Source organism: Echiichthys vipera, assembly GCF_963691815.1.
Source record: "Echiichthys vipera genome assembly, chromosome: 12".
Lineage (NCBI taxonomy): Eukaryota > Metazoa > Chordata > Actinopteri > Perciformes > Trachinidae > Echiichthys > Echiichthys vipera.
The window spans coordinates 16,399,461-16,832,014 of NC_139837.1; the positions used below are offsets into that span (position 1 = coordinate 16,399,461).

Genomic DNA, 432,554 nt, shown 5'->3' on the forward strand with positions numbered 1-432,554 from the left:
CAAAACTCACCGCAGAACTATGGAAAGTCAACAAAACAGCACACGCAAAACTGGTATTACAGAAATGTAGGGTGCATGCAAACAAGGCTCAAAGCACAACAAAAACAAAAATGCCAATCCGTCTGTGAGTTGTCCTTCTTTCTAATTTAAAAGAGCCATTCCAGTTTAGCCATAAAATTACAATAGCATACAGGAGAGAAATTTGCTCTTATAGGCCACAGTGACACTGGCCATTATCATAATTTATTTGATGGTGACATTCAGAAAACCATAAGAAAACCACATGAAATTATATTTGATGGGGATAATCAGTTGATTTCAATTGCCAAGTGTATGGATATGTTTTGTGGATCACTTTGCATTGGCAGAGACAAGAAAGTGGGACAATGATTTTCCTAAGCGATTAATCCGCCACTTATTTTGTTGGTTAATTGACAAATTGTTCAGTCTATAAAATGTCAGAAAATAGTCAAACATATCAGCAAAATTTCCAAAGGGACGTCTTAAAATTTTTACCCGACAAACAATCCAAAACCATAGACATATCCAATTTAGAAAGAAAGGCAGCACATTTTCACATTTGGGAGGCTGAAACTAGTTAATCATTAAAATCTTTGGATTATTAATCAATCAATTATCAAAACACGTCATGATTTTCAGTTAATCAACTAATCGATTGATCTACTATCGACTATTGTTTCAGCTCAATTTTGAACTACATTAAGCAAAAACCTTCAATGTAGAAACTGAAATAAAGATTCTACCACTCTATAAAATCACTCTCCTATTTATTAGCAATGATAGTTCCTGGCAATGGCTCAATGACATTACACATTACAGCCATCCATCTCATGGCACCTACTTTTAAGAGAGGATTGTTTATGTTAGGCAATAAAAAAAAAAAATCACATGTGAATTCATAAATTTCGAGATATTCTCCTTCACAGTCCGGATAATCTTTCTGTGGGCTGTTGAGGTCCGCTCACTGGTAGTTAATACACCTAACAGAGGGAACTGAACGGGGCCGCTGTTGTCATTCCTTAGTGCTGAAGCACTGTGCCATTACATTTATAGATTTTCTCTTTGATGGGATAATTTGGTCTTTATATCTCTCACAAATGAAGTGATCCTCTGTGCTCCTTGCACAGCTCAATGTGCAGGTCCCATTTTCAAATACAGTTAATTGCATTCGAAAAGAATCAATGATACTTTAACGGTGACAATATCATTCTTTTAATGTCACTTAATTTCCTCAGTGAAATGATTACATCAATAGCCTGGAACCCATTTCTAACTTTCAGCATGAATTAATCTATTAAGGACAATAATTACACATTTGTAATGGATGGGTTTTTGTGCTCAGAACTAAATGCGGTCGAGTCTCCATTGTGCGCCTGGGTGTTGGCACTGTCCTGACTGTCATTCATTCAGTTTATGAATTACACTATCACCCTGGGAAAATAAATAAATAAATACATAGAGGTACCTCTGCTGCAACTCTTGGTGGCCTTGTTGTGAGATAGCCCACCCTCTAGTGGAGATTATAGAGTTGGTTACTGCTGTCAACTGCTTCATGCTCCGGTCCACAGCTGAGGCAGTCAGTCACTGATGGAGAATTTAAAATGTGTAGAGGAAAACCTTTCATGGGACAGGATAAAAACAGAAAGTATATACACTATTTCAAACGTTTTTTTTTATCACATTTTTAACTACATCAAAATTGCAGTTGTAGGGTTAGGTGTACTACTGGGAAAAAGCATTTTTAAAATTGTTTTTACATGTTGATTTTTCTGGCACATGTGGTGTTTTGCCATAACACTGACAGTGAATCTCAACTAGGGCCTGGGGACCACCAGGGTTCATGCAAAGGGGGGCTATGGGGGCTTGTAGTAGGTTAAATTTCACTATTATGCATTGATCATCGTTTGCTTTCACATGGTGGCCTTTACATTTTCTCAGCTACACTAATATACATATATGCCATATATTGAAATATATAGGCCTGCATATTTGGATGATTAAATCAGATGGAGTTTGTGAAGTTGATGAATACCTGGGTTATGTGATACAGCGACTATGATCCCTGTAACAGACGCGATGCTGCTATTATCCTGTTATTTATTCATCAATTGTGGAAACCAACCGACTGGCGTGGTGTTCAACCTTTTCACGTCTGCTGTCACCTGGCGTTTTCTCAGGTGGAAATGTATCCACCACACCTCAGGGGTGACGAGCAGAGACGAGATAAATAAACCATATTAGAGCCTCTAACACACTAAAAAACAGCTGTACAGGCGAATGGAAGCTCTACTACGCTCCCTAAAACGATACTGAGTGAGTTTCCTTACCGGTTGGGGTGCCTAGGAATTCACGAATTGGTTAAATTGAAAAAAATAATAATAATAAAAAAAAAATATATATATAACGCTCGAAGGATAAATATATTCAGATTTGTACGGTTTATATGAACATAATCCCTAAAACAAAAATGTAGGCGTTAATGTCACGGGGCAAACAGGTGAAACGGTAGCATTTCCTTGTTCCTTGAATCACATTTGACCCCGGTCACCCGGGTCCTGCTACCGGTGGAGGTGTTTGGGTTTAGCCACGGGGCGCGCGCCGGAGGAGGAGTTGATAGTGTGGCTGCAGTGTGAGTGCGCGCTCAGACACGCAGAGCCACACCACCACCACCACCACTACAACCTGGAGACACCACAACCGCCACCGTCACCACAGTGCGCTGTGCTCAGCCGGGGATGTGACATGACTTGTCCGAGTAAGGTAGACATTCATCAGCCTAAGTTTACCTCACACAGTCGAGGCACATTGTTTTGTTTTCCCCAGTTTTGTGTATTGTTTTGTTTTTTTTATTTAGAAGAGTTTTTAGACATTTTATGCTGTTTGATATGTATCTTCGACGCACCTGTAGCTACTGTAAATTTCATCAATGTGCACGCGGTTTAGCTAATTGGCATGTCCGGTGCGCGCGGAGCTGCTACACTGTACCGTGTCCTCTGGGAATACTGACAGAATTACTATCGATTTGACCATTACGGTATGCAGAGAAAGGTTAAATATGGCACTTTACCAGGGCCCAGATGTCTGATATTTTACAATAGAAATTTTGAAGTAAATTTGTTAAATGTAAATTTAATTGCTCATTCTTTGCAGAAGTGTAGTTTTAACGATGAGCTCCCAGGCCAAACTAGTTTATATCACCAGACTTAAATAACATTTTGTATAAAATTGTTTATTAAAGCAACGGTATCTGACTATGATGACGTTATCTGACTGTCATGACCTTCAAGCCTGTGCACGTTTGACTTCAGCACTTTGTAAACTGGTGTTATGTTAAAGTTCTGCTGTATGAAAAAAAAGAATTAAGGCATAATGATCTCATGATACTAGTGATCAACCAGACCGCTCAAAGTTTCTTTAGTTTGCTGCTGTGACCTACTGTTAGGTAACTGGTCTTCTTTGACAAGTTCATTTACTGTTTTCTTATTGCACCAACCAAACACACAGCACATGTAAACTAACATACAGTACATACGCATACACATGTGAGCTGTACAGAGTGAATAAATGCAGATATGTGAGATACCATAAAAAAATAATCTAAATCATTAAAACAAAAAACCCAAACATGTTAGATAATCAACTCAGCCCTGCTCCTGATTGTCACACTCCACTAACTTTGTCATGCCATGTGTGATGAAGTGTTTATCTTGTGCAGCTCTATTCTTTATTTGTATCAGATCCCTCCCTGTCAAATCAACTGTCACATGCCGTGATTTTTTTTTCATAACAGAGCTGATAAGAAGCAACGATAGCAGCAGCAGCAACAGCAGCAGGGCTTTCATAGCTCACACTGCATGACAAAAGTCTGTGTGGTGTCAGTCGAAAGCCTTAGGCCAAAGGAAAATATGCAGAAATGTGATTTATCAACTGGAGGCGTTTATCAACATGAGAGACAGTACACACAGGCTAGATACCAGGATAATATTGCAGTCTGTCATGAGTAAGGACCACCTCTTGCGATTCTCTGTTGAGTAGTAACAAAGTCTCTTGACTTAAATCATGCTGGATCAGCTATTTACTAGAATTATGGTGTGATTTGACTCAAAACAAAGGATGTTCTTAAAATACCTAAACACATTTTTACATCCCGAATGAGAAGTTGAATAAATGGCTGAAGAAGAATTCTTGTGAATAAGGAACTACAGTAAGCTTCGTGTCCTGATTTTATTTTTGTCCTGAATGTTGTGCAGTGTCTTGTTAAAGATTGAGAACTTTGATAGTGATTGTATTCCTCTTTAAGGAATTAAAATGACAGGTGTTTGATTTGGCACCAATCTTAATTGGATTTTCATTTATTTTGTCATTTGTTTTTGTCACAAAAAGAGAGCAGATGCTGTGTGATCTGTGCCACTGTGGAGGCACTTGCTGCACATCAATAGGCCTGTGATGATCAATAGGGATTGCGTGATGTTTTTGCATTGATTATAGAAACGTGAGCCGATGAATGGAACTGGATTCCTCTCTAAGGGTTATACATACTGTTCCTGTTCAGCAGAGAAAACGGGAGAGCAGCAGAGCGTCCTAATACACCTTTTTTTTTTTTTTTGCGTGAATTCGCTGGTAGATCCTGACTCCTCCTCACTCACTCTTATTTTCACTGAAGTAGCTGAAGACTGTTGTCAGACACCTTGTGAGTTTTTGAGAAGTGGGCAAGCTGCTGCTGTTTCTTTCTGCCTGACTGAGCCAAGTGTCAGCCATTGTTGGACCGCTCATTTCTCCAATAAGATGCCATGGTAAGCTCTGTTCTTATAATGTGGGGATACAGTAACATGGACACCCTCACTGACTGTGAAATGGTATCTGCATTCTCGGCATTCTTGCTGAGCATGATCAACAGTGAAACACAGGCAGTTCTAAAGCTGGGGTTAGAGAAGACAGAGCTGGATTTTCCGCTGCTTTAGAAGCTGATGGGCTTCCAGAATATGAGTTATAGCTTGAGATCATCTCTCACAGGCGGTGAAAGGTTCACAATGGTACCTCACATGTAACACCCGCAAATGGAGCTAGCGACACAGCTCAATAAATACATTTACTGTCCTTAGTGGTTTGAAAGCTATTGCTTTTTGAAAGTGAAGTGCTGCAGATGCACTTGACTGTTTGCTGGAGCTTCTATAGTGTGGCGTAGGCTGGTGTCAGATTTGACATTATTATGTGTTATATAATAACAATAAAGGCTACATTTTGATATCTTAAAAATGCATAGAGTAGATTGCAGTAAGTTTTTATATATTTTCATAGTCAAGTTGTGAATGTCAGCTGCTTGGTAAAGTTCTCTGTTGTCGTGTGAGGAAAGAATTTTGATTTAACTTTGTTTGATATCATTGCAATGTGTATTAATGTAAGCATACAAAAAAGATGTAGAAACAGACATACTCAGTGAATATAAAGGACAATGTTTTTAAAAAAACTGTAAACTTTAAAATGAAATATAAAAAAAGTTGCATTTCCTACAAGTCACTACAGTAAAAAAACAAGCATTCTTCTTTCTGTTTTTTGTAAGACTAACTATTCCACAAGTGCTAAATGAAACAAGCAATCTCCCACCTCTATTTTTTATTAACGTTTATGTCCCAGTGTGAGTTTTGAGCATCCAGAATGTCACAGTCCTTTTTTATTTCATTGAGATGGAAACTTTGCGTGTTGACTGTTTTCCTAGTTGCGTCTCTGTTGTTCATGTGATAGGTTGTTTTGTCTGTCTGTGCGAGCCGTGTGTGTGTGTGTGTGTGTGTGTGTGTGTGTTGTATCTTTGCATAGCGGAGTGTGCGAGTGAACGTTTGGATCCCTCCTCCCTGGTGCTCCGCCGGCCCCTCTGTCGCTTTAAGTCCTGCCCCTCGGAGCCAGCCAACAGCAGCTGTTCCATATTCATCAAGCCCTTGAGTCTTAAAGAGCCCTATCCCGACCATGGAAAGAGTCATTCCCCTCACTCGCGCTCTCATGCTCTCTCCATCTTAGCGCTCATCCCACTGCTGCCTGCGCGTCTCTCTCTGTCTCACCCCCCTTTACCTCTCCGTCTATCTGGCCCTCCCCCCTTCACTATCTCTCTCCCTCCCTCTCTCTCTCTCTCTCTCTCTCTGACATACACACACTTTCACTTACATGCACTCAGACACACTCTCTCTTCCACACATATATACATAAACACGCACACACGCAACACACATGCTCACGCACACACGCGAGGCCAACATACCTGTGCAGGCTGGGGGGAGCGGTGCTGGAGGGGGCTTGTGGCAGCGTTGTCTCTGAGGGTGCTGTGCCATCATTTGGGGAAGAAGCGGGTCTCAATTGTTTCTCTTTCCTCTTCCTCTCATTCTTGGAATGCTAAAACTGGACTGATGGACATTTCAGAACTTTGTCTTCCAGACCCTCTCAGCTATCATAACCAGTAGGTGCACCTTGTTTCTTCCTTTCTTTCTCTCCGTCTTTCACTTTACCTTATAACCCCTCTGTTGTTGTGCAGTTTTATTTCTTCACTGTCTATTTCTCATTCTTTAAAAAAAATGTTGTATCCTTCTTTAACAGTGCCTGCTCTAGCTTTGTTTCCTGAACCTCACCTCGTCTAGACACAGAACTTTTTCTTGTTTTCGTATTGATATACTTTTCCAGGCTCCTCTCTTCATATACCCTCTCACACCGACTCACACTCTTAAAAATGCACTTTCTCTTGTCCATTGTTTTAAGGGCTCTTAAATCATGTAGGACTTGACAGTACAGAGCAACAGGGCAGGTGCAACTGTGTATATGTGTGCATGAGTGCGTAGAGTTATTGTCAGAGCACATCATGTGTGCCAGTCTTTTCTAAATTTTATTCAGAGCTGGGCTGATTGATTTAGCTTGCCCTCTGCAAAGTGTGTATTTTTTTTTTCTAAAAGAATTTGGGGTACCTGTCCAGCTGGATTAGGAGGTGGTTTTCTGATGGCTTTGTTCCTTGATCGGGCCGCACAGGGAGAATAATATTTTAAGAAGATGAGATTAACATGGTTCCATGGAATTGGAGAGGATAAATTACATGGTGTAATATTTGTAGCAGGAGAAAGACGAATGAAAGGAGCCTATAACCTCAGTGAGCCGGCAGGTCTGTCCAAGCCAGCGGCACACGAGGCAAGCTGCTGTCTCAACAGCTCCTCGCTGCTGGGACAGTCTGAGTTTACAGCACCTACCACACTTTAACTTTGTGAATTAATCGATAAATGACATTTGTTACACATCTTCAATTCAAAAGTACGGATATTTATTTGTTGTGTTTTTTAAAAATGAGAGACAGCTTTATAGTACAATGTCAATGTATTTACTGTTAATGTATGAAAAACACAAACTCAATCGTTGGGTTTGTGTAAAGATTTGTTTCAATTTGTAGATAAATGTATCAATCTGTGTAATATTATATAAAATGTTCAATAGCTTTATTGATAAAGTAGTATATGTTTAAAAGTGGTGCTCTTTTGTGACCAATCACATGTTTAAATACTTTTCAATTACCCGTCACAGTTCCCAGTTACTTCAGTGCATTTAGACCGTTTTATTTTTATTCTGTTTCTTGTAAAACGTCCAGAACATTCCAATTTAAATTGTTCATTGTAATCTTCTTGTACACGATCTCTCCATGTTCTAATTTAATGATAACATTATTGAGGAGTGTTTGTTTTTTATTGATTAGATTTTAAAGCAGTACATGCCATGAAAATACTTAGCAGACCATAATTCAGTGTAAGGTTAGACATCTAAATGTTGTCAGTGTGTACTGCTTTGTTCGATCCATTTGTTCCCAGATAGTTTTTACTTTTGCTTTCTGCAAATTCCAAAATTTATTCCAATAACAACGTTAATATCTTAGACTTACCTGCTATATTCCTTTTTGCTTTTAAAAAAATATTATTAAAGTTCACTTCTCTCTTTGATACACCTTCATATAAAATTACACAAACAGCAGTAACAGTAATCCTGTAAGATTATATGTTAAATTGTATTTCTATTTATCTTTGTAGTTTCCCTGAAAGTAATCCTTAAATTGGAAGACAAAACTACTATAATACGTGTTTTTAAGCAGATCTTTAAACTAATCAACTATGTATGTAAATTCATGGTTTTAATATAAGATAATTCTATGTCTGAAGGGACATGGAGATTTTTTCATTTTCAATTATTTTCCACAGAAATGCACTTTCCAATACATTTTGAATCATATCCATTGCAACAATGAGAAGCATTATTAAATTAACATTTTCAATTATGTTGGAAACCATTTGTTTAAAATGTTTTCTATTTCACTCAAATGTATTTGACTTTGTCTCCTTTCAGGTAATCTAACAAAATTCAGAAATGTATTTTGGATTTGTATTTTACTCTATAATTTATTAAATATCAAGTTCCTAAATGTATACATGCAAAATGGGTAAGTAGTATAGTAGTATTAGGTATTAAGTAATATATTGTAATGAATGGTTATATTTGTTAATTAGTTAGTTTTCCCCAAAAACATTAATTAATTAATATAAATGACATTCCACACAAGAAGGCAGTTACATTCCTGTTTCCCATGTTCATAATATTTGATTAATATGGTTATTTAAAATAACAGTGAAAAGAGCATTTGCTCTGTCAAACTGAGTTGTGAACAGGTGTTTGATGTGTAAATAACTTTGGGAACTTACTGTAGATTGGTTTAGAAATTGTTTGTGGTCAAATGTGGACGTAATATTATTGTTTTAAATGGTGAGCTAAAAATCTGTCACACAAACTTTTGTAGAAATGATGATAGAAAAAGCTGATTACATGTCCATCTACCAACAGTTAGTTATTTGTGGGATCTTTCCAGCATTGGCCTGAGTGTGCTGGTGATTTTGGTTCAGCAGTGGCTCTCTTCTGCTAATTGTACAGCGTTAGTTGGCTGGATGAGGCCGTGATGCTTGGTTGAGAAGATTAGTGGGACGTATGTGCTCCATGTAATTAGCACAGCACTGTTGTGGAATCACTGTAGTATACTCTCTATAGATTGACCTGAGGGCATCGCCACTGCCTGGGATAAGAGAGACACGCTCCTCTTGTCTCTCCACACTCTGGCGATATTTAGAAATGCGAGCGCATGCGAGTTTTCACCATTCTGATAACACAGGTTTTACTGGAAGTTAAATTCTCTATGGTATGTATTTTCTCAAAATTGGTTTCTTACATTGCTTCTGTTATGTAGACCGCAACACTCCGCCTGGTATTTACTTTTGCTTGACTTGTTCGAGTCTAAATATCTCTCGGCTCATGCAGTGAGACGAGCCATTTACTGTATGAGTCTGACAGGCTTATTGTTGATCTCGTATTGCAGTGGCAGTTCACGCCACTCAGAAGTCAGCCAATGCCGAGCATTGTCAGTTTGAGTTCCTCTGTGCTCGCTAGAAAACACACACAATCAGCGCGGCAGTGAATTGAGATGTGACTTTCTTTCTGCTTCTAAATGTTCCATCAACACCCTTGCTTTCCTTAAGCCCTGGCATCGCCACTGTTATAAACTAACTAGACTATCCAATTTCCCTTCATGAAATAAGAGCTTTTTAATGTATTTTTTAGAGAAGCAGAAAGAAGTTAGCACACAGTGATGAATTAGATTTCAATTTATTTGACTTCATTCCCAGCTTGCTGCATTAGAGCCTACAAACACCCATCTCTAGCAGTCCGTCTGCTTGATTCTTATTAGGTTTCGGAAAACAAGGCGAGGGAATTGCATTAGTGTATCTTAAGTTAAAAGCTCTTTGCTCTTTGACCAAGTGTTTCATTGTTATTGGGTTAATCAGATTTTTGCTGTCTTCATGGAGATGCTATCGCAGGCTAGAGGCAGTGGTGGGTAACCAAAGCAGCCGTGCACAGACACTATCCAGATGGGATCAGCTTACGGTAATTTGGTTTCAGAATACATTACCAGAAGAGGCTCCTGGTCGAGAATGGCCACCCCGCTATGAGCCAGGAGCTGGTGGCCTCTGTAGCTGCAGCGTCCAGCCCAGCTGACCAGCCAACCCACCTGTCCCACTCCTGCCCTCCTCATCTCCCAGAGCTTTTCGGGGGTGTATGGATATGTGCCGTTAGAAATAATAATAATCATGTTATAAAATTCAGTTTGTCACCCAATTCTAAATACTTCTTCCTTATACCAACAGGGCTTTGTTGTCCAATTCATTAGAGAGATTCCTGAGTCCACTGGCCACGCTGGAGCCCTCTCATTTCTGGTATCTAGTATCATTACTTTCACTGTAAATATGTCACTCAGCTCAGGCTGAGCGGGGGGAGGGTGGAGCATGTTGTCCCTCTCCAGGCCAAATGGGGATGCAGAGTATATTGACACTCTCTGGATGTTCACTGTTATGTAGCTTCAGATGTGTTCGGGTTCATACTTGTTAGTGCTGGCTTTTAACTCACTCATTTATTGGTAGTTGTTCCATAGGTTAATAATTAGTAAAATAAGTAAGAAAAGCATGCAGTATCTAGACTTGTTCTGTGCTGATATATGACCTCTTCTTTTGATATTGGTATTGTACTGGTCATATTGCATATTCACATACATTAACTTTTTTTTTTTAACTACAACCACCATACATAAGAGAAAGTGTGCAGAAAGAATACTTTTTTATGTTATTAGTCAATTTTGGAAGTTATCATTAACATGTTGTCTCTTGAGACCCCGTGTGTTTGGCCTTTACACCTCTCAGTGATTAGCTACCATGCCTCTTTGGCTATTTCACAACATCTTCCCGCACAGAAACCAGCCGTCACCGCACGCGTCCCTCCTGATTTCTCATCCATGGTAACCTTGGACACCTCCACCGCAGTGTGAGAATCTGTTTAAAAATAACTAGGTCCATTAGTCTAGAAGGATAATGCTAGCCTACGTGGGCTCTCATGCCCTTGTGGCAGCAGAGTGCTATCACTGACACGGTGCGTCAGCACTTCTTCCTGTTGCTCCAACATTGAAGGGCTCCTCTTCATTTACTTACGAACACACACATACACACACACACACACACACACACACACACACACACACACACACACACACACACACACACACACATACACACACACACTGTAAACTATCTAGAGCACAGAAGTTGAGAAAAATAACTATCATTATAATAATGCACTTGAAAAAATTGTGAAAACACACTAACACTAACTAAATTAAGTTTCCTGTCTTTGTTAGTCTGCCATATGTCTTGCGGTTCTGTCCATAGTGTGATAGATATGAATGCTCGCCACAATGCTTTTCAACCACTCCATCCTAAATGTAGTGGAGGGAAAATCCTAGGTCCACTAATTCACACTTGGTAAGAAAATGTGATGTAAGGTGGGTAACTATATGGGTGTTTATCAGTGAAGGCTATTGGTATTGAACGGCCAGTTGTTTGAAGGTTATGTTTCGGAGCAGTAATTGAAATGCAAAATAACATTAGGATCGATGGTTAGCTTTGTTTATTTATGGAATCAATATTGAAACCGTCCGTCACAGTAGCAGCTCTGATTCCCACTGACAGCTTCACCAAGTCTTCTCTACGAGGCCCGGGTGAGCCTTGCACCCATAACAGCTTTTAGACCAAGCACTTTTATATGCATCACTCTGTGATTAAATATTTCAGGATCTTATTAAAGTCCGCAGTTTGAAGGAAAGCCCTCTAGCATGGCATCATCAACTGTTGAAAACTGTTCAAAAAGACTGGTGCAGTGGTAGCTATGTCATGGGTGTGCCTTTGAGAGAGAGGGAGAGAGAGAGAGAGAGAGAGAGAGAGAGTGAGTACTACTATCACTCATCGCTGATTTGCCCAAGGGAAGTAGATGTGACCAATAACGAGCCATTAACATGGCAGTGTGCAAAAAGCCAGCCACTATAGACCTAGTTTCTCTTTACTGAACAGGAATTTATATTGACGTTTTTGATTCTCTTGACCCGTGTTAAATATGCATTTGCTCGTATTACAGAAATAACAAAACCCTGTTGAATTTCCAAGTGACTCAAACTAATGACTAAATGATGTTAGAAAACATTGCTGTAAAATCCTGTTGATATGACATTAAGCCACATGTATTCTCATATTGTACCCTCTTTTCTTTTTTCTGGACTGCTATTTTAAAGACTTGTTTGAACTGATCTCAGTTTAAATCAGATTATCTGACTCTCTGTTACACAAAATATTATTCATCATAGGTTAACTTTGTTTGTCTCACGTCTCATAAAACCTCTTGTTTACAACTTTATTCTCGTAATATAATTTATATAATATTCATCTGATAACTGACAGATTTGTTAGTGTAAAATTGTGTGTGTCTGTGTGTGTGTGTGTGTGTGTGTGTGTGTGTTCCTGCTTGCTTGCCTGCCTTCAAGTTCTACAGCTCTGTGCTTATGTGTGTATTTTCCTGTTGGTCACAAAACACATTCACATTAAAATGCCTCCCTATGAGATCACCCCTACAGTGCTAAGTGTAATCGAATGGTCACATTGAGTGGATGGTTGTTGAGCCTGGCACTTGGAGAGTCCCTCCCTCCCAGTACATCCAGTGACACCAGACGTGGCGAACGCAGAATTGTATGTTTAGATTGCCCCCTGACGGAGACACATTAATTCAGGAATCATCCCCAAAGTTTAATTATTCCTGAATGGTGTGGTGGTGGACACTACCGTATAAATCAGTTAGGCCCACCCGTCTTTTTATTACCAGCACTATTTATGGGGAATGTGTGGCAGCTGGTAGAGATGAGCATGTAAAAAGCTAGAGGCTATTGCTATAACTATGACTGCTGCTGTTGCGGACAGTCATAGCAATAGTGTTTTGAGCCGCATCAGTTCGTTTAGTAACTATTTGAAATGGGTGCTACAAACAACAATTAAAATGTGAAAAATTCAGTTAAATTAGCTGGTCATCTTCTATTACCTATGTATCGTGATGACACACTGACCTCTACAAACATTTACACATCTGATAATGTTTCAATTAGCCCGGACACTTGATAAACCTGCTAATTTTGGCCTGTTAATTTTGCCTTATACATTTGTATGTTTGTGTGTTTGCCTGTTTGTATGTGTCTCTTCTTCTCATAAAGAGGACAATTTATGATTGAGGCAGGATGGGCTTTGTTTTAAGCAGGTAGAGTTCCCCCCTAAACAAGGACGGCCTATCAGAAGAAGATTAATGAAGTAATTTCATGCATGGCTCTATGCCTCCGTCCTCCTGTACGCACAGTCACTGTGTCTAAACCTGTGATTTACACTGGACTGTGTTAAATAGCCTTAACCCTTTATAATAATATTTCTTTCTGTTTGTGACACACACACACGCGCGCACACACACACACACACACACACACACACACACACACACACACACACACACACACACACACGCACACTGCAGTATCCTCCCAGTCTCTTGGATTGGATCTTTTACTCAAGTTTCCATCATTCATGTTGTATAATCCCCCCTCTTTTTTACATAAGCAACCCTACTGAGAGTACGTGAGAGGTGTGCTGTGGTTGATATCTGCTGGCTTTCCACATAATTTATGGCAGTTAAATATAACCTAGCCTTAAACAGGTTATCTCTCTATTCTGTAGCACGAAACATAATTTATATGACTTATTCCTATAATATTAGTCTGGACAGGTCAGTTAGTCAGTTAAGAGCATATTACCAAATTCTATTTTGTCTTAATACTTTTAACAAGGGTGTTGACCTTTTGGTCTTATTGCGTCGTTTATTCTTCTCCTCTGACTTTATTGATTCATTATGTAATCCTATTACGCAGGCAAATTCAAGGAAAAAATATGAATTCTAACCATGATATACTGTCATGATAGGTTGATGATGGCATCATGATGCAGGAGATTCTGTCATAAAACAATATCTTGCCTAAAATTCAAGATAAATCACAGCGTCTGTATAACTGAAGAGAGGGCATACAGTTTCGCTAATATGTGAAGATAATTTTTCAGAAAGCAGAAATTAAGTATATTGTGTATTTGTTTTGATATATTACATGAAATAATGTCTAAAAATGTAATTTTAATAACATGTCCTCATAAAGTGACAAAGAGCTGAACGGCCATGCAGCAGAATAGTTTGGAGTAAAGAAAAAAACACTGTAGAGGAAGGATCCATGCGTGTCTCAGTATCGCAAGAGAGTGTCCGCTGATATTGGCGTCAGTAACGTATCACACAACACCAGGTTGTGTCTGATGTCATTACCCATACCAGCTTTGGAGGAGTCTTTTAATAGACAAAACGTTGATAATTAGAAACTGTTTTTAAGAATAATTTTTGCCAGTAGTGGACTATAATTACTTTTCTAGTTATCAAGAGCCATTGTAAATTTTATGTTGTTAAATTATACCATGGCCATGCCACATAATGGCTGTAATGGAAACTAATCTTTTCTAATGAAAAGGGAGAATTAGAAATTTGATCCCAAATGTACTGCGCAGCACTCCAGACTTATCTGAACTGAACTTCTTTTTTACATACAGTATGATGAGCTGTCCAATTCTGTAGGGAGCTTCCCCACTGGGTCTGCATGGAAGACTATTAACTCTTTGCTCTCTGCATTGGGAAGTTTAGACAATCGGCAACGCTCACACATCCCCACTGACGGTCATTCTGTCATTAGCCATTTGCTTCCCTCAACATCCTGAACTCAGCCCCTTATAAGAACTAGATCTGCCCAGTGCGGCCCAGACAGTTTACGTCAGACAAACAGCAGCGCCTGTATCACAAGAGGCCCTCTCTTTCCTGCCAGCAGCATCTCTAGAACAGGAAGGAGCAAGAGGAGGGGATCAATAGATGTGATCTGCTTCTTGGCCAGCGCTATCTTGTGGTGCCGCTGGAGCGTGGGGCTCATGTTGTCGTAGTGGAGTGAGCTCATAGCTTTATAAAGACTACAGTGACATCGCTGTGGAGCAGCTAAATATAATCCTCTGCTGGAGACTGAAAAACTTAATTGCCCAGGCTACAGAGCAGCATGGTCCCCCCAGTGGTAACCCTGCACGAGCCCCCAGCCTACGGACTATTGATCTGGGGGCTCGCTCTCCATTGGTTCTATAAACACCGCTCTCTCTCTCTTTCTCTCTCTCTCTCTCTCTCTCTCTCCTCTCTCTCTCTTCCCCTTATGTATCGCTTACTTTCTCTTTCCCTCTTTTTCTGTTTTTCTGTCTCCTCGACTTCCCTTTTGTTTGCCTCCATAGATCTGCACATCATAAATCTCTGTCAGCTTCTCCTGAATGTCTGGCATATCCCTTAATAAAGAGGCCCCTCCCATGCCTTCAGGTCCAACCCCTCCTCTCCCTCCTCTCTCTGCTGGAGCAGGACTAATGAATGAGAAACTCCAAAATTAGGGGCCTCTCCCTCATAGATTAGAATGGGTCCCCATGGAGTGCCCGGCTTGCCTCCAACCAAACCACAGCCGTCAACCTCCCCACCCCCTCGACTGCAATATTTCCAGCTTTCATATTCTGTCTGCAACACAAACACACACTCAGACCTATGAGCACATAAGTAATGTCAGTGCAGATGCACATGCACAATGCCCCAAGAGTCTTTTTGCCCCTTATTCCCCTGACGGTCATTAACCTGGAACCAGTTAGACAGAGAGGCATCCTTCATATTTCAACTGTGTGTTGTGGAATCTTCATTCCCTTCCTTTCTCCCAAGGGCCATTCTAACCCCTTCCGAGCCCCAGACCTTTTTTTCATCTCCATTTTACCCTGTGAAAATACACACCGGGCATCCTTGGCGGCATCACTGAATGTATTTCTGTGACTTTAGTCGGGCTGTGCAGAATTTCAGCGCGGTGTCAGCTCTCCCAAAAACGAATCCCCGGCTGTTGGAGCGGTAAAAGGTGGCAGTGGCCCCTGGAGGAGAGGTCAGCGTGGCAGCTGCCAGTGGGTTCTTGCTGTGGCGGGGAGGCTGAGCCGGGCTGAGAGGAGGTCTGTCAGGAGCTAATTGAGTTTGTCCTACCAGCGCTGACTCTGGGGCCAGTGGCTTATCAGGCCACATCGCCTGGGGCCCTCCAGACAGATCTGCCCCTACCAGGGCATCTGATATCACCATCACCCTGCCTGCAGATGTCAACCCCCACCATAACCACCCACCCCTTCCCCTCCACTTACCCAGTCTGATCAGGTAGCAGGGAAGTGACACTCTGGGATGAGGTTAGCAAATGTTATAAAATGGTGTTTTTGGCATCTGGTGACCTTGAGAGTGAAAAGGACATCAGGAATATAGTCACTGTTTGAGCTGAGCCTATAGCACGGGTTTATACTGTGTGCTTGTGATTTGAACATGAAATGGGGAGAGATCTGTAGTTACCCAGAGAACAGTGGAGGATGACAGTATCCTCCTGAAGTGAGCAGGAAGCTCTCAGCAGGAATACTTACAAATTGGCTCAATTAGATCCTGAATGTTCTGCGTTCTTACGACAGTGTCAGCCGACATTCAGAGTTTCGCTTGCAGGCGAGGGAAGTGTTGAGACGTGAGAGAACGAATGCGCCTCGGTTCTCCTCTCGGAAGTCGAGGAACAGAGAGTGTGAGACGAGCTGCCAGATCATTAGGCCAGCTAATCCTGGTCACAGCAGCACCAGTGGAATGATATTAGGGATCTGAAATGCTGTTAGGAGGGCCAGGTGGAATCAGATTAAAACCAAACTGCGCACTGTGCGTTTGCAGGCCCATAACCCACTACTCAGCATGAATTTTGATCAGTACAAAGGGAACAAAAGGAGGAGGAACAGAGAGAGAAAAAAGAGAGAGGGAGAGATACTGTATCTTAGGCAAGCGCTGCTCCTTTGGGCAGCCAGGCAGCAGAATTTGAAATGCTCTTACCTTCAGGAAGGAAGTAAAACAGAACTATAGATTTTACAGCATCAAGTCTCAGTTAGTTCAGCAGACCCTTTCCTGTCCGCTCCGTCTGTGTAGCACAAGACAAGCTAATTAGCACCTGCCCCACATATTGAATTATTTATTACAACTATTGCTGCTGTCAAACTATTTAATGCTCATAATTCATTTCCCATACAATGGTATTTATAGATTTAAATTGGACCCGTCCCATTAGAGATTACGAATATTTATAGAAATATTTTAGACTATTTGATTAATACGCCAGGTTCAAGTGGTTGGTATTCCCTCAGTATCATTAATCAATATATGCAGGCTTGTTAAAAACATAAGCATAGCAGTGGTATAATGTGTCATAGCAGAATGAGTTAAGGCGATTCAAGCCAGCACATTTATTATAAATGACCACATTGAGCTGGAGGGGAAACAGTTAAGACACTTATGCAATTATGCTAAGTGTCACCCTGAAGATGGCCTTTGAACCAAGGTTAAGCTTACTCTGAATTTGTGAAATAAAAGCTAAATGGAGCCATCTTGGGCTCCTGCGTTTTAATATATAGCCTTTAATAAGCCAAGTGCAGGTGCCCTATCGCACAGGTGCACATATCCATCTGAAACAGAGAACATAAAGCAGATGAACACAGAGCCGTGCATTAATTTATGGGGATGCAATCTGCATTCATTATCAAGAGCGGCAAGTTCTATTTTAGAAAGACATGAAATGGATTCTCTTTTTCAATATCTGCCTGCAAGGACATTTAAGAGTACAAGTGGATCATTTTTAAAACAGCAAATCTGAATAAATGCCCACAATGCCACCGGTTGTATTAAATGTGTTTTATGCATTGTTTAAATTAAGGAAATAAAACACAGTAAATGCAACAGCATGTTCTCTAGCACAAAGGTAGTTGTGTATCTCTTTTATAAAGTGAAGGCTTTATATTGCATGAAGAATTCTAGGAGTGCTCAGGCAAAGGGCTTATTCCACAAGGTCAACAGTTTTAACAGGGGGCGTTTTTTATTATTTATTTTAGCAGTTAACCTTTTTGTGAATTTCCAGAAGTGGTAGGCACCTGGAGCGCCGATGAATATACATGACAGCAGGGAGGGAAACCTGGGAATGAGATTTAATTTGACACGCTGACCCCCATCTCCACGGGCCCAGGAAGCCAGGGTGAGAAAATAAGGTTGACCCACTGACCCCTGAGTCTGAACCCCTCCGTCACCCACCCTCACAATTAAATCAGCCTCAGAGAGCAAGAGGTAGTCCGGCTGACCGATAGGGAAAACAACGGAGGCCTCTCATTTCCTGTTTCCTCTGAAGCAGTCTGAGATGGGCAGCTATCGTCCACTCAGCCAGATAGAGCCCAGCAGGGAACATCCCCCTCTCCCGTGCTGATGGTAAACTGACATGTCAAATATGTAAACATTACCATTAGTTGGCAATATGCTAATGGTACTAATGTGCTAAGGCACAACTTCTGGCTGTCTAGCTGCCACTCACTAGGAGCACCTGTGTCTGAATTTGCATAAGCCATGCAAGGCTCAATTTTGTTAATGCAGGCAAGTGCAGGTGACCTTTCACCCCTTCCCTGGTACCTAATGCAAAGGGGTGTGTGTGTATGTAAGTGTGTGACCTCGCCTTGACCCTAGGAGGTCACTTTGTCTACGCGGCATCCCCGATACATTGAGTTATCCATCTCCTCTACCAGTCCACCCCTTCAGTTCACTCCATTTGCGGACAGAAAAACGAGTTGAACATGTCCAGGCTAAGTTTTTTCCCCCCATTGTTCTCCCAGTGCAATTTCAAGTTAAAGGTTATAGAGCGAGACTGAAATAGATTTATATGGGCAAGGAAGGCTTCAGAGTGCATTTTGTGGCGGCGGCCAAAAGGCTGCACTTTAGTCTACACACGTTACAGCATCATATTGCATGTACTCCAAAATACAGTTATTAGGCAGACAGTGAAAAAGTCAATATCTTGCCATCATGTTTCCTTTTGGTTGACTGCTGACTCAAGGAGACAAGCCAAGGTCCACTCTGCTCTCTAAACTATGGAGATGCCCCAGACTTGGTGTGTGTGTGTGTGTGTGTCTGCGTGTGTGCACATTTGTGTAAAGTTATTTGAGTGCTCTTTCTCTCTCCCTCTTTCTATCCCTCCCGTCTCTCTTTGTTTCTTTTTTGTTGCTATTTGGGCATGTGTGCAACTTTGTGTGGGCGTGCGTGTTGTAGTTGTGTATAGTTGTACGCTGAAGCACTTTTTCAGCTGCCGTAGTGTGTGGCTAATGAAGCACTTACTGCGGGATCCTCCCTCTGGTTCACTGGATTATAGGGAAGGTTTAGACACACAGTGGTATAGAAAATACAACATTGAAGAGACTTTAAAAAATAGACCAAAGTAGATACATTTAAATATCATTTGGCTCATTGATTGCAACAGTTTGACCATGAAAACCTACTGAATGTAATATCTATATATATAGAAACTTTTTGTTTATATTTATTAACACATCTTTTCACTGTAAATCATTGGAAAAACAATTAAGCACGAACACCACTGTTTGGAGTAGGGCTGATACATTACAGTAACGTAAAGATCTAACAGATGCGTGACACCTGTGTATGCTTATAGCAGCGTCATTTAACTTCCTATCCCTCACCTATCCCTTCCCGTACACAAAAGTTACTACGTGTATGCTATCACTACACATAGCACTTTTGTGAGAGGTCGTACACCGTTTATCTCATATGTTCTCTCCTGTTATTTTGATTTGAAGACGTGTCGCCATGGCACTTTCAGATGCTCCGTTTGCCACTTCGTGCAGGTGCGGTGAGAAAAAAGGCACTGACCGTGGGGAATCGGCACGTAGCTCTGAATCAACTGTGCGAGAGCCTGACATGTCAGGCATTCATCCAAGTGTCTGACTTTTTGGTCTGGAGCAGTTGATTGTGCCACGATCTGCCCTCGCTCCCCACTGTACACTGCACAGCAAACGCTTTATCAACCGTTTGGCCCGTTTGTACTCACACTAGCTGGGCCTCCCGCAATGCTTCTTGCCTGCCTATACGTCATCACGCCGTAACACGTCACACGCATTGATTGACGTCGTCGCGATGCGTCGCTTCGTTTACAAATCTTTCCATAGACCTCAGAGTTTTTGTGCGTCTTGTCCGACTGTTTTTGAATATTTTCATCTGACCAAATCTGCAGTAAACACTCCACCTCCACATCACACCATTGTTTTAAATGTCCGCACATGATCCGTCCTTCTTTTTTCTATATCCGAACAGGCGCACATAAAATGACGTCAGAACCGCCGTATTCCTCGTACTCGTGCTCGTACATGTGCAAACGTGCTTTACAAAAGCCCACCTCTCCCAAACGCCCTTAGTCGACTTAGAATTTATGAAGTGGTGGAACTACAAAGTCAAATATAAGCAGCAGGATTTATTAACTCTAACGTCAACATAATCTCTAATGAAAGGAAAAGAGCAATTATACTGTATGTTGTACGTAATGTCAAGTATTAATACTTCCTGAAGACCTCTGCTAATCATCTTCCTCTTCTACTCCCTTTCTCATCAACCCTCCCCCTCCATCTCTCACCCAATTCTTCAGGCTGCTGAATAGAATGGCCGCTGATGACCGGCATCTACCCTCCAGTTGTGGGTCCTACATAAAGACGGAGCCCTCCAGTCCCTCCTCAGTCATCGACACGGTCAGCCACCACAGCCCCAGTGGCAACTCAGACGCTAGTGGTGGTTATGTCAGCGCCATGAACAGCCACTCCAACGGTCTGGACTCTCCACCTATGTTCACCCCCAGCGGGCTCGGAGCCGGCACCTGCCGCAAGCGCTATGACGACTGCTCCAGTACCATCATGGAGGACTCATCCATAAAGTGCGAATACATGTTGAACTCCCTTCCCAAGAGGCTGTGCCTGGTCTGTGGAGATATAGCCTCGGGGTATCACTATGGGGTGGCCTCTTGTGAGGCCTGCAAAGCCTTTTTTAAAAGGACAATACAAGGTATTCCCCCCCCCCACAAACATTCAATACAAGTCATTTCATCCAATGTTGCTGCATCACCAGACATAAAATCACTCCCCATACAAGACACCTTTGGCCTCACAACAACACTGAAAAATACTTAGTCCAAGAGATTCACTATGTAAAGAAATCACTAGAGTGTGAAAGATGTTTTCTCTACCTCCTGAGACCAACAACCTTTAAATAAAAAAAAATCTTTGTTTTTGATTTCATTAAATCAGGTTTCCCCAAACTTTTTTAGTTTGAGACGCACTGGTAGAATTAGGAAAATCAATTCACATATCAAAGTAGTGTTATGCATTTTACTCTGCTGATTGGCAACTAGATAAAATGGGTCCACAGTTCATTTTGGGCCCTGACCCTCACTTGGGGAAATATAGCATTAGACTGTACAATATCTAACAACTACAGGATAACATTACAACATCCAAACTTATTCACTGACTTTTCAAAAAACGGAAACGTGTTGAAATGGAACAGATCACAAGTGTAGGTATGAATGCATCATCTGTCATGGGTGGTGGTGTATGGTGCACATGACATCATCACTCAGTGGTCAGATTTGGTGGGGGTGGCTGTTTTCCCAGATGCCTAGGAGGGCTCAAAAAAATGCTTTATTATTCCTGTGTGTGTGTGTGTGTGTGTGTGTGTGTGCGCGGACTAGGGTGCGATTGGCTATCTGCAAGGCATGATGTATCACAGCTTCTCATTAGAGAGGCAATGAAAGGCCCCCCACTGTGAAACTGTGCGCTCTGCTCCAGATTAATCAGGAAGACGGAGATATTGTTGAGCCTGGAAAAAAAACGCACAACAGCCACAGCTGCCCAGTTCTAAGCTCTGCCTGCTTAGGAGAGCAAAACATACAGTGAAAAAAAATAGATAAAATAGGTAAAAATAATCCAAAGGGAACAAGTATGGTGAAATGAGATAATTAAGAGTGGAAGAATTACAGTAAATATTTAGATTAAATGAGTCTGACATGTTTTCTCCAATGCTTTGAGTAAATGTTCATCAACAAATGATTGCAGGCATTATATGGTCAGTGTGTCTGTCTGTCTCTTGTTAGGTGTTGATTTTGGACCTTACAGCCCTATCAGCTTTAGACAGTCTATGTACCTTTTACAGGCAAACAAAAGCATTAGGCCAAATCCTCCTGTTTACCAGTGCTGCCATCAGCAATCCTGCCTATTGACAAAAGATGAACATTTTTTCTCAAGTAACATAACTGGGCTTTTGTCCCCTCGCTAAAAGTACACTGACGGCAACACAATGGAACAGAAAAAAGGCATCGGGGAAGAAAGAGACGTCTTAAGTGGAGCAATGGCCCAAACAATTAAGAGGAAGGTACATGGAGAAAACTGAAAGCCCCCCCCCCCCCCCCCCTACACACTTTGCATTGTCGATTTGAAAACCCTCTCTTTCTCTTCTTGGAGGGCTGCCTGTAATGGAGCTAATCTGCCGTCGTTTGTCCGAGCCACAGGAGTTTTGTCAATAACAATCAGCGTTTGGAAAGTGTAATTAAGGCCGAGGCTTTTCATTAGGAAGAAGGGAGGGGTCCGTCTCCAGGGACGGGCATGCCAATTAGAAACTCAGGCACGCGTCGCCGGGTAATTTCAGGGAAAGGAGGGGAAAAAAACCCAGGACTTCTTTAGATTGGAGAGGGACCCTGCTGCTCTTTCAGAGGAGAGGAGGAGAAGCTTAATGGCATAATAATCAGACATGGGTCCCAGGCAGAGAAGGCAGGAGGACGCAGGGACTTTTTGGGGGAGGTGAAAGCCATCTGAAATGATAAAAGAAACACATGCAGGATTTCAGGAGGAAAATGGAGGCAGTTAATAGCAGAATGTAGAGCCCTTGAAAGACTGAGAGGGTGCCGTTGATGAGAACTGATTAATTAAAGGAATAACGAGGCAGTCAAGGGTGGAGTGTGAGACGGCCCTCTCTAATGAGAGGAAAACAAAGGAGCTGTCTTTTCCAGCCCTTTATCGCATTGTTCTATAGCACTTAGGGCAAACCACATGCTAAGTTAATGTTAACCATGTACATGACGGTTTCTTTATCACCTTGTGCTCACCTTTTGTGACTGTATTTTCTAGTGAAACAGTAGCTAAATCTTAATAGGAAAATTGTATTTGTTTTTTAAGATTTTAATATACAATCTTTCAAATTAGTTGTAATAAAAATATTTAAACTTTTATATAATTATCTAAGCACTTATTTACACTTCCCACTGCGGCCTCCACTCCTTCAGCTGATGCCCTTACCTTTTCAACAAAAGCGGATGAAAAAATCCATCTTCTGTCACCTATTCATCTAGCGAAAAGCCCCTTGAACTCTTACGTATAGATAGTTACATTAGTCAAGGCCAGGCCCAAATTAATGTCAACCTGGATCTCCATCCATCCCAGAAATACCCCTGTTCTCATTGCTCCCTAATCATCCTGCCATTCCTGCACCTCACGTGCCCCACCAATCAAAAACATAAATCTCTTATTGAACCGTGTTTTCTTCCCATTTTGAACCCAAGTGTAAAATTGCTTGAAAACCAACTGAACTCAGTGGCCCCCTTTTATATGAAGTAATAGACCTTGACAGTAAGCCTGTAAAAGTCAGTTTAGATTTTGATGAGAAATACCTGCCATTTTACTGTAATTTACTTACAAGACCTGACTTTCCCCTCTGTGCCCTGGCATGGGTCCTGAAAAGCCATAAAATAGATTGAGACAGATACTTATCAAGAGAAGAAGGAGGGAAATCTTTTTCTTCTCCCTTCACTCTGTAATGTTATTGGTAACCATACCATAACCTCTCAAAAGACAGATAAGCCTGAGCATGGCCTTCGGGTTAAAGGGGTTCCTGCCAGTATGCTTCATTTCTGAAAGTGAAACTGGCCATACCAATTCTCCACAAGGTACGATTTCCAGACATAATTTCCGAATGACAAGGTTATTGTAAAACATTTAGTTGGTGCGCCCCCTTTAAGTCAGCGTTTTAGTCTGGTGTAACTTTAAATGCCCTATTAAAAAGGTACATATGTGACACTTTGTTGAACCACTGTTCAGGACACTAATGCTTTCTTAGAGGGAAAAGTCACAAACTCAGTTACATCTATTCACCTGTTTTCCTTTACCCACTAATCTTGTTCAGAGCCACAAAATTAATTTCAGTTTATTTTACATCCATCTGTTTAGTCCAATTCAGGTAGAAATAGTTTATTCACAGGCTTCTACAAACCAATTTTATTCCGACACAGACAAGAAAGACGCATGAATAATTGCTACATCTTACATTAATAATGCATGTTCTGTAAAGTAAAAAGTTACATTTATGAACAGCAATATCTTTAATTGTTTTTTAAACTTAACAATTAGAATTACATTCAAGACCTTACCCAATGAACCATATTAATTACAGGTATATTTTGCACATAGTGTAATTGAAGTTTTTGACATAATGATGAGTGAACAAAATTGTTACCACAATGCGTTTGTGCAATGTGTTTTATGAATATATATAAAAAGAAATATTTAACAGCATCAGAAATTAGAGTTACTTAAATATAACATAATTGTAATAAGCTCCAGTCTATGGATTTAATATGAGCATTTCTTGGATATTTTTCTTTTATGATCTTGAATGTATTTAATAAAAACAATAAGCCAAGAGAGGCTTATTGTCATATAGCTCAGCTAAAAGATGTTAGGCATGTTTTGAAATGGGACTTACTGATACTGAAGCCTCTCCTAAATATAAACCAAACGTAGAGATGAAAAATTAGTTAATCCACCACTCTCTCTGCATTGAGCTATGAGAAGCCCCCTCTGACAGAACATCAGACACACAGAGGACTTGACAGGACAGGTGGACACAGGAGCGCAGCAGTGTGTGAGCGTATGTTTGTTTTTGTTTCTGGAGCGTATGCTATCAAAGGGTTAACTCTCTTAGTTAGCCACCAGGTGTGGTTTTTGCACGTGTCCATGGCACCCCCAGAACTGGAAGGGAGGGGAGGAGGAGAGAAAAATAAAAACAAAGTGTCCTCAGGGGACTCGCAGGGTCAACCGTACTCGGTTGGGCCGCACAAGCAAATCTGCAACATAGCATGCATACAATAAAAGTGATGGGTAAATATTTGTCAGATTTGCAATCAGAATGTTTCTTTTATGTATTTGATACTTTATATCCCAGCAAATTGCTGATTGATTAGTGTATAATGGGAATGCAAAACTAAAAAACCCTCCAAGAATTGATTCCAGCGCAGAATGGCACTGATTGCCTCCTCACAGCATATGGGAAATGGATAGGATTATTATGGTCTGTTTCTGCTTTGACAACAGACAAAACAGACAGAGGAAATACAATCAGAGCTCATCAGCCGCTTCCCTCACACCTTTATTTACCCCAATCCCAAAGAGATGAGGAGAATTAGCATAATGATTTCTAACCCAGATATAAGAAGGAATTTCTAATTATTTATAACATCTTGGGACCCTCCACTTGATCTGTCCAATAATGTTAACATAATTGCATAAGTTGTCAAAGGATGTTGGAAGGCTAGTGGAGGAACGCCAGTGGAATATTACACAGCTTTCAGTTTCTCTGTACAGAAAATATGGAGTGAGGGTCAGAGTTGTGGAGCAGCTACAGGATGTAGGGACGCAGCCCTGATTAATGCGTGTGGATTTCTGTCTGTCTGTTAACGCACTGCAAAATGTAAAATGCTTCATGTTAAATGGGGTAACTGTACAGTATGTGTGTATATAGTAGTTTCAACAGAAAGCATATTTTCCGACATTGTTTACTTACATGAATTTTAGCGGATGAGGATATTAAAGTAATCATAATGATTAAATTCGATTTTTACAATACTCAACTATTTATTTCACTATTCTGACAAAGACATAAAACCATAGGTTACAAGAAAAGTTTAGAAAAATCCCAATGTCAAAAGCTTTAAAGCTGAAAGCCCATTCAAAATGAGGATAATTCAAATTCCTAGGCTGAAGCAACCATTATATTGAAACCCTTTATTGGAAACCCCTGAATACAGTAAAATGTAGGGAATCAGAGAGAAGCGGAGGCATTGCCTCACATATCCTGCCCTTTCTATTGCTAATGCTAGAGTAGAGCAGAACCGGCTCTTTTATTGTGTAGCAATGAAACTCTTTTTCATTGCTCCGTCCTGGAATCAGATGCTGCAGTTGAATAATGCATAAGGCCTCTTGCCTGTACACTATGTAAATAGTCAACAATGGCAACAGTGGTAACAACAGGTTTGGGTCTGCAGGAGTATTATGTAAAGTGGTCAGGGGCAGTGTGTCTGGCTCTCTAGCCTGCTATTGAGGCAGTGGCAAGCCCCTCTGAACGCTGGGGGACATTGCCTGCGCCCGGGGCCCGGAGGGGACACGCACAGAATTAATGAGGCCAATTTAGTGTTGGACCTGGGTGGCGTCTACTGATGGGTCCTGAAGGACTATTGTACCTACACCCTTCACCCCCACCCTTTACCTCTTATTCTAGCTTCTCCTCTTGCCGTGGCCCCCAGTGCTGGAAAGTTCTGTACTCGCTGGAGAACACCTGACTCACAGGCACACTACAGAAATGCTGCCCAATGCTAGTTGGCAAAAGATGATTAATTAGAGAGCATAGAAAGTACACTGCTTTTCATTACATCAGTAGCAGCATCCAATTTACCATTAGGTTTAATTTAGTAACTGGTGAAATGCTTCCACCTCATATTCTACCCAATATGTACATATTTCCACAATCATTTTGTTTCAAATTATAATGTATTGGGCCTTAGACAACTCTGGTTTTGTTGGGGATAACCCGGTCTTCTTCTTCTTCTCCTCAGGTAACATAGAATACAGCTGTCCTGCCACAAATGAGTGTGAGATCACAAAACGGAGACGCAAATCATGTCAGGCTTGTCGCTTCATGAAATGCCTCAAAGTGGGGATGCTCAAAGAAGGTAAGAAGAGTAAGAGCATTTTTATTATTCTTACACCCACAGATACATATACTGTACGTATTTTGGTTTCTAACATTCATATAACATTCATGCAAATAAAGAAATCACCATTGTTCTGATGAGGGAACTGCTAGTGGAACATTACAGCCTCACACACAAGTTCTCATGATAGTTGTTGCGTTATGTCCCAGACTGCTTGAGCAATGAGTCCCACAGTATTTTTCATACCAGCCCAGAGTGAGAGATGCATACAACTGGCTGGCCTGGACAACAGCTCCCAGCCCTCCTGTCCTCCCCCTACCTACACAGCAGTAAATAATGTGCAGTTGAGCTGGGGACAGAAATATGCTGAATAGGTTGATCCTGCCGTCTGAGTAATAGAAATGTAACAGTATTCCGCCTGGAAAGGCTCAGGCCGGGTCCCTGAGCACACACTGGGCACAGTCTCAGCTCTCCCCGGCATATTGATCCACTAAATGTTTTCCGAACATCTCAGCTCTCTTCCTGTGGATGGTTTTTTAAAGTCACGCCAGCAGGGAATTCAGTGACAATTAAACATGCTTCCGATGGATTTGTCTGGCTGGGTTTTCCCCCACCACCACCCCATCACCCTGACCAAGCTCCTTGAGACCCTGAGGCTTGGCTGTTCTTCCGGGGGAGGCACCTATTCATGCTCCCCTTACGCCATTGCATTAGTGAATGCATTCTCAACTGCCTCTCTTTCCCTCTATGTCTCTTTCTCACTTGTTGGTTGCTCCAAAGGGCCAGACAAATGAATAATGAAAGATATGTGGCTTGGGGGTGAAGTGGCGGTGTTATATTTATTCAAGCCTCCTCTGGGAGTAGCTCAGGGACTCTGTGAAGAAATGTGTTTTCCTCGAGTGCTGATGAGTGTGGGTCAGGTAGCACTTGTTTTGTGCAAAGTGTGATTGTCCCTCATGTTTATACAGTAATATAAAAACTGCCAGATAGAAGCTCTGATAAATTAAATTCCGTGCAAACTTCCACTCTTAAGTTCTCTGTCAAAACTCTGTGCAGTATATATATATCCCACCATTATCCTCCCATTATTCATTGGAGAGCAGGATTTATAGATGCATATATATCCGGTCGCCAAAGTCACAGCCCGTATGGATCTCCACACAGTAACAGAATCCCCTGGACTGCATGCAGCCAGATAAAGCTTCAGTGCCAGAAAGACAGAGTAATCGCATTACTATCTGATGAAAAATTTATGCCAATATATCATCTTGGAGAATAAGAGACTACAAAAATATGTAGCCGTGGCTATAAATGAATGACCAGTGTCAGGTCAGAGTAAAAAGGGTGTGAAACTCAAATATGCATACTTCGGCTAAGCCCAGGGTTCTAATGCTGCACACTTTTGTGTGTTCAGCATATTCCCAGAATAAGAATGACCCTCCTACACAGCGGTTGTCATCACCATAAAGCAACTATTATCACAGACTGATTGAAGCCTTGCGTATGTGTTGTCATAGATCTCTCTAAATTAACCAAATTCTGTCAGAATCTAAATTATCATTAACAAAACAAGACATTTGTCATAGTTTACAGAGAGATGTATGAGGTACATTTTTTGCGTAAGCTCTGCCTTGAGGCCCGGAACTTTAAATTGTCAGCAAGACGAAATGGAAAGAGAGACACATAGTCTCTGTCCACTGTAAGCTCTATGAAGCCGTCGGCTCAACGCCATGCTCAGGCACAGGAGTGTGGAGATGGCCACCGCTCATGTGACTGAGGTTGCCACTTACTTTCATTACTGCAGAAAGGTCACATTGTATCTCAATGGAAAATCACCTAATTATAACTTTACAGCTCCAACAAAGTACAGTGCCCCCCCCCCCCCCCCCCCCCCCCCCCCCCATGAAACAGGAGTTTAAATCCATCACTGTCTCGGAAAGAATAACAATATTAGACGTCGAAATTCCATTTTATTTTTATTTTGGTTTATATTCTCAGACGATATCAGTATCCATTGAGCAAGCAAAAGAACACCCTTATCTCAGAGTGTGCTAAGAGGTGTAAGAAAAATGGTCTTCGAAGATCAGCAGTCTGATTACAGGAGACCTGCCTAAACCCTGCGTTGAGTTGCTGTACTTTCCCTTGACTGTATAAAGGAGGAAGTGATCAATAGAAGAATCAAATGTCAGGGGCAACAGGTTTTTCCTCTGATCAATGAAAACGGATCAGAGCTTAGAGCAAGAGAGAAGACAAGATACTATTGAGAGATTACATTGACATCATTCAGTGGCAGTTGCTCTCTGCACTGACTTCCTTTCTCCATCACTCACTAACACACAGATCCCTCCACACACATGGCTGCACACACACACAATGCAGAAAAACATTTAATTTTTGTGACGTTGCATATATGTTTTTTTATCAACTCATTAGCAGCATTGGGCAAAAACAATAGCTTTTCATTCCATTGTCGTCACTGTGAAACAGCGCTGCGTGTAAATGTAGAAAGTATCCTGTACTCTCGTATTGTGAGAGAATGGTGTGACAGTCATGAAAATTAGCTGATCAAAGGAGCAAAGTGTGTTTGTGCTGATATATAATACAGCTCTTTTTGTTCAGCAGGCTGGCATGCAAAGTTCAACCACATCCCACAATAGCCCCGTCATAGCCACATACACAACAGATATACACAAACCACACACATCTCACATGTACGTATAGTGCCTGGAATACTACATACAGTACGTAAATATCTGTGTGTTTGTGCACAGGCTGTCTATCCCAGTAAGACAAATACAGTCTGTGTCCAAGATTCAGAAATGTCAATAGTAAAGCAAGTAACATAGAAGCTTGTGCTGAGGGAAAGCTAACTTAATATGTTTTTTACAGAACTGTAATTTAGAGCAATCTAGAGTTTATATTAAGTACCACTAATATATTATATTAGTCTTTTCAAAATGCTGTTTGAGCAGGGATGTCAGCTCACTGGGGATATTGTAGCTAACCTGTAAATGGACTATGCGACGAGGGTGTCAGTATGGCAGCCCCTGGGGTCAGCAGAAGGGGAGGAGGGCAATGCGTGACAATTTTTTCCGCTACCCTTGCTCATCACCACTCATGATTAAAAATGCTGCAACACACTTACAAGCATGCAAAGCTGGCGACAGGGGCCCTTTGAAATAGTGCTGACGGCAGTTTAGCGGAGCGGCTTCCTTGAAAGGCAAGGTTCACCATGCCTTGCCATGTGGCCTTCTGATTTTCCCAGCTAAAATAGGGTCCGCCTAAGCCCCCCTTGGCATTGCCAACCATCCCAGACATCCTGACACTTTCCCCAGGGAGAGACACCCAGAACAGGTGAGAGACTCAAAATAAGGGCCCCTACCACGGCCGGCCACACAAAGTGAGTGAAGACAGGCCCTTTTGTAGGAGTCTACTCGGAAGGGGATTATTATTGTTTTTGGAGAGAAAGAAGAGCCCTAGGTCAGCTGGCCCAAGCCCCCACCCCGAGGCCTGCGCTAATCCGTGCACAAATGCCAGCCGCCTTGGCCAAAAGCCCTCTCCCCCTGCACCCTGCTTTGAAGAGATGATACCCGAGCTCACCCGCTGCTACCCTCACTGCACTGTGTAGTGGGCCATAAAACAGTGAGATGACTTAGGAGGAGGTAGTACTCAGCTCTCTTCACACATTTATAACACTCCTACTGTTTACTTTGGAGGGAGCACAACAGACCAGTCAGAGTCAGAAGCTTTGGGTGCCACCTAAGGGACATATAAACCTCACAAAGGCCCCTATAAAGTCCCAACCATAGCGCCCAACAGCACGAGCGAATGAATCTGTCTAGCTGCTCTTAATCACTCTCTCTTCCTCTCTGTCTGTATCTGGCCCTATTGGACAGTCAAATGAGACAGGTTAGAGCCAAGCTTTAATTCTTGTCAGCATCTGTTAATTATGGCCAAGACTGTTCTAATTAAAAGAGGCACCAATCCACCTTCATCACCGGCTTTACAGTGGCTGACACAGCCACAAGACTCAACCGGAAGAGGGGATCATAGAGAGCAGAAACTCGGCCTCTGCCAGTTGGCTCTCACCGGGAGAGCCAGAAGGAAACCATAGAAAAAAGTGTTTTTTGTCCCTGCAGCAGTAACGGGACCATCTCAACTGAATCTGAAACTTCTTAAGCACGTAGCAGCAAGTGGAGTGTGTTTGAAGACTATTTTCAACACACCGTCTCAGAAATTAATCTTTCCTAATGTGTTACAAATAAAAATGAAATTGTCATGGAGGATGATTGCATCTATGTGTGTGTGTGTGTGTGTGTGTGTGTGTGTGTGTGTGTGTGTGTGTGTGTGTGTGTGTGTGTGTGTGTGTGTGTGTGTGTGTGTGTGTGTGTGTGTGTGTGTGTGTGTGTGTGTGTGTGTGTGTGTGTGTGTGTGTGTGTGTGTGTGTGTGTGTGTGTGTGTGTGTGTGTGTGTGTGTGTGTGTGTGTGTGTGTGTGTGTGTGTGTGTGTGTGTGTAAAAGCACAGGTAGTTGACATCAGATGATTCCCTTGTGCTTGCTGGGAAGGATGAAGGTCTGTTGGGAATTGGGGGTAATTAGGTTAGTGGGTTGTCAGTGTCAGGAAATTGAAAGACAATCCTAATCAGATTTATGTTTCTAGGGAATCAAATAATTTATATAAGTAGAAGAAATCTATTCTACAGTTACACGATAATACTGTTTGGTGGACACCCCCCAACATTCAGTGTGAGGGGGAGGGGGTTAAGATAAGTGGAAGATATTTTGCATAAATCCACCATTGAATTCCTCTTTGTTAAATGAAGGCCACCTTCTATCTTACATCATCTGATTTTCCCCTGACTCCCCATTCACCGAGCGACCTCCAATCAACGTGCATGGGACACATCCAAACTCATCCCTTCCAAGAGCACTTGCTGATGGGCAAATTGTATTAGGCTCATTTGCAGTGGCCACACAATGCCCAGGTTTGACACCGTCCTCCCTGTTATAAAGTGATGAAATCATCAAGGAAGTGCTCTGGCTGCGGGTGTTGTTCGCTCAGAGGACGCAGGCGGCTGACAAATTAACTCCACCTCCACCGCAAGCATTTCATTGAGCCTTTCCTCATCCTCCCTTTAGTATTAAATTTGTTTGGTGGGGGTTACATTATGCATACAACGTAAATTGAAGGGATTCTCCCTCTTGACAGGATTAAGATATCAAGGATATTTAGGCTGCGCGGTAGCAGTGACATGCTGGTCCAAATTTGTGGATGCAGGATATAAATGTTTGCATACACTTGCATTAAATAACCAAATACCTGCCCCGGTGGTATCAAATAAATAGAACACCATAGATGAAATATTTTAACTATGTTGAAAATTAATAGAATAGAAAAGACATCCAAATGGAAACATTCTTATCAAATAATGAGATAATAAATAACTTATGTTATGATGAGAACGGCTTGACATTTACAGTATCAGTGTGGAACATGGCCCCCTAGGTGTGGCTGGGGGTGATAAGGCCTCAGTGCTACTCCAGTGAAAGAGGGGTGAAATAAGGGTCTTTTATGGGAAAGCAATACCTAGTTATCTATCTGCAGTATGACAGCGGATGCTTTGTACAGTGTGTGTGTGGGACTATGTCTTTGCTTGTAGGCTGGTTAAGTTTCTTTTTCTGGATACCGCAAAAGGGCACACTTGAGCTCACACTCCCACACAAGCAAAGAGGCATGTAGCTGGTAGCTAATTAGTATGCAGTCTGCCTCAACCCAAAAGCTAAATAATTAGAGGGCCAGTCTGTGAGATCATTGACCCTGCGTTAAATATTCATATGTTTAGACCTGCTCTGGGCTCAGCTGTGTCACAGTAGACCAACCAGGCATGGACCACATATGGGAAGGCAGCCGTGCCTCTGACACATTAATACACACACACACACACACACACACACACACACACACACACACACACACACACACACACACACACACACTGACACAAACACCCACACACACACACACACACACACACACACACACACACACACACACACACACACACACACACACACACGCACACACACACACACACACACACACACACACACACACACAGACATACACTGAAAGGCAAGCTCACCCGCAAAAAACAAACAAACATACACTTGCGCCACTATGCAGTACTTTTATACATGACATAATACAGAACATCTTAGGGTGTCATCTCCGATCATCATCCTACATGTTTGTTCTAGTGTAATAGAGGGAGTATTTATTTTCATATGTAATACTGTATAACCATTTATCCCAAATTTTTATTAGCCTTTCTTAACTATTTAATTTTCATGTATTTGATATCCCTTAAAATCTGTTGGGGGAAAAAAAGATCTCTAAATCTCACGTCTCTTGTTGTTTCTAACCCAGGGGTTCGTTTGGACCGTGTGCGAGGAGGCAGACAGAAGTACAAGCGGAGGTTGGACACGGAAAACAACCCCTACCTGGGCTTGACGCTCCCCCCTCCTACCAAAAAGCCTCGTGAGTACTGCTTCGTCACTTGCCCATTGTTTCTCTCTCCTCCGCTACCCCTCCTCTGCCAGGTAAAGCTCAGGCAAAATTCTAGGCCAGCCTCATATTTCTTCTGTCTCTGCCATGTTTGGGCGGTTGAGAGATCATTGGTCAGAAAAATAGGCCAGGTATTGTTTCAGTCAGATCTGAATTATCATAAGTCTATGGGCTGATGACCGATTTTAAACAACGACAGAGAGTTTTAGGACACTCGTGTCACATTTTTTTCCACTTGCATGCATTCTATAGGGATACTTCACTTCAAACAAATTCAAGCTCCATCCATTAGTTTGCATAATGAGACAGAGAGAGAAACTTTGGAAAGTGAGACCACCATTCTACCGTGTGTAACAATGCCCCAATGTTTATCAGGGCGGTGCATCTTTGTGCCTCGCTGAGCTTTGCAGTGATATGACCTTTGACCTCTGCTTTGCTTTGACATCCTTCCTCCTCTATCCTCAGTCACAAAGATAGTGTCTCACCTGTTGGTGGCGGAGCCAGAGAAGATCTATGCCATGCCTGACCCCACCATGCCGGAGAGCGACATCAAGGCTCTGACCACGCTGTGCGACCTGGCTGACCGTGAGCTGGTGGTCATCATCGGCTGGGCCAAGCACATCCCAGGTATAAAACAAATGAGTTTTTCTTTGTTTCTCTTCTCTCTCTCTCTCTCTCTCTATCTCTCTCTCTCTCTCTCTCTCTCTCTCTCTCTCTCTCTCTCACTGTGCAAGAAATAGCAATCAATAGAGTACGTCTAAAACCACTGCATTGAACGGAAAGTGTTTGTGTGTGTGTGTGTGTGTGTGTGTGGGGGGGGGGGCAGTGCCAATGCATGTTGTAATCACCAGGGAGATAAAGTTGGGGACCTGCCCAACCAAACAAGACATCATATCACACACACACACACACATGCATGGACGCACACAAGCACGCATACATTGAATTATTGATGGGCATAATCATGTTTCTTCCTTGCCCTGTAGACATTCTGATAGACGAGGTGTTAGGTTATAAGAGGCTGTTGAATTAAGGATACAGCACCTCAAGTCAGCAGAGATTTTGCTTCCTTCAAGAGTTTTCCTCTGATTTTGACAGAGAACACATTGTTTAGCCGCTCTTATTTTTGCAACCGAGGCAGATTCTCCTTGATCTTTAGCTTGACCCCCATAACTCTATAACATTACGGGGCTGTAGGGATGGAGGGGTAACAAACTAAATGAATGTGTCCCTCAGCGGCACCTCCATAACCTCTTCTTCTCATCAGCATAACTTGGACAGGCACAGAGCTGTCAGCACGCTGGAAATGTGCGACATCATCACAGCACTGACGCACACAAACCTCTCTCTCTCATATACACACACACAGGCATACAAGAATGTGCATGCTTTTGAACCATATCAGTTAAATTCACAAGATAAATGTCAATCCCAATTCATAGATTAAGAAGGTTAATTTATTTTCAGTTCAGTGACGTGGACTCTAGCTGACCTCGGGCAGGTGCATTTTGTACTGAAAAGGTATTAGAGTTCTTCTCAGAAGAAGGGGTATTAATCAGGTACAGATCTGATAGTAAGGAGATTAGAGATGGATATGCTACCAGCTCATGGCTTCAGCCCTGGCCCCTTGCGCGTCTATAGAGTTTGGATCAGTCCCCACGGGCCCTGCATGGTCAGCACACTGAGAGTTTAACAAGGAGCTTAGTCAGGACCGGATCACAACTGACCCGATAACACACACTCATTGTTGTGACCCAAAAATTACACCAGTGTCACACGCAAAAGCGATATCATTCTGCTGAGTGCAACCTGTGCAAACATGGTGGTATCTCTCACCAACACACACACATATGAAGAGACAGAGAAGTGTATGTCATCCCTTTATATTTTACTGTTTAAAAAATGTGGATTTTTTCACAGGTCATCTGAGGCCAATGAGTGCTTTGAAGCTGGTGTAATGAATACAGCCACCACATTAATATACAGTCAGAGCTAAAGGCTTGACATATATCCTGAAGTGCATCATGTTGATGTGTGTACACTCTAGCTCGGATTTTGTGTGTCATAATGTTGAAGCTCTGTTAATCAGATTACACCAACACGTTTTGTACAGTGGATAGATTCGTACCGTTAATGGGATTTGCCACACAGATTGTTGCAGAGGACTTGTCATTCCAACTGCGTTGATAATGATCATTTAACCCAAAACCTGACACAGTAAGCCCTAAGACTGTTCCAACTGCGAACGAGTACCTGGAACTGGACAGATGCGCTAAACAATGTGCAGCACCTGAGAAATGGAAGTCTTAAAGAAGATTATTCTGATCTGCTTCTTTATAAATAAACACTATTCACACTTCTGCGTTTTAATAATCATATTTGGTCTTTTTTATTTAACTGATATTGTAAAATCACACATATTCATTTAAGAATAAATAGACTGACTAAAGAGTGCTCAGTCTGTGTCTGTCCCTTTGGTGGTGTCTGTATTAGGACAGTGGGTGTCCTCTGGCCATGAAATGGCTGCATAATTGAGTTGTACATGGCTGAACCTGATCAGAGACGGTTCACTGGTTGAGCAAGACTCCATGCACTAACAGTCCAACAACGGTACCCCAGGGTAGCCTACCATGCTCGTTCCTACTATATTTCTCTCTCCATCCGCTCCGGGACAAGAAAGGAACAGGGGGAAAAAACTGCTGATTGCATTCTGATAGATTTTTGCAGCCTTAGGCAATGGAATTAAAAAGATTAACAGTTCATTATGAAGTAGACCACATTGATTAGCCATTGACAGATGGGCCAATGACTAAAGTCCAAATGTAACTATTTAAATATCACGAAAATTGGTACTTACCTTCTCCCAATTGATTTTTAATTTCCCCTATTCTCAGCTAACATTTGAAAACCCGTATCAAAAGTGGCATAATGTGGAGTGGAGTGGCTCTATTGCGTTTTAATTGGAGGACCATTGGAAGATATCAAAGCTCTATCATTAGTGTAGATGGTATCTTTGCCTTACAGGGTCCAATGTCAACTTTGTCATCCCAACTGTATTGAGCTCACCATGAAAGGTCAGTTTGCATATGTGAAGTGCTTTTCAGCTTTAACAGGTTTTTGTTCTATGATTTCAGATGGAATAAGAACACAGTTAATCAATCACATCAGGCGCACTTGTTAGCATCATAGTTTAATGAGGCAGATATTGAAGGCTGGTGTCACATATCAAGACCCTATTCACAGGTTTGCCATTGCCAGATTGCAGCCTAGCCCTCATTCTGAATCTGCCATTGATTAATTGATAATCACCGCAGAGCTTTTGGAAACTAGTGTCATTGCTCCAAATAGCACCATGAAGCAGAGGCCAACGCGGCTGTTGCCTGAGGGTGGTAGGGTCATTAGGAACAGTGTTAGGGGGATGCTGACAGATGGCTTGTTGCTCCTAAGGTGCTAAGAACCTTTGACACACAAACTGTCCACTGTCCACCCCCCTGGCCCCCTTCCATCCATAGAGCAGCATTTCACTCTGTCCCTGAGGTTTAAGAATGTATATACTGACAGCTTCAGTAGACTTGAACCTGTTTACCACCTTGACATTGCTGCTTTCTTCAGGAGTGGCGGGACACCAGGCTGACCCCTGTGGCCTCATGCCACCCTACATTGCTTCCCATCCGCGGTGGGAATGTGTTCATATGTAAAAAACTGGCATGCATGCTGCTTATACAAGGGGTACTTGTTGTTTGGTGTTTGCGCTTTCCCATCTTCCCAGACCTGAGTGTTTTCAGCTGGGAATTCTCTCAAGGCTAAAGGGCCATGCAAACATTGACTGTTGCTGCTGCTGCTGCTGCTGCTGCTGCTGCTGCTGCTTCTACTTTGCTCCTACACAATAAAATATATTTTTGCTCTGGCATGTCACCCCTACAATGCAAAATATATCAAATAAATCAAACAGCAGCGTTTATGTAGTTCATTTATGTAGATCTTTTTTAAATGCTACTTTAAAAAAACAAAACATCCTCCTTGTGTTATTGCTTTTTTCGGTATTATATTCAGAGCAAATTAAACTAATGAAATAGTCTTGTTGGCATTGTTCTATTCATTACTGGTGTTTTGGGAATATTCATCATCCGTGCTCTATTGGATTCCAGCTCATCAGCTCCGCATGTGACAGACAACCGCCTGGCGGGTTAGTTGTTAGCATGGAGGCAGCGATGTTAAAAGGAGATCATGCCTTTTGTATGTTGTCTTGTTTGTGTCAGCGCAACCCTCCACCATAATCACCCACCCATCCACCCATCAGCCCACCCTCCTCCAGCCCCCTCTGGGCTCCTGTTTTCTCTTTGCCATTAAATTGTGAAATCTACTTACTGTGTTGCCAGCCTGATCCCACTCAAGCTGCGTAATCTCCTTGTAATAGAGTGTGAATACTGCCCGGCAATAAATCAGCACCTCATCAGTGCACTTTATTAAATATAGACACCAACAGACAGCTCTTAGTATATTCAATTTACCCTCTGACGTAGGCTTCAACACAGGAGATAAAGATAGATTGAGCAATCAGGTGGATGCTGAGGCCTGAAACCAGGCAGTAGAGCGGGAGGAAGGCGGAAAAGCTGCAGGGAGATTGAGATGGGGGCGTATTGGAGGCAGACAGGCAGTCAGGAGTATGCAGGTCCAGAAAAGGGACATCTGCCAAGCAGGGTGGGGGAGGGCTTTGTTTAGTTACTGTGTCACAAGAGCAGGTACATCCAGCATCACAAATATGTGTGTGCACTATTCATATTGTCACCAGGTTAAATCTGTATAAAATCTTAAACTGTAACATTTTGTGTCGAATTTTGTGTCATACTTTATGTAAAAGTGCTTTGTAGGATATGTTTTATGCTGATTTGCCTTTAAGTGATCATCAGCAGAGCGCCATCCCTCATTAAGCAATGTTGCTTGATGACAGCGGAGATAAATTATGTGTAATTATGGCAATGATTAAAGCCTGATTCGTCCTCCTGGTCTTTGGGGTTTAACAGAGATATGTAACGTCAGTATTGGGCAGTGGGACCCTAGGGAGGGCTAAAGACTTCTCTGTTAGGGTCAGGAGGTCATAGGGTGCAGATTAAAACAAGGGGATTACTGTATTTAACGTTCTTCAACCTCATAACGTTCACAGGCTACTGGTCAAATCACCCATTCCCCAGCTACTTACAATGGGATAATGGACTGACTGGTTATCACGTTGGAAGAAGGCAGATAGCGGACTCTCCTGAAAGTCAGCACTGGAGCTGAAAGAAGAAAAAATCAACCCTTTTTTCACCGAGTCAGTTCAGTTTGTGTTGACATGATTGTGTCCAATATAAAAACAGCCTTTGTGTCATCATATCAGCGTCCGGGGAAAGCTTGCAGCAAACTGAGCTGTTTGTGTTGTACATGTGGCTTGACTACAGGTCACATTATTTATGTCAAGCACAGCAATTTATTACCAAGCTGCTATTGATTGGGTCCTCCCGACGCTGTCATGTAAATTCAAGAAGAATCATGCTCGACAGCTGCACACACACACAGTCCCACACAAACAAGCCTGCGCGCACAGACACACACATATTATGAAGCTGCTCAAAATTGCCCTTCATTCCTGTATCGGTTATACACCTCACACCGTAGTGCGCCACTCTGTGAGATCAGAGGAATTTATACAAATCAGAGGTGCATACATTTTCCCCTTGTCTTTTTTTTTTTTTTTAAACCACCATCTAAAATAAAAAGCTTTGATATAGAAAAAGCTTATGGCAGCATGATCTTTCAGCTTAGATTGAGGTTAGAAAAAAAAAGACGTGCTGAACCTCTGGGGTCCTGTTAGGGGCAGTTATACTCTAACTGGAGCCCAGAGAGCACTTGACTTGGCTGGGGTGAGATTGCCGCTGGGCAGAAGTCTTCCGGGCCTGCTTGTCCTTCTGATAGCTAGCCATGATAGATCAGCTACTGTCCAGCCAGAATTACTCTCTTTCCTCTTTCTATCTCCCTCTTCCTTTTCCCCTCATGCTCTGGTCCCCTTTTTTCGTGCCTGCTCTTGCTGCTCTCTCTCCTTATCTCCCTCCTCTCTGGCCCATATCTTCTCCTCTCTTTTATCCTCCCCCCCTCTCTCTATTGCCATTTTTTTCTTTTTCTCTCTCTCCCTCTGTCTGCTCTGTTGTCTGATTGAGAGTGAGTTACGAGGGGGCTGCAGCTGGAGGGGGCCACTGTGCCTCGTAATTACATCTCTTTTTATTACCTGCGCTAATGGCCCTCGGGGAGAGGGAAACAATAATAAATTAATAGAATATGAACTCCAGCTCAACAGAAATCTACAGCATTTCATTTTGGACCGTCCTGTGCTCTGGCAGATGAAACGGTGCTCTGATTAATCTCTGTGAGGGGGTTTGAAGCAGCCGTGTGTGGGTTTGGGCTGCCCCCTCCTGCCCATAGCCGAGTGCTTTTGGGGAGATAAAAGGAGAGGTGATGGTTTCGGCTTTTGTTGTTGGTCTTTAGTGGTCTTGTTTTCACCCTTTGAGCTATGAATGATTGAGTACTGATGCAGTTAGTGGTCAGTTGTGTAGTGTTGTTCCTCTCTCACCTATATTTATTTTTGTTCTTTCTGGTTAATTGAACTGAATTTCATGAAGGATAAAATACGTCACATCTGATCATTTTGAAAGTGAAAATCCCTTTGAGGCATATGATTGCTGTATGAGCAGGGTGCTTAAATCAAAGTGAACGAAGAAATGCTCTGCATGGTTATTATCTCTGTATACCTGCCACAAAGAGTTCCAGAAAGATTCCTGCCGGTGCACTCAGCAGTGGAGTGGAAAAGGCCCTTCAAGCGCGCAGACAGGCTTCTCTGATTTGGTCAATATTGTGTCATGTTTGGTCAAACCCCGCTAAGGCAGTGGGCTGGAAATGAAGATGTAAATATTGATATTTCATTAGAGCAAATCACCCACTCCGACGGCACTTAACCGGGCCACCTTCAGAGTGTGGCGGCCGGAGCGCCATGTGACCTGCGGAGTCGGGAAGTCACTTCATTACTCGGTTAAATTGAGTGGAAAAAAGCGAGGCAACGACACAAGATCCCATTTGGAGCGATAATTTAGGCCCTGAAGAGAGGGGATGGAGCAGGGGAAAAACACCACCTCTCCATCTCACAACACTGGATTAAATTCAAGGACTTTTAGCGTCAAAGGTAATTGTAGGCTGCTGGGCTGCATGTGTGCATATGGTTGAGAGGTGTCTGCTGTATCAGAACAACTCTAAAGCCTCTCCAACAAACCCTGAACAAGGCCTTCACACAGGCTGTCACATTGGGAGCAGCGCTTTAGTTCCGCTTCAGTCCTCCATGGCATTAAAAGGCTAGACAAAGCCTTGCCTGTGATTGTGATGCCAACCTGATGCGGCAATCAAGACCACGTCCACGCTTGCATGACAATTTCCCTCCGGCCAGTCCACACTCTGTACAACTTAATGGCCACGTATGCAGACAAGGAAATAACACAACAAAAGATTTTTAGATTCAGTCTGGATGTGTGTAATGGCACAGGCCTTTACAAAATATGGCTTATTGCCTCCACTGATAATAGCCAAGTGTTTTGAGTGCTTTCGGCAGTTTGCTTTGTTGGGTCTAATTTGGGCTCTGCAGACCTCTGACCAGTCCAGTCGGGCACACGCACCTTTCTGTTAGCACTCTATTCTACTGACTATTGATTCCCCTTCAAAATGTGAAGGCCCTCACATTCTGATCACAATCTGTTAATTAATGTATCCTCCAGCTCTTCCCGTGCAGTGGTCATCACCACGATAAGGGAAATTGAACACTCAGGTACTACTCTCCCTGGCTCTTCTTTTCTTTCTGCTGGTCTCTCTCTCCGTCCTGTCTCTGTTTCACTTTCTCTCACGCTCCCTCGTCATGTCTCTTGTTCTTGTGTGCGTATGTGTGTGTGTGTGTGTGTGTGTGTCTGTGTGTGTCTGTGTGTGTGTGTACGTGGTGTCCTGGCAGGAGGAGATAAATATCAGGCTGGTGGCTGCACCCCAGTGAGATCTTTTATGTTTAAGAGAAAATGTGGGGAATAGGTGTGAGTGCCCTGGTCAATACTGTAATCTATCGCTTCTTAATCACACAGTGGCAGGGAGTGTGGCAACAGCAAACTTGTAAAAGTAATCATATTAATCAGGGGCGGAGCTGAAGAGGCTAATATGCTGTCAGAATGGGCTGCCTGCAGGCATGCTGTGCAGGAGGAGGGGGAGGTGGGTGAGGGAGGATAAAGAGTGGTGGTGGTGGTGGGGGGGGGGGGGGGGTCATGCAGTTTATTGACAGCTGAAGGGTAGTATGAAGGGAAAAAGGATGAGATGGCTATCTTCTCCTCACTCTCTCTTCCTCTCTCTTTTTGCCTTTACCCTTTTTTTAATTTGTTTGAGTTTCTCCCAGCTCATCTTTTGGGGATCTAGCAGTTTGTTTAATGTTCTATTCTGAGCATATGTAGAGGTGTTGAAAGGGAAATGACAGCGGTTTGATGTGCCCGAGCCAATTTCAGCTCATCCAGCTGCTCTTGGAGAATGAGGCCCTGGGTTTACGCAGGTCTTCAGGCTGGGCTTGAACCACGTGACCTCTTATGCTCTGATGTGTGTGTGTGTGTGTGTGTGTGTGTGTGTGTGTGTGTGTGTGTGTGTGTGTGTGTGTGTGTGTGTGTGTGTGTGTGTGTGTGTGTGTGTGTGTGTGTGTGTGTGTGTGTGTGTGTGTGTGTGTGTGTGTGTGTGTGTGTGTGTGTGTGTGTGTGTGTGTGTGTGTCTGTGTGTGTGTGTGTGTGTGTGTGTGTGTGTGTGTGTGTGTGTATTTATGTGCATACATATAGGTGTCACGATCCACGTGTGTGGGTTTGTTTTCCTGGTTGACACGATGATGTTTGTGTATCCGTGGGCATGTGTACATATGTCCCCTCATCACCTCCTCCCGCGACACAGTGGATGTCATGTCCTCAACCCCTACAATGAGAATGTGTCTCGGTGCTAATCCCCCACACCAATAGAGGTGTGACAGGATACAAGGGGTAACCACATGGCTTTGTGTATCCCGGACCTTTGCACCGATTTACTGTCCTCACTTACAGTAAAGCCCACTCAAGTGCTCTGACACCAGCTTCAAAGAGGACCTTCCACTGTGCATTTAAAATTAAACACCACTCGCTAACATGTGCCTCGGCATGTATTCCAGGCTACCGGGGCTTGACAAGTCGAGTTTGGTTTACTGATCAAGTCAAAGTGCCGTCTGTTCTTTTACTTTGAAATACTTTCTTGCAGTTCTCCTGTCCCCCTGTCCTCATACAGTTTCTCCCTCTGTCCCTCCAGGCTTTTCCTCTCTGTCTCTGGGAGACCAGATGAGTTTACTGCAGAGCGCCTGGATGGAGATCCTCATCCTCAGCATCGTGTTCCGCTCGCTGCCATACGAGGACGAGCTGGTGTACGCGGAGGACTACATCATGGATGAGGAGCACTCGCGGCTGACGGGTCTGCTCGACCTCTATGTCTCCATTCTGCAGCTGGTCCGCAAATACAAGAAGCTCAAAGTGGAGAAGGAGGAGTTTGTCACCCTCAAGGCCATCGCTCTCGCCAACTCAGGTGGGGGGTCTGCAGCACACTGACGCATCATAAATAACATTCAGGTGTCGTGACTTTTCAGTGAAGCAATTTTTATTTCAATGAAAACGATAGGAAAAAATTACAATAACTTTAATTGTCATTACAAAAAATAAAACATCACAGTAATTCATAATAATGATATAACAATCTTGTTAATAATATGAAAACAGAAGATCACTATTATTGTAATTTGTAAAAAGTCCTCTTGTTAACCTTGTACATAAATAATTTATTTTAACAATATTCAGAATAATATTTTTATATATTTATAATTTAGAGGCACTTTCAAAGGAACGAACCTGCCCTATAGCAGTTATTGGTTTACACAATACAAATTATTTTTGTTTTAAAAACAACTCTATATTCACTCACAGAAAAGACACATAGTCGATTTTTTTTCACAATAAATACAAGCCAAAAATAAAATTCATTTTTTTATAATGATAAGTGAAGAATTAAGCCTTCTTACCTTATGAAATAACAAATTAATATATAGACTATTTATGAAAAATACACCTTTTAACATCAAAACTTTATTACTCACTGAGATTATTTCACTTTTCCCTGACTGGACCAATGAGTAATGCACAGCAGACAGTAAGGTATTGTTTGACACAGTTTCAGAAATGACATTTCTTAGTTTTTCCAGAGTTTTCCACTGTAACCTTTAGTTTGGAGCGTGAGATGGAGAGATGGAGAGAAGATAAGGGCAGTGTATGGGAAAGAGGGATGGAGGAGTGAGCTTTTTAATTGAACACCTTCCATGTTGTGGTATTTCTCCAGCACTCCCTCTCTTTCTCCATCTCCATAACAGTAGCTGCAGGGCACAGCAGCCACGGGAGATAAATTTAGCATTTCATTAGGAGCACGGGGGCTGTCAATAAAATGTGTTAAGTCGAATGGAATGAGTATCAGGGAGTGATGGCCCTCGTTTGTTCCAATGCGAAGACGGCACGCTGCTATTGACAGGCTCCTTTTGAGAAGGCAGGACCTGTCCCACACTGATCAATGCACGCCTGGGTCACTGGGCTGCTTTCCCTTGTTTTGTCCGGGGCTGAAAAATGAAAATGCTGATGGAGGGCCTTTTCTTTCAGACAGAGCTTTGGTAGGGAGGTGGGGTGTGGGAGAGAGGAGAGATGGGGGTCGAGGAGAGAAGGAAAGAGGAGGAGGAGGGTGTCCAGAATGTTAGAACAAGGTCTCTGGGAGATCGCTCTCTTGGGAGCCCCTCTGTCTGACAGCTGTGAAAATTCATAGCAATTGATTTTGTAATTAGCAGTTTATCAATCGGATCGACGTAGGCTCACTGATGGATTGCGAGGAAATTGTTTCTTCAAAGTTGTTTTTTTACGTCTACCCCTCCTCCAAAGACTACAAGCTGCGTGCTCACTGTCTCTTGCCCTCTTTTCCTGCCGTCATCTGTTGAGATGTCTCTATCGCTCTTTTTATTTCCTCCTCTGTTTCCCCTCACTGCAAAACATTCAATTGTAATAGGTTCAAATCAGGTTTATTGCTAAAACGTGTTTGCGAGCATGAAAAATAGAAGAAAATATGAGTTTGATTTGTAAAAATGTGGCTTGTTAGGTTGTGAATCCAGCCTCTGTGAAAGGAACAAGAGATAATTATGTCACACCACATCCTCATCTGAGATTTCTTTTTTGTGCCTTTTGTTCTTCCATCCTCCCCCCTCTCACCTCCCTCCCTCCCACAATCACTTTACAAAACGACCTACTTCATTTTACCACTGTGGATTTGAAAACCGTCAGGGTGAGAAATGTCTCAAGGTCTTGGGAATACAGTTGTTCCAGTCAATGAATTTGGGGCGAAGTCTGAAATCTGTTTTGCCTTTTATTGTCCCGTGTGGTAAAATATGCACCGCCAAGGTGAGACGAGTCAAGCAGCCAATGACATGCCGCCACCGGAGTGTCAGACACGGGTTAACCAGTGGGAGAAACCGCAACCCCGGACTGTCCCTGAGAGAGGCTTGGAGATAGAAAGAGAGGCAGAAAAAGGCGAGAATGAGAGGGGAGTGCTGTAACATGATGTACAGTAGGATCAGTAAAAACCGGTGGCAGTGTAGCGAAACATTATAGGAGCGTAGAACACCGGAGAGAAGCCAGACTGAAACTGTAGACTGCTCTAAAACTGTCCAGGAGGCAGGAGAGAGATCTGGGCTGACTGAAGCTGAGAGAGGCACAGCTTTTGTTCAGTACAATATAGAAAGAAAGTAACACACAACATTCATAGGGAAAGTAATATTGGCCTGTCTGTAACTGCTATATTTAGATGACTGTTGTTTTATCAAGCTGTAAAATAAACCCATTAGTATTTGTTTTCCCTCCACTCTGATGGTCCAAAACTCCTTTGAGGGAGAGAGAGGGAAATTAATTGAAAGGAAGTGTTGTATTCATCTCAGGCTTGTTTATGGAGTCCAATTCTCTAATGGAGCCCCTTTCTTCTCCTTGTTTTTTTGTTCGTAAACAATCTGTCCTTTGGAACAGTGAGGTGTTTAATGTGTACTCGCTCAGAACAGATTGGGTGCTATTCATGCCATTGTTACTGGAGGATAACATTGATTTTCAGTCTCACTGGTCAAGGGCCGTACGAATATCCCGCCCAGTCCACCAAAGACTAAATATATAAATAAATGAAATAAAGCAGATGTTGTTTTTGTCTTTTTTATGATCTATTCTTTATCTTGTCAGGGTGTGAGTTATACTGATAATGTGTTCCCTACCTTACTGCTACTGACAGAGCAGTAAAGATCAATCATGAGATTTAATTTAGTTTTAGAAAAATCCATTTCCCATCACTCCTGTTATATTACCAGTGTCTCAAAGTGCAAACTACATTCCATACAAGTTACTCTTTTCCTCTTGTCAAATTTGAAAATCCATCAATCTTCACGCTCCTTTTCTCTGCTCTCATCCCTTCAGACTCCATGCACATAGAGGACATGGAGGCGGTGCAGAAGCTTCAGGACGCTCTCCACGAGGCCCTGCAGGACTACGAGAGCAGCCAGCACCAGGAGGACCCGAGGCGGGCAGGCAAGCTGCTCATGACCCTGCCTCTGCTGCGGCAGACGGCCACCAAGGCTGTGCAGCACTTTTACAGCATCAAGGTGCAGGGAAAGGTGCCCATGCACAAACTCTTCCTGGAGATGCTGGAGGCCAAGGTCTGATCGGAGGGTGGCTGATTGGCCACTGCAACGGCGGAGGGCTGCAGTAGCGATACAGAAAGTGACTTGAACTGGGAATGAGGGTACTCAGTGAAGGAGACCCCCGCTGACTGTGCTAGGCAGCAGAGAGACGGACCTCTCTCGCTCCTCCACCTGGAACCCTGGGACAGTAAATAAAATAAAAAAAACAACAAATGCAAAACTTGGTTATTAGTATGAATATAAAAATGATGCAGATTAATTTAAAATATATAAGAAATACTATGTACAGTAATAATTTTTTTGGTTTTTGTTAATTGTCAGTGGTCATGCTGTATATGAAGAAGGACCCCTCTGCCCCTCAGCATCTTCAGAATAAGTAGTTGCCAGTACTTGATAACAAGAGGTGTCTTTTCTTCAGAGAACTAAAAGTTCCATAAATTTGTTCTGAAGACAGCAGAGGTGTCAACAACCATAAACAGACTCACTTGTCTCACAGTTGTGTTTTTTTCCTGGACTTGACCAGGACATGTATATATTTATTGATGGAGGACTGAGCGTACAGTTCAAAGTCTGGTGAACTTGGTTGCCATTTTCTCTTGTTCTCCTGGGAAAAAAAGGAACTAAAAATGTTACCTAAATGTGAACTCTTATCAGTTTAAATGTCCTTGGATATACCTCTCCAGAACAGTAAGCCGTGTGATCTTTGTGGATCTGTCTCAGACTGGAAGACTTGCTGGTCCCATGTTTAACCAAACTAGCATAGGCAGGTACAATTAGTCAGTCGTCTTATTCTGTAGTAACTCAGCAATAAAGGGAGCTGTGGGGAACCTAACCTCCTATCTTTCATGTGCTTTTCAATGCTGCTGTTGCTAGAATACCATGCCTGTGAATCTCCACTGCACACTAGTGTTCCTCCTCTCCTCCTCTTGTAGTGGTGTGTGTCGGTGCTGTTCATGTTACCCATTGAACCCCAAATTTGGTCATTGTTTAAGCCCATGGAAATTGCCACTTGGCATGCAAATAGATGACCTGATTCGGGCTAGGTGAAAGATGATCAGCGTGTTTGGTGTGGCAGTATCAAAGGATTTATGCCGAGTGGCAAAAGTCCAGGAGATTCCTTGTTCAAACAATCAGAGGCCCATATGTCAGCCACTCTATTTTGGGCCCCTTTAAGCCTGTGGCAGAGTCATCCCACACACAGGGAGCAAGGTGCCCAGCATCTGCTCTCACCATTTTAGACACCTCTCGTCTTTTAATAGCTGTGCCTGCATTTATAGAGCTTCAACCAAACAGAGGTAAATGGCAGGTGCAGAGTAGGAGAGGTGGCACTTCACACTGGGTTTATTTTTAACTCAGCAGGAGGTTGTTGTCTGCGCAGCGGCCTCCCTCCAGTAGTAAAGTAGACACTGGGAACACTTCTTCTTGACCTCATGTTGACACAGTGGCCAGTGCAGAGTAACACCCTTCTCACCGGCCAGAGAGCAGGCAGGCATCTGTGAGGGGATCTCCGAAAGCCCAAACATGCACATGTGAATAGCTATGCAAGGAACAAAGTGTCAGCACGTTCTTAAGGGTAACACCAACCCAACAGTGTGTCAGTACAAGGTGTGATCCGTGGTGGGTAGCAAGATCTCGTGCTCCCTTCTCCCTGTGTTTAGCTACATGTCCATTACGCTGGGTGTGAGTAATACTGTAGTCCCGTCCTGCAGAGCTGTGCCACTCGTCTCCATGTGAGAGAGAATGTGTTGGAGGTGAGTGCTTATACTACTGAAGGATTTTATGTGATGTGATGTGATAAATTGTGGCCCTGTCACAATAATATGATACTGTGATCAAAGGAATCCCTGACATTGCAGAAGGGTAGAGTTGCCGCCATGCTTGCGATATCAGTGGCTAGCACTGATCCAGAGACCGGCATGCCTTTTATACAGCAGCCTGATTGGCCATGCAATAGAGGACAACTGCCCACTCCAGCACCCAATCACCCCCAACTAGAGCAAGCCGCTGTCTAATTAACAAGCTCCACAGTAGAGGGTGACAATATAACTTGAGTTATTTTACTGTTGTGCAATGCAATGGGGACCAATTCTGACTGGAACCATGCTAAGAGCATGCTTTTACTTAGATTTGGGAGAATTTGTATGCTTTAAGTGACATATTCTAAATCCCTCTAATCAGAAACATGTGTCTTGTATAGCAGAAGAACTATATTTGATTTGCTCCACTGGTAAAAAAAATAAAATAATAATACTTTTGTGCTTGTTTCAATAAAAGTGCAGTATAAATGAAAACTTTTGCAGAAAATCTTTACAACTAGAATTTTGTAGTGTCCCAAGATGATCAGCCATAAGAATCATACTTCTTTTTACCTTGCAATATGGCACCGTGTGAAGTAAAAGAGAACATGTCTTACATTACAAGCTGTGTCTAAGTGTGTAAATATATCAGCATCAGTACAGTAGGTTGCCGAAATACCATTGAAAATAAAGTATGCAGCGCCCTGCTGACTACTACCTCATTATCATATTGTCAATATTTCTCTGATTCAACATGTTATGCTCTTTATCATACTCACATGTCTGTGACATACCTGAGCCATCCATGTTTTTATTGAAAACTGTTTCCCTCCCTCAGTGCTCCTGCCAAAATAATTGTAATTGTAGTTAACTGACCTTCTCTTCTCTCTCATTCTTCATAGATCTGTTTGTAAAGGTAAAGCATGCTTCATGTTGACCACACGACTTGGCCATCAGTGGGTGTGACCCCCATTTTGGTTACTAAGCGGGTATGTGTTTTTATGAACATCAATGTGTCAGAATTGGTCCCTTGATGATAAATTGCAGACAGGAGCAGGTAACTGATTTCCTGCTTCCGTGCTATGAGTATTTATGGTGTGAAATATATCATTTGGCAATGGTGTACATTGATATCTCTGATCGTTGAATCACCAATATCTGTGTAACTTTTACGTTTTGATTTTCAAAAAGGTAAAGGATCAATGAATTAAATACTACCTGAACTCTGTGATTCTTTTGTGTTCAAACTAAAAACTACAAAGATGAAAAATGTATGCATCTAATTCAATCAAAAATGTTTAAGGTTTAAAACAAGACACAAGTGGCTCTGTGAGGCTGCTATTGGCAGCATGCTGACACAATGACAATGCTAAAATGCTGAAGTTTTAAAAGATTTACCGTGATCACCATCTTAGTTCAACATGTTAGCCTGCTAACATTTGCTCAATACAGCTGAGGCTGATGGGGATGATATTAGTATTGCTGGAATTTGGTCATAAATCAAAGTACTAGACAAACTGAAATGTTAACATGATGAAGGCGCTAGAAGAAAAGTTTAAGTTACAAACTCTAATCTCATTCTTAGTGACGGTACATATGGGGTTCATCAGGGTGTCATCCCTATGTTCCCCGGTTGATTAAGCCTATGTCTCCACTGAATTAATTTAGCATTTTATTAGGGTTAGGGGGTAGGGTTAGGGTCTGAATAGGCCTATTTGCAGTGGAATTCTGCACTGATTTTGGAAGAAATAACACCCTTAGGGTCCGATGTTCCCGGGGAGGAGAACATAGTACCTTTTTTGGATCTCACTTCCCAGAGATCCAAACAGTGTACTGCAGTTGCGAGGGATTTAGTAGACCAAAGGCTCAATAACCATTGCCTTTTCTCATTCCGTAAAGTAAGTTTGGAAAAGTGAAAAAAAAAAAAAACCTGCTTGGGCTACTAACAGAAAAGTCAGCAATGGCCAAAGTCATTTGGATATATCATCTGGGCACCATGAATCACTGCAAAAAACTGCATGCCAATCCATCCAATGGTTTTTGAGATTTCTCAGTGTGGACCAAAGTGACCATCAGAGCGACATTGTCATCGCTCGAGCCATGCTGTTACCATAGCTAAAACAATAAATATTGTAGTGGTAGTAAAAAGTAAGAGAAAGAAAGAAAAAACTATTGTTCTACACACATTTGCTCTTTACTGTGTTTACCGTCAGTATAGAGTTTCTACTTAGTCATTCACCCAGTAGAGCAACCCTTACCTTAACCCTGCCCTCTGCTCAGTGTTTACCCATTCTACTATGTCACACACACACACACACACACACACACACACACACACACACACACACACACACACACACACACACACACACACACACACACACACACACACACACACAGACTGTCACTGACTGGGAGTTCAGCTATGGGACAGAACAAAGCAGATCTGAGGTCCCAGCAGACCACAGATGGGTGGCAGCAAGCGAGGCGAGCCAGTCAGAGATTCACGCAGTCAGGCCACCCAACCATCCAGCCATCAACCGCAGCAACTGCTGGGCCAGGAGCTGTTGAAAATGGATCCGTCACAGGAAAGAGGCAGACAGACACGCTAACACTGTAGGAGGTGGGGGAAGTGAAGGGCTGTAGCTCCATTATTTCAGGAAGCTGATATTCCGGGGAGTTAAAGTATTCCCTTCTCTATATAATTATAAGAGCCAATTTCCCTTTTTGAAATAATGTCTTGGTAACCAATTAATTGTAATAATCCTCTTCGTGGAAACAATGGCATCACAAGACAAGATGACTTGAGGATGAAAAGCAAGAAAAAAGTGGGGATCTGGAGGCCCACACAAATAAAGTGTAGAGCACAGTTGCCAAGCGCTTTTTTTTTTTTTTTTTAAAGCAATGTGCTTCTTGTTTCTCATGCAAATCATCCGCTTGGACCAGATATTGCCATCAATAAGTTTCCCACAGATACAGTAGCAAGGCAATCATTTACCTCCATTGACAGGTCAAAACACCTTTCATTAGAGTTACGAGGCATCTCATCAAGATGCGGCCACGCTCGCAGCTGTATGACTGCTGTGCATTGCTTAAGTGTGTTTCATTATTCCCAAAGCAACGTTGATGATGGTGAGGGAAAGGATTACACGTCAGGGTGAGTGATTGGGTTTGAACAGAGCTGCTGCATACACTTTGTATCAACCCAGGGCTCAAATTACACTTAGGTTGAAAACGGAGCACGCAAATGCCCAAGAGAGCTTGTGGCACAGAAATGAAGAGTGGGCCACCATCTCTCTCTCTCTCTCTCTCTCTCTCTCTCTCTCTCTCTCTCTCTCTCTCTCTCTCTCTCTCTCTCTGATTCCCTCACACACATACACGTACTTTTCATCTCTTTCCTTTGTCAAATTTTCTTTTGACCCCTCCTCCCTCTCCCTTCCACTCCCCACGCTCTCCTCCTTGTTTTTGAGGCACAACCATCCTTTATGGGCATTCTTATTGTTCCACTGATTCTGTTATGTGTATTTATTGCTCCATTTGTGAAATTGGAGGCACCGGCCGACAAGCCTATTACTATTCAATAACAGGAGCTGGGCATTTTCACAACCGTGGGCTATCAATGTCCCAGACAGAAACGTTGCGTCACATCAATTTTAAGCAACAGACAGATTGCTATACTGTTGTTGTGTATTATATTGGAGGAGAAATTTCACCCGTCTCCACAGAGGAAACGCCGAGTGCCAGCAGTCAACAACACGTCCGATCTTCAACAAAAGAACAATGTAACTAGCTCAAGAGTAGATCTATTTACAAATAAATCCTGGTTACTGCTGTCCCGAACCTGTCCCACTATAGCGGTATCTGAACCATGCATCCTCGCACCTCTGACCCTGCCCAAGATTCTCTTTGGCTGATCAATAGGCTGTCAAAGTGCCTAGCAGGCACATAGGCTGGGGCCATCTGAGATTTCGCCCTCTCATTGTCCATCTTTACTGTTTTAAGTGCATTTATCAGGTTACCCGCCTGCTCCTCTCACCACTTAATGCATGGCTGACTTGCTGTCCTAAAAAACCTTGTGGCCATTAGTGGACATTTGTCCCAGTTCGTCAAATTACTCTGGTTACATTTTTCATAAAACCATTATGCAATCGCAGAGTGAAAGGTGCAGAGTGAAAGGTGCAGTTTGATACAAATGCAAGTGATATTTCCATGCATTAAAGCATGTAACAATGCTCTAATAGACACATTAAATACACCCTGAGAATAATATGGGATATTTAAACACCCATTTTCTGATTAAAAAAAGGAAATTAAATTATCAGGTCTTGTATACTGTAACTTTCTGGGCCAATCTGTGGTTCTGGTCCTTCAGAAAGAGCCGCATGAAAAAGCTTGTTCAGCTGTTAAGAAATTAAGCGAACTGACAAAATCCCTTGAGAACAAGTCCCACCTGACACAGGATGCCTGTTAGGATGAGACCACACTCACCCGCCAACGCTGCTGAGAATATACTGCTTTTAGCCAGTTGTTCCCTAACACTTGAACATTGTAGGAACACAAGCACTGTGAGAGAACAGGCAGGTAATAAACGGTATGCACACACACACACACACACACACACATACAAGATAACTGCATGTGAAGGGTTTTCTTCCTTCATTTGAGATTTATTTGCCCAACTGTATCTTTATCTGTGCTGCTCACTGATATGAAGCTGCGGGGGGAGCAGAAATATTTCCAACTATCTGCTGAATGTATCTCCCTCCACCCAAGGAAAACACTGTTGTGGGATGTGGGGGGGCTCTTCTTCCCTACTGTTTTATTGCCTCTGCCATGTATTCACGCGTTCTTATGGGCTTTTCCAATTTAACCACTGGTTTGGAAATAATGAAGGGAGATAAGGAACAGTGATAAGCATGGATACGTCCATCAAATGGAGAAAAACTCATACGGGGGGCTGTGTGTGTTCACTTCACAGGCGTTTAACACAATTACCCTGTTATTACTGTAGGGTCGGGCCTGCGTTTTGAGGTATATTAAGATGTTTCCTTCATCTGAGTTTACAAGTGGGATTTTCTGGGCATGTTTGGATTTTTTTTTTTTTTTAAACTGACATGAGAATTGCTTGTAATTATCGATTCGTCATTTTATACTATTTATGTTCCTTTTTTCCTCTACCAAATACGCATATTCATTTTAGTATCCTAATTAATCTTAAATTTATTAATTTGCAAAATATCCTGACCAAGTAATTCCAAATAAGTGAGCTGTGATTTAAGCGGGAAGACACGTTTTGTCTCACTCGCTGACTGTCTGCACACTGAAGCTCGTTGGTACCGTGGATCCCAGGATTTCCCGAGGTCCAAAGGAGCACTGAGGAAATGGTCAGGCTCAACTCCAGAGGGAAGCCACAGATGGGCCTGACCTTTTCGGCATGTCAAGCAAAGGTTAGAAATCTCCACTGGCCTTAAAGCAAATGCACTTGTTTGCCATAATGGAGGAGGCCCCGGCCTTTTTTCAGCTAGAGACTAGGTCTGGTCCCGAGAGAGTTCCCTCTGATGGAATTCTCTCTGCACGCACGCACACGCACACGCACACGCACACATGCACACACACGCATACACACACACACGCACACACACACACACACACAGTCTCTATTGCTGGCCGCTTTACCGTATAATTAAGTTCAAGTAAGTGTCATGCTTTCTTGTATCAGACAAACCAAACTCCAACATGTTTCATAACTATAAATTTTGTGTTTTTCAGCTCATAAAATGGTCATCTTCTTTATTGTGATCATCCTTGTTTCCACTTTCATGCCATTTGCATTTAAAAAAAAAAGGCGAACAGTGGGTCAAACAGTCAACAGCATGATGAGACTGCATGCCATGTGAGAAATAGTTCCGTGATCAACCACCTAAGACTCCAACGAGGAAATCACCCATCCCTTATCCTCTTACGAGATATACTGTAGAAATCTCATAAATATTGGCAAGACACTCTGTCTGGGGGCCTATAGACATATTGTACACCGTATAACACATATGACTGCTCGTAATTCACACATTTATATTCATAAACGTGATTTTGTATTTAAAATATGACTCATAAAGCATGATATATGGAAATTGACAGATCATATGTGATTCCTGAATTAAATATCATATAGATCACATGTTTTATGTCCTTTCCTATCCTTGCCTGAGAAAGGAGCCTTGACCATGCAGGTAATTTACAGTGTTATGGGATGAGTGCAAAACATGCTGTAAATAAATAAGAGTCAACCCATTTCATTTTAGGACCCCCCTCCCCCCCTACACACACACACACACACACACACACACACACACACACACACACACACACACACACACACACACACACCACGCTGCCCCTTTGAAACAGTGATGTCCCATCACTGGGTGCATCTGTATATCACCCGGAGAAGAGAGGACCGCAAATGGGGCAGCAAGCGACACTATGCAGTCCATTTGCTAATTTCAATATGGTGTCCGTCTGTGTGGGTATGGCCTTGGGCACAGTAACCCCCCCACCCCCCACCCCCCCCCCAGCCCCCCACACCCCCACCCTTCTCTCGCCCCTGTGTCCTTTTGACCTTGCACTCAATCACAAACACACATATTGACTCCATAAGAAACTATGCACAAATCACATCTGCCTTTCAGCCCTTTATATGCCTCATGTTTTTACACTACACACACACGGATACATTTTTATCATACAGTCATACAAATGTATTCACTTCAGTGTCCAGTCATCTGCCTTTGTAGTGTCACTTGTGTGAAAATGCGGCCACCCAAAGTACCTCTCACATTGTCAGTCCACAGCAGACACAAAGGTTGCCTCTGTCGATGCCTAACAAGCATCAATACCTTCAGTGTACAGCTGCAGGACTCTTCCTATTGTCTTTGTGCAGTAAAAGCTCACATATCGGCAGGCATTTTAGGACACTTTTCAGTGGAATTAACACTGTCAATGAGCACAGTCGGAGGATGGATTGTTTTAGAAATCCCAATAACGACACCCAATGTGTGTTTGCGTGTGTGTGTGTGTGTGTGTGTGTGTGTGTATGTGTGTGTGTGAGTGTGTGTGTGTGTGTGTGTGTGTGTGTGTGTGTGTGTGTGTGTGTGTGTGTGTGTGTGTGTGTGTGTGTGTGTGTGTGTGTGTGTGTTCCATAGCTCCCAGCAGCACTGAGATACACTGCATACGTTTGAATTGCTGTGATTTGCTCAATAACTCTCTACAGTGATATGGCTATGATCATTGCCCAGCTGTACAGTGTAATATCAAATGAGCAAATTAAGTGTGCTTTTGTGCTAATATTGTTCTCCCGTGTCACACGCCCACCTTCAGCTAAACTGTTTATGCAGACCCTTTACACAAACTGTGAGGAACTATAATAACTTTTTTTTAAAAACACCAAAGATGGAGCAACTTTATTCTGTCCCCGTGCTGCGCTCTTTGATCATACAACACTGTCATTGTTTTGTCCTCACTGCCCAGCAGGTCTGACTGACTGCTGTTTAAAGGTTTACTGGCCCATGAATTGTGATTAAAACATCTCCCATGAAAATGTTTTACGTTGCAGTTTGTTACTATCCCCAACCGTCTGACACATCCTCGTTTGTACAGTGTGTATCCTCTCATCCTCCCTACTAATTTCATGTGCGTGTGTTACAGTGAGTGCATGTGTGTGTGTGTGTGTGTGTGTGTGTGTGTGTGTGTGCGTGCGTGTGTGTGTGCGTGTGTGTGTGTGTGTGTGTGTGTGTGTGTGTGTGTGTGTGTGTGTGTGTGTGTGTGTGTGTGTGTGTGTGTGTGTGTGTGTGTGTGTGTGTGTGTGTGTGTGTGCGCGCGAGTGTGTGTGTGATAGGTGTTGGAGCCGAAGCAGAGGGAATATTACACAATCCTCCGTGCATTATTTTAATTAGATTTCCCAGGATAGCTCAATTAAGTCATACTGCTCCGGGGACCCGGTGGTTTGTGGTTTGACACTCACTCACAAGGGGTCCAGTGTGTTAAGTAAGGCAGAGAAACACAACTACTGTAATGGTCACTTTATCCATTTAAGACAAAGTTAGACGTATCACAGCATTTCTCTCCCAACAAGGCAGCTTGTTTGTTTCTCAGCAGCCTTTTTCCCCCGCTTGCACAGAGGGCAGGTAAAGGTAGAGCCCACACTGCAGCTCAGCTCTGTTGCTGCTGAAGAATGAAGGGCAGTGCACAGTTACCCGAGGACAGCCTTGTAATGTAATGTAATGTAATGTATATTCTAATGAGAAGAGCTCCATCTATGGACCACCTGTTGAACTGCATTCATGATCAAAAAAAGGCTTTAAAGAGAAAAAAAAAAAGCTTTGAGAAGAAGCTTGTTACTCCAGTATATTATATTAAAGGAAATGCTTGTGGGTGGTAAATAATATCTATTTTTAGTATCCACAGGATAAATCTGATGGACACTCAGTATTACTGTAGAGGTCGGCTTTAAAGGGCTGTCCCGGCTCCTTGTGATTATTTATTTGTATGAATGGCCACAAAATGTGAATATGTTTGGAGGAATTGCATGTCATGTGTGGTGACAAAGGGAGATTCAGCACTTTTGATGATATGTGGTCACATTACTGGTCTCAAGGCTGGCGCCGAGTTTGAATGCTCCAGTAACATTTCCTTTTATTTATATCCGCAGACCTTGGCTGAAATAAATGAGTTGAGACAAGTGTGAGGGGGCCCGATGTTACGAACAATTTCTTCCTGACATCGGGAAACGAGTATGCGCAAGACATTCAACTCTTTCACTGCCAGTGGCTGACAGGCCGCCTAGGCACGGCAGCAGGAGGCCTCTTAAAAAGATTCAATGTCGGCATCAACGTGAAAGTCGTTGTGTCATTATCTTAAATCTTAACCATCCAGCAGGATGAAAGTGTGAGAGAGACAACCATATCTGTCAGGGGTCGGCAGGAGATGTTTTATTCTCTGTGTACAGTGAGTGCCCCTCTCATACGCTGAGATTAGAAGTCCCAACCGAGGAAGTCACTCTACAAGGGTCATTCTGCAGCCTGCCTTCAATTTACTGCCACTTTTAATATTCTGTCATAGTTATATTTTTATTGCCCTCTTTTATGACCATATCCTTATGTCCCGTGCTTATGAACTTTTCTATGCAAATCACTCACTTGGTTCAAAAATGGAATCCTGTGCTCTTTGTTTTCAGGCAGCTGAGGTGTCAAGAAAATCAGCTGTTGTCATCAAACTCTTCCCTCTTCTGCTGCGTTTTTGCTACTGCAAACCTAACATCCCTTGTTTTCTCAGTGTGTGTGTGTGTGTGTGTGTGTGTGTGTGTGTGTGTGTGTGTGTGTGTGTGTGTGTGTGTGTGTGTGTGTGTGTGTGTGTGTGTGTGTGTGGTCCAGAGGATGGAAGGGCACAGCTGTCCAGACAAAACAAGTCTCAGATATTTGGAATTCAAATGACGTCAACTTACCACTGTGAGAATTCACCAAAGATATTCAGAACAGAGGACCTTTCTCCACGTATGTTAGAAAGAGGATGAATCTGCTGTGAGAACAGACAGTAAATCCTGAGCTGAATATAATGATTCTGTCTTGTTTTTTTTTTTGGCGCTGCACATGGACTCACATGGGACTAGTTTCTCTGAGCTCAACATTTGTACTTGCTTCACCTTGCTTGTATTTTCACACTCTTCATCCTCCCTGACGACTGCCCCCGTTCTTGTTCTTCTCTTCCTCTGAGGCTTGACAGGCCAGCGGGCTTTGGTGGAGAGAAAAAGAGAAAAGAGGAGGATGAGCCAGAGATTTACGACTGTATGGACCTGCCACTTTGAAGATGAAGTATATGAATACATTTAGATTTTGTCCTCTGATGCTGCCGTCCTGTGCCGCTATAGGTTACAGAGTTCTACGCAAAGACACAGAGAACCATGCCTTTTAATCTGCTGCAGTATGGATCATGCAGCCAGCCAAGTGGGGGAGGAGAGGCTGCTGGGACACTGACCATTGGCCGGCAGGACTGGACTATTGTCCTGGTGCCATGGTGACTGGGACCAATCAATATTGTATTAGTATGACCGCACTATGTGGATACATCTAGCTTGGTATCTGTATTTCTGCCTCGCACACAGACACATGGGCTTTTAATGATAGTTATTTGATTGGGAAAGGTGCATCGAGGAGAGGGCAGACCTGACCGGGGTGATGTGTGGATGTGCAGGGGGCCTCTAAGTGCTCATGAATGGCCCTAATGAGGACAGAAAATGGAGACATAAAGAGGGAATGGGTACACTTTTCACTTTAGTCTGACATACCGTTGCTGCCCCCCGAAGCCCTTGAGGGGGCATTTGGAGTGGGTGCGACCATGCTTCAAATCCTCCTCCTCCTCTTTGGACTAATTGTTCAGGATATTGACCTTGGGAAGGAGGAGAGAACAAGGGAGGGAGGGCAAATTAGGTGAGGGGTTGAGGTGGCTCACAGTTCATGCTGCTTGTCTGACCTACGGAGACTTCATTCCTTCCTCAAAGTGCCCCCCACCCACACACACACACACACACACACACACAGTTTACAGTCATATAGACTGTATGTGGCCATTTTGGAAGTGAGAAGAATGGAAAGAAGAGTCAAATCAAAAGGCATCAATGAACGTGGCATCATAACTGCCTGAATCAATCATTCCAATTTCAGGCCTTATTTTCACCCCATGTCATTGATTTGGAGCACACACAGCAATATTGGATCCATGCGGGAGAAAGAGAGGGTCCCTCTCTCGCTCTCTCTCTCTCACACACACAAACACACACATACATATACAAACAAAAATCCCCACCCCCTTTTCCCTTGCCCTGACCCTGATCTGTGTTAGACAAGTTCACCATCCTGTTCTTCCTCAAGCCCCAGTCAATGGGTGTCAATATGCTGGACGACAGGGGCTAGAAGGGGAGTCGATGAGGGGCTGATAAGCAGCGAGAGGCTGCTTTGTTTTAGTAATGACGGCTTAAACGAACACCCACCGGCCCTTCCGTTAACCCAACGTCACCTCAAACAACAAGCTTTCATCAATAAAGGGACAGGGACAAACTATATGGACCACCACTTAGCAGCATCTAGCACACATCTAACCACTGTTTTTTCTAGTTTTTTTTTCAGGAAAATTACTTCTTGAAAATGTTTATCACGCTTGGCTTTGAATACTTCGTCACCTTTGAGTATTGGTTATGGCGTCAACAACTACACAGGATCTGCAGGGTTTTATTTCCAAACGCTCAGCACTGTGGAGAAATTAGAAATCTGTAGGTTTTTGGAGCAGTAAAACTTCCTTTTTATTTTTCAAGCTGATTAATTGCCAGCTTAATGACATTTTATAATGTTACATTAACACAATTTAACGATTTAATACTCTTGGTTCTGCAATGTAATATCCAAAGTTCATTAGAAGTAAATCAAATCTTATTATTGATGGTCGCTGTGGTTATTGAAATTGTAATTCTGATTTATATCTCAACAAGATATAAAGATTCATGGAAAATCAAGGATGCACATAATGTTTTGGTCTCCAAAGTCATTGATTCAGACTCAATGTTTGTTTTGTTGCTGCTATCTCATCCCCCTCGTAGGGTCGCACGTTAAAACAGTAAAAAAAAAAAAAAAACTAAAATAGTCCTGTTCTCACTGCTTTGCATGCTTTCCTGTTTTAAACCGTTAGTTTACAGCTTAATCTGTGTGACAGCTCTGCTTTATATGCCAAGTTTGAACTTACACAACTCCCTGCACTGTAGTTTCCCCCCAAATTACATTACTGCCACTCCATTGTCATATCACAGGACCTGAATTGCCATTTTACTTATTTAATTGACTCATATACTCCTGCCCACAGTGTTAATTTTACAATATGTAGACAGGGTTTACAGACATAACAAAACACTGAGATAATGTAAATCACCACAGTATAAAAGAGAATTGCTGTGATATATTTATTCCATTAATATGTGAGGTAGAAAATAAAAGAGGCATGTTTTCAATGGATCATTGCCCCTGTTAACATTTAGCATAAAGGCTGTTCCACTATTGCTTTGACCACTTGCTGTATTGTATGACTGCAAACAATAGCCTTTTTACTAGAAAGCCCTCCTCATCTCCTACTACAGGCTTTTATGGCGTGACAGTTGCACTATACCTCCACAATTACTTTTCAATTAGCGCGATGAACATTTCCAACACTGCGGCGCAATTATTTTATAGCCCAGTGTCTTAGCCCATTAATGGGGCTACCAACAGCACGGGAAGTGATAAACCATCTGGCCAAGCTCCCAAAGAGATAGAGCACACTTAATGGAGTGAAAAAGTAAAAGCAATTAATGTCACATTAATATAATGATAATAATGCCTTCCCTTACAGCTCTGGCAGGCAGAGCAGGGGACTGGGACAGGGCTTTCATAAGCACCGCTAAGCTGAGGAGAGGAACTCTGCTGGTACTCTGCACTTCCCCCCCAAACAGCCTGCCGGACAGGAGAAAACAAGCTCATACACCTCTAGTGTGAATGGAAATATTACTCCAGAAAGAGAGGAAAAGTGTGAATGGAGAATGAATCTGATATGGGCGCAGGTAGTTGATTCAGAACGGCTTTTAACACAACAAAGGGATTACACAGTACCTCTCTTTGAATATTTCTGCTAGCAATCTGAATCTCTTTAAGATAGCATTGCCTTGTAGGGCAATCCTGACATAGATTGACTTATGATGTGTGTGTGCCTGCAAATGCATATGCGTATCGGTGCTATAAGTGCATAAAAAAGAAAGTGTGGATGGGTATGAGTGTGGATGAGTATGAGTATGTCTGCGTGTGCACATGCTCAGGAACGTTGTTGTGTGTTTAATTTTATTTGAGCCTGTATATGTGTGTGTGTGTGTGTGTGTGTGTGTGTGTGTGTGTGTGTGTGTGGGGCAACGCCTGTCTCAGGAGTAGCTCCCCTGTCCTATCTCCTGACCCCTCTGTGTTCCCGCCGCCCTGCTCTGTTTGTGTTAATTCCTCTACATCTCCAGGGTGGCTTACATTAGAATATCTTAACCACTGGGCTGCATTAGCATAGCGTGATGGATGCCGCTGAATCTCCATGCCAGATAATGTCCACATTTTGCATTTTAAACTAAGCTACGCTATGGACGTGCTATCCATTTTCACAGGGGGAAATTAGGTCCTGGTGGGAGAGTGCCTGGCACTCTGTCATCCCAAGCAAAGCTCCCTGCCCAGGTTTTATGACACCTCTGGGGCACCATACAGAGACAGGTTGAGGGTCATTGCCTAGCACTGGTCAGCTGTGATGCCACATAAACACTTAGTAAACTTGGGTGTCAGTTTACTTGTTTTTTAAAAGCTCGCCAAAGTTGGAGATGGAGCACATGTGCGGTCTCCTCCTGCAATATTCATGCGTTTCTGTGTGTCTGCCAGTCTTTTCGTAGTGAACATTGTCTCGTGGAGTTACTTTCAAGCGAAGCGTGATAAATCATGCATAATTTCTGTTTTAATCCGTATAGTCCGGCAGATGACTTGTGTGCATATGTCTCAGTGCAGCCAGACTGCCTTGGCTGTGAGGGAGTGTTGATTTCCGTTACAAGGCTGTCGTGGCCCCCGGCAGTTGATCAATAGGAATAAATCAGTGGGCTCCTTTATGTGACATAAGATAGTTGTACATTTATAAGCCTCTTTATGAGATAAGATCTCAACACTTGAGCTTGCATCATACACACTGACACACACTTGCATGCAGAGAGCCAGGTCCTGGATGCTTATTAAGCAACAGAATAACCGCACGTATGTTGCCTAAGGTGGGATGTTCCTCAATAAATATCCACACACAGGTTATTATTTTTCATCCTTATTGGCAGTGATAACAGTACTCAGATGAGGTATTACCGAGTGCAAACCTTTAAATGTTATTGTGTACTAAGGAAACAAATAAAAATGACGATGCTATTGTATAAGCGCTGTATTGTGTTACACACTACACAGTGGTTTGCAGTATATAAACACTATCCATATCCATCAAATGTTAGGCTCATTGATTTGTCTTCTCCTTGCTTTCTCTTCACACAAGCATGAAAGGCATTGCTGTGCAGCCTAGTAATTCTGTAATGTTCTGCTAATTACGTTTGACTAATTATGATTCTTTTATGTGGCAATATAAGCTGGGAGTTTCCCCCCTTATTACGATATAGGTCTTAGCTCTGCTTCATTGATTATGATTTGATACCGAGGCCTCCGTTTTCTGTTTATTTTCTAATTAAATATTAGCTTTAACCACTTCGGGGGGGGGGGGGGGGGGGTAATTAAACTATTACACTCCCCCACACCCATTGACCGCTCCAGAATGTGATCAAGTGAGACTCATGCTTTAATTAGATGCTTGGACATCAGTGGGCTTTTTTTTTTTCAGGTTAGGAGAACCAGGCAGGATGCTTTCAACACCAAGCACATTGACTGAGCTCAAATTACATCCGCCTTTAAGTAGCGGATTGATTGGGGAAAGGGGAGGCTGTCTTTACGAGCTAAGTGTTTCTGAATAGAGCTGCAGCACATACCTCCTCTTCTGTCCTTTCACATGCCCCACAAAGAGAACTCCCCTGGAATGGAGTGTTGAGTATGTGAAAAACAGGAGGGATAATTTAACAACACACGTGTAGATGAAAAGGAGGGGGCCGGGTGCACTGTGGCAAAGACAGGATGTCTCAACAGAGAGAAAAAGAGGAGTGTGCAGGAATATGTGTGTGTGTGTGTGTGTGTGTGTGTGTGTGTGTGTGTGTGTGTGTGTGTGTGTGTGTGTGTGTGTGTGTGTGTGTGTGTGTGTGTGTGCGCGCGCGCACGTGGGGGTGGGGGGTGGAGGTGGAAAGCAAAGTGCCACTGCGCTCTCTTTCTCTTTCTCCACAAATGATGGATAGCAACAGTGGGGAGAACAAAACCAAGCATTCCTCATGCTGTCACCACAATGAAACAGGGACATAACAGGATTTGGTCACAATGCGAGCGGAGCACTTCAGAGAGATGCCAGGCCATCATGCCACTTCTACTGGAAGTCAAAGACTCCATCCATCACGTATAACGTCCCCTTAGCATTTGACTGGGGCTGGCGCTGCTGTCTTCCCTGGGACTTCCCGGCCTAACGCACAAGTCCATGTGATGAATTTATTGCACTGGCCATTGTTTTGCTGTTGTTGTTATTACATTGTGGAAAGGGCTCCGAGTGGGGGTGTAGAGCATTTAATCGAATGTATGTATTCAGGAATAAAGCATATTTGCTTTATTCCTTAAGGTGGTATGAAGAATTTGGAAAATACACTTTCTGGCTAAAAGTAAGATGAGAACATCGATACCACTCTAATTTCTGATCAATATTTCTGTTCAATATTAAGCTACAGCCAGTAGTTTAGCTTAGCTTAGCATAAAGATTCAAAACCTGGAAACAGGGGGGAACACCTAGCCTGGCTCCATTGGTGGGAAAACCAAACCAACCAGTTAAAGCTCACTAATTACCATGGAATCTGTATCTCGTTTGTTTAAAGTGTACAAAAAACAAAATGTAGAAACGTCAATTTGCAGTTGTACAGGGGACTAATGGGTAGATGCTAGAATGGTACAACGGTTTCTTGTGAACTTCACCAAAACATCCTCCGTTAAACTATGACATTATGTCATTTTGGTTTTAATCTCCCACCTGTGTGTGTGTGTGTATGTATGTGTGCACGTTCAGTGTGATGTGATGACGTGACGCATGCGTGAGCTCTTTGCTCTTTTCACCAGGTGAGCCAGGACAAGACACGTAGCTTCTGGCTCTGTTGTTTTTTTGTCGCCACAGGTATGGGGATGTTCATTGTGTGATATTCAATATAGTTTGTGTAAATATTCTGAGTCTATTTTCTTCATGCAGTAGATTATTTGGTTGTTGATGTGATTTTAGCACATGTAGAATGTACTGTAATGTGAAATTTGAAATACTGAGTTTCCATTTCATATAAAATAATGAAATATGGGGGTTTTGGTTGCTAAATCAAATTTATTTTCTATAATCTACTTTATAATTCTTATAATTAGTTCTTTTGGGCTAACAATATATTTTAGAGTACTTGAGCTGTAAAATGAGAAAGTTAATCTGGCCAGTGGTGGGTGGGGCTTAGATTTGGCTTGACATTTTTGGAATTTACAACTAAACAGTACTTTAAATATGTTCAAAACAGTCATTGTTACTCAGTTATTCTGATCCTTTCCCATCTTTGTATGTTACTCTGATCCTTTCCCATCTTTGTATTGAAACCATTGCACAATACTTTCCCTCGGGATAAATAAAGCTTCTTGAATCTTGAATCTTGAATCATTGCTGCATCAGAGACTCCTCAGCACTGAGGGGTTCTGGAAGCAGACAGGAACAGAAGGTGGAGGTAGAGATGCATTACTTTTTCACAGATCGTCTGTCTCATTGTGCTGTCAGGAGATACTGACATTTTCAGCAAATATGAAAAAACCCCAACATTTTTCATTGAAAGTTACCAACTTTAGCTTTAAGGTCAGGCTAGCTGTTCCCCCCGTTTCCTAAGCTAACTGGCTGCTCAGGATAGCACAGTGGTATTTATCTTATTATCTAAATCTCCACCAGAAAGCGGATGAATGCATTTGCCAAAATGTCCAACTTTTCATAAAAATGTTGAAATTAATTCCAATTTTATAAAGTATCTACAATTAATGAATAAGTCCCTCTTTTATGTTTTATTTTTTTTGCATCAAAACTGTTGTTAAAAAGACAACCTATCACCCCCCCCCCCCCCCCCCCAGTATATCTAATATCATTTGTTGTAGGAGTCCTTTCTGTTGATGGTTCTAGTCTTCATCCAGATGCTAGCAGGTGTTTCCTCTGTGTCCAGAACTAAAAGATCAGCTCTATCTAGAGTGGTGGGCTGTGTTACGTGAAGCCCCCCAGTCGCAGTAAACAAAACGAGAACTAGGGGGGAGGACAGCATTTACAATGAGGTTCTTGAATGGCTGGCACCAGGTGATAAACATGATTGTGTAATGCTCCTGTATGTGATAATGTGAATATTGTGCTGTATGAGCAGCACCGGGGCGGCCGGCTAGGGGAAGGGGGGTGGAGGGTGACTAGAAAATGAGGGATTGGAGGAGGGGAACGTTGAAGGGGGAGTTGCATTCTTAAAATTAAAAGTTGTAGCCTATTAGTCTGTGTTTGGTAGCTGAGCACGCGCCCATGCCTAACACGGCTGCTAATAGGAAAAGATGTGTGGAAGTGTATGATTTATGGTTGCACGCAGGCAGGGGTGGAATAATTTGGTGCAGAACGGGTACTTACTGAACGGCAACAACTCGGCTACTTATCCGTACTTTCTGGTGATAAATTAGCTCTTGTTTAAAGTAGCCGGAGACCCATTTTTCATTTTGATTACTACACTTGATATCTCTTTCTTTCTTACTCTCTCTTTGTCAGCAGTGGTTCTTAGCATTTTTTGTGTATGGCTGGTATATGTGTTTGTGTGTAATTCAGCCCAGCCGCTGGTCCAGCCTTAACCCCTCAGTGACTAGGCACTGCAACACCCTCCCATGTAAAAACAAGGTAACGTTGTTAATTGTGAGGAGACCCAATATGGCCAGAGTGACATGGCTTTTCTCATTGACCGTGAGCTGTCCTGCTGCCAGCTGGATGCAGGGCTCCTGTCAATCAGTGGCTGACCCCTGCAGGGACCTTCCCCTGCTCAGACAAGGTTCCCATTGATCCCTCCGTCGCCCCTCTGACAGGAAGCAACCTCAGTGGGGGAAATAAGCAGGTGAAATATTAAGTTATAAGTCAGCTTCCAATCAATAAACAGAGCCAGAAGCGGGAAGGGGCAAGGCCAAGTCCCCACAGGGGGAGCCCCACTAGCCGGGGGGTAATGCGATTGAGGTCTGTGGATCACCCCAAAGACCTACAGGCAGAGCTGAAACCATCCCTCCGATCCCTGACTGGGACCATGACACCGAGTCCAATGCCAAGTCCTGAAGCTTTAGCTGGCACCCACTCTTATTGTCCTCTGTTTGGCACTGCCACCAATGCCAGTGCCCAGGCAGAGCTGGACACTCTACAGACAGCATAAATAAAACATATGAGAGCTGTAATGAGAAAAGAGCTGCAGGGCCAACAGAGCCAGAGAGCAGCGTTCATCGATATACACAGATAGACAGCTAAAACAGAGTCCAGTACAATTACAGTTGTACCAGAAGGCTGTAGAGCCAACAGCTCCACCCTTAGTTCTCACTAAGAGCTGCAGTGTGACATCGATCACACGTCTGCATGTGTCTCAAGTCCATTGTCCTGGGCAGTTTGTTTGAATCGGTGATTCTCTGGCCTTGGGGTTGGATAGCTTGGCAGGTGTCAGCGGTTATCTTGGCCTGTCTTCCGTGGACAGGACAACTGAGGAGGTTGTGTCGAGCCCCTGTCAGCCCCCTCCCTGTTAGGCCTGGAGGGGGCAGGGGCGTGGGGGCAGCAGGGCAACTCAGAGAAGGCCCTTTTTCCTGCAGCACTGCATCTCCGGGGCCTGCTCCTCCAGCCCCCTCTCCACTCCTCTCCATGCTCGTGCTGTTGACTGACAGCTATCTTCCAGCTGCGGGACATGCACCCCACCAACCCACCGCTGATAAAATGTTAATGTAATTAACAGATAATGGCTGTTGTTTTTAGCTGTCAATACTCGGACTGGGAAGGGATAAAGGATTGGAGCTACACAAAGTCACATTCAGATATCTGCCAGCCATTGTAGAATTCAATTATTTTCGGCAACACTACCCCCACCTGTCTTCAGCTCCTAACCTCCACACCACCGTCACATGCCCCCTCCACCTACCTTTATTGCATAGAAGCACACATCTGATTGTCTTCATGGGATATTGACAGCATTTCCAGGCCTGCTGTTCAATCCAGCTGTGGAGAGAAGGCTTGCTCTCTGGCCACAGCCATGGTGAACTTTTTCATATTCAGCCATGTCTTCCTGCTTTCTGCTTAGGCTCATAAATCATGTGACTGAGGCAGGCAGCCACGGGGCTCCTCTCACCTCGGACATCGCGTCGGACACAGACGTACCCAGCCAGCCAGCCTGCCACAAGACAAATGTATTTATATTTGTAACCAAAAACACAACGCCTATCAGGACATGGCCAGCGCTACTTTGGACATCGGCTGCCTGACTATTCTGGTATTTTAATAAGTATCAAGCCCAAACAAGATTAGGCGCTTCCAGTTTACGAAATGTCAGTGAAGGCAGCACTATCACTCATAATAAATGGGCTTATGCAAACACTAGGGTTTTTGCCATGCATAAGAGCTTGTTTGGTGTGCGCCACGGTGATGCTGTATGCTGATATGCAATTATTCTAAAGAGTATCAAAGTTCAGGTGTGATTCTACCATCTTGTTGTAGCAGTGGGGGGATGCTGTGAGCAGCTACAGATTACCACAGGAATATTCCATGAATAAAGAGGAAAGAACTTGGGATGATAAGGGGGAGCTTGAGAGTATGATAAAATACATTCCATAATGGATGGTTCTCTGTTTTTTCACATTTTGTTTTTGGTCTGGCTCTATAGCTGATGTGAGTGATTATTCTGCAGCCCTACCGTCAGCTGAATTTTGTCTTAACAATGTCCGACTGGAACTTTGATCAGTCCATCTCAAGTGTTTGTGCTCCTGCTCCCTAATTAACCCAGTTTGTATGTGCTAATGACACCTAATTATCATTTGTGTAACAAGATTGCTCTCATTGCCATAATGAGAAAACTCCTTCAAATGTTGCACCGCTTACAAGCAGGTTTCTGCTGTTATTAGCAGAGTGTTTATGCAATCACATCTAATTGAAGCGTTAATTAAATCAGGAATACCATTTTGCTAAACAAAGACGCTAAGTAGTGGGAGTTGTGCTTAAACCTAAACACCCCCTTCCCCACCAAACACTACTGTAGGTACCCTTCAACCCCCCGCCACCAGCAGCACCTACACCAGGGGAAGAAGAGCCAATCAGAGTTGATTGGCACTCTGACTGGCTAGTGAAATAAGGCCCCTCCCTTTCACCGCTTCAATGTTAATTGCAATGCACAAGAAGGTGGAAGGGCTGCTGGCTCTTGACCTTGTCCACTCGTCAATATTCACATATCTCTGAACGAGGGCGATCTCAGGTGACCAGAAACACACACACACACACACACACACACACACACACACACACACACACACACACACACACACACACACACACACACACACACACACACACACACACACAGGGCAAAGGAATTATCAGTAGTCAGCAGGAAGAGAGCCAGAGCACATTATGAGACACTGAGTTTGTGTATAGTGGGTTGACAGGTTCTGATTTTTTTTTCTTATTAATTGCATCCTGATATATATTATGACTTCCTTGTTTTGAAAGAGGCTTAACACACTTGTTTTTGTTGGCTGAGTGGGGACTTGACACTTTATTTTCAATGTGGGATCCTCACATGAGGACACCGCTCCTTTTAAATAATTGCTGGAGTCAGAGTAAGGCAGATTATAGGTTATGAATTTATATAATCCATTATCATATTATAAATATTATGAGTCATCCTAAAAGCCTTTTCTTAGATAAAATAATCAGTTTTTAAAAATACTGACTGGTGGAATTGCAACCTTCGCCCAAAGGAAGAATTTATTTATGTGTAGTTTAAGAGAGATATAGCTACTATGAGCAGACACACTGCACCATTGCAAAAACTCTATTATCAACTGAAAAAACAAACAAAATCTGTGTCTTTGCAGATACAGATTTTGTTTAATTGTTTAAAGAGTTGAAAATACAAATTCAATTTATTTGAATTGTATATCTGTAAAAAAAAAGAAAGAATTGCAGGTCACTAAAGAAAATGGAAACAGATTAAAAACGAATGTATGTTAATTTAAATTTTGTTTTCAAAATATTAACCCAAACTGAGCACAGTCATGTCAACTGATACTCATAATGTAAATTGGGAGTTGGACTGGTGTGCTCAGTGGGTGAGTACACTGTACACCCAAACAGATTCTGTGGAAACATATAAAAAAGAGCCAATTTCAGGCACTCATACATAGAATTCCATAATATATAGACATTTACCGTAGCCTATATTTCACATATGGTTATGTTTTTGTGTCTTCTTAAAGGAAGCCTATGTTGTTCTGAATGTCTCCTACTCTCAAACATTTCGCAATTCAGTCAAACAGTTTTCCATCTGATGCCCATTAAACATCCGACATCTATACAACAAATTGATTCGTGTTGTATCTGCCTGATGAATTTTTGGTTACTGCAAAATAATTTAATGAATACGTAATCACCAGATAGCCATTATTTTAAAGAACAGAGTCATTGAGTATGGTGTTGGAGATACATCTGTCGCCCAGTTTGCATTCCTAGCTCTGCTCTCACCTTTCTCTGCCTCAGGATGATCCATTTCTCTCCTCTGTCTTTACGTACCTTTCCTCCTCCTCTCTATCTCATTTCATACCCCAATCATTATGTCTCTCCCCCTTCTCCCATCCTGCTCCTGAAGAGGACCCATTGGCCCTGATTAATCTGCTGCATTTGACTTAATGAGAGGTCATTCACATATCTGATCACAATGGCTACAGGAATCAATGATAGATGGCCACTTGGCAGAAATACTGAGGTGCTGAAAAAAACCAACTGAATCTGTTAGGATTTTATTAGATATTCCTCCTCTGCACTGTGTACCGGAGTGTGTGGTATTATCATGTGTAAAATATCTCTCTCCAACCTTTAAAACGCTCTGAGATTGCTTCTTTTCATTTCTATGCTATTATAGTCTGTGCTTGTAACTCAACTTCGCTATTTAAATTCTCAGTTCACAACACTCTGGAGTTGGATAAGGTGAGTGTTGGGACTGACATGTGTGTTTGTGTGTTAGATACACAATAGGTCATTCAATAATATAGCATTGTGATACACACATCTAGAAAAAGAGAGATATAGCAGGTACGCATGGCACGCACACAGAAAATCCTTCAGTTAGGAGATTATGAATTGATTTCTTCCGCCCTATAAAGCCCATGTTTTCCTCACTGAATGCAGTAATGTGTCCACTTGACCTTTCTTGGTGGGCTCCTTTCTGGTGAATTGACTTTTAAGTGTTTGGCCCTGGCCTTTTCAGCACCATGGGTGTCCGTCTGCAGTGTGGCCCGGCCGGCAGACATCAGCAGCCTGTCAGCACATCATGCTCGTCGTACAAATGCGCTCTCTCTCGCACACAAACACAAGTGAGCTGAAGTGCTGAGACATGACAGAGAAGGCCTTGATTCAGAACAGTGTGTCCATCTAAGGCAATCGCAATAACTGCAGCTGCATTTTGTTCAGACTTGCAGTGTAGGCACATGGAAAACAAGATGTTGCATGCGAGCATCTCTTGACATTTTACTTAGTTGACATACAGCGTGTATGTAGCCCATTAAACTGCACTGTAGATATAGTCCTACACAGCAGACTAGACTGTCAGTGATTCATTCCACTACATTATGCAGAGTGAGACACGTGTATGGGCGGATTTGCTGCCATTGTATTTGCTGGTCTTTGTCCAAGTGCCATCTCAGGTCCATGGAGTGTGGTGGCATTGAGACTGGTCAGTGACACCGAGGTCCCAGACGTCTGAACTAGCATCTGTTGCAGACGGGAGCAGCACAGCGGCCGCCCTGTCCTCACTGTTGGCCCGACACCATCCAGCAGTACCCATTGTCTGTCACACCTAGCGCCCTGCAAAGTTAATTGTGAACTGGAGTGGCGCGTTGGGGCCCTCTCGCTAAGCAGCCCCTAATGACAGGCAGAGAGACAGCTACACATGTTCGCTGGCTCTCCCTCTGGAGCAGCCTACAGATAGTGCTCCGGCACAGACACTGACCTGTCACAAAGCTGTCAGCAGCCAGCCTGTCAGCCATGCAGCCCAGCACGCAGCCCAGCTATCCCAGGTGCTCGGCTGACAATCTCCACACCCTGTTCTGTCGACTGCTCTGCCAAGCCTGCTGCCGCTAAGATTCATTAAGGCTTTATTCAAAGCAGCCCTGGCCACTTCATTATGAACACACCTAAGAGTGTGTGGGACACAAATAAACAGCACTTTTCATGCTTTGAATTGCTGTCCTGAGTCTTCCAGAGTCGATGTTTTTCAATCATGTTGTACTTCTTGTTCCAGAAAACTCTCACTACCCTGTTCCACTTGGTCTCCTTTGTTAAGATGACTCCTGAGGTGTGCGTTTTGTGTTTATGAAGGATTCTCCTGGTAGTGTAATGGAGCTCAGCACAGACGTATGGAACACATGTGCTAATATCTCCTCATAGGAGCCCAAATGAGCCATTACAGGAGCTAATCTGACAGGCATACTGCATTCAGTTCCCCATCTGCCAGCCACGGTGCTAAGAGCCACAGTGTGTTCCTCCTGAGTGTTCAGCCGGGATGGATGGGCCAGATGGAAAACACCCTACTTTAGAAACAAGCCATTGACCATGGATGCAGAGAGATGCAGCGAGAAAGAGGATGACTGAGAGCATGGTCACATCACGGACGAGTCACCTGATAAAAGTGTGAAGTTTGGGAGAATCAACATCCCATTCAGCACTTTAGTTATGTGACAACCTTTTTCAGAAAGCTGTGGTACAGTATCTACTTGGGTATGCCTGCCCTCCGCCTCTTCCCCTTCCATGCAGTTTCTGGGTTTCTTCCACACTTTTAACCCATGGAGAGCAAGAGGAGAAAACGTGGAGGGAACAAAGGGCCAAAATAGGCTGCCGCCTACCTCTTGGGGAAGAAGACATATAACATTAATGGTATCCGTTAACATCTCCTTAACCCCAATCCCCCTTGCTTGCTGAGCACCTCCCATCCCCTTCTTTTCCCCCTGCAGCCAACCGCAACCCACTCACAACCCCACCACGATCCCCTCTACCTCCACCCCCCTCAGGCTCTGTTCCCTGGGGGCCTGTTTGTTTCCCTGCCAGGGGCACAGGCGGCGGAACACTGATGAGGTGCTCAGGCCACCGTGAAATGCGCCATAACCTGCCAGTGCAGGGGCCTGGTGAGATTGCCGTATTTACTTTTTAATCTGGCCGCCTTAATACATGCGATAAAAACTTTGTCACATTAGATGGTGACAGATGGGCCCGGAGATGTTATTACTCGTTGGGGGAGGCAGAGGGGAGAGGGTGTTGGGAGGAGCGGGTGCGGGATGGGGAGCACAGGGCAGCGAGGTGGATGAGAGGGAGAGAGGCAATGCCCCCAATCACGATAATTTTTCATCACCCCAATTACATTGTTGAGTGCATCTCGGCGGTGGCATGTGCACACCCAGTCCTGCTGCTGGGTAAAGAGCGAGGCAGAGAGACATAAATAAAGATAAAATGAGGTGCCCTAGGTCTTCTATCCCGCTGACTACTCCTCTGCCATCTCTCCAAACTGATGGAGGCCCTGTTTAAATGAAGGGTAAATCTTATTTAGATAAGAGAACTGAACTGCTGCCCAGGAACGAGAGCATCATTGTTTGTTACTGATGGCTGGAGAGGTGGAGAGGAGGAGGGGGAACTCGGGGAGAGTGGCTGGTCTTTGCATGTTCTTAGGCTATAAGAGAGATTGAATGCTGTTTGTGCGTGTGCAGGAGCGCAGGCGTACATACCACATGGCAGAGAGTATCTGTCACTAAACAGATAGACAGGTATGGTTTGTGTTTTCTAAGTGTGCGTTTGTGAACTGAGTCCCCTGGTAATAAAATCTCATCTTAGTATATCCATCCCCATGTCGTTTCCTATCTCTGAGCTCTTTACTTGTGTTTGTGCATGGAATACAATATCCAAATATAGCTGTCATTTATAGCTTCTCTTTATAGCTGAGCATCGGAATGTTTGTGTGTGTCTATTTGCTGCACAAACATTTAGTTTGAGCCATTGAGCGCACAGCACTCAGCTGCCTCAAGCAGCACAAGTTTAGCAATTGTTTTTCTTTTTAATTGTTGTGGAAATTAAATAAGAGTGTTTGTGACATGAGTGTTGTAGGTAATGAGAGCCTGAGAACAGCTGGGAGGCTACGGGCCTGCGTGCGCATCATTAGGAGCTCAGAGCCTCCCAGGCTCCACGCTAGCGTAAGCCGCTAATGAAAAGAATGTAGTCACAGATCTCATTTTTCAGGCAATTCTTGTGTAAACTGGAGATTTTCCAGTGTATGCACAGTGGAACAGGGGCCCCACATAAATCATACAGGCTAGCTGCCCCCAGTGAAAGAAAGAGGGGGTTTTGAGCACATGCTAACCACACAGACATATGCTGCAGGAAACTGGAAATCTGCAGTGGCACAGCTAGAGAGAGAGCAACTCACAGCACCTACACCTGTCTACACCCCCACCCACTTCTCCTCGTCTCCTCTAGCTCTCTATCCATCTCCATGGTGCTGTCCAACAGCCCAACCCCCATCCTCCCCCCTCTCGAACATCCCCTCCTACCCGCAGGCAAACCAACCAGCAACGCCTGCATGCAAGCCATCGAAATGGGTCATTTTTTAATTAAATACAATATTAATTACTGCGAGCATCATTACCGATATGTGAGATTTGACTAATTAGTGTAATAGTTTTGGAGTCACGCTCATTAAATATGAAAATTACAGCAGTAGAAAAGATTGGTTCCGTGATCAATCTTGTATGGACAGAGAGGAAATGATTTAGAGAATAGCTTTTATTGTACAATTAACTCCATTACAACCTGCCAGACAAGAATAAAGAGAGCAGGGAATTTGGTCGGTGTTAAGAGTTTCACACAAGTGCCGCCTTCGGCTGCTGGCTCTCCCTCACTTCAAATGCAATCTTTTGCCTGTAACTAGATGAGACACTTGCCAAAGCATACAATACCCTCCAGAGGAGTCGTAGCCTCATCACCCACTCAATTAGGACAGCTGCTAAATGGAAGACTTGTTGATCTCTCCTATTTGACACCCTCAGAGTTCATTGTACTTTAGTTTGGCAGCTTTGCACTTGGATAGAAAAGCAGGTCATCGTCGGTTGACAGGGCAAAATTGTTTTAAAGAGCTGGGAACCAATTTGAGCTTCACCTAAGCTCAAAAGCTATCTCTGGAAATGGCAAGTTGACCCTCTAGCACTGGTCTTTTACCAAATCAATCAGTACAAGAAGATAACACAGACATAAGAAAGAGGATTTAGTTATCACATTGAGTTTGGAAAAGGCAAAGGTAAAAATTTAAATTTTCAAACAGTACAAACTGAAAGGCCTTCATGCTAGAAATAGAGTATGGATGGTCTCCAAGGTGGCCAGTGGGCACTGAGCTTCACTGCTATTTGTGTATATCAGGGTCTCTCTCCACTGCTCTGGTAAACACATTGCATAGGACCAGAGCCAGTGCATGAGAGCTGAACAGAGCTCCTCTATGTCCTCACCATGTGTATGACTAAACACTGAGCAACAGAAATTGGCCCCTTTGCTGGAGTGGGTTTTGTGTGTTTAGCATATCAAAGCTGTGAAAATAACCATGTTTACATTGCCTCTTCTCTTTCCAGGTGGTCTATCATATCTGGGCCCTCAGACCGGATGGCACGCACTGTGTGTGTTGATCACAATGGCATCTGGGTAAGGGGAACACCTCTGGCTGGCACCGCAAGTGTGTTAGTTTCAATAGAAGTGATGGCAGCCGTGGCAAAGCAAACAAGACATGAACCTCGTTCAAATTAGGCTTCTTTTTACACAAATGTGAACATGGTGATAGACAAAATGCCATCAGGTACAGTGCTGAGCATGCCCTTGTAATTATTAGTTCATAAATTATTAATACACCGGATTAATTACACTTTCTATTAATTATCAAAATAATTGATGTAATGCATTGATCTCCCCTTATTGATGCTACTTAACGTGTAGATTGTTTGTCATTTATAATCACTCTTTTGAATGGATTTAAATATTATTATTGCACATTTTTTAACAATATATTTGCATGACTTCATATCCACCCTGTACAGAAACTCACCATTGCTTATGACCTTGTGTCTTGAATGTCTTTGTGAACCTCTGCTTGTATACGTATGTACCATAAACATTTTCCCTTCTTTGAATATATGCAATAATCCTATCTCCAGCCACATGAATACTGGCCCTCCATATTATTGTAATGCTAACCTCCAGACTGCATGCCTGATAGCCAATACTTTATCACAGCTTTGCCTTTTTTATGGGTCTGGTGTCTCTTTAAAATGATTGCCCCTGTTTTGATCTGATTAATTTTGTGTGAGCACAAACAATTACTTTTCATCTTTATCTGCTCAAGGAATCACCCCTTTTTATGGGTATCATTTATTACAGGTGGACAGCTACTTGTTTATTAGAATTTCAAGCAGCCTATCGCAGCCGAGATCTCCCGCGGTCTATATTTACATTTCAACTTCAGCTAAACAGGCATGACAAACACACACAGCAAAGAACCAGCCGTGGCCACACTTCATTTTCATATTGCCTCCACGCAGGCCAGACGGACTGGACTTAATGCAAAAGTTCTTGACATGGTGGCAGAAGGTGCTGAGCAGGAGGGAGAAGAGAAAAAGATAGATGCAGAGAAACAGAGTGAGGGAGGAAGTGAGAGAGAGAGAGAGAGAATGAGAGAGAGAGCGAGAGAGAAGGGGAAGGTGGAGGGATGGTGAGAGCTGGTTGACTAAGTATGTGTTTGAGCTTTCAGGTGAGTGTCCATCATTCAGGGAAAGAGGATGGGTTCATGGCCTCTGAAATCCATCCATGGCACGGGGGTCTTCACAGTGAATATAAATATATGTGTGTGTGCCACGGCCAGGGCCACTCTTGACAAGCCAACAGCTGTTAATTATGAATTGGCCTGCAGAGAGGGAGACAGGCTGGTGAATATGCAGAGCTGAAGGAGCGCGCAGAGCCCATGCAACACAAGTGTCAGACCCCCACTGCACCTGGAGTGGCAGGGGTTGACCTGGGTGTCAATCACTAGCACCGGCCAAGCAACAGGACAGGGATTGCTTGGAATGGACCCAAAAAACTGCAGTTTGACTCACATGGAAATTTACTTTTTTATTTGATGGTAGCATAATCTCTTGCTGACAAATATTGGTCTATTGCAAATAAAGTCACAAGTTTACCAGGAACCATTATACAATCTCCCTACCCTTAAAAAAACAAGTTCAAGGGAATTTGTTGTTTTTTTCAATTCTCATGGTTAACCTGCCAATCACAATTTCACTACCTGCATACGAGGGGAACTTCAAAATGTCACCACCTGCAGGCAGGTTGATCATGGTCCAAGCACCTTACACAACTTGGAACCACAGTTCATCAAACTGAGTAAAGTTAATTTAAATTGCACCTGTAATTAGGTGCTAATGTAGCAGGCTGATTGGTTACCTTGGGCGCTTGGTGAGACACACTCTGCCCCCCTGCCTGCTGCCAATCATGATCAGACCACATGCTTTAAGGGCAGGGGGGTTGTCCTCTCGACACCCTCTCACTTTTGGATATCAAAGAAACACGTTTAAAAACCTGATTATAATTGGGTTAAGGGCATACCCAGGTTTCTCAAACACCATGTTAACACCATACCCCGGGTAAAATCGGAGTTCTCATACCCCGGTTAATAGACCTAGATAACTCCTTTAGTAACCGGAGTTCCCTGGCATGTAAAGGCTTCACCTGGATTATTATCGGGTTTCTCGTCTGTGCATGTGCTTGGGTTAGAACTCCCCCCGCCGCGGTGGTGGCTTTTGACCTGGAAACAGAATAAACCAGGAAGCAATGGCGCCGAAAACATTGTTGAAAAAACCAACAACAATAGCCTTTAATATACCTTTAAACCGAGGCAGGACTTTGCAACGGAAAGTAACATCACTACCAAGAAGACCCATTTCGGACATATTTCTGTCCAAAAGTTGGCTGTTTATGATTTTGACAAATGGGGACCGAAAAAAAGTTGTATTTAGTCCAGCTGTATGTTGGCGAAGCGGCACCTACTGTAGTTATTCCCGTCATTTTCCCATTCAACCCCCTTTTATGTATACGAGGGGAACTTCAATAATCTGATTATTCCCTGAGGGTATTTTCGGGTTACTGATGTGCATGTAAACACAATGACTGTTAGCAAAGGTTCCATTTTTTGTTTGTTTGTTTTACCATAATGTGTGTGATAAATGGAAGTTTGTTTTGTTTTGAATAGACTGCTTTACTGGTGCTGCGGTGGCTAGGCTGGCTCCTGGATAGGGACGCTGCTCTTTTGCTCTACCACCTTTGCTTCTACCTGCTTGCTTTTCCGTGTTTTTCTCGCGTATGCTCTGTCTGACTGTGCTTGGCCTGCATGTGTTTTGCAAGCACCCATTGGTGGTGGGTTACTAATTTTCTTTGTGTTGATGTGATCGTCAATTCTGTTTTTTTGCCTGCCATTTGGTCATAATTGTAGCCTATGTGGTATGATTTATGTGTCCGCAGCAACGGTATGACGTCATTTCGTCGCTGACTCATAATATCGCAATAATCATTTTGGCCCCAGGATCAAATATTATCCCGGAATTGTGGTGAACGATACTATATGGCACACCCCTAATTCAAACCACAAACCCACACTTCCCTCAGTTTTACTTCCACACCTGCTTTCTGGTGTTCTGCAGTGCATTGCAAGGTTTTCAATCTGCTCCAGGTTGAACTTCTTTGCTCATTCATTCTCAAAACAGAATACAGCCAGTCCCAGTCTTTCTGTTCTCCTCTCCTGGGCTGAAAGAGAATCCACATTGAGCATTTTAGAATTTACCATGTTAGCAGTACCAAGCACAGACCTGTTTTTGTATTTTTTTACCTATGCCAAGGTGCAATAGGCCTAGTGCTAACATTAACCCATAATGATTGCTGATTTTAATTAATTTCATTTTCACACTTTTTTTTTTTTTTTTACAGATTTTTGACACCAGTTGCATCAAAGACACTGGTATTTTTTCCAACTTTTCTCATCATGGCAAAACGTGCTCCTAGAGACACCTACTGTGGGTGAGTATTTTGCTTGGTGTTTCTGAGAACATATTAGTGACCAAGATACAGTCACAACCGTGGAAGATACAGTTACAAAACTTTACAGGTGTGTAGTTGAACTCAAAATGAAGGTTCAAAGATGGGTGTGGTCTGAGCATGGGCGGCAGAAGTAGGTGGATAGAAGTAGGGAAGGGGCCATTGTCCCACTACCTTACCCTCGGCCAGTGTTGGCGTCACGGCTGGTGTAATCCCATAGCAAGATGGTCTCTAGTTTTTACTCTAATGTATGTGACTTCAACAGGTAGAGAAGTATAATACTAAGACAGAATATACTCAAGTAAAAGTTATAAGCCTGTGAATGTTCTCATTTGTCCAGGTCATCGTTCTTCCCAAAGCAATTTCAGTCAAAAGCAACTGGACTTGGTTATTTGTCTAGGAAGACGTTTGACCTCTCATCCAAGAGGCTTCCTCAGTTCATGTATGCAACTGACGATATATATATATATATATATATATATATAATTTATTATCCCAAATACATTTTTACAATCTTTAAACACAGTTAAGAGAGGATTCCCTTAAAAAAAATATGCATCTCTCTCCAGTCACTGTGGAGAGCCCCTGTGTGTAGACGCTAGCCACTCGCAGTAGGACCAGGGTTAACAGGGCCTGTGATTTTAATGACAGGAATATCTCCAGGAATTTTAATTAATTTTCCACTCTTAGCAGCTGAATCTGCGTTAATTTTCCCCTCAAGGACTTTTATAAATTTCATCATTAATAAAATCAGACATTCAATTAGTCCTAAAATCCAGATTGCCAACTGTTTCATAACAGTCCTGGTCTAATTTTCCTTTTTTTATTAGGTTGAGTGAAAAAAGTTAAAACTAATTTCATTAATCTAATTGTCATAACTTCAAACCATCTCTTAATTAGTTCAAATTAATATGATTAATCACAATAATGACAAAAACTCATTCAATTACAGGTTTTCAATGGCAAGTGGATGTGTTGGGGGTGATAGGGGCATAAAGGATGAGGGCGGGAAGCAGAACTGGCTGCGAGAGGCGGGATTGGTCGTGATTATTCCGATGACTGACAGGTTATCAATCATGCTGCACGTTTAATAAAGGCTGCTGGAACTTCAGTTGAAGGCCTGGCTCAGTTGTCTTCTTTCTTGTTTTATTTCTTCAAAACCCTTTGGAACTCTTCTTATTCCTCCATGAAATATGATCCTTCTTTGAATGACTTCAGCCGCACATTTTAATGAAGAGAGTAGTGTGCATAAAAACAAAAATGGACTCATCCATATGTAAATAAAATGATGGCAGTGCACATGCTCATCTTTGCTATCCCATTATTGCAGAAAATTGCATACGTTTATGCACTGGAATGATATCACTTTATTTTCATTTGTCTGAGCGTTCGCTAAAGCTGCAGATGAGTCTGCTCCGTCTCTCGTTCCTTTCCCTCCATCTCTCTGCAGACATATGGATCTGAGAGATGCCTGCTGCGTTGCTTTCAATCAGGGCCACCGATCTAACAAAGCAGGGGAGCAGAAGCATGTCACCATTTGTCACATGCCACTGGGGCACAAGCTGAGCAGCAGGCACACCCTCGGGTGTGTGGGGCTAGGAGGGAGTGCTGCAGCTGCCATCTCGGGCAGGTTCCCTCTTGTCCCATGCTGTCCCCCTGGGACCGGCCACCCAAATGTTCCCAGTCAGTTGTCTGGGACAATTTGACCTGGGATCCACCCATCTGGATGGAAGGCTGCATGCACTGAGAGGGCTGCTTAGCTTCCATCACCCTGAGGAAGGAGTCTGATGATCAGGAGGCCCATCTGGGGATAGAGAACCCCCCTGGAGAGTCTAAACCTTGGAGTCCCAAAGAAGCCTCTTCACTGTACCTCTCTTGGCTTTTCATGCTCGCTCCTTCTTTGCACTACTTTTGATCCTCTGACTCCTGAGCTATGGCACTGAGCAGGGGAATTCACCTGCCACCCCGGGTAAAATCAACCAAAGCCTGTTGGAGCGTTAAGCAAAGCATAGCATAGATACATATGTTATGTCTCTGTGACAGTGCTTATCATGCTGCTCAAGGGCTGCCATCCTTTACCCAATGGTTATATCTCTCACAGCATTGGATCCATGTCTGATGCATATCTTGGCTGACAGCATAGTTGAAAGCCTAGAGCATGACAGACATGTAAAAGTATACATTGCATACCCAAGTGTGCTGAGCATTGTACGCTGCAGCCTTTAAAAGTTCCTATGCTCTGCTGTGGCATGTGTTTACCACTGCATTGTTTGTAGAGCCCAGTGATTAGAGGCTATTGGAAGTGATGCAGAACCAGACAGTGAGCGGTGCCATACTTTCAGGATGCTGTGACCACATGGGGCAACATATGGAGCGATTTCCTCTTTTCTCTCCAGGACTTTTTAGACATGTCAGTTGGGCCTTAATCATGCATTTTTCTGCATGAGAGGAGAACTGGAGTATCTGTGCCGAGCTGGCTTCTGTGCCCTGCGGTTCTCCATCAACACAGTCAATCAATAGTGCCCAGTACCACTGTGTACACAACACACATGCGTACAAACAGGCACACAAAGGTAGATACTCACAAAAAGTTTACCTCAGTCCCATTTAGAAGCCTGTGCTTATTCTGTCCATTATTCAGGTCAACATGCTTTAGAACGTTTTCTTATTGTCATCATGCTTTTTAATTAGAGGAGAGTGGGAACTGGTGGATGGGGGACCATACCTCAATAGTTCAGCCTTTCAGAGACTCAGGGACAAAAGGGGCATTTTTCAAGGTCTAAACCCACCCTCCCCTCATATGCACAGCCTTCTCGAAGTCCCCAGCCACCCTTGAGAGGAAAGCACAGCCTTCCATGTGCATAAAGTTGAAATAAACTGCAGTCTGTATTTTCATTGGGGAAAGTGAACCCAATTTACACGCTGCTCCATTGGAGATGAGCACTCTAGCGTACCCTAGCTGGTAATCTTGCCCAGATTCCCCCTTTGTGTCCTGCATTATTGTTGAAATAAATAACCTTTCACTGCAATCAGTGTGGGAATCTTCACTTAAATTATCGCCCCACAGATAGCTCACTCATGATCTGCTTCTATATCCATTAACTATCCGGGAAAGAGATTTATTGGTGAAGGGTAAGAAAAAAGGAATGAGGAGCAAGGCGAAGAAGTCAGTTTGGTTAGACAATAGTGCCCTCTTCTGTTTGCAAAGTGGATCACTTTTGACAGACTGGAAACTGGCACCGATAACATCTTTAACACTCATGCCCTGATGAAGTTTTCTCTGCTCACCTAAAGCCAGTTTGTTTAGGCCTTTAAATACAGCCAGCTTTAATTATAATGACAAAACTGAAGGGGTGACTTTTCAGACACCTGCACTTCAAAATAATTAAAGGAACAATTAAAGCAATAAAAACAGATCCAGAGTAAAGCATTAGAAAAAACAAGACAACCAGTTATGTACTGGAAAAACTCAGAGCTTGGGTAGAGTTCAGTTGGAAGTATGGGCATGAGCATCTTTCCCTCTCTCAGTAACAATTCAAGCCAGGGCTCCACCTACCCCCCCTTCATCACTCCATCCCCTCCTCCGCAGTCCCTCCTTCCCCACACTCCTGTGATGTGTCGTTACACGCTCGGCTGGCTCCTCTTCCATGACAGACTGTTACTTCCTGGAGCGGAAACGCATTTGATTGTTAACATCTGGGCCATTACAATTGCAAACTAGGGCTCTGTACATCAATCAGGAAGTGATTTCAAAACAAAGAGACCGTCCTCCAATCAATCTATTGGGAAGCGGGGGCATTACATGCTCCTGTAATCCCGGCTAATTAGTGGGATAATGGGAATGAGATTTATGAATCTGCTGAGGAGAGTGGAGGTGCGAGGGCACACTCAAATTAGCAGGGATGCACGGCAGCCAGGGCTGCAATAAGGAGGATGTGCTGTTGGTTTTTATCAACTTCTTGCTGCCAGGCCACCTTTGGCTCGGTGTCACAGTGAAGGGACTATCACAGGCTAATATGCAGGCACTGTTACAGTACATCAAAATTCTGTTGAAAAAAGAGTTGAACTTTATGTAAACATTCAACAGAGGAGCATTTTCAATTTCTCAAAACTTCTGTTATTGGTATTTTACAAAAAAGGGGAATATACTGTACAAATCACAATATAAAAGTAGATCATTAGAATGACCACAGTTTTGTTAGATGCATTTTCTATCTGTGGATGCTCAGTTTGTTTCTTTAACAAGTGACTCCAGATCTCTTTTGAGAATTTCTGTGTATGGCATGTCCTCTTTCCCACCCAATCCACCCAACACATGCACCCTTTGCTAATAAAATGACACTGGGGATATCTGTTGTAAGCATTTTATTATTTTTTTTTTTATCAAAGTAATAAATAACAGAGAATATGCACCAAAAAATCAGGAGTCAACAGTTTGACACTGATGTTAATTTTAAAATAAACAGTAGATAAGAAGAGACTGGAACTGACAGATATGATGAGGGGAACAGCCAGGATTGTGAACTTGAATATGGATATGTGCCCCACAAGTGGGCAAAAATTGAATAGAATAGATAGAAAGAATGTGAAAAAAAAACAAAAATCTTGGTCCATCTTTACGGGATCCCACTTCAATAACGAGATTCAAGGTGGCTTGGTTGTTCGCATTGCAATTTATGTGAATGAATGAGTTTCGAGTTATATCATTTGCATCTGTTTCGCCTTAACTTTCCTACCTTTACTCCAAAATAGACAAAGCAGAAGAGCAAAAAACAGAGGATCCACACTGAGTGAATGATGGAGTGTATGTACAACACCGACTGTGGCGTGCGCGTGCGTGCTAGTGCATCCCTGGAGGTGACTGCCTCGGTGCCACCCTGAAGCTTCTTCCTCCCCAGCGGCCCCAGGCCTGACCTTGCCCGCTGGTGGGGGACATCTCCCATTAAAGCAGTGCATTGTGATAAGGCCATTTCTTTTCCTTCAGCATCCCTTTAATGTCATCCCTGAAATATGAAGTCATTAAGCGATATTAAAACAGTGCTGACAAACTAATTAACAGAAGACATTATACGGGATGGGCTCGATTAATCCGCTTTAATTGCTCTTTTAAATGGGGGCTCCAATTAAAATTAATAAAGATTTACTGGTGATCACACCAAACTACACCAAGAAGTGGTTGTCTGAAGGGCAGCCTAAAGTCAGCGGCCTCCATTCTCAAGTTGCACTCCCTATTGCTCCCTGCGCCCTCACAGAGGGAGCCTGCCAAAAAAGCCTGTATCTATGAGCAGAAGATTAAACACAGGGTCTGTCCCAGTGCCCCAGGTCCCCTAGCTGCTTTTGTCTCCAGCTCAGGGGTGTTTGATCCCGCCTTTGTCTTTCCAGGACCCTGCTAAGGAGACACTGGCTCATTTTCCCATTAATATAACACCACACACACACACACACACTCACACACACATTGACTGCGCATAATCAGCCACGCTTTCTTTTAACCCACAGATGTGTAAAATACAATGTTGACAATTATAAAATATTTCACAGCGTCCGCTTCCCTGAAGTCCTTGCTGTGAGGAAAACACTATTGAAGAATCCCTTAACAGAGGTTCAGTTTCTACACAATGACAAGTGCACCCCTGTGTGGAGACTTTTGTACACAACAGAATCTGATGCTGCATATTAATGGCTTAAAACGGTAATCTAGATTTCATTTTAAAATAATGCTAGTTATTGGCTAAAATGTAAATAAGAAAAAAAAGTATATACACACACCAAAGAATAAACTTGCCCTTTGAGAGATGAATGATTTGAGTTAGAAGCAAGATGAGCTGTGTGTAGTACGGCACACTTTCACTAGATGATGCTGTTACTTTTTTCTCTTCATCTGCAAGAACTAAATGATGTAAATTAACTTCATATTGTCTCTATAAGTGTGAGAATGAGAAACCGACAGCTTCTTCAAAATCAATATTTTTTATTTCTATAAACGTGCCTTTCTAAAGGTTAAAAAGCATAACACAAAGCATTTGTCCAACACTTTTTGTTTGAATGTTATGACATACTGTTGCCTTTTTACTTTTCATTTCATCTTCATTACAAAGCATACTGTGTTTTATCGGAGACTCTCTAACACAGAACATAATTTCCTATCGAGCTGTTTAAGTTGAAGCCTTGTTCGCCACAGGCAGTCGCACAAACTGAAGGTATTTTCTTTGTTTTCTTTCATTATATCAGAGGTGACCAAGTCTTGTTCAGAAAATCGTTACACAACAAATTAATTTGAGCAAAGCACTTTGGTTCAACCAGAGGCATTTTAATTGAGTTGAGAATGTAAATCAATTTACTGAAGAAGAAGACAGATCTAATTGAAAAGAAATATCTATTAAAAGATTAGTGAGGTTTATTGTCTCCCGTCTTTGTCATCAACCAATTCAACTAATGTTTTAATTTCCTTAATGTTATCATTTCTGATGTAATTGGTGCTTGGGTGCCTAATTGGTTTTCCTGTTAAATGTTTGGTTTTGTGCGCTGACATTGTAATCTCACACAGTGATAAGAAACAGTTTATAAAAGTGGTTCACGCTATTGTGCAGTCCTGTCTTTATTCTTTTAATTTAAAGGAACCATATTGCCTCTTTGTAAAAGTTTAAAGGATAAAAAAACTGTCCCCTGTAAACATACATTTTTATTATTGATATGCTTCAATGCTGTTGACAATGAAAATGCACAGTTAACTATACAATAGGCAGTGAATTTATTTCCACCTACTGTGATTTTTTTGGTTTATTAAGCCCAATAAGGTATCCAAAATGCATCATCTGTGATTTTTGTGACATCACCATACTTGCGTGTGTGTGTCTGTGTTTGTGAACGGCGTGCTTTGAGTGGTGCCTGGAAGAAAGAGTCAACGGGTTTGTGGAATTTTGCTTTGGTGGCACAAATGTGATATGAGGTCATCTCGGCGTTAGTCATTAGGAGGGAATGCATTGTGGCTGTTTTTAAGACATGGCAGTTGTCCGCATCCGCACAGGCCACACAATGAATGCAGGCCTTAGAAAGTTGACTTGAATTGGCTTCGGTGAACAATGTGCACAGCATAGTTTGGGGGACATTTAACAGCTGGCTGTTGGACGTGGATTAGAGGCACCTTAGGGGCTCGGCAGTGGCTCGCAGTATTTTCATAGGGAGAGTTAAACATTTGCAACTAAAAACAAAGCGTTTACCTGGTGTGTGTCTTTATTTTAAATATGTTAATGTATTTCCAAAGAAGAGCACAACACATGTTTTATATTATAATTTAGTGCATCTTTAATTTCAATAATCATCCAGTACAATGTCTGTGAATGAAACATCTGAAAATGATTGTACTTTACATGACCTTTATACATGATAATAAAACCCATAACAGTCACTTGCATTATTTCCACATGCACATTCTGTCAAGCTAAAAGTTTACAACAAAATTATAGAACATTATGCAACATACAACAGCAGCGCATGTACATGTACACAACACACACAGCTATGAAATGAAATCAAAAGCAAACTAATACTGACGGTAAATGCCAAAAATCTTCTCCAGTTCAGCTCAATCAGGCTACACTATAGTTTCACAATATCGAAAAGAATGATTACGCTTTGTAATCATTTTTACACACCTACAAACTCAGTAACTCTCTAAATGTGTTGAGGCAGATCATACAAGTAAACACTAAACAATAAAAATGAACCACAAGAGCATTAATATTGATGCATAACTGCTTGTAAAAGTAGAACATACAGCATTGTAGACTATAGATAGCTCATCAATATTTAAAAGGGTGTGAATGTGTGTGTTTTTTTTTTTACAGATCTACAAAATCATTAATTATCCAACATCTACTATTCACCTCACTAAAATGCACTACAAGAAAGGATGAAATAATACTGTCAAGTGACTAACTCTGATTCATTCACGGTTATAATTTCCCCCTCAGCCTATAAATAGGAAGATGTCTTGAAGTCGTCGGGGACGTCGCTGTCCAGTTTACAGATCACCTTGTATATGGCCTTTTTCCAAGAGGCGTCTGAATCTTTGGCTGCAGAAATGGCACTGTAAAACTCGTGCAATGTGATCTCAGAAACCTCCAGGAATCTGTCTGGAACCTGTAAAACAAAAGGGGAGAAAATGTAGAATCACTGTAATTAAAATCATATTCAAGTACTTCATGTAATGCGGTGTTACAAGCATACTGAACAATCTGTCTTCAGTTTTTCTCAAAGTCAAAAATATGAAATGAAGACCTGTAGCGCAATTCTTCAAACACTCAAACTGATGAAAGGGAGCTCATTTCTTTGTTCTCTGCACACATACAATACATGCAATGCTGCAATCATTAGCTTTCATTTAAAGACCTCTTTGATTAGCTAGTCTTGTTTTCTTGGACCCAAACTACTGGTGCGCTTTCTTCCCAGGGATTCTACCAAGTGCAGTCAACAAAGCATAATTATTAATCCCACTAAGAATACGGAGAAGCAGGATTAAAATGATTTGGTATAGGTTAGGTTTAGGTAAGGATTTGATGTGGTTGAAGTATCATATCTATAGCACAATAAAAACATCAACAAATATAGTCTTGATGCAAGGGATGCTGGGAGAAAACCCGCCCTGCAGCCCTTTTTTCCCATCCACTGACCAGTTAACACAACAGATGTTGGCATAAGTTATTTTTCTTTCCCCTCATCTCCTGACACAAAAGCATCCCTGGGAAAGGAATGTCTTGGTCCCAAGGTAAAGAAAACGGTCCTGTCCCTTTCCCACCAAACGGCCTTCTCCCTCGGAATCCACAGCGTCTTTCTCAGCATTCCGCATCAGTAGCAATCTCAGTCTCGCTCAGGCGTACTGGTCCTCTAATCCTGAGTTGTTTTAGTGGGATTTTGCGGCTTCCTCTTCCCACAGTTTGATAAAGCATCACTCTGGAGTTTAGATAATGGCTATAAAGGCTGGCCAGCCACAGGTGCAGTGTGACACACAGGTCAGAGCACTGACATATGTGACCACATGCTACATGCTGACAGGAGGACATACTTCAGCAGGTTAATAACTGCTGCGATGAACGTGTCAACTCCTGAGCTTTAAATGAATAGTGGGACATTTTAGGAAATACACTTATTCACCATCTGGCGCAGTTCGATGAAAAGAGTGATACCACTCTCATGTTTGTCCGTTAAATATCAAGCAAAAGCTACCAGCCGGTTAGCTTAGCTCAGCATAAAGACTGGAAACAAGGAAACAGCCTGCCTGTTTCTGTTCGAATGGAAAAAAATCTGCTTCCCAGCACCTCCAGAGCCCACTAATTCATTGTTTTGTCCATGCAAAAAGTGTAAAAACAAGATTTCAACAGGTCATGTTTGCAGGGAAACTGGTCAGAGTAAAAAAACAACAAGATATTACATGTTAATCAGTGAGCTCTAGAAGTGTGAATATGTAGATATGAAGAATGTGTTCTTCCAATTTAAGAAAACCTTAAAACCACATTAAGACAGGTGAGATTCAGCCCTTCAAAATAAAACGCAACACTAAAGTACACATCAAACAAAAGGATCCTTTATAGGGTGAGGGGGCAACAGACAAATACTGTATATACTGTAATTTATTTAAAGATAATGCTGCTGTAAATAGGTCCCACTTTAGTCTTATTTGTACATTATGTATGCTTTAATTAGTATTTACAGACAAATACTGTATATATTGTAATTTATTTAAAGATAATGCTGCTTCAGTGTACCCAACTCGGGCCCCTAAAAGTCAAGGGCCGGCCCTGTGTCGCACAGAATAAAAGCAGTGTGTCTTTTTACAAAACCTCATCAGCAAAAAATCAGCTAGAAATATCTGGACGCAAAAAAAATAGAAACTGAAGAATGACTAATGAGTGACACTTACGTGGAAGTCATTGGCTTTATTGTAGTGCATGTTCAGTGCCCGGAACAGCTCTGAGTCCCTGCTGACCGTCATATCTTTGACATCACTGATGCCGTCAACAATGGCCTGGCGGGCAAACTTCTCCATCTGGATGTAGTAGAACTCCCTGAAGTTGCTGAACCACTTGATCAGCTGAGATGTGATGCAGCGGTTGAACTGAAAATCAAGAGAAAAATAGAACTGTCACTTTATTCTATTCATATGTTTACAGCAGAGGATTAATAATTAAGAAATGATAAATATCTCCCCATCTGAAATGTCCTTGGGCAAAACAATTACGTTTTTTTGTTCTCTATTGAAGAAGGCAAACGGAAGCAGAGATCATCATTTACGGGTGAAATTAAAAATGTAATTTCAGAATTTAATTCTGACTTCAATGAGAGCATATAGAAATGTAAAAATATTAAACACCAGGCTTTTCAATTAAAAATCAAATGGCCATCTGATGCTTTGACATCAGCCACTCTTTCCATAATTGACTGAAAACCTGCATTTGGTACCTGCAGGGCAAAATGCCACCAAATGGTCTGTCACTCTACGCGACATTAATTGCTCTGAGCTTTTCCCACCGATGTCCGGGGTGAAAAAACATCTGTCAGGGCGCTGTATTTATAAACTCAGTCTTGACATTAGTCGTGTTATTCTATCTCCTCATCCAGAAAGACAGAAAAAATGCCTAAGGGCTGGGCAGGCATCAAAGACGCTTCTTCTCTCTGGTGTGGTGGGTGAGAAAGCGGCAGCGTAAGGACAGAAGGAAGCTTCCCTCTCATTGACTCGGGCTGATAGGATGGAATCAGACACTGGGATTAGGTGCTCTTTTGTTCAGTGCCACTTCCCACCACAGGATTGTAAGCAAGGAGGAGACGTTCGCAGGGCTGCAGCAACAGCATCCTCCCCCCTGACCCCGGGGGTCAGAGCAGATTGCGAGGCAGGGGCCCGCACTGGCTCAGAGATCTAGGGCCACTGTAGAAGGTGAGGTGATGGGAGGGGAGATGGAAGAGAAACTCAGGAGAAAATTGTGAGAGAGGTAGAAGAGGAGGTATGAGTGGGAGCTTGTAATAAAAGCAGGACGAATGCACCGTTCCTATTGGAAAAGACTGAAAAGAAGTAAGCAGCGATAAATAGGATGAATGAGAAGAACTAACAGGAGAGTGATAAGGAGAGACAAGAGAGAAGACAAAAAGGAGATAGAAGAGGAGGCATGACATGAGCCCAAGGCCAAAATACACAGGATGTTGTGTTTAGGGCCAGCTCATCGCCGCCTGCTGCTGCCGCACAAGTCTCTAATACCAACTCTCTGTTGACACTCAATAGCAATGCCTTGCCTACAGAGTCCTTTGTCACTCCATTTGCTGACTGGAGTGGCTTTTTTTAAAGAGAGAATGCCCCTGTATCTCCCTCTGCCCCCAGGACATACTAGCAGCTCAGTGGCTTTGTTATTTAAACCCTCTGCGTTTTTGTTTCTCTCCTCCGACACACTGCTGATTTTTCTGTCCCAAACACACACTGATGCAAGTAGACACCAGGGAGTCAAACTCAGGACAAACAATCCGGCAGGTTGTTTGAAAAAGTTAAATAAAAAGTGAGATTTTTTTTTTTTAATGTAAAAAAACAAAACAACTAAATTACCTTGACATCAGGGAAAAATGTTTTCAGCACATTGGAGCTGGGGTAGCGGGTGTAGAAGAACATTAGCTTTGCCTTCTTCAGATGGCTCGGGGTGAGACCCTCCTGGATGTTCACATTTACGTTAAGGCAGAAAGAACTGACACTTAAATACAACACACAGCATACAGTCATGTGCAAAGTGATAGCAGACCAGAGTATTGTGTTACCACAATTTTCAGCTAAATTGAATTTCCCTAAAGAACAGCTCGGCATTAACCAGGGAGTCAATAATGACCCTAACATGTGCTTATTGGCAAAACAGAATTACGAATTAGATTAGGGATTTTTAATTAGAGAGCAAAGCACTTCATGCCTGGCAGTTAAGACAGCTTGTTTCAAAATGTTTTGAAGAAGGGAGCTGAATTTCTGATATAATTAAGTTGATTTAAAGAAGACATATGTTGTTGGATTTGGAAATTTTGTATTACAAAAAAAGTTACCGATAATATATTTTCTAAATAGTTTCTTTCTTCTGTTATGTATTTAAAATAATAAAAATTTGCTCCACATCCTATTGCAACATGTATTTCCTTTATTGCCACTATGAATAAATTCAAAACCTCTTCAAGCTTTCCCCCCTATGGCAATGAAGACGCTCAGGAGCATTTCCTCTGTAGTCCACCACCGCGCCTTAGGTCATAATATTTCCTTAGTGGGTCACCACGCCATATATTTATTAGGGAACCCTACCTTTGAAATACGGAAGTTGGGATGAAAGATTTATGTGGTATTGTTCAAAGAGAAGCAGCGCTCTTTGCTCTGTGAAGATAAAGCGAATCCTGAAAGGCACCACATAATATTCCTCCCTAATGCCTTGTGACAAGAGTATCAACAAAACTGAACACTTCTGGGACTATTTTAGTTTAATTTACTTTATAAAGCGCAATAGTCAGGAAATTGTTCTTTTCAATTAGCTTTGGCAAAGAATGGGGTGAAATCATTCATTCATTAACCGTAGTGATTGTGGATGTAAGCAAACATAATTTTGAAAGAACACATTTTTCCCTGATTCCCTGGAGTTCCTATAAGGCTAAAAAACTGTTATCTTGCACTCTATTTCAATCATGTACATTCTGACAAAGGTATCCAACAACAAATGCTCAAGACAAGAGCTCAAGTGTTATGGTTGGGAGGCACTTTCCGTTTCCACCAGCACTCAGACGTGACCTTTTAGATGCACCCCTATCACTCTGATGATGGAGAAATAGATCCTGCACCTTTTCAAGTCTGAAAAAATGACGCTTCCTGAAACAGAAACCGATGCTTTCTCTGCCTTTGAAAAATTGGCTTTTGTTCCTGGCAATTCTTATCAAAGCCTTGTATTCCTTTTTATTTGTCTTTTTCTAAACTTAAAGTCATTACTCTGCTCAGATTAAAGAAGACGCTATAATTTTCTATGGGGTTAGCAAGATCAAAGAAAAAATTCTCCTTGAAGTTTGTTACTGGAACTGTCCATGCTGCAATGAGCCTCAACCATTGTTCAAATGGAAAAGCTGAAATATAGGAGGTTTGTATAAAATAAAAGGGTAAATACAGTATATATAAGATATTAATGTAACAGGAATAAGTACAGAATAATATAATGTAACATCAAGGTTTTCACTGCAAGTTTTGTCCATTTGTGCAAGTATGTGTTTGTATGACTTAATTACATTAATTAATTAAGTACATAAATATATGTCATTCTATAATCAGAGCTATAATAGCTGTTGTGAATTTACACAGTAAAGTCAGATAACTGCCCTTTCAACCTGAATACATCAAAAACAAACATCCCACTATTGTCTCTATCTTTTTTTTATCATCATTATTATTACAATACAGTTCTGAATCCTGCATTAAGAAAAGGCCAAAAAGCAAAGCCACTCTGGCTCGGAATATTTATTATAATATAATATTATAATGAAAGGATATGTTGAGTGACATGTAGGGGTTTCGTTCGGCCATGCTCTGCAGTTCGCCGCACTCAATCTTGACATGAGGGAGACACAGATTGTCGACCGTCACTGCCCCCAGTGCTGAGGGACGAGGGTGGTGACTGAGGTGGCTGGATGTCACCTTGGACCTCATGGCGATGGTGTCCCAGGGCAGGTCAACCGAGTCTGGGGAGGTCCTGTCCATTAATGGGGGCATGCAAGAGAGACCCCCGAAGTTGGAATGGGGCCCGTACTTAAGAAGATGCTCTAGGATCTGACTGTCATGCAGAGGGGTACTGTAATTGAACTGAAATGGTGTCTGGTGCACAGGATAGGGCCTCTTCACTGTCGGGGTGACTGAGCTCAGAGGGGTCACTGTCGGCTTGCGGACCACCAGTGACAGTGCCTCTGTCTGGTCCTGTGGGCTTTGAGCCTCGGAGCTTTCATAATAGTCCAGAGAGCGGGGTCTCACTGCAGCCTCCTCGGCCTGGGGCTGTTCCTGGGTGGAGCTGGCCTGCTGGCTCTTCCTGTCTGCACCAGCACTGATCTGCATGTCTGGAGATGAGCACATGCGCTGCTGAGAGGACAGATCTAGCCCTGTGGAGGACACCTTCTTGAACACCCTGTCCACACAGTCATTTACAGCCCTGGAGAGCTCCTGCTTCAAGGTTTCCTGCAAGTTCTGACTCTCTTTTTGTTGTACTTTCATTCGCTCCTTACTCTCTGCAGTCACTCTGCTATTCTTCCCTTCTATATCATCTTCAGTGTTTACGTAGCATGACTCTGTGCTTTCTCCCAGGGTGCCATGCTCAACTTGTGTCTCATCTCTGTTAATGTGTTCAGGGTCTTCCTGGTTGTAAACCTGAAGGAACTTTTCCTGGAGCTGGCGCAGCAGCCTTTGCATGCTGTGGAGCTGCTCTTTCAGCTTGTGACACTCCTCATCCTTGGAGTTGCAGTTCTCACTACTGCTGCTTCCAGGTCTTCTGTTTGCCGGTCCTTCAACAGTGTGTTCCTGATGCTGAGGCAACCGCTGCTTACGCTTGTTCTCCCTGTATGCTTCTCTGGCCTCTCTGGTGTCTCTGGCATCTGTGTCAGACCTCTCACTGTCTCCATGCTGCCTGCTGTTTGGAGAGCCTGCCATGACCCTGATAATGTTCTCCACTCTAGCCCTTTTGGCCTGTAGATGGTCAGTCATGGGATGCTCCCCCTCCAGACTGGCTCCTGTAGAAATGTGAGCAATGGGAGAGGCAGCTTCCACCGTGCTGTCCTTTGAGGAGACGCTGCACTGGTCATCCTGGCCGGAGTCAGCAGCCGTGGAGCTGGAAAGGTAAAAATGGCTTTCATCTAGAGCCCTCTTGTTGTGGATTGTCTTACGGAGGAGTTGAGATATGATGGATCCACTGGAATACGTGGCCAGAGGCTCGTCATACATGTTTCTGCGGAAGCAAGGCAACATGACGTCAGGTTTGTCTTCCTCTTGGCAGCCTTCACTGGAGTTGTGCATGTTCTGGTCGGGAAGACTGAGATTCATGCTTACTGAGGAGGCTACACACGTTGCACAATCGGTTATGTGAAAGGCAAGAATCTGAAAAGACAGAAAATAATAATGGGAAAAAACACATTTAAAAACAAGAGAAAGACATTTTATAGCCCTTTTTTGTTCTTAATTACTGTATTTCTTACATTGTTTATTGCATTTAACATTTTAAATTAAAAAAATGTATCTTATTGTTTTTTGTGCCTGTTGTTGAACAGTGACATTCAAATCAAACAGTTATGACAATAGCATGTAATGTCTCTTTATGCTTTGGTTAGGTAGCAAAGATAAAGTACATTCATTTGTAAAATTTGGGTACATTTATCTAATAATTGCAATTCTGTCATTTTGTTTAGAAAAACTGAAATTACACTTGTGATTTTAAAATGACTACATAAACAAGCAAATGAATTACTATCACACAGAATGGAAAATCAAGGAACCCTGCATTATTTGCAAGATCCTCAGTTCTGTAAGAAAAAAAAGAAGAAGAAATCCTTGATCTTAAGCAATAAGAGAGTGCGTTCTTTTGTATCATTTCATCTTGGGGTTGTAATAATGGATAACACAAAAGGATGAAAAGAACAACTGTAACATACCCATGAAAGGTACATTTCAGCTTCTGAAAGCCACGCACAAGAAACAGATGTGTATTATTTACGAGAAGAATTATCAAGAAAACCTCTTTATTTTTTCAATTTCCTGATTCTGTCGTCCCTGGCTTCATTCCCTTAAGTGTTTATTTGATAATATTTTTCATGCTGTAACACATTACCTCATACAAAGTGCATTGTTAAACTAATTAAAAATACTTCTGTATATAAAAATGGAACAGATGGACTAGAAAAGAACAGATTATACTTTTTCATTTCTACATTAGACAATGGATTCTATATCAGTCCCACTTATGTTCCTACTTCTTAGTGTAATATATATAAATATTCTAACAGAAAAAGAACAACATCCTTTAGGAAAATAAAATCAATCCACAAGATTATTTCATTCTCCTATAATTTGTGGATAGTCAGTGTAATGTTAATATTTGATATACTCTTCACAGTTAGCAAATGCCCTGCACTATGACAGGTTGTAGACCTACTGTTTGTGGATAAATGGTGAATTACCTGAAGCTCACTGCTCGGAGAAGATCATAAAATGTGCAATCAATTAAAAAAAAAAAAAAGACTATATGAAACTAGGATACATAAACTCAACACAATCTCAATAAGAAAAGCCATTTTTCTTTTGTTATTTAAAAAAAAAACTCACTTAACAGACATAAAAACATTTACCTCACCTATCATAGTTGTCAGCTTTACTTTAAAAGCATGCGTGAGAGTGTCAAAAATAAAATCACCTCTCATGAAAGAAACACTAAATTCAAATGATGGGTTTTTAAGCGGGGTTAGCTGCAGGCATGCACACTCCTACGGGGCTGCAGTTTGACCACTGTTCACAGAGACAGAGACAGAGGGAGCGGCTGTGGTGGGACCTTACCTGTTGCGCTGCTGCCTGGGACCGTGCTGCCGAGCTGATGGCCTGCGCGGACTGTGAGTTACCGGACAGGAGCGGTGCAGGAGAGTCGAGGCATCAGACAGAGCTGGGGCGTGGCCATGTGAGAGCAACGAGGTGGTCGAACATCACCCACATAATGTCAAGAGGAGGAAAGTGTTGGAGAGTGACAGCTGTAGGTTGGAAGGTGGGTTCCGAAACCTGATGGACTGATGCCTGCTGAATCACCAACAATGACAATGGCTGACTGAGGATGACTTATGTATTGATATCAATAGGGCAATGGTTCTGATATTCATGCACAACTGGAAAATTGACATGCATACATGATAAAGGCCTACATAAATCAATAGGCTAATCTAATGCTATTCTAATTTATTGTCTCCAATGGGCAATTGGTGGCCAGGCAGTGACAGGATAAAACACAAGGCACACAAAACACAAAGAGGACAGGCGTGCAAGCTAAAGTAGCGACAAGTTAAATAATATTTAGGATAAAAACATTTTCTGCAGTATCTCTGAAGCTATTGGCCTACTTAAAGAGCTTTGTCAGTTGGATCACAATAATGCTAATAATAATAATAATAATAACTATAGTAATAACTTTATTTATATTGGCACATTTTACAAAGTGCTTTGACAGCAAGGGCAAAGTCAAAAGCATATACATCTTAACTCATATATCCATCAACAAGGCGAGATAAACGATAGGACACTTTTAACGAACAGTAAAAAACAAATAATTATTCAAAATAAAATGAACAAATGCTAAGGTAAAAAGACAGTAAAGAGAAAATAAAAATAAAATAATATAGATAAACTAAATAAAAATACGACATCACATGAAACCAAGCCCATAAAAGTGTGTTTTTAGAAGTGATTTAAGATAAGCCTCTGATTCAGCAAGACTTAGATGGTATCTGTTCGCTCTTCTGTTATATTCTCTGTTTTTATACTTTTACCTGTTGTGCAATGCCTTACCTTATGGCTTATTTCACTGGTTCTCAAACGGTGGCACTTGAAGGAATCTCCACACTAAACAAGGAAACATTAATTACTAAATCAATATGATACTGTCATTTAAAGTAGGTTTAGCATTTCCTGTCATATGTTTTTTTCTGTTACGTTGTCACGTCCGTTAGTTACAAACTAAACTGCGATGGCAAGATAGTGAGCGGAGGTAAAACACACTGACACTCAGTTCTGGTGCTACCCTTTTTTCATGCAGAGTGGCTGAAGACAGTCAAGAATAAATATTCTTCTACGGAAAGAATATAAACCTTTCTGTCCGTAGCTGATTAGTGTATTTTAACATGTGTCTTATTGGTGGTACTTGAGAGAGCCTGATATTTTTTGAAGTGCTACGTCATGTACAAAGTTTGAGAACCATCCTGCTGTTCTCTGTTCTCGCGTTGTTACCTGCAGGCTGTAAAGGTAGCTGAAGGTATTTACACTTTATTTATAGATTATTTCTCAGTAGTTAAAGGTGGTCAGACGGGGGTGGGGGCCATACTGAGGACTCCCCTCCTCCAGTCGGAGCACTTGGCTTATCCCGCACTACTTCCTCCCCTGAAGTTCCCTTCCTGCTGACAGGCTGCTGTCACACAGCCACCATGTTATCCCATTCCCGGTGTCTCACTAGGAATTTCGGCCGTTCCCTCTGTGCCATCCGCCAGGTAGGCAACAAGCAAGTTAACGGTTATCGTTGCCCCTCGCAACCGGACCCTTCGCTGTCTTTTGGCCGAGCGAACGCGCAGCTCCTGTCCTGTTCGGCGTTAGCATTAGCATTAGCTGTGTGGGCCACGGCCAAGGACAGTGTGACACTTCCATTCACAAGTCTTTGCTGTGTAAAAGTTAAAAAACAGTACTCTCTGTGGTGGGTTGTTCGTCTTGGTGTGAATGCAAAAGCTGCTGACAGAAAGTATGCTGTCCATGTTAACGCAAACGAATCCAATATTTTGGTAGCTGTAGCAAGAACACGCTAGCCAGGCTAACTAACAGTAAATGAAGGGGTTGGTAAGCTAGGTGCTCTTTAGCTGTCAAGCTGAGGTCATATTGTGGTTTATGAGAGAAAGCAACGCCCCAGTAGAGCTAACTCTACTGAAGTGTGTTTTATTCGTTTAATGTTAGCAGTGGTGGAATGTAACTAAGTACACAAGTACAGTACTTGGGTATAATTTTGAAGTACTTGTATTGTACTTGAGTAAATATCTTATGCTACTTTATATGTCCTATTCCACTACATTTGAGAGGAAACTGTACTTTTTACTGCACTACATTAATTTGTTAATTTTAGTTACTTTACAGATTCTGATTATTAAAACAAAATATCATCAACAAATTAAATAACATATTCTAGATTAAGCTACACAGCATTATATGAAGTAAATAAATGTATCCCCACCTTTATCAGCTGAAATATAAAAGTTATATTTATATTAATCCATCAATAATTACAATCTAATAATATAATATTCTAACATTCTGCATAATGAGTACTTTTCAATTTTGCACTTAAATCATATTTGGTGCTTATATTTTTCTACTTCTACTTGAGAAACATTTTCAATGCAGGACTTTTTACTTGTAACAGTATTTACTACTTTTACTTAAGTAAAAGCTCTTCTTCCACCACTGAACGTTAGAGTGACATTCTGTTGCTGCATTATTAAGCTAAGAATCAAAGTCGGTTGTCAGTGAAGTCCTGGTCAACATTAGTGCAGTTGTTAATTTTGTCAACAAGATGTGTTGCTGCTGTTCAAGTAGCTGCACAAATAGTAATACATTTAATGCATTTGCTAGTGTAGCCACCTGTTTGCCAGATAAATGCTTATTGATTATTACCAGTCAGTCAAAGGTCACTTCTACGCTATATAGACAATGACCTTTGACCGACTGACAGCACTGACTTATCTCCCTGTTGTTCACTCCATTGCCATTTTCACAATCCCATCTTTTATTTACTGTTAAGCATAGTTGTGGACCTTGATGTCAATGTTTTCAAGTTTATTAGACATTGTTGAGTTGCCTTTCTGCACAATACTTATACATTCAAAAAGTTGCAGACCTTTTCTCATGCTTAACTGTACCTTGTCACAGGGGAATAACGCATTAGCTCGGCGGGCCACGGCAGGTATGTGTGGTCACACAACAAGCATTAAGTCTTAAATCCCAATCTTCGCTTTGGGATATGATATCCCTGCTGCAAGAAGTTATTAACACATCGCCCTTGTCTGTTTTATTACAGCTCTGTCAGCTAGCCATTCTGTCACTTTGAAAAACAGCATGTAAGTACATTAACTCATATTAACACTGAACTATTTGAAGAACTAAGCAATTTTACTATCAGAATTAAGGACACCATTCACACTGTAGATATGTGAGATTTGACATTGAAAGTCTTCTGTCCTTCACTCATCAATAATATCTCAAAAACTTGGCCACCTTTGACGTGTCATGAACCTATACACCAATTATCATTCAGTATATAGCATGTACTGTTCCATACACACAAGCCAAATATGAATTTATTTATTTTTTGCCTTCTTGGATGACAAATGAAAGCAGTTTGTTTAATTTTTTGTTTGTTTTTTGTTTTTCAGAAAATCTGATCCCCGGTCCAGCATTTTCCAAATCCAGTACTTCAGGACGTCTGTAGCCTACAGTATGTTTGAGCCTGCATTCCTTTATTTTTTACACTTATCTGAATGTGAAGCATGACCACTGATGTGTGGAGGGAAGAAATGTATCTCCTTTGACTCATTTTTGTTGTCCAGGAGATGAAGTTGTCACAGTCAAGACCCCTGCGTTTGCAGAATCTGTCACAGAGGGGGACGTGAGGTGGGAGAAAGGTAACTCCTTTTTTTTATTAATTGATATGCATTAGTTGCTTCTAAATAAGGAAAAGCATGGATGGTTTCTTTCGATACAAATACCAGCCGAATTATAACCAAACTAAGCAAAAGGTTGTCCATTTGCACTCAGATGCTAAAATATAGCTTTCTCCTTACAGCTGTTGGAGACACCGTCTCTGAGGATGAAGTGGTGTGTGAAATTGAGACTGATAAGGTAAAACTAAGTAAATATCATACATGTTCACCATGTTTTTGAGTACTGGTGGTTGTTTGACTTTGCTTACAGAGTTTTCAGATAATGTGGGATAAAAAAACATTTTTACATATTTAAACATCGAGAGAATTAAGTGCAATAACGCTGAAATAAATTATTTTGTAATCTTCAATCTCACTGTGTTAACTCCTTATCAAACCACTGTATTTAATCCACATTTTACAACTCTTTACAGTTAATGTTCCACCAGTATTAAATGTTTTGGGGTTTCATTCTTAGACATTTCTTGTTTTAATATTACATTTTTACATTCAGGCATCTCCATGAGAGCATGAGAAAAAGGGCAAATCATTACTGACTGAATATTTTTCAGTATTTTCTTATAAGCCATTGAACTTGTGTTAACACTTAAAAGACATGCTTGCTGTCATTACTAATACAAATCACAACATGTCTGCTATTTAGAAAATATCCTAGAACTATTTGCATTATTATTTAGACTTTGATTTTTTTTTTCTGCCATTAGACATCAGTGCAGGTTCCCGCTCCTGCTGCCGGGGTGATCGAAGAGCTTTTAGTCCCTGATGGAGGGAAGGTCGAGGGAGGAACTGCGCTCTTTAAGCTTCGAAAAGGAGGTCTCAAATATTGTATTTCGTTGAAGATTTTAAAATATTGATGGAAAATATTCTTATTAAGACAATACTTCAAAGTACGTCTGGACCTAAATGTTCACCTCTGTGTCTTTAGCTGGTGCTCCCAAAGCTGCAGAGGCTCCTAAAGCCGAGGCCCCGGCCGCTGCAGCCCCTCCAACACCTTCTGCTACTTCTACTCCCCCTCCACCTCCTCCTCCTTCAGCTGTGGGCCCCATTCCCACCACTATGCCCCCTGTGCCACCTGTGCCAGCACATGCTATGGACACCAAACCAGGTTAGTTGTCATGAGACAGACGGCCTGTGTCATGTGAGAACTGTTTTGTATGACATCTGTGCTCTTGACCTCTAGCTTACATGATTAATCATTGTAGGCAGTGGCTTTCACCATTTCCACTAAACTAATGTCAAGAGATACTAACTGCTTCTTTACGTCTCTCTCATAGTTTCAGCCATCAAGCCCACTGCTGCTCCAGCTGCACCAGTGGCTCAAGCTGAGGGAGGGACAAAAGGAGCCAGGACAGAGAGCAGGGTAAAGTGCAAAAATCACCACTCACCTAAATATTTAGGAGTATATGATGACTTTTGGAGTTTGTCTTATGCTCTATTAGAGTAAGAGTTGGGAACCATTTACTGAATCTGATAATTCATGTTTTTTGTTTTAGGTTAAGATGAACCGCATGAGACTGAGAATTGCCCAGAGACTGAAAGAAGCCCAAAACACCTGCGCTATGTTGACTACGTTTAATGAGGTCGACATGAGGTAGGAAATTCAAACTGGTTGACCTACTTGATTTAACCATCTATGCTATTTTAGATAATGAATGTGAAATGTGCTCTGCTGCATTAAAATATACTGGACAATTTAGAGGCATTGGTGGGAAAAAAAAGATCTTGTGTAAGATTCCAAATCTGTTTAAATATCTATAAAAGTGTTTGTAAGTGTGCCTTTTGTGTGCAGTGTGTACACAGTATACATAATTGTATGTATATCCGTGTTAAAAGCCAAAACACTACTTGCACAAATGGTTATAGATTGGAATCTGCCCAATAGGAAAAGCTTTTCGAAACCTGATATCCTCTCTTAAACACTGGAATGTAAATATTTGGTCGTAATGCCATCTAAAACGAAGATAAGAATTGTTAAAACAGGTTTTATTAATTTACAAGGAAATGTTATTGTCTGCACTTGCCCCCTGTGCTGAAGAGGACACTTTGAGGATTTCTTTTCCCCGCAAATGTGCGGTGTCAGCTTTCAGCTATTCAGGGTTTTCTATGTATCCTAATTAGATTGACATTGACGGTCTGGAGGAAGACTTCCCATGCTAGGGCTCATCTGGAGCCGAAGGAGCTAGTCAGAGCAGGAGGCTGGAGCATCTGTAGGGGCCCACAGAGACCTGCGCTCTGAGTGGAAGAGCTGCCTCAACCGATATGGGCTTTTATGACAGCCCAATAAGATTTACAGGCTCTAGAAAGTGAAGATTTTTATCGCTTCTTCTCTCCTTTCTCGGAGAGTCTGTGTCTTGGGAGGGGCTAATTATGTTAGCGGAGAAACCCTAGAGCTTCAACAGGGTTAGAGACAGGAAAACAAACAATTAAAAAGAGAGATACATGAGAAAAATGAGCAATGATGAAACGATTAGCGGGCCAATTTCAATAGCTTTAATTCACCACAATCTGTAACAGAATTCTTTTAGAGCCATGAAAACACATTTTTCCCCCCTTTTTTTTAAAAGAGATTTTATATTGTGACCTGTATATTTCATAATGTGGTTACAATATTTGAAAAACTATTTTCAGTTTCTAGTATCTTTATTTCTAGTACAGCTTATAATTTGATATACTTTTTAAAGGTTTCAATATACAGTTAATGTTTAGTAACCTGTTTCAAGCTAAAGCAGTGGCTTGTCTTATTTTAGCTACTTTAGTAAACCTCATTTAAATATAACTGCTCTGTCTGCCGTACACTCAAAGCAGTAACCAACTTAAAAACCCATCAAGTACATTCAAGTATTATAGTTTTTTGTGTTAAAATGCATTTTAAGTCATTCTTACACCTCTGTATATTCCATGTTTTGTTTGGCTGTACTCAAATTCGCAGGTCTTGCTAGTCTTTTAGTCCCACTTTCATAACTACAATCAAATCCAGTATCTTATATGCTTCAACCCTGCTTGTTGCTTTAATGCCAAATTTGAATTTGATCAATGCTTTTTTTTCCTCCTGCAGTAACATCACAGAGATGAGGAAGACTTACAAAGATGCCTTCCTGAAAAAACATAACATGAAGTTGGGTTTCATGTCTGCATTTGTGAAAGCTGCTGCCTACGCTCTGGCTGACCAACCTGCTGTCAATGCCGGTATAGATTTAACCTTAAAGACTGAGAAACCTCACTTTGTGGTATCAGCTTGACAAGTCTTTGCATGCATGGGTACAAGTCACTGCAAGAGTGTGTGGTGAAGAAAACGATTTATGTTTCAGTATATTTCACTGCCAAACCTCAAGACCTACACTCACTTATTTACTGCCTTTTGACCACCCTGACCTATTTAGATAGACCACAGTGACACGTGGGGTGGGGGGTGGAGCTGGCTTTTAAGCCTAAAATAGCACCTTCCAAAAGTTTTCACTTGCATGTAACACAAATGGCACGTAAAAAAAGTAGTGGTTGTTTTCAGATATAACCTTTTGTACATACAGTGCCTTGAAGAAAAGTATTCATACGTTTTCACATTTTGTCATTTTACAACCACAAACCTAAATGTGTTTTACTGAGATTTTATGTGATAGACCAACACAAAGTGACACATAATTGTGAAGTGGAACGAAAATGATAAATGGTTTACAAAAATTTAAGCAAATACAAATCAACAAGTGTGGTGTGCATTTGTATTCAGCCCCTTGTGTCAATACTTTGTAGAGCCACCTTTCGCTGCAATTACAGCTGCAAGTCTTTTGGGGTATGTCTCTACCAGCTTTGCACATCTGAAATGTTTGCCCATTCTTCTATGCAAAATAGCTCAAGCTCAGCCAAATTGGATGGAGAGCGTCTGTGAACAGAAACCTTCAAGTCTTGCCACAGATGCTTAATGGGATTTAGGTCTGGACTTTGACTGGGCCATTCTAACACATGAATATTCTTTGATCTAAACCATTCCATTGTAGCTCTGGCTCTATGTTTAGGGCCATTGTCTTACTGGAAGGTGAATCTCCTTGCCAGTCTCAAGTCTTCTGCAGCCTCCAACAGGTTTTCTTGCAGGATTGCCCTGTATTTAGCTCCATCCATCCTCCCATCAACTCTGACCAGCTTCCCTGTCCCTGCTGAAGAAAAGCATCCCCACAGCATGAGGCTGCCACCCCCATGCTTCACAGTGGGAATGGTGTGTTCAGGGTGATGAGCAGTGTTACTTTTATGCATACACATAGCACTTTGCATTCAGGCCAAAAAGTTCAACTTTGGTCTCATCTGACCAGAGCACCTTTTCCACATGTTTGCTGTGTCCCCAACATGGCTTGTGGCAAATTGCAAACAGGATGTCTTATGTCTGTTTTTCAACAGTGAATTTCTTCTTGCTACTCTTCCATAAAGGCCAGATTTGTGGAGTACACAACTTATAGTTGTCTTGTGGACAGATTCTCCCACCTGAGCTGTGGATTTCTGCAACTCCTCCAGAGTGACCATGGGCCTCTTGGCAGCTTCTGTCATCAGTGCTCTCCTCGCTCGCTCTGTCAGTTTAGGTGGACGGCCATGTCTAGGGTAGGTTAGCAGTTGTGGCATACTTCTTCCATTTTTGGATGATGGATTGAACAGTGCTTCTTGAGCTGTTCAAAGCTTAACCTTGCTTTAAACTTCTCCACAACTTTTCCCCAGACCTGTCTGGTGAGTTCCTTGGTCTTCATGATGCTACTTGTTGATTAGTGTTCTCTAACAAAGCACTGAGGCCTTTGCAGAACAGTTGTATTTATACTGATACTAAATTACACACAGGTGGACTCTATTAACTAATTAGGTGGCATTTTATTTAGGGGTATCAGAGTAGAGGGGGCTGAATACAAATGCTCACCACACTTTTTAGATTTTTATATGCTTAAATCTTTGTAAACCATGTATCATTTTCGTCCCACTTCACAGTTATGTGTTACTTTGTGTCGGTCTTCTCAATAAAATACATTTAAGTTTGTGGTTGTAGAGTGAAAAAATGTGAAAACATTCAAGGGGTATGAATACTTTTTCAAGGCACTGTATGTCCTCTGTATACAATGTTCACACTTCTCTCCTTGTTTTCAGTAATTGATGACACAACCAAAGAAATTGTGTACAGGGACTACGTCGACATCAGTGTTGCTGTGGCCACACCGAAGGTGAGACAAGTGCATTATATTGTAATGCTAAGTGCTTGATAGCTCACTTGTCTCTAATGTGAAGGGCAGAAAATTCAGTCTTATAACATCTCTCTTAGGGTCTGGTGGTTCCTGTAATCCGAAGCGTGGAGGGAATGAATTTTGCTGATATTGAGAAGGCCATCAGTTTGTTGGGTGAAAAGGTATTATTTTTATAGTGCATATTATGCAACATTCGTTTGAGTCATGTTTGTCAAAGCTTCTTTGTTTTTCTTAAAAAACTCATTGTGAAAGGTTCTCATTTCTAGATTATCTCATTATGTGGTTTATCTTAACTGTGGATTTGTTTGTAGGCCCGTAAGAATGAGCTGGCTGTTGAGGACATGGATGGAGGAACCTTCACCATCAGCAACGGTGGTGTGTTTGGGTCCATGTTCGGCACACCGATAATCAATCCACCACAGTCTGCTATTTTAGGCATGCATGGCATCTTTGACAGGCCTGTAGCAATCGGTGGCAAGGTTTGTTTCTTTAATTTTAAATATGCAAATACACAAAATACACCAAATAAAAGAACATATTTAGCACATATGTAAAATGAATATTTTTATTTAATTGAATAAGATTAAATATTACAAAATGGTCTTGGTTTGTCAAATCTCTTCACACTACAGCTCTGTTTGCCAATTATTAGGTGTTCACTAAACTTTCTTTCTACATCTCTCTAATCTTGCATGCATTGACTCCTTTTTTGTTGTTTAGGTGGAGATCCGTCCCATGATGTATGTTGCCCTGACGTACGACCATCGTCTGATTGATGGAAGAGAGGCGGTCACTTTCCTGCGCAAGATCAAGTCAGTAGTGGAGGACCCTAGGGTGCTGCTCCTTGACATGTAAACCCTTGTGCACTCCAGGCCCAACCAAACAAATCACCCTACACAAACAGTGGCTGTACTCACCTGATGAACATAACTTAACTGCAGTTGTTGTATTGGTTAACTAGAAAAGAGAATTTTTGGAGGACAGTTTGAGTTGTGCGATGGACATTTGTAAGGTCGGCAGTGATGAAAGGTTTGGTGCTGTTGTGGAAAGGATGTCGGGGTCTGGGGTTTCTGTGGTGCTGGTCTCTAGATCAAAAAAACAATATTCTTTTTCTCATGCACCATTTTCTACATACAACTGAAAAAAAATCTCTCAAATTTATTGAGATAAATGATAAAGATAGATAAACTGCATAGTATCATTTCATTTATTTGGTTGAGGGAATAACAATGAACACCTATTGGGCCAGAAACCAAGAAACACTATGTACTAAAATGTCCAAATTGAAGAAATCCTCTGAGAATTATGCCATTCGTTTCACAAAAATGAGGAAGATTCTCTTTATGATGTGTAAGAAAGACTATTTAAGAAAAATGTATGTTTTAAACAATAAAAGCTGCATTACTCGACTGTGGTTTATGTGTTGTTTTTTTAGTGCTTTCATATTTGACAGGGTAGCTAAATTAACAAGAATAGACCTGGGGCATAGATGGCTTGAAAGGCAATTCATCCACATCCTACCCTGTAAAGTTTTGTGACTTTATCTTGCACGGTTGCACACTATCACGGTGACAAAATCTGTCCATAGACAGACATATAAGCAACTAGCAAAGTTCTCAAAACCATCTCTGTTATTTACAGTCCGCTTCACTAGATGTCTCCAGGGGCCTGTTTCACAAAGCAGGTTTAGTGAAAACTCTGAGTATGTTAACCCTGAAATGAGGGAAACTCTGAGTTTTCCGTTTCACAAAGGGAGGTAACTCAAACCAGAGAGAGAGGGGTAACTCTAGCCTGTTTCACAAAGGGAGGTAACTTAAACTCTAGGTCAGTTACCATGGTAACATGCTCTCTGAAACTAACCTGATCGGGACCAGGGGCCTGTTTCACAAAGCAGGTTTAGTGAAAACTCTGAGTATGTTAACCCTGAAATGAGGGAAACTCTGAGTTTTCCGTTTCACAAAGGGAGGTAACTCAAACCAGAGACAGAGGGGTAACTCTAGCCTGTTTCACAAAGGGAGGTAACTTAAACTCTCGGTCAGTTACCATGGTAACATGCTCTCTGAAACTAACCTGGTCGGGACCAGGTTTTTCTCAGAAAACCTTGAGTTTCTCTCTGTCTCCGCCCTCTTTCAGCCACACACGGTGTTTCATTTCCTCATTCATTCAGTCAGCACGCGAGTTTTGGCGAAGTATAGTTCTGCTATAGTTCCGTCTGTTTTTTCAGAAAATCACTGCAAATATCAGTCATTAGAAGTTATATTAGGTGGCGACTATTTCACTACTATGGCGTGTCCTTCTGATAACAATCCCGTGGATGAAGCTGCAGCATTACTGCGCAGATAATTATATATTCGTCGGGAGATGATTATCAGACTATTGATTATAGATGTTCTTGCATTTCCAGACAATTCTCTTTTTGAGCGGTACCGTTTCATATCACAGCAGATATTCTGTGTTGCGCTGCGGTTTTTTGCAAACGGGAGTTTTTGTATACAACGTATAAAAGTCATTCAGTAGGCCTACATTAGAAGTTATATTAAGTGTTGAATAGTTACACTACCATGGCGTGTCATTTTGATAACGATCCCGTGAATGAAGGTGACGCATTTCGCAAAGAGAATTAAATATTCGTCGGGAGATGATTATCAGACCGCGCATAGACGTCCTTAATATGCTGCAGCCATAATTACAAAATGAATGAAATGGATCTTTTGAGCAAGTTGAATGTATTTGACTCAGCGTTTCTAAATATAATTCCAGCTTTTCTTGCAATTCATAGGTTCAAAAGTGTGTGCTTTTAGTTGGGTTACCGTTATATTAACTACTCCTATAAAGCCTTCTGATCCAGAATATCACCTATAATGCGAGGGGGCTGAATACGGCACAACACCGTTTCATGTCACAGTCCATCTCACCCCTCCTTACATTTCCAACATTAACAACCAGTAATGCTCTCATATCACAGCAGATATTGTGTGTTGCGCTGCGTTTTTTTTGCAAATGGGAGTTTTTTTATACAACATTGATATGTTGTATAAAAAACAGCCACTTACGGTAATATTTACTTTACGATGTAAAACCTGCTCAAAATGAGGCGTCGCCATGAGACTGTGCTGAGGTTTTACCTGTTTGAACAATGTTTTTATGTTTCATCTGAAGCTGCGCTTCTCCCCCGCGGGGTTGCACTTAAATGAAATAAATTAATAGGCTCCCACTCATGCAGTTCCCCCTGTGATATTACTGTGATTGCAACAGGACTACATTTAAACTTATGCACTGACCCGAGCCGCAATGTCCTCCAGCACCGTCTCCCTCTCTTTTGCTGCTGCAGCGGTGTAAACCTGCTTAAACTCTCCGTATGAGCGCATTAATATTTCCAATTCCAGTTGTAGCGTAGCCCTTCGCTTCCCCGTTGCCATGGTGACTCGTCGAATCAGGGCTCCATTGATGCTGTCTTTTTTTACTTGTGGTGCATGCGCTTAACTCCAGGTCAAACTACTCTGAGTTGATCAACCTAACGCAAATCTGCTGTTCTGGAACCGAAAACTCAGAGTTTCCTATCTCAGAGTAGATCAACTCAGAGTTCCGGGTTAGACTCAGAGTTTTTTGAACCTGCTTTGTGAAACAGGCCCCAGGACCACGTTTTGTCATGATCACACACTCAGACTCACAAGGTAAAAACAATACCAGCATTTCTGTCATGAAAAATGTTAAGCCCTACCCTATAGTAAAAACCTTAAAATGGTCTTTGAGTCTCAGTCCTCTATGGGGCAATGCATGGCCTATTATAACTAAACTGTAAAAAAAATGCCAGGGATAGAGAAGAGGTAACAATTTATTGCCCAATATCCTTGTTTTTCTACAATATTTAATGGCAGACAGTCCAAACATTTGTAATCGTAATTGTAAATTTAGTCTAATGTGTCAGTTTTCATGCGTGGTGATGGATACTGTAAAATTCAAATACGGAAAAATTGCATCAAAGATACTTTAAATTGTCATATGAGTCTTATGTGTTTCAGGGTTGGGAAGGGACATGGTTCACCAGTTTTGTTCATGTTTCAGTTTTTATTGTATCTTTTTTGGGGGGAAGCGCAAAGGAAACCATGGATCTGGTGCTGCATCCATTTTGGCCACATGAGGATGCTTCTATTCAGTGATCAACAGGATTCACAGGTGAAGCAGCTGAACCTGCTAGCAGCTCAGAGCTTTCCAGGAGACACTGCTGAAGAAGGGATGACACTTGATGTCACTCACGCCTCCACCTCCAGAACCCAAGCGATAGCCAGCATCAAACTGAAGCAACTGTGAAGCAGCATAATAGAAAATGGAGATACTGTAAGATTAAGTCACATCATGTGTGTGTATTTGTTGCAATTTAATGACACTGTTACAAGGCTTAAATCCAACCTCAGTCAGCAGAGACGCAGCTGCAGCACTCAGGTGGTTGGGGATGAGCAGCTGGGTGTGGGAGTGGATTCCTGCTGGATGGAGCTGCCACAGTGGCTGGAGGCACAGTGAGAAGAATGTGAAAACAATGACCTAAAAGCCACGGATTGCAGGAATTGAGCATAACTGTATGACTGAACATGCTTGTATGGCCTTAACTTACCATTCCTGTTAAGAGTTCAAACAACAAAGCCCCAAGGCTCCACCAATCACAAGCCTCTGTAGCCCTGGACACACCACCAATTTCTGTCAACATACAACGAGCTGAGTTTAGCTGTATTCATGCACAACATTTTTTGAAACGTCGTTTTAGTGTCTTCATTTTCCCATACAGACCTCTTATTTAGAGTGTACCGACTTAATCTTGCCACTAGGTGGCAGATTATACAAAGGAAAAACTACGGGTTACAGGAATGCATATCTTACCTGGAGCACAGTACATCTGTTCCATGGCTTTGGAGCTGATCTCTGACTGAACCTCACTCCACTGTCCAAAAAATGTCAAACACGCCTTTCCTGTGAAAACGTGCTTGATTAAAATCAAATGTACCACAGTTTTCCCGCATACAGTCTTTCATAGGTATTTGATGAACTCACCGTTGCTGGTGAGCAGAACGTTTCTGGGGTTGAGGTCCCGACACAGGATGCCTTGCTGATGTAGACTCTCTAGGGCCAGAAGAATCTGAGCCCCCCAGACACGAACATCTGCCTCTGGAAGCCCCCAACAGGTCTGCATGCTCTTATCTGCAGGCCTGGAGGATGACACAGGCAACCGAGGCAGGTGGCACCAGCCATCCACCTCTATGATCTGGTCTTCCCCTTGCCCCTCCAATCCTTCTGATTTAAAGAAATCATCTACATCCTCTCCCATCCTGTCGGGCGGGGCTTCAGCAGGACCAGAGGAGAACCAGCTCACAAATGATCCCTCTTTTCCAGATGCCACCTTCTCTCCAGGACTTAGCAATTCACAGGCCTCCTCTACACCTTCTCCTGCCTTACTGAAATGTGTTTCCTCCTTGTTCGTCAACCCCTTCCCCTGTTTTCCTGCAATTCTGTGGCAGAGGGAAGCAGAGGAAGGCCAGGAGCTTTCTGAGGTGATCCTTGTGTCTGTGTGGTCAGAAAATACTGCTCTGTCAGTGCTCCTGATGACTACCATGCCATTTGTCTCCTCTGTGGTGGGACTGCTGCTGTCCTGCTTTGAGTCTGTAACTATATCTGAAGAGTTACCACTCAAAACAGATCCTTGGTGAGAGCTGTTGGTATCCCATGATGCCCTGCCACGGATCTGGGTTTGGCAATGGAGAGGAACTTGCAAAATGGCAGGGGAGGAACTCAAACCATTATTTTCACTGTTAGGTGATCCCGCTTTTCCAAATGAGGTCTGATTTGTATGAGGTGGTGTTTGTCCTAGCGTGCTATTTAATTGACTGTCAGTCACTGCATAGGGGTTTATTTGCTCACAGTTATGTGCTGGATCCGCAGCTTTCCAAGCCACTTCAAACTCAGAGCTACACTCTGTCAGCCCCATTCCAGCTTTCTTTTTATGGAGTTCTGACATGACATCGAGAGCTTGACTGACACGAGCGCAAGAGAGAGGAAGAGCATGCTGTTCCTGAGTTTCACTGGAGTGCAAACACAAACTAGGAGCTGGTGGATGGATGCGAGTGTTGACCTCTGTCCTTGCCGGGCCCGAATTCAGAGTTAGCCGATCAAGCCTGGTATAAAATGATGCTGCGGAGCGTGTGTTCTGCAGACAACCCGTCTCCTCGATGTAGGAGTGAGTCCCGCAGCTCTCCAGTTGCTGCTGAGTCTCATCCCATGAGGTGGGGAAGTCAGTGTCCGGACTCTCGTCGCTTAATTTATCTGGAATCACTCCTGTGCTCCCTCTGCTGTGCTGGTAGTCTGTGCTGATTGTGGGTGAGGTGTAGCTGGACTTCAGCTTGATGCTGTGCTGGCCAGAAGTGAAGCAGTCTGGGTGTTCCTTAGCCTTCTCGTTCCTCAGCTTGTGCAGCTTGGAGAAGAGCCTCCCACCTTGGACAATAGAGCATGGAACACTAAATCAGAGATGGGAGCATGCAAGCTTCAAAATCCACTCAACATAGTCCCAGCAGCGTCAGAGCAGTGGTCAACAGCTCACCTTTGACATGCTCAAGATGCAGGTACACAGCATCCTCGCTGACGTAATATCTTAGCAGCTTAACCATGTATGGAACCCCCTGAGGAATGATGGTTGACTGGTCCCTGCTCTCCCAGCTCGACTTCACAAGACTCTGCAAGAAAACATACACACAATGACTGATCTTTCTAGAAAATCTGTCCTTTTTTTTTAATATGGGAAAAATGGTTTTAAATCAGACATGGTTAAAATAAAAAAAAAGACTGCTTGGATTGCCGCTTTTGCGATTAGTGCATGTCAGTTACCATGTCTCTCTGGTCACTGAAATTTGAGGTGCACTTGCACTGGCTAAAAGGGTGGGAGCTTTCAGGAAGATCAATGCTGGATGATACTGGAGACGGGATGGAGAGAGCTCCCATCAACTGGCCTGCCACACTATATACGGACTGACTGAAGACAACCCCCAAAACATCTCCGCTATCAGTGGATAGACGTAGACATATGGACCTGTCTTTAAATATAATATATTATAGAGGAATAATATTGTACCCTTGACTACACCTCTGAATTCCTCCAGTGTAGGTTACTAATGCATGTGTAGTAAATCTGAATCCTCACCTTTACAACAAATGTCTCCTTGTTGACCATACTTTGGACAATCAGGACCTTTGGAATGAAAAAAACATCATGAGGAGTGTCAATACACAGAGTAAACACTGATATGGAAACACAAAGGTTTTAAGTGTTAAAGTCTTACCTTATCAGTCACTCCCACCACCTTGCACATCTCCAGATCCTCCACAGGCGAACTCAAGTGTCTGATTGGACGGAATCTCAGACTACTGTAACCCTGGTGATGAAAAACCATACAGGACGTTAACCTCAGTATTTAAGATGAAGGCTTAGCGTGAGAATGTTATGTAATATAAGAAGCAATACAGGATGTGTTCTTTTAATGGCTTCTTCAACTCTCCAAGATGACAGGCTAAGAATGTGAATTATGTGACTTATGTGAACACTTAAAATGCCTCAACCCTACATTCAGATTACATTCACCGTACATATAGAGATAGTGAGCGACAATAAGTAGCTGTTAATGATAGTAAAGGATGATTGTCTTACCCCTAAATGAGAGCTTCCCTTTCCTAAGTTGTCCTGCAGATGTGTTATGAAGATTTCTTCAGCTCTCTTCAGATACTGGGTTGTCTTCCTCTTCACAGCCTCCCTACGATCCTTGTTTGGGTCCACTGTAAAACAGTAAAGCTCTATCACACACCAATAAGAAAAAGAAAAATACTGTAGTTTGAGTATAATAAATCCTAATGAGAGCCTGTCCTGACTAAACCTTAGCCTTTAGTTTGGATAAGGATTGGTTCCACATAGTTAACAATTCACTCTGTGGGGGAAATTGTCTGTCCAGCAAGGAAATCTGGGTTTAACCTTTGGTTTGTGACTTCCTGTTTTTATTCTGGTCAACATGTTCCCATCACATGTCTTGTGCAAACACGCCCGTTTGAATTACTCATAGCTTTAAAGGGGACATGTAATCCTCATTTTCAGGTTCATACTATTTTTGGTTTCTACTAAAACATGTTTACATGGTTTAATGTTCCTTTGTCTGAAACGCTCTGTTTTAGCGCTTGCCTCTTTAATAATTGGTCAGTGTTTCTCATTTGCATTTTCTGCATCTTCTACATCTTCTTCCTCTTCTGCATCTGCGCATTTGTGTCTCTGCACCGTCATTGCAGCTGGGGAATGACTCTAACGACACTGTGGCAGCACTTTCTACCTATATATTCAGTAGTATATTTGTGACATCACAACGGTACAAAAGTCCCGATGTCTCGTTTAAAGGCACAGATTCTGAACACAGGCTGTGAGTGTTTTGACACTGTCAAAGTATTTATATAGCACCTTGACTTGATTTATAATAAAAAAAGAACATGGACATCTTATTTACAATATGGGACCTTAAAATACTTGTGTGAAAGACCAAGTGTTGTCCACTTACACTGAACCCCGTTAAGCAGCAAGTCCACCCCATTCTTATAGTAACTGAAAGCTGCCTCATAGTCCTCATTGACCTCGCTGTCCAGTGCCATGCGGATCTGCTTGGCCGCCTCCACCAGGTAATCTCTCTTTGCCATTTCTGCCTTGTTTTGGACCCGTCAAGGACCAGGTGGGCCTGAGCATGGCATAAAAAGTTAGAAATGACTGTTGATTCAGCTAGACTCGATACAGACATGGTAGAAAGTTGAGGTATGAACAAGCTGTCTCGCTTACATTAGAAACTGAAAGTGAAAGACTGTTGTAAATGAATCACTGGGGCTCTGAGAGAGTCTTCTTGGATCTCACCTTTGCTCTCTTGTCTTATCAACAACAAGACACATCTCTCTCTGTTGGCAGTGGGCTCGGTGTGTGTCTGCCCCTAGTCACTCCGAGAATCAGGTCTTTGCAGCAGAGCATGGTTGTCTGAGCCAGTGGAAACAAAGAGTTAACCTCCACACCAGCACAGGAAGTGAGTACAAGCTTGTGCCTACTATTTGTGATGAATGGAAAGACAAGAGTTGACGTCCAAGAGATGACTCAGAGCACGGAAGCACATTGTTGTGTGTCTCAGGTAAAATATATAGTTGTGTATCCTCATATATTATTAATAATGTATTATCAAAATAACATAGCCTATGCTACACTGATGTGGCCTAAGACATCAAACCACACACCTACACAAATCACACAAAGTGGATTATCTCCAAGGGGGAAATACTTTCTTTTCTGACGCAAATTTCCTAAATAAAATCATCAAATGTTCTGCAATTAATCTTTGTTAAATGTATTAGCAGTCAGACAGGGAATGCAAATGCTGAGTAGAAAACAATCTTTCTTTTCACTGAATTCGGCTACAGACTGAAACACAAACATCAGACGCATACACGCCCCATCCTGGTTACAGTCATGGAGGCGACATCATCTAAGGAGTGTTATGAAACACATGAGCCATCTTCACTCTCCTCCATCATCATCATCTTCCCAACATGCACTTCCATAGCCAACGAGTTAGCAACCCACCATAGTAAATAGAAGAACAAAATGTACAGAAAACAGGCGTACGTGCACAGAAAAACACACACACTGTACCTGATGTGAGGCGAGCATGCCCTGGACCCTCCAACCCAGCAGCAGCAGCATCAGCACCGGCAGCAGCAGCAGCGGCGGCAGCAGCGGCAGCAGGAGCGGCAGCAGCCCGTGTCTTCAGCAGCCTGAACACACTCCTCTCAGGAGCAGGGGAGGAGGAGAGAGCTCAGGCCAGGCTGCTTATTGGCTGAGCATGATGTCACTTTAGGGTACCACAGCGCTATTTCCCACAAGGCGCTCACTCCCCCTCCTTCTCATCCTGACAGATGCTGGCCGATTTAAAGAGACAGTACTGTTTTTCTGTGAGCTGACTGATGGCCATTTTTAACCCTGACTTTTATGAATTACTTGAATTGATTGTGTTTAGCTTTAAGTGTTGACTACAATTGACCGATCACATATGGAAATTGTGCGATGTATAAAATTATTCTGAATTACATTATTCTTTTTGTGTCTCCCGTCCTCTATGAATGAAGGGACCACCCTGCCCAAAATCCATAATCTGCTGGGTCTTGGTGCTGAGTACCAGATGGAGCCAAGCTCCAGACACAGCACAAAGGAGAGTCATTACCCCCCAGCCCAACCCCCCCCTCCCCAGGGGCGGACCGGTTTACAGAGAGGGGTGGAAGCTCCAGCATGGAGCAGGATTGTAGAAGAGGAGGTGGGGCCTGAGATGTATCAGATGCTGCAACCTTATACAAAAAGCACTGATTTAGTATATGATTACTTTACACCCTTTCTCAAATGTTCAGTCATATTTTTATTTTTTTCACAAAGTTAACTTAAAACAAAACAGGATACTCATTTGAATGCTACATTTTATTCCAGAAACTAAAGTGCAGTTTTTATGTGTCAGACAGATAAAGTCTGTAAAGATCATTTGTATCAATCACAATACAGCAGATCAAGAACAAGAGGCAGCATTGTTTGTTAAACCTCACATTGTAGGACGCATAATAGCCACTGTTGTACATCTCTGATCAGTGGGAATGTAGTGCAGGCTGACCATTTTCTCCTGGAATTTCTGAAGGGGAATACTCTGTACCTCTCCTCTCCAGTCTCATCTAACTTTGCAATAACAGTTTTACCCTTGGCCTCCTCTGTGGCATACATTACCCACAATTTTCACTTGCTTTTGTGATTTGTCTGTGGGTCAGGTTAATTTGGACATTCTGACTGAATTGGCAGCTTGGTAGTATATAGCGTTAACATGGACAACATAATCATTGCCGGTGCCTTCGTACCCTTGTGGCAGACAGTGGTGTGTGTAAAGGAGGATCTCTGAATGAGTTTGTTGTAATTAGAGTACAGGTAGAATTCCCTACCAGTACACTGACTCATAGCTCCGCACTGGTTTGGAGTCTTTACCGGAGCCCCCATACAAAAATTCAAAGGTTCAAATGAGCATTCAGTTGTATGACCGTAGGCCTGCTGACGTTCATGATTCCTGTATGATTACAGTTGCCTGGAAAGAAAACGGTTAGGGTCAGAAAAAATTGCTGTCACATGTAACTTGCAAAAAAAGAACAGGCTGATCAGCCTTACCAATATCTGGCTTGATGAGCTCCTGCTCCTTCTGGCACTCATCCAGCTTCTTCTGCAGCATAGCGAACTTGTTCTTGTCGAACGTCTCGTTCCGATTGGTTCAAGTGGAGGGTATATAGACAATACAATGATAGAAGGAGTGAAGCTAAATCTTGAGCTTGTCTTCTTACCTTAGTGTACAGACTGTCGAGCACAGGCGAGGAGGAGTTGAGGTAATCTTTGAGCTGAGACACCAGAACCTCAGACTCTCTGAGCTCAGTCCTGAGCAGCTCAATGTCCAGTTTGATGTAGTTGTCAGGACTGCTCTCCAGCACAGACGTGCTCAGAGTCAGCTCCATCAGTTCTCCCAAGAAGATATCCAGCTGGCCCCTATAGTAGACAAGCTAAAAGACAGATTCATCACAGCAATAACCGTTGCATTTGGCAATTGATCTTATCTTTAACAACATAACCACAAAACAAGATGAATGCAAAATGGTATTCTGTCTTATTTGGTTCCTGGCAACATTTTGAATGGTTATGGTCTATTCTACAGGAACAAATTTTGTTTGCTAAGTAAGTAGTGAGGGATTAGAGTCAATGCCTCTCAATGTGTTTAAAGATAGCGCTAACAACCAATGTACAGGAAGATACTTAATTTATGTGGATCCCCACTTCCAGCCTCAGATCGGTGGTAACTTGCTGCATGTGTTGCTCTCAGTGAACAGGGAAAATGCCATCGAGCAGGAACACTGCAAACGTTCTCCAGTCCTCCCCCAGATCTGGTCACATGGCTTGACTCCCAGTCTTCCAAGTAAAATAATCTATTTTATGACACAGAATTGTATTTAATAAGGGATAACAGTCATATTTTACAATTAAAAGCCAAGCCAGTGCAGGGCTCAGTATGGAAGAGTGTAGCAGCAGAGTCAGAGGCATTGTGTATCTACAGGCACAATGTCTGTTTGCTGCGCTGACCTATGGATTACACCTTTCATCAACTACAATAAAGCATGTGACATCAATCCACAGTCATGATCATATTATTTGCATCCTTGAGATCAGTGCAGGTGTGTATATCGAGCACACTGTCTTGGTATTATGATGTATTTGTGTGTTTTTCCTTCGGACAAGTTTAGGTTTGTTTAGTCATTGACAAAACTTCAGCATGTACATGTAACTTCTCTCTGTGCATTCATTTTCATGAAAAATCAGATTATTTTTATAAAGTAAGACAATATTCTGCTAGTAAGAACATGCATGTAAGGCGCATTTAATACAGTGTTTTTATATGAAGTGAGGAGAATTTTCTTCCTCATTATACTTTAACTCATGTTACATTATGCACTTTCTTACACCAAACTAGGGAAATCTCACTCACTTTTATGATGCTGGGGGCCAACATGTGGCCTGAAATGACACAAGCTCGCAAGCTTAATATACAACGGAGCTGTTTTGCATTTAGAGTTGCCTAAATTAATAATATACTGCTGCTCGGGAGCAAAATAGAAAAGTCCCGCTAACTTTCACCTGACATATGATATTTGATTGTCAATTTCTCCTTTCAGTCAGTTTGTATTTTGATTAGCTGAGGCTGTAGGGCAATTGGTTCAGTATTAATCTTGAGCTTTAGTTACACCTGCCAGCAAAACATTTAACAAAGCAATTTATTCTTGATTCATCCTGTCTCTCTAGATTGGAAAAGCAGACATTACCATGAGCATCATTTCATTTCTGTTCAAGAAGCAGAGAGCAACTGTTGACCAATGGTTGTATGATAATTAAAAGGTACAGTAATTGGTTAGACCAGCACCTTCTGTTCTTTTTATTTCTTTAACATGCTATGTATCTTGGTTCTTTTCATTCTTTTTCATATTATAGTGTCTGTCTGTGTGGAACATAGACATCAAAGCAGCTCACACCCTTGATTTTTAATCCTGTTAAACCTACGGTACTATCCAATGACAAATTTACAGCTATATTAGACTGATTACTATACGTATATATATTTCTATACGTATGTTAAGCCTTATTGGATTGAACACACTGGCTCTTACTTTTATGAGTTAATTGTTTTATTTTATTGTTTCATATGATTATCTGGCATTTATCTGGTAATATATTGTAAAAAATGATATTTCCATGTCTTTTTTTATTATAAAGACCAAGTTCAAAACCTTGGCGTGCTGATAGAATCAGATCTGACCTTCAACAGCCATATCAAGTCAGTCACCAAATCAGCCTTTTATCAACTTATGAACATATCTAGAATTAAGGGTTTTATGTCCCAAACTGATCAGGAGAAGCTGTATCATGCTTTCATCTCCAATAGACTCGACCACTGTAACGGTCTTCTGACAGGACTCCCCTAAAACAGTATCAAACAGCTGCAGCTCGAGCTTGAACCAGAACAAAGAGATCAGATCACATCACCCCAGTTCTAAAGACCTTACATTGGCTCCCAGTCAGCTACAGAATAGATTTTAAAGTTCTGCTGCTGGTTTACAAATCACTGAATGGTTTTGGTCCAGAATACATGGATGACATGTTAGTAGAGTATAAACCCAGTAGAGCTCTGAGATCTACCGACTCAGGTCAGATAATGAAGCAGAAAGTTCAAACTATACGTGGTGAAACAACATTTAGCTGTGATGCTGCACACAACTGCAACAAACTACCAGCAGATCTGAAATCAGCGCCAACTGTGAGCATGTTTAAATCCAGGTTAAAAACATTTCTCTTTTCATGTGCTTATAGCTGAGCTCTTTTTATTCACTCTAAAGTATCTGTTTTCTTTTCTTTTACTTTTTCTACTCTTCTTTGCTCCTGCTTTTAACTGTGTTTTTTGTTTGTATGCTGTTTTTTAAAAAATGTTTTGTCTTTATGTAAAGCACATTGAGTTGCCTTGGTATGAAATGCACTGTATAAATAAAGATGCCTTGCCTTGCCTCATAAAGCAGGTTGAGGTGCTTTATATATATTGTGAAAATATCAAAAGAGAGAAATTACAGAGAGAAATGCACAGAAACTGTGCCTTTAAACAAGCCGTTGGGACTTACAGTCATTCCCCGACTGCAATAACAATGCTGAGACTTAAGACCTGAAAACACGGACCAATCAGAGAAGACTGGGTTATTTTTCAGGAGGGGGGCTTAAAGAGACCGGCGCTAAAATTGGGCGTTTCAGACAGAGGGTGAATACCTCTTTTATACAGTCTATGGTGAATACAGGTATATTCAGACAGACAGTATGAGAAAAATAAAGTGTTTTTTGACTATTATAGCATTAAATCATTCTGGTAGCTTCCCAAAATACATGTGTGAACTTGTTAATGAATAATATGTCCCATTTAATCATGCAGTCATTTTAGAATAGTTTTATACATATACATAAAAAATGAAGGCAGTTCAAACAATTTAAATGCTTCAGTTTGATTTTATTCAGGAAAAGAAAGTCTATGTGTTACAGTACATGTAGCTTTATAGAGCTTCAGTGACTAATTCAGTGAATACAGATCAATCGTATCAATCACAATACGGAGATCACAACAATGAGGGATCATTCTTTGTTAAACCTCACATTGTAGGACACGTAGTAGCCATTGTTGTACATGTAGAGCTTCTGATCGGTGGGATTGTAGTCCAGGTTGGTGTATTTCTCCTGGAACTTTAAGAAACGGATGTTGAGATGTTTTTCCTCGTTGGTGTTAGTGTCGAATGCATAGAAGATCTCCTCTGTGTTCAGATCCACTGACCTTGTGGCGTACATGACTCCACAGGCCATGAAAGCGTTTCCAGCCAACTGCTTGTACACGCCTGTTTTCCACTCATCCTGAATGCCAAAAGATCTCTCATCTATTTTAGCGAGGACAATCTTACCTTTGCTCTCCTCCGAGGCATACATTACCCACAACCCATTTTCATCAGCTGCAAAGTCCATGTTCTGATTGCCTGAGTAACTGTACGAGAACCTTTGACTAGCAGCTGGGATCACTCGGTACTCATATCTGGAACTGGTCAGATTCAGTTTGCTCATACTGAAAGGTGTATTGATCTGGTAATATATGGTGTTCCTGTGAACGATGTAGTTGTTACCGGTACCCTCCCACCCGCGTGGTATGTCATGTTGTTTGAATGTGGACCTTAGAATCAGCTTTTCATAGTTGGAGTACAAATAGAAGTCATGCACAGAGGGAGTGCTGTATGCACCGTAGAAGTACATTGATTCATAGCCTCGAAGAGGTTTGGAGTCTTTTCCCCAGCCCCCATACTGAAAACCTGCATTCAAATGAGCATTCAGTTGGACCACCGTTGGCTTGCCGATGCCCATGATTCCTGTGTGATTACAGTTGCCTGGAAACAAAAGAAAAATGTTAACATTGGCTGGACATTTTTTTTAATGATCATCCACAGTACTTTGACTAGTTTCCTTACCAATATCTGGCTTGATGAAGTCTTGCTCCTTCTGGCACTCCTCCAGCCTCTTCTGCAGCTTAGCAAACTCAATGCGGATCACCTCCAGGTTGCTCTTGTCATAGGTCTCCAGTTGGTTCACGATGTGGGTCATGTTGCGGATCTGGGAATAAACACAAAAATGAAATTGTAATGTACTATTATAATTATGAAGAAAGCCACGTTATCTGGTTCTGTTACCTCAGTGTACAGACTGTCAAACACGGGCGAGGAGGAGTTGAGGGAGTTTTTGAGCTGAGACACCAGAACCTCAAACTCTCTGAGCTCAATCCTGAGCAGCTCAAAGTCCAGTTTGATGTAGTTGTCAGGACTGCTCTCGAGCATGGCTACTCTCACAGTCAGGTCCATCAGTTCCTTCAAGTAGCCCTCCAACTTACCCTCATAGCTCACCATCTGAAATATAGAAGAAAAATTAAATCAGCATGATGATGATGTCTAACCAAAATGTAATAATGTACATAAATGCTGTGAAACCTGCTTAAACCTCAGTCTAAATGGATTTTACTGCACCTTTGTCATTTGAATTTCCACCTCCAGAATCAGACCCTTGCTGACTTGCTGCATATGCTGAACCCGGTCTGCGGGGAAGGTGGTTTCAGGCAGATACACATGACAAACGCACTGACCTGACGCACCCACTGATGCAGTCACATTGCCAGACTCCCAATCATGCACTGGCTGAATAAAGGAAATAAAAACACCATTTAAGTTGATAATAATAAATGTCCAATCCACCTGCATGTTTTAAAAGAAAAGAAGGGTCACTCACAATCCAGGCCGAAGCAGGACTCAGCAGCATCAGCAGCAGCAGAATTGGCATCATGTCTCAGTTAACCTCTCAAATGTCTAGTTGGTTGCCTGATCGTAGGGTTTTTAAAGGCAGCTCTTATCACATCATCACAAACACCTTCTCTCATCCCAGAGTTGTTATTTGAGCTGTTCATTCCAAAGATTGACTTTATGGCACTATCCTTGTTTCTTCACAAGAAGTTTCCACGTCAGGTTTGATCTGAACATGGGGTGTGGATGAGAAAAGTGCCATATGGAGTGAGTATCAGAAGCACCTTGTAATGTTTATGACCTGTTGGATGTGTTATATTACATTTATTTAGCTGATTTACAATAAGTACATCATTACATGGTAGATAGAGGGCATCATATCCACAGGCAGACAATGTTTCAGGCTGTAAATGTAATCTCATCCCAATAGACCAGTTTTATTCATGACTCCTCCTCCTTATCAGAGTCAAGATTCAAGAAGTCAACTCTTTTGTGAATGAAATAATTCAATTGCTTCTTTGTATACTTCCCTCATCCACATGATTAATTGCACAATCTTATGCATGTGACTTTGGTGGCGTCTTTGAACAGCACAGTTCACAAGGGGGGTTCTGTGCCACAAGGGAACAACTTTTGAGTGAAACGCTGGCTTAAACACTAGTAAGTCACACAAGCAATTTCTATTAACTTCAGAAGTAAAAGAAATGAAAGTTGTGGAGAGAAATGTTTGCAGACATGACAGTTATGTACATGAAATTGTAAAATGTAATATCTGATATGCAAAGCAAACAATAAAACATGTATCTGGAATCAAGGTTTGAATTGGCAAATGAATGCAATTGTAAAATAAAAAAGCAGAAATTATTATGAGTGATCCTCTAAATATCCTTCTTCATACAGACAGGTGACGAATAAACAAGGGAAAAATCACAATGTAAATGAGTGGAGACACATGATGGAATCAGATGCTTCTACACAGAGCATGAGAGCTCACTGAATGGTTTGATGAATTAAGGCTTTTTCACGGCAGACATTTTGACATGTCATAGCAGGACATGCACAGGTGTAATTAATGAATGTAGGTGTGCTTGTCTGTGGTATTGAACATGCTGGCTCACTGGAATAGCCTACAGGGACTACAATGAAAATAGGACTTCCATTTTATTGTGTAAACATTTAGAGACCAAAGTAAATTAATACAAACCGAATCACCTCAATTCACAAAATCTGTTATGTATATTATTGCTGCAGTCATTCAATGCAGTTTTTTCCCTCTCCTATTGAAGGGTAATTTTGAGAATGAATAGTGAGGTGCAAAAGATGCATAAGCATTAGGTGAGTATTTCATTTTCTTTTCTATAACCTTGGTGAAATATTGATCTTTTATCTGTGAAGAACAGGCTTTTTTCACCGCTAACATTTTGACTTGTGATGGTGGAAAAGGCACAGCTGTCACTATTAACACTAACAAGGGCTCTGTTCTGTTCAAGTGTCCCAGTAAGTCATGACAGTGTGCTCAAAACTATGCCAAAACTCAAGCAGCTAAAATAATTCAGCCATCTATAATTTTACTATTTACATCTGTGCTTTTACTATTGTGACATGTGAAGATGTCTTCTGTGAAAAAAGGTTTATTGCTCTTTAAAATATGCTGTATGTATTATGTTGCAACACCTATCCACCTTTGGGAGTCAACACTGCAGCTGCAGACTGAGAATTTGTAATGTGTACCGCATCAGAAAAACTAAGAAAGCAAAAAAATCCATAAAGTAATTTGATTAATTGATTCTGCAACCCATCATTAGGAGTGTCAAGTGTCATATACAGTATATGCCTAAAAATGCTCATCTTATAATAGAAATAAACCATTTAAAATGGAATTTTATGGAAATTGCTTGTAATGTTTTGATCAAGAAAATGGTAAAACAGGGCTTTAAAGTTGACTTTTCCATTAGAAATCATAATGCAGCTCTGCATATCTACTTTGTTTCAGTGTCAGAAACTATTACAAATGCAAATAAATCCTAAGTAGAGGGATGATTCTGCCAATATAGACTATACTGCACTTTGCATCGAGGGTGTGAGGCACTAGAATGAGTGGATGAAGCGAGTGAGATGAAATAAGTCATTAAAAAGCACACTTTTATAATGCTTAAGATCATTTATTAGCAATCAACAAGAATTAAAGATGCACAACATGAATTACAAGAAAAGAAAAACAGGACATATAATCATTTCTTCATTCATAAGATCAAGTCACAGATAATGATTTAGGACAGGAGACGTGGTGGTTCCACAGTGGCTTTAGCAGTGTGGTTAAACCACAGATGGTAGTTTACATAGTAGCCGTCATTATACATGTAAAGCTTCTGGTCAGTGGGATTGTAGTCCAGGTTGGAAAACTTATCCTGGAACCTCTCAAAGGGAACACTGATGTAACTCTCTTGTTTGGTTCTGGTGTCAAACTTGTAAAATATCTCTTCAGTTTGAATGTCAACTGTTCTGACAGCATACAGAACGCCACACACCATGAATGCATTGCTCACTCCTGGTTTATAGACACTAGTCTGCCATTCCTCCTCAACCCCAAAAGAAGGCTCGTTTATTTTAGCAATGACCATCCGACCGCTGGACTCCTCTGTCGCATAGGTCACCCACAGGCCGCTTTCATCTGCAGCAAAGTCAAAGTTCTGATTGGGGGAGTTGGTGTAGGAGAATTTGTTGCTTGCCCTAGGAATCACCCTGGACTCATACTTCATGGTGGTGAAATTGAGTTTGGCCAAGCCATACGGGCTGTTGATCTGATAATACAGAGTGTAGTCACGAATCACGAAATTGTTCCCTGTGCCAATCCAGCTGCTGTGTAAGTTGTGATGCTGGAAATTGTTCCTCAAAATGAGGTTCTTGTAGTTAGTGTAGAACCTGATGTCAACAATGGAGCCACTGGTGTACCCAGAGTAGAAGTACATCGATTCTCTGTCGGGAACAGGCTTTGAATCTTTTCCCCATCCTCCGTATTTGTAACCTGAATTAAGATGGGCGTTCAGTTGACTTACAATGGGCTTGCCGACCTTGATGATACCTGTGTGTGCACAAGAACCTGCAGAGATAGATAGAGGAACAATTAGAGTCCAAAGAGCTTTTAGATTTAACCGTGGATATCAGTGTGATTGAACTTACCAATGTTGGGATTGAAAAGCTCCTGGTGGCGTCTCTCACACTCCTCTAGTTGCAGCTGCACCTTGACGTATTCCCGGCGTGTCACCAGAACCACATTCTTGTCGTACGTCTTCTCCAGCCGGTTCAGGGTCTCCGCCATGGCTGTGATCTTAGAGAAACACATAGTTTGTCACGCAGATTGACATTGTTTCTGTTGACGCGGTGATCACAAGGACTTACCTGTACGCGCAGAGACTCGAAGACAGTGGTGGAGCCTCTGAAGGAGAGCTGCAGCTCTTTGATCAGAGCCTCCACTTGTTTGATCTTCACTTTCATCTCATTCATGTCAGCATCATTGTAGGCATCAGGGTTCTTCTCCATTTTTTCTATTTCAGCTGTCAGCTTTATTATCTTTTCTGCATATGATGTAAGCTTGGTCTCATAGTCTTCCAGCTGAAATAGTGTTAAAAAAACATTTTACGCATTTTTTGTCCGTCTCAAATGAGTTATCTTAATAAGCACATGCTTCTAATAAGCCTGACCTTGCCCATCTCAAGCTCCAGTTTGTGTGAGATCTCCCCAGCTGTCTGTTCTACCACCACCAGGTCTTTAATAGGAAAGGTAGAACTGGGTAAGAAGGCATCACAGGTGCACCTGTCCCCACTTCCACCTCCTGTCTCATTCCTCGCACTCCGCTCACTCCACAGGCCTACACGCTGAAAAAAAAGGTTGCATGAGTATACATCAGCTTACCTCCAATGCAAGAGCCTCAAAGAATAAGATGAATCAGTTGATCTAAGCCATACATACCCCCCAGGCCATCGTGGAGCTCAGCAGTGCTAAGAAGTACAGAGTGCCGATCATTCTTCTAGTCAGAGTTGTTATGATTGCAAGAGCTGGATCTTCGAGGCTTATATATCCTGTTTGAACATCGTGCTGGTTGCAGCACCTGTCCTGGTTCACAGCACTGTTAGCCAAGCCACATAATAAGATTTACTACTTAGTGTTATCTTCATCAAACAGATATTAAATACTCAGATATGTATTAGAATTGACCTATTCATTATTTGGCTGTGCATCACAATTAAAAAGAAATCCCTGATGGGTGGGTCTACCATCTGACAGAGTTCTCAAGTGTTATGAAATGTTTTGTTTCTCCCGACAGTCTGAATGCTGAATATACTTTGCACATTTGTCATTTTTTAAAAACAAGATGACTAATTCAAATCTATCTTTATTCAATGATAATTTTGTTTCAAGAAAATTGCAAAAGATAGTCAAGCAAAAAGAATGATAACATTATAAACCATTGTACAGAGTCTTACAATCACTTAACAGTTTGATTCTTTGAGTCTTTATCCGAACGTTTCATGATTTTCTTTTTCTTTACTTTCTTGATTTTGGCTTTAACCACTGGCTGCTTGGCATCAATAGCAGGCCTGGACCTGGTCAGGTGGTTAGCAGTGGGGCTTAGCTTGCTGTGGCCCATCTCTGGATCGGAGCGTATACCCTGGGCAGAGGTGGACTTGCCTGGAGAAGAGCGAGGGGAGTCATCCAACAGGTTTGGCTGGGAGTACGAGCGCATACCTGGGGAACTGGTGGGACGGTAAGGAGTTGTGCTTCCTAACATAGGCAGGTGGACATGCTCATTGCTCAGATTTGTAACAGAGTAGCGACTGCTGTTGGACATGACAATGTGGTGCCAAGAACTTAGAGGGGTTGCAGAAAAGTGCTGAGGGCCACTTGAATCATCTCTGGCACCTCCTGGAGATATGACCATAGAGCTGCGTGGTGTTACAGCCTCCACTGCGCTCTGGAAGGTCTTGAGAATGCGGTCGCTCTTCTGCTTCTCTTTCTTCTGACGGGACTCGACCTTCCTCAGTTGGCGACGGTGATCCCTCATCATCTGTTTCCTTGTATCTGCCAGTCCCCTGCACAGACACGTCAGATAATACACACTCTTTTACAAGGTCATTCAAATCAAAAACCTGGATGAGTTCCCACCTCATGACTAAAACCCCTTCGGCTCAACTACCATTGTTCAAACAATAATAAAACACAGTGACGTCATCACTCAATGTTTTGCAACAATAAACTTTATCATATCACAAGCTTTCTCTGTGAAAAAAATTCAAAGTCCACCTGTGAGTCTGATCAAACAGTTGCAGACGCGCTCACCTGTAGTCTACCAACCCTGTCCTGTCACGATCAAGTCTGTGAATCAGCTCCTCAATCTGGTATCGATCCAACGGAATACTTGATTGCTATCATGGTTTTAGACAGATGGGGAAAAAACAGTTACATAGTTTCTTCTAGTGTACTTTTATTGATTTGCTTTGTGTTGTGTGTTGGTCAATGATCAGCATCAGTAAAGATTTGTGAGAAGGACTACCTCATCACGCACGATTTCAAAGGACAATTTCATGGTATTCTGCCCTGAAAATGTGACTGACTCTGCACAGTATACAAGTGTATAAATGTATCTGAAGACCTGAACCGCCTTCCTGAAGTCAGCAACAGGGACTCGCATGGTTCCATCTTTGTCTATGTTCCGAAAGAAATCCCACAGGCGTAGCTTGCGTTGATCCAAATAATCCTTCAAAAACATTGTGAGAAGAAGAAGATTCGCTGTCATTTGACAGATTTACTAAATTAATATGTGAGTAAAATACATCTGTAGATGAATATGAGATTACATTGTCATATAAAGTGATGGGATGTAATCAGATTTTCACAAAAATATTTTATACAGGTCTTTAGTGTTAGGACAGTTTTACGGTTATTTTGCAGCTAGGTTAGCCTTGACATCTTAGAAAATGTTAAACCTAAAAAGTGAGTCCCCTGATTCATGTGTTACTGATGTTACTGATTCATTTAGACGTCTATCTGAGGTGTAGGTAGCAGTTAGATCTAAGCCAAAGTCAAAATCTATCTTTGTGAAACCAACCCCAGGTTTACTATTATTATTCTCATTAGGTGACCAAGACAGACCTGGATGACTTTCATAGGATCCACGCGTTTTGGTGGCTTCTTAGCAATGAAGCCTCCTACCCCTCCGTACTGTACATCCAGACCAGGATGCTCCTGACATGTCACCTCCAACAGATGGACAAATGTCTCATTTACCAGCACATTCTGGTAAACAAGTGAAAAAAAAGAATAATGGTGGCACTGACAAGAAAGCATACACAGTACACAGGGTATTCACTGTGCTTAATTTCATAATAAAAGGTTTGATTTGTTTCAACTGTAATAAAATGATATGAACAATCGGATCAGGATGTGAGACAGTCAGAGACATAGACAGTGGTGCCACGTTAACTCACACATATGTTGATCTCCTCCAAGGCAGTTCTAGGTGTATTCTTCACCACATTAACCAGGGTCAGTGCTCCCTCTACAGTTAAAGAGTTGTAAGCCAGCTACAGGAGCGTAAGAGAGAATGAAACATCACCTTAAAATGTTACCTGCCTTACTGATTATACATGTTAGCTCCACCCACCAGAAGGACTCGGAGCGAGTCATTGAACTCAAGGCCCCTGCACAACATGCCCACGCCCTCATTGGTGAGGCGATTGTTGTTGAGATTGAGGTGCACCAGAGTGTTGTTGAATTTAAGGGCCTCTCCCATGGCCAGGGCACCCTCATTCCCAAAACCGTTTGACGATAAGTCAAGGTGTTTTAACATCATATTCACCTAAACATGCAGAAAATGATCAGATGTTGTGTACCCAGTCAGTTGTCAAATATATTTCTTATACATCCATACCTTGAGTCCAGCACAAAAAGCCACAGCCCCTTTCATTCTAAGATGGTTCCAGCTAAGATCCAACACCTCAAGTCCTTCATTGTTTGCTGTAGAAGTGGAAGGTAAAATCAGAGACTTCGATGGCCACTTCTATTGTTTGGCATACATTCATAAAATTACTCACATAAACAAAGACATTACAGTTAGTGAATGTTACTGTACCCAACAGTTGTCCCAAATGTTCCCCTCCTTTTCCACAAAACTCATTATGGCTCAGGTCTAGTTCCTTTATTCTTGAATTGATCTACATGTAAAAAACAATTATCAACAAAATAATTGCAATATTAACCACAACTAAAATGTAATTTGTCAGGGTGGGAGGCTCAAAGGTCAGCGTTTGGATAGCTGATTATAATAACTTACCGACAAGGCATCTGCAAAATATTTAGCATCATCATCAGTAAATCCGTTTTCTGTTGGGTCCAAATATAAAAAATAAGCATACAAATAAATACAAAAATAGCATTGTCATGACTCATGACTAAATGTTTTAATCCTGTGAGAAATGGTCTCTTTCTTTTTACTTTTCCATCTTTCCATCATTGTGTCTAGTCTGCTCTCAGTACACCACCGTACTGTCAGTACAGTGAATGTTGTAAACAATGTTACTTAAAATTACCTGAAAGTTTCATAGATTTTAATGAAATGTTGTCTAGCATCACTTTAGCCACATGCTCAGCTCCTGCAGACTTCAGATAGTTGTTGGATAAATCCTGAAAGCAAAACAGACGCTAGTACAGTATACGCTGCATAGTCAAGTGGGAAAGTCAAGAAGTGAAAATTCCACCTGAAAAGCACTTGTGCCCTCTAGTGGTGTGTTTACAGTCCGACATACCAGGTGCTGCATGGTGAAATTAGCACTCAGCATCTCAACAAGGTATTTGGCTCCCTCAGCTTGAATGTGATTGTCTGCCAGTTCCAGAGTGTTGATATGCATATCAGCCTAAATGCAAAGAGCTTGTCAGAAACACTCAATGAGCCTGTGAATGTTGTCATTTGTCCAGGTCATCGTTATCCCTGAAGCAATTTCATTCAAAAGCAACTGGACTTGGTTATTTGTCTAGGAAGACGTGTCACCTCTCATCCAAGAGGCTTCATCAGTTCATGTACGCAAACAGTCCAGCTTTGGGGACACTCAATGAGATGCATTTTAAACGTACCACTAAAGCAACAGCAAGAGCCTTGCACCCCATAGGTCCTAGCCCACGGTGGCTGAGGGTCATGGTCGTAGAGTCAAGATTTCGTATAAAGTAGGAAACCGGCACCACACCCACCAGCTTGCAGGCCTGGAGGTACACTTCAGATATAGACATCTCCTTGTTGCTCTCCTCTTTCTCTGGAAATGAGTGAGCCCATGCTATGACTATCACTACATGGGCCCTCAGTAAAAAATAGTAATGAATGGGTTTCACGGCAACACTTAAATATTTGTATTGGTTTTTTTTGCAGGTTCATGAATTAACAGTACACATTTACAGCTTTACAGTCAGAGCAGCAGATTTATACTGTAGTCAAGAACTCCAATAATTCATTTAATGTATAGGCTACTTACCATCCGACTCCAAGTCTGTGTCAAACTCATCCTCCGGGCCCTGGGGTTGAACTGGGGACAGACAATCATCATCATCATCATCATCATCTTTTAAGCAGAGGGACTCAAAAGACAACGTCGACATTTGCTGCATGCTGTCAGAGCCTATGTCCTGTTTGAAACAAAGGGAATGCAGTCTTCAGGTTATTTGTTCATTTTTTCCTGTGTACGTGTTCTGTATGGGCTCCAGCACTGTGAAATGAAATAGGCCTGTGCGGTCCAGCAGGTAATTCTACCCCTCAGGTAACGTTTCATGTGTGGAGACTGGCATCAACAATGTATGCCTCAGTGTGGTTACAATGCTGTGGCTTTTTTTTTTTTTTTTTAAGTTAGTTAGTCCAAGCTAAAGTGTAAGGCTACATTAAGACACAGTAAAATTGTGCGACTCTATGTAAAATTGCATTTTATAGGATGCTGTACATCATCTTATTTTATTGAATGTTAGATTAGATAGATATATTGATACTTTATTGTCACTGCACCCAAGAACAGCAAAACTTATTTAGGAGCAAACCTGAGATGCCACAATGAAACACAGAGAAAATCACACAATACAGAAACACTATGAGTACACAAATATCTACACTAAAAATATAAAAAAAAGTATAGAAATATAAAAAGTGCATAAGATAGAGCATGTGTTCAAGGGAAATACTGCACTGAGGTATTAATGCACCCATCACTATAGGCAGAGGCGGATTATTGCACAGGCTGGCCCAGGCTGCAGCCTAGGTGGGCAGGGGCCCTGGATTGGCCATATTTACTACAGTGGGGGAAAAAAATGCCTCCTATCGGGGCCCTTAGAAACATTTCAAAAAATTAAGTCGCTGATTAATAGATATGGGACACATTTACCCAATCAGCTACCATCATGTGCCCGGGTTCATAAGGTCAGTTTGTTGTCAAATAAAAGAACAACGGAAATTCCTAAACTGACAGAATTTTTCAAGGTTGCAGACTCGTCTTCTGTTCTAGAGGGTTTTTTTTCTGATAAAGCATGATTAATAATGTGGGGGGCCCAAACAAACAGTAGCCTAGGGGCTCCTGACCACCTTAATCCGCCACTGACAGTAGGTATACAGAAACTGAGAGCACGATGTGTGGTAATACTGCAGTCAAGAATGCAACAGTTATATCAGAATCAGAAAACCTTTAATGTCCCGCAGACGAGGAAATTCTTTTGTTACAGCAGCAACAGAGTATGACAAAATAAGATAGAAAAATAGCAAAAATAAACAATAAAGTTAAATTTAAAAAAGGAAGAAATGGAAAATAGACATATATACATATTGACATGATATAGTGCAGTTGTTCTTGTTTTGTTTGTTTTGTAATAATGTGATATGGAGTGAATAAATATGATTAAATAAGTCCAAATGCAAAAAGCAGAAGTGACCTTGGTACAGACATATTGCACAGTGCAGGGTACAGGGTACAGGATGAGGTCAATAGTCTATTGGGAGCAGTGCTGATTGTACAGTATACATAGTGTATATACAGTACTGTATAAACACAATATATATAAAAAAAACAAATAAATAGCAGTAATTGAATAAAGTCTCATTGTGGAAATTCTTATTGCACAGAAAAGATTGCACGTGCCCCAATAAAAACAAGTCCAACACATAAACGTGAAAATAGGCAGTCACAATATTGTCGAGGAAGCTCTCTATGTTTTATTTTTTACTAGATTCAGAGCAGTTACATAAAAACAAACACCAATAACAAACACATCCATGAGGAAACCCCACGAGTGACACTTGACTCGCGCTCGCGCCCCCTGACCTTAATTTCGCACCACCTGCACAACTTCAGAACGCGCGTGCGCTGACGTCAGGGCCACGAAACCATAGCATGAAACATGATTGTCTCTGTGTTATACTATGTCTTCTACCCACTGTCACGGTACTTGACCAGCCGACACGCAGGTAAATTTACACAGCATGTTTTCGTGCAAGTGTCCGTGTTTAAAAACGTCAGTGTCAACATGTGCATTTGAGTTGCGCAGCTAGCTGTCTGGAGCTAACGGCTGCTAACGCGGAGTTTGGTGCGCCACTGCTGCTGACTCCGCACTTTGTCTCCACATAGTTGGCACGAGCGTTAGGATTTAAAAACACGGTGTCACACTTTCCGTGTAGGTTCCCCAGTGCGAGCAAATACGTATTTAATAATCTTGTAGTTTTTGATAATTTAATACTTTTGAGTTTTAAATGTCCCATATGTGCACTTTGATGTGCACGCGGGGAAGTCAGTACCCTGGGCTTTCTGCTAGAAATGTTTTGGTTTTTTAACCAAACCACCAACCACTTTTTTTACTCTTTAGATACAAAACATTTCGTATGTCACTTTACATACTGTAGTATATCAAAACATGCTATGATGTCCTACTACATCTGCCTGGATTTTGAAGTATGCAAGCAAGCATGCTTTTTTTCTGGCTATTCAGACCCATAATCCTTTGCACAGCATGAGCAAGAGAGTCAAAGTTCAATGATATGTTATGAAGTACCAGTAGTATATGTCTCAGTTGTAAGTATACTGCATGCAACAGTATAGTATGCGGCTGTAGTACACCGAAAGTAAAAAGAAAACGTATGTGATTGGGAAGACATGCACCTTGCCTTAAGTAAGAAATTTAGTTGTGGCATTTTACACTGGTTATCAGTATTTCTGCAAAATACACGACTCAAGCTTAATAGCTCCGCATGTTTTAGCTTTGTATGAATGCCTCAATGTTTTCTCACACTAATCTTGTCTTATAGAGGCCCCAAAGAAGGGTTTCCCTCCTACAGCGGTTAATGTCAAGGCAGTGTGTAATGGTGGTGCTGTCACAACAAGAGGGTTCATCATGTCTCAGAAAACCCTGCTGGACCAGTGGCTCAGCCCGAGCTGTGGGACGAACAGAGAAACGAAAGAAGGGATGAAAAAATCAAGCCCAGAAGAGGAAAACGATAACGGGCCCGACACATTCGGAGATCAGCTGATGGCTGTCCTGCATGAAGTAACAAAGAATGAGGCTGCTACAAAGATGAGTGAGGTGAAATCTGCAGTGAAGGAGAATGAAGCAGAGATGAGAGATGGACAGCAACAAGACCAAGTTGAAGCTCCCCAGCAAGAGGACGTGGAAATAACTATTCACCCTGAGGTGGTCCATACGAAGCAAAACACAGAAGATGGAAGTGATTTTCCAACTGAGGGCATTAGTCCAGTGCAAATGCTTGGGACACAATTAGGGTGGACTCAAAAAGAGGACAGCACTCAAGAAACAACCAGTCCAGTGCAAGAACAATCAAAGATATCAAGCTTGAAAGAGTCTGTTACTCCTGCTGAGATAAGCATACAAGAAAAACCCCATCCAGTACAAGAACAAATACAGATGCAAAGTTTGGAAGAGTCAATGACTCCAGCTGAAACTCCAGCTGAAGTAACCGAGTGCTGGGATGAATATGCGGCTCACAGTTCTGAGCTGGTATTTTCCACTCAAACCCACCAACTTAGTGGGCAGCATACTACACAAACTTCCTGGCATTTCCCTGCAGGACCTGGCCTGGCAGAAGAAGTGCAGTGCCCACTGTGGCAGTTTCCTTCTGTGAGCTATTACCTTCCAACAGAGCCAACAGCGCCATTTGAAGGTACGGATCCGATATCTCTCCCTTTTTACTGCTTTCTCTGTTGTAATATTTCCACTGAAGTGAGAGCTGTCTAAACTCAACGGTAATATAATATCCAACTATTAATTTGAACACTCACATGTATGTTTGCTTTCTACCCAGTAATGTGGAGAGTATGGGAGGAGATAGACAAGAGTGCCACTGCGGCAGAGCCCTTCCCATTCACTAACGCCTCGATGGACTTCACTGTAATGTCCTACAACATCCTTGCTCAGGACCTGTTAGAGGCCAACCAGGAGCTGTACACACACTGCCCCCTGGAGGTGCTCGACTGGAGCTACCGTTATAGTCTACTCCTAGATGAAATCCAAAAATGGAAACCAGATGTGGGTCATGTGCTATCAGGTTTTAATTTATTTAGTTTCCTTCATAAATGCAAACTAGAAACGTTTTAACAGTAATGTTTCTAGTTTTGTTTAGGTGTCTACTAATGAGTTTTGTGTGTTCTCTCGTGCATAGATTCTGTGTCTTCAAGAAGTTCAGGAGAATCACTACCATGAACAGCTTTATCCCGTCCTGTCTCAGATGGGTAATTTATCTCAAAAAATACAGCGGATGGATGCTATGACAAAGACATTACATATATTGTCTCTTTTTGTTGTCACTCCAGGTTACACCTGTGTGTACAAGCGACGTACAGGGACCAAGACAGACGGCTGTGCTACGTGCTATCATTGCAGTTGCTTCTCTGCGGTATCAGTCAACACACTGGAGTTCTTCAGGCCTGAGATGAAGCTGCTTGACCGGCACAACGTGGGCATTGTTTTGTTGCTTCAGCCATTGGTCACCCAGGGGTCAGAGGTCAAGGCGAAGGGCCCACCTCTCTGCGTGGCCAACACCCACCTGCTCTTCAACCCCAGGAGGGGTGATGTGAAGCTGGCTCAGCTAGCCATAATGCTGGCAGAAATTGACAGTGTGGTCAAGTCCTGTAAGGACAAAGGCGAACACTGTAATCTAATATTGTGCGGGGACTTTAACTCTGTCCCTCAAATGCCTCTGCACCAGCTGATCACTACTGGCGAGCTCTACTTCCAGGGTCTGCCAGCATCGATGGTGAGACTGCAACACTGCAAAGAACAATGGGGAATAATCAATGCCTGGAAAATATCTAGCTTCTCCCACATGACTACCTGTGGACTTTTGGATACTTATGTTAGGCTTTTTGTTTCTGGTATTCTGCCATGATGCTTGCAAGAATTACCTCTGTAACCATGCATTCACCATGTCTAACAGATATCAGGCCAAGAGGATCTGTCACACAGAGCCTCTTATCACAGACTGTTTGCCCCCCTGTGGCCCAGCTCTCTGGGAATCACTGACAGCTGCCAGTACACTACTGTCAAGGAGGCATTGAAGAGCCAGAATCAGAAATCAGGTCAGTGTTTGAAGTCCTTCTATTACTTCAAAGTTTGAATACTGTTATTTTTGTAATCTTGATCCATCCATCAGTCTTTTGTGTTTCATTTCCTCTCTCACCTCCCCTTTTATCCTATATTTATTCTTGTTGTTTAGTGAAAGGTCAGTACAGCCATGAGTTAATGTTGCAGCTGCGCTTCTGTCCAGCTGCATGTGTCCGTCCTCTAGACCTAGAGTTGATCCCAGGCGTGACTGACAAATCACCAGGTACAGGATTATGGTACAAAAAACACAACATAGCTTCTTACCGTAATGGTGTGAATATCTGGGTCATCTTTCCTTTTAATGAACAGATGCTTCAGAGGGAGATCAGCCTTATGATACAAGGTCAGTTCACCTGCAGGTTTTTGACATATTGCTTTCATACATGTATATAGGTAGTACCAGATGGCAATTCAGTGTCACAGCTGCAAATTGAGACAATACAATAAATGTAAAGCTGCGCTAATCAATAAACAGTAATTTTTTATTTATCCCAGTTCAATCATTTTTGTTACCTATCTCAGATTAATAGTAGTAGTAGCAGTAAGGTGGAAACAATCCACCGCGTCACTGTCACAGTTGGTTACAAGTTGGAAGTCTGGTGTTAACTTAGTCATAGGTTTTGTGTCACAGTTTCAGACATTATATCAGTCATCGGTTAGACCTGGAGTCGGTCTACAAACACATCCTCCCTGGCTTTGGAAACCCAGAAGTCACAACCCTAAACTCTGAAGGGGGCGCTACAGTCGACTACATCTTCTACACCCCAAGACGCATCATCCCCCGTGATCTAAACGGTATGAGGACATGACACAAGGGACAGTGTTGCAGCTTTGAATACATTTGCTGCGATAGATAGCTTATTCGTTCTTGTTTTTCTTTTTCCTCAGCTGGTGACTTTGTGAGAGAGGGTCTGAAGCTGGTTGGTTCTCTCTCCCTCCTATCAGAGGATGTCTTATGGTCAATGGGGGGCCTGCCAAATCACATATTCCCCTCTGACCATCTCACTCTTATGGCCAAATTCCAGCTGGACCTGAGTGCTGCATGATGGAAAAGACTGGGTGAACTCAAAGTATCGTCAGAGGATGGGCATATTTCTGTTAAGTTGGTTCAGGTCATGCTCTCTACACATTTGATTAATGTTTTTGTTCCTATGAATATCATTACTTGTGGTTAATTTGTTGTATCAAGCTTATATTTTTGTTTAAAAAAAAAGAGATGCAGTAATTTTACACTGACCTGTCCAGCTGCTCTGTCAGGTTTTAATTTATTTTAAGGCTAATTTTCCGAAATATATCAGGTTTCTTTGATTATGAGTCAGTTCCATTTTTTTTCAGATGGTAAAAATATTGAATAAATATTTTTCATTAATTTGTGGCTCCTTTTTTAGGATTATTGCTCATATTACAGAAAACAAACTCTCGGCTTGAGAGTCTGTAGCTCTTTTATGGATTTATAATGTGGTACAGTTAAATTAATCTACCAGCATTACATCCTCCAGTTGGGTGTCTAACTCCATGTGTATCCTGCCTGGTATAGTGCTGAGTGTGACCTGAATGTTGGCTCTGCCCCTCCCGTCCCTTTACACTGAGGCACTCAGTTTGTCAGGGAGAAGACGTCTGTGTGCATGTGTGTTGGTCTGGTTGATGCACGAATGAATAATTCATGTAGATAGTTGAGTGTTCATGCATGATGGAGCTCAGTAAGAGAGCTTTGTGTTATGTGTGAGCTATGAAAATGTCTGCAGAGGGGGGAAAGCATCAGGACGTCTTTCACTCACTCACTGTGCTATAATACAGTAATCCATTAGTAAAAAACTTTAATGTAGAAAGAAATCTGATAGGGTGTCTTCCTCTCCCCTTTGGCATCCAATGCATGCAAGTAAATGAAGTAGGTTAGTAGGTTTCTTTTTCCTCAAAATAGGTCATTATGCCATATGCTGTTTTTGTATCTTACAAACACTGATGGACAAGGAGTTTGACATTTGGAGTCTTTTGAAAGGGAGGAGAGGGACTTAAGTCTTTATTTTGATTTCTATTTACTGACAATTCACTAAAGCAACTACCACAACATGGACAAATGCTTGTTTTTAAGGAGATCACTTGCACAAATCTCACCACTCACTCGTGGTTTCACAGGAGCACGTCTTAACATGACCATTTTACCTTACACGCAGCCCTTTCTGAGTTACATGAAAGTGGTTCTTTGCTGACATGGTTTTCACTGAATGCAGCTGCCATTCAGACTTATTAGCTGATTACTGTGAGAGAGCACTGCAAACATGCTGCCAGCATACTACAGCTAATATTTATGACTGCAACACTGGAAGCACTTAAACAATATGACACATGGAATGATAATTGCAAAAAATTTAAGTCTTATTTTTTTTGTCTACATTTTTTTTTCTCTTTCAGATGCTTTAAAGTTTAATAAATATTTTGAGATCCAAAATGTGAACAAACTCTCCCAATTCTGATGCAAGTGTTTTAATTCAGTGTTTTGCTGCACACAGTTGATGGCGTTAAGTTTCCTTTGTGTAAACCTAACTCAACTCAGGACACCCTGTGCTTAGTTTGAACTATTGATTGGCAGAAAACTGGCGCCATTGCCTGCCTGAAAACTAATTACAGTGTATTCACTGTTTAATCATCACTGAATTTTTGGACCAAGAGTGTGTAAATAAGGGCATGGTAATTAAATAAAAAAACATGAATTTATTTAAAAAAATGAATCAGAAAACCAACGTGTGGCCACTTCGACCCTTTATTGTGATCCTGTAAATCAACAGTTTTTGGGTAAAAAAACAATTGTGTTATAGCACTGAAATGAAAATGGACAACACCTACTTTACACATAAAATGTCTGTGGCAACATTCAAAACAGTGTGCGGTAAATATTGTTATACTGGTGATCACCAACACTGAATGAAGTATAAAATGACAGAATTTCCAATAAAAAAAATACAAAATTCAGATAAAAGTGCTGTAAACAAAGTTCTTTACACCATAGCTTCAGTGGAAGTCGTACCACTTGAGGCAAGTGGAATATCAGATAAAGTTGCTACGAATAAAAGTTAGAAACAATGTTTATATAAAGCAGTTACACAATACAATACTGACTTTACATCTACTTTAAGTGCAGATGAGGCCAGTCAGCCGTGAGTCACCTTAATAATTGTCTTTGTTCACATGAAAGCTTTTTATATTCATCAGCCAGAATAAATCCTGTGTTCCATATTATCGCTCTTCAGATGACTACTCGTAAATCTACTTTTGTATGTTACGTATTCAATCCCATATTCAGTCTCATAAGGTAAATAGCATGCTAAACGTGCTAGCATCTGGATAATAGATGTCAAGAAACGCAACACACAATACTCTTCATTCACTTTCAGTATTTGGAAGAGCAGAGATTGCACTGCTTTGTGTGGAGTTCGACAATGAGAATAAAGGGGTGGATATAAAAAAGTAACTCTCTTCTCTTTGAGTTTTCATACAAGGCACAAGGGTAGTGGTTTGCAAACTAGTCACTACTGCAGAGCCTAAGTGGATTTCAGATTACATTACATGTATTTGCACACTTACAGTACGACGATACAGATTGCAGACGAGCCTTAAGAGCTTTTGTTGAACATAACACCACAGAAACCTATGATATGTCTAGTAGCACGTTAACACTGAGTGGTATAGTCTCGCCCAGCGTCAGGGTAATATTTCTCATTGTGTAGAGTTAGCAAAACTCTGCTTTTGTTCTCTTTTTATTATTTGGGAAAGTTGCCAGCACCAATTACTATGCACAGTAACTGCTCTAGAAAAAAGCCCCGAACAAGATAGACATAGGGAAGCTGAATGAGGCATTTGTTTTGAGAGGAAAAGTTGCTGGTGACCTATTCGACAAAGAGTCTCGTGATTAGGCCAATGTATTCAAATAATTAAGCCTTAGAGTAAATCGGTGGCCCAGTGAAACAAGTGTGTGGTACCTTAAAACTTTACAAGCAAGCTAAAATTCTTCAGACACGAATCTGGTACCCGTTCATGTCTGCAGCTGATTTTTGTTCCAAAACCTTCTTATCTCCGGAGGGGCTGCAACAAAACAGACAGAAATAGATGAGTTTTACTCATATGAAAAGGAAACTGTGACCAATTCTGCTACTAATTCTACTCCTCTCCTAGATCACAAGACATCTGTTAGACAAGATATTTTCCAGTGACTAAACCTTTTCACATTAATGGCTGTATTTTCAGTGAAGAAGCAAGGACAAATGATTATTCCTACCGTCTCTCAACACGGCTGATCCTGCGTATGGGGTTGCTCGGTCCTCTGAGGGGTGACCCCATGCTGTTTCTCCTGTCTTTGGTGGGAGAGGGTGGAGCAGGCTTTCCTATCTGCAAAAACAATTCAAACATGAGAACCGAGTAATCAGATTCACGTTTGCATGTTTAAATGTGAATTTTTTCGCTCTGTTGTAATGCCTTTCCCTTTAAGACCCCCTCCCAAAAAAACCCCAGTCTGCTCTGATTGGTCAGCCCATCCGGGTCTTCCACATATGCACTCTTGGCAACTCTGCACCCGTCACTGCAGCCGGGTAATGACTCTTACGATACTCTCTGCGTATAGTTGTGCCATCACAACCGCACAGAAGTCCTAATGGTTCGTTAAAAGGTAGTTTCTGAACACGGCTGTGTGTATTATTCTGTGAATTGTTCATTTGGCAGTTTTATATAGCACCACGACCTTCCTTCTAATCAAAGAAGATTTTGAAATCTCACTTTTTATTATGTTTGACCTTTAAAACACCTCATGCGAGTGAGTCAACTATGATTATGTCCTTGCTGTACAGACTGAGGCCCAGTATCATTGACTCAAATCTGTCTGTATTTTTAATGTGATTGTACTGAGCACTCACTGTAAAAGATGAGCTATTGATGGATTGAGCCGACCATGCATGAAGCACAGCAGGGCAGAGTCAAGCCATCACATTAGTTTTATTATACACAGAGCTCAGCATCAAGGCTGCCTTCATTATGTTAGCATGAGAGGTGATGAGAGAGCGCCATTTGAGAGAAATCGCTCCTCAAATAGCCGGGTCAACTCGGTGCCACTGTGCAGTGAAGACGCAGCACATCAAAAGAATCGAATAAGCAGTTAAGAAGGGCAGGCCTTCTGCTGGGGACAAATTATATTTATCGTCATTGTCTTGAGTCCTGAGCTCCATCAGCTTGTACTTGTGTCAGCAACATAACAGAACTTCTGCACTGCCATTCACAATGCTTTGTTTGCCCCAGACAACACTGTGGCCTACCTTCAGCCTCATGTCTCGGGTGTGTCTCTCCAGCTCCCTCCGTAGCTCCTCCTTGGTCAGCTTGTCTACATCTAGTATTGAATGTTTCCATTCTATCTGCTCCACGCTGTGAGGGTCGTGGGACACGTACTGGCCGATCCTGACCTTGCGCAAGGTGTGCCAGTAGCCTTTGTAGGCGCCTTCGAATTCTTGCACCAATTCCATCAGTGTCCGGAACTCCATGGGCTTGAACATGAGGTCCTCCCTCCTGCTGATGCCCAGCGCGCCGAAGCGTCCGCCGCTGTGAACTCCCAGCACGATGTGGTGGAAGTTGTTCCCTGAGAACTGAGACTGAAAGCTGAGGGGGAAGCGCTCCACACCAGGCATGTTGTTGGTGAGGTAACTGCACAAAGGTGGGTCAAGGAAGTGGAACATTTGAAAAGACAGTCCAACCATATAAAGAAAAGCTGCAAGCTTTCAATAAAGAAATACAGTTGGAAGATATCATCGCTGCTGTAAAGATACATCCCCAGGATCACCGCCTCCAGGCATTTGATTGGCAGAGCCTCCCGTGTCATCTCTTTCGCAATGTCCATCAACCTGTGCAGAGCAATGGAACAACACAGCAACACTTTTACTGGTCCACTGTTATATAAGATATGCACACACTGTTATTGAACAAAACATTTTCCATAAGCCAGGGAAATTAAATTTGCACCACTTAATCCAATAAAACAGGGTCAGGAAAAACTGAGTTCCAAGCCTCCTGCTGCTTGACGTTGGTTTCTACTCACAAAGTCCTGGGGAGATTCAGCTGATCCACATGTCAAGCACTAGCAACACAGGCTAAACCATAAGAAATCAACATCTTTACAGACATCCTGTGACTACTGCAATAAACCTTGTCTATCAAGGGTAATCAGTCTTAGTCTCAGGGGAAAAAAGACAAAAATGTGCTTACGCAGTAAGAGGCCGGCTCTTCTTAATTTCAAAAAACTGAGTTCCTGTGTGATTGTACCTGTAGGACACAGTTAAGGTCACACCATAACAGAGCAAACTGCTTTGGGAGAATACACTGCTACATGCAGTGGGGAGTAAGAGCCACTTATAGTGCTTCCTGATATTCATAGGCTGTTGGTTAATTATGGATGAATTTTCTCTTTGACTGAAGATTAAGCTTAATATAGAATAGAGTACTACAATGTCCTCCTTAATAATGCTTGGTCGATATTTATCAAAGTGTGCCAAGACAGTGGGTCAGTTTGTACAGTGTGTACATCCATTTGAGTAAGATCAAAAATATCCTTCTAACTATAGATGACAGGTTATTAAAAACATTTAAATACACTCACTAATAATTAATGTGGTACTAACCAGCCAGGTATACCAACTTAGTCAAAGGATACTGCAATTCCCTGATGTATTTCTGTATGGCTTCCAGGCGCTGTGGGATAGCGGTGGTAGGTTGGTATGTAGGCACACTCGGTATTGGAATCTGTGGGACAGAGCAACCGAACAAATGCATCACCATTATACAATCCCAATAATTATTGCAGCTGGTGAATGTGTAGTCTTGTGTGACCTCGATGCTCTTCTATATTCAGCTAACTAATGGCAGGAGCATCTTAAACTGCTCGTTAACCAATTCTCATGAGAAATGAATGAAGAGTACCATTATTCTGTCTTAAACATGTGTAATGTGCAGGGCAGACTGGTTGATTTTATAGCACGTCTATCAGTCATGTGGGACTATATAGTAACACTGTAACTCGACATTTCCCATCAACACATGGGTGTTAATTGTCTTCCACTATGTGCGAGTTTTACCTGCATAGTGTGAAGTGCAACTGTTACTCGGGTCATGTATAACCAGCTACAGCTTTACATATCAAACACTTTACCTTGGGCAGGTCAGTGGCAACCCGGATCTCCTTCCCCAGAGCTTCGCCGTTGGGGTGTATTCGAGCCACATGTCGCCACATCCTCTCCCAAGTCTCCTCATCCACCGGGAGGCCTCCTCTGTTCACATAGAAAGGCACCCCTCCATCCCTCAACTCTTCTTCGCCTTCATCCTCCTGCTCCTCATCTCTCTGCTCCACTGAGCCCACGGTGGTCCTCAGCATCCCTCCTCCTCCACCACAGGGAAGCCAACTGAGTCCAGGCACAGAAACGTCCAGACTGAGGATGCCTTGGACCTTTCACTGGTTAGTCCGCTTGCAGGTTTAAGTGGCTTTCCACAACAGATGGCCTACTCATGTCATCAAGCTTGTACCACAAATATATATATTTTTAAATGCAGTGGAGTGTTATATCTAAAGGTGATCTTCTATAATGAAAACACCCCTGTAGTTGAACCAATTATTGGATTTGCCAGTCAAGTACAGAACAGTCCTTTTGGCAGTTTGCTGTAACTGTTACTCTTTGGTTAAATCTAGTAGACTGCAGGCCATCCAAGAATCACACATTCCTGTAAATAAATAAATGAAGACACCAAGGCAATTTAACCTTTAGACGTGTAGCCTATTTTAATGACGATACGGTGAAAGTTCACCAACAAGCAAACGCAAGCCCGTCCACTGTAACGCTATATCACAGCCTTTAAGAGGATTGACTCTGCAGACAACAAAGTATTAGAATTGACTAATTCCCTGCACGGTTAGAGGTCATTCACACCACAGATTCCCAGCAAAAACCGCTGAACGATCCTCCCATCACCTCGATACTCCTCAAACGTCCACTGCATCTCCGTTTCACCAAATCATTTCCTTCCGCCGGTTCATTGTTCGCGCAGATGCTCCAGTGGGTTCAGTGACTGCGGGTTGGATTCACGTCCAAGGATCCGCTCAGACACTCCCAGATCTCCCTCTACTGCGCATGCGCCATGTTCACGGATGATCTCAGCCGTGACAAATGCTGCATTCAGGTGCTCCCCGAAAGGTGTCAATCTGGGATCCGGTTGCCATATATTCACACATTATTGATTATTACCCAAGTGCTTTGGGTTATTAAACCGTGGAAGCCCAACACTGCCTATGTGACGAATAAAGAGGATCATGTATATACTAAATCACTATCCGGAGATAATGTATCACACTGTCTTTATTTTGAGATGCTATGTAATTATATTGGAAAAAAATTATCATTTTGAGATACTATGTCATTATATTGGAAGAAGTTAATAATTTGAGATGCTATGTAATTATATTGGAAAAAAATTATCATTTTGAGATACTATGTCATTATATTGGAAGAAGTTAATAATTTGAGATGCTATGTAATTATATTGGAAAAAAAATATCATTTTGAGATACTATGTCATTAAATTGGAAAACGTTAATAATTGAGATACTAAGTAATTATATTGAAAAGGTTCCTCTTTATTTTGAAATACTAAGATATCATTTTGAGATACCAAGTCATTGTTTTGAGATACTATGTTATTATATTGAAAAGTTCATTGTTTAACGATATGTATTTATATAGAGACTATGTAATTACTTTGAAAAAGTTCCTTATTACTTATTCCTCGTTTTTTTTTAAATTTTCTTATACTTTTTTCACCACATCTAAGTTTCCATCTTATGGTTTCATCTTTTACTGGCAGAAAAGGGCTTGCATAATTAAGTCAAGTCAACCAACCATTTTGGGTTTATGTTTAAATGTACCCTCTAGCTCATAGTATAGTGTTTGGTGCTGAGGTGGAGGGATGAAGAAAGGGTTCATTTATTTCAGACATTTCTTGGAGAACATGAAAACTAGAGTACATTTCCCATAGTAAATTAAAATCTTTTCTCATATATCAAACATGCCTTTAGACATTTGGGGTGTTGGAAACACTGGAGACGGAAGACATGAGCATAGCAACAATTCATTTATTCTTGTGACAAAATGTTTTATGAGAACAAAGTAATTTGCAGTTAGATCAAACACAGCCTATCCTCCCCAAATCAAACAACAGAAGCTCAAAATATTTTTGATATACATAAAATGGAAATATTAAACAGGAAACTTATTTACAAGTCTAACCCAGTTGCAGAAATATTAAAATCTTGGAGCACCGTAATCATCAGGCATCCGTTCAATATTGTACCTGTATGAAAAAAGCAAAAATAAAAATCAGTATAGCTGTGTTATGAAGCTGGTCCTGAGCTGCCATATATTTAAAGCAAAAGTTGCAATAGTGTCACCTGTGGTTTGAGATGTACATGATGGGTACCCCAGGGATCTTCCTGATTCTTCTCTTCAGATCTCTGTCCACAGTTGCCAGGATGTAACACTTGTGCTGTGGAAATATATTAATGTTATTGGTATCTACCCTGAAGTGCCAAAATGACACATCAATTACACCTGTGCGTTTCCTGCTGCGAAAAAACAACAACCATGTTACTCAACATATTGTGGCGTTCACCATTAAATGAACTTTCTGTCACATGTATTAAAGCGTATTACCTGTGTCACCCTTTGGACTAAACAGTCATCTGCATACGTTCCCTTGTGTGTGCACGGCAGGCGCTCAAACCTCGGATCTTTGGCTATTCTGCAAAAACAAAACAAGCTAAAGTGTAATTACCTAAGTGACTCATGAATAAACAGAATGAGTTGTTCGATGTTTTATGTTCAGCAGCGTGTACCTGAGTGCGACTCTGTACTTCATTCCGAGTTTTTCGATCTCAGCCATCACACAGTCTGTGATACACGGGATACCTGAATGGGATAAAATTGCAGAAGAAAAATGATTTATCATGAATCATTCTATAAAATAATTAGACAGAGCAAATGTTGATCTCATTACTGTTTAGTCGTCAATATTTACCACTTGGCAATCACACTTACACTTTGCATACAGGCAATCCATCATAGACTGAACAATGTCCAGTTTGGCCTTAATGGAGAAGTTGATGAAATTGGTGTCGACTATAACGTGGTATGGTGGGCCAAGCTGAGTATTGTACTGAAAGAACAGACATGATGGGTACTTTGTCCTGCACAAAAACAGTTGTAAGAAATCAAGTTAAGGAGCCATCCACCACAAGCTCGTCATTGTCTTATTCAAGATTTTGTGTGGCCAACTTACACTTCTCTTTCCTTGAGTTCTGAGGGATCTTTCTTTTTTTTCTCTTTTGCTTTAGCCCGGTCTTTTTCTTTTCTACAAAACAAGCAAGGAGAAATTTGAGATCCACATGTAACTAATAAATATATTGTTGAATTTGTGTACGAGGCTTAGCTAGATTGATAAGATGCACAGAGCTAAGAGGATAAGATCATTAAACTGAGGAGGACTTTGGCTAGAAAACAAAGAATTCATAAACTCACATTCTGTGATCTTTCAGATTGATCATTCTCTTCATTGCGGCAAACTTCCTCGTTTTCTGCTTTCCCTAGATTGAACGAGTTAAAAACACAGAAATTGGTTACAACCACCAAGATATCACACTAAACAGTGTGTTGTTGACAGAACCGATGGTGTTGAAATTGTGTTTGTGGAGATTTTTAGTCCACCTCACAACAGCTCTCGATTCATTAAAAGCGTTTTAAAATGAATCACGTATCTTCTCTCACAACTCAACGCCACCATAAAAACGTTACTAAGCTTTGATGTCATTTGGATTACAGTGTCTGCCTAATCTGATTATTTTCTACCTGTATTTATTTTGAATTGAGAGGCTTTTATGTTGAAATGTTTACTTTATGTACTGCGCCCTATTTGTATATACATTGTATTTATTTATTTTTCTTAATGAATTGTTAATTTTTATATTTGTACCGTTCATGTACATATTATTTTGTGTCAGTACTATGAAAGTGTTCATTTAAAATGTGTCTAAATAATCCTGTAATGGATGGGCTGTTTACGCATCCAGACACGAAAATAAACATATAATTCAGTCATTTATTAATGAAGCTATTCTTTCGATGAGATGTTGAATTCTATAACCAAGTTAACATTACAGAGGTTACAAAACAACCATGGTCTGAGCTATTTAGGAGCACCATTGCCCAACTAATGTTGTGACCGACATTTTTAAATCGGTAAGTGTAAATTATAAAGATTTATACGCATACTTTCTTTTAGCAGCTGACGTTGTACGTGTAAGGTTAGTCTATGATTATAACGTTTGTTTACCTTTACCAAGGCCCTAGGCTGTAGGGAAATGTATCACCAGTATTATCCATTATCCCTATCCGGACGGATCTGGTCTGCCGCAGTTTCCGGACCTCTCATGTAGCTTTAACTGTGTGAGGCCACCGAAGTGAAGTATGATCATTTTACCACTACGAATCTACAAGTGAAGTTTAATATTTGTACATGGGCATTAACATGCATTTACATAACTTAAAACATAAAGTGGCGTTGATGAGAGAAAGCAGTAAGAACGTTTGGTTTACAATAAACATGGAAGACGTTGTGGTTTATTTTGGAGCTGTTAAGTCATGTAATTTTATTGTTAAGGACTGAAGTACGGTTCCGGATGTTTTGACAGCACTGAAGGTAATGTGGACGACCAGCAGCTCCCAGTGTTTACAGCGAGGATATTGGGGTGTCCGACTAGGACCGAGAGGAGCACACGGTGTTAGCGTCCTTTTGACGACTCTTGTTAATATAAAGATAAATTAGGCCGTTAAAATGATATTTGGTTACAAAGATACGTTAGACGTTGGTTTAACACCCTTAAATTAACTCAAACATTACACCATCATTTTATCAGAAGGTTAAACAGAAAGTATGATAGAATTTAGCCAAAACTGTCCGACTGGTGACACAGCTCCGCTAGCTCTTTTAGCTCTGTGGCTTTCCTACTAAAACGATTGAACGAATCGATAATACACAAAAGATCGAACTTTGACGGATTGTAATCACCAACAGTCGTGCTGTAACGTTAATTGTAACACAGTTGAAATATATCACATACCATGGTTTAAATGTGAGACAGTGGAAGTTGCTCCAGTCTTCTTCCTTACCCCTCGTGTGTGGATGCGACTTCTGGTGACGTCATCAAAAAGCGACACCCTTTTCTGCGCATTCTCCGGTTGCTAAGCTAATGCCTAACAGATGAAGAAGGTACATGCAGCGTTTTATTATGATACGTATATTTGTTACATTGTTTACAGTTGCAGTTGGTGCCTTGTGTAGCTGCGGTGTCTCGTGAACGTGCTGTGCTGTTACACATTGATAACCTTCACGGGTCGGCGACGAGCTCTCTGATATTAACGCTGACATTGTTGGTTAACTTGGCTAGCTTGTTAGCATTGTGCTGCCGTTCGCTGCCCAGCTACTGTAGCAGTTTACATCGACATGCTAACAGTTGTTAACATTAGCCTCCAGCTTTATCAGGTGACAATAGACCAGAGAAAATCGCTGATATTACAGTAAGCCTGTGTTTTCTGGTTTTCCCAAAACGTCATTCAGACAGCTGTCCGGTGTGAACAGTACTGAAGCTGAATGTTTGCATGGGTTGTTTATTTAGTTGACGTTATGTAGGTGTTATGTGACATTTGGAAACGATTTGACACCTAAGCTAGCACATCTACACAGCTCATCATGTTTTGAGAATAATAATATCAATATCAATATAATGTTCAGTATTGTCTTTTAATCATCATTTTTCAATTTCAATGCCATGAGGGTATATTATGTTCACTATAATGTGCAATACAGTATATCTCTAACACATCATGTTATGGACTTTGCACTTTACTTCTGAGACACTCTTTTCTTATCTTACATTGTTATTGTTATCTTATATAGTGACTGTTGGATTGTTACTCCAATTTTGGAGTAGTCTGGAACAAGAATTAGAACAAGGTTAATGAAGTTTTATTTTATCTTGTGTTATTTTTAGTGCAATCACCATCTGTTGTTGTTGTTGTTGGATGGGATTTAGAATAGTTAGACCTAAACTGACCAGGTTTAAGTTTTAAGGTTTTAAGGTTCTCCCAGTCTGGCTGGTGAGAGTTTTATGACCACTCTTTAGCCAAGTTGTTCATGCATATTTCAGTGCTTTGGGATTGCATGTAATTTATTCTCCCATCAGCCAACACTTCTCCAAGGTGACACTTAAATATTCATGCTTTTCTTGGCAGAGCAGTTTATTATGAAGCTCCTAGGCGTAACATTGCCCCGACTGTTTTACCAACGTTTCTCCATTAGAACCCATTTGTTGAGTTTTTTCTTGTTCTATATTTATTACAGCTGATTCGAGTCTAAGCAGTTTCTCTCCAATTGTAGGAAACTTGAATAGCCCCTCCTGGTGTGTGGCAGTTTTCCTGTGAGCACGGAGGGGTCTGAGTGAAGGCTGAAAGATGGTCTGATGGACCGCCGCTTCTTTCTAACCTTCCTCTTCTGCTCAGTGTTGTGGATCTTCTTCTGGGAAGTGCGCTGGAAGAAAGGAAAAGAAAGTCAGATTGAGGAATGGCTCCAAGGACATAGCCTCTCTCAATACAGGCACTTATTTGAAGGTCAGTGGTATCTTCATTTGAGATTTACATGACCATTGCAGATTGTCTAAGCCAGGGTGAAGTAAACAGGTGTAGCTTTAGTGACCTGCACAATGACACATCTGCAAACCAGGTCATTATTAATTGAAAGGTTCTGGTTAGGATGGTTTTTCTAACCATAAGCGTATCCAGAAGCTTTCAGAGCTTTTGCAGAAATACCACGGATAAGTGTCATGTTTAACTGGGCTTGAACTATTTCATGCAAGGAGATAGTGTTTCTTATTGATTTGACCCTGGTCATTTTTTGGTTTTGAACACTGAATATTCAGGCTTATGAGATGCATGTGGCATGCATGGATAATCAGCACAGACTTAAATGCTTACTATGATAGACTTTAATGAGTATTTAAGCCTGTGCTGGGGCATTACTGATGCTGATTTGTTGGCCGGTATGTGATTAGGGATTTTTATGTGCTGTTCATGTGCCATCCAGATGTACAGACACTGGAAGAACTGAGTCTGAGTGTACTGAGTCGTCTTGAAGAGGTGGTGAAGGAACAGCAGCGCTGGAGGGTAATTGCAGAGGCTCACATACAGCTGCTTCGAGATTTTGCCTTCCAGGAGTGGCTTTGCTCCCAGAACCTGGAGCACTATTACCATACGTAAGCAATGAAAGGTCTTAACTTCAACATTCACATCAATCTGGCAAACAATCATAAGCAGCTAAACTTTTTCAGAAGTAATACTTTTTGGCATGTCATAAATTTTGTATTTTTGTTTTCTGGTATAAGCTTTTCAATTGGTTCAACAATTGGTTCTATAGTCATAATCGTGTTTAATGCTGGTTAACACAGGCTATATTCATTCATGTCCACTTGAGGGCGGCCTCTCCATTCATGGCTGCCTGAGTTTGCTGACACGGAGCTGTGGAGGCTGCAGTGTTTGCAGAGGGTCACTGCAGTAAAAAATATTCTTTAGAGATTGTTTGTGTGTGTGAGACGCTGCAGCAATGCAGGTGTTTGTCTATGTGTGTTGGATGCTTTCTAGTGATCCAGTCAGAACCAGTTATGATAAATAGTCATTGTTATTGTGTTATCAAAATATTTCTTTAGTTCATGGGAAGTCATTTACAATGTTTATAAAGGTCACTGGTCTCATGTCATGTCATTGTCATGATTTTTAAGGAAAAGTGTATGATATTTCTAAAGAGACACAGCATCTCATTGCTGAAGGTCATGACTGCCCCGCCATTGCTACCTCCATTGTTATTTTGAATGACTGGACTTTAAACCTTTATTGATAACATAATTCTGCAATTTCCCAGCCTGGCTGCAATTTCCCAGCTTGGGAACAATAAAGTATTTCTATTCAATTGTATTCTATTGATTATGGCCATGCCTTCATTTAGTGACTAACTCTGATACCAGAAGATGATCGTTGTACTCATGTTGGCAAAAAACATTTAACTGTAAATGGCAGACTCACAGCAAAATCATTTGTCTCAGATAAATAATGTAATTAAGAGTGGGGTTGTAAAAACTCCATTCAGTTATATAAGTTTTACGTTTTATTTCCCATTATTGCAGTAATCAATCACAAACACAAGGTGGATCAATAACCACACCACACTCAACTAGATGCAGCAGCATGTTAGTAAATCAGCATTTTGTAGCTTGGTTTGAAAATTCTAGTTGCCAGAGAAAATTGGAAAAAGTCACATGTTAACATTTCTGTACAAAAACAATCAAAATGGCGGAAAAATAAGTTTGTGTTAATACCGCTAGAAGATTTTCATCTTATGTAATTAATTATTGAGATACTATTATGTGCCACTATACTTTTGGCCATGATAACCGCATTATATGAAAGGTGAATCACAGCACAAACATGTTTCTGGTGTTAACAGGCAAATACAAAATGTTGTAGTGGTAGTAGCTTTGCAATGGGTGATTATGTTTCCATTTGAATGGTTACAGCCACTTTTCTGCTCAGCAATTTCCTCTGTTGTGCTTATCTAGCCCTTTCCGTGTAATACAACTTTACAACTTTTGGAGCCTTTTAAGGCCACATGCAACACCGCCTCACTGCTCCCTGTTGACATAACCAATGAGTTTAGCAGATAAGATCAAGGTTATTCTTGTGCAGAGTTTCACCCAAAAGATGTGTTTGTTTTGTGTGTGGGACAACCTGTTGTGTGCAGTCAGCAGTCTCGGTCAATAGACGGGGAGTTAGCGTCATGGTAGGGTTATATTTAAACCTGTAAAGGCATATGTGCCATTCCTGTCCATTGTCTACTTCATGTACTTTCACTTTTGATTTCCACTGCAGACTGAAGACCTTGCGTTGTATGAATCTGGATGATCTGTCTCAGTTTGACAGTCAGCTGCAGCTGTCTCTAGCTGCTTGGGGATACTACTACGAAGACTACATAAAGTTGTCTACAGGCATCAGGATCCTCAAAAACTCCAGGGGGAGTCGTGACCAAGACTACGAAATCCGGCTAGTGCACAGCCTTGCTGTGAGGCGTCTGAATGAGAAGTGGACAATTGGTGAGATCCTATTAATTTTCTGCCTTCGACTGGTTTTAGTTTGGGTTACTTTACAGCAGAGTATTACGGTAATTTGATATGAGATGTAAGCATAAGTTGGAAAGCATTGCAAAGTGTTGCTAAGTGTTTTCAAGAGTCACATATTAGCTATAGCTCAAGTGTTGTAATGTTCAGTGTTGCTTCATCTCTGTGTTCAGCCCAACATCTGTTTGTTTTTCAGTCCTTCTCTCTCATAAAAACCCAGTACTCACTCCTATTGAGGATTAAATTAGGATAATATAAAACAAATACATGTTGTAACTTTACTGCATTCCTAATCTACAACTATAGCACTTGTTATATTAATATTCTTGTCTAAAGTATGGATTTAAACACCCTAACATTCATTTTGTCTAAATTTAACCTGCAATCTCCGAGCAGGAAGTATGCCTTGTCTTTTAATTATTCACTGGTACTATGTCCAATCGTCTTTTCAGCGGGAGCTCTCATATTTGGCTGTACTGTGGCACTGTGCTTCTTGATAAGGGACCTCATGTTTTACGTGATTGGTGAGTCCTGTGTTATCTGTTTGGATTGGGGTTGGTTTAGGCTGATATAAGCTGCTACATGACTCATTCTTTCACTTTCTGCAAGCACTGTAAAGTGGTACTACTGGTTTTGAAAATTGCGTTACAGTATTTGTGTAGCCTACGTTTCAGTCCCATAAACCTTTTGTCAAATGTTAGTCTTCTCTCTTGCTTTAGTGGTGAACCAACTTATTTCAAAACCAAAAATACATTGCATCCATAACCACATGTTCCAGCAACTTGTGTCTGTGTTACTTCCTTTTTTTGTGGCAGGTGGAATTACTGTTTCCATCATAGCGTTCGTCTTCACCATCAAGTTCCTGTGCGAGCTTGCAGCACGGGTGGTCAGCTTCCTGCAAAATGAGGATCCAGGGCGACGCGGTGACCGCAGCATCTACGATTATGTCCGGGGGAACTATCTGGACCCACGTTCCTGCAAGGTGTCTTGGGATTGGAAGGAACCGCAGGAAGTGGGGCAGACTATGAGTTTCAGAGTCCAGGTGATGATTGATTCCTAATGTGCTGGAAGATGTACTTAACATCTTGTTTCTAGTCTACTTGTTTTTCTGGCAAATGGCTTATGCGTGCAGCACAGACAAAAACATTTGATAGGCATAATTATGTTCAGAAACGGAATATCTGCTTTTGTGGTTTCTGTATTCAATTAAACACCATTTTTACGTCTGTGTTCTCAGCTGTTCTATAAGAATGGCCAGCCTTTTCCAGCCCACCGGCCTGTGGGGCTGAGGGTCAACATCACCCACATTGAACTGGCTCTCGACATACCTGTTACACAGGAGGTGCTTCAGGAACCAGAGTCCAATGTAGTGAAAGTTGCCTTCACAGTGCGAAAGGCTGGACGCTATGAGGTTGCTGTGAAGCTAGGTGGCCTCAATGTGGCCTACAGCCCTTATTACAAGATATTTCAGCCAGGTATTAATTCTATGTGTGTTTTTAGATCCAACCCATATTGCACTGTGTAGTTATGACTTTGACAAGTTTTTACTGAGTATTCTTTCTGTTCTTTTGTTCACATCAGGTACAGTTGTCCCTTCCAAAACCAAGATAGCCTACCACTTTTCCACCCTGGTGCTAACAAATGGCCAGCAGCACACTTTGCAGATTGAGCCCAGGGACGAGTATGGGAACCCCACCAGTAACTCCACATCTCTCACAGATGAAGCCAACTACAGCGTCCATGTGCACTCTGTAAGGGAACAAATGCCTTTTCTATTATCTGTTATACATTGATTTGAAGATTTACTTCTTGATTATGACTGTAAAAATGAAAGCCAGCATTTCTTTTCACCTTTCTGTTCCCGATCCCGCAGTCAACTATGCCTTACAGCGTAGCAGAACAGGTTCTGAGCTGTGATTCATTTTTAGTTTTCCTGTTTCTGCAGCTGGGCACGATGGATGATGACAGTCTGGAGGAAAACTACAGTAAGTCAGTGTCGCTCAACAAGCAGCAGTGCCAGGTTCTGCTGAGACTGACTCTGAGGAAGACAGGCTGTTTCAGGGCCCGCATCTCCTACAAGGACCAGCCACTCAGCAACGGGGAATTTGACATTATTGTTCTCAGTGGTGAGCACTCTTTACATGCAAAAGAAAAATACATTGCTGTAGAAGAAAGTGGGCCCAGAAATGCAGTGTACATTTCTATCCTTTTAGCCTTTGTTTTTTTAAACCTAATACTCATATTGTCATTGCATATTCCAGAGAATGAGAAGGCCTGTGTGGAGAAGAATGTGTCCACCCCAGGCATAAGTATCTACTTTGAGGCATACCTTTACAGCAATGGGAACTACAGTTCCTCATGGCAGTTACCAGCATCCTCCTTGCTGGCTCCCCAGAGGAGGCCCTCCATGGGGGAAGAGGAGGATGAGCACGACTCTCCTGTGGAGGGACAACCTGAGAAGGTTAAGAAACCAAAAAAGGTCTACTGTTACATATCGCCAAAGGTGAGTGGCCAGCGTATAATTGTTAAGTAGGAGTATTTATCTTCAACTCTTGGGATTGTGAATATATGGAAGTAAGAGATGTTGTATTTGAGAGGGTAGAACTGAAAATGTGTTAATGTAAGATGATGCTGATTTGGACTTTTATGTCAAACAGCAATTATCCGTGAAGGAGTTCTACCTGAAAATTATTCCGTGGCGCCTTTTCACCTTTCGAGTATGTCCAGGAACGAAGGTAAGCAGAAGTGATGTCATAGAACCTTGGAGAACAGGCCACTTTAATTTGTTTTGACTGACAATCTCACAGTAATCTTGTGCTCTCTTCTCAGTTTACGTATTTCGGTCCTGACCCTGTTCACAAGTACCTAACTCTAGTTGTGGATGATGGGATACAGCCTCCTGTGGAGCTCAGCTGCAAAGATAGAAACATCATGGCTGCCACCTTCATTCGCTTCCTGCACAAGAACATTGGTTTGTTTCATTCTAATGTGATTATGTTTGCCTTGAGCTGCACTTAGTCAACACTGTCTTTTTTTAGAGACTGTAGCTGTAATTTGATGCTATTGTCCTTAGGTGGCTCTGAAACGTTCCAAGATAAGGTGAACTTCTTTCAGCGTGAACTCAGGCACATCCACTCCAAGAGACCTCGCACCAAGACCTGCCTAAAAATCACTCGACACTCCATTCTGGACTCAGTCAGTGCTGCTTTACTGTATTATAAAAGGGTTCTGAAAATAGGCATGTAGTCATAAAATAATAATATAATGAAATTTTGATTCCTTCCTTTGTCTGTCCCTCTTGCTGTTGCTCAGTCCCTGAAGGCTACCAGGAACTTCTCTGTGTCAGACTGGAGTAAGAACTTTGAGGTTGTGTTTCAGGATGAGGAAGGTAAGCAAAACAATATAGCAGAGTGTGATCAAGGTGTCTTTAGAGTATACAGTATAAAGTTTCTGAGTTTTTTTTTTAATTCAGTATTGAACATTTTGGCTGTTGCACCCAAACATCCTAATGACGGATACAAACAGTAATTCATGAAGGTGCCCAAAATGCTAAAACCTTTAACCTTTCTCTGCAGCTCTGGACTGGGGAGGACCTCGCAGGGAGTGGTTTGAACTGGTGTGTAAGACTCTCTTTGACACCTCCAATCAGCTGTTCACTCGCTTCAGCGACAACAACCAGGGCCTAGTAAGTCCTTACCCCCCTTTTCACATTCAAAACCATTTACGGATGCAAAGTGTCTTCTTAAACCACATTCCGTTCAAACGATAAGAGACCAATCATCATAATTTTTCAGGTGCACCCAGACGCTGACCGGCCACCCCATCTGCGTCTAAAGATGTACGAGTTTGCAGGTCGCGTCGTAGGGAAGTGCCTGTATGAGTCTGCTCTGGGTGGGGCCTACAAACAGCTGGTCCGAGCTCGCTTTACACGGTCCTTTTTGGCCCAGATCATTGGCCTCAGGATGAACTACAAGGTATGGAAAACAGTACCTAAGAAAAAGACTTTTCCTTGGAAGACTTCTTTCGAAGGTCATGCTTTCATTGTTTACCCTCCTGTGTCAGCTGGTCTGTCTCTTCACGTGTCTTCTTCACGAAGCCGGAAACCGGATTTGTTTCTTGGCGTGATTTATGTCATTAAAAACAAGCCAGTGTGTTTTGCTGTTTATCCAACTTTCTAAGATTTCAAAGCTGAGAACTAAAGCCGACTCAATCAATTTTTCATCCTTCCACAGGGGAAGATGAAATGCCATGTTTATTTAAAAAACGTAATTTTCCTGCGTTTTTGTTTTGTTTTCCACACTCAGTACTTTGAGACGGATGACCAGGAGTTCTATAAAACTAAAGTCTGCTTCATCCTAAACAATGACGTGAGCGAAATGGACTTGGTGTTTGCTGAGGAGAAGTACAGCAAGTCAGGACAGCTGGAGAAGGTGAGGCAACACTTTGGAAAGGAACCTCCTCATTTCTGATGCAATTTCACTGGAGATAGGAGCAATAAACCAAACAAAAGAAACCATATTGCTCATTTGGCAAGTGTTTTTCTTTAAAAAAAAAAAATAGAGAAGGGGGGGCTTACATAAAGGTGGATGAGTGAGGCATGGCACCTGTGGCTCTTTTTAAACTTTGTCGCTCAGTTATGAAATACCACACAATAATTAGCTGTATAATTGGCTGTTCTTTTTGTTCAGGTTTTTTTTTTTTTTATCTTTTAGATTAATTGCCCATTTATACGAATGCTAACAAGTGTGTGACAGCCAAACACACAAACAGATTTTACCACTTACATGTCAAAGTTTCTGACCTATACATATTCTAAACCTGTCTTTGCCTTTACTGGCCATTTCTTTGAGACCCACACAATAATGTAATTTTAAACAGTTTTTTTTTATGTTTGTTAGCTGACATTGATATCCTGCCAAATGTTCTCTTGCAGGTGGTGGAGCTGATATCAGGGGGATCTCAGATTGCTGTTACCAATGAAAACAAGATGCATTATCTAAACCTGCTGGCCCAGTACAGACTGGCCAGTCAGGTGAGGGATGAGGTGGAACACTTCCTGAAAGGTGAGGAAACTAGCACAGCTGCAGTCTGCCATATTTATTTATTTTTGCCAATCCCTCTCTTTTCATCTCCGGTAATATGCACGTAATTAGTGTAATTTCCTGATCAATTGCAGGTTTGAACGAACTGGTTCCAGAAAACCTGCTAGCCATATTTGATGAGAATGAGTTAGAGGTATGTGTGATGTTTATATTTGAATCCCGTTGATCTTTGAAACACTGCTGGTTAATTATTATAATTAGTTTTCCTTTAATCTTTTCAGCTGTTGATGTGTGGCACCGGTGATATAAACGTGCAGGACTTCAAGGCCCATGCTGTGATTGTCGGGGGATCGTGGCACTTCAGAGAGAAAGTATGTCATGGAAATTCTCTGTCTCTGTTTTCTTTCAACAGCAGGTCACCGATCAAAATGTCTGAGCATGTTAGTTTTCTGTTGCCACAGGTGATGAAGTGGTTCTGGGCTGTGGTATCCAGCTTCACCCAGGAGGAGTTGGCTCGTCTGCTGCAGTTCACCACCGGCTCCTCTCAGCTCCCCCCTGGGGGATTCAACACCCTTTGCCCCTCCTTCCAGATCATTGCTGCCCCCACACACAGCACTTTGCCCACTGCACACACGTGGTGAGTAAGAAATCCCTTATTTACTTAAAGGATGAGAGTGAAACTTGTGGCTGTAGAGGCGGCAATGTTGGCCTGTTCGTCTGTTAATCGATTGCCCTCTCCACTACTTTGGTCCAGACTGAAATATCTGAGCAACTTATTGATGGATTGCCATGAAAGTTTGTACAAACATTCATGGTTTCCAGAGGACGAATCATACTGATTCTGGTAATTACTGACTTATCCAGTTCAGCCATAGACCTTTTATTGTGTGTCTCTTGATCAATTAATTCATCTCGCCACTATGCTGTCAGGTAGAAGCATAAAATACCTTAAAAGGTTTTTTAATAAGCCGCCATTGTTGTTCTGAACAAATGGTCACGGTCGTCACACACCCTTAACCGCACCCACAGCTGCCAGTAGCTCCTCACAGGACACTGATTGGTATGAGCCACAGTGGTTTGGACACAAAAGCATTACTTGAAGCCTGACCAGGTGGATTTTCTTTGATCTTGCAGAATCCGGCTGCTGTGCAAGGTAACTATTTGGCAAATGTTAGTCGTTAATCCACTTAATTAAGATGGTGAACAGGCAATTATACCTGATACATATAAGCCTTATAAACCGGTTAGCATGGCGGTAGACTCTTCTCTCTTGTTAAAAAAAGGGCTCATTAATTTCCTAAACAGCTGGGCGCTGTGGTTTTTAACTACCGCAAATAGCAGTAAATAGTGCATTAGTCCTTGGGGACTATTTTCAGCAGCAGACTAATACACGTACTGCTCTAGTGAGTATTTATGGCAGCATATCTGTGGGATTAACGCAACATAAATACATTTGCTGCATTTATGTCACTGATGTGTTTTTAATGGTTTTTGGATAACAATGGATGTCTATGTCACAGCAGTACACTATCAAGTTAGGAAGTAAGAATAAGTCATTGTTTGTTTTGGCCTTTTCATTGGATTTGTTAAAATAAAGAAAAATAGAGAAAATATCACAATGATTTTTGGATTTGTTAAAAATGAGAAAAATATAGAAAATATCACAATGTTTTTATAGTTAGATTCACAAATGTTTCAATTGCAAGCAACCCTGTGCGTGGATCTACTTTATCAAACTCTTGACATTAGTTTGGGAATCTGTGATCCTCTTTTCTGTCTAGTTTTAACCAGCTGTGCCTCCCTACGTACGACTCTTATGAGGAGCTGCACAAGATGTTGAAGCTGGCCATCAGTGAGGGCAGCGAGGGCTTCGGCATGCTCTGACTCTCCCATCCCTGGCACTGTGGTTCCACTTATACAAGAGGAGACCAGCACTGCCCACTCCAATGCACCGGTTTCCTGCATTCATCTGCATTTACCAGTAGGCTTCTTTGCAGAAAATCACCCAGACTCCCTATAAATACTCTCTCAGGATGAGAGGGCATTACAGTCCCAGAAGGCTGTCCGGAAACTGAATCTCAATCATGTGAACTCTAGTGCTACAGTATGTATATAAAATATCTCAGTTTTGTAAAAGAGGAAACCAGGAACTGCTGAAAAAGGTGAGGTTGGGGTCAGTTGTACTTCTTAATGCTAAAGTTGCTTAGTTTTATATGTTTGAAAGACAAATAATGCTAGAGCAAAGGCCTTGAGTATTAATTAATAATTTGCTTCTTTGCATTTTGCATACTGAGGAACACTTAAGTGCAACAGCGGCCTACATGTGATGTGGGTGATGCGTGCATCTACAGCACTTCGGCCTTAATCGATCAGGGACTAATGTGTGTTTGTAAATATATAATAGCACTCTTTTATTCCAATACTTGTACATACTAGTGTGTATACATAGGTTTTCATCTTGTTAACTGTTTTTGGTTTGACGTTTAAGGAGAAGGGATTTCTTTATTGTTCATGTTTGATGGGTTGAGACTTTATTTAATGTCTATAAGCTTTTGTTTTCGCTCAGAAATGAATGGGTTTTAAAAGAAGCCAAGTCATTTCTATTGTTTATATCGGTTTTTAACTTATTGTTTTGATCCATACTGTTGAAAATATGTTTGTAAATGTTTTTGTTATGCTTTATAACTTGCCTTATTCATGCCCCTTCTGACTGTATCCAGAGAGGTGCGTAGCTGAGAGAAGTATAGTCGACGATAGTAATAGGTATATTACGACATTTCTACTAGTATGTGCAGGGGTCACTGTGGATGTTGGGGAGAGCTCATATACAAGCTGTGTCCTTTTTACTTTTTCATTTACAGCCTTTTATGGGTTTACCTCAGAATCTCCTATGCCACCTATTCATCCTCTGACACAGGTTCATAGCTGCCTCCTTCCAGTCCTGTAACCTTTAGCTGTATTGTCCCACATCCTCAGTAAAGTGAAGCACTATAGCAGTGGAGATTATGTCCCCGTTTGTTTTCTTTATGTCACAACTATTTATCTTTAATGCTGTTAGTTTTGTAAAGATTCCTGAGCCAACAATTGTTTTCTCTTTTATTTTTCGCTGTTCCAGAGTTTACATGTTAATTAGCCATTTTGTACTAGTGTGTGCTGCCAGTCGGTGTTTGTCGAACATTTAGGAAAATTCATGTTTAGACTCTGAAGTAAAAAGAAAAGGTTAATGGATGATTCTCCTCATAGTATCTGGATTTGAATACGTTCACGTTGCCCACATAGCACTCTGGGTCCAGTTTCACTCCTCACATTATTTTCTCAGTCGGCAGTAAAAGTTCGACTCGGCCATGAAGAGATTTAATTTAATTGTTGAATGGCAAAGATGTCACATAGTTGGCTCACCAGAGCCGACACATTGTCTGTTTGGGATTTGATGAGCATTTGCTTGTGCTTTACTGGTCTTTTACAGTGTTAGGAGGTTTATAAGAGGGTTTGGTTCGGGTTGTGCAATGTTGACCTGATGTCCTCAGAACAGTGAAAAATGTTTTGTTAAGGGTGTGTTTTCAGCACCGTTACCAATGGCTGATATCATATTTACCAGACGTAAAAGTAGTCTAAACATCACATGTGTTTGTTGTTCCATTAAGTATGGCCATTATTAGAGACAAATATGAAGGAGGTCTGTCCTGTTGTTTTATGTTCTTGTTCAATGTTTTGCTTTTCATGAGCATCTACTACTCTGTTTTATGTTTGGATTGTTTCTGGGTGAGATGGAGTGTGATTTCTTTTTTCTTTTTTTTAATGCAATGTAGATATTGTGAAATATTTGCCTATGACTTTGAAGCTGGGATACTTTTTTCTTTTCTTTTTTTTAATGGCGAGCCTCTGTTGACGAATGTTTAAGGTTCTCTGCACCGCAGGTCCTTTGTTTATGGGAATAAAAAATGATGGACTAAACTCTTATCACATTATCTCACGTTTTGTGCATCATATTAAGATTGTGTTCAGCAGAATGAATACACACCATTTTTTACACTTTCAAACCGAGAATTACACTTGGAGATGTACTGAATGAATGAATGTGCCGAATGAAAACCAGTGGTTCCTAAACTGGGGTCCGAAAATTGCCAAGAGTACTTTAAAAAGGTCACCAAAGGTGTTCTCAATATACTGGAGATAAGGTTAACAATGTTTTTGCCTTTACTTGAGATTAAGAACGGAAGGTGTATGACTTGTAACCACTCATCACTGGTATCACTATTTTCTTAATACATGGGATTACATTTTTTTTAAAGAGGGCTTGTATATTTTTTTATAGGCTCATTTTTGTAAGTTCCTCTTCCTTTCTTGGCTAGCAGACTGCATGTTTCAGACACAAGGGGGCAGTGGTTCTACATGGGAGGTGAACAGAGCACACAAGCTTATCCTGCTGTCATCCCTCGGGACAGTTTAGCAGCAGTAAATGATGAGGAGCTTCCCTGTCTTCTGCTGACCCTTCACACTTTCAGTCTTCAACACAGAGAGTATCCCTTCCATTCCATACAGTTCTCATTTCCCCACACACATGAAAATAAACAAAGTTCATTGAAACCTTCTGATTTCACGTCAACCGGAAGCTTAATGGAATCATTCTTTTGAGAGCGCTGCTTTGAGTGAAATGTGATAACACCTAACCGAAAAGCAAGTGCTCTCTTTCCTTTCACCGTATGGAGATGGTGGCATAATTGACAGCCATTATCAGCACATGATGTGATATGTACAGTGTATGCTCATGCATTGACTAAATACTTCCTGAGTCATAGTGTCTGATAATGGACTTTCTTAATTGCTTTGCTTAAAGGCTGTGGACATGCAGGCCCCAAGGCTCTCCACGCTACACCCACGTGCTCCTGGCGTGTCTCCTCACACTGTGGTCTGAACACTATCAGGAGCAGGCTGAAAGGCATCTTGAAGTACTTGGAGGCAGGAGTCCAGTTATTTGGTTTTGGCATGCACCTGTGGATTTGCATAATGGTCTCTCTCAAATTTCCCCCAGGAATGCTTGCTAAAGAGGGACCACAAATCAGAAAGTCATCCTCTGGCGCTCACTAAGAGTAATATACCATGTTGGAACGCTTGTCCTTCCCCCAGAGAACCTGTGGGAGATCGCTCAACAACAATACTGTGCATTTTTGTAAATTCATCTGATGATACTAATTCCCAGGGAAAACATGTTTCTCTGACAAATTTTCCATGTACTATTCCATAAACATCTCCAGACCTGACTGCAGCTCGGTTTTGAGGTTCGGATTGCCAAGTTCCTGGGAGAGCCAATTTATGGGTGGTTCTCCTTAACCAAAGAATTTATACATCGATCGAAAATACAGTGCCTCATTTCCCATCCCTGAGTCAGACACCCTGCCTCTGAGGGGATGTCCATCAGTTTCTCTGATCAAAGATAATTGTCCGCAGACAGCGATCTTCACAGGGCAGAGAACATAAATGTGGCACGCCTATAAGTGTCTTTAGATCTTGACCGGACCGCTCTCCCTCTTTCCAGCCATGGGGTTGTCTGCTTCCCATTCCAACATGCAGGTCCTCATTACCTGATTGGACGCCACTGATTAACTGCCAACCGGGTTGGCTGCAGGTATTCATCATCTGTGATGATTGGGCCGATTTTAGAGGCCAATCTTAATCAGGGTTGTTGAGGAACGGGAGAGTATCGCTCCAGCAGCAGGCCTGGACTGGAGTTCTCCCCAGGAAGTTTACCCTTCACTGTATAATGTTCGGACTTCATGTTACTTGTGAAAGGTCTGTCAGGCCTCAGTCCAAACACTGGCAAACATCAGGTCTCTGTGTGTGAGCTCGGAGTACAAAAGAAAACTTCTCTTGCTACTTTCACTAATTTGTCTGTTTGGCATTTTGTGGGGGATTTCTGCCTCAGCCGCGTCTTTTGAAGTTGCCCTATCAGAGTCTTAACTGGTTCCCTTCATGACTGGTGACTTTGTGGTTCTGCAGTCGACATTGTTGAGGATTATGAGGAAGACTGCTGCGAGAAATGCTCATCACAGTGATGACAATGGTCTGGCAACTACTGTAAGTGCAGCAAAGGAATGTATGGATGGGAACCTGCAGCTGATTAAAGAGAACCCCCCACACCCCCTCCCATTTCTTGATATTTCACAGATTCTCTGTTGCTCCTATCAATCCTCTGTGATTTAAGTGCTGAGACCTTGCTCTCATCACCCAACACCAGGACGCGGCGAGTCCACATTGAACAACGTGTAGAAGCAGCAACACATAGATGATGAAAAAGCCTCATTAAAATACATTCCTCTATCAGGAAACAGGACGGCCAACACATGTTTTGTTTTGAAATTGATATAACAACGTCCATGAGTACAGCTGAGGTCAGACACAAGCAGAAGCTTACAGCCGCAAGCGGTCTTGAAAAATGCAAGCGTGGAGATTAAGTGTCCCCTAGCTGATGGCTGTCCGTATTTTATATGATGTTGGAGAGAGGCTATTGATTCATGGGCTCAGTTGTCCTGCTGGGCTGTGCAGCTGTTTTACATTCAATGTGTAGGGAAACACTTCAGTCCTTATAGTTTCTCTGTAAGGACAGGGCCTCTAATGTTGTGTCCCGCTGTTTGATTAACACCTGCGTGCCACTCTGCCCTTGTTGTCAGTATGGTTGCCATAGCAGGTATGAACAGGCTGTGAAGTGAGATTCATCCTGTTGGTTGTAAGTGCGCAGTGTAAGTGCAGCAAACAGTCAGAAATCTGAGGTCAGGTTTTTGGCTCCAGGGATGGCAATGTCAAGTCTCTTGGTTGGTCGACCAGTTGTGATCCAGACTGAAATATCATAGATATTTCATAGATTGTTATGGAATTTTGCATATAATTCATGGTCCCCAGACAATAAATCCCACTGATTTGATGATCATTTGATTTTTCACGAGAAAAACATTGTTGACTTTTTTTTTTTTTAGTGAAATGTCTTGACAGATGTTGGAAAGATTCCCTTGAAATGTTGTACGGACATTCATTGTCCCCAAATCCTAATAACTTTAGTGATCCCCTGACCTTTCCTGTAGTACTACTAGCAGGTCAAGGTTTTCATTTACCCTCTTAAATATCTCAACATCAATCAGATGGACTGACACCACATGTTGTAAAGACATTCATTGTTCCGAGAGGACTCTGGTGATTCCTTATAAAACTAATGACAATCCCATCGGTCTCAGATGTATACATTATACCTGTTAAATCTGAACATTTTAGCATGCTGAACATTTCGCTCTTAGCACTTCTGTGCCTAAGTATAGTCTCACAGAGCCGCTACCTTGGCTGTGGACTCTTAAGTCTTGTCTGCCTGTCTCCTCATAAACTTTAGTATGTCAAATTGTCCCTTTAACTGTACATGCATGTAAAATGCGTCATACATTTCCTGAACCATGGAGAGGAACAGCGTGGTTTACAACTTCTGATGTGATGAAATGCTGCCTAGCTATGGCTTAGGCTCACAAGGTCAGCTCCAAAGTCACTGTCATTAATCCTGACTCCCACAGTTATTAGAATAGAAAAATAAGCAAGACTTGATGGGCTGCTTTCCACCCTGAGGGTCTTGAAATGTGCCAAAGCCCGGTTGGCACTAGCCAGTAATGAGCCTGGCATTGGCCTTCTTTCCAACCACAGCCACTGCAAGCCAGTAAAGAGCTCCAGGCCACTGGGTTGATCCTGAGCACTGTAAGTCCTCACCAGACCAGGCTCTGTCTCCTGCTCAACAGAGTGGTCACATTTGGCCATATATATGTGGACTGAGCCAGGATGCTGCGTTTATGGCACTGTCCAGCCTCAGGTAAACATATGGAGATTCAAAGAGTGGATCTTAAATACCTGATTTGATTTCAATTTAGGAGTTACTTATCAAGTCTGATGTTTCTGTTACCTCCCTGCTGTGCATGAACCTAACAAAGTAGCTGGACCTGGACTATACCACAGCACCATAATAATCATAATACCTAAGGCTCAGTTTTTGTGAATGAGCCACCGTGTTGGTCTGTGGTTCGGGCTACATCACAACAATGTGGAAGTTCTACAGCTTTTAGCCATCTTTTCGAGATAAAAGTCACCACAGATGTTGTCAACTCAGAGAGGAATTAATTCACTCGACTTTCTCTAGTTTGAGGATGAGGTTTTAAATGAGTTCCACTGACCACAGCTATGCAACCACAACAATAGTAGCCACATCTGGCCAGCACATTTGCCATCTCCTTTTGTGTAAAGATTAGCAATGACCGGCTCACAGTGTGTTTACAATGAAGAGCCACATATCACCCCCACCAGTCTGTTGGGAGAAAACAGTTTGACAGCAGCATCGAAGACAGAATGTTAATAGGATTTTGTATTTGCGAACGTTTATCTTGGCTCAGAGATGCTGGTGTGATGTGTGAGAGTCCAGGCTGGCATCACACGTCACACTACATACTGTTAAGTAGTCAAGGGGAAATGCCAGGAACCAGTTTGAGGTGTGGATGAAAGAATAGAGGTACAACACAGTTGCTGGAAACTGCTGATTGAGGCGAAGTGTCTTCCTGTCTATCGTCGTGATCTCTGCCAAGTCATTCCGTACAGAGATGGTAGGCACTGTAGGGACCACCCCGGTTAAAAAGGGGAACAGGGCGAGGCTCTGTTAGGACTGAAAGAAAGATTGACTGCTTCCTATCAGCTGCTGCTTACAGAACGTGCCCGGCTCTCAGTTTAGATAATGACAGGCTGCGGCCTAACCCCTTTGATAAAGAGACTATGTGTTTTCAGCCTGATTTTATTTCAGCTATATTCTCATGAACAGCAGATTCACATGACTCTTCTGCAACAGTCGGATTCAATGCATGTAGTCATGAGGAATAAGCTGTACTAACTGTTTCTCACACAGGTCCCCCTTCTCATAAAGTTATCAGGTTCTAGGTGCAAGGCAGCCTGAAGAGGACATGATGTAACTCATCCAGGCGCCCCTCTGCATTCTGTGTTACCAGTGTGGGTCATGGCAGGAGTCCCTTCCTGTTTAAGCGTGTCAGGCACACAACGGGATGATGAGGATACCATCCAGGACACTCTGGGGAGGACGTGAAAGGCCAAAAAATGAGGACATGAGAGAGGCCACGGACATGGCAGAGAGTGTTTTCTTTACTCCGGGTGTGAGCTATGGGACGATCTGTCTGTATATTTTTCTTTTTATGGTGATTGGTTCAAACGAGGCTCCGTAGAGGAACCCCCATCAAGGGTCATTGCACCGTTACACCAAGAATATCAGGGGGAAACATGTATTTTTAACTATACTTTAAGGCATGTGACTTTAAAGACCTTTTGCTTCTTCTCCTTTTCTGAACACGTGCCTTCACACATTTGTTTACATGATCAGAAACATGACTCATTCTCTTTGAGTAACTTCAAAGAAAAGAGTGTTGTGTCTTTTGCTATAAGCATGTGAAGTTACTCGGGGTCTTTGCGAGCAATTACGCAAAGATGAGAGTCATGTGGCGCTAGCAAAACAAAGAATGCATTTATGCTTTACAGTTTTCAACAGACCCATCAAAGACAAGTAGAACGGAATGCAACAGAATCCGATTGAGATCCAAAAAGGGCTTCAAAGTCCTGCTTGAGGTCAGTCAAAGAAAATACATATTCCTGCTCTGAGCTGGAAGACCGAGGAGAGACATGACATGGCATCCTCTAATTTATTTGCTTAATTTGGACAAACCTGAAGAACGGAGAAGAAGGCCCATCGGTGACACTATCCAGGCTGTGAACACACACACACACACACACACACACACACACACACACACACACACACACACACACACACACACACACACACACACACACACACACACACACACACACACACACACACACACACACACACACACACACACACACACACACACACACACACACACACACACACACACACACAGAGTAATTCTTCATATCCATCGTGTCTTTTGCCATGTAACTGTCATCATAATCAATAAGATTGGCTGCCGATGTTGCATCCCCTCCCTGCCCCCCTCTTTGTTTCTTCCCCAGCATCACTCCTGCCAATTAGCCAACATATTTCACAGTTCTGATGGAATCCCCCGACTTTTCGAAGCCGTCCGGTCCAAACCGCCGTCATCATTTCAAAGGCTGTAGCACTTTGCGTAACAGGCCAACGGCTCCTCAAGGACGTACACATTTCGTCAGATACCAAGCATTGTCCATGGACTGCGGTTGATTGAGTGGATAGTTTCCATCCACTGAATTAATCTGAGATCTTGTTGCAGTCATTAGAGAATGCAACAGCAAGATTTTTGTGGCTAAGTAAACATTACATCAGCAAATAATTTGCCCAGAAAGACCTCTCTGAGGAGTTTTTGAGAGGAAATAAACTTCCAAGTAAATACAGTATGTAACACTTGAGTTTCCAGTCAAAATTCACAGACATGCTGTATTTATTATCACATAAATAAGAAAACCTTCCAATTTCTGTCTTTTGCTCAGTCTGAAAATGACATAACGGCTGTTATGCAACTCAAAGGAGTTCCTGGGTGTTTGCGACAAAGAGATTGAGCTATTTTTTGTTTAGGTTTGTGATTAACAGCCCCCAGGTTGCCTCCAGATGTGGCTTGGCCTCAGACAAACAGACTAATTTTTTTTTATCAATTCCGCAATAAAAGAGTGACCCTACCCGACACTATCCATCATCATAAGGGATGACGCAGTGATCTAATAAGTAGATCCGACTCCTCGCTGCAAACATTGAATCATTCTTTATGCTAAATGGTGGACAGATGGTTGGGCCCTCTGAAAGCAATCACAGCCAATACCAAACTTCTCATCACACACTATCAAGTGGTGAGATGAAAATATTAAGGTGGTGGGAAACAGTAGTGGGACCAACAGGAATTTGACCATCACAACCTTTAATATTAGCCAGGCCTTTTTTGTGGATAATATCACCGACTGCATCTGTCTTTGTTGTTCTGTTAGAACGCCACCGAATCTTTATTTTCAGAGGGAGGCCTCAAATATTCTGGATCAATCTACAAACAACAAACACGAGACTGGTTTGTTTATGGGTATCGGTTTCACTCTTTCATTCCATTCCCCATTTGACCGTGAAGAAATTCCCTTTCAAAACACAAATCCTGGTACAGAACAAAATGTGCAAGATTTTGAGCCAAATTTGGCTCTGAAATCTATCTAAACATCCCACACAGAATGGACTTATATTAAGGTCTGTCATGCAAGTCTTAAGAAACAAGCCCTGTGTGATTCATCCCTCTGGGTTATCTTATCTCAGGGTCAAAGCAGTAAAGTAGAAACAGTTGAAGGACAATTTTACGATGTTATCGTTTTGTTAACAGCTCTTGCTAATTGTCACGTCTGTCATCGTGTATTTTTCTACTCAGCTGTCATGCTGTTTTTATTAATTTAGTCATTTACCTCTTCCTTAGATAAACACAGGTCTGGACTGTGCCAAAACCGTCCATGAAGAAGGGAGGTTGTTGGGTACTCATTCTGCATTGAAGAGCGCTTTGATATTGGATATATTGTTATCAGACTCACTCCATAATGACAGAGTGATAAAGTAAAACCTTGATATGCTCTTGTGTTGTCATGTTTCATTACATTATATATTTATGGTGTCTTGCATCTTAACATTTGTCAAACTAAAGCTGTGGAAACCCTGTTCTTATCTTTGGATTGTAGGGTATCATTTAAATTAAAAAGTGGTTCTTGTAGTTGGTTGATAGATTATAGGTTATATGATACAGTTGCATTTCTGTTTGATTATATGAGAAATAGTAGTGATATTTAGTCATTTACCTCACTTTTATGTTACGTAAATCCTACTTTGCTTCATTTATGAGGGACATACACATATGCAGATTATAGGGCTAGTTTACATTTTGGGAAATGCTTTGTCTTATTGGATGAAAAGATTGATGTCACTCTCATTTTTGTCCGTTAAAATGAAGCTGTAGTCAGTTAGCTGAGATAGCACATGAGTAACACTTTTCTTGTACAGATTAAATAAACAAAATAAAATGTGTAAGTCAGCATTAGAGGTATTAGCTGCTGGCTGATTTTGTTACATTTGGGCAAAGTGAAGCTAAGTTGTAGTTGTTAACCCATGCTTCTAGTCTTTGTACGAAGCTAAGCTAAGCAACTATCAGCTGTAACCTTATATTTACCAGACAGACTGGTAGTCTGATAGTTATCAAAGTCTTAACAAGAACGCAAACGAAAAAAATGCTGTGTTGTTATTGATTAAAGAACGCAAAGTAGGTTTGTTAAAATTAGCTTAGCTCCCCTCAATATAGCCACAACATTAAAATGCTGCTTACATGTCAAGGCTTCACTAGGTTAATAGAAATCAAATGATATAATGTTGCTCACCTGGACTATTCTGTTGCATAATTTCTGTTTTTACTTTTAATACTTCCAGTTAGTTTTGCTGTTATACTTTTACTAGAAAAAAATGAAAAGAATTTGAATGCCAGACTTTTACTCCTAATGGAGTCGGCCTTCTTAAATAATTATACTGCTACTGGTAAGTAGCACATTTGAATACTGCTTCCACTGTTGATGGTAGAGATAATCATGTAGTTGTGGTTTACATCCCATAACCTGTTGTGTTTGTGAAGGGCATACTGGGCATGTAGATAAATAAAGGTTGAAATATAACATAGCTTGACCCATCAGTCTCAATCCAATCTATCCAACACCAATTCCACATATTCGGTATGTAATGCATTTCACACACTTCACTCTCCGACCTGATGATAAATGATGTGCAGTGGGTGACCGTTGGGTCATGTACATAGATGCGTTGCTCATGATTTCATGTGAAATCACGAGGATCAGCAGGATAAGTAAACTCACCTCTTCTGGCACTTGAGGCTGTTTAGCAGCATGTCTGTCTGCGGGCTTATTAAAACTTGGCTCCCTAATGAACATTCGCCCTTGAAGCCTGCTGAGTGCTTAGTGCTGCTCAGGAGACGGGGCTCTGGACACACGGGGCCTCTCTTCCTGCTCCCTACGGAGCGCTTGAGTATAAAACTCAGCTGTACCGGCAGGCTGGGGTAGAGTCATATAAACACTTTTACATTACAGTGAACTGGAATGTTAACATAGGACAGTCCACAGTATAAATTGTTCTTCCTTCGTGTTGTTTTTTGTTTGCGGAAATTAATTTTGCGAGCTGTTGGGGAGGGCAGTTTAATTGGCATGGCAACTGTTTTTTGTTTATACTTTAGTCGTTGTCATATTGTCATCTTTGCCTTAGGTGAGTCAAACCCCAGTGCTGCGGCCTGGGAGAGTGGGAGGAAAAGGCAGTTCCACATGGGCTGGTTGAGACCCCACAACCATGCCATGACTTCACACTTCATTGTGGACATGCCAATTTATGTGTGTGTGTGTGTGAGAGACAAAACTGAGTGTGGTGTAGGCTTGTAGACAGTGTTGCACAATAACACATCCAGGCCAACAGCTCCCTCAGGGGTGTGATTTATGAGCTGGGCAGTGACGGTAGACATTTAGGAACTAAGGCCTACTTAACACATGAAAATCCCATTTGGAATAATCTGTCCAGCCATCTATCTATCCATCTATGACTCTAAAATCTTTTTCATTTAACTTCTCTGGTGCTGCCTAAGACGAGTTGGACACAAATGCAGTTCAAAGAGATTCCACAAAAGTGCCATGATGAATGGGGCACTTTTCCCTAAACATCTGTTGGAGGCCTTGGTGTCTGTCCGCCCTGGGGGCTCTTGTAGACAGGTCAGCGCAGTCAGAGGGGCTTCCTCCCTGAGCCTCACACGACTATTCTACCCCTCAGTCCTGTCCCATGGATCCCATGGTCATAACAAGGTTTCATTGATGGCCATCGTCCCGGCTTCACTGAAGTTTAGTCTTTGTTATATGCTGCTGTTGGTGTTACCCTATTGACCCTTGCGCTGGAGGGATCCCCACCCAACACTAGTGACTGATAATTAGCGAAAGCCTGTGGCAGAAAACACTTTGAAGTCATCTCAGTTAATTGTTGTGTCATCCCCTTTTTCCTTGAAGCTTGCTTGCTGTCAAGAGAACGTAAGTTACGGCAGGCCAGTGGTGTGTTCTGACTAAATGGACTATGGGGAAAAGGTTTAATGGATTGAAAAATAACAAATTTAGCATGCTTAACAGGAAGCTATTCAGGTCAAATTGACCTCATGCAGGGGGTTAAATCGCATCATAACTTTCTGGCGCTCGACCTTCACTGTTAATTGGGGGCAATGAAGAAGATTTTTCATTCACCTAACTGTTGCTAAGGAGAGCACATGATTCTCTGCTCACAGCTAACCAAGCATGAGCGGGAACAGCAGCCATCAAACATGAATATTGCATGAAGCTGAATACTACATATAGGTAGAGGAACACTGCTTGAAAACACAGCTAGCAATTAGTTTGGCCTAAACTACGACACCATACCAATTTGATGTGTGTTGTTGTGTCGGAGGCTGGAAGGCACGTGTCATCAGTGAGTCAACCAGCAAATGGGGGTTATGCATCATCCATTCCCAGCAGAAGCAAAGGTAAACAGTCCTATTACTCAACAGTCTGCAGTCTAATATCAAAACAACTGACGATTTTCCTTTATCCTGCGTGCGGTCGGACTGTTGAGTGGGCGGCTTGTGGTAAAATGAAAAAATACCTTTTCAGTTTCTGTGCCACAACTGTTTGCTCTAGAAGCACTCATATTATTCTGTGGGTCTAGCAAACAAGCATAGGATTCAAAACCTTCAGGAGTGAATTATAGCAGGATTGGAAAAACACTTATACTTCAAAGCAAATGTTTTGTTCATTTTAAATATGTGTTTGACTTTCAACATGATCAACACTATAGGCTGTTTGTTAGGAGTGACCCTCTGAAGGCAGTAAAGCAGTCCAGTAAGTACAATTTAGCGCTTTCTGTGTAAGTTGTGAACAGTATTTTTACAGGTCCTGGTTCAAAAATGAAACCACTTTTATAAGATCTGCATGACACGCATTAAATTCAGTTATAAAAAGAGGAAATAGAGCAAATGTACCCTCTTATTAACTTGGTTAAAAAAATAGAAATTTGTTTTACAATATGTCCAGAGAGGATTCAGTAAATCCTTTTGCTCTTTACTGTACCAGTTGCCTGTCTGGAAATTGCACACTGGATTTAGACGGTTAACTTCTGGAAAGTCACTGGCAGTTTGGTGCCAGACAGTTGGCAAACCCTCAGAGGTGCCTGTCTCACCTTTGCCCCAATTTCTAAACTAGCCCATCTAATTTTGCCTCTGCATCATTTGTGTTATCTGTTATGAAAGTGTGTTGAACAGAGCCATCAGTTAGTACTTTTGGAAGATAAGTGTGTGGAGCCGTTTTTTCTCTTGTGGTGGGTGGAGGGTTGTCGGGTAATTGAAGCAGATATCCATTTCTATCCTCTTGGTAAAGCTGCTAATGTGGAAAATGCTTGACCTCGTTTTTCCATGGTCGGTTGGTGGAGACACCGTTAACGGGGACTGAAGCTGCGAGGTGTGCGGCCATCTATCACCCCTTCAGGGTAAGTAGCAGCTGAGCCTGTCCAGCGGGCCTTGTGGCCAGGTCACAGCAGGAGGACCAGAAGGAGGGGAACCCACGGGGCCTGCCCGGGACAACGGCTATAGAGAGCCAGGCTTAATCGAGGGTGAGGGGCCAGGAAAATTGAAAGGGTTGGGAGAAAGAAATAGGGAGAAGGAGTAAGACAACTCTGGCTGAAAAGCCAGGATGATCTTTCACACACATTAACCCCTCCCTCTGCTTTTTCTTTTGTCATTCCTTCTAAGAGTCAAAGAAAAGAAAATACATACTCAGAATTTATAAGAATGCATGTCACAGAGGGCACAATCTCCATCCCACACTTATTTAGACATTACTGCCAGTACTGATTTATGTTGTGATTGATTTCGTGGGGCTTTTAATGTTTAAAGCTTCATCTGACTAATGACTACAGGGGCACTTCATCTTTGGAAAATGTTTTCTGGAAAGTTATGGCAAGTTCTTGTTTGACCTAATTGGCTGCCAGCATGATCCACCCTTTGAATCATTCCAGATTTATCATGCTGTAGTGTGACATCATTCTGTGTATTGTTCATTGGAGACACTTTTAAATAAAACTTCAAGAGACAGAAGGACTACACCACAAAATTCAAGGCTAGAGTGAGGGATTTAGAAACGTTTACGGAATTGAGCAATATATTTTCTAACGGAGCAGATGAAAACATCAGTCAGTGGATATTTCAACAGCCCACCAAGGCTTCCATCGATAAAATGATTTGAATGTAATACACTAGAACCATAAATTGTGATAAATCCACGGGAAACTTCCTGTATTTCTGTCTGAATAAACACACTTGCTGAAACAAATTTTACTTTCAGTTAAACTGGGGTAGAGAAATGGACAGTCGTGTTCAGATTTCTTGGTTATAATGCAATGCAGCTCCCTGGATCACATTTCAATAACAGAGATGGTTTACTTTTTGCATATCTAGCCCCTAGATGGAAGCAGGAGGGCAGCATCTGCCTTTCTGTCTACCTTTCTTAGATTCCTATCTCAGGAACCAGTGTCCACTCAAATATTCAGGAAGCAGAGCTATTCAGGGCGCCAACTCCATGGGGGTTCATGTGCCATTGGATAACTAAAGTTGCCTTTCCCTTTTTCTGTCCTCCAAGCCCCTGCTGATAATCCTAAACATCAGGAACGAGACAAGACAATTTAGCCCCTATTAAGTCAGACAGAAAACTGTCCTTCTACCTCATCTTAAAACTCACAGTCGCATTCAGTAAATCAACAAAACTTAAAATATTGGAAGATGAATTTAGTCTTTTTTGTTTCTCCAGGATGTCTACTGAGATGAGGCTAGACTTCATTGGATTTAATTGGCACCAGGTGGATTATTCTACTTCTAGGAGTTCATCTATATCACAGTCCGTGCTATAATATATAATGCTTTCTGTACAAAAGCCAATACCACTTGTCCTCTGGTTAAGCTTTTCAGAGGGGGCAAAAGAGGTAATTTTTTAAATGGAAGTACTTAATCTAATCTTTGTTACAGTTTTCTTGCTGATTTCTTTAGCACTGACATCCCAGACAAGCTTTAAGCCTTTGTTAACGTAACAACTCACACCCGAGTAATACAGGGTGGATGTATTGCCACTGCTATGACATGCATCAGAAACATAGGGTTCTAAAGTCTGTCTCACTTTAACATGTTTCTGGAAGACTATTTGAAAGTGTAGATGGACTCAATATATTTTTTGTTATGGTAATCTATCAATATGCTGTACAAGGCTTGCATGTACATTATGTATTTGAAGCACATACAGTTCTCAGTTTTTTCAAAGCCAGCCCTCATAAAAGGAAAAAGAAGTGTGAATATCACAGAAGGCGAAGTGGAACTGCCTTTCTTAAAAAACGCCCATGTGACCTACTTCTATTACCCAGCTGACAGCATTTCATTCATACAAGCTGGGAAAGACCCTGTAGTTCTTGGCCTTAAGACATTACATTTATCCTGCTCTATCTTCAACTGTTTCCTTTTGTTGTGTGAATTCCTGTTTTATGTACACTGCTCAATCTGCTATAAAGTGCGGTGCAGGTCTTCTGTAATATACCTTCCAAAGAAAAGCTGTCATGTTCAATAAAAAAACACAACATTAATAAAGCACATAATTTAAGCTTTTACGAAGTGGTTCTCTGCCAAATGAACCTCCCTTTTCCACGTTTTCCCTCAGGTCCTCACTGCCGCCCAGTCTGAACAATGTCAGTATTATGTTAGCTGCTGGGCAAAGAGGAAGAAAAGAGCTGAGTGCTTTGATACAAATGGCAAAAGGTAGCTGACGAGGAGATTGACGTTCCTTGTTGGTGCTCTCCATTGAAAGTCATCACAGAGACCGATTCACATAGATCACTTAAAATTCTGGAGGCGAGGCTAAGAATACTCTGTTGACTTGCTTATAATGAGAGTCCTACATTCTGGGTGTAATGATACTGTTTGGCTTTCTAATGGGTACACTTGAACTCTAACCCTCCACTCGCTCAGCGGTGACGAGGCAGTCACTTTCAACTAAATGGATGCAAATGTGTCTCTCTTTGGATGTTCATGCTGACAGGAAAACATGTCGAGTGTGTGTCCGGTGATAAAATTCATTAGAAGCCTTGAAATGTGAGTTCAGTAGCTTCAAAACATTTGCCTCACAGTTATACTTGTAGCCTACAAGGAAAACCATCTAGGAAACGAAGCAATTAAAAGCACTAAGTATCTGGAGCAAAATCCACTTTGAGCTTTTCTCCTCAAACATGAACACGCATGCAAGTTGTTTTGCATCAGTGTAATTATAAGACTTGGTACATTGTCATTGTTACTATGACCCTGTGCTTAGTATGAAACTGTGTAGTGTAATGCAGTTATATTTCTGCTCTGCATTTGAAAGATGATAGGAGTGGCTTGGTTGTCATACCAGAGTTTTCAAAGGACTCTTTGTGTAGAAGCGTTGGTCATAGCCAGAGACATCCTCCTGGTATTTATTCTAGAGTTCCTCCAGATGCTGCAAATTGTATCAAATTAGGCCACATTAAGGCCCACTTTCATAACACGGATAGCTGCTCCAGAGATCTTCTGTGTTTTCCAACCAGGGGCATTTATGCCCCAGTGGGTATTTCTGCAGTTGCCAGGGGGTAGCTCAACTCATAAAATAAATAAAATAGAAATATGAGTATAAAATAAAATGAGTGTGTAAAACCTATTTTGCAGGTGAGCAGAGATGTCTAAACAGTTAGTAAAGGTAAACAGTTAAGCTAGTTAGCATTAGTACGTATTAAACAGTAGAAGCAGTTAGCCAGCAGTTAAAATAGCTAAACATAGCCTATTTGGATTTTAGCCAGAACTCGTGTTTGAAATGTTTTAAGTATATAATAGTCTAGTTAGCGTTTGATGACTAGATAAGTAGTATGTAAAGTATATTCCCCCCTAGCGGCAGCCTGCAGGTGGATTCTGATGTGGTAGTGGGCCTGAAAGAGCCGGCCACCGATGCAGGGCAGCAGAGATGGAACGCTTGCAGTGTTTTCTTTATACAGAATATCCATGAAATAGACCATCAGGTGAGTGTGTTTGGTAGATGATATAAAGTGAGGCATGTCCCATGTAACGATGTAGCAGTGCAGTTAGAGTTGACTGTTGAAGTAGCTTAACATTACAGACATATAGATAGGTTAGCTAGCAGCCTAATGGATAGACACCTGAAATAGTCAGCTAGCTAAAGTTATGGAAAAACCATAAAAAATGGACGTAGCCTCTCCTTCTACCAAAAAGGACATTGGTGTGACGTTGGGGGAGGGAGATAAGTCCACATCGCTGACATTTACAGAATTAGCCACATTAGCTCCACTGCCCGGGACCTAGGCTAACAGAGCACACTGCCAGATAAATGGGAGTGGGAGTCAATGTTGAGAATTTTTTCTGGGACTGGGAGGATATGGGAATCATTTTTTTAGAGGGTAAAGACTGACACGGCATTTCTCGTTTCCAGTGGAGATTATACTGGCTCATCGAGTCAAGTGCAGGCACCCAGCATTTATGATCTATGATTTAAACTGAAATTCAATCAGTACCATGCCCATACACTGTAAAGAACCGACCCTCACCACCCGAATCCTCCCGCTGCTCCAGATTAGCATCTAGTGGAACAACTGCAGGCTATTTTATTAGCGTAACAGAGCTAACGTTAACACGTGTTCCTAAACCATCTGTTAGTACAGTTGATCGAAGAGAATACCATCTTGTCACTTATGAGATAACACACCACACGAATGACAGCAGTTCAGGTCGAGATGATGGAGTTAGCATGCTAATCCTAACAACCTCCGAGCCTCCGAGGAGAAGTGGCTAGCTGTCACTCCAGAGAGCGCGCCCCTAATTATTCATAAACTTTAACCTCCAATAAAATAAAAAACTAGCCTGGTACAAAATAGCCATTTAACATGGGGTCAATAAGAAACTGCTCTATTGTGCAAACTACTCCTAGTGGCCACTCAGAGAACTGCAGTTTTTAGAGCTTCCGTATTGGATCAACCAGGAAGTCGCTGTGGTGAGGGCTTGGTCCGGGCTGCAAATTAATCACACGTGCGTATAGCCTCCACTGATCCTGTCCTGGTTTACAGAGCAGGATGTAAATAACATACTGTAAATTACATTTTTTTGATTAAATTTAACAATACAGGACAGGTGTTTTTTTACTCACTCTTTGTCTCTCCCACAACATTACAATTGCATGAAATTGGCCAATTATGCAAATTAGGCAATGATGTCATTTAGCGACTTCTAGCGACTTTTAAGCTAGCCAATAGCTACTTTCCTTACTGAGGAGTTGACAACCCTGTAGCTAACTAGCTAAAGGTTATGTTAATGGATAAACCATGACTGTATACACAGTCTATGGGATAAACAGCTAAAATACTCAACCCCATTAAAGACAATTAAGCAGTGAAGTAACTTTAGTTGGCTTAACATAATAGAAAAATTATTGGAATACCTAGTTTAAATTAATAGTCTAACAAATGATAACTTCTACCTTCATGAAGGTTATAATGTTCAGTTTTTGTTTACGGTTTTAGAGAGGTGTTTTGTCAGTGTCAAAGTATGATCATTTTGGAGGTTGCAGTGTGTGGTGCTGTTACGTTACAGTTAGATGTGTTCCTGTGTTTTATACTACCGTTACCTCATTAGAATAAATGGGATGGACAAAATAATAGAAACACCAGTCCCACATGACTTGTGGTGCTTTACCATATAGACAAAATTATGTGGAATATTCATTGCGACATTATCCACTGTTAATGTAATTAATAGTGTAAAAAATATTGATGTTAATCTGTTTAAATGAACACATTTGGAACAAGACAGTGGTGTCGGTGAAGGGATACTTGAGTTTATCTGACAGGGTTGTAGGGGTACATCTGCCAAAAAAGGCTGACAGCCACACAGTTACGACATTTCTAACATGATACAGAAACACATTAAGATGCTGACATAGGCTAGAGCCAGCTGTTCACTCACACGTCACTGAGCAGAAAGAACTGCACACATTTTTCTTTGCATGCTCTGGTCATGTTCTAGGATGCTGGGGTCAACTGAACACACAGTAATCTTTTCAGTGGGGCCATGTACACCAGCACGGCAACATGCCGTCATAAGACAAATGCAGCCTCCTTCTCTAATTAGATTTCTCATGGGTTGCAAGATGAGCTGTAATCAGCTGTGGCGCTCAGCCCAACTCTCCACACAGACATGATGTTTCCTTGGAGATCAGACAGGGAAGACAACACCTCTGTCTCTTCAAAGTGTTCATTCGGTAACTTGTTTTTGAAGTTTCACTGGTAAAAATTCCTTTCGGGGAGGTTTGTATATCCTCACTATGGTGGAAAGGAGAATGAATGGGCAGACTACTAGTCTTCCTCTCCGCTGCTGTGTGTTTTGGATGGCAGTCCTGTGAGTGGTAATGGTGCTCAGGGACCACTCATGAGAGAGACGGGGTGTGCATCTTTGTGGGTTGAATGAGAGGAGGTAGCCAGCTCTCTTTGGGTTGTTTAAGATCCTATGGGAGAAGAGAAATGTGTTGTTTCCAGACAGAGGGAAAGTGATGATACAGCATGGGTGAGAGGGGGAGATGAATGGGATATGTTACATAACCTGTTTTCCAAGATTTCAGATTGAGTTTGAACTGTGAGTTTCCCATACCTTTTTACTGCTAGATCAAAGCATGTCTGTAAGCCTGCAAATTGCCAGGATGCACATTTTACATGCTGTACCTAATCTATAAAAGTTGAACTGCAGCATTGTACCCAAAGTGCTTCACACTGTGCAACGTGCTGTGCCACTGTAAAATGAAATAATTAGTCTCCACTCAATCCATCATTATAAAAGAGACTGCATTAATGCAAATAATCCAGCAAAAGTGCTGTTGATTCTTAAAGTAAAAACGTCTGGTTTATGAAGTTTTATGATATTGTAGTAGCCTGCCAATTCCAATTTAAATGGAAGGTAACGATTAACGCAGCTGCATTCATGATAATTAAAATAGTCTCGTTCAAAGGAATCAGAGAAAAAGACGCACAGTAACATGATGTAACTTGGCAGAGAAAGTGCGTGTGGGCACATGGACCGAGCGGTGCCGTGAGTGAAGCAACAATACAGCCGACAAGGGGGAGTTCCTTCTTCCAAAGCGCATGCAATCCCTACAAAAATTCCCGGTGACTTCAGATCCAAGGAGGTGGTGATATTCATGGGAGCACGATTCAAACTCTCTCACTTGGAGTAGGAGTACAGCTTCAGCAGCCTTGGAGCCATTGCGCTACTCTATTTGCGCCTCTTTTTCTTAAACATAAACTAATACAGATGGAATAATGTCTGCTTAAAATAACAGTTTTTCAGCGCTGGAATGAGAAAAGTTTAGAGTTTCTCACTGTGGACTGTAGTTAGGTGCTGATTTGACAACCTGAAGACATTCTGTGTACAGTCTTACCTGGGCATTATGAAGAGGTATCCAGGTTTTTTTCATTCTTGGGAGAGGGTGCCGTCTTGCTGAACTCGTGTAGCTTAATTGCGGACTTTTTTGTCATTTGCTCATATCCTAGTGGCTCCATAAAACTGTAACGCGAGGCGTCTTTTACGCGGTACTTTTAAAACGTTTGCATTCCCAAAATGGACCGTGCAGGATTTGCTGTTTTGGTGGTTTTGGCTGTCGCGCTGGTGCGAATTGGTGACAGTCACAAGGACACAACAGGTGGAAGGAAAGAAGGTGCAGGGCGGGCAGCCTGGGACCAGCAGCAGTCCCGGGTGAGGAGTCAAGGTCACTTGCCAAGGGGACCAGAGGACGGTGCATCCCCCAGACCATCCGGTGAAACTTCTCCTGGGACCAGCCACTCTAGGACTTTGGTCCGCTTGCCCAGGGGCACATCATCTCAAGGGGATGGAAGGCACACATCTAAAGTAGGACCGGTTCATGCTGCAGGCGGCTCCCGGGAAGACTTCGTCTCTGCGCCACGGGATGGTGCGCTGCGCACAGCCAGACACCCAGGCAGCCAACAACACAAATCCAGAGAGAACCGCAGGCAGAGCAGCAAGCCCAGCTCTGCCAGCACAAGGAGACTTGTTGGGTAAGAGAGGCAGCCAAGTGATCTTCAGTGTACTATAAACATGTTCTACTTTGCTTTATAAAGCTGTTCAAGCCATTCAACTTCACTGTATGGGTAGTACAGTTCAAGGAATTTGTGTGACCTATTTTACTGATGGCCATGAGTCCATGTACTTAACTGTGGTGGCCCACTTAAGCAGAATCTATCTTCCTTTAAGGCAAACCAAGTAATTATGTAACATAATGACCACGAGAAAATGGTGTTTATCCATATCAGTACAAAGCTGCATGGATATAGTGCATGAAATTGTCATTCAGAAGGTGAAAGAGCTTTTTATGAATTACTGTAATATATGTATTTTGTCATCAGGGTCATGGCAGGACATTGAACAATAGCTGAGGTTAAACACTGTGCTGATTACTGGGCTGATAATGGAGGTTTGTAATGAACAGCAAATGTATATGAATGGGTGAACTGTCTTTGAACTGTTTTCAGACTAATGCAACACTGCATTATCACCATTTCCTCCCATTACTACACATTACAGTATATTTAAATTGGAGTAGGAGAGTGGCTGCAGACTACTTCAATGTGTGCGCCCCAGTTTTGTGCTCTTGCCTGTGGCCATGTATTGTAGTGGTTCGACCAGAGCCTTGGCTGGTGAGCATTTGCAAATTTGCTTAGTGATCAGAAACACCTGTTTCTCCAGTGGCCCGCTCTCAATTCCTATTTTTTTGGGTCTCTGTTAAACTCCAAACAGGACGATGAGTTGTTTCCATATTAAGGCCCTTTTCTTTTTGTTAAATGAACCTTCGTGCATCCAGTCCTGTTTGTTCCATAGGGACAAAGCATGATACACGCTGGAGGGGAGAATGTTTATATAATAATCAGAGTGGGATTTGAATGGCTCACCTTGGGTCGCAGACACTGAAATATAAACTAAATATCTCTTTTGTGTGTCATAAAAGGAGCTCTTGCCTTAAGGAAATGGATTATTTATATGCCCAATTTATGGGGAACACTTTACAAGCAATAGGAGGATTCAGCCAACCGGTTTGCCATCTGTAGGCATATATATATATATATATATATATATAGTGTACAATCACCTACCTTAAGCCTAAATCATGATAACACCCAAGAGACATGATGAACAGGGATGTTGTCCATTACATGTATCTGCATTTTACTGACTGTCCACAGTAAAAATGTGTTATATCGTGCACCATAAATATACCCTGATCCATCACAGCCTAAAAACAACATTTCTCATCATATCTGTTAGCCAGACAGTTGCACTCATGCATGGTTGAATTGAGATGCAGTCTATTTAAAGGAGTACATAAAGAAAATAGCTGCCTGTAGTGTTCGATCCAACATGCTTTATTGCCTTGCTTGACATCGCCAAAAAATGTATCCCAGTGTTGAATGAATGGGGTTCTTTGAGTTTTTAAAGCAGCATAAAGGCAACGTTACATAACATCTGCGGGAACATTACCTTATAGTAGTCTGCACGGTGATTTTAACACTTTGATTCATTAGTTCAGATGAATCATCCACCGCTTGTTTGAGAAAGTGTTTTCATGACACATTTCCTCTTGGAATTCACACTCCGCTTGCTCATTTACTGTACCCGGAGGCACTGGCAGCACTGGGTCCACTTAACTCTCCTTCACTTTCATGTTGACTCAGTATGACTCCCCTTCTGTTTTCAGTGCACCTGTCAGATGTTTGACTGGTCCAGATAGCTCAGTGGTGAAATAATACTCCACAGCCTCATGTTTGGGTTTTCAATAGAAATATAACTAGGTGTGAACATGGCATTATCTATATTTTAACCCGGGGCATGATCCTAATTATGTTGTATAAAGTTCTCCATTACATATATATCCCTTGATGGAATTTGAATGTGGTGACTGATGTCTTTGGCACGGGACTGACCTGATGTGTTTGATTTATGACAAAGCTAAGCCTGCCAGAGGGCCCAAACAACTGCATGTTATCCCTGTGACACCTCAGTAAAGCCTGCAGTATTTAATGAGTGCAATCCCACTGAGGTCAATGAGTCAATTCCTGTTATCTTCTCAAATCATTATGAGTCAGACTTCCACTTACTATAATACCTTGTGAAAAGATGATGGAGCACAGATCCATGCCAGTGCACTGGCTGTCTCCCTGAAGTTGCTCTTGCGGTCTGGTGCCTTTTCATCTATCTCACTGCAAAACATTGGCCTGTGCTGCAAATGCGGATTAAAGAGTGCAAAGAATCCAGTTATAACTGTTTAAAACTTGTCATCTCTCATTTGCTCAGTGATTTATAGAAGATGCAGGGTGCTTTTCATGTCCCGTGTGTCTCACATAATCCCTTCAAGGCTCGGATAACTCTATACTTGTTTTCACTCTGGACTCTCACATAACAGAAATATGGACTTGTGGGTCCACATTCAGATAGGGTTTTGTGACTTGCCATGAAATTTTTATCAAATAAAATGCAATTATAGCCTAATCTCTAAAGTGTTCATACCAATAGGCCAGCCACATCAGAATGATCTGAAACTATAACAGCTTTCACAATCAGATCAAATTGTCATGCAAAGACTTGAGGCCTTTCACACTCACTGTTATTGCTCTATGGATTATGAAGAGGCCCTAGATATTAATGAATTCTTGAAACAGTACCGTCAGTGTCTTATTTCTATTTTTTCCCTTCCTTTGTTCAGACCTAATGTCTGTGGAGGTCAGCAGTGCTGCTCAGGCTGGGCTTTGGCACCAGGAACCAACCGCTGCATAAAACGTAAGTAAACAAACTTTAATATATGTCATTTGCCTGAATGCGCTTTCATTCAGCTACTAGACAACAATTTTACTATTTGCAAATCAAGGTCATACATGTTTGTGAAGTCTTGAGTGGCACACAAACACACTGATTTGCATTGTTAGAGGTTTTTGAACTTCTCGGACAGAGAGGCTTTAAAATAACAGTGTATAAATTCCATGCTTATTCTTTGAAGATAATCGATGTCACAGCACACCACTTACCCTGCCTCAGAGACTTTGTGCGTATGCACGCAATATATTCAGATAGAGACCTTACAGTGAGAAAAGTTAACCCCCCTCTCTCGGCTGGTCTGTTTTTCAATCTTTGTGACAATGTAACTATAATTCATAACTGATGTCATATCTTTTTGCCGCCATATTACTAATTAACTGTTGTTTATATACAGTTAATGACTAATGATAACTGTCCTATCAAGTGGAATTGTCCAGTAAAAGTTTTACTAGGGTGTTATTGCCCCCATGCCTTTTCTTTTCATGTAAGATCACTAAGCACTTGGCTCTATTTGACACAAGCCCTTAATTTTGGGTGGTACTGCCTCTTCCTTTATTTGACCACATCAGTATTGGATTTCCAAACTACCAAATAATTTTAAATGTAATAGAAGACACTGGCTGTGAATGAATCATTAGTCATGTCTTTAAATGCAAAATTGTTACAACATTGATACTGTCTTTAACTTGTATTCAGACTGTTGAGAGAAACTGTATGTCAGAGTCCTATCATTGACCTATTCATAATTAGGGGCCTGATTCAATACAGAAATGGCTACATCTTAAACCAGATTTACTCTTTGCATGTCATGTTTCAATTTCAGGTTTACGGCTACCATTGTTTGGTGCACACTAAAATAACAGGTTTGCAATTGGATCCTTTTTTAGAGAAAGTTATCTTTAAATTTTACGAGTGAAATAAAACCCAAACGGCAGCTGGCATCTAGCTATCTATCTACCAGTGAGCCAGCCATACTTCTTTTTGGGTTTACTGTTTACTCTTTCCCTCTCTGCTAATTATCTCCCTCTCACACATACACACAGACATGCACACACAGTTAACACACATTTCAGCCAGTCACTTACACAACAAGTTGATTGGCCCCAGCAGCCTCCTAATTAGATCTCCTTCCCTCCTGCCCAGTGCAAAGTCTCCTTCCATTTTTTCTCAAGACCCAGCTAAAGGCACACTTACCAAGGTGTAAATTACACTTAACATGTAGCTGCAGTTACTCAAATTAAAAGGGTAAATCTGCCAGATAGTAACAGGTCCAGTCTAACGCGCCAGTGTTAAACAAGGCAGTGCATCTAAGCAGGCTAGGGGTCTGTCCAACCATCTGGACCCTCTTAGAGCTTGGCCGTCACCCAGGTCTGACTGGAGGCTATGCTATCATCAGCTGAGTGAAGCCCCACGGCCGGCAAGATGCCAACACAAAGGCCCCAGACTGGAGCTGGGACTGGAAGCCCCCACGTAGAAGACCTCCGTGGAGGAAAACAGGCTCAGGCTATCTTTATTCTGTCCCCGCCTGAGAGGCAGGCTGCTTTATTAGGAGATGGCAGCATGAGAAAACATGTTCACAGTGGGAGAAAGAAAAGGAACAAACCTGTCGGCTGCGAGTATAAAACATATCGTGGCTGAGCTGTGTCTAGGAAATTTTCGCTGAAGGGATTGAAGTAATGTCTGATATTAAAAGTGTCAGCTGCAGGCTTTACCCGCGAGGCTGGATTAAGTGTCTACAGTTATGGCTTCCTAACAATACATCCTTGTTCAGTGGGTTGAGCTCAGAGCAAATATATGACAGGAATTGGATCACTAGTTGTCCAGGGAGTGTGCCTACATGTCTTTAGACATGTGTTTATAAAACGGTCTATGTCTGGGACTCCATGGGTCTGGTTGGAGATGGTTGTATGGCTCGCTGAAGCTTCCATACTGGTGTCCTGGCGAGTTTGAAGCTTACTGCCTCTGTTTTTGTCTTCAGGATGGATGGTTAGCAGACTTGTTTGTGTATAAAAGTAAATTCCATGTGCTGAAAATAGCTTTGATCCATGAGGAAGAACAGAACATTCAATTTCCACTACTGATGTTTATTTCTCCTCTAGTTAACTTATTTAAGTATAGATTCATAGGTTTTATCCAGTCAATATTGGTTTGATTAATGGTGGCAGAGAACAAAAGATGTGTGTGTGTGTTGTGTTTGGCTAGTAAAATGAGGCCAGGTGTAAGCTTGGCTCCACTTCTATCTGTTTACTTGCAAGAAGCATCAAAGCTTCCGTCAAGATAAATGGAGCATCTTGTTTTTCGGTCAGCACTTATACTTATTCTCGACTGTGTTCACATCTGTTAATCCATAAGTATTTTTACTGAGATGAAGAGCAGAGGAAAGCCAAATTACTCACAGTTAACCAGTATGCACTGATTTATCAGCCTAACATAAGTATTGGATGATATTTGCCTTGTTGATCACCGTTGACCTATTGGAAAATTAGATGACATTATCAGATGGCAGTGGCCGATGTATATCTGCTGTGCTGCATCAATTATGCATATGCAATTATTGTGTTAAAAGGTTAAAAATACATTTGAAGCATTTCTTTTAAAAAAAAGGTTATATTAAAGTTTATTTCTTAAATTTGTATGATTGAATTTGAGGTTAATCAAAGACAGCAATAAAAACAATTGGTATCAGCATCGCTATTGGCCAAATTGTTATTTTAAACATCAGTGTTGACATTGGTGCACCCCTACCCACCAGTACTCTTGTTTTGAGTTATAATACATGACTGTCTGTCAGGTGCATTACTGTACCACTCACCTGAAGTATTGAGAAGATCTGTAAAAATGTCATGGATGAAACGTCGTCGTTTCACATCATTCGGCGGACTTCGCAATCCCAACCCACTTTTTTTTCAGCATTTCGAGTACCTTTTATCAAAATCTCTATAGAAAATCTTCTACTGTTTTCATGGAATCTAATAGCACTTTGAAATTTTTCACCAATACATGAACAACATTACAAAATATACCAGAAATACAGCTGTTAAGTTGAGAAGTAACAGCCTTTTAAAATACAATTTCCAGTTCCAAACTGGTCCAGGCCTCATATTTCTACAATGCTGTAGTGCTGTGTTCCCAGTTGTTTGAACAGATCTGAGTATTTAAAAAACAACTTTGTTGTCATTTTATCGTTATCCTGTCGTTAAAAAGGTGTCTCACTGAAGAAAGAAGTGATCCTAAATGTTCACAGGTTTGTCTGTTTTGTTCCTGTTTGGACAGGAAAATCGTATTTTGAAAAGGTGTTAAGTCAGACACGTAGTTAGCCGTGGGAATCTTGAACATCTGAATGTAATTGCCAAAAAGAGAAAACAACAAGTACTTCCAGTAAATTGTATACTGTACCATTAGTTTGTATTGGGAAATCCTGACAGAAATCTGTTTACAAAATAGTAAGCTACTTAGCTGTGGAATTAGGATGAAAGTTGAATTGCTGGCAAGTTTTAGGGTAAATACAGTAACCCCATAATAGATGTCTGGTACATAAGTGTTGAATTGCTGTTTTGAAGTTTTGGTTTACAAAATTTCTTGGGAAAAAACAATTAAAGTTAGACTTTTTAAAGCCAGTGTTTATCAGAGAATAGATTAGAGTTGTATTTGTTCTCCGTTGTGTCTGCTTTCAGAGGCTTCACTCCTATCTTTGCACCTTTAAATTTGGCTTTCACTCATACCTAGTTGTAAATGTTCTTTGGAAAGGCTACCAGGAGGCCCACAGACCGTCAGCCTGATCTAAAGGAGCTGGTCCAACGAATGAGAACCTGACATTGTCCAAAGTTTCCCTTTCACACATAAAGCAAACAACAGATTGCCTGTGTCAGATGCATCCTCACATCGTGGAAATACTCTTTTTGGTTTAGGTGAGGGGAGGCGCCTGGGGTTCGCAGAGTTCGCAGGAGGCAGGAAATGACATGGATTACACTGGTCACATATAATTATTTATAACATGTACATATCATTTGGTCATAAACAACTGAGTCAATTGCCATTCCTTGAATTTGTCTGACGTTCGGCATTGGCCCTTACTGACAGAAGTTCTTTTTGTCGCGTTCTTCATGTAAATCACTCTTTTTTTTCCTGCAAGCCGCATGTTAGAAATGTCATAAACACACCCACTCACTCACTGTGAATTCTAAGCACAATGAGCTGCTCTGTTCTCACATGGGCTCAATCAGAGATTACTCAGACTTTGTTCTATAGGGAGCTGGCAGGGAAGTTGTTTGACAGCCGATCTAGCCGATTTAGACATGTGTGTTTTCATGCAATATCTTGCATATCTCAAGAACCGTTCATCCAATCCGTAAAACTTGCTAGGGACCCAATGGCATGCCATTTCAAAATTGGTGCAGTTTGGCCAGATGGCGGCGCTATGACAATAAACTTTACGTTTTGGCCTGTAACTTTTGAACCATAAGTTTCAACTTCCCATTTGCGTCTCAATTTTCGATTATTTTTATTTGTGTTCATAGCTTTTTTTTTCGCTACTCCTCCTCTCAAGCAAATATTACCAAATTTGGTACAGAACAACTTTGGACCAAGCCAGAAAATCTACTGTTCAGATTTTTGCTGTTCCGTACAGTTTTGCTTTACTGTCGCTGGCCCATAAAGTTTGCTCAAATGCTATCGTGTGTGCTTTTACAAAAAATATCATGTCGCCTAAATGCTTTGTGCTACTGAAACCACCTATGGTGGACTTGTAGATATGATGCCTTACTGGTCATGGCAAATTTGGTTCCATTTAGCCAATAGGTGGAGCTATAGCAGCATCATCTAACTTTAATGGAAGAAATCTCTGTCTGTCTGTGCATGTATGAATGTCCTTCACATAACTCAAGAATCATTCATCCAATCGACCTCACATTTGGCAGGTGTATTGCTGAGGACCGAAGGGAGTGCAGTGACGGATGTTAGGGTTGGGCGATGCCTACCCAATTATGACAATGTCCACTGGGAGTGTGTGTGTATGTGTGTGTGTGCGTGCGCGTGTGTCTGTGTGCACGCGCGTGTGTTAAAATTAAAATCTGATAACAATTAGGCCTAGTAATTAGGCTTGCATCTCAGCCACACGGCAGACTAGGGCTGCACAAGTCATTCAAGCTGAAAGTGAAACTTAGATCTTATGGGCACTAAATTGCTACAGGAGCTATATCCATCATTACAGATTAAATAATGTCTGTCATCTCATCATTCATGAAATTCATTTGGCCAGAAATTAGTTTGTTCCATAGACTTTAATAAGTATGTTTTGCTCTCACTTTTGTAAGAAACAGCAGAGTGGAACTAACCGCAGAATTGATGCGCGAGTCAACTCACAGGAGGGTCAAATAGTGACAAAGCAGCGTTAAGAGTAGCCAAAGTTATTATTAACTTAAAAAATGTTGCGTGCAAATGTCCATGTTTTCTTCACCTCTCTCTTTCTCTTGTTCTTGGAATTGTTCTTGAGCTGGTAAATCACGATGTTGGGCTCCATGGTTGATGACAGTCAGCCATCGGCTATGGACAATGACATCATCCATCTGACTAACTATCGAGTGTGAAGTCAATCAAATGAGAAGAGTTCTTGAGAACGCTGTGAGCAGAACTTTTCTATTGCTCCAAACTGGCACGCATTCTGAGTGAGCACATACTCGAAACGGCCTCTGACAACGCTGCAAGCAGCAAAACACCAGGAACCAAGCAATCACTCTGTTCCGAATGACCCCGGATGGGCAATGAACTAGTGTCTAGATAATTTAAGGTCTGCAGTGCATGTGTGAAATGCGCTTGAAAGGATTCAATTACTTTAGACACCAGCTCTGCTTTGAACTAAATGTCCATGTCAGCATTATAACCATCTCACAATGATAACATGCTGATGTTTTTAATGTTTTATAATGTTTACCATGTTCACCATCTTAGTTTTGCGTGTAAGCATGCTTACATTTACTAATTAGCACTAAACACAAAGCACAGCTGAGACTACATTTTGAGAGTCCCATTTGTTTTTCAGAAATAAACAAAGTATTGGACAAATTGAGTTTCATCCTGAGGGGGTCATGGAGGTCTGTGTCAAATTTCATGGAAATCAATCCAATTGGTATGTCACTGAAAACCACATGCTGCTAGCATAGCTTAAAGGAATGCTAGGTGTTGGTGTAGCTCATACTGGGGTCACTAGACATCAGATTTATGTTGTGTTGCTCTGGCTTCTCCAGTTGACATGGCTGTTTTAGTAATTGGATTAATGGCATGGTCTACCACACACAGAGTGAATGGGTGAGACAATACAGAAAACTTCCGACCTGGGACTTTATACTCCCTGCAGCACAGACAGGAACTGATTTTACATGTAACTGTTGTGCAGGTTTTTAGGTCTTGCAGCAGACTTCATTTCACCACACTATACATCACAATATTTTGGCGAAAGCACAAAATGCATATGGCAACTTGCTGCCAACAATGAGCACACAATGCTCTTGAAAAAGCTCACACATGGCCTTTGATTTAAACCCCTTTCTGTCTTAGAGAGTGCAGATGAAAGGTGTGTCATTCACCTGAAGGAATAAAGTTGTTTTCAGTCTCTTAAGCATTTGGTGATTGACAGAGTGAAACGCGGTAGAGAAGAGTTTCTTTTTGATTGCTTTCCAGCTTTCTTTGGCCTGCTGTGCCGCGCAGGGCCCCATCCCAACCCCTAAAATAACTCCTCATGCAGAAAGTCTCTCTCTCTGTCTCTCTCTCCCTTTCTTTTCTCTTCCATCACAAGGTAGCATTACCTCTCTTTCCAAATGAAAAATATAACATGTTTCTCTAGTTCCACCATGTCTGCAACATAGTTTGAGTAAGGCTCTCCAGTGTTGACAGATCATGTAAGTCATGTTAAGGGCTCGACTCAGCTGTTCACCGTAAGATTTTCACGGATATCAAAGCCATCACGATATGGATTTCATGTGAATTAATGAATAAAATATAATAGTACATTCATAGCAAAAGTATACAATCCACCCTTTTTACTGCATTTGTTGAATCATTTATCATAGTTGTTCTTTTGATTTAAACCTAAACCTGAACTGTGAAACACATTTCAAGCTTCTTCTTCTTTTGCTACAACATGTGCGAAGCAGCTGGTATCAAGGACATACACGTGTGAACGTTTTCTAACCTCCAAAACAGTACCCAAAAATGTAGGTTCACCATCTTCACCTAATAGATACAAGACGTCTCAGCTTGCTTTTTGTTGACCTCCCTGACGCACAACAGACTATCCGCATATATTGGACCCGATCGAGTCAGATTTGTCCTCTGCATTCAGACAAAAACGTATTTCTCATAAACTTCAAGATGTTGTCGCAAAGGCAGTAGCACATAGCACCCTGGTACTTGCTCTCATCTACTCGTCACAGGTTTGTGTTTTTAATGATAAACTAAATATTTATTGTGTACAAATGAATGAATAAACTGTACTGTTTATGTTTTATGGCATGCACTTGTCACACCAGGACACCCATAGCACTGCTAAATGCATTTGTTTTCAGCAAAGTTACTGTAGATATGAGGAGTCAGTATCCTGTGGAAATTTTGCAGTTTTTAATCTACAACATCCCATAGGCAGCTGCAGACTTGAAATTTTACTTCTCTGTTTATATGATGATGACATATTTTATGATGAAGAGTAATGTCGCATTAATTCAATCATATGTTTGCCATTATTCTGCAGCATTAAGGCATTCAAATGATGAGGAAATAAAAAAAGAAACATTTTGCCAAAGTTTGAAAAAAAAAAAAAAGAGAGTCCTTACACTGATGGGAACCAAGTCTCCTGAGCAATGTCCTCTGTTTTACAAGAACAGGAGGAGGTTTTTAAAACGCTGGGGTTTCTGGTAACTTCATTGAGCTGGGGGTTGAAATTACTGCTGCACAGACAGCCGCAGAGCCCTCCTCAGCTTTATATGTCGTGTGTGGATTTGTAGGGGTTGCACAGTTCACAGTTCAGGGGCATAACGCTCCCATGGCAGCTCTGCAGAGAGTTATGGCCCATTAGACAGATCCTGTAATCAATACACACCCCGTCGGACCAAAACCCATCATTAACATAGATGCTGGACAGCTCGCTCTTAGTTTGTCAAACCAGGAGTGCTGTTTTCTCCTCTCCAGCTGTTGTGTCTGTTTGTAGGTTGCAATTGGGGTCCCGTTTTGGCCTCCTACGCCACATGTTTTTCTAATTGCTACCATAAACAAAATTGTGGTTAAAATGATGTACAATTCAGAGTCTGTACAATTTCTTTTTTGTTAAGTTTTACGTCTTTGTTTATGACCTGTTATAATACCGAAATAAGGAAGAGAGAAGAACAAACTTGTCCATGTAAAGCTGAAAAGTGTTCTTCAATAACTCATGCTTGCTTCTCTCTTTTTTTTTTTTTTACGGTGCCATGATGCAAAAAAGAAGACGTACTGTACTGTACTTGAGCAGATCACTGAGAAGTAAGCCTAAAAAACAAGACTTGGATTGATTGACACTTACAAAGGGACATTAACAACCAGAACCCCTTTCCTTCAGTCACACACACGCTCGTTGAGGCCACAGTGTTGTTAGGGCAGCCCATAGCCAACCATATATCATGGCCCCCTCCTGCTTAAAGACCATATGGAAGTTGTTGGGATGTGATTCCTCAGGAGGATGGGGTTTGTGGCTTTTTGGTGAACACCACGTCTCACAGAGTCAGCTTTACAAGTTGCGGGCGCACGCCCCCAGATCCAGATATCCTCCACAGAGACCCAGCATGTGGCTCATTAGAAGCTGAATGTCTCTGACATTCCCATTCCCTCATTCACATTTAGGGGTGCGGTGGAGGCACAATATAGCGTGGCTAAAAGTAATGTATACAGTGTCATGGGTCAGCTGTAGGTTAACAAAATCCCCCCACAGAGCTTAGGTGGGTTAGGAGAATAAAAGCTCCAACTACTGTATTTGACCGAAAAGCCCGCGCTGATTGGAAACCGTGCATGGCAGAGGCACCTTAATCTGGTAAAAAAATACCCTTGTAAGATTCACCACAAAGAGAAAATAAAGGATCAGTCAAACAGTGTCAGGCTCCCTCCCCTCTGGTTCTGATTAGAACAATAGAGAGGTTTGATTTGGAACTTAGAGTTATATGAACAGCAGTTAGACAGCAACGTTTGTGTTTGGCAAGCCTGAAATGATAACACTTGCACTGGCAACCATGTGGAAATCACATGTTGTAAAAGAGATTAACACTCACTTGAAATGATTAGCATTGAGAGGCAATTGTATTAACTGCTCAATAGACCAATTCTTACTTCTTCAATGGATAGCGAGTCTGGATAAGAGGCAAATTTTTAAGCCTGTGTCTCCCTGCTGCCTCCCACAATCTTAAACACTTGACCTGTTTCATGAGATCTGTCAGGTTCTTTGATGACTTCTAAAAAGAGGCTCCAGCTGTCATCGCAAGACGTTTACCAGACTACATATTCAGTCACAAGAGTTTTACAGTTGTCCACAGTATGTAGAGTTTTGTGAAAAGCTGCAGTAACATTGCATCTACATGTAAAGTATACACACATTCTAATCAGTGCTGGCAATGCTTGTGCACATACATCTGGGTATCTGCACTTGTGGCTACCAACCCGCAAACTGTGAAATAAGACAATCCATTTCGTTTTTGAAGCTGCCTAGATCACAATGCCTGAGAATGACCTTTGTCAAGGTACCCTGTACTCTGCTCCTAAGCCAATCAGAGCATCCTGTGCTTTTCGGGAGGGGGGGCTTAAAGAGTTAGGTGTTAATACAGGGTGAGGGCGAATACAGGTGTATTAAGACAGACAATATGAGAAAAAAAAATGAAAGTATGAACCTGAAAATGAGCATGATATGTCTCCTTTAACAATATGGTTATGACTAGTAGAAAACACTCAGAAATGGCCACACCGCAAGAGCCAATTATAGGTATGTTGCTGCAACCATAATTTCAAACGTTATTTTATTTATCATTATTTCCAAACTTCCTATCTCATAGTTACAGTGTTGAAAGGGCCTTTAGTCAAGTCTTTCGTCATTTTCTACTAAATTCTGATCTCAGAAGCAGCTCCCAGCCTCTAAATCTCATAATAGCGCAGCCTGTAGAGAGTCCCTGCGATTATGCTTTCATTATCAATATTACTTTCAAAAATGTCAAGTTACCTCAGTAGCACTGTTGACCTGCGTAAAGTGAGGAGATTTCTCTACATGTTTGAGTTATGTCAGATATTGGTTTCAAATTGCCCCTCGCTGAATGAAAGGACTGTAAAGATTTGATGGGTTGTGTTACTGTGAGTCAGAGAGAGGGGAAAGTGAATCTCTGGTGGATTGTAATGGACTGGAACCAAGCCCTAAGTTGGAAATGAGAGTCCAGTGAAGGGGGGGGACGAGAATGGCAATTTTCCCAAGATATACACACACATGCAAACCTGAGCTTATAACAGCTAACTAACCCACTAGAGAAATTATGGACGATACTTACCTCAATAAAGAAAGACCTAAGGTTACTTTAATATACATACAGAATTACTGTGAAATTGCCTCTTCACGAACATTGACAGTAGAAATAACTTAGTTTTATAGTTTATATTATTAGAAAAGTGATCCTTTAACACCCAAGTGAATACTATTTGTAGAAGATGGATATTTGGATGAACCGTAGCCGTCAGGCATTTCTTTAGACCTGCTTATACTGTCCCTGTAGTATGTAGCTTACGTTTGACAGGACTGGAAGGAGAAAAGACACTTAGACATCAGACTCAGTGTAGTTTAAAGTTGAACTTAGTTCCGCCCAAAGAAAGTGCTATTTTCATATAAATAATGTTTTAGTTACTGATTGGTCTGGATCAGCATGTTTGTTTGGAAAGTTTAAAGCTGCCAATTACAGTCTAATAGTCTCCTCTTTTCAGATGACTGGATTTGGACACAATCTCCCAAATCTTGGCCAGTCCATCTTAGTCATAATTAATGCTGAAGTGGCAATGCCAGGAATGTTTGCCATTTCTCCTCTTTTATTTCCGATGGATTCCCATTTTATTATTACTCTCGCAAAGTAATAATTGCTGCACATATTTGTGAAATGGATGGAATGTGAGCCAATTAGTTTTAATGATGTGCAAGACAAATCTGCATGACAGTAATTACTGGACAATGTGTTCAACAGCCCAGAGGCAGGGCCCACAGACAACACAGACAGGCGGTGGCAGTTTATGCTGCGGCCACGCAACAGACTTCATGTAAGGCACATGTTAGGCCCAGAGTCACTGACCTGTCCACTTTATCGTCAGCACAGGCGACATGTTTGTCTGGTGTCAGTTCTACGCCTCACAGCTAAAAATGGGTTGACATGTCACGCGATTGAACACATATCATATTGTAAACAAGCTGCGAACCTCCATTTATTGGTTTATTTTTCTGGCCAGCACTGTTTCTCATTTCAATTCAGATGGTTTATTTGAAGAATGCCGTTTCACACATTACAGAGTTCTCCCGTGTAGCATAATGTTGCTGGAATCTGTGCCCTATTTGATCCACCGCTTCATCCCCAAATTTGAGGTTAAACAGACTCCGGACAAGGCGGTGGCACCCAGCCAGCCCATACTTCAGTTAGATGATGGATTTAACTCCTTGCCAAACAGAGCTCAGGCAATTCCTATTTTATCCCATGATGGAAAATTCGGATCACATACCAAGTTATACAAATCCACAACCACATTTCTCTAAATGTGTATGCTTCATCAAAAAAAGGGGGTTACATTTTCCCCAGAGTAGTTAAAATGAAATGCTTGAGTGAATTGGTTGGTCTAAATAAAATTTGCTTCACCATAAAGCAGAAGAGAGTGGTGATTGTTTGATATCTAATCCTCAATTTGTTAGTTTTTCTCGCCATACCACAGGCTAACAATGTGTAATGCAGTGGGCTTTCAATTAGCATGCATCATGATCTGAGAAACCTCACAGACAGAGCTTGATTTGGCTTTCTTTATGGGAATGTGTCTGTGGAAATGTAAGTCGGATGCTACAGTTGTTACGCAGCGCTGTCATGTTTCCTTCTGTCACTTCGGTTTTGAGCTTAAGTCATATTAGGAACAACATTTTTCGGGGTCCAGTATGGCTTCACTCAAAAGAAACAAAGTGGCCCCAGAGTCAGAGCAATAACAGAAAGCGTGCAGCAGGTAGAGCACTGTTCACACCCAGTGGGGCCCTTTTGGATTGCCAGCACTCCTCACTGCCAAGAGCTGTGGCAGAGTTCCTGCCTGCGATTTATCAGTGTCCACAGCATCTGTGTCAATAGCATTCCATAGCTCTGTTGACAGAGCGCCGCTGTTTGCTTTAGCCACCACCGACCAGTGGCCTGATTTACTGTTTGTCATAAATCCTCAAGTGCCGTCTACAACACACATTTGTGTCACAAGATCGAGGGATTGTTTACTTTAAATTGTGTGCCGCCGATCTTCCAGTATGTGGAGTGTTATGCGAGGACATGGGGTGGGCTGGTAGAGTGACACCGATTATTTTCCATGACCATGAAATGACCTCAACGCTGTGTATTTGCAGACTATTGATAAATATTATGTACACATTCATATTTTAAGTACTGTAAGCCCCTCCAGATTTAGTTTGTTTTTCAAAAAAAGATGCAGACTTCTTTGATGAAGTGTCAGCTATTTACAGTTGGCCTTCAGTTTTGCCCATTCGCTCATTTTTTTATGACCTATTACTTTTATTACCTTTTTAAACTTCCTGTGTTACAGTGAAAACATGCTGGATTCTAGATTAGTGGTGAAATATATTTTTAGGAAATCTTTCTATATAGAAACGCCGGCAGCGCTAAACCAAGCCCTGAACCTTGAGTATAGGATTTACCCCAGCAAGAAATTGGATAAGGATTTAATGTAAGTGATCATATACATTTAGACTAAACAGGGCAGTTAAAGACTCAAGAGAAAGTGAACATGACAACCCCTCCAGGCTCTCTGCTGAATGAAAAGAACATAGAGGGATGAGAAGTGAAACTAATGGCCCCTTGATTGAATCAATTTAAAGTGAGCCCCAGTGTTGAGATCATTTCTGCTACTGCTCTTTCATACAAGTGGGGCACATGCTCTTACATGACCTGCTGAAAACTTGATCTCCATCTGTGCTCTCTCTTCAGCTGACTGCCAGCCCCCCTGCCAGAACCGTGGCTCCTGCAGCCGGCCACAGACCTGTGTGTGTCGCTCAGGCTTCCAGGGGCCCCGCTGTGAGGAGGTGGCTCCAGAGCAGGTGTACATCCATGATAGAGGCGCCCTAAGGCGCATTCAACCCGGGACCAACCCTTTCCAGAAAGACCAACCACGGAGAAGGCCCTCGGAAAGACAGGCCGTTGATACCACCAAGGTCCAGACCCCACGACCTATGACCACCAGACAGCCTGTGTAAGTGATTCAGATTTGCTTCTCTACCTCTGCTTATTATAGCCAGGAAGTGCCTCATAGCTTTGCCTAATAAGGATGGGTCAAAAAATAACATTTCAAATGAAGTCTTCCACCAACAATTATGGTGACATGTACAATAAAGTGGTGACATAGGTGGTGACATAGGTACAACTTGAAGGGCTAGTTGGTGAACTGCTGTAGCTGACAAGCTGACAACTATCACACTAGCATGTCAGGAACAGTCATCCCTATGTTCCCCGAGTCCTATGTTCCCCGGTCGCATAAGCCTCTGCCTTTGTCGTTTTAATTCAGCATTTTGTAAGGGTTATGGCTTATGGTTAGATTTTGACGTGAAGCGTGGTGCCCAAGATGGGCAAAGGGTTAGGGTCGTGGTTAGGGTTAGTGGGGGTAGGATTGAGGTCTACATCGGCCTTTTTGCCATGGAATTTGGCACTGATTGCGAAACATAGGACCCAGGGAACATGCTAATGCTGGTCAGGTACAATAGCTTTTTCTATTTTCTCAATACTGTGCCATGTACTTCCCTTTGAGTTCTTGTAATTGTACATAAATTCATTTAAAGCATATTGAAGAGGGCAAAAAAACTAGCTTGTCATTTCAATATGGCCTTTTGAACATTTTATTCTTCACAGGCTATGGCAGCCAGTGAAGCCACATAGGCCTACATTTCAGGCCTATCAGAAAAAAGTGTTGAAAGTGTTCAAACATGCATTTTAGATGAATGAGATGAGATCAGTAGATCAAGTTGTTGCTGGCCTCTGTTTGCTCTTCTAACCAGAAGTTATAATTATTGTGATCACACATTGTAATTCGATCTGTTGGTCAACAGCACTAATTTGTGTGTCAAGGGTACTAGAGTAGCATGTTCCTGCAATATAGGAAGCCACAGTATCAGGACTGCATTTTAGGACCCTTGATTTTTGGGTAGGTACTAGACTGTAGTTACCATAACCCTAACACTAACGCAAAAACTGTCTTTAACCTAACCCTAACCTTAAACCTTCATAGCTAGCTTGCTTGAAGTTTTGGGTTATAGAAATGCAGCCCTATGATTGTGGTCTTACAACTGCAGCTTCCTCTATTGCAGGAACATAGTATGGCCACAGACAGAGATTTTGGTGTGATGCCACGGCACAATTATCTACCACTGCTCCTTCATTTTAGCATATATAAGGTAGCCTTGAGTTTTTTTATTGGTGGTATAGTATTTTGTGGCTTTTCACTGAGATATATTTGTTTTAGCTACCATTACTGTCACACAGGAAGGCTCACAGAAAACAAATTGTTACACTGTGCTATTAGAAATTATTTAAACGCTCTTGAACAAACAGAAGTTCATTACACTCCTGTTCAACGCTGGTTGTGTTTATCATTGCTATAAATCAAACCAGATGAATGGGTTTATATGTTAAATCTTTAATACACTGTAAGTAAAACAAATACTAAGTAAAGCAAGTGAGCATTTTCTGCTATTTGCTGCCATGCTTGAAAAGGTATTAAGGTAAATCTGTGAAATGTAGGAAAATATAACATGATTAACCAGACAGGAGTATTAACCCGTACTATTTACTATGAAAATAGAGCTGGGAGATTATATTTTCTTTAGGCTTTCACTTTGTTCCTTGATTTATTGGAATAACTGTGACTATAATGTATCCAACTAATAATTATTCAGACGAAGGCCTCTTTCAGCGAACTCTCCAAAGACTGCTAATCAGACAGGCCTAATAGTTTCTTGGCTTGAACGTCTGATTGTTTAAGTTCCGATCTCGTTGGAAATACATTTTTTGGTTTGATGAATTGCTTTAGCATGGCAAGAACTATATTCTTCAAGGATCAAGGACATTGAAAAGGAATAATTGTTTCTGGGAAGAATATTGATGGATCCTTATTGCTTACAGGTTCAGACTTATCTTGTCAAACTGTGCTCAGTTTTGGATTCAGGCCCAGTGCTTTTCTAATTCTAATTTGTTTGGGCACTGATGTCATCATTCACCAGTTTTTCTTATGAGTAATTTCTCTCCACCAAACCACTTAAACATTCTCAATTGCATTTGACATTTATGGTATTCTTTGTGCTAATTGTCATCTTGTGCTTTTGCTGGTGTCATGAAGTTACACTGGCTGAGCAATCCACATGTTTCTGGTAGCTCAATGAAACTCTACTAAATGTTTTAGCAGATGGTTCATCAAAGAGTTTTTGTACACCCCCCTTCCTAAAACGATTATCTTGGACTCCTAGTAAATCTTCTAATCGATACAAGACCTTTGAGGACTGCACAGTTGCTATGCATATGTTGTCTTTGTTCCTGACTCACAGGAAATGTTTGTGTCCTGAGTCACAGATCTGGGACAAATCGAAAGAGAGGCAAAGCTGCAGGTTCAACCTTGTGAGGCAGACAGTGTTTCTGAGTCACAAATGCCCCTACTATGACTGTGTGTATCTTTTCATGACTAAGAGGTGCTGTTAAGTTCAAGATGAGCCATTCACCTTTGGTGGAGTGCAAAACTTCCAAGCATGCAGTTCAGACTAATCGAATTATTTGTTCTTTTGACCAACAGATTTTTTCGGAAATTTTCAGGACAAAATAAAAGCTCCTGCCAAAATAATTCCTTTAAATATTAGTCAAATAATTATTTCAATACTTGACTCACATTCATTGGCACTTCCAGGAGGCTATTTGAGTGCTTTAAAACTCAGCCCTCGTGACTACCATAACATTTTCTGCATTGTCTCGGCCCAGAATGATCTTTTTAGGGGTGGAACAGCGTTCCCCCTGGAGAAGTGGATGCAAGTCCTGGTTTCAAATATCAGTCTGAGGTTCCACTATTTCCAAAGCCAGGAAAGCACGAACAATGTGAGGTCACAGAGAGTGAAGTTCAGATAGAGAGACAACACCAGTGCCAAAACTCAATTAAGGAGTAAGAAGAGGAGCGGGGAGGACAGACAGATAGATCATGTTGGTCTTGTCCCCACTAATATACTGAGGGAGCAAAGGCCACAATGTACATGCAGCACCCAGCCAGTGTCCTTTCATTTTTCTTTACTTGAGAAGGTGTGAGGTACTATATATGTCTTTCTTGGAGCGTACTTGGCTTGTTATGTCAGCAGCACCCTGTTACTGACCCAGTCTGTCAAGTGGCGCCAAGAACAAGAAATAGTGTGGAGAAGGAATGAGACAGACAAGGAGGGAGAGAACAAAAATAATGATAATAAGACAAAACATCAATTAGAGAGACAAATGCATCTGTTCAACTGAGCAAGGTAAAGTTGCCAGTATATAGTTGAAAATCAGTTGAATCTCTGCTGTTCAGTCCTGCTGCTTGGCCTTACTTCCCACTGTTCACAGCTATGAAACCCCACTGTCTGCACATGTCAGCAGGCGGCAGACAAGGAAAGTGTAGTGTCTGCGGTCGATTTTAAGAGGTTTGTCAACATCTCAGTGTAGATGATGCTTAACTCAATTTTCAGCAGGCCAGCACCTCAATCTTATGTGGCTAGAAACCAGACTTTTAAGATAAGGCATTGAGCAACCAAAAGCGATTTTGTGGTGTGGTTACTCTGTCAGAGGGAAAGTGATTTTACTGAAGTATGCACTTAATAACCAAATAAGGGGGATTTCAACATTTTCAATTTGTGTCCATGGCTACCAGTAAAAGACTTGTTGTGTTAACATTTGATTGAAGTAGCTGACTTCCATTTGGCATGCTTTTTTCAATAGGGTTTTAAACATCTTCCAATGCAGCATATCGTTATAAACTTCAGGTCTTATAGTAACTATATTTTTTAACACTCACCCAATGTCGCACCAAAATAAGTCTTATTTAAATGTTCGCTTTGTAACGTTCAGAAAACCCTTTTTTATTAGTGACATCTTTCAAATAGGAGTCAGTCCACAGGCTGTTATAGGCAACTGAGAACGTCAGTGAAGGTCTCAATTTTTAAGTTGCCTAACGACCTGTTCACCCATTGGCAATAAAAACGATTAACACATTTAAAACCCTATAATAGACTTTAAAAGTGCCTTACCAAAAATGTGGAAACAGTTCTTCTAAAATGGACAAGGCCATTGGAGTCAAACATTAAGACGTCGTGAAGGTATCCTGCCCAAGCTAAAAGCTAAGCTAGCAGCCTCCTTTAGTGTCAATGTTCAAACAGAATGCAAAACCATTTTCATGGGAACAAATCTGTCCACCACACATGGAATTCCTCTCTGTCGCAATCTAATGATGACTGCCATGTTGTCAGTCCTCTGTGGGCACAGCTGCCTCCTGAAATGTTATTTTAGGGAATAATGTTTGCTGAATCGTCCCACTGAATTAATCTAGCACATTTATGACCGACAGACTAGAAAGTCTTGTTTGGATGGACAAAACATATGAGGAGCCTTCTGTTCAGTGGGATTCTGGGACATGGGAATGCAACTTCATACCCTACTCCTTGTTCTTGTATTCCTGTCTGGAGTCATCCACCTCTCCTCTGACCATTTCAACTGTGTCCCAAATGTCCCAGCTGCCTGTTCTGTGGGATTAAAGCTGTAAAATTTAAAATGGGTACATCCTATATGCAGCTGGCAAACAAATATCTGTTTCCTTCTCTGACCAAATGTGTTTCACTATAAACCAGCGTTTCCTGTGAGCACTGTGCTCAGCAGTAGTGAAAGGCTTGTCCCTGTCAGCACGAGATCCTGTAGATCACAGCTAGTCTGTCAGCCCCCAGTATGAAGGTCAGGGCCAGTGGTGAAAACTCCTGGCTAAGCTGGAACTGTGATAACACACAGAGGACGTATTCAGCACCTCCTATGAGTCCTTCATATCAACTCAATACCCCCACCCTTCTCTGACATCAGTCCTCTGCAGGAAACAGAGCAGGGTAGAGCAGGATGTGTGTTCAGTAAGCAGGTTGTCCCTCCAAAGGTCATCTCTCTCAGGTCTCTGTTACTTAATCACACTTAGGTCAGCTGGCAGTAGCTACCTGGATGACAGAGCTGTATGGTGATACTGCATACAGTTAAGTCTTTTGTACTAGAGCCTAAACATACATGGTAGATGTTGATAACTGCAGGATATACTGAATTATTCTTCACCACCATGAGGAATGTATTATGGAGATAATTATCTAGTTTTGAGTAGAATTTGCAGTTATAGTTATTATTTAAGTTTTGTTAAGACACAAAGGTGGTAACCTGATCCGTCAGCTGGTTTCTTAGACAACACAATCTGAGAAGGCGTTATCGGAAACATGACAATACCTGGCAGATGATTGGATGAACCATCCATCTATCAAACTCTTGTTGAAGTCAGTCAGGAGAACAGCAAAAACATCTTTCCGGTCAAGAACAGCCTTCAGTGTTGTTCCTTGCTCTTCTTTTAATGAAGAAATACTCTCCAGTTCTGATATAAATTATGCTATTGTGGTATATACGCAAACCTCTTTGTTGTTTTGAATGAACACACACACCTTAACCACTGCCAAAGCTGCCAGTAGCTCTTCACAGGACGCTGATTGGTCTGATTGGACTGCTGAAGGTTCCGATATGTGTGAACTTGTGATCCCACGATTCTTAGTGAACTTGTGATGTTGCAACAACCCATCTGCCGTGAAAGGTAACAAAGGTTGTATTCCTCACAAGTATTTGATGTAATGGAATGGCATCATTAACAGAAGCCAATGTAAACCGTCCCTCAGTTGGATGTTACAACTGGAAAACAGTAATAATATTGAGTTAATATGAATCCAATGAATTCCACACAGCGATGTATACAAAATTTGAATTTGGCGAAAAGGGAGCACTGGTATCAGGCAGAGAGTCGATTTAAATGCAACTTCAATGCAACCAGTGACAGGTTTTCTTTTTTTACTGTGAAGCACTTTGCGTTGCCTTTGCTGTGCATGAAAAGTGCTATAGAAATACATTTTTGATTGATTGATTGAATGTCTCGGCCCATTAAAGTAATTACTCTGTACACATTAAAAAAAAAAGCAAAGTGCTATTTGCTTCAGGGATGATGACAAATTTGTCACACCCATATTGAGATGTTGAAGAAAAACAAAAATACCCAGTGACTTGGAGCAGAATGATCCTTAAGTGGGTGATGCATACGGCTTTCTCTGCATTAACTGTTATGCTTATATCAGCTCCACAGTCTGCCTGTTGACTAAGAAGGCCCGCGGTTATGTGGCATGTTGACTCAGGGCTTTGCACAGAGCCACACAGCCGTTTCTCAGAGGAAACTGTGGTCATAGTGGGAGTTCTCCATGTTAATCATGGATCACTGGTTGCTTTCACTCCTTCTCCAGACAAACCACACCACCAGCGCTGACGGGAGCCACTGTCAAAATCTTTGAGGTGACCTCAGCACCTGTAGAGAAATATTGTTTTAGTATCGTCAACTGATGTTTTTGGTAGTAATGATCACTGAAGAATCTGAGGTATCAAATGTTACAGAGCTTAAATAAAATACGATAGGCAACGTTGAAAGGCAGGAGTGGAAATTCACTCAACAAGATTCTTATAGCTCATTTGAGAGGATAATAAATTTAAAGAGTAGCACAAATCCCACAGTAGCCTTCCATATCATAGTACTTTAGATGCTTTTGACTTTGATCAGATATGTGTGTTCTTAAGACTAAAATATATATCTAAACATTCAGCCTGGGAAAGTTTTCCTGTTGTACCACCTGGCAGTCTGCTTTGCTACTCAAAGAGGATGTGTCCAGAATCATCCTCTTGTTTCTCTTTTCGGATGCTGCCAAAACAGAAGAGGCCTGCAGATGGGGAGTTGGGCTGAAGTATAGAAGAGGGTTAAAGTGCGGGCTAATTCCCACAGGTTGTATGTGCTGCTGTCTCCTGAATAGGGCTCTATCTCGCTTCTAAACCAGGCATATGAGAGTCTCGAGCTGTGATCTGTGTTCCTGCTTGGGTAGGCGGGGAATGAACTTGAACAGGGTCAGGTTAACTGGCTTTCTGCTTGTGGATTGCAGGCCTGTATGTGTGGTGTGTTGGTGCTTTACCTTTGCCCTGACCCTGATCCCTGGTGCAATTTAACTTATGATATGAATGGGATAGGGCTTTCCGGAACAAGGCTTGACATCCTCTGTCACAGGGTTGCATTGTTTACCTCTGTGCTACCGTGGGTCAACAAAATGCAGACTGAGCTGTGAAGGCAACCCTGTCCTCAGGTGAACTCTCCACATGCTACAAAAGGCAGGGGGAATCTTTTGATGATAATTTTGCATATATGATGCTATTCAATGAACCAAGATTGATTCAGCATATGTTTTGTAATATTGGTGTCTAAATGTACTGGAGATTTTTTTAATGTGATCAAGCTTAACACACAGCAATATTGACCGAGCAAGGCCAGGAAAAGTTGGTGTGTTTCTTTTTACAAACACAGAGCCAAACGAGTCCCATGAGTCTTTGGCTTCCTGCTAGGCCAGAGGGAACAAAGGACCATAGAGAACTCAGCTCTCAGCGTGGGACAGATATGTCTTTCTCTCTCCTCATCCTAACTCCCCAATGCCCCATCCTAAACACACTCTCTGGGCTGCAGTGCCAGCGGGCTCGGCGTCTCCAGCCAAATCCTCCTCATCAGGCAGGCCTGTGCAGATGCAGCTGTCGGAGGGACACATAGTAACGCATAGGGGCGCCTATCCCAGAATGCACTCCAGCCTCCTCCTCCGGAGCTGAGGCAGATGGAGAGAGCATCAATCAGGTTCATCTCCCAGATATGGGGCATGGTGTTGAAAGCATGAATATGCAGCATGACTGTGCATGAAATCAATTAATCCAGTCAGTTGTCAGGATGTAGGTTCCCTATGGGGCTGAGCAGAGAAGACCTCAAAAAGGGACAAACACATGACTCACACACATGAATTTGGTCTTTCATATCCAGACACAAAAACTCAAATTTGTGTTGGCCTTCCTCATGTCTGCAGTTTCCCCCCATGTTCTCTGTGAACCTCTTTTTATTGCTTTTTGAACCTGTGTTACAGGTCTGTTCAAAGATTCACTCAATCACGTCTCTTGTTGGAAGCCCTCTTTGGCTTATTGTCAGAACAGTCTGACAAGTAACACTCACCAGCGTAGGCATAGTCTAAGTCAGTCTAAGTGAATGATCAGAGCAACTACAATAAACTGGAGAGTATTGAATAACCTCTCAGCTCACCATGTCTCAAGGTATTTTGATTCTGGCTCCTGAACCGCATCAACCACACTACTTTGCTTCCATCCAGAATTAGGCCTTTCTGGATTTCTTAGAGCTTGAAAACCCCACATGATAAATGCTGAGGTGAAAACAGACAGGTTGGCACTGCTGCTGGCCCCCTGGGTATGTAAGGGAAACTGTTTATTTCACAGCTTTTGGCCTGTGATTGAGTACACGGCAGCAGTCATATGTTTTGATCACGTCGTGTCTGAAAACCTCAATGAGGTCAAATTTATAGAAAATCTATTTTCATGCAGGCGGTAGGGGAAGTTATTATACTTATACTACTAAATTAAATGGAACTTCACCTCCTCATCTGTCTGTGTAGCACTTTTGCCGATCCAAATAATAGTCTATGCTAAATAAATTTACTCAAGAACCTTTGCTGCTTTCAATTCTGTGCTCAGCCCAGTTGTTGTTCTAATATAAGCCTCATCCCCTGGGAGGAGAGAAAAAAAATCTTGCTGAATCAATCCAACCCTAGGGCTCTGGCTGCTACTAGCGGGATTCCTGGAAGGCCGTCCAGACAGAGAGAACATGATTTAATCCAGCCTCAGTGGCTGGTGAGATAAGCCCTCAGACACTCCCAGATTTTCACAAGGGGAAATATTCTGCCAGGACCCACAATTATCCAAGTCTTAATGACTAGAGATGTTATCAATGAGAGGCTGGGCTTTAATTGCTCACTGATGTTTGGCCTTATGCAGCCACATATATGAGAAGAACATGTCCTTGTTTCAGGAGAAAGGAGCTTATCGTTAAAGCGCTGCACATGTTTCTGTGACTAGGTGTTTTCCTGTTATTCCCAGTGTAGTATGGGACACATTGGACTACTGGCACTACAGGCAGTGTTAAATTACATTTCTATTGAGCTTTCCATCAAAATGTCATCATTTTGTATTTTTTTTGTGTATTCTGACTATTCACTAAGTATTGGAAATGACATTATTCATTCATTATTCATGTATCCAAGAATACAATCTGTTTTGTTTTTTGCGCAGACATATTTATTATATTACTTCACTCATTCATTGCTGCTCTTGTGATTCCTTGCAGTATTTTTTTAAGCATATGATTCCTATGTTTAATCATAGTTAGGTTTGAGCACATATTTGGGTCCCAGTAGAGATTGTACTGTAAGGCACATATATTGTACGTATATAGTATATTATAATGCAAGCTCTTTAAAGAAAAAGTTCAACTTTTTGGGAAATAAGCTAATTTGCTTGATATCAATGTTCCCCTCTAAGTGTATTTCCTGATATGTCAGACTATTATTTTAAAACAGTGAGTTGACGTGCAAGCTTCTCGATTATCTTGGACATAAAAAAAAAAAAGTGAGAGTAGCCAGTGGAGATTAAAACATTTACTACCCGAGATTAAACATTCACAAAAAGCTGTAATTTAGGGTGACTTTAATGTGACAGAGGCTGCTGTTGAGTTATTTTTGAGCTCCCAACAAACACAAACTTCACCACCATGCCATTGCATGACCTTGTTGCTATGAGGAACGCACAACAACAGCATAATGAAAATGCCCTTGGGGTTGGATATTATATTTATTGGTGCAAGCTAAGGTTCAAAACCTCAGGATTTTATTGAAAGAAACATACAGGGACCTCAGTGGCGAATGATGAATGCATAAGGCCGCTCTGCATAAAGCCTGAGGAATGAGATGTATGACCACAGTGGGTTTTGACCACTGATGGTGCATATGGCTTGATGCACTGACTGGGTGGGTAAGAAAGGATTAATTATTTCTAAACCCGCAAAGACTTCTTTCACCTCCTAAAATACACCAAGGCTGTTAAGACTGACCAAATTCTGAATTAAACTTTCCCCCTCTTTGCCTGTGGGCCCTGAGAGCTAGATCAAACATGGGAAAACAACTCTGCACTCTCCAAGTAAGAACACAATAGACTTAAAATATCCATTTACTAACCAGTTTCTCATCAAATGTCAGATATAAAAGCTGATTTTTTTCCAAATCAAATTCTGAAGCAAACAAGTCATACTTGGAACAGGAATCCCAGTCAACCTATGATCCTATCTTTGCTGCTAATCTGGAATGTTTTCTCGCTACATCATAGTTAACGTCTTGGACGTCACAGAGATTCATAACACTTTTGGGCTTTGAATAGCAAAACATGAGCAAGAGTCAAGTGTGTATGTCTTTGCTAATATTCTTGAATAACGTCTCCTGGGACTAGTTTCAACAGTCTGCACTCTCCTTCCTTGTCTGCAAGCTTTAGTCTGTGAAATGTGGAGCACCATCTGTTGTTGAACTTTTTGCAGAAAAAACATCTCTCTCTCTCTCTTGAAAGTCTCAAGAGCAGCAAAAAATAATCTCTGTCTATTTCTCAGTTTAACAGTGCCTCTTCTCAAAAATATAGTATTTTTGGAAAGTCTTTGTTGCCTGACAGAATTGTCGTAACACTGTTTCTATCTTCAGTCTGACATTGCCTCCGCTCTAACAGATGTCCGTAAGGGAGGGGGATTCGAATTTCCCTGACTAGAGATCAATGCCTCTGCCTGAATCTAACATAATTTTAAGTCTGTTTAACAACGCAAAGGAAATAGAAACTATGATGTCAGGCAATATTGAGATATCTTGACAACACCTTGAGGACTACCTGAGGTGCCGATTAGCTAAATTGATAGTCCCCCTGCGGCGCTCATTGGATCGATTACTTTTCAATCGAGAAACCACTATTTCATCTCATGATAGCAGAAGAATGAGTCACCTGAAGTGGGCAGATTCCAAGGTCTGGACCCAGGCAAAAGTCTTGCGTGACTGCGTGGTTAATTCTTAATCTCTTGACTGTTGCTTTGCCACTTGGTAGGGGACACTTTAAAGCTTTGGAATAGGGCAAATATGCTTTGTTGCATCCAAAAAACAGTTTGGACTTCTTACACAGTGCTCTCTACAGCTCACAGGCCTCTCTCTTTGACTGCAAAAGTGCATGTTGCAAATACACTCATACAGTAGATCTCCTCTTCCTTTATTGCCAACGGTGTTTGCCTTGGTTGAGCAGTACAACGCTTCCATTGTTTCAGCTCCTGTTGTATTTTTTTTTTCAATTCCTGCCGTTCCCTCCAGTTAAACTGACTGCACGTCCAAGCACAAGCTTTAAAATGAACAATGGTCTTTAATGCTTTCTCTGAATGAGATGAATGTGTGTAAACTGTGATTTACACTTGGTCTTTGATGACCGTCATTTACTTTCCAATTTACCAAGTAGCCTTTAAATTGCCCTAATTATGTGTAGTTCTTATGTAATATGGGGTTTTGGCTGACGCTCTGCATTGGAAGAGGTAAATGGAACCATTAAACATTTTGTTTAAATAAAAAGAATAATGACTCGATTTTCCTCGGCAGGATAGAGCGACTCTTGTACTGATTGGTCGTAAACCTACTGATGGTTCCAGAGGTTTGCCACTCGTCACGCTGAAGGTCTTGTCCAGTCCAACACAAAGAGAACTAAGATAGGACAAAGTGACAAGACTGGGAGCTTTCGGGATGTGTGGTGTGACCCAGACTCATGCCAGACACCTCTGCCTGCTGTCAGACGGTCTTGTTTAGACAAATGGCTCCATCCAACAACCAGATGAGCTCTTCATATCAATCTATTTTCTGCATTAGCTGCCGTAAGCCAACAATCCGAGCCATTAGATGTGGGTTCAGACTTTGGTATTCTCAAACAAATCAAAATGAAAAATGAGCTTTGCCAAGGTAGACTTGTGTTGAGCTTCAAGTCCTTAGAGTGCTGGTGAAAAACCATTTAATATCACAATCCTTTCCAACCTACTTGGCATCCTAAAAACTCAGCTCTCTGTCTGAAATACATTAGTTCTAACTGACAAATATGCTTAATTTGATTTGAAAACATGGAGATTCATAAGGAGGGAAGAAAATCAGAATCAGAATCAGAATCAAAAATACTTTAATAATCCCAGGGGGAATTTTTTTTTAATGGATGAACCTCAGAGACTGAACTGTTAGTGAATGAATCAGCTGTGGCCCATACGTTACTGTGCAGCGCTTCACATAAACATTGTCCTGGCCTCGTAACGCAGAGTGGGCTGCGGCGATGGTTTACGATGTAAACAGTTCCTGAGGATCTGGGTCACTACGTGTGTGAGAGTGAATGTTTTGGGTGAACAGGATCATCAGATAAATCCAAAATGTCCCTGTCTATCTAAGAGGCTCCCATTTCCCAGTGGGCATCTCCCAGAAACAACACAGTCACCACGGGATGATGGGAAGAGGTGTTTTCCAAGCCCCTGCACCGGCGCTTTTCTGGCACTTAAACAAAGCCACCTAACTCAAACGAATTTCTCCACGTAACTCTCCTCTTCCGCCCAACACACTCTCATCAAAACTTCAAAGTACACCTAGCATGTTGCTTGGCAGTGTAAGTTATCGCGTTTTTATGCAGAGCATCAGCGAAGCTCAGAGATCAGAGGGTTTGCAGCCTTTTTGACTGTCCTCCAGTTCTTGGTCCTGGCTAGACTGTGAGAAGTTTGTACTCCAAAACTGCCTTTTCTCCAACTCATCTGGGTCAAGAGGTGCGGCTGGAGCTGTCCTTCATGCTGCCTGTCATGCCTTCATGAGAGCTAATACTCACATGTCGTAATGCCCCGATGAGTTCAAAGATAAGTAGCAACTGAGTGCCAAGTAATACTTTTGAAACGCATTGGAAGCCGTACAGTTGTTTCATGCAAAATGTAGAGTCTTGGCCATCACTGTGATTTGTAATTTCCTCAAATGTGATGAGGTTTGGCTCTAACTGCTTTCTGTACATGTAAAATGAGTGATAATGAGTGGAGGTGGACAGCGCCAATGGCTTTATGTCTTAATTTGAGGCCTCCTTTGCTATCACATATAAACTGGTGCTTTGATCAAGCGTTTGGACTGAGACTTATAAATGTATAAAAATGGATTGTTTCTCTTTGAATGTAATTATTGAGCACATGTTCTGATCACGAAAGTAATACATGTCATGTACTAGACCCAGTTAAGCCTCACACTGTATGCAAGTAAATCTCCAAAATGTAATCAAAATGGCCAAATGATTTGGCCTCATGATTTCAATATGTGACTATTATGCTTTTTCTTAGGCTGTTGCTAATGTGTTTAATCAAAAGAACCGTTCAAAATTTTTGGAAATGGCTTTCCGAGAGTTACATTTGAAGATTGAATGAAGGAATTTCTTTTTAAATTCAATATATTTTTCAAAGCTATTTTTATTTGCCTCAATTCGGTCTTTGTACCATATTCTCATTCAGCAGCTCTCTTATCAGCGCCATCATTGATTTAATTAAAACTGGATACCTAAACATTTTTGGTCCATCTGTCTGTTCAAATCTTGTTCCATTTAATCTTGGCAGAGGTTTTCAAAATTGCTTTCAAGTCACCCAAAACTAGGCGGGTGAATGGTTCCTCCTTGGATCTCCGTAGCCTTGAAGTTCCTAATGATGACATCAAAACATGCAAACGAGTGAGTCGTGCTTGCCCTTTTGCTGCCTCCTGATCTGCAGGAAGAGAGGGCAGTGGTGAGCTCATGATGGGAGGAAGTCACTTTGCCGTTGAAAGTCAGAGAGACAGAAAGAGCAACATCTGGTTAAGCCTAGGAAGTGAGGCAGGATGCTCGCAGGCCAGGTGTCACTTTTAGCGATGGAAAAACCCAATCATTATCTGGAGTGGACGGTGTAGCTGGGTTAGCCACCTCCTGTAAGTCCTTACCACTTTGACACTAGCACCTCTTGTTTCCCCCCTCGTCACATCCCATCCGGGACACGCCCTTGCAGATTCATGATCTGGGTCAGCAGCTGTCAGCTATAGGTGCTGTCTTTTTCGAAAAGATGACGTGAGAGACCATTATCAAATGTTTGCCTCCTTTTCATTTAGTGTCCTGATCCCTTGGCAGCAGGAATGTGGTTTGTGAATAAAGAGACATGCTTAGGCTTGCGCTACATCTGGCACAGCTGTGACAAGGAGTACGTATGTGTGTGTGTGTGTGTGTGTGTGTGTGTGTGTGTGTGTGTGTATGTGTGTGTGGGTGTATGCAAGTGTGTGGGTGTACACGTATGTGTTTTTGTGCAGCATGCACATGTGTGTTTATTTGCCTTATTATCATTGTGCGTCTGTGGGTCTACATAGCTGATTCAGTGTCTAAATACGTGGTGTGTGGCTAAAAACCACATGTAATAAATGTTAATGCATGGTTTATATCCTCATTTGAGGTTTGATTACAGCCTCAATTACCTTACAGGGCCACAGGTGTGCTTTGTAGAACTGTTCTTCTGATCTACCCGACGTGGTTCATCTTTGTCTTGCTCTGCTGACTCTTTGTCTGGGCAGTTCAGTGGGATCCAGATGTTTTTTGTAGGGCTGAATCCCAGCACTCCCCAAGCTTTCTATCACCCCTAGGCCCATCTGCCTGTCTGTCTGAGAGGCACGCGCCTCCCCCCAGGTTGCTCACATGAGCTCAGCTTCCAGGTCGTGCAACACAGGCTCAGTAATTGACCCAAATCAAATGCTCACCGGTAAAAAACGTGCCCCTCGCAGCCCTGGACAAGCTTTGTTCTTCGACCCTAGTTTTAATACTTCCTCCAGCCCAGTGCAACACGCAGGATGTTGCTCCCTTGATGCCACAGTCAGACAAAACAGAGAGTTCATAATCTAGTAAGGCAGACACAATGGGTGATGGAAAGGTTTTGTAGTCCTGATGGAAAGATCCAATGTGTTTAGTCAAACACTTTCTCCGAGGCAAAAGACCAGCCACAAAGTCACACACACAAACTGGGACCTGTGAGACTTTTTCCCTTTGGTGGCTCGATCCTTTATTTTTTGTTAATCAGCGATGAAAAATCTTCTCTTGCGAAATGTCTTTAATGTCAAACAGAATCTTTTCCTTAATTAGTGAGGCTCACTGCTCTGTGACTTACAGCAGATGTCAGTTGAGACATCTTATGTGCTTAAAGAATGATATGGTATTATTAATTTGATTAAAACAAAATTATTTCCAAATTGTTGTGTCTCATCTTTAAAATCAATTAAGCAAAGCTATGACCTAAGGCGGCATGTTTGTCTCTCAGGAATATTATTTTCTGTCACACACACTGACCAAGTTTAAATGGATTTCACGGTGATGCACATACTGTACATTTTCTGATGGGTGTTTCTTTGTGAGTGTATATATGTGTGGGACATTAACGTTTGTCTGAGGTCATATGTTTATGGTCTTGTGATGATATGAATGGCAGGACCCAAGTGAGACGGGGACCCCCTGACTCCTCCCCTCAGCAGACTGGGACCTCCCGCACTGTGAAACGTTATCCATCATCCTCTGGGCCTATAACCTCCAACGCTCTACCCAGTGGCTATGCTAACAGTCACGGCAGTGAGCACAGGAACTGGCAGGGACAGAGAAATGGGCATAGCAACAGGCACTTTAACACTCACAGGCCTAACAGTGACAGCCAGCTGCACGGGCAGTTCAACAATGCATTGTTACCAGCAGGTAAGAACAAAACACATATCTAATACACACTGTGAAATGAATGTCATGAAACATGGATCTGTTATCACTTTGCATGCATACTTAACATTTCCACTCTCCTGAGCCACGTCAAAACAAACATGCCCCATTCTGGCTCAGTTCACAGAGGCCTGCATACATACATACACATTTATGGTGTCATCGTTGAATGGAACATTAGCCACAAGAAAAAGAACTGTCAGCTTCGCTGACGGCACTTCCCTTCTCCCACTGTCCACCCACCCCATCCCCCTTCTGTGTTCTGTATCACATCAGACAGAAGTTTGATATAAAAGCTGCTTACAGTGTGTGAGCATGTGTGTGCTATGCTATTCCACAATCTGCTGGAGAGGAGTGCGAAGAGTGTGTGTGTGTGTGTGTGTGTGTGTGTGTGTGTGTTCTGATGCTTTGATATCTTTGGGAATCTGCCCTGTCACCTCTTTGACGTGACAGGCACTGAGCCCTGGCGCCTCTACCCACAACAAAAAGAAATGTGATCTTGTCTTTCCTAATTTTTTACTCTCCCTTCACTACTTCATATTCCTCTGATCCACCATCCAGCATACACAGCTGTGCGCTGTTCAAGCTTCTCTTGTTTTTTAGCTCAGTACCACAGCAACGGCTGTTGAACAGCTTCCCACCATTACACAATGTTAACTTGCACTCAAGCTCTCTTTGTCTCCATCACACATACACACATCCAAAACACCTTCTGCTGAAGATAAAGCGGTTGGAGGCTGGCCCGATACCTAATAGTATTCTTCCCCCATTTGCTGGCCTGTGGTACATCGCTCATTCAGCGGCAGTGTGCCACTGCCCAGCCGTCAGCACACACCCTCGCACGCTTATAAACCTCCCTTTGCCCGGGTGGGGAGTGTGTCACAGTGAGGCTGAAGGAGGAAGGATGCAGCTCGTCTCCAGCCTGTCTCTGCTTCTGCTCCTCCTCACCCAGGTGTGTGTATGTTTTCCAGGGGCTAACCTCACCTCAAGCTTGGACCGCATTAAGATTGTCTTCACACCCATGATGTGTCGCAGGGTGTGCAGCGGCGGACGCTGCTACAACAGCTGTGAGAAGGGAGACATGACCACGGTCTACAGCGAGACCTCACTCCAGCAGCAGCAGCAACAGCCAAAGAACCAGGGCTTTCGACTCTGTGAGTGTCAACTCTGGGGCCTCATTAACTCTTGTCTTTCTTGTCTTTCTTGTCATCCTTCTTTATCTCTTCCCCTCTCTGTCACTGCCTCTCTTGCTTACTTTCTGATTCTCACATACTTGCCCTGTGTCTCCATCCTACTTTCTCATTCTTTTTTAATGGGGTGAGCTTGACAAAATAAGTTCCCAGTGGCATGCTGTCTGTTCTGAATACCGACCTCAAAGAGTAGGCAAAGTGGTAGAGATTAAAGCTGAGAACTACGCTAAAAACTCTCACTGTCAAAGAGAAAAGGGGACAGAGAAAACAGGAGAGATGGGGGTAGACCAGATTAAAAGCGGGCTCTGTAATAGGGGGCTAATCTCCCCCTCACTCACTCACACACACACACACGTGGAGTTGGTGGTCCCACGCTCCCAACACTTAGCCCCATCTCTTTGCGGTTTACACCTCGCGGTTGGCCCCGCCGTTAACCATTTTACGTGCTCCCTGGGAGAGCACGAACGAATGAAAGAGGCAGAAAGAGAGAAAGAGTAGCAGCATGAACAGGATTTTATAGGGATTACATTAAACCTTCCATTTATCCTGTGGGCTTTGCTCTAAATTCACACAGGAGTGTCCATGGGAAGGGAAGGGGCGGTCAATTCAAAGGGTAGGGTCCTACCTCGGCATGTTTCTTAGTTTTCCCAAGTTTTAAGGGTCCAGCTACGGCTCACACTAATTACTGCTTTTGGATTAGAGGCTGTACATACCACACACATACACATACAAGTCCTCTCCAGTCACAACTCACATAAATACAAACTCAAAACACATACACAAACATGCAACCAACCTTCATTGAAATGCATTGGGCCCTTTGGAGAGGACCTAGCTGACTTATGAATATATAAACAGGTTGATGTTGCAGATTTATGTGCCCATTAATGGGGCTTTGGAACATGGTGTAGATATTCCAAACACTTCAGCGTCCTGGCAGAGGCCTTCCCCAACATTACATTCCTGGCACCTCCACGTCTTCCTGAGCTGAGGGGTTTTGTTTTTATGCCCCATTTTCATTCTCTAGAAATCTCCCTTCATTATGCAAAAGCATGTGTTAAAGAGTGTGTTAAAAAGAGATTGCTTTCCATTTAGGCGTGCATCCTGTTATTGCTTGGGTGTGCGTGTTTGTCGAAGAATGTCAAGTGGACAGCAAACAGTTATCTCATGCTGTTGTTATGTTCCCTACACGGTGCAGTAAACTCTGTCTGGATAATTATAACAGGCTCCCTTGATACGCACCCTGTGTACAACACTTACTTTAAAGCCTTATATTAGATTGAGTAGAACTGTTTATTGAGTGAGAAGTGTGTGTGTGTGTGTGTGTGTGTGTGTGTGTGTGTGTGTGTGTGTGTGTGTGTGTGTGTGTGTGTGTGTGTGTGTGTGTGTGTGTGTGTGTGTGTGTGTGTGTGTGTTGCTTGTTAGAGGTTGTTAAATGGACAGACAGATAGGCAGACGGGAAGCGTGGCCGACAGTAGGTTGTTGTCTAAGAATAGTTCCTGCCTCATGCCACGGTGGGACTGGCCTGACACAGACCAGTACAGACCTGCATCCCACATTGAGATTATTCAATAGCCTTCAGCTGATAATTTAGCCAGCATGTCTAATCACAGGAGTCCTTCCTGTGTGTGTGGACAACGCGGGACCTCTCTCTGTCTCCGTTGCTGCCTATTTTCTGTTTTCAATCTATTCTATTTTCTTTCTCCTCTTTTCATCCCTTTCATTCTGTGTCTCCCAGTCTCACTGTTGTTAATGTTATGTGACAGGGAGCTCATTCCCTACATGCCACAGCGACTGTCCAGCGTCTCCCTGTACCCTGTTTGCACCCTGTTAGTGTGTTACTGTCTGTCTCGATGAGACAGAGAGGATGCGGCTCGCAGCATGTTTCCATCACTATCATCCGTCTTTCATTTCATATTATGTGGCCCATCTGTATCTCCAGCTGTCTTGTAAAGCAGTCCTCATATTTGTGGTGTTTGGTGCTGCTGAGCCGGAAAGGTGCAGTGCTTCACTTTTACATACTTTGTGCATCAGAATGGTTCTTTTCTTATCCGTCACGGTTGGATCGATTTTTTTCATTTGATAGTCTTTGATGTTTTGAGTTAGGGGAGGTCATTTCAGAGTGAATCTGTAGATGGGAGCAGGCTCAGGTATGTAGGGTGCTGGGCTGGCACCCATCCCGTATGCCAAAAGATAAGGCCAGTGAAAGGGCTGTGAAAGCAGTACTGTCAAACACCATCTGGCCAGTGCCGGCCTTTACTCTCTTTCTCTCCACATGGTAAATTGCTAACTATAAATCAAACTATAGACTGAGCATTTTTTGTGATTCAATTTATGCATATGGTTAGGAGCCAGTTGCAAAAATGTTGTCCAAGATTTGATAGGTTGGGAAATTCTCATTGTTTTCCTGCTGGAAGTGTTCCATACAGATATCCACACTCTTGTTATTTTCTCAGAATTATTTCAGGATGAATCATCATTCATAACCACGCACAGGAATAGATGATAATTAATTTTGTGAGGCAAGTTGAAACTGGCGTTTGGTGGGGCCAAAGTAGAGAACACCATGACTATTGGGAACTGTTTGCAAACAAAACCTGTCCACAGCACAGGCCCTTTCCATTAGGACGATCCCTTCTGTTTCTTATTACCGGATCCTTGTGCATGAAGTTGCATAAATCTGTCCAATTAAATGCGAATTGTTATGTACGCTAACAAACCTTTCACTTCTAATAGTCTCTTCATCTTTTTCTTTATCTCTGATGCACCCATGTTTCTCTCATCCTCCTCTTTGCAGTCTTCTGTCAAATACCCTGTCTTAATGGAGGCCGATGCATCGGCAGGGACCTGTGCTGGTGTCCGGCAAACTCAACAGGAAAGTTTTGCCACCTGCCAGCCCCACCTCCTGCCAGACCCACACCTCACAGCCACAAGGATGCCAGCCACCAGGGACCGAAATCTCCCTCCCACACCATGTACACTCTACCACTGTCCAATCAGCAAGGTAATACCCTAGCAATGTGGTCAATGGGAGGGCCGCCATTGTCATCCCACCCTACTTGATGAGATAGTTGGTGATCTGCAATAGCTGGCAAGCTAGCCTTTAACGTGCTAATGCTTGTCAGTCTCAATATTGTTTTTCTCCGTATGGTGCTGTTTACACCCGTCTGGCATTTTGTTCTGTGGTTGTACATACTGAAGAGGGAAAAGGAAGTTTTAAGACTGTCAGTTAGCTAACAAGCTTGTTTCATGTCGACTCCAGCTTGACTCCCTTTCCGAAGTATCTGCAAACCATTCCTCTTTCGTTGAGTACTTTATATTCTAACAGAGGAGGGATAAAACAGTAATGGTGCATCACAGCTCGCTTGTTCCATTGTGGATTCTCTGGCTCAGTCAGCACGGTCAAGGCGGTTGCTGTTGGCCAGTTGAATTCATCACAAAAGATTTACTTATCAGAGTTAATCTTTTTTTTAAATGTGAGACTACTCCTTGGTTTTCACAATTGTTTACTCTGTGCTAACCAGCAGTGGAGGTCAGACTCTAGTTTGAGCAGAATAAGTGGGGAAGTCCTCGGATTGTTTGCACAATGCTGCTTTTATCAGACACAAGTGGTTATTAGAAACAGAGCAAGGCCATGAAATTATAAGACTGAATATAAGAGATTTACTCACTTTCCATTGTTTCTGATATCCTTTTGTAATTTCCTCTTTGTGTCTCGCTCAGCATCTCCCTCTGACGAACAGTAACTAGAAGCAGAAGCTTTACCTAAGATCATTTAAATCCAATTAGAAATATGCCATCCTCCATTTTTAATGAATTCATAAATAATCATAATTAAATAACACGAATGTTGATCAATGTATTTATTGTCATGTCACAACAAAGAAATGATCCCTTTTGTCCGTATGCTTTATACATACACTCAGTTTCATGTCCAGGACTCTTGATAAGGTCTACTTCTTCTCCTTGGACTCTCCCCGCCGTCTGTCTGTGTGACTATGATTCATGAGAGTAGGTCAGGATTCTGGGAAAAAACCCTGGCACTCCCCGAAGATAGATGCTTCCCCTTTGGACAAAAGAGCTCATTCCCCACATTGCAACATCTTCTCAGCTCCTCAGCAATCTGTTTTTGGTCTTTAGAATGATTTGATTCAAACCAGAGAATCCAAAACTCTGTTGTTGTTTTGTTGTATCTTAATAGTGTCTTCATTTCTGGGAATTACCCATGAAGAGCTCATAACTTAGTGATGAAGCAAGCTGAGTGCGTGTTGAACAAGTTTCTGCAGGGTGTTAGGTGATAGCTCGCAAACTGTAGTATGCACTGTATATACAGCTTTTATCCCTTGGCTGAGGATGCTTCCACTTACATTATCCCAAATTTGAAACTAGAAACTATCCACTATATTGTTTAAACTGCGGGTCTGTCCTTTTTTCAGTGTCTCTCCACCCATCGTTGGTGAACGTGCACATTCAACACCCTCCAGATGCAGAAGTCCAGATCCACCAAGTAGCTCGGGTCCAGCCAGGGCAGAGGCCGGCCACCACAGATGGGGCTCACTCTGTCCAGCAGCGCTCCCAGCCTGGGAATGGACATGAAATCACCAAGGAGCATATCAGCAGGCACCCACACACCAGTGGGAATGGGAATGGCCACGCCATACCGCACAACCGCCAGAATGGCCATGTCGGCAGATGCTTTCAGGAAACAGTTGACGGACAGGTATTTTGTTAATTCATTAAAACAGACTATGTACACTGTCATCACTAGCTAATATAAGCCACCTGGCGTATCCTAGCCCATCATAGGTGTTGACATCAGTCAGTTTTACCAGGTACCATAACATTCCCATCCCAGCACCTTCTCTGATTGCTGCTGACCCAAACAGGAAGTGGGCCTGTGGCTCTTATGTATGTCATGCCCAGGATTTATGAGCTCTGACCACACTGGTCATCTCATGTTCCACCATTTCTCCAACATAGGTATACTATGAGTTCAGATGCATTCAGAGAACAAAGGTAAGGCTTAGAAATCTTGCCCCCCATGTGGTCCTCTTCCTAGCTCAAATGGGAAGACTTTCATGGTGTGTATGGTACCAAGCATATAGTATTGCACGCAGCTAGATTTACTTTAGGTTGATGTACGTATGTCAAAACAGACATGCATCAAAGGGTAAAAGGAGTTAGGAAAGGGAAGTACTTAAGTGGCAGTGCATGAGTTTGGCTAATCTGAGGCGTAATTCTGCATATGTTTGCTTGGCTGTGATAAGGCGTTGCATTTATCTTTAGGTTTGCACTTGCAACAACGCAATAATCTGGTTCTATCTATTCCTTTAACAAGTTTGTTGTTGCTGATCTGCATCTCCCATTTTTTAAAAACTCTGGTTTCATAGTGCTTGAAATTAAACCCTCTGGTCACAGCGATTTTTCAGAGCCCCAATAGAACTGCCCCAGAGAAGGATTTTACAGAAGTTTTAGTCGTATGTTTTCCTCTTCCCCAGCCAATATGCCAGTTTAGTGCTCTCCAGAAAAATGTCCTTTCTGTCCAATAAGTAAGGTCTGATAGGAATCTCTCTTCACAATTAGCCAAGTGCCTTAATAAGGCATGCCAGGAGGTTCGTAGTTGTTCATGAGAATCAGTGCTTATGTCCTCCTCCAAGTAACTAGTCTCAGATGTGTCTGGTTCACCCTGTCCTTGCAGATAGGTATACACGCACACTCTGACACAAACACACTTACATATTATGCCCTTGCCAACGGGCACACACACACACACACACACACACACACACACACACACACACACACACACACACACACACACACACACACACACACACACACACATTTAAACACAAACAAGCATGCATGCACAAATATGTAACACTGCTCAGAACTTGTTTCTTAGATGTAACGCAGATGTGTGTTGTTGTAGTGTGGCAAGCCTCTGCCAGGCCTAACCAAACAGGATGATTGCTGTGGAAGCGTTGGCGCCTCCTGGGGTCTAAACAAGTGCCAAAAGTGTCCAACCAAACCAGGTAAGTCCTCCTGACTAATGCCAACAGATCAGAGCAGTTTTTTGTTCCGCTCTGTTTCATTACATACTTAAATCTAATCTATTTCTAATCTCGTCTAATTCTGTTGGTATTATTTTCTGTTGTGCCTTTGGTATGTTGATCTCTTGGTTTTCTTGCGCTGTTATTCACATTGGTTCAAAACAACAAGACGCAGCTGGACTCTTCTTTCACAGTGCTGTATCTTATCCTACTCCTGGGATATTCCTTAGCAAAAGTTTAGCTCATTGCAGCCTTCATTAGTATCCTAAACTCCTCTGAGGTGGCTGTGTGACTCTGCCATACGTCTAGTGGTAAAATTCAAGCTTATTTCACTTCCATAAAACCAAAACCGGGAAGCAAATGAAAACACATTTAGCATGAGGATGAGAGCCTCGTTGGAGTGCCACCCACCCTGCGGGCAGATCGAGTCAACGCGGCCTTGAAAGAGGAAATGAACAGCCGCAGTTCAGCTGCTTCCCGACCAGAGCTGCGGTAGGTTTGAGAAACAGCAGCAGGGTGGTTGGACGCCTGCAGGCAGGGTGGGTGGTGGCACCCTTCACTGTAGATGGAGACTTTCACTCCGCCTGACAGCTCTGAGTGTTATGTGGAGGGTGTGATATGCTGGTGCAGGACTTGCTATTAGGGGCCCTGCGGGACGCAGCTCAGGTGGCACATGAGGACATTTCCGGGCTCTCTCACATGCAATCATATTACAGACGTGCCCGCAGATGTCAGTTGGCTGTTAAAGTCCTCGCACCCTGTTTAATGTCTGACTGGACCTTAATCAGAACCAGACATCATCCGTCTCTGTCTCCTCCATCTATCATAGAGGCAGATCCATTCTTTTCTCTCCCACTCTCTATCTCCCTCGGCATGCCAGATTCCTAAGTCCCCAGCACGATCTCTTTTGGCTCCCAGATGTTTTCCTCTGCTCCCTCCTTTGAAGTTTGGGGGAGAAACGGAGTGTATACCCCATTCGCTCATTTTTTTGTGGTTGTTTTTGGGGGCAGCATACTGTAAGCCCAGGTCCCGGGTCACACGCAGGCACGAAAGAAAGGATAGAGATAATGCAAGACAGGAAAAATAAAGTCAAAATGAAGTCATGTAGTATGTCCCAGAAGTCCTGGAAGGAGCTTTAATAAGAGAAATGCTTTAAATTCCTCCCGAGTGTTATTGTTCTCAGTTTAGACACTTGGCTAGATGTTTCAGCTGCATTCCTCCCTTACTAGCCGAGATGTATGCTTTCTTACGTGTACGTCAGGAGTGATATATAACCTCGAGACAACAACCCCTGAAAAACGATGCTGTCTTTTTTTATTTCATAGTGAATGGGTCGGTTGTCGGCTTGCAGTGTGGGGAAAAGTCATATAGCTTTATAGGAGTCTCTTGTGTCTCTCGTTAAGTATGCGATAATGATGTCATGAAAGCCCAGTGTGTATGTAAGGTGTAACGCTACCATTGGTCAGTTTATAGCAGGTTAAAAATGCACTGAGGAAGCATTGCTACTTAATTTTCTTTATTAGATGTTTAGATTACGGTATGTTAACATGACCAGACTCTGATATCAACAGTTCTATTTTAGTAACTCTTTACTTCAAAGATAAACTTCAGATAATTCTATTAGCCCAATCTAGGCCTATTTTGCCTCAGCATCTCTGTCACTATATTTGCACCAGACTCGCTCGATATAGGGAAGGGTACATTATAGACTGATAAACAGCACAGATGCTGTTGAAGTCTGGTTTTGTCTCTTCGTGAAGTCTGTGAATGTATTCGCATTTTAGCACAACTGACAAGGTTTTATAATTTGCTATTATTTATTACTACACCAAGGACTTAATGATACTGCTGTGGCAAGGGATGAGATTATGTGTCTGTAATGTGTGTGTCTGTGTGTGTATGTAAAGGAGGCCTGACGTTATGGAGGCACGAATGCCAGTATGTCCCATCTCAGTGGGAGGCGAAGCCTTCAGGAGCCAGAGCCTTTAAAAGTCACATGCTGAGGATTCCTGGGTCATAATGAGATCCAGATCAACCAGAGGAGGCTGTAGTCAACTCTTTCCCTCTGGTTCTGATGATGAGGTGTTGTGAAAAAAACAGCTCTGCACTTTTATCTGAATTTCAAACTAATTTAATGTTAATTTATCGTAATTTCTGATAAAGAATCTGATGGTGTTATTTCTGCAACTCTGGGGATGACGGATATACTTAATAATCTGAGGTTGCTCTAGCTAACTGAAGGCCATTTTACAGTGGCCGGAGTCTGACCCATACTGTAGCCTTGGCATGACTCTATAATTGTGCTGGCAGCCCCTCTCTCACTCCCTCCCTGTGAGTTTCACAGCTAATAGAATACCACAAGCCGTTTGTCTCCCCATCTGTCATTGCTGGGCAGCGTCCCTCTTTGTCACTCTTCCCGTCTGGTTGGGAGGTTTCCCATGGAGCCAGATCAGACGTCCCCAGGGCCTAAAGTAACCACCACACCCACATGAGCCTTGGCTTCCTCTGACTCTACCTCCCTGGGTCATCAAGGTCATCATGATATCAGTGCCCTAAAGCTGGCATTGCTACTCCTTCTGTTCCACCTCTATCTTTGGGATTTGCCCCTCGCTACTTTCTGTGTCTCTCTGCAGTGAGGACACTATTCCTTATGAGGTTTAGATCAATACAATCAGATGAGGCAAAGAAGGAGGGGGCCCACAGAGCTTCCCACATGAACTCATCTCCCCCAAATCTCCCATATATTCCCCAGACATTAAATCTGACATCCATCGAGGGACAAAAGCTTGGGCTTATTACTTTTTATTTGCGCTGATCAAACGTGAATACTTGTTAATGACCAACAAAATCAGGGATGCAAGGACTTTTAATCAGAAATAGGCAGTGAGAGAACAGATGCATTGGAACAGCTCCACGGCTGCCTCTCATTGTAATTAGATAGAGATGTCACATATCTTTGACTCATTTGATTCATTGATGTTGACTTAGTGTTATCCCTTGACAACTAGAATGATGGAATCTATTAGCGGGGCAGCAGTGTGGCTAATCAGTGCTGAATAGACCTAACCACTATGAGACATAAATCCCAGTTGGAGGCAGATGGATTTAAAATTTGTGTTGCATTTCTTAATTGGATACAAGCGAAGTTAAGCACGTTTTTATTGGGAATGTATCGTTGCATGCCTTCTTTTGGAGCTAGCCCAGATGGTTAATATTACACAGTAAATTTGAGATTATAGAGGAATTTGGGCCTGTTTTAAATGTGTGTTTGATGCAGGTTCCATTGCCTTCAGCATCTTGGAGGAGGGCGTTAGGCATAATTGTCAAACTACAAACAGAGATGTAAAATACATACTTTCGTGAATAGGAATAATGAAAAGTATGTTTTGAGTAAAGATTTAATGTCGCAGAAAAATGAAATAATCCCCTAATCAAAATCTTTTTGTTGCTTCACATGTGCCCTAGGATGGTAATAGAAATATGGTGCACATACAAATCTATGACTGGTTGAGCAAATATCTCCTAGCTTGTACAGTGGTTTTGTGTCTATTTCTGTATCAGCAGGAGGATGTTGATACTAGTCCCATGTGTCCTAACTGATTAGCCTTTGCTTCACTGGCAGGGAGAGGACGTTATTTACAGGGCATGTGATATGGACCGTACCAGAATGGCTAATGTGGCTCGTGCCAAGGAGACATTCTGTTTTGAAAGCAAATGACTTCCCTTTAAGCTGTTTGCTCCAATCAAGCATTGGCCCAAAGGACAAGAAGAGATGGCTTTGCCATGTTAGAGACTCAAAAGACCCCAAACCCTCTGTGGTGATTAAAGAGCTTCTGGTTTTCTCTCAGCGGCACCAGTTTGTCCCGTGGCGGCATGTCAGAAAATAAATTGCTGGAAAGCATCCTGAGGAGGACTTGGCTTTGGTATTGGTTGTTTTCCTATAGAGTGGCCCCCAATGGAGTAGAAAGGAAGACTGTCTCCTGTTGCCGTCCTGCTGATGGCATCGGTCCCTCCTCCATCCACAGTCTCCCACGCGTTCTCATGTTTTCCAGTTAGTTAAGGGGAGAAGCCTAACGCCGAGGTTGCCTCCCAGACTGGTTCTGGGGGAAGCTGGTGAAGGGCTTTGAGCCCTTTGATTGATAGACCAGACCTCTCAATCGTCTTAGAAGAACAGCCCCTGGGCCGGGTGGTCTACAGAGTGACTGTACCAAATTAGCAGTAAAAGATTTCTGTAGAGCTGAGGAACCCATCTAACGATAAACTCTCTCCATTCTCAGCCTCCTGCCTCCTTCTCTCTTTACCTTCGTTCTCATTTTGCACAAGCTGTCCTTTCATTTAAATAAGCTCAGCAGGGCCCTGTGTGGAGCAAATACAACCTTCATGTTTAAAAGAGGGATTTATTCTGATCGCATTTGGGACAGCGCCATTTATCAAGAAGCTCCAAGGAATTTGAATTAGACTTTCAGGTCAGAGAATTTGAGCAAATATTATTGAACAGTTGCCAGTGGAATGCCCAACACCATTGAATGGAGACGGACAATAAATTAGTAAAGCGTGAAAAAGTCTTTTGTTGAACAGGGCTAAATGAATACACAACCAATTCTGTACTCTCAGTGGATACAGACCAGTCTGGGTCTATAGTCTTTGTAACCAAGGGTAACACTAATGATGCGCAGCTTGAACTCACTCTTGCAAGCCACTGCCTGTGTAACTCCAACAAATGACTGTAGAAACAGGCATGAGAATGGACACATAATTAAATCCTAGGATACCGTAAATCTTATCTTTTTTTGTACAATTATAAAAAAAAAGACATGGCCAAGTTGTCACAGAATTTTTGTCTTGGCGCTTGACATTTTTCATGAGGTGAAAGTTCAGAAGACATGTTTCTGATTTTCTGGCTCCAGACACAACTTCAGTGATTTATCAAACCAGGCTCTAACATAACAAAATTAATTGATTAAGCAAACAGCTTAGACTCTTTGTGTCTTATAGTAAATGCATCCTACAAATGGCAACATGTATATTCTGCTACTGAAGGCTGCTCTGTATCCCTCTGTCTCGGCAGCTGGTTTTTAAACCTTACTGCAAACAAACTGCCCCGAGGGAACAATAAAGATCTACTGAACTGAACTCTGATAGCAAGCATTTTTAGATCCAGGACACAAGTGAGGGAATTTTGAGCAACCAACCAAATTAGATCCTATGTGCAGATAAAGTTTTACATGCGTATACTGTAAATGTGTTTGGTGTATATGTGGAAACATGTCAGTGCAGTACTTACATAATGAGGTCTTAATGCAGCTAAAGATTTTTACATCTCAGTCTTTTCTCTCAAACCATTTTAGGCCAAGCTGAGTTTTGAAATGAGCTGTCTCTCAGATTCATGTTGAAGTTGTTACTGACTGCAGAGGTCCTCACCTCCTTGCTAATAAGCTTTATTGAGACACCCGGACCTCCCCCACTGGGCTTCCCTTGGCATGTGCGCCCTGCTGTCACTCAGGCCAAACTTTCCCTGATCCCATCGCTGCAGGAGGGCGTGCCCACCGCCCTACCACAACAGCTCATTACTCAGAAACTTTGAAAGGGGGATTAGGAGGGTGCGGAGGAAGATGAGGAGGTGGGTAGACAGGAACAGGGGTGTCTCTTTGACACAGTTCCCCCCTTTTTTCCCATTGCCCTCTTCATGCTGACCCATTTCTTCTTTGTCAACCCTCAGGTACATTGACCCTGCCTGGTCCACTGGGTCACAGCAGGACCGAAACATAACTTAGCTTCCAGGACTGTGTTCCCAAAGCTTCCTTGTGGCACACATTCCAGTCACTTCTGGGAAAATGACACAAAATCCTCATGACTGATTTCTGCGTTATGTTTTGACGGTAGATGTTTACAGGACTGTTGTGTTGGTATCCTGTCTGTATTGAAAGTTAGGGGGTGGGGGTTGGCCAATGGGTTTGGAACCCTCCACCCATACAATACCTAATTATTTTCTGTTACCAACTCTGAAAAAGAATGACTGATCTTCTGAAACAAATAGCAGAGTAACAAAGATTCATTGTATACTTCTTATGTCTGGTGGCGTAGGTTGCTGATCTGATCTTGTTTGGTCCTGATTGCCTGCAGTCAGTCATCCAGATATCCAGATATCCATTTTTCATCAGACTGGAGCTCCCTTTCAGTTGCACATGTCAACACTCTTTGGTCACAAACACAGAGCAACATTTCTCCCTTTCCCAGCCCAATCGGCTCGGGAAAGAGATGTGTTTTCTTAGCTGGCAGCGCTGTGACTGTAGTTTATTGCATGCGTCACCTCTGTTTTCAACCCTGCATCGCTGTGGCAGCACGTTCAAAGAAGAGCTGTAAAATCTTATTTTTTCTGGCCATGGTGTAAAACCCAAAGGTTGTCATCACTGTCATTTATTCCTGTTTTCTGTGAGTGGGAATGTTGGACACCATGATTTCTCTCTACGTGTACGCTCAGTGGATGATGATGCAAGTAGAAATTAAAGGAAAATTGTATTCCACCAGTATATGCCTTTTTGTGTTCATGAATTTGAAAGGCTGAGCTGAGATGTGATAAACATACATATGCCACCAAAAATTATTTTGGAAATCTTTGCAGAAACAACATTTTTCCGGTGCGTTTATGTGCTAAACTAATGGCTCATGATTAGGAAGTAATATAAAGCAAAGTTCTACCACCATTGCTTTAAACATTCTGATTTGTGACTGTATCTGAACAGGCTGTAAAAGTGAGAAACAGTTCCAACAGGCTAATAAGCATGTTGCTATTCTTAGAGCTTTCCTCACCCAAACACACATTTTCCCCTCCAAAATCAGAGGTTGTATCATCTCCTTTCGGAATAATATGAAGCAAAATTCTTCATCTCAGTTCCTGTCATGGAAAGCTCTGTAACCAATAATCCTTTCTGTTTAGAAACCTTTCACACAGATATACACACACTCAAACACTCAAACACAAACAGAGACTTTGTCTTTGTCATGTGATAGTCACATTGACCTCTACATTTAATAGACCATACCGGGGCTTGACTGTGTGCTGAATGAGTAATGACGTAATATTTTCAGGCCTCTGTCACTATGGTCACACAGGGTTATTTACTGCAGCAGCCCATGTGAACCTCTTATGTACACACCTGAAGCACACACCATGGGATTTTTAAGGCTTTGGCAAAACAAACAAAAAGAAGTTTTGAGCCAATCACCTTCCTGTGAGCTGTACATTAATCGTCATTCTTAGTGTGCACTGTTAAAGAATTAGTCTCTTGTCTAAGTAGATCCGCAGTGAGGTTGATGATAAAGGTCAGGGTCGTCACGTAGGCTTCCTCTACATATTTATGATGTAAGCGCTTCCTTCATCTGTCCCTTGGGGTTGAGGGAAGTTATAGGTAATATGATTATAAATGACGTTGAGTGTTATCCTTACATTCTACGGGATGGCAGTGCTGTCTTATAAATGTGGTTGATGGGGATCTATTTCCATACACTCACTCTGGAGTCCCACGAGGCCCAGCTGTGGGTCCCCTCTTTTTTCCTCTTGCCAAGATGCTCACATCTGTAAGTTATATGGTCCCCTCTTTAAGCCAAGCTCCTCTTCTCCCTCTGCGATGAATGCAATTTTTTGTGACAGAAAGGCTCTGCGCTGTAAGATCATTTTTGCTGTACTAAAACTGTGCTTTCTCTTTCTGTTTGCAGCATATGCAGTGATTGCAAATGGACAAGTGGAATGTTCCAAAGGTTTTAAACGGATGAATCTCACACACTGTCAAGGTAAGCTAAAATATATGTTGAGAATGTAGTTCAATATGTTTTGAATGTTTACATATGACTTAACCCACTGCATATTTTAATAGGCAGCTTATAACAAAATCATAGCTTATATTAAATATAATAGCATGGATGTGATAAAAAAAACTTGCTTTTCCATATGCTTCAATGCTTACATGTACCCCTGGGGACCTCTATAAAAAGTGTTCCTTGCTGTACGTCTGGCCTCTATGGGAACAAGGTCAAGGGTACGATTAGCCATGGTCTAAGGTCAGAGTTCAGCAGCCAATAAGCACCTGGGGCTGCTGTTTTAATTGGTCTTTGGGGTTCTGAGTGGAGAGTGGTACGACGGGCTGCAATTATGGTAAATGTGGCTCTCTGAGTATTTGGAAGGGAGCTTTAGTTGCAGACCTGTTTGTTACTCAGCCTCCAAGCTGTGTCACTGCCAGATCACCCAGACATCTGTATGTGAAAACAAACTCTTCCTGAGCATACACTGTATTTTCCTCTACGGCGGCATCCTGGAGGTGTCTAGTTCATGAAGCAGTGAAACCACCCACAGTGTAATCTTTGTAGACAGTTTTCTTCTAGAGGATTCCGACTTCTCATATGTGTTGCTGGTGTTAGTAAACACCTCCAGAATTAGCTGACATGAACAAATAAACCTCGGCTGAAAGACATAGGAAAAAATGCATTGCTTAATCTGCAAACATTGCGACTGACGTTGACACCTTCAACAACAAAATTCAGCTTTTCTGACAGTCTACTTTAACTGTGTCAATGGCTGGATTAATGGTGTGGTAATCCAAAGAGCAGTGCTTAATGAAGCCTGCAGAGTGCAACGGCATAACGGTCCGATGGATAGTTGTGACTACATCTATAACAGGCCTCATCCATTGGTTCAGCAAGTTCAACATGTTTTCTGATCTGCACAGTACTATACTATTGGCCCATTGATGTTTTCAGGTAATGATTGAGTTGGGAAAAATATGTTAATAAAAACAAAGACCTGTGGACGAGGACACACTTATTTTCCAATTGTGTGTCAACTAGCCAACACATGTGGAAATGTATCTTTCTATTATTCATGCTTTTTTTGTGCGATTGTTTCAAGATGTTCCTGCCTTTCAGTTACTCATGTCTTGCGTTCCAAAAAAGCAAAACTGACAGTTATTCACAATATTTACTGGAGCGCTTTAAAGTCTCTGTCCCGTTCAGCTGCTGCTTCATTCCCAAATTATTTCTAATTTCAGGTCTCGCAGAAACTGCCAACTAGTCAAAAACCTGCCCTTTTCTGGGATTTAATCATTATTATCAGCTTGTCAAACTTGGGCTTATAGTCTGAGCTGTTTGCAGTGTATTTTATTTGAACAGAGAAGAGCTGGTCTCATATTGGCTCACAGGCATGACTGACTGCTTGCAGTCTTTTGACCCATCAGTGACTTTCATGCTGTGATATGATCAGATGCCTCATCAGAGACACATGCTACTCTATGACTTCAGAGACAATTCCTTATCTTGAGAAGCTGTTTGTCAGAAACTAGGTCCGCTGAAATGGCCATTCATAACTGTGCTTGTAAGATGAAAGGCCCACATAGAATCATGTGCAGTTTCTGTTGTAGGTGGTTAACCAGTTTTGGGAGCAGGTCATATTATTCGTACACCACTTCAAAGAAGAGTTGATGGAAGTTTAGCATAGTCATTTTGACATTTTAGATCGACTTCATAAAAGCCGACAATTGTAAAAACACTGACATTTGACATGTATCATATTGTATAGTGCCTCGGTCGACAGGTTGAGACCTCAATATATTTGGTCATAAGCAGGAATTTGCCAGTGAAAACATACTTTTCTCAGTAAAGGCTACTTTGGCTGTATTTTGAGAATATGCATTCCCTCTATTCACAGTTTCTGAATGGATGCATCTCTGGCCCCATAAGTTATGTCTGATGTGAGACTTCCAAAGTAGTCATAAGGTACTCCCTTTAGCCACAACAGCCAATACATATTAAAAAAGCAATGCTGCCAATTTCCTTTATGGGGTCCATAAATATTTCTGCCTGTGTTCATGTGAGTATTGTTTTTTCCACAAGTGAAGAGTGTCCAAGGTCATGTCAGGTCGCATCAGACCGGCTGACACTTTATGCAAAGCTTCTTAGATGTATTCCAGTCATCAATATGTATCATTAGACGATAAAAACAACCGTGATAAAATCTGCTGATGGACACACACAAGAACTATTTGTCAATGAGACCAACCAAGCATAGATTCAAAATAGATGTTGAGATTAGTGCTGGTCATGACAGGTTGCCATGGAAGTCAGCTTCAATCCCAATCAACCCACCAGTAGACTGTAACAATAGCACTAATCTGGGACTCAACCGAACCATGTATTAAAGACCCCATGTGATGAAGGCTGAGCCCAACGCTGACCTGAACTCTGACCAGATAGCATGCTGCTTAAACTAAACCGGGCTCCCACAGTACCTGTATAAGGATATTGTTGTTTCTAGCTCTCTAGAGCATGTGTATTAGCATGGGCAGGCATGACATCTGTGCTCTGCTTCGTTGTCTTCACAGTATGTGCCTCCTCCGAACAGGTCACAAACAGAGACGCGGGCTTGTTTACATTGTCGTAACATAGAGGACGAAGGCTTTGGCATTATAAGGCCGGCTTTAGCTTAAACACCAATTCCTCCTAAAAGAGATAGAAAAGTAAGTAAGAAATGGAAAAAACAAAGGTCAACAGAGATTTTTTTTAAAAAAAAGAAGAAATAACAAAAAGAACATTAAGGGGCGTTTGTCGGCTTTGCCTCAGTCTATGGAGTGTATCATCCTCAGTCCCTTATAAACTCACTTTTTCCAGCAGGAAGCAAAACAACAAAACAAGAGCAGATTAATTAGAATTGGGAAAATCTGTGGTGGCAGGCTGTCAGGTTCCAGTCATCAAAGTAATGGGAAAAGACCTAATGATGTACTCTTTGTTTAACACGGTAGAACAACAAACTTTGCCTGGTCCCTGTGTGATCGCATGACTAAGCACCTGAAATATGTCTCCCTATGCTCCTGGCTGGCACACTAACTGGCCTACTTGCCTCCATTTGGCTTAGTGACTCAGAAGCTGTTGGAGCAATAAGCAAACTTCACTGGCCACTGTATCGCTCCAGCACACGGTTCAGGCCAGACAGAGGGAAAAACCTCTTATACTTTCACTCACTGACGTAAGATGAGCATGTTATGACCTTATTGGACACTGTAAAGAAAATATGCTGAGGAAGATTATAATCTAAAGCTATTTCCTCTGTTAGACTGACAGATTACAGAGTCAAGGTTACCACAGCCCTGAGTTTATAGTATCTTGAACTCAGAAGGATACATAATGAAGTGCATTCTGCTTTACAGTGGTCAAATGTATTATGTTTCCCTCATGTTATCACTTCTCCTCACTTTCACACAATTGTGAAACCTGAAAGTTTCCATATTTCATCACCTCCCGGCAGCTGGCTTTGACTACATGATCTATAGCAGTAGTTTGTCACCTTTCAAGGTTTAAATGATTTCTAAAGCCTTACATCATCTCTGCTGGTCTGCAAGCATGAAGGCTCTCTATACTTAATGTGAAATACACAAGTTTGGTTGAGGGGTTTATTTTGAGTTTAAAAACAAACAAACATGACGTTGTGTTATTTCCATAATGAGAATGCACTAGATATTCCTCGACTTATGTACTGCATATTTCACAGACATCAACGAGTGCCTGTTGCCTGGTCTCTGTAAGAACGCCGAATGTCTCAACACCAAGGGAAGCTACAGGTGCACTTGTAAACCAGGCTTCATGTTAGACGCTGACAGGAGCCACTGTGTTTGTAAGTATCGCAACACACAATTTACAGATCCCATATTGTAGAAAGTGAGATTTTCATGTTTTTTTTTATTATTATTATAAAGCAAGTCAAGGTGGTACATAAATACTGTGAAAATATCAAAACGATCAATTCACAGAGAAAGGCATACAGCTAATATTCAGAAACTGCGTCTTTAACGGAGCCATACAGTTGTGATGTCACAACTAAACTATATAGTATTAACTGTATATACAGTATGTATATGTAAAGGTAGAAGGTTGTTCCTGGGCTGCAATGACGACACAGAGATGCCAAGAACACAGATGAAGAAGACCTGGAAAGGCTAATCAATCAGAGCAGAGCAGGCTTTTTCAGAATTGGGGGCTTAAAGAGACAGGCGCTTTAACACAGCATTTTAGACAAAGGGTGACTATAGGTATGTTTAAACCGACACTGAGAACATATGAGTTTCTTTTTTTAAAGCATGTAAACATATTCTTGTATAAATCCAAAATATCAAAAGTATGAATCTGAAAAAGAGCATAATATGTTCCCTTCAAGGCTGTAGCCACTGGCCATTCTGTCATGTGTTGCATTGAAATAAGTTGGTCGCATAAACTTCTCTCCTCAGCGGACAAGGCTGTGTCTGACCAGAGGGCATTCTGCTACAGATCGATGTCAGCAGGCGCATGCTCTCTGCCACTTGCTCAACACATCACCAAGCAGATCTGCTGCTGCAGTCGAGTGGGCAAAGCCTGGGGCCCTGGTTGTGATCGCTGTCCTCTTCCGGGATCAGGTACAACCACCAAAAGTTCCCGAATTCTCTCTCCACACAATACATTGCTAAAATCCAAGACTTATCGCCTCGTACATCTGCAAGCTTAACCTCCCATTTCTGGTTTTACTGTACTTGCAGAAAAACTATTTGCTGGGTTAAACACTTTTGCAGAAATGAAATGCCACATGTAATTTTATGTAAGGCATAGCAATGGTAGTGAAAGCCCATGCAAATGATACTACCAATCAGTCACCATTCTGCATTCTGCCAGGCTTGTAGAGCAGTTCAAAATAACCAAATGTGTTTGGAGTGGCAAAAGACCAAAAACTTAACAGTTTTCATATTTTGGAGACTGCATAATAGTGGGAGTCAGTCTTGTGTTATCACTCCAACCCTCAGAGAGAAACCCCACTAATAGACCGGCACAGCTTCACAGCAGAAATAAACAACTTGGCCAAGTGAAACATGGGAAGTAGTTGTCATCTTTTTTTCCATACAGATCTAATCTTCAAAGTCTCTGAGAGAAACAGCCTGGTTTTATGGAGTGTCTGTACTGGCCAGTGATTCATGGGGATTGTCATAGATCAGATATCACAGACATAGACCTCCATGGTGCTGTTCAGCCAGGACTGACACAGTACACAGAAACACAGCCTCTGATTATTTCGGACAGAGGCTTTTGTGTGGCCTGACAAGCTGTTAGAGCCATGTTCTGAAACAAGCAGCCAGGCCCATTACTTGTGACTTGGTAACAGGAGCTTGTTGACTATCATTCCATATTTACTGCAGTTCTTCAGATGTGGCTCCTCATCATATATAGCCCCATTTCCCTCCACTTTAAATCCATCATTCAGTAGCCTATCATATCCATGTTTCCTGCATTTACAGCGACCACGTATCTGTCATTACTCATATCTCTATTCCAGACTATTTTGGCCTAGAGCTGCTGCTTTCAGTTCAGGTAGGGGACACAGTGCTTCTCACTTGTAATGGATTCACCATCGCTGAGGTTTGTTGGGCTCCGACACAAAGAGGTGTAGTCTCCCTCCTTTTATCTAGCCAGCCAATCCTCCATTAGCCTCTCACTCACAAGCCTCTACACTATAGAGTTCAAAGGTCATTCAGTATTACATGATCCTCTAATTCCCCCACTGGCATGGCTGTGTCTTTTTGAGTTTGCAGATTTCTCCCAATCTTTCCATATCCCCTCGCTGTTAGCCCTCTGTGACAGCTGTCACTGGCCTGCCAGCTATCTGGTTCTGCAGTAATAGCCGAAACTCGACCCCCTCGTTCACAGCAAACGGCATCCTCAACATAACAATATTACACGGATGGCTTATGGTATTGCTATGAATATGAGAAGGAAATAGGAGTCACAATTACACTCTGGCTTATTGTTTGCTGCGATGTGTTTCAGACCATTTCAAGGAGATCTGCCCAGCTGGTCACGGATACACCTACTCGCGTTCTGACGTGCAGTTTTCTCTGAGACAGCTGGAGGCAGATGATCTGCAGAGCACAGGAGTGTCATGGGAGGAACAAAGCCCCACTTTCCCTCAGCTTCCATCCTCTCAGCCCTGGCTACTGCTGCCTAGCAGGCCACAATACCCCAGCTACCCACAGACTCCACAAGTACCCCAATACCCCGAGTACCCTGAAACACCACAAGCACCCCGGTACCCTCTGACTCCACAGCAGCCTCTCCATCCCTCTTACCCAGAGACACCTAAACATTCGGAAGGTGAGAATAAAATGTTTGGTGTATTAAATCTCTGCCAAGTATAGTAAAGTAAATGTTTACTCTGCATGGTAAAGAGATGGATAGTTGCTACTGCTGATTGTTCTATAGATATTATGCACTTTAAGCCTTGGAGATATTCAAACATGGATCAGTTTTAACCACAACCCATGGCATAAATTATGCAGGCCAGCTGAGTGATATTCAATAGGTTTTTCTATCCAGGATGCAAATACATTCTATTTTTTTGTGAGAAATCAAACATTAACAGGATGTTTTGTTCTCCATAAATAAATAAATGCTTAATCCAACATCCAACATATTCAGAGTAGTACTCATGTCCCCCATTCATCAAAGTGAAAGCCCTCTGAGCATTACAGCAATGTACCAAAGTAATCCACATTGACCATATATCTAAATCCTCAGGATTTTCTGTAAATGTATCTTCCAGATTTAATACTCGTGAGATACTTCATTGGCAAAGCTATGACATTTTGATTTATAGGAGGAGACAATTCTGTAAATATTTAGATTTTTGTCTTCATTATCAGAGATATCAATTTCCTTGTCTCTCTGCAGTTTTCATTTGCCAGTAGTCTGCACTACTTTTCTGATACAACTTTCTCTGTCTGGCTAGAGGATAAATGTGTCATAAGCCTTGTTTTATTAGAAATAAAGACCTCCAAAGCTGCAAGTCCGGTGCCTAAAGACAACACGGTCTGTTGTGTATGTTGTCTATAGTCAGTAATGGTCCTCACGAACAGCTTGTCAAGTTTTTGCTACTGATAAACTTTTCCTCTTCTTTCTGTCTTGTGGCAGATGTGGAAATTCTGAGCCCGGTAAGTTCTCCCTCCCTGTCAACCTCTTGGCACATACTTTTGAAATGTTTATCTTAGTACGATGTGCTTTAGCTATCTCAGCTGGGGGGTTTGTTATGATTATATAACTTATTCAGACCACATTTTGGAGATACACGCACCTAATTAGCGCAGAATATGACAAAAGCAGACATGCTGTATGAACATGCGTATGGCGATGAAATGTAACCAACATCTTACATGTAATATTTGATTGTTTTCTAGCCAGCTGTTGTGACTGACTCACCACTGAAATATGCAGGTATTTATCTCTTGGCTAACTTTATAAAACAGATCATACAACACTACTTGTTCACTCACGACAAATGCCTCAGCGCCATTGTTTAAAGCCTGTTGTGGCTTGATTTAGCATCTCGAGGGCCAATAGTACTTTCAGTCAGACATGATGTGTTTTCTATAAATTGCTCACTCAAGTTGGCAGTCTCAATCCTGCTCTGCCCTCATGCCAGCACAAACATTGACATTAAAGTCTGAAGTTTGACTACTTTTAATTACTCTACCTGATTTATTCTGGTCCTTTTACTGTTATTAGCCTGGAGCAAAGAGTAGATCATTTTTTATATATAGCTGCCCAGTGAGTGATAGCTGAGGCAGTAGTGGTTGGGAAAACAAGCAGTGTCTCGTTTAGCTCGTAGTGAATGAGAATTTACTGTGTGTCACACTGTTAGCGGTTCACTGTGGTCACGCTCACCCAGTCTTGCTCCCTCCTCACAGAGACCTCTCTAGACTCTTCCATCATCGACTGGAAGCCAGATTCAGAGGACGCAACCCAAACAGACTCAGCCACAGGTAAAACATAGACTCTGTCCAGCCCTGTTTCTTAAATCTGTCCTGAGTAATCAAATCACATGAGGACAGCTCTAGTACTAAGTACAGGTGGGAATGCACTCAGGACACTTTGAGGAAATATTGAGATCGCATCACACAGACCATGTTTGGAGTTGGTCTTGAGTAGATTTGGGCCCATTCATTTAGCAGTGTGAACGAGGTCCGCCTACAGGCTGCGTTGAAGGACTGCCTTCTCAGCTGTAAGCGGAACTACGTACTCATTCACTTGCTTTGTCCATGACGTCTGAGCCACAATGCACACTTGGTGTATTTTGGCCATTTTAGTACTTTTAAACATTATTACTTTGAAAGTAATAAGTCTTAGAAACCACTGAGAGTGAATCTTGTTTTGGATGTTATTATCATGACGATGTGACAGTGTGCACTTATCCAGTTCTCTGGAGCTTTTCCGCAGTTGTAACCGCCGGTGGATAATAACACTTAAACTGATACTGACTTTTATAGGCAGGCCTTTTTTTTGGCTGGCTCAACATACAGTATATACATTTTGCCACTGTCCCAATCCACAGCAGTACATTGATTAGCTTCCGTGCCTTTCCTACTGCCTGCTTCTCCAAATTGGGGGCATGCGGACACCCCAACACCTAATACGACCCCACTTTGAAAAATCTGAATTGTCCCTTTAACTCTAAATTTTTTATGCCGTCAGTCAAATGCTGGCAGACAGCTACACATCTCGTAAGACATTTTTTCAGGCTTACTCAGAGTTAAGCTGAGGAGAGCTTGTATTATGCTTTTATTTGACCTTTTTTTCTCAGAGCCAATTTGGCTTGAAGATGCCGGGCTGCATAGAGGGCGAGGAACCAAGACTTAGTTTGCCTCTTGGAAGGGGAAGCTATGCTGAGCTGACAGGCCAGATTTATGAAAAATGAAGAAAGAGTGGATGACAGGGTTAAAGTGTGTTTGGGTGACAGAGTGAGAAGAAGTGTGATAGGCAGGGAGAATTTACAGTATTGCTATAGAGAAAGACATATTGTAGTGTTTCCCCCTATTAACCAGACACAGGGGCCCAGTTCACTGTCTGTTTCACCACGGTCCATTTGGACAGGAAAAGACAAGAACAACACTGATGTCAGGCTCTACTGTGCACAACCTGATTTTCACTGTCCTCTTTGTAAGAGCTCCATACCACCTGTTAGAACACTACAGTGCTGTAAAACCTGTCCGCTCATCCAAGACCTCACCTATAAAACAGCGAGATGGGTCCCATGGAAAACAACATGTGTTAGCGGAATGCAGTCTTTTCTTTACTGTGTCTATAATGTTACGTAACTCTTGGTCAAAAATCATTTTGTCTTTTTTCTAAATAATGACTGTACACATCTCTGTTGGTTTTTTTGAAGGCATTGACAAGTGTGCCACCACCCCTGCCATATGTGGCCGTGGGAAATGTATTCCTGTGCAGACTGGCTACACCTGCCACTGCGAGCCAGGATTCAAGCTCAGTGCACTGCAGACAAACTGCATTGGTAAGCAATGATGGAAGAGAATGAGAGAGAGAGAGAGAGAGAGAGAGAGAGAGAGAGAGAGAGAGAGAGAGAGAGAGAAAGAGGGAGATAGGCAGATGTAACAGTGGGACAATCAAAGAGAAGGGGCACACAAACACACATGCTGACACAAGAGGCCCCAGCGCCTCTGTCTATCATCGTCTCTGTGCAAGCAGGTCCTCAACACCAAACATTACACGGCACAGAAGCCTTGAGAAATTAAGCAAGCCAAAAATGAAAGCAATCCGTTTGTTTATGTTGACCTGTTCCGTGATGCCTGACAACAGCGCACAGGCCATCCAAAGAGCTGCCACGGTGCTGTGATCTCTTGCCTCGCGGTGAAGGCCTTGGCCGCAGCCTCTGCTCTACTCGACTGGGCTCGGGCCCATCACTGAGGAATGCTTGCACAGAGGAGTCAGGGCTTGGAAAGTGTACAGTCGCTGCTGGTGAAATGGAACTGGAATGTCCCTTTTGATCACTTGTATTCACCTTCTTTGTCTTCTGACTTTACTTTCTTTCTCTGTCTCACATTGAAGATGTGAATGAGTGTGACGAGGACCCATGTGAAGGAAAAGGACGCTGTATAAACAACTATGGCTCCTATACCTGTCAATGCCACAGCGGCTACAGCCAGGTGATCACCCAGAACAGGAAGTTCTGTCAAGGTGAGACACAGGCAACTGTTAGCTTTCTGATTCTCTGTTAGAGTACTACAAACTCTTGTATTTCAGCACTTTTCATTTAAAATGTATCCTGCCCGAATTAATGCAGTGGAACACAATAGTCACTTTCTTTTCCGTTCTACTTGGTTTTTATTCAAACTGGCAGACATTAATGAGTGCAGCATGGCCAACAAGTGCCAAAACGGCAAATGCGTCAACACAGAAGGATCTTACACCTGTGAATGCAACAGTGGCTACGCCAAGTCTTGGAGAGGCCAATGTGAAGGTGACATGCATGCAAACACAAGCACCTACGCACACATAAAGTTCACGTAGCAGCACAATCCTATCCAGGCCTATTTGTTTGCTGCCATGAGTTAATGTGTAGCCAACTAACAAAACACACGTATTTTCCTCTAGTCAAAGCCAAGAAGAAAACTATGCACAGTTTGTGACAGAGGGATTGTGTGTTTGTATATATTAGCATTTGTGGCCTTACACACTCTGTCTACTCAGTAACAAGTAATTCAAATGATTATTTTCATGTCCCACCTTTTCCCTGAGCAGATGTAGATGAGTGCAGAGATCCCAGCTCCTGTCCCAACGGGGTCTGCATCAACACTCTCGGCTCCTTCCAGTGCCAGGCCTGCGGTCCTGGGTTCAGACCTGTCGATGAAAGATGTGTGGGTAAGGACACACCACACCCCATCATAGCAGCAGCAGCAGCAGCAGCACCACCACCACTACCCAAACTCCTACGGGTGTTTCCGACCACTGCATGGAAAGAAGCCGGGTTTCCCTGTTACACTGTAAAAGCTTCCTGTATTAGGTAACATTTACGTAGACAAACCAGCCTCACGGTTAATGATTTGCTGACAACTAATGATGGAGTACAGTTCGCCAAATAGCACACGCTGAGTTAGTTTCTACTGAATTGTGGCTTTTCGCTAAAGGGGACACGCTCACGGCCGATGTATATGAAAATTATATAAAATACAGTAAGTTGTTTTTAAAAGCTTCAAAAGACTTATTGGATTTAAGTGTATAGAAGGATATGTTGGATTTTTTAATGTCAAGTGTGGACCACTGCTGGGCCGACACAACAGCCCAAAACCACAGTGACGATGGCTATATTGTGTGGGCCCAACACAACCCTCCACCCTCTCTCTCTCCATTCAGTGTTTCCATGTATGAATCTGAGGGAAAGAATCAACTCCTCCACCCAGCAGCCTCTGCATATCCCCAATATTGTTTAAACACATTCACCGTGTTATTGCTGATCTTTTGATATCACTGGCCCCCATGAAAAAGATTGTTTATAATACTTCAATTTGGGAGAGTCCAAATATTTTCTCTTGGCCATAGCCTTGAACAAACAGAGATTATTGTTGCAGAGCTCTGGCCACTGTACGTTGGACCCAACGGAGGCTTTATTAACACTGCAGGGCTAGGTTAGAGGACTGAGCAGTCACAAGAGATGTATGGGAAGGTCAAAGGGCCATTTCCCCACTGCAAAGAGGTCCTGACATGCAAACAAATTCTCTCACTCACCCACAGTCTGTGGTCCACTGTAAAACTCATACTCCGGATTATTACATTTTGAGTATACAAATGGCCCACAAACTACATTTGGTGTGTGTTTTGTTAAAGCTAGCACTCTAGCAATTCCCAATCTGAAAGTCGTCCTCTTACATAAGAGCCTGACTGGTGTTACTTACCACATCCCCTCTCTATGACCTTGTACCCCTCTAATTTGTTTGGAAACCTAAGCTCCTGGAGAGAGTATTCAAGAAATGTGAAAAGTTGAAAGACAGAATGAGAATGGAAAATATGGAAATTAACTTTAGTAGTAACTTGGAGCTCTTTTGAATCGATTTCTCAGTGAGATGCCTGATGCCCTTATTTAAAGTCTCATGATTTCCTCGCCTCCAAAGAAAAAGAAAAAAACCCCACCATTTCAGCTCCATTCTGTGAGTCCACTAATGTTATTTCTTTATTGTAAATATGTGGTGCATAAATAGCAACTAAAAGGAACCCTGTCAATGAGGGATAACACTGGAGGTAAATATTTTTACTCTGAACATCCACCCAGGCAGTGCTAACGGGCCCGCGGTATACGTCTGGCGCTGTGAGAGTCACAAAACATGAGCGCCGAGTTTCCAGTATTTGCTTCAGTCAATTGACAGTAGCACAGTGGTTTGGGCCCAATTGGCCGAGCCGCGGATAAGCCTAATTGCTGGTGTGATAGGGAAAACACTTCCATTCCCCTGTCAGTGCTTATCGCGGAGGCCTGAGAGATGTCGGATGATTGCAGAAACAAAGAATTGGGCCATACTGACAGACGTCTGGCAGTGCCCACTGCTAGGCAAACAAAACCCAGTCTGTGACTCTCTTGCGGTGTTTTCACTCTGTGGGCTCTCTGTTTCAGTATCTCTATCACGTCCTCTCTCCACTGCCTTTGCAGACAATTACCCCCCCCCCCCCTTTTTCTCTTCCTCTTTTAATGTCTCTTTTTCTTGCGCTTACACTCACATAATCAGACTCTCTTCTCCCCCACCTTCACCTACGCTGAAAAACTGCCATTGTTAACACTTGATAAATTCCACTATAAAACATTGTTTCTCCATGAGGTTTTCCACAATTATTATTGGGTCAACTGTTCTAACTTACGAAGTGGAAAAGACAGCTACTGCAGCAAATAGTAAAAGGCCTTCGTGAGTGAGGTTTGGGAACTCATGTAATTCAATGACTGCTGTTTGCAGCTGTTGGAATCCAGATCTCACCTGGATATACCAATCATCTTGCGGTCATTTCACCTCGAGGGACACTACTTGATAATATCAGCAAAGAAAAAGAAGCAAGTGGTTTTCTGCTGAGGAAACGGATCTGCTCGTGCTCGTGCTTAGACAGAGGAAACACAGCAAAATACAGTGGAGCAGCGGCAGACAGCAGCTCTGTTTGCTTTCTATAGTATGTCCCACTTCAGTTAATTCATATTTGCCATGGTCTGAATCTAGCAATGACAGTTGCACTCCACCCTGCACCTTTTTGCGCTTGGGGGTTGAGTCCAAATGTCCCACTCTGTGGACTACAGAAGAGCTGCCATTTTTAGGGTCTGAAGATGCAGAAGATGGCTGTTGGGTTCATTTCCAATAAGTTCAGTTCAGGTTCCAAAAACGAACAAGTTCATACTAGGATGTGTTCCCAACATTTGTATACAATTGTTTGTTTTTATTTCTTATCGTTGTTTCCTGCTACAATGGCCCAATTTTCCCTCATATTTTATTTGGTGTCAATCACGCAAAGTACAAGAAGAAGAAATGTGTAAGAACACATTTTCTTATTTACCTCTAGTGATATCTAGTCATGCAGATCGAACATTTTCCTTCACCCCTATATGGTGAGAAGTAGAATTTTGTTTGTGGCTTTTACATCATTAAGAAATAACACTTTAATAATAACAGCTTTTTCTGTAAAGACTTAATTGGAACTACTTTCATGGTAACTGGGCCATTCTGGGAAATATATGTTGCTGCTGAACACACTAAATGTAATTTTTCAGTGCTGATACGACAAAAATCTGCATGTCTAGATACCACTAGACATAGAATAAGGGATGCTTTAATCTGGGGGAACAGACCCTTTAATTACTCTTTGTGCTTGTCTCATATATGTTGTGTCTGTTCCGGCCTACTCTGTCCTCAGATGTAAACGAGTGCTTGAACCAAACAGTGTGCGCTCGTGGCAGGTGTATCAACACCGAGGGCTCCTATGGGTGCAACTGTTTCAATGGATACGAACTCTCACCAGACAATGTTTGCCAAGGTAACTGTCAGTCAGAAAGTCAGTCAGACACTACTAATGACCCATGTCAAAGTAATAGCTCTGTGAATAGTTCTCAGCAGTGCTACTACAGAAGCCTTACGGCACCATTGAAAGTTTAAAAAAAGAAAATCTACAAAGAGTTTGCGGTTGTCTTTATTTTCTGAGCCCCCCCCCCTACCTTTTTTCCCCCTCCAGATGTGGATGAGTGTGTGCTCCCTGGAGTCTGTCTCCACGGCCGCTGTGTAAATCTGGACGGCACCCACAAATGTACCTGTAGCCATGGTTACCAAGTCACCTCAGACAGCAAAGCTTGTGAAGGTCTGCAAAGGATTATCTAGAGCTGTTGGGCGTAACTTATCACTGCATACAACTCAGCTTGTGGAGCTCTCTCGACAGCAGTGTAATATCTGCAAATTGTTTCTTTTTGTTAGATGTCAACGAGTGCTCAACTGGTAATGTGTGCCCTGCGGGAATTTGCATCAACAACGCAGGCTCCTACACTTGCCAGAACTGCAGACCTGGGTTTGGACCATCTGCTGATGGACTGAGATGTGAAGGTATGGAATCTGCTGCTTAATGATTTACACTAAATTGCAGGTTTTTTTTTGACAAAGTGTGGTTAGATGATGATGATTTTTCTGCCCAGTGGTGGTCAATTTTGTGTTTTTGTTTCCAGATGTGAATGAGTGTGCCCAGGGTGACTTCTGTCTCGGTGGGGTATGTGCCAACACGGAGGGATCCTACACCTGTACCAGATGTAAGGCTGGCTACAGAGTGTCTCAGGACCGGCAGAGGTGTGAAGGTAAACTCTCCAGCTGTGCTCCTCATTCAGTAAAAGCCGTTAGTGCTGTTATGGCTGTAGAAGACTACTTACTCAACACCTCTGGGTAGTTTGTCACCTCCCCATAAAAACTCTTGTGCAACTGAATTCCCCCTAACATAGTCTTTATAGTGATCAGTGCCCATTCATGTCTTTGCTGGTGTGCATGTGCCTCCCTCAGATGTTGACGAGTGCCAGTCCCTGTCTACCTGTGCCAACGGGATCTGTTTAAACTCGGAAGGATCTTACACCTGTGAGAACTGCCCTACGGGGTACAGAATATCATATGACGGCGAGCTCTGTGAAGGTTGGTTTATTCAACACCAGTTTTAAATTAATCCCTGCATAATACCATATGTATATTATTCAGCCTGAAAAAACTAACACTGGTGGTGGTTCTTGCCTTTCATCAGGAATTTGGGTCTTTTTTCTTGGCTGACTACAGCGAAATCTAACAGTCTTTGTTATTTTCACGCCAGATATTGATGAGTGTGCGCGGCCCACTACATGCCCCCAGGGAACATGTACAAACACAGAGGGTTCCTTCACGTGTATCATCTGTCAGCCCGGTTTCCGAGTGTCTGAGGATGGACATCAGTGTGATGGTGAGGCTTTTGGTTGTGTTTTTGCAAGAATGTTTGTATACTTGAGCACAGCAAAGGTATGGGTGTAACTGCCTCTTCTATTTAAACATGCCAGACCTTGCCTTAATACCCAGCGAAGTCACAGTTGAGGATGATTGTGCCAGCGTTGTCAAACATGTTTTCCAGCTGCTTCATGCTGTATATAAAGAGCATAAATTTGTTACAGCTTGGACCCCAAAGACCCATCATCTGATCCCAAAATACTCATTCTAGACATCACATCATAGCTGGATTCTAATCCCCTTCACCTCTGGCACAGCTCATTTGATCCTTGTTCAACACGATGAGACACCAACCCTCAAATAGAATAAGATGATGTCAGGCGAATGTTCTGCAGATAACGCAGCTTAAAAGATAGAGGTGTCGACATTTGTAATTCCTAGTTCCAGTGATTACCGATCTAACTGATTACAACTGGCTGGCTTTATTTATTTGAAGCCAGAGATGGTAATCTGTGCCATGATGTGTCTGTGTATTTGTCTCCAGATGTGGATGAGTGCTTGGTGGCGAACGTGTGCCCGGGCCAGCTGTGTTTGAATACGCCAGGATCCTACAACTGCAGGAGCTGTGGAGCCGGCCTCCAACTGTCTGAGGATGGTTACGGCTGTGAGGGTAAAACTACCTCCTTGTTTAACTACCTACTGAGAACCCTTTGAGCTGTCACCGTGGTAATTATTGTACCCAAGTTAGGGTAGAACACAGTAAAGAAAAGGAATTCATTAGACCCAGAACATGATTACAGAAAATCTTTACAGCGCTCAGTAATTTATCATGACATGATTTATGAGATCAATGCAGTGGCAACGGCTGCTTTACGAATCCAGGGAGGTTCAATCTGTCATGACTTCATGGGAAGCAGAACAGGAATGACTGTTTAAATGGATTCAAACGTGGCCTCAGTTAGTCATATATACTGTGGTGTGTTTATGAATGGAAGCATGGATGTAGCCCAAGAGGAAGATCCCCTACTGATCTGTGTCTTTGCGCTGGGAAAACGTTTTACAAAACAAGCCCTAGTCCAAGTGGAACTCTGATAGGATTTTAATGGATGTCTCCGATGCCATGGAAAATATTAAGGGCTTAATTTGAAATGAAGTCAACCCCTCCAATGCCTTTCACGTACTGCAGCAAGTTTGCCCCGTTGAACTGTTCACCCAAAAGCAAAACGCAGTCGTCTCAATCACTTAACAATGGCCCACACTATTTTCTCTGTAAGAAACACAATCTGTACTGGCTCAAGGAATTTCCAATGATCCCATAACAGAGGGCCAATGACTGTTTGTAGATACAGTAATTATGCGGCACCTGTAATAGCTTGCTGTTTTGGATTCGATGACCGTCCTGCATACTTATCTTTCCACCCTTTTTAATAAAACACTGTCAGTGCAATCTAATCAAGAGGGCTTTGCTTACTGTATGTTGGGCTAAGTCACACACACACACACACACACGCACGCACGCACGCACGCACGCACGCACGCACGCACGCACGCACGCACACACACACACACACACACACACACAGACACACACACAGACACACACACACACACACACACACACACACACACACACATCATTTTTAACCGATAAGAAAGTGAACGATCAAAAAGTGGACTCTTTAAAAGTCCCTTCGCTTAAGATGATAAACTATATCTAACCTTTTTCTTTTTCTCTTGTCTTTTAGATATTGACGAGTGCCAGAGCCCGGGTGTGTGCCCCATGGGTGTTTGCACCAACACAGAGGGCTCCTTCTCCTGCATGGCTTGTGATCCAGGCTTCACAATGACACCCAACGGGCTCTCATGTGAAGGTACGGCACAATGGGTGGTTCACTCTGACCACTAAATTTTATGATTTCTTTGCAATCATTTTCACAGTCATCCGTTCCAGCCTAGTATGACCTACCATAGTAAGATTTAGTCATTACTTGCTGATGTAGGTGATGTATGACTTTTCTGACATGCTCACTGTGGTCTGGAAGCTCATTCAAATAACAAAAACTTGGGAAAATCGAAGTGAGACCCAGTGATTTACAGCTGGTTTGAATGTGTCATACTGATGACGTCTTTGTTTGTGTGTGTGTGTGTGTGTGTGTGTGTGTGTGTGTGTGTGTGTGTGTGTGTGTGTGTGTGTGTGTGTGTCAATGTAGATGTGAACGAATGTGAGGACATCAGCCTCTGTGTGGGAGGCCAGTGCACCAACACCATTGGTTCCTATAGCTGTTCCTGCCCCGCTGGCCTGGAGGTGGTGGATGGGACGTCCTGCAGAGGTATAACACACACACATGCACACACTCTCTGACACATAATATATACTATTAGTGGTTTACTGCTTCTCGTGGCTTACCTCATGTTGGCATCTTGACACAGGAGTTTTTTTGTGTGTGACGGATATCGATGAGTGTTTAACCATCATGGGGCTCTGTGGAGAAGGAGACTGTCTGAGCATTAAGGGCTCCTATACATTTATCTGTCCCGATGGCAGAGGTTGAAATGAACTTTTTCCAAGTTTCTTTTTTTGTCTACCACTCAGAAATTGTATCTTCCACTATCAAGTGTATTTACTATATGAAGGAATAACATTTAGATCGTTCAGAAAAAATTATGTCATTCAATGTACAATATATTTACACAAATACATGGTAAATCTACAGTAATGGGTACGTTACAATGAATTAAAATGATTCAAGTGAAGTTGGAGCTCACAGCTTTACCGTTCGTTGTTTACATAGCTCACAGGGAAGGCAAAATGTTGACTTCAAGGAAGCAGGAGGATTTAACAGATCTTCTACCACAGCAGTGACCATGGGGTGTAGAAAAGTGCAGGTGCAGGCTACCTGTAAGCTAATCCGGGATGTGTGTGGATACGCATACAAGTAGGCGTCCAACTTTCTGTTGTGCGGTCTCTCTGTCTGCCGATGATGTGACAATTTTACACGTCATTGCCAACCATTTACCTGCATTTGGTGGGTGATGGGTGCTAATTTCAGACCCTGCCTGATGGATATACCAGCACCGATGGCAGGATCGGCTGCCAAGGTACCTTAATACACTGCCCAAAGAGCAGTTCAGTGATAACATTGAGAAATGATTGTTCAGATGATTTTATGGGCTTTGTGTAATTGGGTGAGGCAGAGTAAAAATTGGAGAAAGTTGGTTATAATGTAATAATGATTTAAGCCCATTATGCTCAATTCAGTTTACAGTAACCTTGTTGGCTTGCACAAGTTTCTTCATTCAGTACATGCGGGGTGACAGACAGTGTCCTTGGTGCTCAGGCAAGGCCTGGGACCCCTGGCATGGGTGCTCATGCCGGCCTTTCTGTGTAATGGGCCATGACCTCATCAACTGTCTCAGCTCACTCTCTGGATATTAGTTTGATGTTATTCCAGCCGCACCCAGTGACCCACCGGTCACAGCAACGGGTGAAAAAAAGAGTAGCCTGATCATCAGCTAAGGGAGGCTTTTCTTTTCAACAAACTGAAGCCTTTGCTGTCCAAATACATGAAATAACTTTGGCTAGGATGTCAGAATTGGATCAGTGTTATTTCTGGTGTGTCTTGCGAGTACAATAAGAGGTAGTTAAGTAAACTGCCGAATGTCTGGCAGTGAAATATCCTGTCATGATATGAAGCAGGTAGGTTTGGTCCAGGCCCCAGTAAAATGCTGGCATGGTCCTCTAATGGGCGAGTTTGACTTGACAGGAGAGGACTTGGTTCAGTCCTTGAACAGGGACATTTTTCCACTGACGCTTTGGCCTTAGAGTGCCTAAGATAACGTACACAGACTCCAAGCAAACTGCCCAGCCTGCATCAGGTACTTTGGCTGCCCGCCACAACAAATACTGAGCACTAATTATCCTATAAATCAGCAGTTGTTGTATATTTTCATGCAGCCTGCCATTGTGTGTACAGTGCTGACACAATGAAAGCCAGACCCCTCTGACATGAGCCTGTAGGAGGAGTTGAAGGGAGGATGAGGGTATGTGAGTTTATGGAAATGAAAGATGGGTTTAGTCAGGTGAGGCCAAAATGATGCTTGGCCTTGACCAATTCACCACTCAAAACAGAACAGAGTAATAAAGGACTGACAGCAGACTGAAACACATCTAAATGTAATCTAAATCAACAGGTTGTGCCATGGCTGTGCTGTGCCTTTCAATGAAGTCCTTGAATTAACTCCAAAGATATCCAGTCATAGCATATTTATGTGTTTACTTATAGTCTGGGCTATTGTTGTTTTTTTCTCCCTTTATTCGCAAATGGATGTTTGCCTTGTCGTCTTGAAAGATTCATCTGATTATCAAGATTGGAAAAAAAAGGCTTTCTGCAAGCAGTGCCTTTTACCGCAGGTCCAAGTGCCTAACAAGCTGTGTTGTAATGGCGCAATTATCCACCAATCTACAGCTAATCAAGCATGTCGCATTCATTATTAATTTTTACGAGTCAGACGGAAATGTTCTCAGGCGGAAAAGCTGAGGTAGATGTTTTTTTCTCCTTTGTTTCCTGTTTGCCAGTACACTGTTAAGTGCTCCAAATGGCCAATGCATCTTGTGCTTAGACAAACGCTTGATTACACATTCTTTTTGCGATACTTATGAAAAGAAGTGTTGTTCCCCGTGGATTTAACAAAGACAGAGAAAATATGAAATGTTTAGTGATAATCAATATGTAACTAATCTTGACCCTCCCTTTCTCCAATGATCTCTCTTAATCTGTCTGCCTTTATTTTCCTCTTCTCTCTGCCTTAGATGTGGATGAATGCAGCAAAGACACTGTGTGTATTCGAGGCGAGTGTGTCAATACTGATGGCTCTTACTTGTGCTTGTGTGAGGCTGGCTTCAAGTATAATGCTGACACGGCTGACTGTGAAGGTAAGACACAATTAAACTCCCTGTGTGATGTTCTCGTGTGTATGCCATAGTGATTGCTGACCCCTAACTCTGAGATTTTTACTCTCTGAGTAAACCAACATGTCAACATTAGCCGTTTGATCGTCACGCTACATTTAAGCTTAAGTTTACCGGCTAAAGCACAGTTGGCTATGATTGATCATCTATAGGCAGTCAGAACTGGGCTTCAGTGAAAGTGTCCAAGCCTGGCTTAGAGGCTCTCCTCCATGGTCTCAGGAGTGAGGGGTGCCCGGATTACATGGCTGGAGCCCTGAACTCCCTCTCCCCTGAGAGAAGTATGAATGACCCCATTGTGCGCGGGAGGTGTTTCTCCCTCTGGAACGTATCCCTTTAGCTCCTTCACAAGTTCTTTGGTTGCTGTGATAATATTGTTCTTGGCCATTTCTTTTGCCTGCTGCGTTTACTGAGGACAGCTACACCACAGGCCTCCTGGCCGACTCCTGTTGTACAGCCATTACACTGGAAGCAGCAGAGCAGTGGAGGGAATATGTGTGTGTGCGGGGGTGCAAGCCGTCCATGTTACTGTCTGATTACACATGTGGTTGCGTTCGTGCCTCTGTTTGTCAGTTCCTGACCAACATCTGTCTCTCTCTTTTTTACTGCGCAGACCAGAATGAGTGCAAGGAGTTTGGGAGCTCAGTGTGTGGTACCTGGCGCTGCGAGAACACCATCGGCTCCTACCGGTGCTTCATGGGCTGCCAGCCTGGCCTCGAGGGAGAAAATGCCAGAGACTGTGGTGAGTGGTCAAACCAACTATAGTTAAAAGACTAGCACACACAACTATGTTAAGAAAAAACAGGCAGATTTTGAGGTCTGTCTCTAGACTGATGCAAAAGATGTAGCCATTGTATGGACCTTCCAATTTTTTTTGTACCATTCCTCATTTGGGCTGCAATTAAGGAAAGAGGAGAGCATAGTCTCAAATCAACTTAGCACTCTACATACTCCTCAGGACTCTCCCTCTGCACATAGATAATAATATCTGTTTGGCATGCACACACAAAGAGGCTGATGTGAATCAAAAAGCTATCAGTCACTCAAGGTCTTCCTGCACAAGAGGCAATGAGGGAGATGAGATGAGGAGAAGTGGCCTCTGAAATTGGGGCACTTAAGAAAGTGGAGTGCATTGTCATTGGAGGCGGTGTGTGAGTCCAGGAGCAGATAGCAGTCTCATCCTATGGACAACAGAGCTAATGGAGTCTCTCTGGCAGATACACACAGTGGAACCTGATCACTGATGTTCTCCTTTTAAGAGGGGATAAGATTGTCCGGGCCTTACCTATCTTTCCTTCCCTATTTGAGGCACCCAGTCCCCTGGGTTGACTGGCTAGGTTTGTGCTTACACTACATCTGGGCCCACATCTGGCCAGCAACAACAGATCCATCCATATCCATGTCCACCAGAATACATTGCACTTTCTGAGTTTACTGGCAGGATTATACACCTTGGGCTTGAGATATTAATATGGTGTGTTGCACAATGAATTGAGTTTATCGCTATTTATTTTGAAGCGCAGCATTGCTTGTCTTTGTTGCTCTCATAGCACCATAAAACAACAAGTCTGGTTTATGAGGAATACAAAAGACAGAAACAAAAGGCCAAATATTTTCCTCATATTAAGACAGAATCCAAACAGTCACCGGAGAGTGACAGGCAGGGAGTGGAAAGTAGTCTGAGAACATCCGAATGGAATGATGTGTTGGACTGCAGATGGAGGCTGTGGGTGTTTGCGGGTAATTGTGTGCGTATGTGAGTGCAAGTGTGTTGTGTGTGTGTGTGTGTGTGTGTGTGTGTGTGTGTGTGTGTGTGTGTGTGTGTGTGTGTGTGTGTGTGTGTGTGTGTGTGTGTGTGTGTGTGTGGTTGACTGTGGGTTTTTGCATCCCCATGTGAGAACCAGGGCCTGTAACTGTCGTGGAGATGCACTAAGGGATGACCCGGAGTTTTTATTGGACCATCAACAGATGGAGCTCAGGGGAGAATATGCTATTCGGTGACAGATCAGACCTCCGCCCCCTCCATCAACCTAATCCCGGCTACTTGTGGCTGCCTCCTCTCTGCACTCTATGGTGTTGCCTGTCTGGCACAAGCTGAAGAGTGCTGGGGCATGTAGTCTGATAAGGGCAGATTGAAACCAGCTGCTGACCTCCGCTCCTTTAGTGTAAGAGTCGAAATGCTTAGCAACTCCTAGAGGTTCAACTCACTGCCATGTTATGTGCCATGAGTTACACATTTTCTCATCTGACAAGGGTGCTCAATTGCTATGTTGCGACTTGAGCTTTGGTGTTTAAACTACACCCCACAGAAAACACTCGTACGGAGAACCAAGCCCTCTCACCCTCAGAAGCACGGCACTGCACACAATAGTGACTTGTTTCACCTCACGATTGCGAGTTGTGGGAGATGCTGCTGTCACCCCAGTAAAAGTCCAGGGAGAGAGCTCAATTACTCCAGGGCATTTTTGTCTGCTTGTAAAAATCATCAAATATTTAAGAAGAGGCCAGACACTGTAATTTGCCATTTCTGTGAGGGGCGTTGTTTTATTTTTACTCACCGGCCTTCGAAGGGGCAGCGGTTGTCTTTGGCTCTGCTCGCAGCACTCATTTGGATTTAGAGGCCATAATACAAAAGGGGAAAACAGGATTTTTTTTCCACTGCGGGCTCAACTGTGCCTTGAGGACTGCAGTTCTGCTATGATGCTGTACACAGGACTCCTACCTTCCTCTTCCCATGTGAAATGGGCAATGTGTGTAGTCACAGATCATTGTTTTTCACTTTTAATTTAACATCATGCTCATAAATTCCACCAAGCTATGCCTTGTCTTTAATAAGGCTTGGGCGGAAATTGACTGTGGTCACACTCTTGCCAACCTCCCACCCCTTTAAACGTATAGAAATATAAAGACTTTACCATGTGTGTGTTTGATCGTGCTGTTGTTCAGATGTATGGTGATGTTTTTTCTTAGAGGTACACACCTTATATGACAGTTTGATATCCAGTCTAGTTAACAGGTTGTAGATGTTATGTCAGATAGTGTGCTCAAACATGCTTCCTTGTTCAACAAATACCTCATCCAGTCGCGTGCAAAATAACCTCTGCATATGGGTCCAATCAGACAAGGGGTTGCCCAGAGAATATGGGAGAAGTGTGTGTCAGGAGGGTGAGCCAACAGTCACGGATTCCTATATTATTTTTGCCTGCCCCCATGTGCTCCAGATTAACACATGCCACATAGACCCACACTGTTAACCCTCCCAACCGCAGCATCACCAGATCCAGGAAGCAGGTCCTCCTGGGTCAGACCATTAGGATTGGTGCCTATTGGGCCAGGGTCGGTTCGCTTCTTAACGTCAGATCCACCCACCTTAACTGAACTCCTCACCCTCTTCCCCGTCTCAGTTCTTCCCTCCAGGCAATTTCCAGCTCTGCATGTGTCCTGATGTAACTGATTATTACAAGGAAAGACTAAGAAAGGCAACCCCACGTCCCTCTGGTGTGAGGCTAGCTTTTGTGGAGGCTAATTTTGTATTTTTCGTTTTTTTTCCCCCTACAAACCATTAGTGCTGTGTTCAGCAAGCTGACTCTATTCTTGGAAGACAAATCAAAATGGCTGGTCAGATTGTCAAATACACAGAAAAAAAGGACATTGGAATTGTTTTTGGTCTCGATGCTCTCATTCCTCACAGGGATGATACTTTGATTGCATCCCATCGCAACATGTGGTTTGCAACAGATATTGTTCCATGTTACACATGAATGACACTGCAGACACTAATTATTTTATTATTAGCGGAGAACATTCATCGCCTGTCTCTCAGACCTCCCAGCTGGCAGCTGCTGGCATTCCAATAATCCAAACTTCACTTAAGCTCTTCACACTTGAGGAAAAAACCTGATATATGATACTTTTCACCTTACTCTGAGAATACTCTTGGTTGAGCTGTGGGAACATTCTTCCTGAAAATGTATTACTCAACTTGTAATATCTCATAGTATCCAAAAAACTTTACTCCTGCTACATGGGTTTGGCATCTCTATCCTCAGCTGCAAAATGCAAATCCAATGGGTTGGCGGTTTTCAGTATGTGTCCATCCATTCTCCCTCGCTCCTCTTCCAGCCATTTGAGCCCACAAGTCGGTTCTAGCAATCCTTTTCAGCCTTTCCTGTGAAAGGTTTTACAAATAACAAAGGCAATTTTGTCTGCAGTTTTATTAGCTTGTGGGAGCCCCCATCTCTGACCCTGGAGGCATGTTAGGGAAGTGGCCAAGTCGGGACAGGAAAACTGACAGCGGACTTGTCCCCCGGCAAGCCTGACAAAGTAGTCGTCTGTGTTGGAGGGGAAGACAGAGCCCTAGCCAGGCACAATGCTCAAATCTAATGGTTTGTGGTTTTCTGGCCTACTTTGTTCCTTTCTTCAGTTGATACAGCCTTTATGAGTGCTCAGAGGCTGAATAAAACTGATTTAGACAATATGTGAATCACTGCGCTTTGCACTTCATAAACCAGTTTTTTTAAAACTGTGCCACTGGACTTGGCTTTTTGACCTAACTGATGTTATGGGCAGACTTATCCAAAATGAGCTTTATAAGTATGAGACTGTATAGTTGAACTGATCAAAATGTAAGGACCCATAGTCTGCATTTTCAGCTTCGTACATGTATTTTGGGTTTCTACTAGAGCATGTCTTCATGCTTTAATGTTCAAAAAACACAATATTTTTCTCATACTGTCTGTCTGAATATACCTGTTTTCACCATCAGTCTTAAACGCTTCATTTTATGCCTGTCTCTTTAACCCCCCTCCCAAAAAAGCCCAGTCTTTTCTGATTGGTCAGCATTTCCCAGTTTCCTGCATCTGCGCTCTTGGTGCCTCTGCAACGTCATTGCACACAGAGAGTGATTGTGACGGCACTGTAGCTGTTTTTTCTACCTATATATAGTAGAGTTGTGACATCACAACAGTACAGAAGTCCTGGCAGCTCAATTAAAGGCACAGTCTGAATACAGGCTCTATGCATTTATCTGTTGATTGAGTGTTCTGATGCTTACACAGTATTTATATAGCACCTGGAACAGCTTTATATCAAAAAAGACACTGAAATCTTATTTTTTACAAATTGGATCTTTAACTATTGAAGTTGTTGTGGCCTTATTGCCTTCATTTCCCCACGGTTTCTCTTAAACTTGTGGTAACTCCAGTGGAGTTACTAGTCATGGAAACATTGGATGGAATGTCAATGGGGGGCTGTTGTGAAACTAAAAAGTCAACAAAAAAAATGAAATCATCGTATCAGCTGTCAACTGTCTGTAATAATGTTCCCAATTTAACGACTTGCAGAAAAAATATACGAGCTTTGACTTTATTTCATCTCAGACTGGATAGTGTGTTCTTTGTTTTTTTATTTCTCCGCTGAAAAGAACAAGATGTGGTTTCTAATGAAAGTTGTGAAACAAATTTCTCGTAAATTTAAGGCCAAAACATTTTGGTACAGACCAAATAATGAAACAGATGAATAGACAATTTTGTATCGACATTTATGAACCGGTAAAAACAGTTCGGTACAACTGAAAAACTCATAAATGGTTATGTGAACCAGAAACAAAGGTAAGAGGTTAACACTGACCAGCGACAAATCAAACTGACCACAGAACAAATTCACTTGGCTAAAATGTGATCATTAAAGTGTTTTTTAAACAATTATAATCAGACTTGCCCTCCAGCAGTATCAGTCTTTGGCCTCTCTGCTAAGCGGGAGACGCCAAGTATTAAGAAATTGCTAACAAATGTTGCCTTTTAAACAGCGAGTGGTAGGGAATCAGCCTCAACTTCCACATCTCTCTCTCTCTCTCTCACACTGACATATAGCGTGTCGTCTCTAATTCCCTAAGTCCTACGCTCAGAATCCTTTCATTGTAGCATTTTCCAGATTTCAGCTGATACATTTAAATGGGTTTAAACATGTTCATTGAGTAGGATGGGAATCAACAGAAGACTCTCCAAAAATATTTCCTGCCAAACCTGAACTGTGAGCCATCTTTCTCCAACCTCTTGTGAAGTGTCAGTGTAGATGCTGGATACGAGCTGCTTGCTGCAAACCCTTACGTCGCTTCAATTTGCCAAAATCCCAGTGACCTAAGTGTCAGTTCTCACTCCACTGACACAACCAAAGAATATTCACTTGCAGTTTTACAGCTCCACGCCCCACTCAATTTCACTGTGTTGATGCATGGAGAAAATCTCCCTGAATTGATTTACGCACATCAAAGTTTGAAAACCCTTTTAATGAATTGTCTAATATGTACACAGTTTCTGGCATGTTATGATGGCAGTGAGTTCTTTTGTTATTGTAAGGTCACAATAGTAGTGATGTTTATTATGGAAAAACAGCACCATGTTTACTGGGGCAGTTTGTCTTTTGCGCAGAGTGGCGTTGTAAATATTCATTTTGTACTCACATCTCTGTGCGCTCTCGCCTTACAGATATTGATGAGTGTGTCAATGAAACCATCTGTGGGAACCACGGCTTCTGCGAGAACACAGATGGCTCCTTCCGCTGCCAGTGTGACCAAGGCTACACCAACCCGCCAGGAGACATGAGCAAATGTGTCGGTCTGTAACTGCAACTTCGATTCATATTCATTATATAGTACTGCTTAAAATATACTCTTCTTCTAAAAATCCTAAACCAGACTAACAATAATTAATCATACTAACAAGTATTGTCAGTGTAGCGTCAGTGTAGCCAAAGCCTGATGTAACTTATTCCTCTGTGTCCTAGAAATAAATCGTTGTAATCACTTAAGCTCCGAATGTGTGTAAATCGAAAGCTACAAGCTAAAAACCTACAGTGACCAGATTTTTGAAGAAATGATTTGGTAAAGTATGTATTTGTGACCCACTTTTAAAGAGTTACATCTTCATTGGGAGCCAATAGGCTTGGCGTGGAAGGTTGGAAAGTATTGAGAGATGGACTAGGACATTGTTGATTTTGGTCTTTTCGTGGGATTTATTGAAAATGCAAAAAATAAAGAATATCACCCTACTTATTTTTTTATTATTGTGTGACTGCAAATACTGTTTGATTGCTTTTATTAACCAAATGTAAACAACTTTCACCATTTAGCGTATAGAAAGATGAACTGATTTGAACAACCATTCTCTCCGAGTATACAGTAGAAAGAAATGTAGAACCAATAGGGAACTATTCACTGTGTATCTATAAATGCACATTTTCTGTCAATTGGATATGAATTACTCTTCCAATAACCAGATGACAATATTTTGTATGACCTTGCCGTGACCTTCTAGAGCGCATGCCTCTGCGTACGTGCCTGATCCTTTACTGACCTCACGGCCTCCTTTTCTGTCTTTCTCAGACGTGAACGAGTGCGAGATGAGCTTGGCACTGTGCGGGGAGGCCCTGTGTGAGAACTTCGATGGCAGCTTCCTGTGCATCTGCCCCAACGACAATGAGGAATTTGATCCCATCACCAACCAGTGCCGCTCCCTGGGTAATGGAGCAGGACTAGCACTCACAGTGACCCACAGGACTTAATTCTCCATCCCATCATTGGGAGACGTTTTCCCTGATTTAATGAGCCGTCTCTCATTATCCAAACAAGGGTGACGAGGTGGACGGACTTACTCCACGTCTCTTGACCTGGCTGTTTCCATTTGCTTTATAGACTGGGGTTATGGTTGGGTGGGTTGGCTACAAAAACGTCTATTAGCCTAATCCCTCGAACGAATGATGAAGTAACTCCTCCAGAAGAGCCAAGTAAATACCCTGAGGGACTAGTTACTGTAAACCCATTCCCTCACCAAGACAAACAAGGATAAGGTGTAGCTATTGGCAATTAGTGCTAAAGTCACATTACTCTCTTCCGTCAGTCTGAAGTGCAGACGTTACAGATATGCAACATATTGCAATTTCATAATGACAGAAAAAGGCTTTTGAGTCATGGAAACACCAACACATCGCCAGTTTGATAGGCGTATGTGTACACAAATTGGCCGTATTTACATTATTACGCGGCGCACCCACAGCAGGGTTGTTTTTTCTTCTGCCTAGGCACTAAACCCCAACTATGCCTTTGTGTACCTTTTTGCCACATTCCGCTGTTTGCTTTTGACGTGTGTTAATCAATCATGTGAGAGTGAATGGTGTGTTGACTCACATGCCAGTGTTTCCATTTGGCTAAGCCGGCAGCTTAAGGGTGAAATGCCTGAGCCCATGCCTTTGGACAAATGAGCAGGCTCAGCAGTGGCAGGCCAGGGTAATGCACTACCTGCTGGAGGCATATGGGCGATGCTGTTACTGTGTCACGATGTACCGCTGAAGTGTATGGTGTCTACCTTTACTTTACGTACCGGGAGATCCTGCCTGGATGAGGAGATTTGAGTTTCAGCTGTGCTATTAGTTTGCCCTCCTGAATTGCCATATCCCAAATTTGCCCTCCCTGTCCTAAAGAAATGTTTCCTTTGTTCATCTACAGGTGATATTGATGCAACAGCGGCTGCTCGTGGTGCTATGTCCTCACACTCGGCCGAGGAGAGAAAAGAGTGTTATTATAACTTGAATGACGCCAACTTCTGCGACAACGTCTTGTCTCGCAACACCACCAAGCGGGAGTGCTGCTGCACCGTGGGGGCCGGCTGGGGGGACAACTGCGAGATCCACGCCTGTCCCCTCCCAGGAAGAGGTAGAACAAGAGGCTTTGACTGCAATTATTCAGTGAATTTTATGAAAATTCAAAGTAAAATAATTGTAGGATTGCTATTTTTTCATCTTCTCTTTCACTGATGAATCAAATTTGTCTTTTCCAGATGATTATAACCAGTTGTGCCCTCATGGAAGTGGATTATTACCCCTGCCTGTTTCCTCTACACAAATCCTGGGAGAACAGCACCCATATATAGGTACTCTCTGCATACATGCTTACTTATTTTATTGATATCCCCGAGCTTTTATAGCTTCACTTCACACAAAACTTTACATTGGCACAGAAAGGTGCAATGTCAGCACTTCTACCAAGCATTTAAAGCCAGATAGACAGACATTATCCTTCAACACATTTATGAGGCCGTCTCTACAGCTAGCCAAGACCTAATGGGATACCTGCTTTCATACCTGACTAATTACTGGAACCACACTGTGTCTTGACAGCCTCTAACAAGAGGAGCGAATGACGTTTTAAGCAGGGTGCCAACTTTCCATGTCACTTATGTAATACCAAGGTTTGAATCTCTCTTTCTCTCCTCCTCAGATGCAAATGAATGTGACATGTTTGGATCAGACATTTGCAAGAATGGACAGTGTTCGAATCTCTTTTCTACCTATACCTGCTACTGTCGCTCTGGCTTTTACTATGACAACATCCGGCTCGAGTGTGTGGGTAAGAAATTACATCTATTGTCAGTTTTCATCCTTTGAAAACATCCATATAACAGTAACAGATAAACTGGGATGTAATTGTATAAGCATTTCATCAAATGAAACCGTATGCAATATTGGTCACCTGATTTCAGCCTACATTCTGGCTTTGCACTCTATCCATCCAGCATCCTCCACCCGTATGCAACTCCAGCAGACCATACAGAAAATCTGATTTAGTGGCAGAATATCAGAAACATAAAAATATTCAGAAGCTGCAGATTTTTTTATTGTCTAGTTTGAATAATAATGCGTTAAAATGTAAATTTTATGACTAAAATGCTGTACCCTAATGATTTTAACCACTTTTTAATGATAATTTCTTCAAACGCTCATGTCTGTCTCTTTGCAAATTTGTTACTAGATTACGATGAGTGTGGATTTGGAAAAGCCTGTGAAGATGGAGAGTGTGTGAACACGGACGGATCTTTCAATTGTTTCTGCAGTCCTCCATTAGTCCTGGACAGCTCACGACGGCGCTGCATTGGCCTCAACACCACAGAAGGTGTGGCATAACATCTTAAATTGAAAGTTTCACAGTGGTAAAATGTTTACTTGCTTTTATTAATCAGGTAGGGCTTAACAAAGAGTAGGCCTAAAAAGAAAAAGCCCATATAGGGCTGGAGGGATGAATCAATTAGCTGTTCAAAGTAAAGCTGAGTTATTTGAATATATCAGCCTGTTCAGGTGGTTGCCTTTGATGGAGGTGGGTTTATGTCCAGTCCTTCGAGTTTCACATTTGAAAAAGACAATTTGGATACATACCTTTTTCTTTTCACTAGCAAAGAATGAGATATAAACAGCTGTATCTTTAGTATTACATTTTTTCTCCTCTTCCAGAAACTCTAGAGCCTGATCACGATGTACACATGGATATTTGCTGGCAGCGTCTGGAGGGGGACAACATTTGTTCAGAACCCCTCCAGGGACGCAGAACTACTTACACCGAATGCTGCTGCCTGTATGGCATCGCCTGGAGTGGACAGTGTGCCTTCTGTCCCAGGAGAGAATCGGGTGAGGAGCAGCCTGCAAATAAGACAGTGATTTCGCTGTTTTGTGCCTGCCTTAGTATTAACACATCTTTGTGTGCTGCTGTATTCAGATGACTATGCAGTGATGTGCAACCTGCCTCGGAGAGGGGGCACAGACAGTCTGAGGGAGAGGCCAGGATATGAATACGGTCTTGAGGGGCCAGAGGATCCTGTCGAGCCTTTTGTTCCTCCGTACTGGGACAATTATGGCAGCCCCGCAGGACCCTATGACATTCCTGAGGGAGTTCCTCTCTTCAATGACCATGACTACAGCATTCAACAGCCTCCTTCCCGTGTCCCCATTCCACGACCACGGGAGCAGCAGCCACGACTAGTGGATTCCTATGCTGGTGGGTATATGCATCCTGTGTTTTTCATCCCCCTTGTGTTCAAAGATTGGAGCAATAGTGTATGAAATGGAACAATAACAATATCACAAGATATTTTTTCTCTTCCGTATTTCTAATCAGAGCGCTACGATGGCTTTGAGGGTCTGCGGGCGGAGGAATGTGGAATCCTGAACGGATGTGAAAACGGCCGCTGTGTTCGCGTGCGAGAAGGTTACACCTGCGACTGCTTTGACGGATACGAACTTGACCTTAACAAGATGGCCTGTATAGGTGAGTTCTTTCCACAGCGTCTTTGATTCACAACAGACCACACACACGTAGACTTTGCCGTCCAGTGAAAATCAACAGGGAATCAATCACCTCATTTAACCTTGTTTCATCTCGAAATTAAACTGCAGTGAACTCTTCCTTCAGTTAAGCCTTTCGGAGCCACGTCTTGGATTCATTTCAGTGAGGTAACCCTTCATGCAGTATATCATTGAGCTCAAGGAGAAGCTTTGAATTTAACAACCTTGCTTTAAGTTATGTTTTATGGGAAACTAATGAAAGCAGTGTACTTCTCAAAGCCATCGTGTGTTACCCTTTGGTCTGAAATTCCCTCGTCACACTCTGCCAAGAGTAAGGAGGCCTTGAATCTTAGCCACTCAGTGTTTTACATGAGATACTATATCTTCTAAGTGTACTTTGTTTGTTTTGTAAGAAAGTGAGACTGTCTTCATGTAATGAAATGCTGTGATTACAATATTCTGTCTGTGTATGAGCTTATCAGCTCCAAGGCCAGACTTTTTCCCAAGTGATTAAATTCCAACCCTGTGGAAACATATGGGAGCTGTGCACCTCGTACCATTTACCTTTTTTATACATATCACTACATAGCATTTCCCCAGCAGAACATGACAGAAACAGAAGAAGGGGCATTGGACATGAACCTCTGTCAAATGACAATCAGACCTCCCATGCTGAAAAAAGGGAAAGAAAAATCACTTGAAGGCCAAAGGGAAACATAATCGGATGCATTGTTAATTTTACCATAATTCTGAACAGTTCAGTGCACAAAATGGAATTCAGATCCCATCCAGATGACATGCAACACGAGGACATGTTTGATTAGAGATATACAAGACGAGATATTACGCAACACTTCGTTGAAGTTGAGTAGTTTTTTGGAACTAATTAAGAACAAGATTTCATAACATTTTGAACAGTCCTCAAGTCACCTCCAGGTCCATTTAGTAGCTGTTATGGAGCTTTTCATCATATCACATGACCTTTCTCAGCATGTGGAGTTTTCCATTAATCATTTGGTCAAATCATCGTCTTCTTTTGTCCGACCAACAGTCCAAAACATCCAATTTACTATAATATAAGAAGCGGTTTGAGAAGCTGGAACCAGAAAATTTGAAATGTTGGGTTAATGAATTATCAAGATAGTAGCAGATTCATCAGATGAATCAACCAATCATTTCAACTCAAGATTACAGATGCCCAATTTTCCATCTTTTCTTCCATGCTAGTTTAACAGTTCAGTTTCAAAGTCATTTTCATTTACTTTCGACTCATCTGCTGATGAAGGTCATGGGATAAGACTGATAAAAGACAAAGAAGACAAAGACAAGACAAAAGGTGAAAGAAAGGAAACAAAGGAGGTCATTTGAAAGTACAAAAGAAAGAAAAAGAAAAAAGAAAGAACCGTTATGTTGAAGTTTAAAATATTACTTGTTTCCAGTCCACCCCTCATATACCCAGAAGGCCACTCATCAGCAGATGTGGCGCAGGCAGCTGTTTCAGCTGTGAATTCCCCCTTCTGACATACTTGTCATGTCTCCTCTTCCTACAGACATAAACGAGTGTGAGGACATCAGCGACAAGGTGCCCTTGTGTCAGAACGGGCAGTGCACCAACACTGAGGGGTCGTACAAGTGCACCTGTTTGACGGGCTTCGTGGCCTCTGCAGAGCCACACAAATGCATCCCTGAGATCCCAGAGTCTGGGCTTGCAGACACAGGAAACTGAGACAGACTGCTGGCCTCTCCTGCTCCCTCAAAGATCACCTTAAACCCCTCTGCCCTTTTCCCCAAGGGCCTCGCACTAAACCTCCAACAGTAACGCTGAGACGTCCAAACTCTTTTCCCTGCACATACATACATACATACATACATACAAAAGCACACACTTGCATTCAGTAAAGAACCCATCATATCCCCCTCATACACATTCAAGAGGACCAGGAATTGCGCAGTGAATGTATTACATGGGATTTAGTATTTACCAGATATCCATTTGCCTTAAAGGGATTTTGTGGAGTGATCTTTTTCATTCAGTAACCCCAGGCAATAAGATATGCAGATATATTTTCCACATTATTTTCTCTGTCACTTTTCTTTTTGTTGTGTTATTTATTTCTTTTACATGACGGGCCTCTGCAAACTAAGAAAGCGACCTTTTCCAGAGGGCACACTTGATTCCTCTTGTTTTATTTGTCTCACCAATTGACCTCAGAGCCAGCGTGGGGAGATATTAAATGTCTTTTGTAAAAGAAGGGGTGTCATAAGAAATCAGCTACTCATTTATCAGCTCACACCTCTCTCACACAAACCTCTCTCAACAGTTTTCTCACTCAGTCATTGTAATTAGCATTGGCCTTGGACTAAATGGATGCCAGGGTTGATAAACATCAGAAATTCAAAAGAAAGAACTTTTCCCACAACTGCCTTTCTATACTTCAAGATTAACCACAAACCGAAGTCGGAAGAATCTCTGGACCAAGAACCGAGAGGTCTACACAGCCAAACTTACACACGAAAAACGTCAGCCTTTACATGGACCTGGAAAGACTGTAGATGTATATGATGATCTCTGTTATGTTTTTTTAAAAGGTGCAATGGGTATAACTGCCCTCCTCTGTTTGGCACCATTTTGACGATCTAAATACCAGCAATACAGTAGGAAAACATGGATTCTCTTACTGATCCCGATTTCTTTCTTTTTAACAGTATTAACTTGTTTTATGCGTCTGTAAAAACAAAACAACCACGTACCACGATGACTTGAGTTTGATTCTGACACCACAGGAAGCTAATTCAGTTGAAATATCTCATTTTAAAATTAAAGATTAGTTCTACGTACCAGTGTCAGGCAGGAAAAAAAGATCCCAGATCTCACATCAGACCATTCCCATGTGTGCGTCTCTGAATGCACGTAAAGACACACGCTTCGTTGGAGAGGTTTGGTATATTTTGTACAGATCTAGTACTATGTATTATTTTTGTTACATATTCTCTTAATGCATTATAGCACAACCAATACTTTGTTTGACATTAAAACATAAAATGTAAGAAAATCTGGCATTATAGCTGTGTAGATTTATACATGTCTGTAAAAATGTTTTTTAAAAGCATATCTTTTTATGTATGAGGAGAGTGGCTGACACTGTACCAGAGGAACTGTGTGTATACCCTGCCCTGTGGAGCAGACAATGAAATATATTTTTTGGAAGTGGCAGCACTGTTCTAATCACAGACATTTTGTCTCTTCGAGTTCATTACAAAGACAATGCTTTGAAATGCAAGCACCAACTTCTGTGCGTCACAACTTAACGGCTAAATATTAGTAATTGTGAACATTACTTCTTTTAGTCTGATGAATCTTTATGTCATGAATGTATCATAGACAGTATCAGCCTACTCATTTGGTTTCTCAACTCCCACTTATACTTTTTTGTCTTTTATATTCAGGTTTAGGAAGTAATGGCATTATTTATCTTATGGACATGGAACTTCTCTCAGCAGCGTAGAAACATCAAAGTGTAATTCCACCTTTTGGAGGATGACTGAATTTGATGACTTATACCTTTAACATGCATTCATAACCTATAAACCTACAGTTGTGCAAATGTTTCCACTTGATGTCCACTGTACTTTATTGTGCTGTTCAAATCATCGGCTGAACCGGACCAGAAGTCTAAAATTTGGACAAAGTTGGAATATTTAAAGCCTTTTCGAAACCGCAAATAACTTGAGATAAATGTCTTGTTGTAAAGCCGTGGTCATTGGAAATATCATGCTCGTTCATTTTGTTTACCTCTTGACTGTAATCGTTACCAGTCGTCAAAATAAAAACATGAAACATATCAATCTCTTTGAAAATTTACTTTAAAAAGTGACGCCCAATAAAACCTTGCATTCACCGTGTGTATGGACATGTATTTATGAAATTGCTGCCATGGAAGTTTATTAGTAAGTTGGTTAGTTGTAGTATGCAGTATACTACGACTTGTAATGATAATAAAGGTACTAGACATTATTCTTACACCAGGCTGTGAAGTTCTTGAACAGTTTCGTATGGGTATGTACATGGATCACTGGCACAGCATTGTGGGTAAGTGGGTGTAAGTGGTCAGACACCGATGGTAGATTCATTTATATCCTAACTTAAGTAAAGAGTAGTAATACTACAATGTAAAAATACCCCATTACAAGTAAAAATGCAGAACCGACCAAGCTAAACCATCAGTATATTCTACTGTGATTGTATTATTGAAGTCTTATTTTTCACATAATTAACATGTAAGCAAGCAGGTAGAGCTTATTTTAACTCATTCATATACTGCTGGGTATTTTAATCCATCACATTGCAACAGTTTATGTAAACTATTTGTTTTGACTCTTAATCTGAAAAGTAAGTATAGCTGTTTCAAACAGTGCAGTCGAGAGTAGAAATGCAGTGAAAGCATTAAGTAGCACAAAATGGAAATACATAAAGGGTTCTTCAAATTGTACTAGGCCTGGACTTGCAAAGGCAATCTTTCCACTTATGTTGGGTATTTAACTACAGATATGAACCATAGACTTTACATCATACAGAGTTTACACAAATAAAATACAACTGTGGACCGGAAATGCCCGTTGTGTTAATAAAAAAAAATGTAAAAAAAATCTTAAAATGGTTTTACATCCATGGATTTATTGTACTATATCGCCCTCTAGTGGCCCACATTGTACTGCACGTCACTGCTTTCCCCCTTTTCCCATTGGTTGACCGGGGGACGAGGAGATTTCCCAGACGCATTCTGGGAAATTGTGTTTACCCTTCAACATCATCCCCTCACAGATGACACAGTGAAATACACCTCCCAGAAACCGCCTCGCTTCATACGTGTGTCGACAAGTGGTGCTGCAGCTTCTCGTGGTTCTTGCTGTGTTGCTAATGTGAATCTTTTGAAGAATAAATCGGTAATTTGCAGCGACAGAGGCCGTTAGGAAATTTATCATCTATTGTGCGGAATGCCGCTAACTCTGTTAGCAAGCTAGGATAAGTATGTTATCTTTGAACATGCCTTTATAGCTTGGCTACAATGTAACTAATGCGTGGTAAGTTGTTGACTAGGAAAGGTGAGACGTTCTCTGTCTATATCGCCTGTTTTGAGAACTGAGAATATTAAGAATATTAGACTTACCTGGTTTGGGAGGGGGTCTGGTTTAATTTATTACAGGTTTAATTTCCCTAATGGCAAAGGAAGAATACATTACACAATGGAACAAAACAGGGGACACTTCAACACTGAGAAACAGGAAAATCATTTCAACAACAACAGAAAAGACCCCCCAAACATCACCCACTCCCTTGGTAAAGGACAAAAACAGTCCAACTGCTGGAAACTTGTCAGAAGATGACACCCATTCTTCAAATGGGACATCTGCTCAGTTTTCGCCTAGAGAAAATCTCAGTAAGGATCCCCCAAGCAGAGTGCTGCTGCTGATGTTGGTGGTGGGGCTGTCTTTCTCCACACGCCTCTACAAGATAACAGAGCCGCCTCATGTGTGGTGAGTTAAGGTCATGCATGAATTTTGAGTTTGTGCAACTCAGTGTGTTCTGTACATGATGAATTGTGGTGTTTCAGCTGGGATGAGACGCACTTTGGAAAGATGGGAAGCTACTACATCAACAGGACTTTCTTCTTTGATGTCCATCCTCCTCTTGGAAAAGTGAGACCACAGATCATCCCGTTTGTGTTGTGTCTTCAGGGATTACCTCTCTAGTATGAGTAGTGATCTCCATTTATATGTTGCAGATGCTGATAGGTCTCGCCGGTTACATGACTGGTTATGATGGCACCTTTCCTTTCATTAAGCCAGGAGATAAATATGAACACCACAACTACTGGGGGATGAGAGGGGTATGCCGCTTTCCACACAAGAAAACCTGCCCCTTTCTGATTGATTAAAATGCAATTTGAATGTTTAACTTTAAAAAGGACATGACATCTGGTGTGCCTGTTCTGCCTCTTTCCCTACAGTTTTGTGCCGTGTTGGGCTCCTGCCTCCCTATCTTTGCCTACCTCATAATGCTGGAGTTGTCTCGGTCTCACACTGCTGCTCTCATCACTGCGACCCTGCTCATATTTGGTGAGTAATCATCTTTTTAAAAAACAGTTGCACATCTCAAACACACATTGACGTTGCAATACACTAATTACGCAACCTTCCAGTATCCTTGGTTTTCCTGAACCTTAAGAACATATATTTACATTTCAAATCCCCCTGTTGTTAATGAGGAGAATGAGTTTGTGCTCAATTTCCTCCTCCTGACAGACACTGGCTTTATTACCATTTCCCAGTACATCCTATTAGACCCAATACTCATGTTCTTCATCATGGCAGCAGTGCTGAGCATGGTCAAGTTCAACCAGCAGAGATACAGGTAGGATTTGGATTTTTATCTAGTTTTTTCTATCTTCTTCTGTGCAATGTGGTGGTGAAACGTGTAGTTGATAACCCAATGAGATGGCCAACAGTAAGTTATAACAGATATTGATAAAAATATGATAATTTCAATCAGTTAATCACCAAATATTCCACTATTTTCTTCAAGTAAAAATGCCGTATATGTGATGACTTGCTTTTTTTCTATTTCACATGATTTTATATTGAAAACTGCTGAGTTTTTTCTTTTCTTTTTTGGAAAAATACTTTAATTAATAATCTTATTTGGACTTGTGATGGACGTTTGGCTTTATTTAGGCAATTTTGTTAATTAAATGATTAAGTGATTGCTGGAAGAAAAATGATGGATTAATCAGTATGATCAAATAATTGTAGGCACAGTCCTATGCCAATCTTCCAGTAAGAACAGATTTTGCATTCTCATAATGTTCATTGTGTGGTATTTAGGCATACTATGCTATGTGGTCCTTTTTCTAACTCTTTAATTAGTAAATACACAATTGATTGCCCGTTTACTGTTTACTTTCAGGTCTTTTAGTGTCTCCTGGTGGCTGTGGCTTGTACTGACTGGTGTAAACCTTGCTGGGGCATTGGGGGTAAAGTTTGTGGGTCTGTTTGTCATCCTGCTGGTGGGTCTGAACACAGTCTGGGACCTCTGGAGACTTTTGGGAGACCTGAGCCTCTCACTGGTAACCAGCAGTATATTTAGAATTGGTACAGGTAACTAACTGTGTTGATGAGTAATGTTAGAGGTTTGACTGTTTGGCTCCTCCGACCTTCTTTTTTGGCTCCAGGTGGAAATTGCAAAGCACTTCCTGGCTCGGGTTGTTGGACTCATCCTGCTTCCACTCTTTCTCTATGTTACAATATTTGCAATCCACTTTGTTGTGTTGAACAAAAGGTGATTGTGACATTATGAATCCAGCATGATTACTGCTTGTCACAGAATACTACGTGATGACATCTGCACTTTGGTAATCATGATGGTTTTCTCTCACCAGTGGGCCGGGAGACGGTTTCTTCAGTTCAGCCTTTCAGTCCCGTCTAATTGGGAACAATCTTCACAACGCATCCATGCCTGAGTGTGAGTCTCAAACACGTGTGTGAATAACACCTCAAGACACGGCAGCTGTGTTTACTAAAGCAATCATTTATTATGTATATTATTTATTTGAAAAGGGAGACTGTAGGCACTCTCTTGGTATTGATGGCAGCCAGATGGGCTAAAATATTTGCTGTCTTCAAATAGTAACATATCATGGTTTTATTATAAAGGTTTATTGCTCTTCAAAAGTCATTTGTCTTAATTCATTTGTTTATTGTGTTTTGTAATGATGTGAGGCGATATCTTGTTCTTATGTAGATCTGGCATATGGCTCCACCATCACAATAAAAAACCTCCGTATTGCTGGAGGCTATTTGCACTCTCATTGGCACTTATACCCAGAGGAAGTGGGAGCAAGGCAGCAGCAGGTAAGGCTACAGGTTCAAACATAATTGATTATGCTATTATCTGTGATCATTTATGAGAAATAAACCGTCTTCTCTGCTATTTCCTTACAGGTGACAGCCTATCTCCATAAGGACTACAACAACTTCTGGCTGGTCCACAGACAGGGTGATAATGAATGTGAGCAGATGGGGTCGATTCACTCTTTAGAGATACCAATAGCATTCATTTAAGTCATAAGGAACTAATGTATGAGACTCTACTGTTTATCTCTATAAAGCTCGATCTGGGACGCCTGATCTGGTTCATCATGGAGACATCATTCGCCTGGAGCACAAAGAGTAAGTATCGTGAGTTCACAGAGCAGTGAAATTAAACACATATGTCCACTGATCTGAATGCAGTGATCATTGTGTGCATGTTTTTGCGATAATGTACCGTCATATTTCCTGGTCCTTTCAGAACAACCCGTAACCTTCACGCTCACCTCCATCAGGCCCCTCTGACCAAGAAACACTTCCAGGTTACAGGCTATGGCATTGTGAGTAGACCCATGACATAAAGCTGCACTAAAAGAAATTACTTTTTCCCACTTTACAGCCCTCTATTACTGTATTCTTCGGATTATAAGTCGCAGTTTTTTTCATAGTTTGGCCGGGGGTGCGACTTATACTCTGGAGCAACTTATGTGTGAAATTATTAACACATTACTGTAAAATATCAAATAATAGCCCGGGCTATTATTTATCTCAGTCACGTAAGAGACTAGGCGTATATCAGCAATCGTCACACACACACGTCAACCAGTCAAAATTCGGCGGGGGCGGGTCATGGCAGAAGTGCATTGTGGAAAAAAAGATGCTACCTGCTAATGCTTGAGCTAAGCGGCGCATTGTCTACCTTTGGAGTTGGCGGAGTTGTTCAGAAGTGACACAGAGGAAGAAGAGTTCATTGGATTTAGTGATTAGGAGTGACAGATTGTTTGGTATACGTATAGTATGTTCTATATGTTATAGTTATTTGAGTGACTCTTACCGTAATATGTTACGATAACATACCAGGCACGTTCTCAGCTCGTTGTTTATGCGTCATATAACGTACACTTATTCAGCCTGTTGTTCTCTATTCTATTAATATTTAAAATTGCCTTTCAAGATGAAATGTCTATTCTTGGTGTTGGATTTTATCAAATAAATTTCCCCAAAAGATGCGACTTATACTCTAGTGCGACTTATATATGTTTTTTTCCTTCTTTATTTTGCATTTTCGGCTGGTGAGACTTTACTCCGGAGCGACTTTTAATCCGAAGAATACGGCAGATATTATGAATATTTATATGTCCCCAAGCTTAAAACACATCTTCTACTTTGGCCTGTTCTTAGAATGGCACAGGTGACACCAATGACCTGTGGCAGGTGGAGGTGTGTGGAGGCCGGAAGGGCGACCCGGTGAAGGTGCTGCGTAGCAAAGTCCGCTTTCTGCACCGAGCTACTGGTTGTGTGCTTTACTCTTCTGGCAAGACTCTCCCTAAGTGGTAAAACAAGTCTTCTCTTCACCACCTTATTCTCTTTAAGATAGTTCATGTTTATTGACAGTCAAAGCACACGTTTTGTTTCTGTTTAGGGGCTGGGAACAGGTGGAGGTGACCTGTAGTCCCTACTTGAAGGAGAGTCCAAGCTCTCAGTGGAACATTGAAGATCATATCAATCCCAAATGTAAGATAAAACAGTCCTTGTGCTCCTAGCTTTTTGTCTGCACTTCATGGTGTCAAACACTAACCAACATGTTCCTCTTCCTCTTGTATGTGCTGACAGTGCCCAACATTAGTCTGTCCGTCCTGAAGCCCCATTTTCTGGAGATCTTACTGGAGTCCCACATTGTTATGATACGAGTAAGAATCAACAAGTTAAGATCGTTATCCATCTGTGCTTAAAGTATGTGTTTTATTAGAAACCATCTATTGACATAAAATATGTCTTCTTAGGGTAACAGTGGCTTGAAACCTAAAGACAATGAGATGAACTCAAAACCCTGGCATTGGCCCATCAACTATCAGGTGCATTGAATGATCTACTAAAATCTTTTTTTTAAATAACAAAATAAAGATCAAATTAAATACATAACCACTTTTAAGTACAAATGTTCTTGGTTTATTTCTGTGAAGGGATTGAGGTTTTCTGGAGTGAATGATACAGAGTATCGCGTTTACCTGCTTGGGAATCCTGTAAGTCTGTCTAAAGTTTGCTTCCTTTTCCTGTTCACTCTTGTCCGACCCACAAACATTAATGCTACATATACTGTCTGTCAGGTGGTCTGGTGGATGAACCTGGCCAGTTTGGGAATGTATCCTATCATGGTGGCCGTGGCATCTATAGCCCTCCAAAGAGGTTTCTTGTTGAGCCCAAAAAGAATAGGTATGATTATTGGCAGAGATACAGACTGATTGTGGTTGTTGCAGCAGCAGTAAAAAGACAATTTAAACCTCAAATGAATGTTCTGTACTCCACTCTGTCTTTCAGAGTATTCCCTTGTGCTCATGAGAGAAGGAGGACTGCTGCTCCTCGGTTGGCTGCTGCACTATGCACCTTTCTATACAATGGGACGTGTCCTCTACTACCATCACTACTTCCCTGCAATGCTCTTCAGCAGCATGCTAACAGGTACCACATCTCCCTGCATTTTGGCTACTTCCGCATAGACCGGAGGTTTTCAGGGAGGAAGGAGGAAGAGAAGAAACGATACTACATGAAGTAAAGCCAATTGAAGTACTGTACTTAGTCAGTTACCACAATTTGCATCAAAATGAATCCACCTTCTCTGAGTCTATGACTTTCACCTTCTGCATATATCATTGTCCATCATGTTTCAACATCCGCACTGTACATCTGCTTAGAAATCATGCAAACAGGACACAGATTGTGTCAATTTGGGTCACACGATGTCCCCTTTTCAGTGTTGGGCTTGTTAGTCTATTTTTTTTTTATTTATTACTCTTTTCAAATATTTTTACTTTATTTATTACACCCTGCCAACAGTAATTCGTTACACTACTCATTATATTACTTTTCCGTTACACCCTACAAAATTGGTAATAGCGTCCTTTCTCATCAAAATTCAGACTTTACACTGAATGTCAGGGTAATCGGTGGTAAGTGCAACTGAGGCTCCAAATTTTATTTTTCATTTTATTTCTGCAGCCCATGAATCCATACAAGCCCAAACTAAATGAATCCAGGGTATGAATGGATTTCATATCAGTAGGGAGATGCCAGTAAGAGTAGGGTTACTTCTTTTTTTTGGGGGGGGGGGTTAGTAATATTATTATGAAATGTTATTAGTAATGCATTACACTACTTTACAACAATCTCTTTGTTTTTCACAGGAATTACATTTGATGTTCTGTTGAAAAGCGCTGACCTCCTACTCCGCCCACCTTATTCTGATTGGCTGCAGAGACTTGGGCACATGGTATTGCTGTGTAGTGTTCTTTACAGGTGAGGTGACCAGCAACTACTGTGAAGGAAAACATTATTGTAGTTCATTCTTACACTGTTATAAACGGTTTATCATCAATTTGTGATGCATTTAATGAGGTTCCTTGGCATTATACATCCATTCTTTTAATAACCACTTTTCCTCGATACTCCCAAAATGCCTTTGAAACGCTCCAAAAAAAATCTGCACTGGCATGTAGATGAAGAGAGCTAGATGAGACAATCAATACTACTCTCATATTTGTTAAAGTTAAAGCTACAGCCAGCCGGCATTTAGCTCACTGTAGCTAAGCTTAGCACAAAGACTAGAAGCAGGACCTGACACATTTTCAAGTTTAAAGGTGATTATTATAAATCACTGTACTCCATTCTCAGTTTCTACCTGTTCCATCCACTCTCCTACGGGATGACGGGTCCTCTTGCACACGAGCCGGGCAGCGCCATGGCTGGTCTGAAGTGGATGGACTCCTGGGAGTTTTAGTCAACTTTGCATGAAGAAGACACAATATTGTGATGTATAACTGTTCTGAATACGAAGGACTTTAATCAATCATGTGTCGCACAGTGTTATTGTCCTAGAGTGTTTACGCAAAATGATCATTTCCATAAGGTACTGACTGAATTACACAACCATAGGATCTTTACCTGTCCACATATTTATTTGTCTCACATAACATTTCAAGACAGACCTGAGTCAGTGCAATATGAAAGCTTGAGGGTTGTGGAGTTTTTGAGAATAAAGATCTGGACACTAATCCTCACCAAACTGCCTTAACTTACAACACATCTTACATCCTAGACTTGTATATGAAAATGTGTATACTTTACGTAACAGTAATAAGCTAAAGTGCCTGAAAGCAGCTGCTGAAAGTAAAGTTCAAATGCTGTGTCTTCCTGTTCAAAGAAAACACCTATTGTTACATAGTTAGAGGCTAACAGAGACTGTATTTTAGTTTGTTATTGTCTTGATCTTAGTGCCCGGTATTTTTGTATTAGTGCTGTTCAGTACTGGCTTTTTTAATATTATAAGACTACTACTGACTCTCAGTGTCATATGCATATTTCAGTATGATAAATAAACTGTGATATTCTTGTAGTCTGTGCTTATATGTGCAAATCATCAATATTATCACCTTGGACCATAATATCTTTTCATTATGCATATTTTTTACTATTCTACTTAACCTGGGAGAGCCTCTTTGATATTAAACATTTTTCATGAGAAGATGGGCAGAAGTAAGGATTTACAGATACTAACATAAGATATGCCACAAAATCAGGGATAAATGATGATAAATTGACTTTTCTTTTAAGTTAATTAATTCAAAAGGTTTCAAAAAGGACCAATTCTGATGATTAACCATTTCTGATCCTTAATGTATTTGGGACTCTTGGGTCAGTTTGGATGGTGTAATGTAGAGGATGAGGACAACCACAGCTAGAAGAGGCAAAAAATGAACACACTTTTTTAGGTCACTTTGAATGAAACTTCTAAGAAGTGTAAATCTGATTATTTTTCAAACTCTACTACATTATTTATAAAATGGGGTTGTATTCCCCATAGAAAATATGAACACAACTTAATATGAATAGCTACAAACCATAGACTGTATTAAAAAAAGCTACAAAGAGGAAAAGAGAATATGAGATTATGATAGATTGTTTGACATGCAGCTGTGTTGACTTATTAATGTAGTCACAGGAGGTGGTTATGCTGTGAACACCCCCAAAAAGGTCTAATCTAAATATTGTATTTTTATACATCTGCCTCACTTTTTTCATTTATTTATTTGTAGTAATAAAATCCATATACAAACAATATTGCTCACAATTCTTCACAGTATAATAAAGGATCAGGTGCTTACAAAGGTGCAAAATTGTAATAAAACAAGAGTTTAAAAAATAAACTTTGACATACAAAGTAAATTCATGGTGAACTAAATTTAAAGATAGTGTCACTTCATCTTTGGTATTGGCCATAACAAGTCCAGAAACAATTTATTTTGTAGGAGACATGTTCAAGTTGAGAATCCATGGGTCGTGTAGATACAGCCAAAAGGCTTCATAATAAATGCAGTGGGAAAATAAAAGTTCAGTAGTTTCCATATCATCACAGAAAACACATGTGTAGCCTCACTTCGATGCTGCATTGTAATACTGGGCCTATAATACAGTAGACCATTAAAATCAACCAGCGGGCCGCCTTGTTGCGTGTTTGTGAAGTACACCGCTACACGTCAGCTCCGAGGACGGCTGCTGTGATTGGCTGTCGTTCGTCACGTGTTTATTCTGAAGATGGCGTCTCCGAATGGAGGTAAATTCTAATTCCTTACCCTGCGCCGCTGAGCATAAACTGCAAATCTGACACGTTTAAGGACAATAACTCGTTAGCGACTCCTATGCCGTCTTATACGAACATGCCGAGACGAAAGAATACACATGTTAGCGCTGTATTTTTACTGTTTGGAGATGTTTTTCTTAACCGTTGGCTAAAGCCTTCACTAGCCCCAGTGTTGTTTCTGACCAGGGTAGAGGGAAGCACAGCAGACCGCAGCCTGACCCACAGAGCTGCAACTGTTAAAAACACACAGCTGTGAACATAGGTAGTCTCTGAGGCTTGCTGTTGTACTAAATGTAGATTAAACCACTTGTATTTATACTGTGGATAACAGTGTTCTGGTTTTACAACATTGTGATCCGTTATAGAGTTTACTGACGGTGTCCCCAAAGCAATTTCAGTCAAAAGTAACTGGGCTTGGTTATTTGAAGATGTTTCACCTCTCATCCAAGAGGCTTCATCGGTTCATGTATCCAGGCTTCATCTGACCAGGCTGGGACTGGTCCAGGACCAGGACTAGGCTGGGACTGGTCCAACTAACTGGTGTGGAGATCCAGGTATTTAACCTCTCACAAGGCCGATGGTGTCACTGGAACCCTTTGCGCTCGAAGTGCCAACGACCGTCTAGAGTGAGAGTCCTTGGTGGGAAGTTGGTTTGGACTTTGTTAGTGCTCTTTACATAGATGGCTTCTTTTACTCCTCTTTCAAACCATCTGTCCTCTCTGTCCAAGATTTGGACATTGTTGTCATCAAAGGAGTGGGCTTTCTCCTTGAGATGTAAGTGGACAGCAGAGTCCAGGCCTGAGGAGTTGGAGATCTTTGCATTCCTTGTTGCATTGGACAGCATAAACCAGATTGTTTTTGTGGGTGTGTGGTGTTCTGTCCTTGGGATGTCTCTGTCTGATTGTGTTACTGGGTTTGAAATACACAGGGATGCTATTTTCGTTGAAGATCCTCCTGAGTTTCTCAGATACCCCAGCCACATACAGGATGACTATGTTATTTCTCTTGTTTTCTTTTTCAACCTCTTTTTTTTCCTTTCTGGAAGCAGCTGCCTTTTTCACAAAGGTCCAGCTAAGGTAACCACAAGTTGTGAGGGCGCCTCTCAGGTGCTTGCGTTCTTCCCCTTGGGCCTGTGAGCTGGTGGGTACGTTATCAGCTCTGTGTCGCAGGGTTCTGATAAGTCCACGCTTGTGTTTCAGGGGGTGGTGGGAGTCAAACAGTAGATACACAAAGGGTTTCAGTGACATCATCGGCCTTGTGAGAGGTTAAATGCCTGGATCTTCACACCAGATAGTTGGACGAGTCCCAGCCTAGTCAGATGCGTACATGAACTGATGAAGCCTCTTGGATGAGAGGTGAAACGTTTTCTTAGACAAATAACCAAGTCCAGTTGCTTTTGTCTGAAAGTGCTTTGGGGAGAACGATGACCTGGACAAATGGGAACATTCACAGGTTTACTGACGGTGGTCTTTCGGTTGTTCACGCATTTTTCACGTTGTTATTATGACTGCAGACTGTATATGAGTGCTTGATTATGAATGAATGCTTAATCTCGAACATATAAATAAAAAATAAATTCAATTAAAACTAAAGGAACAAAAAAACTATTAAGAAGAAGCAAAAGCCTATTTAATCCTACCCCTTTTCCATAACTATATAATAATAACCAGAATGAATGGCTTCAGATTTATATCATATCTTATCTTTAACACAGTCATTACAATTTGCTACTTATATGCACACACCACAGTAAAGAACAATACATACATAGTTACAAAATGTATTCACCATAGAAAATAAATAATTTAAATGAACAAATAAATATCGTCTGGTCAAAATACTCGTTCTTCCTCCCCATACATTGTGAAAAACATATTTCTGTACTACTTTTTAAACTGGGTCATAACAGCACTGTTATAGTGTAAAACTTACTGTATATATGCCATCATACCGAGTCATGCCTTTGTTACGCTGCAATTGTCTAACCATGTGGTGACTAACAGAATTATATATTATGAATACATTTAGCTGAATTTACCATTAAAAATGAACTATCTATCGTGAAGAAATAACTCACCTATATTTATTTATTTTGTCTTACATGATGGCCACTTTCATGCATATTTTATATTGTATATACGTGTATATGCATGTTTATTTCTGGTTTTCTATATAACAGAGTGCATGACATAATTTACAGCAATAGAAAACATGTGTATAACACTCACAAACATACATAACATTATGTTGTGCTGATATGTTGTTTAGCTTGTACATTTTACAAAAAAATGTATTCATAAAATACACTACAGGGTTCATTGTTTTAAAATGTAGCCTAGTTTGTGTCAGAGGTTAAAGACAGTGCTGGGTCTGTTTGCAATATTTAGTAAAAGGTCAGCAATGTTAGTTTAAAACTAGTAGTGACATTTTGATCTAAATTCCTCCACTGTTGTTGATCAGAGAGATACATGCAATAAAAAAGGAGTACACACAGTACTTAAAGTCACTTGGGTAAAAGCACCACAAGTATTTACTCTATCTAAAACTGCGCCATTAGATTATTTACAAATATGCGATGTAAGCATTTTCTATAGAAAAAATATTAACAGAACATTTTGTGCCATTATAGGTGACGATTTTGAGAGCTCTTTGCTGAGCTTTGAGAAGCTGGACAGAGCGTCACCGGACCTGTGGCCAGAGCAGTGTAAGTTTACATTCTCCTTGCTCTTGTGTAGTCACTATAGAGTTTGTTTGTATGTTGCTGTGATCTTAATTATCCAGTAATCTCTCCCATACAGTGCCTGGAGTTGCAGAATTTGCTGCATCTTGTAAAAATGTGAGTTAGATTCACTGTGGCTCACTTTGATTTACAAACTAGATAATTAAATAGGCTTGGCATACTGTGATATATTGTGCCTGATCTATAAATCTAGTCGTCTACTGAGACCTTTTGTTGTGTTTTGCATCATAGCCCATCACAAATTCACCTCCCAAATGGATGGCTGAACTAGAGAGTGAGGACATTGAAATGTTGAAAGGTAATGTGCAGAAAACACTAAACCTGTTGTTATTTTTGTAATGTTTTCAGTTGATGTTGAACACGCCTAATCCTGTCAAATAGGATGACATTTTGCTGAAACTAGTTACACACAGCTAAGAGCTTTCATTATGGGTCCTGTTCTTCTCCATCTGCAGAGCTGGGTAGTCTGACCACAGCCAACCTGATGGAAAAGGTCAAAGGACTTCAGAACCTTGCTTACCAGCTGGGTCTAGAGGAGTGTAAGTACTTGAACAACACTTTTAAAAATCTAAAAGTGAGAAGTATGCAAATGCACAGATAACAGCTGCAAGTTAGTCATGTTACCACTAGATGGTGCTCATAGCATTTCTTTATCTAGCTGGTGGATTTTACAGCATCCTTGTGTGCTTTCACTTTCAAAACCTGAATAACTAGACTGCACATAGCCTTGTATGTTTTATCCAAAGACAGAATGACAGAAATGTTCACAAATTTAGAATCAACTCTCCCACTTTCCCGTCAAACAGAAGAAATAAGTTGACTTTGACATTATTTTAAAAAATAATGGATTTGGTTCAATCTTAAAAAATGGAAAAGGTAAGAAACAATGCTATGCCCACAAGAGCCAATAGAAGAAGTGCTCAAGCATTGGATTGATGCAAAAATCTAGTTTTTAATCCATTCTCTGCTGCCTCCATTGTCATAATCCATGTGGATTAGCATTGATGCAACTAAGTGCTCTGAGAGAAAAATGGGTGTTTATTTTTCCAACTAAAAATAGCACACAATAACAAATTCTGGTATAGCCCCCCTTAATGGGATGGAAGATATAAATTAATATCCATAGATTTCTTTTTCCAAGTCAGTTAAGTTGAATGTGTGTCTGTGATGTGGTGTAGACCGTGAGACAGTTGAAATGTTGCACCGCTTGTGCTTACGAATCAAACATCTTTGATGAAATTTGAATGATGCATAAGGTAATTATCTAAATAGATAACCTTTAGGCTAAGAAGTTGACTCCAAAGTGATGGGAATGTTTTGCCGCACTGGTGTAATGCAGAAATATCCACATGGACATACTACAGGAATCATGACAGAAAGAGTGACTATTTATTAACAGGTTATAGATTGTGTAGCATGTGCTGTATCTGCATAGACCACAAGTTGCAGATCAATTTAGCTGTAAAAGCAGGGTTTCTACAGGTTCTGGAAATCTTTGAAAACACTTGTCAAAAAAGTGCTTGAAACTGCTTAACATGTAGGTTATATAGAATGCCAAGTCTACTTACAAACAGGTGACACATTTTTAAAACATGAAACTGGGATTTCTTTTTTAATTTATCACTTTTCTGTAGAATGTTGTTACGAAACATAATTTGAGTTGTTTATAGTTCAATAATAATCTAATGTGATCAAGAAGTGCAATGATCAGTATACTGTATGTACTGCATATAAATATGTAATTTATCATAGCGGCAAGGTGCTGGAAATGCTTGAAAAGTGCTTTAATTTGACATGAAAGGTGTAGGGAACCGGTGAAAATGTCTAATCTCCCTGACTACCCTAAACCTGCAGAAGCATGTCATCTGGCTGGTGTAAAGATGTTAGCTGTCACAGGTGCAGACCTCCAGGCTTTGCAATCATGTCATGTACCTTGGGATGAAGGGACACAATGATGGTTATTATTGGTGTCGGAGCAGCCCTGTAATGGGTGCCTGTTTAATGCTCTCTGGTTTAATTTTCTCCTTTTCCTGCCTGTCAGGGGAGGCCTTGTAAATCTCAGCTACTTTTTCATCATGTTTGTGCACTCTTCAGTACCCGTAAACGAGACACCGCAGAGACACCGCAGAGGCACGGCAGAGAGCGAGGGCAGGCAGACAGGATTTACTGCCCCTCCCCCTTCAACATGTGGACCATTAAAGAGGAAGCTGGTTAATGGGTAGAGCACAATCAAACAGTGAAAACTCCCCTACTGCAGTGGGAGAGAGGACCTGGACCAAACATTATTACAACAACACCATTCCCCTATGCCTAGAGTACACGAGCAGTACTTGGTTGTTTTCTGCTTTTTCTTGCAAATTTTGCACTTTGCACATATTGCTGTATTCTCATGTTTGTACATATGTATGAACATGAATGTGAAGGGGGGGTGTAACACACCCTTAATCCCCTCCCACGCTCCCTCCTCCACCAGCACCTCCAATAATGGCTGTGTGACGCTGGCCAGGTCTAGTCCCAGAGGGGTTTGACGCGTGCCTCTTCCTCAGACCACAGCTGTTACTCCACCCCATGATGAATGCCCCTGTCGTGGGCCGCTGAGCGGGGGCATCAAGCCCCGAGTCTCTGGGGAAAGCTGAGGACTCTGATAAGTGCTGTTATTGGAGGTAATTGAAAGCTGAGTGTTCCTTTGGGATGCACTGGAGGGCCTCGGCTACTGAGAACCAAAATGCTGGAGTTGGTGATGGTGCTCTATCACACTTGTGGGCTCAAGGCTACTGAATACCATTTAATGTTCGCACCATTTATCCATCTAGGATAGGACTGTGCTCATGAACAAATTGAAACCAATCACAGAAAAAGTGAGCAAATTACAGTGCTTGTAGGGAACATATTTGAGTGAATACCTTTATTCTAATAATATGATTATAGTTCCAGGGTGGTACTTTTAGGAGATAGTCACACATAGTACACGGCTCCCAAAATGCCACTTGGCAGAAGTTGTAGAAAAACCTGTCATTAAAGGAATACTTCACTCTCAATCGTTTGTAAATTTTTCTTCAAGAATTCCAGGTTACATGAGGTGACTAATGATATACAAATAATCATTTTGAGGATGAAGTATGCCTTTAAGATTTAAGAGAGTTCAAGTGAACTGTGTCTTGATAGACTCGCAACGGGGGCTGGATAAAGCTGAGGGTGTACCCTTAAAAATGAAATCAAATACCTCATAGTAAAAGATTACTTAAAACTGAAATCAAATTTGGGCTATGGACCTGACTGGAATCTTCTTAGCTATTTTACTATGAGAAAATCAAGCACATGAGAAAAACCTGTTAAGCTCAGGAAAAAACATTCTGGTGACGTCACCATATTAAAGTGATCAAAAACTTTGATAACTAGGTAAAAACATTGTCACTAACTGTATTCTGGGTGTAAGACCACCTGTTGTAGGAGTAAAGAGGAGTACTCCACCCGGCATAGACCCAAGCTGACCCCTCTGCCTCTGCCTGTGTGAAGGTGAGACTGAAGGTCGCCCTGCCCTGATAGCTCTTAATGGGCCCGCATTCACCACCACCGCCTCCTCCTCACCCTCAGGATCAATCTCCGGCCTATTAGAAGCGAGCCGCTGCTGAATATGATTGCATTCACTGGGCCCCACTGGTGCTAATGTGCCTCCATCAATCCATCAGGCGGGTTGACCGCGGGGCGGGCGGTTATGAAGTACCTGAGCTGACAACCGCTGAATGAGGAACAGGGGATGCCTCTTCCAGCCACTACCCTTCCGCCTCCTCCTCACCTCTACTACTACACCATGCTCTTCTTTTCACCTCTCTCTTGTGTCTCTGCGGGCTCATAGTTGCGATGAATGGCATAATTGTGGTGCGTCTCTTTCATGGTGACACACCATCTGTGAAAGAAAAGGGAAAGAAGCCTCAAGGATGGTTCCGTATTTGAGCCTCAGTTTTTTATCATCTTAATGTTCAGTAACCTTGAGCCTTGTGTGGTTAGTTCTCTTAAATTGGCTCCCGTAGAAAAACATCTTTTATGAATTATTGGGTGTGCTGTTCTATAACAGTGCTGCTGCTTTGGTCCTGGTAAATGGTTGGAAAATCTTTAGCAGTTTCACAGAAATTTTTGCAACAGGATGACATGAGCCGAGCAGGCTGCAGCTGAATCTGATAGAGCCTGTCTATATCTCAAGCAGGATCAGTGTTGGTGCTGTGTGAAAGCAGAGGCAGGCTGAGCTTAACACACACACACACACACACACACACACACACTCACACACCGCTCCCCAGTTCTGCCTGCCTGCCGCCTCCCTGAGCAGATCGGAAATGACACCTCATTTCCATAAAGGCATTAGGAATTCATTGGATTTTCTTTCCCAGCTAATCATAGTGCGGGTGTAAAACCTTTTAGGCTTTTTAATGAATGATTTTTGACTGATTGCCTATTAATAAGGACACCTCTTGAACAGGCATAGGCTGGGGCAGGGGTTGGGAGGTGCATTTGTGTTTGTTTTGGTGTGCGAATGTGTGTGTGTGTGTGTGTGTGTGTGTGTCAGCCAGGCGAAAATGCATTGCAGAAGGAGGAGGAGGAGGAGGAGGAGGGGTGGGCCCTCTCAGTTGGGACATAAAGAGGAACCAGTGGCTCCCCTGGGAAATCACAGCTCGTGTCTGCATCTTAAATATCCCTGTGAAGTATCAATAAGTGGGTAATTGAATTTTGAACACAAACATGAGCGTCAGGTGTATGTGTTGCAAGAACGGGGGTGCTGTGGGGGCGTCGGCTGAATGTGTGTGCCGCCAAGTGTTTCTTTGCTTGTGTGTTTCTGTGTGTCATCTCCTCTGTGTCTCCCTTGTCCCCCCGAGGGAGGAGGGCGGTGAAAGAGAATGTTAAATCCATTAAATAAAGCTTACAGCCCGTAATAGCTGAGCAGCACTCGGAGATGGGCAATGAGGGTCAGATAAGTCCTCTTAACTCTTAATGAAAGTGAGTTGGGGCAGTCAGGGCTGGGGTCCAGGACTCCAGTTAACCCAGGTGGTCATCTGTCTTTGGAGCTAACAGGGGTCCAGCGGCTCACCGGGAGCGTGCCATCAAGAGAGGCAGCCGGGGGGTGAAGTGATGATTACTCTCATTTTATACACAGGGGAGCGGTGGTGGGGGCTGTGAGTAGGCTGTGACAATGACACCCAGATCACTCACCATAAACGAGGGGAAAGTAAGATGTTACACCCCCGCTTCGCCTCTTGCATTTACATTTGAGCCACCTGGGATTCGCCCAATGAAAATTATTTACCAGTGCAAAACAGAAAACAGCATAAACATTTGGCTTTCACCGCAAAATTACCTGCAGGGTAGTTTTTAGTCTTTGCTTTTTAATTTTAAGAAAAGGGCAACATTTTGAATTGTCTCAGAGCATATTCAGCTGTTAATCAGGGCTAAATCTATTACCGGGCTGATGTGTTAGTTGTCGGGTATTGGAGCCTTCAGCGGGCTCTTCTGTTATATGTTCCATACTGGCCTCTCTGCCAACATTTCCTCGGCCCTCATTCTGATGATAACCTGGCTAAGCTCTGTTTGTTTACCTATTGTGTCTGTTTATTGATAAAAATGGATTGCAATGTAGAGTATCTAATATGAGTCAAAGTATTCTATTCAGTATGGTACGGCTGTGTTTGCTAAAGTACCACGGTAGACTGTGAAAGAACCTCAGACCAGATAGGGCTGAATGATAATCAGATAGCAACAGATCAACAGGGCGAGGAGATGGTCCACAGAATCCATAAGGTGTCCTTCAGTATGGATGGCAGTGGTAACAAGATGCTGATTAACTTAGTGCAAAATTAGTAATTGACCTTTCTAATCAACTAAACAAATCTCTAAGTCCCACTAATCAGTATTGATCCCCCCTGCTGTATGACAAAGAGTGTGTGTGTGTGTGTGTGTGTGTGTGTGTGTGTGTGTGTGTGTGTGTGTGTGTGTGTGTGTGTGTGTGTGTGTGTGTGTGTGTGTGTGTGTGTGTGTGTGTGTGTGTGTGTGTGTGTGTGTGTGTGTGTGTGTGTGTGTGTGTGTGTGTGTGTGTGTGTGTGTGTGTGTGTGTGTGTGTGTGTGTGTGTGTGTGTGTGTGTGTGTGTGTGTGTGTGTGTGTGTGTGTGTGTGTGTGTGTGTGTGGGTGGGTGGGTGGGTGGGTGGGTGGGGGCGCGCGCGCGCGCGTGGCAAAGTTTAACATTTTTATTTAACTCCACCATTTATCGTCACATTTTGTTTTTTTTACCTAGACAAAACCGTTTGACAGAAGACATTTTGACATGTCCCACGTGTACATGATGACTGAATTACATTAAGCTGCTTCAATTTCAGGGTCCTGGTATTACAAACTGGCTCTCTGTCACATTAGCCACGTTTCCATCCAAATGTAGTACAAATAATAAATACATTATCGGTAACAATATGATGACGATCATCAAATGAAGGTGGATAAATGCACTACTCCAAATCCACTACTGATGAGCAAATATTAGAAGTTTCTTTCATCAAGGTGGCAGTTTTTCTAAATTCATGGTGCCATAAGGGCGCAATGACATGATAAAAAGTGTCAGTCAAACCACAAACAAACCACTATGTGGAAAACGTAATGAAAATGTATTCATTTGTGATCGCTCCACACACAATTTTCAGTTTCTATAGGGGCTTTGAAGTTTCAGTCCCATGCTTCATGTACATTTTGATTTTTCCATTGCACTTTGTGGCAGCTTTTATTGCCCCACAAACTTTCCACCTCAATCAAATGTAGAAAGTATTTTGTGATATTTTGAGTTTGATATTTAGGGTATATAAGTGGATGGAAACACACTGATGGCTTACTGGGTAACTTAAATAGAACAGAGCCATCGTTCGTATTCTTAGTAACATCTGGGCTTTTCTCAGTCACGCGAAAAAGCCCCATTGTAGCTCTTTCAGTGGTCCCACTATACGTATGTTTTTACTTAGAGTTCATCTTGTGTTGCATTCTTCCCCACCTTTCATATCCTGTTATAACTTGCTGAACACTTCACCCCATATTTGCTTTTTATAAGAAGAGAACCGCACATCATAAATTGAGCACTGATTTATGTTTAATGGGGTCTTTAATGTGATGATATCAATGATATTTCTATCTGAGTAGAGGAGGGCTGAACTGAACCATAATTAATAAGACGCTCAGTGGGGCGAGGGGTCTCAGGAGGAGTGGCACAGCCATCCTTGATCTGATTTACAGTTTGGGCTCATCAAGAGATGGAGAAAGTGACAACGATAGAGAGAGAGAGAAGCACGGCACCTTAAAAATCCACAATACCCTTTACCGTCCTGTGTGTAACTGCTCCTAATAACACAGTTACATCAGCGCACTTGCAGCTTTAGGGTCATACCGATGTAATTGCTTTCTCTCGCCTTATTTTGATGGCTTCATTTCAATCTAAAGCACCCTATGCATGTCCAGTGGTCCCCCGATGACTTTGTTTAGTGTGATTTGAAGAGACAGCAGAGTGCAAAATGAATTCATCCCATTCCAATTAGCATCATCTTTAACCTAATGAGGGACACCTCAAGGTGACGTGGCCCCCACGCCCAGTTGCACGATTATCATTCCACACTGGGCAACTCATCTAAATTACTAACTGGCCCGGCTTTTTCATTAGCCGCCGTGAGCGAGAAAGGCGGGGGCCCTTCACTCCAGCACACAGGCAGACAGCAGCCAGCTGAGATCTTGATCATATTCTTCTTGCAGGCGTCATAAAGGTGGATGACTTTCTGCTAAAGGCCCATTTGAAATCAGTCCTCTCTCTGCAGCTCCGTAGTCTTATATTTGTGTGATGTAAAGGGTTAGTTAGAAACTGAATACAGTGTCTGAGGTGATCTCTGCAGCTCATAAAAACCGTAGTGAAGCCGAGTGCCTGATCCTCTTCTTATCTTTAACAAAGAGTAATTACTATACCTGGATGGTGCATCTCCAGGGTTTATATGATGATGCTGCAGTGAAGTCCCTACAGTCACTATGGTGACGCAAGGGTTTGTCTTTGACAGAAAAGCCTCAGCAATCATTGCTCTCCCAGTGAACATGGTTTCACAAAGAGCCTTCCACAGGGACTATTCTCTTGTAGGTCTGTCTGTGGCACAGAGTTGGTGCAAAATCCTGGTATGTAGTAGAGCTGGGAAATATTTTCACTCAGTATCATCATGTCAATTATGTAACTGTAATTTTGGTACAATTATTAATACGTTAATTTATAGGGGTTATGCTGAATTCATATGGATTCTGGCAGATGGTAGATGGCAAACCAGATAACATTTAGGTGGACGAGCCCGACAGAAATGATTAGCAACAGTAAAGGTAGACGGCATTTCTGTCCAAAGTTAAAACATTTGAACCTTTCGCCGTCCTCAACAATAGAATTTACAACCAAATGTTAAGAAGCTGCCTTACACAGGAGAAAACGTGGCCAATATGTGATATGAGGAATATTACAAGAAACTCTATGCATTACTAAAATAATTACAGTACATACAACTATAGACATAAATATACTTTATTCTATTCTCTCTTCTTTTTTGTTTGTTAAACCCATTCTTACCTGGTAATGCAAAATCCAAGAAGATTTTGCATCTCATCTCATGTGAACTATATTTCCAAACTTGAGCATCAAAACACTATAAAAAAGGTAGTAAGGGAACATGCCTCCGCGCCGGTGACAGCTGTGGCCGGAGGCTCTAACCTTTCACTTGTTTATCTCTCTGTTCTTGTGAACGTGATATATCAGGAACCTCGGGAGGGATTTTCTTCTAATTTGGCACAAACATCCACTTGGACTCAAGGTCACTGCGAACCCACATAACACTTTTTTGCCCCAACTCGAGAATTCCTACAGTTGTTATGACAACATTTGACATTTGTGTGAAATGTTGGTCTCATACATGTAATACAATGCAGTGTGTATTAACCTGTGAGTGTTTTTCCCTTTTTAGATTGTTTAGTTTCAACTTTTTTTCAAGTACTGTTTGAAGTAATCAGATTATCCAGAATTTCAAAAGAAGAGCAACGATTATTTTCATTTTATGTACTGTAGCAGAATATCTTATGACCCCTCATATTTATCTTTCAACCCCTTTGGCTTGGAAACCACCAGCCTAAAGGGTTAATTATAATAACCACATGTATTGCTCTTTGTTACTGCTTAGTTTAATATTGCTCTCTTGCCTTTAAAGTGATTAATTTCTTCTTATTTTACTTGTCATTTGCCACTTATTTCATACATATATGCCATATTCTGTACTCGCAACTTGAGGTTAATAGAGACATTTTGCTTCTATTCTCACTCATCTTGCATCCACACGAACACACACTTTCATGCATGCGTAAGTCTGAGGTCTTGTGCCTCACTACATTGAGACAGCAATCAAGCAAATCACAAGAGTCTTTGGGAGCTACGCTTCCATTTTATGTTGTTTTCCATGTCCCGAATGAACAGATGTTTGTATAAATTACCTCCCGGTGTGACACTGTAGATATTAAATACATGCTTTGCATTACTAAACAACAGTTCTGAAGTGGTTGTAGAGCTGCAGGCAAATATTGTGGAAGACTGATTTTACCAACTTATGGGGGATTTTTTAAATGATCTAAAGCAAGCTAGAGTCTTGCTGTCTTACAAGAATAATATTGAGAAACAAAATGCCCTAAACCTGAACAGTGGTGTTAATATCTTGTGTTGTGTCTTCTTGTTTTCCAGCCAGGGAAATGACCAGGGGGAAGTTTCTGAACATCTTAAAGAGGCCCAAGAAATGACACAGGGGGTTTTTTGTTTTGTTTTTTGCTCTTTTGTGTGTTTGAAAGCAACAGGGAATGGGTGACATGTTCAGACCTTCACGACAAAGTTCACAGACTTTGCACTCAAACCATAAATTGGAGCAACAACAAAAAAATGTTAGTGCGCCAGTTGTCCTCCTAGATCGATGCCTTCACATTCACAAAAACTTTAAAATGATTACTTCTCGCTGACTTTCTCTGTGCTCGTAGACCCGCCTTGATGAAATGTTCCCTATTTATTCCTATTTCTATTGAAACCTGATTTACATTTTTCTTTTTGCAATTTGTGAAGTTGGATAATAAAGTTTTAAAATGAAAGGATGGTCGTATTTATTGAAAAGCCCCCTGGAATGATTAAGTTCTCAGGTATCTAAACTTCTTGAGTTCTTTTAGAGCCTGTTCATAGGTGACTGGGCTGGGAACCGGAGGGTTGCTGGTTCGAGTCCCTGTGTGGACAATGAATGGAGTGTGGACTGGTGGCTGGAGAGGTGCCAGTTCATCTCCTGGGCACTGCCGAGGTGCTGTTGAGCAAGGCACCGAACCCCCAACTGCTCGGGGCACCGGTCACTGGCAGCCCCCTCGCTCTAACATCTCTCCATTGGTTGCATGTACATAGGTCCTGTTTGTGCATGTGTGTGTATTTCGGGCCTGTGTGTGTAACATGAAAAATAATAGAGTGAAATTGAATTTCCCCATTCACGGGACAAATAAAGGAGTTCTTCTTCTTCTTCTTCTTTAACTTTTAATTAGACCACTAACTTGATGCCACCTCACCGGTTGCTGACATATAAAGAGCTCGGACGTGAGAGTCCTTCCCCGCCTTCCAGGGCATGTTTTCCATTTAATGAGCATTGGAAGCAGGGTCCCCCTACACAAAACATTGCGTAAAAATAATATTGCTCATTGTCAGCGCCTTTAATGAGAGCTGACATAATTACTAGGACCATTTCTTTTCTAATTAGCACACTTCGCCGTTGTCGGAGCTAGCGGCCAGGCAAAAAGGGAATCAGACAGGCATGCCGAATGGGAAACAAAAAGAAGTCCATCCGCCATAATTAGGTAAGACAATGCCTCGGACTGTTCTCTGTTGGAGATGTCGCTGGGGCTCTGGTCGCTCACTCCCAACAAGTTACACTTCTCCCCGGGTCGCTAATAAGCCCCTAATCGTCTTTCCGATTCACACGGACAGAGGCTGCCATTGCCTCGGTGGCTTCACCCCCTGCCTCCCGCGGACCCTGGCTCACCCCTCCTGAAAGAAACGGATTATTTACAGTGTGCGGCTTTCGGAGAGAGTGGCTTCCTCGGTGTGTGCTGCTCGGGTGTCGTGGGACAGGGAGAGAGGACTTTGTGGAGCCTTGAACGCTTTCACGTAGGCCCCAGGATCACTTCACTGTAGAAGCTAATGCGGATCCAAATAAAGAATGAGGCATGGCCAGATGGGGAGTAGAAAGCATATTTAATTTTAGCTGTGTTCAAGTGCTGTCATTTGTATTTTCTCTTTGTTTGGCTTTGTTTTTTTTTACATTAAAGCACCACGGGTGATCCAAATAACCTAATAATGTACATAACTGCAAAATTGTCCCTGAAAATATGAGCAATAAAAAAAAGTGTTTTCTGCTGCTGTTAGAGGTTTAGCCCAATGTTAAAGAATTAAGTATGGATACATTGTCGTATTAATGAACTTAGGCCTACTAAAATGTACATATGGGTAAGAACCACTTTCTAATAAGGCACCATATAATATATATATGGTTATATTGTAAAAAGTGGCTTTATTAATGATCAGTAAATCCTTCACTGATGCTTTTTAGATCATTAATAAATGTTTATCCTCCTCCAGCTCAGAAAAAAATATTGCAGAGCATGTGGACAAAAGCCATTTGTTGCTTATAAATGACTTATTAACATATATAGCTCCTCGACAACGTCAAACCTAGCATCCCACATATGGTCTGGGTTGTAAAACCATTACTGTACTTTCAACGTACCAGTGTCGGGGAAATATTCAATATTCAAATATTCCTTCTGTAAGAAAAATGACTCAATTAGACTACAAGCAAAGGTCCTGCATTGTAAATAGTATGCAAATCGATTTTAAGCTAAATTTATGTCAATCAAAATAAGCGTTCTACTGTTGTAATTGCAAGAGCTGATTTGAACTGTTTCATAGGCTATTGTTGGTATAACAATGTATCATGCCTTTATTTAAATTCTTACTTTATAGCTTTAAAATAGCTTAAATGTAGCCTATTGAATAAAAATTACATGTTTACCTCTAAATTGCATTGGAGTATAACCTAAGTAGCCTATAGGGTTTTAAGGATGACTTAGAAATACTCAAGTAAAAGTACCTCAAAATTGTGCTTCAGTACAATACTTGAGTAAATTCATTGCAACTTATAAACCTTTTATGAGAAAGTGATTGTGAAATGTTTTTGTGAGCAGGCCTGGAGGTCACCCAGTCATTAGTCATTGGGACTGTTGCATGTGGACACTTGTTGACGCTGACTTGATGAACATTCAGTCTGTAGGGCGTTGACATGGTAAACGACCTGACATCCTCAATATGGTGCACGCACTGGTGGCTGCATGTCACCCGCAGCCTCCCTCCAGCCAGACAGCCTTTTCAAGAAACGGGTCAGTCGGAGGAGAAAAAAAAATCAGAGCTCCTTCATCCATCCATCTGCAGTGCATTGCCTTGACCTCACATAGCCCCCGTGCCCCGACAAATGTCAATCCAATGTGCCCTGAGTCCTTAAATTAGCTGTCAATTAGTGCAAATTAATCAACTCCTCGCCTAATTAAGCAATGTCGACGGGCAGCTACCAAACATGCCATTGTGGACGAGCCATGAGAAAACTGCGGGGCTTGCAAACTCTTTCTGTACCGGGGAGAAGGAGGTGGGGGCAACGCATCACATCACGCCCTGCAAGTGCTTTGGGAAAGCAGGGTCTCTGGCTGTGCTTTAGTTTTTCCCCTGACTCTGCTCTACATGTGTGCTGTCATCAGGTTGTCCTGCAACCTGTTTTCACACCGAGGATCCAGCTTGAATCAGCACTGCAGACTGAAGTTTCTATCCTTATTTCTTAGGGGAAATATTTGCGTAGAATCTGTTAGTCTGTAGGCAGATGAAGAATTTTACACCATTTTCCCAATAAAAAAGAGACAGTGAATGCACCAGTGCTTCATAAAGAGAAGTTAATCTATGGGATATGACTTGTTGAGAAATGATTCTCCGTATATATGTGCAAAAATGCACCTTCTATGGATCAGTTAATGTATTCAGTTGTATTTTGAGCGCTGCTGTGACCTTGCTGCAAAGAAAAAGTTGTCTGCTTAGTCATTATCACAAATGCATTTCAGGCTTTAGCAGTCACATCAGCAGGATATGATATTCATTACAGTGGGCGTTTTTGCTTGCAGCTGCTTATCCGTTTTTGACCTGCTTCAGAGGTACACCTGTTTGAAGGTTACAGGCTGGATGCATTTACTGCTTATTATGTCTGGGCCATTAACATCCTGTCAAAAGGCTTGAGAACACTGTTCCTAATTTTGAATTCTAAGCCTAAAAATGCCAGGAAAACTTGGGGAGTGAAAGAAGGAGAGAAAGGATGTGTGGTTGAGGGGGTGGGAGCAAATAAACAAAAATTGTCAACAGCTGTTTGCTTTTTAATCTGCAGCCGTCAGATCCTGCAGGTCTTTGATGGGGAACACGTATGACTGAACTAAATCTTCCCTTAATCTAGAGCCTTATTAGGCAGCCTCTCTTCTGCATGTAAATCAGCATGCAGCCATAGGAGATGGATTATGAAAAGCCATACAGAGAGGAGAAGTGTTGCACTATCAACAAACAATCAAAAAAAAAAAAATAGATTGCAGCAGAAGTGATGATGGAGTGAGAGAGGGCAGTCACTTGCCTGTAATTGACGGGTCATCCTGACTCACACCCTTCCATGTTAATAAATGACTTGATCCCAACAGGCTGATGCGTCATTAGCATATCTTAATAACATTGATTTCTTCATTAATAGAATTTCCACTAAATAGGTCCTAATTAGTTTCAACTGGCCAGCCACTAATTGCAGCAGCAATATTTTTCTCCTTCTTAATCAGCAGCTCATTTCACCCTGTTTGATATATAAATAAGACTTTTCTGGGCCGATATGTTGAGGATCAGACTGCCTTAAGTCACAATTCATGTGCTTTTAGGTTATGTAGTCGTGTTGTCCATTTTGTGTGACCCAAATGCATGGGTCTGCACAATTAGTTTTTATTATTTTACTTGATATATTATTCCATTATTATTGCATTATCATTGTGACGATGCCCATGCAAGATGTGTGTGCAAAGCAAACCATAAACTCGCAACACACACAAAATGGGCCAGTTCTTATTTTTTGTTCTAACTGATTTACAAAAGAACTCCTGCAAATGTAAAATAATAACACGAGCCAATAGGGAAACAACATATATTCATGTTATTTCTGGAGTTTAAATTTTGGCACAAATCGACAATTAGCTTAATGATAGTGAGAGTATTCTCTCTTTTACTCTTCAACGCTCTCATTATATGACTTGACACTGAAATACCAAGAATAAATGATGGTCTGCATCTTTAATAGTATTAGAATAAACAGGGTTGGGAGGGATAGTGGGATTAATGTTGGGGTGTTTTGTCTTTCTTTTCCACTTTAAAGCAGACGCTCTAACGCAGTATGCAATTGTTGTTGTCTTACTTTGCCTGTTTGCAAAAATTCAATAAAGAAATTTGGAGGGAAAAAAAAGAATAAACAGGGTTGTTGAAATAAACACGACTCATAACACACATAAGCATGGGTTCCTCTTTTTTCTGCAATAAAATCACAAAACAACCAAATTCTGGTGTTAACTAAAAATAAACTAATTGTCTCAATGATAGCAATAAAACAGCACATTTCATCTACCAGATGTTTGCCATCATTTCACACAGATAATAGGCCTACATGACTTTCCAGCCATAGAAATGATTCAGTGTAATGTTCAGATGTTTTTATGATGATAATAATAATAATTATTATTATTATTATAAGATAATAAATTATAACAGATCAGATAATAATTTATTAGTCTTACACTTGTGCCCCATATTCTGTATAATTTCCCTTCTCTGGGGAAATGTTCCTGTGATTTAATCCACTCTGTAGTCTGTGTTTCTGCTGTGGGATTAGCGCGGTGCAGGGCAGTGCAGCGCAGAGTGGGTCCAGCTGTCGTTTTTGGGAGGACCTTTGATTTGCGTGTGATGAGTTTCCCATAGCATCTGGAGATCAATTATCTATTCGTGTGAGCCAGTGGTTGAGCAGAGAGATCATAGTTGGATCTCTCTCTCTCCCCCCCTCTTTCTCTCTCTCTCTCTCCCCCCTCTCTCTCTCTCCCTCCCTCTCTCTCTCTCTCTCTCTCTCTCTCTCTAAACCATTCAACGAAAGGCAGTACTGATTTATTCTAGGAGATTGAGGTATTTTTGCAGCATTTCAAAGGCGAGTAAGAGGTGTGAAATAGACGATTTAATTAGGCCTGACTTCCTAACGAAAAATGATATAAGCAATGATTTTGCCGTGAGTTTATAATGTCTGTAGTGTAATGATGTAATCTTGTAGTTTTAAGGTTTCTTATTTTTGCCATATGTAAAGTCCCTACAATGTGTAGGATTTCAGGTCTCTTTTTCTACAGTAATGTCGTTTTTATTCTCAGCATTTTGCCCCTCTTCGTCATTTCGTTCCCTCCTTTCTTTCTTTCTGTAGCCTAAATCCCTTCCTCGTTGATAGTCCTGAGGAAAATGCAGATATGTATCCGAGAGGGCGTATAATGCATCCATGATCCACAGGAATCCTGAATCCTTGCAGCTGATTGGCTGCTCGGTCTTGCCTCTTGTTGGGGTGGACCTGTTGGATAAAAGGACCATTTTCTAAAGGACTCTTGTGTGTTATACAGAGGACCATGCGCTGGGGACCGTCCTATAAGACGGTATAATAAGAAATAGGCCTTTCAAGTATAGCACCCGAATACACCATGGCGGGGAAACAAGGCGCTGTGCTGGCGGGAAGTTTACATTTATCGGAGAAAACCTCTCTGGGTGCAAATGGAGGGAGTAACAACAGCCACCAGCCGAAGAGCAGCGCGATCCATCCGCCGCCCAGGTGCACCGGCTTTGCCATCCATGAGATACTGGGGCTGAATAAGGAGCCGTCTGTGGCCCCGAGGAATCCGCTGAGCTCGCTGCCGGCTGGGGCGCACCTGATCGCCGCCAGGTCCTTGCTGGGCCATGCCGGCGTAGGTGTGGGTGTCGGGATGGGATTAATCGGCCCTGGTGGAATTCCGTCGTTTTACAGACAACCAGCGTTTTTGGAGACCGTGCTGTCGGACGCACAGGATGTTCACCTGCAGCCCCACAGCAGGTCCGGAGGGCCGCTCGACACCAGCCAGTCTGCCAGCTCAGGTGATCTGAAACGCCTTTACAATTACTGACCTCGCTGCTACAGCGTTTGTGTATATTTCCAACCTGGGCTACTGTGTATGTATTAACCATTACATTGTATTATTATTATTTGTATTATTATAATAATAATAATAATAATAATAATTATTATTATTATTATTATTATTGTTATTAGTGCTGTAGACTATTATACTTATTATAGCCTATCTATAATATGATTCTAAACAAAATAATGCAAATATAATGTCTTAATAAAAATGTCATTCTTTCCCAAATAGGCCTATGTCGAATAGATGTTATTAACTTTAATGTTTTCTTCTTTTTTAAATCCAGACTCAGACGATTTATCTTCAAATGAACGAAGACTCTCAAAGTCTTCACTAAATCAGAGCAAGAAACGCAAGAAGAGACGCCACCGGTTAGTGCTGAATACTGGTTATTAATAATGGCTAATATTATTCATTTTTAGAAATGATAAATTGGCAGAAATTCGCATGACTTATTTTTGGCTACTACAAATTGCCCAAATGTTACAGCTTGTCTTGTTTTGTTTGCTTCCTTTTTTCCACCCATGCACGTGGATAACAAAATGCTTCGTTTATTGAAATGGGCTCTCATTTATAGAAATGTGTTTAATGTTGTTTTACCCTTTGTGTTTGTTTTTCTGTCTCTATTAAAATCAGATATACCCCTCTACGGAACACAGTATATATTGCCCAATATGTGCTACTGTTTAAAATAATAACCCCGTTTCCACAGGACCATATTCACCTCATATCAGCTGGAGGAGCTGGAAAAGGCCTTTAATGAAGCGCACTACCCGGATGTTTATGCCCGAGAGATGTTGGCCATGAAAACAGAGCTACCTGAAGACAGGATACAGGTAATACTCCAGTTTCTATGGTAATAATAATAATGCAACATTAACAATTAAAATAAATGACTTGTACCCTTCTCGTGTTTGAACTTGGACCATCAATCTTATTTCTTTTCATTTTACGTCACAGTTTAATTTTGTTTCACTTGTTTGAGTTCATTTTCACACATCCTTTGTGGTTCCCTTTAACGTATGGGTTAGGCTATACGTTAAAACTGTCAATCCGTAGATACACCAAGGTTATAAAGAACTTGTTTCCAATTAAAATGCTACTTTTGAAGAAATAAGACACTGTGGCCGTTTAAATTGTAATTCTGGCTCCAAGTACGAATAGCAGTATACTCAAACAGGTTCATAATGATTTTCCTTAAGAGAAAAAAAACACAATTTGATCTATATTCAATTATAGATGCTACCTGCAAAATATATAAACAAAGTATACCTGACTAATCAAAGCCAAATAAAGGTTCTTAGCCTACATTATAAAGTTAAAGCATCTCTTATTGCTAATTTCATTGTATTTAAATGATTCAATATGATATTTCTTCAGACTGACACTGCACATTGTAAATCACATCATTCTATTCTTTAATAAGTAATTGTGTCTTTAAAACATATGGCTAAATTCATTATTTTCTAATTATTATTATTAATTAATATTATTGCGCGCCTTATGGATATCCACCTGTAATCTGGGTCCCATCAGTGCTGATAGGCTCCTGTAATATTTGGCTGCCAGCTGCCTCTCACACTGCTCTAATGTTTAAGGGGAGATGGGCTGAATGAGCCCCCGTAAATCGATCAGCGGTGCCCCCTCCTATCTGAACAAAGCCCGCTCCCCTCCAGCATTCCTCGCCAGGACAGATCATCTCTCATCGGGCGCAGTTGGATGTGAAACAATTTGTTCTCGGAGAAGGAGCCACTAACGACCTAATCAAGCTATCAAGGCGGAAGAAGATTGCGGTGTGACCTGGACCATCCATCTGCCGGGGCGCCTTTTAATCTCATTCTCATTACGGGCTGCAAACGCGAATAAATAATAGAAAGGAAATAAATAAATAAGGGCCAGGCCTGCTCCTATATCCTAAATAAAATTAACACCCAATTTTCTCATTGAGTGTAATTAGTTAAATCAGACGAGCTCAGGAGGCTGGCTGGCTGCTGCTGGCGAGACGCAGGGAGTTCAAATGAAATAACTACATTGAATTTATTAGCATGGGTCAATAGCGCTGCTCCCTCTAGTCCCGGTAGTTTAATTTCCCGTGATATTTGCCCGCCTGCCCGCCATCGATTGGGCCTGAAATTAACTTATTTTTCAATCAGCCTCAGCGCGCCCCTGGGTCACTCCTCCTCACAGCTTCCACACTGGCTTCTATTGAGGGGCACACAAGCAATTTCTCACAAAAAAAAAAAAATCGTGTATGAAATAAGGGTTATCATCAGAATTACCAGGAAGGGGGAAAAAAAGCATGAAAACGGTTTGATCGTTTTCAATTTAATATCTGTCCCCTCGCTTGAATCTCCCCTCTGCCCACCCCCCACCCCCTCCCTCGCAGAGCCATCAGAGGGGCCTTAGCAGGGTGTTTAACATCCTGTGTTGTGCCATACTATCAATTTGGCCTCTTCCTGGGCTGACAGATAACCTGCAGAGCCTTAAGCAGTTGTTGGCTGTGGCCAAGTGAAGTGCCATGATGTGTCAAACCATCTATAATGTGGCCACAGGTAGCTGTGGATCAGCTCTGACAGCAGGCACAGATCCTTCACACCTGTTGCCAGCACGTTATGGGAAATCAATGGACTCAATCCAAACGGTGCACTTGTTATCTTGAGCTTCTTTGAGAGATTCCCAAATAGGTCATTGGTCAAATAACTATACTGAAATGCTGAAATTTGAGTTTTCATGCACAAACTATAAATAGTTGGGTGCCATTTGTAATGGCTTTAGTAATGGTTAATACATTATTTACTAACAATTTTCAGGTCAGTTACACACAGCTTTTTGGGTTGTCAGGGGTTGTGAAAAATCCTATTTGATGGTGTTTATCCTTTCTAATAATGCAGCTGTAAACATTTGTAATGCATTAATAAATACTGACTTTCTAATATGCCATCATGTCGACAGTTATATACATATATAAGATGAGATAACATTTTATTGTCCGTTTGCACAGAATTTTTTTCTTGCATCACAAGCTTCAACAATTATACATGAAGACATGAGACAACATAAATTAAAACATAAACAACAACTATGAATAATAAATATTATGGGTATCCAGCCCTGCAAGAGTGGTCCTAAATACTCTGGGGGTAACCGTCACTTCTTTGGCTTCCTGTTCTGATTCAGCAGTGATACACACAAAAGGCATTAAGTCATCAACAAAGAAAATGGCTTTAGAGGATATGGACCAAAAATCAAATACAAAGCATAAACAGCCACATGTTTCTTTCGCAACCTAACCAAAGTGTAGTCGTATTGATAGCATACATCAAGTTATTATGTATTGATTATTAATAAAGCTAAAAAACTCTTTAGGGTGCCTTATTAGAGAGTTGTCTCAATAGTTGCATCTTGCACATGCAAATTGCATGCTGCAGTTGGATTGTTGCAACTCTTTAAAGGAACCACTGATCTCAGCCAGTTCCAAACTATACATTGTAATCATTACAGATTTTTAAAAGATTTCAAGATCAAATTTTATTTTAAGAAGGTTTTGTCAAGTAGTGATCCAATACATATTCTCTTCACTGGGAAAACTGAACTTATTCATCTTATTTGGAAGTGTAGGTGACTAATAGCTGGATGTTTGGTTCTTGTGTCACAGGTATGGTTTCAGAATCGCAGAGCCAAGTGGAGGAAGAGGGAGAAATGCTGGGGCCGCAGCACTGTGATGGCCGAGTATGGACTGTATGGAGCCATGGTGAGGCATTCCATCCCCCTGCCAGAGTCCATCCTCAAGTCTGCCAAGGATGGCATCATGGAGTCCTGCGCCCCCTGGCTGCTGGGTGAGGCCGATGTCTTACTGCTTCCCCATACATTCAGCATCATTGTCTCATTGTGTTAACAGTTCATGGTCGTTTTAATAGGTGTGGAGAATATATTGACCACATGTACCATAGTACAGTAATAATTACAATATCGCAGTGAGGGACTACAGGGTGCAGGCACTGATGGTAGATGCTCTATGTAGTTAAGCCTGAGCGTTTAAAGCAAATAAACTTCCTAAACAGAACAGACTTCACACCATTTAAAACATTCTCATCCTCTAAGCTGGTCACGCATTGACATCGTCCATTTAAACATTATATTCTAAACCGGAACTATTTTTGCTTGCTATTTTCAGTCCAAGATGGCTTACCAATCAACAGACGCTATTCTAAATCTGAATACCCGCAACTCTTTGCAGGGATGCACAAAAAGTCCACGGAGACGGCGCCCCCCCCAGCAACAGGACAGTGTGATGTGCCCCAGCAGCCAAGCTCTCAGATGGCGGAAGAAGCCGAAGCGGAGGAGGAGAGGTCAGAGGTCAAGTCCACCATTTCTAAAGAGGAACTGAGAGAGAACAGCATTGCTGCACTCAGGGCCAAGGCACAGGAGCACAGTGCCAAAGTGCTGGGGACGGTTTCTCATGACAGACTGCTGGAGGGTAAACAGGAGAGACAGGCGGCCGAGGAGAAAGCCGGTGATCCCCTGAGTCCAACAGAGCAGGAGAAAAGTCCCTAGACTATCACATTCCTGTAGACTGTTATTCTCTTGAGTGAATGCAGTGGGTTGGCTGCATTTACCCAACATAACTCACTGTCCTGCAGGTTTTCATCCCACATAGACTTCTCTAAAATTGACCTGCATCTGGACTTCTTTAAGAAGAAAAACTCATCTGGCCGTCATCGGTTCCCTGCTACACAGAAGATGCAAAATGCACTTTTTCTGATTTACATCCAAACCTACAGAAAAAATTTGACTGAGTGGGAGTTATGTGTTAATATTGGTGTATATAAAGCCCACAGTTATATATAGAGCCAGATGAGTCAAAGGTATCCAGTATAACAGTTCAATTAATTAGGACTACCAATGGCCAATGAGCAGTCAAATACATTTCATTCTTGGCATTCATTTTAATGTTGCTTGTACAGTTAGTAAATGGTGACATTTGAAACAAGAACCATCCCACCGACAGAAAGTAATTGTTGTCGCGCTGTATATACTTGATATATTAATCTCTCTCACTAAGGCAAAATTTGACATATGTTTTCTTGTAGTCTTAAAAAATGTTTGTGTTTTCATTTGTAAAATATGTATAACTCAAAATACAAAGCATAAAATAGAAATCACCTTTTATTAAATGTGGCTTTTTTGGTGTCTATTTATTCTGCTTTCCTTTCAAACAAATGGTCAGCTGTCAAAGCCATTACTGAAACTCTTGACTGGCATGGAAGGGAGTGGCCTCAGTTGTTGGAGTAGCTACTTGTTGTCCCTTGATGCTCTGCTGGCCGGGCTCATTAGGACACGGTCCACGGCTACATGCTTGGGTTAGCCCCTATAATCCGTCGCAGTTGAGAGCCTTCAATTTTAGATTAAACTAGGGGACCAGTGGTTTTGTGACAGGAGAGAGTGAAAGCACCCGTCACCCCCAACTCAAGTAGGACGACCTCAGCCTGATTTCAAATCACTTTTAAAACATCCTGTTACAAGCCGATTCTCAAGCTGTTTCATCCTCTTATACTTATCCAAGTTTCAAGCTTTATTTGTTGGCAATCTTCATTTTCCCCGTAAAACTTTGTATCACTTGAACTGGGTTTAACGACACGTCTGTGTCCGCATTAGTCGTAATCCATATCACATTTTACACTTCATCTCCAGTTAGCTAATGGGGCTTCCTAACGAGTTGAACAACTGAGTTCTACTCCAATTAAACAGAGAGCAATTTCAAAGGGCAAGGGACGGCTATTATCAGTATGCTGCTGCATGTCTCAGCACTGAATAGCCCTCAGATTGGAACCATAATGTCATCGGATGGGGAAAAGGTTGCTAATTACTTTGTTGATGGAGATAAGTATACACACAATAATTAATGATGGCTAGGAAATGGACTGGAATGTGTCAGGGTAATAACAAATATTGATAGAATCAACCCAGGAATAATATTGATTGATGTATCTTGACAACATAAATTAGAAGTAAAGAGAGGTATACTTGAGATTTGAAGGGTGGATGTCTGGAGAGCTCCTGCTGCAACATTAAAGATGTTTTGTTTTATATTAAAGTCTAAAAAGACAGATACACAGAAACACTTCAGACCGTACATAAAATGGTTAACATTGATATGACTAGCAATAGACAATGTGAAAATATCAACAATAATATCCAATACATAAAGGCATAAAATAACAATAGCATGGGCAGCTGTAATACTTTTACAGATATGATTACTCAGATACTTCAGCTACAGGGCTTAGATAACATATTTTGCAGCTTATACTGAACAATGACTGTTCTCCCCAGTCCAACATAGAAAAAGCAGTTTCTGAGGATCAGGGAGATGAAGCAACTTGGGATATATTATTTCTTATTTTCAAAGAAAACCTCCCTCAAATATTTGTATTTTTCACAGTGTGGTAAGAAATTAGATTCTGTCTCACCCTCCTTCACTGTCTGTCATTCAGCAACTTTGGGATGGATTGCCATTGTGAGCAGACATTTGTGTAGCCTACTCCTCTGGACTTTGGTGACCCCTTTTACATGGTGCTATCATCAGGTCAAAGTATCGTTTGTCCAATACTTTGGTTTAAAACCAAAAAGTAATGACATTCCCATCATCCTCAGCTGTAGCCTACTTTGTGTAGGCCTTTGTGTTAGCATGCTAATAGGCTACACTAAGATGGTGAACATCCATCCATCGGGATCACGTCGCGGGAGTCCCAGCTGACATTGGACAAGACGCCAGTCTATCACAGGGCACATAGAGACAGACACAGACAGACAACCATTCACACTCACATTTACAATACTTTACAATTTAGAGTTTGTTTGTTTGTTTATTTATTTGGAGCATCAATTAACCTAACACATGCATGTCTTTGGACTGTGAGGTGCTAACCACCACACCACTGTGCCGCTCCATGGTTAACATGGCAAGTAGAATTTAAGGATAATGCTTATCATCATTAAAAATGATGTTTAGCAGCTAAACATCTATAAAACATCAGCATTGTCATTTTAAGCATGCTACCATGCTAACATTATCATTAAGCTCAAAGCACAGCCTCATAGTGTATGACTGTAGACTCAACAGAGACAATAATGTCCCCAAGGTCCCATGTTTGAATGGTAAAAAATCCATTCAGCCAGTGTGGAGATATCAATGTATAAAGTCAAGAAAACTGTCTGTTCACAAGTTTGAGGATGTGTGTTTCAAGGAACATCAGTAGGCTACAAGCTGTAGGTGGGTGATTTCAACATATTGACCCAGGGAAACATACATACAACATAGATAAGCTCCTGTACCTGAATTTTATGGCCCTACTACTGGCAGCAGTATTTCTAAAAGTAACTTTAAACTCACACAAGGAGTTGGATTATTTTGGTTTAGTCTTGAATTTCAGGATAATTAAACTCACATTTACAATATAAGAAATATGATTGTGTCCTCTTTTAATGTGGAATTCACATGGAACCCAATAACTATTTGAGGCTGAGTGACTGAAATAATTTGCAATAGACTGAGCCCTCACCTCCACAGACCCTCAACCCAATTCAGTTATTGAGGCCAAGACATATACAGAGTGAGGATTATTCCTCTAAAGTGCAAAGCTATTTAATCCCCTGAGAGTGGAGAGGAAGGTTATAGATCAGATTTCCTGAAGATCAAGCTGTTTACATTGGTTATGAGGAGGTAATTCACAGTATCCCTTATGATGGGCAGCCTGCTTGTTGGAAACCATCAAAAGATCATCTCAATCCATGCAAAGTGAGATCAGAGGGAGGTTTACGGAAAGATTTCAACTAATGCAACATTAACATTCAATTTCTTTTTTTTTGATGGGGTTGTGAGCAATATGATTTCATTGGTGAGATTAAGTGCGTGTGGATCATTTTGGAAAGACTTTTGGCTCCAGTTGAGCTGAGTCTAGATCACAAGATGTAGTTAAACTGAAGAGTACTGAAATGTGGTGCTGTTCTGCCCTCTGCTGCACAGTTTCAGAATCATTTAGAGCTGACTGTTGTTAGAGCTCAATCTTTCAAAAAGTATTAAAAAAAGAAATTAAATTACAGTAGCCAGATTTTTTTAGACATTCATTTTTTATAATAACTTATTTCTATTGATCCTAGGTAGGTTGGCCACATGGCTGAGCTAAGCAAGGAAATGAAATGATCACTGAAGCAACTTTATAGTTGATCAAACAACCGGGTCCATTAATAGCTATTCTGAGCTTTTGATCAGTTAGCTCCAGTTGTAATGGAAGTGTACATGTTTTTCATTTTTTGTGCACTTGGCTTCCATCCCTATACTTTAATTCTTATAAAAGATTATGAGTTTTAAAGTTTGGGTTTTAAAGTTTAAAAATTAATTTATTCAACTGAGATGTCTGGTAGTGGTAAAAAACAACAACAACAACAACAACAACAACAACAACAACAACAACAACAACAACAACACACTTTGCTTAAAATGTTTTAATATTATTGAAGAGGTTTCACATTTGGTAAATGGACTGTTATATTATCAATTATTGACCTTGGACACATCAGATGACAATGTTGAGAGTTCAGTGTGATATGAAATATACCTTGTGCTGAGATTGTCTTGTCAAAGTTATTCTTTTGTTTTCTAAAATGTGCCCCAATACATATTCAAACACAAATTTTCATACGCATGTATTTCACAGGATGTGTGCTTGAGAGTATTTATGTATGAGTATGAGAAGTTACAGTTTGTGGATTAATGTGTGAATTCGCCTATATGTGTGTGTGTGTATCTCAGCTCTTACACACAGGCATACAAACAGTACATACACACAAACACACACACACACACACACACACACACACACATATATATATATATATATATAAATACAGGTGTATATATATATATATATATATATACCTGTATGTATATATATATATAAATATATACCTGTATGTATGTGCATTTGCATTGCCTTATTCATTATGTTATATCAGCCAGCCCATTTGAGTATGTATTTTAATGCAAGTAATCTAGGACTTAATTTGCCAAGTATGAGAGCATTATATTGAAAACTGGCACTGAGTGCTTTTCTGCAACTTACCAGCTTGGAAACAATAAAGTATTTCTATTCTTTTAATTTAACTGTCTGTGTTTAGTGCAACAATTTATCCACATGGGGGCAGGCTTGAGCTGGATACAAAATCAACCCAACTGATGCACAGGTAAATTCAATAACAAGTGCACAACCACATCTTTTCTATATAATACAGTCAATATATGAAAAGCATGGTGTTGAAACATCATGTACATCTTGACATTGATTCATATCTGTCAGGGTTATATTCCAAGGGTTTCTGCAGACATGATTTGATATCTTGATCAATATTCCCATCTCTTGTCACTCCTCTGCTGCTCTCAGTGATGAGGCTGTCTGCTGTCAGTTAATGGAGACAGGATTGATACTGTGGCTAAATGATCTCTCCTGGCTGGGGGCTGATTTCATCTCCAAGGTTCGTTTTCCCCCCCAAAGCCATCCAACGGGTTTGGTCACACAGAGCGAACCAGCTCTCTTTTATCTTTCACCTGGTAAAAATCCTCCTCTCAGTTCCTCAAACTCAAATTCAGAGTTTGTGCAGGATATTGGCACAATAATAATGCTAATTTAGCCCCATAAACTTCATGATTAAGTAGCTGATTGAAGTCTGCTGTTGATGTCTGTGACCTATCGAGTACTACAGCAGGAGAAGAAACAAGAATATTACATAATGGAAAGTAAACAGCATTTGTATTTCACCTTCTGACCTGTTGGTATTTCCTGTCATCATTACAGCTGTAAAATCAGACAGTAAAATTTTAAAAATCGCTAGTCTTGCTATTGGACATCCAAAAGTATTCAATCCAATCTTTAAAAACCACATACATTTTGTTTTATTTCCACCCGAACTGAAGGAACCTGAAAGCTGTTTATGCATCAGGCTTACAGGGTTAAAGCGATTATTGTAGGGTGGTGGGAGTTCTGTGTCCCCGGGTAACCTTCACTGTCTCAGCTGAGCTTTAATACACAAGACTCCTGTGTGTTGCTGCTGCCTAGTCTAGAAATGGATATTGGTTATTTCTTGAAGCTGGACTTGACTGTCCCAGAAAGATTTATGATGTGTGGCACAACACCAGCGGCCGTCCACTGCAGCTGCCCTCCTTCTCAGTAGTTTGAGCAACAAGCCATCTGTGGGCAGTTTCAGATGCCAACTCTAGTCATCTGGTTGAATGTAAACTGTGATAGCCTCTGTTTACTTTAATATTATCTTACCTAGCCTTTATTTCTTCCTGATTTATATCTAATTCCTCAGAAACTGACCACCTCTCCCTGTGAAGTGTCAGGTGCTCAGGTTGCAATTAAAAATCAATACATCTCAATGAGTCTTATCTGAGAGCTGCATTTGATGTTTCTGCTGGCACAAGACATCAGTTCTGAGGAATGCGCAGAGCAAAGAAAGAAGTCCAGTTTGTATTTATCAAGAGAAGAGAAACATGAACAGCTAGACAGTGCTCCCTTGTTGCTTAAGGGTAGATAAGGGAAGCCCGAATATGAGGCTGTGAGCTCCTTATCAGTCCAGAGTCCTGGCAAATGCCGGCGCCACAGAGAGAGGCATGTTGCTGGGGGACAAAGGTGTGGGGACAGATACGCATGTATGTGTGAAATGCTTCAAAGATGAGCTTAACTCTGAAAATAAAGTGGGGTTTAAAAGAGAGAGAGAGAGAGTGAGAGAGAGAAATGGATGCTGACATCAAAGTTGCCGTAGGGATGCCTTCATTTCCTCATACACACTGAAAAGTGCTATGGAAAAACATGCATGGCAATGCAGATTACTTCTTTTAACAACTTAAAAGTTACCAAATTGTATCTCAAATATACAGTGAATGGGACCTGGTAGAAGAGTGATGGGGACCTAAAAAAACAAACACTAAAAAAATGATTGCATTTGCTTGATGCAAGTATTTTCCAGTTTTAGAATGAACCATGAAAGGCATAGATTTTTGCATCCAGTGTTAGAAAAAAAAAAAAAAACACATTGTTTAGCTGTTACAAGATATTTGCATAGTTGGTTGAGGGTTATTTAGATCACCCGTTGCACAGGGTGTGGGGACTGGCTCCTAAATTAGAATCAGGAGCCTCTTGGCCAATCAGGGTGTGACTCGTCTTTTCGTAAATGCTTAAGAGGGATGGTCAATTGCTCACCCAGGGCTTTCCTATCCTTCCTTGACTTAATGCAGACCTCCTGTTAGCAGACATGGTTTGCCAGAAACTCCCTTTTAGAGACTCCTAAGCTTTATTTTGAGATTGAGGGGGATTTAGAGCATTCTGATCTTAGTGCTATTCGTGCAAGTTTTTGCTTGCTAACAATAACCTGCCTGCAGGCTTTATTTTGTTTTTGAAAGAGAATAAGACGAGCATCTGTTTTATTGAAGAGGTGAAGAGGTAGTGAGATGATGATGATGTTTATTTTGTTGTATAGTGGTTGGAAATGGGTTCTCAGGTTTCTTCATGATGAGCTTGAATTAGTAGGCCTCCCACCACATAATACCACAAAGGACATGTCAAACAAAGCATGATCTCTGAAATTAGGAAATGTAGTGCTGTGTCCTATCTTTTGGTGTTGTGGTTCCATAAATGTTTGCTCACATATGCCTACAGTTGTGCAGGAGGTAGATGTAGTGGCTTATAAACTGAATGATGATAAAAGATGGGTAGATGTTCCAGTACAGCCATATGTTTTGTCCCTGTTGATACTCACCCTGTATTGACTTTAGAAGACTTATCACATACACACCATCATCTCCAGATTTTTGGCTTCTCCCACCCAGAACCGTCTGATTCTGTTTTAGCCTAACTGATCTGATCTAATTTTTGCTATTTGCAAAGGACATCCATCGATAATCTCACCTATTGATAAGGCTCTAAAAGTATGTGTATCTGTATACCACTCAAATAGTAAATGTGGTGGAGTAAACTAGTAGCTGTTTGCTCGGAGAGAGCACTTTATTCAGTGAAATACACTGCAAACACAGTTCCAAGAGTCCCTTCCATTACGTCCGCTGTCACTAAAAACAAGGATGTACAATTCCTTGTCATTGAGGCATCATAAGCGAGAGTCCTTAAAGAAGCAGTATCACCTGTTACAGTTTCATCTCAAGCACACGAATTGTCAGTCCTAGGAGATCTTTCAGATTGATCAGCTGCGGCTGCACTTATGGGTGCGATATTTCCAGATGATGTCCATAGCGTGACTGATTGCAAGTTTCCAATTAAGATGTTTTTCTCTTGCTTCGGTGGGCCTCTGGATTATTAAGATATTATGGTGTATTTGCAAAGATGCTGTGAGTGTCTCTGAAACCGACATAGCTTGTGTCCCTGAAGGGGTTGACTTACTCAGTCTGCTCCATACTGCTGTTGCGGACAATCCATTGATAGGATGGGAAGGCTGAGAAATTGTTAAAACTCTTGCTTAACAAACCCTAGGCCTGCACCACCACTTTAGGCTGTACCTTTGCCGAAACTAAAATCAAATTAAACAGCAGTGTGGTGGCTACCCAGGGTCCCCTACGAAAGCCGAAGAATTGCAGATCCAAGGGATGTTTCAACAGAGTATCATTGTGTCTTCTTGTTCACCATGGGCATCCCATTGTATTGGTGCCTGGGAAAGACAGTGGGTCACCCCGGTCTTGTCAAAGACTATCTGACCTCTCCTCCAGTCTATTGTCACCCTGATATGTGCAACACATTTTTTGTTTACACCGATGCAAGTTCCACAAGTCTGGGATCTGTATGAGCAATACCATTCCTCTAAAGCAAAGGTCATTGCTTTTAGCAGCTGCTCTCTAACAAGGGCACCTCCACCACGGAAGTAAGTAAATAAGTGTCGGGCTGTGGTGTGGAGTCTGGAGAAATGGAGACACAATCTGGAAGGGAAATCTTTCGTGGTTGTCAGTGACCACTTTTTGTTGCCGTGGGTCTTTAACGCCACTAAAGCCAGCTCCAGGCTTATACATTGGGTGCTACGTATTCAGGAATTTTCTTTGTCCATTGCTGTTTTTTATGCTTTTCGTGACTAGAACAATAGTTCAGCTTTACTTTCTTTTCAGGGAGAGGCACAGCCTAGGCAACCAGTGAAGTGAGCATATATGGTCACTCTGCTTTGTGTAGTTACCTGGAAAATACCTAATTACTTGCAGTAATTGTCAGCAAAAGGACGTCCCTACACGTTTGGGTATACCAAAGCATGCTTTGTCAGACCGGGGACCTCAGTTCACATCCAGGGATTTTAAAGAGCTCTATAGCTGGAGAGTTGTCTATAAACTCACAGCTTCCTATCATACACAGACTAACATATTAACCACTGTCTAAAATAACACAATAGCTTCTTAACTCTGCCGTCAATGAAGCTGCAGTCAATTAAGTCACTGGCTTTACCAAAGCAGTGTAGCAGTCCCTCATTGTTTGGTTCTTGCTGTCATTTCCCCTTTTCATTCATTGTCACCTGTGGTATGAGGAATTACACACCCGGGACATTCAGATCCTTTCACATCTAATAATGACAACCTCATTTTAGGAGATATTGTCAGTCAGAAACTCTTGTCTTTAGGCCCTTATGAGATTTCTTTGCTACCTTATGATTCAGGGAGATTTTGAGCACTCTGAAACCTAACTTGAGTGATGGCAGATCTTAGTGTCATTCATGTAAGAGTGTTTGCATGCCTAACAATAATTTAACTCCTGCAGGCTTATTTTGTTTATTATCAAAGAAGCATTTGTTTATTATTGAAGAGGCATTTGTTTATAATTAAATAGAAGGCATTTTTCATAGTGGAGGTACTTGTGAGATTTGATTTGTATTATGCGGTTGGGAACTGGTTCTCAGGCTTCTTCCCAATCAACTGGAATCAATACCACCACAAGCCATTTTATTAACAACTCGTGAAATCCATCCTGTTTCTGTATATGCCTACTGGGAGAGAGGAGGGTCATTAAATCAGTATGCATGAAAAATAAAAGCATCATTGACTGCCGTAAAAAGCCTCTGTATTTGGCTCTGGATATGTTAAAATACTGTTGTCTGAAACTCCTGTTGTGTTGAAATGCTGAGTTAGCACTATTATATGCTCATTGCATATCTGCATATTAACGGTTGAAATCTCTGAAGGCGCAAGATGTGAGTGTTAGTTCCATGATCCATTGCCAGAGACGTCATTGGTGCTGCTGTTGACCTAGAAAGTGTCCCTGGAATAATCAAATATACATTAAATGTATTTGCCTGGTTGCATGGAAAAGGATCTCGGGATAAACTTCAAACAGCATGCAAGTGTCTGTAATCTACCAAATGAACTATATGATTCTGATTTAAGATCACACAATACAGAGCCAAGAGGTTTACCACTTTGACAAGATAACCACCGTTTCCCCAATAACTTTAAAAATTCAGGACACAGTTTCCATACTCCTCAATCACATCCTCCCATTGTGGATTTGATGGTGAGTAGATTTTTTCTCTCTGCTAAACGTCTAAGGATATGTCTACATTCTCAGCTTTTTTTTTTACAGTAGCAAGCTACGCAAATAAATCCTCTTTTGCAGAGGCATAGCACAAACTGAAGATATTGTTTGCACGTCTATTATCCACGAGCAGAGAGTGGTGACAGGTATTTCATCAAAGCAACGATAAGAATCTGAAAATGGCTTTCAGTCGCATGAACAGTCAAGAGCATCATGCTCCTTATTAATGTAGCACTCAGCTCTAATGTCTTTTTGTCTTTCCACTCCCTTTCACTTTCTTTCCTTTTTGTTTCAGCCCATTCATCATTGTTTTTCCTCTAGAAATATGTTTTTCACTTTAGTTCTGTGTGCAAGGCCCATTCATTTTCTTTTTTTAGTCATTTGCTAGATGTGACAAGTTGGGTTATGACTTTGTCAAACTTGGCAAAAACAGACTTTTGGTTAATTTAAGAAACAAGGAGGGATTATATTTAGAAACACAGGGCAGACTAATAATCATTTTAAAAACAAAGGCGTGTGCAATACAGTATTACCCACACTAAAAGTATACTAACATGAGGAAATATTTGCAGTTTGGATTCAACCTGCTGTTGGCTCTTGGAAAGTTTTGTTTTTATTCACATTGGGGGTGGATGACTAATAAAATCAGTTTGCTTCTGGTGGTCTGAGCTTGTTATGGATGCTGTGAGTGAGCAGGCGTGGGTGAAGCTGCCTATCTTTTGAGGGGGAGAAAACACATGCAGCGCTGCACTCGCTCACAGAGTGAGCCCACTTCAGCACCCCATACAGCTCCCATTGATGAGAGCGCCACTTTCGCCCCCGTCTCCCCCATCGAACCACATTTCATGCATTAGAGACTTGCTCGAAGAGAAGCTGCAATAAAGGAAGCAGACAAATATAAGAGGCCAAGCTGTACAAGCCTTCCTGTAAAACTTGCTTACCTTGCCATCTGCTCCATTTATCCTGGTGCAGTGAATAATAAGTTATATAAGTTTTGTAAATTGTCTCCTCTGGTTCTAGAGTTTAGTTTCTGCCCAATGTCTGCAGGTTTAACCAGAAGGGCACCAACTGGTTTAGGAACTTTAGCTCTGGAGGCCATTTTCTGATTGGATGGCAGGTGGGGCAAGAGAATGGGACGTGCATTACTGTGCTTCCAAGTCCTGGAGGGGAATAAAGTGCTGCTCTCATTTTGTACTGACATCCTGACTTTAGAGAGCGGGCATTGTTTCTGACACTCACAGGCACTCTGGCAGGTAAAGTCACCTCAAAGCTAGACAGTGAGTGATGCCAAAAGACAGTCAAGAGACATGCCAGTTATAGCAGAGGCTTGTGGCGGTAAGAACAAATTGTCAATATAACCCTCTGTGGTTGACATCATACTCTGACAGGCTACTCTAACCATACCATACATGTCTTGTTCACTGGTTCACAACCTTTGTTTTCTGAAGTACTCTGACAGTCTTTAAGTTGAGCTCAGTTACCCTCTCATCAACCCTAACCGAACATTAACCATCTTGCAAGACTTTCGCAAATCTTTGGTCACCATCTGGACACAACACTTTACCATTGCTATGGCTTCCTCCGGTGAAGGATAATGCCCCCAGACGGCACTGCCCTAATATGTCACGGTGCTTACTTTGCAACAACTCCCAATGTATGTTTTTCGTCGCCTTTACCGCCTTATACTCATGTTACTTTCAGTAACAGTTCTACTTTGTAGTCAGACCAAGCTAAGAAATCTCTTTTCACCATTGCGGTTCTTCTGATGTCGAATGTAGTAGTATGGATGTAGCCTTGGACACACAATGAAAAAGAGGATGAGAGACATGGCAGAGGATGTTTCAATATTCATGCCAAATGTATTTTATTGACTAAATTTACAGTACACAATAAACACAAAATAACTCCTTGACCACTGCTCAGCAACTTCTTTGTACATCTTTGTTCTCTTTCTATTAGAGGTCCACTTCTCTCTGTGCCATCTGAATCAATTTCACGTATATTCCTTGAATAAACAATCACACAAAAGCCCATTGACTGTTTTTCCCAAGAAATTAATTTACAACGTGGTCAATACACAATCTGCAATAGTATTAGCAGAGAATACACCTACTATAAAGGTAAAATAAAACTGCTGTAAACATCTAATGTGGTAAAAGGTAGGTAGTTCTTTACATACTACATACTAATATATTAGTATAGCACAGTCTTTGTCCTTGTCAACGCTGTCTTTTCTTCTTCTTCTTGTGGTGGTGAATACCTTGGTGGGAGTGTTGTATCCCAGAAATAAAGATTCAGTCCAGATCAATATGCAGTCCAAGTAATTCTCCATCCGTACATCTTGTTTTTTTCTTCCTTTCTCTGTCTTTCTGGTTTAGTCTTCTCTTATCTCGTAGCTCCTTCTTTTCACAGACAGCCAGGCAGCAGCACTGGCACATGAATTCAGGCAAGGTGCCCGACCTTGTCTTTTTCCGTTCCTCTGATCTTGCTTCGTCTTTTTCTCCATCTCCCCCCAAGCAAACTGGTCCCAGTGCTATACGTGTCCAGGCTTGGACAGGTAGGCTATGAGGGCCACAACCACCCCCACATACATCCCTGTACCAATGGTGATAGAAAGAGCAGCCAGGAATAGAGCTCTTCTGGAGCTCATTCCTGCTCTGGAGAAGTCTCCCTTAGCGATGGCCTTGCCTGTCTGACAAAACAAAGCAGAGAGTGAAATGAGCCGGTGTGTTACTCATCAGCACCGAGTGTATGAGTAGGTGTTAAGCCACAGTTAAAAGAGAGAAAACAAGAAATGCTCTTGGGTAGCCATTAGTTGCCATGGCAATTAGGTCATTATCCCTCTGACAGTGACAAATGTGTTTGGGTGTTTTGGTTTCCTATCAAAAAATGAGCCTGGCCTTTGTTTATTCTTCTGACACATTATTTTCTGCTCCGGTATAATTGTCTCTGCAATCATTAAGGAAGATGTTGCTAAACCATTAAAATATGGGTTGCTTTGCTAAAGGTTGCAGGACGTGAGCCTAATCTTTTTGGACCAGAAAAATACAGACATTGGACTCAGATCTCTTCACTGGATGCAACAACATAAAATAATTTTAACTGCATTGCACTGCTCACACAGAACAAACTGCAGACCAAAACCTCAATGTTAATGGTTTCCTTAAGTGGATACAGACGATTGACAAGTGGTCTGAACCCGCTGAATTTACATAGCCAGTCATCTGAAACAACTGCAAGGAGGGTCACAGGGTGGAAAATGGGCTGTGGTAGCACTCCTCTGAGTGCTTATGTTCGCTGACCTTAAATAGGATGCAGTGTAATCACAGTTAATGACAGGCTTGACATCTCTAGGCCTTTACCTTGTGAGAATAGTAAAAGGCAACGATGCCCAAGGGCCAGAAGCAGCAGAGCATGGAGAAGATGGCTAGGCCCAGGTAATCCCGAGGGGGCAGCACGATGAAGTTGTCCTCGCTCTCACTGTCACTGGAGCTGTCACTCTGGAAGACAGTGAGTTGATCAGGAATAAATAAATGTCATAAAATGAGAGAATTTCTTTTTTAACATGATCCTATTAAGCACAACTTGTGAGACAAACTACAAAATGACAAAATGAGACAACGGTGAGTGCAGTGATCTAGTGATAATAAAGGGGTGAGGTTGACATGTGTAGATAGTCAGGTGTACAGGACGTCTTCACAGTGGTGTAGTTTGACAACTCGTGCCCCCCACAGACCAGTCTATCTTGCCCTTCCACCACCACCCAAGACAGGATGTGCTCATCCAGCCAGAAAGGATTTGGTTCCTCTGTCAACACCCATGAGCGGCCTGACAGATAACACAGGATAAAAGGATTGTTCCATCATTGTGAGGTGACAGGGGAAACAGCAAGAAGACAGTGTCATTTATGTACTAAATTGCTACCTCCACCATCTCTTCTCAATACACCTGGCGTCTTACAAGCCAGTGAGGATTCATCAGACTCTCAATACTGTGCCTCAATACTCAAACTCAGGGCACACAAGGTCTGACTGGGTTAATGAATGATAGATCGAATGCCACTCAGACTACATTGGCGCATCGTGCCTGCAGCGAGGATGGCAATGTGACTGCATGGGTGACCTTTAAGAGGACGTAGCCTTACTTCTCTCAGCTGTCCCAGAGACGGAGTGGATGTTTTTTCAAATAAGTAGCCCCCCATAAAAAGCAGGTTTCATTTGTTAGTCTTGCTGCCTACAGGGATCAATCAAAGCGGGGAAAAGGAAGGCACAAAATAAAAGATCAATATTTAAGGCAGAAACTGAACCAGCCATTTAGAGGTAATTAATGAACAGTCAGGGATGCTGGCAAAGAAGAAAAGAACCCTACGTCTGTGCTGACGACCATGTTTTTAGTGCACAATTTTCTTAACGTCTAATCTTATCTACATTTACTAAGCTACAGGATGTAATGTAATTGTTTTGTGCTATTTTGAGGGCATTTCTGCGTAGAAGCCTTGTTTAGATGTTAGAGGGTAGTGGAGGATAGCAGTGTTGTACTATCAGCTACCTTTGCCAAGAGAAGATTACAAAGCTTACTGTTATCTGCTTTATGAACACTGTCCACCTGGACAGCCGGGTGTGATCCATCAAAACAGCAGCTGGTCATAACCACATAATCTGACATCACATGAATATACTGGTGAGAACAAACAGCAGTAATCTCCTTTTATCTTTGTAGCAAGAACTGATAACAGTTCTGAGTGACTGGTGCTTTCAGACCTACTGACAGCATGCCTGACACCAAGTCCGACCGGCTGGAGACACACTCCCAGTTTGGTCTAATGCCAGTATAACCGATGGGGCTCCGCAGAGCAGAGTGCCTTTAACAACCCTGTCAAAGCACTCTCTGAGGACTCGTTAGAGTCTGGAGGGGACAGTTGACTTCTCAACAAAAACTACAGAAATCTGCAAACAAAAACTAGCAATAGAACTGTAAAGGTTGCACCACCTTGATTTTTCTGTTGCTTGATCTGAACAATGGATTAGGCACCATAGAAATAAACAGGGATGAGACGTGTCGCAGTAACGAGTATAGAAAAACATGTGCACAGACTATATCCTCAGATTTTAGCATGTGTATAAAGCCTTCACTGCTCTCTCCCTCTTATTTTTAGTCTGCGCAGCTGTTAAAGTCCTCTAAATGTTTGATTTTACTTCTATGCATCAAGATGCATCTGGCACTGTTTGTGTGTGTTTTTCATGAATCACAAAACACATGGATCTAAACACAAATACACACAAACGCACACACATAGAGACACACAGGAAGGGAAAGTAAAGAAAGGCAGGTGCTAAGCAAAATGTCTAATATTACAGATGGAAACCCAACTTATATCCGAGCACTGTTCATCAGATCCATTTGCTCTTTTGAATTGTCATGGAATAACTTTAGCTACGGGCTCACCTGCTCCGAGAACCATGCATCAGCGGAGTCCAGCTTAATACCATCACAGCGTGACATTACTTATGGCATTAATGGCAGTTGCTGCCATGTCTCTATCTATCTGCAAGGCCTTCGAGTGACAAGAGCTGGTGTGATCATCAACTCAGTTAGGGTGCTATACTTCTTCCTCTGCCAGCCCAGAGCCCTGGGTACTTTACATCACAAGCGCCCCTGGATGAAATTAGAATTTTTTTACCACTTCTGAAAGTACTTTTCTCTTTTTCTGTCAGGCTGTTCTGCGGAGAGTGTAGTTATAGTCCTCAAAGAACAATAGATTTGATAGATAAACTCATGTGTAATTTTCTCAGAGAGTAATTATAAAAAAAACATACAATTACACTGCACTAGATTTGAAAGACTCCAGTAAATTGACCATTTAGAGAACAGAAATGAGCATGAATGAGCGCCATGACTCATTTTGTTCTAAAAGATGACACTGACAGTGATGAGTAAGTGTTGTAAACCCTTTCATTTCATATAGCAGCTCAATATTCTAATATCTATTTCAAACACTGCCAAATGGCTCTTACTTGCATCAATTTGCTCTTTAAGCAGTGTAATTATCATAACTATTATTAGTATAATCATGTATCAGGTTATAATTGTAATATAAACTGCTAGTAGAGACTCGGTATAGCAGGCACCTTCACCTACAAATAAAATACCACTTAAGCAGTGCAAACATAACACATATGCAGAAAACATATTCATATGTTTATTTAGTGTGATCTCTGACCTCATACTCAGGGCCCTGATCCTCCTCCACATCGTATGACACCGTCTGGATCTTGGCATCCTTTTCACCTTGTATGTTGTCCTCAGGGTTTTCTGTGGAAACTCCATCCAACACAGTGTCCTTACTCTCTGTGAAAGTGGTCTCAAAGCTCTCACTTTTGGAGTCCTTGCTGTGAAGGCTCACATCGTCCTTGTACAGGATAAAGTTAGGCCTGTAGAAGGCTTCCACAGCTAGATGTAGGGATGTGGCGTCCAGGAACTGTTGAGTCTTATTCTTATCATTAGTCCCAGTGTAGTAGTAGCCAATGAGGCTGTCCTGGTAAGGCTGGCCCGGGTAGTCACACTGGAAACCCTGGTAATCGTTGTGCACCACTTGTCTGCTGGTTTTGTCAAGCAGGGGGTTCTGGAGCTCACTGAGGCTCTCCATGATGGCAGGTTCAAACGTCTAGTGGACCAGAGGGTGAAGTCCAAAAAAGATTTGCCAATCTGGTAGCTGGAAATAAGCAGTTACAATTAAATGTGATTAATAAAAACTTTAGAAGCAATAAATGAAAAGCAATTGAATTAAATCATGGCACATTCTTCTTGGGAATATAAAATACTGCTAGTATCTCAGACCCAACATTGTGTTATTAGTAATGTGATATTCTAGATCATGAATTTAGTGCAGAATATATTTTTTCTTCGCGGCAATCAGCATTCCTCTCACAAGCTCTCACCAGTATGGGCCATAAAATCACCATCTGCTGTATGTTCAACTGTTGCATCCCACACCCCCTCATACAAACATGCGAGGGAAAAAAATATCTTCCACATGTCACGGCTGCCTATTTTGCACTGCAGACTGATTACTTTGACTGTACGTGAACTGGCCTCTCTGAGTCCTCCTGAATGTTTTCAGATCAGTTAAAATTAGTGGTTAATGTGTAAAAAAACAAAACAACAACAACACAGTCACACTGTCAGGAGAGGCTGTCACTAAGGCAACACATCCGCCAATGAGAGGCTGTTTGATCTGAGCATGTCCAGATTTGAGTAAGATACACCACTTGGTTTTGCAAATCCAGCACCAACGGTCAGTCTCCAAGTGACCATAAAAGACCTCATGCATCAAATTAATCTTTCATCTTATGGGCAGGCAGCTGCATCCTATTTTGGAATTTGTAGAAAATAGCAAATCAAGTCGAGTTATTTTTGTTTGTTTGTGTGAGACATGAGCCACAGGGGGGGGACGGACACAAGAAAATGTAGAGATTTTCCGCACATTAGAAAAAAAAAGTATGGCAAGGTTTGATTTATGAGGTCTGGGAGGCGATTCAGTTGCAGAGATGGACACGAACAACCTGTGCGGGGCTAAATAACACAGAAATGAAAGGCCAGCTCATGCAACACCATTACAAACTACAGCCTCAAGGCAAATATTGATGCCTCTGACACAATCAACAAAAACTCTTACATAGGAACCTTCACAGGGCTGATATTTATTACAGTGTGTTGTCATTTTTCTGCATATATATTCTACATATGCAGTGGCTTCCTGTCCTGCAGAGAAGGCATGTAAATCTGCAGCAGGCCTTTGGCCTCATGACCCTGAGAGAACAAAAGCTTGTGTAGTTACAGTGGGTTTCTGAGCTGCTCCGCGTGGAGAAGCGTGAATAATGTGGGCCAGCGACTGAATCTGAGCCCACACACACCAAAGAGATATCTTCAACACTGTGTCCTGCGGTCTCCATTTGCACATGCTTCTGTGGCTGAGCCGCTCTCCAGATAACAGGGAATTCCATTACACACTACATTAGACAACTAAAACCACATCCCACATCCACAAATAATTCATCTCACACCATGAAGATGTGCATTTGCACATGTGAAGGTGTGCTTAGACTCCACAATTATTAATGACCATGATACTCTCTATTTGGCTGTCTGTTGTCTTTTTATAGTTTATTTATACATAACTCACTCACTCACTCACTCACTCACTCACTCTCTCGCTCTCTCTCTCTCTCTCTCTCTCTCTCTCTCTCTCTCTCTCTCTCTCTCTTTCTCTCTCTCTCTGTCACACACACACACACACACACACACACACACACACACACACACACACACACACACACCGCACTACTTAATTTACTTCATTCATGAGAGATATCTTCATATTTCTTCACTGTTTTGGTCTTTTGTATTACAGGTAGATCTCTCAGCCTATCTACCCTGGAATATTATAGTAGCTCTAAACACCTCCGAAAATCATCTTACCTTTGGTGGAAAATCCTTCCGCAGATGCAGCTTTGCTCAGCATCGTTCCTCGGCGCATCTGAGTCGATGGATACGGACGGACCCACCTTTCTTCTTCACATCATCACTTTTGGGAAACTGACATCGTAGCGCATCATATGACACCCGTTTAAAAGGAAGTTATTCCGTGTGTGTAAGAATGGACTTGGCTCGCTGTGAGCTGCCTTCCATGGCACCGCCGCTGCGTCTGACAGGTAGAATTTTACGCACGGTATCACGCTGGGCTCAGGCTCCAAAACAACTTCGGCAGAGGCTGCGCTGACTGATTGGCTGTGTGAGGCGCGCTGCAAACTCTAATACCGACCACAGATTTGACATTTCCATATTCTACTTGCCTTGCATGGGCGTCTTCCTCACTGACCCCCCCCCCCCTCCCCCTCCACCCAGAGGTGCTGTTTTGCCTCCTTGCAGAGTCCTTTGGAAACAGGTAGCCACTGAAATATATTTTAGATCACATGAGCCAGCATTTACAGACTCATAAGATTAGGCTAGTTGCACAACTTGTTATTCTTCCCCACTGAGAACGCCCACCACATATGGAAAACACACAACACTAAATCTTCACCGACCATCTTTATCAAGCTCTCCTTCTGCTACATGGATTCAGGATTTCCCTCCTTCACACAATTTCAGCTTTTATTCTTTGTTTAAAAAATGTGACAATTCACCTTAACTTCCTTGTCCATGGTCCCAATGTGCATAGCTCTGAATGGTTCCAAGTATAGCTCAAGAGAAAGCCACTTTTGAATGTTTTGCACATTTATATTTGATTAATATTTTAGACACATCTCATGCATTTATCATGAGCCTGCCAATTTGGTTCTGCCTTTAACCCCACTCTGCTAAGCTGCTTATGATTCAATGCCACCATTTATCATTGTAAACACTGTTTACATAACATTAATATGGATGTATTTCCCATGCAAGCAAATAGGCGACATAATAGATTGCACACAATTTATTTGGACCCCACTGGAGAATAATAATGACATAACATTACATTTATAGGGGCAGCATCTGTGGTTTAGACTCGTGTAAAAACACACTTAAAACAGTGCTTATCAGAGGCTGTAGTGCTATACCAAATACTAAAATACTGATATATAGCCAGTGAATGCTGGACACATATCTTATTCAGAAGGAGCACTCTGTTCCACAGGCTCATAAAAATGTCTGGAGTTAATAATGTGCAAGCCCAGGCTCCGTCACTTTCACTGGGAGATGCATTAAGGTGCTGATGGACACTTTATGGGGGAAACATGGAGCTGCATTTATAAGGCTGGGCACACATGAGCCACGTCTCTCACAGAGTCACCTTGTGTTCACATGCACAAGAAAATGTGGCATAGCAGCCCGGCCGTCTGCGTGATGGATACCTCTCCCTCAGGAGACGAGTATATTAGAGGGAGTGAGGAGGGGGCCAGAATCTCTAGCCGTTTATCCATTATTCTTCTGTCTTTCTCTCTCTACAACAGCCTTCACAACAGGATTCAGAGTAATATTTTCTAATCAAGATCTGCCAATATGGCACAGGAACATCTGCAACACATCTAAATCTACAATGAGGCACTATAGAAGGGCAAAATCAGTCTAGCTCAGTGGTGCCACATAAGCCGTAATTAGTGAAAAGAGAAGATTTCTCCTTGGACCTGGCTGCCAGCCTTCTGTAGGTGGACTGTGAATATTTATGGCCCTCACTGTGCCCCTTTCTTCTGCTCCATTTCCAGTCTATATTTAGGCACTGTGTCACAACATAACAGATGCACAATTTGTCAAGCATTTTCTCTTCAGAATCTTTTTATTTCAAGAAACAAAAAGTTAATTAGAGCTGAATAGGCAGGTATTCAAGTACTGTTAACTGACAAACAGCAACACTAAGGCAGAACATGTTATCACTTATTGACTTTCCTCCACCCCTGTTTGATATCACAGCCAACTCCTGACACCATGAACTTTCCTCAGGCCCATTAACCAGCTTTAATCATTTAAACACACTTGGGAATTAATCACCCTAATCCGATTGGCAGAGAAAGTATCAAACCACTTAATTTGATCTGGCCTATCCGGCTTTGCTAAGAAAGTGGAGATTTAAGCAGCTTTTCCCAAATGGCCGTTCTGTGCATTACTTCCTGTTTCATCAAACACTGCCAATACCGCACCTCTGTCCACTGAACAGCCCATGGGAACGATTGAAAATACACAATTAAATCTGTCTGGATGCTAAACTTGCAGCATTGTTTAGACACATTTGTGTATTTACAGCACCATTTCACAAAAAACGTTGTTACTGTTTCTGTTTTTCATATAAAAATAACTTGACAAAATCTCTCTGTTTCTCTATTTTTCTGCTGCTAGTGTTCATTGCAGACATCAGGTGCTGTGTGACGTCCCTTTGGCCGGAGAGGACAGTTAGGAGAAAATAGTTGGACTTCATTCCCTGCTGCACCAGTTTCAAGTGCAAGAGCAGGAGGAGGTCCGGCATATTGGAAGATTTTGGCAGGAACAGAGGTTGGAGCTCCGTCCAGACTTGGAGACATGCTGCAAGCCTCAAACTGAAAACTCACAGTTGGGCAGAAAGCCACAGTTAAATACTGCCTCATATTAACCACCTGACTCTGGGTAGAATGAGCTGACCAGGAAGCGAATGACAACATCAAGTGCTTTTTCGGGCAGAGAGAGACAGTATGTAAATTAGAGTAGGTGATTAATAAAATTGTCGGAAGGTGCAGGAATATATAACAGATTCAGCTGAACGCCTTTATGCAGTGGAAATTTCTTCCAAAGGAGCAAATTGAGCTTGAGAGCCACCAGGCGCAACAGAAGCTCTTTTATAAAGCTCAGTTTGTTTACCATAAACGCTGCTATCAGGGGCCTGCAGAATAAAATTCAGAGAGCCGTATTACAGAACTTGACTTTAGTTATTTGTTAAGGTCTGATAGTAAAGCCAGGCACTCCGTATTGCATTAAAGGAAATGGATTTATTGCCCTCTTACATCCAAAGAAAATTAAATGAGTTTGACTCCTACAGTAGGTTGTCATAATGAAAAACATAAAAGGCAGTGAATGCCAACATTATGAGAAGCAATTTCATTAAAGTGTTAGAAAGTTGCACTGTATGTGACTTTTCAAGGTTCTTGTACAAATGTCCAATCAGAATATTAACTGTATGTGTCTGGAAGTAGGCCCACGTCTGTGTGCCAGCGCAGAGGGGAATGGATGTGGGGGAGTCCCGAGGGACCGGCAAAGGCTTTTTGGCTTTGCAATTATCTAACACACAAATGCAATATGTGTCGAATTAGCTGGAAGCGCTCCATCAGGAGGGGAGAGGTCGGAGTTTGTCATCCTCAGTTTCAGAGCAGAAGTACCACTTTGTACCTCTACCCTTCACCTATAAACACATATCCCTTCAGCAGTGCACAGAAAATGCAAAGTGTGCAACTTGGGAGACAATCCAGTCTGGAGCCGCTGTAGTTAATGTCAATCATAACTGGGCTTCCTCCCACAGAAGGAAAGCGAACGAGGACAGTGGGGGGCTTCTCATCTTCACAGACCGTTCCACTCCAGAGAAATGCTGTGTGCAGATTAATGGCATCCTCCGTGGCGAGATTTGAAAACTTCCATTAATGGAATACCAATGATAATTTATTTGGACAGCTGAGCTGCTTCTCTGTGAATAATGAAGTGGCCTTGGGATCACTAATATGATGGATTTCCTCTAATGCAGAGATGCTGTGCCAGACGTTCTAGCTGTAAAAAAGAAACAAATATATATACTAGCTGTGTACATTGTTTGTATGATTTGACATTGTGTCCCTATTTTAATACCCCAGAGGATTGCCATTTGAAACATTATTAGTGCTAATGAACACACGTTAATCCTGTGGAGAATGCATGCAGTTATACCAGGTGATGAGTCAGCCAGGCATGACAGTCTGCTGTAGGACTTGCAGGGATATGGTTTTAATCCCATCAGTCCAAAAAAAGAAAATTAACAATTAAATGTGCCCAATCCTGCCAGAGCTGCCATCCCTGATGTGTCATGGGACCAGCCTGCATAAGTTAAACCTCTCTGCTTGAAGATTTTCTATTAAACCTGTTAAAGCATCTATTAAACAGCAGAGGATTTAGCGTTATGCATTCAAATATGCTTCTGAGCAAAACAGAGCATTTCCATTCCTGTCTGTGGTTGTAAGACTGCTGAGGATGGGTTATAAATAGGTAATCGTATAGGAGCCACTGCAGGTTAAGCAAGGGGCGCTCACTGAGGGTCGGGGTGACTCATCGCTCTGTCTCTTTGGATCAACATCAGTTTCCTGGAGTCTGCACCTGTCACTGGTACCCCCTACCACCACCTCAAAACCACTGACTTGCACGCATAAACTAAAGCCTGTTGGAGTGTGCACTCCACAATTATTTCCCAAAATGTATTAAAGTGCCTACAACATTTTATAAGTAGAATTAATTAAATTCCCACTTGCAATGTGAAAGGTTTCCCTCAGTGCTATAGCATCTTTCAGCTAATAATGGTTTTGGTTCATTCATTGACAGAAATTTCAGCAGAAAAGCTATAAAACCCACCTTTAGGTAGCACAGTTGATGAAGACCAAAAACAGAGCTTAGAGGAAATATTGGACTTACATTCATTAAGTGGAAACGGACCTCACTCCAAATTAATGCTAATGTTGCTCCACATCTGCTTTATGATTTAAATAGGCAGATGTCAACTAACATATAAGCAAACTAGCGTTGTGGTCACTTCTTGCTGCCTGCAAGTAGCCAAAAAAAACAGTTATTGCAGGTTTAGTAAAACCCGGGGTATGCAGTTTATTTTCGGCGATGTTCGGCCAAAAGTCCATAATAATCCTGCATCTTATTGTAATTCAAGGGTTCTGGGAGAAAACTGGATTTCTGCACCTCCACTTGGCTTTTTTCAGGCTTTAGAAAATAGCCTGTGATGGAAGAATTGGCCAATCACAGGTCATTTTCCATTGGCTCAGGACAGAGAGGCGAGAGGGAGAGCTGCAGGAAGCGCTCTCACTCTACTTCAAATTCAGTTGTTTTTTTTTTCTTTTTACCTTCCGCGCCTTTAAGGGGATATGACCATACCAGTTTAAATGTGTGTTTAAAGGTCAAACACAGATTTCTTTGACTAAACTGTAACTTTCACTCTCTTAGCTCCACAGCACTGCTGGCTCATTTACAAAAGTCTAATACCTTTGTGCATTGAACTGCTGTGAAAATAAGGCTGGTCCAGAAAATTCTTCATCAGTGTTTGTCGTGCACAACATCACTTGGTGTTTGTGAACAATAAAACTAAAATGCTGATGAAAAGATAGTAGTAGACTGGACAATCCAAGCAGGGTAATGTGTTTGACTGTAGAAGAAGAAACTGTAGAACTAATTATTTTATTTCATAAAGCTTGCATTATGTATGCGCTGTAAAACTCCTCTCCTGCTCTGATTTGAATCAATAGCTACATGTTCCCTAATGTTCCTCTCTAAGCTGTAATTTTAGGTGGGTTTATTATCTGAGCCTTGGCAGGCTGCCGTTTGTGTCCTTATTTAAAAAGCCATTTTCTGTGCACAGTGCCACAGTGGCTGCTGTTGTGCCTTATAAACAATACAACAGATTGGGATTCCTGTGGGTGTCAAAAGGTCAGGATGGACTACTTGTTTGTGTGTGCAACCTGCCTCTAATTTTCAAAAGCCTCTAATGAACCCACGGGAGATGCAAGTCTTCCATAGCGAAGGACCACACCGGACATAATTACGAAATGGGAGAAATCTATGATGATCGTTTAATGTGTCCTTCTCCACAGGACACGTGTTGACTTGGACAGCCTTTTGAGAGAATCAATGCTCACATGTGTAACCCCCTGGGAGAAGAGTAATCATCAGGATCTGAGACACCGATCATCCGGTCGAACACTCTGGTCCAATGATCCGTCTGCTCTGCCATACTAGTTTGGTCCTCTATTCCCGGACAGCTGTCTGCTGCTATAGAGTGATCCTCCTGAGAAGCAGTAGCTCACATTTTTCATCCCAGCGTGGTCATGATATTCTCTTATTTCATGACAGCAATGTCCATATGCTCTCTAACATAGGAGGATAAGGATTCAGTCCAAGCCATGACACAAGCAGTAAGATCAACTTGAGATTGACACCACGTGAGAAAATGTGTCCATAGGGAGAATGAAAGCTTCTCCGTGAGCTGAGCTGATTCTGTATGATACTGAACAACATTGACATTGCTTTCCCTTGTTAATCTGAATAATAGATGTCTTCCTATATATAATTCATTTGAAATGCAGAATTTGTGGATTTTTTAAAAAATGTTTTAATTTTTACGAGTTCAAGGCTTATGTTGTCACAGCCATTGTCATTGTGTCAGTTTTTATTCTCAACATCAAAAGAGAAACAGAGGCTATCTGCAGGATGTAGTGAGAACATCACAACCCCAATTGGAGCACGCTAAACCACAGGAAGTGTTGCTTTTGTTTTCCCCCCCAATTTATCTGAAATATAAACTTAACATTCATGTATGCAAAAGAATACGGGAACACAAATTGACCTATTCACTGGCTCAACAGATTTATAAGGTTCCTGACACTCTAACTGTGACTCCAGAGATGCTGGACACTGATGTTGAGTCAGTTTAACACTGGGGAGTGCTGGAAGTATGCATATTTTATTGGCATATCCATATTTTATTGAAGTGCTCATTATGTTGAGTGATGGCTCAGATGGAGGTTTAATCAGCTCCTTTTTAATCTCTCATTCATTTCATAATGACCTATTTCTCACTTGACATTGAGTCAGAGGTGGACGAGCTATTTTACTGTGTCATTGAAAACTGTCAGTAAGAAAGTTTTCTGGTAGATCTTCATTTTGCAAGCTAGAAATTAAAAACATATATTAGATTCAGATGTTTTATTTGTTGGTCGCTGGATATCCCAAGGGCTTCGTCCTTCATGGACTGGGACTGAATAGAGACAAGGCTTCCCAGTTCAGAATATCAAGTTGTCTTAATTGTAGGTTTTTTTGTATCTAATCAAAATTTGTTAGGTAAACTGTTTTATGCCTGTTTGATTTAACCCTGTTTTAATATGCAGTATCTTACATCATCTGTTATATTGCATATAATACATTATTCAAGATTAACTGTAAACAAGGATCCACAGCCATTCTAGCAGCTCTGTGAGGCTCATTTTAAGTTTCTTGTGTTTTGGGTTGCTACTAGAACGTACTGTATTAACATGCTTTACTGTTCAAAAAGCACATTATTTTCCTCAAGCTGTCTGTCGGAATCTATCTGTATTCACTCTGTTTGAATGGCCCATTTTAGCATCTGTCTCTTTAAGCCCCCTCCTTAAAAAGCCCTATCTGCGCTGATTGGTCAGTGCTTCTGGGTCTTTCACATCTGCACTCTCGGGATCTCTGCACTGTCATTGTAGCCGGGAAATGACAGTAGCATCACTTTCTACATATATATAAATAGTAGCCTATAGTTGTGAAATCCCAACTGTACAGAAGTCCTGACGTCTCGTTTAAAGACACAGTTTCTGTGTACGTGCTGTGCTTATTTCTCTGTGGATTGAGCGTTTTGATACTTTCACAGTATTTATATGGCACCTCGACCTGCTTTAATATAATTTTTTAAAAAGAAGTCTCACTTTCACCAATATGGGCTTTTTAAGTTGTACTTGTTTAAGCTAAATACTAACATTGTTTAGCAAGTATAACGTTCACCATGTTTACTGTCTCAGTTGAGCATGTTCCTAAGTAGCACGTAACATGTCATTATTTTTGCACACACTGAATTTAGTTTTAACTCAAGTATTACAAACTCAAATCTTGAACTGATGGTGGTGCTAAATCAAAAGTTAAGGGATCACCAAAGATATCACAATTCATCTAGAGATGGACATAAATGTGCGTAAAAAACTTCATGGCAATCTATCTAAAAGTTTTCAGGACATTTCTGTAATCAAAGTCAAATGATCGCCAAAGACATTAGCGTTTGTCCTCTGTTCACCATGGAGATCTGTAACAAATGCCATGACAGTCCATTCAGTAATGGTTTAGAAATTTCACTCCGCACCAATGGTGGACCGACCGACAGACAGACAAACACATCCATGTTAGAACCCAACTGCTAACATGCTTACAAATGTATAAACAGGTGGGTAAAATTGAATGTAAACCTCCACTTTGTTTCTGTTCCAAATGTCTTTGTTAATGAGGGAATTGTACATCCAACAAAACAGGGTGCTGTATTTACACTGCATGTGCTGTTAAGAGTTTAACAAGACATTATGTAACGGAAATATCAGCATGACAAATAGAGGAGCTTCCTGCGTGGTGCTCTACATAAGGGAGGACAGTTTCTTAAAATAGGTTGATAATGTGACACCTAGGGCAACCATGGTTACCAAGTAGGGGGAGCTTGAACCCGTAGAGTGAACATATGTTATCTGGGTTAGTACAGCTAATTACTAGAGATTATGCCGGGCATATTTATATATTTTCTATTGACACATGGTTTATATGTGCAGACATGCAGATCTGAAGCAGTAAACCTGTTCATATTGTCACATCAGAGTGCTAACTTTAAAATGAAAGCTTCTGAATGGCTTTGTTCCATCTAAAGGTTCCTGTAACTGCAGGCTTGCTCGCCAAGTTACGTTGGCAAGCAAATAAGTGAAAAGAGGAAATCACAGAGACAGTCGCGTAGGGAAGAGACACATTTTCATCGTAAGTGTTTGATTTCATTTTTCATTCTCTATTTCATTTGCTTATTAAAATACAATTTTAAAAAAGATTATGTTTTTGCAAAAATATCAGCTGAATTTTCAAGAATGTGAATTCAAGAGAGAGCTATCTAATGTTACTTCATGTAGTTTAAAAGTGACTAACCATGGCTCCAGAATTCTTCAAAGGATTCTCTGAACTGTGGCGGCTGCATTGTGACCTTCTTTTTGCTCATTATTTCTGTTGTTTCTTCTCTCCCTGTCCACTTCCCACTCCACTGTTAAGTGTAAGGAACTCTTGCAAGTAATTGCAACACTGCTCACATTGTTTACGTCCAAAGTAACACATCTTAGATATAGTTTTGTGCAGCATCCACATGAAATGTACAAGTCGGGAGAAGTATGTTCTTTTCTGTGCTCATTACCCTCAACTTCAGGAAGTCAGCTTTAGGTCTGTCCCTCAATTTGCGCTGCATATTGCAGTACTCCTTGACTCCACTGGGATGTCAGAGTTTGGGGCTTTCTGACATGCCAGGAGAGAGGTTCCCAGGCAATGTGATGTATAAATGAGGAGCTGTGGCTGCACAGGTCTGAGCTGTCTACTCACATTATCTGTGGGCTTCCTCCTCTCATGCAGTTGGCAAGGTACGGGGAAGGTGAGGAGTCAGCTGCATTTCTGGACCTTGTGGGTTGATTGAACGGTAGACCTCTCTGACTCGTGTAGTCATTACCTCACTGCAGCGATTTCCCATAAATGTCTAATGAGAAGTACCGGTATGTCTCTGTTTTGTCTGTTGATAAAATATATTCCAATTTTAAACATCGAAAAACAAACCATAATCATCTTTCACTTCTCATTATCCTGTTGTGAAGGAAGTGGCTGCAGTGCTAATGGTCACTCTCCAGGGACGCCTGCAGGGAGAAAAGCATCAGATCACATTAATCTGAACAGTTGGCCGCTCCCTGTGGGTCGGCTGCTCACAGATGGTGGATAGTTGTGTGTGATGTGTTTAACTTCTCTCAAGTTGACCCAAATTAACTTGTGCCAATCAACAACTGCAACATGATCCTTGATGATTGGCCGACAATGAAAAATAATGGCTGGAGGCAGGACTCAAGTCCACTTTTTTGATGTCTTGCACTTGTCTAGGTCTCGGCTATGGTCAAGTCGTTCCTTGCTGCTGAATTGGGATCAGTTGTACAGAACATTGCCTAATTTGATGTTAGAAGATAGATGAATCCATCTGAACTCATTAATCACTAAATTAGCATCGAAAATACACTATTGCCTGGTCATGCTCATGGAAAGGCCTCAATTTGTTCTGGACCTGGTCTTGACTTGGACTCAATTAAGTTGCTTGGTGGTAATGTCCAGTGTCTATGTGACTTTTTTTTTCTTTTAACTGTAAAATATCCAAATGATTCATCTATCCTAAATAGATAGTTTGACATTTTGTCCAATATATGTTCTTTTTTTCCAAGAGTTAGATGACAAGACTGATACTGATAATTCTTTCACAAACTACAGACAGACACCTAGTTCTAGCTAAGCTTAACTTAGCATAGCATAAAGAATGAAAACATGAAAACAAAAGGCAAGAGTTAATGTCATTCTTGCTTACCAGACTGTAAAAATGACGAGTTGTGGTTTTACATGGGAACAAAACCACCTGCGGCTACCACAACTTCACTTTTATACCTTTGTACAGATTAAACAGGATGTCAAATAGGGATTCATAGAGGCGCTGGCAGGTACATTTCTTTTTATTACTTAAGGACAGATCCAGGCAGCTGTCTCCCCCTCTTCCCAACCTTTATGCTAGGCTGTAGCATTTACTGTACAAATGAGAGTCAATCTTATCCTCTAACTCTTTGCAAGAATGTGGAACAATTCCAGGTTCAGACAAGATTCAAGTGATCCTCTGAACAAAAAGTAGTTGCATAGTAATTTGTAGATAGTAGAGGCATCTTTTGCTCACGTAGGCTACCTCAATGGGAGGATAAAATACAGTACGCTGTCAGTACAAATCAGCAATAAAGTCAAAGTACCTGTTTTTTAAAAGTAATGTGGCCGGATTAAAAATTCACTTTTTTTTCGTCATTCATACAGTGTTGGGAGCCTACAGCTTCTCTTTGTCAGTTTTTCACAGGACAGATCTGACCTTCAAAGCGAATAGAGTCTAGGAGTGATAGAACCGTCTCTACTTCTGACCTTTTATGTGATGTATTGCCACTGAGCAGTAAGTGATATCAATGGTCCCGTATCATTATGATGTCCCAGGTACATATGTCAGTGAACCCTCCAGGCATTTTAGGTAGACTGCACTGGACACGTAGTCATGTCCTTATGTCCAGGGTCAATGGAGAAAGCAACAGACGGTGGTGGACCAACAGCAACTAGCAGACTCTTAAATAGCCTGCTGGCCTTCATTTAAGCCCAGTGGCTATTTCATCCAGCCGTGATGGGGAGCCGTGTGTGTGACTAATGGTGTGAGTAAATGGACACTCTCACACTCTCTGTGTGTCATTGCTGCAAAAAAAAAGAAATGTCATTACACATGGATGCACTGCTGAGGTAAACTGAAGCTCCATTTAACAAATTACAACAACTCTCAACACAGCAATTGTTTCAAAAACCCTGAAATTTGAGCATTATTTGATTTGATTGTGGCATTAACACACCATGTGCTGGAGCGAATATCACAAGCTCAGTGAGATTCCCTGATCGAAATGTTGAATCAAAAGCCTAGAAATATTGACCCACTCCAAACTAGGTTTAATTAAAGAATGAATCCATCAGGGATACAATACACAGCTCGCTGCCAGTGTATATCCTTTCTCTAATAATAGTATAGTGTTACATTTATTGCAGATGATCAATCGCATGCGCTTTCATCACACTGTGCACAATGTATTACAGTAAAAAAGAACAATACCATCGTTCTGGTTAATACATTTGTCAATTGCAGTTTTTATTTTCTACCGTACTTCTATGACCTCCACAATGAATCTGCTCCTGCTGGAGCGTATTGGAGCAAACTATGACTGTTTGGAGATAGACTGTGTAAATATGGGCTGCTGCCTACAGGCTGGTGTATGTAAACGAGGTGCAGCAGCTGCATAGGCCATGTCTCAAGGAAAAAAACAATAACGTCCGGTCATAACAGGACGAATATGAGAAGACAAATTAATATAAAGACGCTGTTCTCTGTTTTATTGTACCTTGTATGACTTGGCAGTAAGTGAAATAGAAAATGTATTATATGTATAAAGCTTGTACATAATTATATTGTAAAGCAAAGTCACAAGCTCATTCAGCTTATTGTTCAGCTGTCCGGCCCATAACTTTGTGAAAAAGCTCATAAAGCCCACTGAACACCACACGGCAGACAGACAGTTGGACATAGAGAGAGACAGATATTTCTCTCAGGAGTTGCTAGAGACCAAAACAGCACTAAAAGGAGAGAGAACATTGTATAGTAGGTTTAATCATAGTCCATCCCGTAGCAATTGATTTTCTTATTACATTCTCTATTCTATATTCTATTATCAGCTCTCAAATTGTTTTGTAGCGCCTCAATATGTCTTGTCCTGTCACAAGTGTTTAAAATAAAAATCAAGCTGTCCACCATAACACCAAGGTAAATCCTGTTTTCTCTGGTCTGTACTGCACATTCTATTTTTGTGTTGGTGTGAGCAGCAGACTGTGGTTCCTATTAGGCAGGTGGAGGAGTCCAACTGTGTCCCACACTGCTGGGTGGAAAGAAGGGGAGGTTTTTAGAGGGTTCAGATACAGACCGGCTCAGACAAGTGCTTGATTTGCTCAGTGTTATCCACCTTCATCAGGAATTCTCGCTGGGAGTTAACTCACTCTCCTCCTACTACTTCCTCCCCTCCTTGCTTTATATCTGTTCCTTTGCTGCAATGCTTTGCTTCACTTTCCCTGATCTTGGCAAAGTGTTGTTTCAGAGGGTTCTGCTGATTGTTGAAGGTGCTGCAGCTCCAGCACTGCAGCATCTGCTCACACCTTTTCTCGCAATACTTTTCTTTTGTTCTCACCAGCCCCGTTCCGTTTTGTTTTTATCAATAAATCCTCCTCTTCTGCACTATGTCTTTGCTTTGTCTTTGTTCTGATACATATGTAAGTACTTTACATCAAACGCCGTAGATGTAATTTGGCAGCTTCACAATGTACAGTTTCTTGTCTTAAAACCACATCAAACATGAAAAAGATATTCTGACAATCTCTTCTTCAAACCTCCAACTCTAACTCACAAAGTAACATTTAGAGCTGCACCTTAAGGAGCAATAACAGGGAGTGGAATGATGAATGATTCTGACAGCTGTACTTGTGAATTGTATATTAACATAAATTTCACATTACCTAAACAACATGTAAATCCAAGCTGTATCCTGTTTCCCATCCCTTCGGTCTAACCCTGACAGCGTACACAAAACAACCTAAATAAGGGATGTATTTTCCTGAGAGTGCTTCTTTATATCCAGCCTGAATCTATGCCTGTGCCAAAGCTGATGAGGAGCCATTACTACAAGAACAGAAGTTGCATTTCTGAAGAAATACTTTGAAACCACTTTATTTCATATTTATTTGCTTTATGGGTTTACACAGCCTTATTCTTCAGAGCCAAGAATGTAAACTGATGTTCCTTTAGGTACTTTCACAGTCAACAATGTTGCCCACACAGTCATTACCCTTCAGGCGTTGCCTCTTCTCTCTCTATTCTGCATTTACCAGGAACTGATAAATGGATTTAGTTTGAAAAAAAAAAAAAACTGTTAAAGGCGAAAAAGGGCTGCGCAATAATGTTTCTCTTAACAAACTCTGGTACAGCCCTTCTCTTGTTACACTCCTCCGCTATCATCAAGGTTAATTAACAATTTCACCATGGCTTCACAGAGTTTTTAAGCCACCTCCAGAAAATTTCCACAGAATGTGTGCTTTCTCTCTGTCTCCTCCACCTCCACCACTGTTAGTCTCTCCGCTCTCCCACAAGGGTCCTTTGGCCATCATTAGAACTTAATGAACTCGGTTTAATAATTAAGAAAATTACTGGAGTTCGGCAGTTGCATTGCTATATCCTACAGGCACTGTGGTGCTGCTGGCTCTTCCTTGTGTTCTAAAAATGAGCGTGTGTGAAATGTGTTGTGTTCTCATTGTGTTCCCTGTGTCCCAAACGCTTCTATCAGGGTGACATAATGGGATGTTCCACATCTTTCACTTAATAGTTTCGAAGTGTGTTCATTAGACTTAGTGGATTTAGTTAACTTATGGGTATCTCACAATGGCCAAGATCCCCCAATTATACTGATGTTTGGGTGATAAATCATCTCCCTCTGTACTCTGTAATGAGGCAGACTTTTGAAGTGTCATATTTTGTTCTTAATGTATGGAGAGCTGAGTTATGCACTGTATCTGTTAGCCCACATATGTCTTGTAATCTCCTTCAGGCTTAAATGCACTACAAATAATTATGTTTACATTCTTTGTTGGGTTTGTAAATGGATTTTAGACTGATACATTTATCTTTATGATGACTGCTCTAACACGTCAGGGTACATAAGCTTGTTTACAGCCTTGATGGGGGGAAAAACTGCCTTTGCTTGGGGCATCGTCCCTAGAGCTTAACACATGGTGTCTCTTTCACTTTCTCTCACCCAGCCATGATATTGGAAATTATTCAGCATTAGCGTACACAGAGCCTGGTAGATTTGGGGTGTTACTCCCTTGCAGCAGGGTGTCAAATTCGAATAGAAGTAAATTAGCTGTCACCAAGGCTAGGTTTGGGAGCTGCTGCTATGCCTCAGAGACTATTCACTGGCTCTCTCCTCCCTGCCAAGTTGATGCAAGGCAACAAGTCATTATAGCTGCAAGTAATAAAGAAGCACGGTATAATTTTACTCAAATGGCTTTCTTTATGCAAGGATGAATTGCCACTATTGAAATGCACATAGCCTACTAGAATCACATCACCAGTGTAAAATGACCCGCTCTGTGCAGTATTGGTTATAGAAAGCTGAATGATTAGGTACTTGGTTTGAATGTATGCTTCTCCAACAGCAGACACCTGCCCTCTCATTATCTACAGGCCAACGTTATGTGTGCGAGGCTGCACTCATTACCAGGCGCAAAGCCCAAGGGGCAGGGAAGATTGGCACAGTCACCAGACAAAAGGGTGACAACCTGTTTTAAAGGCATACGCCAACTATTTTATTTACAGACATATACAGATCAATTTACTGATGATGCTTCAATGTGTTTATTAACTTATTTCTTCTGAAACTCTGCTTTCATCTTATGTTAACTCACAAGACTTTTTTTAAGTTGCAAAAGTGGAGAAAATGATCCGACTGTGATGTTTTGCTCTTTAATTTGACAGAAAGTGTCTGAGGTAAACACACAGAAAGCTAATTATAGTGCAACATACAGATCCCAGAGTCTGGAAACTCAATGATCATTAGCGAGAAGCTGAAGAAATATTATGAGTCTTTAGTGCCCCCCAGTGGTCAAGCTGAGTAACACAAGCAATGCTTTTATAAAGAATACAGTATTTATTCTAACAATAAGAAAACAATACTGAGATACTAAGATGGCACTGTGTATATGTTATATTTACAATACATTACGCACATTACAAATACATTTTACAGTACAACACTGCTACACACACACAGACACACAAACGCACACAAAGTAACATGACATGGCTGCACAATGAAAATAAAAGATATCAACACGATGCCAACACACACACAAGCACACACAATAATTCACTGAAAGTACCAGTATGCTGTACAAAATGTTAATTTCAGTCACTCTCTATATGACCTTTGTAGTGTTTGAGACAATAAATATTAACAGAAGCACTGACAAGGATGCAGAGCAACAACTGTTCTGTACAAGAGGTCTCCAACCTTGATTCTGCTGATTTAATCAGGGGGCCCTCATCTTTATTATTATATAAGTAATAAAAATGATAATAATAATAATAATAATAATAATAAAAATAATAATAAAAATGATAATAATGATGATGATGATTCACTTTAACATACAGAACTCAATTACAACTTCAACCACTCTTAATGGTTAACTAAAAAAGTGAGTAATGCTCATTGCAGTGATTTCCATTCTTCTGTGAACTGTACGAAACAGTAAAGGGGCTCCTTCTGCTCACCTTTAACTTTTTTTGGAATAGGCTGTACTATGTGCTGTAGTCGGTTTCAAAATCCATACACAACTACAAATGTCCTTTACTTCATATTTGGAGACATACTGATTGGCTTTTTTGTTTTTCTTTAATTAATTGTGTACCCTTAGCATTAAAATACCTTGACTGAATATGTGCATAACAATCCACTTTATACCACATGATGCGAAATTATCCAGGTTTTTGTTATACTGGTAAAATACTTGCACTGTTCATAAACAACAGTGGATTCAGATTTATATATGCTGCCATAGGGGGGCAGCACCAGTCTCCCTAGAGGAGGTTCAGTGTATGTATGTGTCTAGGAGGAGGAGTCCTCTTCCACAGGATGGAGAGCGTGCCTCTTGAGCAGTGTCTTTAGTATCTCCACCTCCCGCTCTGCCTCTTTCAGCTTCCTACGTAGTGTCTCATTGTCTTTCTGGAGTCTCTGGTTGTCCTGGGAAAGACAGAAGATTTATACGATGTACAATAATGTGAATTTTTTAGAAGGGAAAATTAAACTTGGTCCTGAAACTTACTGATTCCAGAGATTCATAGGTGGGTTTGTTCTCATCTTCTGGCTCTTTAGACTTTTGCGCAATAGATGCTCTGTTTTCCCACTTAGCACAATGTCGCTGTTTTCTTTGGGGCACAGGACTGGGGCACGGTGTGAGGGTGGGTGCTGCTGGGACCAGCAGAGAAGGCTGAAGGCGACTGGAGTCAGGGGCTGCAGAGGAAAGATGGGGTCCCTCTGTCTGGGTGCCACTATGGACCCTCCATGGCCTCGAATAGGACGTGACTGGGGAGTCTGGGCTCCAGTCTTTGCTGTCATCTGGCGGGTAGGGGAAAGGACATTCTTCTGAACCTGGGGAATTGGGTATTATCAGTGAATATTTCCAAATAAAACAGATGTAAAGGGCAGATTACTAATCATGACGTACTTTTCAGTCTTTAATCACAATCATGTCTTAAAAGGGAATATGCTCGCTAGAAGTGAGCAATCAACAACCACCAAACAAAATGATTCAATTCAGTATGCAATGGAACACAAACCATATAAACCATATGACAAAATAGCACGTCAATAGCACTCATTTGAAGAGGGGCTGTGTTATTATCGCCCCTGTGTTTTTGAGATGTGTTCATAATAAGTAAAAACGAAAGTTCTTCTGTTCTGAATATAGTAGTGTTCTCATTGCCAGTGGGTAGCTTCAGTATTTACTGTAAGTGAAACAGTTCCTGCAGACAGCTGGAGGGAAATCACCCTGACAATAGACCCTGTGCTTGAGACTTGTCGCAAGCTGTAGCAAACTTAAGTGAAATCGTGTCAAATCTGACTTTTATTGTTTTCCGTACAGTGTTGCAGGCAGTGATTACAGGAAACAATGCTGCTTAGTTGTTGAAGATGTGCCTTAAAAAGTCTCTGCCACCAGATGGCACCTGTCATAGGGACCTACTTATACATGCATGTTATTGTCCTCATACTGTAGGTGAGAGTGTGCATTTGTGGGAATTTGAAACTGTGTGATGAATGGTAGTGTGTCTACAAGTGTGTGTGTGTGTGTGTGTGTTTGTGTGTGTGTGTGCATCAGTGTTTATGCTGGTAGTGAACCGTATCACCCACCCTCTAAGGTACCCATGGTGACAGGTGTTGAGCTTGGTGTTGGACTGTCAATGGCGTTGGTCACTTTGGCATTCTTCTTGCACTCAAACGCCACCTGGTCCCTGCACAGCTTGTGGCAGTTCATCCCACAGTCTAAACAAGCCAAAAGAATGCACAACATGTCAGAACAGGAACTAACATCTACAAACTGACTTTTACTGACTGTTCTTTGAACACAATCTCTTCTTCTGCAAATGCAACTCTCAGACCTTTGTATGCTTTATGTCAGGCAACAAAAATGACTCTCAGATCTTTTGAGGGATGGGGGAGGGGGAAAACTGTGGTTCGAGCTGCAAACGCTTTCTTTTTTCATGTGCTGCAAGGTACAGCTAGCTGTGTGCAACACAGAAAACCACACTACTCCTGCTCCCCACAAAACACCGTATGTACCTCTCCTCATTTTTAAGCATGATACTGACTGACATTTGGCCAAAGATAGATCTGCTTTAAGTTGCACAAGACAGAGTGCGATCATCACCTTTGCATCTGTAGCCTTGCTTGATGACACCCCATAACTGTGAAGAAGAATATGGAGAAAAACACGACTGCTTTCATGTCGCTGAAGCAAAAGCAAGATTATATATTGTTGGAGAATGTTTAGACTGTGACATAGCAGTCAAGCTGTTCCTTTATCTTATCATTCATTGAGCTTGTGTGGTGACTTACAAATCCTGAGCAATTGTCACAGAAGGTTGGTTTCATGTAAGTTGTCTCCTGGAAGTTGTGAACAAAGCCAAGACCCAATTTGGAGCATATGACACTGGCCCGCATGAAATAGGCCGTGATCTCCTTTCTGCTGATGAGGCCTTCCCTGGACAAACGCAACACATACACAGTATAACTCAGAGGAAATAGAGCAGTAAATGATAGAGAATATATTGGAAATAAACATTTTCAGATCTTGATATTTAAATGTTCGGTAATGTCTGATTTCTTTGTCTGCACCCTCACATGTCACATGGGTTAAACACTGTACCACTTTGTCTTTGTGTAATGTTAAAACAGTACTATCAGCTATAGTGGTTATCATGTTTAGATCTAAATAAGGAATCACATGCTCTTCTGTGGGTGGTCATGTACCACTGGGTGTGATGAAAAATAAAACATTGAATATTTAGTGGCAGTGGTTTTATGGTTAGTTCTGCAGCTATTGCTTCCTGTTGCCACGCTCATCACTACAAATACCACTTTTATTTCCTCTCCTCAGAAGTCACAAATGAGCTCAGAGCGTGTGCCTGACCTGTCAAACAAACTCACTTCTCTTTGTCCATGACACAGAAGGAAAACGGAAAGCTAGCAGCAATTTTCTCAAATTCTTCTTGAGAAATGAAGCCGTTCTCGTCGTGATCGTAGTTCTTAAACACGGACTGTGAAAGACAAAGAGGCAAAAACACCATTGTTGCTTGACTATTAGTGCACAATAGCTGCAAGAACAGGCTGTCAAAGAAAGAATGTCAGTATCCAGAAGAAATGTTACAATAAAGTAGTATGGTTATATAACAGCATCACTGGGTCGCTATGTGGAGGCTACACTTGAAAAAGAAAGCACTTACATCCACCATTCTCTGCACATGTTTGCTGATGGTTCGGGGGTCAGGTTTGGGAGCCACTCCTGGTGCCCAGTCCACAACCACTGGAGGTCTAGAGGGGGTGGCTGGCTGATAGAAAATGAAATAGTCATTAAAAAACAAGTCTAAGCCGGCAGATAAACATGTCAAATATTATCTGAGCAGTTCTGTTGCTCTAAATCTATGAGCGGCCTTCTATACAGGCAAATTATTCTTTTTAAAAAAGCTGAGTAATGCGCAGAAGGACATATTTGTATTTCAACATTTAAGGGAAACACGCACATTGGTTTTCTTGCAGGGTATTACATGAGAAGATTGATACAACTCCAGCAGCCAGTTACTTAGCATAAAGAATGGAAAATGGGGAAACAGCCCCCTGCTCTGTCCAAAGGTAAATCTTGGACGTGTGAAGTTTTCATAGATTTAACATAGGATATATTTCAATTAAGGAGCTTTAGATGTGCTGATAGATAGATTTGTTACCTGCGGACAGAGCCAGACTAACTGTTTAGCTAATATGAAGCTACAGGCTCTTGGCTCTAGCTTCTTATTTGGCATACAGACATCAGAGTGGCATTAATCTTCTTAATTCTGCGGTGAGGACTCAACCTCAGTAAAGGGGGCGCCCCGCTCTACAAGGTGAAGTACTGGGCACCCCACTCAGCTTTCGTTTGAATAATTGTATCTGACTGCTAACTAGTTGACAGGCTAGCTGCTTCCCCAGTCTCTCGACTGGTAAACCGTTAAAAGTGTCTCTGTTTCTATCACTCACAGGTGCTTTACAGTTCTTGGGTTCCCTGGTGTAAGACAGTTCATATATCTCATCCTCAGTGTAGTAAAGGTCCAAGGACAGCTGTTGGGAAGGACAACACATGTCAGCACATACAATGTAAACCGATAGAGCGAGAGCCCTAGATTTTTCCCCCTGAAACATGTTTTGAAGAGGGCAAAGGTCACAGGGTAACCATTGTCTCTTCATGGGCATTCTGTAGTTCAAGTACAATTAAAGCGCCACACACAGATAACACAACAATATACCAATCTGAACCCACTCTCATTCACACTCAGTTTGTCACCCACACACACTCATAGATCATAGACTCTCATCACACCCACACAAGCGCAGACAATCCACATGCTGTAACACGCTCATTTGCATATGTGCTTGCGTTCAATACAATCTAGTGAATCACATGAAGCTACTTAACAATTTGACAAGAATCTAAATGCAAAATTGCACTGTAGGGTTCACTACCGTCAACAGATGGACCAGGTCCTTGTTAGCGTCCAGCCTGGGAGGGATTTGCTGGAGCTGGATCAGCTCATTAATGTGGCTGTAGAGTGCCTGGAGCTTCTGGACATTCACCTTGTTGTCCTCCACATAGTCTGACATGGCCTCGTTGACTGATATCAGATCTTTGAGATGTACGCCCAGGATAGGGATTTTAAAACCTGAACACCTGTTGTAAGCTTGTCTATAGTTGTCATAGTTTCTGCAAGAGGACAGCAGGTCTCTCATCTCATTCAGTACCTGTGGAGTGAATACAATTTTTTTGTGAGGATGTCTGGGCTCTATCCTCAGCTGGATGTTTTAGTGGTAGGTGTCATTTACCTTGTTGACCTCACTGGGTACATGTGAGGTGGTGTCCTTCAGTCTTGAGATTGAGCTGTGACAAAGCCCTCCCACCACTGCCATTAGTGTGTTGTAATTGTGCATAAGGTGTAGATTCTGGTGGACGCACACAAAAAAACACACACGTCAGTCCATTGGCACACACACACAAATAAATACGCACAATTAAACTTGTTCCAGGTAGCCCTGGTTATATAATCCACAACACTGCAGTTACATAAGCCACTTATATCGTCTGCTTTTTCTTACTGAGCTCTGATATCTCACTCTTTTTTGGAAGTGCTTTTCCCTCTCTTTTCACTTCTCTAATTCATGCTGTCACTGGAGCATTATGGTGTGAAATTTGTTTCCACACCCGTGGGTTTCGAAGTTGACAGCAGTGAGCAGCAGCAGACTAGTGCATTAGTGTAACAGTGCAAGAGGTCCTCCAGAGTACAAGCCTGTCTAACTGCTCCCTGAAGCTAGCGCATCGCTTCTCAGCATGCAGTTTCACATTGGAGTGGTTTCAACAAGCAAGGTCTGATCAGCAACTAACCTCACAAGTCATTTCTCTCTTTTCTACTTCCCCAGGCTCTTCGGTGTCTAAGGGTGTTCCACTTGATGACTCCATTAGCTTGCATTCAGTTAATACTTTTCTATTGGTAAAATCTTTGGATTCGCTAAAAGCCTGCAGCAGAGCTCTTGAGAGTCATTACCAGCTCTCTGTGAATACACATTATGCAACTGCAACTTATGTAGCATCTATAGTGCTGCTCAGTGTGACAATAGACTGTCATTAGTCGGATAAGGTGCGTGAATAATACCACGTAGATGCAAGCAAAGAGGAAATGTGTCAAATTGAGTTCCATTTTTCTGCTAAATCAGGAACAGAAAGTGTAAGAGTAGTAGTAAAGGGTTGATTTAACCACTACCTGCGCCACATGGATAAACTTGGTGAAAACCTCAGCTCTCAGCTGAGCCGTTGGCCTGCTCAACACCATCAGCTGAACCCACTGGGAGATACCATTACACAGGGCGATGGAACGCTCCATCACAGGGATGTCCTTCATGCAGCAGCTTCGAATGTAATTCTGATAGTCTACAAACTGGCACAGAACGCAGAGTTAGGAGCATAAACTGCTGCACAGAAACGGCGGGGCATTTCCTGTAGAGAGGAAATACCTAATACCTTCTTTAGTTCACAGGGATAAATGTCAAATAAACAATTTGTAAATGTGTAAAAAATAACCTGCATGTATATATACACTTGAGTAGTCTTCTTTTAGTGTGAATACTCACTGATATCCTGCAGAAGGACTTGAATTCCAGGAAGGTGAGGTGCTCAGCCAGCTCAATGGGCTCCAGGTGATCAAAAAGAAGAGAGACCTTCCTCTTTTTACTGCTGTTAGCTTTGATCTTCTGGCTGGCCTTCCACGACCAGTCCCTTTCATTTCTAAAACAAAACATCGAACAGAACACAATCACATTTACAATCATCAAAGGTTAATGAATAGCATATCTTCATAAATTGTAAAATTACAGCTTTAGACATTGTTGTGCCGATCAGTACAGGCGCAATGTTAATGTGACCAGGCATTTTATATTATTTAAGTTCTAGTCAAGGTGCAAACACTTCCAAAGGTACCAGTATGCTGAATTCAATGTACATTTTGTCACTGATACAAGCTGTTCCATTTGATATAATAGTGCAGCCATGAATAGGACAGAAATGCTTAGTTGATTGAAAGAAAATTAATTTGCAATTTTGATAAGTGTTTCAATGTTTTAAGTTGTAAAGCAATGTTCTAAGTTGCATTTTAAATAGTTTTTATTTAGTGGTTCCAACCTTTGCTGGGTTTTATAGTCTTCTATGACAACAACTGAATATCTTTGGGTTTTAGGCTCTGGAAATTATTACTTTTTATTGTCCGACCAGTGATCAATTAACTGAGAAAATAATGGGCTGATTAAGTGATAATTAAAATAATTATTAGCTGCAGCCCAAGCATCCAAGTAGTCAAGTGTTGCATATGGAAGACAATGTGTACTGTTTTGTCAAACTTTGAAGCTACATACATATCATCCTCAAAGTTATATCGTTCACAGTTCAAAGACTGTATTTTGGATTGTGATTGAGTTCAGTATTTCTGAGACTGAGCAAACAACTGAGTTTCGTGTAGGCCTACTGTGATGTCTCAGTTGCCAGCTGGTCAGAGATTAACACTTACATCCATTTGGTCTCTAGGAGAGAGCAAAGATGCTCCTGTCCCTCCTCTCTGATCAGCTCCCGGAACTGGTCCAGGCTGTCTGACAAGCTGTGGTGCAACCGGAACATCATCCAGAATTCCTGGATCCAATGCCTGTAAGATCCGAGATGATGCAGTGTGACCAATACAGAACACACAATTAAAGTTAGACTCTTACAAGCTGTTACAGTGTGACACACTGACCTGATGAGGTAGCATATCCTCTGGCACTCTGTTGGCTGCTCATTGTCCAGCGCTATTTTAAATGTAAGGGCTTTGGTTAAGGAGCTAATGTCGATTGATTGTGATTATTAACACATTCAAGTAAAGTGTGGTCTTATTGTCTGAAAGTTAAAGCTGGGAGTCAGCAGGTCACACTTTTGTTTAGGACAAAATAGCTTGTCGGTAAATCTGCTGATCGTCGACATTGTTCAGGACAGGTTTGTTTTGAGTAAATAATGAACATATGTGTAACTGGGCAGCTGGGTTTCTTTTGCACAAACAACTCATTAATAAAAAAAACTACAGCAACTAAACCAAAAGGTGAACAGAAGTGCCATTTGGTATTGTGGGAGGAGGTGACTGCATTAAGCAAAACTCTGATCAGTGAATGAATCATTCTGGCATACAGAAGTAAGTGAATAACAAAATGTACAAAGATAACACACAATCAATGCCTCATATACTGTGGAATAACTGTTTACGAATGTGCATTGTTTAGCCATAGGACTCTAAAGATGTTTTAATCAATGTTGTCAGCCCATAACAATACTGCGCAGCTCTCATAAACAGACTGACACTTTAGCTCTCAATTGGCAGAAATCAGCTTGAAGTGATGCACAAAAAAAGGCTAATTGCGTCATGGGAGCAGAAGAACTGCCCACGCAATCCCAAGGCCAGACTGTGATGAAGGCTGTTAATGGCCCCTGTTTCTCTTCCCTGATCCTAACAACACACTGAATGTATTTGATGTATCCTTTTGGGTCTTCGGCTCAGAATGAGAGGGTTAAAAATAGCAGAGGGGCATTCTGCGTTGCATGCTCTGACGTGGGTTCGTGTGAGCAGGGGCCTCTTTAAGCAGTGGAGGGTCTGTGCTTATATATAGCTGAAGAGGACCTGTATGTGAAGGTAGAGGTAATTAACACCTGAAACCAGGGACAGTAGGTCCCTCTGAGAGGCATTGTGACGCCACTACTGTTTCCTGAACGGAAGCCTAGATTACAAGCCCTTCACTCAAGTCACAAGACACAACAAAAAATGCTTTTTTTCTCGGTGTGAAGTCGGAAAATGAAAAAAGATAGAATCAAACATTTTGAAAGAGACCAAACACACGGTAATAGACCCCCTGTTGTATGGGTCCAGAGTGGAGGGAATTTACACAGACAGAGATGTAAAGGGTCTTCAGCAACTGACAGCAGGAGTAAACATGAGCTGCCACTTGCTTGTCATATTTTACACTGACAGCCACTGGCTCGCATTGTAAGCCAAGTAAAAGCTTGATTACCCGTTGCTGTTGACAACCAAAGGAAAAGTGGCACACCACAGAGCCATTGATCCGATCCCCTGTTGTATTTGGTGCTCAAAATTGGCCAGTGCATTGTTTTGAATCCTCTGTCTGCGTTGAGATAGCAACTATAGCCTTATGTCAGACTGTTGAAGGATATAGAGCGGTGAGTTTCTCCAGCAGATCACTGGAGGAGATGTGGATACGGTGCATGGTTAGGGTGATGTTCAACAGGTGGCTGCTCCCACACACACCACCATCCGAGTCTGCAAGACAACATGCACACATTTGAAAAAAAAAACAACATGTCATCCCCTTAAAATAAAATATTTACAAGATTTATCAAGCAGGAATCAGTGACGTCTGACACATCACACGTGTGTTTAACTTCACTTTGTAGCCCTTTATTTCACTGCTTTCACAAAGAGAAGTGGTTTAAATGGAATTCAAATGCACTGCTTATGGTCTAAAATAAGTCTTCATGTTACAGTAAAATTCATGTGGACCAATCATGTGGTAGGCTTTTCAAAGGCCCGTGAAATTCTATATCTTTCTCATTGTCGAAAAATACAATAAAAAAACACAAAGAACAATAACGTGTCATGTGTCTCTCAATACTTTCAGACTTCTGTTCCCTATTTTCTTTTTCTTTTCTTTTTTTAAATCGGTCCCAAATGTATACATTCATTTTCAAAAAAAGGCTCAATAATTTCCTAAAACAGCCAACCACTGTAGTTCTTTTTAGCAGATGTTATTCAAACAGGAGTACATAGTGCTTTTGTTTGGAACTATTTTCATTCGAGGATTAATCCACATTTGCTGCTATAGTGAGTATTATTAGTAGCAGTGGACTTTTCACCACTGTTTGGTCTATTCAAATCACAGCCTTACCCTTTAATATCTATTTTTGGGATTAATTGTTATGATGGACGGACACAAAATGAATCAAAGTCCATGGATGCATCTATATTACTCCTCTGATTACAAAATAGAATATCATTTATCAAATTCTGAACTGGGTTGAGAACAAGTGAAAGATACATATATAACTGCTCTCCTGACTGGCTCCTTAACACTGAATAACCCTCAGGTGTTGCCTGTGACAACCATGACATCAATATTTCCAGAGGGTTAGGTTAACCAGCGAAAACACCAACTGATGCATACACTGTAACACATTCCGTCATACTATCCACAGACCCCATTTCTGAAGATTTGCCTTTTCCTCTGATTGTGTGAACCTCTGCGGCTCGCTTGCCTCACTACCTTTTTCGCTTCCTTTTTCCTTGCATACATCTCACTTCCTCCCTTTGTGACCAGACCACCTTTTCTTATCTTGGTTGTCTGATGCTACAATTGACATCTTGAGGCCCATAGAGCAAGAAACCTTCTTGTCAACCGCTTTTTAAAAAAAAATGAGCCTAAAAGTGTACAAAATAATACATAACATCACAACTGCATGGTCTGACCTATAATTGCAGAAAATGCATTTTCCTGCCCACTTAAGCAAAGCAACATACCACTTATCTTTTGCGAAACTTAAAACCACTGCTATATGCAGTGAATTAGTGGCTGGCATAAAGAGGAATAGCACTTAATTGCATCTTTGAAAATATTATTTATATGTCATGGGGACATTTTAGGCTGTTTACATCTTTCTCTGACAATCTGCAGAGAATGAAGACACTGTGCAGAAAATCTTCAAGAATAAGAAACCGTTGTGAGTTCTCAGGCTGAGAGTGTTATCCCTTTAAGCTTTACCAGTATCTTGACACCATCAAGGACATCAGGCATCTGTGGACCCACTTTTAAACCATATCACCTTGGAAATACCTCGGACGCCATGGCAACATGTTTTCTAATCTTTGTTATCTGTAAGCAACTCACCACTCCAGTCGCAGCTGACTAATCCAGCACTCATATCCTGCACGGGGTGTGTTTCTGTTTGTAAGACGCAGACACTACCAGCTAAACCCAGTGAATATCAATTACCTTAACAGTTAAGTCAATAAGAGAAGAAAAGTGAAACAATGTCTATACTTTAAAATAACATGGCTGGTAGTAGTAATGCTTTGATGCAGTTAAAACATACTGTATGTATATGAAGAACAACCACTTCTTCCTCTTCTAGTCATTCGTGGTAACTCACCTGTAAGCCCTGTTTTATTAAGAATGATCACATTTTAGTTCACACTAATAACAATTAGATGTGAATCATGCAAAGACATATGACAAATACTCAACAGGAAGTCGTGACTCTCCATCAGGTAAACAATTGCTCCATCCTTTTTTCACAACTTTCCAACCACTAACCCTCCCTATGCAGGGTTAATTGCAGGAGGAAATCCCCTCTGGACTGTCTGTTCCTGACTGGAAAAATTAGGAAAGCTGCCACCCGCTACAATGGAACTGTATGATACTGTATGTTGATAAACACAGTCGAGGCCACACCAGCGCCTGGCCAACTTTTTAAGGTTATCTTAGACATTCATCAGCCGCTCCAAATCCGTGTGTCACTTTTCCTTGTTTTGACAGAGCCTATCAAACTGGATGGTCTCTTTGTTTTAGAGGAATCCAAGTCAAATGCAGGATCATGGTTATCTCTCTGTACTCTGAGCAAACATCTCCATAGAATTACTCACTGTAACTTTATGGGCTGTAACTTGAAAGACTGTGGAGTAGTTTGACAAAAATCTAAAATAGAGTTTCATGATTTGATGTAGAAATACTGTATGTACACATACTGAATCAGCTATAACACCTGGACACCACATGACAAAGAGTGTGAGAAAACGAGTCAGCAAAATAACAAAGTTAGCTAAAAGCAGTGGATAAAAGCTAACAAATAGATAACTAAAGGTAATGGATAAACAGAGGAAATAATTAGCCTAAAGTAATAGAGAATAGGGTTTCAATAGCTAAAAGTAATAATTAAATGGTTGAAGTGTCCAGCTTCTGCCACTCTAAATGGTAGTAGTACGAATTCAAACATTGACAGTTCAATATCATAAGAAAGTTATTTAAACATCCACTTTCATGTCATTAAATATTCAATATTATCCAATGTAAAATCCCTTCAAATGAACACATTTGGAACATGACGAATTGTGTCTCGCATTGCCAGACTTATCTCCACATCGCTATGTCAGCACTGGAGAAAAGCTTATCATTCTGGAATGGGGGGGAAATTATTCTGGCATGTTTGTATTTCTTTAAACCAATCACAATCGACTCGGGCGGGGCATAGATTCAAATTCCGCCACAGTGCCCTTGCAAAACAGATAGAGGAGAGGAGAACTCTGTCTGAAATAAGCGGCCGAAAGCAGCCTTTATTCAAACAGTCTACATCTGGTGAGTCAGGCTACGGTACATCTGACAAAGGAGGTTGGGACCAACTGTTTAAGAGGTTTAGGGCTATCAGGTCAACCGAAAAGCTCTCAGTGTAAGAATCATATTGTTTGATGCCTTACATATTTTAGAAACTAACTAATAAAAATGAAATCACGTATATAATTTAAAAAGAGATGTAATGAATGAATTAGGTCGACACTGGTTATAAGAGAGCGGCCTGGTGCAGTGTGGTCTAGTGAGAGTGATGATGTCAACAGCTATTGATCCACACCTCATAGCGCTCTGTATTTCAAAGGCTGGTCAGCATCTGAGGACCACTGTTAGGGGAGCTGACCTTTCGGCTCGGCCAGGCTTGAAGCTGCCATCAGGTAATCCTTCAAATAGCTCTTACGTGCGCCCTAACATTTGAAAAAGTGGCAGGACTCGTGGTCCTCAGGGGTTCGCCTGTGATGTGGGGCTAGGAGGAGCAGGACTATGTTCCATTTCATCAGGAAAAGGTGTTCAAGGAAAAGCCCAGTCATGACACACTGTACTCCGTGAGATACCATCTTGAGCATGTGTGTGTGGATCTCACATGGTGACACTGAAATTACTGCTTTTAAGTGTTCAGAACATGCTATGATTCTGTACTACAGGGTTCCTTAATTCCTCTAACTTCTGATTAATTTAGTTTCCTTCTTCTGAAATGAGCAGCAGGCTGTCATTACTATAGAGTTTTACGTCCTCACTGACAAATGTAGTTATGGGATGTCATTTTATGTGCAGACCATTGTAACGCCTCTCCATTGCGCTTGCTCCATTTGTGTAACCAGGCAACAGCAATTTGAAAGCTTGTCTCTTCAGAGACGCAATCACCATAACTCTGAGAGCACTCCAGACAACTTGATGAAGCCAATGATCATTGCTTGATTGATCCAGCTACAGCCTACTCAATAACTGCTGTTCTCTTTCTCATTTAAATGAAACCTCTATATATCTTGCATGCAGTAAAATATTGATACATAATGCAGTGCAGCAAACAACTGCAGAAACATAAGAGATACTGTATTACTTAATATTTTAAAAGTAAAAAATAATAATAATCATAATACATCTGACGTGCAAGCATTAATATAACTGATTTCATCTTCAAAAAGTCAAAATCCTACCTTAAACATAAATAAATCCAGCTGTGTTGAGGAAATCCATTTCACTTTCAAATGCAAAACTTTCCATTAGTTTTGACTTCTTTACAGGCCTGCCCAAACTAGTTCAAGGTTTGCAGCAAAATACAATACCATAGTGGTGGGAAAACAGAGATCTCTACAAAAATACAATAGCATGTGATCTCACATGAACTAACATGCCTTATCTTATTGTTTCTCAATAACAAAGACGAGGACTGCAGAAAAAACATGACTCAAACCTAAAAACTCCAAAGAAATGTGAGTGTTACACAAACATTGACCACAAACACCTGTGCTCCTACTGTACACCTCAGTGCATCAGTATTCCACCAAGTCAAACTCAACACTATAGTGCCATGGGTCAGAGTGGACTTACCGAAGGACTGCAGACAGGCCTGGATGAGCTCCTCCCAGCTCCCCCCTTTGGTGAGGGGACCCAGGGACATCATGGATTTACCCGGGGCTGTTTGAGCCGAGCTGGGTTTGTGGAACCTGTGAGGACGGACTGGAGGAGAAACTCTAGACCTGGAGCTGCATCCTGGAGTCACTCTCCTTGAGAAACACCAACACAAGAAAAGTGAGGGGGGAGGAGGTGACTGGGCAGGAGGGCTCGTTGTAATCAAAGTGTGACCTTTCTCTATTTGTCTATGCGGATGTACATGGCATGTACATGTGTTTCAAACCATAATCTTATGAGACCACATATTATCGCACATGAAATGATCTCTGTAACTGTCACACGGAACTGGAGTCATTGTTTGGATTTAAGAACCAACACCCCCTCCTGGACTTTGGCTATTCATTGTTCTCATTTCCTTCCTTTTAACTTGGGGGGGAAATACCAGTTGATTGCGGACATCCAGTTTAACCTGTTGAGTGACCAGTAAACAAGGAGGAATTTGATCAACACATTTGCAGTTTTAAGTGCAACAGGTCAGAGAGTAGGTAACAAATCCGATTAAAGAACATGTGCGTAAAATAATTGGGGAGCCTGAATTCCGTTTTACGCACTATTTAGGCACAAATTAAGACGCGCCTGTTTAACGAACAGTCAAAAACACCACCCTGATAACTGAAAGGATCCAGGTGAACAGATACGCATTTGCGTCAAAACCGCACCAGAAACTCTCCGGTAAAAAAAACACGAAAAATATCTGACTTACGCATCGTCCTTTCCCTTTTCGTCCGACGTTACACTTTCGCTGTGGTTATTTTCTTTTGACTGGCATCCCATGGCGAGGTACTGGGCAACGAGCGGCTGAACTAGGCTGTCCATCTGTGTCCGCCTCGATGGGAGCGTATCATCACTCTGCTCGGCTCAGTGCGCCTCCGCGGTCTCAGCAGAATTGTGCTGACTCGTCAATGAACGTTACACAATTAAGAGTCACCCAGCTTGTCTGTGAGTGGGCGGCCGTGGTGCCGGGCTTGTCACTCACGCGGAGTGGGCTTTATCCAGGTTGTTTACCTTACAACTTTAATTAAAGCACTCATTTGATCGGTTAAGTCTCTTTGGGGGGAAATCTGAAACTGTAACAGATTACTAATTGGACCATATTTCAGTCTCCACATCTTCCTGCTTCACATCAAATCATATTCAGCAACAAATCTCATTACGGTTCACACAAAACCCGTCTCTGTGGGGTCCTTGACATACATTTAGGAAAATCTGTGGGATTTGATTTCTCTTGTATAGTTTACTAAAACCTTTTTGTTTTTTCAGACTGCAGAACAGGAAAAGGATGGGCCTTCCTCTAAAGATAACAGTGGTTGTTCCTTAAAGGCTTATACAGGGGATAGAGATATAGCCCACAGTACTGTAGGTGGTCCAGAGATGTTGTATCCTCTAACTGCTTTAAAAAGAGCCTCATCACACTTATCACACAGGCTCATAAAGAGCTCTGTGAGAAGGGATTCATGTAGACATCATGTCAATGAAAACAGCACAATAAGTTTGTTAATAATTGATAGCTAAAGTGACACCCATGGGCTGTTCAAATATTGATTTAACGCGTTATTATGGAATATTTAAAAGATGACTACATCTGGTGTGTTTTAGACATTTTTCCTCAAAGAAAGAATGACATGTAAACACACCAGAGTCAGCTGTAATAGATAATGTGAAAACCCTAACACAGTATAGAATTGGAAACGCAATTAATCACAGCTTTCCTTACACTTACAAAAATACACACACACACACACACACACACACACACACACACACACACACACACACACACACACACACACACACACACACACACACACACACACACACACACACACACACACACACACACACACACACACACACACACACACACACACACACACACACACACACACACACACACACACACACACACACACACACACACACACACACACACACACACACACACACACACACACACACACACACACACACACACACACACACACACACGTGATTAAATCTGAGACATCTCTGTATCTCTGTGCCTCCTGCACCACACGGCGTCCTCCCTTTGATGAGGTGCCTTCCCATGAGCTGTCCACCGACAAGCAGCAGTTTGAGTTCATGTGTTTTTACAGGCAGAGCGAAGTCACGAGAACCTGTGTATTAGCAGCTGGCTACTTCTGATAAGATAGCTTGTCTGCACCCTTTTCTGTGTCAATGTTGTTATCAGACCAGTCAGTTAATGCCTTAAGGCTGCCCCCATGTGGCTCAAGGCACAGCTAAATCGGATTTTGTTTTTTGTTTGTCATGACATTGAGTCCATGCAGTTCTGCTGATAAAAATAACATCAAAATAAATAACAATTGCTACATTTTGTAAGATTTTTCAGAAGAATGAGTGAGGAAGCATACATTACCATTTGTGGATGGTGTTACGTTACATCTTGTGAGTGTCCACCCGACCCTAGAATAACAGCAAACACAGTGATATGGAAAACTGAAAAGTAGACTTTGACATGTACCTCTTCAATAGGAGTGGCATGATTCAACATATTACAATCCTGTTTAACTCGTCTTACTGCAAAACTGCTTCTGCCATTATATAATACATTTGGGTGGACCACATTTCTACATCTGCTTAAGATTATGCATTCTGAATGACCTCATGTCAAGTTAGAAATGTAAATGTTTCATAGGAAGTCATCATTTCTTAAAAAGGGACCAATGGAGCACATGTCATGTTTGAAAAACAGAATAATAGTAGTTTGGGGTTGTTTTAGCTGTCATGTATATTACTATTGGTCTTATTCTCATCACTTTTACATGCATTTCAAAAATAATCTTTATGCTTTAATGTATTTTATTTATTTGCAAGATTATGTTATCAGGTATCAGTTCAGCCCTGTGGTCAGATGTTGCTGGGGCAAATCAGTGGTGAGCCAGTCACTGTGATTTATGGTTTAAGTAAAAAAGGTCAGGGAAGGATTTCTTGGTAAATTATCAAGATCAAGATCTTATTAGAATATATTCAAATGTTCGAGCCAAAGTGTAGACTACCTCTCTAAGGATGTACTGAAGGCCAACAGAGGGCCAGGGACAAATGAAAAATGGTCACATGCACACACTTTGTAATTAGGTGGAACTGTGTGGCTGCTTTTATGAGTGATATTATTATTTAAACTCAAACTAAAGTCAGAAACGCGAAAGACCTGAGACAGTATGAGGTAGGCTGTGGCCACCACCTGGTGGAAATGTTGAGTTATCTAACTGACCAGGAAAAGATCATTTAGTGTAGCAGTACTCATCGTATGAGCTCTGCATGCTTCTGTTGTAGGCCTATTGAGTAATTCAATTCAATTCAATACAATTTTATTTATAGTGCCAAATCATAACAGAAGTTATCTCAGGACACTTTACAGACTAGGTATAGACCACACTCTATGATAAACATAGACCCAACAATTCCCCTATAGAGTACGGTGGCAACGAAAACCTTCCCTATTACAGGCAGGAACGTCAGACAGACCCAGCTCTGTGGAGGACGGACATCTGTCTTGACGGCCATCTGTCTTGACTCGATTAGAATTTGACCCGAGTAGAATTTGGAAATGAGAATAGATAAGATCTGCACACCAACCTTCAGTAAAACAAAAATGTTTGAATCAGTATAGAAACATTTTGCATTCATCTACTTTGACTTTGAGCGTGACGTGCCCCTGATTTTAGGGGCCAGCACGTTTGTTGAAAGGGCCTGACTTAACACAACCCTACTGAATACAATTTTAAACACAAATCCTGACCACCGCATTACCACCTGCCACAGTTTTTTTTCATTCCACTGGAGGGCAGCAAAGTCAGAAATTATCAAATTTTTCTCATAGTAGCTTTACACAAAACAAATGTGGTGATGTGCAGCAGTGAAAGTATTCAATGACAGTAGGAGACCTGACCTCCAAAAGTGGGCCCAACCTGACTGTAATCTTCATTCATTCATTCATCTTCAACCGCTTATCCCGGGGTCGGGGTCGCGGGGGGTGCTGGAGCCGATCCCAGCTGACATTGGGCGTGAGGCGGGGTCCACCCTGGACAGGACGCCAGTCTATCGCAGGGCACATAGAGACAAACAGAGACAGACAACCATTCACACCTACGGGCAATTTTAGAGTCATCAATTAACCTAACACATGCATGTCTTTGGACTGTGGGAGGAAACCGGAGAACCCGGAGAAAACCCACACATACACGGGGAGAACATGCAAACTCCACACAGAAAAGCCCAGGCCCAGGCCCAGAACCTGGAACCTTCATGCTGTGAGGCAACAGTGCTAACCACTACACCACCGTGTAGTCCCTGACTGTAATGTTCTTCATATTATTATGTTTGAATTACAATAGATTTTTAATGTTTAAATTCATATTTTCAATGTAACTAGCCTTGAAATCTAAAATATTCCCTTTTGAAATTAAAAAAATGTTTACATTTCGCTTTTTTTGTTGGTGTCAGATTATTTAGCACAAAATGACAATGTGGCCCCCTCTGATTTTTTCCTAGGGCCCCAACAGACTCTAGAATCGCCTCTGAGTATATCTTGTGGATATAGAAGATATTGCCTTAACGTTACCTTTGCGGTTTGTTGCTGTTGGCGTTGATGCTAATTTAATCGACGAGGAGGTTGATACTGAAATAAACGAGACGCATTTGAACGTAACATTGACCTTATGGGCACGCGCCTCGTGGACGCCCGTAAATGCACGTAGCTAACGTTGTTGTGGCTAATGGGAAAGCGCCCAGCGTCGACAGTGGTGTCTGTGAGCTAGCAGCGTTACTGTTTGTGTCTGACTAAAACAAGTCATATCTTACATGACTTCAGGATGGTGGTGGACGACGTTCAGTTCGTGAATATCCTCAAGGGGAAACGCATCAAACTGACCCTCAAGACTTCATCTTACCTCGGCGTCGTCCAACGTGTCAATCCCAACAAAACGTTGATTTTGGCGGACGGTTAGTAAAATAAGTTAGCATAGCATTGTTGTGTGTGAGTGAACTCAATAGTTTGTTCAGTTCCGTCTCAAAGCATGTGAGGCATGTAGGCTTAAAAAACTATCACACTACCGGTCAATCTTCGTTCCAACCCTCACCTATGGCCCTGAAAGCTGGGTCATGACCGAAAGAACGAGGTCGCGGGTACAAGCAGCCGAAATGGGTTTTCTCAGGAGGGTGGCTGGAGTCTCCCTTAGAGATAGGGTGAGAAGTTCAGCCATCCGTGAGGAACTCGGAGTAGAGCCGCTGCTCCTTAGCGTTGAAAGGAGCCAGTTGAGGTGGTTCGGGCATCTAGTAAGGATGCCCCCTGAGCGCCTCCCTAGGGAGGTGTTCCAGGCACGTCCAGCTGGGAGGAGGCCTCGGGGAAGACCCAGGACTAGGTGGAGAGTTTATATCTCCACACTGGCCTGGGAACGCCTCTGGATCCCCCAGTTAGAGCTGGTTAATGTGGCCCGGGAAAGGGAAGTTTGGGGTCCCCTGCTAAAGCTGCTGCCCCCGCGACCCGACCCCGGATAAGCGGATGAAGATGAGATGATGAGATGAGACTATACGCTAAAGCAGACATCTTCAACAGAGGCTCCGGGACCCGCAATGGGTCCTTAGAGTTACTGCAGGGGGTCCTCCAAATAGTTTGATAATGTTTTTTTTTCTTCCAAAAAATGTCTGAAAATATCAAATTTACATGAATTCATCGTCTTAGCAAAGACACATTTGTGAAAAATAAATACATTTACACAACCTTGATATGCTTACTGGCATATAGACAAGGTAGCAGATACAATTGAGCTGAACGTGCCTTCCAAATGTAGGTCAAACATTAACATATGATGTATAAATATATAAATATGTTAATCGGAAGAAGTAATACTTTAATATTCCCATGGGGAAATCATTTTCGTTACACAACTTCAGATACACAAACAACAAATATTATACAGACAACATATAGTAGGAAAAGAGAATCTAAATATATATGTATATATGAAATATAATAATGATCCTTGTAATATCTTAGTATTGTATGCACCATAAAAAGCTTTGTGTATAGCCTTTAGGCCGCCCTAGCTGTTTAATATGCGACTTAATGTTATACAGTATTTGTAGTAGGTGGTCCCTGCTTCATCTCTCTTTCAGCTAAGGGGTCCTTGGTAGAGATGCTGGATTCAGTTTTTTTCCAATCCAATCCAATACCGATACCCGATACTGATCCGAAACTACTGAAGCATATACCTTTCCATGTGAGTGAAGGCATCAGGCTAGACATAAACATTTAGCCTGGTTAAAGAAAGGTAACAAATTAACACAGATATTTATGTGGTTAATATTATTTATTAACAAATAAAGTGTACAATAGCAGCAAAACTAAATAATTAACACTTCCATGTAAAGTGCACTGCAAACAGATATTTTAAATATAATATTAAACCCTAACCGGTGTTGCAAAATGACTAGATCGCTGTAACTGTATTGCTGTTAGTGATATTAATAAAAAAGAAATGACTGGATTGGACCGCTGGATCGGCCTCATTCATACGATATCCCATCCAGCTAATTAGTCAATACCGGAGCCGATATCCGATCCGTGTATCAGATCTGTGCATCTCTAGTCCTTGGACTAAAAAGACTAAAGACCCCTTCTCTAAAGTAACCCTATGTTAACGTTTTCTGTAATATTTCAGTTGTCAGTGGCAGTAATGGCTGTAAATGTGCTGGCTCAAAGATGTTCTTCGGGCATGAGATTCTGAATGGTGAGTTCACTTGTGACATCTGTAAAGTGATGGCCAGACTGAATGTTATTAAAATATCGGGGGGTGATTAAAAGTTTTGACATGATGTTTTTGTGTAATTCATTTAACAGTGGAATTAATCAATGAAGCAAACACTGGCAGTGGGTAAGTAATTAACAATCAACGTTGTCACACAGCGCTGGCCCTGACTTTGCCATTAACCACCATACCATGCAATGTGTTGCACAGAAATATTCACGACCACAGACTTGAAGAGCATTTGAAGGTGGAACAGTTTCAGCCATACAGGAAGACAATCCCGTTTGGTGAGTATGATATTAATTTAGTGTTTTTCACTAAAGCTGTATTCATACTCAGAATTTATCATACTTCTAGCTTCAAAGTAATGTCTTCCAAATAGAAGCCATTAGTCTTAGTCTTTATTCACAGATGACGAAGAAGATGAAGAGGTGAATATCAACTTTGTAGTCATTGATGAGTTTCATGAGAAGTTTGGGTCTGCTGTAAGTTGATTTTAATATCCTTAGCTGTTGCATAAATCACTTAAAATTTAATGGGACCTATTATCTTAAAATCTTGCGATAATATCTTGAGCTCCCATCCGTCAGGTGATGGACATCAAGAAACAGCATGTGATAGGTGTGGGAGCAGATGGGGTCAAGATATACAAGCATGGGAGACTGTGTTGGTTGCAGGTGAGAAGTTCTGCTTCCTGTTTTTTTTCCTTCTGTCCTTGGCCCCTTTCTTTTCCTTCATCACAATGAAAAAAGAAGAAAATAACTTAGATTGGTCTTAATTCATCTAGATTGCCACCAAAAACAAGGTGTACCTGTTTGATATCCTGTTACTCGGAGCTCGGGCCTTTAAGAACGGTCTTTCCATGATCCTGGAAGATAAGCACATACTGAAGGTTAGGATTGTAAACAACTAGAAATATTGTTCAGTAACATTGATCATTATTACCATGACATCTATGTTGATCCTACATTTTGTACAGGTCATTCATGACTGCAGAGCCATTGCTGGATGTCTGATGGCTCAGTTTGGAGTAAAGCTAACCAACGTCTTTGATACACAGGTACATGTTTAGCATGTACGGCGGCTTACTTCCTCTCCTCTATGTTTAGATGAACTTAATTATTTCCTGGATTTCTTTCTGCATGTGGTCAGGTGGCAGATGTCATGTGCTTCTACTCAGAGACCGGAGGTCTCCTTCCCGACAGAGTCAGTACTCTGCAGGAGGTGGTGAGTCTCCACCTGAAGGTGCCCTCCTCCCAGCTCTTATCCCTTCAGATGAAGTCACAGCTCACCAAGGTGCAGTGCACAATCTCATCCAAGATGGTTTTATTTTCCATATAGTTGCATCCAGTGGAGGCTGCTGGTCTTCCAAGCAGGGGAAGTTCATTTTTCGGGCCTACATCATAAATGTGTTTGTTTATTTATATGTAAATTTTTACCATTTTTTACTTTTTAAGAAAATGATCTTTGACCTTGTCGTACCAACTAGGCGTCTTTTCCAGGGACTTGACCAGTGTCCTCTCAATGGCCAGCAGAGCTAGGCTGCTTAAAAGGCCTTGGCCCAGCTGGAGCTGCTGCGCCAGGCTACTGTGAAGTGTGACTGCCTGTGAGTGTGAGTGACGTGGGGGAGAAGCTCTGCAGCTACCGCTGCTCGTTGGGGAGGAAACCGCAGAGTGACAGAACAGAGTCACCAAACACAACGCTAGTCGTTTTTTAACAAAGACAGAGTCACTGGGGGTCAGTAAAGTCTCCAGATCAGTTCAGAACAACGGAATGAAAAACTTGGAAATCCAAAAAGGATTCCGCCTCAGACAGCTCATCCAATCATCATACTGAAGCCGAGCGTCCGGGCAAGCTCACTGTCCCATAGACCCCCGGGACAAAGCCCAGCATTTATCCAATGATTAGTTTCGCTGCAGTGGAACAACCCGCTCTACGCTTCCCCACTGAAGTCAGTAGAAGCAGAGCGTCCGACTCTGTAAAGTGCTGTGGGGATGAATGAGAAGGAAGTTGCGCCGGTTACCTGTGATAAGTAGCTGTTCTGAACAAAAGATGAAGGCTTTCTAGTGTGTATTTAGTCAATGAAATGTACACACAGCAGTACATATTTCACCACTTTTTGTTTTGGTGACATTTTAGGGGAAGCTGAGCTTCCCTTGCAGTCTTGGAGCAATCACCACTGGTTGCATCTGTATGTGCTTTAATCACTGGTGTGTGTTTTCACAGGAGGAAAGGGAGTTGTGGCACAGGCGTCCTTGTCCTGTGCCCCTGCTTAAGGTGATGGTTCTGTCAGTGATACACCTTCAGCCTCTCAGACTAGTGCTGCTGGATACTCTCATGACAGACTACATAGCCCTGGTGGATTCATACCTCAACAGCAGACACTACCAACCTGATGAATTGGAGCATGTCAGCATGGTGGGTAATTCATAAATTCCAATTTGTCTGGTGGATAAATATAAGGCATTGTGTATTAAAAGTATTTTTCCATTTTGAAAATGAGGTACTTCCCAGCCATATTTGGAAATCAAGTAAAAGCAAAACAGCATATCTAACAGTCTTCATATTTGCTGCCTGTTAAACCTGTCTGCTTCTTTTTTCATTCAATCAAGCGATGTTTTTAAAAACTTGTTTTCAGCCCTATTCATTTGAAGCAATACCCTTGCTTCATGCACTGCATTCACAATTAACAGCAAAAACTACGTTTCTTGACAGGTGTGCAGGTGCCGTCTTTCCCTCTCTTTCAACCGCTGCTTTCATAAAAAAAACTTGTTGAAGCTCATCCAGTATAGACAGCATGTCTACACAGGCTGTCATAGATCCCCTCCTGATATGATTCCAGTGTAATGGAGACAGTTCTCATTCTGTGTAAAAGATATGTCAAAGTTTAGATAAAGTTAATATGAGGCTTCAGCAGTCTGAGAGTGAAATCAGATGATTTTGATTGATGATTGATTTTTTCAGTAAATGAGGTCTGCTCTTACATTGAAAATGTGTTAGGAAGGGATCTCTTCAGACTTGAAAAAGTAAAGCACATTGGTCTACTGTCTACCTGTTTGGATCCCCAGGAGAGTGTGTTGGACTTGCCCAGAGAGCTCAGGCAGCTGGAGCGAATGCGTCGTGAACGGCAGGAGGCGGCTGCCGACCACTACCCCGTCACAGAGAAAGGTCTGTTGGCTCGCTTCAACCCCCGAACTCGGTCTCCATCCAAGCCCTCACCTGCAGCAGTGGAGTATGGCCAGACACAGGCAGATTCCTTTAAACCAGCAACCGTAGAATCACCTTCACAAGTGGACACACTCCTTCACAAGCCACCCACAAGTCCTCCAAGGGTTAACAATGTTTCCAGTTTGGATGTCCATACCTCCTCTCACCCAGCAGCTCAGGCTCCAGTCTCAGATCTTAAGAAACCAATGCCCGATTTCAGTCCCCTGTCTCTAGGTGCAGGCAGAGGGCGCACAGAGGTCTTGAGGGACACAATGGGCAGAGGAAGGCCTTTTGAGAAAGAGCAGTCATCCATCTCTGCCTTACCTGCCACAGGAAGAGGCTTCCTTCTCCAGCTATCACAAGATCAGATACCCAGAGAGAGCATGGGTGGCATGACAACTCGTGGTAGGATGGGTATGGCTCTTTCATGCCCCAACTATACACTTGCCCAAGAAGTGATGCCCCAGCCTGGTCCCGTTGCTAATGACCTGCCAAAGGACACTTTTTGCGTGACAGGAGAACATCTTGCATCGACACCAAAGTCTGTCTCATCTTCACTTGTGCAGTCGTTCAGGTCTTTCAGATCCTAAGATAAATGTTATAAAGCCATATAAGGAAATGTGTTGCAGATGTTTCCCTTTCTAATGTTTGTGACTACCTAAAGTGACCAGTAGATGGCAGTAAATATTCTGTTTTGCTTTGAGGTTTGTTTGATGCAAGTTGTCTCTGAAAAGTCTTCAGAGGAAAAGAAGAGGGAAGTGAGAGATTGTTTGGTTGCTTGCCAGTTTATTCAAATATTTTTTTTTGATAAAACATATGCCTGTCTGTTCCTGTGTGTTGTATGTCACAAGTTTGGGGTTTATATGCCCCTAAATCCAATTTTGTATTGGTAATCGATAATGTTACTCTAGACACATCTAGAAAATATTCATTAAATTAATTTGTTATGCAGCAAATGACAAGAAATAAAAGCCATGGCTGTTGTAACAAAAATGAAAACCTGCTCTGTGTGCCCATTCAACCATAATGTGCTAAAGCTTAGTGTGGTACAGCTTGGCTTCTGTGTTGCAGTTAATTAATTGTGAAAATCAGTGATGGGCAGTGGTGTTGTGCAGTTAATTAAGCAAAAACATAACCAGCTAACACTTCTTTTGATTACAGATGACCAAAGAAAACTATTACACTTGGCACAGGCTGACATGGTACTGACTCTGCAGCTCCAATCATTGCTGCAGTTAAGATGTACATGATCACAGGTGGCCAACACCTGCCATGTCCTACAAAAGCAGATATTATCCATCTAATTTGCCGTTTGAAGGGCAGGGCAGACTTTGCAGAGAGGCACGGCACAGCCATTTTTTCCTAGATCATCAAGATCAAAAAGAGGCATGGGCACAACAGCAGGGCATTGCTGCAGCACAAATGGGCCAGTATTAATCGCATCTTATTGCTATGGTTATCTACATGCAGAGGCTTGGGTCCTTTCCAGAGCTTTCTAATTGAAAGCGTAAAACAGATAAAGTAGGATTTTAATTAACTGGGAGGCAGCCCTGCACAAAGCCTTTGCATCTCTCTTAGCAACCAGCTCCTCCTCAGCTTCTGCCAAACAGAAGCAGGATGGATCCTACCCATATGCCTCTTTAACTCTTTGAAATGCTGTTGTTGCTCAATCTGTATGTGGGTGGGTTCAGCAGGGAACAAAATGTTTTACATATGATCTTAAAGCTGTTCAACGTGATGTTATCTTTGAGCTGCTGCACTCAGATCTTCCAAATGTTAATTCCTTCCCATGACTTTATATATTTATCTTTTATACTTTTAAGATTTCTTTACACTTTTCACATAGAAGTCTTGTACATGGAGGGGAGGGGTTGGGGGAGTCTCTGTGGACGACAGGCTCCTGTCATTGACAACCAGATTGGGGCTCTTATTTTAGAGGACCTTGCATTTCCTCTCCGTCACAATAATGCCTTATGTGCAGCACTTCCTGTTTCTCAGGCCTGGGAGGAAGGAATAGGGCGCTTGTCACACGGTAGTCACCGCTTCCTCCTTCCCTCCCCCACTCCCCTGCTTCCAAACTTCAGACAGTGTTGTGTCCTTTAGAGGGGAAAGATGACTGCACCTTCAGCATCAGCAGGATGCTGCCAAGCTATTTTTAGACTTAAATCGGAAAGGTAGTGCACAGACATAAACACAAACTTTAGGATGTCCAGCTGTGTTGATTTAGCATCCGAAAAAGGTGGTTTAACTGTGATAGGCCAATTATTGTTTTGACTGAGCAGTAGGAACCTGGAGACCTGCTGTTAAGGTGCAATAGAAATATGTCACCTGTAAACTATGATTATCATTTTAAAATATGACAAAAGTACAGATATTTTGCTTAATCAGGCGTTATTTATGTACCATTATTCAAACACAGTATCAATAGGCAACAAAGCAACTTGGACCTATGCCCGACTGCATTATTAATCTCCTGGGCTGGTGGCGCCCTTCTGACAGCACCCAAAACAAAGGTATTGTGTCCCCCTAACCAACCGACTTATTTACTTTCCACCATATTACTGTCATACTGCAGGGGCTCCAGTTACCAACAACACCAAAGCAACAAGGTATTCAAAACAGGCCAAAGCTCCTAGGCAACCATCCCTCCACTTGATGAGTGTTAGGCTACAGATTTGTTCATAATTAATAGGCTTTTGTTAATTATTAAAAACAGAGGGATAATTTACCAAAACCACTCCCTTTAAATGGCACCATGTTATTATTGTTAGCTGCTTTGTGCTCCTAAGCACATCATTAAAATTCATTGTTGAGTTTGCAGACTAAGTGCACATTCAGATCACGGTGCATTTCACTGTTGATGTCGAAAGCACAGAAAAGCTGAACACACAGTTTGGACCACTGGGCTGTCAATAATCAGATTGTTTGTGAGCTTTTTAAACACAGGACATTTATTGCTGAGCTAATTACGCGCCTCATTTCATCGGATAGTTGCTTTAGCCTTAGGTGGCAGAGTTGGCCAGAAGCGGCCTTTTTGATTGGCTTGTTGGAAGAACTTGATCCATCGATCTTACCTGAGTAATGTGGAACAAAGAGGCAGATTGATAGGCAGTATTCAGCAGTTTAAGACTGTGGCACAACAAATTAGACACGTGTCAACAAGATAATCTCAATTTCATTATTCATGTAACCACATGTAATCCTTTTGTGTTCGTGAGCCAGGAGAAATATAATCAGATATCAGGTTCCACTATGACACTCAACTATATCCCCGCAGCCAATCGTCCATCTGTTAGGAAAAACCTATTGTTGAATGAATCCTGCTCAACTCAACACCCCCACCCCCAAACACCACCCCACTTCTCTCACATTACAAAATGACCCTCTTTTACTCTCCCCTGGTCATATTCAATAGGAGAATTAATATTTAACGTGAGAAAGGCTGACCTATCCAGATGGCCTCTCAAGTACAGCAAAAATGAGAACGAAACACAGCACATCAATATTTCAGCCAGCCTTACTAACGGTATGTTTGTATCCCTGCAGCCAGGAAAGCGAGCTCAGGAAGTCCCTTCAATACGCACACATTCATTCAAGTGCACATATACGCAGATGGAGGCACACAATATGCATCTTTATGAACTGCTGTGCCATGTTTACTCAGGCAGCATGGGGCATTGGGACCTTAAGGGCCTCTCCAACGGAACCAGCCATACTGTGACCTTCAGCTGGGACAAGCTCAGATAGAGAGTGAGTGACAGGTGAGGCTGCAGTAGAGAATGTGTTTGATGCAGAGAGAGCTAGCCTTAGGAATGTCAGTTTACAGCTTGTCTTGCTGTGCATGCATAAGTACAATAATGAACACTTTATTTGCAGCTTGGCTCTATGGATTGCAATGTTGGTTGGCCCACCACCTTGATCCAGACTGAAATATTTCAACAACTTTTTCGATTTAATACAGACATTCATGGTCCACAGAAGATGAATCATGACCAGGGCGGCTGTGGCTTGGTGGAAGAGTGGGTCGTCTTCTGTTTGAGAGATTGGTGGTTCGATCCCCATCTCCCCCCGGTCCACATGTCGAAGTGTCCTTGGGCAAGACACTGAACCCTGAATTGCTCCCTGTGCTGCGCATGGGTGTGTAAATGTGGTGTGAATGGTTAGATCAGATTAGATGGTATGTAGATGTCCACTGCCTTCTGTGTGAATGGGTGAATGTGACAGACACTGTGAAGCACCTTGAGTAGTCAGATGACTAGAAAGGCACTATATAAGTACAAGTCCATTTACCAGCACCATCATCAGGTCAAAATTTCAATTTGCCCAATATTTTGTTTTTTGATCAGACACCTGCAAACCTACAGCTATACTGTTGGCATGCTAACATGCTAAACTAAGCTGGTGATCAGGGTAAATATTACCTGTTAACGTTAGCATGTTATCAATCTGCAATCAGAGCAGACTGGAGGCTCTTAAAGAGACAAGCGCTGCAACAGAGGGTGAATACAGGTGCAGCAGCCATGAGCAGTATTGGGGGGTTGCTGGTTTTTTTTTTTTTTACATTAAAGAATGTAAACATGTTCTAGTAGAAACACAAAATACATGTATGAGCCTGAAAATTAGTATAATGGGTCCTTTCTAAGAGGAGAATGTGACAAATCCATCAGGATGTAAATGATTTGTGCAATGAACATGTGTCAATGACAAACATGCAAATTAATGATGCAAGCCCCCCATAAGGATTGTACTGTTCAGGGGGGGGGGGGGGGGTGTTTTTTGACTTAATTATGAAAACTTGTGACACACAAAACATTTCCATTATTAATATTCTACAACATCATCAAGCAATAAATGTCCTCCAGATATTCTTGCATCCATGGGCTTTTGAGAGATTTTCAGGCTTTGCTTGATTGAGAAAGGCCACTGTTGGTCAAAGGAAAAGGTGTTAATTCACCAGAAATTCTGGTAATTAGTTATTAGAATATTGGCTACCGCCTCAGCTACAAAAGTCTTTGATTAAAAGAGATGGGAGATTTGCTTTTGGCAAGTTTTTCGTAATTACATCCTGCAATGTGTAAAGTGTGTGTGTGTGTGTGAGTGTGTGTGTGTGTCTGTGTGCGTGCACACACACAGATGAGGGGTAGTTGTAGCCACAGGGAGGGCCTGGAAAAGAAGGGATGGAGGGGGCTCCCTGTGGCTGGCTGAATTAGTGCCCGCTGGTTTGGCCTGGCAGCTGCTCTCTGAGCCTGGCACACTGACAGCCTGGCACTGTGGCACTGTGTTGTCAGGGCCAACCAGCAGACTCTTAGGGAGGCGCTAAAGCCAGCCCCACCAAACAACTCTTTTACTATAGAAGGCTTTGTCCTCCAACCATACTTGCATTACTTGTTATGGCAATATCATTGGATTAGTGTGATATTAGGTCAGGGTAATTAGAAAAGTGCAAATTACATTCATATCACAAGGGAAAATGTAAATGTCACCCTAAGCTGGTTATGACATTTAGCCATAATGAAAAATGGATTTTCTTTTAAAGCAGCGTTCCAAAATAGTCAGGTGTCACATTCACTGTGCTGTGCCTTGTTCCATGATTGGCTGAGGTAAAGACTGTGTCTGTGTGATTTACTCAAGTGAATTTCAATTTAATTTAAACTGCTTTGTCAAGCAGCTCAACAAAAGCCCTAAATGGTCAATTTAATGTGATACACAAAGCAATGCCATCTGTTTTAACGCATACTTGTTACAGCAGTCATGTAAAACCACCTTGTCAACAATGCATTTATGATTTATGGAACTTTTAGCCTGATATGCTGATGGAGGAATTTTTTGTATACAATTTAAGCTCAAGCTTGATATTTTTAATAGCCATTACTAGCTATTTCGTCACCATTGTAGTAACATACTAAACGTGTTATCATGTATCTGCTGCAGGCTGGAAAAGGTGTTTATTGAGTCATAGACCACCCTTGTGTAGAGGGTGTCACTGGTGGGATTTGGAAAGATTCTGGGCCTGGATGGGCCGGCTGGGGCCTTTCTTGGCCCAGATGCAGCGGCTTCTGTCCAGGCATGGCACTGGGATATCTGTGGGGCCCAAGCACACCAGCTGCTATCTCTGTGTCACAGACAGCTGTATCTGAATATTCATACAAAGCGCAGATTAATGTGTGCTTGTTTGGCCCCACATGGTGTGCCCAACAGGCCAAAGTGTAGAAAGGGGACCGAAGAAGTCATAGGTGTTAAAGCACTACATCCACTGCAGTGTAAATGGGAAAACTCCCACAATTCCTGAATCCAACCTCTGGCTGAGCGAGAGGGAAAGGATAGAGGGGAGCAATGTGGGGGGAGCCCCATAAATGTGTGGATTAGGGTTGATCAGATCTACACAGCAACAAAACAATGGGTTTGTTTACCATCTATACCGGAGGTTTTCAAAGTGTGAGGTGGGCCAGGGGGGGTCCACACAGTCACAAGGGAGGCTCAGTGAATGGAAGTGAAAAAAATATTACATTAGTTATCAAAAGAGATCCCAGAATAGCCTAATCTGTGATTTGGTTAAAAAGATAGTATTACAGAATTTTTGTTGGGAATTTGACTGTTTCCCCTCTTTCCCACAGTCAGAAACTAATAAATGCAGCAGGACAGACTTTTTTATGTGTTTGGTGTAGTCTGAAGTTATGTCAAACAGCAATATTAGTCTATTTTGGCTCAATTGTTGAGTGTATAGGTGATCAAATAACATGATCGGGATCTCATAGGCATCCATGGGGTGAGCGAAACTAACCAAGTCAACTAAGAGGTCAACTTTTTCCAAGCATTGTCTGAGGGGAGGCCCAAAGTCTCAGACTATGAAAACCCTTAATCTATACAATTCAAAAACGTTTTTTAGCTTCTGTGGCATATTGGCTCATTAACTGTTTATATTTTGGCCATTTCATTTTTTGGCTATTGAAGGACCGGAGAGCAGCTGCCTATCTTTTTTTTTTTTTTTTTTACCAGTGGCTACTCCTGTCCTGCGGCTGTAATACCTCACCTCGTGCTCAGTCCAACTTCTCCTTTGGTTGATGCCATTCAGCTCCCGCCAGTAGGAGACGAAGACTCAAAGTCACATTCAAAGCAATGGCCACCTTCCACGGCCTTGGCTTGATCATCCTTGGCCTTCTTTGAGATGTGTTTTGGAGGGAGTATAGGTGGGTGCTTGGTCAAATAATCTGCTGGCTGATGGCAATAGAATCTGTGAATGTGTATTAGTGAGTGTTTTGAGACTGGAGTTCTATAAAATGAGCAGATGGTCTTTGCTTCCCTGTCTGAATAGGTGGAGTGAACCAGTGGGCACACAGAGGGAGATTTGTGGGTAAACTGTTTTACTCTCTCTCTTTGTGTTGTAATGGGAAAGGCAAAGGGGTTGCTAAATGCTGTCGGACAATGGCTCGGCCTTAATGAGAGCAAAGTGTTTTGGTGCTGCTGGTATAATGAGGATGAAGTGGGGCAGCTAATTATTGCAACCATCGGAAGATATCAGAGCCAGACGAGCCTATATTTTTGATCAAACATAATTTTATCTCCAACAAACAACTGAGTATTGTTGTGTACTGTTGTGTATTGTTAAAACAATGATTTTGTGAGATATTGTCATGGCAAATGTGCTTGTTAAGCTGAAAACTGAAAGAGAAAGGATCTCTTATCACTACAGTAAGCAGTCTACTGTAATGTTAATCTTTCACAGGATAGTAAAACCATATGGTGGCTCTGTGTATAGTTTATTTGCTCAGGTAGGTGTGCCACAGGCCTTATCTGCTGTCTAGGCCCTTGTTGACCCTGAGAATCAGTTAGGCTGACAAAACACAAGCTGTAAAACCCACAGGTCGCTAAAGTCTTGGTCATTTATGGAGGAAATGGTGTGTGGGTGTTCTTTTCCCATTCTGCCCAGTGTCCTTCACTCGCCCACAGCCCAATCCTGACCTGTCAAGTATCTTAAAAGCACATCAGAAATAGTTAGTGCACTAAATGAACAACCATGCTTTTGAACGAATCACCATTTTACTGCCGATCTCTGTCGGTCATCAACCAGTAAGTGTGTTATCCAGACAAACTTTATTTTGTTCAATCTGTTATGCATGACATCATTCCACTGTAATCGCTCTGAAATAATCTTTAATAACAAGCAGGATTTTGCCTCCAGGCCATGATAGACTATTGGTTGATTACAGAGTGGGTTATAAGCAGTATCCACTCATCAACAAACTGATTGACTGAAACAGTGATTGCTGTACCAATGCCCAGGCAGAATCAAACTGAATGGCAGTGATTGCCCTTGCAGAGTGGGTGCAACACATAAACAGCTCATTTATAAACAACACGGGCCAAGTGTAGAGCCATGGTAGACAGTGATTTTTAGGGCTGCAGACCTGCACCAAACAAGTTGAATTTATTCTATAGTCTCTGCAGCACCACAGTACATCATTCAGAATGGTATTTTGACACATAATTTGCCTTAAACAGATATAGTGCTCCCCTGCAATTTGGATATTGCACTAATCCATATTGTGATTTCGATAAAAATTTGATTGATTGTACATCCCTTAAATTTTAATCTGACAAATGTTTATTTTACTAACTTTAACGGCTCTATATATCCCTCTCCAATAAAATGCGTCACCACATGTACAATGGTGGGATAAGGCCTGACATCCAGTGCGTCTCTCTCACGCCGGATGTCAGGCTCCTTCCGCTATCTATGCTATGTATTTTGGAAGTGCACCAGTGCTGCATCTATCCCAGAATGATAATCTGATGTAGCCAGACCATTCTCCAGCGCTGACACAGTGTTGTGGAGACAGGTATGACTATGCACCACTAGTAAATGTATAAATCTGTCATTTCTCTGCTAGTGATAACAACCATCTTTGACATTAGTGGTATGAGCATGGGACAACATTTTGTAAGACAGTGAAACTGAATGAATGATATACTAAAACTACTGTAGTTCAAGTTGACTTCATCCAGGAGAAGTTTTTTTTAAAACTCCAGAAGTCACTTTTTTAATTCTCTCTTACGTAGATAAAAAACAAGAAGGATTATATTGTGTAAATAAAGATAAGAGCCACATGCTATTTCATCTTTTGAAATTTATGTCTGTAGAGTGTGGGTGTAGTTCACAGAGCCCTAAAAGGAGACATTTTTGCAGAGGCTTACAGTTTCCCATCAAGCCTATGCATTTGAGCTCTGTGGCAGCAGGGGCAGAGCGCTTTCCCGTCATTATGAGGGCTCCAGAGGAAAAAGAGAAGCAAAATGGTTTCCAGGTTTTAAATGAAGAGGGAGGGGTGAGGGCTCGGTCACAGGTAGCTCTGTCAACTGTGAAGAGACACGGGCTGTGGGAAACCAGGACACAGTGGGTCACAGTGACATGACATGATACATAAAGAAAAGCCCTTTCTGCCTCGTCCTACACACACACACACACACACACACACACACACACACACACACACACACACCCATCCAGTAAGTGATCCATATTTACTGGATTTGGGACCTATTTCACTAGTACTAAGAATATCAGCCGTGCATCAGTCTTTCATGTATTATTCTGCGGTTGTCAACCAGAAGCAGCCATTATAACAATGAGCATTGTGATGTCTGACAGTGACAAACCCCTGCAATTCTCTGAGTTACACCGGGGATGACACCCATATGGGAGGAAATGGGTGTAGATTAGGAAGGGAAATGGCACAATGTCCAAATGTCATTGTGTAAAAGGCAAAGCAACTGCAGGGGTGCTGAGTTTTATAAGGTTTCATATCACCAAGTTTTAATGGGGACATGACATCATAACCTGCCGCGACAGCAATGCTGGTATTATTTTTTATGTGTGTGTGTGTGTCTCTCTCTCTCTCTCTCTCTCTCTCTCTCTCTCTCTCTCTCTCTCTCTCTCTCTCTCTCTCTCTCTCTCTCTCTCTCTCTCTCTCTCTCTCTCTCCCTCCCTCTCCCTCTCCCTCTCCCTCTCTCTCTCTCTCTCTCTCTGTCTCTCTCTCTCTCTCTCTCTCTCATCATGGCAAAATGTGAAACCACTCGAAACCATTACAGGTGTGTTGTTGTGATCAAAGTGAAGGCCAAATTCGAAAATGGCTGTGGTCCTAACAAGGGCACCGGATGTAGGGGCGGAACACATAGGGAAGGCCCATAGCACCACCGCTTTGTCTCTAGTTAAATTTGTTTTTTCCTTTTAACTGAGTTTAACTTTTGCTTTTTGGTGTTTTTATGCTAAACAATAAATATGCATGTATGTTTAATGTATGAAGCTGTATATTTAACACTTGTGTAAACTCCAATTAAGCATACTTAGCTGGGAAGGTGGGCCCTCCAACAGGATTCCAACATTGTCCCCTGCCTTATTGTCTGAGGAGGAGCCACATTGTCTACAGAGGGTCCCATTCTCCTTTGTGCCCTGATAGGTTTACCAGCAGCAGCATAGAATAAGGACTCACTCTCTCCCATAGGACAAACAGGAACCAGCCTGAATGTGGACCTGATGCTTATCTGTTTCTCCCATGACTCCTGTCTTCTACTTTGGAAATTAAACTCCACTAATGCTATTGTGACAGTCTTTAGAATAAGACTGTTTAGAGAGTTCAGAGACTAAACACCAAGAAAAAATGTATGACCCTTGGCTATAACCTTCCCTCCGTGTCCATATATGCCACTAGTGTCAAATGCAAGCCGCAGAAGGTGATAGCTGACTCCTCTCACCCTGCTGGCTCCCTCATCTTACCCTAACCCCAGATGAAGAACATCTTGCCTCAGGAATAGCACATATCCTAAGACTGTTCGATATTTGAACTCTGACGCATAATCACTTGTAGTAGTACAGAGCAAGCACTGCATGTGTGAAAGGGAAAATGTGGATTATGACTGAACCTGATTGTCCTGACATTTTCTGGGGTTCACGTGTAAAAAGGAACATGTTATGTCTTGCTCTTTTAAACCACTCAAAGATCATAGAGTATCTTGCATTGGTAGACCTATCTACACTGTGAGATAGAGGGAAAAAAATGTTTTGGCTGGTTTGTAAAGGATTTCTTTAAACCAATCACAGTCATCTTGGGCAGTTCTAAGCACTGGATGCAGCTACGGTGCACAATAGATAGGGGAGTTAGCAGACGCACAGGAGAGAGAGAGAGAGAGAGAGAGGGAGGAAGACCTGCTGATATCTGGCCAGATCTTAGGCTTACAAAACATCCAACTCACACACTTGGGAGCTCTCAGCCAAACCAGCAGTCCTGTTCCATTTGAATGTGTTTGTTTCCGCAAGAGACGCACACCTGCAGCAAAATAAATAAGAAACCCAACAAATGTTTTTTGAGGCTTCCAGTGTTATCAAGCATCACACAAACAATCACCAGCTTTAATGTTGTCATTCTGCCATCTTCCCTGCAGAATACTGGGTGCCATGGTAACAGTTTTTTTAAGATTGATGATGAGACAAAATAGGTCTGGCAGGGGGGAGCAGAGAGTGGCCGTCTTCTGCATCACGATTTTCAAGGAACAGCTTTAATAGTAAGATTTTAGTTTGTTTGGGTTATCGCCATATAATATGGAGAAGGTACATGAGAATATATCCAAATTCCAGACCAAGATCCCCATTTTTAGGTTTTCTTTCTGGCATTCTAGTAGAGAGGCTCAATCTGAAGACATTACAGTTAAATGGTGTGTTTTGTCACATGTTTTTAGAGCCAACACATAAAATATTGGAAAGAAAAATACCAGTGAAAGTAAAAGTAGATTAGAAAGTAGCCGAAAAGTACTGGATTCCAAACACAGCATGTCTGTTGTTCTTGTGATAGGCTTCAATGTGTAGGGATTTTCAGGTCCCCACGGGTCATTTTTGCTGATAAGGAAATCAAGAGATTCAGAGCTAAACAAATGCACACTCATTCCAAATGAGGCATGCAGTATTTGTTCCTGTACAAAACTGGAAGCACTCCTGTGATACATTGTGACATAATTAAAGGCTAACATGCTTAGCTTTGCATAAACAATCAAAGACGGAGAACAATCCACTCTCTTATAAGGGAGGAACTTCCTTCTGATTTCCCCTACACTTGCAGGAATACTGTTATTTTACAGTGGGGGAAGTTGTTTCCCTACGTAATTGCAGTCATTTTTCCCACTCCTGATGACTGCCAGGGTCCCCTTTTCCCTTGCCTTGCAACATTTCCTTATCAAAGCAATTTTGTAAAACGGTTACTTCTTTGGCTTTATATCAAAAGCTGTGTGAGGTTCTGTGTGTATCAGGGGCTGATCTCAAGGTTGTGTGCTTAACTTACTTGGTTCCCATCATAGTTTAGCCTGGCATGAGGTAGCAGGGAGTGATCCAGCTGAAAACAGGGCCTCATGTGTGACCTGCCCCCACTGTCCAGGGGGGAATGACTACAGGCAGTTTGGGGTGGGAGGGTTCCCATGTCACAGCTAAGGGCATGCTGATGTTGTGGACCTACTTTACAACATGTTTTTACTTTGTCCTCCTCTGACAAGGGCCAAGACTCTTCAGAGACCTTTAATTCCTGGTCCCACTCGCTGTCAATCTCTGCATCCCCGGGGGTCATTCCCATCCATGGGAACATTGGTTGTGACAGTGGGATTCCCGGAGGGGATGGTACAGAGTAAATCTTGACAGAAAATCATGGTGAGGCCAGAAAGGCATAGTTTTGTGGTACAAAAATTCTCTGCTGCAGCCAAACTGAGGCAGTTTGAGGTTTCAAAGGGGCATTTCGTAAGGATTCCACACGGTCAGCCTGTGGCTCTCTGTATGGACAGGCTACGTGCTCCTTCCGGGAGACCGAGGGAGTAAGAGGATGTGTCAGCGCTCCCTAGAATAGGTCACTGCTGCAGGACCTTGACGATATAGGTGAGAGCATGAAGGCTGATTAAGGGCCAGGATGTGTGTGAGACATCCGCTGATGTTCAGGAATTCCCTCATTAAAGAGGGTCATGTTGATGGTCAATAGGAATCAGCCTGCGGAATAAACAGGGGTGGATCTTCCAGCTATTTCAAATAAACATACTTTTCATTAAGTCAACATGGAAGTGGTTGTCACAAATGTTCTATTTCTTAAATTACCACTTCCTTTGTGGTAAGCCTAACATTTGTGTACTTTCCTTTGGCTTACAGGGTAAATTTGATCCATTTTCTCCCAGTAAAAGTATGATTATGTCCATACTGTAGTCCACACATGCATATAACAACCTCTCACTGTACACCAGCTTGTCACATAAAGAGATAAATATGGAAATGCCATGGAGTTGACATCTCGTCAAGCATTATGAGTAAAGCGTAAAATTAGGAAATTTCTTCCAATAGTTGTGCGTTCTGGATAATATATTTTTTTAATAGCCCAAATTGCAGCAATTACAGAGGCCATTAACATATCTGTTCAGTCTACTGCTGGTGCCAAATTAGGACCCTGATTTTGTTGTTGTTTTTTTCCCTTTCCTGACTCCCTTCCACTCTTCATGTCTGACAAATCGTTTCCAGCTAATTTACGATGGTCAAACTGCGGGAGAACAATACCCCGTGGACGTAACACGCCACAAGCTCTACCACATGTCCCAGAGAAGAGCGAGGTGCTTGCAGGAAACATTTGCTGAGATAACAAGATAGTAAGGAAAGCAGGGCCACTGAAAGGCCATGCAGAGAGAAGGTGGGCGGGCTGAGTATGGGGGAAAATAGCCATTGCTTGCGGCCGACGACTAAAATGTGCAAAAATTGTGCACAGGTCCTCAATCTGAAATGTAAAAAGAAAATATTATAGTCGATGTTCTCTGAGAGAAGAAAAAAAGCAATACTGTTTAGCTGAGTCATCACTGAGCTGAATGAGATAGGAAATCATGGATATTGTTCCTGCTTAAATGAGTCACTTAGCTGACCATCAGAGTCTGAGACGTCAGACCAGCTGAGTTTGAAGGTACGACCATTTCCAGGCAAACTTCGGCATTTGTCAATTTGGACGTGAGCGGGAGCTACGATCAAATCTCACGTCAGGTCTGAGATCGTGTACGCAAATTTCAGCCTGTGTATTTGCGTTGCAGCACAGCAAAATCTGACTGAAAATAATGAACAAAGCTCAGCTGTCATTAAGCATAAGCAGTCACATATTAAGAACAGATCAAAACGGATTCTTAAAACAAAAAAAATAAATAAAAATTGTGGTTGGAGCAATTGATTGTACTCATGTGCGTCTGAAGGCACCATCCATGAATGATTACGCATTCATCAATCGCAAAAACTACCACTCGATAAATGTACAGGTGATTTGTGATGCCAAGCTGTCGCTTTTAAACGTGGTGGCCAGGTGGCCAGGGGGACACACACGATTATTTTATATTTCAAAACAGCTCGGCTCCAGCCCCCGCGACCCCGACAGGGACAAGCGGTTGAAGATGAATTAATTAATGAATGTGTTGGCGCGCGGCTGCAGTAAAGCGCACTGCAGAGCCAAAGTCATCTCCTCGGTAAGTGGCTACCCTCGATAAATTGCATTAAATCAAACAAAGTATCCGATGATTAACATCTTGGAATGGTTCTTCTAGGTGACAAAGGTTATCCTCTAACGGTATACCTAATCACCCCGCTGGCAAACCCCGCTACAGAGCAGGAGCGCAGGTTCAGCAGTGCGCACACACGCACACGGGTCAGAGTGGAGCGCTTCTTCGGGTTGACTGCCTCCGTTATTCTTTTCCATACAGCGTTTTTATGATGGGCCCCTTTTATTCCACTCTTAAGACTGTCAAAAAGCACATCTTTATTTTGCTTCATCTCGGATGTCAGGATGCCAATCTCTGTGTTGGAAAAGTTTATTTTCTTACCAGTGTTTCTTCTCTTCATGTTTGACCTCAGTGGGCGAGGCCTCCGAACCAGGAATATTTAAGGGCGTAACATGTTAATGACGATCGAATTCAGCCGCCGCATTTATCAAGGCCCGGTTGGTCAGATACAAATGTTTCATAAATCACACGTGGGTCCTGCCATACGACCAATTCTGCGCTCAGATCTGCGCCCGTTTTCACGCAAGATTGATAAATGAGGCCCATTGTCTCTGATGTACACACACAATGCTTAGCCATGCCTCCTGGTGGGAATAAACATTTGATAGAACAGATTAGATGTGCATCTGCAGAGGTTGATTATATGTATTTAGCCCAGATAATCATTTTTGGATCTCATTTGCACTATAATTACAGACAGCACCTGTGCCTGGCACACCTGCAGTCATTACCACAAATGCCAAGCAGCAATTTTACCGTAATTATATCAACAGGGGGAAAAGGAAACATTCAGCAGCGGTACAACTCAATAACTTTACTATTAAAAATGCTGCTGCGTTGAGAGGAAAAGCACTGTCTCGAGAGGATTCCTGGAATAATGAACAACCAGAAACCAGTGCATGAAAACATTTAAAACCCCTGACCCCCCAGGCAGATCAGTGTTTAAATCTTGGCAGTTGGGTTAGGGTTGAGCAATACAGGTGACATGGAGGACAGCATGATCAAGGTTATCAGTCAGGCTAATTGATGATGTTTTCACTGAGCCCGTGTATAGGCACGAGGAGGAAAAGGAAGGTGGTCTTCAAGGCTGTCGTGTTTGTGTTGTGAGGACAGAGGTGAAAGGTCAAGCCGAGCTTTGAGTTTTACACCAATCCCTCCGTTTGTCAGTGTGCTCCAGGTAGGTTTCTCCTCTAAACAGTGATTCTGGTGGGAAAGGAGAAACAGGGAAGTGGCAAGCCCTCTTAAGATCAATGAATGTGGTGGAAAAAGGAGTGGCCCAGGGCAGCCAATAGTGGCCGGGCCTCAGGGAGCTGCAGGGAGATAACGTAAACAAGGAAACCACCTGATGTGAGCGGGGTCAGATAAATGCTTAGCCCTCCGCACAGGCAGGTGCTTCCTGAGTCCTGCTCTCTCAATCAGTTGAGCCTCCCAGGCTTTCCTCGTTCTTTTGCTGTTTTCTTAATCTGCTGCAAAAGGTTTTCCTAAAAGTATAATTCATAACATGATGGAAAAGATCAACCCACAATCACTGCTTGTTGTCTTCACACTGGAGCCAAAAGCAAACATAGAGGGACAGTAAAAAAAAGCAGAGTGCTTTGAGATTCACTGAAGTGATGACGATCATACGGGCAGTAAAGATAAGAGCAGCTTTCTGTCTCTAGGATAGCATACATTGCAAAAGGACAAGCATGTTTTGCAGGGGTCTGTGCCTGCAGATAAAGGACCTGTACCTTTTGAAAGGGGCAGTCAGGTAAAAACTGGAGAATGCAGAGACAATCTGTGTTTCCAGCTACAGATAAACAAACCTGCACTGCCTGAGAATAAGTCTAAGCTCACCTCTCCTACTGCTCTTTATCCTTTTCTTTCTTTCTTTTTCGCTTTTGCTGGTTGGTCTGGGATTGTTTTGTGCTGTCCAATGAGGAAGGAAGTCGGTGTGAGAAAGTGCCTGTTTTTTTGGGACCAACAGGAATTGGCCTCATCACAAGCGGTTCCTTTTTTGCTGCTGGAACAATGCACTGGCGTCACACCCCTCGACTGGACCACGGCATTTCACATGGAAAAATGTTCCCAGAATTCCGCTCCCAGGCTCGGAGTAAGGCCGAGGATGGGGCGAGGGTGAGAGGGCGGGAGGTGGAGGGCGGAGGGTAACGGCTGTTAGCAGAGCGGGTGACACAAAGTGACCAGTGGACACTTGTCACTACCACAACCAGGGAAAGTAAAGTTCAACTTCCAAATGATGGCACGTCAACAGAAGCAAAAACATCTTTCAGAGCGAACCTTAAAAGTGGCAGAGCCATTACATAATAAACTCTTAATGATCCATCACACACTCTGCTCTCTTAAATTCCAGCTTTGGCTTTTCAGTGTCATGAAATAAAATCATGATCACATTCAAAAACGTGCCCTCAGTTGAATGTACCACACTCCCAGTACTCAGTAGACTTAGTACTTGTTAGCCTTTTAGCCATATAGTCTTTGTCAAGACTGGCTGTTGCAGTTTGGCCTGTTAGTGTTGATAATTGTTTTGCATTTGATTTAAATACATTTAGCGTCTCCAGAGCAGCATCAACCTTATAGCAACTGATAAGACCGATACTGATGTTTATAGCAAAACATAATTAACAGTACTGGGAGCTTCTAAACAGACACAACTCTATGTAATATGGTAGGCATCACAGTATTGCAATGTGCAGTGTTCTTTTGCTCTGGTCCTACAGCGTATGGCTGTAAGATAAACAAATTACCCCTGTTAAAATGTGCTGGGTCTGCACTTCTACTATCAGTGCCATTCATCACCCTGGCTAATAAATCATCACGGAGTGTATGAGAACACAAACTCTGAACAGGAAGATTAATATGTTGGTACAGTTAGCTATTCATCTCAAGCCATAAGAGGTACTCCAGCTTTGAAAGAAAACATCAAAAATCTGTGTGTGTTCATAACAGGCATTTGTGTCACTCCACCATTGGAAGCTAATGAGGAATCACTCCTCTTACACATACATTTTCAACACTTTTTTTCCTCATATGGAAGAAACTGGTAGTTTAAAATGTGAGCACTGTGCAGTGAGATGCATTTTTGAAATGAGGGAATAGTAAAAGTATGACATCCAGCTTAAGAGTATGATCTGGAGAGCACAGGGTTCTTGAGAGATGTCAGATATTGGACAGAGGCATGCAAATTGCCTCTGAGAGCCAAGTCAGAGGGTTACCAATTGAGGCAACTGTGGACTCCCAGGGTCAAGTTGGAACAACACTCCACGGCCATTAGGCCTGGCATCGAGGGCACTCCTCCTGGGCAACAGGGCTGACTTCAGAAATTAGGCAGAATGCATCACTGCTGCAGTCCACTGGTGAGACTCTGTGAGAACATATTCATCACTGTAAACATGAAGCCCCTTGACACGATCTCATCAGTGAAGATCCAACCTCAATGAGCCTTTACTAGACAAACAGGCTGCACCCGGACTCCTCACCACCAGAGAATTAATCAATCCTCATCCAGTCAGCCCCTGTTGTCTCAGTATGAGGCTGAGTAAGCATGGACAGAGGCCTAAGTGATGTCAAACATGGCACGAAGCCCACTTGGGCCACAGGAACACAAATTGGCCGTGGAAACGTATACATCTCCCATCTGTGCAGTACACTGCTGTTAAAATCATGACCAGGCCTTAAGTTGACTTGGTTAACAATCATTCTACACAAAAGGATTTGCATCTGTTGCAGAATGGGGATGGGTTTGTCTGTATGAGGTCAACTACAGTTCAGAGGTCACCTTTCATGACTTGTGGCGGGGCAAAGAAAAAGGCCTCACACAGACACAGAGAAGTAGAATTCGTGAGAGCAGTCACACTTTCTCTTACCTTCGAAAAAACACATATCCTCATGTATTACTCTTAAACATAACACTCCCACACACAACACCAGTAGAGCAAGCTCCCAAGAATCTCTGTTCGTGAAAACGGAAGCAAAGGTAGGAAACCGCTCGTGCATAGACCAAATGGGAAAAAGGACAAATAGGAATTTCAAATCGTCAAAGGAAATAACAACAGACCCTCCAAAAATACCTCTAGATCCGTCTATATAAATAAACAATAATATAGTGTAGTGTACTGTAGAGGTCATGTGCCCCTAGCCAGGAAGCCGAGGAAGAAAAAGCAGATAAGAGATCATTAAGTCTCTGGATAATTAAATCAGAATCACAGGCTCTTATCACACCAAATCACAGCAACTAACAGCGTGGCATGCCAAGGTGAAATTACTAGATGCTAATCACGCTGATAGTGTTCGCCGATTATGTTGAATTTCCCCTTTGGTCGACATTGTGGCCAAAATCTTGCAACTTTGAAGATTAAGATTGGCTATTTACTTTGATGAAAATTTCCCCTGATTCACACAGCAAGGCAACTTCAATAAGAGACAAATAACGACAGATTTCAAACTCTGCCAAAACCACCTGAGGACATAGAAACCCCCACTGTGCAGCACATAAAGGGAATGCACCTGTTCGCACCCCATACAAACAGGTAGATTAGTGTGTGTGAATTGCGGGCCAGCGCAGCCTGAGGGTTCATAGTCACAGTCTGGTCTTCCTGATAGGCTAACTGGTGGGGATTTAACAGCCCTCTTCACACCAGCACGCTCTTCCCTCTCCTCCATTTATCTCTTTCCTTTTCCTGCTGTGAGGTTTTGTCTTGCGTGGAGCAATGATGCTTTGACTCTGGCGAGGGAGGATTTCCTCAAGGCTACAGTAGTTTCTTACACACACACACACACACACACACACACAATTAGCCTGGTAATCACTCAGGAGCTTGCTCGAACACAGAAACATGTTTGGCTTTCATTTGTAATGTTGTGCCTGGGAATGTCCTTCACATATGTTATTTTCTAAGTGCAGCACAAACAGGAGCAACATGGGAGACAATAACTGAAAAAAACTGAAAAATAGAAAGGCATCTGATAAAATGTAACGGGAAATTACATCATTTGGATAGAGCGACAGATGTGGTAATGCCTATGACCCCTGCTGACACTCCATGTGTCAAAGGTGGAGCAGGTCTGTTCGGATCAATATCATGTATTGAAGAGGTGGTTGGGGTACGGTTCCTGCTTGTTGGGAGGGGGTTATGTGCTGCTGTTTCTTGGCACACTGGCACACAGACAACTGTTACACACATGGCCTCAGATCACCCCGTCCCGATTTACGCATTTCAACCTGAGCAGAGGCCTTTTAAAAACGTGTCTTGTTGAACCATAAATGACACCACAGGCATAAATTATGTCATGATTCTATTATCCACCAGACGTCTTTTCATCACTTTACTCAGGTGCAGTGACACCTACCTGCATGATGATGGGGTGTCAGTGACCAAATTGTGTTGTTGGGTGCACTGTAAGGATAGAGGAGTGCTGGCATGACAGTGTTTTGTCAACAGTACCGCAAGAGGGTGGCTGGAAAGTTCCATTAGACAGGCAACCATAATGTCAGGGTGTCTAAATACAGCTAAATGTCAGCTGCAGGTTTGAAGCTTTAAACTGAGTTCAAACAGACAGTCATATTAGTTTTACTCTAGTTAATTTATGACATATGTTTAAAAGCCGCAAATGCCAATCAGAAATCACTTTTGGGTCGAAAACATTTGATAATATTAATTAAACTGCCTCATATTGTTGTTATACATACGTCAAAGCCATTAACTGCAGCCAACAGCAGACTAATAGTAGATCATAAAATAAAATCAATCAAATTCAACACGTATTTCTTGGGTTGAGCACATGGAGTTATTCTAGAAATTGAATTTACACCCTGGGCCTCCACACTCATAATTGCCTTAAACAAATATTCCCAAAAACTAAAAAGTACTGAAGGGAGTATTAAGTTAACACAGGGCAACATGGCGCTATGAGAGAAGGAAACCACCCCTTGCCTTTCTAATTGCAGCAGCAGGTGATTTCTCCTCCGAGAGCGACATGCTCAGATGCCTCAGATCCACTTGCAGCGAACATCAAAAGCCCCATTGATTGGCTGGTCAGATTAGGGCGTAGAGATCAAATGCGCTGTAAAGAAGTGTTAAACTGCTCTGCATTAAAGAGGGCAGATTTCTAGTCTAAAAGAGGCCATCTGTTAGCGCTGTAGCTAATTTCCTATTACACTCGCCCAGTGTGTTGATACTATTGGAACAGTGGCCTGTTACGGTTCGAATCAGGCCATGTGGCCCAGTGAACCTGGAGGTAAAGAGGAGAGAGTCACAGTATGACAGGTGACTTTTCACTCTGTCATCAGGTTCACTGTTTTAGTCACTCACTGTCTAGTGCAAATGAACAGTAAATACATATTGACATTTAGCGGAGGACAGTTTAATATAAAAAAGTCTTTGATCCCTTTATTGATGGGGGTTAAAGTCATCTTCATGTGTTTTGGAAATGAATAGGTATCAACAGTGTGACTGATGTGTTTTGAGTTAGCAGCTTAATCCAGGATTGAAGGGGAATAGCACATCTCTGATTAAATTATTATTATAAGTGATGAGATTTCAAACATCATGTTCAAATCTATAAGTTATGAATAAGGCCAGCTTTCCTGGGAACAAACATTAGTCTGCCAAAGAACCAAACAATTGCATCAGGCAATTCCTCATAAATAGCAACGTGCCTAATAAGTCAAGGCACTTTCATACCACATCGTTTCCCAATCAAAATGTTATTTTTAGGGTTTGCATGCCAGCTGAAAAACCATATAACAATCAGAAGTCAGCTTTACAAAACACTGTCACAAAGAAAAATGATATCCTATACAAGGCTGAGATGGAACTGTGGTGGGCCGATGTCTGTTTCCAAGGCTGTGTTTATGCTAGAGCAACACAGCAGAAAAGAGCCTGCTCACTTATTGTTTGCACTGGCTGGGAGTAAATAACCCATACAGCTAAAATGTCCTATTATTTCAGGCAAGGCTTTCTGCCTATTCATAAACAAAAAAAATAAAAAGATAGATAAAATCAGGAGATTCCTATGTAAATATTAAGAAAGCCTGATAAATGCAATACTAGCTGATCCAAGCCAATGTTTTCCTTAAAGCTGCACCAAGAAGATCGAATTTAAGCATTACTGCATGTTTAGCACACTCCAAAGCTTCACAAGAAATTGAAACCTGAGCTGCTTTTGGGAAACCTTAACCACAGTCCATCAAATATTAAAGTCTGCGGATGTTTTGACGAGAATAAAGAGCATCCTTGCACTATACACTTGTCCCCACAAAAGAGATTGATGGGGCTCTAGAGTCCATGGCAGCCCCATAAACTAGTGAGATACCTCATAGATAAGCGCATTAAAATCATTTTATGCACAAACACAGAGCAGGAATGCAGAATTAAACCACTGTACATGGCTGTATTGGTCCTCCACAGGATCTGTGCGATTCAGTCAATGGTGGGAACGCCAAATGCTTCAATACAGCAGAGCTGTGAGATGTCCGGGACTCTTACTCACACTGCTCCACACTCAATAGTCCATTGTCTCTGCCCTAAAGTGGAACCTCAAACCTATAAGTCAAAGGTGGGGGGTAAGAGATGAGGTCATCTTGGCAGGAGAGCTGTTCAGCCAGACACCTTCATGGCCAGGGAACAATTCCTAAATCCTGTTCCCTCACTGTAAATCCTCCCAAACAACGTGGCCTGTTGCAGGGGTGATAAAGGTAACAATGCCTGTGCCCAGCATGAGTTTACATGTGATAAAAATATATATGGCATTTGAATTTATTTGCTTAGTGGCCTCTATATACTGTTTTGAGTTCATTTTCTTTTCTTTCTTGGAACAATTATACACACACGGAAGGAGTTTTTTCAACTGACTCTAGTGAATGTTAGTTCAACAAACATGTTACAGTACATGCAGGATGCAATCTTGACTTTCATTTATATACATTCGCTTTCAATACAGGATATTATTAGTTATTACGCTAAATAAAGTGCCTGAACAGCTGGGAGCTTGCACCTGTTATGGTATTTTTATTAAGCCTAATATACAAAGTAAAATACTCACTTTAATTTCCTCCGTTTCTATATGCAACACAGCATGTGTATGTGTGTGTGTGTGTGTGTGTGTGTGTATGTGTGTGTGTGTGTCTGTGTGTGTGTGTGTGTGTGTGTGTGTGTGTGTGTGTGTGTGTGAGAGTGTGTGTTCCTGTGTACCTATCCTTAAATAAGCTTTCCAAATGATAACTATCCAATTATATTAAATAATGACACTAATAATAATAATAATAATAATAATAATAAAATCTGTTTAAGACATGTGATACAGATCTATATATGAAAAATAATTCGATGTATGTTCATTTCAAACCTATTTGGCTGCCCTTTGTTACTGATTTACGCGCCAGATTTTTGTAAAACGCGGGCTCTTCAGCTGATTTATGAGTGAGACACTATGTTTGCAATACGAATCCATTATCATACAGCTGTGGAGTTATCTCCCGTTCCGTCCTCTATCTAAAATAAACACAAGCAACAAGAGAGAAGGCTGCGAGGTTACAAGCGCAAAAGGTACTCGGCGCGTCCAGGAGCATAAAGACGCCTTTCCTTTATTTAACTGATGTTAACATGTTCTGGTAGCCAGTAGTGAATTTACTTACCTTGTTGACCTGAAGGTTGTATAATATATTATTTTGCCTTAGAGTTGGTTTGTTATTTTTTGCAATGCACTGTATTTGGTTTCAACCAACAATCTGCATGCAAAGCGCAGAAAAGAGCGTTTTTTTTCTGGATCAGGTGAGGCAAAAACAATCTCTTCCAAATAATCATAATTAACGAGTCCAAAAAAAGGAAAAAGGTAGAGAGGGGAGTGGGCGGTGTCTGGTGACTGGCAGTGTTTGTAATGGCACCACACTGGGGTATATAAACGGGGAGGGACGTCAAACATCCTTCAGAGGGAGTCACTATGCGCTGATGCTCCGCCACATGCTCGCATCACTGTTGGCAACACAAGCCCCGCATCAGCACAGCAAACTCAAACATCATCTGACCGGCACGATGGATGGACAACATAAAGACCGCAGACAGACTCACTTGTGGATATTGACGTTACTGATATTTGTCTAACCTCTAGCACTGGATAACTCGGTCTTTTCCATCTCCTTCTTCTGGATACGGATTGTGGAGCTGGATCCTGCCCTACAGGCTTTGGAAGAAGGATTATATTTATTCTGATCACTTTATTCCCCAGCATCACTTGGAATAGGAGCGTTTTTTGTTGGAGGACAGACTGATTTTTTAAGGATACGCACATCAAACTCTAAAGGATGGCCGTTTGGTTCACATCTGTCCTCGCAATTATTGTAACATTATTTACTCAGGTAGCTGGTTGTTTTTTGTATCTTTGCAAATTAGGAAATACATATTTTAGAAACAAATGTTGCATTATGTTGTTGTGCTCACTTTTGATATCCTTTTAGGTTCTGGGATCAGGTGTATTCGAGATAGATCTCCATCACTTTCAGAATACTAAAGGTTTGCAGGCAAATGGACTTAGTTGCAGCATGACTGGCTGCAGGACTTATTTCAGGGTTTGTTTGAAGAACTTCCAGACGGTGGTGTCTCCCGGAGACTGTATATTTGGGAAAGTCACCACACCTGTTCTGGGCACCGACTCCTTCAGCATCCAGGAGGATGCCAGGCTGCGGCTGCCGCTCAACTACACCTGGCCGGTAAGAGCACCTGTCCTGCCGTGCGGAGTACTGGCTTAAACACTTTGATGCTGAATCGAAGCCAATGTAATGTGATTTCTATATGATTTAATGAATTGAAGAGATTAGAAAAATCCGACTTCCTACCAGTGACAAAATGACCTATCACAAATTTTTTACTGATTTTGATATACTGATTTACTACACTATTACCTGTGTGTTCTCATATATTTTCATTTTAGGGTGATTTGATAATGGAACCCTCACATTTTTATTTAAGTTAAATAAAGCATAAGAAAAAACATATTTTGTATATGTATTCAGATTTTTGCTGACGTTTATTTCCCCATTTGTCCCCACAGGGTGCTTTCTCTTTAGTTATTGAAGCCTGGTATTCTCCTGCAGCGGATCTACCTGGAGGTGAGGAGACGTGCACTGCCTCTCCACCACTAGAGGGAGACATGCCGTGTGTAGCCTGAAACGACTTATTATTACCTATGGCACATTTAATCAATAAGCCTCACTTATGCCAAATGCATCTGGCATTTTCCAGCGTCATGGATCCGTGTTTGTTAGGATGCCTTATGAGTCACACGACAATTCTTCACAATCAGATCTCCCCAACACAATTGCACTTCCCTTGTTTTATTTTCGGCATGCATGGGAAAGTGTACAGGCTGGAGTGAGAATAAGAAGCCTTGCCAAAAACAGCCCGTGACAGCCTTTTCCTGGATGTGACACCTTTTTTGTTAGGTCCTTCATTATGGGGAATAATGGTCACATGTGAGAGAGGACATTTCAGTGTACAGATTATGTAGGCTATTGTTGCACAAATTACTAAATTATTAATTATTAGATTTATTAACTATAAATGAACTATTGCTGCTTTCAACTCATCTTTATGCCTGCTGTTCTGTTCCTCACAGATACCACCAACCCTGAATTCTTGATTAGTTCTTTTGCCATCCAAAGACAGTTGGGAATAGGGCGTGAGTGGTCCCAGGATGTGCAGAGGGGGACGCAGACGGAGCTAAGGTACTCATACCGGTTCATCTGCAATGAACATTACTACGGGGACACTTGTTCAAAATTATGCGCTCCGAGAGACGACCTTTTTGGCCACTACACCTGCAAGGCTGACGGGCAAATAGCCTGTCTACCGGGATGGAAGGGAGAATACTGCCAAGAACGTAAGCAAGAGTAAAGACACCATATGGACATTTTCCTTTGTTTGTGATAAAAGATCACAAGTCAGACTTTAGGCGAGGGTTCATGTCGCTCCATAAGGGAGTAACAGTTCAAAGTATATGGCCGTGACCTAATGTTAAGATACATTTTTTTTAAAGTTAGACACTGTGTAGCATAAAGACACTTGTATAAAGACACAAAAGGGTTTTTTGTACAATCTGTGAGTAGCCCAGCTTTTATCTGATTTTGTCTTCCGCGAAGTTAAACTAAATAAAATGCAAAGTGGCATTAATTTCAGAACAAATGTTAAGAGCCTTAATGTCTGAATGACCTGTTACATGATCACAGGTGTGTAAAGAGGAAATTTGACGACAGAGAGGGTAGCCCACACTCTGTGGACGCGTGCGGTTTAATCCAGGGCGGTGGTCGCCAAGCAGCGCGCTGGGGTTAATCGCGGCATTATCACCCGCCACGCGCCACTAAATTGCGGGCTCTATTGTTGAAGCGGTGTAGGGCAGCAGCTGCAAACAGGGCTCGGACTGCCCACTGATAACAATGGGGCAGCTGTCCTGCTTTTTTTTTTTTTTTTTTTTTTTTGGAGAACAAGCATCTGCTCCGCACTAACCAGTAGTTTAACACCATAAAACCACGCGGAATCAATGTCACATGTAGGCCGACAGCACAGAGCAGGCGCGGCGAATTATGTTTTCCATTGAAAAGATCAGGTAACAGGTTTTATTGTGCGAAAAAAAACAATTTAAAGTGATAAAAGTATTATTAACAGATAATTATTAAAGCCCAACTAGAATCCTAAATATCTCTGTGTTGTTGTTTTTTTTTTTTCTTCAGCTCTCTGCCTCGAAGGGTGCAACGAAAGAAATGGAAACTGCACATCACCCGGAGAGTGCAAGTGAGTATTCACTTATGGTTATTCATAATGATCTAATTAAATGTTCATTTCCGTTCATTGGCATCAAGGGATCCACAAACTGCTTAAATATATGAAGAAAATAAACATTCACAATCACTGCAGACATAACAGCTTCAATAAGAACAGATTAACCATTAAATCATATATTAGAGTCTAATTATTTAACAAAGGGGTAACATCATATTTGATTTCAGGGTGTATCTCTTTGTCTTTCTGTAATAAATCAACTCTAGGATTATCCCTAGGATTATGACATAGGGGATAAAAAGATTACTGTGTGTAAATAATGTATTTTTTTCATTAGGTTTTCTCTCTGGCATGTGTGTGCTAAAGAGGCAGCATGGATGTTCATTTATGTGCGAGCCGACGGTCATGTCGTACTGTTTTATGTGTGAACAGATGCAGAGATGGCTGGAAGGGACTCTTTTGTGATGTGTGTAAACTCCATCCGTCCTGTAAACATGGTACCTGTAAAGAGCCGTGGCAGTGCACCTGCAAGGAAGGCTGGGGAGGCATCTTTTGTGACCAAGGTTTGTAACTATCTCTTTGTACTGTCGATTAAAGAACGTTGCTTCAAATGTGGTGCCTCTTTTTGTTTTCCATTGGTAACGTTTCCCGCCCATTTCTTTGCAGATCTGAACTATTGCACCCATCACAAACCCTGTGCCAACGGGGCCACGTGTCTGAACACAGGCCCGGGCAGCTACACCTGCACCTGCATGCCAGGCTTCACCGGGGTTAACTGTGACTTGGAGGTCAGGGAGTGTGACAGCCAGCCCTGTCGCAACGGAGGCCACTGCCTGGTGAGTCCGGAAGTCTCTCTCTCTCCTTTCCCACAACACAGGCTTTCCTGTTTTTGTTTTTGCCTCACTCTATCTGCTAGGCCAGGAGGATGCTATCGATTGTCAAGTCAGTAGATGACCCAGTTCACAGAGTGTGCACTGTAAATAGAATTCAAACTCAGGATAATGGGGTTTGTTGGGGCAGTCGTGAACAGGATATGATAAAAAAAATAAAAAAAACATCTGATGGGGAGCTTTTTGATAACTTTATATCTTTTTCCCCCTGCAGGACTCTGAGAATGGCTATAGGTGTGTGTGCCCACAAGGGTTTGAAGGGACACACTGTGAACACAGGATGCTGACCTGCGCAGATACACCCTGCTTCCAAGGTGGTAAATGCAGAGAGAGAAACAATGGGCATAGTTACATCTGCGAGTGTCCAGCAGGCTACACTGGACTGAACTGTGAGAAGAAAGTCGATAAATGTACCTCACTGCAATGCACTAATGGTAATACTCCATTCTCTCTACATCTGAAATAATTATTCCCTTTCTGCATATTTGTGTTAGAAATAATCTGAATATGAGGATTAATGTTGTTTTGTTTTGCATAGGTGGGCATTGTGTGACCCATGGTGACCTCCGACTGTGCAGCTGTCGCTCAGGCTTCACAGGACTGCGCTGTGAGATCAACATCAACGAGTGTGCTGTTAACCCCTGCGCAAACGGCTCCACCTGCATAGACCGCATCAATGACTACACCTGCACCTGCCCCCCAGGGTACACAGGCCGCCACTGCGACAGGCCGACAGACCGCTGTGCTTCTCAACCCTGCCTAAACGGTGGGACCTGCACCACTGAGGCCAAAGGCCAGACTAGCTGCATCTGCCCCGCCCATTACAGCGGCTCCCAGTGCCAGTCCAACGACGTGCCTTTACCCAACACCCCCAGCCCCAACATAGGCTGGGAGTCCAGTGACAAGTTGAGCTTGGCGGCTATTTGCTTGGGAGTGGGCCTGGTGGCAGTTCTGGTGCTTCTCTGCATGGTGTTGGTGGTAATACGTCACGTCAAGAAGCAGAGAAGCAATAAGCAGGACTCAGAGACCATGAACAACCTCTCCAAGGTTGACTTTCAGAAAGAGAACCTCATCTCTACTCTAGAGCTCAAAAACAACAATAAAAAGGTTGATTTGGAGGTTGACCATCCCAGGGAAAAGTCTAATCACAAACATGTCAACCACTACCACCTGGACAATAAAACCTCCACGAGGTACAAGGATGAACTGTCTCTTTTGGACAAAGATGAAAACTGTGAAAAGACATTAGAAGAAAAAAAGCATTTGAGTAGAATGTACAGGTGAGTGCACATGCTGGGGTTGAATGAGCAGTTGTGTTATGGTGATGTCTCTGTCAATGTGTTTTTACCCCAGAAGGAATTTGTTGATCAGAGGATCATTTCATTGATTCTAATGTTAATGTTTTTGTGCTCAGTAAATAACATGATGTATCTTCTCTCCACAGTGAAAGGCCAGAGTGTAGAATATCAACAATATCTTCTCCCAGAGAGTCAATGTACCAGTCTGTCTTTGTTATGGCAGAGGAGAAAAATGAATGCATCATTGCAACTGAGGTAAGTCTTTTTTCTTTAGAGCATGCCTTTTATTATTAACCAGAAAAAACATTTCCCTGTCCATTATTTCACATGTAATATTTTGGCTACTGCTGAAGTATTGATTGACCTTTTCATCCCCTCTTTCAGGTATAATAAATGGAAGATATTATTCACTGTCAACATTGGACTTCTTGTGGACTGTTTACAAGTGTGGAGAGACTGGGATTTATTTAAATTGAAAGTTGCTGCTCTTGAAAACTTGATAACTGGATGGAGCAGTTGTGCTCTTCGACTTCAACTGAAGATACTAATCTTATTAAGAATGTAAAGACCCCAAAAGATTATAAATAATGAGCAAATCTGACTTGATGATGCGCCTTCGATGTTTCAAACCCTCATCTGCTCCGTCCAAGTTCATCCAAGGGCAACAGGCCAAGATGTCTATGTGTGCGTGTTGATTAGAGGTCTATCTTTGTCTACTCCTCTCCACCTCATCGCAGTAATCAGCAATCAACAAATCAACTTGCTGCCAACAAGTCTGTGGAAGGAGCCAGCCTTTTCCTTTTTTTGTGGCCTGCAATGCACTATGCAAACAAAAACCAGCACTGTGCTTAATCAGAAAGGGACAAAAACTACTGAAAACGGTTCATTTTTTTAAGAATATTTAGGGTTTTCTGTTTTGTAAATCCTTTTTTTATAAAGAATGTATGCAGCCTAGATCACAAAGCCTTATATATGTGTTTAAAAGCATTGTGCCCTGCCTTATAGTGAGTCCTTTGCACAGCAAAATGAACATAAAAATATCAAAAGATGCAATATGCTATAGCACCATGCAGGGACACCCATATAAGGCCTTGTTTTACCTTATGCAAGATCACCCTTAAATGAAGACAAAGAAATACATGAAGTGACTATCGTACCAAGGACGCCTTCAAAGGAAATTACTGAACCAATAATGTTATTTTGTAAGATTAGTATTTAGTTAGTAATTTAAAAATATGAAGCACTGATCTTTCTATTTCTGTGTTTTATCAGATTATTTTGTATATACTGTATATTTATATGTTGAGATTAGAAGTATGAATTGTACATCTGTTTTTAAGTTGATACCCAGAAAAGGTGAATTTATTTTTAAAGTGTCGTTGGTGTTTTATTTGTATTATTTTTTGTTATAAAAAGAAACAATGAACACATATCTGGTACACTGTTTGTTTGTTTGTTGGTCTTCAGTGGTCGGGTGCTGAAGTGGTCAAATAGAGCTCCTAATTTAACTCTTTGAAATCATCTAGAAACTTTATTCGTGTCAGTGGAAGTGGCTTCATTGTTTATAGATACAGTCATATTTTGTCTGGTAGCATTTCTAATGATTCCATATCTACTGTATGTCCATGACGTCTGTGTCAGTGTGATGTAAAATCAATGTGCTATAGCAATCATTCAGTGCACAGTGTTGTAATTGGCAGTAATGTAAGGAAATACTCGAACAAAAAGATATACATTTTTAAAAAACGTGTGAAAATAAAGAATCGTTGTGGTCTTTCTACAGTATGTAACTACTTCTTTGAAACCGTGCTGTGTTTTGAGATATCACAGACTAGATAAGCTGTCTATATGGCTGTGAGCTGAAACAGGGAGGAGGTGGAGTGAGATGTGAGGAACTCAGCAAAGCTCGGCATATGCTTGCGCATGTGTCAATAAGGAAATCTGCATATGCCCTTTCACTACTGAGCACAGCAAACGGGCCCCACAGCCCATCCGCTGCCAAGCCCTCAAGAGCCAGAGGACCATAACAACCCAGCAGACATCAGAAAATTACACTTTCCCAATGAACATCTTGCATTTTATTCACCTGAACTCCTGCTGCTAATATTAAAGCATCAGTATAAATGGAGAAATATTATATTTTACTACCACTTGGGGGCAGTAGGCTTTGTTAAGTTTGAAGAAAGTACTTTATTTCACAACTTAGCTCCCCAAAAATGCATGCACAGTAAGTGTCAGACAGGAAGAAGACAGATGATCTCAAGCAGTTATTCATAAGTGATTATCCTGTGCGGGCACAATAGTGTGCTAGACAGATCTGCGCAGAACAGAGACACAATAATGAGCTTAAGAGAGCACATAACAGTCCTAGCTATTTATAGGTAATGTGATTACCTGCTGGACTTTCGCTGGCTGTGTGAGGCTCCATTAAAGGAATAAAATAGTAGTAAAAATACAGCAGTGATAGCAGATCTCTTTTCTTTAAGTAAAATGAGCAACACTGCGGTTGTAAAAACAGTTGCAAGTAAAAGTCCTGCAGTTAAATCTTACTTCAGTTAAAGTACAAAAGTATTAGCATCAAAACATACTTAAAGTTACAAGAGTAAAAGTTCTCATTATGTCACATGGTCCATTTTAAAATAATATTATTTTATTCGACTATAATTATTGATGCATTGATGTTTTCAGTGTTGCAGCAGGTAAAGGTGGAGCAAAATAACTAAACCTAAAATCAAATGTGGTGCAGGAAAAAGTCAATGATTCCCTCTGAGATGTAGTGGAGTAAAGGTAGGCCATAAAGTAGCATAAAATGAAAATACTCAAGTTAAGTAGTAAGCCTTGCTCAAAACTGTACTTAGTAAATATAGGTCTACTTAGTTACAGTCCACCATAGGCTAAAATGCATTTGTCATGTCACACGTGCCTATGAAAGAGGAGAAAGAAAAAAAGAAGTGCATTTACTGTAAGTGCCCCTGCCCATACTGTCTGGAGGGGAGACGTGTATTGCCCATAGGTCAAGGCTTGTTTGAAGTGTGCAAACTAAAATCACCCTGATTGGTTTATCCGTTTGCTAGGCCCGCCCCTCCCATGATTTGATTGGCCGACACCGTCTCGCTCTGACGTGCACTGAACAACAAATACACGTGTTCGTACAGTACTTACAGGAGAGAAACGGACAGTATCAACACATTCAAACGGTGCCTTTGGTAGTATAATAATAATAGACTCGACGCTTTCCCCAAGACTGCATTAAGACTTTGGGATGTATAGGACGACGGAAACAAGAGAGGACACATCGGAGAGCAGCTACTTGTTGGCAGAAGTAGCCACATAAACGCACTTGTTGTGTCTTGTTTTTCGACTTATTATTAATTATTACAATGAAACCTCAGGACATTATCCAAGAAAAGAGCAGCCTGTGGATATTTGGATATGGCTCCTTAGTTTGGAAACCTGGCTTTGCGTATAAGAAGAGCAAAGTTGGTTTCATTAAAGGATACAAAAGGCGCTTCTGGCATGGAGATGACTTTTATCGAGGGGACAAGGAAAAGGTGAGATTTGTAGCAACACATTCATTTACCGTTTTGTTATACTGCTTTCCAATTGTTTTATTCTTCAGTTTTTTATGCTATGATTATCTTTCTGATAATTGTGCATTTCTTTTTATGGATAAAACTGTTGCTCATATTCACGTCCTCACTGTTTGTGTCCCTGCTCTCCACAGCCAGGTAGAGTGGCCACACTAGTGGAGGATCAGGAGGTAAGTGTCCTTCATTTGGAAGCTCCCAGTCTATTTTGACCCTGCATACAGCACGCATTAGTGAATCCTTGCCTCATTATATAATATATAATTTTAACCCAATCACTATCCCCAACAGCTTAACACCCACGAAATACCTAGTTTATATACAATATTTACATTGTTGTATAACTATTACATCCATTGATGCTGTGGACCTTTACCTTTCCTCATAAGATCATATCCATAGCATTCACATCAGTTTGCTACAACATGCATATACTACTACTACAGTGGTTTATATATACAATGATTTAATGAAACATTTGTATCAAACTGAAAAGACACTTTTCCAGCCTTAAATGTTCACTTAATCAAGATCAAACTCTCCTTGGATGTCAAATTAGGTATTTTATATCTTTGTACTTGACATGTTTTCCCCATCTACCATTTAAAATCCTTCTCCACATGTTTCCCCTGCAGGCTTGCACATGGGGAGTGGCCTATGAGGTGACTGACTGCGAGATTGAAGGGTCTCTTCAGTACCTGAACATGAGAGAGGTTGTGTTGGGGGGCTACATAACAGAGATGGTGGAGTTCATCCCTAAGGAGAAGGGCCAGGGTGCTCTGTTGGCCCTCGTCTACATCGCTACTTCAGACAACCCCATCTACCTCGGCCCGGCATCGGAGAAGGAGATCGCTGCCCAGATTGCCATCTGTAGGGGCAACACGGGCAACAATATTGAATACCTGGTGCGCCTGGCAGAGTTCATGAGGCTCTACTGTCCCGAGGTTGAAGACGAGCACCTCTTCTCTATTGAGTCAGCTGTTCTAAACATTTTCCATGACTGCGGAGGGATCAAACCACCAGAGCAAAAGTTACTTCTGCTGGGAACTACATAATAGACTATACAAGGCACTCCACATCATAAAATGGTTCTATTTTTATACTGGGTGAAAGGGAAATGAAGTCCTGCAACAAATGTTTAAGGGTCTTCGGTGCTTGACAGAGGGATACCTGAACTGACCTCAGAGGGTTATGACCTTTTGACCTTCTGACTTGAGCTTTTTGGTCTGTGAGACTTTAAAATAATGTAGGTTACGCTTTACCGAAGGTGATGCTTTTAAATGAATGACTTCTCTTTTGAATATATATCTTACACCTTTGTTGTAAAAGGCTCTCAGAAGCAATTGTATACTGTGTACATTTTTAAAAATTTGTTCTAATAAAAACACTGAAATCTGCATGAAGTGAGTGGTGCTCATTCCTGTGGCTCACGCTCAACTCACTATATATTTATGTTTGCAGTTGCTTGAACTCATACCCTTGCCTCATAGCTCCCACATCACGTGTCTGAGGAATGTACCGCTGTAGCTTCTCACAGGAAATGCTGACCTTTCCTCAGAGACTTGTGCAGTTAGCACAGACCTAGAAGCTTTTACATATATGTTGTGCCACTGGGAGTTAAAATATGTTTACCCTGGAGCTTTTGTGACGTCTGGGGTGTCCTGTGCAGTTCTGTGCAGTTCTGTGCAGTTCTTGAGTTTATGTCACAACCAGCATGCCATAAAAAACATTTTCTTTCGTGATGCAATGATGCAAGGTCTTTAACCTCTTAAACTCAGCCAGGTTCAGTAGGGAGTCAATCTTGTAAAAGTATTCCTCAAACACATAAAAAACTTTAAGATCACAATACTCTCAGACACAACAAATATGCATGCAAACATTTGGAATATTTACATTTGATGTAATGGTTATCCCAAAAGTCAAGCATAAACCATGCACTGCTTATCCAGAGTGATCTTGAGTGGTGCTGGTGTTAGTAGAAGTCTGTGTATTAAGAGTGCACGCAGTCAGCTATAGAAGAGACCACAGACCATAGAAGATATATCAGTATGTTCTTACAATACAAACAGAGCATATAGGGGCTAAGCTGGGAGGTGGGGGTGAAGATACTGTTTCTTTCCCCCTCTAGACTTTGGTCACGTTGCAATAACATGTGCAAATACCACATGTCAGACTTTTGAAAAAAAGTAGTTTCATCAATGGACATACAAGCCCACATTTTAAGTTGACCAGTTCTGTGGCATGCCTTCCTACTTTCCTAGAAATCTGCCTGATTCTAGGACAAGGGTTTGAGCTGTGAGAGAGAGCACAGGAACATACAGTTCAAAAACAGCCCACATGCAGTAAGAATACTGTAGAAAGCTGTGGACAGAAGGTCTCCTGGTATGGACAGATCACTATGGCTTGTCATTACATAAGCACTGTGCCTGGTGCTTGTCCTTTTCAAGGAAATGATAAGGTAACAGAGATATGGAAGAACAGTTTTACGACTCCTGCTCTTGCAAAATCAGCACTGAAAAACAGTTTACTAATCAGAGCAAAGCACAACATGTTCTCTGTGTTGGCCGAGACACAGTGTTTAGTTTCTAAAGAAAGTAATGAGATCATCCAGACAGACAGTGATGAGTCAACAACACAGATACTTGACTGTGGTTTCCTATACAAAACACGACATGGTAACGTCCATAATATTTATTGCACAACAAAAACATCTGATGACTCAGTGGATCAACCTACCTGTCAAAACCGTACATTATTTGTTCCTTCAGTTACTTGTTTTGGTTTCTTTTTCTGAATTACCACTAAAGATATTCACAAAACACAAAAAGCTACTCTGCCTCTTATTTAATTATAATGTCAGCATGATGTTCAGTTCTTTTCACCAAGTTTTCTTTCTTCCAAACCCCACATCCCATCCTGTTCAGCCACACATCTTGGTACAAAACAATCTGGTACAAACAACAACAACAGTTCCCGCTGTTAAAAAATGCATCTGATACAAATACAAAATACAAATGCTTTTTTATTGTGTCATGAAGTCTGAAATCAGCAATTTATCTATTTGCAGTGAAAGTTCACTTATGCTGCATTAGAGCATTATGATTAACAACTCACTCTGGCACCTCTCATTAGAGATATAACAATAAAGGAAATCAATATGTGTTGCCACATTGTTAGGGCACTTTGGAGACATGCAGAGGGAATATGAAACCCTTGGGTCACCACGTCAGAGGATACTTACTCACAAAGAGCGCAGCAAAACAAGTACACATTACTTTGTCTATTCTTTGAGCATCCACAGTGAATATAGTATGAAACAACATTAAAAAAAACAACCTACAATATGTACAAGGAGCTCTCTGCTCTCTATGCAATTTGAACCCCGAATCAATATCATTACCCTTTCCGAGGTCCCTTGCTCTCCAGGAAAAGATGTTAGCCATTATCCTCTGAACAGAATGCACCAATTATGAGGAACACACACAATACCATGAAGTGAAGGTTGAGGTCACGTCTTAAGAGTAGTGGTCACACATGTCCAAAAACAATATTCCTACGCAATTTGGAGCCTCCACCTGCATGCTAATGTGTACCTAGCCTGAACCCTGACCGATGACCTTGGCTTGGTCAGTGCTGGGCTGAAGGTCACCCTGGAAGTGTGTTAAAGAGAAAGTGATTGGGCCACTAATGGAGTCCATCCGCTTTAGAGCCCTATTAGCCCTCTCATATTGGGAGGTCAGCTCTGTCTGCTGAGTGTCACCTCACCCCTCGCTGGGTTTCTGCCAGTGGACATGAGTGCTGTGCGGTCACAGAGGCCACTTCACCACAAGCGGAAGACCATCCATTAAAAGGCCCAAACAATAGCTAATGATTTGGCAGTAAACCACATGTCTTTTTTCAACCCTGCTATTAATCAACAAAGTAGAAACAGAAACCAATGTTCCATATGTTCTATATTTTATTTACTTAACATACTTAGATCAAAAGACTGAATCTGGTTTGTGGTTTGGGCATGAGCCTCTGCTCATCTTGTTTTATGAAGCAGAAGAGAAAGAACAGTTTTGACTCATCCATCATTGCACAATGATAAACACCATTCTTTAATCCATTCATCATCGCTGTTGGTTGATGTGAAAAACTGTTTCTTCTCATCTGTACAGAACATGACTCACACCCACTGGATCTTTTAATTCAATCTGTTTGGAGCAGGACTGGGGGTTGACCAGGCTTTGACAAAATTAAAGGTTCAGCCAGAAAGCTGCCCCCTGCTTCATTAGCCTGCTCCATCCCTGAGGAATGGCACTTTATTTAATTTCTTTAATGTCTTTTACACTCAGACCCAACACAGCTGTGCGCCTGGTCGAGGGGTGTCAGTCCCTTTTAATCTGTTTTACCTTGAAACGCCACAAGTATTTTGAAATTGTACACATTCTATATTGTAGCCTAATAAACATGAACTGAGTCCTTGTTGCCCCTATTGAAATTATTAATGGCTAAGTCCCATGTAGCGTACCATAATTAATACTTCACAGCTGCATGTGATCGGGATGTGTGTTTGGTAAATCCACACATGATCTCAAGAATCCTCCCCTTCAATATGCCACTGCATTGTTGAAATGGTGGAAACATTTTACCCTCAATGTTTTATTAGGAGATTAGGAATCAGCCACACTGCTCTGTGAGGCTGTACTCGAGCTAAATGCTAACATCAGCATGCTAACATGCTCATATGACAATGCTAACAAGCTGATGTTAAGCAGGTATAATCTTGTCTACTATGTTAGTTGTGTTAGCATGCTAAATATGCTAATTAGCACCCATATAGCACTAAATCCATCCTGATCATTGTCCAGACATTTTAGGGGGTTTATTATGTTTTTGTTTCAGTTTTACATGGGGCACAAGACCGGACAACCTTTTATTAAAACCATATTTGAGCTAACAATGTTATTAAGGGGATGAGAGGTAGTAGTTTTTTTAATATGCTTGCTGGTCTGCTGGGCGGGAATGCCAGGAAACATCTGAGACCAACTCAGTTAAGCAATGCAAACTTCTTTGACTTCTGCAGATGGTTCAGCATTAGCATCCACAGGTGTGGAGTGGGTTGTTCAGTGTAAGCCTGTGTCACCTTGGCAGCATGCTTGGCAGCATGCATGGCAGCGTCAATCATAGTTATCTCACGTTGTGTAGCCAAATTAACCTCTTGTTGTGTTAACTTTGTGAAGGCAGAATATTTGGGTAAAGCAGGTGGTTGTGCAAGTGCCAGTGCCAAGTGCAGTGCCAAAGTGACATTTGGCATTTTCACTTAAGTAACATTTAGTCCTATTTGTTCATTCTTTATCTCCTGTCAGTTTAATATTTTGTCTTTTACAAATAAATAAGCCAAAAGAGAAAAAAAAGCGTAAAAACAAGATATATGTTTACTGCACACACGGTGCAAAGAGGGAGAGGTTCTTGCTTTGATCAAAACAACACACCATGTCTGCATAGCAGCCTGTACGACAGGATGATTGGCCAACCCAACGCTAGGTTTATTTACTGAGTGATGTCTACCTTTCTCTCAGAGTACGTCAACACGTGCCAAAAATAAAACGATTGCCCAACATTTCCCCTTAAAGGACCACACCAGAACTGTCCAAAGACGTTAGCAGCTGCTAAATGTAGACAGTGAAAACAAATACACAACCAGGACATCAAGAAAAGAGAACACTAAGGTGGTGTGGTGGGTTGTAGTTCAATTGAGGATTCATTTAAAGGTGTAAACGGCATACATCTGATTATCTAGGCTATCTAAAACAATTAATTTATTTTGAAGAGTAATGTAATCTTTTTGAAAAAAGGGAAAGATGGATATGGATCTGCATTTTAGGGGGGCTAAGGCCTTTAGTTGAAGTGGTACAGATAAGGGGTGAGACTCCAGCCCCCCCTATTGGCAGAAACAAGCTGTATTCGAACAGCACAACTTAGAAGTTCAAGTTTGGGCATGGGTATACAGTTTGTAACCAAAACCGCACTATATAATAATGGACATTCATGACATTGTGAATCATGAGTATTCGTTGGACGTGTCTTACCTGCTGCTTGACATTTCCTTCCTAAGATGGCCATGACATTATGAGGACTCTCAAGCTCCCAGGTATCTGACTTACTTTCTCAGGCTGAATCAAAAGACCCTGGAGATTTCCTGCCATTTTTCTCTGGAGTGTTTTCTCTCAAAGAACAGGAAAAGACAGCTCTGTTTCCCACACACTCACAGAGGCTGGATATCAATGCCATTTTACAGTGTGACCACTGCAGCACACAATCAGGCAGCTGCAGAGTCATTGTAAAGACTTTGTGCGCCAATGTCACACTGAAGTAATTATGTTGGTTTGTATCTTTTAGAGGGAAAAGTGTCTTTGCATTGATATTTTAGCCTCGCTGCTTTTAAATTTCCTTTTTTACACTGATCATTATAACAGTATGATGCATTCTGTCTGAGTTAACACACTGAGACGAACACCAATGTTACAATAAATTAATCAACAATGTCATCAAGATAATCATGGAGGCAGTCTTGTTCTAAAGTGTTGACCAACATAAACAAGTTTTTTTTGCATTTTCAGTCTGAGTCAAATGTTTCCAATTTGTATAATGGCAAGTAATGATGCTTTTTGTTTGTTTGGACAGTGTTATCCCTTTGAAAAGATTGTGTTCTCATGTTAATCAGCCAATTGCGGGAGAGTTTCCTGTTTAAATAGATTCTAATCAGGCTCTGCGAGAACATATGCTGCTGTGCGGATTGATGTGAAGCCAATTGAAACTAAGCGAAGAAGAAAACACAGATGCTTCAAAGGCCAAAGGGTGAGACCCCTGGTGATATTGTTATCGGTTCCCTGTAATGCATCGGATCAAACATTCAGACGCTGAGGGACTGATGTGGACTTGCTTTTGTATGTGGAATTATCATAGCTTGAATAGCAGCTAAAGGAAATGTCCTTAGTTCTTGTGTTTTTTTTCATGTAACAAGCCTTTCATTTAAACTATAACCCTTCTCAAGAAGCTGTGTCATCAGACCTGACCTACTTGGAAACCAAAAAAGGGTTTTCCCTAGACTTAAATGTAGGTGTGTGTAATGACAGCACGTCAATCAGCAGCATTCCAGACGTTTACAGCCGTCTGCCACACTTGAGCTTGACAAAAGGTATAGAAGCCTTGACATTGTCCTACTTTTGATAAAGACAGTTTACAGACAGAGCTCCACAGACAACTAAAGCATGAGATCTTGGAAACAGTTTTTACAGGTATGCAAAGACACATATACATTATATGTTAAAATCCACACTTATATTTCCAAATTTGGTGAAAAACACACCTGATGGACAGGAATGCAGTTTACTTCTCATTTTATTTGCTGCATAAATCACAGCTTTATAAGATCACAAAAACAACTAAAATCCACCATCTACCACCCTCTGTTTTTCTATTAATGTGTTCTTTTGTTCTGGTGTTGTTTAACTTGCTTTCTGTTTGATTGTCTATTTTAGCGCTATATAAAACTACTAGATCTATTATTATTATTATTATTGTTATTATTATTATTATTATATTTCCTATTGATGGGGTTTGTTAACATAATGATTTAATCATTATTAAAGGAAAGCGCAGACATTTTGAGAAATTCTCTTTCTTGCTGAGAGTTATTTAGAAGCTTATTGGAAAATAAAACATTTTCAGGACCTTTTACAGGGTGTCAAATCAATCAATGTATTAATTGGATGTTCACAGTCACCAAGCAGATCAATTGAAGGATACTTGTTTGACTGTTTTGCAGCAGAGTTACTGTATATCCCATGAGGCACAGAGAACAGACCCCCTGAGATGCTCTCTGGAGGGTAAAGTGGGATTAGTCCTGGACCCCTGCCAGGGTTTAATGGAGCAAGAGTAACTAAATTGACGGGTCTGCTTGCTGGCCAACAAAAGCCCAAAAACACTTAGGCTTTACTTAGAAATTGGGACATGCTGATTTACTCTAAGCTGGTTCAGATCAGAATATACAATACTGGTTATGATATTATTTCAGATTAACTGCAAATGCACTGATCCAACAAAAAAAGTCAAGGCACGTATATCCTCATTTGCACAATTACAATGTACAGTATTCACAGATATAGCACATGTTTTCCTGCAATAACTGGCTACAAGTCAAGAATGTGCACAACAGGGGTCAGCTAGGAGGTAGGGCAGGGGTGGGGAAGAGCCACACAGGTCTAAATTCCCATAAAATCACTTGGTGCAGTGACCAGAAGGTGCTAGAATTTGAGTTGACCTGAGAAACGGGGCTGTATCCTGTTGCTTATAAACTGGACAGATACATGACTCCATACCACACGTATCAAACCAGTGCTCTGGGCAACATGAGGACTCGAATAACTCAATAATGACTGAATGTATTGCTATGAAATTTGGAACATTCATGGTCCTTAGAGGATGAATCCTAAATTACTTTGGTGATCCCCTGACTTTTCCTGTAGTACCACAATAAAGTGGTACACACTCACATTGTAGTTTATCTTTGGTAGTTTTACAAGTCCCATCATGATGAATCTTAATGACTTATCTAGCGCCAGGTCAAACTGTATTTGTCCCCATCGGCTTCAGTTGTACTTGCACTAATTAACCGAGATAAGCTTGCTTAACTAAGACGGAGAACATGCTAAACATTATACCTGCTAAACAGTAGCTTGTTAGCTCTGTGATTGCACACATACAGCTTCACAGAGCTGCTGGCATGCAGACTGTGTTGTTTTTGCTCTGATAGCATTCTGTGTAAATGCACTGCCAGCATCTAAGATACGACACGTTTGGGTTAGATGTAGTTTTGAGTTGTCCATTTAATGTGAAGTCTGGAAGTCATCCACTGTACTGCCATTCACCCCATTCAAAACTCATCACTGTAACCTCTGGTCGACGGGCCATCACTCCATACAAGGTGACAGATCCACTGGTATCAGTTAATTTACAAAACTATCACTGCAAAAATCCGACACACGACACAATGTCTCCTACAGTAACAGTAACTGTAACTGTCATTCTTTCCGTCGGCCGCTCCTAGTGACTGGAACAAGTTGCAAAGGATGCTTAAACTCCACACCTTCATTCCATTTCCCTCCTTCGATTACTCATTACAAGCGATGGCTTCTCATCACTGCACCTCCTTTTGAATTTGCTTCTCTAGAACACAGTACGTAGATCTCTGTTGTTGTATATACAGTATATTTGTGATGATCTAATTGTAGCTAATGTTTTTTTTTAATCTATATCTATATTTTAATGCCTCCTGTCATTGCTTCTGGGCCACGTCGTCATTGTAAAAAAAAAAAAGGTTCTCAAGTAACTCATCCGGTTACGTATAGGTAAAAATAACAAATAATATTTAGTGACAGACTATTATACTATGTCTATGTACTTCAGTATAGGTGTTAAAAATAACTGCATATCATCAATTAACACAATAAAAGTTAATCCACAACAGTCTATGTTTTGTGTTAAATTCGAGCAAGCAGGTCATGACCCTTGCCAGAGATTATGCTGAATATGTTTAGCAAGTGGCAGAGTGTCCTAAACATGACCCTTAAGTCACACCTAGGAACTAAAGAAGAAGAGGGAGATGATTTCCATTATGTGATGTCTCAGTGTGATGGTAGCAACCATCCTGCTTTAATCCTCACCACTTAAGAGCCTGGGCAATATCTACTTAAAGAGACATTATGCAGGAAATGTTATGCAAATGGATTGTTTATCACTTCATCTCCGTGTCAACCACTGGTTTTATGCCGTGTCTACAGTGTGCCATGCTGATCTCTGGCTTAGGGAGGAGCATGCCATAATCTTTTAACACCTATCTGGCAGATTTCTCTATTGTTGTCAGATTTGAGAGTTACTCAGTTACTGGGTTTACTTTTTTAACAACCAGAGCAATAGTTAAGGGAGACACAAGGCACATTTTAGTTTATCTTATTTGCATTAACTCACATAAGTCAGTCAACACGAATGGAATGAATTTTGAATTGTGCTGCATGTATACTTGGGGCTTCCCCTAAGCTGCATACATTGCGAGACCCTTACTAAGCAGATTACCTCTATAAATCTATGTCAGGATACATTTCTGCATGTCTAGTCATGCAAAGAGAGAGAGAGAGAGCGTGAGAATGCAGAACCAAAACATGTTTACGGTCTTAGAGATGCATCCCAATTGACCATTTCTAGACACCAAGCCACTATTAAAGTCATCAGCACACTGCTGACATCTGCTGCACAAGTTAAGGTACATGCAAACCTTGTAAACACATTTGCATATAACTGCACAGCGCCTGCATAAATGTATTTGAAGCAATAAAGAGCAGCTTAGAGGTTGATCTGTGATGATAAAAGTGGCTGTTACAGGAAAGAGAATCTTTGGATGTGGAGCTATTTAAAGACTGTTTCCTGTGTTTGACATTTACCTTGAATTAAGGAACACAAGCATTGTGACGCACAGCTGCCAGAGGTGTAGCATGGGAGCAGAACTGGCAACATGACGTGTGTCGGGGAAGGGGGGGACCAGATGTTGTTCTCCTACCATAGGGAATAAACTCTATCACTCAGAGCGCAGGTGGTGGGAAAAAAGGGGGAGAGAAAGGGAGAAGAGAACGAGTGAGCAAGAAACAACGGCAAACAGGAAGCAGAGACCTTACAACACAATGCACACAGAGTTTCCTGCAGGCTCAGACAGATAAGGAGCAACACTTTGTTTCAAGCCGTATTTTCACCCACATCTCTAAAACCATGTCTTACAATGCTCATACATTACTACTGCACAACAGCTGTCATCATTTGGAGTTATTTAATGTAGAGCCTCAGCACCAAAAGAATACTTTAGACAATGTCTAATTCTCATTATCACCATTACTATTGTTACAATATGACAATGAAGGCCTACCTCATAACTTTCCTTATGAAGTAGGCCTACATTGTCATATTGCCACACTCAAGGACTGATGTGTGATAAAATCTGAAGATTTAATTATCACCTTGCTTATCAAAAGTTGGCAGTTGCTTACAACTTAGAGCAACATAATAATGTCAAACAATGCAAATAAATCCTTTGAATAGATATTCTCCAATAAGTAGTCACTAGTCAGAGGGATATTAGCAAGGATGCCAGTTTGTCCTGATAAACAGGGTTAACGCCTGGATATGACATTCAAAACTTATTTTAGACAGTGTTGAGTTGTGACTGGCTGAGAAAGAACAATTAATCCACGCATAAACTCCAGTCTAACACGTCCTTTTGTGCATAGTGATGCTGCACTATGTTGCACTGGTGCACTGGTCAGGGTGCATCTGCAGTGCACAATGCAAATTATCATTATTTTTATTAAGGTAGCAGTAGAAGTAGAAGTTTTGCAGTCTAATCAACGGGACAATGTTTATTACAGTGGAATCATGAGGATTTTATTTTCCGTAAATGAAGAATATTATTTGTGTGTATTTATGAACCCAGTCACCCTGAAAAAGACAGGATGGAAGATGACACATGAAGGTTCTGCTTTAAACTGCAGCCGGTGACAGTCTAACAATGCCCCCTCAGCTCTGCCCTTTGCCCCTTTTACATGGGAGAATAAAGCCGCCTTCAACACGCATGAACAATACTACAAGGTGGCAACCAAGGTAGAGACATTTAAAAAAAAACTTTGGTGCGACGTTGAGAGAGCATGGATCTTGAAAGCTTTGCTAACAGCTAATGAAGAACAACAACAACAAAAAACAGGTATGCTGTGAAACATGACAGGCTGGACGGAACACGATATGCATTAATGGGCTACACAAAAAATCATTACGTGTTTGGCTGACCGTGGATACTCGGGAAGTTGTAGTCTTTTCAGATTGGAGAAACTGTTCAACAGGGTCTGGCTGAAGGTGGACACCGACATTCAAGAGCCAATGGTGGAACAACACCCCCCTCTGTGGACCGATAATGGTATTGCACCCAATTAGGCCTATTGGGTTCAGGCAAATATTAAGACGGCGTCCGTTTTAACATGACACATTTGCCTATAAATAACGTTTTTCCAACCACAAAATTATACTTTGGAAACATATTACACCAGATACACTTTTATACACTATTTTGATTTATAATATTCCACTTTGCCTTTCTTTATCGTAAGGCATTTGAGGTCAAATCAGCTGACTTTTACCAGCGGCAGGGGGTCAGGCCCGTCTTGGTAGGAGTGACTAATCAGCGTCAAACGGAAGCCAACATAGTGTTGTATCACTCATCTGATTGGGTGCCTTTGTTCTTTCAAATCGAGGTGTCCTCTCTCCTTTATTGGCACCAGCCTCCCAGGGGAGAGGACATCTTTTACAGTAATGCTGCTCTCTTGCATGGACCTTCAAACTGCTGGGATGATGGTGGAGTAATGATCCAAGGAAAGATGGCCTGTCAGAGACATGAGAAACCAAACAGACTGAGGGAAGAGATGAGCTGCATGCTGGTTGGTGATGGAGCTGTGGGGAAGACCAGCATGATTATCAGTTACATCTTCAATGGATACAACAGCGAGTACAGACAAACAGCTTTTGATGTTTTCACGGGTGAGTGAAGGTTATTCTTCAATGGTAAATGACTATTTGACTCAGCAATAAAACTGACTTCTATTTGACTTCCAGGTTTGGTTCATGTGAATGGAATTGCAACTCGTATCAAACTCATAGATACTGCTGGACAGGTAAACTATCCACGCTGCTTGGTGCTTTCTTTGCCCAACCAGTTAGTCCTTTCCTCCTATAAGCTCTCATTATTTGATCTGACAGGAGGAGTTTGGCCACCTTCGCTCTCTGTGCTATGCCCATGTGGACGTTTTCATCCTCTGCTTCAGCCTGGTCAATCCCATCTCCTTTGACAACATTACCTCCAAATGGATTCCACAGATCCGAGCCGGCAACTCGACCTCTCCCATCATTCTGGTTGGAACTCAGTCAGACCTTCGCTACAGTGTGGACGTCCTTATTCATCTGGACCAGCGGAAAACCAAACCAGTGCAATTCAACCGAGCCAGAGCGCTGGCACACAGGATCAGAGCTCATGACTATGTGGAGTGTTCAGCTCTGACACAACACAACCTCAAAGATGTGTTTGACGGTGCTATATTTGCAGTCATGAAGCACAAGCACGCTGGCAAAACATCTAAAAAGCTGAGCCTGCTCAAACGTTTAAAGACTTTTTGTGATTGTGGATGGAGGAAAATCCTCAGATACATCTGATATGGAATCAAAGAGTGGGTTGAATGTTGGCTACTCTGCTTGTGGGGACAGTCTGTTTGGGGATTTGTATGACAAATCATACATTTCTTTCAAAACATTTCTCTACAGTATGTGATTTGTGCACTAAAATCATCATTTAAGATCACTGACCTGCATTAAGACTACCACATATTCTGCTCTTTTTTTTAATATGTTCCTTTTCCTTTCTTTCATGCTGTATTTGTTGCTCTTGTTCATATTTCTTTGTGTATGTGTGTTCACGGTTTGTAATAAATGCACTACAATGTAACACATATGTATTTGCCAGTTGCTTTGTTTTTTTTTAAGAATTGCCTTAGTTAATATATCTGTAAACAGTATGTAGCTCGTGCAATGGAAGGTATTGTCAGTGAAGAAATGGAGGGAAAACACAAAGTGCCATTTGAGACAAATGGTCACCTGCTGATACTTTGAAGTGCTACTTTACAAGACAAAAGCCATTTAAATCCATCCTCTGTGTGAAAGCTTTTACGAAGGCAAGTTGACCACAATTGCTTTTAAAACAGCCACCCACATGGAATTGTCTTTGCTTATTTTTAATTACAGTAATTAAGGTCTTTGCAAAAATGATTGTGATATCATACATTTATAGACATTTGATGTGATTTGCTATACCAACTAAGACCCAACATCTTGTTAGTTTTCTGTATCTAATTCATTTGTAGCCTATGCCTCAGAAGAGCACAATAAATGGACTTGGTAAATGGACTTGTACTTATATAGTGCCTTTCTAGTCTTCTGACTACTCAAGGCGCTTCACAGTGTTTGTCACTTTCACCCATTCACACAGACATTCACACTGATGGCAGTGGACATCTACATACCATCTAATCTGATCTAATCACTCACACCACATTTACACACCCATGCGCAGCACGGGGAGCAATTCGGGGTTCAGTGTCTTGCCCAAGGACACTTCGACATGTGGACCGGGGGGAGATGGGGATCGAACCACCAATCTCTCGAACAGAGGACGACCCACTCTGCCACCAAGCCACAGGCGCAGCCATAGGCGCATTTCTCATTCTCAATAAACACTTGAGAATGAGAAAAATGCTTGAATGCAGTATCTGCAAAGTAAACTTAAATATGCTGTGTGCTTATGCTTTCATCTTGTGACAAAGTGTGGTATTCTACTGCTTCAGGGCAGCATTAGTCCAAAAAGTTAACTGGTGTTGGGCGCCTCTATTGGGTGTGAAAAATGTAGCCTCCCACTTCCCCTCCTTCACTATTACATGCCAGACACCTACACCATGCAAAAAAAAAATGCAGGCAAAAGCCAAATAAATGGATTACATTGAAAGGTTCAATTATGTTTAGTTAAATAGCAAACAACGATGATGTTGTGAGCACATGGGAATAGTTGAGAAGCTGTATGTTAACTTGTTGTATAGTCCTAATTTTTCTGTGTGTAACTCTATATTTAGTGTATCCTGTGTATATGTATGTCTTTCTGTATTTTTCTGCATCCGCTATGCACAAACACCAAGTCAAATTCCCAATATGTAATCTGTTGATTACATAAAAGTTGATTCTGATTCAGATGGAAACCGTCGACTCTAGCTAGTCTCGACGAACTACATTTCCCAGCATGCAACCGCACGCTACCCTCCTCTGACCCGGTGACTGAAAATAATCTGATCAGCTGATCTGACCTGGCAACAAAATAACGTAGCTAGAGAAATCCTGCCACAGGGAGGGGGCTGGCTGAAGAACAAAACAATGACACTGCTCGGAAAGATTCAAATACAGTAACACTTAAAAAAAAGACTTTTTTAAAGACGAACTAGCGCGGATTTCCCTCCCGTTTTAAAGTAACCTTCAAAGGCTCCGCTGTTTTCCGAGCTTTTTGACATCGACTGGTTGTTGTTTTTGTTGATATGTTGTTACAGCTCAGTTGACAGACTGGAGGCTAGCTGTTTGTTTGGACGGCTATGCACTGTTGGGGCCGCTAATTGCAGCTTTTCTTTGGGGGAAAAGTTGAAACTGTCTTGTCGAAACCAACTAGCTTTAAGCTAAGTATTGTTGCTTAGATACCAGAATATCTACCGAGTTTGTCTGCGCGAGCTATTGACGGTCAGTTTGCTAGTTAGCCCGTTGTTAGCATCAACATTTGCACATTCATCCTCAGGGTGGGTTCATTGTCTCGGTCGGTAACTTGTTACTACCTGTACTACATGTATTATGCTATTCGCTAACCTCATGTTTAATGTATGTAATGCTGCAGCTAAATGCTAACTTTGGTTTATGAACAAACAATTAGTGGTAAAAATATATCAAGTGTAACTCAAGGAGACTGCTGTTTTGTGCTCCATTGCCTCACTGTTAGTTGCACTAAATTACATGATTCTGTTTATCAGTGTTTAAAAATCATGCTGCAAAAAACAGTTTGATATATGATTTATGTATTGTTGTTGAGTTAGTGTCACCAGCCCTGTTACCATGCAACCAGTTTAAGTTGATTAAGTCATTGTCTTTGGTCGTTAAGTTGTCAGTATTACCACATGTGTATTTTTCATTAACTGCTAATTGGAAATAGCTGGTACTGTTGTCGAAGCTGTTCCAATTTAGGACTGCTGTCTATTCAAGTTTACCTTTGTAAGAAACGATGAGTGGGCATGGCTCATCTTCAGAAAAGGGAGTCAATACTAGCCTAATATGTCAGGAGAGCTATGCCTGTGGTGGATCTGAGGAGGCTGCATTTGAGTGTGATGAATGCAAAAGCTTGCAGTGTGTTCGTTGTGAGCTCGAGCTCCACAGTCAGGAGCGTCTGAAGCACCATGAGCGGGTTCAGATAGGACCCGGGCATGTCCCTTGCTGTGACAACTGTAAAGGAGGTAATGGAGACAGTGGCAAACGACATAGATCTGTGGTCCGCTGCCAGAACTGCAAAGTTAACATGTGCCAAGATTGCCAGAAACGCACCCACAGTGGAGGCAACAAGAAGAAACACCTGCTCACAGCTTATCCTCCACCACCCAAACCTGCCGAGGTCAATTCTGTCCAGACATCTGTCCTGCCCGCTGTCCAAATAGCAGATGAGACCAAATCTCAGAAAGCAAAACTTCTGGAGAAGATTTCCAGTTTTCTCTTGGTTGATGAAAATGAGGAGATGCAGGTAAGTTGTGCAAAAGAAACACTTGTCATTGAATAGGACCAGAATAAAAATTTCTAAACAAACAAACAAAATGTTCACTTTTAAACTCCTTGTTTCTCCAAAGATAAAAGATGAATCTTCATTTGTCAAGAGCCTGAGCTGTAACCCTGACCAGCTGCTGAAAGTGGTGTCCATCTTTGGCAACACAGGAGAGGGCAAATCTCACACCCTGAACCACGCATTCTTCATGGGCAGAGAAATTTTCAAAACTTCTCCCACACAAGAGTCCTGTACGGTGGGTGTGTGGGCGGCGTTCGACCCCTTCCGTAAAGTAGTAGTCATCGACACAGAGGGGCTGCTTGGGAACAGTTCCAAACAAGGCCAGAGAACCCGTCTCTTGCTCAAGGTGCTCGCCATCTCCGACCTCATCATCTACCGCACCCACACTGACCGTCTCCATGATGACCTCTTCAAGTTCCTTGGGGATGCCTCGGATGCGTACTTGAAGCATTTCACCAAGGAACTGAAGGCCACAACAGCCCGCTGTGGCCTGGATGTCCCTCTCTCCACCTTGGGCCCTGCGGTGGTTATCTTCCATGAAACAGTCCACACTAAGTTGCTTGGCTCAGGTAAAATATCTCAACACTTCTGTTACTCCTAAGTACTACTAGTCGAGCGTCATCTCAACTTCATCTGTTACACATTTATCAGTCAAGTCACATGCTTTAAATAGGATTTTACCAGAAAGCATCCATTAAAACAATAGACTGTGACTGTATCACCAGGAATGTAGGTGTGCATCACCCAAAGGGACGAGAGGTGTTCCCTTTCAAGTAAACTAAGCATTAAGCCTGGCAGATAATTACAGCTTTAGCAAATATAAGCCGGCAGTCTACATTTACTGGAGGTAGCAACCCTATTCCAGCTTTTTGTGATATGTGGAAACACTACTTTTTTGGCTACAAAGAAAACTGCATACTGTGTAGTAAAGTCATTAATTTCACAAGGCAATTTGCATGTGTTAGTCCAGTTATTACAATTCATACTTTGCATTACTGTCAACCATTTTCCGATGCATGGGATTCACCACAATTTAAATGTAGTCACTGCTGATGAGTGAGAAAAAAACACATTAAAAATATGGTATGCCTTGGAGTTTAAAGTGCACAGGATTTGTAGTAAATGTGCTAAAACATTAAGGACCACTGGTATGAGCCTTCAAGACTAGGGTTGGGTATATCACCACTGTTTTCCTGTATTGATTCAATTCCAATTCACAAGGTTCCCATTCAGTTTTTGATTTTAAATGAAATGAAATAAAATGAAAGAGGTTCTCAGAGAACTAATACTGTAAATGTAAAAAGGAACCCTCTAACCTGGTGCATTATTAAACATATTAGTGCTTGCATGAAGAATAGCCAAAGCAGTTGCATTAATGTACGTTTTTATATAGTATGAACACACTCCAGCAGTCAACACAATAAAGTGCAACTGTACAGACTCTACACTCAATGTGTATTGAGTGACATTTTCATTCACATATAATGAGGTCAGAGGTCTAGGGAGCCCTTAGAAAATGGCCAGGCCAGTTTTTTCCCTCACCAAAATGTAGCCCAACTTTGGAACATTATTTAGACCCTTTCCAGACAAGCTATTTACAGCTAAATAATGGGTACGATGAATCATATTTTTGTGTTGTATCTGATGCAAGGACAGACAAATTATTATTGTCTGTTATCATAGTACATTACGATTAGACTATATGCTAAACAACCTCTTGTGTATTCCTTGTTTTAGATAAGTCATCTGAGTCTGTAGATCGGCTGCTGTTGGAGCGCTTCAAGAAGCTTTCCCGTTTCCCAGAGGCCTTCAGCTCGGTCCAGTACTGGGGCACGCAGACTCTCAACCCCCCGACTGACTTCCGTGGCCTGCAGAATAAACTGGAGCTGCTCCTGGATAACAACGCCACCCGTTCCCCACGCACCCCTGTGGTCATCTTCAAAGCCCTGCAGGTAGGGCTGAATAGCAGCCTGCTTCCTGCCTGCTCCAGACTGTCTGGTCATTGTTGTAAAGTTACCATTGAATGGAAGTGATGCACAATTTGCTGATAAACTGGTTCCTGGATTTAGATAAATCATCATATATTCTGAGTGACGCACAATACGATCACAATGTGTACCCTAAGAAAAACGATGGTATCACGATTCTGTGATACTCGATAGATTGGAAGACAATCATCCCCGATTTATCACAATATTTATGTAACTGAGGAAAAAATACCCCAAAAGGGCTAACACCCCCAATTCTGTTTCTATGCAGTGTCCCTGTACAGAGAGTAGGTGTCACACTTTGTTTTGTCGAGCTAATTTCTGCTCCTTGATTCTACCACAGGCATTGAGTGAGCGCTTTAATGGGGAAATTGCAGGTGAACATGTAGCCCACAGCTGCTTCTTTCCTGATGAGTATTTCACCTGCTCCAGCCTGTGCCTAAGCTGTGGGTCAGTGCCTTTTTCCCTTTTAAAAAAATGTTACCATTTTAATCTCCCCTTCATTCTCTTCTTTTCGGTGATAAACATTTTGACATTTAAATTTGATCCCAGATCTGGCTGCAAGAACAGCATGAACCACTTGGGAGAAGGAGTGTGCCATGATGCAAAGCACCGCTGTCGTTATTCTATCCAGTATGATAATCGCATTTACACCTGTAAGGTAATCGAGCTAATCCTTCTCTTTACACCAGTGACTGTGTAATTACTCTTGTTCCATGACTGATGAATGTGTGGTTCATCACTTTAGGCATGCTATGAAGGGGGAAAGGAAGTGATAGTTGTCCCTAAGACCTCAGCTTCCTCAGACTCTCCATGGATGGGCCTTGCCAAATACGCCTGGTCTGGGTGAGTAATAGCTGAATGACCTGCAGGGTCATGTGTAACAAGGTTTGGGTAAGGTTTATGTTACTTTTCACAGAGCCTAATTTCAGCGCTGGTGTCACGGACTCTGTCCTAAAGTCAAATCTCTTATTTACCTTAGCTTACATGTTCCAAGTAATACCTCAGATATTTATATTTCTGAAGACTTGTAAATGTATATGTCTGGTCTATGTTAAGGTACGTTATTGAATGTCCCAACTGTGGAGTGATCTATCGGAGCCGTCAATACTGGTATGGGAACCAGGATCCTGTGGATACAGTTGTCCGCACTGAGATTCAGCATGTTTGGCCAGGGGTAAGAGAAACAAGCTATTTTACCTATTTATCTGATGTAGATTATATTTCCTTAAATGGCTGTAATCACACAGACCTAGAATTATAGTAAGAGGTAACCATTTATCTACTTATGTAGTAAAAAGATGTCTGTTTTTTGCAGTCAGATGGCTTTTTAAAGGACAATAGCAATGCAGCACAGCGTCTTCTGGATGGAGTCAACCTAGTGGCCCAGTCTGTGTCAGAGCTCAGTGTCAAGCCTGCCAAGGCCGTCACCTCTTGGCTGACAGATCAGATCGCCCCAGCCTACTGGAAACCCAACTCCTTCATCTTGGTGAGTGACACACACAACCCAACCCTCTGTCACCCTTCACCAACAGTCAAGTCAACACTTTCGTGTCCAGAGCTATGTTTACTGTCTCTGGTGCTCTGGGCTTATTTCACAATACATGTTTGCAGGTCATAAGATAAAACTTAGATAGTCTCGGATTGTGTCCTCTTTCCTCTTGCTCTTGGTAAATAACTTCTGTTGTTATTGTTATTAAATTTCAACATCTGTTTTTATTGGGTTTTTTTTTCTGGTACAAGGTGTGCCATAAATGTCACACAGTCTTCCAGGACAACGACACCAAGCATCACTGCCGTGCCTGTGGGGAGGGCTTCTGTGATGGCTGCTCTTCCAGAGCTGCACCCGTCCCTGAGAGAGGCTGGGGTCTTGGCCCTGTCAGAGTTTGTGATGTCTGCTTCGAGCAGAGAGCTTCATACGCAGGTGCACTCACTCTCAGTAATGTCAAGTCTTTGCTGTTTTTCCTCATTTGTGTTATGCAGCCATGAAGCTTTTAGGTGAGCTTGGCTTGAACAAAGATATTTTCTTTATGTAGAACTGCTTGAGGCAGAGCTTGAGGAGGAGGAAGGTGGAACCCTCGCCAGGAAGGTTGGAGAAGCAGTCTCCAACACCTTTGGGGTTGTGGTCACTGCTATTGACATCCCACTAGGTGAGTGTTGCAAAACCTAAAGAGGATTGTTACATAACAGAAATAAATGACCCAGTAAATGTGAGTCAATGGATACTATGCCCTCTGGTGGTAGGGGTGTAATGTGCTTATTTACAGTAAGAAAAAAAAGCAGTGAGGTCTTGTTTCTAGTTTGTACTCTCAAAGATGTTATGCAGTAGTAGGCAAAAGCCTCATTATAAGGAATATGGGATGCTCTAATGGCCTAGTTGTAGTTACCAAGGGGCCGGGGCAATTGATTCCCAAACTGCTAAGTGTGTTCTACAGCCTTCAGCACTATGTATAGTTGAGTAGTCTCAGGTGAGTGACTGATATTATATGTTTGATCAAGCAGAAGTTCAGATACTGAATTTGCATTTGTCTGTAACTTCCTGTAACATTCATGGACTACAAATTTAAAATCCTCCCACACACGCCTGTTACAGAACTTAAAACTGCTTTTGACAATCTCTTTAGAGCATGTCAGTGCATCCAGTGCTCTGCTACCTAATGTTTAGCATTTCAGTTCTTGTATCTATTGTTAGTGCAAATGTGAGGTAGTTTGTTCATTTCATTTTATGAGACTTCTTGCTGTAAACTTGTCTTTTGCTGCATATTTTACGAGTTAGTAATAAAAAAATTAGCAGTTTCTTTATATGACATGCATTAAGATTTCTCATAGACTGTGCAGTAGTCTGGGTGTGTAGAATGCACTTTTGGTCCAGTAATTCTGTCAGGGTAATCCGAAATGTGTTTAACATTGAGAAAATTGGCTCTGCAGTCAACCGATATAGGCAGTCAACTCAATGGCTGATGCCGATATTTAGAGAGCAGGGCAGCCGACGGCAATCATATAATGCCAAAATAATGTTTTATTTTGTTTGTTTGTTGTTTTGTTTTTGCATCTGATAAAATAAAACTATATAATAATAATAACAAATGAGACACATCATTGCTGGACTATGGTCTGGTCTATCAATACTCTGCAGCATCAGAGATTACAAAGAGTTGGCAAAAATCAGTGCTGTAAAATACACAAAGCAAATTACTTTTTTTTTTAACCTTCAGGTTGTTGTTTCACAAATCTTAAACATTTTGAAAAACAATTTCTTTACTTGAAAGCATAATAACATACTACTGTATGGTTATTAATGTATATTAGGCTGCTCCATGAGCCTACTGTAGACCTATATTGACTGGTAAAGGGCATACATGAAAACGTGTCTAATCACCTGAGAAAATTTCTCCATACCCATTTACCACCCCAAAAATACCTTAGTGCAGTCTGCTCCAATCACAACAATTTACTTACCTCCAAATGTTTCCATGGATACCCCAACTGAGACAGCTAAGGAAGGTTACGGTGCACTTCAAACAGTAGTGAGGGAAAATATGAGTGCATAGTGCTAGCGCAATGGTAACTGAGAAATAAACCGTCAACAGTCTACAAATCAAATTAGAGTAAGTGAATGCACCTCTAAATTAAAGAAATAGTTCAACATTTTGGCAAATTCACATTTTAGGGGGAGGTTATGTGATTGACTATTTCTTGGCTGGGAGCAGTTACTCGGCAACCTGAGGAGATTCTTTGCTCCCTGCCAAGAAAATGTCTCGGACATAACCTGGAAAACCACAACTTAATGCTGTTACACTTGAGTTTAAACAAACAAGTTAGAACATATGAATTAATGAGCCACGGAGCTAGCAGGCACAATTTGTTAGCTTTGGAAAGAGACATTGATAACGTGATATCCTACACAGTATATCAAGCTATCGAGCAGGTTATTCATCTATGTCCTTTACCTGTAAATACAGTGTAGGGGAGTGTGTCCACATAGCGTCTCTCTAGCAGAGGGGAACCCTTCATCACACTTTTTCTGAATAGTTAACAGATTTTCAACTCAATGCATTTGTTGCGCCCGAACACAAAAGGTGAATCGCATGGATATCTTTACCTTCATACGCTCTCTCCTCATTGGTAACAATAGAGAAAAGATGCTGGCACTGGATGAAAACACTGTGAACACAGGCCCTCTGTCTACAGTATGCTTTGGACAGAGCCAGCCTAGCAATTTTTTATCCTGTACAGTTTTTATGCTAAGCTAACTTAACAGAGATCGTAGTGTTATCAATCGTCTCAGCAAGAAAGTAAATAACCATATTTCCCAAAAGGTCGAGCTGTTCCTTTAAATGCCAGCACTATAAAATTTAGAGTGACTTAAAGAGACTACCATGTGTATTGCAAATGCAAAAGTGTTACCTTATACCATAACTGATACATTCTTGTGTATGTGAGTCTAATTATGTTACATGTTATCCTGTAGGCCTAGTGAAAGATGCCGCCCGTCCCACCTATTGGGTGCCTGACCAGGACATCCTGTCCTGCCATAACTGCCAGCGCGAGTTCACTGCCAAGCTGTCCAAGCACCACTGCCGCGCCTGTGGCCAAGGAGTGTGTGACGACTGCTCCCCGAAGCGTCGGCCAGTTCCGACGCGGGGCTGGGACCACCCTGTGCGTGTGTGCATCAGCTGCAACCAGAAACCTGGAGAACTTTAACAGGGACGATCTTCCTTCCTCAGAGCACCAGAGAGAACCACTCGCTCAGCTCGCAGTCTGTCACTGCTTTACCTCTGTTAATCTAAGGGTTCTGTCTGTGTCTGCGGAAAGGAAGTTTTTAGGCTTATATACGAGTATATACATATATGACATTAAGCAGAGTTCCTGTGGCCTTTGTAGAACAGCCAGAACATGTGAGTTACTTGACTGAGTGTGAAATCTGCATTTCCACTCTGATTATTCACAGAGTGAATATTTTGTGATTATTGTTGACATTAAGTCCCTAATTTTACTTTAAATAAGGCTGTTGAGCTATTTTTCTACTATCAGAAAATATTTTAAAAAAATGTATCATTTAAATAATATTAGTTAGTTGAGAACCCTGTGGGGTTAGTGTGATTTGTTTTGAGCAATTGTTATTGAGCATTGTTTCTCTGATGTCACACGTGTAATGGTTAGGGGATATCTTATATCCGTGCAGATATAACTGCAGGTTCCATTGCATGCTGTATTGCAACATTTTAGTTTTTTGCACTAAGCCTTTTTCAGCTGTTATAGGCTGTTGCTTACCATGGCCAAAATCCAGATATCCAGATGATCAAGTAGTCTGTCCCAAACTGAGCAGAAATCTACCATAGTAGGCCTAGATTGTGGATATCTGGTGTGCCAAAATCATTCAGGTCACTGTGTCTGTGCTGGTATGTTTATATTTTATCATGTAATTTGTGGTTGTATGAAGATTATAGAACTATGTTAGAGGAGTGTACATTTGAAACGTTGAAAATTATTTATGTATTGAAGATTTAAAAAAACAAAAAACACGCATTAACACTCTGGCTTGCATGACAGTCAGAGAGATCATGGCCTTTTACTTGTTCAGAAAATGGTCTCTGAATAAACCTCACTATCTCTTTAACCAAGCGGCAATTTAGTGTATCCATGTTATAAAATGTATGTTTTTCATGTTCAAATTTGTTTTCTTGACACCTTGATTTTAAATGTTTTCTAAATATACGCAGTTGGCTATTGGTTGTATGGGTATTGTTCTGCAGAACTGAAGAATATCCAAATTTGTCTTCAAACCAGCTTTACATATTACACTCATGCTTGCAGGTCTCTGTAGGCACACTGACAGGATAAGGACTCCTGACAACACATTTTAGTTCAGTTTGAGCTCTTCACATTTTGTTTTTCCGTTATTATGTATCCGTTATTGATATTGTGCATTTTATTTTTTCAGTTTTTCTTTCTTTGACATTAGTAACTGTATGTATATTTATATACTTTGTAGCAACTGTATGCAAACCACTCTTTCTTCCCATATTGTGTTTGTCTTTATTTTTTGTCATTAAGCATTACACAGAAAAAAATGATGCTCAAACGTGGCATGAAAAAGATATTGTACCATATTTAGTGACTGAGAGCGTTACATGTGGATATCATACAAAGCACAAGGTGATGCCTTTAACACATATGCTTGTATTTTGTTGTTAAACACAAGTTTTAAAAAAGGGTCTTTGTCTGTTTGATTGTAAGCTTTGTAGATAAAGTGAATTCTCCTTTTGCTCCAAATGTGGAACTTTTTGGTACTGATGTCTGATGAGAAAATGTTGTCTGCCTTGTCTCAAAAATGGATTTTTCTGTCTGAATGTTGCATCACACACACCCTCCTCTGCGATGCTAATATTGCACAGTATAGAATAGGAAATACATAATGTCTGATTACTTGTCCTGGAGTTCCAACGCAAATTTGTGCAGTCTGTTGCTTATGATATATTTTGCATTTTGTGATGTCCAGTTATTTCGAGTAGGTTGGGTGCGATCACCAACACTTCTTACCTACAGACTACAAATCGAGCAGGAATGATCGATACATGTAAAACTGTTGGAGACTAATTTGAAATGATGTGTGGATACTAAACTGATGGAAGATTTGCATAAGATTAAAGTTGTATCAGCTCCCATCTGTCAAAAACATAGTCTGGAATTGCCTCCATGTCTTTAGTGTGTGATTGTGTGTTTAAATCTCCCTGTGTCAAACCGCTTACTGTACTGTATGTGGGAGGAATAGATCGTGCGCACGCCTGTGTATTATGAGCCTTGCTTCCACTCCTCTCCAACACTGCAGCTTCAGATAAAGTGAGGGGAAATTATTTGCTTGGTGCTTATTGATGATGATAAATGATTTATAATTATTTTAATAAATAATTAAACACAAGCTTCCATGTTGGTGTTCTGTGCCACTTGCACTGCATGGTGCCAGTTCGCCAGGAGGGAACTTCACTTGATATGTATCCAAGCTCCAGTAAGGGTCTCTTTAAAAGTGCTGTTATTCAGTTGTGTACAATATAAATACAAGGGAAAACCCTTTAAAATATTTTTGACAGTTTACCCCATTAAACCACGCCCCATCCGCGTATGCTGCAGATGTATTGGTCCACGATTTCACACCGTGCTCTGATTGGTCAATTCCCGTAGGTTTCCCTCAGAACTGCAAGACGCCGATATTGCGTTACATTGTAGCAAAATGGCGGCTGTCATTCAGAATCCACTAAAAGCGTAAGTAATTTAGACATTTAGGAAATTTTGACTGATTACTTTGTTGCCAACTTGTACATTAAAACTGGCTATGGTTGCATGTGTTTTACAGCCGTGTGCATAAAACGGACTAAGCTGTCCAAATTCATTCCTGTGTACTTCTTGCATGGTAAAGTAGCCTCGTATAGTTCTTTTTATTCCACAGGGTTTTAACATTTAGTGTTAAACATGTACGCCAGGCTGCCTGACATTTTGACTGTACAATGAGCTTTTCCTCCGTACGGCTATGCATTCAACACAAGAGAGTGTCGTCTTTCCTGGACTATACATTTATTTGAAAACTGTCGACAACGTGCCTTTGCGTTGCACCGAATAATTAAAAGCCGATTTTCTTCGTGCTCGGTTGGGCATAGCAGGGGGAAATATCGTCGGACAAACGAAAGTCGTTTATAGTTGGTGTGAATTGTCGACATGTCAACTTTGGCTTCTCCGAGCGCAGACGTGGTCAGGACCCGGTAAAGCAAAGGGAGTAGGCATTTTGTATTTGCATGCTTGCTGGATAAATCGACAAAAGTGACAGCAATTTGAGTCCGCCGTTGGAAATAGCTTTCCACTCTGTGCTCAAATAGCCTGTGCTATAAGCGGTTTTATCCCTCAACTTCAAAGCAATGCTCCACCTTTTTCCTCCATTTCCCCTTTGTTCTTCTGTATTGTTTCACCAATTCCACTGGTTAACATAGAACTGTAAGTTAGACACACTTAGCCTCCAGCTTCCAGTCATTTTGTATTCAAACTAATAATTTAGCACATTCAGTTGGACGCGACAAAAGCATCCAGCCTGCATTGATGTGTTACCATCATATCACGGCTCCATGGGACTGTGGAGGTATCGAGAAGGCACTCCACTGTACCTTTAAGTGGAGGAGTGCTGGAGATTAGCTTGGTCCAGGATCCTGGGCCCATCTGTCAGAGAGATGCTCCGACAGAGAGGAAGTGTTGGGCACAAGCAGAACCATCTGCTCCTCCATAGAGGTACCCTGGCACCTCAGTGGACTGTAAGCACAAGGGGTGGACCGCACAATGCACATCACCCACGCTGTTGCCATTATTATTATTATTATGCCATTGTTACTACACCTCGGGAAGGATGCAGGGTGATTAGCCACTTCAAACTATTTATTTCCAGTGGACACTGACATTTGCAGCTGAGGATAATTTTGCATTTGTTCAGTTTGAAGACTAGCGCCCTTTTTAATATTTGAATCGGATTGAGTGCAAAGGCCATGGATCCTGTTGACATGGCCTTTAGCAAGACAACCTCCAACCTGCACATCATTGCTTGATGTGCTGGATGGTGGCTAAATGCAAAATGTCTGATAAATCTATATTTTTACATTAGTTGAGTGCGCTTTTCACACAATGCCATGCTTTTGACAGGGAATTTCCCGATGCAATCACAGCCTTCCTGTGTTGGCACCTAAACAGCTGAGTGAAGCGCTTGATGTTAAAGTGCTCAATGTAAATGTTAAATGAATAATACATTCGTGTAGTAGTTATGCTTTCTCTCATCAGGTATTGTTTTTTCCCCACAAGAGCAGGATTATTATTGGAAAAAACATTTCAATTATTACCGTGTTGGGCTATTTCCATCTTTTGTTACCCAACAAGCTTCCGTGTGCATCTACTGTGAAGCTGCTGTTTCATCTCAGGGACGCTTTAGCATCCTGATGTGGAATGTCTCCTTGCCATAAACTGTGCTTAATGAAGTGTTTCAGTGTGCTATAATTAGCCTCCGTCTCGGTTTCTGACTTCATTTCACACGTTTGTCAGATTATAATTAGTCACACTTGACACTAATTGGATGTCGCTCCTGTGGACCAGTTTGACCTTTTTTTGTATTAAGATGATTCACTTTAGGGAAATTAAACGCTGGTTTGACTTTGTTGTAAAGATGTGGAGGATGAAGCTGCGGCATGCAAGCCTGTGCACGCCTATGTGAGGTCTGTCCCTCCTATGAATATGGGTGGACAGTAATCTCCAGAATCTGCTGATTAAAATGGAGTCTGGAACATTTGATTAATAAAGAAGCTCATAAAGTTGCCCATTGCAATTTTAGCCACAGCTGGAGTTGGACACATCTTCCAGCCACAGCTCTCCTGACATTAGATTGACGAGATCCTTGCCCAGTTGTCAGCTACCTTGTCATTGGCGCCGAGTAGGCTTTGAGTGAGTCAGGCGTGCTGTTTCTTGGCACTGCAGTGTGGAGGTGTATGGTCTGGTTTTACTCCTGCCCTCACCCAGACTGTGTTCTTCTGATTGGTGTAATCAACGGTTGTTGTCAGGATGCAGTCACTCTGTAGGCCCTCCTCCTCCCTTTCTCTTGTTATGTGGTAGCTCTAGCTTCCTGTGAAGGAGCAGTGCACCTGCACATTTGAGAAACCTCCCGAATAGAGTTGAAGGGACTGAAGTTGTGTTTGTATATTGCATTTTTATTCTCAGTCATTCATCACATTACTCAGATCTCTGGAGTGCTGGACCATTTTGAAGTAGATTTGTCATTTTTGGTTGTTTTTTTTTTTGTCATGACTGTCATGATCACTTTGTCTCTGCGAGCTGCTCTCCTGCAAACTAAAGTTTGTCGTCAGATATGCAAAATGAGTGTTGACACATGCTCGCATTACGGACGCAGCCATGTGACACGACAAACCGTTGACAGGAACATGCTGATAGCGGAGGCCCCACTGGCCACAAGATTTGCTTTTGTTCCTCGCCCTCATGCACACACACTCACCTTCTCTACTCAACTGGAAGATATTGAGGATGTGTAGCACATACCTCTGAGGCACCTTTTAAGCCCTGAAACGCATAACTGTTTCTAGGTCAGTTTGATTCCACAGTTCCAAATAAGTCCAGGATACATATTTATATTTGTAGATTAATCTCTCTCAGTTTTTGTGAAACTTGATTCACAGAAGTAATTGTTGGGATCTGAGAACACAGGGACATTATGAACTAGTGGTTTAAACCTGTAGTAGGCAGTTTACTTTTGGCAATGTTGGGCAAAAAAATCAATAGTCTTTCGTCATATTCAAGTGTGTTCTGAGGAAAAACTAGATTTCTGCACCTCTTTTTTGCTCTGTTTTCAGGCTTTAGAAAATCCAACCCATGATGGGAGACTTTGGCCAATCAGAGACTGTTCCTGTCTCAGGACAGAGATGGAGAGCTGCAGGAAGAGCTCTCACTCTACTTCACATTTTGGCTTGTTTTTTTGCTTTTTACCTACTGCAGCTTTAAGGAGTTGATTAGCATAAGAGGAAACCAGATACATATGTATTCCTGCTGCACAATATTCAACTGATTTTGTTATCTGACTTTCCACAAATCTTTGCTTTTTTCTTTGAAATTACTTAATCATTTTACTTCCTGGGGACTCGCTTTTAAAAAAATACAAATATGCAACTAGTGATGACGGTTTGAAAATGGACATTGTCTTTCGTTTTAAGGGGTGAAAAAGGTTAGGAACCACTGATCTGCATGTTTCACTTGAGATGGAACAGCATCCTCTATTATGTTGTTCAACTCGAGTAATCTGTGTGTGTGCGTATGTGTGCGTGCGTGCGTGCGTGCGTGCGTGCGTGCGTGCGTGCGTGCGTGCGTGCGTGCGTGCGTGCGTGCGTGCGTGCGTGCGTGCGTGCGTGTGTGTGTGTGTGTGTGTGTGTTCCCTTTAAGCATGCACTCGTAGCTGCCTTCAGGGAACACTTACAGCTGATCTGCTTTTAGTAAACGGATACGTCACACTGTCTCATCATAGCTGTGTGTTGATATTAAGGCATGGCACTGAAGCAACAGGTTAGTTTGGCAGGGATTTACTGTTGGAAATGACAGCCCACGTATGGAATAGATCTTATTTATACATATCACACAGCTGTGTGTTATTTTTTTTAGGAGCCTAATACTTATCTTAAAAAGAAATCCTTGAGCAAACTACTGGTAGAGATGTCAAACGTCTGAACGTGTGTTCAGCTTTGTGGCCGGTCTGTTTTCAGTATATCCCTGTGTGATTCCTCTTGTAAAAATTCCTGCATCTTAAAGGGTGAGAAAGTGCCGGTACATCTTGGAAATATGTTTTGGATGCAAGAAAAACTGTATGACATCTTTGCAAGATTCTACTTTAGTATGATTGTAACACAAGGAAGGAAAAACAAAGTGTTATTAGCCGTGATCTTGCCTTTTTGAACCCTGTCTTGTTTTTATATTTTCCATCGTCTTTGTCTATCTCACACCTTTCCACCCCTCACTGCACTCGCTCGCTCTGTACCTGTAACTGTTTACTCTTCTCAGTCACACTGACTCGAAGTCCTCTCGTTCCCAGAAGCTTCAGACACTGTGGCTTTGTCCGAACCGCAGAGCAGTGGGCTTTGTGCGGGACAGCATTCCTAACACGGTTGTTCATCTGCTGGACGTTGTCTCATCAAGGGGTAGGGGTAGAGACGGAGAGAGGGAGGCAGAGCAGGGTCTGGAAGACGCTGACAAATCAGGCTTCCACCTCCTCCTCTAGTTTAAGATTCCAGGCTCGACTTGCAGCCCTCAGCTCATTAGTTTCACTTCAAAATGGCCGTCTTCCTAATGTTGTAATTGAGAACACGTGGAGGAACTTCCTTATGCGAAGGAGAACCAGTAGCTCTGATTTGCTCCTGTGATATAACAGCGCAACGTCAAAGTCACATACAAAGTACCTTGCCATGATTTCAAAGGTGCAGTATTTACCCCCATCTTTGATATAGCCAAATTAGAACCTGCCCTTGTGCTAGGCACTCTGCTGAGATTAATTAAGTAGGCTAATTACCATACCAGGCGTGTGGCAGCGATCGAGGGCTTGAATGTGAAATATCCTCCCCCATTTCACTCTGAATATTAACATTGAAACCCAGAGGGACTGCCAAAATCTCAGTGGCGCTAAGAAAAGTGGAACTAAAGTGTGAGAGTCTTAGCTGCTTGCTGATCGGAGGAGGTACTTCGTATCAGAGCCCAGATTATACGTTTTTGTGATAATATAACTCAGTCATCGCAGCCGTAGCTCTACAATCAGATCAGACAAAGAGCCCACAGATGTAATAATATGTTTGACCTCAGAAGTGGCAGCAGTGTTGTAACTGGGTTGCATTGTATTTTTCTGCCCATCGGCAAGTTGGAAGAGAGAGCTGTCAGTTTGAGACTTACATTGAACAGTGCTGATTAGAAGTTTTAAGTATAGTAGCTGTTAATAGCATCATTTGGGTTCAGGAGAGTTTCTAAGGGTTACAAGTCTTGTAGCTGCCTCAGCTCTCTGACTTAATGATCTGTTGCCAGCAAAGCAACAGGCCATTATGAAGACATACATGCATGATAAAAAAGGCTCATCTCCATGTCAGTGATTCTGCACATGTGATCACATTATGGTGGTTCTATAAACCAGCTGCCACGTCAGTGACTCAGCTGTTTCAACCACATCGTCCAGTGTCACTGACCTTTGCTGATAACATTACCCCCCTGCAGGTTGGGTGACCAGTTCTATAAGGACGCCATTGAGCAGTGCCGCAGCTACAATGCTCGCCTTTGTGCTGAACGCAGTGTCCGCCTGCCATTCCTCGACTCACAAACCGGTGTGGCCCAGAACAACTGCTACATCTGGATGGAACGACACCACCGCAGCCCTGGTGGGTAAACACATACGCCTACAGATAATATTTTATTGAGTGTTTGTGGTCAGTTAAGCTTGTTTTATAGCTTGTTTGTACATCCAGTGAAACTGTCTGTTATTAGGGTTGAACGATAATTCAGTATGATAATTTGTCGTCTTTTAATGGAAACATATCATGATGAAACCCTATATCCTGATTTATAATTACATTATCTAAATTGATAAAAAGCACACACACAATATACAATACATACTTATTTGCATGCATGCGTGTAAACATGCCATTGTATAGCTGAAAAAAATATTTTTCCTAATTTCACTTGAGACAGATATGTTCATTTTAATCAAGCTTTCATTTGTCAAATAGTTATTTCACACAGGAGTATACAAAATAAGCTTTACCATGTGGTTATTTCATAAAGAGTATTTATTGATTGAATTACCAGAAAGCATGATAAATCGTGATTTATATATATATGTATATACGATATGAAAGAGAGTTTGGCCTTATTGCCCAGGCCCACTGTTCTAAATTGATGCGTCTCTGTAGTAAGTAAAAAAGCTAACATCTGTGTGTCTGATGGTTCTGGCCTCCATGTAGTCCATTAATTCCCGATAATGGACACCTCGTCAGGCATTTTCCCTAAATGTTGTCTGTGTCTGCATTATCTGAAGCTATAAACTAGGCTTGCAAATAAATTATGATTTATCTGTTGATTTTTATTATTAATTCAAAATGCCCTTCACACTGTTAACACAGCCCAAGTTGACATCTTCAAACTGGGTGTTTAGTTCAACCGAACAAACAGCCCACAGTCCAAACCCAGAAGATATTCAGTCCAAAATGATACAACAAAGAAATCTGTCAAATAACTAATAATTCTGGAGTTATGTTTTGAGCAGCCTCAATGTTTTAATATCAGTAATGCCTGGGAAATAAAAATTGTGTAGATCTCAATTCAGATATTTCTAACACAACAAAAAAAATCTATATAATCAGTGTGACAATATGAATATTTTGTTTTCTTTCATATCTGTAAAGTGTAATCGGGTGTTTCTACATTGCAAAGATCCTATAACCTTTTTTATTATCAATGTGTTTCAGCTGAATGTTTACATCTATTATTGTACAGGGGTCGCAGCCGGACAGATGTACACATACCCCTCCCGCTGCTGGAGAAAGAAGAGACGGCTGCACAACACCACTGATCCCCGCCTGGGCATCTATGGTCTGCAGCTCGGTAAGATCCTGCTGCTCCATACAAACCACCTGCCGTTGCTTTCAGCTCCTTTCAGTTTCTCCGCCCGCTCAGCCGTCCACCCCCACCCCCACCTCCACCATGTCTCCCACCCACCTCCACCACCTCCTTTAGTTCATGTGATTACTGGTGATGATCTGGAATAATCTGGCTAAAAGCATATCACCCTGTCACAGCACACTGAGCAAAACAGGCTGCCAGTCATTTTTTAGAGGATGAAATGTGTCTGTGTTCACCACGCCTGGTAAACTTGTTTTGTGAGAAGTAGAACATGTAATTAGATTTACCACTGCTGGGAGCAGCGAGAGTGAGTTCGGCCACTGCAGACACTATTTAATAAATGTTATGGAATGAAGTTTGGCCTTCTCTGGCTGCCACTTGAAACCGCTCACTCAACAAATTTCCCCCCCTCCTCTTTATTCTCCCTCTATCTTACTTTCCCCTTACCACCTACATTGTTGATTGGTTTTGTCTCTTTTAATCTGACAAGTCTTTCATTTCTCCATCTCTCCCCGTAGTCTGCCATGTTGGTCTGTGTGTGTCTGTGGCTCACGTAACTGGTCCATTCTGTGCTCAAGGCTTGCATACCCACTAGGATGTTACACTATCCATAGAGCACGACAAAGAGAGAGAAACACAAAGAAACATTATGTTACATCTTTCACTATCTAGTAGTTTCTGTAAAACCTCCAAAAAACAAATAAGGAGCCTGGAAAGAGAAAGCAAGATGGAGAGATGGCACATGAACCAAGCCTTTGTTTCCCAAACACATCCCACTGTAGCTTATTGTTTTCCACTGAGCTTGTGCTGGCTAAGACCCTACCACCATCATTCTGCTTCCCTTCTCTTTTCTTCTCTAGCAACAGTGGATTGTATGTGCTGTCTGCCAGTACCCAGAGAAGGGGAAACATACCCTGATTTAACCTGGCGTCTCTTCTACGGAGCACGTTGTGCAGCTGGCCAGAGGTGGCCAGCACAGGGCAGCAGCCAGAGTCTGTCTGGTTGCCTCGGAAGGCTGTCTAACTGATGGTGTGCTAGAGACGGGGGCTGCATGCAGAATCAGCTCCCTGCTGCAGGCTGCTGCCGGCTCTATTTTTAGCCCCCCAGCTCCCATGGGTTGGGAGGGAGGGGAAAGCGGAGGGGAGGGGAGGGTAGGGGGGGTCTGTCTCGTCGCGGAGAGTTGAAAGTCAACGTTTGCAGACACAATGGTAAGGGGCTGCCACCGCATGGTGGATGGGCCTATTGTAGCGGAGCGTGTTGTATCTGCTTCTGACGTCTACGTCTTATATCTGCCTCTAATCTATACAGTCTTCTGTTGCTTCAGAACTTCGTGTTCAATATTCTGCAAAGGTCTTCTGAGTTGGCGTAGTGGTAAGATGAAGGGCTGATAGAAAGCTGGAGTCGGGGGCTTTGAAGTGTGTCCTCTTTTCAAACATCCACAAAGCAACTGGATCATCATGAAGCGGTCTGTGGAGAAGAGGTTGTGTAAATAAGATCTGCAGATCCTACCGACTCTTAAAGCTTTTGTTTGCTCTGCTTTGTCTGCTCAACCTGCTCGCCTCCTACACTGTTTGTTTGGATCCTCAGCCGTATTGTAGGAGGAGATATCTGCATGATGAGTTCAGGTTAAAGCGATAAGCCACACAACTACATTGTACCTCAGAGATTCCTGTGGACAAAGTCAGCCTAGTGTCTGCATAGTGCAGCATTGTTGAGCTCATAAATGACAATGCATGCTCTTTCAGAGTAACAATATACATTTTTTTGAGGAATATAATGCTGTAAACATCGTTGAGATGACACATTTTTTTGCAGGCAGAAGATGACGGCAGCTATAACAAACAAAGGCTCCAACAACATACTTTTATTAGGTTTTGTGTGAGTGCAAGAGAAGAGACATAATGAAAATGCATGCTGGTAGAAAATTTCTCTCACAGGTCGGAGATTGTAGCTCTGATGCTTTTGGCCACAACTGCCATTTTAGATGGAATCAAAAGGGAAGAAACAACATATGCTAGAAGACTGTAACATACTTCAGCTTTGGGATCATTTGCAATATACAGACTCCTTTGCTTGATTATATACATGGGGAACAATAGATGTGTGTTTTCCCTTTAAGTTTAACTGAAGCTATTTTGATGATTCATCACGTTGCCTGTTTTTGTCTTTGTGCAGACGGCGGCCTCATGTCCAAGGACACCTTGCCCACTCAGAGCACCACGCTGGAGGCTCTGCTACGAGGAGAAGGTTTAGACAAGAGGAACAACTCTAAGAACGACGAGGAGAGCCTGCTGGAGATCCAGGTGAGTCCAGTCAGACAGGTTGTCTGAAACACTCACTAAACATGTGTGATCTTGACCTACACTATATATAAAGTGTCTTGAGATTACTTTTGTCATGATTTGGCACTATGAATAAAATTGAATTGAATGGATTGAGAAGCCTGGCTCTTAGAGTAAAGTGTTGCGCCCAAACTGGTTGTCAAGGCAACTTGCCAAGTTTTTCCAGCTGACCTGCAGGGCTCGTTGGCTGACGTCTCACTGTGAGGCATTTTGGACAAGTAGACTACTTCAGCTTTGAATAAGTATTGCCCACATAATGATATGATTAAAAACAGGAACAATGTAAACCCTTTATTTAAATTCAGTAGCTATGTTAGTGCACAGCATTGCTGATCTCTGCTGTCTCTTTTTGATAATATCTCAACATATCAGGAAGGAAGAAGAGAGGGCTCAGAGTCTAATGGCTGTTCCCTAATCCTCCTCTCCACACAGACAGTGATTTAGAAATTCCTGCTCCTGGTACTTAATAAATTACTGCAATGGAGAACTAGTCTCAACATGTGTGAAGGCTGCCCTGATTGATGGCCGTTGTTGCTGCTTAGTGTTTTTTTTTTGTTTGTTTGTTTGTTTGTTTTTCTATAAGCAAGCTGGTGCTTTAATCAAAGTTGAGTATTAAAATGATCTTTCTCCTTATCTCTGTCTCAGAGGGTTCTGGAGGCAGATGCAGCAGAAGATGCTTTCAATGATGAGGATGACTACGAGTTGGACACTCCCAAGAGGAGACATCGGGGCAAAGGAAGAGTAAGCAGAAGTTTAAGAGGAATTGCATTATCAGATAATAGCTTGATTGTTGTGTCTTAAGTTATTTCTATTGGAAAGCTTTGGGCATACATTTTATTGCAGATTGTTACAGTATGTGGATGTTTTCCCTCAGGGTCGAGGTTCAGGCCGTAGGAAGGCCGACATGGATGATGACAAGCCATACGTCTGTGACAGTAAGTAGATATGAATTCTGAAACATGAGGTTTGTTCTAGCGTGACTGTGCATTGATGAGTACAATACGGTAGTTTTTGTATAATCTGCAGATTTCTTTGGCACAGGTCTTAGTTTTATTTACAATGTATCTAAACAAAATCTACCCATGATTTTTGTACCCTTTTTTGGTATTAATGTCCCTCTCCACTCTCTATATTCAGTTCCTTTTATAAGATCCAACAGTAAGTTTTCTTGTCCATATTCTAAAAATTTGTAAAAAGCACAATATCTCTATTAGCATATATGCTAATTTTTGCTTAATAACCTGATAAGAGACACAAAGTCTGACTTGTTACTTTCATACTTATTATCTTTATGCTGTATATGTATAAAATATCCACAGATCAAGAGATTATCCTAATAATACTGTCAGAAAGTCAACCCTCTGTAACTCAATCACCAGCAGTTTTTTGTGATTAAACTACTGTCACTGTAGTCTCAAGTCTTCCTGTACATGCAAGTCGTATGTGGAAACTTCAGGTAGGGGGTATTGGGTGATGTTTCTCTTCTTGAAAGACACATACTCATGCTGTTTTCTCTTCCCATCTTCTTTCCTTTTGTGTCTTCTCTGTTTCAGACAGATACAAACAAAAGCAGAACTCAAAATCTCCAGCCTCAGGTACCTTGATTTGTTGACTCTTTTTGACAGTTATTTTTTTTAGGATATGTGTTTTGATAGATTATGAGTGGTAGCATCGCAAGTGCTGTGATTATTGATTTAGCCCCTATATTATCTTAGTCTCCTCAAGCTGAAAAGTGCCATTGAGGTAGTGAAACTGAGACATGGTTATTATGTTGTCTGTGTTTTATTTGACTGACAATTGTAATTGGATCCTAAAGTGCTTACGTTCTCCCTTTTTTGAAGTCAGAAGTAGAATAGTTACCTGCATTGCTACACTTTAAAAACCGCATGTATATATTTTTAAGTTATGTTGCTTTATAACTCAAAGGCATAAGACGCTTACCAGACACTTGGTGTGTTTGACTCTTTGCTTTGAGAAGGTCTCATTACAATCGCAACACAATCCTCCATTTAGAAATGCTGTGTTGCCTAAATTATTATTAGATACTGCAGTGCAACCAGTAGTAGTAGGACTGAACATTTGCTCTCTTTTGCAGTCTGTGGGAAGCGCTACAGAAACCGTACGGGACTAAGCTACCACTACACTCATTCCCACCTGGCAGAGGAGGGCAGAGCCGGAGAGAGAAGCTCCGTGGCGTCGAAATCCCCCTCTGCACAACAGACTGACAGACACAAACGTGAGAGGTTTAATCGAGCTTGGTTTAATCACACAAACCATCACTCCCCCTTACATACTATATACCATTATATATCTGTCCCATTAGATTGCACCGCTCCAGTGCTGTGCTGTAGGAAAAATATACAAAAAGTTGGCACTGAATGCTTTGTCATATTTTAAGTCCATTTTTTGATTAGATTTTGTTCTGCTTTTTTGATAAGGTCATAGTAAAAAAGGTGGCATTTATACAAACTCAGGACAGGTTTTGATGAATGAAATTGATCAACCTGAGGCCAGTCCAAGGACACCCGACACCAAAAACATAATCAAGAAATCAACAAGTGCAAACCAGAAGAATACAGGAGAAAAGTCAAAATAGAAAACATCTTACATTCAAATAAGGGAGTATTAGTCCACAATATACAAATATATACTGTGTATATATATATATATATATATATACTCTTAATAAATCTTTTATGTAATATTTTCACTTCAACATGTTGTATGGCTGAATACTGAATACAAATATTGTATTGAAATAGCTTGACATGCTCAGCCGTACTCAAGGGAAACTGTCTCTTAAACTAAAACTCTTTTTTTTTTTTCCTTGTAGGTTCAAAAGCTCCAGGTGGGACCAGCATTCCCAACAATTACTGTAATAAATGCCAGGGCTCCATCAAGAAAACGGGTAAATCTGCATCACCCTACTCCACCTGCCAATGCAAACGTGAGTACACCAAAGTATAATATACATACAATGCATAACTCTCCAAACTGAAAGTGTGCGGATTGGAAGAGGCAGATTGTAATGGATGATGGGAAGAAATGGATGCTCTTGCCTCATGATGGTGCTGTCGCTTGTTATCCATCACCTGTGCACTGACCACTGTTCCCTTGCTTTCCCTTGTGGCAGCTGACCGCGGAGAAGAGAAGGAAGACGGGACTTTTACAGGAGCAGAGGAGCTATTCGGCACCACCTCGGAGAGCGACACCTCCACCTTTCACGGCTTTGAGGATGACGAGCTGGAAGAGCCCGCCACAAACAGCAACGGAATATCCAACCGACACAGATAGAGAGGACCTTTTAGATTTAAAGAGACAATTTTTTTATATGGATTAACCTCTGGCAAAAATCTGCTGCTTCTTTTTCAATGTCTTTTGTTTGCAGAAAGCACAAAGTGATAATTTCAGGACTGAAATGAAGTGGTATTTTATCTACTGAACATTGTTGAATAATTTATGAACACCCTTTTATATATATATATATATATATATATATATATATATATATATATTAACTTTCAAGGCTATGAACGACTGTCAGTGTTTCTTGACAAGTGACTTTGTCTCCATGCAAAACAGAAGATGGAGTGGCTTTTTTCCCTGTCACTGGAGCAGAAGGAGCAGAAACATTATGAACAAAAAAACACTGGAGAAAATTGAACAATGGAAAAACCTTAAAAGCATAAATAATACAGTACATTTGGGAAATGATTGAATGTCATTGAAGACCCGTACTTCGAGCTACTGGGTGTTTTTGAATCATTAGTTGGGTGTGATTATGAAGGTCTCTGCTTCTGCTCGAACTCTGGATTAAACTTGTATGACATGAAGGAACCAATGAAAGGACTGCCACGGGCCACGTTTGGAGATGAAGAAGCCTTTAAATATAGTCTTAACAGATTAAGAGGACTAAATAAATAAAAGGTAAGCATGTCTTGTTTAGAAATGTAATAAATTCTGCAGATGCAATATACTGTACATTGTTGTATATTTATTGGGCAGTCAGACGGATTCAGTGTAATTTGGCTTTTCAAACTGTACACATCATAATAACGGCATCAGGAATCATGCATTATTCTATTTTTTACCCATGTTAGCGGCTCCAGCTATGGCAATGTCTCTCTCTCTGTTTGTCAGTTCATCCCTTTGGTCCAGACTAAGTTATCTCAACTACTGGATGCCATTAAATGATGATAGTGATCCTCTGACTGTTTCCCAGCAGGTCACCATTTCAGTTCGTCCAGTATTTGTTTAATTACATTTCCATCACCTTCAGCTGTACTGTACTTTGTGTTTAGTGCTAATTAGCAAATGATAGCATGCTAACATGCTAAACTATAATGGTGAACATAGTAAATGTTATACCTGCTTGGTACAGCCTCACAGAGCTGCCTATTATGTGTGAGTCTAACCCATATTGTCCTATACTGTAGGAGCACTCGGCACGTTGGCATGTGGCCCAGAGGTGGGGGTGACCAGTGAAGAAGAGGATTTAACTCTGGAAAAACTAATGAGCCTTCATGTCCCTTCTGATTTGGGCCTAAAATATCAGACTGAAACAGATGAACAGACATCCACCACTTCTACAGGCCGTCTGGCTTAAGTGAAGCAACTGCTCCCTTGACAATATGTATCGATCCCTTCTGAACATTTGAAATGTGAGTAGATCCAGCTTAATTTCATCCTTTCTGCACTGTGCTGGAGCTCCACTGAGCTACGAGAACACTAAAGGCCAGGCCTATCAGACTGTTTGGGCCCAACGGGTGCATTTGGGGCCCCGCGGCCTGCCCACTCCTGCTCTGTGACTGTGTGTCCGCCGTGTGATCCGATGTGACACTAAGACGTCATTATCCTCATCACTGTGCCAGCCTGCCGCTCTGCACTGGAAACCAGCTCTGACAGCCATGACCCCTCCAACCTGATTGGACCAGTGACCCCCTGACCCCCCTAGCCATAGACATGGTGCTCAAATCCACCACTATTACATGCAGACCTCTGGACTACTGTATTATTACCCTGACATGGACGCAAAGGTTTTTATCTTTCTGCCTCTGTCCCTCTGTCTGTTTTTGCTCTCTATTTCCTGACCTGACTCGAATGCGTCACAATACTTTTGCTCTTTTTTTTTTTTTTTTCATCTTTTCTCTGTTGTATGATATTTCTATGTTTTGAACTCTTTAAAGTTTTATTAGTATGACTTCTTGGGTTTGTTCAGACTGTATTGATACCTCTGTCCTGATCAGGTGCACAATAGCCACAACTACTCAGGCATCTTTCATATCCTCTGCTGTTGATTGTTCAGCCACTCAGCCCTGATTCATGTGATTGTATTCAGTTGGCAAGGATGGACAAGAACACCACACAAGGATCCTGTTGTAATCAACTCCCAGGAAGGATTTGGGATGCCTCAGTCTCATGCTATAGGCAAACATCGCAATAACAAGCTTCAACTTTGTCTGATCTCTGCTGAATGTTGCCAAGTGTCACAAACCTCGCCGCTTTCCGTTTTGAAATCTACAGTCTCAGCAGATTGTGACAGCAGTCAGAATCATCCCGGATGCATTTGAAGACAATATTGTTGCTAAAGAAACATAACTGTGCTCAGATCAACATACTTAGAAGTGAAAATGTAAATTCAAGTTATGTGACATTTCCGTTGAGTGCTTTAGAGGGCCTAATTGCTTTATGACATTTAGAAGGTGCTTGCAGTACTGTATCAAAAAGCCTTTTAGGTCCATAGGTTGCACATACTGCGTAAGAGGTCTGGGTCCTTCCGTGTGATTATTCAGTATCGCTGCAATGTAATAATAGCCGCTCCGTTTTTGAAGTTAACCATTAATCCTATGTGTCTGGTGTGACTTGCGTAAGTGCTTGTGCATTCAAACCATCTTTCTTCAGTTCCCTCAGGGACCCTCAACACAACAATTTATCTCCTGGACGAAGAATGGATCTGAGACAATTACCTTGTGTTCTCCTCTTGTATCAGTAATGTGGCGTTTCCATAGTTAAATGGGTCATTGTGTCTTTTATCTTCCAAAGTCTTGCCAGTAAAAAAAAGGAAAAAAAAGCATGTTCATCAATCATAACCTGCTTACCTACCGTATATGGACAGGCCTAGTGTGGTGTAGTTCTGAACAAAAGGAGAAACTCCTAAATGCAAGAGTCAGTGATGTCTGCTTCGAACTATGTATCACCAATCATCGAATAGCCTGTATACCTCGTCAAAGACACAGCAATAGGCCCTGGTACTCTCTTGTCAAAGCCTGCCGTGGGTGGAGAGGGAGGATCGGGGTGGAAACGGAGCCAAGAGGAGATGAAATGGACATGACTGGGTGTTTGTTTCATCCTCAGCTGTAAATACGAGTTGAAATGGAGAGAATGAAGAAGTCTTTGTTTGTTAAACTATTTTTATTGTTCTGAAAAAATAAAGAAGGAATGGTAACGAGCTGTGCTGTTTTTCTGAGAAAGTCCAGGGAACATTTTTGAAAATACAGCTGATAAGCAGAAGAATCCTAGACTGGATCCATAGGTTGAAGTGACCCTCAAACTCTGAGCAGATGAAAGGGGGGGAAAAACACTTTATTTTGTGAGAGAAGAGGTACAAACAAGACGGCTAAACAAGGCTCTAGCACAGGGAGCTCTTATTGATCGGTAAGTACTGCTTGAAAAATCACAAGGAAAATGGTGGAAATCATTTGAGCAACAGAGTCTGCCTGCAGGGATATTAACTAGTGGCAGTACAAGGGATCTGAATGTTAACTACAGCTATAATGTATGTTGTATAATGTATGTATGTCTTTAAAATGATTTAAGGAATGTGTAAATCCTCACAAAGTATCAGTATGATAGCATTTAGATGAACAAAATCCCTAGATTGGGGATATTTGAATGGAAAAACCCATAAAGGTCCATGCAACAACTTCATAATAATGAGACAAAAAAAAGAAATATGTAGAACTACAATTTCGAAGGTGGGACTACAAAAAGCGCACCTGGATAACTCACCCAGTGTGTTCTTACCTTGTTTCATACAACCCTGTGGAAATACTATTACATTTTCCATTTATTATGATTATGTGAAGCACTCGGTGCATGTCATTTCCTTATAAGTACTGAGCTGTAGTTTATTGTTTTGTGAAAGGTTTTAATGAAGTCAATGAACTATTCTAGTGTTTAATTATTCGGTGTTAATATTATTATTATTGGATGCTGCGTGGTCACTCTCCTGCCCTCTCAGTGTCCACATGAATCCCAATTATGATTGTATGAAAGATGAGCAAAACATGTTTACTTACAAATCCGCTACTGGACATAGAGTTGGGTGGTTGCAAGTGGGTGAAATAATAGGCTACATGAGGAAAATATGAACTGCAGTAGTTGGCAGCGTGTCTTCATTGATTGATAACACGCTAAAAAAGTGTCTAAAGGTGTAGATCTGTTTGCTCTGTAACCTTTCTAGGTACACGGTTTAGTATTGCTGCTATATGTCCCATGATATTTGCTGTATTATCATTAAAGAAAACACTCGTGCATCAACACAATAGGCCACATCATTTAAAAATTAACGATAGAGTGGAGTGAGATGTATCTTTCAAGAAAAGGCTGACGTTTTATCCAGATTATGTTTTTAATTCAACATGTTTGAATCTTGACTGAATTGCTCAGATTAGCAATACTATCCAGCTGCAGACCCGGAGCACAAGCCCCTCACTTGTCACAAGCCGTGCTCCGGGTCTGCAGCTGGATGCTACTCCTGCAGCTGGATGCTACTCCAGGGGCCTGTTTCACAAAGCAGGTTTAGTGAAAACTCTGAGTCTGTTAACCCTGAAATGAGGGAAACTCTGAGTTTTCCGTTTCACAAAGGGAGGTAACTCAAACCAGAGACAGAGCGGTAACTCTAGCCCGTTTCACAAAGAGAGGTAACTTCACTTCTCTAAAACCGCGTCCCGACCAGGTTAGTTTCAGAAAACCCTGACTTTCTCTCTGTCTCCGCCCTCTTTCAGCCACACACGGTGTTTGAGTTCCTCATTCATTCAGTCAGCACGCGAGTTTTGGCGTAGTATAGTTCTGTCGTCTGTTTTTTCAGAAAATCATTGCAAAAATCAGACATTAGAAGTTATATTAGGTGGCGACTATTTCCACTACCATGGCATGTCCTTTTTTATAATGATCCCGTGGATGAAGCTGCAGCATTACTGCACAGAGAATTAAATATTCGTCGTGAGAGGATTATCAAACTATTGATTATAGATGTTCTTGCATTTCCAGGCAAATATCTTTTTGAGCGGTACAATTTCACGTCACAGGCCATCATTTACAAACACAACCTCATCCCTCCTTACATTTCCAACATTAACAACCAAAGTCATGCTCTCACATCCCAGCAGGTATTGTGTGTTGCGCTGCGTTTTTGGCAAATGGGAGTTTTTTATACAACATATAAAACAGCCACTTACAGTAATATTTACTTTATAATGTCAAACCTGCTCAAAATGAGGTATCACCGTGGGATTGTGCTGAGCTTTTACCTGTTTGAACAATGCTTTTATGTTTCATCTTAAGCTGCTGCCAAGTGCGCTTCTCCCCCGTGGGAATGCACTTAAATGAAATAAACTAATAGACTACCACTCAAGCAGTTCCCCCTGTGATATTACTGTGATTGCAACAGGACTACATTGAAACTTACGCACTGACCCGAGCAGCAATGTTCTCCGACACCGTCTCCCTCTCTTTTGCTGCTGTAGCGGTGTACACCTGCTCAAACTCTCCGTACGAGCGCATTACTATTTCCAATTACAGTGGTAGCTTAGCACGCCTCTTCCCCGTTGCTATGGTGACTTGTCGAATCAGGGCTCCTTTGATGCTGTCTTTTTATACTTCTACCTACTTTATACCAGGTCAAACTACTCCGAGTTGATCAAACTAACTCAAATCAGCTGTTCTGGAACCGAAAACTCAGAGTTTCCTATCTCAGAGTAGATCAACTCAGAGTTCAGGGTTAGACTCAGGGTTTGTTGAACCTGCTTTGTGAAACGGACCCCAGATTAGAGACCGAATGGTGATACGTCGCTAAGAATTGTGGGGCAGCATTATCTCATTTGCTTTCGTTAATGATGGTCAAGTGTGCCGTATGTTTAAGTAGATTATAAGGGAAGCGCCGAAGCAACTTTCCCTTATTTCGCTCCGTTTGAGCTATTTGATTAAAGAACTACAATAGTCGCACTTTTATTATTGTTTTTTTTAGCGGTGACGCAATCACTGCGTGCCCCGTGCCATACTAACTAATCTAACACAGGTGCGCAAGGAACACACGAGACAGACAGAAATTATTTTCAACCGCTCGGTACCGCACACTATTGACGCACAAGTGACGCATGCGTGCATCGGCTTTGGGTTTGTTTGTTTACTTTAAGAAATCGCATACACTCGTGACTCACAACACACCTTCTCATTCATTTATTTATTCACTTCAACCTTCAGTCAAAACACACAAGTGGTTGCGCAGCGCGTTGACAAGTCCGTCCCGAGGCGTCCATACGCTTTATGTTAAAAAGGCGTTAGAAACCTTCCTAAGCAAAAAGGACTATTCGACCGCAGCCGTATAGTAGGCTATAGCAAAAAGAGTCATAGTGCATCAACAAAAAAGTCAAAAGTAAATAAAAATTCATAATATAGGCTACTATGTCATACAAATTGACAAAAAGTCATATTTAATTATGTCAAAAAAAGTCACCAAAAGTCATAGTATGTCATGAAAATATCCCCAAAGTTCATAGCATAGTATATTGAAAAATTGGTGGAGAGTCCCGGCTGCCAAACAAAAGTGGGCAGGTTTAATTGTTTTTTAGAAAACAAAAGATGAGAAATTCATGCAGTAAAAAAAATAGAGACAAAACATAAATGATCCAATATTGGGCTGCAGACCTGTAATATCTCCAGGATCGGAGAACAACTAGGTTTGACATCATGATGTCCTTGGATATGATGTGAACACAGTTTAATACAGTCTTACAACACTGTGTTGCTGGTCCTATGGTTTGACCACCACTAGATGGACCCATGGCACTGGAAACTTTAAAAACGACACTACAGCAGGAGCCCAAGAAGCACAGGGATGCTATTTAACATTTGACTGTGCACACTGGAACTGTGACTAAAGTAAAAGCTCTAATCAGTGTGATTCACACAACCATGTGTTACATTATCTTTCTCACAAATACACATCCTATTACAGGTACAAAGAGCCATAATAAAGTGTAATATGGTTAGAATTGCAATAGCCAGTGTGGTTTGTGATATGAACAGCCCCAGCTCCAAATGACGTACCACACTGCAGGTTAACTTAACTAACTTCAACTACTTATATGTGTACTCTTCTGTCATATCTACAGTATGTGTTGTATGCTGCTTATTTTCTATTTACAGCGTGACAGTTATTCCTCTCTTACACAGCAGTTTGCCTGTTTGGCATATGATGTAATGTTTTTCGAGACTGTTCCCTGACATTTTACATAATTTAGCAGTTTCCTTGCACCTGCATCTTGTGCACAGTTGTATGTCTTTTTAAGGTTCTTTAAGGTTAGCAGTCTCATGACAGTATCAAACTGGCAGACCTTCAAAAATTCATACACTAGTATGTGCAATATGCCATGGTGTTATGTCTAAAAAAAGTTTTAAAAATAAAATCATAGTAAAGCATGTTCAAAAAGTAAAATAAAAGTCACAGTATAGTATTCTGGAAAACGTTTTTAAAAATTCATAGTAGAGCTTTTTGAAAAAAGTCTTGTAAGAGTTAAGTGTTTTATTTTTTTTAAAGTCATTGTATAGTATGTCGAAAACAGCCAGCAAGTGTGTCCGAAAATGAAGCCAAAAAATTTAAAGTCATAGGAAAAATAAAAATATAAAATGTCCAGAAAATGCTCAATTTATTCATAGGATAGCCTTTCTAAAGCAGTCATGGTATAATGTGTTGAAAAAAGTTAGGAAAAGTCCTAGAAAGTGTGTCCAAAAAATAAAAAGTCATAGTATAGTATGTCAAAAAAGTAAAAATATAATATGTCCAAAAAATGCTTAAGTCACTCATGGGGGAATGTTTCCAGTCATGGCATAGTTTGTTGAAAAAAGTCACCAGAAGAGTGATGCATGCCACACAAAATCATTCAAATCTCACAGTGCACGTCATGAAAAATCCTTTCACATTTGGTTTCATTTTTTGGACTAAAATGACACTCATTTGTCAAAACTTTGAGAACACCTGATCTTGAAATTTTGTTTCAAAACGGTCAGTTCAGCTTATAAGTTTCCCCCAAAAAAGGTCTTCTGGGGGAGATTTCCCCCCCGACATTCCTGCTGGGATTTGTCACGGATGGGGTCCATTGCCATAACCGCTGGTTGAACAAATCTGCATTATCATGTTGTAGTATAGAGTTATTGTTAAAAAGCATCATAAAGCTCCCGACCAGAATTCAGGGGGTTAGCAGATTCAATTCCCAGGGTTTGGGTCACATGTAGAAGACCCTTACTCCTGCAATGGGTTTGGTCATACTACTACATAATACAATGCTACATAAAATGCACAGATACTGAAACTCACTCCAAACTATATAGCCCTACACATCCATATATACATATTCACGCCATCAAACTACAACTTATTCTTTGTTTTAAACCATTGATTACTTTACTGAGAGTAACTATAATCAGTCAAATCATGGCAACTACAAGTGTGTCCGAGCCATTTGCATAACTTTTTAGTGTCAGCAAACACCAACAAACGAGGTCACAGAGGAGACAGGTCCAGAGTTTTTTATTATTTGGTACCCATGAATAGATAGCAGGTGCTCGAGTGTTTTAGAGTGCCAGTAGTCATCTTTCTGATTGAGAAACTAAAAGCACAAAATGCCCTGAATATGTTACATGCATAGTAATGTGCCCATATCATAATAAAGTGTGCTTTTGGATAATGAAATTTAGCCAATTTACATCTACAATGCACCCTGTACATAGTGTAATTGTGTTTGTGCTGATAATAACATTCGGTACACTGACTCGAGTTAAGCATCTCTCTCTACCTTATAATCAAGAGGTTATTGGTTTATGATAATTAATAATATGACCTGTACAGTGCATTGCAACGCCTCTAATACAAAATAATAGATGATTCACTCATTCAGCAGTGTAGTCCGTCACTGTAGCAGTCACTGGCCTCATGGGGAACAGTGTGACTAAAATCTCCTCAGTCCAAGAACTTCCTGTTTGTCTAGAAGTTTAAAGCCTCAGTAAAGCACAGAGGCCTTTCAGGATGTTGCGCCCATAACAGGTAGAAATATTGTTCCCACTTGCATTTCAGGGCTTTGATGTCCGAGTGTTGCTCCGGTTTTCCAGTTTTGGGCTTTTTCCTCGTCTGTGCGCTGTCTTCAGAGAGTCAAACCATCTTCCCCCAATTCAATTACGGTCCAGTACCATGCACCATTTCCCCCATAGTCATTAAAACACACAACAATTATTAGATGCGGAGTCCCAGCATAGACTTTGCCAAACAAAAGTGGGCAGGTTTAATTGTTTTGAGAAAACAAAAGATGAGAAATTCATGCAGTAAAAAAATAGTAACAAAACATAAATGATCCAATATTGGGCTGCAGACCTGTAATATCTCCATGATCGGAGAACAACTAGGTTTGACATCATGATGTCCTTGGATATGATGTGAACACAGTTTAATACAGTCTTACAACACTGTGTTGCTGGTCCTATGGTTTGACCACCACTAGATGGACCCATGGCACTGGAAACTTTTAAAA

General features: G+C 41.7%; 22 protein-coding genes across 32 annotated transcripts; 14 read left to right on the forward strand and 8 right to left on the reverse strand.

The window, feature by feature from the left end:
* Positions 1–6,416: 6,416 nt before the first annotated feature.
* Positions 6,417–46,538, forward strand: esrrb (estrogen-related receptor beta; the record flags this gene model as incomplete). 5 transcript variants are annotated; one of them, XM_083923787.1, is made up of 8 exons in its annotated part: positions 6,417–6,466; positions 10,224–10,292; positions 20,561–20,970; positions 26,843–26,968; positions 33,368–33,478; positions 33,971–34,132; positions 42,872–43,141; positions 46,096–46,538. In XM_083923787.1, 8 exons carry the CDS (start codon positions 6,417–6,419, stop codon positions 46,338–46,340), a joined length of 1,443 nt encoding a protein of 480 aa, XP_083779913.1. In that variant the 3' UTR covers positions 46,341–46,538. The 5 variants fall into 5 exon arrangements, with proteins under 5 accessions (XP_083779913.1, XP_083779912.1, XP_083779914.1 ...); XM_083923786.1 differs by having other exon boundaries at positions 26,843–26,959; positions 33,368–33,540; positions 33,964–34,132; XM_083923788.1 differs by having other exon boundaries at positions 26,843–26,959.
* Positions 46,539–86,221: 39,683 nt separating this feature from the next.
* prox2 (prospero homeobox 2) lies at positions 86,222–93,320 on the reverse strand (the record flags this gene model as incomplete). Its single annotated transcript, XM_083923842.1, has 4 exons — positions 86,222–86,389; positions 88,167–88,361; positions 89,835–89,970; positions 91,798–93,320. 4 exons carry the CDS (start codon positions 93,318–93,320, stop codon positions 86,222–86,224), a joined length of 2,022 nt encoding a protein of 673 aa, XP_083779968.1.
* Positions 93,321–96,387: 3,067 nt separating this feature from the next.
* dlst (dihydrolipoamide S-succinyltransferase) lies at positions 96,388–105,347 on the forward strand. The gene is made up of 15 exons (XM_083924898.1): positions 96,388–96,514; positions 97,938–97,971; positions 98,086–98,125; positions 98,441–98,502; positions 98,615–98,689; positions 98,851–98,906; positions 99,433–99,541; positions 99,654–99,833; positions 100,003–100,088; positions 100,222–100,319; positions 101,784–101,914; positions 103,844–103,917; positions 104,016–104,099; positions 104,250–104,417; positions 104,659–105,347. The coding sequence occupies exons 1-15, from the start codon at positions 96,452–96,454 to the stop codon at positions 104,791–104,793; spliced, it is 1,395 nt and encodes a 464-aa protein (XP_083781024.1). The 5' UTR covers positions 96,388–96,451; the 3' UTR covers positions 104,794–105,347.
* Positions 105,348–107,849: 2,502 nt separating this feature from the next.
* Positions 107,850–113,714, reverse strand: rps6kl1 (ribosomal protein S6 kinase-like 1). The gene is made up of 12 exons (XM_083924714.1): positions 113,642–113,714; positions 112,859–112,975; positions 112,515–112,688; positions 111,626–111,750; positions 111,261–111,353; positions 111,122–111,169; positions 110,525–110,657; positions 108,985–110,418; positions 108,814–108,903; positions 108,551–108,633; positions 108,349–108,444; positions 107,850–108,243 (listed from the first exon to the last, which is right to left on the reverse strand). The coding sequence occupies exons 3-12, from the start codon at positions 112,648–112,650 to the stop codon at positions 108,133–108,135; spliced, it is 2,349 nt and encodes a 782-aa protein (XP_083780840.1). The 5' UTR covers positions 112,651–112,688; positions 112,859–112,975; positions 113,642–113,714; the 3' UTR covers positions 107,850–108,132.
* Positions 113,715–118,720: 5,006 nt separating this feature from the next.
* LOC310954906 (uncharacterized protein) lies at positions 118,721–124,437 on the reverse strand (the record flags this gene model as incomplete). Its single annotated transcript, XM_083924594.1, has 11 exons — positions 118,721–119,514; positions 119,596–119,737; positions 119,815–120,027; positions 120,145–120,312; positions 120,404–120,459; positions 120,985–120,995; positions 122,692–123,514; positions 123,595–123,742; positions 123,814–124,026; positions 124,116–124,289; positions 124,384–124,437. 11 exons carry the CDS (start codon positions 124,435–124,437, stop codon positions 118,721–118,723), a joined length of 2,796 nt encoding a protein of 931 aa, XP_083780720.1.
* A 463-nt stretch (positions 124,438–124,900) lies between these two features.
* Positions 124,901–129,057, reverse strand: lrrc74a (leucine rich repeat containing 74A; the record flags this gene model as incomplete). Its single annotated transcript, XM_083924597.1, has 13 exons — positions 124,901–125,504; positions 125,752–125,837; positions 126,065–126,169; positions 126,565–126,708; positions 126,900–126,995; positions 127,076–127,270; positions 127,343–127,428; positions 127,544–127,625; positions 127,745–127,794; positions 128,001–128,094; positions 128,217–128,324; positions 128,542–128,717; positions 128,934–129,057. 13 exons carry the CDS (start codon positions 129,055–129,057, stop codon positions 124,901–124,903), a joined length of 1,950 nt encoding a protein of 649 aa, XP_083780723.1.
* A 1,729-nt stretch (positions 129,058–130,786) lies between these two features.
* angel1 (angel homolog 1) lies at positions 130,787–135,352 on the forward strand. 3 transcript variants are annotated; one of them, XM_083924687.1, is made up of 10 exons: positions 130,787–130,900; positions 131,735–132,604; positions 132,746–132,969; positions 133,103–133,172; positions 133,254–133,696; positions 133,877–134,018; positions 134,156–134,266; positions 134,353–134,386; positions 134,675–134,838; positions 134,932–135,352. In XM_083924687.1, exons 1-10 carry the CDS (start codon positions 130,834–130,836, stop codon positions 135,087–135,089), a joined length of 2,283 nt encoding a protein of 760 aa, XP_083780813.1. In that variant the 5' UTR covers positions 130,787–130,833; the 3' UTR covers positions 135,090–135,352. The 3 variants fall into 3 exon arrangements, with proteins under 3 accessions (XP_083780813.1, XP_083780814.1, XP_083780815.1); XM_083924688.1 differs by lacking the exon at positions 134,932–135,352 and having other exon boundaries at positions 134,661–134,832; XM_083924689.1 differs by lacking the exons at positions 134,156–134,266; positions 134,353–134,386; positions 134,932–135,352 and having other exon boundaries at positions 134,675–134,832.
* Positions 135,353–138,050: 2,698 nt separating this feature from the next.
* On the reverse strand, positions 138,051–141,445 carry vash1 (vasohibin 1; the record flags this gene model as incomplete). The annotated part of the gene is made up of 7 exons (XM_083923894.1): positions 138,051–138,123; positions 138,317–138,426; positions 139,344–139,725; positions 139,848–139,922; positions 140,284–140,340; positions 140,729–140,817; positions 141,224–141,445. The coding sequence occupies 7 exons, from the start codon at positions 141,443–141,445 to the stop codon at positions 138,051–138,053; spliced, it is 1,008 nt and encodes a 335-aa protein (XP_083780020.1).
* Positions 141,446–143,178: 1,733 nt separating this feature from the next.
* On the reverse strand, positions 143,179–146,294 carry fcf1 (FCF1 rRNA-processing protein). Of its 3 annotated transcripts, XM_083923847.1 has the most exons (9): positions 146,234–146,264; positions 145,447–145,555; positions 144,636–144,700; positions 144,397–144,468; positions 144,156–144,304; positions 143,954–144,026; positions 143,772–143,859; positions 143,510–143,604; positions 143,179–143,412 (listed from the first exon to the last, which is right to left on the reverse strand). In XM_083923847.1, the coding sequence occupies exons 3-9, from the start codon at positions 144,668–144,670 to the stop codon at positions 143,364–143,366; spliced, it is 561 nt and encodes a 186-aa protein (XP_083779973.1). In that variant the 5' UTR covers positions 144,671–144,700; positions 145,447–145,555; positions 146,234–146,264; the 3' UTR covers positions 143,179–143,363. The 3 variants fall into 3 exon arrangements, with proteins under 3 accessions (XP_083779973.1, XP_083779972.1, XP_083779971.1); XM_083923846.1 differs by lacking the exon at positions 145,447–145,555 and having other exon boundaries at positions 143,781–143,859; positions 146,234–146,294; XM_083923845.1 differs by lacking the exon at positions 145,447–145,555 and having other exon boundaries at positions 146,234–146,294.
* Positions 146,295–146,338: 44 nt separating this feature from the next.
* On the forward strand, positions 146,339–159,285 carry arel1 (apoptosis resistant E3 ubiquitin protein ligase 1). Its single transcript, XM_083924267.1, has 22 exons — positions 146,339–146,382; positions 147,550–147,779; positions 148,252–148,420; positions 150,087–150,307; positions 150,784–150,855; positions 151,147–151,373; positions 151,569–151,806; positions 151,913–152,082; positions 152,277–152,457; positions 152,593–152,834; positions 152,989–153,066; positions 153,161–153,302; positions 153,405–153,526; positions 153,644–153,719; positions 153,907–154,016; positions 154,126–154,305; positions 154,636–154,761; positions 155,265–155,394; positions 155,508–155,566; positions 155,655–155,744; positions 155,835–156,010; positions 157,155–159,285. The coding sequence occupies exons 2-22, from the start codon at positions 147,632–147,634 to the stop codon at positions 157,255–157,257; spliced, it is 3,060 nt and encodes a 1,019-aa protein (XP_083780393.1). The 5' UTR covers positions 146,339–146,382; positions 147,550–147,631; the 3' UTR covers positions 157,258–159,285.
* An 18,459-nt stretch (positions 159,286–177,744) lies between these two features.
* Positions 177,745–261,166, forward strand: LOC310954663 (latent-transforming growth factor beta-binding protein 2-like). The gene is made up of 40 exons (XM_083924266.1): positions 177,745–178,606; positions 181,306–181,379; positions 194,630–194,891; positions 210,393–210,649; positions 211,639–211,821; positions 214,655–214,861; positions 216,294–216,577; positions 217,790–217,892; positions 225,627–225,701; positions 229,444–229,566; positions 230,177–230,341; positions 231,741–232,064; positions 232,881–232,900; positions 233,144–233,180; positions 233,654–233,728; positions 235,132–235,257; positions 235,812–235,940; positions 236,104–236,223; positions 236,505–236,624; positions 239,643–239,762; positions 239,958–240,080; positions 240,194–240,319; positions 240,439–240,564; positions 240,764–240,889; positions 241,062–241,187; positions 241,713–241,838; positions 242,914–243,039; positions 243,379–243,498; positions 245,979–246,101; positions 246,748–246,876; positions 252,620–252,748; positions 253,516–253,650; positions 254,635–254,841; positions 254,966–255,058; positions 255,406–255,534; positions 255,937–256,077; positions 256,413–256,586; positions 256,675–256,953; positions 257,074–257,223; positions 258,791–261,166. The coding sequence occupies exons 1-40, from the start codon at positions 178,152–178,154 to the stop codon at positions 258,964–258,966; spliced, it is 6,123 nt and encodes a 2,040-aa protein (XP_083780392.1). The 5' UTR covers positions 177,745–178,151; the 3' UTR covers positions 258,967–261,166.
* Positions 261,167–262,186: 1,020 nt separating this feature from the next.
* Positions 262,187–269,649, forward strand: pomt2 (protein-O-mannosyltransferase 2). 2 transcript variants are annotated; one of them, XM_083924850.1, is made up of 21 exons: positions 262,187–262,775; positions 262,853–262,937; positions 263,024–263,128; positions 263,249–263,357; positions 263,544–263,652; positions 264,205–264,364; positions 264,470–264,576; positions 264,677–264,759; positions 265,039–265,148; positions 265,239–265,305; positions 265,406–265,466; positions 265,588–265,666; positions 266,508–266,659; positions 266,749–266,840; positions 266,940–267,016; positions 267,110–267,181; positions 267,290–267,349; positions 267,434–267,539; positions 267,645–267,785; positions 268,508–268,619; positions 268,995–269,649. In XM_083924850.1, exons 1-21 carry the CDS (start codon positions 262,459–262,461, stop codon positions 269,098–269,100), a joined length of 2,310 nt encoding a protein of 769 aa, XP_083780976.1. In that variant the 5' UTR covers positions 262,187–262,458; the 3' UTR covers positions 269,101–269,649. The 2 variants fall into 2 exon arrangements, with proteins under 2 accessions (XP_083780976.1, XP_083780977.1); XM_083924851.1 differs by lacking the exons at positions 264,205–264,364; positions 264,470–264,576.
* A 1,265-nt stretch (positions 269,650–270,914) lies between these two features.
* lin52 (lin-52 DREAM MuvB core complex component) lies at positions 270,915–283,799 on the forward strand (the record flags this gene model as incomplete). The annotated part of the gene is made up of 6 exons (XM_083923836.1): positions 270,915–270,933; positions 273,590–273,664; positions 273,759–273,796; positions 273,932–273,998; positions 274,156–274,239; positions 283,471–283,799. 6 exons carry the CDS (start codon positions 270,915–270,917, stop codon positions 283,524–283,526), a joined length of 339 nt encoding a protein of 112 aa, XP_083779962.1. The 3' UTR covers positions 283,527–283,799.
* Positions 283,800–289,592: 5,793 nt separating this feature from the next.
* vsx2 (visual system homeobox 2) lies at positions 289,593–294,620 on the forward strand (the record flags this gene model as incomplete). The annotated part of the gene is made up of 5 exons (XM_083923881.1): positions 289,593–290,019; positions 290,353–290,437; positions 290,779–290,902; positions 293,722–293,902; positions 294,241–294,620. 5 exons carry the CDS (start codon positions 289,593–289,595, stop codon positions 294,618–294,620), a joined length of 1,197 nt encoding a protein of 398 aa, XP_083780007.1.
* Positions 294,621–307,169: 12,549 nt separating this feature from the next.
* LOC310955102 (synapse differentiation-inducing gene protein 1-like) lies at positions 307,170–313,197 on the reverse strand (the record flags this gene model as incomplete). Its single annotated transcript, XM_083924854.1, has 4 exons — positions 313,115–313,197; positions 310,857–311,348; positions 307,999–308,136; positions 307,170–307,328 (listed from the first exon to the last, which is right to left on the reverse strand). Exons 2-4 carry the CDS (start codon positions 311,280–311,282, stop codon positions 307,170–307,172), a joined length of 723 nt encoding a protein of 240 aa, XP_083780980.1. The 5' UTR covers positions 311,283–311,348; positions 313,115–313,197.
* A 15,274-nt stretch (positions 313,198–328,471) lies between these two features.
* Positions 328,472–345,180, reverse strand: LOC310954688 (RAS guanyl-releasing protein 1-like). Of its 2 annotated transcripts, none has more exons than XM_083924306.1 (17): positions 345,077–345,180; positions 342,598–342,773; positions 337,863–337,970; positions 336,405–336,465; positions 336,183–336,314; positions 335,254–335,407; positions 334,887–335,060; positions 333,955–334,071; positions 333,598–333,873; positions 333,115–333,195; positions 332,328–332,432; positions 332,032–332,141; positions 331,441–331,585; positions 331,253–331,289; positions 330,736–330,867; positions 329,651–329,976; positions 328,472–329,568 (listed from the first exon to the last, which is right to left on the reverse strand). In XM_083924306.1, exons 2-17 carry the CDS (start codon positions 342,668–342,670, stop codon positions 329,434–329,436), a joined length of 2,166 nt encoding a protein of 721 aa, XP_083780432.1. In that variant the 5' UTR covers positions 342,671–342,773; positions 345,077–345,180; the 3' UTR covers positions 328,472–329,433. The 2 variants fall into 2 exon arrangements, with proteins under 2 accessions (XP_083780432.1, XP_083780431.1); XM_083924305.1 differs by lacking the exon at positions 345,077–345,180 and adding an exon at positions 343,385–344,401.
* A 2,351-nt stretch (positions 345,181–347,531) lies between these two features.
* On the forward strand, positions 347,532–369,362 carry exd1 (exonuclease 3'-5' domain containing 1; the record flags this gene model as incomplete). The annotated part of the gene is made up of 11 exons (XM_083924598.1): positions 347,532–347,661; positions 349,380–349,448; positions 349,625–349,753; positions 349,878–349,951; positions 350,057–350,143; positions 350,254–350,358; positions 350,446–350,526; positions 350,619–350,762; positions 351,693–351,884; positions 352,535–353,078; positions 369,181–369,362. 11 exons carry the CDS (start codon positions 347,532–347,534, stop codon positions 369,360–369,362), a joined length of 1,737 nt encoding a protein of 578 aa, XP_083780724.1.
* Positions 369,363–376,168: 6,806 nt separating this feature from the next.
* Positions 376,169–382,886, forward strand: LOC310954270 (delta-like protein 4). The gene is made up of 11 exons (XM_083923654.1): positions 376,169–376,566; positions 376,666–376,917; positions 377,259–377,316; positions 377,823–378,086; positions 378,934–378,994; positions 379,415–379,545; positions 379,649–379,818; positions 380,087–380,306; positions 380,411–381,152; positions 381,317–381,425; positions 381,555–382,886. Exons 1-11 carry the CDS (start codon positions 376,513–376,515, stop codon positions 381,558–381,560), a joined length of 2,067 nt encoding a protein of 688 aa, XP_083779780.1. The 5' UTR covers positions 376,169–376,512; the 3' UTR covers positions 381,561–382,886.
* Positions 382,887–384,407: 1,521 nt separating this feature from the next.
* LOC310954702 (glutathione-specific gamma-glutamylcyclotransferase 1-like) lies at positions 384,408–386,141 on the forward strand. The gene is made up of 3 exons (XM_083924326.1): positions 384,408–384,721; positions 384,895–384,930; positions 385,393–386,141. The coding sequence occupies exons 1-3, from the start codon at positions 384,551–384,553 to the stop codon at positions 385,810–385,812; spliced, it is 627 nt and encodes a 208-aa protein (XP_083780452.1). The 5' UTR covers positions 384,408–384,550; the 3' UTR covers positions 385,813–386,141.
* An 11,074-nt stretch (positions 386,142–397,215) lies between these two features.
* LOC310954396 (rho-related GTP-binding protein RhoV-like) lies at positions 397,216–398,044 on the forward strand (the record flags this gene model as incomplete). The annotated part of the gene is made up of 3 exons (XM_083923833.1): positions 397,216–397,375; positions 397,451–397,509; positions 397,595–398,044. 3 exons carry the CDS (start codon positions 397,216–397,218, stop codon positions 398,042–398,044), a joined length of 669 nt encoding a protein of 222 aa, XP_083779959.1.
* A 1,743-nt stretch (positions 398,045–399,787) lies between these two features.
* LOC310955154 (zinc finger FYVE domain-containing protein 1-like) lies at positions 399,788–410,047 on the forward strand. The gene is made up of 11 exons (XM_083924918.1): positions 399,788–401,201; positions 401,305–401,809; positions 402,978–403,192; positions 403,572–403,678; positions 403,781–403,889; positions 403,977–404,074; positions 404,288–404,405; positions 404,547–404,717; positions 404,972–405,152; positions 405,265–405,378; positions 407,700–410,047. Exons 1-11 carry the CDS (start codon positions 400,692–400,694, stop codon positions 407,930–407,932), a joined length of 2,361 nt encoding a protein of 786 aa, XP_083781044.1. The 5' UTR covers positions 399,788–400,691; the 3' UTR covers positions 407,933–410,047.
* A 395-nt stretch (positions 410,048–410,442) lies between these two features.
* LOC310955101 (zinc finger protein DPF3-like) lies at positions 410,443–423,172 on the forward strand. Its single transcript, XM_083924853.1, has 10 exons — positions 410,443–410,491; positions 416,006–416,166; positions 417,284–417,391; positions 419,585–419,712; positions 420,397–420,492; positions 420,626–420,686; positions 421,305–421,346; positions 421,847–421,987; positions 422,585–422,698; positions 422,885–423,172. Exons 1-10 carry the CDS (start codon positions 410,460–410,462, stop codon positions 423,043–423,045), a joined length of 1,044 nt encoding a protein of 347 aa, XP_083780979.1. The 5' UTR covers positions 410,443–410,459; the 3' UTR covers positions 423,046–423,172.
* The last annotated feature ends 9,382 nt before the right edge of the window (positions 423,173–432,554 follow it).

Coding starts and splice junctions, on each gene's coding strand:
- LOC310954702 (XM_083924326.1), top strand. CDS start 384,551: ATGAAACCTCAGGACATTATCCAAGAAAAGAGCAGCCTGTGGATATTT. Junction 384,722..384,894: donor ATCGAGGGGACAAGGAAAAG/GTGAGATTTGTA, acceptor TGCTCTCCACAG/CCAGGTAGAGTGGCCACACT. Junction 384,931..385,392: donor CACTAGTGGAGGATCAGGAG/GTAAGTGTCCTT, acceptor TTTCCCCTGCAG/GCTTGCACATGGGGAGTGGC.
- LOC310954688 (XM_083924305.1), bottom strand. CDS start 343,497: ATGGACAGCCTAGTTCAGCCGCTCGTTGCCCAGTACCTCGCCATGGGA. Junction 335,408..336,182: donor CTCCTAGAGACCAAATGGAT/GTAAGTGTTAAT, acceptor GTTTTGTTTTAG/AAATGAAAGGGACTGGTCGT. Junction 334,072..334,886: donor AGTTTATCCATGTGGCGCAG/GTAGTGGTTAAA, acceptor TGCGTCCACCAG/AATCTACACCTTATGCACAA.
- LOC310955101 (XM_083924853.1), top strand. CDS start 410,460: ATGGCGGCTGTCATTCAGAATCCACTAAAAGC. Junction 417,392..419,584: donor CATCTATGGTCTGCAGCTCG/GTAAGATCCTGC, acceptor GTCTTTGTGCAG/ACGGCGGCCTCATGTCCAAG. Junction 422,699..422,884: donor CTCCACCTGCCAATGCAAAC/GTGAGTACACCA, acceptor CCCTTGTGGCAG/CTGACCGCGGAGAAGAGAAG.
- rps6kl1 (XM_083924714.1), bottom strand. CDS start 112,650: ATGGCAAAGAGAGATTACCTGGTGGAGGCGGCCAAGCAGATCCGCATG. Junction 111,354..111,625: donor AGGGAAGCTCTCATTTAGGG/GTAAGACAATCA, acceptor TTTCATCACCAG/GGTTACAGTAGTCTGAGATT. Junction 108,904..108,984: donor CGTTCTGCTCACCAGCAACG/GTGAGTTCATCA, acceptor ACGTTTTCACAG/GAAAGGCGTGTTTGACATTT.
- LOC310955154 (XM_083924918.1), top strand. CDS start 400,692: ATGAGTGGGCATGGCTCATCTTCAGAAAAGGGAGTCAATACTAGCCTA. Junction 401,202..401,304: donor ATGAAAATGAGGAGATGCAG/GTAAGTTGTGCA, acceptor GTTTCTCCAAAG/ATAAAAGATGAATCTTCATT. Junction 404,406..404,546: donor TTCAGCATGTTTGGCCAGGG/GTAAGAGAAACA, acceptor TGTTTTTTGCAG/TCAGATGGCTTTTTAAAGGA.
- LOC310954663 (XM_083924266.1), top strand. CDS start 178,152: ATGGACCGTGCAGGATTTGCTGTTTTGGTGGTTTTGGCTGTCGCGCTG. Junction 181,380..194,629: donor AACCAACCGCTGCATAAAAC/GTAAGTAAACAA, acceptor CTCTCTCTTCAG/CTGACTGCCAGCCCCCCTGC. Junction 256,078..256,412: donor TGGCCTCAACACCACAGAAG/GTGTGGCATAAC, acceptor CTCCTCTTCCAG/AAACTCTAGAGCCTGATCAC.
- fcf1 (XM_083923845.1), bottom strand. Junction 144,469..144,635: donor AATCTGAAAGATCACAGAAT/GTGAGTTTATGA, acceptor CTTGTTTTGTAG/AAAAGAAAAAGACCGGGCTA. Junction 144,027..144,155: donor GGATTGCCTGTATGCAAAGT/GTAAGTGTGATT, acceptor TATCCCATTCAG/GTATCCCGTGTATCACAGAC.
- angel1 (XM_083924687.1), top strand. CDS start 130,834: ATGATTGTCTCTGTGTTATACTATGTCTTCTACCCACTGTCACGGTAC. Junction 133,173..133,253: donor TCCCGTCCTGTCTCAGATGG/GTAATTTATCTC, acceptor TTGTCACTCCAG/GTTACACCTGTGTGTACAAG. Junction 134,267..134,352: donor CGTGACTGACAAATCACCAG/GTACAGGATTAT, acceptor TTTAATGAACAG/ATGCTTCAGAGGGAGATCAG.
- dlst (XM_083924898.1), top strand. CDS start 96,452: ATGTTATCCCATTCCCGGTGTCTCACTAGGAATTTCGGCCGTTCCCTC. Junction 97,972..98,085: donor AGCTCGGCGGGCCACGGCAG/GTATGTGTGGTC, acceptor GTTTTATTACAG/CTCTGTCAGCTAGCCATTCT. Junction 98,907..99,432: donor GTGAAATTGAGACTGATAAG/GTAAAACTAAGT, acceptor TTCTGCCATTAG/ACATCAGTGCAGGTTCCCGC.
- arel1 (XM_083924267.1), top strand. CDS start 147,632: ATGGACCGCCGCTTCTTTCTAACCTTCCTCTTCTGCTCAGTGTTGTGG. Junction 152,083..152,276: donor ACAGCGTCCATGTGCACTCT/GTAAGGGAACAA, acceptor CTGTTTCTGCAG/CTGGGCACGATGGATGATGA. Junction 155,567..155,654: donor TTGATGAGAATGAGTTAGAG/GTATGTGTGATG, acceptor TAATCTTTTCAG/CTGTTGATGTGTGGCACCGG.
- LOC310954270 (XM_083923654.1), top strand. CDS start 376,513: ATGGCCGTTTGGTTCACATCTGTCCTCGCAATTATTGTAACATTATTT. Junction 378,087..378,933: donor GGGAGAATACTGCCAAGAAC/GTAAGCAAGAGT, acceptor TTTTTTCTTCAG/CTCTCTGCCTCGAAGGGTGC. Junction 380,307..380,410: donor CTCACTGCAATGCACTAATG/GTAATACTCCAT, acceptor TGTTTTGCATAG/GTGGGCATTGTGTGACCCAT.
- pomt2 (XM_083924850.1), top strand. CDS start 262,459: ATGGCAAAGGAAGAATACATTACACAATGGAACAAAACAGGGGACACT. Junction 262,938..263,023: donor TCCATCCTCCTCTTGGAAAA/GTGAGACCACAG, acceptor TATATGTTGCAG/ATGCTGATAGGTCTCGCCGG. Junction 267,540..267,644: donor GTTGAGCCCAAAAAGAATAG/GTATGATTATTG, acceptor TCTGTCTTTCAG/AGTATTCCCTTGTGCTCATG.